This window comes from Callithrix jacchus, chromosome 20 (genome assembly GCF_049354715.1).
Source record: "Callithrix jacchus isolate 240 chromosome 20, calJac240_pri, whole genome shotgun sequence".
Taxonomy (NCBI): Eukaryota; Metazoa; Chordata; class Mammalia; order Primates; family Cebidae; genus Callithrix; species Callithrix jacchus.
In genome coordinates this window covers 25,614,740-26,175,435 of record NC_133521.1, presented here as the reverse complement: position 1 = coordinate 26,175,435, position 560,696 = coordinate 25,614,740, and the positions used below count along the sequence as shown (strand labels likewise).

At 45.8% G+C, this 560,696-nt stretch overlaps 8 protein-coding genes, 3 long non-coding RNA genes, 6 other non-coding genes and 5 pseudogenes across 111 annotated transcripts; 13 read left to right on the top strand and 9 right to left on the bottom strand.

Annotated features, from left to right (window-relative positions):
• Positions 1–3,063: 3,063 nt before the first annotated feature.
• Positions 3,064–3,170, top strand: LOC118149820 (small nucleolar RNA U109). Its single transcript, XR_004737532.1, has one exon. It is a non-coding gene; the product is annotated as a small nucleolar RNA U109 (small nucleolar RNA).
• A 49,942-nt stretch (positions 3,171–53,112) lies between these two features.
• Positions 53,113–81,304, bottom strand: ZFP90 (ZFP90 zinc finger protein). Of its 8 annotated transcripts, none has more exons than XM_078357567.1 (6): positions 81,105–81,304; positions 80,763–80,830; positions 73,623–73,722; positions 62,579–62,705; positions 62,135–62,230; positions 53,113–57,236 (listed from the first exon to the last, which is right to left on the bottom strand). In XM_078357567.1, exons 4-6 carry the CDS (start codon positions 62,610–62,612, stop codon positions 55,582–55,584), a joined length of 1,785 nt encoding a protein of 594 aa, XP_078213693.1. In that variant the 5' UTR covers positions 62,613–62,705; positions 73,623–73,722; positions 80,763–80,830; positions 81,105–81,304; the 3' UTR covers positions 53,113–55,581. The 8 variants fall into 8 exon arrangements, with proteins under 8 accessions (XP_078213693.1, XP_078213692.1, XP_078213694.1 ...); XM_078357566.1 differs by having other exon boundaries at positions 81,115–81,304; XM_078357568.1 differs by having other exon boundaries at positions 81,146–81,304.
• A 63-nt stretch (positions 81,305–81,367) lies between these two features.
• Positions 81,368–110,884, top strand: LOC103789475 (uncharacterized). Its single transcript, XR_004737436.3, has 3 exons — positions 81,368–81,709; positions 97,220–97,392; positions 108,147–110,884. It is a non-coding gene; the product is annotated as an uncharacterized LOC103789475 (long non-coding RNA).
• On the bottom strand, positions 84,212–84,357 carry LOC118149829 (U4 spliceosomal RNA). Its single transcript, XR_004737539.1, has one exon. It is a non-coding gene; the product is annotated as a U4 spliceosomal RNA (small nuclear RNA).
• LOC118149859 (U6 spliceosomal RNA) lies at positions 89,002–89,103 on the bottom strand. Its single transcript, XR_004737568.1, has one exon. It is a non-coding gene; the product is annotated as a U6 spliceosomal RNA (small nuclear RNA).
• Positions 110,587–122,164, bottom strand: LOC103789473 (uncharacterized). Its single transcript, XR_004737438.3, has 3 exons — positions 121,909–122,164; positions 115,301–115,605; positions 110,587–114,347 (listed from the first exon to the last, which is right to left on the bottom strand). It is a non-coding gene; the product is annotated as an uncharacterized LOC103789473 (long non-coding RNA).
• A 22,320-nt stretch (positions 122,165–144,484) lies between these two features.
• Positions 144,485–144,880, top strand: LOC108589256 (large ribosomal subunit protein eL33 pseudogene; annotated as a pseudogene).
• Positions 144,881–161,784: 16,904 nt separating this feature from the next.
• On the top strand, positions 161,785–166,116 carry LOC128930287 (interferon-induced transmembrane protein 3 pseudogene; annotated as a pseudogene).
• A 5,156-nt stretch (positions 166,117–171,272) lies between these two features.
• SMPD3 (sphingomyelin phosphodiesterase 3) lies at positions 171,273–263,274 on the top strand. Of its 2 annotated transcripts, XM_002761096.6 has the most exons (9): positions 171,273–171,425; positions 234,612–234,673; positions 249,958–251,486; positions 256,598–256,673; positions 256,782–256,937; positions 257,832–257,921; positions 258,142–258,205; positions 259,941–260,097; positions 260,372–263,274. In XM_002761096.6, the coding sequence occupies exons 3-9, from the start codon at positions 250,164–250,166 to the stop codon at positions 260,471–260,473; spliced, it is 1,968 nt and encodes a 655-aa protein (XP_002761142.1). In that variant the 5' UTR covers positions 171,273–171,425; positions 234,612–234,673; positions 249,958–250,163; the 3' UTR covers positions 260,474–263,274. The 2 variants fall into 2 exon arrangements, with proteins under 2 accessions (XP_002761142.1, XP_035138195.1); XM_035282304.3 differs by lacking the exon at positions 234,612–234,673.
• Positions 248,701–313,634, bottom strand: PRMT7 (protein arginine methyltransferase 7). 27 transcript variants are annotated; one of them, XR_013530103.1, is made up of 20 exons: positions 313,501–313,634; positions 308,239–308,410; positions 305,929–306,052; positions 302,933–302,969; positions 299,548–299,697; positions 296,765–296,873; positions 285,842–285,954; positions 283,883–284,124; positions 283,477–283,657; positions 277,031–277,158; positions 276,562–276,694; positions 275,584–275,667; positions 274,981–275,028; positions 273,923–274,012; positions 269,514–269,675; positions 268,101–268,175; positions 265,476–265,636; positions 264,683–264,779; positions 263,457–264,427; positions 262,931–263,225 (listed from the first exon to the last, which is right to left on the bottom strand). XR_013530103.1 is itself a non-coding variant. In XM_078357512.1 (19 exons), exons 3-19 carry the CDS (start codon positions 305,890–305,892, stop codon positions 264,242–264,244), a joined length of 2,085 nt encoding a protein of 694 aa, XP_078213638.1. In that variant the 5' UTR covers positions 305,893–306,052; positions 308,239–308,410; positions 312,840–313,634; the 3' UTR covers positions 260,800–264,241. The 27 variants fall into 27 exon arrangements, 18 of the variants coding, with proteins under 18 accessions (XP_078213638.1, XP_078213635.1, XP_078213639.1 ...); XR_013530104.1 differs by having other exon boundaries at positions 308,239–308,383; XR_013530097.1 differs by lacking the exons at positions 262,931–263,225; positions 305,929–306,052 and adding an exon at positions 248,701–252,766 and having other exon boundaries at positions 275,551–275,667.
• Positions 287,919–288,329, top strand: LOC108589343 (small nuclear ribonucleoprotein G pseudogene; annotated as a pseudogene).
• LOC108589342 (large ribosomal subunit protein uL24 pseudogene) lies at positions 290,714–291,216 on the top strand (annotated as a pseudogene).
• On the top strand, positions 296,393–296,529 carry LOC128930328 (U4 spliceosomal RNA). The gene has a single exon (XR_008478257.1). It is a non-coding gene; the product is annotated as a U4 spliceosomal RNA (small nuclear RNA).
• On the top strand, positions 310,928–311,013 carry LOC118149815 (small nucleolar RNA U13; annotated as a pseudogene).
• A 22-nt stretch (positions 313,635–313,656) lies between the features above and the next one.
• On the top strand, positions 313,657–325,195 carry SLC7A6OS (solute carrier family 7 member 6 opposite strand). Its single transcript, XM_035282325.3, has 5 exons — positions 313,657–313,868; positions 313,986–314,264; positions 319,242–319,445; positions 320,949–321,069; positions 322,002–325,195. The coding sequence occupies exons 1-5, from the start codon at positions 313,677–313,679 to the stop codon at positions 322,130–322,132; spliced, it is 927 nt and encodes a 308-aa protein (XP_035138216.2). The 5' UTR covers positions 313,657–313,676; the 3' UTR covers positions 322,133–325,195.
• Positions 325,196–325,926: 731 nt separating this feature from the next.
• On the bottom strand, positions 325,927–362,156 carry SLC7A6 (solute carrier family 7 member 6). Of its 39 annotated transcripts, XM_078357534.1 has the most exons (15): positions 362,086–362,156; positions 360,467–360,564; positions 359,751–359,879; positions 355,873–355,920; positions 354,659–354,681; positions 347,747–348,305; positions 338,642–338,698; positions 335,140–335,265; positions 332,827–332,971; positions 332,038–332,161; positions 331,704–331,807; positions 328,551–328,647; positions 326,855–327,004; positions 326,558–326,741; positions 325,927–326,135 (listed from the first exon to the last, which is right to left on the bottom strand). In XM_078357534.1, exons 3-15 carry the CDS (start codon positions 359,770–359,772, stop codon positions 326,041–326,043), a joined length of 1,734 nt encoding a protein of 577 aa, XP_078213660.1. In that variant the 5' UTR covers positions 359,773–359,879; positions 360,467–360,564; positions 362,086–362,156; the 3' UTR covers positions 325,927–326,040. The 39 variants fall into 39 exon arrangements, with proteins under 39 accessions (XP_078213660.1, XP_078213659.1, XP_078213664.1 ...); XM_078357533.1 differs by lacking the exon at positions 360,467–360,564 and having other exon boundaries at positions 361,769–362,156; XM_078357538.1 differs by lacking the exons at positions 354,659–354,681; positions 360,467–360,564 and adding an exon at positions 348,540–348,627 and having other exon boundaries at positions 359,791–359,879; positions 361,769–362,156.
• Positions 338,849–338,955, top strand: LOC118149857 (U6 spliceosomal RNA). The gene has a single exon (XR_004737566.1). It is a non-coding gene; the product is annotated as a U6 spliceosomal RNA (small nuclear RNA).
• An 8-nt stretch (positions 362,157–362,164) lies between the features above and the next one.
• Positions 362,165–371,330, top strand: LOC128930321 (uncharacterized). Of its 4 annotated transcripts, none has more exons than XR_013530105.1 (5): positions 362,165–362,270; positions 363,120–363,199; positions 364,494–364,535; positions 366,340–366,403; positions 371,162–371,330. It is a non-coding gene; the product is annotated as an uncharacterized LOC128930321 (long non-coding RNA). The 4 variants fall into 4 exon arrangements; XR_013530107.1 differs by lacking the exon at positions 371,162–371,330 and adding an exon at positions 370,961–371,098; XR_013530106.1 differs by lacking the exon at positions 371,162–371,330 and adding an exon at positions 367,899–368,036.
• On the bottom strand, positions 365,727–391,037 carry PLA2G15 (phospholipase A2 group XV). Of its 6 annotated transcripts, XM_078357564.1 has the most exons (13): positions 390,137–390,489; positions 389,886–389,983; positions 389,089–389,516; positions 388,279–388,555; positions 388,063–388,189; positions 387,616–387,729; positions 383,642–383,712; positions 383,188–383,329; positions 379,305–379,461; positions 373,129–373,247; positions 372,783–372,881; positions 372,174–372,398; positions 365,727–367,686 (listed from the first exon to the last, which is right to left on the bottom strand). In XM_078357564.1, the coding sequence occupies exons 8-13, from the start codon at positions 383,312–383,314 to the stop codon at positions 367,175–367,177; spliced, it is 1,239 nt and encodes a 412-aa protein (XP_078213690.1). In that variant the 5' UTR covers positions 383,315–383,329; positions 383,642–383,712; positions 387,616–387,729; positions 388,063–388,189; positions 388,279–388,555; positions 389,089–389,516; positions 389,886–389,983; positions 390,137–390,489; the 3' UTR covers positions 365,727–367,174. The 6 variants fall into 6 exon arrangements, with proteins under 6 accessions (XP_078213690.1, XP_078213688.1, XP_078213687.1 ...); XM_078357562.1 differs by lacking the exons at positions 387,616–387,729; positions 388,063–388,189; positions 389,886–389,983; positions 390,137–390,489 and adding an exon at positions 390,654–391,037 and having other exon boundaries at positions 383,688–383,712; XM_078357561.1 differs by lacking the exons at positions 387,616–387,729; positions 388,063–388,189; positions 389,089–389,516; positions 389,886–389,983; positions 390,137–390,489 and adding an exon at positions 390,654–391,037 and having other exon boundaries at positions 383,688–383,712.
• Positions 391,038–392,174: 1,137 nt separating this feature from the next.
• On the top strand, positions 392,175–399,451 carry ESRP2 (epithelial splicing regulatory protein 2). 6 transcript variants are annotated; one of them, XM_035282297.3, is made up of 15 exons: positions 392,175–392,450; positions 392,537–392,665; positions 394,181–394,294; positions 394,404–394,518; positions 394,867–394,965; positions 395,472–395,526; positions 395,600–395,707; positions 395,781–395,913; positions 395,995–396,037; positions 396,187–396,488; positions 396,591–396,803; positions 396,916–397,114; positions 397,444–397,630; positions 397,929–398,094; positions 398,168–399,451. In XM_035282297.3, exons 1-15 carry the CDS (start codon positions 392,259–392,261, stop codon positions 398,255–398,257), a joined length of 2,145 nt encoding a protein of 714 aa, XP_035138188.1. In that variant the 5' UTR covers positions 392,175–392,258; the 3' UTR covers positions 398,258–399,451. The 6 variants fall into 6 exon arrangements, with proteins under 6 accessions (XP_035138188.1, XP_008984353.1, XP_078213628.1 ...); XM_008986105.5 differs by having other exon boundaries at positions 395,597–395,707; XM_078357502.1 differs by lacking the exon at positions 395,600–395,707.
• NFATC3 (nuclear factor of activated T cells 3) lies at positions 399,375–559,463 on the bottom strand. 10 transcript variants are annotated; one of them, XM_078357500.1, is made up of 13 exons: positions 559,021–559,463; positions 506,760–507,894; positions 503,379–503,541; positions 476,079–476,278; positions 468,871–469,043; positions 462,033–462,173; positions 454,956–455,011; positions 452,981–453,107; positions 433,260–433,320; positions 431,126–432,133; positions 411,250–411,353; positions 402,710–402,778; positions 401,926–402,430 (listed from the first exon to the last, which is right to left on the bottom strand). In XM_078357500.1, the coding sequence occupies exons 1-10, from the start codon at positions 559,121–559,123 to the stop codon at positions 432,100–432,102; spliced, it is 2,193 nt and encodes a 730-aa protein (XP_078213626.1). In that variant the 5' UTR covers positions 559,124–559,463; the 3' UTR covers positions 401,926–402,430; positions 402,710–402,778; positions 411,250–411,353; positions 431,126–432,099. The 10 variants fall into 10 exon arrangements, with proteins under 10 accessions (XP_035138185.1, XP_002761221.2, XP_017822532.1 ...); XM_078357499.1 differs by lacking the exon at positions 402,710–402,778; XM_078357501.1 differs by lacking the exon at positions 411,250–411,353.
• LOC118149803 (small nucleolar RNA SNORA48) lies at positions 433,488–433,622 on the bottom strand. The gene has a single exon (XR_004737519.1). It is a non-coding gene; the product is annotated as a small nucleolar RNA SNORA48 (small nucleolar RNA).
• Positions 559,464–560,696: the final 1,233 nt, after the last annotated feature.

Here is a 560,696-nt window from a genome sequence, read left to right as displayed (position 1 = left end):
AGTAGGCAACTCTGCCTTCCCGGGGCTCCAAACCTCGGTCAGAAGGGGAACCCGTCCCGTTTACTCTGCTCCGAGAGCTGCCGTGCCGAGGTGCCGGCGGAACCGCTGCGCCGACCACGAGAGTCACACTGGCGACCCGTGTGTTTCCACCACTGGGGGATCTTCTGCTCCGTGAGCGACCAGACTTTGTCTGAAAGTGTGGCGTCCTCTAGTTCTCCGCGCCTTCCCTGAGAGCTGCAATCCCGGGATGTTAGCGATCGGCCATCTTGGATCGTTCCCCCGACTGCTCTTTTAAAACTCCCAAATCTGGCCAGGAGAGGTGGCTCATACCTGCAATCCCAGAAGTTTGGGAGGATCTCCTGAAGTCAGGAGTTCAAGAGGCTGAGGCAGAAGTACTGCTTGAACTTGGGAGGCAGAGGCTGCAGTGAGCTGAGCGCCATTGCACTCTAGCCTGGGCAACAGAGCAAGACTCTGTCTCCAAATAAAAATCAATTTAGTTTTAATTCAGTCAGCAGTGGTGGCACCCATCTGCAGTCCCAGCTACTCGGGAGGCTGAGGTAGGAGGATTGCTGGAGCCCAGGAATTCGAGGTTTCATCATTACATTCTAGCTCAATATTGCTGCATGCTGGGGGCTGAGCACAGGACCAGTTTTTTGTTTAAAAAAAAATGAAGTTGTCAGCTGGGCATGGAGGTTCATACCTGCAATCCTAGCACTTTGGGAGGCCAAAGCCGGTGGATCATGAGGTCAAGAGATCAAGGCCATCCTGACCAACATGGTGAAACCCCATCTCTACTAAAAATACAAAAATTAGCCGGATGTGGCAGCATGCATCTGTAATTCCAGCCACTTGGGAGGCTGAGACAGGAGAATCACTTGAACTCGGGAGGTGGAGATTGCAGTGAGCCGAGATTGTGCCACTGCACTCCAGCCTGGTGACAGAGTGAGACTCCATCTAAAAAAAAAAAAAAGGAAGTTGTTGTCGCAGGGAGCAGTGCCTCTCACAGCTGTAATCCCAGCACTTTCGGAGGCGGAGGTGGGCAGACCACCTTAGGTCAGGAGTTTGAGACCAGCCCAGCCACATGGTGAAACAGTCTCCACTAAAAACACAAAAATTAGCCCTATGTGATGGCAGGTATCTGTAATACCAGCTACTCGGGAGGCTGAGGCAGGAGAATTCCTTGAACCCATGGGGTAGAGTTTGCAGTGAGCCGAAATCACCCCACTGCACTCCAGCCTGGGTGACAGAGCAAAACTCCCTCTCAAAAAACTTAAATTAAAAATTAAAAAGTCTGAATAGGAAACATTTGCCATCTTTTGTCTCTAAGGTTGGCCACCTGTGAGACATTCATAAGAATCTTAGTCTCCACAACCCCTTTTCTTTTTGTATCTTTTTTTTTTTTTTTTTTTTTTTTTTTTTTTGAGACAATGTCTTTCTCTGTTGCCCAGGCTGGAAGTGCAGTGGTGCGATCTTGGCTCACTGCAACCTCTGCCTCCCAGGTTCAAGTGATTATCCTGCCTCAGCCTACTGAGTAGCTGAGACTACGGGTGCGAGCTACCATGCCCAGCTAGTTTTTTGTATTTTTGGTAGAGATGGGGTTTCACCATGTTGGGCGGGATGGTCTCGGTCTACTGACCTCATGATCCACCTGTCTCAGCCTTCCAAAGTGCTGGGATTACAGGTGTGAGCCACCGTGCCCAGCCCACAACTCCTTTTCTTAACCCAGACATTCCTTTCTGTTGATTCCAAGTCTTTAGAATAATAACAACTCTTTTAACCAATTGCCAATTGAAAAAATCTTTGAATCCACCTGTAAACCCCTGCCTCTCGTTGTCCTGCCTTTCTGGACCAAACCAATGTATATCTCACACGTGTTGATTGACAGCTTATGTCCCTCTAAAATGTATAAAACCAAGCTGTAACCCAACCACTTTGAGTACATGTTCTCAGGACTTCCTGAGACCTTGCCTCCAGCCATGGTCACTCATATTTGGCTCAGAACAGACCTCTACATATTTTATAGTTTGCCTCTTTTTGTTGACATGTCCCAGCCTAGAATATTCTCTTTCAAATCCTTTTCTAAATAAGGCAAGTTTTTCAAGTGTCACATAAATGCTACATTCATTGATGTAGTAGGAAATAGCCATTTAACATGCTATTGTAGAAAACTATTCATTTTTATGAAAAAGATGTACACAATGAATATAAGAAATGGATGGATGGCTGGATAGCGTGATGGCTAGCTGGACGGATAGGTGATAAAGCAAATACACAGAAATGTCAATAAGAGAATCTAGGTTGTGGCGTACAGGTGCTCATTATACAATTCTTTCATTCTTTTGTGTCTTTGAAAATTTTTATAATAAAATGGTGTGAGCCATGGCTCACTTTGGGAGGCCAAGGTAAGCAGATCACTTGAGGTCAGGAGTTCAAGATCATCCTGGCCAACATGGTAAAATCTCATCTCTACTAAAACTACCATTTTTTTTTAAAAGAAATATTAAGTCAGGTGTGGTGGCTCACGCTGGTAATCCCAGCACTTTGGGAGGCCAAGGTGAGTAGATCACCTGAGGTTAGGAGCTCAAGACCAGCCTGGCCAATATGGTGAAACCCCATCTCTATTAAAAAATACAAAAATTAGCTGGGCGTGGTAGTGCGCTCCTGTGATCCCAGCTACTCGGGAGGCCGAGGCAGAAGAATCGCTTGAACCCGGGAGGTGGAGGTTGCAGTGAGCCAAGATCACACCACTGCATCCAGCCTGGGCGACAGAGCGAGACTCATTCTCAAAAAATAAAAAAAATAATAATAGCTGTGCATGGTGGCTCATGCCTGGAATCCTAGCACTTTGGGAGACCCAAACAAGCGGATCACTTGAGGTCAGGAGTTCAAGGCCAGCCTGGCCAACATGGTGAAAACCCATCTCTACGAAAAACTAAAAAAAATTAGCTGGGTGTGGTGGCAGGTGCCTATAATCCCAGCTGCTAGGAGGCTGAGGCAAGAGAATTGTTGGAATCCAGGAAGTGGAGGTTGCAGTGAACTGAGATCGGGCCATTACACTCCTGCCTAGATGACAGAGGGAGACTCCATCTCAAAAGAAGAAAAAAAAGGGATCCTCAGGGCTGCCAACCTTATAGTAGAAGCTGAGGTGGAAGTATATTTCTCCTACACAAAAGACCAAGAAAACAAAAAAGGAAAAAAATTTAAAGAAACAAAAAACAATTTCAGTCTTATCTGAGTTCTAGTTTTCCAGGGTATGATCCAGAACCTATGGATCAAACCCAGAAAGAACAACCTTGAGGTCTCCCTTTGGATCCCAGGGTGAGAAGAGAAAAGAGCCCACACAGAAAAATCCAGCAGCAATTCTGCATTAGGCGCTAACAGTTCTCCTGATTCCCAGTACCCCCTGCCCCATCTCCACCCTCCACTAATCTTCATTTTGTAGGTCCCTGTAGCAGCCTTGGCTTTCACACCCTCATACACAATAGTTTAGGACACCAAAGCCCATTTGCCTGCTCTCTTTGATAAAACAGTGAAAGCAAGACAAAACATCACCAGCAAAAGTCTTTAAAAATTTAAAGACTCTGATAAAGTCCTCCATTCCGCATCTGCCAGGGAAGGAAGGAAATGGCCTCTGGCAAGTCCCTCTGTTACTGCCCCCATCCCCACCCCGCAACACCTTTTCTACAAACATCCCCTTCTCTACTGGTCCTTAGCTGCCTGCTGGAGGGCACCAGATCCACTTCCCTGAGGAGTTGGAGGAAGGGGAAGCCCCCACTACCGCACTGTATAGTCACGGGGGTGAAACTAATGAGTCGGTGTTCTTCAAGCATTTGGAGGATCAAAGCCTGAGATCTGAGGCGTTGGCAAGAATACAGCACTTGCAGGCGTGGGTGGGCACAAGCCAAGAGGCCCGGATCACACAGGGCCAGGTGCTGTGCACAGTCGGGTTGGGCCCGCCTGCTGACAGACAGGTGTGAGGGCTGGTCCAAGAAGGTCAGGTCCCTAAGCTGATACTGCAGAAAAGGAAGAATTCTGAAACATTGTAATTAAATTAATACAGGAATTTGGGAAGGGGAGGGGAAGTAAAGGACAAGGAAGAAGAAAACAACAATCACTCATTATCTCTCCAGATGAAATTAACCTACGCTAGAAGTTTAGTTTATTTGTTCCTTGTCTCTTTCCTCTGTATAACTTTAACATTTAAAAACAATTATTTTATTTATTTATTTATTTTTTGCCTATCAGTTTGAGCTAGTGAGGTTGCTCAGGTTAGCCTTGAACTGATGACCTCGCCTTCGCGAGCGCCATGACCTCCGGCGGGAGCCATTTTGGACCCCATATTAATTTTTTTAAAAATTTTTTGAGATACAGTCTCACTCCATCACCCAGGCTGGAGTGCAGTGGAGCTATCTCAGCTTATTGCAACCTCTGCCTTTCAGATTCAAGCGAGTCTCCTGCCTCAGCCTCCCAAGCAGCTGAAATTACAGGCACATGCCACCAAGCCCAGCTAATTTTTGTATTTTTAGTAGATGGGGTTTCACCATGTTGGCCAGGCTGGTCTTGAACTCCTGATCTCAAGTGATCCACCTGTCTCAGCCTCCCAAAGTGCTGGGATTACAAGTGTGAGCCATCACACCCGGCCTAAATTTTTTTTTTTTTAATTTTTATTTTTGAACTAGAGACTTGCTATGTCACCCAGGCTGGAGCACAATGGTACAATCATGACTCACTGTAGCCTCTACCTCCTGGGCTCAAACCATCTTTCCATCCCAGCCTCTGGAGTAGCTGTGACAATAGGAGTACACCACCACACTCAGCTAATTTCTTTTTTATAGAAATGGTATTTCACCATGTTGCCCAGGCTGGTCTCAAACTCCTAGCCTTAAGCGATCTGCCCACCTCAGCCTTCCAAAGTTCTGGGTTTACTGGCATGAGCCACCACATCCAGCCCAAGCTACTACTTTTTCCTGCAGATACTGACATGATAATATTTTTCTTCTTTAACCAGGTAAAGTGGTGCATTACATGAATAGGTTTTCTGCAGCTGAAATGCCCTTGCCAGATGCAGTGGCTCATGCCTGAAATCCCAGCACTTTGGGAGGCCGAGGCAGGTGGATCACCTGAGGTCAGGAGTTTGAGACCAGCCTGGCCAAGATGGTGAAACCCCATCTCTACTAAAAATACAAAAAATTAGCTAGGCATGGTGGTGGGTGCCTGTAATCCCAGCTACTCAGAAGGCTGAGGCAGGAGAATTGCCTGAACCCAGGAGGCAGAGAATGCGGTGAGCCGAGATCGCGCCATTGCACTCCAGCCTGGGTAACAGGAACGAAACTCCGTCTCAAAATAAATAAATAAATAAAAAGAAAAAGAAAAGAAAAGAAAATACTATTTAAAGCTGGGCAGGGTGGCTCACGCCTGTAATCCCAGCACTTTGGGAGGTTGAGGCAGGTGGATTACGAGGTCAGGAGTTCAAGACCAGCCTGACCAACTTGGTAAAACCCTGTCTCTACTAAAACTACAAAAATTAGCTGGGTGTAGTGGTGGGCGCCTGTAATTCCAGCTACTCGGGAGGCTGAGGCAAGAGAATGGCTTGAAACCAGGAGGCCAAGATTGCAATGAGCCGAGTTTGTGCCACAAAAAAGAAAAGAAAAGAAAAGAAAAATATTATTTAAAGTGAAAGAAGCCAGTCACAAAAAGTACAACTAATTTTTGTATTAGTCAACAATTGCTTATTATTTGCTTATTTGGATATTTCATGTAAATGAATACAATTAATTGTATTAATTGAAAATCGTGTTAATTTATGCGAAATGTCCAGAATAGGCAAATCTATAGAGACAGAAAGCAGATTGGTGTTTGGCTGGTGCTGGGGAGTTTGGGAAGAAATGAGCCATAACTACTAATGGGTTCAGGGCTTCTTTTTAGGGTGATGAAAATGTCCTAAAATTGATTATGGCGATGGTTGTGTAAGTCTGTGAATATACAAAACCCACTGAATTGTACACTTTAAATTGGGGAATTGTGTGGCTGATGAATTACATCTCAAATAAGGCTGTTATTTTTTGAAAGCTTAAAAAAGTAGCGCACACCACAATTTCCCTAAGGGAGTTATTACTGCAGAAACCCATTGTGAACATGTGTCACAGCTGACATTGAGACCAGTCGGACCACAAATGACTGCAGCCAATTGTACTTGTCAATGCTTGGTCACGCACTGGTCACAAGGAGCTGCCAGTTCTTAATAACACTGATCATGGGAGTTTACAGGCCGTTTCCTAGATGCCATGCTCAGGCTGACAAAGCCAATTTCCCAGAGCGTGTATAGCGATGGTTCATAGCAAAGGCTCTGCAATGAGACAAATTCCACTTGGAACCTGGCCTCTGTCTTGTGACCACTGGCAAGTTAGCCTCTCAGTCGTAGTTTTCTCATGCATAGAATAGAGCTAATGCCTACCATATAGGGAGATTAAGAGGATTAAATAAAATACTATTTTTTTTTAGATGGAGTTTCATTCTTGTTGCCCAGGCTGGAGTGCAATGGTGCCATCTCAGCTCACCACAACCTCTGCCTCTGGGGTTCAAGAGATTCTCCTGCCTCAGCATCCCAAGTAGCTGGGGTTACAGGCATGCACCACCATGCCTAGCTAATTTTGCATTTTTAGTAGAGGCGGAGTTTCTCCATGTTAGTCAGGCTGGACTTGAACTACTGACCTCAGGTGATCCACCTGCCTTGGCTTCCCAAAGTGCTGGGATTACAGGCATGAGCCACCTCTCTGGCCAATAAAATACTATTTGCAGAACAATGAGCACAGTGCTTAGAACTGGGGAAAGGATCAGTAAATGGTAACTGGCATCATTAATAGTAAGGCATATAAAAAACTGAGCATGGTGTCTGGCCCTTAGGGAGTGTTCGAAACACAAAATGATAAAGTTATACTTTTCACAAGAAAAATATCTATGAGACAGAATAAACTTTCCAGACAAGGGCAGAGAATTTGAATTCTGTTGCTAAAAAACACAAAGTAGGTAACTTTGGAAGCTGCTACCTGGCTTTCACCTGATTCCTATGGGGCAAATATCCACACAGCCTAAAGCACTAGGTTCTCTCCTGGAGCCTCTTGGCCACTCCCATCACATCACTAAAGAGCAAGTTTCCAGAAGCTTCTAGAACATTCCAGCTGAGCTATTGGAGTTTCTGACAAGGAGCCAAGACAGGAAATGACATTGTCCCTCCAAGGCAGAGACTGAGACAGGGAGCTAGAAGAGGAACCCACAGAAAATAAATGCTATTGATTATCCCAGGAATGCAAGGGCATTTCAGTAGCAGAAAATATTTTCATGTAATGCACCATATTCCCTGGTTAAAGGAGAAGAATACGATCATCTCAATACCTGCAGGAAAAATACATAGTTTTGGCTAGATAAGGTGGCTCATGCCAGTAATCCCAGAACATTGGGAAACCAAGGTGGGTGGATTGCTTGAGACCAGTCTGGGCAACATGGTGAAATCCTGCCTCTACAGAAAGTACGAAAATTAGCTGGGTGTGGTGGCACGTGCCTGTTGTCCTAGCCACTCAGGAGGCTGAAACTGCAGGATGGCGTGAGCTCAGGAGGTCGAGGTTGCACTGAGCCATAATAATGCCACTGCTCTAGCCTGGGCAACAGAGCGAGAAAAAAGTCTCCAATAAAAAAAAGAAAAAGGAGTGCAGAAAGGACATAAACTACCTCTTTAGAGTGTTTGCCTCTTGGAAGGCAATAAAAATTTTATTTTATTTCTGAATAGAAACCAAGAAGGAGAGCCAGATGCAGTGGTTCATGCCTGTAATCACAGCACTTTGGGAGGCTGAGGTGGGTGAATCACCTGAGGTCAGGAGTTCGAGACCAGCCTGACCAACATGGTGAAACTCTATCTCTACTGAAAATACAAAAATTAGCCAGGAGCAGTGGCACACACCTGTAATCCCAGCTACTCAGGAGGCTGAGGCAGAAGAATCGCTTGAACCTGGGAGGTGGAGGTTGCAGTGAGCTGAGATCTCGCCATTGCACTCCAGCCTGAGTGACAGAGCAAGACTTTGTCTCAAAAAAAAAAAAGAAAAAGAAATTAAGAAGGAGGTTGGGTGCTGCAGTGGCTCATACCTGTAATCCCTTCATATAACAATGATTTTACAATATTCTCTGTAGAGAGAGCAGAAAATAATTTAGTCTTTTTTCTAGAATGGTTGAACAAAAACTATTGATTAGTATTAGCAGTTTAGAAAGTTTCTTATTATTGATGAATAAACTTTTATTACTTTATATGTATTTCAAAAATTTTAAATTTTTTTGTTTTGTTTTTGTTTTTGTTTTTGAGACAAAGTCTTGCTGTGCTGGCCAGTCTGGAGTGAAATGGCTCAATCTTGGCTCACTGCAACCTCCACCTCCTGGATTTAAGTGATTCTCCTTTGTCAGCCTCCTGAGTAGCTGGGATTACAGGTGCATGCTACCATGCCTGGCTGATTTTTTTGTATTTTTAGTAGAGATGGGGTTTCACCACGTTGGTCCATCTGGTCTTGAACGGCTGACCTCATGATCCGCCCACCTAGGCCTCCCAGAGTAAATTTTTTTTATAGTAAAAAAATGAGGGGTCAAAACCATTCAGGACATAGGCATAGGCAAGGACTTCATGACCAAAACACCAAAAACATTGGCAACAAAAGCCAAAATAGACAAATGGGACCTAATTAAACTCCACAGCTTCTGCACAGCAAAAGAAACAATCAGAGTGAATCAGCAACCAACAGAATGGGAAAAAATTTTTGCAGTCTACCCATCTGACAAAGGGCTGATATGCAGAATATACAAAGAACTAAAACAGAGTTACAAGAAAAAAACAAGCCTATTCAAAAGTGGGTGAAGAATATGAACAGACACTTTACAAAAGAAGACATACATGAGGGCAACAAACATATGAAAAAATGCACATCATCATTGGTCATTAGAGAAATGCAAATCAAAACTACATTGAGACACCATCTCATGCCAGTTAGAATGGCGATCATTAAAAAATCTGGAGACAACAGATGCTGGGGAGGATGTGGAGAAATAGGAACACTTTTACACTGTTGGTGGGAGTGTAAATTAGTTCAACCGTTGTGGAAGACAGTGTGGCGATTCCTCAAGGACCTAAAAATAGAAATTCCATTTGACCCAGCAATCCCATCACTGGGCATATATCCAAAGGATTATAAATTGTTCTGCTATAAGGACACATGCACACAAATGTTCATTGCAGCACTCTTTACAATAGCAAAGACCTGGAACCAACCCAAATGCCCATCGATGATAAACTGGACAGGGAAACTGTGGCACATATACACCATGGAATACTATGCAGCCATCAAAAATGATGAGTTCGTGTCCTTTGTAGGGACATGGATGAACCTGGAAACCATCATTCTCAGCAAACTGACACAAGAACAGAAAATCAAACACCGCATGTTCTCACTCATAGGTGGGTGTTGAACAATGAGAACACATGGACACAGGGAGGGGAGTATCACACAATGGGGTCTGTCAGGGGGAAATAGGGGAGGGACAGCGGGGGGTGGGGAGTTGGGGAGAGATAGCATGGGGAGAAATGCCAGATATAGGTGATGGGGACGAAGGCAGCACATCACACTGCCATGTGTATACCTATGCAACAGTCTTGCATGTTCTTCACATGTACCCCAAAACCTAAAATGCAATAAAAAATTAATTTAAAAAATGAGGGATTAGGAGTGGTGGCTCACATCTATAATCCCAACACTTTGGGAGGCCAAGGTGGGAGGATTGCTTAAGCCCAGGAGTTCTAGAGCAGTGTAGGCCACATGGCAAGACCCTTTCTCTACAAAAAATACCAAAAAATTACCAGGTATGGTAGCATGCATGGCTGAATTCCTGTGTTTAAATCTCTTGCTGGTGGGGCATGGTGAGCCACTGTGCCTGCCCAGAAAGAGATTTAAACTCAGGAATTCTGATAAATTTTATTTCATAAGATTGTCACTTAAAAAAAAGAAATGGCTGCATATAATGATGCATGCTTTTGTTCCAGCTACTGAGGAGTCTGGGGCAGGAAGGTAGCCTGAGCCCAGAAGTTGGAAGCTAGCCTGGGCAACATAGTGAGACCTCTTTTAAAAAAAGAAAAAGGAAAAGAGGTCAGGCATGGTGGTTCACGCCCATAATCCCAGCACTTTGGGAGGCTGAGGCAGGTGGATCACCTGAGGTCAGGAGTTTGAGACCAGCCTGGCCAACATGGCAAAACCCCATCTCTACTAAAAATACAAAAATTAGCCAGATGTGGTGGTTCATGCCTGTAGTTCCAGCTACTCAGGAGGCTGACTTGAGAGAATCACTTGAACCCTAGGGGGCAGAGGTTTCAGTGAGGCGAGATGGCACCTCTGCACCCCAGCCTGGATGACAGAGCAAGACTGTCTCAAAAAAAAAAAAAAAGTTAAGGATCTTGAGATGGAGAGATTATCTAGGGTTATCAGGGTTTGCTCAATATAATCACAATAGTTCTTTCAGCCTGCCTAGTAGCTGGGACCACAGGCACATGCCACCATGCCCGGCTAATTTTTGTGTTTTTTGTAGAGACAGGGTTTCGCCGTATTGCCCAGGCACATCTCAAACTCCTGGGCTCAAGTGATCCTCCCACCTCAGCTTCACAAAGTGCTGGGATTACAGGCATGAGGCACCACGCCCAGCCCACAGAGGTTCTTATACGTGAAAGAGGGAGCATTAGAGTGTGAGCCACCATGCCCAGCCAGTGTGATCATTTTAAAGGTTAAGTAAAATCATATCACTCCTCCACTCAAAACACTCCAAGACTTCATGTTTCACTCCAAGTAAAAGTTTTTTGTTTTTTTTTTTTTTGAGGAGTTTCACTCTTGTTGCACAGGCTGGAGTGCAATGACACGATCTTGGCTCCCTGTAACCTCTGCCTCTCAGGTTCAAGCGATTCTCCTATCAGCCTCTCAAGTAGCTGGGATTACAGGCATGTGCCACCATGCCTGGCTAATTTTGTATTTTTAGCAGAGATGGGGTTTCACCATGTTGGCCCGGCTGGTCTTGAACTCCTGACCTCAGGTGATCCGCGGACCTCAGCTTCCCAAAGGGTTAGGATTACAGGCATGAGCCACCATGCCTGGCAGATCTAACTATGTTAATAGAGATTCTTAGCCGGGTGCGGTGGTTCACACCTGTAAGCCCAGCACTTTGGGAGGCTGCAGTGAGCCCAGATCAAGCTACTACACTCCATCCTGGGTGACAGAGTGAGATTCTGTCTTAAAAGGGAAAAATAAAAGAAAGAGATTCTTTACAGATGCAAAATTTCCCCTATAAAGAATAGCTTTGTAGAGCCATTTTAAAATATGGCAAAGAAACATGTTTTGGTGTAAAATATTTTGATTTTCTTCCTTGTCTCCTAATGTTATGACAGAGTCAGTTTGGAAAGTTAGTCACAGCATATAGGGTTAAAGAAAACCCACCTGATGAGAATTTACTATTTGTAGGGCACAACTCCCCAGACCCCTTAGAGAGGAATTTGGACAAGATAAAAAAAATCACTGTTTAGGCTTCAGGACAAATCCAGGTCAGTCTGTGGGCATATTAAGTTTGAGATGCTCTCAGATGTCTATGTGGAGATGTTGATTGGCAATCAGATATATAAATTCGGAATAAAGGAGGGAGGTCTAGGCTAGAGATATAAATTCAGGAATAATCTTACAGTAATTAAAGCCATGAGGCCGGGCACAGTGGCTCACACCTGTAATCCCAGCACTTTGGGGGGCCAAGGTTGGCAGATCACCTGTGGTCAGGAGTTCAAGACCAACTTGGCCAACTGGTCAAACCTCGTCTTTACTAAAAAAAAAAAAAAATTAGCTGGGCATGTTGGTAGGTGGCTGTAATCCCAGCTACTCAGGAAGCTGAGGCAGAGAATCACTTGAACGCAGGAGGCAGAGGTTGCAGTGAGCTGAGATTGAGGCACCACACTCCAGCCTGGGGACAGAGGGAGAATCCATCTCAAAAAAAAAAAAAAAGAAAGAAAGAAAAAGAAACTCCCCAAGCCCAGGAACCCATGCTCTGATAGTAGTGTAATATCAAAACTGGCCACCCTTACCCGTCATTGTATCTTCATCCATTATAATAAGACTTTGTAGCCTCTCCTCGCTAAATCATGGCATCTGTTTCCGCAGTCCTAGAATCCGAGCTGGCCTTGCTTTGGCCAACACAATGCATCAGAAATGATGGTGTTTACACCTGGGCCTTGTACATTGTTGTTCTTCTCTTGGGAGACTGCCTCTGCTATGAAAACAAGCCCAGGCTAGAGGGCAGGAGCTCTGTGGCCCAGTCACCCCTGTTGGCAGCCAAAAGCCACCACTGTACACCAGTTTGGGCCACAGGAGTGAAACACTGTCTCAAAAAAAAAAAAAAAAAAAAAAAATCCACAAAACTGCATGAGATAACTGAGGGAGGGAGTCTAGATAAAGCAAGTGTTTAAGGACTGAGCCCTGATGCATATCAACTATAAGAGGCTGAGCAGATGAGAAGAAACCAATACAGGAGACTGGGGAAGAGAAAGCAGTCAGGTAGTGGAAATGAAGAAGAGTGTCATCCTGAATTAGGGAAAGAAAGCTTTGTAAGGGCTGGGTGCAGTGGCTTATGCCACTGTAATCTCAGCACTTTGGGAGGCTGAGGCAGGTGGATCACAAGGTCAGGAGTTCGAGACCAGACTGGCCAACATGGTGAAACCTCTTCTCTACTAAAGCTACAACAATTAGCTGGGCATAGTGGTGCATACCTGTAATCCCAGCTACTCAGTAGGCTGAGGCAGAAGAAATCCCTTGAACCTGGAAGGCAGAGGTTACGGTGAGCTAAGATCGCACCATTGCACCCCAGATTGGGCAAGAGAGCAAGACTCCATCACAAAAAAGAAAAAAAAAAAAAAAAAAAGGATAGAAAGGAAGAAAGAAAAAAGAGAGAGAGAGAGAGAAAGAAATTAAGTAATTAAGTTAGTTTTGTAAGGAGCAGGAAGTGATCAACTGAGTCAAATTCTGTAGCTGATAGGTTAAGCAAGAACAGGCCTGACCAATGGCCACTGGATTTCCTAAAGTGGAAATGATTGGTGAGCTTTGAGACATTTTGGTGGACTGTTGGGGCAAAAGCTGATTTGTAATTGCGGTGAGAAGAAACAGGAGGAGAGGAATTAGAGGCACGAGCTCAGACATGCTTTTCAGGAGATTTTCTGGAAAGGGAGGGAGCAGAGTAATCAGGTAAGAACAGGAGGGAGATAATGAGGTCAAGCTAGGAACTTTTTTCCAATATTTTATTGTGACAGTTTTCAAACATACCAAAAAGTTGAAAGAATTTTACAGTGACCATCTGTATCTGGCCCACTATCTGAATAGATTCACTATCTGCATTCTGCAACCAACATTTTACTATACTTGCTTTATCACATATATGTCCATCTTTCCCTCCCTAAGACAGTTTTTTTTTTCTTTTTCTTTTTCTTTTTCTTTTTTTTTTTTTTTGAGACAGGTTCTTACTCTGCTGCTCAGGCTGGAGTGCAATGGTGTGATCACAGCTCACTGCAGTTTTGACCTCCTGGCCTCAAATGATCCTCCCACCTCAGCCTCCCAAGTAGCTGAGACCACACCTTTAAAAAGTGTTTTATTCCTTTGAGACAGGGTCTTAGTCACCAAGGCTGGAGTGCAGTGGTATGATCATAGTTCACTGCAGCCCAACTAATTAAAAAAAAAATTTTTTTTTTGGCCAAGCACCATGGCTCATGCCTGTAACCCCAGCACCTTGGGAGGCTGAGGTAGGTGGATCACCTGAGATTGGGAGTTCAAGACCCGCCTGACCAACATTGTGAAACCCATCTCTTCTAAAAATACAAAAAAATTAGCCGGAAATGGTGGCACGTACCTGTAATCCCAGCTACCCAGGAGGCTGAGGCAGGAGAATCTCTTGAACCTGGGAGGCAGAGGTTGCAGTGAGCCGAGATCTCACCATTGCACTCTAGCCTGGGCAACAAGAGTGAGACTCTGTCTCCAAAAAAAAATTTTTTTTTTAAAGATGGGTGTCTCACTGTATTGCCTGGGCTGGTCTTAAACTCCTCGACTCAAGTGATCCTCCTGCCTTGGCTTCCCAAAGTGCTAGGATTACAGGCATGAGGCTGTGTCCAGCAGGTATTAGGTTTTGTTTGCTTGTTTTGTGCGACGGAGTCTTGCTCTGTCGCCAGGCTGCAGTGCAGTGGTACAATCTCAGCTCACTGCAACCTCTGCCTCCTAAGTTCAAGCAATTCTCTTGCCTCAGCCACCTGAGTAGCTGGGACTACAGGCCCCTACCACCACGTCCAGCTAATTTTTGTATTTTTAGTAGAGACGGGGTTTCACCATGTTGGCCAGGTTGGTCTTGATCTCCTGACCTCGTGAACCACCCGCCTCAGCCTCCCAAAGTGCTGGAATTACATGTATGAGACACTGAGTCCAGCTTTTTTTTTTTTTTAACATTGACAAATTACAGGCTGATTAAAGTTTGATGGTAAAAATGCAATGGGTGGAGGAGACTGAGGACACAGGAGAAAGGGGGAAGGATTATTGAAGCAATGGGCTGAGTGGAAAAAAGAGGCTAGGATCTATTGCTAAGTGATGGATTCATCTTTAAAAAGGGGCACAGGGGACCCAGCTCAGTGGCTCACATCTGTATTCCTAGCACTTTGGAAGACTGAGGCGGGAGGATCACTTGAACCTGGGAGGTCAAGGTTGCAGGAAGCCATGACTGTGCCACTGCACTCCAGCCTGGGTGACAGAGTGAGACCTTGTCAGAAAATGACAAAAATAAAATAAAACAAAGCACATACAGAGCTGTGGAAGGCATCTGGGCATGGGGGCTCACGCCTATAATCCCAGCATTTTGGGAGGCCGAGGCGGCCAGATCAGCTGAAGCCAGGAGTTCGAGACCAGCCTGGGCAACATGGTGATATCCCCGTCTCTACTAAAACTACAAAAATTAGCCGGGCGTGGTGGCACAAGCCTGTAATCCCTGCTACCTGGGAGGCTAAGGCAGGTGAATCACTTGAACCCAGGAGGCGGAGGTTGCAGTGAGCTGAGCCTGCGCCATTGCACTCCAGCCTAGGAACAGGGCAAGACTCCGTCTCAAAAAACAAAAACAAAAAAAAAACCAGAGCTGTGGAAGGAAGGAAGGTGGGGCACACACATGTTCACAAATGCAGGGAGGTGGGTGCATGTGGGCGTGGGAGTTTGTGGAAGTTCTCTTGTGATGAAATCATTGGCCGAGGGTGAGCACACAGGAGGATGGGTTGTGCATGAGAAGAGAGAGATGGCATGAAATAATTTCTAGGAGAGTGGGAGAGTGAATGGCCTGAGAAGGTGGTAAGATTGCCAAGCAACGCTAGGGGTCCACTTGAAGTTAATGGTCAGGCATTTAAAACAAGTCCCTGTGGTTGTGAGTTTTCCCCAGCCTGTTCAGCTGCCCGGGTACAGCTGCACAGCAGAAGAGTTGGAATAAATGGTGTTTTCCTGGGTGAGTACAGAAAAGGGGCAAGGAAATTGAGGATGTATATAAAGGAGTGACTGTAATGATGGACCATGGAATGTCAGACGTGAAGACAGAAGTGAGGCACTGTCAAGTGTAAGAGATGATGGGAAGGTGGTAGAATCAATGAATTGTGGGTCCAAAAGGAGTCAAAGAACTGCTGGAGTTGGAATACTAGAAAAGTGGGCTGGAGGTGGAGGTGGTGATTATCGAGCAGGATGCTTGAGATCAGGATTTTGGGGTTACAACTACCAGAATGACAAGGTTAAGGCTGTGATCATGTGGGTGGCTGAGGTGAGCTAGAACACAAGTTTACTGGGGGAGAAGAGCTTAGGAAACTTTTTTTTTTTTTTTGGTGACAGAATCTTGCTCTGTCACCCAGGCTGGCGTGCAGTGGCACGATCATAGCTCACTGCAGCCTCGACCTTCCAGCCTCAAGTGATCCTTTCACCTCAGCCTCCAAAGTAGCCCAGCCAATATTTTTTTGATTTTTATATATAGTTTTGCTCACAAGAATATACAGGTAACACAATTTTTAAACTGCTTTGTTGAGGCCGGGTGCAGCTGCTCACGCCTGTAATCCCAGCACTTTGGGAGGCCGAGGTGGGCAGATCACCTGAGGTCAGCAGTTTGAGACAGCCTGGCCAACATAGTGAAATCCCATCTCTACTAAAAATAGAAAAATTGGCTGGGTATGGTGGTGCATGCCTGTAATCCCAGCTACTCAGGAGGATGAGGCAGGAGAATCGATTGAACCCAGGAGGTGGAGGTTGCAGTGAGCCAAGATTGTGCCACTGCACTCCAGCCTGGGTGACAGAGCGAGACACTGTCTGTAAATAAATAAATAAATAAATAACTGCTTTGTTGAGCTATACTTCACATACCGTACAATCTATTCATTAAAATTGTAAATTGGGCAGGGCATGGTGGTTCTTGTTTGTAATCCCAGCACTTTGGGAGGCCAAGGCAGGAGGATTGTTTGGGTTCAGGAGCTCCAGACCAGCCTAGACAACAGAGAACCCATCTCTAACAAAAAAAAAAAAAAAAAAAAAAAGGAAAAAATCACCTGGGTGTGGCGGGGTGCTCCTGTACTGCAGGCCCAGCTACCTGGGAGGCTGAGGTGGGAGGATTGCTTGAGTCTGGGAGATCGAAGCTGCAGTGAGCTATCATTACACCACTACACTCCAGCTTGGATGACAGAGTGAGATACTATCTCCAAAAATAAAAAAAGAAATCATTTTAAAAAGTGTAAAATTCAATGGCTTTAGTATATTCGCAGAGCTGCACATTCATTAACACAATCGATTAACATTTTCATGATCCCACAAAGAAACCCCACAACCCTTCGCCATCAGTCCCTGTCTCCCCATCCTTCTCAGCCCTAGGTAACCACTATTGTTTTCTGTCTGTATGGATCTTCTATTCTGGACCTTTCATGTTAATGGAATCCTATAGTATCTGGTCCTTTGTGACTGGCACTTCTCACTAGCATAATGTTCTTTTTTTTTTTTTAGACAGAGCCTTGCTCTGTCACCCAGTTGGAGTGCAGTGGCGTGATCTTGGTTCACTTCAGCCTCTGCCTCCTGGGTTCAAGGGATTCCCCTGCCTCAGCCTCATGAGTAGCTGGGATTACAGGCGTGAGCCACAGTGCCGGGCCAGGGGTATTTATTTTTTTTAACATTGATAAATTAAGGATGACTGAAGGCTGATGAGAAAATCTAATGGGTGGAGGAGATTAATGATGCAGGAGAAAGGGGCAGGGATGAATGAAGCAATGAGCTGAGTAGAAAAGAGAGGCCAAGATGGGCACTCTCTCACTGACCAGTGCCAGGGGATTTGCTGGGACCTCTTCTTATCATGTCACAGAGGCTTCAGGAGAAAGAATTTCTGTCACAAGAGATCAGCTTGAGCCACAACCCTGCCTAAGTCCCTTAGCTGATTCTCCTAGGGGAGACAACAAGAGAGAGAGGGAAAGGAAAGAAAAGGACTCTCTGAGATTCTCTAAATTGTGGGGAAATGAGGGTTATTTTATTTTAATAAAATTTTATAGGCCGGGCGTGGTGGCTCACACCTGTAATCCCAGCACTTTGGGAGGCCGAGACAGGTGGATCATGAGGACAAGAGATTGAGACCATCCTGGTCAACATGGTGAAACCCCATCTCTACTAAATATACAAAAAATTAGCTGGGCATGGTGGCGCATGCCTGTAATCCCAGCTACTCAGGAGGCTGAGGCAGGAGAATTGCCTGGACCCAGGAAGCAGAGGTTGCGGTGAGCCGAGATCGCACCATTGCACTCCAGCCTGGGTAACAAGAGCGAAACTCCGTCTCAAAAAACAAAACAAAACAAAAAAAATTATTGGCCAGGTGTGGTGGCTCACACCTGTAATCCTAGCACTTACAGAGGCTGAGGCAGACAGATGGCTTGAACCCAGGAGTTCAAGATCAGCCTGGGCAACACAGCAAAACCCTGTCTCAATAAAAAATACAAAAATTAGCTAGTATGGTGGCACATGCATGTGGTCCCAGCCACTTGGGAGGCTGAGGTGGGAAAATTGCTTGAGCCTGGGAGGTTGAGGCTGCAGGGAACCGTGATGGCACCATTGAACTCCAGCTCTAAAAAAAAAGATAAATTATTATGATTTTTTTCCCCCAAGACAGAGTCTTACTCTATTGCCCATGCTACAGTGCAGTGGCATGATCTCGGCTCACTGCAACCTCCACCTCCTGGGTTCAAGCAATTCCCCTGCCTCAACCTCCTGAGTAGCTGGGATTACAGGTGGCTGCCACCACGCCCAGCTAATTTTTTATATTTTTAGTAGAGATGGGGTTTCACCATGTTGGCCAGGCTGATCTCGAACTCCTGATCTCATGATTTGCCTGCCTCAGCCTCCCAAAGTGCTGGGATTGACAAAAGTAAGCCTCTTCAGTCCTTGAGCCATTCCATTCCTTGCCCTGAGGCAACCAATGTCACCAGTTCCTTCTGTGTCCATCCAGAGATATTCCAAAAGAGAGATTCCAAAGATGATATCTTCTTTCCATTTTTTTTTTTTTTTGAGATAGAGTTGCTTAGGCTGTTGGTTCATTGCAGCCTCTGCCTCCCGGGTTCAAGCAATTCTCCTGCCTCAGCCTCCCGAATAGCTGGGATTACAGGCACCTGCCACCATGCCCAGCTAATTTTTTGTATTTTTAATAGAGATGGGGTTTTGCCATGTGGGCCAGGCTGATCTCGAACTCCTGACCTCAGGTAATCCACCCACCTCGGCTTCCCAAAGTGCTGGGATTACAGGTGTGAGCCACTACGCCTGGCCTTTCTTTTTATTTTTGATACACTGTTCTGGACCTTACTTTTTTCACTTTATATAACTTAGAGGTTGTTATCTATGAGTATATATGAAGCTCTTTGATTATTTTTCTTCTTTTTCTAGAAAAACAAAAAACTACTGCATAGTGTTCCACTGAAATGAGTCTCCCTAATTTATTTAACTGATCTTCTACTAATTAACATTTGGCTTGTTTCTGATCTTTTACTACTATAAACAATGCTTCAGTGAATATCCTTGTGCATAAATTATTTCACTCACGTAAGAATGTATCTTTTAGCCAGGCGCGGTGGCTCAAGCCTGTAATCCCAGACTTTGGGAGGCCGAGACAGGTGGATCATGAGGTCAAGAGATTGAGACCATCCTGGTCAACGTAGTGAAACCCCGTCTCTACTAAAAATACAAAAAATTAGCTGGGCATGGTGGCGCGTGCCTGTAATCCCAGCTACTCAGGAGGCTGGGGCAGGAGAATTGCCTGAACCCAGGAGGCGGAGGTTGCGGTGAGCTGATATCGTGCCATTGCACTCCAACCTGGGTAACAAGAGCGAAACTCCGTCTCAAAAAAAAAAGAGTGTATCTTTTAGATACATTCCTAGGAGTAGAAGTACTGGCTAAGAGGCTTATTTTATTTGCATTTTCTTTGCATTTGTTTGTTTGCTTTTTGAGACAGGTCCTCACTCTGTCACCCAGGTTGGTGTGCAGTGGCAGGGCTATGACTCACTGCAGCCTTGATCTCCTGGGCTCAAGCAATCCTCCTGCCTCAACCATCTAGGTAGCCAGGACTACAGGCATGTACTGCCTATCCAGCTAATTTTTTTGACATTTTGTAGGATAGGGTCCCACTATGTTACCCAGGTTGGTCTTGAACTCATGGGCTCAAGAGATCCTCCCTCCTCAGCCTGTCAAAGTGCTGGGATTACAGCATGAGCCACCATGCCTGACTTCATATTTGCATTTTCAACTTTTATAGATTTGTTTAAATTATGCTCTATATCATTGTGCAAGAACCAGAAACCACTCTAGGTATTTCAAGCAGAAAGAGATTTTTTTTTTTTTTTGTGAGACGGAGTCTTGCTCTGTCTCCAGGCTGGTGTGCAGTGGCACTATCTTGGCTCACTGCAACCTCTGCCTCCCAGTTCAAGCAATTTCCCTGCCTCAGTCTCCCAAGTAGATAGGACTAGAGGTGAATACCACTATGCTCGGCTAATTTTTTGTATTTTAGTAGATACGGAATTTCACCATGTTGGCCAGGATGGTCTTGATCTCTAGACCTTGTGATCTGCCCACCTCGGCCTCCCAAAGAGCTGGGATTACAGGCATGAGCCACCACGCCCAGCTGCAGAAAGAGATTTAATAGAGGAAATTAGGTGCTCACAAAATTATTGAAATGACTGTAGCCTGGGCCTCCAAGAGGTCCCCAGGTCAATATGCAGCTAACTTTCTGGGGAAGCCACTCCTCTGAGATCACTACTGGAACTGCATTCAGCAGTTAGGACCAAAATGTCACTATTGACACCAAGGACGCCAGATAATGGACTCTGAATATGCTGCAGAAAAATCTCAGGTCTCCACAACCTTACTTGACAGAAGAGACAGCCAAAAGTACAGGAAAAATGGCCTTTGTCTTTCCATCACCTACCCATGTCTCATTAATTCTTCTAACTAGTAGGACCTAATTTCTATCCAACCTCTAGCTGCAAGGGAGTCTAGAACGTGTAGGTTTAGCTTTCCAATGTTTCCACCTAAAAGAGGGTAGAATGAGTCAGATTGAGAGAGCCAGCCCACAGTACTCTCTACACCCTCCATAAAAGGGGTACCAAATTACACTCCCACCAACACAGGATCCTGTCAACTCTTTGACTTGCTAATCCAGCACATGGAAAACAGTACCTTATTGTTTTAATTAACATTTCTCTCTCTCTCTCTCTTTCTCTCTCTCTCTCTTTTTTTTTTTTTTTGAGACAGAGTCTTGCTCTGTCACCTAGGCTGAAGAGCAATAGTGTGGTTTCGGCTCACTGCAACCTCTGCCTCCTGAGTTCAAATGATTCTCCTGCCTCAGCCTCAAGAGTAGCTGAGACTACAGGTGCATGCTAACACACTTGGCTAGTTTATTTTTATTTTTGTTTTTAGTAGAGACAGGGTTTCACTATGTTGGCCAGGCTGGTCTCGAACTCCTGACCTTGTGATCTGCCTGCCTCGGCCTCCCAAAGTGCGTGCTGGGATTACAGGCGTAAGCCACTGTGCCCAGCCAACATTTCTCTTATTATGAGAGGTTATCTTACAAACCGTCAAAATGTATATCTCTGTGAATAGGGTCCAATGTGAGTGCTGCCCCCTGGAGTTGTGCAGGATGGTGACCCTGTAATATGAATAAATGCCATTTAAATTTCTTCTTTATGTATTAATTCTGTATGTTTTTTGCCTACAGAGGGTCTTTTTTTCCCCCACAATGATATATTTAACATAGATGGGGCCTGTATAATGGCACAGTTTTCCAAACCTACAGTTTAGCAAGTGATCCAACAATTTTTTTTTCCTTTGGGTCATTTCTCCCCAGGGTATAGTCCCAGTAAGGGGTAGTGAGGGACAGCTCATACTTGAAATGTCACAAGTATGTCAAATTCTGGAGTTCTAGACCTTTGAAATTAAGCTGCTCTCAAAGTGTCTCTCCAATGCCAGTTTACACAAAATTCTAGTTTGCCTCCTGTCTGAATATTTAATCATGAATCATGCTGGACGGAGGAGTGAGGACACAGCGTGCCTAGTGAGCTGGGCGGCCACTCCTGCTTGCTGGGCTTACGTTCCTGTGGTTTATAATGTCTTCTCCGGTGAATAATAACCTCGGGTACATGCCAGGCCTTTTGGTCTTTGTTGATGACCTATAGTGACTGGAAGCCTGAGATTTCAAATTCAAGAACAGGCCTTTTAAGCCTGGTCAATCAATCAGGCCGTGTAGTCAGAGCCACAGATAGTACAATCTGCTGATGTAGAAAGAAACCCAAGTACTCAAAGGAACATACCATTCGCCAGGAAGTATGAGGTTGATTTTTTTTCCCCCCCAGTTTTTCAGTTGCTAGCAGGCTTCAGGTGCTCAGTGGCAAGGTCAGCCAACAAGAAGAGCACTTACGGACATTCCTGTAAACCCCAATATGATGCACCAAATTTTGCCATTAGGTATTCACTCCTTTGGCTTAAACATTCCCCTATCAACCCAGCACTCCCTCCTGACCTGCTGATTATTTTCCACTTGGTTAGGCTTGAAGTGTTCTGGTCATTTTTGATCCTCTCCTCTTCCCCTGCTCCTGTCCCAATCCAATTATTCATGATGCCCCCTGGGTTATTTCTTCCAGGTGCCTGGGGAAGGCATGCTAGAGTCGTAAAGTACTGGCTATGACCCTGAGCAAGTGCTTCCGACTCTCTCTGAGCCTCGGCTTCTTTACCTGTAAAGGAGAGCTAACAATATCCTACCTCACAGGGTTTTTGTGAGGATTAAAAATGATACATATTTTGTGTGTGTGTGTCTGTTTATTTTGTTTTGTTTTTGAGACCAAGTTTTGCTCTTGTTGCTCAGGCTGAAGCACAATGGCACAATCTCAGCTCACCGCAACCTTCACCTCCTGGGTTCAAGCGATTCTCCTGCCTCAGCCTCCTGAGTAGCTGGCCTTACAGGCATGCGCCACCACGCCCAGCTAATTTTGTATTTTTAGTAGATATGGGGTTTATCCATGTTGGCCAGGCTGGTCTTGAACTCTTAAACTCAGATGATCCATCTGCCTCAGCCTCCCAAAGTGCTGGGATTATAGGCCTGAACCACCGTGCCTGGCCAAATAATACATGGTTTCATAAAAACAAAACAACATGTACACATATACCCCAACACTTCCCCAGAAACCTCTTCAGCTGACCAGTGTCAAGCCTTGTGACTTAGAAGACCACATATATTATGTTTTAAAACACACACACAATACTAATAATACATGCTTTTATAAAAGAGTGAAGTCACAGCCTCATGTATAAAAAAAGAAAGGTATTTGAGAAAAGAAAAAAAACCTAATAACAACAACAACAAAATAAGTATGTGGCCCAAGTTGGTACTTGCCTTTCTAGTCCATTCGTCCTCTCTCTCTCTCTCTCTCTCTCTCTCTCTCTCTCTCTCTTTTTTTCTGGAGTCTCGCTTTATCACCAGGCTGGAGTGCAGTGGCGCAATCTCGGCTCACTGCAACCTCTGGCTCACTGTCCTCCCAGGTTCAAGCGATTCTCCTGCCTCAACTCAAGTTGCTGGGATTATAGGTGCGCACCACCACACCCAGCTAATTTTTGTATTTTTTGGAGAGACAGGTTTTCACCATGTTGGCCTGGCTGGTCTCAAACTCCGGACCTCAAGTGATCAGCCTGCCTGGGCCTCCCAAAGTGCTGGGATTACAGGCATGAGCCACCTCGCCTGGCCAGAATCCAGCTATTTCTGACCACCTTGGCCCAAGACACCGCCATCTCTTACTTGAATTATTGCAGCAGTCTCTGCTCCACTTTCCTCTGCACCTGCTGCCTTAGGGCCTATCCTTCTCACAGATGCCAGAACAATCTCTTAAAAATGGAAAACCAGATCTTGTCACTCCCCAGCATACAATCTTGCAGTGGCTTTCCATTTCTCCTAGAAATAATCCATTCCGTCTATTTTTTTTTTTTTTGAGATGGAGTCTTGCTCTGTCACCCAGGCTGGAGTGCAGTGGTGCAATCTTGGCTCACTGCAGCCTCTGCCCCCTGGGTTCCAGTGATTCTCCTGCCTCAGCCTCCTGGGTAGCTGGGATAATTTTTTTGTGTGTTTTTAGTAGAGACAGAGTTTCACTATGTTGGCCAGGCTGGTCTTGAACCCCTGACCTCAGGTGATCCACCCCCTTAGCCTCCCAAAATGCTGGGATTACAGGCATGAACCACTGTGCCTGGCCCATATTCTCTATTTTGCTCCTCAATTGGTCTCAATTATTTCACTCTCAGGGCCTGTGTGCTTGCTGTTCTCTCTGCCTGGTCCCTTCTTACTCTGCAGCTCAGGAGTTTGCAAACTAGCTTGTGCACCAAATCTTATCTGCTGTATGTTTTCATACTGCCCATGACCTACAAGTGGTTTTTATGTTTTTTGTTTGTTTTGTATTGCTTGAGATAGGGTCTTGCTCTGTTGCCCAGGCTGGAGTACAATGGAGTGATCATGGCTCACTATAACCTTGAACTTCTGGGTTCGGGGGATTCTCCTGCCTCAGCCTCCTGAGTAGGGACTACAGGCACATGCCTCCACACCTTTTTTTCTTTAGGTGGGGTCTTGCTATGTTGGCCCAGGCACATCTCAAACTCCTGGCCTCATGCAATCCTCCAACTTTGGCTTCCCAGAGTTTTGGAATTACAGTTGTGAGCCACCATGGCCAGCCAGTTTTTACATTTTTAAGTAATTAGAAAAATAAAAATAGACCAATATTTCAGATACATGAAAATCATATGAAATTGAAATTTTAGTACTGTATCCATAAACAAAGTTTTATTGGAACACAGCCTCACTCATTCATTCATGTATGGTCGATAGCTGCTTTCTAAATGTAACAGCAAAAGTAAGCTCCAAGAGACAAAGATTGTATGGCCCACAAAGCCGAAGATATTTACTAACTGGCCCATTAGAGAAAACATTTGTTCTGCTCTGGTTCTCTTGGGCAGCTCTTCACTCTTCCGGTATCAATTGTAAAAAATCTCCTTCCCATTCAATCTCATCCCCCACTCCATTACTCTTGATCTCAACTTTGTGTATTTTCTTCCCAGCGATCATCACAATCTGTACTTACATCTTTAATTGTTTTCCTGTTTTATTTTATTTTGAGACAGGGTCTTGCTCTTTTACCCAGGCTGGAGTGCAGTGGTGTGGTCACAGCTCATGGCAGCCTCAACCTCCTGGGCTCAAGTGATCCTCCCACCTCAGCCTCCTGAGTAGATGGGACCACAGGTGTGCACCACCACACATGGCTAATTTTTGTATGTTTTTATAATGGGTTTTGCCATTTTGCTCAGGCTGGTCTCAAACTCCTGGCTCAAGTGATCCACCCACCTCAGCCTCCTGAGTAGCTGGGACTACAGGTGCACATCACGGTGCCCAGCTTTAATTTTTTGTAGAGATAGGCTATCACTGTGCTGCCTAGGCTGGTCTCAAACTCCTGGCTTTAAATGATCCTCTTGCCATGGACTCCCAAATCACTGGCATTACAAGTATGGGCCACTGCACCCAATTTCCTGTTTGCTATTTTTATCTCCCACAAGACTGAACACTCCATAATATATCACTGTGCCTCCAGTGTCTGGCAGAGTGCCCAGGCATGGCAGGCCCCTAATACATACTTAACAAATATTTATTTATGTAATAAATATTTAACAGATGTTAAATAAACATAAGATGATATTTGCAAGAGTTGTAGATTGAATTATTATTGTTATAATTCTGCCCCTTTAAAGAACTCATATTCTCAGCCAGGCGCAGTGGCTTGCACTTGTAATCCCAGCACTTTGGGAGGCTGAGGCAGGGGGATTGCTTGGGCCCAGGAGTTCAAGACCAGCCTGGCAACATAGCAAGACTATCTCTTAAAAAAGAACCCATATTCCCAAAGTGCCACCCTTCCGTCTGACTGGCTGTTCAGTTGAGAGGCACCTCCATCGTTTGGTTTCTCTCTCTCTCATTTTTTTTTTTTTTTGAGACAGAGTCTTGCTCTGTTGCCCAGGCTGGAATGGCTCAATCTTGGCTCACTGCAACCACCGCCTCCTGTGTTCAAGTGCTTCTACTACCTCAATCTCCCAAGTAGCTGGGATTACAGGTGCCTGCCACCACGCCTGGTTAATTTTTTGTATTTTCAGTACACTCAGAGTTCCATCATATTGCTCAGGCTGGTCTTGAACTAGTGCCATCATGTAATTCACCTGCCTCAGCTTCCCAAAGTGCTGGGATTACAGGTGTGAGCCCCCACACCCAGCCTCACCATTCAGTTTCTGAATGCCTGTATTTTGCTCTCAGTAGGTTCACAAGGCATCTTTCTGGACTCTGCTTCCCACATCTCACTTTCTTAAGCAGCTGCTGTTTACTAACTAGCTGTGAGATCCTAAGCAAATTATCACTCTACCTCAGTGTCCTCATCTGTAGGATGGGGACAATAGAAGTCCCTACCTCGGCCAGGTTGGTGGCTCACACCTATAATCCTAGCACTTTGGGAGGCCGAGGTGGGCAGATCACCTGAGGTCAGGAGTTCAAGACCACCCTGGCCAACACGGCAAAACCTCATCTCTACTAAAAATACAAAAAATTAGCAGGGTGTGGTAGTGGCCATCTATAACCCAGCTACTTGGAAGGCTGGGGCAGAAGAATAGCTTAAACCCGAAGCAGAGTTTGCAGTGAGCCAAGATTGTGCCACTGCTCTCCAGCCTGGGCGACAGACCAAGACTCCATTAAAAAAAAAAAAAAATGAAGTCCCTACTTCATAAGTTTGTGAGAATTAAGTAAAAATGCTTAATGTAGGCCGGGCGCGGTGGCTCACGCCTGTAATCCCAGCACTTTGGGAGGCCAAGGCGTGATATTAAGGTCAAAAGATGGAGACCATCCTGGTCAACATGGTGAAACCCCGTCTCTACTAAAAATACAAAAAATTAGCTGGGCATGGTGGCGCATGCCTGTAGTCCCAGCTACTCAGGAGGCTGAGGCAGGAGAATTGCCTGAACCCAGGAGGCGGAGGTTGCGGTGAGCCGAAATCGCACCATTGCACTCCAGCCTGTGTAACAAGGGCGAAACTCCGTCTCAAAAAAAAAAAAATGCTTAGTGCATGGTAAGCATTAAGTCAATGTCTGCTAAGTTGGTTCTTTCCTTCCCACTAGAGATCTTCCCAACAGCCTTTTACCTAGTCTCTTTAAGGGACTGGATTTGTTAGCTGTTCCTATATAATAAACTGCCCCCAAAACCCAGTGGCTTAAAATGATTACTCAAGAGTCCATGGGTCAGCTGGGCTGTTCTACGGATTTCAGCAGGCTTGGCCCACCTCCATGGAGCTCACACATGAATCAACAGGGAGCTGCCAGGTCCCAGGTCGGCTGGTTGCTGGCAGGTCTAGGACGGCCTCACTCACATGTCTGGCTGTTGGCTGCCTGTTATCTGAGCAACAGGGGTGACTGGGCCACAATGCTCCAGTAATCTACTCTGGGCTTGTTTTCACAGCAGAGGGAGTTTCTTAAGAGAAGAGCAGAAGTGTGCAAAGCCCAAGAGTGGACACCATCATTATGTTGGCCAAAGCAAGGCCAGCCCAGATTCTAGGGTTGGAGAAACAGATGCCACCATTTAGATAGGAGAGGCTGCAAAGTCTTATTATGAAAGATGAAGATACAGTGAGGGGTCAGAATGGCCAGTTTTGATATTAAACTACTACCAGAGCATAGGTGCCTGGGCTTGGGGAGTTTAGAATAGACTCATCAGTTGAGGAAGCAGAAGTATCATCTCCCAGCTTTGAGGCCAGATCAAACTGGATTTAAATCCCAGCTCCACCAACTATCTGTGAAGTGTCTGGGTGAGTTACTCTATCTCTTGAGCTTCAGTTTCCACTCAGGTTGTTGTGATCAGAGGAGGTAAAGTGTGGAAGCGGCTGAGCACACTGCCTGGCTCACACAGAGCGAATATACAGCAAATAGAGATCATAGCATTTTACATACAAGGTACATCCTGGGCTCTGCTGATTCCCGTCTCTGCTTCCCCAGGTGGAGAAGAAGGAAAACAGGCCAGGCATGAGTGTGATTTCAGATGGGGAACCATGAATTGGCAATTACCAAGTAAGAGCTTAATTATAGTTCTTTGGGGGGGAAAAAAAGCCAGGAATGCAATCTGGTGGGCAGAGGGGACGGGTCTGGGGTGAAGGAGGAGAGGGGGAAGAGGTGAAGGAAAAAGGGGTGGAGAGAGGGAAGAGACAGGGAGGTCCAAGAGGGAAAAATTGAGCCACTGGAAAGGAGTCTCCCCACTCCCCTAAAATAATGCCAATGACATTTTTATTTGATGTTTTGTTGTTGCTCTGATTTCAGACGTGCTGTGTGCTCACTTTATGGTGCTCGGAAAATGCATAGACTGTTTCACTCAAAATCCCACCAAGCAGATATGATCATGGCTAATATTTACATGCCCCTAGGATGTGCCAAATCTCTTACACTGTCACAAATCTTTTACACTTTAATGTCTCCTGTGAAGACCCCATGAGTAGACATTGCTATCCTCATTGCACTGGGGAGGTGAGGAAATGGGGGACAGATGTAAGTAACTTGTCCAGTGTGATACATTTAGTAAATAGCATGACAGCATTTTAATCCAAGCTAGCTAGTCCCAGACCTTGCATATCACCAAGGAGTATATGTCCCTCCATACACTTTTTTTCTTTCAGGAAGTGGTACCACTATATTTTATTACTTTTTTTTTCTTTTTGAGACAGAGTCTCGCTCTGTCATCCAGGCTGGAGTGCAATGGCGCACTCTCAGCTCACCGCAATCTCCGCCTCCCAGGTTCAAGCAATTCTCCTGCCTTAGCCTCCCAGGTAGCTGGGATTACAGACGCACCACCACGCCGGACTAATTTTTGTATTTTCAAGTAGAGACAAGGTTTCACCTGTTGGTCAGGCTGGTCTAACCCTGACCTCATGATCTACCCACCTCAGCCTCCCAAGCTGCTGGGATTACAGGTGTGAGCCACTTCACCCAGATTATTTTATTACTTTCTAAAAGGTTATTTGGAAAATTTGTACTGCCTTTTTCCAATTTTAGTTTTTAGTACTAATTCTAGAAGAGTGAAAATTTGTTTTATTACTTATTTATTTTTTGAGATGGAGTTTCGCTCTTGTTGTGCAGGCTGGAGTACAATGGCATGGTCTCGGTTCACTGCAACCTCTGCCTCCCGAGTTCAAGCGATTCTCCTGCCTCAGCTGCTCAAATAGGTGGGATTACAGGTGCCCACCACCATGCCCAGCTAATTTCTGTATTTTTAGTAGAGATGGGATTTCACCATCTTGGCCAGGCTGGTCTTGAACTCCTGACCTCAATGATCCACCTGCCTCAGCCTCCCAGAGTGCTGGGATTACAGGTGTGAGCCACCACACCCGGCAAAGATTGAAAATTTCTATATCTTTCTCTTTTTTGATAATTTGTAATTGTGATATTATTTTAAATGGAAACCAAAATCACAAGAATAGTGCAAGAAACTCCAGAAACTCTACCTGCATTAACCAGTTGTTCACCATTTGCTTTTTAATTTTCTCTCTATATGTGATATGGTTAGGCTTTGTGTCCTCACCCAAATCTCATCTTGAATTGTAATCCCTGTAATGCTCATAATCCCCAGGTGTCAAGGGAGTGACCAGGTGGAGGTAATTGAATCATGGAGGCGGTTTCCCCCGTGCTGTTCTCATGATAGTGAGTGAATTCTCAAGAGATGCGATGGTTTTATAAGGGGCTTTTCCCGTTCACTTGGCACTTCTCCTTCCTGCCACCTTGTGAAGAAAGTGCTTTGCTTCCCCTTCACCATCAACTATAACTAAATTTCCTGAGGCCTCCCCAGCCATGCTGGTCTGTGAGTTAATTAGATCTCTTCCCTTTATAAATTACCCAGTCTCGGGCAGTTCTTTATAGCAGTATGAAAACAGACTAAGACAATATATAAATATTTACATATGGATCTATCTGTGTATCTAAGTATGTATATGTATTTTTCTGAACCATTTGAGATACACTGGAGACATCATGCCCTAAATATTCCCGTGTGTAGTCCTAAAAACAAAGACATTTTCATGCATAACCACAGTGTAATTATCAAACTCGGGACAGTTAACATTTCAACAATACTATTATCTATCTATAGCCTGTATTTAATCAATTACTAGTGTATATATGTTTTCCCAGTTCAGAATCTAATCCAGGATTCTGCATTGCATTTAATTGTCATAGCTCTTCTTTAAACTGAAATAGCTTGTCAGCCTTCCTTGGCCTTTCTTGACCTTGACATTGATATGGGCTCGTTTTTTTGTGAAATGTCCCTCAATTTAGGTTCCTTCCATTCTTTTTTCCTATGCACATGTATGCATACATATTTTGCAAAATTAGGATCAGGCCAGGTGTGGTGACTCATGCCTGTAATCCCAGCACTTTGGTAAGCCACGACAGGAGGACCTCAGGAGTTCAAGACCAGCCTGGACACCATAGCAACACCCCGTCTTTACTAAAAACAAAGCAAAATAGGGTAAAAAAAAATTTATTGTAAAAACCTAGGATAATCAAAATATATAAAGGATAAAAAAGGTACCCACCAACTTAACAACTATTACATATATTCCTCCCCTTCTGTTTTCATGTACATTTTACTCTTTAATACTTTTATATTATTTTATTGTTGAGGGAAGAAATAAGAATATATACATACATATACATATATTTTTGAGACAGCGTTTCACTTTTGTTGCCCAGGCTGGAGTGCAATGGCGCAATCTCAGCTCACCACAACCTCTGTTTCCCGGGTTCAAGCGATTCTCCTGCCTCAGCTTCCCTAGTAGCTGGGATTACAGGCACCCGGCACCATGCCCAGCTAACTTTTTGTACTTTTAGTAGAGACGGGGTTTCACAATGTTGGCCAGACTGGTCTCAAATTCCTGATCTCAGGTTATCTACCTCCCTCAGCGTCCCAAAGTGCTGGGATTGCAGGCGTGAGCCACTGCACCCAGCCATAAATATGTTTTCTCTCCAGTCAGTTTACTGAATGTTCATCTTTCTCCATTGCTTTGTGATGTTTCCCATATACCCTACTGAGGTCACATGTAATAGGGCATGTGTACGTATTTCTATTTTTTTGCCAGTAATTTGTGTATTTAGACCCACATTTACTATACTTTCAATTAAAACATTAAAAGACCTGTATCAGACCCACATTTACTACACTTTTAATTAAAACATAAAAGCTAATTTAAAAAATTTCATCATCCCCCCCAAAAAGCTTTGTGTCCATTTATAGTCACTTTCCATTCCCTTCTCCGCCCAAGAGAAACAGAATATAGAACTAATCTATATTTTGTCTCTATGGATTTGCCTATTCTGGACATTTCCTATAAGTAAGAATCATATAATATGTGGCCTTTTGTGTTTGGCTTCTCTTTTTTCTTTTCTTTTTTTTTTTTTTTTTGAGATGAGGTCTTGCTATGTTGCCCAGGTTGGTCTCAAACTCCTGGGTTCAAGCAGTCCTCCCACCTCAGCCTCCTAAAGTGCTGAGATTACAGGCATAAGCCACCATACCCAACTGGCTTCTTTTTCTTAATGTTTCTAAGGTTCATCCATGTTGTAGCATGGATCAGTGTTTCATTCCCTTTTATGGCCACATAATATTCCATTGTATAGATCTACATGTTTTATTAATATTTGTCCATTCATTAGTTAAGGGGCATATGGGTTGTTTCTGCTTTTTGGTTATTATGAATAATGCTGCTATGAACGTTTGTGTACAAGTTTCTGTGCGGACACCTGTTTCTTTTCTCTTGGGTAGATACCTAGGAGTGGCATGGCTGAGCTGTATAGTAACTGTATCTTTAACCATGTGGAGAACTGCCAGATTGATTTCCAAACCATCTACACCATTTCATATTTCCATAAGCTGTGTTTGACAGTTCTCTTCAGAACACCTTTTTGTTTTCTTTTTTTTTTGAAACAGATTCTCACTGTGTACCTAGGCTGGAGTGCAGTGGTGTGATCACAGCTCACTGCAGCCTCAGTCTCCTGGGTTCAAGTGATCCTCCCGCCTTAGCCTCCCCAGTAGCTGGGACCACACAGATGGGAGCCACCACACCCAGCTAATTTTTTTTTTTTTTTTTTTTTGTAAAGATGAGGTTTCACTATGTAACTAGTCTTGAACTCCTGGGCTGAAGGGATACTCCCACCTTGGCCTCCCAAAGTGTTAGGATTATAGGCAAGAGCCACCACACTCAGCTTAGGACACTTTTATAAACATAAACTCACAACAATAATCTTCATAATAACCCCAGAGATAGGCATCATTGCCGTAATCTTTCAGACAAGGACAATGAGGGCAGAGAGGAGACACCAGCTATAAGGGTCAGGGCTTCAAGCCTGAGACTACCTTGGTTCCTGCAGGAAGCCTGACTTTTGGACCAAAACAATAGGCTTTCAGGCTTTGAGAGGTGATGGGACAATGGGCAGAGAGGAGGATGTAGAGATGGAAGCTCCCAGCGCATCAAAGCCACTTCTGTTTTTGTTTTATTGGGCAACAATGGAGCCAGGTTCTGACTAATTAATGATGATCAAAGTGCTCTGACAAGAAGGAGAGGTCTGCAAATGCCAGTCATGAATTATTCATGACCAGATCTTCTTAAATGGGGGAGAGGAGGCTGCCTAGGAGTGGAAGCTAAGCTCTCACTTCCCCTCAAGTTCACCTGAGCCTTAGCAGCCCCCACAGGACTGTTTCTCAGTGCCGAATATGGGGCCAGATGTGAGCTCTCATTTCTTCATTTCTTGTATGTTTGTTTTTTGAATTTTTTTGAGATAGGGTCTTGTTCTGACACCCAGGCTGGAGTGCAGTGGCATAGTCTCAGCTCACTGCAACCTCTGCCTCTCAGGCTCAAACTATCCTCCTAACTCAGCCTCCCCAATGTGAGGTGTGAACTGGGACTACAGGTGCACACTACCACACCTGCTAATTTTGTTTTATTTTTGTAGAGATGGGGTTTTGCTATGTTCCCCAGGCTGGTCTTCAACTCCTGGGCTCAAGCAATCTACCCACTTTGGCCTCCCAAAGTGCTGGGATTACAGGCATAAGTCACCATGCCCGGCCAGCTCTCATTTCTACCAGACTGGGACCTGCAGAGAAGGGCTGGTGACCTGGGTCCTGTTACCACCCGACCTGGAGACAGTGCATGCCCAAGCTGCCCCTAGAAAGTGGCAAACAAAAATTAATAATACCAAAACATAGTTCAGGGTTGGTAAGCCTTTCTTTTCTCCCCTTCCTTCCTTCCTTCCTTCCTTCCTTCCTTCCTTCCTTCCTTCCTTCCTTCCTTCCTTCCTTCCTTCCTTCCTCTCTCTCTCTCTCTCTTTCTTTCTTTCTTTCCTTGACAGAGTCTGGCTCTGTCACCAGGCTGGAGTGGTGCAGTGGCGCAATCTTGGCTCACTGCAACCTCTGCCTCCCGGGTTCAAGCGATTCTCCTGCCTCAGCCTCCCGAGTAGCTGGGATTACAGGCACTCAGCACCATGCCCAGCTAATTTTTGCATTTTTAGTAGAGACGGGTTTTCACCATGTTGGCCATGAACTCCTGACCTCAGGTGATCTACCTGCCTTGGCCTCCTAAAGTGTGGAATTACAGGCATGAGCCACCGCGCCCAGCCTGTTAAGCCTTTTCTATCAAAAGCCAGATAGTACATATTTTGGGCTTTGCAGGACATATGTCTGTCACACGACCCAACTCTGCCATTGTAGTGCAAAAGCTTCCATAGATATCCACCAACAAATGAATGCACCCATTCAATGAGGCTTGGTGTACACTGATATTTGAATTCTATGTAATTTTCATGTGTCACAAAATATTATTCTCCTTTTTTCCCCCCAACCATTTAAAAATGTAAAAACCACTTTTAGCTCCTAGAATGTGAAAAACCGTTGTAGCCTCCAAATGTTAAACACAATTACTATTCAACCCAGAAATTTCACTCCTAAACATATACCCAAAAGAAATGGCCAGGTGCAGTGCTCATGCCTATAATCCCAGCACTCCGGGAGGCTGAGTGGGGTGGATCACCTGATGTCAGGAGTTTAAGACCAGATATAAAGATTTTTTTTTTTTGAGACAGAGTTTCCTTCTTGTTGCCCAGGCAGGAGTGCAATGGTGCAATCTTGGCTCACCGCAACCACTGCCTCCCAGGTTCAAGCAATTCTCCTGCCTCAGCCTCCCGAGTGGCTGGGATTGCAGGCATGTGCCACTATGCCCGGCTAATTTTGTATTTTTAAAAGAGTAGGAGTTTTTCTATGTTGGTCAGGCTGGTCTTGAACTCCCAACCTCAGGTGATCCACCTACTTTGGCCTCCCAAAGTGCTAGGATTACAGGCAGGAGCCATCATGCCTGGCCTAAGATATTTTCTTTTTCTGTATTTTTCTGCAATTAATTTTAAGAGATTTTTCTACCCCAGCCACCTTTACAGTAGTGGCTTTGGATATATGAAAGTTGCGGGAAGCTATGGAGGGGGAAAATAATCAGGAATGGGACAGGATTTTGCTCACTTCAAGTCCTACTCCAGCCCAAAACCCTCTCCTTTCATTCTCAAAAATATCCAGGAAATCAAGGTCAAATTGCCAGTTGTGTGGTGTTGGATGATTCCTCACCCTCCCTGAGCCCTTTCTCATATACGTCATGTGGACTGAATTTCTGGAAAAGGCTCCCAGTCCTTTTCATCCTTTCCTTCCCATCACTGCTAAGCAAGACACAGGGAGTGACTACTTTGCTCAGCAGTGCTGGGAAGGAAGGAAGGAAGGAAGAGAAAAGGAAGGTGGGGAGCATGGGGCAAGGAGGAGAAAACTGACATCAGAATGGCTGGTGGATGTGGCAGAGGCAGCAGGGAGGGACAGGTAGGAGTGGTCCCCTCCTGTCATCTTCTCTGCCCTGGAGCTTTGAGGGTGTGATTACCCAGTCTCTGGATGTCATTCTTGGAAGGTCTGTGCTGGGCTAAGCACTGGACATGAAGTCCAAAGACTTGGATTCTGCTCACACCTCACATTGGTCACCTGTGACTTCGGGCAAATTAGTTCCTGCTTTGAGCCTTGTCTTGCTCAGCTGTGTAAGAGGTTAATGTCCAGCCGGTTGTAACAACTCTAGGAAAGGTGCTTTGTAAAAGGCTAAGCAACTACAGTGCTGTCAGTGATGAACAAACTATGGCACGCCTTCCCTTGTTTCTTTAAATGTCTTTATGGAGATGTAATTCACATACCACACAATTCGCCCATTTTAAATGTGTGCTTCAGCAGGTTTTGGTCCATTCACAGAGTTGCACAACTATGATCACAATCAATTTTAGAACATGTTCGTCATCCCAAGAAGAAACCTGTACTCTTGCCAGGAGCAGTGGTTCCCGTCTGCAGTCTCAGCAATGAGGGAGGATTGCTTAAGTCTGGGAGTTGAAGACCAGTGTAGGCAACATTAAAAACAAGAACCTCCCCACCCCCACCGACAAAAAAAAAAACAACTTTAGTTGGGTATGGTGGAACAAGCCTGTAGTCCCAGCTACTCATGAGGCTGAGGCAGGAGGATCGCTTGCTTGAGCCCAGGAGTTTGAGGCTGCAGTAAGCCATGATTCTACCCCTGTACTCTAACCTGGGTGACAGAGCAAGACAACTCAAGAAACCAAAACAAACAAACAAACTAAAACTAAAAACAAAACCACACTCTTTTATTTTATTTTGTAGAGATGGAGTCTCACTTTGTTGCCTAGAGTGGTCTTGAACTCCTGGCTTCAAGGGATCCTCTCTGCTTCAGCCTCCCAAAATGCTGGAGTTTCAGGCCTGAGCCACTGTGCCCGGCCAAAACTCTACTCAGGAGCTATCACCCTCCAGTCTTCTCAGGCCCCTGACCCCCAGGCAAGCACTCATCTACTTTCTATCTCTATAGATGTGCTTATTTTGGACATTTCATAGAAACGAAATCATATAATGTGTTGTCTTTTGACTGACTTCTTTCATTTAGGATAATGCTTGCAAGTCTTGTCCATTTTGCAGCATACATAAACATTTAATTCCTTTTTAGATTGAATAATATTCCAATGTATGGGTATGCCACATTTTATGTATCCTTTCATCAGTTGATAGACATTTGTGCTTTTTTCCCCTTATTTTGGGACTATTATGAATAGTACTGCTATGAACTTTAATGTACAAGTTTTTATGTAGACACATGTTTTCATTTCATTTCTTTTTTTTTTTTTTTTTTTGAGACAGTCTTACTCTGTCACCCAAACTGGAGTGCAGTGGTGCGATCTCGGCTCACTGCAACCTCCACCTCCCAGGTTCAAGTGATTCTCCTGCCTCAGCCTCCCAAGTAGCTGAAATTACAGGTGCGTGCCACCATGGACAGCTAATTTTTGTATGTTTAGTAGAGACAGGGTTTCACCAAATTGGCTAGGCTCGTCTTGAACTCAAGTGATTCGCCAGCCTCAGCCTCCTAAAGTGTTGGGATTACAAGCGTGAGCCACTGTGCGGGGCAATTAAGTTTTTTGTTGTTGCTATTGTTTTTTGAGATGGAGTCTCATTCTGTTGCTCAGGCTGGAGTGCAGTGGCACAATCTCGGCTCACTGCAACCTCTGCCTCCCAGGTTCAAGCGATTCTCCTGCCTCAGCTCCCAAGTAGCTGGGATTACAGGTGCCTGCCACCACGTCCAGCTAATTTTTGTATTTTTAGTAGAGATGGGGGTTCACCATGTCAGCCAGGCTGGTCTCCATCTCTTGACCTCGTGATCCCCCTGCCTCGACCTCCCAAAGGGCTGGAATTACAGGTGTGAGCCACCACGGCCAGTCAAGGTTTATTTTTAACTGACAAATAATAATTGTGTCTATCTATGGGGCATAATATGATGTTTCAGTATGTATATACATTATTGAATGATCAAATCAGGCTAATTAACATATTTATCACCTCATATACTGTTTCTTTGTGATGAGAACATTTAAGATCTGTTTTTTTAGCTTTTATGAAATATATTTATTATTAACTATCACTATGCTGTATAATAGATCACTAGAATCTGGTTGGGGAAAAATCAAGAGGATATCTTGTGACCATGAACATTACATGAAATTTAAATTTTAGCCTCAAGTATCTACTGTCTATCTAGCCCTTTATAGTAAAACTCTGATGACTTCTGAACTAAACAAACACAGAGAAACTAGGATAGATCTATAAGCCAAATGAAAAAAGCAAATGTAACAGTTATCTGTTCCTGCATAACAAACGATCCCAAAACGTAATGGCTTAAAAATAGACATTTATTATCTCACATAGTTTCTGTGGATCAGAAATTTGCAAGTGGCTTGACTGAGTGGTTTTGGCTTGGGGTATCTGACAAGGTTGTGGTTAAGATGTTGCTGGGGCTGCAGTCATCTGGAGGCTTTACTGGGGCTGGAGAATCACTTTCAAGATGGTTCACTTATATGGCTGGCAAATTGGTGCCAGCTATTTGCAGAAGGCCTAGTTCCTCTTAGACCTCTGCATAGGGCTACTTGAGTGTTCTCACAACATGATAATTGGAGGCTGGGCACCTGAACTCACTGTTGTTTTAATTTACAGTTCCCCCTGCCCTGGGCATGGTGGTTCACATCTGTAATCCCAGCACTTTGGGAATCCAAGCTGGGTGGATCACTTGAGGTCAGGAGTTCAAGACCAGCCTGGCCTTGATGAAACCCCACTTCTACTAAAAATACAAAATACAAAAATAATTAGCCAGGTATACTGGCACATGCCTGTAATCCCAGTTACTCGGGTGGCTGAGGCAGGAGAATTGCTTGAACCCAGGAGGCAGAGGATACAGGGAGTTGAGATCATTCCACTTAATTCCAAGCTGGGTGACAGAGCAAGACTCCATTTCAAAAAAAAAAAAAAAAGCATGACAGTTGGCTTCTCCTAGAATGGATGATCCAAGAGAGAGCAAGGAGGTGGTTACAATGTCTTTCATCACTTACCCTTGGAAATCACACACTGCTTTCCCTGCAGTATCCTATTGTTTGAACAGGGTCAGCTCTCTTCAATGTGGGAAGGTATCAGCCTGCTTGGGCTTACACGACAAAATGTCATAGACTGGGTGGCTTAAACAGCAGAAATTTATTTCTTGTAGTTCTGGGGGCTGAGAAGTTCAAGATCAAGGTGCTAGCAAGGTTGGTTTCATTCTGAGGTCTCTTCTCTGGTTGGCTTGTATGTAGCTGTCATCTTGCTGAGTGCTCACATGACCTTTCCTGGTGCACACACGTGGAGAGAGTGAACAGTGACTCTCTTCCTATTATAAAGGCACTAGACCTGGCTAGGCGAGGTGGCTCACATCTGTAATCACGGCACTTTGTAAGGTGAGGTGGGAGAATCACTTGAGCCCAGGAATTTGAGCCCAGCCTGGGCAACATAGTGAGACTCTGTTTCTATTAAAATAAAAATAAAAAAAAAGAAGAAGAAGAAGACAAAGAAAAGCACTAATTTCATCATGGGAGATCCACCTCATGATCTCTTCTAAACCTAATTTCCTTCCAAAGTCCCCTTGTCTAAATACTATCGTATTTGAGGGTTAGGACTTAAAAATATGAATTTTGCAGGGACCCAAGCATTCAGTCTATAACAGAGGCAACTATTCAAAGATGGGAATATCAGGAGATCCGCTGGGGGGCCATCTTGAAGGCCAGTTACCAGAGTAAGAAACAGAATCTGATCTATAGCTAGAATTTTTATAATTCTTTTCATTAAAAAATTAAAATCATACATAAAACAATACTATATATTTGATAAAGTTATATACAAACTCAAAGATAGTTACCAAACAGAGTGGGGGAGGAGGGTGACTGAAGGAGGGGCTAAGAACAAAAATAAATGAAAGAGTGAATTAATGAAACCAGAGAGGATCCTTGTATGAACCAATATAAGAGTGGACTACAAACTAAGTAATTCAGTCCTCTCCACTGAAGTCTCCCTCCTCCTCACCAACCAACACATACGCATATACACACAGAGAAAGAGAGAGACAGAGCGAGATGGAGAAAACAGCTTCCTTGTCCAAGATCCCAAGAATCCAGGCTCCTGAGTCAAGTTCAGCTCTCTGCCTAAAATGTCCCCATTAAATTCATGGTTGACCTGCAGTGTCTTCAGAAAGCTACTGTTCCTGGCAAAGTAAAGAAGGTTTTGATTGTGGGAAGGGGCAGGAAAACCAGCCCAACCAGCTTGGGAAGAACATGTTCAGTTATGATCGGGCGTGGTGGGTCACGCCTATAATCCAAACATTTTGGGAGGCCAAGGAGGGTGGATCACCTGAGGTCAGGAGTTCAAGACTATCCTGGCCAACATGGTGAAACCCCATCTCTACTAAAAATACAAAAATTAGCCAGGCATGGTGGTGGGCACCTGTAATCTCAGCTACTCAGGAGGCTGAGGCAGGAGAATTGCTTGAATCTGGGAGGCAAAGGCTACAGTGAGCTGAGATCTCGCCACTGCACTCCAGCCTGGGTGACAAAGTGAGACTCCATCTCAAGAAAAAAAAAAAAGAAAAAGAAAATGTTCCATTATTACCCAAAATGACAATACTGGTGGATTGCTCACCCCTCCTGCCAGCATTCTGTCCTTTCTGGAGACAAAGGGCTCTCAGATGGCAGAGCCCTGTGAATGCCCCCAGGTCTAGCCTGTCAGTGGGAGAATCAAAATACTCTTTAAACATGTTAATATATGCTATGACTCTAGGCTTCATCACTTATTTCACTTAACTCTTTTAATCCTCATCAACTCTGCCAGGTAGGAACTAAACTGTTATATCAAGAGGCCCAGAGAAGCGAGTTGAATGGCATGTTTTTAACTGTTACATATCCCTGTGAAGTCATTCATTCATTCGGCAAATTCTTATTGAGCACCTACTATATGCTAGTACTGAGGATATAGCAGTGAACAAAGCAGGCAAAGCCCTTGTCTTAATGAGGGGTGGAAACCATGAGATAAGACATTACACAGCCCAGGCTTGGTGCCTCATGCCTGTAGACCCAGCTACTTGGGAGGCTGAGGTGGGAGGATCACTTGAGCCTGGGAAGTGGAGGCTGCAGTGAACCATGATTGCATCACTACACTCCTGACTGGGTGACAGAGACCCAATCTCAAAACAAACAAACAAACAAACAAAAAATACAAAGACATTAGACAGTAAACAAACAGTAAATAAGATACCCGAAAATGGAGTGAACAAATAGAAAGTTGTTGTGTTATAAGGGATTGTCAGGGAAGGCTTGCATTTGAACTGAGACCTCAAAGTGGGGAAGGGGCCAGCCCAGTGAAAAGCAATTCTGTAAGTGAATACAGCAGTGAATACAATAGAGAAGATCCCTATGCTGACAGAGTTTACATACTACCAGAGGGAGACAGACAGCAAATATAGTTAAGTCAATTATATGACATGTCAGAAGGTGATAATTGCAATGGGGAAAAAGTAGAGCAGGGTAAGGAGGTATATTAGTCTGTTTTCACGATGCTGATAAACATATACCTGAATCTGGGTAATTTATAAAGAAAAAGAGGTTTCATTTGGACTCACAGTTCCACATGGCTGGGGAGGTCTCATACTCATGGCGGAAGATGAAAGGCACATCTTACATGGTGGCACGCAAGAGGGAGAATGAAAGCCAAGCAAAAAGGGAAACCTCTTATAAAACCATCAGATTGCATGAGAATTATTTACTACCACAAGAACAGTATGGGGGAAACTGCCCCATGATTCAATTATCTTCCACTGGGTCCCTCCCGCAACACATAACAATTCAAGATGAGATTTGGGTGGGGACACAGTCAAACGATATTGGGGCTAGGCTAGTTAATGAAGGTCTTGCCGAAAAGCTGATATTTAAGAAAAGACTTGAAGGTTGGGGAGGAAACCATGCTCTTCACGGGGAAGCACATGCCAGGTGTCAGGAATAGCAAGTCCTATGTTCCTGTGCCAGGAACGTGCCCAGGTTTTTTGAAAGGCAGCAGGGAGGCCTGGGTCACCCTGGGTTTGTTGGGCTATTTGTCCCACATCTTGGATATAGCTGGCTGCTTCTTGTGATGTCAGATTTAGTTATTTTTGGGGGGGGGGTTGGAGAGAAGGAAGGACTGTGACAGATAATCCAGTGATCAAACTTAGTGTCACAAAATAGTACAAACCTACACAATGGGCCTTCTGATATGATATAGTGGGAAATAGATAACAAGACCTATGCAATATTGTTACCAAAAGCGACTTGCCTGAATACAACCATGACTAATAAACAGGACAAATTCAGATTATGGGACCTTCTACAAGATAACTGCCTGGACTCTAAAAATGTCATGAAAGAAAAAATGATGTGAACATTTATCAGATCCTGGATTACAAATAAAACCACAGCTATGCAGGATATGAATGAGACAACTGGGGACATGTGGGTATGTATAAGTGAGATAATAGCATTATATCAACATTGAGGTTCTTAGGTGTGATAATGGCATTGCGGCTGCCTACTGAGATACAGGCTTAAGTATCCAGGGGTGAAGTGTCAGGATGTCTGCAAGTAACTCTCAAATGGTTCAATAAAAATAAAAATGAAATGCGTGTGCAAAATGTGTTGACAATTTGTGAATCCAAATGGAAGAAATAAGGATGTTTGTTGATTGTGGGATTTTAAAGCATTTCTGTGGGTATAAAAATTTCAAAATAATTAGTTGTGTGGAAAAACGAACGCTTTGCTCGTGGAGATGCTGGCTGCTCCTGCATCCCCCACCGATGCCTTGGATGTGTGAATTTGCGGGTCTTGTTATTTTATTTATTTAGAAATGGAGTTTTGCTCTTTCGCCCAGGCTGAAGTGAAGTGACGATTCTCCTGCTTCAACCTCCTGAGTAGCTGGGATTATAGCCACCTGCTACCACCCCTAGCTAATTTTTGTATTTTTGGTAAAGACGGTGTTTTGCCACGTTAGCCAGGCTGGTCTCGAACTCCTGACCTCAGGTGATCCACCCGCTTCGGCCTCCCCAAGTGTTAGGGTTACAGGCGTGAGCCACCGCGCCCGACCAGGTCTCTTTATTTCTGACCCTGGCCCCGATCCCTGCTGTCGCCGGGTGCTCCAAATCTATTCCTCTCCCGTGCAGAACCTGTGGATGGACGCCACGGAGAGCAGGCATCTCATCAGAGAAGGAGAAATCCCAGCACCGTTTAAAGGAGGGAAGGGAGAAAAGAAGGAAGACAAGGAGAGGAAGCCGGACGAGCTCACCTCTTGCAGGCTCCGCGCGGCTGGGCAGCTCCGAGCTCCGTAGTCCTGGGCGCCCTTCGCGGTGCGTCACCGCCCCCCGGTGGCCACCAGGCAAGCAAGCGGTACCTTGCAGGGAGGTGGGAGGGATCCTGCAACCCTTGCTCCTGGAGGCTCCCGGGAGAGCTCCGAGCAGGCCAGCGCCCCCACAATCGCCTGGAGTTACCACATTGTAAAAAGCAACTACTATGAGCTGAGCAGATGCAGGTGCTCTACAGCTATGAACTCGCTTAATCCTCACATCAGCTTTAACAAGTGAGATTATGGTAGCCCCAATTTTACAGACAAACTCAGGCTCAGAAAGGCAATGCAGATTGCTCAGGCTGATCTGCAACTCCTGGCCTCTAGTGATACTCCTCCCTTGACCTCCCAAAGTGGTGGGATCCCAAGTGTGAGCCACCTCACCCGGCCTGGGGCCTGTGTTTTAACCAGCAAAGACTGCACAGCTAGAGTTGCACCTTCTTTTTTTTTTTGAGATGGAGTCTCACTTTGCCCAGGCTGGAGTGCAGTGGTGCTTGCTGCAACCTCTGCCCCTGGGTTCAAGCAATTCTCCTGCCTCAGCATCCCGAATAGCAGGGATTACAGGAGCACACCACTACACCTGGCTAATTTTGTATTTTTAGTAGAGACAGGATTTCACCATTTTGGCCAGGCTGGTCTCAAACTCCTGACCTCAGGTGATCTGCCTGCCTTGGCCTCCCAAAGTGCTGGGATTACAGGCGTGAGCCACCGAACTGGGCCTAGAGTTGCACCTTCTGACTCCACATACAATGCATGGCCCAGCACAGTGCACGTGTTTCTGTGATGATAATAACAAAATAATAGCAGGACACCTATAGTGCTGACCATGGGCCACACATAGTGCAACATATTAACCCATTTAATCTACAACAGCCCTACAGGGTAGGTTCTATTAATATGGCCATTTTACAGTTGAGAAAACTTAAGTACAGAGAGGTTAAGAAATTTGCTGGACATGCTGGCTCACATCTATAGTTCTAGCTATTCAGGGGGCCGAGGCAGGAGGATGGCTTGAGCCCAGGAGTATGAGACCTGAGCAATATAGTGAGACCCCCCCCCCACCCATCTCTATAAAAAATAAAAAATTAGCTAGGAGTGGTGGCAGTGCCTGTAGTCCCAGCTACTTGGGAGGCTGAGCCTGGAGAATCACTTTAACCTGGGGAGGTCAAGGCTGCAGTGAGCTGTGATTATGCCACTGCACGCCAGCCTGGGTGACAAGAGTGAGATCCTGTCTCTAAAAAAAATAAATTTGTCCCAGGTCACTCAGAGAGCAAGGAGTATTGACTGGAAAAGTACTGAGCAACATTGGGATTGTCTGTTTTTTCTGTTTATAAATGTTTATTGAGCACCTACTAAGTGCAAGACCCTGAACTAAGACCTCAGTGTGCAGGGAGAGAGAAAGACGACAACGAATACTATTGAATTGAAAGATGAAAACTACAACTAGCAAACCTAATGTAATTACAAATGTGTTACTGAAAATAAGATCCTTAATGTGGAGAATGGAATGGTTTAAGATCATTTAGAAATAAAAGTAAATGTGAACAGCTGACTACTTCTCCGGGCAAGAAGTGACAGCTGAAGTGAATAAACACCCTTCACTGTAATCCACCGGCAGAAGTAACACACCGGTAAGTCCTAATTTAACGCTTGGCTGAATATTTATTTTGATGACAAAAGAGGAAGCTGCCATTCTCCTGAGAAATTAAGGGGTAGCTTTTAAAAACTGTATTGAAAGTTCTACTCGTAATAAACAGAATCTGGTGATTCAATCTGACTTTCAGAGAATGCCAGTTAGCTACCACTTGCAATCACCTCCTCCCACTCCAAGCCTCTGGCCTCATGCAGAGCACTTTGTTGTAGCGCCAGGTACTCAGTCCCCTCCCGGGTCGGAGGAAGGCCATTCGCCTAGCTCTTGTTAGGCCACCCCCTCTCTCCTGTACCTCTCAGGCTCACTGCTGCACCATGTTTCTTTGAAGGCCCCAGACTTGGGCTTGCCAACCATCATCAGAGACTCACTCTGTCCTTACCTGGGTGGGCGAAACTCCAGGGAAAAGCAGCCTCCCTGGGGGGGGGTTCCGTCTACAGCCTTAATGTGACTGTGCTCAGCACCATCGGGGCACTGCCTCTGCCTCCCTGCAAACTTTTATTTGTATTTTTTTTTTTTTAGCTTACATACCTTACATAGTCATACAAGACACATGCAGAAAAATATGTAGAAAAATGAAATGCACAAGGCTTCATCATTTTCATCTTATCCTTGTTAATATTTTGATCTACATCCTCCATAAAATACTGTCTGGACATATTTGAGGAAAAGATATGGCTGGAAAAACTGGCTAAGACTTTGAGTAAACCGGAGGGCGTGTTAGATCCAAAACAACACAACAGCAAAACACAGCATCCCGCAAAAGTAGTTGTGCGTTTTGTTTTTATTGAGACAGAGTCTCACTCTGTCGCCCAGGCTAAAGAGCAGTGGTGTGATCACAGTGCCATGCAGCCTCAAACTTTAGGGCTATCCTCCCACCTCAGTCTCCTGGGCAGCTGGGACTACAGCCAGATGCCACCATGCTCACCTAATTTTTGTATTTTTTTTAGAGAGACAGAGTTTTGCCATGTTTCCCAGGCTGGTCTCGAACACCTGGCCTCAATCCTACCTCAGACTCCCATAGTGCTGGGATTATAGGCATGAGCCAGTGTGCCCACCCAGTAGTTGTATTCTTTTATTATGTGTATCAGTGGTTCTCAAAATGTGGTCCCTGGGCCAGCAGTATCAGCATCATGTGGGAACTTTTCAGAATTGCACATGTTCTGTAGCCAGCCCAGACATGCTGGATCAGAAAACAGGCTAGTGCCTGTGTTTTTTATTGTATTAATTTTTTGCTGAGACCGGGGTCTTGCTTTGTTGTCCAGGCTGGTCTTGAACTCTTGGCTTCCAGAGATTCTCATGCCTTGGCCTCCCAAAGTGCTGGGATCTCAGGCATGTGCCATCACATCCAGCTTGGTGTCTGTGTTTTAACCAGCTCTCCAACTGATTCTGATAAATGCTCAATTTTGAGAAATACCATATTGCACAACAACCAAACCTCTTGGGAATTCGGTGATGTTTAAATAATGAATTTAGGGGTGGGCGCAGTGGCTCACACCTGTAATCCCAGCACTTTGGGAGGCTGAGGCAGGCAGATCACGAGGTCAAGAGATTGAGACCATCCTGGCCAACATGGTGAAACCCTGTCTCTACTAAAAATACAAAAATTAGCTGGGTGTGGTGGTGCACACCTGTAATCCCAGCTACTCAGGAGATGGAGGTAGGATAATTGCTTGAACCTGGGAGTTGGAGGTTGCAGTGAGCCAAGACCCTTCAATTGTCAATGTAACCTCATCCTTCTTGGATGCAGGACAAGAACTTGAGAACTGCTGAACATGGGTATGAACAGTAACTCAGGCAGGCTGAGGCATGCCTGTTCCAGTTGCAGGCTGAGTACAGATCCCAGCGCACAAGCCAGGCACGGCATGGTAGGCTGAGTGGGTGAGGCATCTCCTGCAGCAGGACTAGGGCTGAGTGAGGCCCAGGCAGGAACACTGCTGGCCACAGAGGTCCCTAACAGGCAAAGTGACTGAGAAAAATCCTGTGTCAGTAGTCCTAGCTTGTCTAGCCATAGCTTGATTTTCTCCAGTGCATCATTTCCCTGAAGGCGTCTTCATCTGGGGTGTTAGTTCAACTATGGGGTAATGATTAAGTCCACCAATGTCACAGGTGGGTTTCACAGTGTCTCTTTTTTCTCTTTTTTTTTTGAGACAGGGTCTCACTCTGTGGCCCACACCGGCATATGCAGTGGCACAATCTCTGCTCACTGCAACCTCTGCTTCCTTGGCTCAAGTAATTCTCTAACCTTAGCCTGCCAAGTAGCTGGGACCACAGGTGCGAGACACCATGCCAGCTAATTTTTGTATTTTTTGTAGAGACAGGGTTTCACCAGGTTGCCCAAGCTGGTCTTGAACTGCTGAGCTCAAAGGAATCTGCCCAACCCAGTCTCCCAAAATGCTGGGTTTGTAGGTGTGAGGCACCACAACTCGCCCACATGTGTGTCTTTCATCAGCAAAATGCCTCCAGGCAAAAGCAGATTTGAGTGCTGGGATCAGGAATTGTTTCTTGCTTCTCCTAAAGTTTGATCCCCAATTCTTCACTCTCCTTAGCTCTTTGTGCTCTTAGGAATACTTTCTTTTTTTTTTTTTCCTTCAATATTTTAGCCAGCTTAAGGTATTTTTTGTGGGAAATTCACTCCTAATTACTTTGACCACTGTTATTGAGAGTATAACTCCCCACTCAAGATTTCATTATTTTCTCTCTAGCCTACCTGCACAAGACCTGTGGTCCAGAGGATGGGAGAGGGGTTAAAAGGAGACAGGAAGATGAGATGGCATCTCTGTTCTTCATGATCTTGTTTCAGGGGGAGGAGAAACTTAAGGAAAAGCCATATTTTTTCAGAAAAGGGAGGCACATTGACCTGGAGTTTCCCTAATTAGACAATTTCATATGGTTCAACTTATCCCCACTTTGTCCAGTAGGTCACATAGGAGATAGCAGTCTCCTGACACCTGGCAAAGGTCAGAATGCAGGAGGAGCCTGGTCCAGGATGTACCAGCCATGGATCACAGGTGGCTGGTGGCAGCCACAGGAAGAGGATAACTTGGTCCTGCATGCAAGAAACCTGGTGAGAGGCATGCAGAAAAGCTTGCGCCCACGCTGTGCCACTCAGAAGGAAGCAAAACCTCAGCACTGCACATGGCTGAGCAGACCAAAAAGACATTCAGTCCAGAAGTGGCAGTCAGCTGCTGCTAAGGCTTTTGGGGAATGTAGTCCCCAGCTGTGCCACATGTCCCTGCACTTGGGAGGTGCTGTATGGCATGTGTGTGCAATGCATCTAGTGGAACCACATGTCCCAACCACAGCTCATAAAATGTCTGGGGATGCCAATGGGCTTCCTTTGGACACCTCTTTAAAAGGCACACCCAGGTCTTCCTATTAATTCTAAACTGGTGGTATAAACCTTTCTAACCTGTGTGATGTTACCCTTAAAATGCCTTCCTACTCCTCAACACTGTCAAATCCTGTATTAGGATCCCTTAATCTGAGCAAATACATTCAGTTATTGAAACTTAGTCTGACCATATATAGTTTTGTTTTGCTTTTATATACAGATCTCGCTGTGGGCAATGGTGCAATCATGGCTCACTGTAGCCTGAACCTCCTGACCTCGAGCCTCCTGCCTCAGCCTCCCGAAGTTCTGAGATTATAAGTGTGCCACTCACTTGGTGATGAAGTCTGTGGCCTGCCCTGACAGCACCTCTGGGTCCTGCTTCATCCCAGCTCTCTGCGTTGATTCACAGCAGGGCAGCCTAGTTTCCCTTTGGCCTCATGCAATCCTTGCCTCTATCCAGTCTCAAGGCGAGTTTGGCAGAGCAGCCACTGAGACACAGCCTTGTGGCTCCTGCCCACTGGTCCTCCTTCCCAGGAGCTCCAGGTACAGGGTGAACATACATTCGGGTTTTAGAGCACAGTCCAAGCTTCCTGTCTGGTTAGCTCCCCCTTCACTCTCAGAGTCCCTGTTTGGACAATCAATGATAAGGACACCCTATCCAGGAACAACTGAAATCCTGGGTTGTGATCTCTGATGTCAAGGAAAACAGATGGGAGTGGTCCTATCCTTTCCTGCTCAAGAATAACACAAATGCAGACCTTTAGAGGTCTTTCGTTCTGCTGCTAGGGGCTACTCCAGCACCCTTCTTCGATCCTTCACCACCTTCCACCCCCACACTTCAGGAAATACATTTTAAGGAACAAACATCAAGTTCTCCCAAGAACTCCAGGTGACAGCTCTGAAGCGGGCCTGTGGTTTTGCTGGAGATAGAGATGCCAAGCTCCCATACTTTCAGATTCCCCAGTATCTCATTCTTGGTGCCTGAGTCCCCCATCCCCGTAGAGGCAGGGTAGGGGCTTTCAGCCCAGGAGCATGAGGCCCCTCTCCTCTGGATCAGAACCTCCTTACATGTTTCTATATCTATAGGGGCCAAGGATCAAGTGGCTGTGTGAATCTTACATCTAGCGAGTCCTGTAGGATCATGTGTCCAGTCTTTGTGGCACCCATTAGAAAGCAGAGGAATACGGCATTTTGTTTTCACCTTAGGAGCTTTATCAGCAACTCCAAGCCAACAGAAAAGTCCCTGTCAAGATTCTGTGAGAACTCTAACTTTGGAATTGCAAATTGCCAGTTCTTTAATGCAGAGTAAAACAAAAGCTCCATTAATTACTACATTAATACTTCCCTGTTCACAGCATAATAAAATACCATTATAATTCGGGTCCAGATTTCTTGGTGCCTTTATCCATTAAAATGTTTGTCACACTTTTAGTGTGTCTGCTACCATTCTAAATGGCAAAAAAAAAAAAAGTTTGTCAGCCGGTCATGGTGGCATGCACCTGTAGTCCCGGCTACTTGGGGGACTAAGGACAGAGGATCATTTGAGCCCAGGAGTTTGAGGCTTCAGTGAGCTATGATCACACCACTGCATCAGCAACCCCCATGTCAAAAAAAAGGTTGTTAAAAAAGTATGTTTTTCCAAAATTACTAGGGTTTTACTAAAAGTTATTAGCAATAATTAGTAATATCCTTCCACCAACTCCTGCAAATAGTCACTTATGCTTCTCATCTGCAAGAGGCCCTTTGCTCCCCTTTGCTCCCTTCTTTTTAATTGGTGTCTTAAAAGGCATTTCTGGGGAGTGGCAATGCTTTGCTTGATTCTGATAGTGCCAAGACCTTCTTTTTTTTTTAATTTTTATTTTATTTTTTATTTCTAAAAATTATTTATTTTTGTTGAGATGAGTCTCACTATGTTGTTCAGGCTGGTCTCGACTCCTGGCCTCAAGTGATCCTCCCACCTTGGCCTCCCAAAGTGCTGGGATTACAGGCATGAGCTACCATGCTGGGTCCCTCCCTTCTTTCTTGGGCTTGGATCAGCTTCTCACCCTAGGGAGCATCAATGCTCATTATTCCTTTCCCTAAATCCTTCAGATGTGCTGGTTTACAAGTCATCCAGGCTTATACCCTGAAGGAAACCAAGCAGGTGGTTGTGGGGAAGGAAGGATCAAATAAGAAAAAGCCAACTTTAACTATAAATGAGTTTAAACATTCAGAGAGGCACATACAACAAATATGTATGCACCACTGTGGGGACAAGAGTTTTAAATTTTATTATTATTATCTGCCTTTCAAAGGAGTTAAATAATTTTCACTTAAATGTTAATCCACCATGTGACTTCTGAGTAACCCTTATTCTGGGAATGCCTTTAAATGTCTAGCTGATGTATTACTGTTTATGTGGAAACACCTATTTTCTTTCCCTCAAAACAACCCTTGATACTGTTGCAGAAATCATAGGCTGTGACAGCTGGAGCATTCCCTCAGCACATTCCTTCCACAGCATATACTTTCCCCCAAGATACAAGCCCTGGTTCTGACGGGGTGTGGTGCGAAGATCTACCTTTTGGCTACCCATGACCACACTTCTGTCTCCAAGTTCCTCCTAAAAAATTACACAAACAAACTGGATTTGTCTGCCTCATTCTTTGGTTTCTCCGCTCCTTCAGCATTTGAGGATTGCTTTGCATACATAGCCCTTCCACAGAACTGAGCCCTGGGGAATTCCTATCTCTAGAGCAAGGAAAGATCACTTGGGAGAAGTAGCTGTCAATAAAGGATAAGAAAATCAAGTATAACCTGTAAGCCTCGTGAAAAAAATGGGTGTGAGGAAGTGATCAACTAATATTATCAAATAATGTTGAAATGACCAGTAAAAGTGAGGTAGGATACCAGCAGAACTTATTTCCCAGTCTCAACAGGATAAAGTGAAGAAACCAGTGGGAACCAGCAGACAGTGCTGAAAGCAACCTCTAGCTTCTCTCATTGTTCATTAGCATAAGACATTCCCACCTGCACCATGACATTAACAAATACCATGGTAATGACTAAGAAGTTACCACCCCTTTCTATGACAATGACCAAAAAATTACCACCCCTTTTCTAGAGATTTCTGCATAACCCTCCCAACTATTAGCATGTAATTAAAAATAGGTATAACTGTAGCTAGCTAACTGTCCACAAATGCTCACTTGGGGTGCACTGCTTAGGAGTTGGATGTGCTTCAGAAGAAGCAATTCCAGTTCAATAAAACTTGCTAATACCACTGGCTTGCCCTTGGATTCTTTCCCAGGAGAAGCCAAGCACCTGTATGGACTCATCTGCTCTGCATCAATAGGACTGAAAAGGACCACTGGATTTAGCCACATGGAATCCATCAGGGACCTTGACGAGAGCAGACGCAAAGATCTGACTGGAGAGGGTGCAAGAGTGAATGGAAGAAGATGAATTAGAGACAATAAATATTCCACACCTCTACTGAGGAATCTTGCTATTAACTGATACAAAAAATGGAGTGGTAGGTAGGTAGAGGGGAATATAGAACATATATATATTTGAGGTGAGAAAAATACATGTTATTATGCTAATGGGAAAGATCCAGTAGATTAAAAAAAAAATGCAGGAAAGAGACAACTGTAGGAATGATGCCGTAGTTTAAGGATGGGATCTAATATACTAGAGGATTTGGTCTTAGATAAGAGAACAAAGTGTCAACCATAGTGACAGAGAGAATGCAAGAATAACATGAGCAGAGAAGAGGGATTATCTTCCAATTCCTTTTTTAAAATAATAACTATTTTTTTTGAGACCAGGTTATGAGATTGGCTTTTTTTTTTTTTTGCAAGAAACAGAGTTTTGCCATGTTGCCCAGGCTGGTCTTGAACTCCTAGGCTCAAGCAATTTGCCTGCCTCGGCCTCCCAAAGTCTTGAGATTACAGGTGTGAGCCACTGCACCTGGCCTCTTCTAATTCCTTTTCATTGTTCTTAGTTAACTAGGAAATAAGGTTACCAGCTGAGTGAGGAATGGGTGAAGTGCTGTGGAGGTTAAAGAGAGAAGTCATAAAATAGCAACCTAAAACAGTGGGACAATGACTGGACTAGGAAAACAAATGCTGGAGGTTAGCATACAAGAGATTAAAGTGGGACTAACTGTCATAGTTCGGTTTTTCTTCAGCCACATTGAGCTGCATGGATATTGGAGTGGAATAGACAGCGCTAGGCTTTTCTTGTTTATTGTTTTGCCAGATGCTCCGATTCCTTCATTTAAAAACTATATGTTAAATTATAAGAATATGCCATGATTGTCCAGGCATGGTGGTTCACACCTGTAATTCCAGCAGTTTGGGAGGCCAAAGTGTTGGACCACTTGAGGCCAGGAGTTCGACACCAGCCTGGCCAACATGGCGAAACCCCATCTCTACTAAAAATATAAAAATTAGTTGGATATGGTCCAGTACATCCAACTGTGGTCTCAGCTACTCAGGAGGCTGAAGCATGAGAATTGCTTGAACTTGGGAGGTAGAGGCTGCAGTGGGCCAAGATTGTACCACTGCACTCCAGCCTGGGTGACAGGGTGAGACCCTGTCTCAAAAAGAATATGTCACGACTTACTGTTAACATATTCACTCCCCAATATTTCTGTTGTGTTCATATTTTTACTCTTTAAAACACTGCCTCAATAAACATCTTTGTATGTGTCCCTTTTGCTCACATGGGAGAATTTCTAGTCTAGGATATATATCTCCAAGTGGAACTGATGAGACATGAGATACGCTTAGCTTTGGTTTTACTGGATATTGCCAAATTAATCCTCAAAATGATTATACCAAATTACCCCCTTACCAGCAGTGTATAAAAGTTCTAATACCCCTCTGCCAGATTTCTCAACTTTTGCCAGCCTACTTGGTGTAAAACAGTATTACATTGTTTTATTTTGCAATATTCTGTCTTCCAAATTGAGCATCTTTTTATTTACTGGCCAATCTTCTTTGTCTATCAGTCAATCTCCACTCAATTGCTCACTTAAAACACTGTATTAAGTACCTACCATATGCTTGGCATTAATTAGCAGGGTAATAAAAAGAGCTATCAAAACAGACATGGACTCCTGCCTTCCTGAATCTCATCATCTAGTGTAGGAAAAAACCAAATAATCACAAATGCAAATTGTGGTAACATGGAGGACATTGACAGTAATCTATGAAAAATTTTGAAAGGGAAACCAATGTAATTGAAATAGGAGAGTCAGCAAAACCTTTCCTGAAGCACCATTTGCATTTTAGCAGATGAGTAGGAATCAACCACCTTAGCATTTTTAAAAGGTGCTCAATCTTGAACTCAGAATACTGCAAAATGAAAAGCCTATTGCAGCTATAAAAAACCAAGCATCACCACCATCAATACACCTAAAAGTGCAGAAGTCTTTTCATATCTTACAGGGAGGTGTGCTAGATGCTCTGGCAGATACAAGTATATCATACATATTTTGGGTTTCTTTAATGCAAGCAAAGAAACATAAAAAAACTAGCTTGAGCAAAAGGATAAATTGTTGAACTGATGGGGAGCTCCCTAAATTCCAAAGAGAGCTTCAGAAATTAGGCCAGGTCCAAGGACATCAGGGAACAGAAACAAGAACACCATCATATCAACCTTGTCTTCTCCTGCTTCCTATCTCTGATAAGAAATTGGGTTCCAGGAAGCTCTAGGCCTTTATCTTTTTGGCCTAGCAACACAAAAGAGCAAAGCAGAGCTCCTTCCAGCTCTACTTTGAAAAAATTCTGGCAAAGGACTCTTATTAGCTGAACTAGGTCTCATGCCTGCCCCTAGAACTATCAGTGAGCTCCAGGGACATCCTGACGGGTTCCTACAGTCAGTACAGTCAGATTGTTGCAAGAGGTAAAGGGGGAAAATGCTGGGCAGACAAAGACAAGAGCTACCACAACACCGCTAACCAGAAGTTATAAGGATTGAAAGAAATGACAGATGTGAAACACTTGGCAAAATGTCTTTAAATTAGTAAGCATTCAGTAAATGGTAGCTATTAACTCACCTGGCTGTGATGGGCTTAGCAGTTAATTCCTCCTTCTTGGTGCATCACTCTTTAATCTTAGCCAAGTTCTGAAAATTGAAAAAGACAAACTGACTCCCATTAAACTCAGAAGGCTATTTATTGAAAGAATACAATGATGTTACAAGGATGCATTTCACGTAGCCCTAAAAGGCTGGGCATCCATAAGTGCATGGTGTATGGCTGTTGGGACTAAGAAAACCTTCTGTCCTCTGAAATCTAGGTGGCAAAAAAAAAAAAAAAGAAAACCTTATCAATGAGCCACACATACATGCTAAGCTCCCTCCCTGTCAATGATGATGTGCTGCAGTTCAGAGGGTGGTGGTTGGATCTAGGCCAGGCTCCAAACTCAAACCAGTGGTCTCCTTTGGATCTTCTGGAACTAAGTTTTTTTAAACTTCCATTAACAGTGGGGGCAGCACTCAGTTGGTTACAATTCATGCCATTCCTGAAAGCAGTTCACTATGGGGACCCCCAAACAACCAGTAGCAAAATGAGTTCCTGACAGGCATCCTAGCCAATCGGTAGGGAGGGTCTGAGTAGAATTACCCATTGTCAAGCTACATATCAGACAATACAAGCATGGCCTTGGCAGGGCGTGTGACCTAATCATGGAGTACCAAAAACAAGGATTTTTGGATGGTCAACATCTCAGAAGGGCAGATCTGCTATGAATATTCCATTTTGCATCACAGAGGACAGACTAACAGAGCTATATATACTACATTTCAGCCCCCGTGCACATTTTTTTTTCCCTGCAAAGAATGATGAATGCTTTGGTGCTGCCTCATGCCATCCAGGACGAGAGAAAGGCAAGCAAAGAAGCCAGTAGGAGAGGTTCACCATTAATACCACTAATATCATCTTGCCCCACAATTCATATTTAGGGCTGGGAAAATTTACCTATCTTTGTGAGGCAGCTCTTATATAAAAGGGATCAGCATCCAGTTGTGCCCAAATTTGTCTGCATGGTCAATGTCAAAAGACCAGTGAAGGTTCTCGAAATTCCTTTAGGATAGTCCATGGGAGGCATTACAGGATGGAGTGGGCCACTGAAGCTTAGCTGATGGAAAGGTATTATAGAACTAAATTTTAGTTGACTTGTGTATGTCAGGGTCTTGCTCTGTTGCTCAGGCTGGAGTGCAGTATTGGGACCTCAGCTCACTGCAGTCTCCACTCCTGGGTTCCAGAGATCCTCCAACCTCAGCCTCCTGAGTAGCTGGGACTACAGCTGCATGCCACCATGCCCCACTAATTTTGGATTCTTTTTAAAGAGGTGGGGTTTCACCATGTTGTCCAGGCTGGTCTTGGACTCCTGGGCTCAGTCTATGTGCCTTAGTCACCCAAAATGCTGGGATTACAGCTGTGAGCCACCATACCTAGCCAAGTTAATTTTTTTAATGGTGAAATATTTTCTTTGCACACAAAATGAGCCAGTACATGGTGTTACTCTAAACTGAGTAAAAGACAAAATTTATGGCAATGGGCAATTAGACTTATACTTTTCCACAATAAAATTAACAGGGGAAAATTCTCCTCTTAGTTTTGTGTTGTTTTCCCATTGATCTGATATTGCAGGCTTAAGCTAGTGCTTTTTCATGGGCGTGCCATAAAAAGCACAATAAGAGGACTTAATAGTTCTGTGAAACTGGCATATATTAGCTGAAGGTATAATAAGTGTAACTGGGAAAAGGAAAAAGTCACTAATAATTCAACCATCTACAGTTTCTGTTAAATTGTGGTTTGTAAGCCTCCAAGAAGTTGCTTTAAACGGTTTGTGATAAACTTGCATACATTTTGCTGCCACGTAGGCTTTTAGGAATTCCCAAAGTGTCCAACCCATAGGTGCTCGTTAAATGTTTGGGTATCTGATAGATCTTAAAATTTATTTTAAAGCCCTCTGAGTTCTAAAATACCTCTTCTCTGACAAGACCATGGGGCCCCAAATCCAGGAAACCTGCACTTTTAATCCAGCTTTACCCCTATAGGCTGTATCATACTGTAGAAACCACTTAATATCTTTGGCTTTCAATCTCTTCATCTGTACAATGAAGTGGTTGGGCTAGTTGATCTAATTCTTTGAATGGTGACTTCCTGGAGATGGAACTGGGTTCCACGGTGAAGTTAATGTAAGAGCTGCAGTTGGGTGCAGTTGTCAAGCAATTTTAAAAATGATTTTTGGTCATTACTGCAGGAATTAATTTTTTTTAAAGCTGTTAACATTGGGGGTTATAAGTCAAGATGTTGAAACTTGATGATCTCCTGCATACATATATTCAAAAGCTTTATAAAGTCCAATATATAGGCATTTAATTTCCAACCAGCTACATGATATATGTAGATGTTTTCATACCAGTCTGTAATCAGATCTGAGAATGTGGCTTTTATTAAAAAAAAATCTGTCTACTGGCAGTTTTCACCACACACAACATACAAATACACATATAATTAGTTACATTCCCAAGCTCTCTCTCTTTAAGAATCCTCTGATCCTGAATCAAAACAGCACATTAGCTAAAGCATTCTGGAAATTCCTTAACTTCAAGGTTCCTAGAGTTTATTTCGAGTGTGAATTCTCTGGTGTTTAGTAAGAGCTGAACTTCGACTGAAGTTTTTCCCACATTCCTTACAAGAATAGGGTTTTTCTCCAGTATGAATTCTCTGATGATCATGCAGGTTGGTTTTCTTTCGGAAAGCTCTCCCACATTCGTTACATTCATAGGGCTTCTCTCCAGTATGAGTTCTCTCATGCTGAATGAGGGATGAACTTTGACTAAAGGCTTTCCCACAGTCAATACATTCATAGGGTTTCTCTCCAGTGTGGGTTCTCTCATGTTGAGTAAGCGATGAGCGTCGACTAAAGGCTTCTCCACACTCATTACATTCATAGGGTTTCTCTCCAGTATGAATTCTGTGATGCTCTATGAAACTTGTACTCCTTTTGAAAGCTTTTCCACATACATTACATTGATAGGGTTTCTCTCCAGGATGAGAAATAGCTTGCTGATTAAAAGCCTGGTCACAATCATAGGGATTCTCTCCAGTATGGATCCTCTGATGGTCAGTAAAGTCTGTAATGTGACTAAAGTCTTCCCCACAGTCATCACAATGGTAGGATTTCACTTCAGTAAGAGTGCTTTCATCTTGAGTGAGAGATGAGTTGTGCTTGAAATCTATGCTGTAGTTATTGCTTTGGTAAGGTTTGCCTCTCTTATGAATCCTCATATGTTTATAAAGGGATGGGCTCTGACCAAAAGCCCTCCCACATATGCTACATTCAAAAGGTTTCTCTCCAGTATGAGTCCTCTCATGTTGGACAAGGGAAGAACATCGACTAAAGGCTTTCCCACATTCCTTACACTGGAAGGGCTTCTCTCCACTATGTGTGACCTCATGTTGAGTGAGGGATGTGCCATGCCTAAAGGACCTCCCACACAGATTACATCGATAGGGTTTCTCTCCAGTGTGAATTCTCTGGTGTTGAACAAGGGAGGAGCTGCGCTGGAAGGCTTTCCCACAGAGACTACACTGATAGGGTTTCTCTCCGGTATGGGCATTCTCATGCTGACCGAGAGATGAGCTATGCCTGAAGGCCTTTCCACACACATTGCATTCAAATGGCTTCTCCCCAGTGTGAATTCTCTGATGCTCAGTAAGCTGTGTCTTCCAGAGAAATGTTTTCCCACAGTCAGTACATTCGTGGTGTTTCTTTCCAGGATAAATTCCCTGATCTGTTCCATTAGGGAAAGCTCCCTCTCCTTTATGAGTTTTCTCATGTTTAGTAAGTGACGATCTATGAATAAAGGCTTTTCTACATTTATCACACTTATAGGGTTTCTTTTTTGCAGGAATATTATTCTGATTAAGTAAGTCTGCATTTTGTCCCAAATTGCTTCCAAGGGTCTCACATTCACTAGGCCTTATTCTTGCAGGAATGTTAAGTTGTGTAACCAAATCAGTGTTCAATCTAGAGTTTTCACCAAATTTATTTTGCTCAAAACTTTCTTGTGGTGTGATTATTTTCTTCTGGGTGGATGCCTCTGATCCCAGATGTCTCTTCCAGTTTTCTTGTTGCCTGTTTAACTGGCTGCTAACATCCCAGGAGTCTTCTAATGTAGCACATGAGAGATCATCTGTGCAGTGGGATACTTTGGATGCATCCTGCTGCAGATGCGATGATTTGAATTCAGGCCTGGTCTTCCAGTCTGAAAGAAATCCAAAGTGCAAAAGTCCTCTATTCCTTTCTGTTGAAACAAACTGCTACAGTAGGAATGAAGAAAGAAATATAAGTTACACATAACTCTGTTTTGAAATCAGTCCTGTATCCTGGGAAGAAGACCCAAAATGGAGAAAGGTAAGAGTGAATAAATTACACTGAAGACTGCAGATCCAGAGTATGTGGGTGGTAAGATCCAGAGAATGAGGAAAGCCCATCTAGGAGGGCTGGTTAGAAAATAAAAAAGTAAGTGAGCAGGACTGTGTTAGGCACAGATACAAATGGAACAGGATCATAGTTCATCTTAGGATCCTGTAACTCTCCATGCCTCCTATCCTTTTATAAACCACCACAAAATCTGTCTTCCTAATGCATCCATTTCATAATTTCTTTACTGTCAACTCTGAGGTTCTGGGTTTCATTTCTCTGCATTTGCTGCAGAGAAAATCTGTACCCAGTGATATAACTGAAAAGATTATTTGAAATACTACATTTTCTCAGTTTGTAAAGTATAACCCTTGGAGATCAAGGAGGTCCTTGATCAGGAGGGAAATCATCTTTGCCTTTACAATTGGTACTATCGTTTCCATCTATTTGAGCTCTGGTTTTATACTAATTACCTCCCTTGACCAAAAAGAATTTATTTCAAGCTGCCTAATAAATTGATCTCTAAGTCCATGCTTTTACTTCAGAACACTGATACAAGTGAATTGATTAATTTTTAGGGTTTAAGAATGGTAACTTTTAAATACTAAGGGCAGAGAGCTTTTTAGAGTGATAGAAATGTTCCATATCAATAGGAATTTGGGTTAGACAGGTGAATGCATCTGTCAAAAGGAACTGGATGGTACATATAAGAATTGCATATTAGGCCGGGCGTGGTGGTTCACGTCTGTAATCCAAGCACTTTGGAGGCCAAGACGGGTGGATCACCTGAGGTCGGGAGTTCAAGACCAGCCTGACCAACATGGTGAAACCCCGTCTTTTTCAGGAAAAAAAAAAAAAAAAAGTTGTACATTTCACTGTATGTAACATTTTCTTTTAAAAACTAAAATAAATATTAAATTCTAGTTAATGACATAACATACATGCTAAAAGTGTAGGGGTGAAATGTAATTATGCCTGCAACTTACTTGGAAATGCATCAAAAAAGTAAGATGGATTGATAGATAGCTAGATGAAGAAATACATGATAAAGTAATTAAAACAACATGTTAAAAAAGCAAATAATATGTTAACAACAACAATCATGTGATAATCTTGGTGGTAGGTATGTGGTATTGACTGTAAATTTTTTTTCAACTTTCCTATTTGAACATTTTCATAATAAAATGTTGAGAGGGAAATCACAACAATAACACCCTAAACTTCCAAATTCCTTATCCTACAAGGAGAACTGACTCAACTCCTGAGGGCCAAAAATGCCTTGTGTTTTTTTAAGAATCCTTCTAAGTGGGACTTGTAAAAATGCTTGTTAAAATGAATAAATGAGAAAAGTTCTCTTCCCAGCCAGCTCCTAAATAGGAGCTTGAATAGAAACAAGACAACATTTTGGCAACTAAAAAAAGGGTAAAACCATCAGATGGTATATTATTAAATCTGAGTTTTTATAGTGTAGATGATATAAATGATATTTGTTGTCAGGGAAGGAAGAAAAAAATATATTAGTATATATCAGGTCTTATGGGTGAGACAGACCTTGAACTCAAATAACAAATGGCTTTGGATAGGCAGAATATATTGCCTAATGAGGGAAAAGATATGCTACTTACAGAGAATACTAAGAGAAGTTCAACCTAAGGGGATCTGTTTTAGCAGGAATAGAAAGATAATACTGGATGATAGGGAACTTTTTTTTTTTTGAGACAGAGTTTCACTCTTGTCACCCAGGCTGGAGTGCAATGGTGCAATCTTGGCTCACTGCAACCTCCACCTCTCAGGTTCAAGTGATTCTCCTGCCTTAACCTCCTGAATAGCTGGAACTACAGGCATGTGTCACCATACTCGCCTCATTTTGTATTTTTAGTAGAGACGGGGTTTCTCCATGTTGGTCAGGCTGCTCGTGAACTCCTGACCTTAGGTGATCCGCCCACCTTGGCCTCCCAAAGTGCTAGGATTACAGGCATGAGCCACCGTGCCAGGCTGATAGGGAACTTCTAAGTCAAGGAAGTTTCTATTGCCTATAGTAAAGTACAGAGAGTAATAGCAAGGTTTTGTCAGAAGTTTTAAAAAAACAAAGTATTAGGCCAGGCATGGTGGCTCATGTCTGTAATTTCAGCACTTTGGGAGGCCAAGGTGGGTGAATTGACTGAGCTTAGGAGTTCATAATCAGCCTGGGCAATGTGGTGAAACCCCACCTCTACTAAACTACAAAAAATTAGCTGGGTGTGGTGGTGTGCACCTATAGTCCTAGCTACTTGGGAAGCTGGGGTAGGAGAATTGCTTGAACCTGGGAGGTAGAGGTTGCAGTGAGCCGAGATCACACCACTACACTCCAGCCTGGGCAATAGAGTGAGACTTCATCTCAAAAAAAAAAAAAATAAAATAAAATAAAGAGATAAGATAAAGAATTAAAACCCAGTGGCTGGGCGTGGAGTCTCAGGCGTATAATCCCAGCACTTTGAGAGGCTAAGGCGGGTGGATCATATTAGGTCAGGAGTTTGAGATCAGCTTGGCCAACAGGAGTTTTAGTAGAAACCCCATCTCTACTAAAAATACAAAAACTAGCCAGGCGTGTTGGTACATGCCTGCAGTCCCAGCTGCTCGGGGGGCTCAGGCATGAGAACTGCTTGAACCCAGGAGGTGGGGGTTACAGTGAGCCAAGATCATGCCACTGCATTGCAACCTGGCAGACAGAGTGAGAATCTGTCTCAAAAAAAAAAAGATAAGTAAACTCTGGTGTGGTTCAGCAACTGACAGAGTGAGAGTCTGTCTCAAATAAATAAACAAGCAAATAAATAAATAAATAAAATCCAGTGTGGTCCAGCAACTGATGAATAATTAAACAAAATGTGGTATATCCATACAACAGAATATTACTCAATGGTAAAAAAGAATGATGTACTGATACATGCTACAACATGATTAACCTTGAAAACATGATGCTAAGTGAAAGAAGCCAGTGCCATATTATATGATTCCACTTATGCAAACTATGCAGGATATTAAAAAATCCATAGAAATAGAAATTAGATAAATGGTTACCAGGTACTGAGAGGAGTAGGGAATGGGGAGTAACTGTTAATGGGTATGAAGTTTCTTGCTGGGGTGAGGAAAATATTCTGAAAGTAGATAGCGTTACAACTATCTAATACTACTCTCTGAATATATGAAAAAACCACTGACCTACACACTTTAAAGGCGTGAATCTCATGGTATGTGAATTATATCACAATAAATCTATAATTTAAAAAATCCACTTGATTTATAAAAGGAAAAAAACAGAGTGAGCTATTCCAGTTGGGAATTATAGCAATCTAAATCTGGGACCTCAGCAGGGGCTCACACCTATAATCCCAACACTTTGGGAAGCAGAGGTAGGAGGATCAATTGAGCCCAGGAGGTCAAGGCTGCAGTGAGCTGTGATTGAGACACCGCACTCCACCCCAGGTGACAGGGCTAGATCCTGTCTCAAAATAAAAAATAAGGCTGGTGTGGTGGCTCATGCTTGTAATCTCAGCACTTTGGGAGGCCAAGGTAGGTGGATTGCTTGAGCTCAGGTGTTTGAGACCAGCCTGGGCAACAAAGGGAAAACTGGTCTCCACAAAAAATTAGCTGTGTGTAGTGGCACATGCTTTCAGCCCTGGTTACTTGGGAGGCTCAAGTGGGAGGATTGCTTGAGCCTGGGAGGCAGAGGGTACAGTGAGCCAAGATCACGCCGTTGTACTCCAGCCTGGGTGACAGAGTGAGATCCTGTCTCAATAACATAAATAAATGAATAAATAATTAAAAAATGGGGGCCCTGGTTTACAGTGCCACTAGTAGAAGTTAAAAGGCAAGAAAATCTAAGCTACATCTCATAGGAAGAAAATAACCTGGGTTGAAATAAAAGACTAAACTAATTGTGGTGTCCGGCCTGAGCAATTAAGAATCCACTGGATTCTAACAGGCAAGGATAGAAATGGGAAATAGGCAAGGTAGCAAAATATACTGGTGGGGGGATGAAAGGTGATGAATTTAGATTCTAGGTATACATATGAACTATGTGACTTCTGAGAAGGAAACAAAGTAATCATCACACAAATAAGGAAGACTTTTGAGTCTACTGCATAGAATAAAGAGCTGCAACTAGCAGGAGGCAGGCACCCTGGTAAGGAGGTAACAGAGACAGGAGGCTAGGCAGGTTCCTTAAGGCAGTCACTTATGGGAAAAAGCAATAAAAGCTAAAGACCTAAAGCTAAGAAGCACTTAACAGGCAAGGAAATGGGAGAGAAGGATACTACAGGAACCGTGGAGGGAGGTAATGAGTCAATTCAGCATGAACGTGAGAAGGAAGGAAGATGGTGGTGAGGCATGGAGTCTGAAGGCAGGTTATGAAGGGAGGGAGAATTAAGGAAGCTGCAGGTGTTTCCTACAAGTCTGGGGCTTCTGACAGTGAAAGCAGCATGACTAAACAAGGAAGAGATAGGAGAGTTCAATTCCGAATGAGTAACAGAAGGGATCTCTAATTAACAAAGGGAATCAGAGGCCACCAGCGGAAAAATAAACCAGCAAGAGCTGGAACACTTTTTTGAAGATGAGAGACCTACAAGGTATCAGCCAGGTGATGGCTTCAGCCTCCTGTGCAGATCTAGGAGATCCCAAGCCAGCTGCAGGAGGGTACCTCCCCCTCCCTACGTTGTGCCATTATCTGCATTCATTCCTAACACCTGACTCTCACTCATTTACCTGGACAAAAAGGTCTTTGGATTTCTCCCTCTGATATCCATGGCTCTTCTCCTTGCTCCAATTTGAAGATCACCTCTGGCTTGGAAACTTGATATCCTGCTCATGGGTAAATACACAAGATTTGGTTGTTTGTGCAAGCGGACAAAGAACCCTCCTAAGGACAAGTCAGTACTAGTCCTTGATCCTCAGGGACTCTGAAGGAAAAAAAAGGTGCAACTTAAGGAGTCATGCAATCAAATTGCCTATTTCCAGTTTTGTAAAATAAAGGCCTCTTACCTAAAGAGCAGGCTCAAAACCCCATAAAGCTGGGTCCCCATGAGATTAACAAGCTCTGATCCCTGAGCACCCTGCTCACAGTTACCTACACTCTGGGCACCACCACTACAGCAACCAAGGAAGGAAAGACCTAGCAGCAGGAAAGACACTCAGAGAAGTGGTCCTTACCAAGAGAAACCAGGTGGCTATAGTTCTCCAGCATGACATCCCTGTATAAGCTCCTCTGAGCAGGGTCGACATGGTACCATTCTTCCTGGGTGAAGTCCACAGACACATCTTTGAAAGTCACTGATTCCTGTAAGATCACATTCCTGCTCAACTGGGGATCAACCCCACAAATGTTCCATGGCAATGCTGGGAACATACTGTGAGATCTATCAGAAATGGCGATCACACATTTGTTAGATTGAGGAGGCAATGTTGGGTTATATAAACTCATTGTTTATATAATTGTGTAAAGAATCTAGTATGTCAGGCAGGAAAGCTATGGGCAATTTGTCCTGCAAACCTGTATCCCTCCCTAGCTATCTTCTTGGTTTCCTTCAAAGCCAAGCCTTTTTATACAACATCAATTCCTTGTTGCCCATTCCCTTTCTTTTTTACAAAATCCAAATACAGTAGGCAGTATAAAGTGGTAACTCTCCTTCACCCCATAACCAATCCCACTTTACTTTCCAGAAATAACCACTCTTAATAGTTTGGTGTAATCACAAAGTTCCTTGTCCATGTTTTTTAACACCTCACCCACCCACTCAATCATACTCACACCTCAACACAGAATCCTGTTTTATGAAATACCATATGTATTATTTTACAACTTGCTTTTTGCATTTAGCTATGTATCCTGGAGATCTTTACACAGTGGAATAATTTCTTCTTATTGAACTGCTTCATAGTACTCTATAGTACAGCTGTATCACAGGTACCCACTGCTTAAAACCAAGAGCACCTCACTGTATTAAGAATAAAGTGCGGCAGGGCATGGTGGTTCACTCCTGTGATCCCAACACTTTGAGAGGTCAAGGCTGGCAGATCACTTGAGCCCATTCACTTCCTTTGTTACAGGAGCCCAGGAGTTTGAGAACAGCCTGGACAACACAGTAAAACCCCATCTCTACAAAAGATCAAAAAATTAGTCTGGCATGGTGGTGTGTGCCTACAGTCCCAGCTACTCAGGAGGCTAAGCTGGATCACTTTGAGCCCAGGTGGCAGAGGTTGCCGTGAGCTATGATCATGCCATTGTACTCCAGCCTGGATGACGGAGTGAGACTCTGTCTCAAAAAAAGAAAGTAAAATGCAATTCCCTCATGGCTCACTAGACTGTCACATGCTGATCTTGATATTCCTTGACTACATCAAACTTGTTCCCACCCCAACCCTAGCCTCCTGCATCTCTACATGGTTGACAACTAGTTACCAGTTATTCTGGCATCATCTCAAGCATGGCCTCCTTGGAAAGGCTGTCTTAGCACCTCCACTATCCATCACATTATGTGTTTAATTTTCCTGCTAGTCCAGTTATCTCACTGCCTAATTCTTTTAACCTGAACTCAAGAATGTAACAGATTCCAATAGAAAGGACACTTGTGCTTCTAGCAATAATTGGAAATGAGCTTATTACCTTATTGTTTGTCTCCCTGCTGTAAGCTCCATGGGACAGAGATTTTGTCTTGATCACAGTTACATGCCTGGTAACTAGAACAATGCCCAACACATAGTGGGCGCTGGAAAAATACTTGCTGAATAAATCAATGAACTAATCCATGTTAACAGGTACTGAGATTCTTTCCAGTATTCTGCTAATACAAACATTACTGTAATAAATATTCTTTGGGTGAACATGCTAGCATTTCTCCTGACTTGCTAGCTAGAATTAGAAAGGCTAGGTCAAAGGTCTTTCACGGCTTCTTACCCTACTCCAATCCCTTCTTCCACCATCCCATGGACACACGGCTGGCTGAGGTGCCCCATGCCTCCCAATTGTCAGTTCTGATGCTTGTGGGCTGATTGTCTAGCATCACTTGGCCTCGTTAAATAATGAGTCACCTGTGACCATGGCCTCCTTAAGCTATGTCCTTTTGTGGAGTGCAGTAGCACAATCATGGCTCACTGCAGTCTCGATTGCCTGAGTTCAAGTAATCCTCCTACCTTAGCCTCCAGAGTAGCTGGGACCATGGGCATTTACCACCACATCCGGCTAATTCCTGGTTAGACTCTGTCTCAAGAGTATATAATAAAGGATGGTAAAGACAATTAGTGCAAAAAGACATTGAAAGCAGAGCTAAGTTAGCTGGAGCAGGGAGGGAAGATTTCACAGAGGCTTCAGCTTTATTCTGTACTCTTCTCCTATTTGCTTAGCTAGCTGAACTGGATTCACTCAAATTCCTCAAGGGTACCGTTCTCTCCTCCCATTTCCCATAGCTAATTCCATTTCATACTTCAGGTGCTGGTTAGCAGATCTCCAGTGGTTTTCTGATCTCCCACTGGACAGTCAGCTTCCCTACCATGTGCTTTAAACCACTCTGCACACCTACATTATTCAAACAAACCTACTCTATTTAAAACCTATCTATTTAATGCATGTCTTCCGAGTTAGATGATACACATTATGAGGGCAGGTATAATACTTACATTATGAGGACAGGGATAATACTTTTGTTTGTTTTTTAAAATTCTCCAGTACCATTGCCCAACAAGTGCCTGACTCACACTAGACATCTGTTTCCTGAATGAGGTGAGCCTTAAGGAGATGGATGAAATTTGATTATTAGAGAAAGCAAGTGTGGCCCCTCAACTGAGTGAGGTGCATGACCGTATCCTCACACCATACTGGCACCTCTGCCCCATATTCCTGCTCAATACTTGGCTGTGTCCCTGCAGGAACAGGGAAGGGTTGAAACAGGGGCCATTTTTCTGACCACGGTTAGAGATCTGACCGACTAGGTATTTACAAGATGTCTGGCTTTATTACATATACTGTGGCCAACTAAAAATGCAAAAGAAAAACACTGCAGTCCTTGAATATGGTTCAGTTTATTTTAAAAGCGTTATTTATTAGAGCACAATACGAGACAATACACAGTAAGGTGAGGTGCTGCAGGCGCTCAAAGCAGGAAAGAGCGGGACAGGGAGGGAACACTTCAAGATAGGCTCTGTACCAGGTCCTAAGAGGTAAGTGCCATTTGCATGGAAGAAGAAAATGTGGGAATCCAATCCAGGGATTCGGTAGCTTGCGAAGGGAGGCTGGTCTTGGGAGAGATACAGCTAGGAAAGACAAAGGGGTTGGACCAGCCATTTTGAGGTAAGTGGTGAGAAGTAAAATCTTCTTTCCATTGCCTACTCTGCCCTCTAGACACATTGTCTCTTTGGTTTAGTAATAGTCATTACCCAGCTAGGACTCCTTTGCTTAACTGGTTCCTCACATTTAACATAGGGCCTCCTGGTTTCTTTTGTTTTGTTTAATAGAAATGGAGTCTCGCTATGTTGCCCAGGCTGGTCTCAAACTCCTGGGCTCAAGTGATCTTCCTACCTCGGCTTCCTAAAGAGCTGAGATTATAAGTGTGAGCCTCTGAGCCTGGATGGCCTCCTGGCTTCATTCTGCTTTCCCAAAGAGTCTGCACTCATGGTGAAGAATGTGCTGACCAGCAAGCACACCTCTGCTCCAAGTCACTCATCATTTCTTGCTTTGACAAGGCAACCACTGGCCTCTGTTCTTTAACTCTTGATTCCAACACCTTTTTTTTCCCCCTGGGCACTATCAGAGTCATTTCAAAACACAAATTTGCTCATGTTCACAAATGCTTCACTGCTGCCGGGTGTAGTGGCTCATGCCTGTGATCCCAGCACTTTGGGAGACTGAGGCAGGCAGATGGATCACCTGAGGTCAGGAGTTGGAGACCAGCGTGGCCAACATGGCAAAATCCCATCTCTACTAAAAACATAAAAATTAGCCAGGTGTGGTGACAGGTGCCTGTAATCCCAGCTACTCAGGAAGCTGAGGCAGGAGAATCACTTGAACCTGGGAGGTATAGGTTGCAGTGAGCCGAGATCGCACAACTGCACTCCAGCCTAGGCAACAAAGCGACTCAGTCTCAAAACACGCACACACCCTTCACTGCCTCCCAGTTTCCCTATTCCTGTCACCCTCACCCTAGGTGGTGTCATCATCTCTTACCTAGACTATTGCTACAACCTCCTAGTTCATTTCTCCTCTCACTCTTGCCCTACCACCCAAGTACATTTTCCATATTACAACCAGAGAGATCTTGTTAAAACCTGCCAGACTGCTGGGTGCGGTGGCTCACACCTGTTATCCCAGCACTTTGGGAGGCTGAGGTGGGAGGCAGGAGTTCCTCATTGAAGGCCAGGAGTTCCAGACCAGCCTGGGCAACATAATGAGACCCCCATCTCTTAAGACACAACAATTTTTTAAAAGTAGCTGGGCATGGTGGCTTCCATCTGTGGTCCCAGCTACTTGGAGGACTGAGACAGGAGGATTGCTTGAGCCTGGGAGTTCGAGGCTACAGTGAGCCATGATGATGCCACTGCTTTCTAGCCTGGGTGACAGGGCAAGACCCTGTACTAAAGAAAAATTAAAAAAAATTTAAAAAGAACCTGCCAGATCAAGTGACCTCTGTTTCAAGGCCTCCAATGGTACCCTGATTCATTCCAAGTTAAGCCAAAGTACTTTATAGCTGCCTATAGGCCCCTCACAATCTGGGTGCCAGCTAGTTCCCCGACTTCAGATCAAGCCTCCTCCCCTGCCTGCAGTTCTCCCCTGCACCCACCCCGCCCCCCTTCTAATTCCTGGAAGACACTAAACCTATTTCCTCCTCAGCGCCTGTGTTCTACCTGTTCCCTCGACTTGACAGCCTCTTCCTGCATGTACGCCTGTGGTTCCCCACTCACTGGCTTCAGCTCTTTTGTTCAAATGTCACCTCATCAGAGCAACCTTCCCTCACCATCCTACATAAAATAGCACCCCATTCAACATTCTCACTGTCTTTTTTTTTCCATAGCCTTTGCCACCTGACATATTATATGTCTATTTACAGTTTGTATCCCACAGCAGAATGTAAACCTCAAGAGAGCAGCAATACTATTTATTTTCTTTACGGTTGAATCTCCACTGCCTAGAACAGACCTGGCATGTAGTAGGTACTCCACAAATATTTAACACATTTTTCTTTTGAGACAAGGTCTTGCTCTGCTGCCGGGGCTTTGAGTGCGGTAGCACAATCATAGCTCACTAAAGCCTTGACCTGCGAGGCCCAAGCAATCTTCCTGTTTCAACCTCCTAAGCAGCTGGGTGTGCACTACCATACCTGGCTAATTTTTTAAATTTTTGTAGAGACAGCGTTTCTCCATGTTGCCTTGACAGGGAAACCACTGGCCTCTGTTCTTTAACTCTTGATTCCAACACCTTTTTTTCTCTGGGCACTATCAGAGTCACTTCAAAACACAAATTTGGTCATGTTCACAAATGCTCACACCTGTAATCCCAGAACTATGGGAGACTGAGGCAGGCAGATGGATCACCTGAGGTCAGGAGTTGGAGACCAGTGTGGCCAACGTGGCAAAATCCCATCTCTACTAAAAATATAAAAAGTAGCCAGGTGTGGTGACAGATGCCTGTAATCCCAGCTACTCGGGAGGCTGAGGCAGGAGAATCACTTGAACCCAGGAGGTGTAGGTTGCAGTGAGCCGAGATCACACCACTGTTGCGCTCCAGCCTAGGCGACAGAGCAAGTCTCTATTTCAAAACACGCACACACACCCTTCACTGCTGGTCTTGAACATACAGGCTCAAGCAATTAACCTGCCTCGGCCTCTCAGAGTGCTGGGATGACAGGTGTTAGCCACTGTGCCTCACTCTTAAATATTTAATAAATATTTGTCTTGATTAAAACTTAGATTCCTCAGTGTGAGCTTGTGAGCCCTTCATGGCCTAGTACCCTGGCTACCTCCACAGCCCTACTCTGGCTTCTCCTCCCCTCAGACACTAACATTTGCCCATGCAAAAGAGTGCTCCTGTAACCAGAATGCTCTTTCACCTCGGCGAGCATTGCTTCAAGAGCTCAGCCTTTCTTCCTCAGCCTGGCGAAGACCTACTCTTCACTCTTCTCCAAGATTTGGTCAAGTTCTCTGCTCTGGGGCCCTATTCATACCCCAGGTCTGGGCTGGGTCCCCTTCCCATCCCAGCAGCTCTCCTCCCTGGGCCTCTCTCTAGCACAGCTCATAAGACACTACTGTTACCTACTGATCACTCCTACCAAACTGTGCTCCTAGAGGGTCATGACCTTGGCTCAGGCACCTTCAAATCTCCAGAGGCCAGAACCAGTTTGGTACATAAAAGACAATCAGGTCAGGCACGGTGGCTTACACCTGTAATCCCAGCACTTTGGGAGGCTGAGGTGGGCAGATCACCTGAGGTCAGGAGTTCAAGACTAGCGTGGCCTATATGGCAAAACCTTGTCTCTACTAAAAATACAAAAATTAGCTGGGTGTGGTGGTGGGCACCTGTAATTGCAGTTACTTGGGAGGCTGAGGCAGGAGAATCATTTGAACCTGGGAGGTGGAGGTTGCAGTGAGCCAAGATCACACCAGTGTACTCCAACCTGGGTAACAAGAGCAAAACTCCGTCTCAAAAAAAAAGACAATCAAAAGTTTGCTAGAGTAAACAGGTAAAATGTACTCTGAGATGCTTGGTGGAAGTTAGTCGCTCTGAGTCAGATCAACCTCAGGGCATTCTCATGCTGTAGTCATACCTTAAACCCTAATAAATGATTCAGTAACACCTTGCAGACAGCTCATCCTTCTTCCAAATATAACAGGACTTCATCATCAACCCCTTTTAAAAACTAAGTTATTAAGAAGTATCACATATTCCCTTTCCTCATGCTGACAAACAAGGATCTTGGCCAAATGGTGGAGCCCAAAGCAAGGAACTAGGAACAGCATACACTAAGCTGAGAAGACTCAATTCCATGGGCTCCTAAAAAGCTCGACAATGCATAGTATCTCTGAGTACATCTCACAACTCCTGGAGATCCAATTACCTCATCAATAACATGACTTCCCTGAACTAGAAAAATACAGAGTTTATGAGCAGATGGGGTAAAAGTGCCTTCTGGGCACTTCCAGAAGGGACATGTGCAAATACAGAGTTTGCCCAACTAGAAAACATCACATTTACTGAATTACCGGGTCTTTATTGCCGGCAGCCACAGAGGACCCACATCTCTCTAACCCATGGCCCCGAAAGGAGGGTGTCAAGAACTTCTATGCCCAAAAACCACCTCCTGATTGGGGGTGGGGGCGAGGGGCTTTGGACATTCCGTAAACCACCTCCTGGGCAGGGGTGGGGGCGAGGGGCTTTGGACATTCCAATTGTTACTTAAGTGGTTCACAGAAGTCAAGGGAAGCGTTAGTTTACACATTGTCTGGGTAGGGTGGAAGTTACAGACCTTAGTTGCTTATTACAAGTCTTACAATGGCACAGGGGCCAAAATGGCGTTGGTTTGGGCTGCTTGCCTGTCACATTAGGGTTACAGAGCGGTTTCAATGGAAAGCCGAAGTACGGTCGAGGTATGCAGTTTTTACCACGTCACGTTCCCCCTCGTTTTATTTACAGGAATTAAATCATTGATTTCTCAAAAAAAAAAAAAAAAAAAAAAAAAAGTACTCCCTGTGGAGTCTCCAGTCAGTGCCCTCTAATACCAGACCAATCATAGTTTAATAAGATGAGAGTTGACAGCGTTAACTAACAAGGGAGTAGAGAGAGAAGAAGTATCACTGTCAACCTTTGCACACACTGAGATTCCTAACTGCATCACTATCTTCAGTATTCCAGACTGGAAACCTGGACCTTGTCCTTGACTCTTTATTTTTCCTTTATGCCTTGCAGTCACCAAAAGCCTCAGAAATGTCTCCTGAATTCAGTCCCTTGCCTTCATCCTTCAAATCCAGCTAAAGTCCTCCCTGACCAATGACAGCATTAATCCAGGTAACGGCAACCTAGATCTACACAGTCTAATATGGCAACCACTGGCCACATGTGGCTATTCATTGTGTTTTTAAATTAAGGATTTAAATGTTCACTCAATTACCAACTGGTTTTAAATACTGGAAGAAAAAGAAAAAGAGCAAACGAACTTACAAGTCACACTTGCAGTGTAGCTAGTCCAAAGGGGCATGTGTGATTAGGTAAAATATATAACAAGCCAGGCGCAGTGGCTCATACCTGTAATCCCAGCACTTTGGGAGGCCAAGGTGGGTGAATCACCTGAGGTCAGGAGTTCGAGACCAGCCTAGCCAACATGGAGAAACACAGTCTCTACAAAAATACAAAAATTAGATGGGCGTGGTGGTGCATGCCTGTAATCCCAGATACTTGGGAGGCTGAGGCAGGAGAATGGCTCAATCCAGGAGTGAGCCGAGGTCATGCCACTGTACTCCAGCCTGGTGACAGAATGAGACTCTGTCTCAAAAAAATAAAAATAAAATACACACTAGATTTCAAAGACTCAGTACCAAGAAAATAATGTAAAATACCTCATTAGTAATTTTAAAATATCAATTACATATAGAGATGATAATATTCTGGATATTTATCTGGATATATTGTTTTAACCATGTATTACTAAAATTAATTTCACCTGTTTCTTTTTACATTGTAGCTACTAAAAATTTAAAATTACATGGGATGGGTATTTATTTGGGACACCACTATTCTACGTTGTTCTAGGTCTCCACCTCAGGCCATCTTCTTTCTCTCAAACACTGCCTCCTGTCATACACCCCAAGCTTCTGCTATATGGACTCTGTCCTGGTAACAACATTCTCTTTCATGTCTCTTTGCCTTTATACATCCTATTGTGACCATAATGTACTTTCTTCTCTCAGTTCTACAGGAAAACTTCCTGGTCATCCTTGTAGAAACAGTTCACTGTTCCATTCCCTCCTGAAGCTTTCCCGCATCCTCTGTGCTCCCCATCCCCCACAGCATTCCCCACAGCATTTGGTCCCCATCTCCATGTCGGAACTGTAGCCATCAAGTTGCATTTTTGTCCCTCAAGAATTTCTTAAACTCCTTTTCATTTCAGTATGTTAGATAAAGTGAACTCCAAGTTTCTCTTCAAATAATCACTATGTCAGTATGTTCAGCTCTTTTATTATTTAATTCTCTATTTTAAAGTTTAACTTCCTAGTTCTCTGCACTCCCTTGCCTCTAGTTTCAGTAAACAACTTTCCCGCCAGTTCTAATCAGTAATTCACATCTGTTCCCCTGGTTACTTGCTTTGACCTGAGTCGCTCCTGGTCATCTGCTTTGATCTGAGTTACCCCGGTCACCTGCTCTGACCTATCCTGTAAACGTCCTTCCCACCAAACGACCCACCCCGTCACTCTGCCTAGTACCTCTGTTCTCTTTAAAATAGCCAATCGGAATTAGCTTAGACTGTGTGGCCCAACCCTAGCCAACAGGGGAATGACACAGCAGTAGGGGCTGCCTACATCAGGAATAAGAACCCCTTCTCCTCTCTTGTCCAGGTGTGCACTTGCCATTGCTCCATCTGTGAGACGCACCCTTCTATAGAAGTAAATTGCCTTGCTGAGGAGGTTTATATTTGAGTGCTACTTCTTTTTTGGCACTGAAAATTTACATATAACAAGTACCTCCAACACTGCAAGTGGAAGAGTGTTCAGAATGACCTGGGCAGCTTTTCTAAACTGCCCATGCCTGGAGGGTCCTGCCCAGTATCTTTTAAAAGCTCCTCAGGTGGTTCATTATCAAAGAGCAACAGCTGAGATTTCTTGAACACTCCCTGCTAGGCAAGCACTGAGCTCAGTTATTTAGGTGTACTCTCACCACATTTCCCCGCTGAAGCCTTGTCACCACCCCACAGGAAGCATGCACCACTTCCTGACTGGTTCTGAAGTGTGACCCTGGTTAAGAACCACTGCCTGGGCTGGGCGGGGTGACTCATGCCTGTAATCCCAGCACTTTGGGAGGCTGAGGCAGGTGGATCAAGAGGTCAGGAGTTCAAGACCAACCTGGCCAAGATGGTGAAACCCCTGTCTGTGCTAAAATACAAAAAAATTAGCCAGGTGTGGTGGTGTGCGCCTGTTGTCCCAGCTACTCAGGAGGCTGAGGCAGAAGAATCACCTGAGCCCAGGAGGCAGAGGTTGCAGTGAGCTGAGATTGTGCCACTGCACTCCACCCTGGGCAGCAGTGTGACTCTGTCTCAAAAAAGAAAAAAAAAAAAAAAAAGAGAACCACTGCCTGGCACAGGGCAAGCATCCCAAACACATCTGTTGAGTGAATGGATACAGAGTTTGGGTAATTCTCACCGAAGGAAAATGAGGAGTTGTTTCAGAGATTGAAAACTAAATGTGAGGCTGGGCGTGGTGGCTCATGCTTGTAATCCAAGCACTTTGGAGGCCAAGGCAGGCAGATCACCTGAAGTCGGGAGTTCAAGACCAGCCTGACCACCACGGGGTGAAACCCCGTCTTTAAAAAAAAAAAGAAAGAAAAAGAAATGTGGGTTAGTGAATTAAATTCTTGGATTATAAAAAGCAGAGGCAAACAAAAAAATTATGGCATTAACAGCCAAATCTAAAGCTGGTTCTTTTTATGCACCAGCCAAACAGAAAAACCTCTGATAAATCTGGTAAGAAGAAATTTTTAAAAGATGAACTTAGACATAGGAGGATAAATGAAACAGTGAAATACACAATAGTGTGTTAAAAAATGCAAAAACTCCTAACAAAGTGGAAAACTTTTAAATTCTAAACTACCGACGTGGACACAAAAAAGCAAAAACCTCCATAATTGAGAAGGAAATAGAGAAAATTGTTGCCAAACCATCTTATCTACAAAAATCCTGGATCTAAATGTTTTACAGGTAAATTCTTTCAAAAGACAGAAAAAGGTGAAAAGCAATCTGAATGTTTCTACAAATTAAGGATAAGCATGACACCAAAACCTGTCCAAGAGAGCCCTTTCTCTCTGATGGCTATTTCACTTAATAACACAGATATAAAAAAGTGATCAACTAGGCTGGATGTGGTGGCTCACACCTGTAATCCCAGAACTTTGGGAGGCCAAGGCGGGTGGATCACTTAATGCCAGGAGTTGGAGACCAGACTGACCAATGTGGTGAAACCCCATCTCTACTAAATATCAAAACTAGCCAGACATGGTGGTACACACCTATAATCCCGGCTACTTGGGAGGCTGAGGAAGGAGAATCGCTTGAACCCAGGAGGCAGAGAGGTTGCAGTGAGCCGAGATCACACCATTGCACTCCAGCCTGGGCAACAAGAGCAAAACTCCATCTCAGAAACAAACGAACAAAAGAGATCAACTGTATTTTGAAAAACTTATATACTGTAACCAAATGGGATTTTATCCCAGCATTATGTATAATAGTAAAAATTTCAGAAACAACCTAAATGTTCTATGAGAAATGGCTAAATAAATTTTGGTACATTCATACAAAGCAATATAATACAGTCATTAAAACAGATTTAAACAACAACATAAAAAGAATCCTCATAAAACTGATAGGAAGTTTAAAATATGTTATAATTTAAAATGTTTAAGGAGAAAAACATGCATGAGAAAAGGAAATTCCTCAAAACAAATACAGAGGTCCTAAGGAAGAGAGATCATAAATGCCTTTTTTCTATTAAAAAGCTTAGATTATTAAGCAATTATTACCTAGAATATAGAGAGCACTCCTAAAAATCAACCAAAAAAAAATCCAAAAATGGGCAAGGAACTTGAATAAACATTTTTCCAAAGAAGATATACAAAGATGTTCAAAATCATTAATCATTAGAGCAATGCAAATCAAAACTACAATGAGATATCACCTCACACATACTAGGATGGCTACTATCAAGACAAAACAGAAAATAAGTGTTGGGGATGTGGAGAAACTGGAACCTTTTGTGCACTGTCGTTAGGAGTGTAAAAAGGTACAGCTGCTCTGGCAAACAGTATGGTGGTTCCTGAAAAAAATTAAACACAGAAGCCGGGCCCAGTGGCTCATGCCTTTGGAAGGCCGAGGTGGGCAGATCACCTGAGGTCGGGAATTCAAGACCAGCCTGACAAACATGGAGAAACCCTGTCTCTACTAAAAATACAAAAAAAATTAGCTGGGCCTGGTGGCACATGCCTGTAATCCCAGCTACTTGGGAGGCTGAGGCAGGAGAATCACTTAAACCCAGGAGGTGGAGGTTGTGGTGAGCCAAGATCATGCCATTGCTCCAGACTGGGCAACAAGAACAAAATTCCATCTCAAGGAAAAAAAAAATTAAACACAGAATTATCATATGACACAGCAATTTCACTTCTGGGTATATAACCAAAAGAATTGAAAGCACAGTCTCAAAGAGATATTTGTACCCCCACATTTAATAGTTCAATGCCTCATGCATGTTCAGTGCCATAGCAGCATTATTCACAATAGCTAAACATGAAAACAACCCAAGTGTCTGACAACAGATAAATGGATAAGCAAAATGGAATTGTATTTAGCCTTAGGAAGGCTTTTATTTTAAAGCATTGTATTCAGCCTTTAAAAGAAAGGAAATTCTGATATATGCTATGACTTAGATGAATCTTGAGGTCATTATAATAAGTGAAATAAGTCAGCCACAAAAAGATACATACTGTATGATTCTGGCTGGATGTGGTGGCTCACACCTGTAATCCCAGCACTTTGGGAGGCCAAGGTGGGTGGATCGTCAGGTCAGGAGATCAAGACCATCTTAGCCAACATGGCAAAACTCCGTCTCTTCTAAAACTACAAAAATTGGCTAGGTGTGGGAATTGCCTGGGCATGGTGTCATGTGCCTAGGGTCCCAGCTGCTCAGGAGGCTGAGGCAGAGGAATCACTTGAACCAGGGAGGCAGAGGTTACAACGAGCTGAGGTTGCGCCACTCACTGCATTCCAGCCTGGCGGCAGAGTGAGCCTCCATCTCAAAAAAAAAAAAAAAAAATACAGTGACACACCATCTCTACTAAAAATACAAAAAATTAGCCAGGCATGGTGCTGTGTGCCTGTAATCCCAGCTACTAGAGAGGCTGAGGCAGGAGAATCATGTGAACCCAGGAGGTGGAGGTTGCAGTGAGCCAAGATTGTGCCATTGCACTCCAGTCCAGGTGACAGTAAGACTCCATCTCAAAAAAAAAATAAATAAAGTAGAAATTCTAAAAATAAATTAAAGTAATACAACACAGAAAAGTATGAAAAATCATCTTATTTTTGAAACAGTTCTTAGGGGAACAGGTTTTGACATCCTAAAGACAAATTTTCTTAAAACTGTTCAGTGTAAATCATGTTGTTTCATGCAATCATTTTATCAGAAAATAAAATGGGGTCATTATGACTGGAAAATATAATTTGTGCTACATTAGGAGCAGAAAGCATAAAATTGATGCTCGGGCTTAAGTGGTTATGAATGTTCATGTTACCTCATGTTTGGTCTGGGCAAGGGGTTGAAGGGAGGAGTCAAATTGCCATACACTACAGGAGCTCAAAGGCTGGTACAGAGAAGGCTGGGTAAACGCACCACTCCATTCCACGTAAGAACAGTACTATAATAGGTGTGCACAGGTGCTACAGGCACGCACAGGACAGGTACCTAACCTTACCCAGGGGAAGGTGCAATCTGAGCTGAGGTTCTTTTTTTTGACCACCTCTTGTCAGCTCAGGCCGAAGCTGAGAAGGGGAACCTCTGGACAGAAGGAGCTCAGATATCCTTGACCACAAACATCCTGACCTGATTTAGCAAGTATGGCCTGGCTTCCCCTGGTGGCCCAGGAATATCTTGCCTGAGTTTGGGTGACCTAAGCCTGGTTTTGCTGGGTCTGTTCACCCTGATGATCTAACCACAGAGGTTTTGGGATCCGGAGTCAACAGAGACCAGGCCCTGACCCCTCCTCCCCATTTCCTTTCTATCAAGGAAATATCTTCTCTAACATGAAGAGTTCTGGTCTCCATATGTAGCATCTTTCTTATAAAATGTCCCTCATTTCTCTTTTCTTTCTGTTTTATTTATTTATTTATTTATTTATTTACTTATTGAAATGGGATCTCTCTTTGCTGCCCAGGCTGGAGTGCAGTGGTGCAATCATAGCTCACCGTAGCCTCAAACTTCTAAGCTTAAGTGATCCTCCTACCTCAGTCTCCCAAGTAGCTGGGACTATAGGTGTGTGTGCCACCACACCCGGCTTAAAACTTCCCTCATTTCTTACTGTTCTGGTGGCTTCAACTTTAAGAATGGCAAATGCCTTTTTCGTTTCCTAACTAAAAATGTAGTTAGGAAGAAACGTGTCATGAAGAAAAGGCAAGCCGGTGCGGTGGTTCACGCCTGTACCAGCACTTTGGGAGGCCAAGGCAGGTAGATCACTTGAGGTCAGAACTTTGAGACCAGTGAAACCCCATCTCTAGTAAAAATACAAAAAATTAGCTAGGTGTGGTGGCACATACCTGTATTCCCAGCTACTCGGGAGGCTGAGGCAGGAGAATAGCTTGAACCAGGGAGTCGGAGGTTGCGGTGAGCTGAGATCGCACTACTGCACTCCAGCCTGGCGACAGAACAAGACTCCATCTCTCTTGTTTTTGTTTGTTTGTTCGTTTTAGAACAAAATAGATGGCATTCAATTTTTTTTTTTTTTTTTTTTTTTTTTTAAGAGACGGGGTTTTACCATGTTGGCAGGCTGGTCTCGAACTCCTAACCTCAGGTGATCTGCATGCCTTGGCCTCCCAAAGTGCTGGGATTACAGGCGTGAGCCACCCCACCTGGCCGACTCCATCTCAAAAAAAATAAAAGGCAAATGAAAATGTGTAATGTTTACATAGGTACAGCTACTAATGATCCTATAGATACATAGCTATATCTATGTAAACATTCTAAATGGGTATCCTGGCTCCTCCATCTCTGCTTCTAGTCCTATCCTGCTTCAGGTGGAGCCAGTTCAGGTATCTGTTAACTATACTCAGGGGAAAGGTCCCAGTCATCGAGACACCTCTCCAAAGGAACTATATTATCAAATGTAATATCAACCTTTTTCTCCTAGGATTCATCATTCATGGCAATCTTTAAATCTAAGAAGTCGTATTAGTTCCCTGCCCAAAATCATCAGCTCAAGCTACACTGGCCTCTTTGCTGCTCCTTGAATACACCAGACACACATCCTGCTGCTAAGACTGCCCTCTGCCCAGAGCATTCTTCTCTTAGACATCAACTGCCTCATCTCCTTCAAGTCCACGGAGATGTCACCATCTCAATAAGGATAATGCTTGCCCTGACCACATCATTTTAAATTGCACCCCTACTACAAGGCCCCCACCTCCCCACTCAATCCCCCTTATGTTTCTCTACCTTTTTTCCCTCTTGAGATACAACTGCTTCCTAGGATACCACACAATTTACTTATTTACTAAATTCTTCTGTCTGCTCTCTGTAGAACGTAAGTTCCTTGAGAGCAGAGTCCTTTCTCATTTTGTTCACTAAAGTATCCCAACTGCCTAGAAAAGTGCCTGACACATCATAGGGCTCAATGACTATCAAGTGAATGAGTAGATGAATGAATGATGAATGGATGAATGAGTTATAAGGCCAAAAAGAAAAAAAGTCCAAACTTCCATTCTCCTCTACCCACTGCCAGCAGCCCACAGCCGCTGTTTTGTTACACAAAACAATGCTCTAATGAACATGCACCCATCTTATTGCCTCCCAACTCCCCTGACCCACCAAGTCAATCAGCTCTACCCTCTCCCCTTTTGTTTTGTTTTTTTTTGAGATGGAATCTCACTCTGTTGCCCAGGCTGGACTGCTGTGACCAGATCTCAGTTCACTGCAACCTCTGACTCCCAGATTCAAGTGATTCTCCTGCCTCAGCCTCCCTAGTAGGGATTACAGGCATCTGTCATCATGGTCGGCTAATTTTTGCATTTTTAGTAGAGACAGGTTTTTACCACGTTGGCCAGGGTGGTCTCGAACTCCTGACCTCAAGTGATCCGCCTGGCTCGGCCTCCCAAATTGCTGGGATTAGTCCCCTTTTGTTTTCACCTGCTTAGTTTCTGCTCCTATTCAAAGGTGACAACTCCACTAACTCCTTCCCACTGACTCCTTCCCACTAGCTCCTCTCTTAACTCCCAGCAGCCTCTGGACCTCCTCACAACGCTTGGCACCAGCTCTCGTGCTCTACTTGTGCAGGAGACTGTCTGTTCCCACTAAATTAACTTTCCAGTTAAGCAGTCACAGGATTCATTATTCATCTTTGTATTCCTCTGAGGGCGATGCTTAGAGAAGGGGAATCACTGCTAAAGGGAATTTCTGCTTGAAAAGCCGCATTTAGGACCAGTGTTTGTTCTGTCCTTCATCTCTGGTTATCATCTGCACCCTGAGTTAAATAACCCACATGGACATCAGGCCATTCCATGAGAAAGCAACTGAGCCAGAGCGCTCAGGGAACATACTTCGAAAAGTAAAGTTTAGAGTGGTCCTTAAAATTCACTGCTCAGACATGAATCCACTTTTGCCACTAAAAAGGTATCCTCCCACTATGGAAAAGACCAGAATCCCTGATGAGGTGTTAAGTCATCTAATTCTCACAGCCTATGGAAGACACTTAAAGGAGATAATAATCATGATATGCTCTGGCTCGCCTCAAATCAAAGAACTGTCTTGTTTTAGTAATGCAAGGTGTCTTACTCCTTAAGGCTCATCCCTATAAAATAGAAACATATAATAAGAAATTTATATATAAACACAGCCCAGTGTGGTGGTAGCTCATGCCTGTCATCCCAAAACTTGGGACGCTGAAGCGAGCAGATCATTTTAGCTCAGGAGTTCAAGAACAGCCTGGTGAAACCCCATCTTTACAAAAAATACAAAAATTAGGCCAGGCGTGGTGGCTGACAACTGTAATCCCAGCACTTTGGGAAGCCGAGGTGGGCAGATCACTTGAGGTCAGGAGTTGGAGAGCAGCCTGGCCAACATGGTAAAACTCTGACTGTACTAAAATACAAAAAAATTAGCCGGGTGTGGTGGGTTATAATCCCAGTTACTAGGGAGGTTGAGGTAGGAAAATCACTTGAACCCAGGACGTGGAGGTTGCAGTGAGCCGAGATCATGCCACCGCACTTCAGCCTGGACAACAGAATGCTGGACATGGTGGTGTGTACCTGTAGCCCCAGCTATTCAGGAGGCTAAGGCAGGAGATTGCTTGAGCCCAGGTGGCAGAGGTTGCAGTGTGCCAAGATCATACCACTGTACTCCAGCCTGGGTGACAAAGAGAGACCTTATCTTAAAAACAAAAAACCATGATGTATAGTATGCTTAATTTACTGTAAACTGCTTTTAAAGGACATTACTAAGTTGGTAGTTTTTTTTTTGTTTTTATTTTTTGAGACAGTCTCAAATTCCTGGGCTTACACAATCCTATTGCCTCAGCTTCCCAAAGTGCTGGAATTACAGGTGTGAGCCACTGTACCTAGCAATCTGGCATTTTCATTTGGATTGATCTTGATGTCTCACACACCTAGCAACTAAAATCGGTCATTTTTCCTTAATCCTAAATAGTGTAGATTCAAATATTCAGATACCATCTGGATCTTGATGTATTTTCACCAATATGTAAATCAACCTTAGAGTTCTGATGCTTCTAGAAAATGGCCCCTTCTGCCACAAGAATAAATGAGTTCCCGAATCAGCCTCATATTAATTAAGGTGAAGGCTGGACTTCTGGGCGGGGTGGGGGGGTGCTCTATTACATTTTTGTTAAAGCAGAAAAGGACACAAAAAGCTCTGGGAGAATCAGCCTTGGTTTTGTTTTTGGCTTTTATTTTGTTTTGTTTTTGCCTCCTTGCTCAAGAAAGCCCATCACCAGCTTCTTCCTAGACATGCTGTGACCAGGTTTCTACGGCCCGTTACGGACTCTCTAAGGGCCCTGAGTCAGAAACTGGGGCCCCTCTCTCCTCACTCGCCGATAGTCACTTCCTCCTCTACAGTGTTCCATCCTGTCACCTCACTCTCTCCATTCCATATTGCTGAGTTCAAAAAACTGGTGTAGCACACCGGATTCTCAAAACAGATACTTCCTACCGCATCCACCTCAACTCCTCTCACAAGATCGCACCATACTGGCCCCCTGGACCCCACAGCGCAGCCTCCCCTTTTGGAATCCCGTTCCCCGAAGACTGGGGTTTTGCAAGGCTAGGAGGCTCCGAGGGGGCGATCCAGCCAAGCAAGAGAGCCGCCAGGCGGAGAACAATGACTGCTCCAAACACCCCCGGGGATGGGATGCCCAGGCAGTTAGGAACGCATTGCTCACCTGGGGCGCGGCCGTCGGAGGCCTCGGGGCCATTCCTGCCTCGCCAGGGCCCGGCTCCGGGGCAGGAGCTGGGAAGAGAGGACAGGGCCCACTCACGCGGCTGCAACACCAACCCCACCCCACCCCGCCCCGCCTCCGCCCCTAAGCCACATCTCTAGCGGAGACGCAGGCGAGGACCGCAGACTCCGCCGGGGCCTGCGGCTCCCCATCCCCGAAACGAAAGGAACGGCGGCCTCCCGGACACCCCCCCCCCGGCCACTCCCAGTCCCCTTCGCAGGGTGGTGGGCGAGGCCCGGCTGACACCCGCCAAACCCAGGAGGGGTGCCGCCCCGACCCGCGCACTCGGAATCACCGCCTCTTTGGGGGGCTCCGGATTTCACCACCTCCGGCCCACCCAGAGCCTCGGGCCAGCTCCTCCCGCCCCTGCCGCAGGCTCGGTTATCTCCAAATCTGATCTGCGGAGGGGGGTTGCCCGAAGGGGCCTCCAGCGCACCGGGGCCGGACAATGGCCGCAGCGGCAGGGCAAAGCCGAAAGTGCGCCTGCGCACGCGATGCCTCGCTCCCGCAATCCCGGGGCCGCCTCGGTCGCGCGAACTACACTTCCCAGAGGCCCCCGCGCGCGCGCCCCCGCAGAGGCGGCTTTCGAAGGCGCGTTAGGGACCCTTGCGAAGGCCGAGCTAGGCGGCCGGTGAGGCTGGAGTGTGCGTGTGTCCATGTATTCCACCAACAGTCACTGTGCGCCTCCTGTGTGCAATGGGCTTGTTGCTAGCCCAGGAAGTGGGAAAGACCCTGCTTTCGGGGAGCGAGCGTACAACCCTTTGGACGAGGCTGACTATAAAAACGCAAACATATCCACAAGATAATGGTCCTGACTTCGGCTGTAGGAGTGACACAGCAAGGGAGTGAGGCGGCATCAGAGGGCGGGGCACTTGCATCTTCATCAAAAGGTAATTTCTATTTCTCATTTCAGAGAAAAGAGAAACTTCGAATAAATCCGTGGCCTCCTGAACAGTGTGCAAAGGCAAACTGTGCTACTGCCGCGTTATTTCATTATTTGGTAGCCCTTCGTGCAGGATTTTGTGTTTGGGACAAGCCAACAGTGATGGAAATTTTCAACACAAAGATAGGTCAACTTTTAGATACAGCTATTAGGTTTATGTAATTATGTCTTATATATGACAGATATTCAGTCTACATTTCCTAGATTTCGGTTTGATTTCTTAACATGAGAGCATTGCATACCAACATGGTAGAAAATGACTGCAACAAAATGTTCCTGATGTCACACTGCTTTATCAAAGGTATGAACATTCAAAAATAAATGCTTTATGCCGGATGCGGTGGCTCATGCCTGTAATCCCAGCACTTTGGGAGGCTGAGGAGAGAGGAGCCCAGGAGTTAAAGACCAGCTTGGGCAACATGGCAAAACCCTGTCTCTACAAAAAATACAAACATTAACTGGTTGCAGTAGCGGGCACCTGCGGTCGCAGCTACTTGGGGGACTGAGGTGGGAGGATCGTTTGAACCCGGAGCAGAGGTTGAGGTGGGATGTGATTGCACTGCAGCACTCCAGCCTGGGTGACAAAGCAAGACTCTGTCTGAAAAAAATAAATATAAAAATTAATGAATGCTTTCTATCACTGCTCTGTAGTCTGGGAGGCCTCTCTGAGGCAAGTGACTTAGTAGTTGCGACTTAAGAAGGCAACTGTGGGCTTGACATGGTGGCTCATGCCTGTAATCCTAGCACTTTGGGAGGCTGAGGCAGGTGGATCACCTGAGGTCAGGAGTTCGAGACCAGGCTGGCCAACATGGAGAAACCCCATCTCTACTAAAAATACAAAAATTAGCCGGGTGTGGTAGCCTGCTCCTGTAGTCACAGCTACTTGGGAGGCTGTAGCAGGAAAATCGCTTGAATGTGGTAGGCAGAGGTTGCAGTGAGCTCAGATCACACCACTGCTTTCCAGCCTGGGAGACAGATGGAGACTCTGTCTCAAAAAAAAAAAAAAAGCAACCACAGGTTCATAAGGGGGAAAGAATTACAGGCTGAAGGAACTGGAGGTGAAAAAACTCTCAGATGGGAACAAGCTTGGTGTGCTTAAAAACAGATGCCTAATGTATCTTAGCAGAGTGAGGGATAAGAGAGTGAGCAGAGCAGTGGTAGGGAAGGTAGACTGGGGTTTGATGGAGCAAGGCTTTGGAGGTCGTGATGAGGGGTATAGATTTTACTCTGAGTGTGATGAGAGCCATTGGCTTAGTAACAGCAGTAGAGTCACTTACTACTATGAGAGAATAAGAGGAATTTTTTCTGTTGTCTCAGGACTCAGAGTGAGTTGAGGATTAAGTTCTGCATTCTAAGGAAAGATGAAAACATTTGGGGCGAGAAATTCTCAGATCTTATCAAAGAAGGCTACGTGCTGAATTCTGAATTTGCCCTGTTATTATTAATCATTGCCTCAATCCCACACCTCTTTCCCAGGCTATATAAGAGTATGATCAGAAAGAAAAGGAAAAATCCCTACCTAGGCACGGTGGGTCACACTTGTAATTCCAACACTTTGGGAGGCTGAGGAGGGAGGATCACTTGAGCCCAGGAGTTCCAGACCATCCTGGGCAACATAGCGAGAACTTGTTTCTACAAAAAAAAAAAAAAAAAGCCCAGGCATGGTGGCATGCCGGTAGTCCCTAGCTACTGGAGAGGCTGAGGTGGGAGGATCAGCTTGAGCTAGGGGAGGTTGAGGATGCAGTGAGCTGACATCGTGCCACTGCCCTCCAGCCTGGGTGACAGAGTAAGACCCTCTCTCAAAAGAAAGAAAATAATTCCTCGGAAGAGCAAGCCTTCCAACTAGTGCGGAAGGCAGTGTTCACTCCTACCTGCAAGATGAATGTGAGAAAGGGAAGAACTCAAACATTGAGCCTACCCAGGAGAGGGGGAGGTTTTAAAAACTGACCTATTACCTCTCAGAGAAAGGGAAAGAGAACAATGCTGTTCGTAAGGAAAGCAACCTGAATTTCCGCTGTTTGTGTAGAAAGTGGATGTACTAGAAAATAATTGGGCTTTAGCCCCTGGGGGAGAGGTGTGCAGTTCACAACAGTAAGAGGCTGTGGAATTAACTGGGTGTGAGAGGAGCTCACACCCAGTTGGAGATGGAAGAAAGCTGAAGCAGAGCTGGGTCTTCCAAGTCTAGTATCTATTGGTTTCCCCTAAGGAATTCACCAGATGCACTTTTGCTTCTGGGAGTGTGGCTCAGCAACTTTAATGCTGGATAAAATATTTTAAAAATGTTTTAAAATGTATTGATGAGCTAGAAAACTGGTAAGGAATACAGAAAGGCCAAAAACAAAACAAAATGAATAACTTAGTAGTAGGCAGAACACAGAACACTAGCTTTCATCTGGGAATCATTTGCCAAATGAGGCAAACTTGAGCTTTTTCTTTTTCTTTTTTTCATTCTCTGTAGAGACCGTCAAAAATTAAATTGCCAATGCCGAGTATATTTCAAGTCATTATGGCAGCATATTGAGAAAAGTTTTCAATTAGCAATAATTGCGCCTCAGATAAACCTCACTGGTTACGATACTGCCACTGCATGAAGCTAAGAGCCTTGTTTTTCATAGTCCTGTAGGCATGAGAGCCAGGTGACAAAACCCTGACCCTATCCAAAGTAGAGTATCTAATAGGAGACACTCCCCATGCTGCAATAAAAATTGGAACTCCATGGATGAATACTCCCATGGTAGAGACTGCAAGGTAAATTACCTTTTTCAATCTTTAACAATGAGTAGGGGGGCTAGTTGGGGTGGATGTCTTCCTTGAGAATTTGTAACCACAAGCTGGTTCCTATGTGGAATTACAGCCTGTATTCACAGTCCCTGAGTGGTCCAAAAACCTGCAAGCTGAGAATGTAGTTTAAATTGGTTCTTGGCTAACAGTGCTTCCAGGCATCTGGAAGAATCAAACATAAATCCAGTCTGGGAGAACTCACCTTCAGTTCAGACTTCAAAGGACTTCTCCACATATAATCCCAAGAAATAGGAGCTCATAGTCATGAATCACAAACATAAAGCACATATAGAAAACATGGAACCATGAATGACAGGAAAAAAATAGTATAATAATATTTATAACAACCTCAAATATACAGAGTTGTCTGACACAAAATTTATAATACTATGTCTAATATGTTTCAAAAATCTATTTCAATAAACTAAATTTATATGTCCATATGAATAAACCAAACTTTATTCATATGGACATATTAATAAAGAAGAAGACTCTAAAATCTTAAGAATCAAATAGAATGTTAATAATGAAAATCTTTAAGTTAAAAATGTAATGCACAAGGTTAACAATAGATTAGATGCAGCCAAAGAGAAAATCAGTGAATAAAAGGTCAATCTCGGAAATTATCTATAAATAGACAGAGATGAAAAAAAGTTAAAAAAAAAAAAAAAAGCAGAGAGCTATAACATATCTAATCTGGATTCCAGAAGAAGAAAAGAAGAGAATTGAGGCAATATTTGAAAAGATAAAGGCTAAAAATTTCCAGAACTGACAAAAGATATAAATTTAAAGATTCTGGAATCCTGACACTCCAAGCCAGATAAATAAAAATAAATTTACACTGAGACACATCCTAGTGAAACTGTAGAACACCCAAGAAGATCTTTAAAAACCTAGAGAGGGCTAGGCACAGTGGGTCACGCCTGTAATCCCAGCACTTTGGGGGACTGAGGCGGACGGCTCAGACCATCCTGGCTAACATGGTGAAAACCTGTCTCTGCTAAAAATACAAAAAATTGTCCAGTTGTGGTGGCACACTTCTGTAGTCCCAGCTACTCAGGAGGCTGAGACAGGAGAATCGCTTGAACCCAAGAGGCAGAGGTTGCAGTGACCTGAGATCGCACCACTGCACTCCAGCCTGTGTGACAGAGCAAGACTGTCTCAAAAAGAAAAAAAAAACCTAGAGAGAAAAAACAGATTACCTTTGAAGGAATGAAAATTAGAAGATGGCTAGCCACGCATGGTGGCTCCCAGCTTCTCAGGAGACTGAGGCAGAGGATGGCTTGAACCTGGGAGGTGGAGGTTACAGCAAGCCAAGATTGCACCATTGCACTCCAGCCTGGGCAACAGAGCAAGACTCTGTCTCAAAATAACACCAACAATGACAACAACAACAACAAAAGCAAAATTAGAAGATAGCAACAATGGAAGACAGTTGGAATTGTATCTTCATGAATGAGGATTAAATAGAGGCATTTTTGGAAAAACAAAAAACAGAATGTCATCAACAGAGACTCATTAAAGTTGAGTGTCTTTCAAATGGAAGGAAAATGATTCCATATGGAAAGTCATATATAGACAAAGAAAGAGTGAACAAAGAAAATGGTAAATGTGTAAATCTAAATTAAAATTAACTGTATAAAACGATTATGTCTTGTGGGTTTAAAAAAAGATAAAACTAAAATCGAAGTCAGCAGAAAAAAATCAAGGTGCTGCTGATGAGAGATTAAAGCTTCTAAGGTTATTATATTGTTTTGGACGATAAAGAGGGACTTCAGTAGGCTGACTATATGTCACAAAGGTCCCTATGGCCTCTTGGTCTCTTACTTTTTCTGAATGTCAGCATTTGTTTCTCTTCCTCCTTTATGAAGAACTCATAGCCAGTCAACTGAACATTTTTCCTACCAGGGCTCTTGATTCCCTTATCCCCACGTTGTGCTGAAACTGCCCTACAAAATCCAATATCGAGTCAGCTGAAAATTGCTGGGAGAATTAGCCTATTGACAGGTTTTTTTGGGTTGTTGTTTTTCAGATGGAGTCTCGCTCTGTCGCCCAGGCTGGAGTGCAATGGCGTGATTGCTGCTCCCTGTATCCTGGGCCTCCCGGGTTCTGCCTCTCAGGTTCAAGCAATTCTTCTGTGGAGTAGCTGGGATTACAGGCGCCTGCCACCATGCCCAGCTAATTTTTGTATTTTTAATAGAGATGGGGTTTCACCATCTTGGTCAGGCTGGTCTCAAGCTCCTGACCTCAGGTGATCCACCCGCCTCTGCCTCCCAAAGTGCTGAGATTACAGGCATGAGCCACCGCGCCTAGCACCTGTTGACAGTTTTTTAACCCACTTTCCAACCCACTTCTCCACTTCACCTCCAGTCTTAGAGACATATGTTTCTTTGCTGATTTGGAGAAAAGTTCTCTCTCTGGGGATCCTTGGTCCCCAATCCCTTCTAATCTATCACCTGTATTTTTTTTATATACATTTCTTCTCACACTTTGTTCTTTCTTTTGGCTTTTGGCTTTTTTCATCAGATTTATAACCATGCTTAAATCTCTCCCTTCTGAAAGAGAGAAAGGAAGAGAGACAGAGACTGAGAGAGAGATCATTTCTTGTCCCCAGGTATCTCTCAGCTGCCGTTCTTCTTTACCCCTACCCATCTCATCTGAATTTCTAGAAAAAGTATACCATCTTGTATGGTGTAAGTCTAGAAAAAGTATACCAGCATGCCTTGTTTGACTGTAGTTTGGCTTCTACCTTTACCTTACACTGATGCTGATTTTGTCAACTTGATCAGTGATGCTAGTTGATTACTTGAATGGATATCAGGCAGATTTTATCTTACGCTATCTGGCACTTATCTCCCTGAAACTCTTTCCTCTATTGTCTACTAATACTGCCTTTCTGGAGCTCCTAGATTTTCTCTACATCCCATGTTTCTCCCCACTCCACCCATTTCCTTTCTTTTTCTTTTTTTTTTTTTGAGATGGAGTTTTGCTCTGGTCACCCAGTCTGAAGTGCAATGGTGCAATCCTGGCTCACTGGAACCTCCGCCTCCCAGGTTCAAGCAATTCTCCTACGTCAGTCCCCTGAGTAGCTGGGATTACAGGCGCCTGCCACCATGCCCAGCTTTTTTTTTAATTTTTAGTAGGGACAGGTTTTCACCATGTTACTCAGGCTGGTCTCGAACTCCTGACCTCAGGCAGTCCACCCTCCTCGGCCTCCCAAAGTGCTGGGATTACAGGCATGAGCCACTGTGGCCTGCCATTCCTTTACTTTCTTAATAAACTGCTTTTGCGTTGCACTGTGGACCTCGCCTTAAATTCGTTCTTGCGAGAGAGCCAAGAACCCTCTCTTGGGGTCTGGATAGGGACTGCTTTCCTATAACAGTAGTGCTACCGAGGTTCATCCATGTTAAAGCACGTATCAGTAATGCATTCCTTTGTACTGCTGAATAACAGTTGATTAAATGGCTATGTCACATTCTGTCTGTCTAGTCATTCATCAGTTGGTGGGCATTTGGGTTGTTTACACTTTTGGCTTTATTTTATTCACAATAGCAATACTGCTATGAATTTTTTTTTGTGAATATTTCTGTATACATTTTTATGTGGACGTATTTTTCATTTCTCTTGGGTATATACTGAGAAGTGGAATCACTGGATATTTGGTAACTCTATGTTTTACATTTTTAAAAACTGCAAATCTGTTTTTCAAAGTGGCTGGACCATTTCACATTCCCACCAGCAATGTATGAGGATTCCAATTTCTTTGCCATTGGTTGCACATCCTTGCCAGCATTTGTTACTGTCTTTTTTATTATAGCCATTCTAGTTGTGTGTGATTAACTTTATGTAGATGTCACCGCAAAAAAAGTGTAAATTAAAAAATATTTTGGCTGGGCTCAGTGGCTCACACCTGTAATCCTGGCACTTTGGGAGGTCAAGGCAGGCAGATTGAGTCCAGGAGTTCAAGACCATCCTGGGCAACACGGCGAAACCCTATCTCTACTAAAAATACAAAAAAAATTAGCTGGCTGTGGTGATGCACACCTAGTGTCCCAGCTATTCGGGAGGATCACCAGGGCCCAGGAGGCAGAGGATGCATTGAGCCAAGATCGTGCCCTTGCACTCCAGCTAGACAACAGAGACCCTGTCTCAAAAAAAGAAAAATAATCTTTTTAAGCCACACAAATATTTTTCACAATGAAAGGCAATGAACAACAGTAGCGGAAAAACACAAAACACACAGAGCACAGGAGGTGTTCAATAAAGGCTAATTGATTCCTAGAGTTTTCCCTAGAAGTATATCCACATTTTAGAGAATGACTCAGATTGGCTCTGAACAATTTGGAAGGTAACATCATTTCAGACCCATTTTCTCAACTTCTTCTTTTTCTTTTCTTCTTCCTCCTTCTCTTCCTTGTCTTTCCTCCTTCTTCTTCTTCTCCTCCTCCTCCTCCCTCTTTAAACATGAAAAGCTTCACAAATTTGCATGTCATCATTGCACAGGGACCTTGCTCCTCTTCTTTGTTCCAATTATAATATAGGTGCTGCAAAAGTGAGCACCCAACCTCTTGTATGCCCTTCTTAGGTGCTCCCTCCCAAACCTGCTCCACCTCCTGTTTATTTTGATGAATGACATCTTTATTCACATGGGTATAATAATTCTGTCTTTATCCAGCAGAGCACAACCAGCATTGCATTCAGGGCCTCACCACTGGGCCTTTCAACCCATACATTTTCTAACTCCTGACCTCAAGTGATGTGCCCACCTCAGCCCCCCAAAGTGCTGGGATTACAGGAGTGAGCCACCGTCCCTGGCCCTTCAGCCCATTCATCCTCAAACCGGGGCTATGCTTTGCCTAATTGTATCCTGTGGTGGGCAGAATCCAATCTGTCCATGGATTTGGGGTGGAGGTCACTATTTCCTCAAAGATGCTAATGTCCAGATTTCCAGAAACATCGAACATGTTTCTTTACAGGGCAAAAGAGATGCTGAAGATGTGATTAGGGACCTTGAGATGGGAAGATTATCCAGGATCAGTCTAATCACAAATATCTTTTAATATGGAGAAATTTTTTGCTGTGGTCAGAGGGAGATGTGACTATGGAAGAATGTCCAAAGAGGTGCAATGTTGCTGACTTTGGAGATGGGGGAAGAGGGCTGCAAGCAAGGAATGTAGGTGACTTCTAGGCTGGAAAATCAAAGAAAGATTATCCCTTAGAGCCTCCAGAAAGTAACACAGCCCTGCTGGTAACTTGATGTGAGCCCAACACTGTATACTTTTGAGTCTACCTAAAAGTACTTCTGAGTTTCTGCTTGAGTTATGGCCACTGTGAACTAAAAACATGACAGAGGGTCAATGAAAAACTGAGTGTAAATAAGGACTAGTCCGTGTATTTAAAGACATAAGTTGACAACAGTAAATAAATAAACTGTGATATATTCAAACACCAAATATAATAAAAGGAAGGAAGAAAATTGGCTACATTCTAAACATGATGAGTCTCAAAAATAATACTGTGTAAGAAGACATTGAGAAATACTAATAGAATCGTTTCATTTCTATAAAGTTAAGAAACAGGCCAGGCACGGTGGCTCATGCCTGTAATCCCAGCACTTCAGTAGGCTGAGGCAGGTGGATCACTAGAAGTCAGGAGTTCAAGACCAGCCTGGCCAACATGGTGAAAGCCTGTCTCTACTAAAAATACAAAAAAATTAGCTGGGCATGGTGGCACATGCCTGTAATCCCAGCTACTCAGGAGGCTGAAGCAAGATAATCACTTGAATCTGGGAGGTGGAAGTTGCAGTGAGCTGAGATTGTGCCACTGCACTCCAGCCTGGGAGACAGAGTGAGACTCCATCTCAAAAAATAAAGTTAAGACACAGACAGCCTTTATGTATAAAGTTATGTGATATATATTCTTTGAAAAAACTCTATCAAGAAAAACAAGGAAACATTTATTATACAATTAAAAATAGGCTTCCTCTGAGGAGAGGGAGAAGAGTGTGAACAAGAAGGGGTCCATCCAACCTGGGCATGGTGGCACGAATCTGTAGTCCCAGCTACTTGGGAGGCTGAGACAGGTCTCTTGAGCCCAGGAGTTTGAGACCAGCCTGAGCAACATAGTGAGACCCTGTCTCTCTTAAGAAAGAAGAATGAGGAAGGAGGAAGAAGGATGGATGAGGGGAAGGAAGAGGAAAAAAATGAGAGGAAGGAGGGAGTGGAAGGAGGAGGAGAGGAAGGAAGGAAGGGAAGCAAGGAAGGAAGGATTGATGGATTCCAGGGTCTGAATCCTGGAGCACTCCACTGTTTAGAGGAAGGAAAGAGGGAGGAGGAGGAAGAGGAAGAAGAAGAATAAAGAGATGGAGAAGAAAGTGGGGAGAAGGTAGAAGGAGAAGAAGGGAGAGAAAGAGAAGAAAGAAGGAGGAGAAGGGAGAAAAGGAAGAGAAGGGGGTGGAAGAAGGAAGAAAAAGAAGAAGCCTGTGATGGTTGAGTGTCAGCTTGACTGGATTGAAGGATGCAAAGTATTGCTCCTGGGTGTGTCTGAGGCTGTTGCCAAAGGAGATTAACACTTGAGTCAGTGGACTGGGAGAAGCAGACCCACCCTCAGTCAGGGTGGGCACCATCTAATCAGCTGCCAGTGCGGCTCGGATAAAAGCAGGCAGAGGAATGCGGAAGGTCTAGACTGGCTGAGTCTTCTGGCCTCCATCTTTCTCTCGTGCTGGATGCTTCCTGGCGTTGAACATCAGACTCCAAGTTCTTCCGCTTTTGGACTCTTGGACCCACACCAGTGGTTTGCCAGGGCGTCTCAGGCCACCCCAACCAGGACCACCCCTGAGCCCTCAACCCTGCGTACCAAGGGTCAGGGGTGCACCAGAAGTGGGGTCTGACTAGTGCAAGTCTGCTGACTGCTGCTGTGGAGGGGGCCCCGCCCAGGCTTTACGACCTGAGCACTAGGGAAGGAACCGAGCCCCTGAGGAATAGGGACTGGTTGGCAGTGAGTGCCAGAGCAGCGAGGCGCACCCCTCGACTGCCATACCGGGTTCGAGGCTCCGTCCCCTCCTCTCCGCTCCAGGTCCGCGCTCAGAGCTGGGGGCGCGGGACTCCGGGAGCAAAGCGGCAGACGAGTAGCATGGGAAGTGCAGCCCTGCCTCGCCCAGCACCTGCCGCAGTGGGTCAGGGGCAGCTGGACTCCGTTCCGGCCGTTGACGTCGGGTTGCAAGGCACAGAACTTCCCTGGTGCTGAGAGCCCGCAGCCATTTTCTCCCGCGGGTCCCTACCTCTGCATTCGCAGCGGAGACGCGGGCGGGGAGGAGAGGGCGGGGAGGGGAGGGGAGGGGAGGAGAGGGGAGGGTGGGCAGGCGGGAGGGCGTACCTCCCAGCCAATCAGAAGCCACGTAGTTTGGCGCGCTGTCTCCATGACAACGGCCTTGTGTTCCGCTAGCTACTCAGAGTTAAGAGGCGGAGAAGACCAACTCGCACATCCACTGGAAACCAGCAACACAGAGGCGGGACCAGAGAGACTGGCGGAGGTCTCCAGGTCCCCGAGTGGTGCCCCAAAGCCTCTTCAAACCCCGCGCCCCGATGGGCAAGAGGGCGCTCCTGTGCTTGGAGGGCGGAGGATGAGGCACTCAGCAGGACCTACTCGCATCCCAACCTGAGAGACCAAGGACCTGTCGTTAACGTTCAGTTGCCTTCCTTATTGCCTGCTCTATCTTACACATCCACGAGGACCCCATTCTCCATGATGTGCTTATTTCGCGTTGCATGTTTGTATCAAAACATCTCATTGTCCCCGTAAATATATACACCTACTATGTACCTACAAAAATTAAAAACAAACAAAAAACATCCACGAAGGACCGGGCTTGGTGGCTCACGCCTGTAATCCCCACAGTTTGAGAGGCCGAGGCAGGGGGATGGCTTGATCCCAAGAATTCGAGATCAATCTGGACAACATAATGAGACCCCACCTCGTCTCTACAAAAAACAAAAACAGAAACGAAAATTAGCCAGGCATGGTGGCGCACGCATGTATTCCCAGCTACTTGTGCGGCTGAGGCAGGAGGATCTCTTGAGCCCAGGAGATAGAGGCTGCAGTGAGCTATGGTCGCGCCAGGGCACTCCAGCCTGGGTGACAGAGTGAGACCGTGTCTCTGAAAAACAAACAACAACAACAACAACAAAAAAAAACAAAAGAAAACAAAACTTTAACATCCACGTGCACTGGACTTCCAGTTCCTCACTCTGCCCGGTGTGGGTCCAGCTTTCTGGCTGGGGCCTCCCCCATAGCAAGAGTATCCAAGTTCCGGTAACTTAAAACATTCATTAAAATGCCCCACCCATTGGTTTCCACGAAAACCGTGAGAAGAGTTGGGATCCAGCGAAAGTAGCCAGATCCGCTACTGTTAAGCTGGAGGACTTGTAATTCCTGGAGCAATAGGGAACCCGGGTCCCATGACGGGAAAACAAGGGTGAACCGCTAAGTGGGGTCTGGGTAGCTTCTGACCTCCTCTGCGGGGTCTGAGGCCGAGATGCGCGTCCACCTGCTTTGGATCCCGGGAAAGCGTCTCCCAGCACCCGGGTACCCTTCCTCTACTGACACCAGGTGTCTGCTTTGCCTCGACCTTCCTCCGGGTCCATCTCAAAACTGCTGAGTTCGAGCGCCACCTGCCGTCCTCTGCGACGCACTACTGCTGTAAAGTCAACAGCGTAGCAGCACTACCTGCAGGGGCGGGGCGAAGCACTTCGCATACATTATCTCAACTGAATTTAACAATCTGTGAGGTAGATATTCTCATCCCCGTTTGACACCTGGGGAAACAGGTTCAGAGAATTTAAGGAACTTGCCAAGCCCACTCTGACACCAAGTGTCAGATGCAGGATTCAAGAAGCCACCGACTCCGGAGCTGTATATACCCTCCCATGTCACAGCTGAGCCCACCGTGATTCTGTCTTCCAGGGCCCTCCAGGAGCCCTTCTGCCCTGCCTCTGACCTTTTGGGCTCACCACGGTTCTTCTCCAGGGCTTTCAGGCCCCTCTGCCGACCGCCCCCGGGTTGAGAGACAGGCTGGCGCTGATCTGATGGCCAACACCATGTGTGCAGGCCACCACACCAGAACCTGAACTGCATCAGCAAATTGTTTACTTATACGCAGTAGATTTAGGAACTAATATTCTATGAATCAACATGTACGTTTACCTATTTTATATGTTGTCATGGGGATCTCTCCCCTGCCCCACCCACCCAGCCAGCATCCCTTCCTTCATCTCTCAGTAATAGCACTCTCTTCCTTTGGGGGCAGTAATAGCACTTCTCTTCTCCCACCTCTATGAAGTTCTGGTGATGTCTGGTCAATCACAGACTTCATGTGACCCAGCAGGCCAATTAGATGCTTCCCTCTGGATGTTTTAGGTAGATGCTCTGTAGAAGGAAGCCTTTCCCCCTAGATTATAGCAGAGCGGTGAGGACTGGAAACCAACACACAGACAGGAGTCCAGGGTGCAGGCTGAGAGAGAGGGAGGGGAGGAAGAGATGAGGGATGGGAAAAGGGATGGGAGGACGGACGGGAAAGGAAGAGGCAGAGAGAGAGAAAGAAATTCTCTTTGTGCCAGTCCCAAGTTAGCTAGCCCTTCGTGCAGTTCTAGCCCAGCTCGTTTCAGTTTAATTATATGCACCAATAATTTCTTCCTGTTTTGTCCTACGCCAGTTTAAAATTGGTTCTCTGGCCTGGCGTGATGGCTCACACCTGTAATCCCAGCACTTTGGGAGGCCAAGGTGGGTGGATCACCTGATGTCAGGAGTTCCAGACCAGCCTGGCCAACATAGTGAAATCCCATCTCTACTAAAAATACAAAAAATTAGCTGAGTGTCATGGTGTGCACCTGTAATTCCAGCTACTCAGGAGGTTGAGGCAGGGGAATAGCTTCGGGAGGCGGAGGCTGTAGTCAGCCAAGATCATGCCACTGCACTCCAGCCTGGGCAACAGAGTGAGACTCTGTCTCAAATAAATAAAGTCAATAAATAAGTAAAATGGATTCTCTAACTCCAGCAACCAAAGAGTCCTGGATAATATTACATGACACTAACCACCCCCGAACTCAAAATATTCGAAACAGAATAAAGCTGGTAGTTTTCGTTAAACTTTTAATTTTCAGTTAATGATAGATGCACAAGAAGTTGGAAAAGTAGAACGAAGAGGTTCCAGATACCCATCACCCCGTTTCCCTCGATGGTGGCACCTTACATAACTCTAGTACATTCTCAAAATCAGGAAATTGATATTAGCACAATATATTTATCTGGAGACCTTACTTAGATTTTTACCTGCTTTGCATATATTTTTTATGTCTTTGTGTGTAATTCTATGGCATCGTATCATATGTGTACATTCATAGAACCATCATAAATTTAAGATACAAAACTCCTATTACCACAAAGAAACTCCCTTTGGGCTACTCTCTTATGGTGATGCCCTCTCTAGTTCCTTCTCTAATCCATGACAATCACTGATCTAGTCTCCATCTCTATACTTTTAAAATCTCTATTACTTTTAAATGTTATATAAATGAAATAATGCAGCATATGAGCATTTGAGATTGTATTTACTGTTTTTTTTGTTTTTTTTTTTTTTGAGATGGAGTCTCACTATATCATCAGGCTGGAGTGTGCATTCTTGGCAAACTGCAACCTCCGCCTCCTGGGTTCAAGCAATTCTTCTGCCTCAGCCTCCCGAGTAGCTGGGATTACAGGCATGCACCATCATGCCCAGCTAATTTTTGTATTTTTAGTAGAGACAAGATTTCACCATGTTGGCCAGGATGGTCTCAATCTCTTGATCTCGTGATCCATCCGCCTTGGCCTCCCAAAGTGCTGGGATTATAGGCGTGAACCACCAAGCCCAGCCCAGATTGTATTTACTTTTTACTCAGAATAATGCCCTTTAAGTCCACCCAAGTCATCATATGTATTAATAATTGATTCCATTTTATTGCTGAAGACTGTGCTATTGTATGGAATACAATTTCCTTGTATGGAAAACTGTAACACAGTTTGTCGTTAGTTCAGTCTAATTAAAGTTTCTTATTCAGATATATGTTGGGGAGGGCAGATAACACCAACAACAAAAAAATGGGCACTCAGCTCCCCGGACCCACTCAGTGAGCTGTGAGCATTTAGGGCCTCGTCACAGACACCCTGTGGTGATGTCTGATAGATCTGATCTTGGTCAAGTTATTGACACCTCCACAAGCCCCAGAAAATGACTTTCAGTTCAACAACAGTTCACTGAGCACCTAGTAGGCCAGGCTGTCTGAGTTCCTCTGGTGTTCTCCTGCAACCCTGGGCCAATCTGAAGGGCTCTACAAACCCTTTTTTATTTTTCATGTATTTTCATTTATATAGAAATGGGGTCTCATTATGTAGCCAGGCTGGTCTTGAACTCCTGGGCTCAAGCGATCCTCCTGCCTCCGCCTCCCAAAGTGCTGGAATTACAGATATGAGCCACTGTGCCCAACCTTCCACACACTCTTGATTCATCTCAACTGGGGTGACTCAGGCCAGAGGCAAGTGGTGTCACCTCAAGGTGATGTAGTTCTTGCAGTTAACAAGGGCCAGCAATCAGGAGACCTCACACTGGGCTCCAGTTCAGCCACCTGGCTCTCCCAGAGAAGCCCTCCTCAGGCCAGTCACTTGTCCTTTTGTCAGTTGATGGATGGGCCCCAGGAGTACCCTAGCATCCTGTCTTTGCCCTCACCCTGTGGCCTGGTCTCTTTTATCCCAGGCTTTCCTCGTGGGCTTGAATTCATGAAGAATGTCCACCCATGCAAGGTTTTCCCCAGATACCTCTGTGCTCCTGAGACAAGTTTATTCAATGACCCAGGGATGTGGTTTGTTGTGGGGAGGGGTCTGATTCCACGCAGCCATTCAAGATTTGGATGGCATCTGAGGGTCTTTGCAGCCAAGCAGAGGACTCTGCTTGGACACAAGAAAGTGGACAAGGCTGGGCATGGTGGCTCATGCCTGTAATCTTAGCATTTGGGGAGGCCAAGGTGGGTGGATCACCTGAGATCAGGAGTTTGAAACCAGCCTGGCCAACATGGTGAAACCCATCTCTACTAAAATTACAAAAATTAGCCAGGCCTGTGGTGGCTGTTCGAGATCGTGCCACTGTACTCCAGCCTGGGCAACAAAGCAAGCTCTGTCTCAAACAAGAAAAAAGAAAAGAGAAAGTGGACAAAATGAGCCAAGAATAGAGAAGGAGGGCAGAGAAAGAATGAGGGACTAGAAATTAAGATTGGGCCAGGTGAGGTGGCTCATGCCTGTAATTCCAGCACCTTGGGAGGCCGAGGCGGGCGGATCACTTGAGGACAAAAGTTTGAGACAGCCCCCGGCCAACATGGTGAAACCCCGTCTCTACTAAAAATACAAAAATTAGCCAGGCCTCGTGGCATGCACCTGTAGTCCCAGCTACTTGAGAGGCTGAGGCACAAGAATCGCTTGAATCTGGGAGGCAGAGGTTGCAGTGAGCCAAGATTGCACCACTGCACTCCAGCCTGGAGACAGAGCAAGACTCCTTCTCAATAAATATATAAATAGTAATAAAATGAACACATTGCTTGACTGGGCTTTGCTCATTTGCATTGCTTTATTCCATTGTGTTCCACTTTCTCTTCAGCCCTGTTTCCAGGTCTGTTGTTGTGTGATCTCCAACCGCCTTTCCCTCTCTGGGTTGCTATTTCATCTGTACAGTGCAGGAGCTGTTTTGGCTGATACGAAACACCGTTTTAATTTTTTTCTACCACAACTGCTAAGCCCGGTTCAACCAGTGAAGGTGTGACCTCCGCAAAGGTGAGAAAACACGAGGGTGAAAGTCAGCTGGGTCCTTCATCTCTGCCTGGATCTTGGCCTGGGCTCACGGCCTGCATGGGGCTGACGGTCACCTCACCCTCCCACACTCCTACCCCCACCCCCACCCCCTCCAACACTCCCATACCGCCTTCCCCGCCCCGCCCCAGGATTCTGGGACGCCACTGCGTTCTCTGTACCTCCCCGCCACAGTCGGGACAACACAGCAGCAGCTCCGCGGTCACCATGGAGACCCATCTGGTGTAGCCTCTGTAGCCCCCCAGCGGACACTTATGGAACCTGCAGTTCTTTTCTTTCCCTCGGGCGGTGTATTTCGCGAGCAGCTCTGTCCAGAGACCCCGGCTCTCTTACCCGGTCCCTGTATTGCTTCTCACTATCCTGAACCTGGCCACCCGCCCCACCACTCCAGCCATTTCAGTTTCTCCGCCTGGGGCCAGGCTTCTCCGGCTTTGTCACTCAGGCACAACAGCTCTAACTGCCCATCCCTTCCAGCCAGGGTTCCTGGGGACTTCAGAAGGGCTGTCACCCAGGGCACTTCCAAAGTCCCTCTCTAGAGTGTAAAAGTTTGGCTGGGCATGGTGGCTCACGTCTATAATCCCAGCACTTTGGGAGGCTGAGGTGAGTGAATCATCTGAGGCTGATGGATGGGCCCCAGGAGTACCCTAGCATCCTGTCAGGAGACCAGCCTGGCCAACATGGTGAAACCCTATCTCTACTAAAAATGCAAAAATTAGCTGGATATGGTGGTGGGTGCCTGTAATCTAATCCCAGCTACTCGGAAGGCTGAGGCAGGAGAATCGCTTGAACCCGGGAGGCAGAGGTTCATGCCACTGCACTTCAGCCTGGGTGACAGAGAGACTCTGTCTAAAAAAAAAAAAAAAAAAAAAAAAATTCGGAATTTAAATGGATTAAATGCCCCAATCAAAGACACAGACACGCAAACTGAATAAAAAGTCAAAACACATCGGCACTCTGTATCCAGATCCATCTCATAAGCAAGGACACATAAAGACTCAAAACAAAAGGTTGGAGGAAGACTCACCAATCAAATGGAGAGAAAGCAAACAAACAAAAACAGGAGTTGTAACTTTCACCCCTGACAAAATAGACTACAATAGTAACAAAGACTAAAAGAAACAAAGAAGGACATTACATAATGAGAAAAGGATCAATGCAACAATAGGAGTCAATGATCATAAATATATATGCACCCAATATAGGGGCACCCAGATACATAAGACAAGTTTTCAATGACTTATAAAGAGACTTGGACTCCCACACTAATAGCGGGAGACTTTGACACCACATTGTTAATATTCGACGGATCAACGAGATAGAAAATTAACAGGGACATTTATGATTTGAACTCAGACCTGGAACAAGTAAACTCAGTGAATATTTATAGAATTCTTCACCCCAGGTCCACAGAACATACATTTTTTTTAGTATCACATTACACCTACTTTGAAAGTGACCACATAAATGGAAGCAAATCACTCTTCAGCACTTGCACAGCATTTCACAGATTTAAACGAAATATTGGTTGGCTGTTTGTTTGTTATTTTCTTTCCTTATTCCTTCCTGTCTCTGCTGTTAAGCACAATTATCAGCATAAAAGAGGTTTTTAATACTTATTTTTAGATTGTATTCCAGCCTGGGCAATAGAGCAAGACTCCTGTTCTCTCTCCCCCTTTTCTCTTTCTCTTTCTTTCTTTCTATAAAAAAAAAAAAAAGAAGAAGAAGAAGAGAGAGTGCAAATTTGTTTTTTCTTTTATTTATTTATTTATTTTCTGAGACAGAGTTTGGCTCTGCCACCCAGGCTGAAGTACAGTGGCACAATCTCAGCTCACTGAAACCTCCGCCTCCCAGGTTCAAGTGATTTTTTTGCCTCAGCCTCTGGAGTAGCTGGGCTGCAGGGGTGCACCACCAGGCCTGGATAATTTTTGTAGTTTTAGTAGAGATGGAATTTAATCATGTTGGCCAGGCTAATCTCGAACTCCTGACCTCAGGTGATCCCGTGCCTTGGGATTACAGGTGTGAGCCACTGCTCCTGGCCATGAGTGCAAAAATCTTATGTGATGCAGAATAAAATATCCTTCCCTCGGCCAACCCGCCCCACCCACCCCACACTTAGCAACCCTTGATTCAGAGTCTAGCTTTGGGAGCCACTTTTCCCTACCGACCTTGTGCATCTGTGCAATGGAATCCCATAGGCAGCGCAGCCTGGCTGGAATCCAGGGAGCCACTAGTGTGTGGGGTGGGGCAGCATCAGCAGAACTGGGCATGCAGCCTCAGTTGAGAGACAGGCAAGCATACAGACAAGCCAACCCAAAAGGGGACTGGAGATGGGCAGTCACAAGGTTGGTGGTGCAGTGTGCTGGGAGCACCACATGGGAGAAGGAGGATGGGACCAATTGCAGCCTGAGCTGGGCAGAAAGGCTTCCTGGAGGAAGTGGTGCTAGAGTCTTGAAGGATGAGAAGGCACTGGGCTGGGCTGGGCTGGGGTAGAGATCTCAGTGATGGCATGAGGGGTGGGGGAGGACTTCTTTTCAGAGTCTGCCTTCCTGAGTGTCACTCCTCTTCAGGACCCCTCTTTGCCTTTTTGCTCTTCTCACCCTGTCCCCATTCCCCAGCCAATCTTCCCCAGCCCAACAAATGTAACCAGCATCCCCTTGTCACACATGATCCTTTTCTCCTTGTCACATGCAGTTCCTGGATGTGCTCTGGACTTACCTGCCTTCCTGGTGAGCTTATTCATCCTTCAAGACCCAGCTAGAAGACCAAGCATGGTTGCTCACGCCTATAATCCCAGCACTTTGGGAAGCTGAGGTGGGTGGATCATTTGAGGTCAGGAGTTTGAGACCAGCCTGGGCAACATGGTGAAACCCTGTCTCTACCAAAAATACAAAAATTAGCTGGGAGTGGTGGCAGGCGCCTATAATTTCAGTTACTTGGGAATCAGAGGCAACAGAATCACTTGAACTTGAACTCAGGAGACTGAGGTTGCAGCGATCGAGATTGCACCACAGCACTCCTGCCTGGACGACATAGCGAGACTCCATCTCAAAAAGAAAAAGGCCCGGATAGATGTTCACCCTTTCTGTCACCTTCCCCAAACCACCCTTTCAATCCTGTATTTATTCTACAAACTTACTGAATACTGAGTATACTGGGCCCAAGGATGTGGCCTAACATTGCAACTTTTTTTTTTTTGAGACAGGGCCTTACTCTGTTGCTCAGGCTGTGGTGCAGTGGTGAAATCTCTGCAGCCTTGAATTCCTGGGCTCAAGCAGTCCTCCTGCCTCAGCCTTCAAGTAGCTAGGACTACAGGTCTGTCCCACCACGCCTGGTTAATTTTTGTATTTTTTGTAGAGATGGGATCTTGCTTATTGCTCAGGTTGGTCTTGAACTGGCCTCATGGTATCCTCTCACATTGGTCTCCCAAAGTATTGGGATTACAGGTGTAGGCCACTGCACCCAGCCCCTACATTGCAACTTTCTGTTCACTTGTCAGTCTTCCCAACTGGCCAGGATTTCCTGTGAGCTGGCAGAAGCTGAGTTACATATTTTATTAATCCTGAGCCTTTAACATTCACACCCTGAATGAATGAGTTAATGAATGAATGAATATAAGTACAGCTTCTCCTTCCAAAAATCAAACAAGAAACACCTCAGTTCACAGGGCTGGCACTATCTGATTTCCAGTTCTGTCCCTTGTCACTGTCTCAAAGGTATTTGGTCATATGTTATTAAATTAAAGTGAATTAAAATTTGCTTGAAATAACTACAGCCTTCCCTGATCTCCTGGGCCTGCAATGACCAGATTACATCTCCTCCAGGCACAGAAGTTTGACATTTCATTGCAAAGTCATTTTCTTCTCATTTCCTTATGTTGCTAAAATATTCTATTTCTCTTCACTTCCCTTTTGTGTCCCCATTACTCACGTTTAGTTAAATTTATCTGCTGCCATTTAATCATCTGAGATAAGCTTGCTGGTGTGGCTGTTCCTAGGGCACTGGCCTCGCCTTCCCAGACCATCTGTCTCCTCCTAGGCCACTAGGAGAACGGATCCAGACCCCTCCCCCAGGGGTCAGGGTGTCTGGGCTACCTTCAGATCCCAGGTTTCTCCCTAAGGCAACTGACTTCAGGGACCTTCCTGCCCCAACCCACCCACTGCCTTCCTCTCCAACCTTCTCCTACTCTGTTTCCTGGGTATGGTTTTCATTTTGCCTCCTGATCTGACACTTCTGTAGCCCCTTTGGTCACATTTAGCAAGTGGCCTCATAATTCCTCTCTCAGTGGGATTGATGAGTAAATCTTTAAAGGGACAAAATATCTAGCAGGGTAGCCAGTGTAGGAATTGTTCGGTGCCTGCTTGGGACACTGCCACACCTGCCGCATTCCCAGGGCTGGCTGGGGTACCCTTCTCCCCTCTGCTCACCCCCCATTCTCACAATGTAGCCAGGGGATCATTAGTCTCCCTGGAGATAGTTGGAGGAGATCAGAAAGGCACATTCTGGCCGGCTGTGATGGCTCACACCTGCAATCTCAGCACTTTGGGAGGCCGAGGCAGGTGGATCACCTGAGGTCAGGAGTTTGAGACCACCATGGCCAACATGGTGAAACTCCATCTCTACTAAAAATACAAAAAATTAGCCAGGCATAATGGTGGATGCCTGATCCCAGATACTCAGGAGGCTGAGGCAGGAGAATCGCTTGAATCTGGGTGGAGGAGGTTACAGTGAGCCGAGATGGTGTCATTGCTCTCCAGCCTGGGTAACAAGACTGAGACTTTGTCTCAGAAAAAAAGAAAAAGAGAGAGAAAGAAAGGAAGGAAGGTACATTTTGGCATGGAGTGGAATCCGAGCTTTTTGAGTTTTTTTTGAATCCCAGTCTCACTTCTCATAACTGTGTCAGAGGGCAGGGAGAGTCAAGGCCCAGTGGCCACAGAACCTCTGCCTGGGTCCTAGGAGGCAAGATCAGAAGCCGGGTTAGCTGCATTTACTGGGCATCTGCAGTGTGCTGGGTTCTGCAGGCATATTGGGAGAGCTGGTGCTGTCAATCTCTCCTCCCCAGGGTGGTAGTGAGAGATACTCATCCCTCATCTCAATCTTAGAGCCAAGAGCTTCTGTGGAACCACTTGGAAAGCTCAATCCATGTCTTTAGAGCTTCATGGACACAGTGAACTGGAGTGACTCATGCCAGAGGAATCTCAGTGGCGGGAGATGGGGGCCAGATGACTTGGCAGTGCAACAAGGAGGGGAGCGCGCATTGGGATCTGCCCGCATGCCAGGAGGTCACGAGGGCAGAGGATGAGAGGTGAAATTTTCTAGTGGATGAGAGGTGGCCGCTGTCATAGGAGAGCAACATGGAGTTGTCTCAGAGACTGATCAAGAAAGCCTCCTGGCCAGGCATCGTGGCTCACGCCTTTCATATCAGAACTTTGAGGGGCTGAGGAGGCAGATCACTTGAGGTCAGGAGCTTGAAACCAGCCTGGCCAACATGGTGAAACCCTGTCTCTACTAAAAATACAAAATTTAGCTAGGCATGGTGGTGGGCACCTGTAACCCCAGCTACCAGGGAGGCTGAGGCAGGAGAATCACTTGAACCCAGAGGCAGAGGTTGCAGTGAGCTGAGGCTGTGCCATGGCTCCAGCCTGGGCAATAGAGCAAGAGTCTGTCTCAAAAAACAAAAGCGTCCTGAGAGGAGCAAAAAGATGCCAGCAGAAAGAAGCCAAAAGTTATTCCTGGGCCAAGGGGTGAAGAAGGGGTTGTCAGGGGCTTAGCCTAAATTTCATTGAGGGACAAAGGGAAAAGTAACTCCATGGGAAAAGGGAGACAAATAGAAATTGTTTTAAAGTTACATTTTATGAGTCGTATTTTAGGACTACACATATATTATCTCTTTTAACTTCTTTTTTTTTTTCTAGTTAGGATCATTTAATTTCTTTATTTAAATAAATGTGCTTTATTCTCTTGTTTGTTTGTTTTTGAGACACGGCCTCACTCTGTTGCCCAGGCTGAGTGAAGTGGCATGATCACAGATCACTGCAACCTCAACCTCCTAGGCTCAAGGGATCTTCCCACCTCCGCCTCTTGAGAAGCTGGGACTACCAGGGGGCACCACCATGCCCAGCTAATTTTTTTTTTTTTAAGAGATGGGGGTCTCCCTCTGTCACCCAGGCTGGAGTGCAGTGGTGCAATCATAGTTCACTGTAGCCTCAAACTCCTGGCTCAGCTGATCCTCCTGCCTCAGCCTCTTGAGTAGATGGGTGTGCAACACCACACCTGGCTAATTTCTTAAAAAGTTTTTTTTGTAGAGATGGGATCTCGCTATGTTACCTGGTCTGGTCTTGAACAACTGGTCTCATGTGATCCTCCAACCTCCGCCTCCCAAAGTGTAGGGATTACAAGTGTGAGCCACTGTAACTGGCCTGAAATGTACTTTATTCTTGTGTCAATTCAAAACACATGCATCTTTCTGGAACAAGATCACATCTCCAGTCTACCTTCATCTATATTTTCTATGATCTCCAACTGCGTCTAGGTCGAACAATCTATTATCTTTATTATTTTCTGGTTTACCCTCTCAAACTCTTATTTCATTTAATTTTCACAACAACCCTGAGAGAAAAGGGCTCTTGTTCTCCATGTTCTATGCCGAGGTTCAGCAATTAAGAAATGAGTCCAAGGATGGGTCCAAGGAGTAAGTGACAGAGTCAAGGTTGATTAGAAAAGTCAGGCCTGGGGTTTGGGTTTGGGCACAGGCAGTGGTGGTGCCAATAGAGGGTGTCAAGTGGCTTTAGCAGCAGGCTTCAGCAGTTGCTATGGACTGAATGTTTATGTCCCTCCATATTATGTATGAAAAGAGTTCCTCTTAAAGGGTTAATTTGCTCAGCGTCTTGGCTCTTTGCTCCCAGCTTTCAAGGCCAGACTTCCTTACTCTCTGTATCCCCTGCCCTGGTAAACAAACTTCCTGCCAGTCCTTATCTATGGAGATCACATTCCACATCTGTCACTCACTCTATAGATTACCCTTTCCATCGCAACAAAACTGCACTCTCTGTGGGTACAACAGAATTCCTGAAATTTCAATTTAGCCAACCAGGTTCAGCTTAGATTGCTCAGTCCAACTCCAGCCAATGGATACATGACATAGTAGCAGGGGCAAGCTGCGTTAGAAATAAAAACTCCTTCCCTCCTTTGTTCAAGGTGCTATTGCCATTGCTCCATTGAGAGCAGCACCCTTTCTGCAGAAAGTAAATTTGCCTTGCTGAGAGATCCTTTGTCTCAGTGCTGATTCTTCTTTGTTGCACCAAGCATTTGTTCCCAACTCCACAATTCACCAGTGTGATTGTATTAGGAGGTGGGCATCTTTGGGAGGTGATTAGGTCATAGGGGTGAAGCTCTCATGCTGGGGATTAGTGCTGTTATAAAAAAGGTCACAGAGAGCTAGCTTGCCCCTTCACCACATGAGGACACAATGAGAAGGTGCCATCTATGAACTGGAAAGCAGACCCTCACCAGACACTGACTGCTGATACCATGATTGTGGACTTCCTAGCCTTCAGAACTGTAAGAAATCAATTTTTGTTGCATTTAAGCTTCCCAGTTTATGGTATTTTGTTATAGCAATCCAAATGGACTAAGACAGCAGTCCCCCTCAGATTATCTCAGTCACATCTCCATTCTTAAGTATAGGCAGTTGCTTAGATGCCCTCTGGGAGATTCTGGATGGGGTCTTTTGATAGATGCTTCTAGAACAGTGGCACTATGGCAACCAGGACTTCGACAAGGATGCATTAATCTCTCTCTCTCTCTCTCCTTCTCTCTCTCTCTCTCTCTCTGTGGGTTGTTACTTGTTTTAGAGGGAGTCTCGCTCTGTTGCCCAAAGGCTAGAGTACAATGGTACAATCTTGGCTCACTGCAGCCTCCATATCCCAGGTTCAAGAGATTCTCCTGCCTCAGCCTCCTGAGTAGCTGGGACTACAGTCATGTGCCACCATGCCAGGCTAATTTTTACATTTTTAGTAGAGACAGGGTTTCATCATGTTGGCCAGGCTGGTCTCAAACTCCTGACCTCAGGTAATCCACCCACCTTGGCCTCCCAAAGTACTGGGATTATAGGGGTGAGCCACCAGGTCTGGCCTACTCTCTCTCTTTTTGAGAAGATTTCTCACTATGTTGCCCAGGTTGCTCTCAAACTCTTAGGCTCAATTTATTCTCTTACCTCGGCCTCCTGGGTTATCTGGGACTACAGGCATGCACCACTCCCAGCTACTCTGTCTCTTGAAGACCCCATGAACACTGGGCCAAGTGTCATCACCAAAATTGATAAACCCAGAGCCTTGTTTGAATGAGCTCAAGTTGTGCGGGGACTAAGAACCAAGAGTCTATCTGTAGGGAAGAGGGTGTCCAGGGCCAGGAGACAAGTGAGCAGCTCGAGGCCCAGTGCCAGAGGGATGCTACCTGCAACTGGACGGTTCCCAGGAGCTCTGGCAAGGCTCTTACCTCTGGTTCCCTCCCAGAGATTTCCCAGGGTCTCTGCAGGGACACCCTTCCCTTTGCAAACTTGGCTGTGGATGGTTCTGGTTTCACATCAACACATCCCTGACCAAGACAGAAATTCTAAAAACCTAGATTTCATGAAAAATTTAAAATTTCTTGTATGAACTGGATCCTTCCTATTTTAATGCCACTTATTATGGGTACTGTACCTTCAAGCATGCAACAGGCCCCCAAGAAGCCCATAGGCCCTGGCTTGTGTCCCCAGCCTCCTTCCTGACATTTCATTCCCTTAGAATAGATAGATGAAAATGGGCAGGCCAGCCTAGTAGCACCTATCTAGTGTAGTCACATGGCTGTTATTTGCAGTAGGGATGCACTGAAGTCCCATGGGATTTTCTGAGCCCAGCCACATGTGCCTGGAGGTCAGAAGAGATGTCTGCCAGTGGCTTAGTAGCAGCTGATATTGGACTATTTGACATTAAACTATTTCTTTTTTTCTTTCTTCTTCTTCTTCTTTTTTTTTTTTTGAGACAGAGTCTTGCTTTGTCACCCAGACTGGAGTGCAGTGGTGTAATCTCGGCTCACTGCAACCTCTGCCTCCCAGGTTCAGTGCCCCAGCCTCCCAAGTAGCAGGGATTATGGGCACAAGCCACCATGTCTGGCTAATTTTTGTATTTTTAGTAGAGACGGGGTTTCGCCATGTTGGCTAGGCTAGTCTCGAACTCCTGACCTCAAGTGATCTGCCCGCCTCAGCCTCCCAAAGTGCTGTGATTACAGGCATGAGCCACTGTGCCCGGCTGACATTGGACTATTTCTGAAGGAAGAGTCTTGCATTTTGCCCTTTAACAAGACTTCATAGGTGATTTAATGTGACTCCAATAGAGGCCACATCTAGGGTGCCCAATGGGTGTTATTTTTTGAAGCTCCTCTTTCATTTTTTCCAGTGAATGAGTTTCAGCAGGTATTGAGAAGTCCGAGGAGGCAGTGGGTGAGCTGCCATGAGACAGTGAATGTCTGGTGTCTAATTTGATTTGACTTGTTTTTGTGGCCATGAGAACTTGGAGCCAGGAATAAAAAGCACAAGCAGCAGAGATGACAGCTCCCTGCCACATGTCCTGCCTCGCTCCACCCCAAGGGTTCACTCTATAGCCACAGAGAGATGAGAAAGGAGTGTGTCAAATAATTCATGTCAGGCACACATGGTGTGAGAGATTGTTTTTAATTTTTTTATTTGAGATGGAGTCTCACTCTATTGCCCAGACTCTATTGATCATGCAGTGGTGTGATCTTGGCTCACTGTAACCTCTGCCACCTGGGTTTAAGTGATTCTCCTGCCTTAGCCTTCCAAGTAGCTGGAATTACAGGCACCTGCCACCGCGCCCAGCTAATTTTTGTGTTTTTAGTAGAGATTGGGTTTCACCATCTTGGCCAGGCTGGTCTTGAACTCCTGACCTTGTAATCCACTGCCTCAGCCTCCTAAAGGGCTGGGATTACAGGCGTGAGCCACCGCACCTGGCCTTGTTTTTTTTTCTTTGTGAGACAGAGTCTTACTCTGTCACACAGGCTGAAGTGCAGTGGTGCGATCTTGGCAAGCTCCACCTCGAATGTTCAAGCAATTCTCCAGCCTCAGCCTCCCTCATACCTGAGATTATAGGCTCATACCACCACGCCCGGCTAATTTTTGTGCTTTTAGTAGAGACAGTGTTCCACCACATTGGTCAGGCTTATCTCGAACTCTTGACCTCAGGCGATCCACCCGCCTTAGCCTCTCAAAGTGCTGGGATTACAGGCGCGAGCCACTGCGTCCAGCTTGTTTTTGATTATTTTTGAAAAGCCTCAAAAAACCTCTTCCCCAAACTAGCCACCATCAGGCAAGAGGGTGATTTATTAAGCATGAGCTGGACTGGTTTAACTCTCCTGGTTGGCTAAAATTGCCCAGAAAAATAAAGTAATTTGTGGTTGTCAGATTCCAAATTAAATGATTCAAATACTACTGCAGCTGATTAAAAGGCTTTATTCAATTTCCTCCTGACCACATGCTCTCCTGTGAGACCAGGAGATACTGTTTCTAGAAGAAATGCACTATTTGGAGCCCATTGATCTAATCTAATGGATGGTGTTTATTAAGTATGCTCTCCCTACTTTTTTTCTAAATGAAAGGTGAGACTAAAGAAGGAGGAAGAGATGATTTCCTGTTTGTTTAACTATGAATGATTCTCTCTTTCCAGGTTTCTGGGTAGCCAGCCTCCTACTGTGAACAAGGGTGGGTACCTAAAATATTTTTAAGTACCCTTAAAAGACCTCTAAGCAACCATAACAAAGGTCAACAAATGAAAGGCAAGTATGAATAAACAGGAACAAGAGTCTGAAGATTGCAGTGGACTGTCTACTGGTGCAGTGCATCACCCACAGTACCCACTGGGACAGTCTTGAGCCGGCCACCTTAGTGCCTTCCCTTCTCGGCCTTGCTGATAGACCCTGAGGGAACCAGGACCCAAGGCAGCCAATCTAGAGATGTATCATGTGCCTTGGCAGAAAAATAGATGGGCTGGCTTAGGAACATGAAAGAGGAACTCCCGCAATTAGGAGACAAGCAGCTGGTGCAGGAATTGAAAGAAGAGAGCTCAGAGAGTGACCACGTGATTCTGGGAGCGTGCTTGAGTAACCAGCCGGCCTCCAGAGTGAGCCTCACTCTCTACTGCCTCTAGTCCAGGCTCTGGGCCAGTTTGTTGCACTCATCTTGAAAACAAGCTCAGCCCTTCTTTTTTTAAAAAAATGTTTTTGAGACAGGGTCTTGCTCTGTCACTCAGGCTGGAGTGCAGTGGTGCTAACACAGCTCACTGCAGCCTCAACTTCCTGGGTTCAAGCGATCCTCCCACCTCAGCTTCCCAAGTAGCTGGGACCACAGGCACATACCAACATGTACAGCTGATTTTTATTTGCTTATTTGAAATTTTATTTTATGTTTTTTCTGAGATAGGATCACACTCTGTCACCCAGGCTGGAGTGTAGTGGCGCCATCTCTGCTCACTGCAACCTCTGCCTGACAGAATCAAGCAATTATCGTGCCTCCTGGGTGAGTAACTGGGACTTCAGCTGCTCATGACCGAGCCTGGCTAATGTCTGTATTTGTAGTAGAGATGAAGTTTTGCCAAATTGGCCAAGCTAATCTCAACTCTTGGTCTCAAGTAATCCTCCCACCTCGGCCTCCCAAAGTGCTGGGATTACAGGTGTGAGCCACCACTCCCAGCCTGTAGCCCTTCTTAAGGTGGCCTAAGCAGGACTCAAAAGAGCCCAGCTGAACCCGGGAGAACCCGGGAATCAACAGAAGATTTTCAGCAGGAACTACAGAGCAGTTCACCACCATATGAAACACAAGTGGCTTTTAGCAAGTGAGTTGTATAATCCACAAGGGAAATGACGAGGCCAGACCAGTGGGGCAGAAAATGGCCCTTTGGCCAAAGCAAGGAGAAGGGTGGCAGGCACTGGGGGAGGATGGGGCTCACCTCCCTGGGGTGACCTCCCGCTAACCTCACCTCTACGCTTCTGTCTCTGGAGGAACGGATGCTACAGCCTGGCCCTCCTACCCCAGGCCAACAGACAAGGGGGCTCACAGAAGGGAAGCTTGCTTCAAACTCCAAGTACCTCCAAGGTCTGGTAAGACAGCACGACCCTGGACCTTGGAAGGGAGCACAGATGGAAACACACCCAGGCTCAGGCTTGGCCCATCAATAGGTGCAGAATCCTCCATCTTGGGTTCCCTCCGTTTATTGAATGAATTGTTTCCATTTACACTTTGGTTTTTAGCCAGAGTACGTTTTTCATTATGTTAAGAATTGGTCTCATGTAGTGAGTAAGGTCATAGAACTTGGTGTCAGGCTGTTGGTTGGGCTTCTGGCCCTGCTACTTACTGTGTGGCCTTGACCTAATCACTTAGCCTCTCTGTGCCTCAGTTCACTCAGCTGTAGAATAGGAATAATCTGCCCCTCTCTAGTAGCATTGTTTATGAGATTAAAGGAACTGTCTGTCCTGAGCCAGGGCTTGCAACAGATCCTGTCTATGTCAATATGAGCTTGACGTTTTATTAAACACTTTCGTTTCTTTTTCTTTTTACTTTTCCTTTTTTTTTTGAGACAGTTTTGCTCTTGTCACCCAGGCCAGAGTGCAATGGCGACATCTCAGCTCACTGCAACCTCTGCCTCTTGGGTTCAAGCGATTTTCCTGCCTCAGCCTCCCGAGTAGCTGGGATTACAGGCGCCCGCCACCATGCCCAGCTAATTTTTGTATTTTTAGTACAGACGGGCTTTCACCATGATTCCAGGCTGGTCTCAAACTCCTGACCTCAGGTGATCCGCCCACCTCGGCCTCCCAAAGTGCTGGGATTACAGGAGTGAGCCACCGCCCCTGGCCCTGGTGTTTCATTTCAAATGCTTCTGTCCCTCCCCTTTGACGGTTTTTTTGGGAGGTGTGTTTTTCAGTTGACCAGCTGGAGTTCTTAGTAACACCAGCGCCCTCCTCGGTCTGCGCTGCGCGGCCGAGGCCCGTACAACCTCCAGGGGGCGCCCGGGGCCCGCGCTCCCTCGACGCGGCGGCCCGTGGCGTCCGGGCGGGAGAACTTCGAATCTGAGTGGTCCACCTGGATTCATCTTCTTGGTTCCCGAGCCTCCTCCCTCTCCCCTACCAAAGGACAGTGAACTGGAGCGGCGCTCGGCACCGGCGGCTGGACACGTGGCGCAGCCTTCGTGACAGGTCTTTTTTCGTCCCACGTTTGTATGGGACCTTGGGCTTCCAAACCGACGTTGGGTGATTTATCAGCAGATACTTTCACCGCCCACCGCAAACCTGCAGTGCCAAGTGGGCCGCTTTCCGGAGGGTCTCGGAGGACACCGCCTGCCAGCTGCCAGCATCTGGGGGGAGAGGGATGGGTGTTTGGGGTGGGAAATGAAGTTCTGGTTTTGAACGTTGACTCGTCTACACTGGTGTCTCACTGTGACCTAGGAACTGGAGATGGAGGCTAGGGCTGGGAGTTGGGGAGCCAGAGACTGTAGGGCAGGGGTTCCCACGAGGATCGGTTGGTGGGGTCACCAGGCAGCAGATCCCCACCAGGCAGAGCCCTTAGACAACAGCATCATGGGTGACAGATGGATGGAGACCATGGGGTTCAGGAGCCTGACAGGGAGGCAAAGGGATGGCCACAGAGTCCAGCCAGAAATGGACAAAAAAATCCTTGGGGCTGCAGACCAGAGGCCTCTTGTAGTGGCCAAAGGTGAGGGAGACACAGGGTGCTAGGTGTGCAGAGGTATCATCCTAAAGGCCAAGACTGTACAGGGCTGGACATGGCAACTTGGATGTGGCAGGGAATGGAGAGCGACCAAGGAAGCTGGTGACATGGACAGTGACATTGGTCATTCTTACCCATCACAGTTACCCAAGATGAAGGCAAGTCCTTGAGTTGGGAAAGGGTCTGGGTGTGTGCCTGTAATCCCAGTGCTTTGGGGGGCTAAGGTGGGAGGATTACTGGAGGCCAGGAGTTCAAGGCTGCAGTAAGCCATGATCATGCCACTGGGCCCCAGCCTGAGTCACAGAGTGAGACTCTGTCTCTTAAAACAAAAAAGCAGTGGGGAGGGGTGGCGGGGAAGACTGGGCACAGTGGCTCACGCCTGTAATCCCAACACTTTGGGAGGCCGAAGCTGGCAGATGGCTGGAGCCCAGGAGTCCAAGACTAGCCTGGGCAATGCAGTGAGACTCCATCTCTACAAAAAATGAGCCGGGTGTGAAGCAACATGGTGCACACCTGTGGTCCCATCTACTTGGGAAGCTGAGGTAGGAGGATGGTTCAAGCCTGGGAAGCAGAGGTTGCAGTGAGCCAAGATTGTGCCACTGCACTCCAGTCTGGGAAAAAGGTGGGGAGAGAAAAGGTGAGCTAAGCCCCAGAGCAAGGGCTGGGAAGAGAGAACAGCAAACAGGAGTCTCAAAAACTGGGGCAGCAGGGAGGGGGTGAGAGGGGGCTGGGATTGTTCAAAGGCACCCATTGAGGAATGGTTTCCAGGGATATTGAGGGGTCTGGAGAAGGGACAGCAACTCCCAGGGGATGTGGGGAAGCTGTGGCCAGCAGGGGACACCTGCAAAGCAGGAGATGAAAAGAGAGGCTGTGTCTGTAACAGATGGTCCCTGCTTTCCAGGGTATGGAGGACAGCACATGGGGAGTGGGTGAGAAGATAGACTTCAGTGGGTGGGAGGACAAGATGGGGTGACCAAGAGTGTGAGGGTGGGAGTCTGGACAGGACCCTGGGCTCCCCACATGGGACTCTGGACAGAACCAGGGCAGCAGAGCCTCCACTCACAGACCAGACACCAGCTTCTGCTTGGAAAGACCCATCTCCTATTAAGAACCCCATGGCACAGTGGCTCATGCCTTAATCCCAGAACTTTGGGAGGCAGAGGCAGGTGGATCACCTGAGGTCAGGAGTTCGAGACCAGCCTGGCTAACATGGCAAAATCCTCCGTCTCTACTAAAAATACAAAAATTAGCCAGGCGTGGTTACGGGCACCTGTAATCCCAACTATGCAAGAGGCTGAGGCAGAAGAATCGCTTGAACTCAGGAGGTGGAGGTTACAGTGAGCCAAGATCGCACTTTCGTACTCCAGCCTGTTCGACAAGAGCAAAAATCCATCTCAAAAAAAAAAAACCTCCTGCACTGTGACAGGTCCCTAGGGAGTGAGTCATGGGCTGTTACTGCACCCCAAGGGGCCCCACATGTGAAAATGCCTCCTGAAGCACTGAGTGTTTGTAAAGGCCTACTGCTGGGCATGTCGCCCGGTTAGAGGAAACATTTTATCACATCGGAGGCACAAGTAGGTTGTTTCGTGGTAATTGCTTTCCTAAACCATAAAGAAAATGCATCACAATGAACCCAGCACAATTAACTAAAGTGGTCACATTCCTCCTCTTTGATTTAAAACTATTTAGAAATATTAGCAACTGACTTTGCTTCCAGGTTGTTGGTGCTTTTTTTTTTTTTTTTTTCTCAACTGCAGCTTTATCTTTTGAATCCCATAACATATCCTGAGTACACCAGGAGGGAGGAATGAAAAGATGTTTGTGTTTCCAGCTCTGCAGCCAACTGCTACACAAACAATACCCTCAATATGTAACCTGGGAGTTTAATATTCTCAAATATTTATAATTATGCAGAAATAGCCCTAAGAAATGTTCATCTTCCTCACAGCTGGATAATTATCTGCATTCAATGTTCACAACCTCGGAGCTGCTTCTCAGAGTTTGGGGTGCCTCTCTGCTACTTGGGCATGCAGAGTACATGGGTTCTGTGCACAGATTCCTAAGGGGGCATAGAGGTGGCATGGGGAGATACTGGCGTGCTCTCTCTCTCAACAGAGTCCTGCTCTGTGATGCAGGCTGGAGTACAGCGGCATGATCATTGCTCACTGTAGCCTTGAACTCCTGGGCTTAAGCGATCCCCCCACCTCAACCTCCGGAGTAGCTGGGACCACAGACGCATGCCACCACACCTGGCTATTTTCTTCTAAAATTTCCATAGGTTTTTGGGGAACAAATGGTGTTGGTTATGGGATGAGTTCTTTAGTGGTGATTTCTGAGATTTTGATGAACCCATCACCCAAGCAGTCTACACTGTACCCAATGTGTAGTCTTTTATCCCTCACCCCCCTCCTACTCATTTTTTTCTGACTAATTAAAAAAAATTTTTTTGTGTGTGTGGAGACTGGATCTCACTTTGTTGCCTAGGCTAGTATTGAACTCCTGGCCTCAAGTGATCCTCCCACTTCTGTCTCCTTAAGTGCTAGGATTACAGAGTGAAGAAAGGCTCAATCATTCCCCGCAAATCCTGTAGTGGACCCGTGGATAAAGTCCCACATTGAGTACCTGCAGAAGTGTCTCATGGAGTCCCAGGTGCTCCCTACAAAAGGATGCTGTGGTTAAAGCAGCCCTGCCTCTGTCTGCCTTTGCAGAGACACCATACATGCCTCTATTCATACATTTTCTCCTTGCCTGTCATCTCTCCCGCTGTTCCCTCTGTTCCACGCATATTTCCAGAAGAATATCAAGAAAACTATTTTTCCTGCATAATTACCCACCTCCTCTCCGCCCACCTCCACACATCTTTTCTGCTTTGACGTGGTAGCTGCTCTGATTTCTTTAAGTGGACTGCATTCTGCATTTACCAGGCAGGTGGAATTCTATGAAGGGAGCCTCCAGCTGCACTGGGAGCGAGGGCTCTGGACATGATCGTCCCTCTCTGCTCCAGACCTGCTGCACCTCTGCCTGCGTTTAGATCCCCCTTCCCACAGCCCCTGGGCACAAGGATATTGGTTCCTGAATGGAGGTCACCAATCAACTGCGTGGTCCTCCTTCTTCCAAGCCCGAGTTGCCTCAGTCCTGACCCTGTGATCTGAAAGGAAATTCCTCTTTAGTGAGATCAGCTAGCATCGTCTCAGTTGCAGCTTACAGAACACTAGACCCAAAATAGCACAAGCTAAAGGAAATGGGGTATCCCATGGAACCAAAGAGTCTTGACGCCCCAGCTGAGGTTCAGGCAGGGCACTGTTGGTGCTGCTCCGGAATTCTTTCCACCTGCCTGCCTTGGGCTATGGGCTTTATCCCCAGGCCTGCCGTGCCCAACACAGCAAAGGGGTCAAAGGTGCTCCAAACCCTGGTTCACCCTCTGACTGCCCAGAAGAGCCAGGAGTTCCTTCTCCAGGTGGATTCTACAAATGATCAAGAAAGCATCTTCCCTTGCTGGGTCTGATGGCTCACGCCTGTAATCCCAGCACTTTGAGAGGCTGAGGCTGGTGCATCGCTTAAGGTCAGGAGTTTGAGACCAGCCTGGCTAACATAGCAAAATCCCTTCTCTATTAAACATACACAAATTAGCTGGACGTGGTGGCGGGCTCCTATAATCCCAGATACTTGGGAGTCTGAGGCAGGAGAATGGCTTGAACCTGGGAGGCGGAAATTGCAGTGAGCCGAGATCGTGCCACTGCACTGCATCCTGGGCAACAGAGTGAGACTCTGTCTCTAAATAAATAAATAAATAAATAAGAAAGCATCTTCCCAGGTGCCCATCAAAAGTCCTGTGAGTCTGATTGGTCTCAATTGGATCTGCCGCCCGTCCCTTAGTCAACCACAGTGGCCAGGTGGCTGGGACATGCTGATGAGTGTCAGTCTATCAAGGCCTATCTCTGCTGCTGGGAGAGGGGGGAGAAGTCCCTGAGCTGCATGGGGGAAGGACAGACACCCAAATCAAATGTGGAAGACTGGACCAATGGAAGTGGGAATGGACAGCAGAAGATCCCGGAAGTGAATGTTCACGTCCCTGGGTAACTTACAATCGAGTCCCCTCACCTTCTCTCTCTGAGAAGCAAAGATCAACTTATCTCTCTGTGCACCTCAATAGGCAGCTTTCCAAGCAGGGTCCTTGCCTGTCTCATGGACTTGCTGTGTCCCCAGCACCAAGGACACTGACTGGCCAGTGAGTGCTCCACCAGGATGAGCAGAAGGAAGGAACCAAAGGGAGGGAGAAACAGGCATGCTTGCCCGCAGGTGGCTTTGGGGCTCTGGATAGATTGAGACAGCCCTAGGATCCATGGAGCTGGCTGGATGAGGGGTCCAGGATCCAGAGTGGCACGTATCTTCTTCCACAGGCCTCACTGTAAGGTGAACAAGAAGAAAGTCGTTACCAACAGAACTGTGGATGCCTGTCACTTAAGTGTTTCACTGCACAGGGCTGCAGGAATCATTCAGTAAGATTCTACAAGCATTCATGGGACATCTATTCATGCCAGGCCTGGGCACAGGTATTGCACAAGTGAACAAGGCACAGCTAGTCCCTGCCCGGCAGGGTCACACCTGGCAAAGTCAGATCCCCACAAAACCAGGACTAAAACAATGGGAACCCTGTCATCAGAGGTGGGAAGAGCCACCCCACTGCCCCATTGGCACCTCTGCCAGCCTTTCTCTCAGCAGCCAGAATGAGCCCCCAGGTGCCCTCACATAGCAGTGAGGTGTGCCAGACACTTTTCTTTTATACACATATGATTTATGACAAATCAATCCTAACTTGCATAAGGAGACACTAAGGTTTAGAGGGACTTTTTCCCAAATTTAAGACTCAGAAATGCCCAGATAATCTCTCCTTGATTGCTACCAAGTCTTTTTTCTTTTCTATTCTTTTTTTTTTTTTTTTTTTTTTAATGGAGTCTCGCTCTATTGCCCAGGTTGGAATGCAGTGGCACAGACTCGGCTCACTGCAACCTCTGCCTCACAGACTCAAGCAATTCCCTGCCTCAGCCTCCTGAGTAGCTGGGATTATAGGCACCCACCAGCACACCTGGCTAATTTTTGTATTTTTATTAGAGACAGGGTTTCACCATGTTGGTCAAGCTGGTCTTGAACTCCCAACCTCAGGTGATCCACCCACCTCAGCCTCCCAAATTACTGGGATTGCAGGCGTGACCCACTGCGCCCGGCCAGTTGCCACTAAGTCTTATATCAGTCATAGTGTTCCCTTTCTTTGGTATGTCTATGATAATATGTAAATTATGAGCCCCCATGTCTAGGATAATATGTAAATTATGGGCTTCCCATTACAACAGGGCTTAGAGGGGAGAGCCTCTCCTGAATTTTCCTTTTGAGGAAGTTGGTGCCTAAGAGATAATGTTCTTCTCCCTTGAGGACTCTTCTTGGTAAGTGGAGTAAATTTTTTCTTCACTAAAAAAAAATCTATTTCTCCACATTTTTGAAAATTGGTTGAATGTTCTGCTTTAACCTCTGTGCCCAATTCCAGAGGCAGCAGTCCCCACTAGGGCCAGGCTGTGTTTAGCACTCCACGCAGGTGAACCCCCCAGCAGTGTCTGGGACATTCCGGGGGCCTTACCTGAGTGTCAGACTCTGCCATTTTTCCAGCCACCACGCTGCCTCCACTGCCTGCAACTCTGAGGTGGCTGCTCGGATCAGCATGCTCAGCCTCTCCAGCCACCACCCTGAGGCCCCTTTCTGGCTTCCAGAAGGTATTCTCTCTGCCTGGGGCTGACAGATCAGTCCTGACAGGGCTTGTTGGCAGATGCCAGGGCTTTTCAAAGTCAAAGCCCCAGAAATGGCTTGCCTTTAGCCACTGTTATGATCGCCCCTAGTTGCTGCCACCAACCCCTTTCAGCCAACAGCAGCCCGCTCTATTATCTAGGTCCCTGCTCCTTCTGCCTCTGTGTGGGCAGCTGGGTCCCCACACTAGAACCACCCAGGCAACTCCTCATAGGGTAGCCCAATTGTCTTGATTTGCCTGGGTCTGAGGGGTTTCCTGGGATGCAAGATTTTCAGTGCTAAAACTTTCAATGGGGTAATCGATCACACATCTCAGAATCCAGAGGTCTCAAACATCTGCAGAGAGAAAAGAAGTCTCTCCCTCTACCAGTATCCTCCTTCTGTCCCCAAGAGCAATCACTTCTAAGACAGTTATCTAAAGAGATTATTTGTTTCTGGGGCAACTGCCCCTCAATCATCAAATAATCTGAGAGGACTCCATGTTCCGGCATCTGGGGAACTCTGCTCTGGGCATCACCCCTCATTAGCGCTAATGTGAAACATCCCTGTTAATAGAGCCTACTGTTGGCGACTCAAGAGGCTGGTGAAGTGCCTGGGAAAGACAGGGCGAGGCAGAGCTATTACTGAGCATCTCTTATCTCCAGTGCTGTTCTAGAGGCTGCAGGTGAGAAGAGGCTGCTAACCTGTGACTCGTGTCCTCAGGACTTACTTAAAAACCCCAGTTCTTGGGAGGGAGTCCCAGTTATTTCCTACTGGGAAACCCAGCTTGACTTGAAATCTGAATGTTGGGGTAGGTCTTACAAAGGGAGTTAAAACCTAAATTCCAGGCCGGGCATGGTGGTTCACACCTGTAATCCTAGCACTTTGGGAGGCTGAGGTGGATGAATCACGAGGTCAGAAGTTCAAGACCAGCCTGCCCAAGAAGGTGAAACCTCATCTCTACTAAAAATACAAAAATTAGCCAGGCATGGTGGCAGGCACCTATAATTCCAGCTACTTGGGAGGCTGAGGCAGAAAATTGCTTAAACCCAGGAGGCAGAGGTTGCGGTGACCCAAAATTGCACCACTGCACTCCAGCCTGGGCGGCAGAGCAAGACTCTGCCTCAAAACAAAACAAAACCTAAATTCCACCCGCCCCATTGAGAAGAAGCAACCTTTGTCTCCCTTCTAGGGAAAGGCTTTCCTGTCAAAAATGAGCTGTTAAGTGTGGAGAGTGGGGTGGAGACACCAGGACAGCCTGGAGAGGCCTGATCTAGGACAGAGGTGATGGAGTTGGCAAAGCGGGGGTGAACTGGTGCAAAATTAAGGAAGTGAAACTGGCAGCCCATGCTATAAACTAGTCTCAGGGCCACTTGATGCCCCAATGAGTCACTGAGGCCTGTGGGAAGAGCTGAGCACCTACTGCACACCAGACTCCATGCTGGGTCTCCCCACTTGTTCTCCCGAATAACCCTCAAATGACCCTTGAGGTAGGAATTATCATCCCCACCCAGTCAGTGAGGAGAGGCCTCAGAGAAGCCCAGTTACTTGTTGGAGGTCCCTGGGCAGTGATGCTGCCAGGACTGGAATTCAACTGTGCTCGGAGCAGGGGCACAGTCCTAAGTCTGCAGACGGGTGCCAAGAGCTGGGGCAGCATGTCGTGTGGAGGGCACCGTGTGTGGCTCCGTGGGTGTCCAGGTGCCCCCTCACCAGGGACATTCGGAGAAATGGCCGAAGTGCCAGAGGGTCGCTGGGGGTCCCAACCAACACAGCAGGGCACCAGACACAGTGCACACCCACAAGGACCCTGAGGGCAAGGTCACGGGGAAGGTTGAGAACTTGGCTGGAGCTCCTTCCTGAGCAGAGGAAAGTGGGCAGAGATGTCAGTAGAAGGCAAGGGGGGCTTGAATCCTACATGTGCCCCCCACCTAACCAGGCGGAGCCCCAGCAGCTGGCAGCCTGCACTGTCTTACTGCTAGTCTCCAGTGCTGGGACTCCCTTCCCTGTCCTTTGCAGTGGGGTTGCATGTGACTGACTATCCTTCATCTACTCACTGAGGCACACAGAGGGGCCAGCTAGGGCTGGGCTACAAGGGGCTGGGAGGTGCCAGGCATGGTTCTGGGGTTCATACTTATAATCCCAGGACTTTGGGAGGCTGATGCATGTGAATCGCTTGAGCCCAGGAGTTTGAGGCCAGCTTGGGCAATGTGGCAAACATGGAGTTAAAATGTTTCACATGTAACTCACCCCTCTCAATGATCCTTGGCCCAAGTGACCATTATTATCCCCATTTTACAGATGAACAGATGGAGAAACAGAGGTTAAGCATCCTGCCCAAGGTTATACCATACCTGGACACTGACCAAACTGGGGCTTGAACCCAGGTGTCGGGCTCCAGTATAACCACAGTGCACCTGAACCCACCCATTCCTCCCACCTACCCTCCTCAGCCTTTCCCTCTCTGCACCCCCTCCCCACCTTGCCCATCTCCAAAGATGCTTCCATCCCCATGGCCTGAGGACCTGAGTATTGACCAGGGCTGAGTGACCTTGACCTAGCCATGGCTTCTGGGCATGATCTTGGCTACCTGCCTACCCCTAGTGTCTGCTCCGCCCTGCCCATCGGCTTGAGGGGAGTCAAGCCAGATCTCTGGAGTGAAGAATGGGCACCCTGCAGGCAGGCTGGCCTACAGGAAGTCAGATGAGAGCCAAGAGCTAGGCCCACGAGTCCCACCCACCACAGCCTTGCCATGTGCACAGACCACAGACCACAAAGACCTTTGTTCCTCCCAGTTTAAAATGTCAGGCCACCCTCCTAAAATGTGCAAGAAGATCTAGGCATGCATCTTGGTGACCCACGGTGACCACATCGACCCACGTCAGCTCTTCCCTCTCCTGCTACTGGCTTCAGGGTGGCCTCTATGGAAGACTGCAGGGTACCCCATTTCAGACACCATTGCCTTTCTCATCTTGGTCTTGTCATTCTGGGCTCTCCTGCCTCCAGACCAGTGGTCACTGCTGAACAGAAATGGAGGGAGGAGCAGCTGTTCCTTGGGCCCCAAGAGGCATGAGGATGGGGTCTTTGGTGCAAAGGACAGGCCAGACTTGGCCTCAGCCTCTCCCACTCCTGCTGCTCAGCTATCCATTGTCATCACCATGCGACTCTGCATCTCAGCCCACCAGGAGGCTGAGCCAGCCCATTCTTCTCATTTTATTTTATTCTTTATTCATTTTGAGATGAGTCTTGCTCTATCATCAGGGCTGGTGTGCAGCAGTGTGACCAAAGCTCACTGCAGCCTCCAACTCCTGGGTTCAAGTGATCTTCCCACCTCAGCCTCCTGAGTAGCTGGGACTATAGGCGTGCACCACTACCCCTGACTAATTTTTTGTTATTGTTTTTTGTTTTTGGTAGAGATGGAGTTTTGCCATGTTGCTCAGGCTGGCCACGAACTCCTGTTCTCAAGAGATCCACACACCTCGGTCTCCCAACGTCCTGGGGTTACAGGCATGAGTCACCCCATCCAGCCCCATTATTCTCACCTTAAAGGCAATGCGGCTGAGGTTTGGAGAGGTATGAACCGCTTGAGGGCACCCAGAGAGCCAATGGCAAAGCCAGGATTCAAGCTTCAGTCTATTCCTATAGCAATGAGTGTACTGCCCCATGATAGCCTTATAATATGCCCAGGAAAAGCTGTTTCTGGTTCTGATTCCCTGAGACACCCCAGACATGCCATTGAGGCAGAGAACACAGAAAGCCCGCTCTTCCCCTCGGTAGTTTTTCTTAACCACAGCACCCATGATTTTCCCTTTCATTTGTTTTCCCACCGATCAACATGATGAGAACATAGAGAAAACATAATAAGAGACCTCCCAAATGACAGATGTACCATAATGGCAGAGGAGTTGAACTATAGATAGAAGAAGGCTGGCCTTCTCCAAGCTGTCCCTGGGATGTTCTGCTCAGGCAGGACCTGCGCCCTCTCATTAAGCAGCCTCACAGCCCTCCCTTGGGCCCTGGGAGGCAGTTGGGTGGGGCATGGGTGAGGCTGTTAGCAGGGCTGGGTGGGGGGCACTTGCCAGGCACATCCCATAAAGTTTTGGGGAGAGTTTCAGCATCCTTCCATTGTGGACAACATTTCCTCTGCAGGGGCAAGGGGCTGGGGGCAGGACTGGGGTCAGGTTGTGGACAGGGGTCACCTGGGCTTGGGCAGGATTCCTGGCTGCCCTCTTAGGACAGATTCTTAGATATGGAAGATGGGTGTTCTGGGAGATCCAGAGGCAGGCGGTTCAGCACTATTGTCAGCTGACCTTCCTTGGCTACTTACTGCAAGCCAGCCTGATGCTAAGCATTTTCCATAAGTAGTCCCATTTAATCATCTCAATAACAATGTGCGGTAGTGTTAGGATTGTCCTTGTATACAGATGGCACATAGAGAGGTTAAGCAACTTGCACAGGGTCACGCAGCAGGTAAGAGGCGGAGACAGATTGAACCTAGGGACCTGTCTCTTGTGCCTGTTGGTGTAACCACAACATTACACTGCTTCCTCCAGAGGGCTGGGGAAGAGACCTATGGAGGGATGGCTCCGGCAGGGAGCCAGCAGGCTATGGGCTCAGCCCCATCTGGTTTGGCAGGCCCTGGATAAGGGAAGAGAGAAATAATGGCTGGCTATGTTTGAGGAAGACAGGAAGCCAGTAGGGGGAGAGGGAAGGAGGGACAGCTGACGTGGAGGATGATGTTCACGATCCTCGGAGCCTCCTGGCAGAAGTGACGAGTTACATCCATTAAGATGCAGCATACCTAGGGGAAATGGGGACAGCTGGGACTAGTCCCCAGAAACAGGATCCGACATGGGGGAAGCTGCACTGTGTCTCGGCAGCAGTGCACACCACAACTGGTACCCATCAAAGGGGGTTTATTAGAAAAGCCAACATACCAGAAACTGGCCGGGAGTCACAGGTCCCCAGGGTCAGCAGGGGTTGGGGACTGTGGGTCCCCTATGTTGAGAATACCCTGAGCCACACATCCCTTGGGCTGCAGATCCTCAAGTTCATGGGCCTCCAGGGTTCCTAAATTAAAGGATCCCCAGGGTTATTGGCCCCAGAGTAGAGGGCACCTGGGGCCACAGATGCTGGCTCCTGGCCCATGTCTCCTTCTAGTTTCTACTCCCGTGGCCAGAGAACCACTCCAGTGGTTACAAATGGGTTTGTGGTCAGTATCCAAGGGCAGCGAGGCTCTGTTAGAGGGAGGGTTCCACATGGAATCTAGACACTCTTGCCATCAACCGGGGCCCCTGTGTTGGTGTGGGAGGCTTTTGGCTTACAGAATGATGTGGTCTTGTCAGAGGCGTTTGAACCAGAGCAACTCCATCTTGAGTAGGGGCTGGGTAAAATGAGGCTGGGGCCTACCGGGCTAAATTCCCAGAAGGTTAGATATTCTAAGTCATAGAGTGAGATAGGAGGTCAGCACAAGATACAGGTCATAAGGGCCTTGCTGATAAAACAGATTGCAGTAAAGAAGTTGGCCAAAAGCAAGATGGCCATGAGAGTGGCCTCCGGTTGTCCTCACTGCTACATTCCCAACAGCGCCGTAACAGTTTACAAATGCCACAGCAACATCAGGAAGTTACCCTGTGTGGTCTAAAAAGGGAAGGCATGAATAATCCACCCCTTGTTTAGCATATCATCAAAAAATAACCATAAAAATGGGCAACCAGCAGCCCTCAGGGCTGCTTTGTCTATGGAGTAGCCATTCTTTTATTACTTGACTTTATTTATTTATTTATTTTTTGGATGGAGTTCAGGGGTGTGATCTTGGCTCACTGTAACCTCTGCCTCCTGGGTTCAAGTAATTCTCGTGCCTCAGCCTCCTGAGGAGCTGGGATTACAGGCATGTACCCCCACGCCTGGCTAATTATTGTATTTTTAGTAGAGATGAGGTCAAGATAATCTCCATCTCCTAACCTCAGGTGTTCCACCCGACTCGGCTTCTCAAGGTGCTGGGATTACAGGCGTGAGCCACCACACCAGACCATTATTTGCTTTCTTAAAAACTTGCTTTCACTTTATAGACTTGCCTTGAATTCTTTCTTGTGCGAGATCCAAGAACCATCTCTTGGGGTCTGGATTGGGATTCCTTCCCGGTAACAGTCTGAGGTTCCATCTCTGCTTGCGGTGTCAGAACAAAGGAGAGGGTCTGTGCCCTGTGGCCTGGGTAGAACAGGATCCTTCTGTAGGAGGTGTTGGAGGGGGATGGTTCTTGACCAAGTGGAAAGTAGGCAGCAGGCAGGAAAGACCAGAGCTAAGGCAAGATGGAATGGCTCCCGCACCAGGCTGCCTTGGGCTACGGTGCAGTGCCAATCCTCCCTGAAGGGCTCCAGAGAGCCTGGTCATGCTTAGTCCAAAGAGGCACATCTAACACAGGAAGGACCAGCCATCTGGGAAGCTGACAGGCACCCTCACTGGGAGTCCTTTAGGCCTGAAGGGACAATCACCAAGGCTCCTGCAGGGGGTCTGCCTTGCTGCCTCTCCAAATCCCCAAAGTGGAGGTCTTCTGCTCGCTGTTCACTGAGAGTCTGGACACGCCAGCCACTCAGGATGGCTGCCCTGGAGCTCCCAACCCTAGGAGTGGCCTGGAAAGCAAGACAAGTGACAGTCTGGCCTGGACTCCCTGGGACCAGCCCCACTAGGCAGCTAAGTGAGTGATAAGAAGACTGGTTTCTTTCTGCTGCGTAATTCGCCGGTGCTAATAAGGCCAGCGTTGTACACATTTACAAAACCTTTGATTTCACAATTACCAAGGGCCTTGCCAAGTATTAATTAAGCCTCAAAACCCCTGGAGCCTGCAGCAGATTCTCATTAACCTCATTCAGCAGAGGCTACGACTCTGTTTTCCTGCCAGAGCCCCGTGGATGTAGCGATGGCTCCAGCCCTGGGAGCCCAGCTGGCAGAGTTCCCACTCCATGTTATGGGATGATGGACATCAGGGAGGCTTTGGGGCTCTTAATAACTCTGTGACTCTCACAGCGGAGCCCAGTTCGGACCAGACAGATCACAGGCTTCTATTGTGAGTAGCCGACAAAGAAAGGATCTCCCCACCCTCTGGCTTTATTGAGATCTAAGTTACATACCGCACACTGCACCTATTGAACGCATTCCACCCAGTGGCTTTTAGCGTATTCACAGAGCTGTGCATCCATCACCACAATCAATATTAGAACATTTCATTAACCCAGAAAGAAACCCTACACCCCTTGGCCATTTTCCTGGCATCCTCCCCAGTCCCACGCAGCCACGAATCTACTTTCTGTCTCTAGAGATTTGCCTACTTTGGTTTGTTTTTATTTATTTTTATTGCGGTAAAATATCTATAAATACAACTTTTCACTTTAACCATTTGCAAGTGTCCACTTCGGAGGTATTCAGTACATTGACCTTATTGTTCAACCATCACGACCATCATCTCCAGAGCTTTTTCACCTCCCCCAGCTGAAACTCTGTGGCATTAAACATTAACTCCCCACTCCCCCTGCCCCTGGCAACCATCATGCTACTTTCTTTCTCTATGAATTTGACTACTCTAGGATCTCATATTAGTGGAATCATATGGTATTTGTTCTTTTGTGTCTGGCTTATTTCACTTGGCATAATTTTTTTTTTCTTTGAGATGGAGTTTTGCTCTTGTTGCCCAGGTTGGAGTGCAATGGCATGATCTCAGCTCACTGCAACCTCCGCCTCCTAGGTTCAAGCGATCCTCCTGCCTCAGCCTCCTGAGTAGCTAGGATTCCAGGGGCCTGCCACCATGCTCAGCTAATTTTTGTATTTTTAGTAGAGACAGGGTTTCATCATGTTAGCCAGGCTGGTCTTAAACTCCTGACCTTAGGTGATCCACCTGCCTCAGCCTCCCAAAGTACTGGGATTATAGGCATGAGCCACTGCGCCCAGGCTTTTTTTGTTTTTTGTTTCTTTGAGACAGAGTTTTGCTCTTGTTGCCCAAGCTGGAGTGGAATGGCATGATCTCGGCTCACTGCAAACTCTGCCTCCTGGGTTCAAGCAATTCTCCTGCCTCGGCTTCCCAAGTAGCTGGGATTACACACTTGGCATAATGTTCTTAAGGTTCATTGGTCTGTTTTTAAGATATGAAATATTTCAAGCAAAATTATAGAAAACAATATACAGCACGCCTCCATAATTCAACTCAGACATCTCAGACTTGACAAGTGCTAACATTCTGCCATAATATTTGCTTTTCAGTGTTTTGTTTTTGATTGTTTGTTTTGCTAAGGTCCTCCCCAGAGCTAACAAAGTTCTAAAGTTAAAATGTATCTTTCTTTTTTTAATAAATTTTTCTTAGCTACCCTATTAACTGAGAAGTTAGTATGTATGAGATAATTGAATCATGGGGGCGGGTTTTTCCCATTCTCTTCTCCTGACAGTGAAAAGTCTCACAAGATCTGATGGTTTTATAAAGGGCAGTTCCCCTGCACACACTCTCTTGCCTGCTGCCATGTAAAACATTCCTTTGCTCCTCCTTCACCTTCCACCATGATTGTGAGGTCTCCCCAGCCATGTGGAACTGTGAGTCCATTAAACCTCTTTTTCTTTATAAATTACTCAGTCCCAAGTATTTCTTCACAGCAGTATGTCTTTATTAACAGCATGAGAACAGACTAATACACAAGGCCATTCCTGTCTCACCTGGGCAGACACAGACACCTCCTGAGCAGAGGAATTGCTGAACACTAAGTGGGGCCAGGACTTTGACTCCTCCACCACCACCCAGCTCTGTGATCAGAGCTGTGAGGGGAACATCTGTTATAGGGACAGCACCTAGTGCTTTTCATTTCAATTTCCGCAATGACTAATGGTGCTGTGTTTTATCACCAGTGGCAAGTAGTCCAGATACAGATGCCCATACCCTAGGATGCTGGGATTTCCCAGGCCACCATGAGGCCTCTGTGAGGGCAGGCTGCAGGCCAAGGGTTGTGCCAGGACCCCCACTATGCTCAGCATGAGTGGTGCCCAACACCCCTTCATGCTCAGTCCCTTACCTGTGACAGGCCAGCTGCTGGGTGGCACCTGGTTCAGGCAGTACCAGGTGCTGAGAATTCCTCCGGCCATCTGTAGTGGCCGCTCTCAGAGCACAAATGCCCTTGTGGTACCAGGAGTAAGTGATCTGGTGGAGCTGCCCGGGCTAAAGTCCTGTGTGCTGCCTCCCATGAGTCCACTCCAAACCTGTCAGGAGATAAGTGCTACCCCGTTGAATGGTTGGGGCCTCACAAAGTGGGGTATTGCCTGTTTCTGCACCCAAAGTGGGCTCCCCAGTGACTCCCTATCAGGTTCTGTCACCCTGTCCCACCTCCCAGCTCCTGTTGGCAAGAACCCCAAGGGAGGATGCAGGCAGTTGGGCCTCACCCTTCACCCCACCATCCAGAGAGGCCCACACCCAGGTTTCTTGCCCTTCCCCATTGTCCTGTGTCTGACATTGACCACAGCCCCAAGCAGTTTGACACTGGAAGTGCTTGGTGGTCATCAAGAAGGCCAAGGACAGTGACTCATTTGACCTGCTCCTTTCCCTGACACTCTGGAACCCCAAGACATCTTCCCTCCCCTGTGGGCCAGTGGAGGCTTAGGGGCTGAGGGCCCATCTGTCTGGGCACCTTCCATGGCTCTGTAGGGGCATGCAGCCAGGGGCACTGCCACTCCTCTTCACAGGGCCCAGGTGGCACCTGGAGGGCACAAAGGAAGGCCCAGAGGATCTTTGAGGGAGTGACTGAGCCTTATGGCAGAGCCACACCACCCCCGGGCTGTGCACCCCATGTCTGTAGCTACCAGGTGGTGCCAGGAGGCCTAGGGGAGTGTCTGCTGCACAAGTAAACACAAAGATCACAGCCTCCCTCCTCAGGGCACACCCCGCCTGGTTCCTCTGCATTCTTTTGCCCCTGAGGCAGGTGGCAGCCATCCCAGGGGGCCTCCCAGCAGGGCTGCAGGAGGCATGAGAGGCACCCTGCTGGCTCCACCTGAGTTGCTGACAGGACTCTGTGCTCCCGGTGCAGGGATCCCCAGGCTGACCATCTGGCCTGTAGCCAAACCCTTCCTCACTGAGCCTCCACCCCAGGTTCCTCAGGCTGGCCCCACATTGAGTGCCTGGCTCCAGTCTTCACTGTCAAGGCCCCAGGGGAGTTCCCTGGACTGAGAATAGCAGATACAGCTGCAGCTCTCCACCCTGTGCCAGGCACGGCCCAGCTCCTCACAAACCTTATCTCTGGCACTGGGGCAGAGCCAAGGCCCCTGCCTCCAGTTTGGCCTTGAACTCCCCACCTTCGTTATCTGAGCGTGGACCCTGCACCTGCACAGTCCCCCCCAGCCCTGTGGCTGCTACTGCTGCAGTAGCCTGGCTAACATGAAGGCCTTGTTCACCCACCAGGCCTGACCAGCCGGGCTGCCTTCTCTCAGGACTTTGATGGACAAGGAGAGGAGGGCCCCACTGATATGCCACAGGACAAGGAACAGGACAAGACTCGTGAGTGGCTCACAGGCCAGGGGCCAATGGCCAAATAATCACATTCCTCACAACCAAATGCAATTCTCCCAGCTGGCCTATTGTAGATCTCGGGTCAAGATTTATGTGCTATAAAACTTGGTAACAACTGACCGACAAGTTGCAGCCTGCACCGGAGAAGCAAGAGGGAGCGGCTTCCATCTGTCTTCCCAAAGCCAACTCAGAGGGTCTGTGCTGTGTCTCAACCCTGGCAGGCCCAGATCGAAGGCGAGAGAAAACAGATTTGCAGCCCCTTGTGATCGGGGTCCAGAATCAGCCCAGCAAGGTGGAGTGAGTCTCGTGGACCCCCAGCAAGTGGCGCAGTGGCTTCGGACCCAGACCGCCAGGCTTCCTTGCACATCCCCGGTGCTGCCCGATTCACACCACAGAGACCCACAGCCCCTACCCCACTGCTCCTCCGGCCTCTTCTCCTCTGCCCCCTGGCCTCACATAGTGTTTTGAAGGTGAACTCTGCTTATAGTGAATGCCATTTTGAGGTCATCTGTGAATGGAGTCTTCCATGGATCAGTGTAAATGACAGAAACGTGCCTGGCCAGTGCTGTACTCACCATGCGTGACCAGAAAAAGGTTACAGGATGCAAAGGCTCAGTGATCACAGCTGAGACCCAACTCCTCCTTGGCAGGGATCAAGTTCAGACTTTTAACCTCCTCACCAGGCTTGGGCTTCCTCTCCCCTCCCCTCCCGCTCCTGAGGATGGGGTTCTCCAAGAAAACCTGAGTCCTTTCCTTCCTAGAAGTTCAAAGTTGTGGCCCCAGGGAGTCCACAGCCTGAGGAATTCAGGGCAAGAAGGGATCACGTGCCCTTGTTTCATGGGTGACTAACAGCCTTCGGGAGCCTGTTCAAGCTGAGAGCCGTCAGACATGAGTCAGTGGTTTCCTGCTGGACCGGGGAAGACACCTGCAGTACCCACCCGAACCTGGCTGGAGGATGGCTGCTCCATACTGGCGGGGGATGGGTGGGTGGGGAGATGCATGCCTTGGCCCTGCTGCCACCTCACAGTGCTCATTCCAGGCTTCTTCTCTGAGCTCAAACACCCATCCCCCATCCCTCCCACCACCCCTCCATCTATTTACACACACAGTGTGTAGTGGGAACAAGTGAAACCTTGAGAGAAAAGGGCTGGCGGCAAGAAGGATGTGCTGACTCTCCTCCACCCTCACCCCACGTGTCCCCCCCATCCTCCTGACACACTGCCCCAGCAGACCTTCCTTCGCCTCCTCCTTATAAGCTCCTTCCCCACAGCCGTCCATGCTCTAAACCACTTTCCATATTGCTTGCCAGAGATCTTTCTAAAACACAAACCTTGGTGGGTGCAGGTGGTGGCTCACACCTGTAATCCCAGCACTTTGGGAGGCTGAGACAGGAGGATTGCTTGAGGCCAGGAGTTCAAGACCAGTCTGGGCAATAAAAGATCCTGTCTCTTTAAAGAAAAGAAAAAAGAAAAACCCTGGACAGTATTTAACAGGTGTCCCTCTTGTTAAATACTGTCTAACTCTCTTGGCAGGGACTAGGAGGCTTCACAACTGGCTCCAACCTGCCTGAGTCATCTCTGGCTCCTAGGAGGCATGATAAATGTTGATGAAATTAATGGATGCATGAATGCATAGCACACCCCAAACTCTGGAGGGACTCACACTGGGGAATGGGCCTAGATCAGCATCCTTCCACCCAGGAGGGTCCTCAGGGCTCTAGGGCCCTCAGTTCTGCAGCTCAATCCTGGGGAGTCTGGCTGGGGGACCACCTCCCTGGAATATGACAGCTCATGGGGGCCCTGACACCATCTCAGATACTTAGTTATGGAAAAGTGAGTTCCTATGAAAGTTGGGCTGTAATATGGGACTGTGGCCTCTTCAGGTGCAGAGGAATTTTTTTTCCAATGCTGAGCTAGAGGGCCCCTTTGGTCCTGCTGAATATTTCCAACCCCTGGGGCAGTCCTGGTGCCAAAAAGCTTCCTTAGAGAATGCAGATTTCTGACACTGTCTTCAGGAAGTATTTCTAGGACACACCCCTCCCTCTGTCCTGGACCCAGGGAATGCAGGCCTCAGGGCTTGGTTGTAGTCACCAGCCAGGTAAACCCAATGGGAGACTCAGTTCTGAAGCTTCCCCTGTAGTTTGTAGCCAGCCAAGAAAGGCTATATAGAAGCCTCATACATACTGATGGAATGACAGTTTTGGAAGACACTTTAGCAGTTTCATTCATTTTTTTTTTTTTCAAACGGAGTTTTGCTCTTGCTGTCCAGGCTGGAGTGCAATAGTGTGGTCTCAGCTCACTGCAACCTCTGCCTCCTGGGTTCAAGTGATTCTCCTGCCTCAGCCTCCTGAGTAGCTGGGATTACAGGTGTGAGCCACCATGCCCGGATAATTATTGTAGTTTTAGTAGAGACTGGGTTTCCTCATGTTGGGCAGGCTGGTCTTGAACTCCTGACCTCAGGTTATCCGCCCTCCTCAGCCTCCCAAAGTGCTGGGATTACAAGCATGAGCCACCGTGCCCAGCCAGCAGTTTCTTTGAAAGGTAAATATTTATATTCTGCTGTATTGGCCTAAAGAACAACAACAACAAAACATAAAACACATATCTATCACATGACCTAGCCATTCCACTCCTAGGTATTAACTGATTGATTGATTGATTGATTGACAGAGACAGGGTCTTGCTCTGTCACCTAGGCTGCAGTGCAATGGTGCAATCATAACTTACTCCAGCCTCGAACTCCTGGGTTCAAGCAATCCTCCTGCCTCAGCCTTCTGAGTCACTAGGACTAAAAGTGCATGCCACCATGAACAGCTAATTTTTAAATATCTAGAGAAGTAGTCTTACTGTGTTGCCAGGCTGATCCTCCTGTGATCCTCCCACCTCTGCCTCCCAAAATACTGGGGTTACAGGCATGAGCCACTGTTCCCAGCCTTCACGTCTAGGTATTCATCCAAGGGAAATACAAGCGTATATTCACAAAGACCCTTGCATATGAACACATTCATAGCAACTTTATTTGTAATAACCACAAACTGGAATCAACCCAAATATCTATCAGCAAGTGAAGAGTTAACAAACTGTGGCATAATCTATACAATGGAATATGACTTAGCAATGAGAAGAAATTAACTATTAATATATACAACAAGGATGAATCTCAAAATAATTATACTGAATGAAAGCACAAAAAAAATAGTACATAGTAGATAATTTCATTTCTTTAAAATTCAGAAAATGCTAACTCATCTACAGTAACACAGAGCAGCAGATGGGTGGTTGCCTGGAGATGGTGGAGATGGGAGGGAGAGATCACAAAAGGGACAGGAGGAAACTTCTAGACTTGATGGATGTGTTCATTATCTTGACGGTGGTAGTGGTTTCACAGGTGTATGCATACATATGTTAAAATTCATCATATTGTACATTTTAAGTATGTGTGGTTTACATATTTCAATTAGACCTTAACAACACTGTTTTTGTTTTGTTTTTAGAGACAGGATCTTGTTCTGTTGCCCAGGCTACAGTGCAGTGGTGTGATCATAGCTCACTGCAGCCTCAAACTCCTGAGCTCAAGCGATCCTCTCACATCAGCCTCTTGAGTAGCTGGGACAATAGGCGTGTGCCACTATGCCTACTTTTGTTACTTGTTGTAGAGAAGGGGGTCTTGCTTTGTTTTTTTATTTTTATTTTTTATTTTTTAGGAAGGGAGGAAGGCAGTAAGGGAGGAAAGGAGGGAGGAAGGGAGGGAGGGAAGGAGGGAGGGAGGGAGGGAGGGAGGGAGGGAGGGAGGGAGGGAAGGAGGGAGGGAGGGAGGGAGAGAAGGGAAGGAAGGAAATCAAGCAATGAGAGAGACATTGCCAACCTGGATCTAGAGGTCTACAAGTTGATTTCTTTTTTTTCTTTTTTTGAGAGAAGGAAAGAAAAAAAAGGAGTGAAGGAGAGGAAGAAAGAAGAAGAAAAAGAGGGAGAGAGAATGGAAATGTTGCTTTATTCTAAAAAAAAAATGGGTATTAATAATGGCCAATCAATGTTTCATTTAAACCTATGAGGAGGTGTGATGTGGTATTGACAAGAATGTATATTTTGTGTATTTAAAGTGGAGAGCTCTATAAATATTTATTAAGTTTACTTGTTCCGGATCTGAGTTTGAGTCCTTTATATCCTTATTAATTTTCTGTCTCATTGAGTCTAAGTCTCTAGGTATCTGGGTGTTAGGATCGTTAGCTCTTTTTGTTGCATTGATCCTTTTACTACTATATCTTTGTTGCTTTAAAATCTATTTTATCCGCTACGAGATTTGCAACTCCTGCTTTTTATTTATTTATTATTTATTTTTGCTCTCCATTTCGTTGGTAAATCTTTCTCCATCCCTTTGTTTTGAGTCTTTGTGTATCCTTGCATGTGAAACAGGTCTGGATGTAACATGCCATTGGGTTTTGGCTATATCTTTTGATTGGGGGATTTAGTCAATTTAAATTTAGGATTACTGCCATTTGATGTTAAGTGGCTGTTTTATCCATTCATTGATGTAAATTCTTCTTTATGTTGATGCTCTTTACGTTTTGGTATATTTTTAGAAAGGCTAATACTGGTTGTTTCTTTCTATGTGTAATGCTTCTTTCAGAAGCTCTTGTAAAGCAGGCCTGGTGGTAACAAAATCTCTGAGTACTTGCTTGTTCATAAAAGATTTTATTTTTCCTTCAGTTGTGAAGCTTAGTTTGGCTGGATATGAAATTCTGGGCTGAAAGTTCTGTTCTTTAAGGATGTTGAATATTGGCCCCCACTCTCTTCTGGCTTGTAGAGTTTCTGCTGAGAGATCTGCTGTAAGTCTGATTGGCTTGCCTTTGTGGGTAACCTGACCTTTCTCTCTGGCTGCCCTTAGTATTTTCTCCTTCGTTTCAACCCTGGTGAATCTAACGATTATGTGCTTTGGGGTTGCTCTTCTTGAGGAATATCTTTGTGGTGTTCTCTGTATTACCTGGGGTTGAATATTGTCCTGCTTTGCTAGTTTAGGAAAATTTTCCTGAATAATATCCTGAAGAATATTTTCCAGCTTGGATTCATTCTCTCCGTCGCATTTGATAGGTACACCTATCAAACGTAAATTTGGTCTTTTCACATAGTCCCACATTTCTTGGAGACTTTGCTCATTCCTTTTTATCCTTTTTTCTCTAATCTTGTCTTCTCGTTTTATTTCATTAAGTTGGACTTCGACCTCTGATATCCTTTCTTCTGCTTGAACAATTCGAGTGTTTAAACCTGTGCATACTTCTCAGAGTTCCTGCATTGTATTCTTCAGTTCCATTAGTTCACTTATATTCCTCTCTAAGTTGTCTATTCTCATTAGGATTTTATCAAACCTTTTTTCAAAGTTCTTAGTTTCTTTACATTGGGCTACAACATGTTCTTTTAACTCACAAAAGTTTCTTATTATCCATCTTCTGAAGCCTGATTCTGTTAATGGGATGCGCTCATTCTCCATCAAGTCTTGTTCCCTTGTTGATGAGGAACTGTGATCCTCTTTAGAGGGAGAGGCATTCTGATTTTGAGTATTCTCAGCCTTTTTATGCTGGGTTCTTCCCATCATTGTAAATTTATCCACCTGTCGTCTTTGTAATTACCAACTTTCAAATTAGGTCTCTGAGTGGACGTCCAAGCTGTTAATTCCCAGGGCCGAAATATGAGCAACCCACTGCGCCGGCCAAAACAGCAGTGTTAAGACTGATGGTGCTTTTCTGTCCAAGAATCTCCAGTCTGGCTTCCTTCTTGAGTCCGTAATAGATGACTCTGCCTTCCTGGAGCTCCAAACCTCGGTCAGAAGGGGAACCAGTCCCGTTTACTCTGCACCGAGAGCTGCCGTGCCGAGGTGCTGGCAAAACCGCTGCGCCAGCCACAAGAGTCACGCTGGTGACCCGTGGAGCTCCTCCACTGGGAATCTTCTGCTCCGTGAGCGACCAAAATTTGTCTGAAAGTGTGGCATCCTCTCGTTCTCTGAGCTTTCACTGGGAGCTGCAATCCCGAGATGTTAGCGATCAGCCATCTTGGATCGTTCCTCCGGGTCTTGCTTTGTTGCCCAGACTGGTCTGGAACTCCTGGCCTGATCCTCCTACCTCAGCCTTCCAAAGTGCTGATATTACAGACATGAGACCCTGTTCAGGGGTCCTGAGCAGGTCTCTGGCCTGATGACTGTTTAAGAGAACTCCTTCCCTACCCAGCCCCATGGCCTTGGCCTTTCTGTTCAGCTCCATCCTTAGATGAGCTGGTCTTTCTTGTGGGGGCTGGGTGGTTCAGGTGGGTGAGAACTCCTGCTCTGCCCAGATCAATCAGGGAACAGGGCAGAGGACAAGTATAAGAAGCCCTGGGGGAATTAGTCTTTGGGGATCAAATCTAGGAGAATAATGCCCCAAAATGATACCCCCCAAGCTGCTATGTTGATAGCTAGAGACACATGTGTACCAAGGGCCAAAAGTCTCTGCACATAGCAGCGTATTTGTGGGAAGGAGCAGCCAAGAGCCAGAGGCACTGAGCTGGTGGAATAGGCCTGGGCCTGAGGTAGAAGTGCTATCCAATGGTGGTCACATGATTTCCTCATGCCACAGGCAGCCAATCATTTATGTAACACTTCTTTCAAAACCCAAGTGACACCCACAGGGCCTGCTTACCTTGTTCATCCTTGAACAGAGCCAGCCATGTGAGCTGGTTGTTCTCAGATCTCTTCCTAGCTGGGTTAGTAACTGGTTTCCCATTAAAGGGCTCCTCAAAGTTCACCTCCCCTAGAAGGTACCCCTTGGCACCTTTTTGGGGGCATGGGCCCCCTAATGTCACATTGCCTTAAAATTTCTCAAGGTGGCACCCCAAAGTGAAGTCCTAGAAACTCACTTTGAAGCCAATAGACTTTAGCTTAGGAAAGTTGCGAAGGCTCTCGGCATCTTCCTTTGCAAGGGATCTAAAATAAAGTCAGGTTTCTTTTTGCATTTCACAGTGTGTTTAAGGTAGCTACTACATGTGGAGCCCTGTACTAGATGCCTTGGGGAAGGCAGATGAATACCCTACCAGAGGGAGACTCGCTCAGATGCTCACTGACTGCCATAGCCTGCAGAGCCAAGCCCGACAAGGGTCTCGGGAGATGGAGAGTGGGTGCAAGAAGTGGAGGTCTCAGGCCTTCTCTTAAAGACCTCACAGATCCGTAGAGGCACGAAGAGGCAAACACAATGCAGAATGCTCTATGAACTGCTGGAAGAATGTTCCAGAACAGGTGTACAGGAAGAAGGTGGGAATAGCACCTGTTTTATCTCGTTCTCATTTATAGCTGACTCTTCAGCAGAGTTCAATGAGCTGGTCTGTCTGTTGGGAGTGCCAAGGGTCAGGGCAGGCTTTATGGGAAGGGGTCATTTGAACAGTCTCCTGAGTCATAAACAAAGCTTCCCCTGGCTAATAAAGAGACAAAGAAACAACATGAGTGAATCTCAGAAAACATCTTATGGTGTAAGACAAGAAGTGCCTTAAAAGAAATACCAACTTTGCTATGTGAATTCAAAGAATTCCAGAGAAATTCCCAGATTTAAAAAAGATGCAGTGATGTTTGCCTCTTGATACCTGAATGTGCGCCTCTGAGTCTGGCACTGGCCGAATTCTCCTCCCTCTGTCTCTGTAGGGAGGAGGCAGCTCTTGCTAAAAGCCTTTAGAAATGTTTTCCTCCGAAGACACACCGATTTCCCCCTGGGTAATTAGGATGTAGTTGAAGCTTCCCAGAATGGTTGCGGTCTCTGAAGTCTAACTGCAGCAGCGCAGGGATCGGGATTCCTTAACTGATATATCTGATCCACATTTGAATCTCATTTTCCATTTTGCAAGGGCAGGTGCCTTTTTTCGCCATCTGGATGAGCTTGTTCAAAAATCCGTCTATGCATGTCTACAGGTAAAATGGCCAAAGTGCTTCATTTGATTGGAAAATGCTTCATTTTATAATATAGTCTATAATGATTTAGGATCAGAGGACTTTTCATTCTTCCAGACCTGGGCTGCTCGGTGGCCAATACAGTGGTTTTCAACCTGTTCCTCACCCCAACCTGATTCTGAAATCTAGAAGGGTTTCTCTGGGCTGGGACCTTCCAATACACACTGTTAGGGTGGATATGCCCAGCCTGCCTGGCCAGACATCACCTTGCAGGGATCTGGTGTAAGGACCATGGGGACAGAAATGACTGCGGTAAGCTCAGGGAAGAACAGGAGGCTCCCTAACCAATACCAAATGGGGCTGAGGAGACAGGAGGCTGCCATGCCAGCTGATCCTGAGTGTTGGGAACCCTCGCTGGGGAGAGAATGACATCCACATTCTCTCATTAAAACCCTCTAGTGGGTCAGGCGCAGTGGCTCACGCCTGTAATCCCAACACTTTGGGAGGCCAAGGCAGGCGGATCACTTGAGGTTAGGAGCTTGAGACCAGCCTGGCCAATATAGTGAAACCCTATCTTTACTAAAATACAAAAATTAGCTGGACCTGGTGGGGCACCCCTGTAATCCCAGCTACTAAGGAGGCTGAGGCAGGAGAAGAATCCCTTGAACTGAGGAGGCAGAGGTTGCAATGAGCCAAGATCACGCCACTGCACTCTAGCCTGAGTGACAGAGCAAGACTCCATCTTAAAAACAAACAAACAAAACCCCTCTGGTGTCAGGGAGGGCTGTGGTGACCCTGGTCAGGTAGTGGGTGGCCAGGTGGGGGACTGTAATGGAGGGGACATAGAGGTTAGAACTGACTCAGGGAAAAGCCTGCACTGCCCCAGGAGACTCTTATCCTAGCTCCCCACAGTTCAGAGGAGCACCCTGGCTTTCTGGTCTAGGAAGCTAGTCCCTCTGGGATAGACACATACCACTGGCTTCTAGAACCAAGTGGGAGGGTTTTCCCTAGAGACCTGGCTCACAAGCCAGGTTACTCCAAACCACTTGCAGTTAAGCCACCGTCACAAGCCAAATGGCGGCACTTCCAGGGATGCTGCAGGGCGGAGGCCATGTGTCCAGGCTTCCCCAGGGGCCCTTCATGCTCCCCAGCACTGGCACTGTGGGCATGTGCCTCCCCTGCCATTGGCATCAGGCCTAGCTTGGTTAGGCTACAGGTCTCCCATCTCCAGGAGCAAACTTTTAGCTGGTACCCCGGGGGTTGAAAAAGGATGAAGAACTCTGGGCATTGGCACTCAAACCCCAGCTGTTGCCATAACTTAGACCTTAGGCCTCAGACCGGATGACCGTCTGCTTTATCCCAAGGACCCAGCCCCACCAGGCAGTAAGAGGGAGGAGAACTCGTGTTAACTGAGTGCCCTAAGTGCTGAGCACTGTGCTAGCCCCTTTCCCTTCGTTTTCTCATTTAATCCTCCCGACCATGCCATGAGGTAGGTAGGGCTGAGGTCCAGAGAGGAGGGGAAGTGACCTATTCAAGGTCACACAGGAAGATCTGCCAAGTTCTGTTTTACAGGATATAATTGTTGACAACAACCAAAAATGCTAAAACATGAAAACACCTTGTTAAAATCAGTGAAGAACTGGCAAGGCAGAAAGGAGTAAGGTCAGAATCTAAGGAGAGGTAAGAACCTAGCCAAGTAACAAGCACTGAAGTCATTTTGACACTGCGGGTGTTTGCTGATATATGTGAGAAACTCAGGTTTTCTTTTTTCTTTTTTTTAAAACATATGGAGTCTTTCTCTGTCGCCCAGCCTGGAGGGCAGTGGTGTGGTCCTGGTTCACTGCAACCTCTGCCTCCCAGGTCCAAGTGATTCTCCTGCCTCAACCTCATGAGTAGCTGGGATTACAGGCACATGCGACCATGCCTGGCTAATTTTTGTATTTTTTAGTAGACAGAAGGTTTCACCATGTTGCCCAGGCTGGTCTCCAACTCTTAGTCTCAAGTGATCCGCCCACCTAGGCCTCCCAAAGTGTTCGGATTACAGGCATGAGCCACCACACCCAGCCAAGAACCTCAGTTTTAATGATCTTGTGGGCCAGTGTGACGAATGTCAAAACTCAAGGCCTGTCCCCACTGGGGAATCTATCAGGAGGCTCTCCTAGATTAAGCTGGCACTCTCACAGGTCTCCCTGCTTTGGGAATGCAAGAGAAAAGGGGAGGAGATGTCCCTGAGATGTTGTAAGCACAACTCACTATCACTTAGATTGGCAGCTCAAGTTCATATCATTTGTGTGGTTCATAAAACCTCTACTCATGAACCACTGGGTGTGGTGGTTCATGCCTATAATCCTGGCACTATGGGAGGCTGAGGCAGGCAGATCATCTGAGGCCAGGAGTTCAAGACCAGCCTGGCCAACATGGTGAAATCCCATCTCTACTAAAAATATAAAAATTAGTCAGGCATCGTGGCACATGTCTGTAATCCCAGCCACACTCAGGAGGCTAAGGTAGAAGAATTGCTTGAATCCAGGAGGTGGAGGCTGCAGTAAGCTGAAGTTGTGCCACTGCACTCCAGCCTGGGTGACAGAGTGAGAGACTCTGTCTCAAAAATTAAAATAAAATAGGCCAGGCATGGTGGGTCAGTCCTGTAATTCCAGCACTTTGGGAGGTCAAGGAGGGTGGATCACAAGGTCAGGAGTTCAAGACCAACCTAGCCAAGATGGTGAAACACCATCTCTACTAAAAATACAAAAAAATTAGCTGAGCATGGTGGCGGGTGCTTGTAATCTCAGCTACTCAGGAGGCTGAGACAGAGAATTGCTTGAACCTGGGAGGCAGAGGTTGCAGTGAGTCAAGATCGTGCCAGTGCACTCCCACCTAGGTGACAGAGTGAGACTCTTTCTCAAAAAATAAAACAAATAAAAAATAAAGTACCCCTGTACTGCTAATACCCCTGGCAACTGGCAGAAGGACCCATCAATCCTCCCTGGAGAGAGGCATAGTCATCCTAGGCCTCAACAAGTATCCACGAACAAGGTTTTTCAAATATACTCAGTGGTATATAAGCCCCAAATAAGCTAGCGCACAAGAAAACAATGAGAACCAGCAGAAACAACAGACAGCAGACATAGATCTACAACAACTTCAGATCATGGAATTATCCAGCATAGATTAGAAAACGTGCTTACCATGTGTAACAAAATAAAAGACAAGCTTGAAAATAGCTGTAGGGAGTAGAAAACTATAAAGAGTGACCTAACAGATTTAAGAAGGAAGCAAATTTTCAGCAGACTTGAAAAAGGCGTATATTTTTCAAAAGTGAAAAAAATATCATAACTGAAATTTTTAAATGCAGTGGAAAAGACAGTTTGTGAGCTAGCAGATGGCTTAGAAAAAAGCAATGGAGGCCAGCACAGTGGCTCATGACTGTAATCCCAACACTTTGGGAGGCCGAGGTGGGCAGATCACTTGAGGTCAGGAGTTTGAGACCAGCCTGGCCCACATGGTGAAACCCTGCCTCTACTAAGAATACAAAAATAGCCAGGTGTGGTGGCAGGCACTGTAATCCCAGCTCCTTGGAAGGCTTAGGCAGGAGAATGACTTGAACTTGAACCTGGGAGGTGGAGGTTGCAGTGAACTGAGATTGCACCACTGCACTCCAGCCTGGACAACAGAGTGAGACTCTGTCTCAAAAAAAAAAAAAAAAATTAGCTAGGTGTGGTGGTGCAGGCTTGTAATTCCTGCTACTGGGGAGGCTGAGGAACGAGAATCACTTGAACCTGGGAGGCAGAGGTTGCAGTGAGCCGAGATCGCACCACTGTATTTCAGCCTGGGCAATAGAGTATGACTCTGTCTTGGAAAAAAGAAAACAAAAGAAAAGAAAAAAGCAATGGAAAATAGTACAGAGAGACCAGGAGACAAAATATATGGAAGAAAAGTTAAGGCACATGAAAGAGAGCTGCCTATGATTAGCAAGAGTTATAGGAGGAAAGGAGAGGGAGAATGGAGAGAGGCAATATGTGAAGAAATATTGGCTGAGAATTTTTCCAGAATTGATAAGGCATAGCATCCACAGATGTTAAGAATCCCAAAGAATTCTAAGCAAATTTTTAAAAAAAAAGAAAAGAAGAAAATACATATTTAAAAGCATATTGTAAATTGCAGAATACACACACATCACTCTCATATGAGAGAGAGAGAACCAGAGGGAAAATATCACTGTACCTTAGACTAACAGCTGATTTGTCAACCTCCACAAAGAAAGGTGGCGGGGGAGGAATGACCTGACAACCTAGAATTCTTTATCCAGCGAAAATACCTTCCAGTGAAAGCACCAAACACACACATTATCAGAAAACCAAAAACTGAGAATCTATAATCAGGGAACTCTTATTAAATGATATTCTAAAGGAGGTACATCAGGCAGAAGGAAAATGATCTCAGATAGAAAATCTAGGATGTAAGAAGGTATGAGGAGCTAAGATGGTAAATACATGGGTAGAGCTAGGCAAACATGGACTGTATAATATAATAATTATTCTAAGGTTTTCCGAGGTTACAACAAAACAAGAGAGAATCAAAGTACACAGAGTCAAGAGGGAAGTAAACAGTTAAAATGCTTTGAAGTCTTTATCACTAAAGAGGAAGGTAAAGTATTTGACTAACTTTAGACCTTGATAAGTATGCATGTGGTAAGGGCAGCTACTAAAAAGAAAAAGAAACACCATGTATAACTTTTCAATTTTTAGAGAAGAAAAAAGACAATAATAAAACAAATTAGCGCAAAAAAAAATAAATAAATAAACAAGAAGCTGGGCACAGTGGCTCCCACCTGTAATCCCAGCACTTTGGGAGGCCGAAGTGGGTGGATCACCTGAGGTCGGGAGTTCAAGACCAGCCTGACCAACATGGAGAAGCCCCATCTCTACTAAAAATACAACATTAGCCAAGCGTGGTGGCACATGCCTGTAATCCCAGCTATTCAGGAGGCTGAGTCAGGAGAATCACCTGAACCCAGGAGGCAGAGGTCGCTGTGGGCTGACTGCACTCTAGCCTGGGCAACAAGAGCGAAACTCTGTCTCAAAAAAATAAAAATAAAAAAAGGAAAAGAAACAAGAAAAAGAGAAAAAAAAAATGGCACAAAATAGGATAGTGGATTCAGGATCACATACTGTGTGTATGATAGAGCTGGGCATTGTTCTCTGTTCCAGGGAGCTTTGGAAAGTTGTCCCCTACCCCTAGAGTCCCCCAACTATCTCCTGACACAGCCCCCCGAGCACTACTTGTTTACTGTACCTGTTTGAGCACCATCCAGCCTTCACACCCATCCCTTCCTCTGTCCCCCACTCAATGCTGGGATCCCTGAGGCCAGAGACTCAGCTATGACAGGGGCTTATCCTGGAGGATGAGCTAATGGCTATGTGTGGCCCTCTTAGATGTATCCACTTCTGTCACAGTCACATGGGCTTTGCCCAACCCTGTCTTGAAGTTTGATACCTGTTAGTGCTGTTGACCCACATCATCTTTCCTCCTTACCCCAGTTCTGCTGGTGCCTGGGTTCAGAACTTTTAAGCTCTCACCTGGGCCTTTGCAACAGCTTCACACCTGTCTTCCTGAGCCACTTTTCTGATCCACCCTTTGAAGCTGCTGAGGCATTGCTGCTCTTTGGCTCAGAAATGATCCATCCTACGAGAAGGCCCACAGAGCCTGAACAGACAACATTAACAATAATCATCCATTGGGCACTTACTGTAAGCAGGCACCTGCTGTGCATATCACAAGCAATATCTTCACTTATTCCTTATAGCTAACCTTTGAGTTGGTTTTACTGATGAAGAAACAGGCTTTGGGAGAGGAACCAACTTGCCCAAGGTTGCCCATCTGTGAAGCAGCAAAGCTAGGTCTACTTGGCTGACTCAGCGAGGTCGTGCCCATAAAGCATTAAGCTGGCTTTCAAGGATGTTGATAAATGGGTCCCAAGCCAATATCTTAGCCTCGTCATCCCTGTATTCACCTATATTAGGCAACATGGGCCATTTTTTCTCCCCTGAGCATGCCGGGGTGATCCCCGCTCCCTACCTTTGCTCACACACATTACTCCTCCTGAAATTTCCTTCTCTAATCTCTACCCTTCTGGAAGTCTTGTCCTAAATTTCTCTTCCCTAGGGAAGATGTCCTTCCTTTAGAGCCTTGTATCACACTCAAGTGTGTTCATGTGTCACCTTCTCTAGTGGGCAGCAAGTTAACTGGGGGTTGAGACCAAGCCTGGTTCATTCATCAGCTCCCTAGAAGTACCCTATACCACAGATGGCATGCATGTTTTCTGAATTACTTAAATCCAGTTCACACAGACAGGTAGAAGCTTCACACAAACAGATCCTTTCCAGAGCAGCACAGTTTGGAGGATGTGGCATGTTTTCCTGGAGCTTTGCATGTGGAGGATTTGTGCATGTGCTGTGTAATCATCCCAGCCACATACTCTCCCTCCATGTGGCACAATGGAGGTGTTCCTGTGGGCAGAGGTGCTCCAGTGTGAGGTGTAAGCTCTGAGCTCAGGACCTCTTTTCAGTGGACGCTCTTATTTCTCTCACCTTCAGAAATGAACGCCAGCTTTATTAACCCCAAGCCTCCATCCCTGACAGGGGCATGCATCTCTGTGCCACCACTGCCTGTTTCCTTCCCAGAACTTATAGGAAAAGTGTAAACTGCAGCTTGCAAACCTCCCACCTTCTCCTGCCAAAACTTGGACCTGGGCAGATCACACTGAAACAATCCATACTGGCCAGGCGCAGTAGCTCCCACCTGTAATCTCAACACTTTGGGAGGCCGAGGTGGGTGGATTGCCTGAGTTGAGACCAGCCTTGGCAACATGGCAAAATCCCATCTGTACTAAAAATACAAAAAAATTAGCCAGGCGTGGTGGTGCACACCTGTATTCCCAGCTACTTGGGAGTCTGAGGCATGAGAATAGCTTGAATCCAGGAGGCAGATGTTGCAGTGAGCCGAGATCACATTGCCGCACTACAGCCTGGGTGACAGAGCAAGGCTCTGTCTCAAAAACAACAATGAACAACAATCTATATAGATTTGGGCTGTGTGAAGGATGCCAGTTGTGGAGGAGATACGATGCAATGAGTAAGAGCTAGACCTGTCTGTGCCCAAGAGGAGTTTACAATTTAAATGGGAAGATAAGACACATGGGAAAGCTATGCAGAGGGAAATGTGATGAGACCTAATTACCAGTTTCAGGCCACAGGTGAAGAGATTTTTCAGGACTGAGCCTTGGAGACAGGCTTAGCACATGGAAGTGTGGCCAAGCCTGAGGGGTGCCAGGGCAGGAAACAGGCCTGCCCAGCTCACAGAAACTTGGATCCAAGCTGGGTCTTGGTCTGCTGAGAGGAAAGGCATTTGTGCATGCAGAGCTGAGGGCTAGGAGAAGGATATACCCCTGGTGGAGGGTGTGGGTGTCCACCCTGGCTGGGTGGACAAAGGCCTAAATGAAAGCGCTGGGAAAAAGTCGGAAATTGGCCAGGTTGAGAAACTTGGGTCCTGAGGGAGACAGTAGGGCATTTTGGGGGGCCTGGAGCAGGCAGAACTGAAGGAAGGTACATCCAGGCAGCCTTTACTTCCTCTCTACCACAGCCTTGGTGCTGTGAACTGACACCCAAACCCTCCAGGAGCACTTCCTTTCTAGACCCAACAAAGGGCACAAGAAAAAAATAAAGCCTGGATCCATTTGAAAAGGGGCCAACCAGCCCCTCCCAAACCCAGTTCTTTGACTTGCACCCAAGACCTTAAATACACCCTTTGAAACTCCTCATCCATTGAAGTTCCTTTCCTTTGAAACCATGAAAGAATGTGGGGCTGCATTTTGTCTCGGTGGTAGGAAAATTCCACATGCAACTTGCAGCATTTACAGGGTGGAAACTTCTGGCTTGGGAGCAGAAGGTCTGAGCCTGGGGCTTTTCAGAACAGTGATAGCCAGGAGCCTGGCAGTGCAGCCCAGAGGTTGAGGCATATTCTGGAGTCAGGTCCTCTGTGATGAGCCAGTTGAGTGACCTTAAGCAGGCCACTGGGTCTTGTGAAACCTCAGTTTTCTTACTCCTAAAGTGAAGATTTTCATTCTGGAAGGCTGCATACCTTCTGTGCTAAGGGTTTCTGCATGTACCAACAAGGATATCAGGCCGGTTGACATCTGGTTGGTTTTCTCTCCCAATGGGAAGTTCCATATCTTTTGGCTGTCACTGCTGCAGATAGATATATGGGATGGCAAATTGTCACTGGAAATAGATAGCCATCAAGAGTAAAATGGCCTCAAAGGGATGCCATCTTGTCTTTGCCTCTGTGACCGATACCAAATGAGGCCCCATGACATACAGAGCAGGGTGAGAGGGGTCTCTGTCCCCACCAAGTACTTGAGTATATAGCAGGAGGTCAGAGACTGAAGAGTGTATTAGAGGAGACATAAGAGACTGGAATAGGTGGTAGCTTCATGAAGAGGTGGATACAGAGGTATGGTGGGGAGAGGGCAGAATACTGACTCAGAGCACCAGGAATCTTAGAAGAAAATGGCTGAACCTAGATCCTCACCTCACACCATAGACAACAATGAACTCAAAATGGATCATGGACCTGAATGTAAGAACTAAAACTATAAAATGACCAGAAGCAAACATAGGAGAAATTCTTTGTGATCTTGGATTTGGCAAAGATTTCCTAAATAGTAGACAAAAAGCACAAGCTATAAAGATAAATATCAATACCTTAATCTAAAAATCTTCATCAGGATTTAAAACTTTTGTGGGCTGGGTACAGTGGTTCATGCCTGTAATGCCAGCACTTTGGAAGGCCAAGGTGGGTGGATCATTTAGGATCAGAAGTTCAAGACCAGCCTGGCCAACATGGTGAAACTCCATCTCTAATAAAAATACAAAAATTAGCTGGGCGTGGTGGTGCACACCTGTAGTCCCAGCTACTCAGGAAGCTGAGGCACGAGAATCACAGGAACCCTGGAGCCAAGAGCATGCTACTGCACTCCAGCCTGGGCAAAAGAGTGAGGCCCATCTCAAAAAAAAATAAAAATGGTTTCCTGCCATCTTGGATCCTGTGGAGGCCTGCTGGGAACAGGACTTCTAAAAGGAAATACGTCCGGAAGACTGTGGGCCAAGGCCATTTTTGCTGGCTATAAGCAGGGTTTCTGGAAGCAAAGGGAGCACACAGCTCTTCTTAAAGTTGAAGGTGTTCATGCCCATGATGAAGGAGAACTTTATTTGGGCAAGAGATGCACTTATGTATACAAAGCAAAGAACAACACAGTGACCCCTGTCGGCAAACAAAACCAAACCAGAGTAATCTGGGGAGAGGTAACTCAGGCCCACAGAAACAGTGGCATGGTTGGTGCAGAGTTCTGAAGGAATCTTCCTGCTAAGGCTATTGGACACAGAATCCAAGTGATGCTCTACTCCTCAAGGATTTAAACTAATGAAAAGCCAATAAACAGACATGAATTTGTGCTCTTGTAAAAAATGAATAAAATAAAAATTAAAAAGATTTAAAACTTTTGTGCTTCAAATGCACTGCTACAAAAATGAAGAAGTATGGGTCAGGTGCTGTGGCTCACACCTGTAGTGTCAGCACTATGGGAGGCCAAGGTCGGTTGATCACTTGAGGTCAGGAGTTCAAGGCCAACCTGGTCAATATGGTGAAACCCCATCTCTACCAAAAATACAAAAATTAGCGAGGTGTGGTGGTGGGCACCTGTAATCCCACCTACTCGGGGGGCTGAGGCATGAGAATGGCTTGAACCCAGGAGGCAGAGGTTGCAGTGAGCTGAGATGGCACCACTGCACTGGGCACCTAGGCAACAGAGTGAGACTGTCTCAAAAAAACAAAAATAAACGCAAAAAAAAGGGGGCAAATAACTTGAAGAGACACTTCACCAAACAAGATGTTTGGATGGCAAGTAAGCATATGAAAAGATGCTCAACATCATTAGTCATTAGAAAAATGCAAATTGAAATGACAATGAGATACTACTACACACCCACTAGAATGGCTAAAATTAAAAAGACTGATAATACCTAGTGTTGACAAGGACATGGAGCAGCTGCAACTCTCATAAACAGCTGGCAGGGATAGAAAATGGTTCAACCACTTTGGAAAACAGTTGGCAGTTTCTTTAAACATTGAACATATGCCAGTCATTCAACTTCTAGGTACTCAGCCAAGAGAAATAAAAGCACATATTCACACAAACACTTGTACATGAACGTTCATAGCAGTTTATTTGTAATAGCCCCCAAACTAGAAACAACTCGAAGTCCATTGACGAATGGGTAAACAAACCGTAGTACAGTCATATAATGGAATACTACTTAGCAATAGAAAGGTACAAACTGTTTATACAATGACATAGATGAGCCTTAAAACAATGGCACTGAGTGAAAGAAGACAGACCCAAAAAAAGTGCATGTACCGTATGATTCTACATGCATACGATTTTAGAAAATGTGAACTAATATATAGTGACTGACAGAGAGTCAGTGGTTGGCTAGGAGTAGGACAGGAGAGCAGCAAGGGGAGATTTCCATGGGCACAAGGAAAGGAGTGATGGAGATGGTCATTGTCTTGATTGTGGTGTTCATTTCATAGGGGCAGACATATGTCAAAACCCATCAAATTGTGCAGTTTACCGTACATCAATTGTGCTCAATAAAGCCATGCAAAAGAAGAAAGAGGGGAGGGAGGCAGCAGCTCCTGGCCCCACAGGGACAACCAGTCACTCCTCAGCTCTCCCAAATATACGTATGGGGTCTGTCTACAGAATCTATGAATTCACTCTCCTCTGTCATCCAGGGGTTCTTTACCAACTCAGCTACACCTCCCCAACTTGTCCCAGGTTCTTTAAGAGCAGGGACTGTGCCTTCTGTATCAAGTCTCTCCTGTTGAGAAAGCAGATGATGGCAATGATGAGGCACCTTCCGTGGGTAGCAGGAGAGGGGCTGTTCTATCACCAGGATCAGGGCTGATCACGCCTTGATCTTGGAGGAGTCCACCCAACTGTGGGGCAATAACACCACTGTCATTCCTGCCTTGTTTGTGGAATGCATGGCGACTCACTCCCTGAAGACTCCCAACATTGCTGAGGAACAGGATAAGGCAGAGGTGAGATGCTGAGCCACACTTGGCTCTGAAGGAACTGAGCCTCCAGGGCTCACCCTTCAGGTTGGGACTGTTGGACAAGACGATCCTTATGTAATCTACAGAGAACCATTTAATTCTGGAACGAGGAAGCCAATGCCGTGTGCAAGGTGCTCCTCTCACACTGCTGAACCTAGATTCCAATCTTTACCACACTGACCTGATTGAAGTCTCTGTGGCCTGTGGTCACCATCAATCTGGTTGAGGCCCCCAGAGGCTGACGACCTTACTAAGCCAAATCCGGAGCTCTCTGCCTTCTAGAAGCCAGGCCAGAATCCTGCATGACCACCAAGTCTTGGCTTTCTGAGGCCAAACACTTGACTCAACATGATGGAGCTCATTTCTGTTGCATTCAAGCACCATGAGGGCCTTCAGTAGTGATGGTTCCTATATATTTGATAAACCAAAGTATAGACTAGGCTGTGCATGCAATCCTTCTTTGATGCTGGTCCTACCAACCTCTATGATCTGCCCTCACTCCTGTGGATTTTCCTTAATAGCATTAGCCTTGATTCAAAAATCCAACCACATGGGCTGGGTCGAAGGTAGTGTGTTATCTCGGTTAATTGCTCACGGTCAGTTACAGGCTGAACTCCTTGTTCTACTCTTTCCCCCTTCTTGCCACTACACTTAACTAGTCTTAAAAAAAATCCGGCCTGGCACGGTGGCTCACGCCTGTAATCCCAGCACTTTGGGAGGCTGAGGCGGTGGATCACGAGGTCAAGAGATCGAGACCATCCTGGTCAACATGGTGAAATCCCATCTCTACTAAAAATACAACAAATTAGCTGGGCACGGTGGCGCGTGCCTGTAATCCCAGCTACTTAGAAGGCTGAGGCAGGAGAATTGCCTGAATCCAGGAGGCGGAAGTTGCAGTGAGCAGAGATCGCGCCATAGCACTCCAGCCTGGGTAACAAGAGTGAAACTCTGTCTCAAAAAAAAAAAAAAAAAATCCAACCACAAAATGGACATATGTGTTGGGTTATGTAACACTTATATGACAAAGGAATAAGTCACTTGATGAATATGTGTCCTGGGTGTTCCTTTAAATAACACACTCATCAAGCCAGGCACCGTGGCTCACACCTGCAATCCCAGAACTTTGGGAGGCCGAGAAAGGTGTATCACCTGAGGTCACGAGTTCAAGACCAGCCTGGCCAATATGGTGAAACTTCATCTCTACTAAAAATACAAAAATTAGTTGGTTGTGGTAGCAGCACCTGTAATACCAGCTACTCAGGAGGCTGAGGCAGGAGAATCACTTGAACCTGGGAGGCAGAGTTTGCAGAGAGCCAAGATTGGACCACTGCACTCCAGCCTGGGTGACAGAGCAAGATTCCATCTCAAAAAATAATAAATAAATAAACCACACACTCTGTCATGGGCATTAACAAAATAATCTGGTTTGTGGAAACTGCATGCAGGGGAATTTCCAAGTGTGCCTGGGACGTGAGGTGATGCTTCTATCGAGAGCCATCCTCTCTTCTGGGCCCTGCTAGGGCTCCATTTCCTCAGGAAGTTCCCCTGACTTTGAAAGGGGCCAAGCTGCAGAGGGGGATGATGAGTGTGTGTGGCAGTCTGCACTTCCTCTCTAGGCCATTATTGGTGCCCTGCTGACCTCCATTGACTCCACAGATCTTGCCCTGCTCTCTAGCCGGGCACAGTGGCTCTGTAGCCTTTGAGATCACCAGCCATGCTCCCAGGCACTCCTAACCAAGCTCAGCCCCTCAAATGGTGGGAAAGGCCTGGTGTTTAGATCTCGCATCCACTAGACACCAGGTGACACCACTTGGCCAAGTAACCTGGAAAATCCTGCTGAATTTTAATTGAAATCATGTGCCCAGAATGGCCACCCCAGTAAGCAAGACAAAATGAAGTGGTCTTTCCCCAGCACATGTTTCCCCAGTACCAATGCACTTGCATCTTAACAGAAGAGCTCTCATGACCACTGCACGTGGGAACACAGGATGTGAATGAGCAGGGCACTAAGGCCAACTGCAGAGTCAGATGGAGGAAGACGTAGGCTTCTGAGACCTAAGACCTATCTTTGGAGCCCTGAGGTAAGCTGTGCATTTCCATACTGGTGTGTGCATCTAAGTGGCACCGGGTGGAGGGGATCAAGGCTCTGACCCTGAGACCACCCACCTCCTTAATGAGAGCTCAGGCCCCTATCCAAATAGTCATGGGCTGCCCCTATGTGCTGACACTATGGACTCAGTGGTAAACAAGCCCCTAACCTCAAGTTCTCACAGCGTCATCTCTGTGGCATCAGCCCTGAGATATCATGAAGCAAGAACAAGCCTGGCCAGATTGGGTGCCAAAAGTAGCCCAGGTAGAACTGTGAAACTCCATCTCTTAGTGAAGGAAGAGAACTCAGGAGAGGACAGGGCAGGTCCAGACATTCCTAACTGAAGCTGCTGAGACCTTGGCCAAAACCAAACAGGGACATGCGTGTGAATTCTGGCCAGGATCAGAAAGCAGCCAAGGCTGGTCAAGCTTCAAGAGGGCCTGAACAAAGTCAGAGGCCACATCAGAGCTTCTTCTAAAACGGCAGCTCCATAGCAGCCTGGGGCCAGAGGTGCAGCAGCCTGGGCTGGGAGCAAAGGCTGGCCTTGCAGGGAAAGAACAAGAAGTGCATGAATGAGTGGAGAGGTTCAGAAGGTGGCCTGAGAGGTGGCAGAGGAGGAGGCACCCCAGTGGGCATGGAGGTGACAGCAATGGATGGGGCCATGCTGTACATCACAGCCCAGGACAGACTCTAGTCAGGACTGTGGCTCCACAGCTACCTTCCCACAAGTCCCCATCTGAGATGCCTGGAAGCCAGAGCCCCTCAGCTGCTCCAGCTGGCCTCTGGTTTCTGCTTTTCACTCACCACCTCCCTCCAAGCCACCATTTGCAGACTTCAGCCTTCTTGGCTGTGTCATCTGTGTCCAGGCTGTGGACCCCACATTGGGGTTGGGCTTCCTTGGTTTGGTTCTAGGGTAGCCCCATGTCCAGCTGTCTTTCCCATCTTCTGGCTATTGGGGTCCTACCTGACCCAGCTCTGGCCCCACCCCACATCCACCTGCCAGATTTGGTATGAGTTTTGCTGGTAATGCCTGACAAGACTTTCCATGATCCCACTTTTAAAATTATTATTATTGAGACAAAGTCTCACTTTGTCACCCAGGCTGAAGTACAGTGGCGTGATCTCGGCTTACTGGAACCCCTGCCTCCCCAGTTCAAGTGATTCTCCTGCCACAGTCTCCCAAGTAGCTGAGATTACAGGCACACACCACCATGCCCAGCTAATTTTTATATTTTTAGTAGAGACAGGGTTTTGCTATGTTGAGCAGACTGGTCTCAAACTCCTGAGCTCAAGTGATCCACCCACCTCAGCCTCCCAAAGTGCTGGGAGTACAGGCGTAAGCTACTGCGCCTGGCCCTATGATTATTATTTGAGACAGGGCCTCACTCTGTGTGATCATAGCTTGTTATAGCCTCGATCTCCTGGGCTCAAGCAATCCTCCAACCTCAGCTTCCCTAAGTGCTGGGATTACAGGTAAGAACCACTGCTCTTGTCCCTTGACCCCACTTGATGTGGGATAGTCCAGACAGGAACAAGAAGTATGTGGCTCTAGAGAAGAGGGCAAAGTGCAGGGAATCAGAAGGTTGATACTTTGGTAAAAACCAGAGACCACTCAGGAGCTGGGTTGGGAGGGGCCCAGGTCTACTGGGTAGGCACAAGCTGGAAGCAGATTTGGCTCCAGATTCAAGAGACAGAGTTCTGAAGGCAATCAAGACTGGGGCTGGGGACCTCCTGGAGACCCCAGGAGCTGAATGAGAGGTGTTGAGATTGGCTAAGCTGAGCTTGGGGCTAGGAATCTGAGAGACTGCAGGGAACTAGGCAAGTGGCTGGGGACAATTGTTAAATTTGGCATATTCCTCAGGTGGGCTCACTGTCTTCCTGTCCCTCGGCATCTCAGAAATGCTGCTGATCCCTGAAGGGTCAAGGCCAAGCAAACCAGAGAGATGGGAGAAGCCAGCAGGGTGAAGAGCCACAGTGACGGTGGGAGCTTGCCTTGCAGCCCTGGCTGGACAGGATCATCCTCAGGGCATGTCGGCCCTAGGATCTTCAAAAGGTCTCTTACCTCCTACAGACCACAAAGACACAGTAAGTCTTGTTCTGAGGAATTTTAGGTGAACTACTTCCACCTATTCATCCCAAATCTGGACCAAAGTTAGGGTGAAATATAAGACACATACTCAAGACCCCAAGATCTCAAATATCAATGAGTCAATTTAGTTTGGGAAACATGTAATCAATTCCTAAGGAGAATGTGACTCCAAACCTCCTAACAAATGAGAATGATGCCAAGATACCAACACTCAGCAGTCCTACGAGTGGGGTCTACGACCATTTGCAGCTGCATGGCCCATGCTGACTGGAGCAAAGGCCACCAGAAGGCCAGTGCTGGAGCCAGACTCTGCCACAGTCTGCTGTGGGGTCCTGGGCAGATCACTCTGCCCCTGGCCTTGGGTTCCTGATCAGCAGGACACTCACAGCTCTTGTCAGGCTGCATAGGGGAGCCCTACCCGCTAAACACGGTCACTCCCCTAGGGCTGAGCTCTGGGGAGAGGCTCTCAGGGCCATGCATCTTCTTTCACCAGAGAAACTGAACTTCCCCTAAAGCTCTGTGACTGGGGGAGCCTCAGCCATCACAGAGCACTCAGGGACTGCCTCTGAAAGCAGCCAATTCTCTCCACATGACCCTGAGTGACCAAAGACAGCCAAAAGGAGAAGAGAGAAAAAAGAACCAGACTAGAGGCATACATGCCCCCAGAAAACATGCAGCTTCCTGCCCCAGACCGCAGGGCTCAGCAGCACCCGATTCCCTGCTGTTCTTGAGAGGGACAGAATGGTGTAAGCTGGACGGGCCCTGCAGCTTCTCCACTTTGTCGCTTTGGCCAAGTGATTATCCTGCCCTGCACCTCAGCTTCCCCACTTACCAAGTAGCACGGTTGTGAAGACCAAATGTATTAAACAAAGGTCACATAACACACACCTCATGAGCGTAACTTCCCTCCCACTTCCCTTCTGACCACACCATCACCCCACCTCCAGGCAGAGCCAGCAACCGCCCCTGTTGCTCCCAAGTTTATCAGAACACAAATTAGGAGTCTGCCTCCCCAGGCTGTCAGATGAAATGGTTAAGGACTGACTGTAAAAATGAGTAGCTGCATTTCCAATAACAAAAACGTGGGTGTTCCTTGTTGCTTCCTTTACAATCTATTATTTTTTCTGGCAAACGCTACTACTAACTGCACAAAATGCAGCATTTTGGAAAGTTTCAGTGGCCAGGAATAGCAAAAAAAAAAAAAAAAAAAAAACCACCATGTCAGCCCCAATTACTTTAAAAGAAGAAAAGAAAAAGAAAACAAAACTGAAACCAAATTTATTTTTAGTAATGCTGTTCTTTGGGCAAATATTGATTTTAAAACAGCAAGAATATTTACACACACACACACAACAGGATTTCTCTTACAAAATCTTTAGCTGCTGAATCTCAGGAAATCCTGGAGTCATTTTCAAATTTTCCATTCTGACACAAAGCCAATTTCAGTTCACTTTAAGAAGAGAGTACCTTCTACTCATATGAAACAATATGAAATTGATTTTTCTATTCTCAAAATATTTGTTGAGAAAATAGTCTTATAGTCTTCAAAAGAAATCTGTTTGGAAATATTTCGAAAGTAGTTTTACGCTATTTCTTAATAGGACATTATTATTTTGATTGGAGGATTGTTTCTTTAGTCAAAAATCACCTTTACTTTTACTGGTGATTATCATGCTCACTTCATATTTCACTACATTAGACAAGGAGCCACACACTGGATCAGCCAAACAGAGCTTTACCTAGCTTAGTCTCTAGTGGGATTTTTGAACTTTTCCATCAAATCGTTTTAAACATTATTTTGGTACTCGAAACCTTAGAGACATGACTGTAACTGTCACAAACAGAAATATTATTATGTTACAGAAACATGGAGAAGAATTAGGTTAAGGGGCTGAGGCCACTGAGGAGAAAGGGACAAGCACAGACTCCAAATAGACACAAACAATAATTTGGGGATCTTTTTGCAGAAAGATGCCACCTGTGCCAGTGAAACTCAATACATGAAACACATGCACCAGCGTCTCCAGCAAATCCAGGCTATGACAGGTGAGGGGGTCTTGGGCACTGGGTCTGAGGAGTGAATCAGGCAGCTGCACGGGGCCCCGAGCTTGAAGCTAGTGCTCTGCAGTCACCATCTCAAAATCCTTAATAATTCTATCTTTGAGTTTGTGTTTTCTAAGTGACAGCTGATGGGACAACACCTAGCAAGCTGGGAGCAAAGAAAAGGAAGAAGGTATCTGAATTGAGCAGGGGCACTTGTGCCTTTTCCTTTGGTTAGAACGCTGGGGACTATGTTGTGTGCCTGTAGAACGTGCAGCCTTTAGTGAGCAACTTGGCATTAACTAGTAAAATTCAAGGTGCATGCAGAGCCTGGAGAAATCCCTGCATGTGTGCATGAGGAGACCAGCATGAGAGTGTTACAGCAGCAGTACGGGAAACATCTCAAAATTAAACAATCTTAATGTTCATCAAGGGAATGGGGATGGGAGTATATCCATGCAGCAGGAAACCATAGACCTGTGAAGACAAATCAAGCAGAGCTACCTGTGTCAAGATGGAGGACTCTAGAATGCAATATGGAGCAGCCCTGCAGGCACACAACCTTTACAGGCCACAGCTCTATGTCCTCCAAGTTGGCCGAGTCTTGGAGCAGGGAAGGGCTTGGCCTCCTATACGGTAATGTGGGAATCAACTACAAGACCGACCTACATCCGATCCACCAAGGGTCCAACGCCTGAGTTTCCACCATTAGAAATTTGCTACCCTGGGTCAAGGCTATGCACTCTGTAGGCAATCAGAGAGACCAGTGGTTTCATTCTGCAGAGCTCTGCTGAGCAGCTACGGGTCACACTTGAACCTCCTCCCACTAAAAAGCTCCTGGAAGGAAGCTGATGGGCAGGAAGGCTGAGCAGCAGGATCAGGCCTAAATTGGAAGCACAATAATATTTAAGGATGGGTCCGATGACAAGAGGTCAGAGGAGGCAGTTGGAAAGCATCAGGAAACAAAAATGCCAATGAAATTACAAGAATTTTAAGAAGGAGTTGCAGAAACTGGTCAAATATCAGGAGGTAGGTAAATTCAGGTAAGATCAAAAATATGTCATTTAATAATCTGACAAAAAGTCACTAGTAACCTTAGTGGGGACAGTTTGAGTAGACTGATGGGGGTAGAACCCATACTTGGTGGGAAGTAAAAGAAGCTGAGGAAAAAGAGGCACAAAATTCAGGCTCCTTTCAAGAAGGGCAGGGTGGGAGCTCTGAGGGCAGACAGGGTGGAGGTTTTCTAGAGTGAAAAAGAATTATGCTTGTGGGGTGAAGGAAAGGAACCACACAAGGGAAGAATCAGAGAAAGAGGAGTAATTTACTGAACTGGATCCTGGAGGAGGCAAGAGAAGGTGGGAGAGGGAGCTTGGTCTTGGAAATACCATGTGGATCCTGTTAGAAGCAAAGAAAAGAGCAGTGAGCCTGGTGTGCTTCACTCTCCCAGGGAGGGAGACGTTATGCTCACTGGAGACAGAGATAGGGGCAGGGTGGACAATGTGAGGAGAGTTGGCCACTGCCATCGTGGGGGAATGGACTTAGAGTCTAAGCAGGTGTAAATAAAAGGACCAGCAAAGAGCTGGCTGAGTTGGAAACCACATCTCTTTACTGGTGCTAATTTTCTTTTGTCCCAGTAGAACTCGACAGCCCTGAAGCCCTCCAGAGAAGCTGGAAGGCTCAATTATTCCTGACTGGGGTAGGCAGGGAAGGTACAGCTGGTCATGGGGCTTATGGCCACTGAGAGCTCTGGTTAGACAATAGCAGCTCTGGGGACACTTGGGGTTGACAAACAAAATAGACTTTGCCAGTTTTCTTTTCTAACAGAGACCATAATCTGTTATAACTTTAAAAAGTTAAATCGAAAAATAGAAAAAATGTTAAATAGAAAAGCAATTAGAATGGCTGGAGTTGAAGTTTTCAACACTAAAGTAGCAGCCTGCACCCCACCTTGCTCTGAGTCACTGGCCAGGGTCAAGTGCCTTCTATGGGCACATGGCCTTGCCAACCCTCAGCTCTTGGCCTCGGGTCTGCCCTACAAACCCAGAGGTCATAGGGGGATGAGATTCTTATCTTTACTTCCACCCCAGTCCTTGTAGGCGACTGCTTCTGCAGGTGCTTAAGAAGAAAAGTTTACAAGTTCCTCAAATGTGGCATTTGGGTTAACCTGTTGACCTACTGAAAAATTGACTGGATGGAAAACCATTATGTCCAGCCACTGTTTTTTTTTTTTTTTTTGAGACAGAGTCTGGCTCTATCACCCAGGCTGGAGTGCAATTATGCGACCTTGGCTCACTGCAGCCTCTGCCTCCTGGGTTCAAGCAACTCTCCTGCTGTCTCAGCCTCCAGAGTGGCTGGGATTATAGGCGCCCACCACTACACCTGGCTAATTTTGCATTTTTAGTAGAGATGGGGTTTCACCACGTTGGCCAGGCTGGTCTAGAACACCTGACCTCAGGTGATCCACCCACCGCAGCCTCCCGAAGTGCTGGGATTACAGGCGTGAACCACTGTGCCTGGGCTTGCCAGTGCTTTCTGAATAGGGAACATGCTGCTGGACACTGCATCAGTTTTCTAAGCCTGGTAAATACCTTTAAGAAATTTTTTCAGTTTTTCAGAATTTTATTTATAGGTCTGTCTTTAGTTTTATAACTTTTAAGTCACTTTTAGCCAATTATTTCTGCTTGGCACTGTTTATACTTGTAAAAATAATTATTTAAATATCCAATGATAGAATCTGTTCATAGTTCCCTTTATTTTTTTCTTATTAGAAAAGCAGAATTTTGACCAGGTACAGTGCCTCATTCCTACAATCCCGAAGGCAGGAGGATCACTTGAAGCCAGGAGTTTGAGACAAGCCTGGGCAACAGAGTGAAATCACATCTCTACAGAATATTTTAAAATTAGCCAGGCATGGTGGTATGTACCTGTAGTCCCAGCTACTCAGGAGGCTGAGGTGAGAGAATCGCTTGAGTCCAGGAAGCTGTAGTGAGCCATGCTCATGCCACTGCACTCCAGCCTGGGTGACTGACAGTGAGACCCTGTCTCTAAAAAAAAAAAGAAAAGAAATGTATATTCATAACAGAAAAATTAAAAAGCAGAGAAGCGGCCAAGTGTGGTGGATCACACCTGTAATCCCAGTACTTTGAGAGGCTGAGATGGGCAGATCACTTGAGGTCAGGAGCTCAAGATCAGCCTGGCTAACATGGCAAAACCCCATCTCTACCAAAAGAAATACAAAAATTAGCTGGGTTTGGTGGTGTGCATCTGTAATCCCAGCTACTAGGGAGGCTGAGGCAGGAGAGTCACTTGAACCCGGGAGGTGGAGATTGCAGTGAGCCGAGATCATGCCACTGCACTCCAGCCTGGGTGACAGAGCAAGACTCCATCTCAAAAGAAAAAGAAAAAAAAGCAGAGAAGCAAAAGGAGAAATGAAGGATGTGTTTATTATCTCTTAGAGATGGCCACTGTTAATTAATACTGAGAAATACATCTTCTAGTTCCTTCTCTAAGACTGTATATAAAGAGTCCACATCATATTTTCTTTTTGCAACCATTTATAATTGCTTTAAGGAATCCAGCTCTGACAGGGCTCAAGTTCTCCCTACCCACCCATCTGCTTTGTGCCCTAAGAAAGGGGTGTTGGAAGCAAGAGTTGAGGGTGCTGTGAGGATAGCATAATGAGGAGACAGACACATGGGCTCCCTTTGGAAGGTGAAGTGGCCGCATCTGCTTCAGGGACCGCAGCTCTGTCACTGAATAACCATTCTAACAACCACTCCTGGACATCTGTGAATAATCTGGAACCTTATAATTTGTGCTTTTGGAGAGTTTGACAAAGACATGATGGCTCCCTCAACCAGGGTCACTCAACTTATGGCTGAGCAGAGCTAGTGAAACTTGTACTTGGCCATAAACACACTAGGAGCAAAGTTTGAAAGATTAAACAAGTGAAAATATCAACAACCATTCTAAATGGTTGTTACCCTGTAATAACATGGTAAGGGCATCCCTTTCCTCATGGAGCAGGCCAAGGTACAGCCAGCAGTAACGGTGTGGGTGTCCAGCTGCCCCTGAAGATTCTGGGACAAGAACTAGACAAAGGTCAGTGAAGAAATCTAAACCAGCAGCTTTTCAGCCCACAGGGCTGCACCATGAGTGGGCAGCAGTGAGGCAGGACAGAACCAAGGTGGGTATAGTTGTGGCACTGCAGATTGGGGTCAAATCAGCAGACATGTCTCAAGACCAGTGTACCTTAGGGTCCCACAGCTCAGAAAACACTGTTTGGAGACAAAAAAAAAAAGTCACATACCCCTTATACAATGAGAAGTAAGGGTCTACTTGGACTTGGGAGGGACATTACACTTTATGCCTATATGCCTAGCTGCAAGGCCTGCTAGGGGAGAAGGGTTAGAAAGTCCTCCAGAAGCAAACTGGAAAGTTCTCGAGAAACAAAGTGGAGTGTGGGCCAGAAAAGGGCCAAGACAGAGGCCGTGGGAAAGCCAGGCCAGCGGGGGCATGCAAACTGCAGACAGGACCACAGATTTGGTCTCACAAGGTCCTGGGAACTGGACAGCTTGAGAATTTGAGGATAGGGATCTTACGAAGTTTGAATGAGCTGTGGGTCCTCCAGGAGAATCTGGTCCACAAATGGAGAAGAAAGATGAGACTTGCAGAATGAGGATGATGCAGCCCCCACCTCTATCCATTCCTTACTCTACAGACGACGAAACTCACTGCCCAAGGGATCCAGGGGAAAGGGGGCCCAGGGAGCTCAAGGAAGAGGCATGGGTGGCAGTAGAAAGGAGAGAGGCTTCAGACTATGATGGGGTAGTCACTTTAATGGTACAGTAGGGAGTAATGAAGTCACCTTCTAAAGCTCTGGTTCTCAGGGTGGGAGCTGAGCTCATTGGCCCTGATTTGCTAGGCCAACTTGGTGGAGGTCTGCATGTGCCTAGGAGCTTAAGATGCACACCTGGGGTGGAGCTGGGATGACTTCATCATCCAGGCAGTACTGAAGGCCAAGGCTCAAAGAGGACAGGCTGATTTCCTGACTTAAGAGAACAATCAGGGCAGTCTCAGCCCCCATTCCAGCTTCACTTGAGGTTCCAGTCTACTGGCTTAGGCTCCAGGCTCTATGCAGGAAAATTCCTGCCGGAGATGGGGACAGGGCTCTGTCTTAGTCCCATTTTCTATTGCTATAACTGAATACCTGAAACTGGGTAACTTATAAAGAAAAGAATGTATTTCTTACAGTTTTGGAGGCTGGTAAGTCCAAGAACAGGAAGCCACATCTGGTCACCTTCTGGTGAGGGCCTTGTGATGTGTCACAACATGGCAGAAGGCATCACAGGGCAAGAGGGGTGCACTGAGAGCCAAACTGGCTTTTATAACATTAATCAATTAATCTGTTAACCCATTAATCCAGAGTCCTCATAACCCAGTCATGTCTTAAAGCCTCCACCTCTTAATATTGTTACACTGAAGATTAAGTTGCAATAGAGAGTTTTGGATCCGACAACCTACTCTTGCTCACCAGAGTTCATTCCTCTTCCTCTGCCTGCTTGACCCACTTGGGGAATGAGGGATGCTCCAGACCCTCCAAGATACTGCCTTCCTGTGCCCACAGTTGAGTCCTATGATCCTTGCCCTTTCAGCCTTCAATAAAGAAGACAGACATGAGGAGTTTCTTTCATGCTCCTAGGACACAGAAGTGGGCCATATTCCCCATGCAGTCTCTAAGAAAATTGTGAGTAAACTGGTCTCAGGAGGTGGTTACATGGTATATATGGAGAGCAGAGCCTCAGACAAGAAAGGATTCTTATCTTGGTTCTATCCTATTCCAGACCTTAAGAAAGTCTCCTAATTTCTATAATTCTCCTATTTCTTGTTTATACCTTGCTTTGCAGAGTATAAAGATTAAACTGAGGCTATGTAGGTAAAACACCTGGCATGTTACCTGGTATATAGGTGGTGCCCACTAAATATTAATTTATTTATCTCCCAGGCTAGTGGGCTCACTATGCCTTTTTAGACCTGCTAGGGCCTGAGCAAGAACATCCCAGAAATGGGGGTGAACAACATTTATTCAACCAACATACTCACAAAGTCTCTGTGCACTGAGCACACTGGATATCAACTTCACTTAAAAGATTTTTCTTGAAAATAATTATTTTGATAGTAAGATGAATATTCTGGGCTGGATGTAGTGTCTCACACCTGTAATCCAAGCACTTTGGGAGGCCAAGGCAGGCGGATCACTGAGGTCAGGAGTTCAAGACCAGCCAAGTCAACATGGTGAAAACCCGTCTCTACTAAAAATACAAAAATTAGCCAGGCATGGTGGCACACACCTATAATCCCAGCTACTTGGGAGGCTGAGGCAGGAGAACCACTTGAACCCAGGAGGTGGAGTTTGCTTAAACCTGGGAAGCCGAGGCTGCAGTAAGCTGAGATTGTACCACTGCACTCCAGCCTGGGAGATAGAACGAGATTCTGTCTCAAAAAAAAAAAAAAAAAGTAAAGACTATGTTCCTCTTGCCTAGCTGTTTCCTAATAATTTTTCATTTTGAATTCAAATTCAAAATTCAAAGCAGAAAGTCACAGAATGTCTTTCGGTAGAACAGGAGGCTAGAAATGCAATAACTCATGCATATTGCTCTTTATCAGGCTGAATCAAATTCAGATTTATACTTAGGGTTACATGATCAGATGAAATTGCTTTAGAGGCAGAGCTATTTATTCAATGTACTTTACATATTGTTAAGGCTATCTTCTTATGAATCAAAATCACACAAAAATTAGAAAAACAGCTAGTAAGATAAAGGGAAACAAAATTCAAAGCCAAGAACTTGGGAGAGCACATTATGCCCCCCAAACAACTTAATAACCCAAGGAAGTAGCACCAGATGTGGGACTGTACTGTTAACTCATTCAACAAGTAGTTCAATGTTTACTATGCCCTAGGCACTGGGAACTCAGCAGTAAACAAAATTAGCAAAACTTTCTACTGTCAGGAAGCTTGCATTCTAGTCCGAGGAGGAAACAGAATATTCCCATTCAGTAATATAATTCTTAGCATAGTAGTAGTAGTGCTGTTTCTGCTGTTTTGTTTTCTTGCCATTTTCCTTGGGGAAAGGGAACTTTCTACCAATCCCCTTCAAAAGTTTGTGGTCAGGTTGATGATTTCTTGCCATGCCCTTGCCTGGATAACAGAACCTTGGGAGTCAAACAAAGAATTGGAGCGCTACCTGTAGTGATTCTTCCAAGGACTTAGCTGTACAAAATGGTTCAGAAGTTCCTAAAGGAAGAAGTTGAAGTACCCCCAGGAACAAATGGGGTAGAGAACCAAGCCAGAGAATGGGAGACCAGGAGCTGCCATGATGGGCTACTAGGACAAGCAGAAACAGGAGTGGGACTGACAGGGAGAAGCAAATTTTAGTTCCATGTGAGGAAAAGCATTTCAAAAACTAGAGCCTCCCCACAGTGGAATGGGCTGATGGAAGAGCAGTTTTCAGTCTCTGAGGGTAGATAAACAGACATTTAATGGCTATATGACCTTGGACTAGTCCTGTAACCCTGTGGGCATCAGTTTCCTTGTAAAATGGGGAATTCTGTGTGTATGTGTGTGTGTGTGTTTTTTTTTTTGAGACGGAGTTTTGCTCTTGTTGCCAGGCTGGAGTGCAATGACGTGATCTCGGCTCACCACAACCTCTGTCTCCCGGGTTCAAGCAATTCTCCTGCCTCAGTCTCCCAAGTAGCTGAGATTATAGGCATGTGCCACCATGCCCTGCTAATTTTGTATTTTTAGTAGAGAGGGGGTTTCTCCATGTTGATCAGGCTGGTCTTGAACTCGAAACTTTAAGTGATCTGCCTGCCTCGGCCTCCCAAAGTGCTAGAATTACAGGCATGAGCCATCCTGCCCAACCGGGAATTCTTATATAATGGTACCTAGTTCACAGTGTTGTGGCTAAGATTAAATAATAGAAAGTACATAAAATGTTGGAGCACTGCCTGACACAAAGTAACTTAGGCACTGAAAGGCTATTGATCAGATGATGCTTAAGAATGCATACTCTCTGTTGTTTTTGTAATGGGTTTTATTTTAATTGGTATCAAAACAATATTATAGACATATTTGCCAAGAAAATTAAAATCTGTAGTTGTGCTCTTAACATAACAAAAACCAATCAGTCACAGAGACCAAACAGAACCTACAGTTCCCTATGAGGATCCCTCTGAACGATGCTACCATATTTCTGAAATGACTGTGGTCCAACCCCAATACATGACCCCTTGCTGCTTTGGACACATGTGATCTCAGGCCTCCCTGCAGGTGTGCCAGGGTACTGGGCAAAGGCAGGTATCTGGCCATACCAGTGTGCGGTGTACACTGGGATCAGGGAATGCCTTAAGGCAAGAATATCCACCAGCCCAAACACACACTCCCCAGCAGTTTGTTTCCTTTTTAACCTGAAAGCAAGACTCTGGATTTTCCCCTAATTTATTTCAACCTGCTTGTAATAAGGTTACTTATTGCAAGTAACTCTCCTGACCAGGTAACAGTGCCGGCCTCAGCCCACAGCACTGATGGACCCAGGTGTCAGCCTGAGGGAAGCAAAGAATTGAATCCCAACTCACCCAGGATGGCTTCTGGGTTCCAGGGGCGGAAGGCATATCCAAGCAGGTGTTCTTTTCCACCCTCTGTGAGAACGCCCTACAGGCAGCTGCAAATCCCCAGATGACCTGCTTATATCCTAGCCCTACTTCCCAGCCCTGACTGTTGGTAATGGTCCAAGGGTCAGACAGGCAGGCACCCAATCTGCTTGTGTGTGCAGCAAACCCTCTGGCCTCTGCCATCCCCACATCAAGCTCATGTGGCTCTGCTCACACCTGCTTTAGGATCAATGACCAGCCTTTAACTGTCAAGCCAATGTCCAGTCCCAAAGTTCTTTCTAGTCCACCCTCCCTCAACCAGCTCTCCGGGCATGCTAGACCTGTCTGAACTCTCAGCAGGTATGGAACTCAAGCCTATCCCTCCCAGTGCCCTCACCCTTACTACTTAAGAATGAAAATCTCAAACAATATCTTCTCTCATGTAGTGCTTAGCACTTTTCAATGCACTCTTCATATCCTGTACATATTGGTTAGGATTTTTAGTTGCAAGCAAAAATACCTTTGGCTGTGGTGCATAGCAAAGGAATTTATTTAAAAGATAGTGAGTAGAAAAAAAAGGAAAAAAGATAGCGAGTAGCTCATAAAGTCTCCAGTAGGCTACATGAACCAGGCTTGGAATCACACAGTCAGGAACAATGCCCAAAGTTCCAACTCAGCACTGATCTAAGAAGACATTATTGTGACCACCAAGGCTGGAATATTGTTCCCCTGACCCACACCATAGACAAGCCCATGCTGGATGTTACCCATAAAACTGTTGTCACTGGTAACTGAGATCATACCCATCGAATCACTAAAAGGGTTGCTAAGCAGGCCCTGCCCCTTTGCTGTCTTGTGCTTCCAACTCAAAATTGATGAAGGGAGCCAATAGCAGGTATGGTTTGTCAGGCCAGAGAAGCCTGAGCCTCAGGCCAGTGCCCATGCCCTAGGTGCAAAGGAATATGGCTCTACCTCATGACACATGGAATTCCTCAAGCACAGAAAGGAGGCTCAGATGTCAGGCAACCAAAATGAGTGACACATGTCTAAACTTGCATCTCACAGTCAATCATCACACCTACATGTGAAGCTGTCAGGATGACTCTTATTTCCTTTTCAGATAGGAGGAGGGGGGCCAGGGCAGCGTCTCTACAAGCCGGTTGAAATAAATTAGGGAAAAAACCAAAGTCTTGCTTTCAGGTTAAAAAAAAAACAACAAAACTGCAGGCATGTAGGATAAGAGGAACTACATTTGGCTGCAAGTCACATCAAGATCTCAGAATCTCAGCTTACCATAAGCTTCACATGAACCCAGCTGGAGAGGCTGCTGACTCGGCCACTGTGAAGTCTTATGGCTGGAACAGGGTCCTGGCCTCTGGGCCTGCTAGACTTCACCTGAGGTTCAACATTCTAGGCTGGCCACATATTTGCTGAGATAGGCAGTCATGGTGGAGGAGGTTCCGTAACACTTGATGCGTGGCCCTTGCTGCTCCTGAGGGCAGAACCAGGTCACATGAAAGCCACAGGGGATAGGCCAGGCTGAGGCAGGTGGGTCACCTGAGGTCAGGAGTTCGAGACAGACTGGCCAATATGGTGAAACCTCATCTCTACAAAAAATATAACAATTAGCCAGGTGTGGTGGTACACATCTGTAATCTCAGCTACTTGGGAGGCTGAGGCAGGAAAATCACTTGAACCCAGGAGGCAGAGGTTGCAGTGAGCAGAGATCGCGCCATTGCACTCTAGCCTGGGCGACAGAGTGAGATTCTGTCTCAAAAAAAAAAAAAAAAGAAGAAGAAGAAAAGAAAACCACAGGGGAAAGTGCCAGCTCAACACCTGAAGTGCAGGGCAAAGACTGGACAAGCTGTCCCATGAGGTGTCAAGGTCATTACCAGGGGTGTGTAAGCAGAGGCCGGAAAGCCATCTGTCCAAAATTTTAGTTGAACTAGATAATGAATGTAGGCCCTTCCAACTCTAAGATATTATGATAAGCTTCCGCTATGTGCTAAACATTGGGCACAATCTACAAGGAAGGACACTGGCCTTCCAAGAGCCTCCCAGCTACCTACTGAACTGATGACCAAAAAAAAAAAAGAAAGAAAGAAAAGAAAAAGGTGCATCCTTACTAGACATTAATTACACATCAAAATAAAAGGAAGGATCATTTTATACTCTACATTAGGAAAAACTGAATGTAATGCCCAATGTTGGTAAGGCTGCAATAAAGCTGAAACATTCATTCATACTGGTGTTTAGGTAAAATGGGTACTACCCTTTTTAAAAGCAATGTGGGGTGTGGTGGCTCACGCCTGTGATCCACTTGAGATCAGGAGTTTGAGAGCCGTCTTGCCAACATAGTGAAACTCGTCTCTACTGAAAATACAAAAGTTAGCTGGGCGTGGTGGCAGGTGCCTATAACACGAGCTCCTCGGGAGGCTGAGGCACAAGAATCACTTGAACCCAGGAGGTAGAGGTTGCAGTGAGCCAAGATAGTACCACTGTACTCCAGCCTGGGCAACAAAGGGAGACTGTCTCAAAAAAAAAAAAAAGTATTGGGGAGGATGTGCTGTTATTCTTATTCAAAGTGTTTTGCTGAGTACTTTTTATGTACCAGATACTATTCTACATGCTGTGAGTATTGCAGTGAACAAAGAAAAAATCTCTACCCTGATGGAGAGCTTATTATACTGGGTCACTGAAGAGTTGGGAGTGCATAGAGACAGACAATAAAAAAAATAAGAGAATGTATATATCAGATGGTGACAAGTGCTACTGACCAAAAAAAAAAAAAAAAAAAAATCAGGCAAGGGTGATAGAGAGTGTCAAGAGACAAAAGGGTGCCATTTTATAGGATGGTCATGAGCATATTTGGGGAAAGAGCTTCCAAGCGAAGAAAACAGCAAGTAAAAAGGCACTGAGGCCAGAGAGTTTGGCGCAATCAAAGAAGATCAAGGTACTGGAGCAGAAAGAGTCTAGAGGAGGAGTCAGTGAGGCTACAAGAGTCAAAGTCCATGCCCTGTAGGCCACCATAAGGACTTTAGGGTTTGCTCTCAATGACACAGAAAAGCTGCTAAGAGCAGAAGTGTGACATGATCTGATTTGGGTTTTAGAAGAGTCACCCCTCTTGTAAGAATATTTTATGAAAGTTTAGGATAAAAAGGAAGAATTTTAAACATTGATCAAATTATCATAACATTTGTGAATTGATTCCCAGAACATATTCTGAGCTGCCCCCAACCCCACTTCAAGGGGCTGGAATAGCAGGCCTGTTTCAAGATTACAAAGACATATCAACCATACGAAAATATTTTAAAATAACATTTTTTCAATGATAGGGATCGCTCAAAGCAATTAACTGATTTTGTCCTTTTTTCTTTAGACATTATGGAGATTGTTTTTCTTAATTAACATTTAGATGCCCGTTTCATATTCTATACCAAGTCCTGTAATTGCAAACTGAGCTCCTGCTTGGGAAATCCTAAAGTTGGCTGCTTATTTGACTTGTCTTAAATATCCCACGCACAGCACTTCAGCAACATCACTCACAATCCAGCATTATTGACAGGAGACCCTCGTGGGAAGTCTAAATCTGCTGGCAAGATTATTTGAAAAACTAATAAAATCCTTGTAATCCCTTTCAAGGATGCAGAGAGGAAAATGGCTGCATTTCAAATTCATGGCATTTCAAAGGCATGAATTAAGCTCTAAGCTCTCTACATTTGGAAAAAAATAAATCAACACAAGTTCTCTAATTTATGTTCTAAACTGAGAAAACAAATCGTTGCTAAGAAATAAAATTTGCAAAAAATATTCAAATTTGTTGCTGAAACATATTTTCCAGTTGATATGCACATACTTCAATCTACCAACTATAACAAAATATAAATTACAGGAATCACTACTGTTGAACTTGGTTGATACAACTTTACCATGAAATCTGGAGACACTTTTTGGTTTGGCTAATTTTATTCTGACATTCTGCCTTTTAGGTATGTACAAAACTGATCATGTGTAGTTGATGTTGACATAAGACTTCTGTGAAAATGTATGAGAGGCCAGGCACGGTGACTCACACCTATAATCCCAGCACTTTGGGAGGCCGAGGCAGGTGGATCACCTGAGGTCAGGAGTTCAAGACCAGCCTGGCCAGCGTGGTGATTCCCTGTCTCTACTAAAAATACAAAAATTAGAGAAACCAAAACTAGTGGGGAAAGGGAGGGCCCACTGAAAACCATCCCAGCAACCCGACCACAGCTGGTTTTCCCTGGACACAATGAACCACAGTCCAAACCTACTTCACTCCTGCCAACACTGACTGTCCCCCCAACTATGAGATGCTGAAGGAGGAGCATGAAGTAGATGTGCAGTGGGCACCCCCCCATAACCTGGCTCCCCCAACATCTACCATGATCCACATCTGCAGTGAGACCTCCATGCCCGACCATGTCGTCTGGTCCCAATTCAATGCCCTCTTCATGAACTTCTGCTGCCTGGGCTTCATAGCATTCACCTACTCCATCAAATCTAGGGACAGGAAGATGGTTGGTGACCTGACCGGGGCCCAGGCCTATGCCTCTACCGACAAGTGCCTGAACATCTGGGCCCTGATTTTGGGCATCTTCATGACCATTCTGCTTATCATCATCCCAGTATTGACCTTGTAAGTCTATCAATAAGTCTATCAATAGATCAAGAGGAATCATCCCGGCCAGGAGCTCTGCCCATGACCTGTTTCCTACATACTCCACCTTCCATTCCTTGCCCTGCCCCCAAGCTGAGTCCTGTATCCTCATACACTTTTCTACAGTGGCTTTCAATAACATGCATGTATTCCTGGTTAAAAAATTAAAAACCATACACACACACACAAATTAGCCAGGTGTGCTGGTGCACCCCTGTAATCCCAGCTACTCAGGTGGCTGAGGTGGGCGAATTGCTGGAACCTGAGAGGCAGAGGCTGCAGTGAGCCAAGATTGTACCACTGCACTCCAGCCTGGGTGACAGAGTGAGACCCCATCTCAAAAAAAGAAAAAGCAAAGAAAATGTATGAGAAAGCTCATTGCCTTGCTTCCTCCTCACCCTACCTATCTTAGGCAAGAGAGCTTTTCCTTAGCACCCCAATATCTTGGTTTATGTGACTCTCATGTCAGAGGGCTCTGTATGCCATCCCTCCTCCTTGCCATCATTCTCAGCCCAGAATACCAAGCTCTTCAGGACCCAGCCCTGGTCAATCACTCTAACCCCTCAGTGTCTGAGATTCAGCATTCTAGTTAATCTTCTCTTTACTTACTGAGAAGACCCATGGAACTTCACTGAGATCTTTTCTTTCCCATGAAGAAGGGAGAAGCCTAGCACAGTGCTCCCCTGAAATCTTTCACAACTCTAGCTTCTAAGCATTTGCAATTCCATTCATTCCTTTAGGGTTCTGTGCCCTAAAACCACCCCTTAAAAATGACAAAACAAATATATTGAGCATTTTCTCATATGAGTCAGGCCTTTTATTTCATTGGACCCTCACAATTCTGTGGAAAACATCATTTTAATTTCACTAATGAGAAAACTGAGACCTAGAACAATTAAATATTAAATAATCTAAGCAAAGTCATACCATTAGTAAGGGAGAGAAGGGGATTCAAACTCAGATTACCCAAGAAATTACCTCCTGCCTGTTTATTCATAGTCAAACCAATTTCTGGTAATCCAAAAAGAATAATGTGAAAACAGACTAATATTTGGTAAGTGCTTAATATTTATAAAGTATTTTACATAAAGTACCTCATTTATCCCTTATGGTATTTTCAAATAAACAGACTACAAATCCAAGAAGGTAGTTTAGGCAAAGTCACACAGCTAGTAAGTAGCTTTGAATTTCCCTACCTCCACCATTTAAAAAAAATTCTTTTTTTATGAGACAGGGTCTTGCTCTATCACTTAGGCTACTAGAATGCAGTGGTGTGATTGATCATAGTTCACTGTAGCCTTGAACTCCCGGGATCAAGCAATCCTCCCACCCCAACCTCCCGAGTAGCTGGGACTACAGGCATGCACCACTGCACAATGTTAATTTTTGTAAATTTTTGGTAGAGGCAGAGTCTCACTATGTAGCCCAGGCTGGTCTCAAGCAGTCCTCCTGCCTTGGCCTGTCCAGTTGCTGAGATCACAGGTGTTAACCACCACACCCCACCTCCACCCTTATTAGCTGCTACCTAACACCAATAAACAGCATTTTACAACTGAAGAAACAGGTTCAGTCCAGGGTCACACATCTAATCAGAGGCAAAGTCAGGATTAGGATCCAGGTTTTCTAACTCTACTTGGCTGGGCAAACGTTGTTATAGTCTCTGAGTGCTAACAGAATTGTGGAACCCTAACTTTTTCCAATTTATAATAATTTGCTAAAACTGAAATTGGATTCCAGTGGTAGATGGATGGTGGTACACTACTTCTGAAGGGGTAAACTAACCTCCGAAGGGTTTCAGCTCTGACTCCAGGTGGACTTCTTTGGTATCCCTCTGCGATACTCAGCTGATAGTCTGCTGATGCCCACCTGGGGCATCGTCCTCCCTTGATCCACTTTTCCATCAGCCTCTGCTCTCAGTGCATCCACTGAATGAGGCACTCTGCTTTAGCACACATCTGACTTCCCCCTGCCTCCTTACAGTTTTCTCTTCAGTAATAAGGCCCCATCTGTTCATCCAGCTCCAACTGCCTTCCCTGATGGTTTAGCCAGGATCAAATCCCCTCTGCCATGACTCTTAAAGTCCTGTTGGTTCTTCCCTAAATGCCATCTGTTTTACTCACTCCCCCACCCTAGCCTTCCCTTCCTGGATGTTACCAACTCAAGGATGACAGAGTTGCTTTCTCTCAGGCTCTGTCTCTTTGGTTTGAATTAGGTTCATAGCAAACATCCCCTTGGTTACTTCCTTCTTGGCCACGAGTTAATTATTCCCATATATTAAGGCATTCTCCCTAGAATGTATTGGCTGACATAAACAAAAAACATCTGGAGAAGGTGATAAATGAAATGTGTAGATGAACTAGACCATCTAGCCAACACCAGAATATTTAGTAGAGAAATATTCAGGAAAGATGCTACCTACAAGGCACCTCATCACCAATGAGGCCCAAGATGCTGAGCAGAGGGTTGAAAGAAGAGCAGGAGGCCAGGCATGGTGGATCATGCCTGTAATCCCACACTTTCGGAGGCTGAGGCAGGCCTGGAAGGCATAAGTTGCAATGAGCTGTGATCGTACCATTGCACCTATGGCCTGGGCAACAAGAATGAAACTCCATCTCAAAAAAAAAAGAAGAAAGACAACAGAAAAGACAAAGAAAAAAGACAGAAACACAAGGAAAGAAGGAAGAAAGGGGGGAAAAAACGGTGGGAGGGAGGAAGGCAGGGAATACCGAGACCAGCTCTGCCATAGAGACCCCCAACCCAGGCAGCACTGAAGGAATTAAGGAGCAAACACCCAGATAGGACAGCAAAGTGGGAACAACCTTTCCAGCTGAGAGCCTCAGAGGCTGACAACATTCCAGACTGAGGGCCTCGGGCAAATTCTGACCCACGTATTTATTCTCTCTGAGCAGGTGAATATTATTAACAAACAGGTGTTCTGTGTTTTCTCATAGAACCAAGATAAACTAGATAGGCAGCTGGTGCCTGCCTACCACTGATCAAGGACCAACTAGCAAGTATTCCCCACGAGGAAGCCATGGGGGCAGGGTCACATATCCCGTGGTTAAAGAATTGTTTCAATCTGTGTATGATACATATATACTGTTTTGCTACTTTAGAATGCCCCAAGTAGTTTTCCGCTTGGGGAGGGGGGTGGCTAGGTTTTCCTTGCCATCATTCTTCTTGGCAAACAATATATTTTATCATACACTTGGCATTGTCCAATAAGAAAGAAAAAAAAGAGAAAAGAAAGAAAACAAAGAGGAAGGAAGGAATAAAGAGCAGGAATCTTAGGACATCTGTACTTCATAACTGACAGAGCAAATCTTTTTCAGAAAAGGAGTGGGAGGTAGGGCATTTAGGCACAGAAAGGAGTTGGGCCAACAACTAGAAATAGAGGAACATGAAGAATTGATGACATTTCAGGGAGAACTGACAGGAATAATAGGCATGAGTCCATCAATCTCTAGCATCATAGGATTAAAGAGTACTCAAAGCCTTCAAGTAAAATCCCAACCCTCTGTACAAATAAACATTTCTTCAAGGGGGTGGCATCCCTGTAATTGAACACTTCCAGCAATGAGAAATGCCCAAGTTTAGGAAATCAGAATTTTGGAGGTGTATGTGAATGAGGCTCCTTTATTTTTTTCAATTTTATCCTTTTTCTTTCTCTTTAAGACAGGGTCTCCCTCTGTTACCCAGGCTGGAGTGCAGTGGTACAATCTCCGCTCACTGCAACTTCAAGCGATTCTCCCGCCTCAGTCTCCTGAATAGCTGGGATTACCAGCACACACCACCACGCCTAGCTAATTTTTTGTATTTTTAGTAGAGACAGCTTTCACCATGTTAGCCAGGCTGGTCTCGAACTCCTGGCCTTAGGTGATCCGCCCTCTTCGGCCTTCCAAAGTGCTGAGATTACAGGCGGGAGCTGCCGTGCCTGGCCCAATTCATTTTCAGTTCAACAAATATCTATATTTATATCTCGATAGCTAGTGAGTGTCTACTATGTGCCAGATGCTATAGACACTGGATTGTAAGTATGAATAATACAGACATAGCTCCGCCTTTGTAGATCTTATAAAGAAGACAAGTACATGAACATGCAAGTAGAATAGGGGAAGTAGAGGGTGCTGCTCAAACACAGGGTGGGGCACTCAACAGAGAGCCCAGCATCTAGGAAGTCTTCCCAAACAGGCGGTGTCTAGGCTAGGGCTTTCTGAGGAGTTAGCTGAGGGCAGGGTGGAGGGGCCCAAGTAAGTAGCTTCCAAAGAAGTTAAGAGTGTTGCAAAAAGGTGGAGTCCGGATCTTGAAGGGCCTTTACAGCCATGCTGGGGAGAGTGGGCTTAGTTCCGGGGACATGTGAAGCGCCCTCCTGCTGCGCTGGGGGAGACGCCGCTGTATCCAGGGATGGTGTGAAGGAGGCCAGGACTCGCGATGGGAAGACGGAGATAGGAAGGCCCTGGTGGCCCAAGAGATAACCAAAAGTGAAGCGCTCCTCTATGACAAGGTCGAGACAAAAATAAAGGAATACAGTTCTGAATGCGGTGGGAGAGTCTCCTGCATCCTCCCTCACCTTTGCTGGGCAGGAACCAAAGCGGCTTGCCCATCACCGACGGGTGTGGTCGGGGGCACAGCTCTTTGCCCTTCTTCCAAAATAGTACAACTGAGGCCCAGGGTCCCGAGGCAGAAATCGACGTTTTCTCCTCGAAATTGCCTCCCAAGAGGTTGCCCGGGGTCTCACACGATCCTTCGAGGGTCCTGCAGCCTGCCCTACTTCTCCGCCAGCCATCCCCGGCGGGTAGTCTTTGCTATGGAAACCGTCCTCCCGCCCTGCTCCGCGCCTCTGTGTCTTCAGTGCACCCTGGGAAATGCAGTCCCGCTCTGTTTGCCTGCCCGCGGCGTGAGCCCACTCCGCGTCCTTAAAGAACTACAAGTCCCAGAAGCCTGTGCGAAACTCCGGCAGTCTCTTGGGGATGTGGTCTTGAAGGAGAGACCCAGGAACCAGAGGGAGGGGCCGGAGGGAGATGGAACGACACCCCAATGGACAGCCTCCTGGGCGGGGCCCGGGTCACCATTGGCTTCGGCGGCACGAGGGAGGTGGGGTCAGAGGAATGAAGCGCGGAGCTGTTCGCCGCACCAGGTGCTGAGTCTGAGGGAGGCTCCGGACGCGAGAGTCGCGAGAGCCGCGGCAGCTGCAGCCGCTTCAGATCCGAGGCCGGTAGCCCGGGCTGCGAGGAGCCGGGAGGAGCAGGGTGCGCTGCCGGACGCTGACCGCCCTCCCGCCCGCCTTCAGAGGTTGGTGCTGCTGCATTCGCTTTTGTTTTCTTGGGGAGGGGGCGAACCAAGGTGTGAGGGGCTCGGGGAGTTGACGGGATGTGTTCTCGCTACTCAGGACCGTGGGTCCGGGACAACCGCCGACTGACTCGGGGCCTCCCTTGGCCCGGCGCTGGAGGTCGGAGCAGCTTGGGTTAGTTTTTGTTTTATCATGGAGAAGGCTCTTGAGTATGAGGGGCGAGGGCTGGGGGACACCCCCACCCCATCTCTCCTGGGAGAGCGAGGAGGCTTGGACCCTCCCTCCCTCTGTGCCTGGCGACCGGGCTGCTCGGATTACTGAGGACGGGAGGGGGTGTTAAGGGATGAGGGGACTGGAGGCAGGGGGACCCCTCCCCGCAACACTTCGGCTGCTCGAGGTTACAAAGGAGTCTGATGGTGATGGATGAGACCGCTGACCGCTCCCCCAGCCCAGACCCTCCCAGGGTTATTAAGGAAGGGCTGCTTGGAATGGAGGGAAGACCCTTCCCCGGCCCCCTTCCTCCACAATCGCCCTCCTCCCCAGGACCCCTCCTGTCCAGGCCCTAGGGTTTTGTAAAGAGGAGGATCTAGGTTGTGGATGAGACAGAGGACTCTTACCCCTCCCACTTGGACCCTCCTAGGTTATTGGTCGGGGGTGGAATTGGGATGTGGCAGGGAAAGGCCGGGAGACCCGCTCCCTATCTGCTCAGAGTCGCGAGTGTAGGAAAGCACTGACACGCGGAATCCCCCGCGCTTGGGCCCGCGCCTAGGGTTGGGGTGGCCTGGGTGTGGGAGGTGGTGTGGGTAGATGCACGAGGGGCCGAGAGACCCCTCCCACCTTTCGCCACCCGGGCCTTATCTCCCAGGTCCTCCCTACCTGGATCCAGGCCTGGGGCTCTAAGTCGAGACAGTCCTCCCTAGCCCACCACGCCCCGGGGACCGAGGCTCGGTGCTGCAGCTGGGGGCCAACCCTAGACGGGCACGTGCAGGGCGGGACGGGGCGGGTCTCTCCTCCAGCACTCTAGATTTCCAGGCAGGCGCTACCCTCAACCTCGCACTCGCGAATCTTTAGGGGCTGCTTCGCTCCGATGCAGCGCGCGCCCCAAACCGAGCCTTGGGGACCTGCATCCAGGACGCGCGGTGGCTGTTCGCAGGCACTGGGCTTTCGCGCTCCGCCCAGGCATCCTCGAGAGGACAAAGCGGCGGTTGCCGCACTGGCAGGCCTGCGCCGCGGGCTGGGCGGGGGGCGCGGCTGCGGATGGGGGGGCTTCGGGCGCGGCGCCCGCAGCTTCCACGGAAACGTGCCAGGAGCTGGGCGGGAGACAAAGCGCACCGTCTCCTAGCGGGATGGAAAATCCCGAGGGAGGAGGCGGCTTAGCCGGGGCAGGGCACTATGCCTCCACATCTTTCTGTTTTCCCATACCCCCTACCCCAAGGCCAGCCAGGTACCCAGGATTCTGTACACACGATGGTGACCAGGACCCCTTCGGGGGTGGGTGGGGGGGCCTTCAGGACCTGTGACCACGAGGACAGGGACAGGTGGGGGCTCCACCTTAAGTGAAGGGCCTGGGGTTCAGGGGGCGTGAGTAGACCAGGGTCTGGAGGGACATCCTGAGTAGACCCTCTCATGCCGAATCAGCCACGTTAGGTAAAATTTGGTTCTGGGGCGGGATGTCTTTAAGTGTTTGCATGGATGATGGTGTGGGTCAGAGTGTGGGCGTGAATGTGTGTGACTGGGTGAATGTACCATGTGTGCTTCAGTGTTCATGTGTGTGGCATGGCCAGAGCTTGTGTTTCTGGCTGTGTGTGTGTGTGTGTGTGTGTGTGTGTAGGGGAACCACTTAATTACTGCTGGACTTGGACGTTGTGGGGGTGGGGAGCAGGGTAGTCACATCTTCAACTCTCAAGCCACAGTAATGACCTAGGGTTCAAGTGGCTTCCCTCAGAGTTTAAAGCAGCTTCAGGCTGCTTTGTGCCTAGGCTGCCTGGCCTGCCTAAGTCCCAGTAAATGGGGAATTCACAAGTATGAGGAGCCTTCTTCAGCCCTTCTGAGGTCTCAGGTCTGACCCTAACATACTCACCAGTGCCCTGCCCTTCCCATTTCTAAGAAGCTTTATCCTACTGTAATGGGCTGCCCCAAGGACCAGAATTCCACCCCCACACCACCAACATGTGCTTCCAAGTGAGGTTTGGCAGGGAACTCATCAACGGAGTCACTTATGATATGGGTGCAAGGCTGTGTACAAGGCAACTTTTGTCACTTTGGCCTCCATGTCTGGAAGGGCATGGCGCTGATGTTGCTGGTCAGTCACAGGTGGCGTCTCAGAAATACCAGGTACACTCAGAGGACACAAGGGTAACACAGACATATGCTACAAGGTGATACCCCTAGAGGAAGAGCATGGCCCTCCCAGGCCTGCCCTCCCCAACAAGTGACTCCGATTTCACAGCACTTGTATAGCAAAGGTACTGTGTACTGTGCAGCTTTGAGATAATCTTCACAGAGAGCTACTTCCTTTAGGATGAGAGGCCAGATGATGGCCAGTGGTACAGCAGGAAGAGTAGCTACCACACAGTGTAGCCACCATCTATCTAGCCCAGCCTGCCTGGTCCAGTTCTCACAAGTATCCACTGCCAGTCTCCACAGCGACCTCTGCTGGGAAGAAGTTATACTAGACACAATCTGACAACTAACATTCCCCCATGGTGTGGAGGCTTAGAGTGGGTGTGAGCATTTTTAGGTAAAATCACAAACCTTTCTATTGGGGAGCTCCCTCCTACCTTTAGAGTCTTGAGTTGATGTCCTTGTCTGAAGTTCTTTCAAGCTAGTTCAAGCCATGGAATTGCTTCTGTCTTCACCTCTATGGAAATGTTTAAAGAGGGCTTGAAAGCCTTTGTTCAAGTTTCTGACCAGTTGAAGATGGGCTTCAAACCCATTTATGAGGACAATGCATGAAAAACCTTGATAAGTGTTTTCATGCATTGTCCTCATAAATGGGTTTGAAGCCCATCTTCAACTGGTCAGAACCTCATAAAAGTCAGACAAGTTTAGGCATATCCTGTCTCTTCCTCTACCTCTACTACTCTCTTCTCCTTCTTTCCTGTTCCACATTTATCCTCTTCTCTCCCTCATTATTAGTCAATAACATTTTTCAAAGACAAGCCCTCTTTTCCTCAAAAACAGTGTAGCCCAGAAAATGACGACATCTGGAGGCTATTACTAAATGCAAAAAGCTGCAAATACAGCTCTTCCAGGCCTAATGACAGAAGTGGGGGAGAGAGATGAGACATGTTCAGCCCTAAATGCCTATCTGGTGACATGTGTCTCTTCTCCTGGAGTTACTCTGAAGGAATTTCATGCAGTCACAAAATCTTTAGAGCTCCCCAAAGGAAAGAAGGTATTTTAATACCTGGTATTGTTCTTACTTTGGCATCCATGTGATTTGCATTGAACTACATGACTCAGTATCATAAAGTAAAAATAGGACTTAATCTCTTCCTTGCCTGTTTGAAAGGTGACTGCATATGGTGTGTTGTGCTCTGCATCGGAGAGTGAAAAGCTAAATTACCTCATAAATTGAACCACCTGCTTATCCTGATCAGAATGGTGCTTAACATCACCTGCAGGCAATATCATTATTTTACGTTTCTTTTAATTCAACCTGAATCGTCATCTTGTAAAACGTTTTCTCATGCTCATACATTATTACTTTCACTTGAAGTTAATCAAGAATGTTTAATTCTTGTACTGAAGCCAAACAAATTAAATATCAGCAGATTCAGGAAGATGTGGGTGGTGGTTCTGTTCTTTTTGGGCTCAAAACAATTCTTTGAGTTCATAGGAAAGAAGGAAAAGGCCCTAAGATTTGGTTCATAGGAAAGAAAGAAAAGGCCCTAAGATTTGGTATGTAAGTGGCAAAATGAGACTGCAGCCCCTGGACTTCCTAAATCGTTGCACTAATGCAGCCTTTCTCCAACAATTTCCCAACACTCTCCTGCTCCCTGAGACAGCCGGCTGGATCGCCGGGAAGTGGAGCTGTCCAAGGTTCTGGAGCGCTGGCCTCACCCACCTCCCTCTGCTGGGAAGGGAGGACTTCAGGGTGCAGACCAGAAGCAAGAGCTGAGGGCCAAGGCCTCTGTGAGGATTTCCCCAAAGCTGATTACAGATGGAATAGGAGGAAACAGAACTGTGGAGGGTATTACTGCATTACTTTTTACTCATCAGCAATCTCTGTTTAAAGAATTATGAGCTAATAAGAGGAAACATTTTCTGACTCAGGCTCTTCATGTTAGAATGTATTTAATTCTCACAGTCCTATGAGGTAGGTGGTGGCATAATTCCCACTTTTAAGGTGAGGAAACAAAGCTTTGAGAAGAAAAGGGCTTTCCCAACATTACACAGAAAGGAAAGAATTTAGGTCCCATCCTGGATCTCTTAAATTCTGGAAGTTCCTCCTTACCACTGTTTTTTCTCTATTGCTATTATAGAAATAAAATTGAACTATTGGATTGTCCTATGTAAGGTTATAACCAAATGCCAGAGGAATGGGACTGGGGACTGACTAGGATTTAGACCCAAATCAGTCTTTTCAATTTCAGCAAGGATAGTGCCACCTACTTTACATCTTATCCAGGTTTGTTAACTGAACTTGATTACCAAAGAATGGGGAAAGGGCAGTATAATGACCAGTAGCCCAGAGGTTTCTTGGTAGAGTGGAAAACTTTCACAGGAAGCCAAGCGTAGATGGCAACAAAGTGCTGTTGTTGTTTTTCCTTTTTAAGAAAGGAAGGGGAAAAAACACCATGAGGAAGCTGTTATTATTTGACAAAGAAAACACATAGAGCCAAAGAAATAGAGCTTATCTTTATTTCCTAGCATCCTGTTCCAAAGCTGAAGATAGTCAGATATTGTTAAGAGATTCCTTCCACCTATTCCCACTCTCAGATTTTCACAGCAAAGCCTCTAACACCTAAATAAAAATTTCACTGTGTGGGCCTCAGCCAATCTCAGGGAAGCATCACATTCCTGTCCTTATGCCATCCCAACATAAGCTCTACCTCCATATGTGGCTGCAAGACTCCTGAAGGTGGGCATGTTTGAGGTTTGGTGGATTTCAGACCACAAGTCTGGTCCTCCTAAAGTGGAAGTTCCAACTGCTCCAATCTTGCACCACACACAGGGGCCAGTTTCTGAGAACTCCCCATTCAGTTTGGGTGTCTAAAAAGGGTAGAAAGGAATTAACTTGTGCTTTTTTCCCTCTCCCTCGGCCTCAGTCTGTACAACACTCAGATAGGGGGTTGGCCTTTTAAGAAAAATGCCTCTTATCATGCTGAGTCTCCATTCTATTTTGAATGATTCCTTCCCCTTCCAAGCCAGGGCTTCAGAACTCTGATGAAAGGAGCAAAGGCTGCTATTGCTTTTCCTGAGGGCACTTGGAAGCCAAGGACCTGGCACCCCATCTGGGTCTGCTCTGACTCATATGACTGCAGACAGATTTGATTGTTTTCTTATTTAGAGTCATTAATTAACTCTCCTCAGCATCAGAACAGCATGTAATAAGGAGACCATTTGTGGGGGTCTCTAGGCAGCCACGCCTAGGGCTGAGTATCATCTTCGCACACAGTATCAGGAAATGGCTTCTAATCCTGGCTATAACCCCTCAGAAAGCTTAGCATGTCAAGATTCTAGGCCAATGTGAGAAAGTGAAATTAATTGCCAAGACTGCTACGATAATTCTGGCAAAAACTGGAAGGCCCAGGAGGCCCTCAAAGGGGGACTAGATTTCTATTCATTCAACACGCATTTCTTGTGCCTACAATGTGTCGGGCACAGAGTTGGGCACAGGGAACACAACCACAATGTGGGATAAGTCCTTTCTTAAATCTTGAATGAAACAAGGAAACAGATGCAGAAACCCTGAAAGAATGTGTGCTGTAAGCAGAAAGAGCTTTAGAAATGGAAAGGACCTTAATAATCATAAACCATCATGTCTTTTCTTTTGAGATGGAGTTTCGCTCTTGTCACCCAGGCTGGAGTGCAATGGCGTGATCTTGGCTCACCGCAACCTCCACCTCCTGGGTTCAGGCAATTCTCCTGCCTCAGCCTCCTGAGTAGCTGGGATTACAGGCACGCGCCACCATGCCCAGCTAATTTTTTGTATTTTTAGTAGAGACGGGGTTTCACCTTGTTGACCAGGATGGTCTCGATCTGTTGACCTCGTGATCCACCCGCCTCGGCCTCCCAAAGTGCTGGGATTACAGGCTTGAGCCACCATGCCCGGCCCATCATGTCTTTTTTAACATGAGGAAAGAGAGTAAGGGAAGTTGAGGGTTGCTCTGGCCACATCCCTGGTTAGTGGTTCTAAGATGGGGCTTAGAAGCCAGATTTTATAATGCCTAAAGCATGTTCTTTCCACTCTCCTAAACTGTTGCTCTGTTCATTTAATTATCCAAAGGGCACATTTTCATTAACATAGGCTTCTTTGATTTAATACCAATGCAAAACCCAAATTTAAAGTTGAAATAGCCCAGACACGCTTGTTCATGCCTACAATCCCAACACTTTGGGAGGCTGAGGCAGGAGGCTTGCTTGAGGTCAGGAGTTCAAGACCAGCCTGGGCAACATAGTGAGACCCCCATCTCTATAAAAAAATTTTTTTTTTAATTAGCTAGGCATGGTGATGAATGCTTGTAGTCCCAACTACTTGGGAGGCTGAGATGGGAGTATTGCTCAAACATAAGAGTTCGAGGCTGTAATGAGCTATGATTGCACCACTGCGCCCTAGCCTGGGCAACAAAGCAAGACTCTAAATAATTTTTTTTGATTAAAAAAAATTTTTAAATACAGTTGAAATAGAAACAAAATAATAGAAAAAATAAGAAAAGTAGAACATCCATCTATATATCTGTTGTCCAATATCGGGCCATAAGCACTTGAAATGTGTCTAGTGTCAATTAAGATGTGCTGTAAGTATAAAACATAAAAACATACACCAGCCTTCAGAAAACTTATATAAAAAAGAATGTAGAATGTTGCATTAATAATGGTAATATTGACTACAGGTTAAAATAATATTTTAGATATAGTGAGTTAAGTAAAATATATTTAAGTTAATTTCACTTGTAAAATTGCAATTTTAATTTTGTAATGTGGCCACTAGAACATTTTTAATTATATATATGGTTTGCATTTGTAACTGACATTACAATTCTACTGGCCAGTGTTCTAGACTGCTTCCATTTAGGAGGACATTTTTTTTATACACTGAGGCATTTAGCAAAGTAGGTCTGTGGTCAGTTAGCCTGGGATTTGAATCCTGACTCTGCTATTTGGGCTGCGTAACCTTTGGCAAGTTGTGCCTCTGTTTCCTCACCTGCAAAATGAGGGTGATAATAAAGCCTGCCTCCTAGGTTTTGAGCTAAATCACTTAAAACAGTGACTAACAGGTCCAGAGCGAATGTTCACTTTTTTTTTTTTTTTTTGAGATGGAATTTGGCTCTTCTTGCTCAGACTAGAGTGCAATGGTGGGATCTCTGCTCACCACAACGTCTGCCTCCTGGGTTCAAGCGATTCTCCTGTCTCAGCCTCCTGAGTAGCTGGGATTACAGGCATGTGCCACCACGCCTGCTAATTTTTTGTATTTTTAGTAGAGACAGGGTTTCTCCATGTTGGTCAAGCTGGTCTCAAACTCCCGACCTTAGGTAATCCACCCATCTTGGCCTCCCAAAATGCTGGGCTTACAGGCATGAGCCACTGCACCCAGCTGAGTGTTCACTTAATATTAACTACTGTTATTACTAACAGAAGAAGCTTATAAAGTGTTACAAGACAAGGGCAACAGGAAGGAGAGCAAGCAGATGATTTTCAGATAAATCAAGCAAAAGATTTGTTACTAGTTAAAACATGATTGAAAACACTTGCTAAGTATGTGGCCTCTATTTTCTGGCAGATAATGATATTGAGGAAAGATTTCAAGCCATTTACATAAGCATACAATGAAAAAACAAATTAGCTAACTGCATTATGCACAGGTCCTGACTTCAGCTAATGAGTTGAGGAAGAGGATGATTGTACCAGATGACTCAAGAGCCCTAAGTCGCTTGGACTCCCAGATTCCTCAGGAGAGCGACAACCCTGTGCTCTGGGAGAAAAATTCTGGACAGAAATCAGACATACCCAAGGTCAAAGCTACTCTGCCACTCACTGGCCTTGGTCAAGACACTGAGTCTCAGTTTCCTCTTCAGTAAAATGGAGATAGTACCAACTATATTGCATGTTGTAGTGAGGATTAAATTAGATAATACAAATAAAACATCAGGAGCATAGTGGGCACTCAACAGATGATAGCTGTGACTAAATGGGATTTCAGGTATTCTTGAATAGAGAACTTTATCTTTAACAGAGAATTTGCAGTTCAGGCCAAGAGCAGTGGCTCACACCTATAATCCCAGCACTTTGAGAGGTCGAGGTGGGTGGATTTCTTGAGTCCAGGAGTTGGAGACCAGCCTGGGAAACATAGCAAAACCCCATCTCTACTAAAATACAAAAAATTTGCCGGGTGTGGCGGTGTGCTCCTGTAGTCCCCGCTACTCAGGAGGCTGAGGTGGGAGGATCACCTGAGCTTGGGAGGTAGAGGCTGCAGTGAGCCAACATCACACCACTGCATTCTAGCCTGGGCTACAACAGTGAGCTATTGCATTATGCACAGGTCCTGACTTCAGCTAATGAGTTGAGGAAGAGGATGATTGTACCAGATGACTCAAGAGTCCTAAGTCTCTTGGACTCCCAGATTCAATTTTTTAAAAAGAGAGAATTTGCTGTTCAGAATCTTCAGAGCCGTTTATACAACTCTACTGCTTCATGCCATCCTCATTCAGTCCCTGAGGGGATTGAAAGGACAGTTTCACCTGATTAAGTGTGTCTACACCAAAAATGTAGCATCTCAGTAACTTTGGGCACAGTCTACATAATCTTTCATGTCCTTTTCTGTTGAATTAACACACATGAGGCTCTTTCCTGGGATAATGAGGCAAGTAGCAAAATGGGCATTGTTCTCCATCATGTTCTACATTCTGTACTCGGTGTTTAGAGTAGTTTACATGTAACTTTGCTTTAAAACAGAGGGAAACATAAATCTAGAAACCAGAGCCCAGAGTCATTTCTCCTGCCTCCTAGAGCAGGCCATGGGTCCATTCACTGCATAGCTCTGAGGGAACACATATTATTGCTGTTCTCAACTATCACCTCTTCTTCCAAAAGTTTGCCTTCTGGAAGAAGATGACCAAAGAAATATATATTAAGCTCAGTGAAGACTTATGTTAATAGAGCATGTTGAACTGTAAAGAAAATACTCAGATTAGTCCCACAGGAGAAGTGGGGATCCCTTCAAATGTTTGAGCAGGAGAGCAACACAGATTTCCTGACTCAAATTGTGATGAGTGAATTGAGGTGGAGGAAGGCTCACTTCTGGATCTGTTGAGAGGTCCCTGACTTCTAAGTACTAAGAACCAGTGCTGTTATTTGAAGACAGTCTGGTCATAATATGCACGTTTTCCCACTCATTCATTCTTTTGTTCATTCAACAAATACCAAATGATGTATAGCTAGGGTGGGGTGTTTTGAGAACCCTTCCCCAGGAGAAGACCAGGGTCTGGCTGGGGAGAGGAGAGAGCCCCATATGCAGAGTGAACCAAGGAACAGGGACGAGAGTAGTCACAGGAGGCCTGATTAAGGTGGGTTGGCTATGGCAGTGGAAAAGCTGTGGAGGCCAACAAAACTTGAACCTGAATCACATTTTTACCACCAAATTTGTGGCCTTGCTCAAGTGCTTTAACCTTTCCAAACTTTCACCTTTCTCCTCTGGGGCAATAAAACTAACTTTTCCTGGGCTGTCATGGAAATTACATGGCAACACATAAGAAAATGCTTACTAAGCCTCATTCAAATGCTTAGCTTTGTCTGTGTAAAAGAATACCATTATTGGCCGGGCGTAGTGGCTCAAGCCTGTAATCCCAGCACTTTGGGAGGCCGAGGTGGGTGAATCACAAGGTCAAGAGATCGAGACCATCCTGGTCAATATGGTGAAACCCCATCTCTACTAAAAGTACAAAAAATTAGCTGGGCATGGTGGCGCATGCCTGTAATCCCAGCTACTCGGGAGGCTGAGGCAGGAGAATTGCCTGAACCCAGGAGGCGGAGGTTGCGGTGAGCCGAGATCGCGCCATTGCATTCCAGCCTGGGTAACAGCAGCGAAACTCCGTCTCAAAAAAAAAAAAAAAAAGAATACCATTATTATTCCTACTTTATAGCTGAGGAAAGCAATGCTCAGGGACTTTAAGTAACTTGCTCAAGGTCACACAGACAGTAAGAGGACAAGGACCCCAACCCACGCAATCTGACTGCAGAGCCTGTTCTTCACCGCTGAGATCACTGCTTCTCTGGTTCAAGATCATCAAGAACCCAATAACTATTATTTTGAAGAGGGAGAGGTGATTTATGGGTCAGCTTGTGGAGAAGTCTTATGCTTGGTCTTCAAGCACGGGTACAATATGGAGGATCTCTGAGGGCTGAGTGGGATGGGGAAGGAAGACAAGGGAAAGTTATGATCAAATAAACAGGGGTAGGAATGCCAATGGTATGTTCTGGGAGCACCAAAAAGGGGAAGAGTTTTTACAAAATAGATTGTTTGGAAAGAAGGGTTGAGAAAGCCTTGAATGTTAGACTAACATGGTTGAAGAACCAAAAAAGTTCACAGGAAAGGAAAGGGGTGTGAAATCGGAAGCCCTCAGTTTGAGGCATCTCACTGAATCTGGGCAATTGGTTGCAGTGTTAAGCGTGCTCACCAAGTGTCTCAAAGCCAGAGCTTCTGGAGGGTATTGCCAAGTAGCACCACAATCCAGCATTTCTACCAGTACTCTTTGGTTTTCAAAGAATTTACATAGCCTTTTCTCTCATTTGGTCTTCAGAGAAGCCATGGGCAGGAGAAGGGTAGTAGGTCTGCCACAAGGATTGCTGCCCGTGTCAAGTGGCATGCAGTAAAGACTGCCAGGAAGCACAGATGCCAAGAACAGCTGCAGTGCCCAAACCCAAGCACAAAGTTTAAGAGAGGCTTTCTCTCTGAGAGAGGAGGCAGAATATTTGCTCCCTGTGCTCTGCCAGGCAGGCAATAGTATCCTTTGGTTCATAATTCCCAGTGATACCCCTGAGCAGCTGCCTCCTAAGGTGGCTACTAAGAAGGCCTGAGTTGGGGTTATTGCAAATCCCACAGCCCTTTTTGGTTGTACTACCCATCAGTCACTTGCTCCCACATGGGTGGGAAATCTCCTTTTGTGAAACAAGACAGGTTGTTTCACAAAAGGAGATTTTTCTGGACCTACCATCTTGAATTCATTCTGCTTATTTCTCTGTAGGCTGCAGGGCTGAAAACCAAACCCCATCCTCCTTAGGCTGGTTAGAAGAAAAGTCTGTCTTTTCTAATGGCTGCAGTCGCACTCTGCGCCAGATTTCTCTCCATGGCTACGCTTCTAATGACAATGGAAAACAAAGGCAGGAAGGGAGAGGGGCACAGATGCAGCACTTCTTCCAAGAGGCACCTGCAGTTCTGTGGAGGATACAAGGCAGTGGGGAGGTAACTTTCACAGCTATGAGAGAGTCTCTTCATGAGTAAAAGGAGTTTTGATGTGCAAGATGATAAAGGATGAAAGGGATCACTGTTTTCTTTGAAAAGTCATGCTAGATTTTCAGATGCTCTCCACAGTTGTGGGAGAAAAGTACAAGGGTGAGCAAGGCCACAAAGATTTTGAAAAGTTGTCCAGGGATAAGACCTTAGTGATTATAAATATATAACTAATGAGAAATGACAAACACTTGGAAACAAAATGTTAAGGGCTAATCTGGCCATTGACCCCAGTAACTGTGTGTGTCAACACATGCTGAATTCAACAGGGTTGAATGGTGACTTTTGGAAAATAAAATCAAGTTGGGAAATAAAAACGAGAATAATAAAGGCATGGATGTTTGGAACAGCTGTGCATCAGAAAGTAGGGCTGTTCGGCTACATCAGAGCAACTTTGTCATCCAGGCCCAAGTGTCCACACCTTGTCACACACCTGGTTCCTACTCTGTGTTGAACCCTGTGCCAGACATTGCAGAGATGGAAGTGAATAAGACACAGTCCCTGTTCTCAGGGAGTTAGTCAGTTCTAAAACAGAACAAGAGAGGTAGTGTAGAAAATGTGCAAATGAACATGGCCACTTCATGACGTTCCCTTCTCAGTGCTTCCTTACACCTCTGGAATAATGTAGCCCAATAGGTGAGGCAAATTGGGATCTTATAAATACTGCCAACCTTATCTCACATCAGGTCTAAGCAGACCTGGTCTGTGGAACCTGGGGTAGCAAAGGAGGCAAAGGCTGGTGTATTTCAGAAGCTTGTATACAGTTTATGAAGATGATTTGCCCTTGCATTCTTTATTTGAAAGACAGGCTCTTGAGACCCTTTGCCTGCAATTAGAGCATGTTGCCATAAGGGGCACCATGAAGCAGTGTGGTCGAAGCAGCCTTGTGTCCCACCGGCATGATATGCAGAGCACAGTACAGTTTTTCCATTGTTAAACTTCAGAAGAATATAATTTTAAATTAATTGATTATAAAGGGATTGCACATTTAATAAGATCAAGCCATAGTAACCTATATATAGTGAGTGGAGGGTTGTGAATTTATCAACATTCATTTAATAAAACCCATGTGTGCCTACTACTATGTACAAAGGAAAGCACAAAGAACCTGCTTGGTACTCAAGTCCTACAAGGAAGGCAGAGATAGATAATTACAGTGCAGTGAGATAAGATAAGTGGTATTATGGAAAGGGGAGCAGAGAACACCGGGAGCACAGAGGAGTGAATAATTCTACCAGAGGAACCCATACCAGACACACATGCACATTCTTGTGTGTTGGGTCCAGACAGTAGCACCTGAGTCAGAGGATTTATATCAACACACATAGAAGGGGAAAAGCCAATGTGTTGGAACACTTTTAGAGGCTATAAGGAATTCAGATTGCTCTATTGCATGAACTTGGACATAGCAACTATGTCTCTGGACTTCAGTTTCCTAATCTAGTGCTCTGACAGTTTGGCAGTGGATATCTTGACCATGTGGGTGGAGCAGCATTGAAGTTAGAGTAATGACTTTGATCTCCGGTGACCAAGCCTGGCATTGTCGTTGCCCTGAGACCTCCTTGGCTCTTGTTTGTTGGGACTCTGGTGATGCTACCACTTGATTCTGGCTGAAATGTTCCAAGGGATCACAGAGGATTAGCTAAGATTCTGGTCCCAGAGGAACTTGTTGTTTGTGGGGTGCAGAGTTTGTGTAGAGCAGAAAAGGTCTAGATCTCCTGAGGTGCCATTGGCTTCCCCACCCTCCCAGTAGCCAGGCACTAACCACTGCACACACTGCCTGCGCCCTTCTCGGCAGTGGTCTTCTGACCTGTGGCCTGTCCCTGAGCCCACTGTTGGGAAAGCCTTGTCCTAGTCAGGCAGAGGATAGCTGACAGCAGGCCAATCTCACTGCTGCCCCTCAGGCTCCCCTGAAGATGAGGCCCTTCTTAGCCCATGTCTCCCTCTGGAGAACTTGAGCCCTGGCAAGATGTCCCTCCCACCCCAGCTAGCCCCACCCTGCCTTTCCCAGGCCCCAGCCCTCCCTGTATGTGGGCATGGCACTGCCCTCAGTAGAACTGGCACCTCCGTGTTAGGGGATCCAGGGGAGCAACGTACTTGAATAAATGAAAAAAAAATACCAGTGTTTAATTTTAAACAAACTGTTTAAAGCTGCTAATTGCTCTATAGAGAGTTTTAATATGCAATATATTAGAGCAATACCTGGTTAAGAGAGTAGGCGAATGGAGGCACTGAAAAAGCCTTCACTGAAATTCCATTTGCAAGTCTTTAAAAGGATTTTTTAAAACAATTTGTATCCCCAGTAAATTTCACAGCTGAGGCCAATAGGCCCCGACCCACCTGTCTAGGCCAGGGCCAGCTCAGGTCCCCTTCCCCCAACCTGTCCTCTGGTCCCTCAGCCCTAGGATCCTCTTGCTGCAGAGAACTCATCCCTGCCAGCAGGGACCCGATCTGCTTGGGCTGCCTTTCTCAAACAAGGGCCAGTGGAGCCTGAGAAGGGCTTTTACACACAGGTGGAAGTGATGACACTTTCTGCCATGCCTCCCACCCACCATCGCCAACCCTGTGGCCTGGAAAATTCCTTCATCTTACAGGAAGCACTGGGGCACCTCTCAGGAGTGGCATGCCACTATTCTTCTCCAGGCATGCAGGACTCCCTTCCTAGAGCTAGCAAACAAAGAGAAATCAACATAGGATAGGGCCTTTAAAACCACTCTAGAGAGGATGTCGCCTCCACCGAAGGAGATGAGAAGGGCAGGCTGAGAGAAGCAGAGCTGCTTAGAAACTGAACAGAGTCAAATTCAAACATTCCTTGGAGGCAATAGAACATGGATCAGTGGAGTGAGAAACAAGATGTCTCCCTTCTAAATCACTGCAAAAGAAAAGAAATCATCGGCTATGGCTCAAAAGTCAGAAAAGAAAGGAAATGCAGAAAACACAAAACGAGATGACAGGGGGCCACCTGGAATGGTTATGACGATAAATGTAAGCATTTAACATTCCCTTGTTAGAAGACAAAGGTTCTAGATTAAATTAACACAGAAGACTCACCTAAAATTAAATGGCTCCAGGGTAGGCAAAGCTATCCCAGGTAAATGCAAACAAAAGAAAAAGCGTGAGTGGCTATATCAGACAAAGCACAATTTAAGGCAATAAGCAGTGTCAAGCAGGATAAAAAGGGTAATTTTATATTCCTAGGAGCAATTGTGAAAGCATAACTGTTCTGAACATTTGTACACTCAGTACTTTAGCATCGAAATACATGAGGCAAAATGTGTTGCCGTTAGAAATATAAGAAGCTGGCCAAATGACAGTTGTGAGCATAAATTTACATTCTTAGTACCTGACATCAAATAACCAAAACATATATAACAACAGAAAGGAATAATATAATGAAAATTTCATTAAAAGGTGGGTACTGAACTTTGTACTAGTCTGAATGATGTTTGCCATGTTTTAAAAGCCATAAATTGATGCCTGCAATACGCGTTAAATTTAGTACACATTTATGTACACAATATAATTATAATAGCAGCTTTCAAAATTCTAAACCACTGAAAAGCCAGTGGGGGGAAAAAAAAAACCAGACCAAAATGTTAACATTTGGTATGTTTAGAAAGGTTGAAATTTAGGCATTTTTAATTTTTCTTTTTTTCTCTTTTTCTTCCTGTGTTCTTTAATGATCAAATATGACCTTAAAAAATGAACTGAAAAAAAAAAAAGAGTAAGACTCATTTTCACAGCACAGGGCTTAAGATTTCCAAGATTTGAGACCTATTCATGGGGTTTGGGTAAAATTTAACAAGGAAGGGCAGCAGACAGGAATCCCAGGAGGCCCCACACCTTTGCTTCTCCAGGTCCTCCTAGGTCATTGTCTACTTGAAATCTTCTGTTTGCCTCAGGGCACTGCATTCTCCTAACTTCGCTCCCACTCCTCCTGTCTTGCCTTTTCCATCCTTCCATCCTCCACTGGCAGCTCAGACGTGGTTGCCCCAAGACATAACTCAGTCTCCTTGCATGCCACATCTGCTGTGCCCTGGTGACATCACCCACTCTTGTACAGAGACGCAGCTCCCCTTTATGTGCTAAGGACTCCTGAATTCATTTCTAGCCCCAAACTCAACGCAGACCATCAAGGGTGTACAACAGCCTGCTGAATGGAAATCACCCCAGACATGTGAGGGAGGAATGGTAGATACAGGTAAATGTGCCTGCAGTCAGCCCCTCTGAGCACATGAGGGTGGGGCAGAGGGATTGAGTGTGAGTAAGGGATGCCACAAAGGCTGATGATGAGAGCATTTAAACATCCAAAGTCAGATGTAGTGGAAGGTTCTTAGGAAAGACTCAGAATAAATAATTATCTTGGGTATGGCCCACTCTATGCCATCCAAAAATAAAACCAATGGCTCTCTCTGACTTACATGATTATGAATTATGCTTGTTGTAGTAATCAAGAAAAATAACAGCCGGGCACGGTGGCTCATGCCTGTAATCCAGCACTTTAGGAAGCCAAGGCAGGAGAGTCATTTGAGCCCAGGAGTTCAAGACCAACCTGGGCAATGTAGTGAGACCCCCATCTCTACCAGAATCAAAAACATTAGCTGGGCATGGTGGCACACACCTGTAGTCCCAGCTACTCTGGAGGCTGAGGTGAGAGGATAATTTGAGCCTGGGAGGTTGAGGCTGTAGTGAACCCTGATTGTACCACTGCACTCCAGGCTGGGTAACCCTGTCTCAAAAAAAAAGAGAAAAAAGAAAAAGCCGAATTTTTAAAACCAGACCCAGGGTGCCCTGGCACTTGGAATGCTCACTCTGGACCCTCAAATTTTCTTCTGCCCACCTCATACATCTAGCCAACAAAAAGACTCTGCACCCACTGAGATTTGCTGGTCAGTGGTTTCTGGTCTGGTCTCCTTACTTCTCAGGGCAGAGCAGAAAGTCTAAGTTTCCTGAAGTTTTTAATTTACCAGTAAAACAAGGATGAGATGAGATTTTTAGCCCACTGATGTGGTATGTTAATTTAAAGGCTTTTATAACTACAAGGTATTGTCTCTTTTGAAAAGGACAAAAATAAGTACTTTTTATAAACACATTCTTATCAATTTCAGCTCTAAGTACATACTATCATTGGAAAGTAAATTACTTTAAGAGAGCTTTCTAAAATTATTACATATAATTTCTCTTATATAAGAATCCTAGGTCTGAATTGCTATCCAGTTACCATTTTATTTTAAAAGGCAAACATGCATGAGACCACTCTGGAAAGATGGTTTCATGAAAAACTAGCAGCTATCTGGTTTTGGAGAAGAAGTAAGAAGTGAATCCTCTAACAAGTCATGTAACTTTTGTAATTTGCAATCTCCTCTTTTTAATGGTGAAGAAAATAATACCTACCATAAAGGATTATTGTAAAGAAAATCCTGTTTCTGTTTCTGTTTCTTTTCTTTTTTCTTTTTCTTTTTTTTTTGAGACAGAGTCTTGCTGTGCCACCCAGCTCAGTGCAACCTCCGCCTTCCGGGTTCAAGTGATTCCTGTGCCTCAGCCTCCAGAGTAGTTGGGATTACAGGCCTGTACCACCATACCCAGCTAATTTTTCGTTTGTTTTATTGGTTTTTCTTTTTGAGACAGAGTCTTGCTCTTTTGCCCAGGCTGGAGTGCAGTGGTATGATCTCAGCTCACTGTGACCTCTGCCTCCTGGGTTCAAGTCATTCTCCTGCCCCAGCCTTCCAAGTAGCTGGGATTACAGGTGCCTACTACTATACCTGGCTGATTTTTGTATTTTTAGTGGAGACAAGGTTTCACCTTGTTGACCAGACTGGTCTCAAACTCCTGACCTGAATGATCCGCCTGTCTCCACCTCCCAAAGTGTTGGATTTACAGGTGTGAGCTACCACACCTGGCCAAAATCCTGTTTCTTAAATAAAGTGTCTAGAACAGTCTTGCAGTACGAGTTCAGTAAACAGAGCAGTTATTATTATTCTCATGTCAAACATAGGTTTTCAGCTCCCCATTCCTGTCCCAGGCACATTATAAACGAGAGTCATGTGGGAAAAACTCCCAGGTCTGATTCAATTGCCAGCAGGACAGCCTTAACTCCACATCTCTTCTCCTCTCACTCAAGAAACACCTGAAGGCACTGATTCTGACTGCAACTGAAGCTAATACAGGAAAAGTCCCTAGGCTCTTCACTTTTATTTTTAAGTAAATTAGTCCCAAACCTTATTGTCTTATCATTAGTAACAAATTAAAGGACATGCACTAATGTCTACAAGACGAGTTCCAATTAGCTGAGAGCCTGTTTTCTCAGAACCAGGCATGTCATAACTTCCCTGGGACTTGGCAGCCCCCTTTATTATGTGAGACTCGGTGGTCTGGCTCTTTGCCTCAGTTATAATTGCAAGTAACTTGGTATCGAGGGCCACATTTTCTTACTCCCTTAAACCCTGTCCTATCACTGGTATGCTGCCTTGCCTTTAGCTAACAGTTCCTAAACGTTTCATGAAGAAATATATCTGAATTTGCCCCCACTTCCTGCACTGGGACTGGCAAATATGCATTAGGGGCCAAAATCAGGTCAGATGACCTGGCTTCCAGCAACAATGTGCACAGAAGGCAAATGATTAAATAGTGCATGTCTATCTGCTTGATACGACATTCTGCAGCCACTGGAAATGATGCTCTCGAAGACTCAAAGGCCACATGGAGATGGATCTAACATTAATTGAATAAATAGACCATAAAGAGAGTGTCCCGGTTCAGCCATCACATGCATGAACCCAAACAAGAGGAAGGCCAAACAGGATTTGTTGCTATGAGAGTGGCGTGATTCTGCATGATGTGTTTCTAAATTCTCTTCAATGATTTTTGGCTTTTATAATAAACAGTGGGGTGATAGGGCAGGGGGAGGGGGAAGTCCCCAAGACTGGAAATTAGCCCAGGGATTCTTCATAGGCACATAGCCAAACTCAGTGTGCTGAACTCAGAAAGAAGGGTAAGGAGCCAGCCCCGGGGAAAGGATGGGTAAGCCAGAGTCCATTCAGGAATGAAATGTGGACTTGACCCAAAATAGCTGTCATACTCAGCTTTGGAGTCTAAATTAATCCTCCTCTTAGTTTATTGACATCTATGAAATTGATTCTCACCACAGAATCACAATCCAAGGCCCCAGCATTGCAGTCAATAAAGCATGACGGGGTGGGGGTGAGGTAGAAAGCATCTGCACCAAATATTCTCAGAGAGGCACCGTGGTGGGCTTTGCCTAGGCCTGCATGTTATCCTATTCATTACTGGAGAGAAAGAGAAACTTCGGTGAAGGGATGGGGTGTAGAGAGAAGAGGGGAGTACATTAGTGGCTGGTGGAGGGAACACAGCTTTTGCTGCTTTCAGGTCAAAGCTGACCTTGGGTACCACCTCCTCTACACTGATGCTGGAAACCTGGCCCCACTTTAATTGAATGTGCTCCTTACCCCACTCCAACCCCACCCTGCAGATTTTGGGGGTAACAGTTGCCACAACAGAAGGGCCTGGACAGCTTGCTCCAGAGGGGACTCCTCATCCAAAAATTTGAAAGGGGGGAGTGAGTTTTTTCCTTTGTCTGCATACTGTCTTGAGTCTGGACTTCAAAGGCAGGAAGTAAATAGCAGAACTGGTCTCAGGGTAAAAAGGGCTTCCCAAGAAATCATGCTGGAAACTGAAACATCTAACCCCTTCCTTTCCTTGTTGCTGACCAAGACTTCACTACCTTCTCCTAAGAAAGGACACACTGCTTGGTCCCAAGAACAGGTCTCTTTGTCTCCTCAAGTTCTTCATTTGGAAAAGCACAGAGAAGGGCACAGTTCAAAGGGCTCATACTCATTGCCAACAAGAGTAACTAGGACAGGCCAGTGTCAGCCCTGGGCTAAACAGCCCCACCCCTCCCCAGCTGGGCTACAACTGATCACGCTACCCTGCAGGAGGAAGGGCCTGTGATGCCCATTGCATGCGCCCCAAGCTCCTTTTTTCTGCCCTCAAGCTCTTGCTGAGAGCAGAAACGATCAACCTCCCGGAATCAATACAGGAGCCTTGAAACCCTGTGCCCTCAAATCTACCCAGATCCTTCTCGGGAAATCCAGCCCAGCACCAAGGTTTCCATGGTAGTCAGAGTGCCCTGGTCACTGGGCACAGAGGCTAACAGATTTTCAGAACAACGCTTCTGAGGCACAGAGCACTAACCAGCCCTCATGCAGCACTGACTGGTGCCTGGCTCTGTCAGTCCCTGTTACACTGAGCTTTGCAGAATCTGGCAGACAGCTAGACTGGACTGGAGCCCACTGTATCCAGCAAGAAAGCAGGAGGACTTGGCTTTGCCCACAATGGAGGCCAGACCACTAGCAATCCAGCCTGGGGGCTTCCATGCACCCCACCCCTAGCCATGTCTGCCCTGTCAATGGCACCCAAGGTATAGCCAGCAGAGAGGGGTCATTTCCCACAGGGCAGCCAGGTGTAGTTATATCACTGAGACTGACTTTCCCCTGGCTGGGCTAGGCTGACCTGCTCTGACCAGTCACCATTGTCTGCTGGGATTTTTTATGTGACCATAGTTCCTAGACAGCAGAATCTGACTGGGCCTGGTCTCTGGGCTCTCTGCACACACTGTTCTGCGTGATCATCTGTGTCCAGGTCTGCCTCCCTTTTCTAGGGCAGGGACCAGGTGTGACCTCTTCTAGCCCCTGGTTCAGGTTCCGGCATCAATGGAGGGTTCTGTGATGTGGAGACCTTAGGGACTGCCTCTTGCAAACATCACAAGCTCATTTCTCTTTCTTTCATCATCAGACATGGAAAAGAAGGGGTTAGATGTTCCAGTTCTCAGTATGACTTCCTGGGAAGCCCTTTTCTCTCTGTGACCAGTTCTGCTGTTTATTTACCTCGTACCCTTGAAGACTCAAGACAGTTTAAGGACAAAGGGCTAAACCCACCCTCTCCTTTGAAAATCCAGGATAAGGAGTCCCTTCTGGAGCAAGCTGCCCAGGCCCTTTTGCTGCTCTTCTTGCTCCCCGCAAATCTCAGAATGGGTGGGAGTGGGGTGAAGGATGCATTCAATTTGTAAACCAGGGTGGAGTGGCTGTTTGAGGCAGCCTGTGTGGCTCTTCTGTTCAAAGCATTGCCTCTGGCACACCAGTCAAGGATTTGTCGTAGTCTCTCTGATCATACACAGGTTATTGCCCTCAGCTTTCTTTTTATCATGGCCAAATCTTCCTGGGAGATGCTCACAGAAGCAAAAGGGACTTTGAGCTGGAAAATCTTGGGCCGTTAGCCACTGTAAGTTAAGTCAAGTGAGTTCGTCTCCACCATGATGTTTATTTCCCAGCTCCAAGGATGAGGCCTAGACTGCTCAGATACTCCAAAGCAAACACAGAAATGGGGTGTGGATGAAGGTGGACATAGCTCATGGGAAGTCTAGGATACCGACAGAGGCACAGGAAGATGCTTCCCTATGGTAGATTCATCAAGTGGCATGGGACCCTCGCCTCTGAAGTCCTTGTCTTTCCTTTGCATTTCTGGGCATTGAGCACAAGGAACAAAGGACTGGATCCTCAAGTGAACCTGTCTTGTACCTGCCCCCGCTTGCCAAGCTCCTCCCATCCCCTCTGTCCTGCCCACTCCCTCCCTCCTTCCTTCTCTGATTCAGTGTCTCAGCTCCCACATTTGGAGGTGAGTGCTCACAGTGCATCAGCACCCCCCAGTCATTTTGAACTCCCCATCCCACTCCTGTGACCCAAATGTTAGATGTTACACAGCTCTCAACCCAGAATCTCCTTGTTGACTTCGGCCCATAGCACTAGGGTTGTGCTGTCTGGTTTGGGAGCCACTAGCAACATGTAACTATTTAAATACAAACAAATAAGATTAAATTAAACATTCAGCTTCTTAATCACCCAAGCCACATTTCAAGTGCCTGATAGCCATGTATGGCTACAGGCTACCATATTGGACAGTGCCAACACAAAACATTTCCATCTTTGCAGAAAGTTCTACTGGAAATTTGCTATCAGGGCCTCTAGATGTCTTAGGGTCCCAATTCTTTCACTAAATGTATTCACTATTCCTCCCAGTTCTTACCTACCATCTGCCAAGTTTGATGATACAGAAAAGTGGGAAAACCATCTTTGAAATTAGATAGTTCTTAGTTTACGGCCAGGCGCGGTGGCTCACACCTTAATCCCAGCACTTTGGGAGGCGGAGGCAGGTGGATAATTTGAGATCAGGAGTTTGAGATAAGCCTGGCCAACATGGTGAAACCCTGTCTTTACTGAAAATACAAAAACTTAGCTGGGCATGGTGGAAGACTCCTGTAATCCCAGCTACTCAGGAGGCTGAGGCAGGAGAATCGATTGAACCCAGGAGGCAGAGGTTGCAGTGAGCTGAGATCTCACCACTGTACTCCAGCTTGGGTGACAGAGCAAGACTCTGTCTCAAAATAATAATAATAATAATAATAGACCTGAATTTAAATCTCTGATTTGAAACAGGCTGCTGAGTGGACCTAGAAAGCCTTCGTCTCGTCATCTGTAAAATGGGAATAACCATATTGACCTAGGTGGATTGATGGAAGGATTGAGTGAGTAAATTTAAACTATCTGGCAGAAAGAAGCAGTCCACAAATATAGTTATTATTGTTCTGGTTGAGAAGATGTTGAACAGCCCAGTGTAAGGCTGAGTCCATATGAAATATTTATATGTGTACACATAGGGTTGGAAAATGAGTGCAGTGACAGAAACAGCAATGACCAATGTACAACTATCCCTTGGCCTCTTGGGGATATTTCTATTTTGGGTGCTGTTTCCACACTGTATTGATTTGAAATCAATTGTTAAGAACTTTTTGTTGTTTCACAGTTTTCGGAAGCATGTCTCTCCCTTAGATACTCAGTATCTCCCCCTGGCAGCTTTCATCAATGAGTCACTTGTATGGAGGCCACGAAGGAGTCCGCTCCAGGCTGCTGTGGGGAGACCCACAGAAACTTCCTGACATTGTCATGAACTGGTTGTCAGTGTGACCAGGGTCAGCTAGCTCACCACTCTTTGTTTCCTCTTCTTCCAGCATCCAGTCCCCATAATGACATAATAAATGGGGTTGTCAAAGATCAAATGAGGCTATTTAATCAACATTCATTTCCTTGTGGGTATACCTCTGTCTGACATCCGTGGGGCTTGGTTCTGCATTAAACTTTAGATTCTCAGTTCAAGTGTTGACTAGATACCTGATCGTGTAAATGAACTATTTAGAACTATGGTATGCATCTTGCAAAAGTGGAACAGGATTATTAATACTGTGGTAGATAAGATGGTCTAAAATAGAGCCTCTATTTTATTTTCACCTTTGTTCTGTCTTAAGTCTGAAGTTTATTTTCCTTGAGGAAAATCTAGCCCATCATCAGCACTAGGGATCCCTGTTCTTTTTTAAGCAAATCAACTCACTCAGCGCCCCCTTAGCATCCTCCACATGGAAGCCTCTGTGCTGGGGGTACATTGTCACCTCAGATACACACATGTGATTGATTTCTCTGCAGCATAGTGCAAAGGAGGAGGGCTGGCAAACCCAGATGTCGTTACTTCTGGGTGGCACATCTCTCCCTCTCTTTCAACGGGGATTGTTTATGCTCTAAATCCCCACCACCCAGCACCAGCCTGGGCTGGGCTGAGGACAAATATCTTGCTCAGTATCGCACCAGCCTCCCAGCCTGTAGATTCACCCCTTGTCATTTTCTCACGGTGCTAACAACAATCTGAAGAGCTTAGGGTTAGCATTGATGTTTCTCATGGGGCTGCCACCTTCCTGCCTCTGTCCTCATAATCTCCTTGGTTTCTGCCCATCCTTCTTCCCATCTGGGATCTGCTGTGCTGGGCCAGCAGAGCCACTCTGGCTCCTTAGGGGCCTCCCCTTGTCCTCATGGCATCCAATGGAGTTTGTCTCCCATGGCTGTCACTCTGCAGAAACCAAAGGCCCTCTCCAAGAGATGAGGAAACTGGGCCTTTTCTCTCCCTCCCACTGATTATTCATGTAGAAGTTTAGAACCATCCAGTTGGAATATATCCTTTTGACATGGAGGATTCTTACCCCACCTTCACCCACCCCAAGCAGTCTATTTCTTTTGAATAGGGAAGATTCTCCCTCACCAGTTTTAGCCTTGACTTTAATGCACCTCCAGAGACAGCCATACAGTTCCCTTTTTATTTCCCATATGCAGAAAATTGACAACCAAAGGTCTGAAGCCAGAGGTTCTAATTCTGACCCTTGTAAGCCCTACTATCTGATAAATGGGAGTGGGTGCCATGACTATCATCCCGCAGGCACCATCCCATCGGCTGAGGCCCAGGCCTCTCTTCCACATCTTCCTGTGAGGAGGTTTCTGCATCTTTTAGTAGGGACTGCTTTCTTAAGAACATTCTTCTGGTTTATAATATGGCCAGGTGCAGTAGCTCATATCTGTAATCCCAGCATTTTGGGAAGCCAAGGCAGTCAGATCACTTGAGACCAGGAGTTCGAGACCAGCCTGAGCAACATGGTGAAACCCTGTCTCTACCAGACATGGTGACATGCACCTGCAATCCCAGCTACTTGGGAGGCTGAGGTGGGAGGATCACTTGAACCCAGGAGGCAGAGGTTGCAGTGAGCCAAAATCATGCCACTGCACTCCAGCCTGCGTCACAGAGTGAGACCCCAACTAAAAAAAAAAACAAACTTTGGGAGGCCGAGGCGGGTGGATCACGAGGTCAAGAGATCGAGACCATCCTGGTCAACATGGTGAAACCCCGTCTCTACTAAAAATTACAAAAAATTAGCTGGGCATGGTGGCGCGTGCCTGTAATCCCAGCTACTCAGGAGGCTGAGGCAGGAGAATTGCCTGAACCCAGGGGGCGGAGGTTGCGGTGAGCCGAGATTGCGCCATTGCACTCCAGCCTGGGTAACAAGAGCGAAACTCCGTCTCAAAAAAACAAAAAAAAAAACAACCTTCTTCTGGTTTATAATAGAGTCATCAAGGCAATAGCCTTGCAGGAGAATACCATGGCATCTATTGAGCATGCTGATGCCTGGCACAGAGTTGAAACATTCTATATGGATTCCCCCATTTCATCCCCTCAGCTGTGGTATGATGCAGCTACTATGATTACCTCCATTTTACAGATGCAAGAATTGGAGTTGAGAAGTAAAGTTACTTTTCCCAGGTCACTGTGGAGTCAGACCCAACATGGCTTGAGGGCCTGGCTGTCTGACCATGATCCACAGGCCCTTGCACACAGGACCAAAGCTCTGCAGACAGTGCCCAGGAGTCACGAGGGTCTCTGCTGATGCTCATTACCCCTGCAGCCCCTGCAGCCCCATTGTGGAGGGGCAGGTGAAGCAGGCAGAAGGGCAGACTTAATGCTGGGGCTGGGAGTTCAGGATTCAGAGACTCAGAATGGCATCTTTAGGATAATCACATCCTGCCATGTATACACAGGGGTAAGGACATGGCAGTACTCCTAGCCAAAGAGAGGATCTGAGAGAAACTGTTATCCCACAGCCAATGACCAGGGAAGGCTTTGCCAGGGGGCCTAGGACCCTCTGGCACCCTAGGACTACCTAGACCCCTGGCTAAGTCTGCCCTGGCCATTGGTTAACTCCTTGTGTTTTAGGCAGGGAGGGCTTAGACAGGGCAGGTGACCTCCCCAGGCCAACCCCTTGGTCACCTTGGGCCACGCTCACCCTCAGTGTGGGCTGCTCTCCTCCACTCAGGCCTCCAGACCTTCCATCTCCCCAGCACTGCTCTGCTGGGTGACATCACCCCCTCAGCCACTCCTGGGCTCCAGAGCCACCCACATCAACCTCCATAACTTGCTTCACCTGAGCCAGTTTGTTCCTTCATGCTCAGAGTGCTCCATGGGGTCTGGAATAGTGCCAAGCTTAGGAAGTACCTGCTGGTAGGGAAAAATGAGATGGTCCTAGGCTCCTTGGCTAAGCCTGAAGCAGAGGTCTGGGGTACAGGAACAAGACCACTAGGAAGAAAACGACCCAACCCGGTTTGTTGGTGTCTTAGTTCATTTTCTGTTGCTGTAACAGAACACCTGAGACTGGGTAATTTATAAAAAACAGAAATGTATTCCTTACAGTTCTGGAGGCTGGGAATTGCGAAGTCAAGGGGTTGCATCTGTTGAGGATCTTCTTGCTGTGTCATAATATGGTGGAAGGCATCACATGGAGAGAGATGGAGAGTATGCCAGCTCAGATCTCTCTTCATCTTATAAAGCTCCCAGACCCATCATGGGGCCCCACCCTGACTGCCTTCACTAATCCTAATTACCACCCAAAGGCCTCACCTCTAAATGCCATCAATATATGAATTTGGAGATTAGGTTTCTAACACGAAATTTGGGGGACACATTCAAGCCATAGCGGGTAGTAACCTCTTGAGGAGTCTCAGGAAGCATCTTCAGCTACTGAGAGCAAGGTCACAAGAAGGAAACGATCTTTGGGATCCCTTTTGTGCCATAAAGGAGGTGACAAGAAGGCCAGAAAACCTGGGTCAAAATCCTGACTCTGATGCTAACTTGAACCAATTACTTCACCTCTTCGGGTCTTAGTTTCCTCAACTGTAAAATAGGGTAATACCAGTGCCTTAGGTTGTTAATGAGCTAATAACTTTGAAAATGACTGAATCCTCACTGAGGACTGTGAAGGTTTACCATTACTACTAAAATCCTAGGTAAATCAGGCTGGGGCTGTACCTATGTACGATGGCTAAGGAAACTGGCACTTTTTAAGAAGACTCCAACATTTTAGCTGAAAGGGACCTCAGAGATCCTCACATTAACCTGCTCAATTTAACGAAGGAACCAGTGCAGCCCAACCCAGAATCTCCCAGCAGCCTACATGCCACCTCTTTCTCTGTGGCAGGTACACCCACAGGAGGCAGAGACTCGCCCACTGTTCCCTGGAGGTTAAAATAAGACTGCCTGAGAAGCAATTTGCAGTCATCTCAGATCTGTGGCTAAGGAGAAAATTCCCTCCCCTTTTCTCCAAACCCTCAGCATTATCAGACTAAGCAACCCCTCAGTGGAAGGTAGAATTCTTCATCACCAGATCTCACCTGACCGGAGGCCTTCAAGCATCTGGGCCTGTACTGTTTCTTATTTCAACAACTGAAAATGCTCTTTTCCTCCTCTGAACCCTTTTTTGTACTGTTTCCTGCACATTCTTCCACCTCCTTGCTCAGGGGCCTTAACCATCTATCTTGTCCAAGCACCTGACCCAGTTCACAGTTCAAATGAGAACCAGGCCCAATATCCTTGGCTTTCCCAGTTCTGGGCAAGGGAAAAGGTTAATTCAGATTGTGTGAGGGCCTCTGCAGGATCACAATATTCCCTCACCTACAATAAATTCCACCTCCTACTGAGGATTTCTGCTGTAGTTTGGTGATGCTGAGGAATATGTTACCTTAAAGTTTTGAAGGTCAGAAGCCCAAAATCAATTTCACTGAGCTAAAAGCAAAGTGTCAGCAGGCTGGCATTCCTTTGGGAAGCTCTAGGGGAGAATCTGTTTCCTTCTAACTTCTAGAGCCTGCCTATATTCCTTGGCCCCTGGCTCCTTCCTCCATCTTCAAACCTTCAGCCTCTGCTTCCTTGTCATCCTCTTCTTCCACCTGCAGCATTCTTGCTTCCCTCTGATAAGGATCCTTGTCATTACAATTTGGCCCCTCTGGATAATCCAGGCTTCTCTCAGCATCTCAAGATGCTTGACTTAATCACACCTACAAAGTTCCTTTTGCCACATAGAGTAGCATATTCACCAGTTCCGGTGATTAGGGTATGGACGTCTTTCAGGGGCTACTATCAAGCCTACCATAGGCAGGCCACTGGAGCCCTAAGCCTTGGTTTCATCAAGCAAGTAGGGAAGAAAACAAATGCCCACCCCTAGACACTTTAGTGGGTCTAACTCAGTGGTGCCCTGGAATGTCAATGGCTAGGAATAGAGACTGAGCTATGAGTATCAGGCCTCATTCCCTAGCCAAGCCAGAGAGATATGTCTGGGAGGTGGTAGGGTAAGGGAGTGGAGTTTGGACTTAATTGTTTTACTGGCCATGGCTTCTTCCAGTGTACTGGGGAAGTGGTTTGTGCTAACATTACCAGTTTGGTCATAAGTCTGTCCCCCTGGCTAATTGCCATATTGGCTTTGGCCCCATTATCTCTGGCCTCCCCCTATACCCTACCCCACATGCCTATCTTCCTGCACTGTCATTCCAGAGCACACATATGACCACATCTCTCCCTTTTGTGGCTCCCCCTCTTCCTTGGGTGGAGGTCCTAGCTTTTTACCTTCAGTTATGCAGTCTCTGCCATTCCCCACAAGCACCAGACAGCCACAGCAAGCAGGTGGCAGATGTGTGAGGGCAGAGCTGGGAATGGGGGTGAAGCAGATGAGGGAGGATGGGGACACTGTGCAGATGGTGTTGCGGGGATCGGGGCCTGACTCCAGAGAGCCCTGTGTACAAAGGCGGAAGGTGTCGACGTGCTAGTGGGCTCTGGCTGTGAACCCAGGTGAGCCAGTGAATGAGCATCAGGTAGAGCCCAGCACATCAGAGCTGTTGGCCTGTTCCTGACTCAAATGGGAGTGGCTTCTGAGTGCTGCTTGTTGTTCTGAACTCTGGAAGGACAAGAGGGAAGTCTTTTTTCTGTAAACGACTTTGGCCAAACTCCAGGGATGGGGAATGCCCACTAGGATCTGGCTGAGCTGAAGGCCATAGCTTGCTGAGGCAGTGATTTGGTCTCACTCTGAATCAGCTGAAGACATGTGAAGTGGGTTCAGGGTCCCCAACCTACCTGAGTCACCACCATGAAGCTTAATTAATGCTTGCAAAGTGCTCTGAGGCCTTGACTGAGAGGCCTTATGTGAACACAGAATATCCTTATTAATCACTGTGATAGCACCAAGTGAGGTGGCCTATGGGGCAGCTGCCTCCACACATAGGACAATAGATGCAGCCAAGCAGTTAAATTGCAATTTTGAAGAGTAGTCCTGATCAGCTGGCTCAAAAGCAGCTTAGCTGGAGGAGGCAGGCCTGTCTAGGAGCCACTTAACTCACGGGCCCTTATCTCCCATGCATTAAGTTGAGGCAATAAAACACCCCTCACTGCTGAGCAGGGGTAATGGGAGGACTGTCAGGTAATGGTGAAGCATCTCTTTTAATCCTGGGTAACCAGGCTGTTAGCCTTGCCAGAGGGAGCCAATTGGAAGCTCATGCAGGCTCCATACCAGGCTGAGTGTCTTTGGACAACTTCTCTGAACCTCAATTTCCTAATCTGCAAAGTGGGATAATAATCATCATATCTTTTTCCTTATGGGATTATGAGGTTCAAATGAAGTGGATCTAAAAGGTGCCTATAGTAATGATATCAGTAATAAAAATCGCCAGGTGTGGTGGCTCACCCCCTGTAATCCCAGCACTTTGGGAGGCTGAGGCGGGTGGATCACCTGAGATCTGGAGTTCGAGACCAGCCTGGTCAACTTGGCAAAACCCCGTCTCTACTAAAAATACAAAAATTAGCCGGGTGCAATGACACACACCTGTAATCCCAGCTACTCAGGAGGCTGAGGCAGGAGAATCGCTTGAACCTGGAAGATGGAGGTTGCAGTGAGACAACATTGAGCCAGTGCACTCCAGCTAGGCAGCAGAGAGAGATTCTGTCTCAGAAATAAATAAATAAAAATTAAAAAAAAAGAACAGACATCATAATAATGGCATCAGTAATAAGAAAAGTAATATTAGTAGCAATAGGCTGGGTGCAGTGGTGTATGCCTGTGGTCTCAGCTACTTGGGAGACTGAGGTGAAAGTATTGCTTGAGCCTAGGAGGTTGAGGCTGCAGTGAGCCAAGATCACATCACTGCACTCTAGGCCGTGTGACAAGCAAGACTCTGTCTCTTAAAAAAAAAAAAATAGCAATAGCTTTTAAGGATATTACATGTTCCAATATTCAGCTACTGTGATCCCCATTTTACTGATGAGGGAGCCTAGGAACGAAGTGACCCCCAAGTTTCTGCAATTAGCGAGAGGTGGAGCTGGAACTCAGTGTAGCTTTAAAGTCTGTTCTCTCCCCCATTCTCTGATACTGCTTTGTAATTAGTGTCATTATACTCATTTTAGGAATAAGGTTTCATTATGGCTGTCATCATCATCATCATCATCATATTACATGGGGTTAATGGAAGCTGGGCCCTGGGGCATCTGTGCTACGTCAGAGGTGGGGAGGGTTCCCTCCATCTTCCATAGAAAGGGAAGAAAGTTATTGTTGTCAAGATGGAGGTGAAGTACACGGATTGTCTCACTCACCAAAACTCTGGAGATGCAAGGAAATGCGTAGGTAACAGGATTTGAGGAAAAACGGTCAACAGATGCTGGATGCTAAAAGAAACTAAAAATGCATCCCCATCCTGCCCTGTCCCTCTGGCTAGGCACTGGGGGGAGCATTGTCCCCACATGTGATAGATAATGGGCTGCCTGTGGGTGATAGGGCAGCAGATTCCGGTCACCCAGCCATCACCTGCTTCTCTTGCACTGGCTGATCTCCTAAAGGAAGGTTCCAGAGACCTGACCCAAAATCCTCAGTCTTGTTAATGTGCTCAATCCATGTTCCAGAACTTAAGCCAGTCGCTGCAGTCAGACCCTGGCTCAAATGCCGTCAACCTTAACTTCTTCCTTTCTCATTGGTGGCCATGCTGCTCTGGCATAGCTTCCTTCAAGACCTACCTTCCCTCCTAAACCAGCCTTAGAGAGTATGGTCCAGCATCCATCACCTCTCTAGGACTAGACAGCTCAGCCAGATACCGGTTCTGGCCCCTAGCCACTACTTCTTTGTTTCTCTCACCCCTCTGGAGGCCCATTTTTACAAATAGATCATACTGGGGCCTGCCCTGTACCCAGCTTTGCCCTCATACCATATCCTCTCCATCCTGCCCTTGTGCCCCCTCCTCAGCATCCTACACTCACACCATCCCTCTCTCCCCTGTAGGAGGATACACCTAGCAGACCCATTCTAGATCCAGCATACGGAAGGTTCCCTGCTCTGGCCTTCTCATGCCCCAAAAGGACAAGGAAGTCCAGACCCATCTTTAGACAAGCTCAAGACTATGGTTCAGGCCCACCTGACATTTACAAGGAGACAGTCAGGGCAGGCTTACTTTAGAAATGAACAAAAGATTTTCCCAAGCTACCTCCCCTTTGAAATGGGCTTCTCCGTTCTCATATGGGATGCAAACTGGTTTGCAAGGTAACATGTGGTATGGTATATGGGTTGCTAGTGTAGACTACAAAATGCATTGAATCCTCTGCTGCCTGCAGGGGGATGTGATGCCAACATGGATGTCATTCTTTGCCTTCCCCATTTGCCTTTTGGGGAACATGTCCCTATCAGGAAAGTGAGTCTCTCACCCTGGGAAAGCTCTCTACTTTAAAAAATTTAGTGCAATTCTTTTTATATCAGATGGTTATATTTAAAGTATTCAAAGGCCTAGATTTGCATCGTCTTAGTTAAATTACTCATCACCCATCTCTCATCTACAACCTTTTTTCTCATTTTGTGAAGGCTTCATTTACATAAAGAGTCTTAGTTTTTCTCCAGCCAAGTAGGTGCTCATTTCTCTTGTGGGTATTTGAGTCATATATCTACCTGCCTGGATGAACTCGGTGGGCATCTGGACAGGGCCTTCTGCTGCTACACACTGTCTGCTGTGAGCTGCAAGTGCCTGGGTGTAGGCATCTTTCTCCCATGAGAAAGTGAAACCCAACAAGCCAGCAATGCATCTTGGCAGACAGCTGGCGCACAACAGGAAGGGAGTGGGGGCAGATCCGGCCACATGATAGCACGCAATTTTATAAAAAGTTGTTATGAATGTGTACCATTTATTGAACACTTGATATGTCCCAGGCATGTGCTTGTTGTATTTATCTTCAAAATAATTATGTGATGCAGGCATCAGGCCCACTCCTTGGCTGAACAAACTAGGGCTTAGAGAAGTTGTGACTTGGCAAATGTCCCAGAGCTGGTAACCGGCAGACAGGTCTGACACCACACCCCCATGGCTATATGTATGTGTTTACTCATTTATACCCTATTTCATTCCACACAGGGTTTGAGGCAGCTCAGAGGGAGCTGTGTGATATAACAAAACAACACAAAGAACAATAGCAAGGCAGGCACATTAAGGGAACTCAGAAGGTACCAGCATCTTTGTCTAGCAGCACATAGGTCTTGGACTAGGCTCCAAGCTTCCTAGCAGCCAAAGCAAAGAAAGCCCAGACTTTCCCAAATGTTGATGTTTGTACCATAAACACAATCCAAACATAGACCAAAGGCCTAAGGAAGCACAATGTTTCCTAAGTCCAACTTCAAAAATAAGAAATGTCTCTCAAGTGGCTCTTTAGGGAGGCTTGAATGCAATAAAAGAGTAGCAGTAGAACAATTGAGGGGGTTTTGTCAGCAGCCCCAGCACAGCAGGGCCAGAGTGGCTCTGGAGTGGGGTAAGAGGCTATCAATAAAGCCCATCTTCGCTGGCCTGTGACAGCTATCATAGCCTGGGTTCCCTGAGTGTGTGCAGATTTGTTGAGGAGTTCAGGGAAGTGAAGAAGGCAGGATCAGGCAGATGGAGAAACAGACCCAGACTCTGGGTGCAACTGAGGCCTCAGCAGTTTTATAGGGAATCAAGAGCTGAGATAGCCACTCAGAGTTGTCCCAGTTGGGGGCCAAGTGGCCTGGCCTTGGTACCCCCTCCCCATCTGTCAGTTATTTGGAGAGGGCTTAATTTGGAGTGAGGCAATTTCCCTTGGCTAAGGGCAATGCCCAGGGAGGGACACAGCTGTGAGATGTTCCCAGTGCCCATGGGTTGGGTGCACCAGCCCTGAAGACAGGGTCTAAGTGGAAACCACAGCAGCCACCCCAAGGAGCCCTTGGGTATAGCTTTTGTGACTGAGTGACCTGCCAATTAGGAAGCCGCTTTCCAGCCACAGAGCTCTCCCGGGGACTGAGGCATCTTCCAGTGACACAGGCCTCTCACCTGGACTTGATAGGCCTCAGGACCAGCCAACTTGCCCCCTGGAATATAGCATGGCCTGTGCTCTGACACACCTGTGTTCTGACCCACCAGACAAACGGGGCTTAAAGCCCCTATGGCTGCATGGGTGACAATAACTTCAGCCTGGAAACTACTGAACACTCCCCTAAGGCACACCTACCTACATTCACACAACTTCAGAAACAAAAGCACCACAAAGCACCTGGCTTTAGCAGTGTTGTTACTTCCTGGTGAACCTGCCAAGGTAAACTGTTTGCTAAGCATACAAGGACGAGGCAGAATAAGGGGACAAGTTTGCTGTTGCTATTAAGAGGAAAATTGTCAGGGTTAGAAGGCAACAACAGCCTTAGATTGTGTAAGGTTTGCCAGTAACATCCTGAACAGGAGGGTCAGAAGGGATTAGGGACAAACCCAGTTGAGCCATGGCGATGATTTGTGGAGGCAAGAGTGGGACAGGGAGTATAGGCTTGGGACAAGTCAGGGTCCGAGGCCCCGGAGAGAGGGAGATGAGAAGGGGCTGACAGGGAACAACACGGAGACCAGGGAAGGGGTGAGGCCTAAAGCAGGGGAAAGGGTCGGGCTCTGAGCCATGACCCATATCAGTTTTCATTCAGTTTTCATGTCACATTTCATTCATCCCTGACCTGGGCCCAGCAGGAAGCACTGGCACACACCTGATTACAAGCACAGTGGCAGCAACAACCTGTTACTGTCCTTTATAGAGGCCTAGTCTCACAGTCTTACAGAAGGCAGAATCCAGAATCCATAGTTCCATCCAAATTCCATTTGGTTCTGCCCAGCTCTCCTAGCAGCGCAGATGTTGTCGGTTTGAATCTGATGTGATGAACTCTTTAAATAGCTACCCTAATGGATAATCAATCATTTCAGAGTTTTAATACTAAATCAGGCTGTTGGACATATTTGGGGGCAAAGCTGTTTGTAACTGAGCCAAAAACTGCCCTTTCTCTTTTACTTTGTGAGGCAGAGTATGTCACATTAAATACCTAAGGGTCTAGAGCAAGTCTCTTGTGACCTAAAAAAAAAAAAAAAGCTAAGAGGTAGACTCTTCAAGAGTCTGCAAATTACATATGAAATTTGTAGATCTTTTAAAATTAGATTCTTCATCTGAAGAGTATAATGAATAGTAAAATAGAACCTCATGTTAACATTTAAAATAAGCATCTGCTATATATATATATATTTTTTTTTAAGTCAATATTAAAATAATACAAACACAGTAGTCATGGTTACACTTTCAGATTGCCTAAATTAAAAAGGTACTGGAAGAAAGAAATTTTAAGCCGTAGGTTAACATTTCCTTAGACAGATATCCTGAAAATGCCTGGGAAGCCTGCTTTGAACCTTCTGTCCAGGAAAATAAACCATCTGCAAAGCTGCAGAGTTGGCTCAAACCACAGCTAGACCCTCAGCATTGCTGACTGGGCAGAATTCCTCAAAGCATGACCCAATGGTGAGCCCGGCCTCTCAGGCTTCCCCCTACTGCCTGACCCCTGAGGATTCTTGCCTCAGGGACCCACTCTGCGCTCTCTAGCCACCCCTCTGCCCACAACTTGGGCAGAGTTGAGGGCAATTCAATGTCAAACTCAAATGTCAGTGACTCCAGGAGATTCTTCCTGGCCATCTTTGGGTCTCAATCTGAACTCTTCCCCATGGGATTTTATCCACTCTCTGGTCATTAATTACCAGCTACCTATGGGGTGGCCTTGCCTACTTTTCAGTCTCTGGTTTGAGTTTCTCCCTATTGGCACAGTTTATAGCCCATGTTCTAATGGATCCACCTGGCTGCCCCCAGCCACCTTAGTTGTCACCTACCCATCTCCGACTCATCATAGATGCCCAAACCCACACCACCCATTCCATCTCAGATGAGGCATCAGCATCCACTCAATGCATAGGACAAAGGCCTGAAAGACCCCCTGCTAGGCCCACTCCCTCTCACTGTCACTATAACATCAATCATTTGTCCATCAGTCTTCTGAATTCATCATCGCTTGCCTTCTGTCACCATGTCCCTGGGTGACCAAGGCCTCCTCCTACCTGGCCCTACTGCCTTTGAGCCTTCCCTTCCTGGTGGCTGATGTGGCCTTTGTAGAACACAAATCAGAGCATGTCACTCAATCTGATGTCTGCAGGATCCGGCTGCTGCCAGCCTTCCTCATCTCATGCCATGCCCTAATGGCCAGAGCCAAGAGCCAGAACTTTCCCCTACAAGTCTTTGTGCATGCCATTCCTCTGTTCCTGCTTGGACACAAACCAGGACATGAAGACTGGCTCCCATCTGTGGGTCTTAGAGGCCTCCCAGGCCCAGAGTCTACCACCAGGAAATCCAACTGCCCGACCTAGCATTAGGACTGACTCCATCTCGCAGACCTCCTCCTCTATCCACCAGTGGGTGGGTTAATGTGGAAGAGACCAGGCTGAACCTACCCTACAGGTGGGACTGTACATCACTGAGCTTGGGTCAAGCCTTTATAGATAAAGCCTTATAAAGTTCATTCTTTATAGATAAAGAAGGGTCATAGACATTTCTTATAATCCCAAAGACACTTACAAAGATTTCCTCCAAACTCTGAATTAATAAAGAGGAAAGTGAGGCTTTTACTGTCCAGGTTGTTTTCAAAATATTCTATTGTCCTCCCTTCTCTTGCTCAGCTTCACAAATTCCAAGTGCCCTTTCAAAATGTCGTCGAAATGGCCATCTTGAAGTTATTTATCTTCCAGCTGGAAGGACTTCACAGGTCACCCAAGCCCATACTCAGCCTAGCCCTGTTAGGCAATGGGAACAGACTTGGGTGGCTGAGATGGAGATAGGGACAAGAGCAAAGAATCTGTCTCTACCATAGTCTGGCAACATCGTCCTCTGTCTCTACCATATTGGCAGTGTCTTCCTCAGACTGTGTAGCCAGCAGGCCAATCCTCATCTGTCCACACCTCAGGTAGAAAGCCACAGCTAGGATGGTGAGAAGGTTCTGAGTGTCCACCCAACTAGACCTTGATAGGAAGTGCCCCAGGCACTTCAGGAGAGCACCAGAACAGCTTCAGACCATGCCAGGTTTTATACTTGGTGTGTAGCAGCTGGTCAGGGATTCTGACCCAGGACTTCTGCTCTGTATAGCTCATGCTCTCTACCCACTAAAAATCACTGACTTTGTGTCCTTGAACCTACAAACAGGAATTTAACACACAGAAGGGAGAATGGAGAAGGGATTATTATGAGCTGTTTCCAGAGGAGGATTAAACCATTTTTTTGATCTATTTCAATGCACTGCCACGTTTTCATGACTAGCCTGGAGTTCTGAGTCCACATATCTTTTTATAGTTTGACCTTTACACAGGGAAAAAAACCTCAATGATTTTTCACTATTTTGAATAAACTGAATGATTTTCTATGTTTTCTGCATGATTAAGGAATAAAAAAACAGAGTCTCTCATCATCAAAGGCCTTCAGGGATAATTTTTTCTGGAGGACAGGGTTCACAAAACTACCTTCCAGATGAGCCAATCCCTTCCTTGTGATGGAGACCTCCTGTTGGATAGACCAGCTATTGGACAATCTTCCAGCTTCCAGGGCTTCACGGCTCATGTTCTTCCCATGCAGAGAGAGAAGTTTAATTCTGGAGCAGAGGCAGAAGCTGGGCTGGTCCTCTACCTCTCAGAGTGGCCGAAGCTATGGAGGCCAGGGCAGGAACATTGGGCCCCCCAGTGAGCTGATGGGAGAGTGACAGCCATCACCACTACCCTGGAAAGTATCACCCAAACTCAGGCCCTGTGTATCCAGCAAAGCCTCATTCACCTGGTGTCAAAGAGCAGGCATTCTACATCGGCCCCAGGCCAAGGACTTGAGGCAAGCCAAGGGTGAAAAGAAAAAAGTATTAGTGGCATGAGCTGGGATACATCACATCGGCTCTCTAAGTCTGTTTTCTTTCCTATAAAATGGAATAGATAATAGTTACTTGTAGGATTGTTAGGAGATTAATATGTTTAAGACAGTGTGTATGTAGCAGGTACTCAAACGTCCTTCCATCCCCTCTTCAAATGCCTAACTTTTAAAAGCACAGCATCTTCCTAACATCCAGCATATGCTGCCCTGCCTTTTTAAGCAGTGAAGATGGAGTATTATTTTACAATGTCTTGATAATTCAGGGAGCCTCATTATGAAAATATGGGAATCATAGAATCCCTATCTTGAGTGGGAATTGGGAGCCTGTCCAGGCTGATTCCTCACTGTGATGATCTCACACGTTCAAGATTTGCAGAGCCTTGTAGTTTTTCTTTTGGGCTTGATTTTTTTTGGAATTGAAACCAGGTACCAATGTCTATCAGAACTGTGTTAAATAAAGCAGATAGGCCCTGAGTGAGGGCCTCTGCCTGCAGGTGAGTGTGCAGGGACTGGGGATGCTGCGGCTGCCATTTTGACTCCTCAGAGCTGCTTTCTGCTTACTCCTGGCTTCACCAGCTGTGTTTTGGGAGGTAGGTCTGGCTGGAAATCTGTTGGATTTCCTGATCTGGACCCTTTATATGTCTGATGTTAGGTAGTTTGGTCACTTGCGGATCTTGGGGGCTTTCATCCTGGCTGTGGGTTTCTTCCCTGCCCACTCCGAAGGGTTGTATCTGGCCACCAAGAATGGCAGTGCAGGTTAACACAGGGCTTGGGCCGCCATGGGGGCACCTTGACAGGCAGTGAGATTTTCTTCTGAGTCCCTATCAACCCCTCGTTCCTCCTCATCTTCATGCCCTCCCCTCCTTAGGCCTTTCCTAGGAAGTTGCCCCAGGCCTTCCCCAGCCTCCTTTGGCCTGCTGGGCACAAGTCTGCTGAGCAACTGCCTCTGCCTCCCTGGCCTCGTGCACTGCACTTTCTCAGAGCACTTCCTGCCTCCTCTTTCCTTCCCCAAGCCACCATGTCTCAAAAGCTCCCCGACCCCAGCCTCTCCCCTCTGCCCCAAGGGGTAGCCAGGTGCATGTCTGTCATTTTCATTACTACTCTCAATTCTGAGCTTCCTCCTAGTCCTCAGCACTTTTTGATGCTGTCCCACTGCCCCAAGATCCCCAAGGTGTCACAGCCATTTCCTCTGGCTGCTACCAGGGCAAGGCAGAGAAAGCATTAGGAGCTCCACTTTACAGAATAAAACATCAAGATTAATGCATGGGGCTTGCTTGAGTGACTCAGCTTCTTCTACAAGGATGCTGTACATGGCTGCTGTTCCTCCACAGCTGGGTGTGGGCCTCATCTTTGATCATTAGCCATTATCATTTCTACCTGCCCAGTCTCAAGTCCTGTGGCAGCCCTGCTGGCCATCAGCTCATGCTCAGTCTCTCCTCCCTCTATTACCCTCCCATCCTTCACTCCCCAGCCTCCACCCATGCCTGCAATGGGAAGGTGGTAGAGGCCCTAAGCAGGAATCAAGATGGGTAGGTGCTCATTTGGGCCCCAGGTTTCCAACCTGGGTTTCCAAACCTGAACTATAGTGGTGACCTTGATAGGGGATGACGGTTGTCCTCAGACACCAGGGAGTTGCCCTTAGACACCAGCTCTGGGCTCCTATCTGACCAGGTGGTGTGGCCCCCACACCTGGAGCTCCCCACTCCAATCCTGCAGCAGCACCCAAGTGCCAAGTTCCCAAGTGCCCCTCTGATCACTGGACTGAGGTGGTCCTGGCAGGAGAACAGGCCTAGGCCTGAGGTTGGGGGAGGGCACTGTGCTGACTCTCCCCAAAGATCTCTCCTGACCCAGGCCTGTTTTCCCTGGGGACTGCCCTCCCATGTGCCCACAGGTACATTCTGATCCTAGAGGAGTGCAGCCACATGGCCTCTTCCTGCTGGCTCCTTAAACTCTGGCCTTCCTTCCCATCAAGGTGTGATCATGCCCACACTCCAACACTGGCAGCTGATGATACCCGCCCATTCCCTGCTTAGGCAGACCTTACTGGCATCTGCTGTGAAGTCAGCAATTCCTGACCTCACAGTGAAGATGCTATGGCCCATCAGTAGGAGTCTTCACTCTGCCTGAATTCACAGATGCAAGGTGCCTCAATACTGCAGGCATTTCAATTACTCTTTATGTCACCTGAATTACTTGGAACCAGAACTTTGGGCCCTTCGGTTGGCCCATGGTGTAAGTTCTCTGTGTCTGGGAAACTTTTGAATTAAAAACAAACCAACCAAAAAAACTCAGGATACTGGAGTATTTCCATCTGTGATGGTAGAGAAACAGATAAAATGACTCTCAGTCAACGCCTCTGCAAGAAAGCGAGGATTTATAGTCAGAAAGCCTCTGCACTTACTGTTCTTTATGAGCCTCAGGTGTCCAAAGTTGGGCTGATTTAAACCCAGTAGTATCTACTGTTTTTTTTAAACCCCTTGGGTTGCCAGATTTAGCATTTAGAAATAGAGGGTGCTCCTAGGCCTACTGACCAAATAGCCTGAGGCTGGGGGTGACAGTGCTGACGCCTGGGGGAATGGGAGAGATTCATGTGTGTTTGTGCCTGGACCTCAGCGTGGCATCCAAGATGACAACACCAACAGTGTTCATGTTGGTGGGGCCACCCCTGGTCTGTGGATGACATGGCCCATTGCCTCTGCCCACACCTCCCTCCCCCAGGAGCATCTAGTGTCTGAGCCCTGTGCTTCCTGACACCTTCGGAGTAGCCACAATTTGTGACATTGGCCCCAGCACCCAGGGGCTGGGTGTGCCGGGTGGCTGCAGGTCCTCTGAGTATGGTCTTCAGTCCTTTTGTGGTGGAGCTGGGGGCAAGGAACTGCCCCACCAGGGCCTGCACTTGATTCTTACAGTCCTCAGGGGACAGGCAGATCTTGTCTCTGCCTCATTAGGGTCAGAGAGGCCACGGGGCTTGCCCACAGGGTGACTAACTTCAGCCTTCTCTTCCATGAGGTGTGAAACCTCTGTCAGATAGGTGATCATCTGAGGGAGGGAGCTGGTGGGTCTTCCCACCCTGAGAACAGGATAATAATCATCAAGACCATGCACTGAGTGCGTCTGAGTTGGGCACTGGGACAGGATTTTGCGTGCAATTTACCCTCATGACACCTTCACCTCGTGTTACTTAGGTACTGTTAAAATTCCCACTTCAGAGATGAAACAACAGAAGCCCAGGGAGGAAATCTGACTTGCCCTAATCCCCCCACCGCAACTCCAGCAGGCATTAGAGCTGCTGCCCACAACATAGACCGAGCCTATGTCAGGCCCGTAAGACTCGCAGTGCCCTGCCGTGACCACAGATGTGTCCTGCTTACAGATATGCCTCTCCCCTGGGGGCTTCATGTCCAAGTGTGGCCCTCTCCCCTCACTGGACCCCCTCTCAGGGTCCTAGACCTCTCAGAAAGGCACTCTCTGCTAGGGCCAAAGTGAGCCCTCTGGGCAAGGTGTCAAGCAAGATGGTGAAACACAAAAGAGCTTTAGAGCAGCAAAGGAATGAGCACTAAGTGAGTACAAAGGGTGACTGAAAACCAGCTGGGAAAATGCAGTGCCTGCTGGAATTCCACCCTTAAAGCCTACTAGGAGGACAGATAGAGACAGGTCAGCATTGTCAGCGACAGTCCCTCCCCCACTGCCCAGTCACCTGCAATGCAGGGCCTTTGTGAGACCTAGGTGACCTAGGCAGAGCCTCTTGGTGTGCACTCCATATCGGGAAGGGGGCATGCATGACAGCTCCTTCTTCTAAAGCAAAGCTCACTTTGGGATTGTGCCCACTCATCCAACACTTCATAACTGCCCAGTGCCACTGGGCAGGCTCATTGAGGTGTTCTTCATGGTGAAAATCTGGCAGGTTTGATTGTTTGATCAAGAGCTCCAAAAAGTGCCTACTAAATTGCAAATACATTTGCCATTTTATGGACACTTTTTTCTTTTCTTCTTTTTTTTTTTTTGAGATGGAGTTTCTGCTCTTGAGCCGATGATCTTTGAGCCGATGATCTCGGCTCACTGCAACCTCTACCTCCTGGGTTCAAGCAATTCTCCTGCCTTAGCCTCCCAAGCAGCTGGGATTACAGATGCCCACCACCACACCCAGCTAATTTTTTGTATTTTTAGTAGAGACAGGGTTTCACAATGTTGGCCAGGCTAGTCTCGAACTCCTAACCTCAGGTGATCCACCTGCCTCAGCCTCCCAAAGTGCTGGGATTACAGGTGTGAGCCACCGCACCCAGCCCACCTTTCCTGGTTTTAGTTCGTGAGCTATTATTATCCAACACTAGCAGTAGTGGTGTCAGCTACCAGTACCAGGCAGAAACTTGAGGGATGCTGGGAGTGTGCCTTTGCCCTACTGGAGTTCTCAACCCAGGAGAGACAGAACCATGGTTGAGTTATATATGTGTAAAATGTACCAGGCACTGTCTGGGCAGACCAGAGAAATGGAATCAGCCTCTACCTAAGGACAGGTGAGGCACTGCCAGACACCTAGGTCTAGGTCCATAGCCTTGACCTTGGGAAATGATTGATTCAGCAATACACTGAATGGGAGCCATCCCAGAATTACCTAGATCTTAGTGGGCATGTCTGTCAGCATTGCGCAGGCTTTGCTTCTCACCAAAAAAAATTTCCAAATCAATTTTTTCTTTCCTATATATTCTTAAAATATCTCCCCCATTTTCCCAGCAGTTGCCCCTGCCTCTCTTACTTGTATAAATTCACAAATAATTAAATACCCATGTGGGCAGAATATTCCTCAGAGCTCAAAGGTAACAGTGGCCCCATTAATTCCAGAGGCAGCTTTATGTGTGGCTGCCACAAATGTACAAGCTTTTTCATTGTCTTTCCATGAAATGATGTTGAGTAAATAATTCTCCCTTTGCAGATTAAAGTTTTGCTTATGCTATTATCTTTTATTTAATAATGTCTTAAATATCCATGAATTGGCATACTTTGTTCATTTTAGTAGCTGGGGCTATGTAATTAATTATGTTTCCATTTTTGTGGGGGGTTCTAGGAAGCTCAAAGATAAATTTAGAGCTTGGTCACAGAAGTAAGATTAGCCATTGGTGGTTAAAAATTTTATATTCTTTTCTGTCTGGATTTTTTTAATTTTTTATTTATTTATTTATTTTTTATTTATTTATTTTTTGCCAATCAGTTTGAGCTTATAAGGTTAGCCTTGAACTGATGACCTCGCCTTCGCGAGCGCCATGACCTCCGGCGGGAGCCACTTTGGACCCTATTTTTAATTTGTTTTTTGAGGCAGAGTTTCACTCTTGTTGCCCAGGCTGGAGTGCAAAGGTGCGATCGTGTCTCACTGCAACCTCCGCCTCCCAGGTTTAAGTGATTCTCCTGCCTCAGCCTCCCGAGTAGCTGGGATTACAGGCATGTACCACCATGGCCAGCTAATTTTGTATTTTTAGTAGAGACAGGGTTTCTCCATGTTGGGCAGGCTGGTTTCGAACTCCTGACCTCAGGTGATCCACCCACCTCAGCCTCCCAAAGTGCTGGGATTACAGGCATGAGCCACCGTGCCAGGCCTCTGCCTGGATTCTAATTTCCTATTTCTAGCTTAATAAACTCTTAAATCTTTTGTAACATGCTTCACCAATTCTTTTTTGGTTAAAGGGAAATAAATGAAGTTGATTTTAAAAAGAAAGTACTTTTTTAAATACTTTTTTTTTCCTCTTCCAGTAGAAACTTTTATTTTCATTGCTTTTATGAGTAGGCAAACACATCTTACAATATCGATACTAGAACTTCACATTCAGCAAGTTAGAGTTCACACACCAGCCCCAAACAATAAGGCATAAGAAGCATTTAAGATCACAGATTAAAAATACAACAATAAGGCCGGGCGCAGTGGCTCACGCCTATAATCCCAGCACTTTGGGAGGCCGAGGCAGGTGGATCACGAGGTCAAGAGATCAAGACCATCCTGGTCAACGAGGTAACAAGGTGAAACCCCATCTCTACTAAAAATACAAAAAATTGGCTGGGTATGGTGGCACGCACCTGTAGTCCCAGCTACTCGGGAGGCAGAGGCAGGAGAATTGCCTGAACCCAGGAGGCGGAGGTTGCAGTGAGCCGAGATCGTGCCATTGCGCTCCAGCCTAGGTAACAAGAGCGAAACTCCATTTCAAAAAAAAATACAACAATATGCTATGCATTCTAAGAGATGATAATAAAGATTTTAGAATAAAAATTAAAGACAATTTTTAAAAATACAACAGTAGGCCCCTGTAGTAGTTCATGCCTGTAATCCCAGCACTTTGGGAGGCTGAGGCAGGAGGATCCTTTGAGGCCTGGAGTTTGAGACCAACTTGGCCAACATAGCGAAGACCCTGTCCCTTAAAAAAACATCAAAAATACCACAATAGACTCAAGAGATGCCATTTTTAATACCTACAAATCAGGAATTTTAAATTACGTAAAATAAAAAAATACTCTTAAAATAGCCTTTCATAGGAGGTTTCTGATCATTTAAATTATTATTTTCCAGATAGCTTAAATTATGCCTAAGAGCAGGGTTGTCTGTCCTTCCATGATGCTGTCTCAGACATGAATGTTATAAATTGATGGAGACAGTTCTCCTCGCCTACGTTTGGTTTTCCCTAAATGCCCTTAGCAACCTATGTATAAATCAATGCATCTTGCCAAGCTACACTTATGGTTAAGCAGTAATTATAGTGTGCCTGGACAGAGACCTCAAATGTCCACCTCAAGCAAGATGAATCTCCCTTCAGTACTCTCCTGATCAAGCTTTTGCCCTATTTCTGGCTCCCATACCCCAATCTTACTGGGCAGAAATCTAAAGACCACATTAATGAGCAAACAGCCCAGAATAGCCATCCGATTTTACAAGATTCCTCAGCAAGCATTAAATTCCCAGTCTCTACTGCCCTACCCCCTATGCCCTGATGTGCTGCTGAGAGTGGATTTTTCATTCCTGCCAGCTGATTGTGTTCAGCAAATGTTTGTAAATGTCTGTGGCTGTGTCTCCTCCACGCTACGGTGAGCTTCCGCCCCCTGAAACTGTGTTTTCTGAGTCTTTTGTGTCTTCTAATGGTGCCTGGAACATTTTGCACATGATAAAGAACTCAAATAAAATGAACAATAAGCGTCCCCAACCAGCTAGAGCTTTTTATGAGGCTCTCAGTGAAAACTCTGAACCACATCGGTGTCTGATAAAGGCAAACATCTGGAGATACCAGTGGCAGATGCCCAATTATGCTGAGTCTGATGAATGGGCATGGAGCTATTTGCGGCTCAGCGGCATCCTCAGCTGGACCCGCTGCTACCGAGGGCAACAGGCTTCCCCTTTCCAGGCACCATCCTGGCCTTCAGAGGGCTGGGAACCACTGCCCCAGTACCCAACCCAACCCAACCACTGCCACGGGTCTGCTGCCCCATCTCCAAGGAATAGGAGGGCCAGGTTAAATTACTTTTCTCATTCACATTTTATTTCACAGAAATACCGTATTTTCTACAAGAAAGTGTTAATTATACCACAGATACCATCAAATGGTGCTAAGTGATAACTAAATGTTCAGAAGGTTGAGATGTATATTATTTCAACTAGCTTCATGATTTATTATCTAATTTAGATAAATGGCAAATAGTGATATCATAATAGCCCCCTTTTATTCTGGTTTACGCCTCATTGTCTCTGGGTGTAGAATAAAATGAATCATCAAGCAGGCCCCACGGGAAAGACTGGCAGACTGGTTAAGAGCATAGGTTCTAGTATCAGACCCTTGGGGTTCAACTCCCTGCCCTGCTGTTGACCAAGGGCAAAAGCAGGGAGTGCTAAGGGTGTCTCAGAGCAGAGAAGGTTGATGATCAAGTGAGATATAAACCCCTTGACACTGTTCACATCAAGAATTTGCTCCACCTGTGTTAGCTGGTACTAAGTCTGAGGTTGAGGGCAGACGACAACTCTGAACTTACACTCCAGGGGTCAGGCCCAGCTGAGAGATGCGTGTACCCACATCAGGCTCTGAATGGTACCCAGTGAGGAGGGGGCTTCACTGTGAAGGGACAGTGACTATGGCATGCCATCCTGTGGCCAGGAAGGCATTTCTTCAGGGCCCATGCTGTGTTAACTTATATTTCTGAAAGAAGAAAAGGACTTTCAGGCTGAGATTTTTACACCAAGAAGTCACCATTTTCACCCGAGTATAGTTAGGTTCATGATGGGGGCAGAACACAAGGCCTCCCAAACATATTATTATCTCTCTGTCTTTTCTTTTTTCTTTTCTTTCTTTTTTTTTTTTGAGACAGTGTCTTGGTCTGTCAACCAGGCTGGAGTGCAGTGGCACTATCATAGCTTACTACAGCCTCACCCTCTAGGGCTCAAGCAATCTTCCTACCTCAGCCTCCCAAGTAGCTGGGACCACAGGTGTGTGCCATCACATGGGCTAATTTTTGTATTTTTTTTGTAGAGATGGGGTTTTGCATGTTGCCCAGGCTGGTCTCAAACTCCTGAGCTCAAGAGATCTGACTGCTTCAGCCTCCCAAAGTGCTGGGATTACAGACGTGAGCCACCATGCCCAGCCTGTGCATCTCTCTTAATGAAACCTGCCAGGGAAACTGGCAAAGTCACAGGAACCATGTGGTCCAGGCAACAGGATGAAGATACAGGGCAGCCATGAGTCCTGAGGCTGTGAATCGAAGCCCTCATCAAAACACTTGCCTTGGGGGAAGAAACTTAGCTAGTAGAATAGGTGTCTACCAGCAGTCCCAAAAGCTAAAGGTCCTAGAGGGCAGATTCAACAAATGATAAGGCCCCAAAGTTAAAAACGAAACAGCAGAAGAGGAAAAGTCCATTTTCCTAGAGTTACCAAATGGCCAGATAAGAGCCAGGTCTTACCTCTGCTTGGCCCACAGCGCCTGGCAAGTCTGCACACATGTGCCTGGGGTTACAGAGAGGAAGCTCAGAGCTGCCGCATTTCTGGTGCTGCCAAGGACAAGTCTCCCACACAGTGTTCCAAGTCACTGGAGAAGATCTGTCAAGTACCAGGGTGTTTCCATTTCCAACTTGGATGGAAAGCCTTCTTTTCTATGCTGTATGCCTGGAAATAGTGTTTCAGGCTGTCCTGATGTCCCCGGCTTCTATACAAATATGACAGCTTCTGGGGGTTAACACCTCAATGGCAGGTGGGCCAGGAACATAGGTGACACACATCTCCTACCTGGGAAACTCCCGACAAGTCCCTTCAGACCTGCTTCTAAAGATTGCTTGCCAGCCCGTCCTCATGTCCCACCCCCTGCACACCCACCCTCACAATTGTTAAGCTGAGGCCTATGGAGATTCCAGGAGAAAATGGAGAAAACAGCTGAGTGTGGTGGCTCATGCCTGGGAGGCCAAGGAAGGTGAATCCCTTGAGCCCAGGAGTTCAAGACCAGCCTGGGCAACATGTGAAACCCTGTTCCTACAAAAGATACAAAAGTTAGCTGGGCGTGGTGGTGCGCACTGAGTAGTCCCAGCTACTTGGGAGGCTGAGGTGGGAGGATCACTTGAGCCTGAGAGGCAGAGGCTGCAGTGAGCCAAGATGGCAACGCTGTACAGAATGAGACCTTGAAAAAGAGAGAGAGGGAGGGAAAAGAAAAGGAAACAAAGAAACAATGGCAGGGTTGTCATCCTGCCCACCATCCCAGCTGTATTGCTGCCTCCCTGGGACCCGGCGTTCCTGCGAAAGAAAGTGCATGGGCTTTCTGACAGCCAGCCCCTCTGACTCATATGTGTTTGGTCACCCCTCTAGACACAGGCACTCAGTAAATGCTGTCACACAACAGTGGTGAGCTGCTCCCCTTCATTATGGAATATTGTCAGGGTAATCTTCAAAGCATGAGGCCCAGTCCTGGTTTTGAAATGAGCTGGAGTAAAATTATTGTGCAAACAATCAAACTTCAGCAAATCCATTCTAATTCGCTTTGTTTAAAACTTTTGTTTTCCATAAAAGATTAGGCTAGGAAAGAATTTAATCACGTCATATCCACTTCTAAAATGGTTACAGATGCCAAGATCAAGAGTAATGATTAGAAGAAAAGAATAAAAATCCCTGGATGTTGAGAACTCAGTAGCCTTCTTCCAGGACGAGAAAAACTGTCTTCGTTGTTTTCAGGTGTGAATAAAGGCCGAGATAGAGGTGAGGCCAGGCCACTTCTCTTTATGCAGAAGTCAGTTCCAATCTGCAGTAAATTTATATTGGCATCTGCTCTGAGCCTGGCACTCTTCTGGGTGTCACAAATCCAACAGTGAACACAATAGACAGAAACCCTGTCCTCAGGGAGCTTGTGTTTCAGTGGAAGAAGAAAGAAAATCAGAAATGCATAATGAGTTAAGTGGTGATGCTTTGGAAACAAAAAGGAAGCAGGGAAGGGGACAGAGGGTGTCAGGAGGCATTATTTGTACAGGATGGTTAGGGAAAGCTATCCCAAGTGGGTGATGTTTGAAACAGGGACATGAACAAAGTGGAGGAGGGAGACACATGACATCTAAAAGCAGAGCCTTACTGTAGGAACAAAGGCCCTGGAGCCAGAGGGAGCATGACGCTCTATGCTGTACCCTGGCACAGTGTCTACAAATCCACTCTACATACTCCAGAGGCAACACTAGCGGATCCTCATTATAGAAACAAAGCCTCCCCTCCAGCAAGTCGGCAGAGCACATCTCAGACCCAACAAGCCCTTCTCAGCATCTTCCTATAAGTCTCCTAACTCAGCATACACTGGTCTTCCAGGGAATGACATTCCAATTGGACGTTGCATTCCTAAGAATTCCTAACGATTGAATGCATTCCAGCATCCAATTAGGAAAGGCACTGACCTGCTGTTACCTTGAACACTCAGGCACAGCACCCACCATGCTATGTAACCAATCACTACCAAAGAGACCATTGGAAGGAGTCACCATGCCTTCCACCACCAGCATAAACATGTCCGCTGACCTCATGTGGGCCCTGCTCTGTGGGACTCCTAAAGCTTGTGCAAGATGAAAAGCCACACTGAGTCATGACTCTGGCCTATTGCTTATCCTCAGATTATGAGAAATGTGCACACAGAATCAATCCCTGCCTCCTGGCCCTCAGCACCCAGATGCAGCACCCTTCCTGGGGCTGTATGTCACATACCATGTCCATTTTATAGAGGAGAGAAATGGAGGCCTGCAGAGGTGGGGTGCTGTGTCACTCAGGGTTCAATCAGGGAGGCAGCATCACTACAAGTATAATGGAATCAGAAATGTATTGTAAGAATTAGAACTTATTAATTGTAGGAAGAGCCAGGGAAATAACGGTCTAAAAGGGAGGGAGATGTGACTCAGAGGAAGGTCACTAGCCAGCCATTGCGTAAGTGAAGGAGAGTCAGAGCTTGCAGGGAGGTCTGCTAAGGAAGGCTGGATTCTGTAGAACCTTGCTGCCTTTTTGTGGCTACCGCATCTTGGAGTTTGCCGAGAATTGTCTGGTGTGGGCCTGGGGTCGCTGTTGGTCATCTGGGCTGGCAGTTGGGAAGGAGAGCTGAACATAAAACCATGACAAGTGAGGATAAACCGGAAGTTGCCATCCTCTTAGCCATTTGGCGTATTTGCCTTGCCGGGATTCTAAAGATCTGCGAGGAAGGCATTTATATGGTCCTAGGTGCTTTAAGAAGGCTTCCAGAAAACCTGGTATGGCAGCCTGCCTTGTACCTATGAAATTCTCCTGTCCTGGCCAGCACACTGCCCTGAAACTTCCCCTTGCAAAGAAGCTGAAGTTTCTGGCATCCAGCTACTAGTGTGGGGATCTCAGACAATTACCTTTTAGGTGAGGTCAGGATTCAGAGAGATTCTTGGACAGATGCCCTTTCCCACCTCCACCCTGACTCTAAAGCATGTTCCAAAGACAGGGCCCTGTAACATCCCACTTACCCCACAGCCCCTGCTCCCTCCTATACCCCTATCACCCCCAATTCCACTTCCAGCCCCAACTGCCCAAACTCAAGTTTTGCATTTTCTACTTCCTACTGGGCATTACCACTGAGCTGGGCAAAAAAAAAACTAAGGAATTGGCTCAGAAAGCCCCCACCGCCAGCACCGTCAGGTCCAAATGTGTCAGCTACATGTTGAAGTGCTCCCTGCTACAGGATATAGCATGCCCCTCCCCTTAGCCACTGTGTTTCCCTCAGGTGGACTAGGACAGCAAAAGGGTGAGACCCAGGGATGCTGTGGAAAGTGTCCAGGCTTTGGAGCATCACAGAACGGAGCTAAAGTCCCAGTTCTGCCACTCACTGATGCTAGCCTGGGTGGTTCATTCAAGACTCTGTACTTCTGTTTCACTGTGTGAGCTCTGAGACCCAGCACCTCACTGGTGGCACTGTGAGTAGCACTGGCAGTGCTCTGAAGGCGAGGGGTGGTGGCCAGGAGAAAAAAGTTCAATCCAGTGCAAAAGTAACAGATCCAATCACAAGCATCCAATAATCTGATCATTATTTGGTCTTTGTGATCCTGCAAACCACCATTTAGAAGAGAAATCCTCGCTCACTCAGAGCTGGCCGGAAGTTGCCATGTGCCTGAACTCAGTCACACTCCTCAGACACAGAGGGGCTGCTGTGGCTAGCTGCACACTGGCTGATTGCCCAGGTTTGGTTTTGAACAGACCAGTGTTCCAGGTGTTAGGCACCTTTGTCGGGGCTTGAGAGGCACAACCATGGCAGATCAGGGCTGCAGGGACACATGGCCAGTCTGAAAGATGCCCCCATCTGTGTGTGGAACATACAAGTCTGTGTAGCTATAGCGTATGGTACTAAAAAAGTTCATCTCTTCCACTTAATTTTCAGAAAACTGTCAGAAAGTGCACGTTGAGAATTCTTGTCTGAGTCTAATCTAACAACCACTACTGTAGTCTAACCCATCAGCCAGCTTCTGTCCCTTGATAAATGTGACTTAGAACCACCATATTGAATTAGGAGCTGATTATATCTGATTTGCCCTGTAACAGGGTTAGGTCCATTTCCTGGATGTAGCAGAAGGGCCTGATGGTCACCAAGCTAATCCATAATTATCGTTTAAAATTACAGCCCAAATGGGTCATGCTGGCAAGGTCAGGGGGACACCCTAGCAGAGCTGGGTTGGACTCAAGAAGCATCACAGCTTCCAGCACTTCCGCAAAGCCCCTGACCCTTACCTAGGACCATATCACCCCTAACACGTATTTGAGGGTGGTACCTTCTAGAGGCCACTTGCCAGAGGCAGAAAGTGGGACGAGGAGGCTCTGTGGCAGGGTAGATTGAGAAGAACACGGGTTTTAGAGTCAGACAGACCTGGGTTCAAATCACAGCTCCTCCACCATGATCTTGGTAGCATGATTTACCCCTCTCGGCCTCAGTTTCCGTATCTGTAAAACGGTGACTACAATAGTAGCTGCCCTGCTATGGAGTAGAATGGGGAGGTGTGAGGCTATAAAGACAAGCTGGGCCCAGGCCAACTTGGCCTTAGCCCTGAGACAAGGCAGGGCTTTGGGTTTATTGCGGATGTCCGTGATGTACTGTGTTTATAACAAGGGGCTTCTCTCTGGACATGGTCACTATGGAAGCAATGTCCTCACCTGGCCACTGCTGCAGTCTTCCAAATGATGAGGACAAGGCAACATGGCAGTCCAGGCAAGCAGTATCTGATTGGGTTCCAAGTAATCCAGGAAGAACGGCCAGTGGGCTGTCTGACCACCGTTCTTCCTTCCTCCCCACCCACCCGCCCCTACATTGTATCAGCTGCCTCTAGGGAGCCTAGGCCTCAAGGCTTCTTCTTTGTGGGTGTCCACAAGATGGAATGGATGGCACTTGGCTCTTGAAGGGGACCCTACAGGCCTCAAAGGGGTCCCTACTTCCCTCCATTCCAGGCAGCAGACGTACTGGGGGGCATGGGGACAGCAGAGTTGTTCTCTTTACATCCAAGACCTGTGGGACCAGGGGCTGACATTTATTAATGAAGCACAGTGGTGAGGGGACATGCTATGGGGTGCTAGACCATGGGTAGTGGGGGTAGGATGGTGGCTTCTCCTTCACCTTGAACCCAGAGTAGGAGCCAGGTAATAGGAAAAGCCAGAAGTCCCCAAGTGGGGAAAATGAGGCCTCACTGCACAGCCTAGCTAGTCCTGATTTTGAATCCTGAAGTAACCTCCCCCAACCCAACCCAGAGGGACATTTTCTGGCTTCAGCATTTGAATGAGAGTCTGAAAACCCAGAGGTGTAGGCAGAGACTAGGAGGGCCTGAGGAGGACGGGAAGATTTGCTCTCTTTGTTCAGAGCCAACAACTACAGGCTGAGTGTTTTAAAATGTTTGAATCAACAGAGGGACTGTTTATCACTATTTAAAAAAAGAAATGTAATTAGAGGTTAGCGAACCCCCAGAGCTCCTGGCCATGATGTCAAAGGCTTCCTTGACCTGGAGCAGGGAATAGAAATGAAAAGCGACCACAGACACACTCCACTTCGGTGTGCTCTGCCACAAATCCCGCCTGACGGGTGCTCCCACCACAGCCCATAAAAGATTCTGTGGCTAATGGAATGGCATTTCACATAGGTCCACATTTTTCTCATTCCTAGATGGCTTTTCTTTCTAAACTTGGGAACATGAAGATTCTATTTTAAGAACATAAATTACTGTCCAATTTTAATGTAACTAATGCAAACCAAAAACCAACTTTGAACTGAGGAAAGGAAATAAAAGCAATTTATGGGATAATTTCGTGTTCACATCCCTCAAGATTACTTGAGAACACTTGTCTGATGCATTTATTTCTGGTCAAGAGAAGTGGATAGCCAGCTTTTTGGTGGCTTCTGGAGAACAGGGTGAAGGTTGGCCACATCAGCCTGGAAGACTCCGGCTCGGCCATCTCAGGCCAGGATCCTCCTCGGGGCCCAAAGAGGTAGTGTCAGGAAGGTAAAAATAGCATGGGGGATTTGGCACCAGCTTTCTGACACATGGTTTTCTCATCCCAGGGACTGCCACGTAGGGCCCTTCTTTTCCAGCTATTCTAAGTGAAAAAGAAAAAAGTAAGATTATTTGAGAACTAAATAAAAACAGTGCTTTATTTTAACCACCTTTTCTGTGATCATCTTCCTTTCCCAAGTGCTCTTTTTGGCTCTTCTATCCTCGCCAAGCCAAAAATGGATGAGCCCCAAGCTTCTGTCCTTGACCCCCTTTTTTCCTCTGCCTGCTCTCCCTGAGAACAACATCCACAGCTGCAGCTCCAGCAGGGGTCCAGGTGGCCACAGCCCCAGCACATTCCAGAGGCCCACCCACCTCTTGGGCTCCCTCCCTCCCTGACCAGATTCTGTATCTCCCTCTGGAAGGCTGCCTCTGGGGATATTCCTCCCTGTGGTTGTCATCCCCTGGCCTTGCCTGCCTGTTTGACATGTGACCCAGGTCCCAGACCTCTAGAGGCCACCTCAAGTGGTGCCAGGAACAATGGGGCTCCCTGTAGGAGGCCCTAAGATGAAGCACTGCCACCAGGGGAGTGGGGAAGGCTTCCTGGAGAAAGAGACCCGCATAGAAGGCAAGAAGATTAGGAGCAAACTAGGTGAGGCGCTGAATTCCAGGCTAGGAAAAGCTCTCCTGGAGAAAGAATGGGACCAAGGAGGAAAGAGGAGAGCTCAGAGGATAAGCTTGGCAAGAAGTGCAACAGGAGAGGAGGCAGACATGCGTGGGGCATGGATTTTGTCCTGGGGACCATGAAAGAGTTAGCTGGGAGGGTGCCCAAGTATGTATCTAGAAAGATCATTCTGGCTTCTGTCTGGAGAACAAATGGAGAGGGCACAGGGCCGAAGGACACCAGGGAGAGACAATGGGCTTGACTAGGGTGTTCCCCATTGCCCCTCAGCCCCACAGCAGAACTCTACCTGGTTCCTGCTGGGTTTATACCTCCCAATCCCCACTGGCTCTCTGACCATTTGGACAACCAGGACAACAGTTGATAGATGAATTCATACTCAAGTGTTAAGAACAAATCATGGCAGCATCCACCTTAAATCCCTCTGGGACAGAGCAGGGGTGCAGGTAAGAGGGGAGGGTGGTGGCTAGCAAGACTTCCCAACCCCTGGGAGTTTCCTCCCTTACCTGTGGGTGCTTCCTGTGTATTAGGGAGCCCTACCAGTCGGAATGCTAACCAGAATGGGGCCGTAGATAAGTCTCGCTCACAGGATCTGTGCCACTCTCTAGCTGTGTGACTGAGCAAGTCACGTATGCCCCTCTGAGCCTCAGTTCTCATCTCTGAGTGCGGGATCAATAATACCTACGTTCCCCAGGCTGCTTAGCGGATGAAACAAGACGTTGTGCGCTGAATGCTCTGAAATGCTCTGAACACAGTGCCTGGCACACAGTGGGTGCCCCAAAACATTTTTTATATAATCATGTTGATGAGGATGATGATTCCAGTAAGCTATAGGCACTCATAACACACACATGAGTTCACACACTTTTCAATGTAAAGTCTCCATGTTGCATTTTCATTTTGTTTTTGTTTTGTTTTATGACAAAGTAGCCTCACTGAGATTGAAGCACTAATTCAAACCATGGGGAGCAGTTTCTCACAGCTCCTGCTGTGCCCTCTGGTGTGTACAAAGGGAATCGAACCTTCTGGTGATGGATATGCCCCCCTGGCTAGAAATCACTTTATTGATTAGACCGAGGTTCCGGGAATGCCTCTATCAGGGACTGGGCCCTGTGCTTGGAGCTCAGGGGGCTCTAGGCTGCCAGTACAAAGCCCAGGGCTGTGAGACTGAGGGGAGGGGGTTCAAAGTTTTAGAGCTGAGCCTTAGAGGATGGGTGTCAGGTAGACCATCTGGGGTGTTTTAGACACCAGGGACAGCGTGTACAAAGGCATGGAGGCATGAAAGAGCATGGTATGTTCTAGGAACAATGGAAGAAGGTTGGGGCCATCAGATCAAATCAGTGGGAGAGAGGGAGGGGCAGAAATGAGGCTGGGGAGGGCAGGGTCTGGTCACTAGGGGCCCTCAAGCCAGGCCAGGTAGAAAGATCGATCCTAGGGGTAGAGGGAGATCTGGAGATGCTGGACAAGGGCGGAGTGAGCTCAGAGCTGCTGGTGGGAGGATCACAGGCTTCAGCCCAATTAGGAGGGAAGGAGCTCAATGCAGTCAAGACAGGAGGAGGCCTTGGTGGAAGTGACAGCCAGGGAAAGAGGGGGAACAGGGACTAGAAACAGACTCAGGAACTGGGAGTAATTGGCCTTGACTCTGGACAGGACACTTGCAGCTGAAGGAGGGGTGGAGGACAGAGTGGACGACTAGGGGCTGTGCCCATTGAGTCTGGAAGGGCAGGGCTGGGCTGCCCAGGCCAAGCACACTGAGCTGAGGCACCCATGAGACAGGACTCTGCTCCCTGCCCTCACGCAACCACTTTCAGTCTGTTTTTCTCTCTTTAACTGCCACAATAGGAAACCAAGGTCTTTTTCATTGTTTAATATATTTCCTCATTTTTAATTTAAAAAAAAAGAGGAAGTGGAATGTTTTCTATATCCTTCTCAAACAGAAAAGCAACATTACCTATATATACATGGTCTCTCATGTGTAAGAATGTCTACATGTTACTTTTCCCTTGATGTATTTTTTTTTAAAAGCAGTTTAGGCACTGGGATGAAATTTAGAGTTGTCCCCTTGGTGCTCAGCTAGCTGCCCCTCAGGGTCAGCCCCTAAGTGGGTCCAGACTAGGGCAGCCACAGGCCTGAGCTCACCTGCCCCAACTCAGGTTTCTTGTCGCTCAAGGGCTTGAGGTAAACTGGGACATGACAGCTATGGGACTCACTGTGGGACTGAGATCTTCCCTTGAAGCCAGAGGGTACATTCTAAACCCTGGAGATGATGACATTTTGATAAAGTTTAAAAAAAAAAAAAAAAAAAACGACTTCACTTTGCAAGACAAACAGCTAATAAAATAGAATCTTTTTTGGTAACCACCCATACACCAATCAATCTGTCACTCGAAAAGCTGGTTCCCGAGAAGTGTGAAATGAGGCCACTCTGGAGTTCTGTGGGAACAGAGAGGCCCTGAGAAGCCTTCCTCTCGACCAGATTACAGTTGCCACCCAACACAGGGAAAATCTCTGATTCTGAGCACAGGAAATACATAGCTAATGAGTTGTTCAATCAATACAGACTTTTGGAAGGTGAGCCATGAGGTTGGGGGTCACTGTTACACTGTTCTCTTTTGTTCCTATAATTCTGCCTCTTTTGTTTTTTTTTTTTTTTCCAATTCCAGCCCCCTTGAGAAAGATATAAGCATTTCCCACAGCGAGGCAGGGCTAGACAAGGGAGTGATGCCACGGGGCCTCTTTTACACTACAGCTATTCAAATAAGAATTTAAAACAAAGGGTCATTCAACACCACCAAAAAAAATCAATAGGACAAGCCTCAGTCATAAAACACATCTGTGTGCCCACCTGAGGCTACCATTGGAATGAGATTTCACCTCACATTCTCTCTGTCTCTAGTTCTGTCTGATTGCCTTGTTTTCTTCTGTTTTCCCATAGCTCTAATTCCCTATTTGAACAAAAGTCTCATATTGTCCATAGGATACAGTTTAAGTTATCATAAGTTTTTTGGGGAACAAGATAAAATAAATGAATTAGTTCATCAGAACCTGCCTAAAGCAGCTGTGACTAGAGAATTCTGAGTCCTGCAGTACTAAGGTTAGAAGGAAAGCAGACAACTGCAAGTGCTGAATGATGAGCAGCAGTGTCTGCACGCAGTAGGCGCCCAATAAATGTCAATTAATTTGTTTTTTAAATGATGGAATCTGAAGGAACAGATAAGATGAACTGGATAATAACTACTCTGAAAGTAATAAATGGCAGTAAAATGCTAACAGAAACAGATCAGAAAAAAAAATAGCCATAATTCCATGGTGAAAATTATAAAACAATTGGAAAACAACTGGAAGTAGTAATTGGCATAACAGAAACAAATAGAACACAGAAATCAGTGAAGTTGAAGATAAGGTAAGACATGAAGCCAAAAGTATAGACAAAACAGAGGAGCAAATCAATGATTTGGAAAATGGAAAATGGTATGACAGCCCTAAAGGAGGCCCAGAAGAGAGAGAGGAATGGAGGAACACATAAAGGAGACATCAGAAAAGAAATAATATAAGAAAAGCTTCCAGAAATGAAAAAACGGCTCCGCCTAGAACTGAAGAAAACACACACTGTGCCTTTCAAGTGCAACTCTGAGAAAAAGAAATAAGCATTTGCTAGTTTAAATTTTGAATTATAAATTATCCAACAAGCTGAAATGAAGGGAGATATATTCTTCTGAAATTGGGTAAGAATGACAAGAGAACTGACATCACAAACATTGAAGACAAAATGAGCCTTTAAAAAAAATGTGCAATTCTAACTGCACAAGTGGATTCTAATCACATCACTTATACTCCTAAACAAGACTTGTTCTCTACATGTAGGGGAAAACAAAGTCAAGTAAAAATTAGGGGAAAGTTGTGCACAATTATACTTTTTTAAAGCAAAGGAGAATATCTGACTTTTACAAAAATATAAAAGACAAAAGCTATCTTACATAACAAGAAATTAGAATTAGAATGGACCAATTGAAGAAAGAAAGATTAGTGATCTGACAAAATGTAGTCACTCTCAAGAGTCCACCTACACTCTAATAATTCTCAAACAGGCTCCAATCCAGACCTCAACTCTGAGTTCTGGGTCTGAATATCCCACTTCTATCTGGACACATCTATGCAAATGTCACGAAACACCATGAACCCTGCCTTCACCCATTCACCCACCTGCTAGTAAAGTGAGCAACTTACTAGCCATACAGTTACCTGAACCAGGAGACCGCTGAATAAATTCCTGTTTCCTGTTCCATGTTTCCTTTTTCTTTCTTTATTTCTTTTTTGAGAGAGTCTCACTCTGTCACTCAGGCTGGAGTGCAGTGGCACCATCTTGGCTCACTACAACCTCAACCTCCCAGGTTCAAGCAATTCCCCTGCCTGAGCCTCCCAAATATCTGGGACTACAGGTTTGCACCACCACACCCGGCTAATTTTTGTAGTTTTACTAGAGATGGGGTTTTACCATGTTGGCCATGCTGGTCTTGAACTCCTGACCTCAAGTGCTGGAATTACAGGCATGAGCCACCACGCCCAGCTTCTTGGTCCATTTTTATGCTACCCAACTACCCCTTGGTCCCCATCCATTTGTAAAAGTCTGCTTGGGATGCCGTAACAAAATACCGCAGACTAGATGGCTTAAACAACCAAAATTTAGCTTCTCACAGGTTAGAGGCTAGAAGTCTGAGACCAAGGTTCTGGCTGATTCAGTTTCTGGTAAGGGCTCTCTTCCTGGCTTGTAGACAGCTGCCTTCTCCCTAAGTCCACATATGGCTTTGCCCTTGGTGCCTGTGAGCACTTTGGCATCTCTTCTTTTTTTTTTTTGAGACAGCCTCTCATTCTGTCTCGAAATCTCAGCTCACTGCAACCTCTGCCTCCCAGGTAACTGGGACTACAGGTGCATGCCACCATACCTGGCTAATCTTTGTCTTTTAAGTAGAGTTGGGGTTTTACCATGTTGGCCAGGCTGGTCTCTAACTCTTGGCCTCAAGTGATCCTCCTGCCTTGGCCTCCCAAAGTGCTGGGATTACAAGCATGAGCCACCAAGCATCTCTTCTTATAAGAACACTAATCTTATCAGATCAGGACCCGCCCTTATTAATGACCACATTTAAACTTAATTACAAATGCTCCTCAACTTATCACGGGGTTACATCCCTATACAGCAATTGTATGTTGAAAATACAGTTCCTTGAAAAGCATTTTATATACCTAAACTAGTGAGCATTGTAGCCTAGCCTAGCCTAGCCTACATTAAACATGGTCAAAACCCTCACATTAGCCTACAGTTGGGCAAAATCATCTAACAAAGCCTATTTTATAATAATAACATTTTATAATAAAAAACTAAAATAATGAAAAGGTCAAAATTCAAAGTACAGTTTCTATGGAATGTCTATTACTTTTGCATCATTGAAAAGCTAAAAAAATCTTGGCCAGCCACAGTGGCTTATGCATGTAATCCCAGCACTTTGGGAGGCCAAGGCCAGCAGATCACCTGAGGTCAGAAGTTCAAGACCAGCCTGGCCCACATGGTGAAACCCCATCTCTACTAAAAAAAAAAAAAATTAGCTGGGTGTAGTGGTGGGTGCCTGTAATCCCAGCTACGTGTGAGACCAGGGCACGAGAATCATTTGAACCCAGGAGGTGGAGGTTGCTGTGAGCCGAGATGGCTCCACTGCTCTCCAGCCTGGGTAACAGAGTGAGGAGGCAAAAAAAAGAAAAAAGTTGAAAATTCTTAAGTTGTACCATCATAAGTCAGAGACCATCTATACTTCCTTAGAGCCTCCATCTACAAATGCAGGCACACAGTGGGTTTAGGGCTTCAACATATAAATTTGTTGGGGTCATAAACATTCAGTCCATGACACCATTCTACCCTCTCAGACGTCCCCCAGATACGTGATCCCTCTCTTTTCCCACTGCCTTGGTTCTGCCATCTCCCTGCTTTGGCTACTGCCCTGGCCTTCCTGCTTGTCTCCCCTCCTGCCCACCCATGCTTCCTATGGAATTATCTTTCCAAATGGATAACTGATTACTGAATGCCTACACAGAGTTTTCACCAATATCATCTCATCTAATTCTCCCAACAAGCTTGCAAACTAGTAGAAACCCAAGGCTCAGAGAGGCTAAATGAAGGCCCAGTGTTGCCCAGGGCCAGATTTGAACTTAGATTGGACTCTGAAGTACACACTGTTTCTAAGTGTGTCTCCCACCTTTGTAATCCAAACTTCCGAAAGGGTGTCAGGTCCACAATATATACAACAATTAATAATTGGCATATGAATGGGCTTCACATGTAATCATAACTTCATCAGTCTTTATAGTCAAGTTGATTTCCCTTCTGAGTCCAACTAACAGAGATCCAGGCCCTCTGTTTTGCTGCTGCTTTGGGAGAAATGAGGAGTTAACATTTTATTAATCAAAACAAAAATGTGTACTTTTCCTGTTTAAGACAATGCCCTCATGTGACTTCAATTATTTACTAGCAGATGTATTTGCACTTTAAAAGGCAGAACTTTTTCAAGCATAAAATGACAAAGGAACTACTCTGTTTTAATTCTCCATTAGCTGATGTCCTCATCTTTGTTCACTGAGGTGGGGGCACTGTCCCACTCACTGGAAGATCAATTTGAACCAACCAGGTAAAACATTCACCTCCCTATAGTGTTACTCGGAGACCTAGCAGGTTTGAGGGGCAGCTCCTCTCACCAGCCATCCCTAGCAGCTACTCTGGGATACTTCTGTACCTCTCCCCCAGAGTCTCACCCAAATGCAGACAGGCTGCCTGACCATACCTGTCTAACCATGCTACCCTCCCTTGCCTTAGTATTGGTGTCAGAGGTGTTTGAACAAGAGCAACTCCATCTTGAAAAGATGCTGGCTAAAATGAGGCTGAGATGTGCTGGCCTGCATTCCCAGAAGGTTAGGCATTCTTAATCTTTGTTTGTTTGTTTATTTTGACATAGGGTCTCACTTTGTCACCCAGGCTGGAGTGCAGTGGTGCCATCACAGCTCACTGCAGCCTCAACCTCCTGGGCTCGAGCAATCTTCCCACTTCAGCCTCCCAAGCAGCTGGGACTACAAGCATGCGTCACCACACTCAGCTTGTGTGTGTATAGTTTTTAGAGACAGGGTTTCACCATGTTGCCCAGGCTGGTCTCAAACTCCTGAGCTCAAGAGATCTGCCTGCTTCAGCCTCCCAAAGTGCTGGCATTACAGGTGTCAGCCATCACATCCAGCCTAGGTTAGGCATTCTTAGTCACAGGATGAGATAGGAGGTCAGCACAAGATACAGGTCACAAAGACTCCACCGATAAAACAGGATGCAGTAAAGAAGCTAGTCAAAACCTGCCAAAAGCAAGAGGGTGACCAAAACGACCTCTGGTTGTCCTCACTGTTCATTATATGCTAATTATAATGTATTAGCACACCAAAAGATACTCCCACCAGCACCACAAAGGTTTACAAATGCCAGGGCAATGTTCCAGCAGTCATTCTTGGTTGTATATGGTCTAAAAAGAAGAGGAATCCTCAGTTTCAGGGATTGCCCACCCCTTTCCTGGAAAACTCATAAATAATCCACCCCTCATTTAGGACATGATCAAGAAATAACCATAAAACTAACCACCAGCACCCTCAGGGCTGCTCTGTGTATGAAGTAGCCATTCTTTTGTTTCTTCTCTAATGAACTTGCTTTCATTTCACTCTGTGGATTCGCCCTGAATTCTTTCCTTTTCTGGATCAGGACCCCTTTCCTGTAACACTGAGGGCTTAAAGGTAACTCTTTCACTAGGGTACAGTCAAGATTTTTCCCCAAGGTGAACAGCTGCTCTTCACCTTCACTCACCCTAAACTTCAACTGTAGAATGAGGCCGAGAGGTCCCAGGTCTGCATGTAGTCCGACACTGACAGATGGAAGGCTGTGGTAGGCTCAAGCCTCATCGAAGGTACCTTGCCCCAGTATCCCCATGTGGGTAAATAAATCAACCTCCTAGGTGCCAGGCCCTGTACAAACATTATTTCTGGACCTGTGAAGTCAGTGTTATCCTCATTTTAAGAAGGCAGAAACCAAGCCTTAGAGAGAGGCCCTGGGGAACAGGTCTGTCCATCTCCACAGCTGGTTCTGCTACACAGGAGAGGAGGAGGTATCCAGGAACCTGACCGAGCTCAGTGCATCCAGGGACGTAGTCTCCCTTGGAGCTGCACGTCCATCAGGGGTCACCCCAGGTGCTGGTCTGCGGTCTTGGGGCCTGTGGGCTTGAGGCCTCCTGGTAGACAGGCAGGCAGCAGGCAGGCGGGTGCGTGCTTGGGACCACTGTTGGCTCTGAGGACACTGCCTTGCTGTGCTGGGTAAATGGCCCACTTTCCACACCCGCCCCCCCAGGCCCTCCCTGCTCTGCTCCCACTGCCTATTTAAGCCAGAGGCCTGACTCGGCCCAGGCATGAGCCAGCTGCCGGAGCCAGGAGAGCAGCACTGCAGGCCCCGCTCAGCCGGGGATGAAAGGTTCTTCTGTTTCACCCTTTCCTACCGGTGCGTTTTGAATGATGATGCTGAGCAGGGTTGGAGCAGGAGCGGATTCTGCTCACCTGGGAGTATATTGAGATGGGTAGCTGGCAGAGGGAGGCTCTGATTGAATTTTTCCCATTTCTAATCCCTGACTTGATGTGATCTTATTTTCAAAGAGGGAAAAAGTCTGTGGTTTGTGAAAGGATAGGGGAAGAACATATTTCAAAACAAGGCCTGGCTCAGAATATCAATGAGCTGACATGTTTCTCTTTTCTTTTGAGAAAAGACAAGGGCCTATAATTTCAAGGTTGTAGAGATTCCATCTCCCTTCAGGAACCCTTCCCTAAATAGCCAGTTATTGTCATATAATTCTATTGTGAAAAAAAAAAACATGCAGAGATTTTTCAGAAGTCAGTGGGGCATGGGAGTGGGGGTGGAGGGTGGGTAGGGGGGCATGCAGCTGTGCAGCTGGTGGGGGACAGTTTGGCAAATGCTAGAGGCCAAAGATCCTTCTTGACAAACTTCTCACTGAGGGATGAGAGGTGAGCTCCTCCCCACTTACAGAGAGGGCAGTGAGGGCTGGGAGTCACACAGGCCCAAATGGCTCAGGAGTGCCCTGCCTCCTTTATGTCCAATGCCAGATGCTTGAGAGCCTGTGGTCTGGGTCAGGTCAGCCCAACAAGAGGGTGAAGGACAGAGATGCATGCAGGTTGTCAGCCAACTGTGGGTGAAGAGGCAGGAGTCCCAAGGACAGAGGACAGGCCAGGACAGCAGGTCACCCTCTGCTTCCCGGCAGGCTGGACTCCCCAGGCTGGGGAGGGGTGCTTGCCAGGTACTTAGCTCAGAGGGCAAAAGCCAGGGTATCCATGTGGACATAAGGGTTCCTGGGGAACCCAGGTCACCACATGCAGAGCGTGGACCTGCGGGGCTCTGGCTTCCTTCTTCCCACTCTGATCTGGCAACCTCCAGTGCCGGTGCTCATTTGGTACTGGCCATGGCCATCCAAGATCTTCTAGTGGCCCCTAGTGTTACAGAGGAGGGAGCCTCTGAGGTTCAGAGGCTAAATGACTTGCCCAAGATCAATGGCCTAGACCAGAATAGGGTCTCACTGGAGCCCAAACCTTTTCTGTGCAAATTCGTAGTGAGAAGAGAGCCAGTTGTTTGCCGTGGAGGAGACACTTCTGCCAGCACAGCTGCCACATCTTTAGTTAGGGGACAGAGAATGGACTGGGCCTCGGCTTTCATATTCTTCTGAAACACTTAGTTTGGGTGATCTGCATAGTAAGTGTACATAAGGGATGGGCTATGAAGAGTGATGGGTCTTCCTATTCTGGATGAAGCGGGGTAAGAGGGTTTTGGGCTGGGCCACGGGACTGGCTTAAGGTGGAACGAACAAGGACAACTGTGGCCGTGCTGGGCGTTGGGCAGGGAATGCTGAACTTGAAAGCAGAGCCTGGGCCTGAGACAGGGGGCAGGCCCTGGAGCCAAGGATTTGGCAGGTTGGTAGGAGGAGGCCTGGGCTGAAGCCAGAGGCGGGACTAGGGGGCAAGGGCGGGGACTACAAACTGGGACGGGGCCCAAGTGTGAAGGGCAGCGTCCCCAGAGCATAGTGCCAGGATCCCTCACCTCTGTCAGCAAGGGGTGCCAGGAGCCAGTAACATCGTGTCCAAAGGCCTAGGGTCACATGAGTTCCCTCCCAGCTGTTCCCTCTGAAGACCCCATTGGGTTCACGAGGTGTGCTGCTGAGCCTCCCTTCCACTGGCCTGCCTACCCTCCCGCTTATCTGCCACCAGATCCCTCTGGTTCCTCTCAATGTTGCTCTTCGTCCCCTCACCCACCCCATCCCGGTGGCCACTGTCCCTCTTTCCTGGCCTGAGTTCAGCTCTCTCCTACCCTCAGGTATCTTAGAGAAGCAAGATAGCACAAAGCTCCTAAAGGTCTGATTATTCTGGTTCTCCCATCAGATTAAACCTGGGCCCTGCGGCTGGAGCTTTTGAATTCACCTTTTTCCCACCCTCCACCTTCACCCCGCACCCCCTGAGCCCGGCCTGGGTCCCCGTGTCCACATGGAGGGATCAACCATCCCATCCTTGGAGTCCTCCCCTCTTGGCAACCCTCCTCCCTGAAAATCCTCACACAAACCTCGGGCCCCGCCCACTGCGGCTGCACTTCGTCCACTGGAACTGCCTGGCACACACCCTCACCCTGGCAACGTGGAGGGTGTGGCAGTGCCTCTGGCTGAAGTTGGGGCCTCTTGGTCTTTGTACCTGGCTCACCTGTTCTGGGCTGCTTGGTGGCTGTTGGGTGAGTTCCCGAGATTGTTCCAGGCACCTCTGAACTGCCCATCTCCTTTCAGGTCTGGTGACAGCTCTTCAGAGATAAGGACAGCAAAGTCCCAGTGGAGTGGCTCCTCCTCAGGTAAAACCAAGACTTCGGGAACCAGAGGGGTGGGGTGGGAGTGGGTGAGGGGGTGCTCCAAGCCTTTCCTCATGGGCTACTTGTCAGTGTTTTTATAGAGATACTCTGTGAGATTAAGAAAAGGCTCTCCTGCTTGTTAAAATGTTTGAAAACCACAGCTCTGGGGTTAGCAATCTGGGGCCGGCCATCTGGGTCCCATCCTGACTTCAAATGGAGTGCAATACACCCAATCTATGGAGAAAATACTAACTCCTTCAATATACGGGAAAACGATTTGAAGCAGCACTTCATAAAAGTAAAGGAATACAAATTAAGTACCCTGAAAAAATGTAACCAGATACCGCTTCCACTAAACTATCAAAAACATTTTTTTTTTTGACACCTGTCTTACTGTCTCTGGGACTGGAGTGCAGTGGTGCAATCTCAGCTCACTGCAACCTCTACCTCCTGGGCTCGAGCGTTCTTCTCACCTCAACCTCCTGAGTAGCTGGGACTACAAGTACACGCCGACACACCTGGCTAATTTTTGTATTTTTTTGCAGAGAATGGGTTTTGCCATGTTGCCTTAGCTGGTCTCCAACTCCTGGGTTCAAGTGATTTGCCCGCCTTGGCCTCCCAAAGTGCTAAAAACACATTTTTTTAATGTTAAAACCCAGAGTTGGTAAGGATGCTGTGAAACACGTATTCTCAAACAATCAGTAAATTGACAGAACCTTGGTAGAAAGTGGTTCGGCAGTCTATCAGAACTTTGAAAGTTTACTGAGTAATTCTACTCTTGAATCCATCCCAAAGAAGTAATTCCGACTACTGGGCCAGTCTCAGGAATAAAAGCAGAAACTAGTGACTCCTGGCAGTCAGAAACCTCAGACTAGGAGCCAGAACAAGACCAGTGTAAGAACCCACTCCTTCCCAAATCTTGATAACATAAGTGTTCTCAGGGTTGTCAGTGTGGTCACCAGGATGGGGGCAGGGAGATTTGGGGATCCAAGGTGGTGGTTACTGGATGGAAGAATGAAAGGGGAAATAGATGAGACCAGCAGCTCACAGGGAGGGAGGAAGGAGACCATTAGAATTTTTACCAAGGGCTCAGTGGGGGTAGGTGACAAATGTTACCTGCAGGGGACTGAAAAAAGAGGCAAAGGTCTTGTTTTGTGGGAATCAAGGGGGAAGGACAAGAGGGACACTGTAGGGAATGTTACTCTTCCCCAAGAACTTGTCCTGGAAGTAAGGGTGGTTCTGGATGGTATTCATTTACGTATTTCTGGATATGTTTGCATATCACTTATATTCAGCCTTGGCAAGAAAAGTAGAGAGAAAAAGGAAATTGGAGTCAGGTGACTTGGCTGCACACCTCTCAGGGACTGCCATTTACCTCTCTGAGTCTCTGTTTCCTTATCTGTAAGTGGGACCAGCCGTATCTATTTGGGGTAGTTGTGCAGTACAGATGCACTCCCAGTGTGAAAAGCACATTCTGTGAGGTGTGTGTCTTCTCTGATATCCCCAAGAGGCGCTCCGTTACTCCTGCCTTTCTACACTTGATCTTAGCCAAAAGGCCGAAAAGCGATACTCCTGCCTTTCTGATGCTCATTTCCAGTCTCCCTCTTGTCTTTGCCATGGACTGGCTCATAGCTTTGTCCCCACTTCAGCAGGGAAAGAGAAAGGAAGGGAGGGAGGGAATGAGTTTGAGGTCCCAAGCAGGTGGCCTCAGATGAGCCCATTCTGGCTGCAGCTCCAGGTCAGCAGGGGGCAGGGCTGCCACTTGTCCTCAGTTGGCAGGGGTTCCTATTATCTACCTACTCTACACACAGCTAGGGTCAGGTAATGGAATAAAATTCTGAGTGCTTACAGGGGGAGTGGGGGACACAGGCTTTGGTCTCCTAGTCTGGCCTCAGAGTTAGAAAATAGAACGCTCATTCCCTGGGACTGGAAGTTGGGGTGGGTGGGGGAGCACCTTACCCCCTAACCCCAGGGTTCCACATGGGCAGGGTCCCTGGTCCTGCAGAGACAACCCACAGATCCACACACACAAGGCTTTGAAGGATGAATTTGCTGACATAGCTTGAGCCTCCTGTCTCTCAGTTCTGTTTCCAGCTTGATAGATCTGAAGATGTCAGATCTATCAGGGGCTGGTTACCTACCTTTCTAGTATGCAGACTGCAAGCTTGTGCAATACATGCACAGAAACACTCAGCTGTCAAGAGAGAAAGGGCCTGTTTGCCCTGAGCCTAAGGTCCTCTAGTTATCCCTGGAGCCAAAAAATTAGCTGGCTGAATTTTGAAGGAGGGATCTTCTCTGTGAATCTTGAACCCTGAGCTCCTCTGTTGAGGCCACATTCCTTCACACAGATGAGGGTCATCAGGGAACAGCCCAAACAGAAGTGTGGAGGTCTGGAAGGGCAGAGTGGGGGACTGCTCGGGTCAGGGCCCTTGGAGCTCCAGGAACAAGAGGAGACAGAGCATCAGGACACTGGGGACAGCCTGCCCTTCCCTGCCCAGGTGCCTGGGCAGCCTCCTGGAGTCAGCAGGCACTACTGAAGGGCCACAGGAAGCAGTTTGGTCTGATGGGTAGTTTAGGAAGATCCCACCAGCTGCCAGGTGGGCTGGGGGAGAGAGACCAGGTGGAATCTGTGGCAGTGTCTAGGTTGGAGAGAGCAAGCCCTGAACTGGGATATGGCTGTGGGAATGGATCCAGGGGGCTGGGGGCAGAATTGTGGAATGGGAAGAATAGACCGGGTATGGAGGAGGTCCAAGGCCCAGAACTACTCAGGAGATAGAGCTGCATGTGGGGAAAGGGGAGGAAGAGGAATAATGAACTTCTAGAGGAAGATGTAGAGTTCTCAATCAAATACATGTGGTCAGAGATCAGGAGATACCTGGGCTCTGGAAACAGGTGACCTACAAGGAATCAGCCAAGAAGGGAGCGGAGAGGCAAGGGAAAGTCCAGCTCCTAAGGAGTGGGCAGGGGAGGACCTCCAAGGACTCCTCCAAGGGCTCTGAGAAGGAGCAGTCCCATGGAGCAGAGAGCTAGAGGACAGTGCCAGGACCAAGGGGCAGAAAGTGGAGAACAGATGAGAGACGATCTGCTTCCACCTCCAGTTGGGCCTATTCCCTAAGGCCAATCTGGTTGAAAATGCATGGACTGTTTTCTCAGAGGTGCTGACCTTTGCTCTGGACATTTTCTTTCCAAAACTTTAGCAAGAAAGTCAAATGAGACACCCTGTCTTCCTTTTTTCTCGTGGTGCACTGGGGGAGGGCAGGCAGCCTTAGGTGGGTCACCACCCAGACTCCCGACCAGCCAGAGGGCCACTCATCCCTCCTGAAGTGCAGGACACAGATGCAGCACGCGTGCTCTGAGCAGAAGGGATGACGTGAGCCAGCTTGTTCTGTGCAGTGGAGGTGCAATGCTATCCGGACAGGCTAAGCATTTAAGTTAAACAAACTCCATCGGGTGTGGTGGCTCAAGCCTACAATCCCAGCAGTTTGGGAGGCGGAGGTGGGTGGATCACCTGAGGTCAGGAGTTTGAGACCAGCCTGGCCAACACGATGAAACCCCATCTCTATTAAAAATACAAAAAATTAGCTGACTGTGGCAGCGCATGCCTGTAATCCCAGTTACTTGGCAGGCTGAGGCAGGAGAATTGCTTGAGCCCAGGAGGCAGAGGTTGCAGTGAGCAGAGATCGCACCACTGCACTCCAGCCTGGGTGACAGAGCGCAACTCCGTCTCAAAAAACAAAACAAAAACAAAAACCTAACTTGGGGCAAATTAAGTGAATGCAGGGGATCCTCCCCTCAGGCCAAGTTCCCTAGCTGCCCCACCTAGAGGACCCCTTCTTGTCTGTAATCAGTGACCTAGTAGTCATTATGATCCTCAAAGGCATGTGGCCTCCCTGTGGCCACTCTCAGTTCCCTTTTTGCCCCACCACCACACCTGCTTCTCCCTTGCTCACAGCTTGCTCCACCCAATGCCCACCTTCCCGTCTCCACACCCTCTCTAGGGGACACCCCACCCTCAACTATAAACGTCTAGGAGGCAAAGTCTCTGCTGCCAGAAACCCTAGGCCCTTGCTTTGAATACCCTGAGCAGCCACTGTGCTGCATCTGACTCACCCAGGGGCCCAGCCTCCCTGATTACCAGCTGCTGCCCATCCCTACCCCGCCAGCCCTGGGTGCGCTGCTAACCAGCCAGACCTACAGTGTCTCACCACGCCAGGCCTCTGGGCTCTGAGTTTATCTGCGCCCACCTCAAAGCACCCCAAGTGCTGCCACCTGCCCCTTCCCTGCAGGGCTCACTTGGCCCCCGGGACCAACCCAAATACCCCTGGCAGAGGTTTCTGGTGGATTTACTTCTCCACGCCTATGGATTTACTGTGCTACCTGTGTCACCAAAGCAACCGCTTCTCTGAGGAGAAAGAGTTTCCACTACAAATTAAAAGATTAAGACTCAGCTCCCCTGATGCTTCATGCTGCTAGAGGAACTTAGGTAGGAATGGACTTTTTTAGGGCATATTAAGGGGGTGAGGAGGAGTGAGCCTTCCGCCTGGCCTGGATTCAAGACAAAGGAACATCATTATTGCCTCATTATCTTTGAGAGCAGGAAGAATTGGATTGGATCAGAAGATAGATCTGACTGTATTCTTGGGAAACTGTGGGCTGTCCATTAATGAGGCTTGTTTGTAGCATCAAGTAAGTGGACTGATTACACAGCCAATCAGAAGCTGTCCTCTGTTGGTCAGGATGGGATAGGTCATAGGTTGGTTATAATCAAAGGTTTTCTTCTTGCCACACTACATGTGGGTTAGCTGGGGCCCTGGACCGTGTCTCTTCACCCTGGACTGAGGCTGAAGGAGCAGCCACCATCTCCAACACTGCAGGTCAATGTGGCAGAGGGAGAGAACTCTAGAAGGTCCCACATCTACTGTTTAAGTACTTAAGTGCAGCAATGCCCGACACCACTTTCACTCACAGCTCATTGGTCAGCACTTCTCACATGATCCCACCCAACCACAGGGGACCAGGAAGTGCAGTCCTACCTCTTTGCAGGAAAGTAGCTTCCAGGCACTCCAGGGGCCAGAGGAAGTGAGGCAAGATTCCTGTCCTGGGCTTGGAAGCCCAGGTGAACTAAAGGGAAAACAGCTCTGGTCTCCCCTTTCAGATGTGCAGAATTTAACAGCTAAGAGCAGGTATAAACAGGGTTACCACTAGCAGAGGCATAGGGCTGAGTTGGAACCCAGAGCCCCAGTTCTCTTGGAGATAAGGAAGGCCAGCTTGATTGCAGCACCTAGAGGGATGCCTCCCCACCCATATTCCATGTGGACAAATGACTAATTTACACTCTTTTTTTTTTTTTTTTTTTTTTAAAAAGAGTCTTGCTCGGTCGCCCAGGCTGGAGAGCAGTGGCTTGATCTTGGCTCACTGCAACCTCCGCCTCCCAGGTTCAAGAGATTCTTCTGCCTCAGCCTCCTGAGTAGCTGGGACTACAGGCAAGCACCATTATGCCCAGCTAATTTTTGTATTTTTAGTAGAGTCGGGGTTTCACCATATTGGCCAGGCTGGTTTCGAACTCCTGACCTAATGATCTGCCCGCCTCTGCCTCCCAAGATGCTGGGATTACAGGAGTGAACCACCACACCCATGCCTAATTCACACTCTTAAGCAAATAAAACTCTAAGTCCCATCACCCTAGGCAATGGAATCCAGCAGACCCATATATTCCTCCCAGGTATATAATCTGGAGGCACTGGACAGGCCTGGCCTCACAGGCAGGTCAGAGGCTTCAACAGGCAAGCAGCCCTTGGTTGGGCCTGAGCTGGGTTCATCTCTCAATGGGGAGGGCATTCTGGCTGGTTCTCTTGGAGCCAAGGACTTTCATGGTGCCGTGTGCAGAGGGAGGGCCTTTCATGGTACCGTGTGTAGAGCAGTGTGTGGCCTGGGGTCAGAGGTCACTGAAAGGGCCTAGGATGGGGCCTCAACCCTCAGCAGTGAGTGATGACTTGCCTCAGCCCAGAAAGCCCAGGCCTGAGTGAGATGCTGACACCTGATTTTATTTACTCATTCTCACTCACTTGCTTTTTAAGCTCTGCATAAATTCTCCTCTAGGACTCAGTTTGTTAAATGTTCTTTGCATAGAAAACTTTAGGCTTAATATGAAATGATTCCCTTCCAAAGAATGTTAGCCCGTCTGTTCTGTTTCAGGGAGGTTTGTCGTCTTAATCTGTGTTCTCTGTGCCTTGAAATGCCCCCACATCGTGCAGTCAGCCGCTCCGTTCCAGGAGGAAATGCAGCCGACACAGGGTCTGCCTAGATCCTGGCATTTGTGTGGACTTGTGTTTCAAATTCTACTCCCACAGAAAGTATGCTGTCATCCCCGCTTAAGTAAAGGATGTTCCGAGGCTTGTTCAGCTCATGAACCATTAACATCAGCCTTTGTGTCAGGGAAGCAGGGACTTGGCTGGGACAGAAGCCTCAACAGCAGAACCTGGGAGAAGCAAGGCCCCCGGTCTCCTTCCTGTGAAGGGCAGAAGTGGCACTGCAGGCAGAGGGCCTCCTGGGGGTGGAAGTGGCGCTGGCCAGCCAGGAGCAGGTGATGTGAACTGTGGTGACTGGTAAGGCCCAGCCCAGGCACAGGCCTCAGCATCCAGGCAGGCCCAGAGCACTTGAGGTTGGAGGCCCTGCCTGGCTACATGCTCAGCGTGGCCTGGGGCCTTCTGACTCGGGACTGTTCCAGTTCTGCCCTGGAGCTGCCCTAGGTGGAGGAGGTTCCTCATCTTCATCCTGAAGGGAGCCTTTGCCCCTAGCCTCCTCTTGGTCTTAGGCTCAGCCTCCATGAGGGCATAGGACTGGCGGGAGCCCTGCAGGCTTCTTCCCTTCTTTGTAGACTCTGGCAGATAGGTCTAGTCACAGGCGGGTTTGCAAATGTAATGCAGGAAACATAGGAATGGGAAGAGGAGCCACCTGGTGTGGCTCAGACGTGGGTCTAGGTGCCAGCCTCCATCCAGCCATCTCCTTGCTGGCACCCTTTGTAGTCACCAGTAGATGACTTTGGAGGGGCAGGTGGTAGAGAGTAGATGGCCAGGTCTTCAAACTCAGCTGCCCCCTAGGATGGGGCTCATGCCCTCAGGGCAACTGCCCATGTCACCGTGGCACAAGGGCCTGGACCCAGGGGGGCTGCTCTTTGAGTCATCATGTTGGCTTTTGCACCTCTAGGGCATGTACCACCAACCTGGCTTGAGATTTGCTTTTCAATCATACCCAAGTTGGCTTCATCTAGGCTTTCTGATTTCGCCAGGGAAATGCCCAGGCTGGCTGGTTGAAGGAGTGCCCCAGAGCTGCTCACAGCCTGGTCCTATTCTCAGAAATCACATGGTGCAGTAACACCTCCTGTGGAAAGTTTCTTCTTGAAAATTGGCCCCTTTGCCTGCACCTGGCTTCTGCAGAGGCCTCTGATTCGGGCTTGCACAAGCAGCCCACAACACACTGATCATGCCCTGTGAGGAGACGGAGGCCCTGATGTCCCTGCACTGTCCTTGCCACTCACCTGGGAGAGCAGAGAACCTTCTTTGTAAGGTAAACCAGCCTCACGGGGAGGAGACTTGGAAGGCTCTGACTGTATCTTTGGGCCTTTGCTGCAAGGGAATTAACAGTGATAGCAAAACGATAAAACTAATCATCCTAGAGATGAGGCAGGCACCACACTCGGTGCTACACGTGCACCATCTGCAACTACCCGGAGAGGCTGTTATTACCCAGGCCTAACGTGAGGAAACTAAAGCACAGTCAGCTGAGCAGCCTGTCCAATATCCAGCAGGACAACCTGGCCCTGCACATCCAACATCAGAGTTTGCGCTCCCATCGTCTGCTCTGCTGCAGTCTCCCGAGGGATGCTGTTAAGGCACAGGCTAGAGGCACCAGGTCCTGCAGGGCCTCCCAGGACTCAGAGGAGCCTCCACTTTGTCCAGTGGGATGCCAAGTGGGAGCCACAGGAGGTTTGCACAGGAGAGGCACTGATAGAATCGCATTTTAGAAAGATCACATAGCTGGTATATCTGAGACAGGATCCCTTTAGTGGCAAATGCCAGAAACCAACTCAAAGGGAAAACAACAGGAAAAGGGGAACTGCTGAATCATTAATTGGAAAGTCTGAGGGTTGCACTGGCTTCGGGTACAGGGAGATCAGAGCTCAAAGATGTCCCTACGAGTTGGTCTTTTTCCTTCCAGCCCTAAGGTCTGTTTTCCTCTGAATTGGATTCATTCTCAAAGAAGGTTCCAGAAGCTTCAGGTTCCTGGTCTTCCATCTCTAGACAAAATGCAGGCCTCCTTCCTAGAGGGCTCAATAAGAGTTCCAGAGAGACCTTAGGGTAGTCTAGCTGGGTTGTGTGACCTTCCAGGTCAGGGGGGCTGGTGCTGAGTGCCTGGCTGACTCACTGCCCTTCCCAAGGAGTGAAGCAGGGTGGGCCTCGGGCTTGTGGTGGTGTCGAGACTTGGAGCTCCATCCAGGATGTGCAAACATACTTGTGCCTGATTAGAATGATAGATGGTAGGTGTGCAGGTCAGGGAGGATGACAGTGAGGAGGAGCCAGGTGCTTTGGATCTAGGCAGCTAAATGGTGTTACCTGGCACACCTGTGTCTGTGGTAGTCGCTGCCACAGTGCACACATTCTTGCTGGACCCCAGACCCCAATTCTGCCTTGGATGTGGCTTTCAGGAATTAGCGTGGCTATGTCTGACCTACATCACTCAGAAAGGCATCCGCTTCTGTCTTTCTGTCCTCCCAGCCATGAGCTGACTTAAGTTTCAGCAGCTCAGAGCTCATGTTGCCATGCCAACTCCTCGGCAGCAGGCATCCACGCAGAAATGGCCCGGCCTGAGCCCAGTGCTGCAGGCGGATGCAGGCACCTCGGGTAATTGGATTGGAGTGATCCACGTGGCTTTTCCTGCGGAAACTGGGGGCTTGGCCCAGCTCCTGTTTAGCCATGAGCTTGTGGACACAACAGGGATTCAGAGGAGGCCTCTCTGCTCTGGGACTCCCAGCCCTGCTGCCAGGAAGAGTGGTTGCAGCAGGCACACGGGCCAAAGGAAAGGGCAGTGGAGGACAGACAGGCCTTATCCTAGCACCAAGTCGGGGCAATTCCCAAACCTCCAGAAGCACCCCTAGGCTGAGAGATCCCTAGAAAATGGTGTAGGCTTCCTCATAGTGGCCAGGGCTTGTCTTACCAGCAGAACTGGCCTGGCTGTTCACTTTCCCACCACCAGAGAAATTCAAATACAAAGCCAGGATCCACCTAGGATCCTCTGTGCCACTGTGCGGCAGGGCCTGTGTGCCATTATGCCTGCAGGTCTGTCACTAGGGAGATGGGGAGTGGGATAGCTGTCTTGGTGCTGGTGGTATTTGACATCCAGTAGCAGAGGTCCTGGTCACCATGGCTTGTTCAGACGGGACCAGCCTGGTCAGGCCTTATACCTGGAGTCGCCCTCCCCTGGTGATGGCAGATCAGCTGCCTCCTGAACCCTCAGGCCAGCATCTAGGGAGAGGGGCTCTGGCTCCGCACAGGCCTCTGAGCAGCCATAGTCTCCCGCGGTCTGTGCTGTGATGCCTCAGGCCACATGTCAGCCACACGGGTCTCAGGGCTGCAGGCTGACTGCAGATCGTCAGTCACTCACAGGAGCAGCTGCAGTGTGGCGCTGCCTGCTGTCAGTGCCACACCTGCCAGGAGTGGCTGGGGCTGTGGCCTCCTGGGTCTTGCCCAGGACTTGTTCACTTCTTCCCTTTTATCTGGACTTAGGGTTGTCTGGGACCCCAAACTCTCAGGGCAAGTTCCCCTCCCACTCGGGTCAACCTGCGGACCACAGAGCTCTCTGCTCCTTGCAGCCCAGTAGCCCAGTCCCCTTGTCACAGTCAGGCCCAGTCCAGTCCCTGCTGCAGGGAACAGCAACAAGCTAGTGAAGGCCAGCAGCTCCAGCCTAAGCAGTGTGGCTGATGTCTCTGAGGCTCCTGAAGATGCTCTGGGTCAGCCAGGGTCCTGGGAGTTCTGTGTTTGGGTTCCAGTGACCCCCAGAACCATTGCCAGGACCACAGGCTGGGGAGGGCAAACAGGGCATGCAGGGGCCACCCTCAGGGGAGGAGTGAGTTGGGAGGTCCCCCCAGGAGGGGCACAGCAGGTAAGGAAGGAAGCAGGACCTGGCCAGGTCACCCGCCATGTCCCTTTCTGTTCTCATGATCATCCTGGGAGGTAGGACGTCTTGAACAGTGCAGGGTTGCACTCAGGTCACCCTGAGACCCAAGCCTAAGCTGAGCAGTGGGCCAGTGGCAGGTCTAAAGTCTCCAATTCTAGGTTGGGGCTGACTCCCAGGAGCCCTGCCTTGGGGTACCATGTGGCCTCCACTGACCCCAGGGCTCAAGAGTGACCCTGGGGCCTGCCAGTACCCATAACCACCTGGAGGCATCAGGATTCCAACTAAGCTCTGGAGAGCGTGGTGTTCTGGGCAACCTCGGAAGCCATACACCAGGATTTGCAAAGGCAACAAACCCATGGATGAGTGTGGACTTCAAAATAAGTAGCCCTGGGAGAACAATGCAGTCTGAGGGTTGAGCTGCAAAAACTCAGCCTACAAGGCCTTTGTGGGTCCTGCCAGTTCCCTCAGAGGGGCCCACGGTGGACTCTGCTTAGCATATTTGCCAGTCTAGGGACATGGAAGCAGAGAGCTAGGGCATGGGGTCCCTCACCTGGAGATGGAGCCTGGGCTGGGCCCACTCAGTGCCCCACTAGGCCAAAGGAGCACAGGCAACAGAAAGGGGGCAGGCACCAGTGTGGCTGAACACCTCCACGTGGGAGGCCCAGGCCAGGGAGCATGTCCTTCCCTGGCCACCTCCCTGAGGACTCTGGGATTCTCTGAAAAGTGCCAGCCTCTAACGTTTAACTCTAGTTCTCCTCTTTCACGGGAAAGTAGAGATCAGACTAATTAATGTGTTGTTGCTTGTTTACCCTCCTTTCATTTCCCTGAGACAAAATAATTAAGCACAGAGCCTTAGAAGTCAGCTCTATGGGTGGCAATCCCTTTTGTGTCTCCTGCGCCAGAGGCCACATGCAGGAGCAGGGTAGGGGCGGCAGCTGGAAGGCTGTGGACAGGGGGACCTGGAGTCACTGGGAAGGGCCTGGGAGGGCAGTGGGGAGGGCTGGTGTGCTTGGGTCTGCCACTTCCTAGAGGAATACTGTGGGGCCACTCCTGCCCACTGGCTGCCAGTCACCTCAAATCCCACTGATGCCTGAAGACAGACCAAAGGCATTCCTCTGGCCAGCCCAGGAGAAGCACAAAGATCAGGCCTGGCCGCTCACTGCCATTGCAGGCACGGCTGTGGGGAGCTTGCCCAGAGGGTTTCTGGGGTCACAGCAGGAGTAAGGTGGGGGCCAGGGCAGCTGAGGAGAGAGTCTGTTTCCTCTACACCCTCTATAGCCCCATCCCAGCCAATAGCAGATCCCAACCCAGATGGGCCAGTGTCAGGGACAAGCCACACGGGAGAGCAGGTTTGCAGAATTCCTTTAGGAACCCTTTGAAGTGAGTCTGCGCCTGCCTCTGACCCATAAGGCCATGCTGTGCAATACCAGCCAGTTCTGCTAGGAGGACAGGATAGACCTTCTCCTCCCAAATCCTTCTCCAAAAGCATCCTCACGCCAGGGCTTGGCCTGCGCAGCCGCACACTGCCCATAGACCAAGCCTGACTCCTCGAACGGAGACTGAGCTCCAGTGCTAGACAGCCCTGCTCACCCACCTCCCAACCTCTGTCAGCTTGAGGCAGCAAGGGCCACTCATTCTTCAGTCGGTCACGTCTTCATTTGTTTTTTCCCTTCCCAAATATGGGGCCATACCCTGAAGTCAGCCACAGACAGACACAGGTCCTCATAGTGCCCACAGCTGTTGGGAGGCCCCAGCATTAAGCAGTTCAGCATAGAGAAGGTGAGAGAGCTCAGCCCTGAGGATGAGAAGCTGATAGGAGACAAGGGGGAAAGAGTGCCAGGTAGAGAGCCTGGCAGGCACAAAGGCCCCACAGTTGGGTGGCAGGGACACATCTGAGGTGCCAGAGGTCCTTCCTGCTGGTGGAGTCCAGGGTGTGGGTGAATAAGGGAAGAGCTGGTGGGACGAGAAGCACAAAGGGCCCGTAGACAGAGATTGGGAGACTGGACTTTGTCCCCCAAGACAATGAGACCACCAAGCGGGGAGAGAGAATCAGCTGTGTCTAGGAGGACCCTCTGCACACTGGCAGTGGGTGTGGGGCTGTGGCTGAGGCTCAGGGCAGCAGGACAGCGTCAGGGTAAGGTGGGAGCTCAGGTGAGGATGGTGCTGGCCAGGCTAGGCTGGTCACCTCAGGCCACAGAGATGAGGGAGACTTGGGAACTGGCCTGCTCCATGACACTGGGGGTGCAGGTGGCCCCAAGAATCTGGCCTGGACTCCTACCCTGAGACCTTAGTGCCAATTGCAGGGACTACTGGTGCCTAGAGAGCCTTGGGAGATCTCGTCCCACCCCTATTGTCCCCACCGGGACAGGACCTGCAAGCTCTCCCTCCGGCTGCAGCTGGACCAGAGACAGGTCCCTGTGGATGGCTCCGTGTCGCTTCCTGTGGATGTCAGTCCAGCCAGTGTGAAGGCAGCTGACTCCACACAATAAGTGCTGCAGGTTTGCTGAGGGGAACCCTCTAGCCTGGGAGGGAGAGTGAGTGGGCTGTCACTCCCTCTGCAGGTTTGATTCATCTCGCAGCAATTGCTGGGATTTAAAGAAAGAATGAGGGAGTACATCCTGGAGTCTCCCAAGCCAGATGGCAGGTGGGGGTGGACCTGGACACCCACCAGCCCCGCTGAGCACTGAGCCACGAGCACTGGCCGCAGAGTGAGATGCACATGTCCCAGATTTCACTGAGGCCCAGTGCAGAGCTGGTTTCCCAAGGCTCCAGGTCACCTGGTTGTGGTCTGTGTAGACACGTGCTGCTCTGAACTATACCCTTCCAGTGTTGGCTTCAAAGGCATTTCACCTGAGGAGACTGACAGCCTAGTGAAGCTGCTCATCAAAACCAGACCCATCTTCAGCTCAAGTTCACCTTTAGACACTAAGTCCCAGAGATGGTGGCTGCAGGCTTGCCCTGGGGCTGCTGACATGCCCCACAGAAAGAAACCCCCTCTGCACACCTCGGGTTGGCGGGAAAACAGCTGCCTTCTCTCTGCCTGGAGGCATCCAGGTGAACCTCCCCTCATCCCCAGCTCCTGTACCCCTGCCAGTGCAAGCCTGGGCCTCTCGGCTCCCCCTGTACAGCCCCTTCTTTCCAGAAGCTAGCAGTCTGCTGGGCAGGTGGCCACATCCCCTAGCATTTGTGTTATAGAACTGCGGAGACCGGGCCACTCTGGAGAGGGGTGGGAGCCACTGGTGGAGACACCTAAGCCACAGGGGCAAGGGGTCCAACGGTCTCCAAAGGAGGGAATTTCTAAGTTGAGTCTTAGAAAGGGTGAGCAAGGCAAGGGGCAGAGGGATGGGGAATGGCAGGCAGGGACGGGACATGAGTGAAAGGCAGACATCCAGGGCAGGGGGCTGTAGAGACCCACAGGCCTGATGGAGGGGCCAGCCTCCCCACTAATGGCCGAGGCATCTCCAGTGGGTGTGAGGCAGCTGTGACATAGTGGACTACAAAAAGTGTGATCCTGTAGCCCTTATGGAGGCTGACAAAGTCAGGGAAGGGTGATGCAGTCCTGGACCACCACAGGGGGCCCAGTAGAGGTGGCAAGGACTGATGAGGACTGAGGGAGGGCAGAGTTGGGTGACACCTAGGTCCTTGGCTTGGGTGACCAGGGATTCAGGAGGAGAGGGTGTGGGACCAGGATGGATGGCACCGTGGGCTCAGATTCCCCCAAAGAGCCAGGGCAGAAGCTGGACTAAGTCAGCAAGAGAGTGAGTGGCCCAGCTGCTCTGGTCATGAAAAATCTGGGTTATACTTCTACAGGTTCCCCACCAGAGTGATATCAAACATGGATCCCTGGAGGCTGGGCAAACACTCCAGACACTTGTCTTTATTGATTTTACATTCAGCACAATAGATGCACCTGGCACCCTCGCCCAGGCGGGGCTCTGCGTCTGCCCCGAGACCCACTGTGGCTCCCACAGGGGACCCAGGATGGACCTACTTAAGTGGCTGTAGGTCTCAGCTGGGCTGCATGTCTAAGGACATGAAGGCCAGTGGTTAAAGCTTGGCCCAGACCCACACAGCCCCAGAGAGCTTCTCCAAAAGTCACAGGGACTGTCAGGGGAACTCTGATGGTTCTGGAAGTTGGTAAGGCTATGCCTGGATCCTCATTGCCAGGGGTTTCTACTGCAGTCAGTGGAGTGGAAGCACAGGCTTGGTGTGATGCCACAGGCTGGGGCCACAGCTAGAGCCCAGTTATGCATGGAGGGGGCTGCCCTCCCCTGTGGGCCTGTCGGCCACACTGTCCTCTACTCCAGGAGTCTCTGGCCCCTTTGCTCTGCTGTTTGTTCCTGCTCTGTCCTTACCTGGCAGGCATTCCATGATAAGTGGCCATGTTTGTGGCTCCTCTGCCCCAGGGTCACCTGCCCTCCCATTCTAAAAACTCTCCTGGTTCCTGACAGGCTTCCAGTGGCCCCTGGCCAGGGTGGACCCAGGTGTCCTCAAGGATGTCCTGCCTGCTCCCTTTGTACCCGCAAATCTGTACTCTCTGAAAACCAAGGCCGTTTTTCAAGCAATTGGGTTACAAAGTCAAGAACGTTAGTTAGGGGCCAGGCACAGTGGCTCGTGCCTGTAATCCCAGCACTTTGGGAGGCCGAGGCGGGTAGATCACGAGGTCAAGAGATGAAGACCATCCTGGCCAACATGGTGAAACCCCGTCTCTATTAAAAATACAAAAATTAGCTGGGCATGATGGTAGGTGCCTGTAGTCCCAGCTACTCAGGAGGCTGAGGCAGAAGAATCACCTGAACCCAGGATGTGGAAGTTGCAGTGAGCTGAGGTTGTGCCACTGCACTCCAGCCTGGCGACAGAGCAAGACTCTGTCTCAAAAAAAAAAAAGTGAGGGGCAGTCATGTCACCAAGCTCTTTGCTCCAAGAGAACAGAACGCGAGGAGGAAACGGTGTGCTAGGGCTGTCTCCTGGATGCCTGCTAAGCCTGCCAGCTCCAGCTTGGTTCCCAGAACGGTCCTGCTCACACCCAGGGAAGCAGGAATGGGAATGGCCCCATGTCTGACCTGTTCCCCTGAAGATCACTAAAAAAGCCCCCCTACTTTCTGTCTCTGCAGGGTCTCCAGTAGGCCTTGGCATGGCCCACCAAGGTGAACCATGACTGGCTGGCTCACACTTGCCATTGACCAGCTGGAGCTGCATCTTGCCAGGAGGTGACCCATTCTCCAGCTGCACCCAACTCACCCACCCTCACTCAGGAAAGTGCCCGCGGCTGTCACGGACACCATGTAGTAGGGCCGGCTGCGGCGCCCAGTGAGCTGCGATGGTTTTGTACACGACCCCCTTTCCTAACAGCTGTCTGTCCGCCCTGCACTGTGTGTCCTGGGCCCTCATCTTCCCATGCTACTGGCTGGTGGATCGGCTCGCGGCCTCCTTCATACCCACCACCTACGAGAAGCGCCAGCGGGCGGACGACCCGTGCTGCCTGCAGCTGCTCTGCACTGCCCTATTCACGCCCATCTACCTGGCCCTCCTGGTGGCCTCGCTGCCCTTTGCATTTCTTGGGTTCCTCTTCTGGTCCCCCCTACAGTCTGCCCGCCGGCCCTACATCTATTCACGACTGGAAGACAAGGGCCTGGCCAGTGGGGCAGCCCTGCTCAGTGAATGGAAGGGCACAGGGCCTGGCAAAAGCTTCTGCTTCGCCACCGCCAATGTCTGCCTCCTGCCCGACTCACTTGCCAGGGTCAACAACCTTTTTAATACCCAAGCACGGGCCAAAGAGATCGGGCAGAGGATCCGCAATGGGGCTGCCCGGCCCCAGATCAAAATCTACATCGATTCCCCCACCAACACCTCCATCAGCGCCGCTAGCTTCAGCAGCCTGGTGTCACCGCAGGGCGGTGATGGGGTGGCCCGGGCCGTCTCCGGGAGCATTAAGAGAACAGCCTCTGTGGAGTATAAGGGCGACGGCGGGCGGCACCCCAGTGAGGAGGCTGCCAATGGCCCAGCCTCTGGGGACCCTGCCGACGGCAGCAGCCCGGAGGACTCCTGCATCGTGCGCATCAGTGGAGAGGAGGGCGGCCGGCCGCCAGAAGCTGAAGACCCTGCCCCCGGGGGCCAGGCCAGGAATGGGGCTGGCAGGGGCCCAAGGGGCCAGACGCCCAACCACAATCAGCGGGACGGAGATTCGGGGAGCCTTGGCAGCCCCTCAGCCTCCAGGGAGTCCTTGGTGAAGGGGCGAGCCGGGCCAGACGCTGGTGCCGGCGGGGAGCCAGGTGCCAACAGCAAGCTCCTGTACAGGGCCTCCATGGTGAAGAAGGCAGCTGCACGCAGGAGGCGGCACCCCGACGAGGCCTTCGACCATGAGGTCTCTGCCTTCTTCCCCGCCAACTTGGACTTCCTGTGCCTGCAGGAGGTGTTTGACAAGCGGGCGGCCACCAAATTGAAAGACCAGCTGCACGGCTACTTCGAGTACATCCTGTATGACGTCGGGGTCTACGGCTGCCAGGGCTGCTGCAGCTTCAAGTGTCTCAACAGCGGCCTCCTCTTTGCCAGCCGCTACCCCATCATGGACGTGGCCTATCACTGTTACCCCAACAAGTGTAACGACGATGCCCTGGCCTCTAAGGGAGCTCTGTTTCTCAAGGTAGGAGGCCTCGGCCCAGCCCGAGGGCTATGTGCCAGCCTGTCCTGGAGCCACGAGGGGAGATGGGCTGCAGCCGGGGAGTCCTCATTGTTGTAGGGGCTGGAGGGAGAGGCAGACGCTGTCCTTCCTGGAACTGAACAGGAGGGCCCCAGCTCAGGGACAGGGTCAACACAAATGCAGGGAAGAGTGCCGAGGCTCTGGGTTCAGAAAGACCCATCTGGGTCATCTGGGGCTCGTTCCTCAGATTTCTGAGTTGCCATTTCCCCAACTGTAAAGTGGGGAGAGGGTGGGAGTGGAACAGAGCAGTAAGGGCTGAGAAGGGTTCCGAGCTGGCGCAAGAGTGGCGATGGTGGCTTTGGCAATGGCAGCTGTGACAGTGGTGGCAGTGATAAAGAAGAGCAGGACGCAGAGACCCTCTCAGTTCATGAGGCAGAAAGACTAGCGCAGACCAAGCACCTCAGGCAAGCAGACGGGACCTTCAGATCTCCAGGCCGTGACACTGCCTGGCTCACTGAGGCCACCAGCTTCCCTGGCCTGGATCCCCCTCCCTCCTGGCTGTCATGCAGCTGCCCTGCCAGGCTGTCTGCCCACCAGCCATGGTTTCGCTTCCATAGTCACTAATTAAAGTGAATCATAATTATTTCTGCTAATTTGGATGCGATTGGAGGAGTTTTTAGGCCATGGTAATTTGGTCATTATACATTATCTTCTACTGAGCCTGAGATGCTCAGAGTGGCGACTTTTGTTCTCTATCCAAAAGCCGCTCATGGTGCTTCCAGAGTTTTCTGAAGCATCATTTGGCCAGTGGACACAGCATAGGGCTTTCTGCCCTGAGTCAGCAGCTGCTTTGGGTGTGGGTTCTGTCCCTTTAAGGTGAGACATGAAAAAGTGGTGGCTCTGCAGGAAGGGCTGCAGCTCAGAGGCCTGCCCAGGGTGGGTTTCCTCACTTCCCAGTTCCCCTCCAGAAGCAACCACACTCTGCCTGCCCAGGGAAACACTGGCGCGCAACTCAGCGCCTGCCAGGAGTGGAGGTGCTGGTCTCCATGTAGCCTGTGGGAGCCAGGGCAGGCAGCAAGGGCCCTGGCCCCCACTTCTGGTTCCTCGATGGCTCTTGTGTGGCTCTGCCAGGCCCAGAGTTGGGGTCCTCTACTCTTCATTCCCAGCAAGGGACGCTGAAATTGAAGTAACTACTGACAGATCCAACCTTCCCATTTTGGCATATGGTTCGTTGGTGTTCTGTTCCCTGGATATATTTTTGTCTTGGCAGCTGGAGTGACTTTCTGGGGAGGAAGGGGATGTGTTGTCAGGCCCAGGGTGGGAGGGTGTGCCCCTCACTCCCACCCTATCACAGGTGGCTCAGAGGCCGGGGCCTCCCCCACGCCTGCCCCAGTCCTTCTGCACAGATCCACACATCCCCTCCCACCTCCTTCCTCCATGGGGCACCCTTACCACTGTTACCACCGAGGTCAACAGTGTCTCCCTGGGGCAGCCACTCCTCTCAGGCTCTGTCCTCATAGTTCTTTTTTTCTTCCTCTACCTCCTGGGTCCCACACTGCAATCTGATCTTTGACATTCCAAACATTTTTTGTATCGACCGGTATAAAAAATCAAGATATTTCACAAAAAAACCAGTTTGCAGCTTCTGTTGGCAGCCTCAGGCCTGCCACATCCCGCACTCCATGCGGCCACGCTGAGCTGGAGCTGGGGGGTGGCTGTCCCGCAATGGGGTTTCCCAGTGACTACCATGACACCTGCCCAGGAGTGAGACGCCACAGCCTCCAGTTCTATCCTTACTGAGGCCCCCTTGCTTTGTCCTGGACCAGACCGCTCCCCCAAACCCCCAGCCCTTCATCTGGCTGCCTCCAGGACACATGTCCGTTCACTCCCAAACCAGACCCAGCCTCTGCCGTAGGCTGCTCCTCTTCCAAGTTCTGTCATCCTGAAGCCAGAGGGACCACCTTGGCTGCTCTGTCCTGTGCCTGACCCATCCATCCCAGGCCCCTAGCTCACTTTCCAGATGGCCCTGGGTGCATGCCACATATCCAGCTCCCTTGGCCCACGCCTCCTCCTGTCAGCCCACTGTGGTTTTGGTTGTCCTCCTCCTCCCTCCCCTTCCTCCTCCCTCCTCCTCATCATTGTCTAACTCTTCTTATGCCCTCCACTGCCTCAGGAAAAGTCTGACCTTCTCCTTGCCCCCCCACCCCCACCCCCAGCTCTGGCTCTTCCCCAGCCACATCCCAGACAAGAGGCCCCCCACCCCGGCACCCAAGGCCCCTGCTTGTCTTGGTCCCACACTGGGTATGGCCAAACCACCTCATGGAGCTCCCTCAGCAGTGGCCCGCGCAATCCGGTCTTCCCTTTGTGGGCCCCTCTGCCCTCATGCCCAGGGTCTTGTCAGTCCCTTAGACAGCGCACCAGGGCAATGGAGCTTTAACATGCCTGGCACACGCAGGCCCCAGCATGGAGAAGTGAAGGACAGGGCCAGCCGAGAGGGCTGGGACGCTGGAGGGACTCGCTGCAGAAGCCAGCGGTCCCCTCCTTCCTGGAAGGCCCTCCTGGTTTACCATGTGAGACTTCAGAACCTTCAGGGAAATGTGACTCTGTGAAGGAAGGGACTGGAATCCCTTTTTCCTCACCTACAATTGAACCTCATTCTGGACCCCTCTTCTGTTGACAGCTTTGCCTGCCAGGAGTGGCGGTGCTGGTCTCAAAGGCACAACCTCTCGTGTGATTGATTGTTTTTGCAACACAAACTCAAGGCTCTAGCCAGGTATCAATAAGGCCCAGCAAATAATCAAGTGGATCTTGGTGAGATCACACAGTGTTGACCAGGGAGAAGCAGGGTGGGGGGCGCAGAGGGCCTCGCCACTCCTCTCTCTGACGGGTTCTCCTCATGCAGGGCCAAGTCTGAGGCCTCCCTGCACATGCCCAGACCTGCCCCGGGCACAGCATAGGGCAGGTGACACCAAGTGCTGAGAGGCTGACACCTTAAGACCAACAAATAGGTGGCCAGGGAGACAGCTGGCAAACACCAGCCCCTGGGAAGGCAGCACAGAACAACACGACAAATAGATCCGAATGGAAGCTGCCCTGACCATGTGGGCCTGTGACCCCAGCCCATGACTCAACTTTTGGCCTCAGTGTGTTCAGAGGTAAAAGTAGCATCACTAGTGTGTGCCTGAGCTGTTATAAGGACCCAGCAAAGAAACGTCCATGCACCTCCAGCAGAGCACGCCTGGCCTGAGATGATCTTCATGGAGGAGGAGCAGTTGTTGCCTGAGGACGGGGGCGTCAGCGCCATCATGTGGCCTTTTTTTTTTTTGAGACAGAATCTCACTCTGTTGCCCAGGCTGGAGTGGTGCAATGGCACAATCTCGGCTCACTGCAGTCTCTACCTCCATTCTCCGGCCTCAGCCTCCCAAGTAGCTGGGATTACAGGCATGCACACCGGGCTAATTTTTGTATTCTTAGTGGAGATGGGTTTTCGCTATGTTGGCCAGGCTGGTTTCGAACACCTGACCTCAGGTGATCCACCCACGTCAGCCTCCCAAAGTGCTGGGATTACAGGCGTGAGCCACCACACCCAGCCTCATGTGGCCTTTTGAGCATGGTGGCTTCATAAATATTTTGTTTTGGTAAAAGGACCATCAGTGCTGCATGATCTCACAGAGCCATTCCACACGCAAGAAGTGAATGGTGTACCCGTGGGTTTAGAAACAACCCCAAATCTGGACAAAACAGCTAGACGGTCTCTCCCCCAGTGCTGGGGAAGGAAGGCTGTGCATCGGGGCTGGGAAGGGGATGAAGAGCTGCAAAAAGCCAGGGCAGCTGCTGAAGACCTCCAGATGGAGGAGATAATACCAGCCCGACTGACTAAAAGAGCAAAAGGATGGACGGAGCAGGCGGATGCTGTTGGAGCAGACGGGCTGTGACGTCCAGGCTGCTGTGAGCTCCACAGATGCAGGACACCACCCTGTGGCCCTTGGCCCTCAGCCAACTGGGACAAGCAGACTGTCCTGCCCAGCTACCTCCCTACAGCACTCCGAGTCTGGGGTCTCTTAATTGCAGGAAACCCAGTCTGGAATGGATTTGTACGGCTTGGGGAGGGCACAGGACCACAGGAGGAAGGGAATCCTAGGAGCAGGGGATGAGGAGCCAGTGAGGGGCCTCTGGGGACAGGACTCTTCTGCTGTGGCCTCCAGCAGCTGTGCAGGGCATCTCCATGGCCATCCCTCAGCTCTCCCAGGCTAGGCACCAATAAGGGCTCCGTCTTGCCCCCACCTGGAGTGGGGCAGTTACGACTTGCCTGTGGGGTACAGTGGAGATGCTTGTTTGTATTAAGCCAAACTTTGAGGGCCTGCCAGGGTTACCTGCCACCTGGTGGGTGGAAGGCTGCATCTTGGGTAAAGGAGGTGAGCAGGAGGTCTGGGCAGAGGGGAAGCTTGAAGAGGCTGCTGCCACAGTGGGCTCAGGATTGAGCAGGGGTATGCATGGGGCCAGCCCAGGACATGGGTCAGGGAACTCTCATCTAAGATGGGACAACAGGGGACCATGGCCTATAAAGCAGATGACTCACCATGCAGCCAGAAGGCGACAAGGCTGAGAGGGCGGGAGGGGCAGGGTCTGGGCCTCTTACTGTGTGGGGTGGGCTCTGAGGTCAAGCCATGGCCCAGGGGCATCCCCGAGATTTCAGAGGGAGAGAGCACCAGGGTGTGACCAGCTCTAGGGTATGACTGAGGGAGGGAAGAAAGAGCCACAGACAGGAGTGGACAAGGAACTGGGACCTGTGGCCATGCTGGTCACTGGGAGACTGCAGGGCCTGGGTCTAGGGGAGCCCTGCTGTGGTTTGGCACTTCCCCCACGCCTTGCAAGGATGGCCGCCAGCTCTCCCCACGCCACAGGCTCATCATTTCTTTCAGCATCCACCTCCAGCCTAGATCCATAAGCTCCTAGAAGCAGGACACATCCTGTCCTTACCCAAGCCCCAGAATCTAGCCAGGAGCCTGGCTTGTGAGGGTCTGAACTTGTGGGTGGGCAATGCCTGCCCGTGTCCCGTGCTCTCAGGGCCACAGTGACTGGCAGGTGGCGGCAATGACCCCCTCCTCCCCCAGGTGCAGGTGGGAAGCACACCTCAGGACCAAAGAATCGTCGGGTACATCGCCTGCACACACCTTCACGCCCCGCAAGGTAGGGTTGCCACTGCCCATGGTCTTCTAGGGGTGGGATCAGTGCCTGGGGCCTGGCTGGGGTCTGGAGCGAGCTTCATCACCCAGTCTCTGTGCTTCTGCCCTGCAGAGGACAGTGCCATCCGGTGTGGGCAGCTGGACCTGCTTCAGGACTGGCTGGCTGATTTCCGAAAATCTACCTCCTCGTCCAGCGCAGCCAACCCCGAGGAGCTGGTGGCATTTGATGTCGTCTGCGGAGATTTCAACTTTGACAACTGCTCCTCTGGTGAGGCTGGGCTCCTCCCCAATGGAGTCTCCCACTCTGGGGAGGCTGTGGGCTCAGTCACAGCGAGACAGACTTTGTTAGGCAGCCCAAAGAACTCCTGCTCCTGGAGAGCGTGTGGGTGGAGCATTTAGCAAGACTGATTTCTCTGCCCCCTAGAAATCCTAGCACAGGAAGATCCCACGCTCTGCCTAGAAAGCTCAGTGGCCTCTTTGCTGGAGACAGATATGCCCTAAAAATGAACCTCTGACAAGGAAGGCTTAGGGCCTCTGAAGCAGGCGAAAGGCGAGTAACACTCATCAACGGGGAGCTGCGCTCTCACTTCGAGGCGGCTGTGATTCTAATCGCTGTTCCATTTAAGTCTCTTAAGAACCCTGATAGGAAGCACTGCATGTCTCCATAGAGTGTGGAGGAGGAAGCTGATACTCAGAGAGGCTGGAGAACCAGCCCAAGGTCACACAGCCTGGCAGGAATTGCACAAGCATCTGAACCCTGGGAATCACGCCTTAAACCATTATGCTAAAAGACTATAATAAGCTCATCATCAGTGAAACTGCAAACACTTGCTGTAAATAACTGATCTCTGGAGCCAATGACCATACAAACCTTGTGGGAACCTTCTTTCCTCTGTCTGAGGACAGTGGTCACTGTCACTGTCTTCAGAGGGAAGGCTGAAGACCAGGGTGTGTGCCGGGGGTGGTGTTCCCAAGGACACAGAAAACCAGTGACAAATGAATCATGAGCCACCTAAACTGGGATAGAAATCCCACCCAGGGGGATTGACCTAAGGGATGGGGTCCTGGGCACGCGGGGAATAACTGATGGGAAGCAGGGGCACAGGCCCTGCAGGACAGCAAAGCCCGCTGATGCCTCAGCGTTTCCTCCCTCCCCATACAGACGACAAGCTGGAGCAGCAGCATTCCCTGTTCACCCACTACAGGGACCCCTGCCGCCTGGGGCCTGGGGAGGAGAAGCCATGGGCCATTGGTGAGCTGGAGCTGGGGCTGAGGCGGGTGGGGACTGGGCTCCCCAGAGGCTTCCCTCAAAGACCACCAGGACCTGCCCCCGTACCACACTGCTGGGGAAGGGCCCCACTCAGCTGCCCCCGACTAGCAGAAGCCCTTGCCCATCCATAGAGGCCACCCCCGTAGAGGCTGCCTGGGCCCTGCCTGCAGCGATCGAGTTGCCCCCTTGTTCTCCACCCCAGGTACTCTGCTGGACACAAACGGCCTGTATGACGAGGATGTGTGCACCCCCGACAACCTACAGAAGTAAGCACCGTGCTTCCAGGCCTGGGATGAGGCACTGAAGCCCTGACTCAGGTGGAGACAGGGACTGGGTGGGAGCCACACGGGAGAGCTCAGCTTGGGCTCAGGTGGGCTTTTGTTTGGCAGGAACCTGCCCCTCATCCTGCCTTTGAAAGCTGGGAGCTGGGCCAGGCAGGTGGACCTCATGTCCCCCACCCAGGGGAATTGGCCTTCCTAAATCTCTAAGGTGTGTTTCCTAAACTTCACTTGGCAGGAGCCAGCCCTGCCCCAGGCCCCTGCCTGCCCTGCCCCAGGACCCTGCCTGCCAGGTACAGGAAAGGGCCTGGAATTTCCCAGGGCCCTGCCAAGGGCCAACCCCTGTGGAAGAGCCACTGGGTATGGCACCTGCTGAAGGGAGCCTGGCAGCTTGCAGCGCCCATCAGGCAAATACAGACACCAGCGGCAGTAACACAGCCAACCATTTTCAAAGTAGAGACAGTTCCATCCCAGCCCAAATTCATTCTTGAGCCCAGTGAGTTACCCATAAAGAACGCATGTGAGAGGCCAACAGCAGAACCAATTTATAATTCACAGCCTGGGACTGCAGTCACGGCGATGGTTCCTTGCAGCTAATTTGAGCCAATTAGATTATAGACTAAATTTGAAACATCATCCTATGCCGAGAAAATTTTTTTATGAGAGGATGATTAAAAAATGACTACCAGTAACTCTCAGACCACTGATGCTGGAATTAATTATCAAAGGCAAGGACAGTGACGGATTCCACTTCTCAGCTGTAACCATGTTCTGAATGTCATTAAAGCTGATGAAAACCTTGTGGAAGCCCATGTTTGCAGGCCCTGCCTCTCCAGGTGCCCCCTTTCCACCCGTGCAGGCATTCACTGACCTGGCAGCCTGTTCAGGGTGTCTCTGTCCTGCTGCACTTCCCATCTCAGAGGCTGGCCCAAGCCGGTCCTCTTCGATGGGGGCTCCCAGGAGGGGGTCCTAAGACTCTGGCCCAGTGGTGCCGAGGCCCCAGGTGACAGGCTGGCAGTAAGGAGACAGGCACACTGCTTGTCTCAGGGCAATGATGCCAGAAAGGAATTTGATGTCACAGGCTCCTGCTCCTGCACCCAGCCCTCCCTGTGGATCCCCTAGCACCATCATGGGTTTCCTCTCAGAAGCAGGATGACAGCCTGTGCCCCGAAGAGTGTTGAGGCCCACAGTAACTGTTCTCATTTCAGAGGAGGAAACAAAGAGGGTTGGAGGCTCGGTGACATAAGTAGAGTCACACAGCCACACAGGGACAGCCCCACACAAGCGTCCTTGGAGGTACTCTCCTGGCTCCCTCAGCCCTGTCAACCCAGGAACAAGTCACAGGTGTGCTCGAGACTCATGGCATAGACCAAGCTTCCCAAAACAGGCCCACTATTGGCTCAGGACAGAAGCCCGTTCTAGGGAATGAGTGGGGTCAGTTCTGTCTGAGTTCAGAAAGGGAAAGTGAGTGCTGGCCAGGATGGGGTGGATGGAACACCCCAAATGGGCTCCAGAGCCCTGTTTCAGCCAGAAACGGCAGGCTGACTTGGCCTACCCCTAGCCGAGGCCCTTTTTGGACCCCTAGGAGAGACAGATCTTAAATGCAGAGCTTGGTCCGGCCCACCCGCTCCCACCCTGGGATGAGACCATAGCTCCATAAACAGCCCCTGCCAGGCCCAGGGGCAGGCATGGGGACTCACCTGCCTCCTGTGTGTGTGGACAGGGTCCTGGAGAGTGAGGAGGGCCGCAGGGAGTACCTGGCGTTTCCCACCAGCAAGAGCTCGGGCCAGAAGGGGCGGAAGGAGCTGCTGAAGGGCAATGGCCGGCGCATCGACTACATGCTGCATGCTGAGGAGGGGCTGTGCCCAGACTGGAAGGCCGTGAGTCAGGCGGGCCCAGGCTGGGCAAGGAGAGGGCGGGCCGGGCCCTGCAGCTCTCAGCAGTCAATCCCTGAGACCCCATGCCCCAGGCTGCTCTTACAATGACACCTGACACTCCCTCAGACCCTTAGGGTCCCAGATCCTCCAGGCCTCATCCCTCCGACTGCAGGAAGGTCCCAGCCTGGGGCCTCACTTTTAGGGATCCCCAGGCCGCTTCCTGCAGGATGCCCTTGGGATCTCACCAGGCTGTTCCTTCCCTCTCCACTCACCCCAGGAGGTGGAAGAATTCAGTTTTATCACCCAGCTGTCTGGCCTGACGGACCACCTGCCAGTAGCCATGCGACTGATGGTGTCTTCAGGGGAAGAGGAGGCATAGACCATCCAGAGCGGAAGGGCCTCTGCCAGCCCTTGGAGCTGCAGCCCATCCCTGGGCCATGTCCCCTCCACTGAGCGCCCAGAACTGGGGGGAGGCGGGCAGGGGCAGGGAGGGAGTCAGTCAGTGCCCGGGAACCTGGAAGCTGCGCTGTTCTGCGCCTCTGGGCCTCACTGCGGACAGAGGAGTCCGGCCGGCCCGGGGAGCCCCTGGCTGCCTAACAGTGCCATTCTTTCACGACATAATTTTCTACAAATCTACAGCACAACCAAGTTTGTAACCCGTGGGTTAGTACAAGGACCGGGTTCATGTATTCTCCGTATCTCTTCTTAAGCTTCGTCCAGGGTTCTTTATTTTTGTCTGCTGCCAATGTCGTCTCGCATGCCTGCACCCTCGCATGCACGCTGCCCGCATGCCACGTGCCATGCCATAGCCACAGACCCCTTGCTTGGGCCTCACCCAAGGCCAAACTCCAAACACAACCAGAACTAGCCAAAGAAGCACTTCCTGGGCAGGGCCGCTAGCTCTCCCACCTCCAGTGTGGGCTGGCTCAGCTCTCGCAGGGCCAGAAGGCTACATCTCTACCGGTCAGCCTAGGCTCCTCCCAGGGTCTCGCATTCAAGGGCGATTACATTTTAAAAAGAAAAACAGAAAAATGTTTATCACAAAACCAACCCTCACTTCACAGGGTCTGTAAGCCACTCACCGAACTTTGCTCTTCCCGAGAAAGGGTCCCTTCCCAGCCCAGGCACAACAGGGTCCGGCGGGCTCTGACACCCAGGACCACCACCAGGGGCCTCCCATCAGTTATGGAGCCATAAACTGAATCCAAGAAAGCACCCACTTTTTTACAGGAAGAAGGGACTCATGCATAAAGGGGGGTGGGGGGGTTCCTGATTTTGAAAATAATTGATTTGTAGCTTCTCTTCTATCAAAACCAACACATCCTCTTCTTTCTGCCAATCCTCTCCCCGCTCTGGACACCTCTCTGGTTCGGGACCAATCCCTCTCTGGGGACGTGCCCCACCCATGTGCCGGCTGAGCTCAGGAACCCCTGCCTGCCCCCGGGTGGGGCTGCAGCTCTGGCCTCCCAGGCCCATCCTCAACAGCTACCCCAGCCAACAACAAGGCCACAAGGGGAACCCAGCCTTTGAGGCAGGATGCCAGGATGCAGAGAGGAACCTGGCCCCTCACCACTGTGCGGGCTGGGGCAGCAAGGCCCACAGCTGCCGCTTTACTGGGGCAGGGCGTGGTACTGGCACCCAGGTTCGGCATGGCAGAGCTGGCCAACAGCCTGTGGTCCTTGATCTGCCTCCAGTTCCAAGAGGCCTACAGCCCCCAGCACTGCCTCTGCCCACCTGCCTTTAACAGACTCCAGGGCTGCTACTGCCATGCAGCGAAGGTTCAAAGTTTGAGACTCAACTTGAGGGACTGTTTTTGACAATCCCCGCTGACCTTCCCTCCTCGAGGTGCCCTGGCCCTGCACCTAGCCTGGCCCAGGGCCAGCTTTGCCTAGCGAGGCTGGAGGGAGCACCAGGACCTGCTGTCTGCTGTCAGCCCCTCCTGGTGCTGGTGCCCTGATGCTGTGCCTTGTCATCCACTAAGCTGCAAGAGGGACCAAGAGAGGACCACGCAGCCAGCCAGACGCCTGGCCCTGTGCTGGGGCAGACAACGCTGCGGAGCCCAGAGAGCCTGGCCCTAGGACATGTGTCCGTGGTGACACTGGTGTGTCTGAACCCACCTGGCCTGGGAAGCACCATCTGTGCCCCGCCCCAAGCCCCATCCCCTCCAGTACACAGCCAGGAAGGGGCTGCTGAGGGCGAACGTCCTGCGGGGCTCTGCCCAACCTGCTCCTCCAAGGGTCTGGCCTTCACGCTGTGGAGCCACCCCCACCCCACCGCCCACTCCCAGAAGCAGCTGGGACTCTGCTCATACAAGTGAATGGGCCGGCCCTGGACCCCTAAACCCCCTGAGCTGCATGCCGGCTGCCTGCACAGGGAGAGCTGCTGAGGCCCAGGCAGGGCCCCCACACCAGACCCCAGAATAGCTTTCCCACCCAGGCACCTCCCTTCCAGGGGGCAACAGGAGTGGGAGTCAGGGCTGCACGCTCCTCCCCTCCCACCTCACAGGCGGCCTTAGGCAAGTCATTCTCTGTCATCACAAGGTCGCCTCTGCCTAGCCAGGTCCTGGCGTCCAGAGCAGGGACGGGAGGCCCCCAGGCCCCCACACACCTCCCTCTGCGCCAAGGCCGGGACCACCAACCACACGTTTCATCGTGGCTGCTTGTGGGCTTGCGTACAGGCCAGGCCTGTCCATTGATTTTCAAAAGTGAAACTGCTGGATCTCAGATTCTGTGGCATCTAAGGCCTAGCAGGGGTGGGCATGCAGGTCACCCAAAGCCCACACCAAGGCTCTGACCTAGGCCCCAGTCAAGGAAGCCATGAGGCAGGGGGATCCGCTGAGGAAGGAAATGTTCATTTTCATTTGTCCAAAATCACCTTAAGTATATTAATGCTTTTTAACTACTGCTTTTTAACTTGCTGAGATTTAGAAATACTGTTATAAAAAGAAAAACTTTTTTAGTTTCTGTATTTTTTTCTGTATTGTATCTTCATGGGACATTAGGGGTTTTCTATGGTAAGCACACCTAAGGTTTTGGTAAAAACATTATCAAATATACATCCAGACAGTTCTTCCCGAGAAGACCCCTGATAAAACATTTTGAAGACAGAGGTGTTCTTTTTCCTTACTGGTGCTGAAAGGAAGGATGGATAATGAGGGGAAAATAAAACTGTGAGGCTCGAGGCTGGTGTTCTCCACTTATTTCATGACTAGCTGGGGCCAGGCCTCAAGGGCACACCTGGGGGCAGGGGATAGACTTCCTGCCTCCAACTGCGGGATGGGCACTACCCACGTCTGCTCTGAATGCAAGGACACTGGGACTCTGCTCAAACAGGCAGCTCACCTGGCCTGGAACAAGCCTCACCTCCTGAGCAGCGAGCCAGAGGGCCTCCCTGGTCCCCAGGTGAAGCAGGGCCAGATGGGGGCTGCTCCAAGCCATACCCCATCTGCAGGAAGGGCTTTCCAATCCGAGGGTGGTACCGGGGACAGGGCTGCCTCCCGGGTCCCCTTCCTGACAGCTGCTTTCCTGGGCCTGCGTCGGGAACTGCTCTGGGACAGCTACCTGGTGTCCAGTCTCAGGTCCTGGCAGGCCACCAGCTGGTACAGCAGTGAGGCCAGACACCTATGGATGTGGCTTGAAGTTACCTGGCAGGTGAAAGGGCCAGAACCCAGGCCTCTCAGCCTGGGTCTTCAAGCCCCAGAGACCCAACCACAACTCAGTGTCTCCACCCACTAGGAGGCCAGAAGTCTCCACACTCCTAGCAGAAGCCAGAAGAGCAGGGACAAGGAGATCCCCGAGTGGGACAGGCAGGACAGGCTCCCACATGGGCACTACTCACCAAGGGTGGCATGGACAACCTCACCCTGCAGCCCCACAAGCCTTCCCTGCTTCTACTTCCTCCCCAGTTAGGGAAAGATGTCTCTGCCTTCAAGCTTTCTCAGCACCTCAGAAGCACAAGCAGGGGGATCTCCCCAGCCCCACCAGGGCTCCAAATTCAGTCACCCGCTCATGCTCCCTGCCACAGCTGGAGCCAGAGGCCAGCAGTGCAAACATGCAACACGGCGAGGCCTCTCCTGTCCCTGAGGCCAAGCAGCTCCCGGAAGGAGAGGAGCATCTTCAGCCTTCCCCTCAGAAAGCCCTGAGCCACTTTATTGCCCAGGAGTGGTCAGTTGGGTGTCTTCGAGCCTGAATTCCATGGCAATGTCGCCGGTGTCAGGATGAAACTCCACCACATAGCTGACCGTCTGTGGGCCGCCCAGTGGCACTCTGGGATCTGGGGCAGGGCTGAAGAAGTAGACGGCCTGCTTGCAGTGGGGGTTCCAGCAGCAGGCCCCCTGTAGAAAGAAGAGCAGGAAGACAGTGAGGGCTCCCTGGCACCTGAGCCTCCTTCCTGGCCAGCCTCCAGCCCAGGCAGCTTGCAGAGAAGAGAAGCTGCGCAGAGGCCAAATGATTCAGGACCACTAAGGGGTCATCAACTAGCCCGAAGAACTTGTGACAGAAACACCCAGAGCACGGGGGCAGGAAGGCCTCCCCAGAGGGTGCCTCTCTCGGGGTCCACACCCACTCTGGGCCCAGCACACGGGCACTACCTCGGGGTCCACAGGCTCCAGGAGACCGGTGCTGAGCATGCACTCCGAGGTCAGGTGGTACTTCATCCACAGCACTGTCGCATGGCTATGCCCAGGCCTGCCAGAAAGGGGGGGCCAGCAGAAACCGTCACACAAGAGACGGGGCACGGCCACAGCTCCTGCGCTTTCCAGAAACCTGTGGTCTTCCCTACTTCCTTCCCACCATGCCGGGAGCTCCTAACACTGCACCCAACTAAACTCCCCTCAGAAAAACCCCAGCCAGAACAGCCACAGCCAAGCCCCGACCTGAGCCGCCCCAAGCCTTGTAGCCAGGCCACACATGCAGCAAGGCCAGCGTGGCTGTAGGGTCTAGGGGGCTTGAGGCACAGCCTGGTACTGAAGGCTGGAAGGCCCCTCTGATACCATGGACAGCACCCTGGAAGTTTGAGCACCGGAGCAGGGCAGGGCAATCTATGCCTGTACCCAAGCAGCACTCACTGACCCCAACCTGCTTCAGCTTCCAGGACAGTTAAGGAAAATGGTACATCGGTGACTACAGGAACCAAACCCCCATCTTCCTGAGCCATGATCCAACAAGGGAGCCTCAGCTGCAGGGGGGCGAGTCGAGCCCTCCCTGGCTCCCCCCACACTGGCACACACAGGACCGTGGGGACTACCACATGCGCAGGGGCGCTCTGAGAGAAAAGGGCAAGGTCATGCATGTCAGCATCTCCCAAGCCAGCTGCTCGCCAAGGGGAGAATTCCGAGGCCAAGCAGCAGCCCCTCCCTGCCCCCCAGTCTTCCCTGCACCCACCTCCGGAGCTCCACAGTGCCCTCGGCATGCAGGGGTTGCAGGGGCACCAGCTGCTGGAAGTCAAAGGCCAGGATCTGCCAGGGTTCGGAGAGGCTGCGGCATGGGTACTCCCACAGCGGGTGGGGCTCGGCCTCCCTGCTCTCCCTGAAGTCCAGGGCACGCTGTGAACGGACATGAGCCTGGAGGCTGCAGACACACACAGCCGGCCAGACAGAGACCCCCTCCCCGGCTTGGCTCCCACTGACTGCGGTCACAAGGGGTGTGTGTTCTCTCATAAAGATGCCGAGCACCCAGCAAACCAGCAGCTCCCCCTCTGCCACTGCTCTCTCAGCAGCTCCGTAGGCACCCCTCACTCTGAGCCTTGCTTTCCAGATTTTTAAGATGGGGTGGTGCCACCTGTCTCAAGCTGTTCTGAGGACCACGCGTGTACATCAGTGGTGAGAACACCCAGCACCTAGAAACTTGGTGACCACCACAGCTGTGTGGCCCTGAGAGGTGGGCCCTAGGCCACTGGGAGGGATAAACACGTGACAGAACAGCCCTGGTGCCGGCTGCTGGCAGCTTGGAAGCACCTGCATCCAGGAGGGACATAGAAAGCTGCCTGGAGGAAGGGAGCTGGTGGGTAAATGGGAGCTGGCAGAAGCAGGGCCAGAGGGGCCTCAAAGACAGAGCTAAGCCAGGAGAGCAGGCCAGGGCACCCAGGCCAGCCAGGCCACTCTGCTGGGGTGTGTGGGGAGCCATCTGGGGCATTCCCGAAGTGGGGATGTGGCCAGACTCAGATCTACAAGTTCACGTGGACTCCGTGTGGAGGACGGCCAGAGTGGGAGGGGCCCAGACCAGGACGGCAGCAGTAAGGGGCAGCCTGGGTCGGAGGCTTGCTGGGAGCATGAAAACCAACGGCAGGGAACAGGAGAATTCGCCAGGGAAGATGCGCCTGGGGTCCTGGGCCTGGCTGGTCGTGTGAAGTGGCACCAGGTCTAAGACAGGGCACTGGAAGGGCCAGGCTGAGGGTGGCAAAGGGCAGGTGAATTTGGAAATCATAAAAGCAAAAATACCTGGCACTCCCCGCCAGGACACCCACTGCTCTCAGCCATCTGTGTGAGCACATGAGAGATGGACACTGGCCCAGGACCAGAGTGAAAGAACCCTATCAGCAAGAGGGGACAGGGACAGCCAGGGCAAGGTCAAGAGCAGAGGCCCAAGGGAGGCATAGAGCACAGAGATCCAGAGCACGCGGGGCTCAGCACAAATGAGATTTCTAGAAGCGTGCAACAGTCAGAGGTCTGCTGTGAGTGGCAGGTAAGATGCAAACTGAAAACACCCACTAGGTTTAATTTACTTAAAAAAATGTTCGGGGCCGGGCATGGTAGCTCACCCCTGTAATCCCAGCACTCTGGGAGGCCGAGGCGGGTGGATCGCAAGGTCAGGAGTTCAAGACCAGCCTGGCCAAGATGGTGAAACCCCATCTCTACTAAAAATACAAAAATTAGCTGCACATGGTGGCATATACCTGTAATCCCAGCTACTCGGCAGGCTGAGGCAGAGAATTGCTTGAACCCGGGAGGTGGAGGCTGCAGTGAGCCGAGATCGTGCCATTTGTACTCCAGCCTGGGAGACAGAGGGAGACTCTGGCTCAAAAAAAAAAAAAAATGTTCACATAGGCAATCCATGTTCACTACAGGCAAATGTGAACAGAAAGGCGAGCAGAGGCAGAAAAGCCCCATCTCCCGATGCGCAGCTATTGCTGCAGGGCTGCTGTTGCTCCCCGCTCCTCCAGCGTCCGTGAGATTCCTCTTTCTTTTTTTGAGACAGCATCTCACTCTGTCACCCAGCCTGGAGGCAGTGGCCCAATTGCAGCTCACTGCAGCCTCCACCTCCCAGGCTAAAGCCATCCTCCCACCTCATCTTCCTGAGTAGCTAGGAATACAGGTGTGCACTACCACCATGCCTGGCTAATTTTTTGTATTTTTTGTCTTGCTATATTGCCCAGGCTGGTCTCAAACTTCCGGGCTCAAGCAACCTACCTGCCTCAGCCTCCCAGAGTGTTGGGATGACAAGCAGGAGCCACATGAATTTCCTTAATACACAGCACGGCCCATCCTCACCCTGTCCCTCTCAGGTGGTGGAACAGGACTCTCAGCTTCAGCCCTCATGAATCCAAGGACCACTGGCACTGTCAGGACAGTCCATGGTTCTGGGGAACGCAGGACCGGTTGCTACTGTTCAGGGCTCTGCCAATCCCTACCATGTAACCTGTGGTACACTCCTCACATACTCCTCCCTGGGAATGGAGCCCCCACCGTGAAAATGACTGCCTAAGAAGGTTCCCAGACTGCCTCTGGAAGGGCTGCCCCAAGAGAAAACAAGCTGGGGTCACTGGCAGGGGCAGTTCCAATGACAGGACGTGCAGGCCCAGTGGAGATTCTGACTCAGGGTGATAGCACAGAGCCAAGAACAGGCCTGGTACCAAGCAATGCTCATGGGGAACCACACAAAATGGCAGCACCTGACCTCACTGCCCCCACCAGAAGAGCCTGTACTGCTCAAGCCAGGTCGGCGCCACAGGAGCAAAGGACGGCACCACAGGAGCGGGTGGGTGGGACTACACAGTGTGGCCCTGCCTACCTTAATCATGTCGTCCATGATGTGCACGTCGAAGCCTTCGCAGTCACCACAGGGGCTCCGGATCCGCCACAGGTCCTGTGAGGAAGGAGCAGCCCTGTCAGGACACAGGAAAGTGTGGCAGCAAAAACGAGACACAGCTTGCTGTTTCCTGCACACCTGAGAGAGACCCCCAAGTATGAAGGGGCTTGGAGAGACCAAAGATCCAGGATGGTTTCTGTAACAGACTCAGTCGGGCAGGAACCTGCAAGCTCTGGCGTGACACTTGAGTCCTCTCTGATGAGACAGCCAGAGCTACCAGACTGGGGGCTACACACTCCTGCCCAGGCCATCCTGAACACCATCTCTCTGGGAAGGAATATGTAAGCCAGCTCTCCCCCCAGGATCATCACCATTTCACAACGATGCTGGGGAGAGAAAAAGGCCTTGCCAAGAGGAACCCAGAGGACACTCAGCCACGCAGGCTTCCCTCCCTTCCTCCTGGCATAACATGCATGAATCATAACATCCCTTCTTTGGCTGTGGAAATCTGGTACACAAGTTATACAGGAGCAATGTCCAGAAATTAAGTGATGGAGCCACTAAGCTACTGAGAGAGAAACCACTCTCATCAATGAGATTCACTCTCCATTCCAGGTTAAAGCTTTTCAAAATTCTTTTAATAAAAATGCCCTTCCCGGGCTGGGCGCGGTGGCTCATGCCTATAATCCCAAACCTTGGGAGGCTAAGACGGGTTGATTGCCTGAGCTCAGGAGTTCGATACCAGCCTGGCCAGCATGGTGAAACCCCGTCTCTACTAAAATAGAAAAAATTAGCCAGGCATGGCGGCATGCACCTGTAGTCCCAGCTACTCAGGAGGCTGAGGCAGGAGAACTGCTAGAACCCGAGAGATGGAGGATGGGGTAAGCTGAGCTTGCGCTACTTCACTCCAGCCCGGGCAACAGAGTGAGACACTGTCTCCACATTAAAAAAAAAGTCCTTCCAAAAATGACTTTGTGGTTCTTCTTTGATGAGAAAACTAAAAGGAAGCTTTTCCATTTTTTCTTGCATAAAGCAGCTGACTCCTCCATCTCAAAATGCTTTCAACTGAAGCCTTGGCTCTTAATGAGAGCAGAGCAGACCGCACCGCATGGCTTCCAAAATGCTTTATTTATAATGTTTAATTATTCTGATAAGCCACAATAGTAAAGTGACAATTCTCAGCCATTTCCATTTCATATGTCAAATTATTGCATTTTGAAAAAGGCAAGCATCTTCTATTCAACCCCACAGTGTGCTGACACAGAAGAGAAAAAACAAGCTCAAATCATCAAGGCCCAAGTTGCTCTACAGGCACCCAAGGTTCCTACAAGAAAACAAGGTTCCCCACCAGCTTCCTCTGCTTTTGTTTTCTGCAACACCCCCTGGGTGACCTACCCTGAACTCCACAACCACAGCGTGCAGCGAGGCCGCCTGGGGCATCACAACAGCGCCTGGCCCCAGGTGCTGGTCCACAGCGGTCCGAACATACCAGAAGTAGAGGTTGTGCCATGGCAGCAGGCTGGTGGTGAAGAACGGCTCACCCAAGAGGAGAGAGATCTGGTAAGCAGGGCGAGAAGCAGGGCCCAGGTATCAGGAGGGCTCAGCCCAGGAGTGTTCACAGGAACACAGAAGCAACAGGCCACTCAGTCACTCAAGTCACTCCCTCCCTTCTCTCCCTCCCTCCCTCAGCCACTCACTCCCTCACTCCTTCCCTCAGCCCCTCACTCAGTCACTCATTCAGTCACTCATTCAGTCACCCACTCATTCAGTCACTCACTCAGCCACTGATTCACCCACCCACTCACTCATTCACTCACTCACTCCCTCCTTCCCTCAGCCCCTCACTCACTCAGTCACTCATTCAGTCACCCACTCATTCAGTCACTCATTGACTCACTCACTCACTCACTCACTCACTCACTCACTCACTCAGTCACTCCCTCCCTCCCTCAGTCAATAAGCAGGGTACTTGCCCTGGAGGCTGTAAAGATTACAACCAGGTATGAGTCTGGTGCTCAGGAGGGCAGAGTGGAACAGGGAAGCAGACAAAGTGGAGCTGACCCCATGTGAAAGAAAGCAGCAAGGAGGTGGGGCATAGAGGGACCCCAGAAATAAAGTGCCAGAGGGGCTTCCAGAGTGGCATCCTGTCAACCCCCACTCAATGCTTTATCTCAGGACTTACTGGGGCTTGTCTCTGGCTCTGAGCACCACAAGAGCATGGACTGGTAGCCCAACATCCCAAGCAATGGGCCAGTGCCACGCACAGATGTTCCGTGAACATTTGTCAGAATGAACAAATGCATGATGAAGAGCCTGAATGGCCGAGGCGAGGAGCAGCAGGGGCAAGAGCAAGACTGGGAGACAGCAAGGCTCCCCAAGGCAAGGGTGTAGAGCTGGATAGGAGCAGCCAGGTCAGGGTAAGGGGCTGGACTCGTTCCGGAGGTTGTAGCAGGGGCTGGGGTGTCACTACAAGCTTTCATCAGGGGTTCAAAATCAGAAGGAATGTGATTTAGAAGATCCTGCTTAGGACTATGAAGAGTGGATAGGAACCTACAGGTGCTGGGAATGGCAGCAACCTAGCAGAGTGCAGAAACAGTCCTGGCAAGAAACAGAGACTGCAGGATGGGAGGAGAGGAGGGGGTGGCAAAGGCTGTGGAGGCAGTTGACCCCGGGCAGGCCCAAGCAGACGGGCACCAAAGGGGGGCCAGTCAGAGATGATGGAGATGCAGCAGGAAATGCTGGGAGATAGAAAAGGAGGGAGGAGTGCTTCCACTCCCAGCATCAGGAATAAGACAGAAGAGGAGGCCAGGAGTACCTTTGCTCCCAGGATCAGGAACAAGACAGACAAGAATGCCTGCTCCCACCACTCCTATTCAACGCGACCCCAGTCTACTGGTGCCCCACACAATGGCTTTCAAAATCATCTCCTGTGTCCTCATCTATGAGGGAGAAAGGGCAACTTGAGCATTTACAGCAGCATTACTCACAACAGCCCAAAAGTAGGAGCCACCCAAATGTCCATCATCTGATAAACAGATAAATAACATGGCCTGGCCACACAATGGAATCTTATTCAGTAAGAAAGAGAAATAAGGTATTGATTTAGGCTACGACATGGAAGAGCCTTGAAAACGTGAAGCCACATGAAAGAGGCTGGCCATGAAAAACCACACACTGTCTAATTTCATTTACACAAGATGCCCAGAATGGACAAGCCTGGAGACAGAAAGGAGAGCGGGTGTCCAGGGCAGGGGGACTGCGGACAAACGGGGAGTAACTGCTGACGGGTAATGAGAGGATTCTTAAACTGATGTGGTGACAGCTACAGAATCTTATGAATATACAAAAATCGCTGAGCAAATCATATGGTGAATTATATCTCAATAAAACTGTTATTTTTAAACTGGGCAAAAGGCTTAAATAGACATTTCACCAAGCAAGACATAAGCACACAAAAAGATGTTCACCAGCATCAGTCAATAGGCAAATACCAATTAAAACTGTGCTAAGACATCACCATACTCCCACTAAATGGTTATGGTAAAAAAAGCTGAAGCCAAGTGCTAGTGAGAATCCCAGAACCTAGACCCTCAGAAGTTACCGACAGAGACACAATATGCACAGCCTCTTCGAACAACAGTTCAGCAGTTTCTTAAAAAGTTGACCATAACTACATGACCCAGCAATCCACACCAAGACATCTGGTAATAGAACTGAGGACATATATCCTAAGACTGACGCACACATGTTCACAGCAACCTCATTCAAAACGGCCAAAAAACTGGACCCAATCCAAATGTCCCTAGGCCGGGTAATGGAATGCTGTGCAGCACTGAAGAGAATGAAATGGGTTAATCTCAAAGACGCTACGCTCAGTGAAAGGAGCCGGACTCCCAAGCTCACACACTGTATTACCTCACTTTTGAGAAACGCCAGGAGGAAGCACATGCTAGAGACAGAAACGAGACCAGTGGCTGTCAGGCTTGGGTGCGCTGACTATTAACAGTCTCCTGGGAATTTGGGAGGTAAATGTTCTCTTTTCATTTCTTTTCAATTTTTTTTTTTTTTTTAGAGACAAGCTCTCAATGTCAGCCATGCTGTAGTGCTCTGGCACAAGCACAGCTCACTGCAGCCTCTAACTCCTGGGCTCAGGCGATCCTCCCACCTCACCCACATCAGCCTCCTGGGACTACAAGCATGTGCTACCATACTCGGTTAATTGTTTTATTTTTTAGGCCGGGCTCGGTAGCTCACGCCTATAATCCCAGCACCTTGGGAGGCCGAGGCGGGTGGATCACGAGGTCAAGAGATCGAGATCATCCTGGTCAACAAGGTGAAACCCCGTCTCTACTAAAAATACAAAAATTAGCTGGGCATGGTGGCTCGCGTCTGCAGTCCCAGCTACTCGGGAGGCTGAGGCAGGAGAATTGCTTGAACCCAGGAGGCGGAGGTTGCAGTGAGCTGAGATCGCGCCATTGCACTACAGCCTGGGTAACAAGAGCGAAACTCCGTCTCTAAAAAAAAAAAAAAAGTTTTATTTTTATGGAGACAGGGTCTCCCTATGTTGCCAAGATTGGTCTTGAACTCCTGAGACCAAACGATCCGCCCACCTTGGCTTTCAAAAGTTCTGGGACTATAGGCATGTGCCACCATGCCTGGCCTGGAAATGTTCTAAAATTAGACTGGTGATGGTTAACTCCATACAGTTACTTTAAAAAAATCACTGAACTGCACATTTGAAATGCATTAATTTCATGGTATGTCAATTATATCTCAGTAAAGCTGTTATTTTTAAAAAGACTGGCAGGAAAGATAAACAATGACAGCTCCGCTTTGGGTGAGTCCAGTCTGAAGGGCCTGTGTCAAGGAAAGGTGATGGGCTGGTGGTAGCTGGACGTGAGATTTGAATCCAAAATAGCAAACAGTGAAAGCCGACTCTGAGGGTCACTGATTAACTCATGGGAAGGAACCTGATTACCAGAGAGGATGCAGTCAGGGGAAGGGAGAGACATGGGGAGAGGGACACAGAGCAGTGCAAGGAAAGAATCAAGACTGACAAGGAGCAGCCAGGAAAGGGAGGGGAAAGCAGCCTCCCCAGCACAGGCAGAAGTCCCGGGTCACAAAGACAAGCGGTTGGAACAGATGAAGCCTGCAGGGAGACCATGGGAGTAACAAGGTTGCTGGCAGAAGTAGTTTCAGGGCCTGGAAGCCTAACTGCAGCAGGAAGCTGTGGACGGGAAGTGAAGACAGGAGTGCGGTGAAGAGGAAAGGACACGCTCTGCTCCTAGGAACCCCAAGAGAGCTGCTCTGTCCTGACGTGAAGGAGCAGAGACGAGGCTGAGCTAAGAGCAGTGCAGCCGGGTGCAGTGGCTCATGCCTGTAATCCCAGCACTTTGGGAGGCGGAGGCTGACAGATCGCTTGAGCTCAGGAGTTCAAGACCAAAAAATACAAAAATAACTGGGCGTAATGGCACATGCCTATAGTCCCAACTACTCAGGAGAGGTGGGAAGATTGCTTGAGGCTGGAAGTTGGAGGCTGCAGTTAGCTGAGATCATGCCACTGCACTCTAGCATAGGCGACAATGTGAAACACTGTTTTAAAAAAAAAAGAACAGTGCAACCATCTGCTCAATGGGCAGCTCCATGAAAGCCTCACCACACTCTTGATGGCGGGAACTCCTAGGAGATAAGTTACATGGAAACCCACAGTGAGATCCCAGGGACAGGGTGTGGCCTGGGCTACTGCAGCATGTGCTGCCCACCCTAACACAGCCCAGCACGGCCAGGAAGCTGCCGCTACTCACCTTTCTACCCTGCAGGTCCTCATTTGTTAATAATTCCGGCCGTTTCTCTATGATGTTAATTTTATCTTCCAAGTGGTTAACCTTGAAGATCTCAGAAAGAAAACCATAAAATTACTGTATTCATGCTGAAGTGTTGTTTTTGTCAGAAAAAAAAATCTCTCAAAGTTGCACCCTCTGCTTTGAATTTTCTGGCCAAATTGTTCTGGAGCACCACTTTTAACTGCTTTGTGGAAATTCTCTCCTTGAGAGGCATCGTATAGACTATGGATGAGATCAGGAGCAGAATGGGACAGAAGCAAAAGAAATTTCTCCTGTGGGCACACACCAGGACTCAGTGCAGGCCTACAATTCTGGTGAAAGGGGTTCCCCTTTGGATAGGAAATCAAACCAGTTACTGGCCAGGGAGAGAAATCCCATCTCCCCCCAGGCTGTGAGCACTGACTCCCTGAGCACTGATGGCCTAGAAACACATTCTACATTCAGTTCTACCATGACAGAAATGTTTTCGTAGCTTTATGTGAAGTGAGGAGAAAAGTGTAAGCTTCTTCAGACACAAAAAAAACAAAGCAAGGCTGCTGGGTGCAGTGGCTCATGCCTGTAATCCCAGCACTTTGGGAGGCCAAGGTAAATGGATCAACTGAAGTCAGGAGTTTCAGAGCAGCCTGGCCAACATGGTGAAATCCCATCTCTACTAAAAATATAAAAATTAGCCAGGTGTGGTGGCACATTCCTATAATCCCGGCTACTCAGGAGGCTAAGACAGGAGAATCCTTGAACCTGGGAGGAGGAGGTCGCAGTGAGAGGAGATGGAGCCACTGCACTCCAGTCGGCAACAGAGAGACAGTGCAAACATTTGCCTCTATTTCAGTGACAGCCACCCCACCAGGCTTCCAGCTGCTCTCCAGGCAGCAGCCAAGACAACACAGAGGCAGGGGCTTTCACACCATCCTGCCACTACTCCTCCATTCCAGGGAGATGCCACTTCAAAGCCATCAACCCAGATTCAGAAGGTCAGCCCCACAGGTCCTCTTGCTATTTCAGCAACAATTCTCACTTACTTTTCTCATCAGCTTGTGAGAAGCTGCTGAGCTCTCAATTGTAAATACCTAAAGGGAACACCATGCTATTAGTTGTAAGATATTCACTTAACAAAGAAAAATTAAAAAGATTAAAATCTGATAAAACCATCCCAAGACAGAAGCAGCACCTGAACAACCCTCCCGGCACTCATCCCCCTGGGCTCATTCCCCCTCCTTCGCTCATCCCCCGCCTGCGCTCATGCTCATTCCCCGGCCTGCGCTCATTCCCCACCTGCACTCATCCCCCCACACCCCGTGCTCATCCTCCCCCCACTCATCCCCTGCCTTGCTCATCCCCCCCACCGCTCATTTGCCCCCTGCGCTCATCCCCCTTCTGTGCTCATTCCCCCCCTGCGCTCATCCCCCACCCTCATTGCTCATTCCCTCCCTGGGGCAGCCTGAGCCCTGGCTCCACTCCTGCACACGCAGGTAATAAAGCCCCCAGTCCCTGACCTGAGCATGCTATGCCCATAACAGTGGCCCTTACAAAAAGCCCTGATCACAGAATTGTGAACCCAGACCACACAATGCCCTAACTCATGAGCCCACCTCAGGAGGCTGACAAGGGTGCACGTTCAGTACCTGCTCCGCCCCGAGGTGATGGGCCAGCATGGACATCAGGCTGCCATCACTGACACACAGGCACACGCTGTCTGGCTTCAGCACCTGTGGGGAATGGGTAACTTCAGCACAGGGCTTCCCCCAGTTTGCCAGAAGATTCCTGCTAGCAAGCATGCTTCCCTTCTCATCCTACTTGGACCATCCCCCTGCGTCCCCGTGCAGTAACCACCCCCAGCCTCAAACACACCTGTCTTGCTCATGTCTCCCGACCTGTCCCCACTGTCAGAAAAGGCAGTCCTCAACCCAGCCCAGAGGCCCTGCAGAAGGCCTGTCCCACCCTCAGGGGGCCACCTCCCAGTCCCTGACAAGAGTCTTCTTCCCTGCCTGGAGACAGCACAGACAGCTGAGAGCCTACAAGGCTGTGTTCACAAGAGATGCCTTTCTGGGTGACAGACCCCTCTGAGAGAAACTCAGGATGGCTTGGATTCTCCCCCAGCCCCCTCAAAAATGCACACATGCACACTTATTTCTGCACAAGGGCCTCAAGAGACCCTCCCTCCAAGCCCCACCTGTAATCTCCAGGCTGAGTCCCCTGCTATAGGTAGCAGGGAACACGGGTTTTCAGGCAGGAGAGTGACATGACCAGATTTACATTTTAGAAAATTTTAGAAAGGCAGCAACACATAGAAGAGGGGAAGGGTGGGCGAATCCACTGTGACCACCCACAGCAGTGACTGTGTCTAACAGGGCAAATGCGTCCAGCAGGAGCCCAGCCAGAGGCTGTCCCTGGAGAGGAGAGAGTAAACCCTCAGGAAGTCCAGCCCCAGGCTCTCCAGCTTTCTGCTCCAGTGCCCACCCCAGAAGGCACTCGCTGAAGCCACTCATAGCCAAGAGGACACAGAAAATAAAATTAGAAAATCGTAAGCAGAGTGCTGGAGCTCCTGGGACAAACTCCTTTTTTCCTTTTCCCCACAAACAGCCAAGGGGCTGGACACTTACAGTCCTCAGGGCCTGGACATATCGATCAGTTCTGTCCTGATCATTGATCTCTCCAAACCGTGGCCGGTTCCAGAGCAGGTGAGCCTGGCAGTCGCACACGGGGCGCATCTCGAGGACCCTCTCGTTTTCAGGGCTAGGTCAGGAGATGAACAAACAGACGTGGGCAGTGAGCACCTTCACAGGCCTCTAGAGGGCATGAATCTGGACACTGGTCTCCAGTAGGCATCAGAGGTTAGAGCACCCACTAATTCCAGGCTTTTCATATGCATCTGCTCTAAACAGATTCCAACAACCTCTCCTGAGTACACACGAATGGACAGTGACACATCTGGTCACAAATCTTTGTTCTTATTTTATTCTGTCCAGACACAAATCAACCCACTGGCGTGTCCAAAGGGTCTGTAAATGGGGAATTTACATACATGCAGTCTCAGAGGCTCATCCTCCACCCCCATGAGGCTCAGCATACCTGGTTCTCTGCAGGCTGTACCATATGCAGTAGTCATCATGGTGGGCTACCAGGCAGAGCGCTGAGCCCTGCACCACAGGCTCCTCTTGTGGCAGGAAGTATACACACTGCATCCAGTGGTCCCGCCACTGAAACGGGGAACAGAGTCAGCTGTCAACAAGCTGCTGTATGAGCAATGCTTCAAATCCAGGAGCCAAATGCCAGAACTACCAGTTTTCAGGAAGTCCAAAATGTAGACTGCAGCTGGCTATTGTGGCCAAGGAGATAAAGAAACAAACTCTAAAATCAGAGGCCAGTGGCCCAAAAGGCTGTGGGAACCTTGCTGGCTTTAGGAAGACATAATGTGGCCAAGGGCAGCAATCTGCCACAGTGGCTCAGGGGAGCGGACAAGTGCAGGCTCCAGTCCCCACCCCATCAGAATAGCACCAGAGCTCTCTCTTCAACACATAGGGCTGTGCTGAGTGTTTCATTTGAAGGCAAAATACAATGGTTTAAACCTAGTGGTTTGGAGGGAACCTTTTCAGAATAGTCCCATGGCACGCATTCCAAAGGCTTTAACATACTTGGAATTTACAAAACAGTCAAATGCAATTCACTAAACCTAACTGGATCATAGATTGAGGTAACAAAAGCTATCAAGGACTTCTGGAGACAAGAAATTTTATTTTGAACCATGTCAGATGATAGTATGGAACCTCTGTTTTTCAGGTGTGATCACGTGTTTCGTTTATGTTGCAGACTGTTTTCATTCTTGGGAGGTAAGTGTTGAGGTATTTAAAAGTAAAGTGTCAGGCCAGGCACGGTGCTCACACCTGCAATCCAGCACACTGGGAGGCTGAGGCAGGCAGATCACCTGAGGTTGGGAGTTCAAGACCAGCCTGACCAACATGGAGAAACCCCGTCTCTACTAAAAATACAAAAAATTAGCCAGGCATGGTGGCACATGCCTGTAATCCCAGCTACTTGGGAGGTTGAGACAAGAGAATCGCTTGAACCTGGGAGGTAGAGGTTGCGGTGAGCCGAGATCACACCATTGCACTCCAGCCTAGGCAACAAGAGCAAAATTTCGTCTCAAAAAAAAAAAAAAAAAAAGAAAGTGTCAGATGGCTGCAAGTTACTTTAAATGATTTAGCAAAAAATCGCACACAAGCTAGTGTGTTTGTAGAGACAGACATGCAGGGACGCAGGGAGAAAGGCAGGAAGACAAAGACAACAGGTGTGACAAATGTCAACAACTGGTCAGTTTAAATAAAGGAACCATCAGTGTTCATTTTCACTTATTCTACGGATTGATAGTTTTTCAAAATAAAAAGTTGGGAAAATACAAAAAGGTTTTAACTTACTCTGTGAATTAAACTGAAGTATTTAAATAACTAAATGTTCTCAATTGTGAAACATGGTTGACAATGATCCAGAGTCAACTTTTAATAAGCTGTGCTAGTCCTTACTACAAACCCCACATACAGGATTCTATCCTAAGAAAACCCAAACAAAAAACCAAAGAAAAGAGTTATATTCACATAAAAATGCAAATCACAGAATTATTTATATCAGCAAAAACTGGAACCCACCCAACTGGCCAGCGCTCAGAACAGGATATAAACCCTCGTGCAGAATAGAGGCAGACATCTGAAACACTGCTGATGAAGGCTACGGGGACCCAAACAGAGATGAGCACTGAAGACACCCGTGCGTTTGGAAAAAGACCAAAGAAACGGAGTTATTTTGGGTGGGAGGGAGGACCATGAGTGATTTTTTTGTTTTATATAATGAGGTTTATTTCTCTCATGATTGTTAAGCTTATTTTTGAAAAAGGAAGAAATGTCCTAAAAAGTAGATGCCAGCTGGATGCAATGGCTCACGCCTATAATCCCAACCATTTGGGAGGCCAAGGCTGGTGAATCGCTTGAGGCCAGGATTACGAGACCAGCCTGGGTAACACAGCAGCGACCCCCATCTGAACAAAAAACAGAAAATTAGCCAAGCATGGTGGCACATGCCTGTAGTCCCAGCTACCCAGGAGGCTGAGGCAGGAGGGTCTCTGTACCCAGTTCACAGCTGCAGTGAGCTTAGAGGTGCCACCGCACTCCAGACTGAGCAACAGAGCAAGAACCTGATTCTAACAAACAAAAACAGGAGATGCCTGGCTCAACTCTGATGAGACGACTGCCTGCTCATTCTGTCACCTTCAGGAACTAAGAAAAACTTGGCCCTGTGGGACTCCAAGAGCACAGGTCAAGAATGTGCCCGCACACCTGGTCTTGAATTTAACAAAAGGCAAGAGAATGATACTCCCACACACTTAAGATGCCTACTTGAAGTAAAAACTAGAAAATAAAATCTGACCAGATATGTTCCAGAAAAAATAAACAGTAACAGGAATGATAAAACAGGTTCTTTTAAATCTGTTATTCATTCCCACACTGTGCAAATGTATCTGGAGTAGATCAGAGAAGCTGGAGAACCCTTTCCCGACCCCTCCTAGGCTCCCATGGCACTGCCCTATCATCATGTCCTTCACATGCTCCCACCACAGGACCTCCTGGGTCCTAATGATGAAGAGCTAGTGACAGAACCCACTGTGCCACGATGGGGCAGGCAAAGTATATTTAGAATCAAAGCAGTTTCACAAATTAATGAGGGAGATTCATTAGCAGATTTCAAATTTCTAATCCAAAAATCAGCACTGGTACAGAAAGGACACAGGACCCAGTCCACTGCTCCTGGACACAGGCCCTGCTCCAGTCCCTGGAGCCTGCTGAATCCCGGGTTGGTTATGGTTGTGGTTACCCAGTTTGTCTACTAAGAGGATTCAAGAAGAAAAATATACATAGTAATGCTCTGAAGATATGCAAATTAAAAGTACTTTATTTTTGAGATGGAGTTTCACTCTTGTTGCCTGGGCTGGAGTACAATGGCACTGTCTTGGCTCACTGCAATCTTCCCCTCCTGGGTACAAGTGATTCTCCTGCCTCAGACTCCCAAGTAGCTGGGATTACAGGCATCTGCCTGCATGCCTGGCTAATTTTTTGTATTTTTAGTAGAGACAAGGTTTCACTATGTTGGCTAGGCTGGTCTCGAACTCCTGACCTCCAGTGATCCACCTGCCTTGGCCTCCCAAAGTGCTGTGATTACAGGAGTGAGCCACCACACCACAAGTACTAACATTATAATGCTATTCTTATGCTAATTCTGCAACACAGTCTTAGGAAGAATGCAGCCCAGTGCCAATCTCAACTCTGTGGGTGAATTCAGAGTGACACACACGCAGCCTCCAGAGGGAAGATGGCACACCCTGGCTGGACACACACACCCTCCTGGGGCCAGGCACCTGGAAGGTGGAGGGGAGACTAAGAAGCTCAGGTGCTTCTTAGTTTCACATGCTGCTGTCGTTAACGCTGATTGAGAATCCCCCAGCGGTCACAACCCTTCAGATTAAACAGTTACTCTGGGAATGGGGTAGGGAAAGCTGCTAAGGCCTTCCAGGAAGTCAATGTTGTGGACACCTAGAAGCAGGTGAGCATCAACAAAGCCAGCAGTTAAGGACAGGCAGGCTGGAGGACTGAACAAAGGATGGTGCCTAATGTGCTCCTGGGTAGAGACAGGTTCTATTTCTTGGCTCTGAAACCAAAACTGCCTTTTCGAAAAACAGTGAGAGAATTATGACAGTGAAAGATATCTCATCTAATCAACCCCCATCTTACTTTAACGTTCAAACTGCCCTTGATCATTCCTGGGTCTGGGCCATGCTAACTTTGGGAGATATTTGGTTAATAATTTATTTTATTTTATTTTTTGAGACGGAGTCTCGCTCTGCCACCCAGATTTGAGTACAGTGGCATGATCTCGGCTCACTGCAACCGCCACCTCCTGGGTTCAAGCAATTCTCCTGCCTCAGCTTCCAAGTAGCTGGGATTACAGGCATGCATCACCACACCTGGCTAATTTTTGTATTTTTTAGTAGTAGCAGGGTTTCTCCATGTTGGCCAGACGGGTCTTGAACTCCTGATCTCAAATGATCCACCCACCCAGGCCTCCCAAAGTGCTGGGATTATAAGCGTGAGCCACCGTGCCCAGCCAGTTAATAGTTTAAGTGAAAACTGCCCTTCCCCAAAATTAAACTTAATGAAAGATCATCAGGTTAGGAGGATGAGAGGAGGCTAAATTCTGCTAAGGTGAAGCCATTATTCTGGAGGTCACAAGATCTGCAGCCTTCCCTGATTCTACCTGCAGATAACACCACTCTTACAGAACCTAAGACTGACCCTTTGAAATGTCTTTTTGGATTGTTACATTTCTACATTTCTGTCTGATGACTCTACCCAGAAGTGGACTCCTTGGCCTGCCAAACTATACTTGAAAAACCCTAACCTGGACCAGGCATGGTGGCTGACCTCTGTAATCCCAGCACTCTGGGAGGCCAAGGCATGAGTGTAACCTGAGGTCAGGAGTTCAAGATCAGCCTGACCAACATGGAGAAACCCCGTCTCTACTAAAACTATAAAAATTAACCGGGTGTGGTCGCACATGTCCGTAATCCCAGCTACTCAGGAGGCTGAGGCAGGAGAATCGCTTGAATCCGGGAGGTGGAAGTTGTGGTGAGCTGAGATCATCCCATTGCACTCCAGCCTGGGCAACAAGAGCTAAACTCCATCTCAAAAAAACAAAACAAACAAACAAAAACCCTAGCCTGTGAACTTTCAGAGACTGATCTGAGTAATAACTGTCTTTCTTGCAATGCCAGGGTCTCAGCGAATTGGTTTTGTCAGGACAGTGGGCAATTTACCCATGAGGCAATTACAAAACACCTTTCCCACTTTTTTTTCCTTTGAGTGTGAGAGTAAGGGAGAGTGGATGGGAGTGTAAATAACACAAGCATATGAGAGAAAATTCAAAAGATATATAAGAAAGTGTAGTGAGAAATGTTTCCTTTCCACCCCTAACCCCTAGCCCCCATTCCTGGATGCAGTCAGTTTTACCAATTTCTGGGAATTCTTCCAAAGACATGCTTACATGCATACCACACAAGACTATCCACTCACAAACACGTATATTCTTTTTTTTTTTTTTTTGAGATGGAGTCTCACTCTGTCACCAGGCTGGAGGGTAGTGGTGCAATAATGGCTCACTGCAACCTCTGACTCCTGGGTTCAAGTCATTCTCCTGCCTCAGCCTCCCGAGTAGCTGGGACTACCTACAGGCATGTGCCACCACACCCAGCTAATTTTGGTGTTTTTAGTAGAAGCGGGATTTCACCATGTTGGCCAGGATGGTCTCGATCTCTTGACCTCGTGATCCGCCCTCCTTGTCTTCCCAAGGTGCTGGGATTACAGGCGTGAGCCACCATGCCCAGCTATTCCTATTTTTACTAATACCAATGCTGGCACACTATACAACATTCTGCACCTTTATTTTTGTTTCAGGTAATAATCCACCCTGAAGCTTGTCCCATATCAGTGCAAACAGCTACCTCACCCACTGAAAGGATAACGGACTTGATCCCTACTAGTGGCCTTTAGGTTGGCCTTTTTCTACTAAATCAGGGCTGCACACATTCATTCTACAGACTCAAATCCAGCATCAGCCCCACATCTGGCAGCAGCATTGCTTTCTACCTGAGACGTTCTGACAACTCACTTTCCTGCTCTTTCCCTGAGCTTTACCAACAGTGTACTTGCAAACTGTTTAAACTTTATTCACTAATAGGTGAAAATGATTATCTCCTTGCAGTTTAAAGTTGCATTTGTCTCTCTTTTTTCTCTTTAGAGACAGGGTCTAACCCTATTGCCCAGGCTGAAGTGCAGTGGTGCAATCATGACTCACCTGCAGCCTCGACCTCCTGGGTTCAAGCAATGTTCCTGCCTCAGCCTCCTGAGAGGATGGGACTACAGGTGCTATGCACAAATAATACTGCATTTCTCTTCTTGTGAGGAAGAGTGGGCAACTATCCCCTGTCATCTGTATTTCCTTTTCTGTCTTTCATGTCCTCTGCCTACTTTCTATCGGGGCAGAGAAGGGAGATTTTGAGGCCACAGAAGGTGAGACTGTAATTCTCTATTCCAAGCTGATGGGAGCTCCCTGGGATAACTCAGGGGATGAGGGGTGATATCTAAGGGTGGCTGCATCATGATGAAAGGGAGAGGAAAGCTAACTTGCCAAAGCTTCTCTGTTGTTCACTGTGTCCACAGGTGCTGACCATGAGCTCACCCCGGGAGGGCTACCTTACTATAGCTAGTCTATGCTTGCTTTTTAAAAAGGACTCTTGCCTTCTGAGGCAGGTCAGCCACCATGCCTGGTCCAGGTTAGGGTTTCTTTGCCTTTGATTCTGACATAGCCCTCCTGTTTCTAAATTCTCCTAGGTCTAAAGTCCAACTGCTATTTTCCCATGAACAGCAGTGGACAAGTTTCCTGACTGACAGAGCACATGCTCAGCTCCTACCTCTTACCTGCATCTCCTCTGGGTCTGAGTGTGCCCAGAAGGGGGCCATGGTGCACTTGATCTTCCCCTCAGGGTCCATTTCAATGTCCCACCACGAGAGAACCACCTGAGCTCGGCCAGATGCCAGAGGTTCAAACTGCCTGCTATGGCAGGCTGCTGAGCTACTGACTTGCTTGCTGAAGTCCACACTGAGGAATAATATTCAAGAATGTAAGCAGAGCTTAACCTCACACACTCCATTTTTTAAGCATCTACAGTGACTTCACTGGCAATGACATTTGGCTGCAAAGGACTCTTGCCTTCTGAGGCAGGTGACAGCAGCTAGGTTTTCTTCCCACTCAAAAAGAACCTCCAAAGGCCCACCTTCCATCAAATGTCTCAAAGCACCATCACCTATGGGGGCGCCTTGTTACCTGAAAATGGGCAGCACATCACTGAGGACTGTGAATTCGGCTGGTGACACCTGGTTCAGCTGAATATCACAGACAGAGGGTGCTCCAGGGCACCTCTCCAGGTCCACGGGAGGGATGATGACCTGCTCTCCGAGGCTGGTCTGCACACGGATGGGAAACAGTTTGTTCCATGACCACATCCTCCTGGACTCCACCAGCTGTGCATAGATGGTGGCTCTGTGGGGAACAGCCTCACAGTTTTCCTAAGTTTATATTAAAAAACAAAACCAAACAAAACTCAGGTGCTTAGACCCACAGTAATTCCCAGTGATCAAAAGATGTTTATTTTTCAATATTAGGTTGGTTCAGTAATGCCCAACACCTTCTACTATTAGAAGAGTTAACTGTTTTCAGTCCTGTGCCCTTGGAAAAGGGAAAAAAAAAAAGGTATGAGATTTCAAAAAGAATACACACTGTGCCTAACGACTTATGTCAGCTAAGTTCCTGGCTACCTGGCACTCTTAAATGCTTCAAGTCCTGCTGCTGGGCGGTGATCCTGGCTCTGGGCTCAGTATCCCTTCAGTGCCGCTCTTGCCTGGCACCAGAACAGTCTCCTTGTGGCAAAGCCCCATGGACCATGGTGCCCCCTCAACTGCCCAGCCCTCTGGCACCACTGGGCACAGCTGCGGCTCTGGTTCCTTGTCCAGCTTTCATCCTACCTCATGCATTTGCTACATGCCCTCCATGCGCCAAGAGCATACTCACAGCTGTGACCTACAGGGCTTTCGGCACCACTGGCCTCCTGGGCCAAATGATTATTTGTGGTGGGGGTTGCTCTAGGCATGGTAAAAGGTTAGTAGCATCCCTGGCCTCCCCGCAAAGTGTCTCCCAACCTTGCTCTGGTAGAGAAAGACTGCTCTAACTGGACTTGCTCCCACCTCCTTGACCAGGCTGTGCTTCCTCTGCCCCGCCTCACAAGGGGGTTCCCTGGTCTGGACCACCTTTCTTCTCCCTCCACATTCTCCAGAGTGACCTCAACCATGCCTTCTTCATTGACTAAACCCAAGCACCTCTGGGCCTCTTGGGCCTCTCTACTTGGCTGATCTTCAGAGAGCTCAAACTCCATGTCTAAACAAGATGAATCGCCCTCACTGCTCCCCAACCTTCCCAGGGATGCCCCTCCTCCTGTGCTCCCAGTCCATAGGAAGCACTGCCATCCAATCTGGGTGCCCAAACCCTGGCATCATCCTCAATACCTCTAAACCTAAGGGACCACCAACTCCTGGGACTACCTATCAGGCCCATGTCTAAAGCCTTGGCTGAGGTCCATTGCACCTCAGTGTCTGGACAACTCCACAACCTTTTAACCCACCCACAACCTCCAGTCCTACATCCCAAAGGTCCTCCACATGCCTGCCTGCATAAATCTGCCATCAATCCTCTGCTTCAAACCCTGCTGTGATGCCACCCCACCTAAATGACAGCTACCCACTGGGCATAGTCCCCAGGCCCCCCTCCATCTAGTCCCTGCCCAGCTCCTAGCCTTAGTGGCTAAGCCCACGTCTCCTGCCTCCCCCACAGCACAAAATCCAAAGCACCCAAAAGCTCCAGAGCCACTGTACCAATTCAGTTTCATGTCTAGCACATGCTGCTCTCCTCTACCAGAAATATTCCATCTGTCAGGCCAACACCTGATCACTTTTCAAGACTGACAGCTCAAGCATCACCTTCTTGAGAATATTTGCTGAACTGAACTGAATTTGAAAACAGTTTCTTGCTTTTCAATTCTAACCTATTAAGACTTGGCATTTAAGGGACACGAAAGTCACAAGTGAGGAGAACTAGAACCCCCCAGGAACAGAGGGGTGTGCCAGGTACATGACATGAGGGCTTGGTCTGTGTGTTGTATGGTGCATGCGTGAGTGCTGTGTGAGCTGGCTGAGAGCACAGACATGCCCGAGGGAGCCCTCTGTGTACTACCTCCACGAGATGCCTGTGTGCGTGCTCATAGGAGGGCAGCGCTCCCTCCCCGATCAGCTCTGTGTCAAATAACTCTGTGACCAGGATGTTGGCACGGCATGGCATGTCACCCTCTGAAAAACAAGAAAACAGAGTTAGACGTAAGCAACAGACTAGGAAAAATATTTACAGCAAATATGGGAAAGGTAAGTTGTTAAGAGGCCATCACACTAAAAGCACATACACATGCTGAGGTATTCAGAAGTGTCAGGATGTCTGTGACTGACTTGACAATGAAAAAAAAAATCCATATGTAAATGTATGCCAAAACACTAACTGCTAAATCTAGGGTAAGGGAATAAGAGTGTTTACTGAACCACTCTTCCAACTTTTCCATATGTTTAATATTGGGAGGGAGACCTGGAAAAAATGATAAGAAAACTATAAATACCCAATGGATTGCTTGAGCTAGGGAGTTCAAGATCAGCCTGGGCAATGTGACAAAACCCCATTTCTACAAAAAATACAAAAATCAGCTAGGCGTGGTAGCTCATGCCTATAATCCCAGCACTTTAGGAGGTCAAGGTGGGAGGATCACTTGAGGCCAGGAGTTCAAGACCAGCCTGGCCATCATGGCAAAACCCCATCTGTACCAAAAATACAAAAATTAGATAGGTATGGTGGTACACACCTGTAATCCCAGCTACCCAGGAGGCTGAGGAATGAGAAACACTTGAACCTGGGAGGCAGAGGTGCGGTGAGCCAAGATTACACCACTATATTCCAGCCTGGGTGACAGAGCGAGACTCTCGTCTCCCAAAAAAAAAATTAGCCAGGCATAGAGATTTGAACTTGTAGTCCCTGCTACTCGGGGAACTGAGGTGGGAGGATCACTTGTGCCTGGAAGATCAAGGCTGCAGTGAGCCAAGATCGTGCCACTGCACTCCAGTGTGGGCAACAGAGTGAGACTCTGTCTCAAAACAAAAACAAAAAACTATACACACCCAAAAAGAAATCAGGTAAAAATATAAACACACAATTCAAAACAGAAATCAAACATGGAAATCTTTTCATCTGTATTAGCAATTAGAGAGATATAAATTAACAATTAAACTATTAACCAATAAAGTAGAAAAATTATTTGAAAACCAAAAACTGAATGCTGGTACTTCAAATACTTCTAGGTTACAGGGAGAGGGAGGGAAAGCCAAAGCAAGAGAGCAAGGTTCTCGGGTGATCTTCCAGCTACCATGAGCTCGGCTTGAGCAGCCAAAATTGAGATCCATGACTTAGAATCCCCGTATCACTATGGTAAATCCCCTTAATGAAGTTAGCTCCTTGTCACCAAATAATCTCTTAAATAACAGTTGTTTTAGGACAGTGGGATTTTAGAAGAAAGTAGGATTTGGGAGGCATCTTCTTTAACTGTTTTTTTAAGCCTCAGTAATGTAATGCTATGTCTACAATTATAATTTTTTAATGAGACAAGAGCCAAAATAGATTTTGGAAGGGGCTATTCATCATGGAGAATTAACTGTAAACACTTTTAATGCCTCATGAATTGAATCTGACAAAGCCCACTCATCTCCCCTGCACAGAGTACAAGTCTCAGATGATGCAAGAAAAAGAGAAGCATGAAAGCAGCTGATAGGGGTCAGGCACAGTGGCTAATGCCTGTAATCCCAGCACTTTGGGAGGCTGCGACAGGTGGATCACCTGAGGTCAGGAGTTCGAGACCAGCCTGGCCAACATGTTGAAACCCCATCTCTACTAAAAATACAAAAATTAGCCGGGCGTGGTGACAGGTGCCTGTACTCAGGAGGCAGAGGCAGGAGAATCACTTGCATCCAGGAGGTGGAGGTTGCAATAAGCCAAGATCTTGCCATTGCACTCCATTCTGGGTCACAGGACAAGACTCTGTCTCAAAAAAAAAAAAAAAAGAAAAAAAAAATGCATTTGACAAAAGGGTATAACAGAGACGGCATGAACCTCAAGGCCAGAGCCTGGCCTGGCTCTCACTTCCTATCCATGAGCCCTCAGTTCTGATCATCAGTTGCCTCATCAGTAAAACAGGTAAATAAGCTCTGTCTCACTTGGTGGTGGCTGGAATGATGGAAAAAAAAAAAAAAGCACACCTCCTATGAACCTCACCCGTGTTCCACAAGAGCATCACGTGGAGGAGCTTAAGAAGAAATTCCTGGTTCCAAGGCCTCTGTGTGCTCGCAGAGTAGCCATCATGAGCAAAGCTCACCCTCCCGAGTTGAAAAAATTTATGGACAAGAAGTTATCATTGAAATTAAATGGTGGCAGACATGTCCAAGGAATATTGCAGGGATTTGATCCCTTTATGAATCTTGTGATAGATGAATGTGTGGAGATGGCGACTAGCGGACAACAGAACAATATTGGAATGGTGGTAATATGAGGAAATAGTATCATCATGTTAGAAGCCTTGGAACAAGTATAAATAATGGCTGTTCAGCGGAGAAACCCATGTCCTCTCTCCATAGGACCTGTTTTACTATGATGTAAAAATGAGGTCATGTACATTTTCATATTAGACTTTTGTTAAATAAACTTTTGTGACAGTCAAAAAAAGAAAAAAGAAGAAACTCCTGTCTTCTGCCACAGAGACCACCCTCCCGAGTGGCCCTGCCCATCCAACCTCTTTGATGTCATGTCAAACTCCAACTGGAACACACTGTCTGAGACCCATCCCACCCACCCCACCCCACACCCCTGCTCTTCCATCCAGGGTTTCTGCCTCAATGCATGAGTCACACAGTCACATAGTCCAGGAACCTGGGCATCATTTACTATCTCCAGACAACAGGGCCGAGACTGCCTGTCCACTACTGTACCCCAGTGCCCCAACAAGGTGCCCCTTAACAGTCAACACACACTAGATAAATTCTTGATTTCTGTCATCCTACAAGCCACCGATCACCTACTCTACCAATTCTATCTCCTAAATAATGTTTAAACCAATTATATAACTTAAAATGATTTTCAGTCCAAATTGCTTCATTAAAATAAAAATCAAGAGACAGTGACTCATGCCTATAATTCCAGCACTTTGAGAGGCCAAGGTGGGCAGATCACTTGAGGCCAGGAGTTCCATACTAGCCTTGCCAACGTGGCAAAACCCCATCTCTACTAAAATAAAAACATTGGTCGGGTGCAGTGGCACACGCCTGTAGTCCCAGCTACTCAGGAGGCCAAGGCATGAGAATCACTTGAACCCAGGAGGGAGAGGTTGTAGTGAACCGAGACTGCCCACCACACTCCATCTTGAGTGATACAGGGAGACTCTGTCTCAAAAAATAATGAAAATAAAATAAACACAAATCAAGCTTTATGGTCCAGTGCATTTTAACAAGTACTTGAGGGCCTGGTATTTTGAGTGTGAGTGATAATGTATAAGGGCCTGGGTGGGACAGCCTGAAATCGGTATCCACCCCAGGTGCTTCCTAAGTCCTTGCCATGGACTTAGAACATGGATGATGAACACACACTGCTCCCTAGCTTGACTCTCCACAAGCCTCAACATGTAATCCAGCTCTGGGGAACAGGCAACCAACTTCAGATGCCACTTTTAAAAAGTGCTGAGAACGAAACCTTGGAAAGCACACAATTGGATCAGAAAGAAAGCAACACAGGGGAACCAAGATTAAGAGATGTCACTGAAGTCCAGGGAGAGAGTTTTGAGGAGGGAGGAATGGCAGAAGTACCAAAGCCACAGGGGTTAGAGAGGAAAGATCACCTAACTTGGCCATGAGGAAGCCACTTGTCAGGCTGCAGGATCGGAAACAAAGTCACATTTACAAGGGATCATGGATGAAGCAAGACCTGACAATCTAGTCACTTAACAAAAATTATTGAACTCCTTTACATAGCAGGCCCTGAGCAAATAACGGAATGGAACAGTTAATACAACCCACACAATGCATGACCTCAGGATGCCTCAGCTGGGTGGCTATACAGATATTAAAAAATAACTACATAATGATTTAATGATTGCAGTAATAAGGTCTCTGAAGCAAAAGTATTAAGCAATCAGCCATGGTCGGGCATGGTGGCTGATGCCTGTAATTCCAGCTTTTTGGGAGGCCGAGGCAGGTGGATCACCTGAGGTTGGGAGTTCAAGACCAGCCTGACCAACATGGAGAAACTCTGTCTCTACTAAAAATACAAAAAATTAGCCGGGTGTGGTAGCATGCCTGTAATCCCAGCTACTCTGGAGATTGAGGCAGGAGAAACGCTTGAACCCAGGAGGCAGAGGTTGCAGTGAGCTGAGACTGCACCATCGTACTCCAGCCTGGGCAACAAGAGTGAAATTCTGTCTCAAAAAACAGCAAAAAAAAAAGTAATTGGCCAGACATGGTGGTTCACGTCTATAAGGCCAGCACTTTGGGAGGCTGAGGCAGGTGGATCACTTGAGATCAGGAGTTCGAACCAGCCTGGCCAACATGAAATACAAAAATTAGCCAGGTGGTGGTGCATGCCTGTAACACCAGCTGAAGGATCACTTGAATCCAGGAGGTGCAGGTTGCAGTGAGCAACCTTCCACTGCACCCCAGCCCAGGTGACAGAGCCACTCCATCTCAAAAAAAAAATCATATGAGAGGCTTGGCCTAGCCTGAGGTGCATGTGAACAATGCTGCCTGGAGGCAGAGTCACAGCACTGCACAGCCAAGGCTGCCCCGCAGGTCAGTCTCCCTCCCATTGAAATGAATTGATTTTTAAGAATAAATTATCTCACCCTGTGCTGTGACTCCCATCTGTAATCCCATCACTTTCAGAGGCTGAGGCAGGAGGATCACTTGAGGCCAGGAGTTCAAGACCAGGCTGGGCAACAAAGCAAAACTTAGTTTCTAATAAAAAATTTTAGCTTTTTGCGGCCATCACCTAAGCGGGAGCTGCCGAAATGAAGTTCAATCCCTTTGTGACTGCCGACCGAAGCAAGAATCGCAAAAGGCATTTCAATGCACCTTCCCCCATTCGCAGGAAGATTATGTCCTCCCCTCTTTCCAAAGAGTTGAGACAGAAGTACAACGTGCGATCCATGCCCATCCGAAAGGATGATGAAGTTCAGGTTGTACGAGGACACTATAAAGGTCAGCAGATTGGCAAAGTAGTCCAGGTTTACAGGAAGAAATACGTAATCTACATTGAACGGGTGCAGCGGGAAAAGGCTAATGGCACAACTGTCCATGTAGGCATTCACCCCAGCAAGGTGGTTATCACTAGGCTAAAACTGGACAAAGACCGCAAAAAGATCCTTGAACGGAAAGCCAAATCTCGCCAAGTAGGAAAGGAGAAGGGCAAATACAAGGAAGAAACAATTGAGAAGATGCAGGAATAAAGTAATCTTATATACAAGCTTTGATTAAAAAAAAAAAAAAAAAAAATTTTAAAAAGCCGGGCATGGTGGCTCATGCCTGTAACCCCAGCACTTTGGGAGGCCAAGGCGGGAGCATAACAAGGTCAGGAGTTCAAGACCAGACTAGCCAACATGGTGAAACCCTGTCTCCACTAAAAAATACAAAAATTAGCTGAGCATGGTGGCTCGTGCCTGTAATCCCAGCTACTTGGGAGGCTGAGGTAGAACTGCTTGAACCGGGACCTGGGAGGTGGAGGTTGCAGTGAGCTGAGATCGTGCGCCAGTGCACTCCAGCCTGGGCTACAGAGGGAGACTCCATCTCAAAAAAAAAAAATTATCTGGGTGTGGTGGTGCCTGCCTGTGGTCCCAGCTACTCAGGAGGCTGAGGTAGGAGGACCAGTTGAGCCCAGGAAGTCGAGGCTGCAGTAAGCTGTGTTCGCAGCGCTGCACTCCAGCCTAGGTAATAGTGTTAGTCAAGTCCCTTCTTTTAGGGAAATTAGCATATGTACATGTTTTCGTGGACACTTTTTCACACTTTGTCTGGGGTACATGCCAGACTGGTGAATCATCCACTTGTGTCAAAAGACATCTTATATGTTTTGCTCTTATGGGTATTCCATCCTCCAGAAAACCTGGTAACGCCCCAGAATATATTAGTCAATCTTTAACAGAATTTTTTACTCAATACATGTAACAGGTATTCCACATAACTCTCAAGGTAAGGCCATTGTAGAGCAAATTAATGTTTCCCTCCAACAGCAGCTACAGAAGCAAAAAGGAGGGGATAAGAAATATCAAACCCCACAAATGCAGTTAAACCTGGCATTGCTGGCTTTGAATTTTTTGAGCTTGCCAAGGGGACGGCAATTAACAGCAGCTGAACAACATTTGATAAAGCAACCCAGGGACGAGAAGTTAGGGCAACTGATCTCGTGGCAGAATCCACTCACAAAAAATTGGGAAAGAGGTAATGTAATAACCTGGGGGAGAGGATTTGCTTGTATTTCTGCAGGTACAAATTAACAACCAGTATGGGCACCATCCAGACATTTAAAGCCATACTATGAGCCAGATACCAAAAAAGAGACAGAGGACGCCCCAGTCACAGAGATGGCGAGACTAACATCAAGGTGGAGTATTGTTCCCACAAGGAGAGTACGCCAAACATCACCACCAACTTGGGGTCAAATTAAAGAAGGTTTCACAGAGAGCAGAGGAAAACCTGAAGAAAGCAGGACAGCCTGTTAATGTAATTATGACGACAGTTATCACGATTAAAGTCAGTATTTCTGGAGTTGAGATAGAAGTAAAGAAAGTTTCACACATTGGACATATATTTTTTCCTTCCTTTACTCATCTCTGGCCTTAGTATTTTCTGTAATAATTTAGGAAATAAAGTAACAATGTTTCAACCATTAAAACCTGAATGCAGATAAAGTAAGGAATGGTCCCCTAAGTTAAAAACATTAATCTGGAGACACTGTGTTGTGATAAAGGCTGAGGTGCTGTGTAACAATTCCTATGAAGTTATTATTGATTATTGGTCCGCTAAGAGGATACTTAGCACTGACTGCACCTGTCAGTCCTCTTGTAGTAACACAGAATCCAGATGGCAGATAAAGAACTACAATTATTTAGAATGTATACATACTGAGATCAACAACTCTATTGCCTGGAGAGATGGGGGATTAATAGACCCACAACCAAAAATAGTATGGACAATGGTAAGAGCTGAATAAAAAGAACTCTGAATAAAGCCTGTGGCCCTAAAACCAACAAAAGTCTGGGAAGGAAAATATAATAATCAGGCCCTAATTCTTATTAATTAGAAGTTTATAAGAAAAGCTCTTTACATTCAGAGCTGTGTTAAACCCCTCCTATCTTGTGATGAGGAGAGTGTTACAAATTGACTTTATTAACTTTAAAGGTGTAATGAGACTGAACATGATTGGGAGAGAATAAAATATCACCTGGAAAGGCCATTAAGACAGCAATTAAGGAAGAGGGACCCAGAAGAACCTCAAAGCCCCTTTGCAGCAGGAAGCAGTTACAGAAGAATGACCTCTGCCCTCTTTCCCAAAAGATTTCTGGGTCCCAACTCCTTAAGGAAGACATGTAAGAGTAGACAGTTAGCCTCCGAGGTGCTTGAGGGAACTGCTGGTGGACTGGCAGCCATTTGGATGAAAGCACTTGGAGGATCTATGACTGCCGTTGTGATTGTCACTAATCTGTTTTGTTTCTCTTTGCATAGTTCGCAGATGTGGATCCACAATCCTCCAAGAAATGGTTCACCAAGATAGAGCTGTACTTGCTTACCTAACTTTGCTGAAACAAAGAAGGGGGAAGATGTCGAGAAACATTAAGTTTACCCTGCCCTCATGGCTCCCTTGTGGAGAACACCTTTTAGTTTGTAATTACTGGTAAGCTGGTAATAGCTACTTACTTGGAATATTTTTGAGTTATGAGGGAATACATAACACCTGTTTATTAATAATGGTCACCTGTTGAGAGAATAAATAAGTGGATCAGAATCTGCTTGTGGCCTTCAGCCTGGAAAGCTGTCAGCCCCTGAGACTCTCAGCTCGGTAGGCTGCCGGTCCCCCCGGATAGACCCACTTTGGTGTTCTATCTGGGTGTCTGCCTCTCACTGCCTTCAGCACTGCCCGGGTAGAGGTCTCTCGACTGAGCTGGTACTCAGTACAATAGAGCGAGACTGTCTCAAAAACATATAAATAATCTCCATTCTGGCCATAGTGGAGTAAATGGGATCAGACTTATCCTCCCGCTGTTATCAACTAGAAAACCGCGTAACATGTACGAAAAAAGTATTTTCAGATGTTGAGCAAGAGGCAACACAGTTTGCCCCCTAAGAAGGGAAATAAACCAAGTGACACTTACCCTGCTCTGGCTGTCAGCCAGGTCAGCTAGGAGACCCTTTCCAGACCACAGCACAGGGTAAGAGGTTATGCAGAACATGGCAGTGTTGCTGAGTTAAACAGACAGGAAACAAGTTCAGGGAAGGGGAAGCAGCTGGAACTTGCCAGGCAGAGAATCAGAGAGGAAGTTACAAAGAAGAAAGCTTTCAGACCCTCTAGGGTCTGTGTTAATACATTCACATACACAGAGCATAAGACTCTGTAATGCCGAGCAAAGGGTGATCATGAACTATAACAATCTCCAGAGCTCTTGGAGGCCTGGGAAACGTTCTGATCAGCCAGATGGGAGGATCACTGCTGAACACCTAGAGCTCTGAGCACAGACCCCAGAAAAGTCGCAGTAATTGTCTGGCTAAATAGCCTTATAGCAGTGGTTCTCAACAGGTGGCAATTTTATACACCCAAGCCCAAGGATGATGTGGCAGTCTGGAGACATTTTTGGTTGGCAAGAATGATGGCAGGGAAGGGAGTACTACTGACATCCACTGGGAGGAGGCCAAGGATACTGCTAAACATCCTACAATGCAAAGGACAGCATCCACAACAAAGAATTATCAAAATGTCACAGCACTACTGTTGAGAAGCCCTGACTTAAAGCTACTCTAACCCTGCCCCAAAGAAAGCTTAAACAAGCCCTGAAAGAATCAATCTTAACTGCAAGTAACCCAATTGCATGTCAACATTTAAAAAGCAAAAACCACAAAGTCTAGCACTCAACAATGGGAATTCCCAATAGCCACAGCATCTAAAGAAAAATTATTAGACATGTGAAGAAGGAAAACGTGACCCAGAACAAGGATAAAAATGAGTCAAGAGAACAAACCCAGAAAAGACAAAGATGGTGGGAACAGAAAATAAGGATGTTAAGAAAGCTAAAATAAATGCTTACAGGAAACTATGAACATAAGAAAAACATAAGTTATGAAAAAAATATATATAATATCAAAAATGAGGCCGGGCACAGCAGCTCACAGCTGTAATCCCAGGACTTTGGGAGGCTGAGGTGGGAAGATCACTTAAGCCCAGGAGTTTGAGACCTGCCTAGGCCTCAAACTGAAACCCCGTGTCTACAAAAATTTTTTTTAAGTTAGCCAGGCATGGTGGCATAAGCCTGTGGTGCCAGCTACACAGGTGGCTGAGGCAGGAGGACTGCTTGAGCCCAGGAGGTCAAGGCTGCAATGAGCCATGCTCACATCATGGCACTCCAGCCTGGGTGACAGGTTAAGACACTGTCTCAAAAAAAAAAAAAAAAAAAAGAGAGAGCGAGGAGAGAGAGAAACGGAAATTTTACTAGATAACACCATATTAGACACTGCAAAAGAAAAGATCAGTAAATCTAAAGACCTATCCAAGAAATCCCTGTCCATCGACGGGTGAAGGTAAAAACAAGTTACATTTCATCTACTCAGTTGAGTGCTGCTCAGTAACACCCAACCCCAAGACACAAACAGTGCAGAGGAGTCTTACCAGCATCACGCTGTATAAAAGAGAGCACACACGGAAGAGTCCACGCTGCTATGATTCCACTTCCTTGAAATCCTACAGAGGCAAATCTAATCTATAATGAAGAAAGTTATCAGTGGGTGCCTAGGACCAGGATATGGGGGGACTGACTAGAAAGAGTCATGAGGAATCTCTTTGGGCATGATAGAGATGTTCTATTATCTTGATTATGATGGTGGTGGTTATAAGTATGTTTACAGTTGTCAAAATCCCTCAAATTAAATGGATATTCATTTAATGTAAACCACACTTCAATAATGTTGATTATAAGTGAAATTATTTGTGCATTTTTTTTATGTTTTAAAAATAAAAAAGATAGGCCAGGCATGGTGGCTCATACCTGTAATCCCAGCACCTTCGGAGGCTGAGGCAGGCGGCTCACCTGAGGTCAAGTTCGTGACCAGCCTATCCAACATGGTGAAATACAAAATATTTTTGTCTCCACTAAAAACACAAAAAGTAGCCGGGTGTGGTGGCACGCACCTATAATCCCAGCTACTCAGAAGGCTGAGGCAGGAGAACCACTTGAACCTGGGAGGTGGAGGGAGCAGTGAGCCAAGATTGCACTAAGCAATGCAGCCTGGGTGACACAGCGAGACTGCCTCAAAAAAAAGAAAATATATACGTGTGTGTGTGTGTGTGTGTGTGTGTTTTCTGGAAACCTTAAGAGACAGTACTATACTGGAAAATCATTCATGTTGTATGCAGAGGCGGAATGTCAGAACTAAAGACTCTCTGCCTGATGAAACTCATTTTGCGCAGTGGCAGTACCATAGCCAATGAGGTTTACCTGAAGCATGATTATTGCTAATTGAAACTCAGAGTTGAGCCCCATAAGGATTCCAACTTGCTTTGGCTGAATTCCTTCACTTCAGAAGAAAAAGAAGAAGAAAAAAGAACTCCAACTTGCTGAAAGCAAAAGCAGGCTTTGCATCTCCGCCACTGGACCTGACTAGCTCTAGTTTACTCCTTACTGACTAGTTTCAACTAGCAAGAAAATAAACATCAAGGGTCCCCATTTCTCTGCTATGACCTGGATTTGTTCCAGGTAACTGGAATAACCCTTTACCTCTCTCACACAAGGGCAAGCAAAGTTTTCAATGCAGGATGCATACATCTCACCTGGACCTACAGTCACCTCTGTGGAATGCTTGTTGATAACCTTAATCTTATCACTAAAGCCATTTTCCTCCACAATCTTCACAGCAGCATCAGCCATAGGCTTGAAAACCTAGAAAACAGAGCCAAAACCCAAGGAAAAATGAGCAATAAATTAAACAGTAGTCTGACCTTTAAGGTGAACAAGCTATTCCTTGATTCTGGTCCTAACACGTATAACTTAAAAACTTTATTCTCCAAATGTGCATCATGAAAAAGGGCTGTGAAATTCAGTTGGGTTTAACTTATGGTTAGGGACTCCCATCCCGTGCCAGGCACAGCGGGGCAGCCGGGGATGCCGATGCAGCTGCACTACTTAGTAAGAGCAGTAGGTGTCAGTGCCACACAAGGGGACGCCAAAGAGCTAGGAAAGCAAGTTGCCTCACGAAACTGGGAGGCGTGCTGTGCCCTCCAGAGGAGAGCAAGACTGTTACGTGCCAGGTGTATGTGTGAGCCAGCAGGTCATCCTCTGGGATCAAAACTGTTCCAAATCCCCACTGTTGGCGGAACACAGCCTACATTTTCTTATGATACCGTAGTACCTTTTGTCCATGGGGGATACATCTTTTTTTTTTTGAGACAGAGTTTCGCTCTGTCACCCATGCTGGAGTGCAGTGGCACAATCTTGGCTCACTGCAACTTCCACCTCCTGGGTTCAAGCGACTTTCCTGCCTGAGCTTCCCGAGTAGCTGGAACTATAGGCGTGTGCCACCATGCCCAGTTAATTTTTTTGTATTTTTAGTAGAGACGGGGTTTCACCATGTTAGCCAGGATGGTCTCAATCTCCTGACCTCATGATCTACACACCTCAGCCTCCCAAAGTGCTGGAATTACAGGTGTGAGTCACCATGTCTGACCCATGGGGGATACATTTTAAGACTCCTGCCCGAGGAGGTGGCTCACACCAGTAATCCCAGCACTTTGGGAGGCCGAGACTGACAGATCACAAGGTCAAGAGTTTGAGACCATCAAGCCAACATGGTAAAACCCTGTCCCTACTAAAAATACTAAAATTATCTGGGCATGGTGGTGCCATCTGTAGTCTCAGCTGTTTGGGAGGCTGAGGCAGGAGAACTGCTTGAACCCAGGAGGCAGAGGTTGCAGTGAGCCAAGATTGCGCCACTGCACTCCAGCCTGGCGAGAGAACGAGACTCAAAAACACAAAACAAAACAAAAAAAACTCTTGGTGGATGCTTGAAACTCAGATAATACCTACCGACCCCTATATATACCATTTTCTTTGCTATACATATAATACTGTTCTGTGGTGGGCACCTCTATGCAAACCTACCCCAAGAGGCCACAGAAGCTCAGAGGTTGAGGAAAGAGAATGGCAAACCCAGCTTCTTAGAAAGACACATTTTATAGGGACTTACAAACGGAAGCTTTGTCTCGAGCAGTGGGACACTGGGCCCCCACACTGTTACGGCTCAGACGCAGAGCTTACATACCACAGGGAATTTAAGGGCAGGATTTATGGTAAGTATGTATTTATGATAACATCAAAGTTGTTCTGACCTCAGGGCAGGATTTACATCAAAGTGCATGAGAGCAGAAATTTTAGAGGCATTCGTGAAGCTGGGGTTGGCGAGAAGTCGGCATGGAAGATTAGCATTCACGGTGGAGCTGCTTTAGCTTCCAAGCTTACCTATGACCATGTTTAATTTATAAAGTAGGCCCAGTAAGAGATTAACAGTCATAATTAAAAATAGAACAGTGATGTAATAATACTCAGAATGGCACACAATTTACAACTTATAAATAATTTCTGGAATTTCCCATTTAATTTTTTTTTTTTTTTTGAGAAGGATCTCACTCTGTTGTCCAGGCTGGAATGCAGTGGTGTGACCTCAGCTCACTACAACCTTTGCCTCCTGGGTTCAAGCGATTCTCTTGCCTCAGCCTCCAGAGTAGCTGGGATTACAGGTGCGTGCCACCATGCCTAGCTAATTTTTTTGTATTTTTAGTAGACATGGGGTCTCACCAAGTTGGCCAGGCTGGTCTTGAACTGCTGACCTCGTGATCCACTGGTCTCGGCCTCCCAAAGTGCTAGGATTACAAGCATGAGCCGCGGCACCTTGCCTGTTTTGATTTTTTTTGAGATAAAGTCTTACTCTGTCACCCTGGCTGGAGTGTGGGGGTATGTATTTAAATACTTTCCCCTATAAAACTGAGTTCATATAGTGATTAGTAAGAAAAACAAAGTCCGAAAATAACTGGCTTAAACAAGGCAGAAGTAATTTTTTGCCTTCTCATATAAAGTCCAAATCATGGCTCACTGCAGCCTTGACCTTCCAGGCTCAAGAGATTGTCCCACCTCAGCATCAAGAACAGCTGGAACACAGGCACATGCCACCATGCCCAGCTAATATTTAGAAGTTTTTCTGTGAAGATGGGATCTCACTATGTTGCCCAGGCTGGTCTCAAACTCCTGGGCTCAAGCAATTCTCTTTCCTTGGCCTCCCAAAGTGTTGGGATTACAGGTGTCAGCACTGCGCCCAGCCTGTAAGTATTTTCTAAAGCTCCTAGTGATTCTGATGTGCAGCCCAGGCTGACAGAGTAGAAAACTAGCTCCTGGAGGAAGGAACTGTGTCTGACTCATCTCTATATGCTCAGAGCCTGGCTCTGTACTTGGCACACAGTGAGCACTCCATGAATGTTTGTGAAGGAACAGATGGGGAAAGTGCAAGAGCACAGGTGATTTCCCATGCAAGATGCAGGACACACAACTGAAGGGGGTGGCTTACCTCGATAGCATAGCAGAAGTCGGCGCCTGCTCTAACTGCCATCATTGACAAGAGTCCCGTGCCAGTGCCAATGTCAAGAACCAAGGCCTTCTGTCCTCTGTCCTTCACCCTGCTCACGGCAGCCCGGATACCTTGGTAGTACTTTACATTCTAAGAAGAAAGGAAGAAATGGCTGTCACTTACTACCAGTTATTCTAAGTAGAAAGGTGCTCTGTAAAGTTCTAGAGTCACAGCTGGCAGCAGCAGTGCAAGTCAGAACCCTATGGCCTTTCTGGACCCTGGCAGAACAGCACTGGCTATTAGGCAGGCCTTGTGAGTCAGCCTTGCCCATTATTAAGTGACTGTCCCTGCCCGTTATTAAGTGGCTGTCCCTGCTCTACACTCTACTCTACCCCTTGCCCATTATTAAGTGACTGTCCCTGCTCTACACTCACTCTTCTACACTCTAAGTGATGCCAGAGTCCTACAAACCATGTTCTCCTTTTTCCAGCTGTTAGGTACAGCCAAGAGGGGGACCAACAGGGCGACTGTAAGGTAGGAGGACAGAGAAGGCTTCCTCCTTTCTGCAGGCTGCTGCTTTCATCAGGGTACTCTCGGTAGGGGCAGTTGATTGCAGACTCCAGCTTCTCCCAGTGATCCTATAACCAGCTCCTTGGACAGCCCCACAGAGGTACAGCTGCACAGGACCTCTCCTCAATGCTTATGGCTTCTGGAAACCCTAATCTTCTCGTTTAGTTTCTCAGCCCTAGGCAAGGTAACTGCTCCCTGCAATCTCTACTGCTAGGTTAAAGCATTTTCCCATTTGCTTTCTAGCCCTCCCATAAAGCCCCTCTGCTGCAGTATGTAACGTGGCTTCGGTTTTCCTTTACCAACTCTAACCCAGAGAGCTTCCTTGTCTAAAAAGTATTTTCCCCTTCAGGAAATCTTTGCATCTTGAAGACTTTTAGTTCTGGTCTTTAGTAATGTAAACAGATACATCTTTTAACAGTCTGACTCAATAGGCACGATGACCCTTCTGTTGAAAATAGCTAAAAATAATGGAAAAAATACATGCAAATCTTTTAAACAGACTGATGACCTGCCAAATTAGTAAGAAATATTAAGAGGCTATTAAAATTTAAGATAATGTGTTAAGTAACAATAGACAACTAATAAAGAATTGGTATCACACAAGCAATATTCTCTTACCACAGTGCAAAACAAGTTAGAAATCTTAATAACAGAAATACAACCAAAGAAAAAAATGTTTTGATCATTGAGAAGTACACTTCTAAACTCACAGGCAAAAGACTAAACTAGATTGGAATTAGAAAATATCTACAACTGAATATTCTTTAAAATTACCTGGCCGGGTGCAGTGACTCACACCTGTAAACCCAGCACTTTGGGAGGCCAAGGCGGGTGGATCTCCCAAGGCCAGGAGTTTGAGACCAGCCTGGCTAACATGGTGAAACCCCTGTCTCTACTGAAAATACAAAGACTTAGCCGGGCATAGTGCTGCACACCTATAATCCCAGCTGCTCAGGAGGCTGAGATGGGAGAACAATTTTTTTAAGATAAAAAAAATGATAAGCAGTATCCTCAACTGTAAACCAGGGATGGCACAGCCTTCACTTTAAGGATGCCATTAAATTAGTTGTCATTTTTCAATGACTCAGTTTTGAAGATACTACAGTGAAACTGGAACCCTTTTTGAAGGCATGTGGCAGTATCTATCAAGAATCATACCATGTTCATAACCCTAGACTATACCAAAGATATACGCATGGTAAATAAGCACATGAAAAGATATTTGATGGCTGGGTGCTTTGGCTCACACCTGTAATCCCAGCATTTTGGGAGGTCGAGGCAGGTGGATCACTTGACCTCATAAGTTCAAGACCAGCCTGGGCAATACAGCGAAACCCCATCTCTACAAAAAATACAAAAACTAGCCAGGCGTGGTGGTGTGCATGTAATCGCAGCTGCTGGGAAGGCTGAGGTTGGAGGATTGCTTAAGGCCAGGAAGTCAAGGCCATAGTGGAGCTGAGATCACACTACTGCACTGGATGGTAGACCCTGTCTCAAAAATATAAAATTAAATTATAATTAAAAATAAAAATTAAAACTACAATGAAGGCCAGGCACGGTGGTACGTGCCTGTCTTCCCATCTACTTGGGAGGCTGAGGCAGGAGAACTGCTTGAACCTGGGAGGCGGAGGTTGCAGTGAGCCAAGATCTCGCCACTGCACTCCAGCCTGGGCGACAGAGCAAGACTCCATCTCAGAAAAAAAAAAATTTAGTTCACAGAAGCCCAGACAATGGTTGCTGCTGAGGGAGAGGAGAGGTATTGATTAGAGGATCTGATGCTTCAGTTAGACAGGATGAATAAGTTCTGGAGATCTACTGTACAGCATGGTGAGCTATAGTTAATAATGCACACTTAAAAATTAGTAAGTGAGGCCAGGAGTGGTGGCTCATGTCTGTAATCCAAGCACTTTGGTAGGCCAAGGTGGGCAGATCACCTGAGGTCAGAAGTTCAGGACCACCCTGACAAACATGGTGAAACCCCATCTCTACCAAAAACACAAAATTAGCTGGGCGTGGTGGCACATGCCTATAATCCTAGCTACTCGGGAGGCTGAGGCAGCAGAGTCCCTTGAACCTGGGAGGCAGAGGTTGTGGTGAGCCGAGATCGAGCCACTGCACTCCAGCCTGGGCAACAAGAGCAAAACTCCCTCTCAAAAACAAACAAAAAATTACTAAGTGAAGCTGAGCGATGTGGCTCATGCCTATAATCCCAGCACTTTGGGAGGCCGAGCTGGGTGGATCATGAGGTCAAGAGATCAAGACCATCCTGGCAACACAGTGAAACCTTGTCTCTGTAAAAAATACAAAAATTTATAGCTGAGTGTGGTGGCACACACCTGTAGTCCCAGCTACTCTGGAGGCTGAGGCAGAATTGCTTGAACCTGGGAGACAGAAGTTGCAGTGAGCCGAGACTGCACCACTGCACTCCAGCCTGGTAACAGAGTGAGACTCTGTCTCAAAAAAAAAATTACTGAGTATATCTTAAATATTCTCACCACGCACAATAAAGTATGAGGTGACAGATATGTTAATTAGCTTGATTTAATCATTTACACCATATACATATATTCATCACATTGTATATCATAAACACACACAATTTTTATTTGTCAATTCTATCCTGATAAAGCTGAGAGATTTTTAAAAAAACAGAGTCAGAAGTAGGACTCAGCCTCCCAACTGATTTCCTGACCACTACACCATACTGCCTCTCTGTATCATTTTAACATCATGACTCCCAGGGATTTTTAACCTTCTTGTAATCCAAGAATTCAAAACACCCCATATCAAGAGAATAGTTTCCTTTAACACTTACTCTGTCTTTGTCATGTAGCATATCTGCATAGGATGACCTAAAAAACAAAAAATGACAGGTAACCTTTACATGATACACATCAACACATGAAAGTATTCATACATACCTAAACAGAACAAACGCGTCATGTATTTTAAAGTATTTTTGGGTTTCCATGCCTCAGCCTCCCAGGTAGCTGGGATTATAGGCACTTGCCACTATGCCTGGCTAATTTTTGTATTTTCAGTAGAGATGGGGTTTCACCATGTTGTCCAGGCTGATCTCGAATTCCTGACCTCAAGTGATCAACCTGCCTCGGCCTCTCCAAGTGCTGGGATAACAGGCATGAGCCACTGTGCCTGGCCTCTTTTTTTTTTTTTTTTTTTTTAGAAACACGGTCTCGCTATGTCAACCAGGCTGGAGTGCAGTGGCTATGAACAGCCTCAATCACTGAGCACCGCAGTCTTGAACTCCTTAGCCCAAGAGAACCTCTTGCCTCAGCTCTGAAACAGCTAGAACTACAAGCATCCATCACTGCACCTGGCCATTTTATTTTAATAGTTTTAAGATGTTATTGTCTAGTGCTGTAGAAAAAAAGTCTCAGAGAAAAATGTTCTCAGACCTAAATATGCTCCAGTAGTCAACCCTGTCACGGTAATTCCACAGCCACTAGCATCCTGATCTTGTTATATATTTTCCTCCTCAGGAAAAACTCAGACTCAGTCTGCCTAATACTTGACCTAACCTTGCATACATCTGTGCCTGCAGATAACTACTGATGCTAACATTAAGGAGAACAGCTGAGGAAAGAGAAGCACTCTCACACACCCACTGTGTATGTGACAGGTATCCCACTGGGCATGTTCACTTATCATCATCAGGGAAAACTAGGAGTTCACCAATACTGTACTAAAGGGAGGAGAGTCACTTTTCCATATTTCCTACTACAGTAATTCACACATCTGAAAACCCTCAGGCAGGGTCTGGATGAGCACCCAGAACTAGGTAGGCCCTCCCATGCTTTCTGGGAATTGCAGGGGACAGCTAAGGAACTCACACTAAAACAGAGGCCCTCCAGGCCTGGGTCAACACCAGAATCACTAGAAAGCTTATTTGAAACACAGAGCCCCAGAACACGAACAGGCGCGCGCGTACATGAGTGTGTGTGTACACACACACACACACACACACACCCCCCACACAATCTCTCTCTCTCTCTCTGATCAAGAAGACTGGACTAATGTGCTCCAGGCAATTGCACCACGAGGTCCACCTCATTCTTTCAGTGTACCATTCCTCAAAGTGTGGAATGTGGACCGCCTGTGGCACAATTGCCTGGAGCATATTAGCAGCCTTCTGGGGTGGGGGGGGAAGAGTGTGTATGTGTGTAAGAACGAGGTTCTTGCTAGGCACGTTGGCTCACGCCTGTAATCCCAGCACTTTGGGAGGCAGAGGCAAGCAAATCACCTGAGGCCAGGAGTTCGATACCAGCCTGGCCAACAAGGCAAAATGTTGTCACTACCATACTACAAAAATTAGCTGGGCATGGTGGCACACACCTGTAATCCTGGCAAAAAAACAAAAAGAAAACCAAAAAAAGCACGAGATTCTTTTGTTCTCATGGCACATTAAGGCTTTTTTATCTGAAGCCAGCTAAAGATGCATAACTGAAATGTAGTCCTTTCTACCTCTGCCCAGTTTTTATTTTATTTATTTTTCTGAGATGGAGTCTCACTCTGTAGTACAGGCTGGAGTGCAGTGGAGCGATCTCGGCTCACTGCAACCTCTGCCTCCCAGTAGTTCAAGCAATTCTCCTGCCTCAGCCTCCCCAGTAGCTGGGATTACAGGCACATGCCACTACAACTGGCTGAATTTTGTATTTTTAGTAGAGACAGGGTTTCACCACATTGGTCAGGCTGGTCTTAAACTCCTGACCTCATGATCCACCCGCCTCAGTCTCTCAATGTGCTAGGATTACAGGTGTGAGCTACCGAGACTGGCCTGGACGTTATTTTCTGAGTGACTGAGATACTAAACAGGAGAGAAAAGATTGGATTATGTTTTGGAACACTCACCAAGAGCAGTGTGGGAGAGAGCTGGAAGAGAAGAGAGCTGGGGATATTGCAGTCTCAGAGCAGAGGCAGCAGAGGAGGAGAGGAGACAGCTCAGGAGAGCTTGAGTTTGGTAACTCACTAGATGTGATGGAGGGAGAGAGAAGATTCAAGAAGCAACAAGACTTCTGGTTAGAATGACAAAGTAGATGGGGAGGCAAGGGAGAACCCAGGAGGAATGTGTGGTATGGGGGAGAGGAACACGATGGTGATTAGGTGTTTCAGTTTGGACATCCACATAGAGCTGCCAATGACAGGTAGAATTTTGGGTCTGGAGACAGAATTTGCAGTTGTTAGAATTGAAACCAGGAGAGGTTGCAGTCTCTCAATGGGGTGTGGAATGCGAAAGGTAGAGGGCTGAAGAAGGAATCCTGGAATAGCTAAGGAGGCAAAAGGAGAAGGGTGGGAGAGATGGCCAGTGTGGAAAGGAAGAAGGGAGTGTCCAGCAGGGTCAGAGGCACTGGGAAGTCCTGGATGCTAATGACTGACATCAGCTGCAGGAGTGAGCAGGTAGTGGTTACTGAGTGATGTCAACAGGTGAAACCCCATCTCTACAAAAATTAGCCAGGCATGGTGGAAACTGTTTGTAATCCCAGCTACCCAGGAGGCTGAGGCAGGAAAATCACTTGAACCTGGGAGGCGGAGCCTGCACTGAACTGAGACAATGCCACTGTACTCCAGGCTGGGCAACAGAGCAAGACTCTGTCTCAACAACAAAACAAGAAAATAAAGTCCAAAATGTTTAGAAATATTTTAAGTGGCCATACGCTGTAGCTCATACCTGTAATCCCAGCACTTTGGGAGGCCCAGGCGGGCAGATGACAAGGTCAGGAGATCAAGACCATCCTGGCCAACATAGTGAAACCTCATCTCTAATAAAAATTAGCTGGGCGTGGTGGCGCGCACCTGTAATCCCAGCTACTCAGGAGGCTGAAGCAGCCTCCAAATCGCTTGACGCAGGGAGTCAGAGGTCGCAGTGAACCGAGAATGCACTAATGCACTCCAGCCTGATGACAGATCGAGACTCCATCTCAAAAAAAAAAAAAGAGAAATATTTTAAGCTCTTACTCTGTACCAGACACTATATTACCTTTAATCATTAATTGTATAATACTGTGAGATAATGTGTTATTATATTGAAGTACATATTATTTTATATTAAGGCTCAGAGAAGTAACTTGGCCAAGAGTAGAGAAATGGCAGAGCTTGGACTTAAACTCACGTTCCTCTTCCTGCATTTTGCTACCACCCTTTACAAAATGACCCTGCCTACGATTTCAGCAGCCTCTCTCTCTTACCATAACCCTACTTTTGTACCACACTCCAGCCATGCTAAACTGCTACCTGCTCCCCAAACTGCCCCATCTGTTTTTGGTGTTTTTTTCTGTTTTTTTTTTTTTTTTTTTTGTGAGACAGCGTCTTACTGTGTTGCCCAGGCTGGACGTAAACTCTTGGGAACAAGCAATCCTCCTGCCTTGGCCTCCCAAGTGGCTGGGACTACCGGTGTGGGCCACTGCACACAGCCACAAACTGGCTCATCTGAAATCTTACATGGAATCCCTGCTGCTCAGACTTAAACTTCTCGTCCTTTAGAATTGAGAAATTATTCAAACATCACCTCACCTCCCAAGTTTAGCTGGTTCTTGTTGCTTCCATGACCTTTTGTGCCCATTCACACCTTTATCTCACTACACCGTAAAAAAAAAATTTTTTTTTTTTGAGACAGTCTCACTCTGTTACCCGGGCTAGAGTGCAGTGGCACAATCTTGGGCTTATTGCAACCTCCACCTCTCAAGTTCAAGTGATTCCCCTGCCTCAGCCTCCCAAGTAGCTGGGATGACAGGCACGTGCCACTACGCACAGCTAATTTTTGTATTTTTATTAGAGACGAGGTTTCACCATGTTGGCCAGGATGGTCTTGATCTCCTGACCTTGTGATCTGCCCACTGTAAGCTCCCAAAGTATTAGCTGGGATTATAGGCATGAGCCACCTTGCCCAGCCTTTATAATGTAATTCTTTTTTTTTTTTTTGAGATGAAGTCTCACTCTGTCTCCCAGGCTGGAATACAGTGGCACAATCTCAGCTTACTACAGCCTCCGCCTCCCAGGTTCAAGGGATTCCCCTGCCTCAGCATCCCAAGTAGCTGGGGTTACAGAGCACCCGCCACTATGCCCAGCTAATTTTTGTATTTTTAGTAGAGATGGGGCTTCACATATTGGCCAAGCTGGTTTTGAACTCCTGACCTTGTGATCCACCCACCTCAGCCTCCCAAAGTGCTGGGATTACAGGCAAAAGCCAATGTGCCTGGCCTGTGCTGTAATTTTTTATGTGCCTGTCTTCCACAAAACTGCACGGTCCTTGAAGATGAGAACAGGATCTTCTTCATCTTGGTATCCACAGCCTTAGCACAGTGATAGCACGCCAAATGCACTTAACGATTGCTACATAACAACTCACATACTTTTAAATGTTTCTTCTAAGGGGCAAAAAAGTATTTTTGGCTGGGCACAGTGGCTCATGCCTATAATCCCAGCACTTTGGGAGGCCAAGGTGGACAGATCACCTACGTTCAGAAGTTTGAGACCAGCCTGGCCAACATGGTGAAACCCCATCTCTACTAAAAACACAAAAGATTTCCATGGATCATATCCTTAAAAAAAAAAAGAAAAAACACACACAAAAGATTAGCCAGGCATGGTGGCAGGCGCCTGTAATTCTAGCTACTCAGGAGGCTGAGACAGGAAAATTGCTTGAACCCGGGAGGTAGAGGTTGCAGTGAGCTGAGACTGCACATCACTCCAGCCTGGGCAACAGAGCAAGGCTCAGTCTCAATTTAAAAAAAAAAAAGGCATTTTCATTCTTTTCATTCAAAAGAACTTAACCATATGATAATGAACATGTCACCATTTCAGTGAGGCAAGTAAATGATTCAACTTCATCAACACTACTACAACTTGGGCTTCCTTTGCTCCACTAAACAGATGCTGAGGCTCTATTAAGGCTGCTACAAAATGTCTGAAGCTCCAAACAGGCATGACTTTGCCTAACTGCCACATATACCTACCTGGCTGAGCAGATTTGCTCAGGACCAACACCCAGCCCTCATCATAAACACTGGGTTAGAGCCCAGCCCATGCTCAGATTGGATCCCAAGGCATCTGCTTTGGGATCAAGTGCCCCACCCCAGTGCAGCCTGCTGTAAACCAACCCAGTACCTTGCAATCTCCTGGTGGTAATCGTAGTGTTCATCCTCCTCCACCCACTCCACGGACCCTGTGGTCGGATTCGCCCGACTACAAAAGATCTTCATGATGCCCATCAGCTCCCAGTTTTTGCACAGAAAAGCAGCCTCACCAGTTCCTGTGGACAAGTCTGATGGTCAGAAACCTATTAACATCAGAAGGAAACAGGAGGTATATAAATAAACAAATATTAAAAAAAAATCTATTAACAACATAATGCCCCGAAATGTGGAAGGGGAAGGAGAGACAAAAAGGGGGGAAAAATCAAGAAATTGACAGAAATTTCAAAGCCACTGACAGTATTTGTTAATCAATATTTAAATGTTTTCAGCAGGAGTCACTTAGTTTTATATTCAGCCTATAACATTAAAAAACTGCAACAGATTCGTACAGAGGTCTGGAAACTTCAGCAGGCCTCAGTGCTTCCAAAAGGGTCCAATGAACCTCACAGGTTCATCTAGGTACAGCCCTCAAGGCTAGGAAGAGGAGAAGAGATGGATGGTGGTAAAGAAGTGCCACCCATACTGCCTTAGCATACTGAACACTTAGCTTAAGGAAAAATATGAAGATAAAGCAAGTCAAACCAGGAAACTTTCATGTAAACAATAAATCGCAGTCACATGTAAACCTAAAAATGGATAATCCCTGGAATATAATGATGAGCAAAAACAGCAAATCACACCACATATGCAATATGATTCCATTTCTATAAAATTTATAGCTATGCAAAATGGAATAATACATTCTTCAGAGATCACACTAAAAAGCATAGTAGGGAATCAGGATAGTTCATGTCTAAGAGACAAGGGAAAGAGATGGGATCAAGGAGAGGTACACAGTAGACTTCAAAAGTATTGTTCTTTTTCTTAAATTGGGCGGTGGAAACACGTATGTTCATATTAGCATTCTTTTTACTTTTTTTTTTTTTAAAGAGATGGGGTCTGGTTATGTTGCCCAGGCTGGACTCAAACTCCTGGGCTCAAACATTCTTTCTGCCTCAGCCACCCCTGTAGCTGGGATTACAAGTGAGTGCTCCACACCCAGCTAATATGAGCATTTTTTATGCTTCATTTTTTTTTAGTGATTACTTCTTATCTATTCAAATTTTAAGAACAATTTTTAAAATCCTTTCTCCATCTAAAAAAAATTTTGCTTCAAATAAATAAAATGTCACCAGATTCACATCTTCTATGGCCTGTCTCCCCAAAAGATCTATTTCTGGGAAGCAGAGAAACACCACCCACCACTCAAAGTCTAAAGGCACTCCTCTGCAGGTGTGGGCTCTCCCAACACCCACCCCCTTACCATTCAGAAAACAATAGGTGTTCTACACTGCCCTTCCTTTCTTGTTAAACACTGGTGCATCCTCAGGAAACCTTAGAAAGAATGCCTACTCTAAACTTTCCTATGGCTTTTTATTGGCCAGAGTTTTTTTCTTTTGAAATTATCTAGAGTAAATGAACATGGAATTCTTACACAAATAGATGAGAAACAGGCTGGGTGTGGTGGCTCACACCTGCAATCCCAGAGCTTTGGGAGGCCAAGGCAGGCGCATCACCTGAAGTCAGGAGTTCCAAGACCAGCCTGGCCAATAAGGTGAAACCCCCGTCTCTACTAAAAATACAAAAATTGGCTAGGCATGGTGGCGCGCGTCTGAATTCCCAGCTACTCAGGAGGCTGAGGCAGGAGAATTGCTTGAACCTGGGAGGCAAAGGTTGCAGTGAGCCGAGATCACACCACCGCACTCTATCCTGAGCGATGGAGTAAGACTCTGTCCAAAAAACAAACAAAAAAAGCAAATAGATGAGAAACAATCTTCCCTGAACAAACACAGGCAGGTCACTGACCTGGTTCAAAGTAGACAATCTGTCCAGGTCAAACTCTCCTTCTAAAACCCCGGCATACCTATCTCCTAGTCTAATGGCTTTCAAACTTTCTGACAACCCCAGTAAGAAATATACTTTACAATCAGACTCAATACATACACCTGCATATACGCATATAACTAAAAGTTCCACAAAATCATACTGATTTCCTATGAACAAGGCCCTCTGATACGCTCTATTTCATTTTCACTGTTTTTAAGAGATGGAATCTCCCTGCTGTCCAGGCTGGAGCACAGTGGCTATTCACAGGCATGATCATCCCACTGAACTACAGCCTTGAACTCCTAGACTCAAGCAATCCTCCTACATCAGCATGCACCACGGTACCCAGCTTCACCTTTACTTGCTGGTCAGGACCCACCAATGGGTGGCAACCTGCAGCCTAACAGCACTGCTATAATCCACTCTATCTCATGTACTAACACTTATTTGGCAGATAGAATGTCTAGAACTATCAGAATCTGTAATGTGCATTAGAAAACTGTGTCCAACAAATGCTGGAGAAAGAAATGGCCATTTCTGGCTGAATGTTCAGGGAAGACTTAAAAGGTGGATTCGACTGAGGCAGGAGGAGAAGCGGGGTATGTGGAGGGAGAAGGCATTTCATCTGATTAGAAAGACTTGGATAATCATGCACATTGAATCAATCAGTTTGGCTGAAGGAAAACTGAATCAGGTGTCAAACATGTCAATAGGATCCATATGGTGGAGTCCTGAAATACTAATCCTGTGGTCCAGGTGGAATTACTTCTGAAGTCACTTAAAGGTTAAGAGTGATCCTTTTGTAGTTCAAAAGCGTGATGACAGGGTGTTCACGCACCTGTGTCAGATGTGCCTCCCACAAACTTTTACCTATCTGAAGTGGAAAAAAAGAAAAACCAGTAAAAAAAACTTTAGGCCAGGCACTATGGCTCACGCCTGTAATCCTAGCACTTTGGGAGGCCAAGGTGGGTGGATCACCTGAGGTCAGGAGTTCAAGACCAGCCTGGCCATCATAGTGAAACCCCATCTTTAAAAAAAAAAATTTAATCCATAGAATTCCTTTCTTGTCTGTGATGCTGCTGAGTCTAAAACCAGGACAACAGTGTCTTTTCAAAACCTGGAAACCGGTTAGGTGGTGGCTCAGGCCTGTAATCCCAGCACTTTGGGAGACCGAGGCGGGTGGATCACCTGAGGCCAGGAGTTCAAAGACCAGCCTGGCCAACATGGCGAAACCCCGTCTCTACTAAAAATACAAAAAATTAGCTGGGGCATGGTGGCACGAACCTGTAATCCCTGCTACTTGGGGAGGCTGAGGCAGGAGAATCGCTTCAACCTGGGAGGAGGAGGTTGCAGTGAGCCAAGATCATGCCACTGCACTCCAGCCTGGGCTATGGAGCAAGACTGTCTCAAAACAAACAAAACAAAAAGCAAACAAACCTGGAACTATGTCTTGTGTTAACAATTTTATGAAGGCATGAACCTCTTCTGGTGGGCACTACACACCTTATATGGCTAAATGCCTTCATCCATTATTATTTGTCCTCTCCCAGAAGGAGCCTACACTAGATTCAGGGGATATTCTCTGAACCCCTCCTCATTCTCCAAGAATTGCAAACTCACATGGTCATTTACAAGGAGGAAATAGAAACCATCATGCCAAGCCCTAATTGTATTACTAGTCAGACTGCAGAGCAGATAGTCCATTCAATCATTCAAAATGTATTTGCTAGGGGGTGGTGGCTCACACCTGCGATCCCAGCACTTTGGGAGGCCTAGGTGCAAGATCTCTTCAGTCTGACCGTTCCAGACCAGCCTGCACGACAGAGCGAGACCCCGTTCTCTACAAAAAATAAAAAAATTAGCTGGGCATGGTGGCGCATGCCTGTAATCCCAGCTACTCAAGAGGCTGAGGCAGGAGAATTGCTTGAACCCAGGAGGCGGAGGTTGCGGTGAGCCGAGATCGCGCCATTGCACTCCAGCCTGGGTAACAAGAGCAAAACTCCGTCTCAAAAAAAAAAAAAAAAAAAATTAATTAGGCCAAATGACCTGTGCCTGTAGTACCAGTTACTCCCAGCTACTCAGGAGGCTGAGGTAGGAGAATCACTAGAGCCTGGAAGGCAGAGGTTTCAGTGAGCCCAGATGGCGCCAGTAAACTCCAGCCTGGGTGACAGAGTGAGCCCGTCTTAAAAAAAAAAAAAAATATATATATATATATATATATATATATATACACACACACACACACACACACACACGCATATATTAAAATTAAGTAAGCATATATTAAAATTAATAATTAGCCGAGTGTAGTGGCGCGTGCTTGTAGTCTCAGCTACTCGGGAGGCCGAGGTGAGAGGATCGCTTGAGCCCAGGAGGTCAAGGCTGCAGTGAGCCTTGATCACACCACTGCACTCAGCCTAGGCAGCAAAGTGAGAGTGTGTCTCAAAAAAATAACTAAATTTATTAAATACCGTCTATGTTCCAGGCACTGTATTAGGGACTGGAGCCACCACCACAAACTAGAGAGCTTAGACTCTAATGACAGAGTAACACAAATTACAGACTACATGAATGCAAGAAATACACAGAGCGCTGTAGAGAGTGAACACCAAGGTTACAGAACTCTGAGGAAGGTAGCATTTGAGACTTACAAGACAGACCAGGATAAAAGCTGGGGAAGAGGTTTTACACGTCACGAATCCTTACCCCAACTTTCCCAAGAGAAACCCCTTAGGTAGAAAGAATAGGTGCATAAGCAAAATGTGCCAAAAGCCTGTGCGACCGAAGCACTTTTGCAGAAGCCCACTCCTCATCTCCTATCGCAACTTCTGCTCAATCAAGCTGGGCCTTCCTTGTCCACTTCCGAAAGGCGTTCGGATTTTGTTCTAAAAGCAGTGGGAGCCACTCAAGGGTTTTAAGCAGAACCATATCCACACTGGGTGTATGCTTTTACAGGACCACTCCAGCTGGCGTGTAGTGAATACACGCCTCTCCAGTTACTCAGAACACAGTGAGTGGGAAAGATATCAGCAGGTCGGTCAGAGAACCGTGGCCCAGTTAGGGGGTGCGATGCTTGGAGCTACTGCGGTCTCTAGCTGAGAAGCGGCGCCAGTCACAAGTACTGCGACCCAGCCCCGCAAGCGGCAAGCACCCGACTGGACTGCAGAGCCGGGGGTCAGCTTGGAACCTCGCTCCCCTGCAGGTCAGGGTGCTCCGACTCTCCCCACTCGGACTCTAGAAAAGTCCCTAGAGTCCAAGTACGCCCACGCCAGGCTCCTTTGCCGAAGCCCTGGTGCTGATGACATGATGCTGGCTGCACCCCGAACTCCAAAGCGACTCCATCTTCCCAGCACACCCAGCGCCTCACCCGCCGCGGAAACTCCTCAGCTCGCCTCCGCTGCTATCACCATTTTGCCAAGGCCAGCGCACGAAGCGAGACCTCGGCTACGCGCGAGAACTGTGCGGGGCACCGGTCCCAAGGCGGAACTGGAAGGCAATCCCATCGCACCCCGCGCGTTCCCACAGTGCTCCGCGGCAGTCACTATGGAGGCCGGCAGGACGGCTGTGCTCCGGGTAAAGCGGAAGCGCAGTGCGGAGCCTGCCGAGGCTCTTGTGCTCGCCTGTAAACGCCTCCGTAGCGACGCGGTCGAGTCGGCGGCCCAGAAGACGCCACAGGGTCTGGAGAGAGCAGCCGAGAATAATGTCTTCCAGTTGGTGGCCACTGTATGCTCCCAGGTATTCGGCGTGGTGCAGCTGGTGGGGCATCTTAGGGTGCAGCCGGGCCGAAACCGGATCCCTGACTCGATCACGAACCCCTGCTTATACCGACCTCCCTTCTCTGTTACCCCCTAGGAGGAGCCAGTCCAGCCGCTCCTGCGGGCAGCTTTGCGCCCGTCACTGGACAGCCAGCAACGTGTCCGCCGCAATCTCCGCGCCTCGGCTCGGGAGATCCGGCAGGAAGGCCGCTACCAGGTGGTCTCCAGCCGCCGATCCTCGAGGACCACCTCGAGCGGCCAGGAGTCCGAGTACACGTCGGGGAACCCAGAAGTCTCCGGGGACTCGGGCTTTCAGCTGTTAGACCTTGTCCACGAGGAGGGAGAACCTGAAGCCGCCGCTGCGGCCTCCTGCAAAGTGAGTACGCCCCTGAAGGTGGCCGCTGGGATTCTCAGGACCGTAATGCCAGGAGACTGGGCCCAATAGCAGCACACAGCTTCATCTTAAGGGGATGGATGATCCATCCGGCGTGACGGCTTCATTTTACACATTGGGCTATTCATCCAACGTGTGTACTACGTTCCTACTATGTTCCAGGTATTTTTTTTTTTTTTAGATTCTGTGGATACAGCAGTGAGGACCTAACATGCAGGTGGAGAGAAACAGTAAACGAGTCAATTCAGTGTCAGATGGTGATAAGGGATGTAAGGAGGCGGGGAGACAAAGCAGGAAGAGTGGTATCACTTCAGTGAGAGTGTCACTGAGAAAATAACATTTGAGTGAAGACTTGCAGATGAATGGCAGGGCTTTGCAGATTCCGAGAGGACTCATAGGCAGAGAACCTGAAAGTAAAGAGGTCCTGAAGCCGAGTTTCCCTGCTGCTTGCAAGGTGCCCCCGGAGCCCAGTGAGCTAGAGGAGAGCAGTAAGGAATTTGAGGGAGGAGGCCTGCTAGACTGTCTAAGTATCTGTAAGGACGTTGCCTTTCACCCTGACTGAGACGGGAATTACTGGAGCAAAGTAGAGACAGAGCAAGTAGGAAAACTGATCAAAGAGAGGTTAAAGGACTCGTCCTGGTTAGCGTATCAAGTTTGAGGTAGATTTAGGTCTACATTGCAAGTCTTCTCACATTTAATCCAGTGCTTTTCTTTACTACATTACATTTGCTAAATTCATTTGCACTCACTTTTTAAAAAAGTTTTACTGCATGCACCAAAACCATAAAAATAGAAAATTCGCCTGAGGCTGGGCATCGTAGCTGATGTCTGTGATCCCAGCATGTTGGGAGGCCCAGATGGGAGGATCACCTGAGCCTGGGGAGGTCAGCGCTACATTGAGCCGTGACTGTGCGCAGTGGCATTTCAGCCTAGGCGATAGAGTGAGACCCTATCTCCAAAAAAAAAAAAAGATGAAAGAAAGAGAGGACAGAAAGAAAGAAAATAAATTGTGTAATCCCAGTGGGAGGCTGAGGCAGGAGGGTTACTTGAGACCAGCCTGGGCAACAAAGCAAGACCTTGTCACTACAAAAAGGAAAAGGAAATTAGCTGGGCATGGCGGCATCTGCTTGCAGTCCTAGCTACTGGGGAGGTTGGGGCAGGAGGATCACTTGAGCTCAGGAATTAGAGATTGCAGTGAGCTGTGATCAAGTCACTGTCCTCTGGCTTGGGCAACAGAGCACAAACCTGTCTCTAAAAAAATAAAGAATTCTCAACATAAGGTGTCCCCCCTCCCCCTGCTTTTTTTTTTTCAGTGGAAGTCTCACCATGTGGCCCAGGCTAGAGTGCAGTGGCATGATCTCAGCTCACTGCAACCTCTGCTTCCAGGGTTCAAGAGATTGTCCTGCCTTAGCCTCTCAAGTAGTTAGGATTATAGGCATGAGCCACCACACCCAACTAATTATTGCATTTTTAGTAGAGACGGGGTTTCACCATGTCAGCTAGGCTGGTTATGAACTCCTGGCCTCAAGTGATCTGCCCACCTCAACCTCCCAAAGTGCTGGGATTACAGGCATGAGCCAGTGTTCCCTCTCTTGGTAAACATTTTTATAGAACTCATCTCAATTAAAACTTAAAAAAATTCAATTATAATTCAAAATGAATCCACAAGCAACAAGCAAATGGTGCTAGTGTGTTGTTTTTGTTTTGTGGGTTTTGTTTTTTGTTTTTTTCTGAGATGGAGTCTCACCCTTTCTGCCCAGGCTGGAGTGCAGTGGCATGATCTCGGCTCACTGCAATATCCGCCTCCTGAGTTCCAGCGGTTCTCATGCCTCAGCTAGGATTACGGGCATACATCACTACACCCACCTAATTTGGTATTTTTAGTAGAGATGGGGTTTCACCATGTTGGCCAGGCTGGTATTGAACTCCTGACCTCAGGAGATCCACCTGCCTCAGCCTCCCAAAGTGCTGGGATTACAGGTGTGAGTCATCGTACACAGCCAGTGCTAGTGTAATTGGATAGCAGCAATTTGTGTATGATGTCCATAGTCACATTTTTCACCAGAACATTCCAGACTAATTCATGACTTATAAAATGTATAAAGTATATCAGTGGAATTGAATCAAGTAAATAGTTCATCAGGCTGGGCACAGTGGTTTACACCTGTAATCCCAGCACTTTGGGAGGCCAAGGCAGGTGGATCACTTGAGGTCAGAAGTTTGAGACCAGCCTGACCAACTTGGTGAAACCCCGTCTCTACTAAAAATACAAAAGTTAGATGGGCGTGGTGGTTGGCACCTGTAATCCCAGCTACTCAGGAGGCTGAGGCAGGAGAATTGCTTGAACCCGGGAGGCAGAAGTTGTAGTGAGCCAAAATCATACCACTGCACTCCAGCCTAGGCGACAAGAGCAAAACTCCATCTCAAAAAAAAAAATTAAATAGCTAATTTAATTTTATAAGGAAAACTAGAAAATAAACTGATGACAGATACAAACAGAAATTTTTCCAGTAAAGCAGTACCAACTCTAAACATACCAAAAATGTTTGCACAGAGTACTTATAGGGAAAAAATACGAATTTAAGTTTAAAGCATGCTTGAGGTTTTATGCATACTAGACTAGCAAGAAAAAAGTAGTTGGTAGCACTGTTGACAAGGCAATGACTAAAAGCATACAAAATAGGAATAAAATTGATGGCAAGCATTTTGGAAAACAGCATGGCTTTACGGGAGTGGGGGCCATATTTTAAATACATAAATTTATTATTCTTTGGACCTAAAGCCATGAATAATCTAAAGAAATTTTAAAATTAAAAATGTCTAAGGAAATTTTAAAATGATAGCATTTATGCCATGTTACAATGAATTCCTCCTTAAACTGACATAATTTACATTTTAAGCAAAATAAATGTAATAAATTCCTATTAATAAATAATTTATAATTATTATAAATAATAATAAATTCCTATTAAATAAATTTTTTTTTTAAAGACGGAGTCTTGCTTTGTCACCCAGGCTGGAGTGCAGCAGCATGATCTCGGCTCACTGCAACCTCCATCTCCTGGGTTTAAGCGATTTCCCCCCTCAGTCTCCAGAGTAGCTGGGACTACAGGCATGTGCCACCATGCCTGGCTAATTCTTTGTGTTTAAGTAGAGACAAGGTTCCACCATGGCCAGGATGTTCTCGATCTCCTGACCTCATGATCTGCCCACCTCAGCCTCCCAAAGTGCTGGGATTATAGGCGTGAGCTGGCACCCAGGCCTTACTAAATAAACTTAATAGGAAATTAAAAATGAAAGGACTTCAATTCCTTTTAACTCGTAGGCCCACCTCCAAGATTTATTCTAGGGAAATAATTCAGCAGAAGCAAACAGCTAAGCTAAGCTATGATATTAACAAAAGCTACTGTTGATTAAGTAATTACATCAAATAGTGTGCTAAGTATTTTTTATATTTTCTTTTAATTTAACTCATTTAATTCTCACAAAAACCTTATGAGTTACATTCATCCCCAGTATCAAAGCAGGAAATGGCACATTCATTGCAGCACTATACATGGCAATTAAAAATTATATCCAAGAGATTGACATAACTTCTGGACCCTTAGAATTGATGACTGGCTGTAGGGGAAAATGTATATGTTTAACAAGACAAAATGCTATGTGTAGTATGATTGAAAATGTGGGGCTGGGCGTGGTGGCTCACACTTGTAATCCCAGCACTTTGGGAGGTCAAGGTGGGTGGATCACCAAGTCAGAAGACCCCTGGATAACACAGCCTGTCAGCACTGGTGCACATCTTACCTGGGCCATTTCTACTTTGGGGCATTGCATTTCAAACTATTCTTTGCAGTAGTAGGACTATAGGTAAGCCCATTCCCAGTCTGCAGTTAAAAGAAGGATGTCAGTATATGGCAAGCCAAATGATGGGCAGTGGTAGAGGTTACCAGGAAATTCCTGTTGGCTTCTACAGGAGGCGGCACAAAATACAGACCCATTTCAGGTTCATTCATAGGGGTGCTACTGTGAGCCTGCTGATCCCCAAAGAGAGAACATTGTAGAGTACCAAAGGAACTCAAAGGACCTATAGAAGCAGGTCTGACTTAGAGTTTGGGGTCAGGACAAGCCAGATCTTCTGTCTTTTCCCTCTTCTAGGTAGGCCCATCTTCCCCAATTTTTTTTTTCTTTGTTTTGAGACAGGTCTCTCTCTTTCACCCAGGATGGAGTACAGTGGCATGATCACGGGTCACTTTAGCCTCAACCTCCCGAGTACCTGGGACTACAGGCATACACCACCACACTCAGCTAATTTTTGTGTTTCTTTGTAGAGGCGGAGGTTTTGCCATGTTGCCCAGGCTGGTCTTGAGTTTCTGGGCTCAAGCAATCCACTGTGGCTTCCCAAAGCGTTGGGATTATAGGCATGAGAGCCAAGCACAAAAGAGTGGGAGGCGATCTTGTAGGTTTCTATCTCAAAATAAGAACTATACCGTAATTTCACAGAGATTCTTGATTCTCTAGTAATTAATTAAGAGACTAGGAGCTCATAAAGATAAGAATTTTGACCACAACATTATAGAACTGTAGCTGGGCTCAGTGGCTCACACCTGTAATCCAGCACTTTGGGAGGCCCAGGCAGGTGGATTACTTGAAGTCAGGAGATCAAGACCATCCTGGCTAAGAAGATGAAACCCCGTCTCTACTAAAAATACAAAAAATTAGCCAGGTGTGGTGGCACACACCTGTAGTCCCAGCTAATCAGGAGGCTGAAGCAGGAGAATCGCTTGAACCTGAGAGGTAGAGATTGCAATGAGCCAGGATCGCACCCCTGCACTCTAGCCCTGGGCGACAGACCGAGACCCTAAGAACTGTAGGGAGTCTTCCTTCACCCAACTTTTAGGTTCCTCCTCATGGAACATGATGTTTTGGGTCATGCATGTGTAATCTGTGATTTCTTTACAGATACCTGACTCAGATGTGATACTCTGCAATTCTGTAGAGTTGATCCGTGAGCGATTGACTGTGTCTGAGGATGGACCAGGAATCAGGCACCAGGAAGAACAAAAACATGACTACGTATATGACATTTACTACTTGGAGACGGCCACTCCAGGCTGGATTGAGAACATCCTCTCCGTGCAGCCCTATAGCCAAGAGTGGGAGCTGGTAAGGGGGCCCATGAGGAGAGGGCACGAGGCATCCTCAACTCTGATTTCTCTAATCAGAATGCTTTTATTCCCTGGGCTCCACTCCTGATCATCATTGTCCTTAGTTCTTTTCCTCCTTAAAAGGAAAAATTTATTCTAAATGCCTTCTAGGAACCTGACTTTACAGCATGGGAAATTTGGGGAAAGATCATTCTTAGATTGATAATTTTTACATTAATGAATCATTTACAAGTTTGCAACATCTTTATTGTTTATAGCTATCCACTCTTGGGGGGAATTACGTGTATGAGGCTTATGATAAGATCAAGACAAGATAAAACCAGAAATTATTGATGTGAATGACAGCAAACCTATTTTTTAATTCATATCTCAGAAGTAGAGAAAACCTTGGGTGAAGAAAGCTAACGTCCTGACACTGTTATTTTATTTTCTGAGACAAGGTCTTGCTCTGTCGCCCAAGCTGGAGTGCAGTGGTGCTGAGCTCACTACAGCCTCTTTCTCCCAGGCTCAAGCTATCTTCCCATCTCAGCTTCCCAAGTAGCCAGCCAAGAGTACAGGCATGCACCACGATGCCCTAATTTTTGTTGTTTTGTAGAGAGAGGGTCTCATTATGTTGTTCACGCTCTACACCCAAGTGATCCTCCACCTTGGCCTCCCAAAATGCTAGGATTACAGGCATGATCCACTGTGATCCACCACACCTAGCTGACACCATTATCTTTTTTTTTTCTTTTTTTTTTTTTGAGACAGAGTCTTGCTCTGCCACCTAGGCTAGAGTGCAGTGGCACAATCTTGGCTCACTGCAACCCCCACCTCCTGGGTTCAGCATCAGCCTTCCAAGTAGCTGGGATTACAGGTGCCCACCAGCATGCCTGGCTAATTTTTGTATTTTTAGTAGAGACAGGGTTTTACCATGTTGGCCAGGCTGGTCTCAAACTTCTGACCTCAAGTGATCTGCCCACCTTGGCCTCCCAAAGTGCTGGGATTATGGGTGTGAGCCACCACACCTGGCCTATCTTAAATTCTAAAATGATTAACAAGAAAAGTTAAGGTGGCACCTAATTATCATGTTAAGACTGAAATTGAGAAGCACTGTATCCTGCACCTGTATTAGGACACAGATTTGCAGTCAGGTACCCACCTTGGACCATTGCATGGCCCTTCCTCCTGCCTTTCTGTACCTCTTATGCTTGGGTTTTGGTTTTGACCTTGGAATTTGAAAGAGTCGCTTAGAGCCATCACTCCTCTTTTCCCTGTGTTCCCTTCTCATGGAATTCAGCCTGTCCTGCCGTTCTGGAGCTGGACTCTGAGTGAAAGGGGGCTGTTATCTCCCTCATAGCCTCATGTGTAGCAGAGTCAAACTAACTCTTGCTTTGCCTCAGCAGTTTTTTCACCTGGCACTTTTACATGACATCTCTCCAAGCTGGTATGCTTACAGCTTCCCCCAGAGCATAACCTTAGAGGTTCTGACTTGGACTCATGTTTGTGTCGAGATGTGTAGGTGAATGATGATCAAGAACCAGAGGACATTTATGAAGATGAAGATGACGAGAACAGTGAGAATAACTGGCGCAATGAGTACCCAGAGGAGGAGAGCAGTGATGGAGATGAGGATTCCAGAGGTGAGTGTCAGCTTTGGACAGGCAGGAACTGGTAAGATCTGAGACTGAGGTGCAGGCATGGTTGACAGGTGCATCTTAACTGCCTTTCCTTCTCTACCATTGAGCTCCAACAGCTCAACCGCAACGCATGCTATAGGAGGCCCAAAAACCAGTGTTTCCCATGGGCCTCCTGGGGGTGTAATAATCCTAATAATCCATCAGGCCTGGGTTCAAATCTGTATTTGTCATTACTTTGCTGTGGGTCTTGGGCCGTTACTTCACCTCACTGAGCCTCATTCTCTCTCGAGATGAGATGGTACTGCATGAATTTTAGTGGTTGAGATTATGTACAATATGTAGCTCATTGTCTCCTTCCCTACTCCAGTCAAGAAACCAATTAAGACAGAGGTTTGCCAGTAGGAGTAAGCCCAGCATTTTCACAAATCAGTTATCTAACTTCTCAAAAAACTGCTGCATGTACAACTGTTGTAAGAAAGACATAGTACCTGGGGGAAGAAGAAAGATGCCCTGACAACACAGCTCCTGTGATACCTGTGTCAGAAGAGAGAAAAGGGCTAACAAAAATAATATATTAGTGTCTGATAACAGAAATTAATCAAACAATTGAATATTCTATTGGGGAGGTTGGTCAATAATAGGTTAAGAGGGGAAAGTACAAAAATATTTACAATACGACTACAAATCTTACAACAACAACAAAATCCTATACTGAGGGGAGAAGCGATGAAATACTCTAGTATGAAGGGACTTGGTTTAGATGATAAGAAAGTAAGTGCTTTAAAAAAAAAATTCTATAGTCTTTATTTTCTTTATTGAGCAAGTATTTTGTATTACAATCGGGAACAAGAACAGACCTTTCTGAGAAGAGAAGGGGCTCCTTCGGTAGCCAAGGAAAATCACATTTAGATTCCATTCCTGGGATCTCATTCCAGGCTCTGCTGACTACAACAGCCTGAGTGAGGAGGAAAGAGGCAGCAGCAGACAGCAGATGTGGCACAAGTACCCTCTGGATGTGCAGAAGGAGTTCGGCTATGACAACCTCCATGACCTGGATTCAGACTGATGGTCTTGTGATGTCCATGAGGTTCTGCCACAAGCCTGTGAGGGCTCTGAGTCCAGGGTAAACTGCCCTGCTGACATCCTCTTAGGTTTCCTAGCTTAACATGTGGAAGAAAAGCATATCAAGCATGTTGGGCCGCACCATCCCAACACAGTGAAAACTTTTGTTAAGGGAGTGAGTCTTTTCCTACTTACAGTAGGGCCCCTTTGCCTCAATCAAAAGTAACCCTACAGTTTGAAAGAAAAAAAAATGTTATAAAAAGGACGTTTCTTTAGCTTCTTGGCCCAGGCATTTTCCTGGAATTCAGGTCAGGTTCTCCTGTGCTGAAACCACAAGGGAAAGAGAGTTTCCCATTTCATTAGCAGTAAGGTTCTGCCTTGCCATACCACCAGGCCGCCTGCCTGCCTCTAAGAAAACCCTGTTCCTTTGGATAGATAGCATCTAAGAGGGGTACCAGTGGGTCCCTTGTAGCAATACAGACTGGATAGTAATGGCCATTAGGGCAGAAAATAGTCTGTCTGAGCTGTGGAAGATTTTATATACCAACTATCTCTGCTTCCAAACTCTGATAATGGTTGTGAAATTACTGACTTTCTTTGGCAATGGTGCCAAGAAACAGTATATGTACTAATGTGATACATGTGTTTAGTAAAAGCTAGCTTTGAAAATGGAAGAAAGTAATTATTTTAAAACCTTTTAAATCTGAATATCTAAAACAGGGAGAGGGGGTAGTGAGATAGAAGTTTCAGCATTGATTATAGATACTAAGGACTTAAGAGAGGAAAAACAAAGAACTTTTCTAACTCAGCTTTCCACTGAGTAATGTTTACTCTTCACAGCACTCACCAGGAACACAAACTACTATCAACAGGGTCAATTTTGTTACAACTGTATCTCTTCTAAGCAAACTCTGTCCCTATGCCTTTCCAAACCACAGCTGCGTTCACTGAGTGCCTTGGTGTTTATTCTAGCTAGAACTATCTGTAGTGACAATACGCACTGTGTAGTAGCAGACACAGGTGGCTGCTGAGCACTTGAAATGTGATTAGCGCAACTGAGAAACTGGGCTTTTAATATTATTTCATTTTAATGTAATTAGCTACATGTGGCTAGTAGCTGTTGTAGCGGGACAGCACAGGTCTAAGGAAACAACGTTAGGGGTCAGTTAGGGGTGTGCCCTCCTAGCCTGTGACAGTGTCTCTGACTCACTATCATGGGGGAAGGTGAGTTACACAGGGAGATACCTTTTTGCCACCTCTTTTAAGATTTCCTAAGTATCTCCTCCCTCCTACCTGCTATCATTCTTTGACTTAATGTCCATTTCCTAAGCCTTTACCTACACTAGTTCTTACCTACATAGAGTTGTTAAACCTGCCAAAGTGATTAAATTCTGTGTACTCAGGCCCTATATATTGCAACTCATTAAAACAAACATCCTAGGTATGCACAAAGGAGTAATTCAACATTATAACAGGCAGCAACTTGTATGTCTCATATTAGACATCTTGCTTCTGTCTGTAGGCATAGAAACAAAGGATTGAAAACCATTCTTACATTCACAGCAACCAGGTGAAAAAAGAAAACGCTGTGGCATGATAATGTGCTCACTGCCGTTTATGTACTCATTAAGTTTTACCAACATTAAAGGGCCGGCAACTTAATAAACTGTACTCACTGCAAAAGGGATAAGCACACCAGGAGAAGGATTTAAGGAGACAGACAACAAAGAGCTGGCAGAAATTAATTCCACCATGAAGTTTGAGTGCTGTAGGGAGTCTCTGGCTTCACTCCCAAAAAGGGGATCCTGAGAGAAGTCTGTATACAGCACAGGGGGAGAATGCTGTCACCATCCAAAAATGAAAGGAGGATGACACGGCTCACTAAGCAAGTACTAGGGCACCTGGCGTGTAAGGTCCTTGCTTTTCCTAGAAGCCTGTGGGGGGCAGCAAATTCCTGGGATTAGCTGGTTATCTGGTGGAGAATGCTAAAGCCAGGGTCAGGGATCTTTTAAGGCAGGCACACTTTACTTAAAGGATTAGCTCCAAAGGAGTCCCGGGATGGGTGCCAGCTTGGCTCAGACAGAAGTCATGTTCTTAGAGTTTAGGCAAGTCAGCCTTTGCACAAGACACCCTGTCGCCAGGCAGGAATTTGCCATACAAATCCTGAACCCATGACAGTAAGAATGTCACCCCATGCTTCACATATGCAATATGCTCTGAACCCAAGGCAACTGTGACCATGCTTCCTTCAATCTTTATTGAGCAAATATATGTCCAAGGTTATTCCCTTATCTGACTGGGTGGAGAAGAATGGTCAGAAAGGGAGACTGCCTCACTTTGACCAATTCTAAAACCTAAGGATAAGAAGCCCATGAGGTGTGTCAAGCTAGCAGGTTCTTCTGGGCCCCGGATGACAGCGTCTGGCAGCATCACCAAACAGTTGTACAATCCACTGCAGCTGTACTGCTCATAGAGTAAGATCCATTAGGCCAGAGCAGGCCTGACTTGGGTGGAGAGCCCAGCCTGAGCACCAGAATTAGTTGCCTGCACTTGTGCAGCCTGCTGAGGAGCCAGACTGAGGTTGAAGCAGCTTTCCTCCCAGTCTTCACTGATCTCCACAGGGAGAAAATAGAAGTCCCCACAAGTACCAAGCTCTTCCTGAGACTGCAGCCCACCACACCTTGGGGAAAGGGAGGCTGGCAGGAGAGGAGTGCACTGTCCTGGTGACCCACACCAAGGCGGCTCCAAGTGTAAACAAAGCCTGGTGCCAGGGACAGAAGAGGAGGACGCAGCCTGATGTGAGGTTTTCAGAAAAATGACCTAGCACCAGGGTGGGCTTGCTTGGGTCTGCACAGCAGTCCCTCGCACTGCCCTTACAGAGGGGAACAGGTTATTTGATGACTTGAGCCCATGAGATGTTCTCCAAGTCATTGACAGCTGAAAGAATTCACCTAAATTCTGTTAAGTTTCAGCCCTCTTAAAGTTTGTAACAGAAACCCAGAGATTTACTATCAGCTAGAACAAAGACACAAGGTCTTAAGTAAAATAAAGGATTATCCTTCAAAAACAGCAGTATTAACAGACTTCTGACTCATGAATTTGTTCATCTGTCCTTGCTGGACCTGAGCCAGGTGCTTGTAATGTGACCTACTTATATACTAAAGTATAACTGGTACATGAGTAAAAAAATCTTTAAAGTTCATTGTTGCAGGTAAGACTCAATAGAAGATAGTGCTAACCGGTATAAAATTGTGGTCAGAGTCTGATCCAACACCACAAAGAGGTGGTGCTTTCTGAGAGCAGAGGGACTCAGTTTTGGGTGCTTTGAATTTTAAATATAATCAGCCTATTGCATCCTATAGATGAAAAGACACTCATGCTTCATTAGAACTGGTGTTCTGGACTAAATATCAATAAATAATGGAATATAACTCTCTCCCCAGGGAAGAATTTTGAGCCAGAGGAAGAAATGGTAGCATTTCAGGCCTTTAAAGTCAGGTCAGAGGAAAACTTCCTGTAAAGCAGCCCCTCTATAGGGACTCCTACTTCAAATCTCAAATACCAAATTCAGAAGCCACCAGTCCTATCAACCTAGCATTCCCTCTTCCCCACTGCATCTTACCAAGTAAATATCTGTAAGAGCTGCATCTACCCATCTGGAGTAAAACTAAATGACCATTCCCCTGTTCCCCAATCTTCCCCCACCCTCTGAAGTCCCCACCTTGAAGTTGGACCAGATCCTGAGTCTCCTCCTATAGCTTACCAATAAGAGCGAGCACTGGCCCTGAGCCCAGTTATATGATGTGGGTCAAAAGGCTCCTTTAATTCAGGAGAGTTGAGCCCACAGAGTCTTGTATTCAGGATTTTGGTGGCTGTGGCCATAGGTGGCCCTCAGAGAGCTACCTCTGACCTCTAGTCAGTTTTCCTCTCAGCCTTTTCCTCTTCAGCTACATCAAGCTCAGTCAGGACACAAAAGCAAAGCTGCTGGGTGCTTCTGGTGATAGCAGCTAAATGAAAATAGAGAAGCACAGGATTTAGTAAACATCTAGCTACAGCCCCAACCTGAACATAAGGCTGACTAGTAACATCTAATGCTCCCTCCCACCTGCCCCTTAGGTAGCCTGTACCAGGTTTTGCCCCTCTCTCCCAACAAGCCTCATCATCCTCTGTCCCATGCCCAATCAGAGTCTGATGCATGGCCCATCTTTCCAGGTGACTTGTGTTGTCAGGAGGTAATGTTTTAGCCCCAAAATAGGACACTGAAATTAGAACTGAAGTGATTGTGTCAAAATCAAAAGGGAAGTCATGGACAGCTGAGTCTCATGGCCTCCAGCAAATTCTGATATGGGAAAGCTGTTAGCCACCCCCCATCTTTGCATGCCCATGTACACACAGCCGCCAGTTAGTAAAGTGGCAAAGAGAGGCTCACCCAGGACATTCCGAATAAACAGTGGCCTCCGGGACTCTGGCAGGTAAACACCCAGGAAGTAGAAAGGGACTCCTGAAAGGGCAATCCCAATGCCGATGAGGGAATTAATGGTGTCACTGAAGAGGGGCACTATCACCAGAAATACGGAGCATATGCAGAACACGATGGGGAAAAACAGGCTCAGCTGAAATAGAGGAGGTGAGATACTAAGTAACATGAGAAGAGGAAACAAGTCATAGGCAAGAAGGCACCTTAGGGAGATGGCCCACCCCTCCTAGTCTGCCCAGAGCTGCTGACCTTGAGAGGCCGGGGCCGCTCAGGCTCCTTCCAGCGAAGGTACAGCTGTCCAACAACAGACAGGCCCACGAAGAACCAGTAGCTGAAGCTGAAGTAGTTGATGAGCTGGAAAACATCCTCCACGATGAGGTAGATGAGTGTCATGGTACACTGCAGAGGAAAGGGGTCAGGAGGCAGGGAGCATCATCACCACTTGTGCCCCCAGGAGACTTCCCCACCGAGCAGTCAGTGCTAAATCTGATGCCACTTCACCAGATTACCTTTGGCTCTTTTTATTGACCCCTTGGCATCAGATAAGTCCATTCCTTGATGGACCTTGAGGTACATTAACCCTCAAGGTAGCATCTTTCCTCTTCTGTTGCAGCCCTTCCTCCACATAATGCCTCCCCCTTGTTGCAAGCACTGTAGAAAAGCAGGCGTTGAGGCCCTCTTCAGTGCACCAACCTTAACATGGATCATACTGTGTCCTAGAGAGGGCTCAGACCTGGGTCCCAACTCCTGGCATACAAGTGGGGCAAACACCTTCAGAACCATCTCACTGTCCTGGGGCCTGAGAAATACTAACTAGCAAAATGGATCCATATCCTTCTGGCCTAAATAATGTCGATAAATAAGGCTGTACTCTTTCCCCAAGGGAGAATTTTGAGACAGAGGAAGAAATTACAGCGTTTGAGGCCTCTAAAGTCAGGTGTTGAACCTGAAAACTAGCAAAATAGATCCATTCAGATATATGACAGAATTAGCCTCTGGAACAAAAGAATCCTAGAAGACAAGGATCAGGGCCTAGAGTCCTGGGACAAGGTCAAATGTGTTTAAATTTCAATAATCTCTTCATTAAAATTATCAACAAAGGATTTAAAACAAGAAGAGCCCCTTCTGTGGAGATAAGGGAGGACCCTATATTAAGAAGAGAAGCCTGGGCATGGTGGCTAGTGCCTATAATCTCAGAACTTTGGGAGACCAAAGTAGCAGCTCACTGGAGCCCAGGAGCTCAAGACCAAGCCTGGGCAACATAGTGAGACCTCATCTGTACAAAAAATAAATTAGCCAGCTTTGGTAGTACATGCCTGTAGTTAGATAACCTCTTAAATTTATAATTCAATGCTGGCCCTATCAAAATATTAAGAGGATTTTTCTGTTATTTTGATGAAATGATAGAAAAGTGCATCAAAACAAACAAATGTGAGAATTGCTGGGAAAATTCCAAGGGTGGGAGGACTAACGAAGTACCTTTGGTCCCTCTTTAGTTATCAGATAGTCAGTATAAAGCTAAACTAAGGAGGCTTGGTGCTGATGGGGAGGATTAGCTGAGATTATACATTTAAGGAGCATACAATTATAATTGGCACATATTGAGCACCCTAAAAAATTAGCTATTATTACTTTTCTATGATAAAAGTTTGAAAACTATGGAAAAATTGATTACTCAATAAATGATATTGGGTATACCTGGCTGCCATTTGAGAAAAAGTTAATCCCCATCTCCCTCAATACTATGCTATAATATAAATTCCAGATAAATCCAAAATTTACACTTAAAACCATAAAAGAACTAAATGACAACAAAAAATGAACTGTTCTTCAAATCTTAAGAGTAAGGCCTTTCTTAGAATCCCTCTTACATAACAACTTAGCACAAATCAGAAGGAGCAATGCACAGATCTGCCTGAGCCCCGTGGTCCCCAGCAAAGCTTACATTGAACAATAAAGCAGGGATAGGTGTAAAACGTTCAATGTGGATCATGGACAGAAGGTCCGGGAGGTGGCCCTCACGGGAGCCCACGAAGAACAACCTAGAAGGAAGAGAAATGTGTCAGCAGATCCTTTTACTCAGCTATACGGCCACACTCCTCATGTGGACAAACTTGGCTTAGCGCCCCCAAGGAAAGCAGGATGCAGCCTCCCAGGAACATCCCAGATCCTTAGTGTATCACCAGTCCAACCTCCCTGCTACCCACTTTCCCAGACTTTCCCTTCCTCTTCATCCCCAGGCACCTCACCACTACCCACATGCCCCACCCACCATTATCCACTGACTACCCAAACCGTCAGCTATGGAACCCACCATCACCCAGACATCTTCTCTCAACCACAGATGCCTCACCAACATCCAACAGATGCCCCATCCTGCTGTGACCCACTAACAGATTCACCCAATCCATGCCACGGATTCATAGCTAACATAATGGCTTTTAAAGGACAGCTAGATTTCCATTCATGCCCTCCATATATCTTCCCTGAACTGGTGTATGATAGGCCAGGGCAAGACTGAGGGTCAAAGAGACAACCCAGGCTTCCTTTCTACACCTAAAGAGCTTTACCAACTGGGAAAAAGACTGGCACAGAAATGACCTCCCACCCAGTGTGGTCAGCATCATCTTGGGAGTGCATGGCACTCACTTGCTAGGCTTGAGAGCAGGTTGGGGGACCAAAATGCTTTGTAAGAGAAGAGATGCAAAGAAGAGTTGCCAGAAGCAAGTCAGTAGATGGAGAAAAATAAGCATGCACAGAGGCAAACTGTGTGGAGGCATGAAAGAGCATGGCCTCATTGGAGGTTGATGTAAAATGCCTAGAGCACCAGGACAAGCTGTATGAGAAGAGGGTGCTGGGAAGAACCTGCATACAAGGCCATGCTGTGGAGTCTGAACAAACACTGAGAGCTAGCTGTGGCTTTAAGGTAAGGGCTTGACAGGATCTGACATCAGATTCTGGAGACCAAAGGCTAGACAAGAAGTCTATCACAACTAGGCTGAGCAGAGGGAAGATGACACGACTTTTTTCTTTTTGAGACAGAGTCTTGCTCTGTCACCCAGGCTGGAGTGCAGTGGCACAATCTCAGCTCACTGCAACCTCCGCCTCCTGGGTTCAAACAATTCTCTTGTCTCAGCCTCCCAAGTGGCTGGGACTACAAGCATATGACACCACACCTAGCTAAATTTTTTTGTATTTTTAATAGAAACGGGGTTTCATCATACTGGCCAGGCTGGTTTCGAACTCCTGTCCTCAGGTGATCCTCCTGCCTTGGCCTCCCAAGATGCTGGAATTACAGGCATGAGCCACCGTGCCCAGCGACACTATGTTCTTTTATAAGGTCTTGACTTCTCTAATTCTTTGGTTGCCCCAGGAGGCACAATACCTGCACTGGCGTGTGAAAACCAGTAAAAAGAATGAATGGGACAAAACTATTTCTTTTATTTTTCATTCTTCTATGTGTTCCTGTGGCAAATATTTATTGGATGACTATTATACCCCTAGCCCTGGGGACAATACCAGTTATAGGGTGAGTAGAAGAGAAATCAGGAAAGAAACTTTCTTAGGTATCTTATGTCACAGAAGCCATAGGAATCGTTTCAGACTTGGAAAGTGATCAGCATCACTTGCTTCAAAGGTCCAATAGGATGAAGACTAAAGACAGGCTAAGAAAGAGATAGTCTTAACAAGAATATTTTTCAGAGAATAGAAGCCAAACTGTAACAGATGGGAAAATGAATGAAAGGTGAAGTGCAGACTGCTGTCTCACAGGTGCATCCAGGGCCAGGCATGGTGGTGCATGCCTTTAATCCCAGCTACTCAGGAGGCTAAGGTGGGAGATCATTTGAGGCCAGGAGTTTGAGACCAGCCTAGGCAACATAGTGAGACCCAATCTCTAAAAAGAATTAATTTAAAAATAAAAAGAAGAGCCGGGTGCGTGGCTCATGCCTGTAATCCCAGCACTTTGGGAGGCCGAGGCGGGTGGATCATGAGGTCAAGAGATCGAGACCATCCTGGTCAACATGGTGAAACCCCGTCTCTACTAAAAATACAAAAAAATTAGCTGGGCATGGTGACGTGTGCCTGCAATCCCAGCTACTCAGGAGGCTGAGGCAGGAGAATTGCCTGAACCCAGGAGGCGGAGGTTGCGGTGAGCCGAGATTGCGCCATTGCACTCCAGCCTGGGTAACAAGAGCGAAACTCCATCTCAAAAAATAAATAAATAAATAAATAAAAAGAAGTGCATCTAGTAAGTGGGAAGAGGGTAGATGGGAAAAGCTATTTTGTGACTCTCCTGAGTGGAGAGGAGAGAAGCTCATGGAGAGCTGGCTCCAAGAAAGCACCTGCCAAAGAGAAGGGCCAACTGATGGAGCAAACTGCTAAAGAAGAGAAATGCTAGAACCCTGAGCCCAGGTAGCAGATACTCCCAGTAGAGGCACACCTGCTTCTTCCTCTGCAACAATAGGAAGGATCAGCGTGCTTAATGATAAGTCTGCACAGAAAGGAGATCAGGCAACCTGACGGCCTTGGCATTTTCTGTGAAGTGAGGGGGAAAGTCTTTCTGTACATAGTACCAATACTTGATACACAGCAAGTGCTGTTACTATTTACTGAAGGAATGAATCCTGGAGCTACAGCATAACCCACAAGGAGCCTAGAATCTAGTCCCTGCTGGAATCACCCCTCCAAGCTATTGCCTTTCTCCCCTATACCTCTTATCAATCTGTTCTCATCTCAGATGGAAACATGAGCTACCAATATGTAAACATGAGCTGCCAGCACATAAACATGAGCTATCAGCATACAATTTGCCCTTTTCTCAGACAGAAACATGAGCTACCAGCATATAAATGTGCTACTTGAACAAAGGCAAGTATATGCAAACACACACAAACACACACACCTGTATGTGTACGAGAAGGAGGGCAAAAAGGAGCTCTTATGCCTCAGCGTGCATGCACGCACACACACACACACACACACACACACACACCCCTATACGCCCATGAGAAGAAGGAGGGAAAAAAGGAGCTCTTATGCCTAAGCCCCAGAGAATGAAATATTGTGATCTATTATCAGTGACACAGAGGCACGGTACCTTGATGAAGCAAAGATCGATGCATTGAGGCCCCCAAAACAGGATAGGGCAACAGCAATGGGGATGATCCAGCTGAACATGCCAAATGTCTGGTCAGCAAATGTCTGTGGGCAGGGCACAGAAGAAGCACTTAAACAGGACAGGGTTTCATAATCCTCCTGCATCTGTGACCTTGGAACAAATGCAATCTCTGCTAAGCAGCCCACCCACCCTCTGGCTTAGACTCGTGACCTGATCCTGTAGAGCTGAGGAGGTCGCAGGAAGAGAGACTGAACTGTGCAGGGTGACTGCATATCATGAGATGATGAACAAATGGGGATCCAAAGAGACTCACCACAGCCACGGCATCACTGCTAAGGACATCTGAAATGTTCAGCACTGTGTAATAGGCCACATTGGTCAGGATGTAGATGAGCGTCACAATTGGCATAGATATCCCAATGGCCAAGGGCAAATTTCTGTCAGGACAAGTGAGAAAGGACTATCTAGAACCAACCTCTCCTTGGGCACAAAATTTATCAAGTTTCCACTGGGACTGTCCTAACATTTAACAATTCACTGGCCTCCAAGTCTTTGAGGCAGGCTCACCTTCCCCTTCACCCTGAGCTCTTTTTACTGAGAAAGACAGAGAACTTTCTCTGTGAAGATAGCTCATGATCAATATTTGATCTCTGCCACAGTAGGGCCAATGGGTCCCACTGCATTTCATAATCCTCCTGCATCTATGATCTCAGAGGGACAGTGTACTCTGGGGACCAGAGGCCAAGTTGGGGATCCAGCTGGCCAGAGTAAGTTTTGGTTCTGTGGGCTATAACATCAGCAGCAGAGTGCAAGGTCCTAATCCCTTAGCCCCAGCTGGGCCTGCTCCTCCCCACTGAAGGGCCTCTCCTCTAGGAAGGACCCTGTGTATCCTCCAGTGTGAACATGAGGACAGGGAACCGAGGGGCTTTCCCACCTTCACTCACTCCCATTCTAGCCCTCAGCCCCTACTAACTGGAGAAGGTGGACTAGGGAGAAGGGGGAAGAGAGATGGAGGGAGAAGGAGAAGGATGAGGGCAGGCACACCCACTATCAGCAAGAGTTCCAGCTGAGCTGGGGAGTGAGAGTGTGATCCGGCCTTTACCTTTCTGGGTTTTTGATTTCTTCTGTTACAAAATTAAGGGTGTCCCAACCTGAGTAAGAGAAGAGGGCAGAGTAGAGGGCAAGAGAGAGGTTTCCCATGTCCCAGGAGGAACCCTCAAAGGCATCCTGAAAGTGCTCAGAGTGTCCTATGGGGGCAAAGGCAGGTACGGGGTTCAGGCAGAAGGAACAGGTCAAAGGAGAAAGGAGGAGGAGGTGGGAGGTGTAAGAGAAAGGTACAAAAGGAAAATAGGAAAGAAGAAGGGAAGATGAAAAAAAGGAGGGATGAGGAGGAACAAGAAAAGAAGAAAAGAAGGCAGGGGAAAGAAAAAAAAACATAATTTAACACCAAAAGATCAACAACCACTAGCTCCCTGCACTTTACCACCCCACCCACTTCCTCAGAAAAGTTCACATTGCTTTAAAAAACTAGACAATAAAAAACCAAAGACATTCCTTGCCGCCCTCTGATATGACAATACTTCTTCCAAAACCTTAAAGAATTTCCATTTCCTGCAAGTGATCTCACAGCAAGCCCCAGCTCTTCTACCTATTTTTATAAAGAACAGCGTTTCACATGAAGGAGTCGTTTTTCATTGAAAATTAGACCTTCCTATGAAGTACCTCTCTTGGGCCAGACTACTGCACAATTTGGTCAAATGGGTTTATCGACCTTGTGGGATGGACTCCCTGCTGCTCTACTTCCAGTGGCTGTGGTTGCATGGGGGAGATTACATGCTATAGAGGAACTTTATCTTTCACTAGGCCTGGGCCACCCCCACCCTTTGGGGAGCCAGCCCAGGCCCAGATACCTGTCATTCTCCTCAGAGACTGCACACCTAAAAGGCCAGGGGACAGCACCCAGCTACCCAGGACAGAGACCTTGTGGACACACTGGGGTCTTTAACAAGACCCAGACTTCTAAGGAACCCCATTGTCACACACTGAAGAAAGCCTAGACCCAGCTCTCATGTGGTAAAAAGAGCTGGCTATGCAGCAAGAGAAGGGAAAATAGAGACCCCCTGACCTCAGGGGTTTCCATCCTCATATGCAGCAGTGATTCCCTAAGGAACAGATCTCCAGGGGAGGATTACTCAAAACCCAATTTGACCCGAAGATTCTCCCGAGCCTCTGGGAACATCCACGTGGTTAGCTCTACTAACTTGATATAAGTACACACAGGGGCTAAACCAGCAGTCTGAGAATCAACTAGGGCAATTCTATTTTTCTTTTCTTTTCTTTTCTTTATTTATTTTTTTTGAGATGGAGTTTCACTCTTAATGCCCAGGCTGGAGTGTAGTGACACCATCTCCACTCACTGCAACCTCCACCACCAGAGTTCAAGTGATTCTCCTGCCTCAGTCTCCCAAGTAGCTGGGATTACAGGCGCCCACCACCACGCCCAGCTAATTTTTGTATTTTTAGTAGAGACGAGGCTGGTCTTGAACTCCTGACCTCGTGATCTACCTGCCTCAGCCTCCCAAAGTGCTGGGATTACAGGCGTGAGCCACCGTGCTTGGCCAAGGGCAATTCTTAAAAGCCCAGATTTTTCGACTCCAAACCAACTAGAATATGATCCAACAGATTTGAGATTAGGGTCTCAATTCCCCAGGTGATTGTACACGGCCACATTTAGGGACTGATGAAATGACTGAGGTAGCTTTGGCTAAAGACACCTCAAGACATCTCTAGGGCTCATGACATATTGGTAGGCCTATTACCCTTACTGCCAGTCCTCTCTGATCCAGGAACAAAAAGCTTTCTAAAGCCAACATGCAGGAAAGACACTGCCAATTTCACAATATTTTAATATTTTTCTGAAAGCTGACTTTGGAGTGGGGGGAATGTTGAATACAAGTCCAGATGGAAAGTAAAGGCTGCAAACTAACCACCCATTTCCATACCCTACCTCCTGCTCCACACTCCCTGCTAGCTGTCTCAAGGAGGGCCCAGTCTTCCTACTTGCAGCTTGGCAGTCACAGACCACAAATAAGAGCCACTCTATCCCCACAGATTACTTTTATGACCAATCATGACCCAAGCTGCAGGAGCTCCTAGGCCCTTGGCTGGCTTCCTGCAATGCTCCCAGCCTCCACAAAAGGAAAGCAGCCTTGAGGGAGAGGCTGACTCATGTCCACTTGGCCAAACCAGCCTGGCCCAAGAAGCCCAGAAAGAAATCTACTCCCGTCTCTTGCACTCACTGACACATGCTAGCATGTACATAGAATCAGCTAAGCAATGAAGCTAACAGAGTACCCATGTCCTCCTCAGGGAATCCAGAGGAACTTTTGGTGGTACCCCTGTTCCCACCACTTACCCTGGCACAGTTTAACAAGGCCCATGACAATGATGGCAATGAGCGCTAGGACCTTGGCGTAAGTGAACGCATCCTGCACACGTGTGCCCCACTTGACATAGGCACAGTTCACAAATGTCAGCAGACCTAGAAGGAAAACCACAAAGTCACTGGCAGGCTTGAGTTGAGGGGCCCCACCTCTTTACAGAAAGCACCACTTTCTGCACTTTCTGTCTAAGGCAAAGGGGCCAATGGACCAGTCAGAACAAGGTAAACTGGCAAGCAAGGGGACAACCTGCACCTGCCCCAGCTGACAGCACACATGCACGTCCCATCACTGCTAACGTTCAAAAATACAAAGGCATGCATGAACACATATTTATACATCCTGATGGCCGGCACCATTTCTGGAAATCCCCTCCAGGCCTAGAGATAGGTAACTTCACCCACTCTTTCCCACCCAGGCTCCCAACGTTCCAAACCACAAGAGACACAAAACCTCTCCACGGCCAAAAGAAACTCATCAGTGAGGTAAATTTGAATGCAGATGGCAGGTTACATAAAAAATTAGAGAGAGAGTGTTTTGCATGTAAGTGTAAAAAAGAGGCCAGGTGCAGTGGCTCAGACCTGTAATCCCAGCACTTTGGGAAACTGAGGCAGATGGACCACTCGAGCCCAGGAGCTCGAGACCCAAGCCTGGGCAACACGGAGAAATCCTGCCACTAGAAAAAGTACAAAAATTAGCTGGGCATGGTGGTGCACACCTGTAGTCTCAGCTACTCAGAAGGCTGAGGTGGGAGGGTCTCTTGAGCCTAGGAGGTTGAGGCTGCAGTGAGCCGTGCACTCCAGCCTGGATGACAGAGTAAGACCCTGTCTCAAAAAAAAAATAATAAGAATGCCTGTAATCCAAGCACTTTGGATGCCAAGGCAGGCAGATCACCTGAGGGCAGGAGTTCAAGACCTGCCTGACCAACATGGTGAAACCCCATCTTTAGACTAAAAAATTTAAAAAAAAATTTTATATAAAGAAATAAAAATATATAATAAAAAAATAAGAAAGAAAGAAAAAAGAAAAAGTCTGTTCTATGCCTGACAACTTCACATACACATCTCCATCAATTCTCACGACCACAAAATACACATATTCCTATTCTCATTTTATAGATGAGGAAACCAAGGCTGAGAGAAGCTAACTACCATTTCTAAGTTCATATTCCCAAGTCCACTGATTGCTGCCACCCTCATTCCTACCCATACGTCCCAATTCTCAATGAGTCCATGGAGAAGTTCACCCACTTGAGCATTTCCTAGGCTCATGTGGCCTTAAATTCTAGCCCCTGACACACCTCAGTGACATCTGGGCCCTGTGCTGAGAGCCCCAGCACCTTGCTCCTGCTAAACAATGACTGCTCTCATCCATGGGGAGGACATAAGAACAATATCCAGTAGGAAGGAACACGGTGACAAATGTAAGTACTGCCTCTAGCATCCAAAAATAGAACTTTTATGTGCACCTCAAATCTTATCACAGAATCTTTCGGTCCCATCCTCTAAGCCAACTCCACTTACTCCTACCCATTTTGCACTCTCTCCTTCAGCCAGACTCTCCCTTTTATTCATACCAGACATACACATAAAAGAAATGTACTCCCCTCCTCTTCCTGCCATAGCCAACAACAACTCCCATTTTCAAGGTCTAGTTCAGCCCCTGCTTCCTCTTCCTCTGTAAAACCTTCTCTAGCTCTTTCTCTTTCTGAACCACATGGCATTCCTGCTTCTTACCACAGCTTAGTGTCTATGCTATTGTCATGGAGACACTGGTCTCAAGTCTCTCCCCTCAGATGACTGGGTCATGCTTCTCCCAAGATCACAAATTCTCAGAAAGCAACAGCAATATATCATTTTCTTTTCTTTTCTTTCCTTCCTTCCTTCGTTTTCTTTTTTTTCCTTTTCTTTGAGATAGGGTCTTCCTCTGTCACCCAGGCTGGAGTACAGTGGCACAATCATGCTCGATCTCCAGGGCTCAAGTGATCCTCCTACCTTGGCCTCCTATTAGCTGGGACCACAGGTGCACACCACCACACCCAGCTAATTTTTTAAAAATTATTTTGTAGAGACAGGGGTCTCCCTATATTGCCCAGGCTGGTCTGGAACTCCTGGGCTCAAGCGATCCTCCTGACTCAGCCTCCCAAAGTACTAGGATTATGGGCATGAGCCACTGCACCTAGCTATATTGTAAGCTCATCACCAAGCAAAGAGGGACACTAATAAACCCTGGTTGGAACCAAGGTGGTAAGATTTTCACTCTAACTTCCAATTCCCTGGGGCAAGGCAAGTTGTCAGAAAGTTGGATATTCTTCCACTCAAATGGAGTGCCTACAGCCAGATTGTGAAAATGAACACAGCGGGCAGGTGGCAGGCTCAATGGCTTGAAAGAGCTTTCACTGAATACACTGGCAAATAACACAGATGCTTACTAGTCAATCATGATGTTGGAGTAGGGAGACAGTGGTCAAATGGGAGGGAAGAAGAAGCCCAAAGGAATGCATGCTGCTGACACGTCTTCCCGGAAACCTACCCTGATGATCAAAGCTACCTGTATGGGGTTAAGCCTCGATCAGCTAACATAAAGGTTACCTAGTTAACATAAAGATTACCTAGTTAACAGTAATCCATAGACCCCTCTACAGTACAGTAGCCATGTTTTAAGGTACCTCCCTAACTCCTTCCTGGGAATTGTTTCCCCTTCCCTATCATGGTTGATGGAGCCAGACTGACCCAAGTTGATCCTGTTATATTGCCTCTCCCAGAAACAAAGAGTTGGAATACCAAGAAACTGAATCTAACAGTAATGGAAAGAAGGGTCAGGGGCTACAGCAAGTCAAAGTCACAAACAAGCCCTTAGTAACAAAGGGACAGAAACTATAAGTAAGCAGAGGAAGGAAGTGGGACCACAAAAAGAAGCAGAAGTGAGAGGGCATGCAGGTTGAACAGAAAGACTGACAGGGTGGGGGCCGCGGTGCACACCTGGAGTCCCAACTGCATGGGAGGCTGAGGTGGAAGAACTGCTGAGCCCAGAGTCCGGGCCTACAGTGCACTTTAATAGCATCTCTGAATAGTCACTGCACTCCAGTCAGGGCTACAGAGTGAGAACTTGCCTCTAAAAAAAACAACAACAAAAAAAGGAAGACAAGAAAATAGAAGACAGAATCAGGGGGGTGAGAGAGAGACAAGGAGGCAGAGACAGAGAGAAGGGGACAAAAAGAGACACAAAAAGATGGAAATACACATAGAAAAAGAGATCGTCTGACAATATCCTGGCAGTGCTAACTGTGCTTCTTGTTTGCAGCTCTAAGAAGGGGAAGAGAAGCTGATAGACTCCTCAGACCCACTAACAGGCACTGGGTCTCACTTCTGCTCCTTCTCCTTCCCTCTATCCTGCCATACATGTCCTATATGTTTGGTCCTCTCTGCACACAGGTAAATATTACACACAGTGGAAATGCAACGACTATGTGCTAACCTTGAATGAAGGTAGCTGCTTGTGGAAGTCCCTGCAGAGTCCATTCCAACAGACCAGCTGGAAGGATGCAAAAGCCCCTGGTCAGAGTGGTTCCTCACCAGAAAAAGCCTAAAGCCTAAAGGGAGGGAGACTTTTTCCACTGTGTGCCCTTATGACTGGTTTACTGTGAACATAACACATCTTTCTAGATAAAAATAAAAATAGTTTGTGCTTACTTCAGCAGCACATCTGCTAAAATTGGAACCATACAGAGAAGATTAGCATGGCCCCTGAAAAAATTTTTAAAGAATTTTTTTAAATAAAAATAGTTCATTAGCAACAATGTAGCACCAGAAGGCAGAGCCAGGGCAGGGTGAAGCTAGGAGGTGCCTAAGGCACAAAATTTAAGGAGGCAGTCACTCTCAGGGGACTACAGGAAGGAACCTGAGAGTGAATACGCTCTGCAATGCTGGCCCCAGGCACCTCGCTTGCCTCACCCTACTCTCAGCCCTGCCAGAGAACAGAGAGCCCCTAGAACAGTCTATCAAGCAGAAGCCAATTCCCTTGACTGTTCTCCTGATTCCAATTAAGAAACAAAATTTCACCATCTGATCCTACCTCCTCTATTGCTTCCCAGAATTTGCAGCCCCTCTAGCTTACCATCAGAGTTCAAACAAAGTCAAACTGGGCCTTTAAGCCAGATGCTAAGATTCAACTACCACAATTAAAATGTCCTAGCCTTCCCTCTTCTCCTGGTCTCATTTCCTTGCTGGATAAGCCTGCACCAATGAGCCTGGGACCCACGTGAGGGTCTTCAAGGCTCTCTGGGAGCTTATTGCTGAGAAAGGAGTACTCAAATCGCAGATCCAGACTGAAAGCCAAAGCAGAAACAAATACCCAAAGTTGTAGGGATCTGTCCTGCAGACCTTGACTCAATAATGGATGAATAAATTCACTCAAACACAGAATACAGTGAAAGAGCAGGCTGGGGTGTCTGGGCCATTCACCTAAAGGAGTTATCAACAGCTGACCCTGACTTCTTGGCCTTCTTGGCCTTTATTCAGCACACATTAAATGACAAGAGCTTTGAGTTAACACCACTAGAGGGTAAAGATTAAAGGCCAGGTTGTGAGGCCTAAAGCAAACACCATTTGCCAATCACCCCAGTAGGAAGCAGTTAAGCACCTACAGTAGAAAAAGGTTAGTCTTAGGACCATATGAGTAAACAAGTTAGTTAGATAAACAAACTAATGTGAGGACATTTTTTAGTTTCTACTCCAATTTATTTAACTAAGGGGACAAGACAAGTACTATAATAAAAACTCTCAGGCCTTCTAAAAGGGTTTGTGTATATTCTCTATAACTAAAATTTCTCCTACCAGCCTGACCAAATCCCCACACAGTCTCTGTGGCAGAGACAGCTAGTTATCTTCCTCAATCTGTTCTTCCCTTTTTCCTTCATAACAGAAATTTTAGCTGAACTCATGGCTGTCCAAAATAAAGCTGACATTTCCCAGCCTCTCCTGCAGGTAGGTATGGACATGTACGTTTTCCCCTGGGATATATGCAAATATTTCATATAAGACCTCAGGAGGCCAGACACAGTGGCTCATGCCTATAATCCCAGCACTTTTGGAGGCCAAGGTGGGCAGATCACAAGGTCAAGAGATTAAGACCATCCTGGCCAACATGGTAAAATCCCATCTCTACTAAAAATTAAAAAATTAGTTGGGCATGCTGGCGCATGCCTGTAGTCCCAGCTACTCAGGAGGCTGAGGCAGGAGAATCATTTGAACCTGGGAGGCGAGCCGAGATCACGCCACTGCACTCCAGCCTGGGCAACAGAGTGAGACTCTGTCTCAAAAAAAAAAAACAAAAAAAAAAAACAACCTCAGGAAGTATGTTTAAATGGGGAGGGTGTGTCTTTATCCTTCCTGTCAGCTACAATGTAGACATGACAGCTAGAGCTTCAGTAGCCATCCTGGACCACCAGCTAGAAGTCATATGCTGAGGATGGCAGAGCAGGAAGACAGAAGGAATGAACCTGGTTCCCTGAAGGATTAAAGTCATCCAACCCACATGCCTTCTTTTTAACATGTGAGAGAAACAAACATCAACATGTTTGAGCCATGCTGCTAAAGGTTTTCTGTTGTCTGAAACCCAAGTTAATACTGAATAACATATGCACCCTCTGACAGAACTGTGACTTTCATACTCTCATTCTGATGAGGCCTGGCAACCTGAAGTTCTACTCCCACTTACAGTAACAGTAGTCACAACTCTCTTTTTCCACAGGCAACAGAGAGTGGAGGGAAACCTTCCAATTCCTCCCACAGACAGGCTGAGTGTTACAAAGGGATATTCAAGGACAAAGTAGTGCAACCCTAAAGAAAAAGAACAACAAAAACATAGAAGAAAGGCTGGGCACAGTGGCTCACTCCTGTAATCCCAGCAATTTGGGAGGCTAACGCAGACAGATCAGGTCAGGAGCTTGAGACCAGCCTGGCCAATATGGTAAAACCCCGTCACTACTAAAAATACAAAAAAATTAGCCAGGTGTGGTGGCGTGTGCCTGTAGTTCCAGTTACCCAGGAGTCTGAGGCAGAAGAATTGCTTGAACACCAGGAGGCAGAGGTTGCAGTGAACTGAGATCACACCACTGCACTCCAGCCTGGGAGACAGAGTGAGATTCTGTCTCAAAAAAAAAAAAAAAAAAAAAGTGGAAGAAAAAAAGGCAGGTAGAGGGGACAACTACAAGACATTCAGGAGTGAAATGCTAACACTCAAGGGGAGGTAAACCCTTCCAAATGGAGATCCCAGAATCAGTACCTACCATTTCTTTTTTTAAAGTATCCTTTTTGTGTGTGTTTTTTTTGTTTTCTAAGCGACAAGTTCATGTTGCCCAGGCTGGTCATTAACTCCTGGGCTCAAGTGATCCTCCTGTCTCGGCCTCCCAAACTGCTGAGATTACAGGCAAGAACCACTTAGCCTAGCCAGTGTCTTTGTTTTCAATTATACAAATACATTTAGTCCCATTATGAAAGCATTCAAACTGGCCGGGCGCAGTGGTTTACACCTAAAATCCCAGCATTTTGGAAGGCCAAGGAGGGTGGATCATCTGAGGTCAGGAGTTTGAGACTAGCCTGGCCAACACAGTGAAACTCCGTCTCTACTAATAAAAAAAAAATTAGCTGGGCATGGTGGCCAACGCCTGTAATCTCAACTACTTGGGAGGCTAAGGCAAGAGAATCGCTTGAACCCAGGGAAGCGGAGGTTGCAGTGAGCTGAGGTCACGCCATTGTATTCCAGCCTGGGCAACAAGAGCAAAACTCCATTTCAAAAAAAGAAAAGAAAAGAAAACATTCAAATTATATATAGGGTTGGTGTCTTTAAGCAACTATGATCAAGACCCAGTCTTCCTTATACCTGTATCACTCTCAGAACATGAAAGCTGTCTGTCCATAGCAACTATCCAAAATAAGAATATCCTTTCTACTGAGAACTCTCACCAGGCCTGTCTCCAAGACAGCAAGAAACCTCAAACAATGAATACTGGGGAATCATACAATGTTTCTTCTTCCCTCCAGAGTCCCTCCTTCTCCTCCTCCTGCTCATTGTCAGCCTTGCCAAACAAAGGCAAGGGAATCCAGTCTCAGCTGTGAGCAGGCACTGGGCTTTGACGCTGCTGTGTCAATAATGAACTCCTTCCACAGTGAAATCTTCAAAGCAAATACTTTGCAATGATGTGTGTGAGCCTACACAAGAGGCAGGATCCCGAGGTCAAAGCCCGCAAAGATAAATGAGCTGACAACACCCAAGCCAAAACCATCACCCTTCTGCAGTCAAATCAAGGTACCCAAGGGCACCAGGGTGACTGTGAATCCTGCTGGTCATATAGGCAAAGAGAAGACCCTATGTACCTACCTCAAGAACCAACATTTCTCCCCATTAGTCCCACAAGTGAGTATGAGCCCCTAAACAGTCAGTCAGCAGCCTGAGGCCCTGCCTCACCATGTAAGATTCCCAAACCCCAGAACACATATGAACAGAGTACACCCTTAGGACAGTTTCTCAACCTCCGCACTATTGACATTTTAGGCAAGATAAGTCTTTATTGTGAGGAGCTGTTCTGTGCATGATGGTATGTTCACCAGCACCCCTGACCTCTACCCATTAAAAACAAAAAACATCCCTTCCCAGGAGTTGTGACAACCAAAAATGTCTCCAGATACTGCTAAATATTTCCTGGAAGACAAACACCCCTCTGGCTGAGAACCACTTTTCTAGAAAAATTTGTAGGTAAAATAGCCTGAAATCTCCAAAAAGCTGCTTGGATCTCCATGCCACTATACCCTGAGAATGGGATGGGGTACAGCCAGAAAGCCAAGATCTGAAAGAGCAGTGTCTTCAGGGGCCAGGAAAGTAATATGAGTGAGCAAAGGCAAGATAAGTCTGGGTATAAAACAAGAAGTGGAGGACTGTAGTGGATTAGGGAGTCTATACTCCATTTAAAAGGAGCCACAGCCCACCACAGTGGCTCACACCTGTAATCCCAACACATGGGGAGGCTGAGGCAGGAGGATCACTTGAGCCAGGAGTTTGAGACCAGCCTGGGCAACATAGGGAGACTCTTTTTAAATAAAAAAATAGATGTGAAAAGAAGCTACGACTACTCAAACCCAGCTCATTGTATCAGGCAAGAATTTGAGTCCAACGATACCAGAACATTAGATTTTTCAAGAGAAAAGCCAAGTCCTGATTTTCAAATGTTGGCCTCTAAATCAAAATTATTTATACCACCACAAACCAAACCAACCTATCTGTGGGCCAAGTCTGGCTCACAGGCTACTAGCTTCCAGACTCTGCCCTCGAGTTGGTTATATAGAGACTCCTCGGCCCTCCCTTCTAGGATGGAACTTTAATTGCCTAGAATGGCTATAACTTGTTTAGGCAGTCTCCCAACCAACAAGCTGGACCCTCTCAGGCCTCAATTTCAAGACTAACTTAATTCTCCAATCCTACCAAAGTCTTACCCTAGATTCAGTGCAGACCTTTGATTTTTCCCCCATTTGGTTTCTTGCAATTTATGTCTCCTGAAACCACATTTCTCCCACTGCCACCTCTACTCAAAGAGACTCTCTCAGCATATCCTAGCTCTGCTGAAAGCCTGCAACCCAGTTCTTAGAACTGCAACCCAAGTTCTAAGAAGGGAAGTAAGCTGAACCCTAAAGCCTACCCTAGTCGGAAGAGAATATGGTTTCATGATTTGGCCATAACTATAACAAGCAAGTTCTTGCCCTCAGGTCTGGATTCTGGAAAAGCCAGTGTTTCTGGGATAGAAAGCCTTCAAGAATTCAGATCCCCAGGAATCTGGGTCAAAGTACATGTTGAATGAAAGAGGCTGGCCAAGCATGATGGTTCACACCCATAATCCCAGCACTTTTGGAGGCTGAGGTGGGCAGATCACTTGGGCTCAGGAGTTCGAGACCAGTGTGGTCAACATGGTGAAACCTCGCCTCTACTGAAAACACAAAAATTAGCCAGGCATGGTAGCTCGCACCTTTAATCCCAGCTACTTGGGAGGCTGAGGCAGAAGAATCACTTGAACCCAGGAGGCGGAGATTGCAGTGAGCCAAGATCATGCCACTGCACTCCAGTCTGGGCGACAGAGCGAGAGTCCATCCCCCCACCAAAAAAGAAAATGAAATCCAGTCTACCATGGAGGCCCACAATCCTAACCACTATATTATACTGTCTGGAAATTACTTATATATCTTCAAACCATGTTTTCTAACAGTATTTGATGAAAGATTAAATATTAAATTTTTTTTCGAGACAAGGTCTCATTCTGTCACCCAGGCTGTAGTGCAGTGGCATAATCATAACTCACTGCAACCTTGAATTTCTGGCTTCAAGGGATCCTACCTCCTCAGCCTCCTGAGTAGCTGGAATCACAGATGCACACCACTGCCACTGTCACCAGGCCTGGCTAATTATTTTTTTTTCTTAGAGGTGGGGTCTTGCTTTGTTGCCCAGGCTAGTCTCAAACTCCTGTGCTGAAGGGATCCTCCCTCAGCTACCATGGACAGCCAATATTAATATTTTTTAATTTTAAAAAGTGGTATACAGCCCACAAAATAAGATGACCTCAAAAGGTATTTATTAAAAATAATAGATATAGGGCCGGGCATGGTGGCTCAAGCCTGTAATCCCAGCACTTTGGGAGGCCGAGGCGGGTGGATCACGAGGTCAACAGATCAAGACCATCCTGGTCAACATGGTGAAACCCCGTCTCTACCAAAAATACAAAAAATTAGCTGGGCATGGTGGTTCATGCCTGTAATCCCAGCTACTCAGGAGGCTGAGGCAGGAGAGTTGCCTAAACCCAGGAGGTGGAGGTTGCAGTGAGCCAAGATCGCACCATCGCACTCCAGCCTGGGTTTAGGCAACTCTAAACCCACCCAACTCTTTTTAGAGCGAAACTCCGTCTCAAAAAAAAAAAAAAATAATAATAATAATAATAATAGATATGTACACAAAAAATACTAGAAAGTATTTCACCCAAATAGTAACAATAGTACTGTACAAGGTAAACTCATGGGTGATTTTAAATTTTCTTTCTTCTTTCTGTATTTTTAAAATTATCTGTAAAATCCATGTGTTACCCTTCAATTAAAAACACTAGGCTGGGCGTGGTGGCTTACACCTGTAAACTCAGCACTTTGGGAGGCTGAGGTGGGTGGATCACCTGAGGTATGGAGTTCAAGACCAGCCTGACCAAAATTGTGAAACCCCATCTCTACTAAAAATACAAAAACATAGCTGGGCGTGGTGGCGGGTGCCTATAATCCCAGATACTGGGGAGGCTGAGGCAGGAGAATCCCCTGAACCCAGAAGGCTGACGTTGCAGTGAGCCAAGGTTGCGCCATTGAGCTCCAGCCTGGGCAACAAGAGCAAAACTCTTGCCTCAAAAAAAATAAATAAAATAAATAAATAAATAAATAATAAAAAATTTAAAAAAAAATTAGGCCAGGTGTAGTGGCTCATGCCTGTAATCCCAGCACTTTGGGAGGCAGAGGCAGGCAGATCATCTGAGGTCGGGAGTTCACGACTAGCCTGGCTAACATGGTGAAACCTCAGTTCTACTAAAAATACAAAAACAGCAAGGCATGGTGGCGTGTGCCTGTAATTCCAGCTACTCGGGAGGCTGAGGCAGGAGAATTGCTCCATCTCGCGGGTGGAGGTTGTATGGTGCCAAGTCTACAAAAGAAAGAAAGACACTATCAAACTATTAAAAGTACTCTTCTCTTGGTGGTAGATTTTGGATGACTTAAGAGTAATTTAGGCCGGGCGCGGTGGCTCATGCCTGTAATCCCAGCACTTTGGGAGGCCGAGGTGGGTGGATCACGAGGTCAAGAGATCGAGACCATCCTGGTCAACATGGTGGAAGCCCGTCTCTACTAAAAATACAAAAAATTAGCTGGGCACGGTGGCGTGTGCCTGTAATCACAGCTACTCAGGAGGCTGAGGCGGGAGAATTGCGTGGACCCAGGAGGCGGAGGTTGCGGTGAGCCAAGATCACACCATTGCACTCCAGCCTGGGTAACAAGAGCGAAACTCCGTCTCAAAAAAAAAAAGAGTAATTTAATTTTCTCAATATACATGCTTTGTGGGTTGTTTTGTTTTGTTTTGTTTGGAGGCAGGGTCTTACTCTGTTACCCAGGCTGGAGTCCAGTGGCATGAACACAGCTCATGGCAGCCTCAATCTCCCAGGCTCAAGAGATCCTCCCATCTTAGCCTCCTGAGTAGCTGGGACCACAGGCACACACCAACATGCCTGACTAACTTGTTTTGTAGAGACAGGGTCTCACCATGTTGCCCAGATCGGTCTTGAATTCCTGATCTCAAGCAATCATCCCACCTCAGCCTCCCAAAGTGCTGGTATTACAGGCATGAGCTACCATGTGTGGCCTAATAGACATATTTTATAATGAGAAAATTATTACCTTTTTTAGAAAGCTCAGTCAGACCAGTCTGCCTAGCCAAAGCCTATCAGACATATAGCTAAGTACCCTCCTTCCCTTATCCCAAGGGTATCTGTTTCCCCCTTACTATCCAAAGGAACATGGGGGGGTTTTCCCTTTAATTTGTCATTAACAAATTCCATAAAGTCAAGAGGCATGGGCATTCTACAGTCCGTTATTGCTAACTCCAAGTACTCTGAGGCTATTTTTAACGCTGGATAAACTACATATACTGCCAAAGCTTTTGCAAGCAGAGATGTGGAAAGAACAGAATATTATTAAGTGCCTCTGGCAATACAGTGCTAAGAAACATAGAATTCTGAATTCTGGGCCTTTCTCTTTTAAAGCATTAGTTCTGCAAGGCTCGGTAAATTCACAACAATCTTTTCTTCTTACTTCCCAGTAAGAAGAAAAGGAAAATAAAGAGGGATTGACTGGGATCTCTCAGGTTCTATCTGCAGAAACTCAAATGTGGCTGCAGGCAGAGCTTGTTTACACAGTCAGCGTAAAGAAGGCTGATACACTAGGAGGAAAAGTGTCACTCCTGCTGCTCAGAACAAGCCACAAAGAGCAGCAGTGGCAGACAGAAAAGGGTCCTGTGGACATGAGGTTTAACACCATAGGACCCCCACGGTCTAGAGAAGCCTATTTTCTCACTGATGCTTTTAACTAGTTCAAGATAAAAATCTGGGAAATAAAATAACTCTTTTTTTTTCCTTTAGGAACAGAATAAAGGCTTCAACACTGATTGGGGTTTTTTCTGGGCTAACTTACATCTAGCGATGTTGACTTCAATCAAAACAGCTGTCAAGACAAATAAAAGACATGCCCCAACCTGTCACACAGACCAAAAAACAGAACAAGGGCAGCCAAGAGAGGAGGAACATGAGGCACCAAAAGTCAAGAACAGATTCAAACTTCTCCTATCCTCATCCTTGATGCTTACTATCTCTCAGGACCAAATGACTGGTAAAATTACTTCCTCAAAAGGTAAGAAGGCTCCCTCCCCTCCAAAATGCAAAATATGCTATTGAAATATAAAGTATCATTATTAGTAGTACCCCCCACCCCCAGCATCCTCCCAATCTCAGCCCCTACTTACATATGCAAGCAGCAGCGAGGAGACGGCAGGCCAGGTATGGGGGATCACAGGTGGGGAAGGACGGCTGGACGATGTAGTTGGCGAAGGTGATGGCGATGATGGCCTGAGCGGTGGGCTCAACAACTAGCAGTGAAACCCACAGGCGGATGAAGGCAATGAAGCCCCCAAAGGCCTCTAGAATATAAGCGTAGCTGGCTCCCGACTTGGTGATGGTGGTCCCCAGCTCTGCATAACAAAGGGCACCCACAACAGAGAAGAGCCCACCAATGGTCCACACAATCAGTGACATCCCATAGGAGGCACTGTATACCAGCACACCCTTGGGTGAGACAAAGATCCCTGAGCCGATCATGTTGCCCACCACCAGGCTAACCCCATTCAGCAGGGAGATCTCCTTCTTCAGCTGCATAGTTTCCGAGGACCTTTGAGGTGGCAAGCTGACATCTTCTTCCACCTGGGATTGGCTGGTGTTAGGGACAAGATGGTAGGTGGGTGTGGGCCTCCCAGGCTCCCTGGCTTCCATGACAAATGGCTCCTGCACACCTGTATTTACTGTAGCCTGGCAAAGAATACAAGTATGTCAGTCTAGGGCAGGAGCTGGTTTAGACCAGATTTCCCTGCCCACTTCCTGTTTAGGGACAGCATGCCATGCACACAGCCCTAACTACAATAGGATTTCTCAGTTCCCACTACAAGACACAGGGAAATAGAGCTGTGTAGACCTTCACTGCTCTCACGAAAGACACCATGAGAGCTCACACATGATGTGATGATGACTTCCAATGACAAATACCTGTCTTGCAGCACAGAGTAGGCTGGTATTAAATTTGTCCATCCCTGGATTCTCCCTGAGTTGTAGACTTCTGCTCTGTTCTCACCAGCTTAAAACCCACAAACCAGGACAGGGAGGGGGTAAAAATAAAAATAAAGATAAATAAATAGATAATAATAATAATTGGCTGGGTGCGGTGGCTCACACCTATAATCCCAGCACTTTAGGAGGCTGAGGCAGGTGGATCATGAGGTCAAGAGATTGAGACCATCCTGGTCAACAAGGTGAAACCCCGTCTCTACTAAAAATACAAAAATTAGCTGGGCATGGTGGTGCGCGCCTGTAGTCCCAGCTACTCGGGAGGCTGAGGCAGGAGAATTGCTTGAACCCAGAAGGCGGAGGTTGCGGTGAGCTGAGATCGTGCCATCGCACTCCAGTCTGGGTAACAACAGCGAAATTCCGTCTTAAAAAAATAATAATAATAATAATAATAATTAAAAACCCACAAACCTTCCCTGCAAAGAAGACCAGAGTCCCTGCACCTGGCACACAGTCCTCACCAGCCTGAAAGGCCTCTACTGTCCATACCCAGGTAATCCTGCCCACTCACCTCTACCCAAATATAAGCTGGAACTTCTGCAATGTCCAGCAAGACATGAAGATGTCTGCAGCTATTCTCAGGCCAGTAAAGAATATGAGCAGGTGGTGGGAAGGGGGAGGAAGATGCTAAGACAAGGGCATATCACCACTGCAGTGACTAGACCGGGGGAGGTCCCTCATGAAAATACACACCTGGCTGGGCATGGTGGCTTACACCTGTAATCCCAGCACTTTGGGAGGCTGAGGCGGGCAGATCACGAGGTCAGGAAATGGAGACTATACTGACAAACATGGTGAAACCCCATCTCTACTAAAAACACAAAAATTAGTTGGGCATGGTGGTGGGCACCTGTAATCCAAGCTACTCAAGACGCTGAAGCAGGAGAATCACTTGAACCCAGGAGGCGAAGGCTGCAGTGAGCCAAGATCATGCCACTGCACTCCAGCCTGGCAACAGAGACTCTGTCTCAAAAAAAAGTACAGGCCTGTATATTGTTGTGTCTGCAATGCCTACCTTACTCTCCCACATTGCTGCTTGCTCATTCAACATCTTTCTTTTCCCAAAGTACCCAGAAGAGAGGGGTTACATGATAAAACAAGGTGGAGAAAGGACATCCGGGGCATCCTAACCCAGGGCTAATTTGCCACTGGCATATTTGCTTTCTTCCCCAGCATGCCCTTCATGTTGGATTCCACATTAACATACCTACGAAGGACCCAGAATCTATCAAAGGAAAATAAGCACCTTCCTGACCCTGCACCCAGCATGACCTTCTCCTCCCTCAACTCCTGTGACAGTCATGCTTCAGATCCCTTGATCCCATCTCATCTTCAGAAGAAATCTGGTGGGCCATCTGATTCCCACCCAGGAGACAGTCCTTTAAGGTCACAGAGATAACTTCCAATTATCAGCAAGCACATCATCATTCCAGAGGCCTCTTATTTATTCAACAAATGTGTGTGTGCCTGAACCTGGCCTCATGTAGCTCAGAGAAAGGAAACACAGCCAGTCAAGAGTGAGTAGTTAGGGAGAATGCTGATCTCCACAGGCCCCACCCAAAACTCCTGTCTTCCCTGTCCCAAACCCCTTCAAGTCTAGACCTGAGCCCAAGTAAAAAAGCTTCTCCCAGACAGTAGTCAAGCCTTCCCCCAGTCCCAGGAGTGGAGGCAGCCTACCTCTGCTTCGATGAGGCTGAGCTTTAAGGCAGCACCAGTTTTGCTCTCACTCTGGCACCAAGCCATGCAGGTTTCCCTGCAGAGGCATGTGGAAACGTATTTGTTTTCATGTGCCTGTCAGGTGAGCCCAGGCATCCACTAGTACAAAACCAGTACAGCTGGGGAGCCAAACGTCTCACATCAGAGTCAGATGCAAAGACACCTAGGATGGCTTTTCTACCCAACTTAACACGGAGACAAGCAGAGAAATCTGACCCCAGTGACCAATCCAGCTTCCCCCATTCCATCACACTCTAGCTCGGAGGAGGGGTTGCGGTTACCAGGTACTCCTTTCGTATTCATAAAACCTGGCACTGGTGTCGCTGATATGGCTTTATTAGGTTTGTCTGACACACTGGTGAAACTACCCAGTGGCCTTATTTGGAGAGGTGGGGCAGTCACAGCCCCCCAAGACCTCATGCCTAGGATTTCAGTCACAGCAACTGAATGAAAGACAAGGTTCCTGCTGGAAGGTTAAGGACTCCTTCAGCAAGAGAGAGTAGCAGAATCATAAACAACTGAAGGCAGATAAGTCTTCTTTCTCGCTCACTCTCTCTCTCTCTTTTTTTTATTCAAGAGACAGGCTCTCACTTTGTCACCCAGGTTGGAGTCCAATGGTGCAATCATAGCTCACTGCAGCCTCCAACTCCTAGGCTTAAACAGCCCTCCTACCTCAGCCTCCTGAGTAGCTAGGACTATGGGTGCTCACCACCATACTCAACTATTTTTTTTAAATCTGCTTTTAGAGACAGTGTTTCACTATGTTGCCCAGGCTGGTTTTCAACTCTTAACCTCAACTGATCCTCCTGCCAGATGCAGTGGCTCATGCCTGTAATCCCAGCACTTTGGGATGCCAAGGAGGGCAGATCATGAAGTCAAGAGGTCGAGACTATCCTGACCAACATGGTGAAACCGCATCTCTACTAAAAATACAAAAAAAATAGCTGGGCATGGTGGCACGCGCCTGTAATCCCAGCTACTCAGGAGTCTGAGGCACAAGAATCGTTTGAACACAGGAGGTGGAGGTTGCAGTGAGCTGAGATCACGCCACTGCACTCCAGCCTGGTGACAGAGCGAGACTCCATTTCCAAAAAAAAAAGGGCAAGCGTGACGGCTTACGCCGGTAATCCCAACACTTTGGGAGGCTGAGGCGGGCGGGTCACCTGAGGTCAGGAGTTCAAGACCAGCTCGGCCAACATGGTGAAACCCCATCTCTACTAAAAATACAAAAATTAGCTGGGCATGGTGGCGTGTGCCTGTAATCCCAGCTACTTGGGATTCTGAGGCAGGAGAATCGCTTGAAACCAGGAGGCGGAAGTTGCAGTGAGCTGAGATTGTGCCACTGTACTCCAGCCTGGGTGACAGAGCAAGACTCTGTTTAAAAAACAAAAAATGCAATTGTTATCAAGAGCCTGTCCTTGGCTAGAGTAATTAAAGTTCCTACCTCTTTGCCAAACACCCATGAGCAAAACTGTGATGTAACCCTAGCAGCTCCCAAAGGCACATGACTAAGCCTCAGGCTGGCTTGGACACACCTACAACCCTAGGGCCATCCTTTACCTCCTCTCCACATCTAAACTTCACCTTGGCTGGGCACAGTGGTGCACACCTGTAATCCCAGCACTTTAGGAGGCCAAGGCATGTGGATCACTTGAGCCCAGGAGACCAGCCTGGGCAATGGTGAAACCCTGTCTATACCAACAAACTATAAAAGTTAGCTGGGCATGGTGGCACACACTTGTAGTCTTAGTTACTCGGGAGGCTGAAGTGGAAGGATCACCTGAGCTCACGAGGGTTAAGGCTGCAGTGAGCCATGATCACACCACTGCACTCCAGCCTGGGTGACAGAAGGAGACCCTGTCTCAAAAAACAAACAACAAAAAATACAAACAAAATAAGGCCAGGCATGATGGCTCACACCTATAATCCCAGTACTTTGGGAGACCAAGGCAGGAAGATCGCTTGAAGCCAGGAAGGAGTTCAAGAGTAGTCTGGGCAACATAGGGACACTCTGTCTCTACAAAAAATGAAATAAGAAAAAATTAAGCCAGGCACAGTAGTCCATACCTGTAAACCAGCACTTTGAGAGGCCGAGGCAAGAGGATTGCTTGAGCCCAAGAGTTCAAGACCAGCCTGGACAACACAGAAAGACCCCATCTCTACAAAAAATATAAAAATTAGCCAGGTGTGGTGGCACATGCCAGCTACTTGGGAGGCCAAGGTGGGAGCATCTCTTGAGCCAAGGAGGTCAGGGCTGTGGTGAGCAATTATCATGCCACTGCATTCCAGCCTGGGCAACAGAGAAAGACCCTGTCTCCCCACACAAAAAAAAGCCAGTATGAAATGGTAAGTCCGTCTGGGCATGGTGGCTCACGCCTGTAATCCTAGCACTTTGGGCGGCCAAGGTGGGAGGATCACCTGAGGTCAGGAGTTCAAGACCAGCCTGGCCAACATGAAACCCCATCTCTACTAAAAATAAAAATTAGCTGGGTGTGGTGGCACGTGCCTGTAATCCCAGCTACTTGGGAGGCTGAGGCAGGAGAATCACTTGAACCTGAGAGAAAGAGGTTGCAGTGAGTCAAGATCATACCATTGCATTCCAGCCTGGGAGACAGAGCAAGACTCCATCTCAAAAAAAAAAAAAGTAGCTAAGTCCTCAACTTCTAGCTTCCACCCAAGGATGGATAGCATCATTCCCACTCCAGTGGCAAACAACAATTTTTCTTTGAGCCATCAGAAAGCTGAGGTTACAGGGTAACAAACTAGACTGAAACTGATGGAAAGACAGCCACCTCCAAGGAGAAAAAGATATAAGGTCTGGCTCACCTGTGGTAGTGGGAGAGATGAGACCACCATTTAGGTGAATCAGAAGAATTCAGGTAAATTTTTAACAAATTACCAAATGTCATGTGTGGGTTAGTAAGAGCCACAGACACTCAGGTTTTTTCTACAGACCTCAATGGGTACACAAAAGAAATACTGGGCAGGTAACCTGAGAAAACTGCACTTGGTAGTGCTGGTTTATGGGAGGAAAAACACCAAGGCCAACCTATACCCTTCTCCTCTAGAGAATAAAAGCCATAAACCCCTGGGAAAAGACAGCAAACTCTGTCACTCCTAAGGCAGCTGGGGCAGGATAAAAGGAAAAAACAAACCTCTATGCCTGGAGGAAGAGTAGGAAATTCTGGACAAGACCACTAAAGGGGTGTTACTTCTGGGAAAAGACCCAGAAAGATCCACTCCCAAGACCCAAGGAAACAGACAGGGCCTCCCTAAGACAGTGAATCAGGACAACAGAGAAACCTCTGCTCCCTACCACCAGGTTAGCAAGCACCCAGGGACAAACAACAGCAGTCCCCCATTGAGACTGTGACTGAGGCATAGGTGCACAGACAAATCCTAAATCTGAGTGAGAGTGGCTGGATGCAGTGGCTCACACCTGTACTCTCAGCTACTCTGGGGGCTAAGGCTGGAGGAACACTTGAGGATCACTTGAGGCCAAGAATTTGAGACAGCCTGGGCAACATAGAAAGACCGTATCTCTAAAGAAAAAAATTAAAAAGTAGCCAGACATGATGGCACACGCTTGTAGCCCCAGCTATTTATTCAGAAGGCTGAGGGGGAAGATTTAGCTCAGGAGTTGGAGGCTGCAGTGAACCATGATGGCACCACCGGCACTCCAGCTTGGGTGATAGAGCGAGATGACCCAGTGAGATCCTTTTCCTTTGTTTTTTTGTTTTTTTTTTAATCACCCAGGCTGGAGTGCAGTGTGTGATCTCGGCTCACTGTAACCTCTGCCTCCAGGGTTTGAGTGATTCTCCTGCCTCAGCCTCCTGAGTAACTGAGACTACAGGCATGCACTACCACGTCTGGGTAATTCTTTTATATTTTTAGTAGACATGGGGTTTCACCATGACTGGTCTCCAACTCCTGGCCTCAGGTGATCCACCCACCTCGGCCTTCCAAAGTGCTGAGATTACAGAAGTGAGCCACCTCATCTGGCCCCAAGTGAGACCTTTTCTCTAAAAAAAAAAATTAATAGATGGGGGGAGGGGGAAAAGAGAAAAATAAATAAATAAATAAACAAACAAACAAAGCTGACGGTATGGATGCAGGATAACCACTGAGAAAAAGCCTCCCTCCAGCAAACCAACTGTAATCTGGCAAGAAAACAAGAGGAATTTGAAGCCACTGGTGCACCTAACATAACCACAGCAACAATAAAACCCAAACACAACTGTCTCCTGACTGGGAGTTCAAACTCCCATGCAAACTGTCTAGCAACAGAAGAGCTGTAACTTCTTCCCAAAATAAATACTACATACCTCAGTTTCTACTGCTCCACATACTGTATCGGCAGTCAGTAACAAGATACAAACAACATTTAGAAAGCAAGAAAAACAACACACTATCAAGAGACAAAGTAATCAACAGGGCCACACTTAGAGATGACCCAGATAATGGAAACATCAAACAAGGAATTTTTTTTTTTAAGAGATGGGGTTTCACCATGTTAGGCAGGATGGTCTTGATCTCCTGATCCCATGATCCGCCCGCCTCGGCCTCCCAAAGTGCTGGGATTACAGGCATATGCCACCGTGCAGGGCCAAATCATTGTGTTTCATTAAAGGCTCTAATGAAAACGTTGAACAGCATGTGGAAACAAATGTGGAATTCAGCAGTGAGATAAAAACCAAAAGACTCAAAATGGAAAAAGTGAAAAAATAGAACAAAACATTGAACAGCTGTGGGCAATAACACATAGACTAGGTAACTATTTCTTAAATACATTTTTGCTCTCTTTTAATATATTTTTAGAATATAACTGACTACCCAAAGGAAAAATAGTAGCAATGTATTATGGGATTATAAAATATTTAAAAGTAAAAATGTCAAGCCGGACACAGTGGCTCACACCTATGATCCCAGCACTTTCAGAGGCTGAGGCAGGGGGAATCACTTGAGCCCAGGAGTTTGAGACCAGCCTGGGCAACATGCCAAGAGCCTGTCTCTACAAAAAATACAAAAATTTGGCATGGAGAAGAGCACCTGTAATCCCAGCTACTTAGTTGGCTAAGGCAGGATGATCCCTTGAACCCAAGAGGCAGGGGTTGCAGTGAGCTGAGACTGCACCACTGCACTCCAGCCTGGGCACTTGAGTGAGACTAGGTCACGAAAAATACAAGTAAAACATCTGGACAGTCGCAGTGGGAGGCCAGGATGGGAGAGAGGAACACTTGAGGCCAGGAGTTCAAGACCAGCGTGGGCAACTTTTCTGTCTCTACAAAATGAAGAAAAGGATGGATGGATGGATGGATGGACGGATGGATGGATGGATGGATGGGAGCGTGGGAGGGTGGGAAGAAAGAGAACTGCCTATATTAACATCAGATATTTTCTGTCACAGTACTTATTCTTCAGGTAACAATTGATAAAGGAGAATAAATAATGGCAAAAAGCTGCTAAGACTTGGTTTTGAAAGAATTTGCATTTAATTAATGACAACAGTAGCTACATACATTCCGAAAACAGTTCATACCTGTGTGAGACACGTCTATGCTGTCCTCAGAGTAGATATGCAGACCCTCTGCAACAATGGAATGAAAATCGCTGATTCAAGAAGCCAATAATTAAGACATTACCTCCAGCTAAGCATTATGAGAGGGTCATCAAAATTCTACCAGATCACCCTTTTGAATTGGCTATCCTTTTCCCTAAATTTTTATCCAATTGATAAGAGAAACTGGTATTTACAATTAGTTACAGGTGCAATGAAAAAACAAGACAGAGTGAAATTGCCATGTGAGGATCACACACAATATCAATCTCTCTCAGCCTAGGTAACATGCCAAAACTCAGTCTCTACAGAAAAATCCAAAACATCAGTCTGGGTGCAGTGGCTCAAGCCTGTAATCCCAGCACTTTGGAAGGCCGATGTAAAACGATGGCTTGAGGCCAGGAGTTTAAGACCAACCTGGGCAACATGACAAAAACAAAAATTTTTTTTTAATTTAAAAAACTTCCAGCCAGGCACAGTGGTTCATGCCTGTAATCCCAGCACTTTGGGAGGCCGAGGAAGGCGGATCACCTGAGGTCAGGAATTCAAGACCAGCCTGACCAACATGGTGAAACCCTGTCTCTACTAAAAATATAAAAATTAGCCAGGCATGGCAGCAGGCACCTGTAATCCCAGCTACTTGGAAGGCTGAGGCAAGAGAATCACTTGAACCCCAGAGGTAGAGGTTGCAGTGAGCCAAGGTCACACCATTGCACTCCAGCCTGGGAGACAAGACAAGATTTTTGTCTCAAAAAAAAAAAAATTCCTGCAGTCTCCAGCACCAGATAATAAAGGAATTGAACAGACCACTAAAATTTCCCCATGAAAATTTAACCAGGAAACTGCCACAAGAAATTTTGGAATAAATGAATTTATCACAATTCCATTACATCAGAAAACAATGAGATGAATGGAGGAAAAAGTTCAATTACAAAGGAAGTTTTACAAACTAGATTTAAAATCAAAAATTCTGTAATGACGAGAGGAAAAAATGCTATTGAGACTGTTTAGAAAAACTCAAAACCGTTTTTACTGTGTACTCTCGAATGCTAACAATCAACACAGAAGAGTTCTGTGACCAAATTCAGGAGTGGGGGGGTTCCCCACTAACAAGCAATCAGTTCTCCCAGGGGATACCAACTGAGTATCCTCCAGTTCAATTCTAACACTGTCCACCTGGAGACAGCATCAGATCCCACAAGACCACCCCTCCCCCACAGGACACCGGGCGCAAATCCAGGCCTCCTGGGTTCAAGCAATTCTCCTGTCTCAATCTCCTGAGTAGCTGGAATTACAGTATTCTACGTATTTTAGGAGTTATATGCTAGGAATCGGGGCTGAAAACCAAACTGTTTCAAGTTGGGGCTCCCAATACCCCTCTTTGAGTCCAATTAATTTGCTAGAGCAGCTCACAGAACTCAGGGAAACACTTACCTACCTTAACTGATGTATTAGAAAAGCTATTAAAAGGATACAGCTGAAGAGGTGTGCAGAGCCAGGCATGGAGTAAGGATCACAGGCATTCCTTGTCCTCCAAGGGAGAAGTACCCTCCAGTAACCTCCACGTGTCCAGTTATCCGAAAGCTCCCTAAACCCCAGCCTCTTGGGTTTTTATGGAGGCTTCATTACATAGGCACGAGTGATTAAGCCACTGGCCATTGGTGATCAGCTTAACCTCACCCTCCCCCTTCTCCCCTCCCCGGAGGTTGGGGGTGGGGCTCAAAGTCTCAACCCTCTAATCCTGACTTGGTCTTTCCAGTGACCAGCCCCCATCCTGAAGCTCTCTGGGGGCTGCCAGCCACCAGTCAATTTAGCAGCATACAAAAAGACATTACTTTGGTCTAAGTAGTTTAGGAGTTATATGCTAGGAAATGGAGCTGAAGATCAAAACATATTTTGCTATATCACAGAGAAGTACATCAAAATATTTTTATTTCCCCCTCTGGTTTAATCAAAATCTTTTTGTTTTAGCTTTTATTACTTCTTTTTGAATCAAAATCTTAACTATGGTGAAAACACAGGAGACTTTTTCTTATTTACACCTCTCTGAGTTATATATTGTCCACAATTATACGAATTAGTATGTTCTATTGTTTTGTTTTGTTTTCCAAAAAATAAGGCCAGATACGGTGGCTCACACCTATAATCCCAAAACTTTGGGAGGCTGAGGCAGGTGGATCATGAGGTCAGGAGTTTAAGACCAGCCTGGCCAAGATGGTAAAACTCTGTCTCTACTAAAAATACAAAAAAATTAGCCAGGTATGGTGGTGGGCGCCTGTAATCCCACCTACTCGGGAGGCTGAGGCAGAGGTTGCAGTGAGCCTAGACTGCCACTGCACTCCAGCCTGGGTGACAGAGCAACACTCCATCTCAAAAATAAAAGAGACGGGGAGAAGGTCTCACTATGTTGACCAAGCTGGTCTCAAGCAATCCTCCCATCTCGGCTTCTCAAAGTGCTAGGATTACAGGTATGACCCACCATGCCAGGCCTGCATTCGTTTTTTTAAATGCTTAAACTTAAAAAAAAAAAAATACATTTATTGTACTTTTTTCTTAATCAAATAATGAAATCAAATAATTAAAATTATGTGACCCATTATTCTTAGGAAACCAGGAGACTCGAGATATTTCAGCTCCCAATCACAGTAGGTAAGACAGCCTCACTTCATGGCTTCAGTTTTCTCTGTTTTTAACAACCTCATTGTTAAGTATCCTTAATTAAAATCCACCACAGGCTGGGCGCTGTGGCTCCTGCCTATAATCCCAGCACTTTGGGAGGCCTAGGCAGATGGATCACCTGAGGTCAGGAATTCGAGATGGCCTGACTGACATAGAGAAACCCCATCTCTACTAAAAATACAAAATTAGCCAGGCGTGGTGGTACATGCCTGTAATCCCAGCTACTTGGGAGGCTGAGGCAGGAGAATCACTCGAACCATGGGAGGCAGAGGTTGCAGTGAGCTGAGATTGCACCATTGCACTACAGCCTGGGCAACAAGAGTGAAACCACATCTCAAAAAACAAACAAAAAAAAATCACAATTATTCTTTTGAAAAAGATGTAATAAGGCCGGGCGCGGTGGCTCACGCCTGTAATCCCAGCACTTTGGGAGGCTGAGGTGGGCAGATCACGAGGTCAAGAGATTGAGACCATCCTGGCCAACATGGTAAAACCCCGTCTCTACTAAAAATACAAAAATTAGCTGGGCATGGTGGCACGCACCTGTGGTCTCAGCTACTTGGGAGGCTGAGTCGGAAGAATCACTTGAACCCAGGAGGCAGAGGTTGCAATGAGACGAGATTGCGCCACTACACTCTAGCCTGGCAACAGAGCAAGACTCCATTTCAAAAAAACAAAAAAACAAAAAAAAAAAGAAAAGGTATAATATAAATAAATAATTTATTTTTATAATAAATTAGTATTATTTAACATGTAATACTAAAAAGAGTTCTTAATTATGTGTAAGCCATTCTCTTTACTGTGTTCACACCTATAAAAATAAATAAAAACTTTTTTGGGGGGGGGATGGAGTCTTCTTCCTGTTGCCCCAGCAGGAGTGCAATGGCTCAATCTCGGCTCACTGCAACCTCCCCCTCTCGGGTTCAAGCGATCCTTCTGCTTCAGCCTCCTGAGTAGCTGGGATTACAGGTAAGCACCACCATGCCTGGCCAATTTTTGTATTTTTAGTAGAGACAAGGTTCCTCCATGTTGGTCAGATTTGTCTTGAACCCTCGACCTCAGGTGATCCGCCCACCTCAGCCTTCCAAAGTGCTGGAGTTACAGGGTCACTGTGCCAGGCCTAAAAACTCTTTGTAAATCACACAAAAGAAAATGAACAGAAGACAGCCAACAATATTCACCTGTCAAGAAATACACGCACATCACACTTTCACAAGCTACCTCCTCATAAATGGGTCCAGTAATGAGAAGGAAATGAAGTCCCCTGAAGCAAGGCCTAATTCCACTTGTCTGCCTTGGCCACGTAATCTCTGCAACAAAGAGTGGAAGGGAACTGATTAAAAAATGAACCCTTCTAACCTGAGAAAGCTGATTTTAAATATATACATATATGTGTGTATGTGCACACACACATATATATAATTTTTAAAAATGAACCAACAAAGCAGCAGAATGATATTTCCTTGCAAAATCTAAATTTTACATGCCTGGCAGGGGCAGTCCTAATTACTGAGGTCCCATGACACCCACAGGGTGGGTATGACTGAAGCAGCCAGCCCAAACCTGTCAGAGAACTGGCCTTGTCACATTAAATCATGCATGTCTAGGCAGCTCTGGGGCCCCAGGTCCCGTGGGCACCGTTTGCATAACTCTTTTAGGAAAGAATCTACATCCTAGAGACTACAGCAGGCAGCACAAAGGTCAGGACATTTCTTCTACTAAAAAATTCCAGGGAGGCCGGGCGTGGTGGCTCACACCTGTAATCTAATCCCAGCACTTTAAGAAGCCGAGGCTGGTGGATCCCTTGAGGTCAGGAGTTCGAGACCAGCCTGGCCAACATGGTGAAACCCCATATCTACCAAAAATACAAAAATTAGCCAGGCATGGTGGCAGGTACCTGTAATCCCAGCCACTGGGGAGACTGAGGCAGGAGAATCCCTTGAACCTGGGATTCGGAGGTTGCGGTGAGCTGAGATTCCACCATTGCACTCCAGTCTGGGGACAAGAGTAAGACTTCGTTTCAAAAAAAAGAAAAAGAAAGAAATTCCAGGGAGATGGAGATCATAAAACTGGTATAAGCGGCCGGGCGCGGTGGCTCCCACCTATAATCCCAGCACTGGCAGGAGAAGTGCTTGAACCCAGGAGGCAGAGGTTGCGGTGCGCCGAGATTGCGGGAGCCGAGATTGCGCCATTGCACTTCAGTCTGGGTAAGGAGCAAAACTCCGTCTCAGAAACAAAAACTGGTATAAGCAATAAAAATACATCCACGGCCAGGCAGGAAAGGAGGACAAGGGGAGGAAGAGAGTAGAAAATCAGGCTGGTGGTTTTCCACATACTTGCCAGGAAAAGAAACCCCACTGTAACGACTTGAATGACGTTCTGAAAGTTGGGAAGCAAAAGTCACCGGTGCAGCACACGTGGGACCTGAGTAATGCAGGCAGCCTGGGCAGGTCCCCAAAGGGCCTCATCGCCACCAAAAAGAGGTGGAACTGATGTCAGGAAGCAGTCACAGCCTTTCAAGTCTGCTGCTCCCGGATCTGAAATCTGGGAGCAGCTCTGAGAGATAAGCTCCGAATCGCTGGGCACTCAAGTGTCGCGCTGCAAGCTGAGCTGGCCCTGGCTTTTTCCCCCATCAAGGGCAGACACTGAATTCTTTTTAACTGTGTCACAAAGCTCAGGGCACACAAGAGGTACTCAAAAACGTATTCGCCGACACCCTGACTTCCTATTTATATTGACCATTACACAACATGTTTGCTTAGAGCCCAGTGAAGGATTTTCAGAATGTTTCACGTCTGTCTCCCCACATTCAGAACAAGAGATAGTCACACAAGATGACAGGCTATAGGGACGCTCAAAAGAGCCATAATCACCGGGGGCACGAGGGTTCCCCAGCGCCAGCAGCCCAACGCTCCAGGCCCCAGCACGCCACAAATCCTTGCGGCATTCTCTAAAGTCAATGGGCTGATTTTAAAATGATAATCGTCATTCTTGCGACAGCTCCAAGAAGCCGGGCTTCTGAGGTCCTGAACCCGCGTCTTTCTGTGCCCCGCCGCGGCCGCCACACAGCACAGGTTCTCCGTCCTGAAGTCACAGTCCCCCTCAGGGCCACCGTCGCACGGTCTCACCCTCGCGGCGTGGCCCGCGCACTCAGCGTCCCGGTCACCCTCGCACCTGGGGTTCCCCTTTCTACACATACCCCCGTCTTCCTCACACTCGCCGCGTCGCCGGCACACTCCGGGGCTCGCTCCCTCACGGTCACCATCAGCCTCCGGGGGCTCGTACTCACACAGCGTTTCACCCACACCCGGTCCTCACGCTGGTCCCTCTCCCCTCGCGGTGCCACCCCTCACCAGCGGCGCCTCTCGTGCGGCCCCAGCTGGCCAGCCCTGCGCAGTTTCCGGGCCGCATCCCGCTCCGGGTGGCGGCGGCGAAGACCCAGAGGGTTCGGCTCCCGCAGAACGCGGCCCGGCCCGGCCCTGCTCCCCGCGAGCCCGCCCACGGCCCGGCCGTTACCTCTCGGTGGCCGGACGCCGCCAGGATGCTCGGTCGCGCCGCCGCCGCCACGGCCGCCCAGGCCCCGCCCTGCCACGTCATCCGGCTCCGGATCGCGACAGCGCGCGCCGCGTCGGGATAAAGTTCCGCTAGGGGCCCGCTGGCGGCGGCGTTTCTGGGCCCCTGTGGCCGCTACGGCCTGGCAGGTACGGGGTCTGCAGGCCCGGCCCGTATACGTGGACGCCCCACAGCCCCCAGCGGCCTCGCCGGGTCCTGGCCACCCTCGCCGCCCTGGAGTCACACGGGACTCCAAGGCCGTCCACACCCGGACATTCCCGCGGGGAGCTCACATCGGCCCCTGCACTCGGTTCCTATCTTGCCCTTGGCCTGGGCCCGGCGCCCAGGGGGTCCCCTGCAGCTCACACAGAGATCCAAACGGCCTCCGCCTGGCCATCGCCCTCCCACCTCTCCACCCTCCCATCCCCAGCCTAGGAACCCCCACACACAGACACTGCAGGCTCCTTCCGCCAACCCCAGGCCTCCCTGGAGCTCTGTCCTCATCTTTCCTGTCCCTGCTGCCACCTCTCTTGGAGGAGCTGCACCTCCTGCCCCCTTCCCCTCCTTCTGTTTGCTCCTTCATCTTCCTCTTCCTCTGGTGGCTCTGGGGCTCTGTCTAGAGCCTCCTGACCTCATGAGCCCCTGAGCCCTCTACCGAAATTTCCTATCCACACCTCAAGCACTGACTTTCCCCAGGGCCCTGGAGTCTTTTCCTCCAGCTTTATGACCACAAATGCACATCCTCTGGTTCCAGACCACACCCAAGACCCTGCTCCCTGCTACCCAGTGACCCAGTCAGAAACAGGCAGCGTCCCAGACCCTTCCTCCCTCTCCCCTTAGGGCCTATGCCCTGTCTTCTCCCCAGCCACAATGACTTCCCAATCCCAATCCTGCTCCCCTTAACCCATCTCTGCAGAGTAGGGGATGCTCCTAAAATACAGACTGTGGTAACTTTGTATCTCCCCTGCCTAAAAACCCTTCCATTCTCCTCCCTGCAGGCCTGGGATGACAATGCTTGAGGAGCCCTCGCTGGTGCTGCCCTCCTGCCTGCCCTCTGCTTGGAACACCTCCACTAAGTGTCAGTGGATGGACGTATATACTTGGATCAATCAAGTTGCACTCTTTGCCTCCCACCTGCCTGGCTGGGCAGAGGGATGGCTCTGGACGCTTGTGTCGGCAGCTGGCCCACTTGTCCTTGCAACAGCTGCATATAAGATCTGTGCAGGCTCCTGTGCCTCTGGCTTTGCAGTCTCACACCTAGTTACAGTAGCCCAGCAGCTGAAAGCCCCGTGTACCCCACACCCTAAATCAGATGTTCTCCAACACAGTCAGTGTTCCTCAGGACCACCCTGCAGAGTACATTTATTTGTAACCATTCTTTTTTGTTTATTTGTTTTTGAGATGGACTCTCGCTCCATGGCCAGGCTGGAGTGCAGTGATGCAATCTCAGCTCACTGCAACCTCTGCCTCCCAGGTTCAAGTGATTCTCCTGCCTCAGCCTCCCATTAGCTGGGATTACACATGCCTGCCACCATGCTCAGCTAATTTTTGTATTTTTAGTAGAGATGGGGTTTCACCATATTGGCCAGGCTGGTCTCGAACTCCTTGGTGATCCACCTGCCTCAGCCTCCCAAAGTGCTGGGATTATGAGCATGAGCCACCGCACCCAGCAACCATTCTTTTCTTTTGCTTTTAGAGATAGGATCCCACTATTGCTCAGACTGGAGTGCAATGGCTATTCACAGGTGTGATCATAGCTCAATGCAGCCTCAAACTCCTGGTCTCAAGCAATCCTCCTGCCTCCGCTCAGCTTCCCACCTGGGACTACAGGTTTATGAGAGTCTTGCTCTGTCTTGCCTGGGGTGGAGTGCAGTGGCACCATCTTGGCTCACTGCAGCCTCCACCTCCAGGGTTCCAGTGATTTTCCTGTCTCAGCCCCCTGAATAGCTAGGACTACAGGCATGTGCTGCCACACCTGGATAATTTTGTATTTTTAGTAGAGATGGGGTTTCACCATGTTGGCCAGGCTGGTCTTGAACTCCTGACCCCAGGTGATCCACCCACCTGGTCCTCCCAAAGTGCTGGGATTACAGGCATGAACCACAGCGCCCAGCCTATTTCACCTTTAGAGGTAAAGTCCTACCCAGGCTGGTCTCAAACTTCTGGGCTCAAGCAATTCTCCCACCTTAACCTCCTGAGTAGGTGGAACTGTAAGTGTGAGCCAGTGCACCCAGATGTCTCGCTTCTTTTGATGAGGAAACCGAGGGTCAGGAGGCTCCCCAGACAACTTGCCTGGGGCTAGCAGAGCTGAGATTTGAACCCTGGTGTGCTGGTACTAAAGCCTCCTCTGACTCCGTGCCCTCTCTCTGCAGCTATGAAACTGAGGGTGACAGTGAAGCTAAAATGGGTCAGAGGTGAGTGTGGTGCCATGAGTAGGTGGGTGTCAGGGCCAAGCAGGGAATCAGGTTGGGCAGGGCCTGGGGTGAAGCTCCCTTTCATGTTGTCATACTTTTACTGAGGCCAGAGCTGCAGCTGGACCAGCGTATTTTTTACCCCAGATATTTTTACCCCACTCTGGGTCACCCTGTCCTTCCAGGTTTGGCTACAGGTGGTGGTGAGAGGGTTCAGAGCGCCCTCTTGTGGTCTCTGGTGTATCAAAGCCTGGCACACCTGGTTGCTCAGTGAAGACAGAACCCGTTACTGGCTAGGCTCTGGACTACAAAATTCAGACAGAGACCCTATCCCTATCCATTTCCTTGTCTCTGTCTGTCTTGGTCTCTGTCCATACTAGTCTCAGCCTAGTAGTCTCTTTTCCTCCCTTGAGCTCTCTCATCTGTACCTCCCAGAGGTACAGATAGCAGGCTGATGAGCTGAAGACGCAAAGAAGGCATCCTAAAAAGAATGCTAGGTTCAAAGGATGCTGAGACTTGTAAGTTGAGGGAGGACAGAGGCTGGGAAGAGGGTCTTGCCAGGGTGACCTGCAGGACTGTCCTTGCCCCCAGCTCCTGGGTGGCATGCGGGGTCTGCTGACTAGGCAGGAGCAGGGGAAGGACAGGACCCATTGCCACAGGAATGTTTCAGATTCTGGTTCTTTTTTTTTTTTTTGCGACGGAGTTTTACTGTTGTTACCCAGACTGGAGTGCAATGGCACGAGCTTGGCTCACTGCAACCTCCACCTTCTGGATTCAAGCAATTCTCCTGCCTCAGCCTCCCGAGTAGCTGGGACTACAGGCGCGCGCCACCATGCCCAGCTAATTTTTGTATTTTTAGTAGAGACGGGGTTTCCCCTCGTTGACCAGGTTGGTCTCGATCTCTTGACCTCGTGATCCACCCGCCTCGGCCTCCAAAAGTGCGGGGCTTATAGATGTGAGCCACCGCACCCGGCCCAGATTCTGGTTCTTAGTCCCAGGAGGGGAACTTGATTCCAGGAGAGAGGGCAGGAGGATGAAGTCCACAGAAGGGCACAGGAACCATGCTTTGGCGCTGAGAGAACCCATCAAGGCTCCTGTAAAGCCCCAGCCCCTAATTTCGTGCCTCTCTAGCCACCTCGTATCTCCATCACCTCCCTCCCCTTATGCTTAGAGCAGAGGATAGGCCAAGGCACCTTACAGCATCCAGAGTACTTTTATTGCCCAAATCCAGATACAGCCTGTTCAGAGCCCCAGGCAGGGCCCACCACTCAGGAACAAAGGGAGAGACAGATGCCAGGCATGTATGCAACAGAGAAAATCCAGCTCCACAGAAACCTTGTGGGAGAGCAGCTCAGACCAGCCTGAAGGTGGCTTTGTGAACCCCACCTAGAGGTTGGACCCTTCTCTTGGCCTGTAGCCAGTCGCCCACTTAGAGCCTACCGCCATGAAGACAGGCCCTGACTCTCCATGGCTACTGCCACAGGGAAACCCATGCAGCACCCTGGGGCAGACAGAAAGCTCCTAGGGAGGCCCAGGGGACCCCTGGATCTCTCAGAGTCCCATTCAAGTTTCTAGGCTAGTCCTGGCAGACTAAATACCAGTCAGCTGCCTGGTGGGAATAGGTGCTAGACAGGGTGACAGGAGTCCCACCATTTCTCAGCCCTGTGCCAACCCACTTGGGTACTAGTGAGTCCCTAGGGCAGGGTGGCAGTGTGAGTCCCTAGGGCAGGGCGGGGTTAGCAAGAGGTACAGCTTAGGGAAGCTTCGAGCAGCCTTGACTGCTTCCTTGGATTCCCTTTCTCCACAGGTGCCTAGAAGGCCATGGCTCCCACCCCTGCTGTCATCCTTGGAACAACAGTCCTAGGATGAAGGTGGGTAGCTTCAGTCCTAGGGCCAACAGCACATCTGAGGGAATCAGGGCTTCTGGGACACAGGCTGCAGGACTGGGGGCACATCTGCTGCCTAATCCAGAGCTTGACTGTTGCTGGCAGTAAGGGAGGTAGGAGTGAAGTAAAATGTCCCAGGGTCTGGGAACCATGAAGATCACAACAAACTGCCCCTGCCTGCAGGGGCTACTGGGCTTGCCCCAGGAAGCCACAGTCAGGCTGGCTACCAGCTAAGCCACAGGGAAGCCAGCAGCTCTGCTATCCATGGCCAATGGCAGGCCTACCTGTGGCCAGTGTGTGGGAAGGGTCACCCGATGGGCCAGAAGCCCATCCCCGGGACCTTTGGGTACAGGACCACAGCACAGTAACATCCCTCATAGGAAGGCTGTGGGACCAGGGCCCAGTGGGCAAGTATAAAAAGCCCATAGGGGTAGGGGGAACACATGGCCCCAGTTGGGGATTGGGACCAGGGCCCAGCCAGTCCACCCTGCGGAGCCAGTCCTGAGGTCACAGCAATTCTACCATCAGCAGCATTCTTTCCATCCAATGTCCCTTGAGTCCAGACTCTGATTTCTTCCTTCACTGCCACAGACAAAGGATAACAAACGACACTTCCCCACAGCAGACGCTTCACAGCTCAAGACTCAGGGCCTTGAATGGTCAGTCACAAACTTTGTGAAACTCATGGGCCATGAAAGCCCCAGAGGCCAAGGGTAGGTCCATGGCCAAGCCATCCAGCCCTGCCTGGCACAGGAGTCAGGGCCCAAGGAGCACACGTTTCAGATAGGCCAGAGTGGTGGCGTTGGCCAGCATCTCAATGTGCTCGCTGCCTGGCAGCTCCTGCAGCAACACCTGGTGCTCCTGATGGCTCTGCCAGGCCTGGCACTGCAGGGCACTCTGCAAGTTCACAGTACCATCGCCGTCACCAAAGCAGATTTTAGGGTCACGGTCAGGGAAGCTCTCATAGAAGAAGGAGTCTGGTGTGGGGACACCAGTGCCATAGAGGCAGTGCAGCTGCACACCAGGTGGCATTGAGGCTTCCACCAGCCCCTCTGTGTCCTGCCGCATGAACCAGCCATCTTCAAAGCCGATGTCCTGGAAAAACTTGCGGTAGTCCCGCAGCGTGTAGTTGATGGTGGGTGTCTGCACGAACACCTTTTCAGGTGACCAGGTGTAGTTGTAGGGCAGTAACCAGCTGGTGGAGACAGCAGACCGCTGCTGCTCCCGGATCTTCAGGGGCCCGATGACTGGGATTCGGTTGTTGTCTCCTACAGGGAGAAGGCTCCAGTCAGCCTGTGCTTAGGAACGCCAGCTGGTTGGGCAGCATATTCACCACCAGGCCCCTGCCAGACCCCAGCCAGGGGCCCAGTCCACAGCCCCGCATCTCTACCCTGTTATCATCATTGTAGTAACTGTAACTCTCATCCCTGCCTTGGCGTTTTTTCTTCTTTTTGTGACAGAGTCTCACTCTGTTCCCCAGACATCATCAAGGCTCACTGAAGCGTCTACCTGCCAGGCTCAAGCAATCCTCCTGCCTCAGCCTTCTGAGTAGCTGGGACTACAGGTGTGTGCCACCATGCCTCATGCCTGGCAAATTTTCTTTTTTTTTATTTTGAGGCAGGGTCAAAATAAAAAAAAAAAAGAAAAAGAAAAAAAATTGCTTATAGCTATTACTGGGACAAAAAATAAATAAAAAAAGAAAAAGAGGCAGGGTCTCGCTCTGTCACCCAGGCTGGAGTGCAGTGGTGCAATCTTGGCTCACTACAACCTACACCTCCTGGGTTCAAGCACACCTCCTACCTCAACCTGCTGAATATACAGGAACTATAGGCACATGCCACCATGCTAAATGTTTCTGCTTTTTGTGCAGATGGGGGTCTTGTGCTGTTGCCTGGGTTGCTTGCCTTGGCTTTCATTGTTTCCCTTTCTTTTTGGTACATCTGGGCAGCACACATCCAGATGTGTTTTGTTTTTTTTTTTTGCTTTTCTCATCAGGGAGTGAGGCAGCACATACTCACAGGGTGATTTACGATGCTTTCTTGTCTGTAAACTGTACCCTCCTCCAAGTGCTGATAAGGCCTGTGGGCACTGACCTAGTCTAAAGTGAGTCAGCAGGCTGGCAGCCCAGAGGTGATGACATGTTCTGCCTTTTCTTTCCTGACAATAAACTGTACCAGTTTTTCTTTTCGTAATCTCAGACCAGTGTTCAGCCAGCCATGGTCTCATCCCTCCCACTTGCCTGTGCACTGACCTGGGCAGCCAGGCGTGCTAGAGACAGGGGAGGAGGGGAGGATGCAGTTGGAGTCCCTGTACACAGGAATGTGAACAACACAAACAACCGCCAGCCAGGGAGGCTCGGGAAATAAGCTGTAACTTGGGAACAGGGGCCTTTGGTCTGTTCAGGACCATGGTCGCCCATCACCCCACCCTGTATCTGAACGTGGGGAGGCCCCTGGGACTGACTGTAGGGCTTCAGCTCTGCCTGCTGTGGCTTGGCTGTAGGACCCCTGAGGCAAGGAAAGCCCCAAGGGGTGCATGGACTTCTACCTCCCCACACCACACCCCCGGTCCTGGACTGCCAAGGCCAGATAGAACAGCTTCCCAGCCTCTGAAGCAAAGCTCTAAGGGAACTCACAGAGAAACTCTGAAAGGGGCTGGGGCCCAAATGCCACTGTGGCTACCTGTCTAAACTCAGGGTATGCCCACATCTGTCCCTCCAAGCCCAGGCTAGACAGAATGGGTGGCTATAATGAGTCCTCACTAAATCTGAGTGTCTTCCAGCCAATTCAGAGTCACTGGACCTGACCCAATCACAATGCCAGTTGACCAAGCAGGTCATGCAGTGCCAGGGACTTGTGCTCACAAGATGCTTGGCATAGCTCTAGCTCATAGCTCCCAAAGTGAGGGTCCATAAGCCTCCCCCTATCAAAGGGAGTAAAGCTCCCTCCTAGAGCAGGAAGCTCTACTCTATAGCTACAGCTGGTGAGCCGCAACAGTCATGAAAAGATAAGGCAGAAGCTAGAAAGGGGGTGGCTTTCCCAACTGCCAGGCAAGCAAGCCCAGCCAGTTCTGCACCTCTTTCCTCCCTGTGTTGCCCACAGAGGCTCCTTGCTACCCACAGTTGGAGGTGCAACTCATAAATAAAAAACAAGTCTAGGGGCCAGGTGCCGTGGCTCACACCTGTAATCCCAGCACTTCCAACGCCAAGATGGGTGATCATTTGTGGTCAGGAGTTCAAGACCAGCCTGACCAGCATGGTGAAACCACATCTCTATTAAAAATACAAAAAAATCCGGCCGTGTGCAGTGGCTCACACTTGTAATCCCACCACTTTGGGAGGCTGAGGCAGGCAAATTACTTGAGGTCAGGAGTTCGAGACCAGCCTGGTCAACATGGTGAAACCTGGTCTCTACTAAAAATATAAAAATTAGCTGGGTATGGTGATACGTGCCTGTGGTCCCAGCTACCTGGGAGGCTGAGGCAGGAGAATCACTTGAACCTGGGAAGTGGAGGTTGCAGTAATCCGAGATCACTTCACTGTACTCTAGCCTGGGTGGCAGAGTGAGACCCTGTCTCAAACAAAACAAAACAAAAAACTGGTCTAGCCTTCCTCCTCTGGGGTGAAGGTAGGGATGAAGAAGTAAGGATGGGGGTAAGAAGGAGGGATAGCCAGGTGCGGTAGCTCACACCTGTAATCCCAGCACTTTGGGAAACCAAGGTGAGTGGATCACCTGAGGTAAGGAGTTAAAGAAGAGCCTGGCCAACATGGCGAAACCCCATCTGTACTAAAAATACAAAAATTAGCTGGATGTGGTGGCAGGCACCTGCGATCCCAGCTACTCAGGAGGCTGAGGCAGGAGAATCACTTGAACTCCAGAGGCGGAGGTTGCAGTGAGCCGAGATGATGCTACTGCACTCCAGCCTGAGCGACAAAGCAAGACCTTGTCTCAAAAAAAAAAGAAAAGAAAAAAGAGGGAGGGACAAGGTTTAACCCAAAGTTATTTGGCCAACCATGCCTGAGCACTATATGTATATATGTTTGTATTGTGTGTGTGTGTGTGTGTGTATGTGCAAACGAGTACCTGTGTGACCAACATTTATGCCACTCTGTATACATGGCTGTATACAGAGAACCTAAACAGATGGCCGGGCATGATGGCTCACATCTGTAATCTCAGCACTTCAGGAGTCTGAGGCAGGTAGATCATGAGGTCAGGAGAGCAAGACCAGCTTAGCCAAGACGGTGAAACCCCATCTCTACTAAAAATATAAAAATTAGCTGGGCACAGTGGTGCACACTTGTAATCCCAGCTACTTGGGAGGCTGAGGCAGGAGAATCGTCTGAACCCAGGAGGCAGAGGTTGCAGTGAGCCAAGATCTCACCACTGCACTCTAGCCTGGGCAACAGAGCAAGACTCAAAGAAAGAAAGGTGGGGGGGAGTGGGGGAGAGAGAGAAAGCCATACACAGATTACAAGGGCTATCAACTAAATGGGTGAAATTAGGAGTAGTGTTAGATTCTCTCTCTCTCTTTCATACCTAGTCCCCCAGAAGATTCTCTTCTCCTTGAGTTCAGGAATTCGAGATCAGCCTGGGAAACATGGTAAAACCTCTTCACTATACAAAATACAAAACTTAGCCAGATGTGGTGTGTGCCTGTGGTCCCAGCTATTCAGAAGGCTGAGGCCAGAGGATCATGTGAACCCAGCAGGTGAGGCTGCAATCAGCCAAGATTGTACTTCAGCCTAGGTGGAGAGTGAGAACCTCCATTAAAAGAAAAGAAGAAGAAGAAGAAGAAGAAAAGGAAGAAGGAAGAAGGAAGAAGGAGAAGAAGAAAAGAAGAAGAAGAAGAAGAAGAAGAAGAAAAGAAGAAGAGGAAGAAGAAGAGGAAGAAGAAGAAAAAGAAGAAGGAGGCCACTCTGAAGAAAAAGAGTGCTGACCCAAGAGAAGAGACATTGTGGAGACCAAAGCAACTCCATCTTGGCTACTAATCCATCATGTTGGCTTCTGATTAACCCCAGATCCAGGAAGGCCACTAAGATTTCCACTTTATCTTCTGTTCCTTGTGTAAGGGCACGTACTTACTTTACCATAAATGAAAACAGCCTCTGTGTTATCATCCTTCAATGTCCAACACATCCCACCAGAGTCAACCTTTCCCTACAGAATATAAGCCCTAGGTCTGGGGGCTAATGGTGTGGGGATCTACCATCTTATCTTGCCACCACCTGAGACACAATGTGGCTTCTATTCATATGTCCTATTAAATGTTTTTCTCTGAGAAACTAGGTTTGTAAGCCTCTTTCTTGAACTTTTTTTTTTTTTTTGAGACAGAGTCTCACTCTGTCACCCAGGCTGGAGTGCAGTGGTGTAATCTTGGCTCACTGCACACTCCGCCTCCTGGGTTCAGGAGATTCTTCTGCCTCAGCCTCCCAAGAAGCTGGGACTACAGGCGTATGCCACCATGCCCAGCTAGTTTTTTTGTATTTTTAGTAGAGACGGGTTTCACGGTGTTAGCCAGGATGGTCTTGATATCCTGACTTCATCATCCGCCTGCCTCAGCCTCCCAAAGTGCTAGGATTACAGGCGTGAGACACCATGGCCGGCCTTTCTTCCTCCAACCTTTAGGGGTAGATTTGCATAGACCTCACACACCGTGGGACAGACATGAGGCATGCTGGCCCAGGAGGATAACTTGGAAGAAAGGGCAGAATTCCTGGCACTAGCCCCCCACAATGGGCCAGGTAGGGTCTTACCTGAAGCCAGGACGCGCAGGGTCTTGGCCACACCCCCCCAGGGTGCACCCAGTGCCACGAAGGCCCGAATATACTTGTCCTTCCAGGCCTGCGGCTGCCGCTGCAGAAAGTAGAGCGTGTACATGTTGCCCATACTGTGGGCAACCAGCACCACGGGGCCCCCATACAGCTGGTACATCTCCTCGATCATCTCGCGGAGGGCCAGGAAGTAGGGCCCGTTTTCATCTGCAGGCCAGAGCCAGGCAGGGGTCAGGTGGATATGGTCCTGGAGCCCAAACCACTGACCTTTTCTCAGGCCAGACCCAAGACTAGAAGGGAAGGGAGGGTGCTCACATTCAAACAGAGTGATCTGGGTCCCCCTGCCTTCCATGAAGAGAGGAAGCCTTATATATCTCCCTAGGGCTCAGAGGTCCAGAGGTCCTGGGGTGGAAAATGGAGGACAGGACAAGACTGACCAAGGGTGTTGGCTATGACCATTGGACTGGATGCCAGAGGCCCAGGGACAGGGAACAGCCAAGGACAAGGGGAGAGCCCAAGGCCTGTGGTGGCCAAGATCACCTCGCCCCTACCTTCTGAGACTTCAGGGAGAGAATGAGAGTGCCTGCTTACTTGGGGCTCGGCGCCAGTCATAGGGGGCTCCTCGGACATCCTCACCCCGTGTGTAGCCCCAGCCCACAAGGCTCTCCACCATGGTGTGGAAATAGGAACCTGCAGACAGAAATATAGAGGATAAAAAAGATACAGCTAGTGCCAGCCACCTCACTACGCCCAGCACAGAGACTGTGACAGCTAGTGAGTCCCTGGAGGAATAATATAGGGCTCTGTGCCCACACTGATCAGAGACAGCTCACAGGCTGTCCCTACAAACAGCAGAGTTTCTCCAGCTCCAGCTCCAGTTCCATTCCAGCAGAATCCCCACCCCAGCTCCCGGAGGCCTTGAGTAAGGCCCACATACCCACACTGCTTTTGCTGGGGTCCAGGAACTCCAGTGAGAAGGTCTTCCCAAAGCCAGGGACACGTACATCCACACCATCAGGAAACTGGGTGGCCCTGGATGTTTTGTTGTAAACCAGCCTGTCAAGAGAGGATATTGAGCCAGTGACCCAGAGGTGACACTGAGTTGGTGTGTCCCGACACTGCATTGTGTCCTAAGTCATACTTCCTTCCCACACCCGGGTTTGGTCAGATGGATAGGAGAGACCAGAAAGTAACAAAGCAGGTTTATAAAGCACAGATCACCTGTAATCCCAGCACTTTGGGAGGCCAAGGCAGGCGGATCACCTGAGGTCAGGAGTTTGAGACAGGCCTGGCCAACGTAGTGAAACCCCGTCTCTACTAAAAATACAAAAATTGCCTGAGCACGGTGGCTCATGCCTATAATCCCAGCACTTTGGGAGGCTGAGGCAGGCAGATCACCTGAGGTCAGCAGTTTGAGACAAGCCTCATCCAACATGACGAAACCCCATCTCAACTAAAAATACAAAATTAGCCAGGTGCCAGGGCTGGGTGCTGTGGCTCATGCCTATAATTCCAGCACTTTGGGAAGCTGAGGCGGGTGGATAACGAGGTCAGGAGTTCAAGACCAGCCTGGCCAAGATGGTAAAACCCTATCTCTACTAAAAATATTTTTAAAAAATAGCTGGGCGTGGTAGCAGGTGCTTGTAATCCCAGCTACCCAGGAGGCTGAGGCAGAGAACTGCTTAAACCCAGGAGGTGGAGGTTGCAGTGAGCCGAGATTGCGCCACTGCACTTGAGCCTGGGTGACAGAGTGAGACTCTATCTTAAAAAAAAATTAGCTGGGTGTGGTGGTGCATGCCTGTAATCCCAGCTGCATGGGAGACTGAGGCAGGAGAATCACTTGAATCTGGGAGGCAGAGGTTGCAGTGAGCTGAGATCAAGCCATTGCATTCCACTTTGGCAACAAGACCAAAACTCTGTCTCAAAAAATAAAAAAGCACAGAGTAATTACGTCCAAATCAGGACCCCACCAAGCCATAGTTACTCTCAAGACTGACCCCAGGACCCCTGTCAAAGCAACACTCCCTTATACCCTGTGACCCTACCCTAGAATAAGAGTCTTGGACCTGGTTGGGAGAAGGAAGTGCCAGACCTGGTTCTGCTGTGAACTTCACACTGGACCCCAAGAGGCAGTCTACCCTCTTTCAGGTTCCCATCGCTCCATCTCCTTGAATCCAGCTCCTGCCACCCAGCATATTCCAAGCAAAGGAAATCGTTAGTGCAGCACACAACAGAACCAGAAAGGGGCTGGGCACAGTGGCTGACACCTGTAGTTACAACACTGCAAGGCCAAGGTGGGAAGGATGCTTGAGGCTAGGAGTTCAAGGACAGCCTGGGCAATACAGTGAAGCTTTGTTGCTACTAAACATCAAAAATTTTCTGGGCATGGTGGTGCAGGCCTGTGGTCCCAGCTACTTAGAAGGCTGAGGCAGGAGGATGACTTGTACCTGGGAGGTTGAGGCCACAATGAGCTGTGATCATGCTAGCCTGGGCAGCAAAGCAAGACTCCATCTCAAAAAAAAGAAAAAAAAAAAAAAAAAGGCACGGTGGCTCATGCCTATAATCTCAGCACTTTGGGAGGCTGAGGCAGGCAGATTATCTGAGATCAGGAGTGGTCCCTGGAGGAATGCTACAGGGCTGATTAGTACAGACAGATGAAACCCTGTCTCTACTAAAAACACAAAAATTAGCCAGGCGTGGTAGTGGGCACCTGTAATCCCAGCTACTTGGGAGGCTGAGGCAGGAGAATTGCTTGAGCCTGGGAGGCGGAGGTTGCAGTGAGCCAAGATCATGCCACTGCGCTCCAGCCTGGGCAACAAAAGCGAAACTCTGTCTCAAAAAAAAAAAACACGACAGGCAGCATGCCCCAGGGCTGCTGTATGGGTGGATGGGCAGGTAGGAGAGGGGTCAAGGCCCAGGGAAATGGTGGGAGCTGGTGGGGAGAGACAGGAGGAAGGCCTTGTGTGGCCCCAGGTAGGCAGAGTTGGGTCCCACTTCCTCTGGGCATTGGACACAGCCGCCAGCCAACCTCCAAATGCATCCTCCATGGAGGAAGGGAATGAACCATGTTCCTATGAGCTGCCTAGTACCCCAGGGCTGTATCACCTGCCAGACTGCAACAAGGCCCAGGGTTTACCCAGCAAATTCCTAAGTGCCATGACATAGGACATGGACCCCAGCTACTTAGTTGAGATCCCTAACAGCCCTTTCTTAGTTTCTTTCTTATTTTTTATTTTGAGACAGGTTCTTACTCTGTTGCTCAGGCTGCAATGCAGTGGGGGAATCACTGCTCACTGTAGACATAACTTCCTGGGTGCAAGTGATCCTCTTACCTCAGCCTCCTGAATAGCTAGGCGGGCACCACCATGCCTGGCTAATTAATTTATTTGTTTGTTTATTTTGTAGGGACAGGGTCACACTATATTGTTTCATACTGGTCTCAAACTCCTGGGCTCAAGTGATCCTCCTTCCTCAGCCTCCCAAAGTGCTGGGATTACAGGTGTGAGCCACAGCACCCAGCCTATTAGTTTTCTAGAACTGTGTAATACAGTACCACAGACCCAGTAGCTTGTAACACCACACGTTATCTCATAGTTTCTGTAGCTGCAGTGCCAAACAGAACCAGACAAGACAGACCCCACCTCAGGGCTCAGTACATGGCTGCTGTACCATCTCCTGTGGGAAGAGAGTCGTCAGGGCCTGAAGAAATGATGGGAACAGAGCGAGGGCCAGGGAGATACCTCATACTGAAGAAAAGCCTTTGTGCCAGGCTAGGAACTTGCTCTGGCCTCCCTCATACCTAGAGGCAAATGTGCGCCCCAAAACACAGGAACCTGGAGCTTCCAGTGGTCCCAAGTCCCACTTGTCCCCTTAGATATCAGCCACAGGAAGCTGACAGGATCCCCACAAATGACCCAGATAACAGCTCCTGAGAGCCCATTCTCTCCAGGGCAATTTGTAGATTATCTCAACAGCCACACAACAAAAGCAGAAAACTGTTCTGGAAAGTCAAAGCTGTTCTGCATTGGGGGAAAATCTAAAGGGGTCAGAGAAGCAGTGAAGGCAGACAGGCCCCCCTTGCTATCAGCTGGCAGCTCCAACTCGCAGCACCTGAGGCCATGTCTCCAGTACAAAAATAGAAATGCACATCAACAGCCCAGAAATAACCCTGATCATAGAACACACAGAGGAGGAAGGAGTCAGCAAAATGGGCATCAAAACAGCTGGCAGGCCAGGGCGGCTGGAGGAGCAGCTAGCTAGTCTCTGGGAAAAACTTTTTTTTTTTTTTTTTTTTGAGATGAAGTTTCACTCCTGTTACCCAGGCTGGAGTGCAGTGGCACGATCTTGGCTCACCGCAACCTCTGCCTTCTGGGTTCAAGCAATTCTCCTGCCTCAGCCTCCCGAGTAGCTGGGACTACAGGTGTGCACCACCACCATGCCCAGCTAATTTTTGTATTTTTGTAGAGACGGGGTTTCACCTTGTTGACCAGGATGGTCTCGATCTCTTGACCTCGTGATCCACCCGCCTCGGCCTCCCAAAGTGCTGGGATTATAGGCGTGAGCCACCGCACCTGGCCTTGAGATACAGTCTTGCTCTGTTGCCCAGGCTAAAGTGCAGTGGCTCAATCTCTGCTCACTGCAACCTCTGCCTCCCAAGTTCAGGTAATTCTCCTGTCTCAGCCTCCCAAGTAGTTGGGATTACAGGTGTGTGCCACCATGCCTGGCTTTTTTTTTGTTTTTTGTTGTTTTTTTTTTTGAGACTAAGTCTCCCACGGTCACCAGGGCTGAAGTGCAATGGCTCAATCTTGGCTCACTGCAACCTCTATCTCCTGGGTTCAAGGATTATCTTGCTTCAGGCTCCCGAGTAGCTGGGATTACAGGCACCCTCCACCATGCCTGGCTAATTTTTTGTATTTTTAGTAGAGATGGGGTTTTGCTATGTTGGCCAGGCTGGTTTCAAACTCCTAATCTCATGATCCACCTGCCTCAGCCTCCCAAAGTGCTGGGATTACAGGCGTGAGCCACTGTGCCCAGCCTTAATTTTTGTATTTTTAGTAGAGACGGAGTTTCACCGTGTTGGCCAGGCTGGTCTTGAACTCCTGACCTCAAGTGATCTGCCCATCTTGGCCTCCCAAAGTCCTGGGATTACAGGCATGAGCCCTCACACCCATCTGGGAAAAACTTTTAATTTGGGAGACTCCATTCAACTTAGACATTTATCGGGCACCAACTATGTTTCTGGTCCTACTGCTATAGAGATAAAACAGAGATACATTCCCTCCCTACTCAGAGCTCAACCTGAGAGGGAACCTCAGCGCAGAGCCACACATTCTGGGTTTGAATTCTGATTCTAATATTTATTAACTGAGTGAGCACAGGGAATTTTGTAACCTTGTTGAGCTTCCAGATTTCCCAGCTGTAAAGGAGGTTTAAAAACCACCTGTTGGCAAATAACACTGGTGGGGGGGAAAAAAAGGAAATAAAACAGCACCTATTTCATAATGGGGTTGCTGTAAGATAGGTGAAAGAAAGCATATAAAATGTACAGTGCCTGTGCAATTTGGGGAAACATCCCCAGAGAGAAATTTGGACAGGTGATGAGGTTTAGAAGAAACAAGCATGGGGCTTGGTAGAAGGAGAGGTGAACCTCTCTGGAGAGTCAAAAGGGAGATGTCAGCTGGGCACAGTGGCTCATGCCCGTAATCCCAGCACTTTGGGAGGCCAAGGCGGTGTATCACCTGAGGTCGGGAGTTCAAGACCAGCCTGACCAACATAGAGAAACCCTGTCTCTACTAAAAACAAAAAAAAATCCAAAATTAGCTGGGTGTGGTGGTGCATGTGCCTGTAATCCCAGCTACTCAGGAGGCTGAGGCAGGAGAGTCACTTGACCCAGGGAGGTGGAGGTTGTGGTGAGCCGAGATTATACCATTGCACTCCAGCCTGGGCAACAAGAGCAAAACTCAATCTCAAAAAAAAAAAAAAAAGGAAGATGTCACAGAAGGACCAGGTTTTTGATTTGTTGTTGTTGTTGTTTTGACACAGGGTCTTGCTCTGCCGCCCAGGCTGGAGTACAGTGGTGCAATCTCTGCTTACTGCAACCTCTGCCTCCCTGGCTCAACCGATTCTCCTGCCTTAGCCTCCCTGGCTCAACGGATTCTCCTGCCTTAGCCTCCCAAGTAGCTGGGACTATAGGCGCATGCCACCATGCCTGTCTAATTTTTTTTTTTTTTTTTTGGTAGAGAGGGTGTTTCACCATGTTGCCCAGGCTCATCTTGAACTCCTGAGCCCAGGCGATCTGCCTGCCTCAACTTCCTGAAGTGCTGGGATTATAGCACTTCAGGAAGTGCTATAAATGTGCTCCCATTCACCCTTTAAAACACGACCCTAAGCCACTGTGCCTGGCTTAGGGTCGTGTTTTAAAGGGTGAATGGGAGCACATTTATCGGGCAAAGGGTGTAGAAGTAGATTCCAGGCCAAAAGAACAGCAGGTGCAAAACCATGGCATGTCCCAAGAAGAACAAGCAGCTGGAGAGGCAGGGGAGGCCGAGCCACAGGAAAGGAAAGGGGTGGGGGCCATGCCGAGGCTCTGAATAGAGACTGGGGCACAGAAATTGTGTGTAGGCAGGCATGGTGGCTCATGCCTATAATTCCAGCACTTTGGGAGGCTGAGGTGGGCAGACTACTTGAGCTCAGGAGTTCAAGACCAGCATGGCTAACATGGTGAAACACCATCTTCACTAAAAATACAAAAATTAGCCAGGCATGGTGGTGGGTACCTATAGTCCCAGCTACTCGAGAGGCTTGAACTTGGAAGGCAGAGGTTGCAGTAAGCTGAGATGTCTGAGTGACAGTGAGACTCCATCTCAAAAAAAAAAAAAAAAAAATTGTGTGCAAACATGAGAGGCCAGGGCTGAAGAGTAGAGAACAAGGGCAGCAGGAAGGGAAAGTTAGTTCTGCTTGGAGTGCAGAGGTGGTACTGACCAGACTAGACCAGATCAGACCGAGGAAGGAGAGAGGTCAATGACCTCTTGAGATGAGGACAGAAGAAACAGGCTCTGGAGGCCTCTCAGGCACCGTTGGTGAGCAGCACCCCCTGTGTGCCCCAGCCCCCACCTGATATTGTCAATCCAGCAGTCAATGATGACAGGCAGCAGCAGTTCCAGGTTCAGCCAGATTGTGAAGTAGCTTTCGGTCTTCTTGGAACAGAGGTAGTGCACCACTGTTGGCTTGTCCAACTTGGCTTCCAGTTGGTTGCCCAAATCACCAGGGACTGCAGGGGAGCACAGGACATGAGTGAGCCCTCAGTCTAGCAGGTTTGAGACTCCCAAGAACTTCGATCTCTGCAGCAGGACCCCTGAAGAGCCACAAATACTATGGCAGACCTCTGCAGTTCCACAACTCAAATTAAAGCACAGTGCTGGGGGCAGGAAATTCAGAGAACAGGGACCTTGACTCAAAAACCAGGGAGCCATCTTTGTGTAGAAAAGCTGCTACTGCAGTGTGGTGCAGAGATGCCCGTGGGGGCTAGGGAGAGGCCTGACATGTTTGAGGAAAGGCCCTAACATTTGTCTCCAACTCCAGATAGAGTAAGTCTTTTTATCTCCAGATAAAGTAAGTAGGTAGGTTCACTGGAACATCCTCCTGGGCCATTCAGATTATTGGAAGGGGGTTCAGGGTGAAGTCACTCCCCATGCTAGGCCTCAGTTTCCATATCTGTTAAATGAGATCTTAGTCTGAATCACCCCCAACAAGCACAGACACACCTCTACACAGTTTCTATGGTTAACGGACCCAGATGGAAGCTCTGCCTGGGAGGAGCAGCTTGCAGACCCCTTTACATTCCAGAACCTCCAAAGTTTGGCCAAGGCCCTGTCATTAGATATATACCCTCGAGGCCAGGTGTGGTGGCTCATGCCTGTAATCCCAGCACTTTGGGAGGCCGAGGCGGGTGTATCACTTGAGGTCAGTAGTTCAAGACCAGCCTGGCCAACATGGTAAAACCCCATCTCTACTAAAAATACAAAAAGTTACCTGGGCATAGAGGCACACGCCCATAATCCCAGCTACTACTCGGGAGGCCTGAGACAGAAGAATTGCTTGAACCCTGGAGGTGGAGGTTGCAGTGAGCCAAGATTGTGCCATCCATTGCACTCTAGCCTGGATGACAGGATAAAACCCGGGCTCAAAGAAAAAAAAAAGATATATACCCTGGAGGCTTGAACCCAAAAGTCTTCCACCCATAGCTATCCCAGGCTACAAAGAAGACAGGGCCCCATTCTCCCTGAGAGAGGGAGAAGGAAACAGAACAGACCCCTGGATCACTTAGCCAAAATTCAATAGGAGAAAGTATCCAGGACAGGCTTGTAGGAGGGAAATGAACAAAAACACAGCTGAGAGAAGCTTACATCAGCACCTGCCGACCTACCAAGGGCCCAAGTCTTACTCAAGGCCAGAGTCCAGTAAGGTTCCGGAGAGCAGATCATCTGGAGGGCCCTGGCATGGCTGGGAGCCCGTGTTGGAGACAGCCACCCTGAACCAGAGCCATTCTCGCCACAGTCCAGGCCCTAGGGTGACTCCTCTCCATCTCAGCCAGCCTGATCAGTCCACTCAGAACTCTGGGGCCCTGGTGACACCCAAGTCCCTCCCCACTGCTTCGAAGCCCTTCACAGTCTTATTACTCCCAGTGACCTTTCGGGCCTGACCTGCCCCTACATGCCATGATCTCGCCACTTCCCAAACACAGCCCCATTTGGGATCCGTGATCATCGAGTAAAAAACCAGTGCTTGGCTCTCCTGGACATTCACTGGGCACTGACTATAAATATACAGTCCTGCATAGTGTGTGCCCTCCCTGAGCACCGTCCCAGTGTCTTCAGGGTGCCATGGGAGGCAGGGGTGGCATCTGCCTTCACTTCCCTTCATGGTGTGGGTACAGAGGCAGGGAGTCCCCATCACAACAGCCTCTGGATGATATGCCTGAGGACTGGGCAAGGAGTGGGCAGAGACCCTGGTCACTGTCTCTACCAAAGGGGAAGTGGCTGAAAGAGGAAGTCATCAGATATGCTTTACTCAGATGCTCCTTGCCCTGGTCAGGCTGTGTGGCCTCTAAAAATAGCAGTGGCCACTTCCTGAGACCCTCTGTGCCTGAAACTAGGACAAGAGCCATCCGTATGCCTTTCACTTCCAGTAACACTGGGAGGGGACGGCCTTATTATTTCCACTTAACAGATGAGGAGACTGAGGCTGTAAGAGGTGGAAATGGCCTTGCCTATGCTCCCTTCCCCTTGCCTAGGGTCTTCTGTATCACATCTCTGGTCTCTATTTCCTACACCATTTCAGGACCCGCCCCTAGAGGATTCCGATCCTCTGATGGCCAAGGTCAGATCCCTGCTCTGTGCCCAGGAGCTGCTTGTCCACTGCCCACCGTGAGGTCTCCCAGGGCTAAGGCCAGCAGTCTCATTCCCTGAGAAGCTGGGCAGGTTAGGGCTCCTGCTGCTCTGTGATTCTGGGTGGGGACTGAGGCTCTTCTGCTGTGACCTAGGATAAACAGACTGACGTATTGATGAGTGTGGTTAGCAATAATCCAGGCAAAATGGCTGTGTGCCAGTCACAGACCACGTGCTTCCCAATGCCACACCCCTCAGACTTAGAACTCTGCAGGCCCACCTTAGGACTCCCTGAGGGCCTCAAGATAAAGTCCAGATCACCCAACCAGTCACAAGGCCTGTGCAGTCCACTCCTCCCCTGATTCGATCACAGGAGGCCTAGGATGCTCATCTCTCTTCCCCTGCCCAGTACTCTCTCCTGGCTTTAGCTCCACCTGTATACTCCAGGAACCCTTACTTGACACCCACCCATCAGTGCTGGGTTTGTGGATTCTCTGTGCTTGCCAAACACAGACTTCCTCTCTGGGGATCATTGTTATTTCCATCCTGCAAGCTTGGGGAAGGTGGGACCAAGTCTGCCCAAATCCCATGGTGAACCTGGGCCAGGTATCCCCCTGGAGCATTTCCGGACCAGGAACTCCTGATGGGGGCCTTTCTGGCACCACCCTGCAAACTCTAACCTTCTGTGATTTGCATCGTCCTCATTTAAAGTACTCTCAGCAGAAAGAGCATGGAGATCACACTGCACTAGACTCCCTGTGTAACTCATGCCTCGGATGACTCTGCCTTCAGGAATCCTGGCTGGCCACGGACACGCCAGCTCTGGATGAGAGTGACAGCCTGAATAAGGCACTCAAGGCCCCCTAGAGAGAGGTCTCATCCCTGCCCATCCCCACAAAGAAATACTGTGGCCAATATAGAATTGCCAGGGTTGTGATCAAGGAGTGGGGTGGGCAGGGGAGGTCACCGAGACCCAAAATAGTCTAGCCTAGTCCAAGCATGTGTGGCAGGGTAAGAGTACGAGCAGGTTGCCTGACACAGGCTCATGGCCATTGTCCCAACCCTTTCCCTTCAGTTTCCCTCAGGCAGTGGCACATATCTGATAAGTTATGGAAGTTGATGGCCCCTAGGAGAACAATCCTTTCCCTAAGAAGGTTCCTTTCAGTAATGCTTTCAAGAATATGTGGCTGGAGGGGTCGAGGGTGACAGCCTCCTAGCCAGGCCCAGGTCATGCAGAGGTCAACTCGGGGCCACTCTACACACTCCCACCACCCCTCAGGAGTGGGGCCCAACCATCTGTCTTTCCAGCTAAAAAAACTGGATAAGGGGAGGCAAGGCTTGGGAATGATGTGGACAGGTGGAAATATGAATAACCAGATGGTAAGTCTCCCACTCACTCCCATTTTCTACCAGGGCAGGAGGTGGGGGGGGGGGGGCTGACCACACCCACGCCCAGCAAGGCGGAAGGTGGGCCGGCAGATCTAGATCACCTGTGACAAGACAGACATCAAATACGCTACCCCATCCTGTGACTGGAACAGATGCAGACCATGAAGGCAGCCCCGCCCGCAGCCCGTCCAGCCCGACCCACCACCAGACCCGTGCCTCACCCAGCACCACCGAGGGGTGTCGTCCGGCCGGGAGCGCGGGGTCTGCGAGCAGCATTAGCAGCAGCAAGAGGAACAGGAGGCCATCCGGGAGCAGCCGCACACGGTAGGGGCGGAGGTGGGGGCCCATGGTGTGCGACGGTCGCTGCAGGTCCAAGGTGCAGGTTCAGCGGTCTGGGCTCTCGCTAGGGCGGGGGTGGCGGCGACGCGCTTAACCCCGCCGCCCGCATCCCCCTCATCCCCCGGGCCAATCAGGGCCCGCCTCCCGCAAACGGTCGGCCAATAGGGACTCGCCGGCATATACGTCCCTCCCAGTCGGAGCTCGCCGCCCCGCCCTTGCTCAACCCCCTGTGCCCTGGACCATGCTGCGCGCCGAGCGCATCGATGGATTGAGGTACTGCCAGGCTCCGGGCTCTCAGCCGCCCACCCGGGCACCCAGGTCGCCGCTGCTGTGTACCTCACCCAGCCCTGGGTACCCGAAATCCACGCTGCGTAGCCCTCACCTGGCGCTTCCCTGACCTGGAGAATCTGAAACGGACAAGACCGAGAGAGGATAAAGGGTGCAGCGCTAGCCGCTGTTGAGCGACCCGGGTCAAAGCAAGAAGAAGGGAAGTGAGACCCGGACAGTTCTTGGGCCTCATGTGACCAGGAGCTGACCAGGGCCTTTGTGCAACCCCTACACCAATTCTTAGCACACCCTGCTCCGAGGGCACCTGGGTTCGGCCAGTCGGCCCTTGTAACTGTCTGCCCGGGGTACAGATGCGGGGGAACCAGGAGAGACCAGGTCAGCACGTTCAGTTCCCAAGAAGGAGGTTAAACTGTTCGTTTTAAGGGCGGAGTGCAGCGTCACCCCGCCAGTCGCGGGCGGGCGCAGGGGTGGGAGTGGGTTTGTGCCTCGACCTTGCGCCATGGGCCATCTGCAAGTTCCCCTGTAGAGCAGAAGAGTCATCAGGAGTTCGTGCTCCTCTCCGCTCAAGCAAATCTGAGGAACCAGAGAGGACATGGACTCCCTGCACCAGGAAGCAGGGGCGAACAGAATGGGCAAAGACCTGACAGCCGGTTATCTGCTGGCACCATAGGTCACTGTGGGATAGAGGGACCAGAGTGCTTGGGAAATAGAGGTCTTGATCCTCCACACACAACCCCTTCGAAGGGGCATCTGCACCCTGGTCATCCCACCTGCCCAAGACCTTTGTCCTCCTGCCCCTTCCTTCATTCTTCTTGGTAAGCAGCCAAGAAGAATGAAGGAAGGGGCAGGAGGCTATGAAGCCACTATATTGCCCTGCCCTCCTCGAGTTCTTATAGTGAAATATGTTGGTGACTGGGCTACCTACCACCACTCCCTTTTTCTTTTTCTTTCTTTCTTTTTTTTTTTTTTTTTTGAGACAGAGTCTCTCTGTCACCCAAGCATGAAGTGCAGTGGCTCCATCACGGCTCATTGCAGACTTGACCTTTCGGGCTCAAGCAATCCTTCCAACCCGAGCCTCCTGAGTAGCTGGGACTACAGGTGTACACCCACACGCTCAGCTAGGTTTTTAAATTTTTTGTAGTGTTGGCGTCTCACTATGTTGCCCAGGCCAGTCTTGAACTACTGGCCTTAAGTGATTCACCTGCCCAGCCTCCCAAAGTGCTGAGATTACAGGTGTGTACCACCATGCACAGCCCCACCCTCTCTTAAGGTCCAGCCATCTGCCCCTAAGGCCCTGGCTCAGGACTCCCACTCCCAAATCCCCTACTTCCCCCACCTTCACCCGTGTCCCAACAGAAGGTTGCTGAAGCCCCATCTGGTGAAAACCCAGTGAGGGAGACCATAGAGACGCTTCTGCAGGCCTAGGGAAGGGCAGGAATCCAGTCAAAGGTTAAGTGGGGGAAGGGAGGGATCAAGAGGACCAGGGCCACCCTGGAGTCTGGCCACAGTCTAAACATCTTGCCAGCCCCGCAGCATCAGGTGACTATGGGCCCCTGGAAGGGTAGCCCTGTCCTCAAGAGGGGTTGCCTGGTGCTTCACTCCCACAGGCCTTACACTTGTTAGGAACCAGAGCCATTAGGGGCAGGATGGCAAGGCCCAGTCAGCAATGTCCAATGCTGGCACTGTGGAGAACGGTCAGAAGGTGAGGGTCCTCCCTTTTCGTTGTGACTCTGCCATCCACCCAATCCCCAGTCTGCAGACCTGGCATCATCCTGAGCTCTGGATGCCTCCACGCTTCTCAGAACCACAACTCAGGTGGTCATAAGGGCTTGCCGGCTCTACCCTCCCCAAACTACACTACCCTATTCCCACAACAGCCTCGTCACTGATGTCCCAATGCACACCCACGTTCCTGTGGGTTGTTCTCCACATGACAGGCTAACACCATTTTTTTTTTTTTTGAGATGGAGTCTTGCTCTGTCGTCCAGGCGGGAGGTGCAGTGGCACGATCTCGGCTCACTGCAACCTCTGCCTCCCAGGTTCAGGCGATTCTTCTGCCTCAGCCACCCGAGTAGCTGGGATTACAGGTGTCTGCCACCACGCCCAGCTAATTTTTGTATGGGCCCAGTGACTCACGCCTGTAATCCCAGCACTTTGGGAGGCTGAGGCAGATGGATTCATGAGGTTAGGAGTTAGAGACCAACCTGGCCAACATGATGGAACCCCACCTCTACTAAAAATACAACAAATTAGCAAGGCATGGTGTCACACACCTGTAATACCAGCTACTCTGGATGCTGAGGCAGGAGAATCGCTTGAACCCAGGAGGCAGAGGTTGTGGTGAGCAGAGATTATGCCACAGCACTCCTGCCTGGGCGACAGAGCAAGACTCTGTCAAAAAACAAAACAAAACAAACTGTCTTTTGTGGGGGAAATTTTGTAACTGTAAAGAATCTCTATTAACATAGCTAGATCTTTTTCTTCCAGGTCCTCCCAATCCTGAAGAGATTAAGAGTCTAGCACCTTTTAAAGGTCTGAATAGGAAATATTTGTCATTTATTATATCTAAGGGCAGCTTAGAGACATGCCTGTAATCCCAGCACTTTGGGAGGCCAAGGAGGGTGGATCACCTGATGTCAGGAGTTGAAGACCAGCCAGTCCAACATGGCAAAACCCATCTCTACAAAAACAGAAAAATTAGCTGGGCATGGTGGCAGGCACCTGTAGTCTCAGCTACTCAGGAGGCTGAAGCAAGAGAATCACTTGAACCTGGGAGGCAGAGGTTGCACTGAGCAAGATTGCGTCACTGCACTCCAACCTGGGAAACAGAGCAAGACTCCACCTAAAAAAAAATAGTATCCAGATATTTTACAGAGTTTGACTCTTTTCATTGACAGAATAAATCCAGAGACTGAAGAGCCACACCAGTTGTGGTATCTTCCTTGGGACAGCATATAGCCTAATAGCCTTCACCTCTCCTGCCACCAGGCCCTTTGCACTCCCTCTTGCTGACCTAAGCTCCAAGCTCCCCTACCTGGACCAGGTAATCCAGGACTTGAGGCAACCAAACTAAGACCAGGGCTTTCCGAGCTGATTTGGTGGTCAAAGCTGAGTCCATTCAGAGACAGGTGGAATCTCCCTAAAGCTCATGGCTCAGCAGGCCCCCCGTTCCTCTGCCACCACTCTCCCTGCAGTCACAGGAGGCCTAACACTGATCCAGCCACAACAGAACTCTGCAGGCAAAGGGCCCAGAACAGAGATCATGCCACTGCACTCCAGCCTGGGCAATAGAGCAAAACTCTGTCTCAATAAAATAAAATAGGCCGGGTGCAGTGGCTCACACCTGTAATCTCAGCACTTTGGGAGGCTGAGGCCAGCCGATTGCCTGAGCTCAGGAGTTCAAGATTAGCCTGGCCAACATGACAAAACCCCGTCTACCGAGTACCAACTTGGCTGTAGAGACCCCCACCCAGGCGTCACTGAAGGAAATGAGAGGCAGACACCCAGATAGAAGAGCAAAGTGGGTCTATCCCGGGGTCCAGCAGCCTTCCAAGCTGAAAGCCTCAGGGGCTGACAGCTTTCCAGGCTGAAGGCCCCAAGTAGACACTGACCCAGTTATTTAGTCTCTCTGAACAGGTGATTATTATTAATTAACAGGTGTTCTGTGTTTTCTCATAACAAAATATGCCAAGTAAGCAGCTGGTGCTTGCTTACCACTGATCACAAATAAACTAAAAAGTATTCTCCACAAGGGAGCCACAGGGGCAGGGTCAGATATCTTAAAGAATGGATTTAACAGGTGTAGGATATTTATATATTGTCCTGCCACTTTGGAATGCCCCAAGTCATTTTCTACTGGGCGGGGGGAGCGGTGGATAGGTTTTCCTTGCCCCATCGTTCTTCCTAGCAAACAATATATGCTATCATACACTCAGCATTCATCAATATTCATAAACTTAACATTTCTCAACACCCATCTCTACTAAAAATACAAAAAATTAGCAGGGGGTGGTGGTGCACACCTGTAATCTCAGTTACTCTGGAGGCTAGAGGCACAAGAATCGCTTGAACCCGGGAGGTGGAGGTTCCAGTCACCCAAGATCGTGCCATTGCACTCCAGCCTGGGCGACGAGATTCTGTCTCAAAATAAAAATAAAAATAAAATAGGCCAGGTGCCATGGTTCATGGCTGTAATCCTAGTACTTTGGGAGGCTGAGGAGGGAGGATCATCTGAGGTCAGGAGTTGGAGACCAGCCTGACCATGTAATTTTGTATACTAAAAATACAAAATTAGTCAGGTGTGGTGGAGTATGCCTGTAATCTCAGCTACTCGGAAGGGTGAGGCAGGAGAATCGCTTGAATCTGGGAGGTGGAGGTTGCCATGAGCCGAGATGGTGCCATTGCACTCCAGCCTGGGCAACAAGAGCGAAACTCTGTCTCAAAATAATAATGATAATAATAATAAATACATAAATTAGCCTTGCGTGGTGGCGGGTGCCTGTAATCCCAGCTACTCAGGAGGCCGAGGTGGGAGAATGGCTTGAACCCAGAAGGCGGTGGTTGCAGAGAACCAAGATCGCGCCACTGCACTCCAGTCTGGGCGAGAAGAGCAAAATTTTGTCTCAATCAATCAATCGATCGATCGCCAGAGGGTACTGGCCTGACAGGGGCATAGAAGGCACCACCTTTTCACCACTGTCCTGGTGCTTTGCTCGCCCTTGGGCGCCAGCCCCGCCCCCTCTGGGTCTGGCAACGGAGTCAGCGCGCCCTCTGGCGGATGCTCGGCAGCGACACTGCACAGGCCTGGGATCCCAACCAGTGAGGTGGAGCCCAAGGCTCTGGCTAGAGGGGTAGCCCGCGAGATAAGGAGGGAAGTTGAGAGCGGGGACGGGTCTGGACAGTCGAGGGTGGATCTCCGCGGTGCTCCGCAGCGTCGAATCCTCTTCCACCGCGAGATCTTTCCTGGCCGGGAAGGGAAGGAGGGAGGGCGTTTTTGCACCACTCCTAGACGCCCTGGAGGTTCCAAGAGAACTGCCACACTCCCCGTCCCCCGCAAGAGCCCCGACCCTGTACTGCCCGGGCTTCCTGTCCCCGCGGCAACAGGCTGCCTTTAAGGGTCCAGCCCAGACAGGCTTGAGAGCCAAGGTGAGGGTGGAATTTCGCGAGTATGGGACCCACCGGATCCAGTCCTATCTTCCAAATACCTGGCACGCGTTTTTGAGAAAGGAGCCTGGCCTCTGGCAGCCTGGGTCTTCGGGGACTTGCCTACCTCTCTGCCGTACCAATCTCCTGTTCATTAATTCATGAACCCCAGGGGAGCGAGGAGTGTGGTGGGGGACATTTTTCAGAGAACAGAAATCTCAAACTACAGAGGGGACCGCTGTTGCGGAAGGCAGAAAATCTGGAGGAAGGACTGGGATTAACTAGAGAAGGGGCAGGACTGGAGGGAAGGAAAGGGCACTACTGCAAAGGCCTGTGGCTCGAGGGAGGCTTACCATTGCTGAAATATCCTATGGCAGAAGCAGCTAGCCTTAGACAACAGTTCATTCATTCAGTGACATTCGAGGATCGGATGATGGGGCGGGAAGACAATACACGATTAATTAATCGTGTTGTAGGTTGGTTAAGTTGGGAGGGTTGGGGGTCAGAAATAAGCAATGAGGGACGGTTGGGGGACAGGAGTGCGGATTGTTTAGTAATAATGGGGTGATCTGGGAGGACCCATCTGAAGATGAGTAAGGGATCTCAGCGAAACGGGCTTCCCATCCTTCCCCCCGCCCCCGCGCCAAACGAAATTGGTTGTTAAAGAAGAATCCAAGGGTTGGAGCTGGCCCCGTGTCTCCCGCCTGTAATTCTAGCCCTTCAAGAGGCTGAGGTGGGCGTAGTTCAAGACCAGCCTGGTCAACACGATGAAACCACGTCTCTGCAAAAAATACAAAAATTAGCTGGGTGTGGTGGCGGCGCGCGCCTGTGGTCCCAGCTACTTGGAAGGCTGAGGTGGGAGGATCCCTTGAGCCCCGGGGATGTCGAGGTTGCAGTGAGCAGAGATTGCGCCGTTGCACTCCAGCCTGAGTGACAGAGTGAGACCCCGTCTCAAAAATAATAAATAAGTGAATGAATGAATCCGCCGGGCGCGTTGACTCACACTTGTAATCCTAGCAATTTGGGAGGCTGAGGCGGGTGGATCACCTGAGGTCAGGAATTCGAGACCAGCCTGACCAACATGGTGAAACTCCGTCTCTACTAAAAAAAAAAAAAAAAAAAAAAATTAGCCATGGGTGGTGGTACACACCTGTAATACCAGCTACTTGGGAGGATGAGGCAGGAGAATTGCTTGAATCTGGGAAGCGAAGGTTGCAGTGAGCCGAGATTGCTCCATTGTACTCTAGCCTGGGCAAGAAGAGCAAAACTCCGTCTCAAATAAATAAAAAATTTTAAAAATAAAAATTAAAAATAATCCAAGAGACAGGAATCGTCTTGTTATGGGGGCGGCCGGATGGGCGCCCGGGGGTTTAGGGGAGCCGCACTGTTACCAGCACGTGCCTCAGGTTCACCACCCAGCGGCGACCTGGGCACGCATAAGCGCGTCTTCCGTGGGAATGCGCTCAGGACGGCCAGAGATGCCACAATGGTGCCGTCACCTCGCGAGGGAGGCTACAGGGAAGAGCAGGCGTCGAGACCCACGCTGAAGAGGTAAAAGGGCCTAGAAGTTGCACAGATGAGGTCGCCAGGAGGGACAAGAAGGAGACCGAGTACCGCCCGGACCCTGTACTGTAGGAGTGGAACACAGACAGGAGACAAGGAAGAAGCAATGGGCTTCTAGTGAGCTTTAGGAATACGGCGGTTACGGCCGCGGGTTTAGGAGAGTTGGTTGGAAGGGCGCGGCATGAGGAAGCACCGCCTCCGCCAGGCGCAGGCGCGCTCCCGGACGGGAAGGGGAGGGGCCTTACTTGCGGCCGCGCCCCGCCCCACGAACAAATATTTGACATTCCAGGCTTATCGGGAGGCGGGGCCCGAGGAGCAACATTCTCCCTCCCGCCCCGGCGCCTGATTCTCTTACCGCTTCCGGGGGAGGAGCACGTGAGCAGTGCCGGGTTGAGCGGTCCGAAGATGGGCAGCTGCTCACCGACGCCCGCCTCCACCTCTAGGGAAAGTAAAGTGCTAATTGCTCGAACTCGCCGGGCGAAGGATGCACTTTCCATTCTCTCCCTGTCGCCGTGTCCGGGCGCATGTTCTTTCCGTCCTGGGTGCCTGTTTCTTCAGCTGCCAAGTGGAGCTACGCTGAGCTCTCTCGCCCCAAGCCTTGCCCCTTTCCCGGGTATAAGCTTTAAGGATGCGCCCGGGTGCCCCGGTCTCTCCATTGTCCACGGACTGGATGCAGCGCCGCGTTTGTCCGAAAGCGCGTGGTGCGGCTCCGGTCTGTCTCGAGTTAGGCTAGGCAATCGCGTGACTCAGTTCCCGCCAGGCTGAAGCCCCTCCTTCCTGCTGGATTATTCAGTTTCTCAGTCTCCTACCTGGGAGAGTTTGGGAACTTAAGAGACAGCCGAGAAGCGCGCCATAAAGGAGCCTCACCAAGCTCCACTGGGCGGAGGAGGCACTGGGAGCCCCTAACGCGGGACTGTTTGAATTGGATTATAGGTGCGAGATGGAGAAAGAAGGATCTGCCGCCCGCACGCGCACACACACGCTTAACGATAGCCCGCCACTGGCCAGCGCGCTCGCAATCCCCAGGCAGCTGATGCGTCGTCGAGAAAGAGACGAAACCAGGCGGGCGCCCCCACGTGGGGTAGGAGTGAGGCTCCAGGCCCGTTCCATCCCTCTCAGCCTCGTCTAGGGTGCAGGTCACTGGGATTAGGGGGGTTCCCTTTCTCCAGCATTGGGACCTGCGCACTTCCAGCCCACAACTACCGCTCTCTGGCACTTCTCGGTGCCAGGCTACCGCTCAGCCCTAGCATCTGCGTGGGCAAGCCCTTCCCTGTGATCCCTGGTGACTACCCCACATCTCTAACAACCCTGATGATCCCGCAGCGTTCTCCTTTCCCAGCTGACTTCTGGCGATTCCCCGACAGGATGATACCCGGCAACTCTCACTGCCCCCTTGACCCTTTGACTTCCATCAACCCCAGACCTGCCGCGGTGAACCCCACAGCCCCTAGACTGACTCCTGGTGAACTTCCATAGGTCCTGTGTGACCTCTTACTGGAGAAGGCCTTCTAGTCTTGCACGCTCCTTTGCGGAGGCCTGACGACCCCTGGGGAAAAGTTGGGGGAGAGCGGAAGAATGGATTCGCTTCAAGAATCAGGCAAGACCTGTCCTAAAGTAGAAATGCGGATCCTGAGCGTCCGCCCAGGCCGGGAGTGTGAATTCTCGCGTCCTGGGCAGGGTTCTGGCGGCCCTCCCCCAAGGTTCCCGGCGCCGCCCTGGTCACGTGGACGGCGGGGCCGGCAGGTAACTCGCCTGGAGAGGGCGTGGGCCGGTAGCCGCCCCGCCCCACGGGGTGCCACGGGCGGGTATCGGCAGCGCCCACTGAGCCAGCCCGGCCACAGGTGCCGCCCCCGACACACTATGTCCCGCCCAAGCTGATCCGCGTCTGCCGTCGGTCGGTGCGTGCGTGCGCCTCGTCGGTCCGCGTGTGTATGGCCGAAAGCCCCTTTTCTCTGCGGCCATGACTCCTCCGCCGCCCCCGCCCCCAGGCCCTGACCCCGCGGCCGACTCCGCTGTGGATCCCTGCCCCGGACTTGGGTCACTGGTCGTCCTGTTTGGGGCTACGGCTGGTGCGCTGGGGCGGGACCTGGGCTCCGACGAGACCGACTTAATCCTCCTAGTCTGGCAAGTGGTTGAGCCGCGGAGCCGCCAGGTAGGGTGGAAAGGAGGCGGTGAGGGTCACCAGGGAGCTTCCGGAGTCGAGGAGCGCGGCTGATCGGTTTCCCCCGCCGCTCACAGGTGGGGACGCTGCACAAATCTCTGGTTCGCGCCGAGGCGGCCGCACTGAGTCCGCAGTGCCGCGAGGCGAGCGGCCTGAGCGCCGACAGCCTGGCGCGGGCAGAGCCGCTGGACAAGGTGCTGCAGCAGGTGAGCGCCGGGGTGGGCGGCTGCACAGTCTGGCCGTGAGGACATTTCTGGGCAGGAGAGACGGCCGGAGGCTTAGGCCTGGCGTGCCGCAACCAACCGGCCTGGGCGTCAGGAGAGAGGCTTGTTTGAAACTCTAAGCGACTCTCGCATGTTCGTGTCCCTTTCATCCGCGCGTGCCGGCCATTCCCCTGGACTCCTTACTTTTCAACTATTGTAGGGACTTACTCCTACCGATCGGGACACAGGCTTTGGGATCCATCCCGAGCGAGGAGCGAGGGTGAGACGCCTCTGGGAGACCTGCTGGGTCGGGTCTCCCAGCAGCCAGAAACGAAAGGGATCGAGGGATCCAAAGTTGGCTGTAGATGACCGGCCCTTGTGGCCTGCGTCTTCGGCCCGCCTGGGAGCCGCTGTAGCGGAGGCGTAGGGCGGTGTCGGCCCTAGAGGTAGACGCCGCCGCCGCCAGGTGTAAACTGCTCGTCTAGGCCTGTCCTGGCCGGCTGGCCAGGCGTGGGCGCTGTCCCGGACTGGCCTGGGGGACCATCTGCCTGCTGAGTGCAAAGGCCTGGGGTGCCTCCTGCCCTGTCTGAAGTGGGAAGTGGTTTCCATTACTGTTTTCTTTTCCTTATCTTCGCTATGGCGCTCATTCTGTGTCTGACTTGATTGTAATTAGTGTAAGTCCTTTAATAGGCACACATTCTTTCATCTTCCAACAACAATGGTGGTTCCTGATGAGGAGGCACAATGATGATTGCCAATCTGTTCCAGAAGGGCTCCTGGCCTTTCACTTGAGTTTGCTGGAGGATAGCTGGGTTGCCTGCTCTGCCAGTCTCGGGTTGTAAAGTGTCACAGAATTGGCAGGGAGAGTTGGTGGGTCTGTAATTAGTGCTTATACTTCTCCAGCGGGGATGGAGGATTGGGGAGGGCTACACAGCTTCAGGAGTGCCACCCCCTCTATGTGCAAACAGCTCTGCGCCAGCTGGTCGATAGGGTATGGGTCAAAGCTCATGCTGCCCCTGATGTCCAAGTGTAGAGCTCTGTCCCTGGAGTTTCTCTGCCCCTGGGTTGGTCAGACCTGGAGGCGGGGCTGCCATTGACCATGAGCCTTCTGGGCCTCAGGCAGGCCTGGGCCTCCCCCACCTGTCTTAGGTTGGTGCCTGGCCAGAGACAGGTTTAACCTGCTTTGCCCCGCCCCTTCCCACCTGCTTGTCCCACTCCAGGTGTTTGCTCTGGCCCCACTCCAAACTCCTGGAGTGTGTGTGTTGGGGGCTTGGGTTATGTGTGATTGCCCTCAGTTGGCCTGAAGGAGGTGACAGTGGACTGGAACAGGATTAGGGGGTGGGGGGAAGGGACACAGGGCTAGGCTCAACAGGCGTGGCCTCTTCTTCCCAGGCAGGATAGGGCTGAACATCTGGCTGAACCAGCTTTGCAGCCTGCCTCCTTCCTCCTCCCACCTTCACTTCCTGCCTGCCCAGCTGTGAGTCTGTGTGTTTCTCTCTCCCCACTCCCTATCCCCAGTTCTCACAGCTGGTGAACGGGGATGTGGCTCTGCTGGGCGGGGGCCCCTACGTGCTCTGCACTGATGGGCAGCAGCTATTGCGACAGGTCCTGCACCCAGAGGCCTCCAGGAAGGTATGCCCTTGAGGGAAAACTGGGCTGGGGCGGGGGCAGTAAGGTTTCCAGGACTCCTGTTGTCCTGAGGGTGGGCAGGGCACTCATCCCCATTCCTATGTGCCCCCAGAACCTGGTGCTCCCCGACACCTTCTTCTCCTTCTACAACCTCCGAAGAGAGTTCCATATGCAGCACCCAAGCACCTGCCCTGCCAGGGACCTCACTGTGGCCACCATGGCGAAGGGTATCTGTGACCCAGCAGGGTTAGGGTGGAGGAGCCACTGTGGGTAAATGTGTCTGAGAATGCCAGTGCTGGTGGGTAACCCACCATATGGACACATATAAGTCTGCATTATGTGCTAAGTCCCTGAGTGTATCTATGTCTTTGTGTCTGTGCTAGAGTGATTTTGGAATGTGGGTATGTGTCTTATCTATGTCTGAGCTGGGGACCTGTAAGTGTACACATGAACTGGGCCAAATGTGTATGCTGGTCTCTAGCATGTGTCTATGAAGGGGATTTGGGCCCTGGGGTGAACAGGATTAGTGCTTACGGCTAAGTAAGATATCTTCGCTGTCACTTTTCTGCCCATAGATTTAGGACTGGAGACAGATGCCACAGAGGATGACTTTGGGGTCTGGGAAGTGAAGACAATGGTAGCTGTTATCCTCCATCTACTCAAAGAGCCCAGCAGTAAGGTTTCCCTCACTGCCTGTCACCTGTTCTCAGGGATGGTGAATGCCTGCCTATTACTCCTCCCCACTTGTAACCTTCTGTAAGAGACCACAGGGGGAAGCCTCTGTCTTTTTTCTTTTTTTTTTTGAGATGGAGTCCCTCTCTTTAGCCCAGCCTGGAGTACAGTGGTGCAATCTCAGCTCACTGCAACCTCCACTTCCCCAGTTCAAGTGATTCTCCTGCCTCATCCCCCAGAGTAGCTGGGATTACAAGCACCCACCACCACGCCCAGCTAATTTTTGTATTTTTAGTAGAGGCAGGGTTTCACCATATTGGCCAGGCTGGTCTTGAACTCCTGACCTCAAATGATCCACCCACCTTGGTCTCCCAAAGTGCTGGGATTATAGGCCACTGCGCCTGGCCTGTCATTCATCTCCCTCAACTGTCCTCTTTTTGCAGAGCTTGGTGGGGAGAATCCCCCACTCCACCACACCCTGCTGACCCCCACACCCATCTTTTCTCAGGTCAATTGTTTTCGAAGCCTGAGGTGATAAAGCGGAAATATGAAACAGGGCCTTGGTGAGTGTGGGAGCAGGGGTTGGGTGTGACAACAGCTGGACAGCTCTGACACTGTGTCCTGCCCCTACAGCAGCAAGGCTGATGTGGTGGACAGTGAGACTGTGGTACGGGCTCGTGGGTTGCCCTGGCAGTCATCAGACCAGGACGTGGCTCGCTTCTTCAAAGGGCTCAATGTGGCCAGGTGGGTGTGGCGGGGTGGGTGGGCCCAAATGGACAGGCCTACCCAGGAGGCACTAACAGCACTGGCTCCACAGGGGTGGTGTAGCGCTCTGCCTCAATGCCCAGGGCCGCAGAAATGGCGAGGCCCTCATCCGCTTTGTGGACAGCGAGCAGCGGGACTTAGCGCTGCAGAGACACAAGCACCACATGGGCGTCCGCTATATTGAGGTAGGGCTTTGGGCTGGGAGCGGAGCAGGGCCAATCTAAGCCAGGCCTGAGACCAATGGGCTGCTCTCTATGTACCCACAGGTGTATAAAGCGACAGGGGAGGAGTTCGTAAAGATCGCAGGGGGTGAGTGTACCCCAAACAGGGCCTGGCTCCCTGGTTCTTGATCCATATCCCACTTCCTACAACCCCTTGCCTGCCTGCTCCCCTGCATGGGTGAGTGTCTGGAGGAGCATGGGTGAAGTCAGCGGGTGACTCCCATGTCCCCCACACAGGCACATCACTAGAGGTGGCTCGTTTCTTGTCACGGGAAGACCAAGTGATCCTGCGGCTGCGGGGACTGCCCTTCTCGGCTGGGCCAACAGATGTGCTAGGCTTCCTGGGGCCAGAGTGCCCAGTGACTGGGGGTGCCGAAGGGCTGCTCTTTGTGCGCCACCCTGACGGCCGGCCGACTGGTGATGCCTTTGCTCTCTTTGCTTGTGAGGAGCTGGCACAGGCTGCACTGCGCAGGCACAAGGGCATGCTGGGTAAGCGATACATCGAACTCTTCCGGAGCACTGCAGCGGAGGTGCAGCAGGTGAGCACCCAGGGCTCCCCACCCAGATGTACTGTTACTCTAGGGCGGGTCTCTGTGCCCCTGCCCTACTTGGCATGACCAGCCTGTTGCTTTCTTTACTAGGTCCTGAACCGCTATGCATCTGGCCCACTCCTTCCCACACTGACTGCCCCACTGCTGCCCATCCCCTTCGCACTGGCAGCTGGGACCGGGAGGGATTGTGTTCGCCTCCGAGGCCTGCCCTACACAGCCACTATTGAAGACATCCTGAGTTTTCTCGGGGAGGCAGCAGCTGACATCCAGCCCCACGGTGTGCACATGGTGCTCAACCAGCAGGTAAGGCCACTGCTTATTGAGCAGTGGGGGAAACATAAATAGGAAGGAATGTGTGTGTTAGGGGTAAGGCACTCTTACACACGACAAACTGCTCACAAGATGGTATGCACAGGGCCGGCCATCGGGTGATGCCTTCATCCAGATGACATCAGCAGAGCGAGCCCTAGCTGCTGCTCAGCGTTGCCATAAGAAGGTGATGAAGGAGCGCTACGTGGAGGTGGTCCCCTGTTCCACAGAGGAGATGAGCCGTGTGCTGATGGGGGGCACCTTGGGCCGCAGTGGCATGTCCCCTCCGCCCTGCAAGCTGCCCTGTGAGTGCCCCAGGGGCTGGGGAAGGAGGCCTATGGGATCCAGGCTGTTGTAGGCCCCTACCTTCTTTAGCGGGGAATCCTTTCTAGCTGCCCCAGATATTTTGGGGCTGATAAGTCTACAGCAGGCTTGCTTTCTTTTTTAAAATGGAAGTTCTGGTACCTTCAATGTATGACTCCTGGGAGAATGAAGCATCCATCTGAGCCTCTGAGTAAAGATCCTAATGTTCTACCTCCCCCTGTCCCTCTCATGAGGAATAGAGAGGCAGAGAGAGCCAGCCCCAGGGTACTGCTGGGCTCCATACACGTGCACTTTCTACTTCTGTCTCTAGGCCTCTCACCACCTACCTACGCCACCTTCCAAGCCACCCCAACCCTCATTCCCACGGAGACAGCAGCTCTATACCCATCTTCAGCACTGCTCCCGGCTGCCAGGGTGCCTGCTGCCCCCACCCCTGTTGCCTACTACCCAGGTCCAGCCACTCAACTCTACCTGAACTACACAGCCTACTACCCAAGGTACCCTACAGCTAAGAGAACACCACAGTCCCGTTCCCTGTCCCAATCTGGGGAAAGGTCACAATCCCCTTTCTGGGCCAGATAACTTGAGATCACGAAAATAAGGTAGGAGGTGGCTGGTGCCATCTATAAAATAGATCTCTTTGATCTGTTTTATAGATGCCATCAGCCAGGTCCTGGGGCTTCAGGGAGAAGGAACTGAACTAAGCACAAGGCAGAAGCAAGGGAGGAGGGAAACAGGTCTCAGTCTAGTCCACAGATGGTATGCATGACTAAACCTTGACTCTCTCACCCTTAGCCCTCCAGTCTCCCCCACCACTGTGGGCTACCTCACCACACCCACTGCTGCCCTGGCCTCTGCTCCCACCTCAGTGTTATCCCAGCCAGGAGCCTTGGTCCGCATGCCGGGTATGCCATACACAGCTGGTATGAAGGATCTGCTCAGCGTCTTCCAGGCCTACCAGGTGAGACTGTGTGGCTGCAGGGCCTGGCGGGTCTAGCTGAGCTCTCTGCCCTAAATCGGTGTCCCTTCTGTAGCTAGCCCCTGATGAGTACACCAGTCTGATGCCTCTTGGGGACCCACCTCGCACTGTGTTGCAAACCTCCAAGGAATGGGTGTGTTTGTAGAAGAGGAAGCCAGGAGGTAAGAGCCAGCTGATATCCTCAGCAAACATGTCTCTCCTGCGTCCAGAAACCAGCGCCCTCAACCCGGTAGCTTCTTTCTGGCTTGTCAAAGCTCTCAGAAGGTACCTAGAGGAGCCCAAAGCCCCAGCTCGGTCCTCCACTTTTTCTTCTGCCTGTTTACCCTAAAGACAATGGCTGGACCATGCATGCAGGGCTGGGGGTGGAATGGGGTAACCAGCTCCTGATGGCCTGAGCCAGGCGTTCTGACTGGCACCTGGAGAGCCCTTTGGTCTGTCCTGGCTGTGGCCCATGATGACAGATATCGTGGGGCTGACAGGTCCACGGCAGGCTTGCTTTGTTTTTTAAAATAGAAGCTCTGGTACCTTCAAGTATGACTCTTGGGAGAATGAAGGGTCCATCTGAACCTCTGAGTAAAGATCCCAATGTTCTACCTCCCCCTGTCCCTCTCATGGGGGATGGGGAGGCAGAGAGAGCCAGCCCCTACCCTCAGGGTATCTGGACCTCAGAGACCATGTTGTGCCAGGGGTGGTCCCACCTAAAGATGCTAGCTCCTCTCTGGGTGAGCCTAAGGAGTAACAGATGGCAAAACCACAAACTATTTTGATGGACTGTACTGCAGTATCCCCAGAAGACATTAGGGGGCAGGAGGCCCCCACACAAAAACTCAGGCTTGATTTTTTAAAGGGGACTTTCTGCCAACTTTTCTTGTATGCTTTGGGAAAGCCAGTTGCCCTGAACCCAGCAGACACCATGGAATGTCCTTTGCATGCATTAAGTGGTACAGAACTAAAGCCTCAGAAGCAATTTGGAACTCTGTCTTCTCTTCCATAAAATGAAAAGTTACTGATCAAATGGACTTTTTAAAAGCCACAGGACCCTTCGCATTGCCCCCAGAGTGAGGGGCTCCACACCAGCCCCAGGCGGAGGAACACTCAGACAGATTTAAGAAGACTGTTGGCCTGTTACCATTTATTATTTCAGCACTAAAACTGAGGAGCCTGAACTGCTGGCTCTTCTTCCCTTTGCATTTGTGTAAGGAGCACTGTACTCCCATAAAAGGTTTTAAAATACAAAATGTACAAGAACACACAATTCCAAGTGCTGTAAACATAACTGAGAACCAGTTCCTTTACTAAACATCCATTTTATAAAATACAAGGTTTCAAATTGAACCCATCTGAGCCTTAAAGATCCATCCATTCTAAATACCAAAAACAGAGCTTCACGGCCAGTTCCAAAAGAGGTCTGTTGATAACAGCTGGCCCTGGGTGGGGGTAGTTTACACCTGGGCAGCAGCACCACACATGAACCCAAAGACATGCTCCTTTTAAAGCTGTTTTTAGCCATGTTTCTCTGTGCATCTCCAGTAAGCAGAAGGCTACTCATTTCATTCCTCAACCTGAGAGCTAGCACAGATTAGAGTAGGAAAGGGTGCGTGCTAGCACGTGCCCAGTTGCTCAGTGCTGCTATTAGAAATTGATTTGCATAGTCTAATGGATGTGTGCTTTAAAACCACTATGTTGCACAAAAATTTAAGTCTTTATCTACAAAGCCAAAAAATACTCTTACACCAAAGCTTTTACAAAGCTGATATAAAACTGCTTACATAGTATACAAAGCTCTATTTTAAAATTTAACGTTTATTTTAAATAGGAAAGCATTTCTAGTGCTACAGGCATCAAGGTATTTAGAAGGCATCAAAATTTGGTGCATAGCAACTCTGGATCATAGAGGCTTTTAATTCTTGAGGGCAGCAAAGCTTCCCCAAAGGGTATTGCAAGGGAAGCTCTTGCAATTACCCCATGTGAGGCAGCTACACCAGGGGGCAAAAGGGTAGAGGCAAGTCTGGCCATTTCTGTGGAACATCACCCAAGGGGCCAACTTCCTGCCCCTCCAAAGGAAGCTGTGGGCTTCCAACCACAGACCCAGAAGTAAATCTCACTATTGACATTCTGTGACATGACTCACTTTTCAAGAAAATTTGAAAATACCCAGCTCCAAGAGGGGCCACAGTGATCTGCTGAAGAATAGACCTTTTTCTCTAACTAGTTTTAGGGGAGAATCTAAAATATATTGTGTTTTTTTAAAAGACCATACTTCCTCATCCTGAGTCAACAGCTCCTACCCTACTGACAACAGGTGGTAGGCAATAGGCCAGCTCCCTTTCCCAGGCCTGAATTGGCCTCAGTAGAGAATCCTGGCATTAAGGGCCTGCAGTCTCCTGGAGTAACAGCATCAGGCCTTCAACCAGCATACTGTCTCACATATAGGCACTCAAAAAATCTGCTTCCTGGGCCAGGTGCGGTAGCTCACACCTGTAATCCCAGCACTTTGGGAGACCAAGGCGGGTGGATCACCTGAGGTCAGGAGTTCGAGACCAGCCTGGCAAATATGGTGAAAACCTGTCTCTACTAAAAATACAAAATTAGCCAGGCATGGTGGCATGCCCCTGTAGGCCCAGCTACTTGAAAGCCTGAGGCAGAAGAATTGCTTGAGCCTGGGAGCAGAGGTTGCAGTGAACTGAGATTGTGCCACTACACTCCAGCCTGGGTAACACAGTGAGACTGTTTCAAAAAAAAAAAAAAAATCTGCTTCCTGAATCAATGGAAGTATATAATTTCATTTGAAAACATACTGCAAACTTCAGAGCTCTGTAATGGGCCTAGGAACTGGTAAAAGATCCCATTGGGGAGAGGGGTAAAGGCAGGTTTTTTTTTTTTTTTTTTTTTTTTTTTTTTTGAGTACCCAACTTGGGCACCTCCTTTGGTAGATAGCAGGCTGGAGTTTCTGCTGGGCCCTGCCTTGGACATGAGTCTCACCAGCAGCAGCACCAGGGTGTCTTTGGTGTGGAGGGTCAGGTTATCACTTTTGGATGTGCTCAGAGCCTTCTGGGGAAAAGGCTGGTTTTAAGATCATACAGACAGGACAGGGTAGGCCAGAATCATTTCAGGCTATAAACAGAATGGCAGATAAGCCTTCCATACCAGTGTGACTCTTAAAACCTTCCCATCTGGAGTCTTGCATTTTCTCTGCCCATGCTGATGTACAGCTCATTTGTGCTTTAGCTCTGCACACAATCTGACCTCTACAGAAGAGTTAGAAATGCAAAGCTGCCTAAACCACTGGGAGACTGGCTTCAAAGGTCACAAACAGCCAAAGGCTCCTGTTTGGAAAAGGTTCTAGGACCAGAGGACACAAATAGGAAGAGCACTCCACAGCCTATTAGTTTTTATGATGGCAAGAAATGAAAGTGACCAAGCTAAAACCCCACCGTTTAGAGTCACCTTACATGTAGCCATCTTACCAAGGGTCCTGAGGGAAAAAGCAGTATGAACATGGAGCCAGTATGGAAAGACTGCAATAAGATTACCTAGAAAGTTACCAAAAGGCTATGCTCTGGAATGTCTTTTTATATTCCAACACTTCAATGATGGAATGGTCTCTTCTCATTTTATCTAACAACAGTTTAGTTTATAAAGAGGTATGAGCTATATTTGGCTTTGTTTCCTATAAATCTATGAAAGTCTTTAGGACACATGCTGACTTTGTGAGGCATAGGTGTAGGCTTGGGATAATGTGGTTTTTTTTTTTTCTTCCTTTTTTTTTTTGCTTCTGGATGGTCTTATCAAAAGTTCCCATTTTAAAAATTATCATAAAAACTAAAGGGCCCTTCAAATGACCATAAAGTGGTACAAATCACCAATCCTAGCTAAGTAACCAGGTCACCTGCAAAAGCAGCACCTCAGAAATAAAGAGCCTGCTGCATTCACACTCAAAGCACCCATCATATAAAAGTATCCTAGTTAAATATAAAAAGCAAAGCTCATTTCCCCAAAGCTCAAACAGCCTATGCTGCTCCTGTTCTTTTACAAAATCTAACCAAGGCGTGAGGTGGAAGAACACTGCTTTCCCCACAAATGGTGAGTCCCACTCCTGGTGCCAGACCTGAAGGCTGCAGAGTTGGAAACCCAAGGTCCAAGGAGAGAAACATGCTGAGAAGTTGGTGGTGGACACAAGGCTGCAGTGAGCACTGTTAGAGCCCGTCGGATCTTCCTAAATCCAGGGACTCAGAACTCCGGAGGGGAGCCTGCCTGCTCACTCCTGCTCCTTGGGAAACAGAAATCTGGGACATATCTCTCCCAATTATCTCGTTCACTGAAAAACAAGAAAAGGAAGAGTGATTAGTGACCTATGAGCGACTAGCCATATGATGCCCAATGCTGAGCTCTGCCTCGGATATTTCCCTTCCCCTGGCTTTCTGTAAAGATGAAAGCAGTGTCTGAAGCCCGCTCCCGAGCTGAGTGGCATTAGAGATGGAAACATCACTCCACAAGCTGCTCCGCACCTCTTTTTCTCTCCCTCTCATTCAGTTCATTGTGGGTTAGGAAGGGGGCTTACACTTCACTCTAAAGGTACTTTTAAATAAGTACTCACCTTACTCTAACTTTAATTGTATCTCTGTGGGAAAGTTTTTATTTTCTGCAATGCCACCTCCTATGTAAACTGAATGAAAATAAATGCTTTGGTTAGAATAAACCACTGTGATGTGGGGGCAACTACTCTTTATTATGTGGGGGCATTTCTACTGTTTGTGATCTTTTCTGATTTCAGGCTCTTGCTTTTCTGTTAATTTCTCTGATGTGCCAACCACCTCAGGGAGGCACAGTACTCTGTGAGGTCCAGAGCAAAGAATTTCCATCTTACAGAACTAACATAAAAGGAAACATCCCAAGTTCCCCAAATGAGAACCTTTAGTTCTCACATCATTTCATTCCTTGCCTTATCAACTAAAGGGTCTACACTAATTCCTCTCCTAGGCATATATACAAGAGAAGTGAAAACATATGTCCACATTAAAAACTTTCAAATGTTCACAGCAGCATTATTTATAATAGCCAAAAAGTGGAAAGAACCCAAATGTCTACCAAGTGATGAATGGATAAATGGTAAGTTGTCTTTATCCATAAAATGGAATATTCAGCCTTGAAATGTAACGAAATTCTGATATGTGCTAAAACATGGATGAGCTGTGAAAACAATCTGCTAAGTGAAAGAGGCCAGACACAAAAGGTGATGTATGATTCCATTTATATGAAATGTCCAGAACAGGCCAATTCACAGAGATAGAAAATAGATTACAGGTTATAGAGAGGGAGAAACAAGGAGTGATTACTAATGGATATGGAGTTTATTTTCAGAATAATGAAAATGGAGTTCTAAAATTAAATACTAATAGCCGTGCACAGTGGCTCACACCTGTCATCCTAGCACTTTGGGAGGCCGAGGTGGGCAGATCACTTGAGGTCAGGAGTTCAAAACCAGCTTGACCAACATGAAGAAACCCTGTCTCTACTAAAAATACAAAATTAGCCGGGTGTGATGGCGCATGCCTGTAATCCCAGCTACTTGGGAGGCTGAGGCAGAAGAATCGCCTGAACCCGGGAGGCAGAGGTTGCAGTGAGTCAAGATCATGCCACTGCACTCCAGCCTGGGCAACAAGAGCAAAACAACATCTCAAAAAGGAAAAAGAAAAATTAGATATTAGTGATAGTTGCAAAATTCTGACTATACTAAAAACAACTGAGTTGTATACTTTTAAGGATAAATTTTATGGTATGTGAATTACATCTTGTTATAGCTGTTATAAGCAAAAATAGACCAAACCAGTTTTTTATACTTAGGATTTGATGTGATCGTAGAGCAAAGGAACACAAACATTTAAAAAATCTTCCAAGTATTAACATCTAATCTTTTTCTAGTTTACATGGTTAAGAAAAACAAGTTTTCAAATTCATATGGCTATAAAGAGAAGGGTATTAATATTTACTAATTTAGTTGCTTGAACCCAGGAGGTAGAAGTTGCAGTAAGCCAAGATCACACCACTGCACTCTGAATGTGGGCAACAGAGGGAGGTTCCGTCTCAAAAAAAACCATATATATTTATATGAGTACTGATCATAGTATTGAATGTAGAATAGTAAAGAAGTAGGGACTAGAAGCCAAATACACACACACACACACATATTACTAATTTCACAAATATTTACTGAGCATTTATACTTTAGGCTTTACAAGTGAAATTAAATCTTATTTCAATTAATCTTCACAATACTTTAAATATTATTTTACTTTACAGATGAATTAACTGAGGCTCTGACAGGTCACATAATTGGTCTGAAGGTTACATGCTTAGTAAATAGTGGAATCAGCCTCAAAATACTAGTCACGTTCTTAGAAGCCAAAATGTAGAGATGCAAGGAAATGACTGAGATAAAGAAAATGCAAAGATGCTGGGCAAAATGTGGTGATACTAGTGGGAGGGAGAAAAGAAGTAGTGATTTACCACCACCAAGGTTTTGAGACTAGGAAAGAAAACGATGCAGTCGCAACAGGAAAGAAGCTCAGAAGGTGGTAGATTCAGTCTGGAATTAGAAATTAGAAACCCCAAATGGAAAAATCAGTGGACATGGTGGGGCTACAATGAATATTCAGAACAAGAAGATATTTAGGCATATTCATACTCACTAGAGACCTGGAAGCATGGGGGAAGTTTTATACAGAAGTTACTCCACTGAAGAGTAGAGGCTGAAAATAGTAAGTGGGAGTAGCACTGTGCTCTGATGAGAAGACAGGACCTGGGAAGGCAAATATGTGAGTAGAAGAGTGGCCTAAAAATTAGGTTTGGTCGGAATTCAGGGTCTGCCACTAACTTCATATTGTGTCATTGGACAAAGTATTTCATATATCTAAAATTCCCTTTATTTATACTATGACAATGTTGGATTAGTATGATGTCTTTTAGCTGTACTAGTCTATGGTTTTATGTCAGCAATTTTCAAGTGGTAGTACTCAAAGGTATACAAAGAAATAAAGCATGAAGATTTGGCTTGGCAGTGGTCAGTACTGAACACAGAATAATAAGTAGGGACTAGAAGCCAAAGGACTCTACAAAACAGTGAAGATTGATTAATCAATGCCAGCAAGCTAATAATCACTAAGTGATAAGCAACTTTTTTTTTTTTAATTAATCAATGAGAGCTTGTTACGTTGCTCAGGTTGGCCTTGAACTCAGCCTTGCCTCCTCAAGCGCCAGGACAACTGGCCGGAGCCACTGCGGCTCCCGACAAGCAACTTTTTAAGGTACAGCTTAATAAAGTACTTTGTCAGATGGTTGTTTTTTTTTTTTTTTTTTTTTGAGATGAAGTCTTGCTCTGTCACCCAGGCTAAAGTGCAGTGGTGCAATCTCGGCTCACTGCAACCTCCACCTCCCAGGTTCAAGTGATTCTCCTGCTTCAGCCTCCCGAGTAGCTGGGATTACAGGCCCCTGCCACCGTGCCCAGCTAATTTTTGTATTTTTAGTAGAGATAAGGTTTCATCATCTTGGCTAGGCTGGTCTCAAACTCCTGACCTTATGATCCACCCACCTCAGCCTCCCAAAGTGCTGGGATTACAGGTGTCAGCCACCATGCCCGGCCTTTTATTTATTTCTTTTTGAGACAGGGTCTCACTCTGTTGCCCATACTGGAGTTCAGAGGTACAATCGCAGTTCAAACTCAAACTCCTGGGCTCAAGCCATCCCAAGTATTCGGTTGGTGCAAAAGTAATTGTGGTTTTGGTATTACTTCTAATGTAAAGAACTGTGATTACTTCTGCGCCAACCTGACAGCTGGGACTACAGGCACATACCACCACACCTGGCTGATTTTTAATTTTTTTTGGTAGCGATAGGGTCTTGCTGTCTTGCCAAAGCTGATCTCTAACTCCTGGCCTCAAAGCAATCCTCCCACAGTGGATTGAACATTCCTATTCAAGAAATGTTCAAATTGGCAGTCCACTGGAATACTATTTATACACACAAGAATGAGGTGCTTGAGTACCAACAGGCCTCTTATTCAGAGCTATTTCTCATGCTTAAGAATTTAAAGTTAGAACTGACAGGTATATAGTATGGAACTTTACAACCAGGTAGACAGGGGTAGGGTAGCCCAAGGCGCTGCCTCTTTGAAGGAAGTAGACACACATTGTCACATATACAAAAGCCCAACAGGCCTTTCTAATTTGCAATTTTGTAAAGGATTTTTGAGTATTAGACCATTTACACGTTATTTCCTCTTGAAGCTACAATGAACATTCACCCATTCACTAAAGTTTGGTCACGTTCATCTTTTCTTTCTTTTCCTGAACCTGAAGATTAAAGGTATTCCTTCTCTGGGTAAATAATTTTATGAAGGTATTATTTTATTATTATTATTTTAGGAGAGAGCATCTTAGTCTGCCATCCTGGCTGACGTGCAGTGGTGTGATCACAGCTCACTATAGCCTTGAACTCCTGGGCTCAAGTGATCTTCCCGCTTCATTGCCCTGCCCCAAGTAGCTAGGACTACAGGCATGTGCCACCATGCCCAGCTAATTTATTTTTTGGGAGGATAGAGACAGGGTTTTATAATGTTGCCCAAGTTGGTCTCAAACTTCTGGCCTCAACTGATCCTCCCACCTCGGCCTCCTAAAGTGCTGGCTTTATAGGCATGAGTCACCGTGCCCAGCCGAGATGTTGTTTTTATAAAATAAAAGCAAAATCTTATTTTTAAAAAATGAAATTTACCTGTGTGCAATTGTTACAAAAGCACCATCTAAACTAAATATGGGAAATACTGAATTCATCTTTTTTTTTTTTTTTTTTTTTTGAGAGGGTCTCGTTCTATTGCCCAGGCTGGAGTGCAGTGCACAATCTCAGCTCACTGCAACATGTAACCTGAGTAGCACCACACCTGGCTAATTTTTTCTTAAAGTTTTTGTATAGACAGGGTTTTGCTGTGTTGCTCAGGCTGGTCTCAAACTCCTGAACTCAAGTGATCTGTCTACCTTGGCCTTCCAAATTACTGGGATTACAGGCATGAGCCACTATGCCTGGCCGGAATTCACCTATATATGGCATGAGTAGAGGAATTAATTTGGATTTATCAAAATCTGATTAATTTGGCCAGGTGTGGTGGCTCACACCTGTAATCCCAACACTTTGGGAGGTTGAAGCAGGAAGATCACTTGAGCCCAGGAATTCCAGGTTGCAGTGAGCTATGATCACGCACCACTGCATTCTAGCCTAGGCAACAGTACAAGACCCTGTCTCCAAATAAAACCCAAATAAGAGAAAAATCAAGACACATTAATTTGCCTTTTCAAGCTAAAGACAGAAATAAGACCCTGAAAATTTAGAAGGTATCTATGGTAGCCTTCTAATTATCTTAATTCATTCTTCTGCAGTAATTGAGGTTTAGTTACTCTGACACCCAGCTACAGAGTATATTTCCTGGCTTCCCCATTGTAGCTAGGTATGGCCCATGTGATTCATTCTCTCCAATGAAATGTGAGCAAAAGTGATGTATGTGTCTTCCTCATCACTTGCTTGGCTTCTTTCTTCCTCCCCTTTTCCCATCCCTTCCTCGGGCTAAGACTCAGTCATGACTAAGTGGTTTCTAGCTTTGACAAAACCTAAGGAGAAAAACGAAGAACAAAATGAAAGGAATCTTGATCTCTGAGTTATCATGAGATGTGAGAGAAATTTCCTATGTGGAAATTTCTTTGGGATCTCCATTATACTAACTTAGCTAATACTATTAACAAAAATAAAACTTACCACTGTAATTGTAACACAGAATATTTAAGTATTGTAAGCAAAAAAACCAGCTTGAGCTCTTTTATTCCAGATTTTTATTTTTAATTTTTAATTTTTTTTAGACAGAGTCTTGCTCTGTTGCCTGGGCTGGAGTGCAGTGACATGATCTTGGCTCACTGCAACCTACCTAACATGTTCAAGAGATCCTCCTGCCTCAACCTCCTGAGTAGCTGGAACTACAGGTGTGAGCCACCATGCTCAGTTAAGTTTTGTATTTTTTGTCAAAATGAGGTTTCACCATGTTGCCCAGGCTGGTCTCGAACTCCTGGGTTCAAGCAATCTGCCTGCCTCAGCCACCCAAATTGCTGGGATTACAGGCATGAGCTACTGCATCTCAGCCTAATTATTATTTTTTCTTCTTTTTACCTCATACAGTGGGGTAGACTGATAAATTTTTAACTAAGTTATCCTAAATTTCACCCCGAACTCTAGACCGCTTCCTACCATTGGACAGACAGAAAATACATGCATAATGATTTGAAGATATCCTTCACTTTTTTAAAAAAATATAAATAATTTCACCAGCAATAGATCAGAGATTCCCTTTTAACATTAGCTCTAGTACTAGTAAAGAAAACTTATTATACCTTTTTTCCCTACCCAATGGATTCAGGGGGAAAATCAGTCCTTTTAAAAAAGACTCCTGCTTTTTTAAGAAACCTCTTCTTGGCTTGCAGTGGCTCATGCCTGTAATCCTAGCACTTTGGGAGGCGAGGCGGGTAAATCACTTGTGGTCACGAGTTCAAAACTAGCCTGGCCAACATGGTAAAACCCCATCTCTACTAAAAACACAAATTAGCGGGGCAGGGTGGCGGGCGCCTGTAATCCCAACTACTTGGGAGGCTGAGGCACAAGAACTGCTTGAACCTGGGGGGCAGAGTTTGCAGTAGGCCAAGATCATGTCAATGTACTCCGGCCTGGATGTCTGAGCGAGACTCCGTCTCAAAAAAAAAAAGGAAACCTCTTCTATGTGTGATGAATCAGTGTCATAACAATCTTTCCTCTAATGCTTTTAACTGAAAACATTCTACAAAGACAAACATTAAATCTCCAGCTAAGTAAACAGTGCACAGTAACTTGAAAGTATATTCAAGTATCAGCATGTACTCTTTTCTATCACCAAAAGCTGAAATGTGAAAAAGCAAACACTTCTCTCAATTTGGCTTAAAATGGGGGACTCAGAAGCATTTCAAAATTATCAGAAGAATCCCTTATCCTTATTTTGTTTTCTCATTTTGTACATTTTCTTCTGAAAAATCTTGTCCACTGCTGACTCCCAAATCTACTACCTGTAAGCGCCAAACCTGAGCTCCAGAGCCAAAAATCCACAGGATCCATTCCACCACCTGTGCTCTGGATCCTCTTCAAAAGCTTGCTCAATCAATTTTTTCACTTCTTTGTCTCTACCAACTCATTTCCCCAAATCCTTCTCATTAGCATTTAACATGTGTAAATCTCTCTATCTCAAAAAAGCAAGGAAGCAAGCAAGCAAGCAAATAAAAACACTGGACCCCACATTCCCCTCTATATCTCTTTCTTTCTTTCATGGCTTAACATCATAAAGAAATTGTCTACATTGCTGTTTCTATGTTCTCAGCTCTTATTCACTCAGTCATCCATTGATCCCTTCTCTCCACAAAAATACTTCCTTCTTACCAAGATTATTAGTGACCAACTTGCTGCTTCACACATGGGAAGCACTCTGGGCTAAATACTGGAATAAGTAAGCTGTAGTCTTGTTTTGGCTGTAATGTGACTTGGGTAATTTAACTCAGTGGTTTTAAGGAATAAGTTCAGCTTTAAACCTTTCTGCAATTTTCTCACCGTTAATATGAGGAAATTATTTTAAATCCTCTGGTTATAACTCTCCTGAGAATTTTATATACATTCAATGAAGGAATTAAGTTATCACTCCTCTCATGGCTGGACAAGAATGATGTGAGACCAGGGTAAGCCCAGCTTCTGGGAGAAGCCAGGGTTTTGATATCTTGTCTGATAGGTCATCAGAAGGCTGCAGATTCCTAAATATAAATGTTTAAGTAGAGAACATAATTTCCAAGGCCCCTTCCAAATGCAAATTAAATTTTAAAATAAAATTCAAATGGTATTTAGGAAATTATAATCTGTAATATTTATAATTTCTGTCACATATATATATATTTTGAGACAGAGTCTTGCTCTGTCAGCCAGGCTAGAGTGCAGTGTACAATCTCAGCTCACCGCAACCTCTGCTTCCTGGATTCAAGCAATTCTCTGGCCTCAGCCTTCTAAGTAGCTGGGATTACAGGTGCGCACCACTGTGTCCAGCTAATTTTGTATTTTTAGTAGAGATGGGGTTTCACCATTTTGGCCAGGCTGGTCTCAAACTCCTGACCTGTTATCACATATTTTCTTAAGTGGCTTTGAGAGTATTTGAAGAAAGGAGCCAACATGACAGCAAGGAAAAGCTTCATTCCTCATTGGCTGCTAAGTTTAAAAGCCTAAGCTTAGACACAGACACTGGCTCTAGTACTACAGCTTTCTTCTTTTTTTTTTTTTTTTTGAGACGGAGTCTCGCTCTGTCGCCCAGGCTGGAGTGCAGTGGAGCAATCTTGGCTCACTGAAATCTCTGCCTCCAGGGTTCAAGTGATTCTCCTGCCTCAGGCTCCTGAGTAGCTGGGACTACAGGTGTGTGCCACCACACCCAGCTAATTGTATTTTTAGCAGAGACAGGGTTTCACCATATTGATCAGGCTGGTCTTAAACTCCTGACCTCATGATCCACTCACCTACAGCTTCCCAAAGTGCTGGGATTATAGGCGTGAGCCACTGTGCCCAGCCTATAGCTTTCTTCTAAGTAGAGCCCCACAGGAACTACCAGAAGTGCAAACATGGGCCTACAGGCCAGGCTAGGGATAAATATTCTGGGTTGCCTCTGAAAAACAGACAAAATTTCCTGATTTCATTCACATCAAAACTTAAGAGTACTTGGCCAAGAATGAGCAGGCTTACATAACTGATCAGCACCCAAACCATAGAATTCATAGATATGGAACCTCTTTCTGCTTTGGTCTAATAAATCTAAGTAAACACTTGCCTTTCATTCAAGAATAAAATCATAAGCACAAGTTTAAGAGCCTGAATGTGGTTAAATTTAAAAAGCAGAGTCTTTTAGTCAAAGTGTAGTTCCAAAGATAATGAGTGGCCTACCAGAAAGTGCCCGTGCATACCCCCTCCTCTATAGCACATGCAAATCCAGCCACTGCATGCAAATACCAGACTTGGGCACAAAAACAATGACACATTTCAATCAACACTCACCCTCTAGATTCTCCAGAAAGGAGCTGGACACGAGAGCACACTGTGGTTAAGCCATTTCTCTGCTGAACCTGATGGCTGGTGTTCCAAGTCAGATATAAACTGGTCTGTGTCAAAGAAGACAACATCACTACTGAATGGAACAAACCAGAGGGTGAACTTAATCTACTACAGTGCCCAGCCTGGTTTTTTTTTTTCTATAATCAAAAGGAATTTAATTGTCTTTTACTTGTCAATCGCTGCATAAAATGGCTCTCCACATCTTATTAGATAATATAAATATTGAAATTCAGATTGCTTAGGTACTAGACAATTTTTTTTTTTTTTTTGAGACGGAGTTTCGCTGTTGTTACCCAGACTGGAGTGCAATGGCACCATCTCGGCTCACCGCAACCTCTGCCTCCTGGGTTCAAGCAATTCTCGTGCCTCAGCCTCCTGAGTAGCTGGGACTACAGGCGCACACCACCATGCCCAGCTAATTTTTGCATTTTTAGTAGAGACGGGGTTTCACCTCGTTGATCAGGATGGTCTCGATCTCTTGACCTCGTGATCCACCCGCCTTGGCCTCCCAAAGTGCTGGGATTATAGGCGTGAGCCATCGCACCCGGCCACTAGACGATTTTGTAAAAACTCAAAGGGCAGGTATTTCCAGCTCTCTGTAATTCCCTCCCACATAGTGGGAGCTCTCTTTCCCCTCCTGGATTTCCCCTCTGGGGTCCCCTTCCACACTCTCTCATGGAAGCCTGTCTTCCCCTCCTAAATTCCATTTCTCTCTCAATTTCCTTCCACTCAGTGTGGAAGCTGCTTTTCTCTCCTAGATTCCATCTTTCTGGATTCTCTCACTCAGCGTGAGAGTTAGCTGTTTCTCTCTCTCTCTGGGAAAAAAAAAAAAACTCGAAGGGCAATAACTTTAAGAATTACAATTATAGTTTTCCGCAGTTTTAAGAGATAAATTCAGCTTTAAATAAACTAGTTTTTATTACATTAGATCTATTAGTAGTTCCCAAATACTTGGCTAAGGCTACATCAGAATTATCTGGGTAACTGATAAAAATATAAATTCCTGAATGCTCTATAAAAATATTTAGGCTTTCTAAAAATATACCAAAAAGTAAAGAGCATCAATATAAATAAGAATTTACATCAACGAATGGATAAAACAGCCAGTTAACATCAAATGGCAGTAATCCTAAATTTAAATCTACTAAATCCCCCAATCAAAAGATACAGCCAAAACCCAACGGCATGTTACATCCAGACTCATTTCACTTGCAAGGATACACAAAGACTCAAAACAAAGGGATGGAGAAAGATTTACCAACCAAATGGAGAGCAAAAATAAATGAATAAATAAAAAGCAGGAGTTTCAATTCTCGTATCTGATAAAATAGATCTTAAAGCAACAAAGATATAGTGGTAAAAGGATCAATGCAACAAGAAGAGCTAATGATCCTAACACCCAGATACATAAGACTTATAAAGAGACTTAGACTCAACAAGACAGAAAATTAATAAGGATATCAAGGACTCGAACTCAGATCCAGAACAAGTAAACTTAATAAATATTTATAGAGCTCTCCACTTTAAATATACAAGACACACATTCTTGTCAATACCACATCACACCTACTCATAGGTTTAAATGAAACATTGATTGGCCATTATTAATACCCTTTTTTTTTTAGAATAAAGCAACATTTCCATTCTCTCTCCCTCTTTTTCTTCCTCTTTCTTCCTCTCCTTCACTCCTTTTCTTTCCTTCTCTCAAAAAAAGAAAAAAAAATCAACTTGTAGACCTCTAGATACAGGTCGGCAATGTCTCTCTCATTGCTTGATTTCCTTCCTTCCCTTCTCTCCTTCCCTCCCTCCCTTCCTCTCTCCCTTCCTCCTTTCCTCCCTTCCTGCCTTCCTCCCTTCAAAATAAATAAATAAATAAATAGATTGATTAATTAAAACCACAAAATCAAACTCTCTAAGAGTAGCATCCCAGAAAACTACACATACAGCTAAATTTGGGAGTCATGGAGGAGTATTTTTTTTTCTGAGACAGAGTCTCACTCTGTCACCCAGGCTGGAAAGGTGGAACCATCTCCGCTCACTGCAACCTCCCATGTTCAAGTGATTCTCCTGCATCAGTCTCTCTAGTAACTGGGACTATAGGCGTCTACCACAGCACCTGGCTAGTTTTTGTATTTTTAGTAGAAACAAGGTTTCACCATGTTGGCCCAGGGTGGTCTTTAACTCCTGGCCTCAGGTGATATGCCCACCTCAGACTCCCAAAGTGCTAGGATTACAGGGGTGTACCACCACACCCGGCTCGAGTTTTTTTTTTTTTTAATTTTTAATATTTTTCTGCTGATTGCATAATAAAGGAGGAGTGTTTTTTAAACTAAATTCAGCAAGTTGAAACCAGTATTTTAAAAAAGAGAAAGAAACAGAAAATAGCAGGCTGCATTCCCTTTAATAAAGCTTAAGAACTAGTTTGTGAGACTTCAACATTAGTTGTATATGTATTTATTTTTTGTGTATGGAGTCACAATATAAACCTTATTTTTTATTCTAGGAAGCTATCAAAAACATTTGAAAGTCACCATTGGTGACAAGAGTCACCAATAGTCAATTTTGCGGTACTGGCTAAAGCATTCAGATGTCCCAAGAGTCTAAAACACAGTAATGGAATAGGCAAACTCTCACCTTTTTGCCTATAAGGAATTATTTTTGGCCTTTGTTATACAACTTCAAGCAAAAGGGCCTAACCTTCTTAGAAGGGAAAAATCTGTGTGTAGTCTCTGTGTACACAAACTAATATTCTCCTTGTAAGCAGATAAAAGAAGAAAAAGGGGCCAATCTGTACAAAATGCGCCCACACTAAAGGGGTCAAAACAAAACCAAATCCAGAAATCATTTGCTTAAGCAAAATTTTTCTGCCTTAAGCTTATTAATTTGAGATCACTCACCTAGTTTTCAGAGGTGAATTAAATATTACAGTGCGTACAAAGTATTTTAAAGACTGAAAATATAATATCAAAAAAAGATAAAAAGAAAATATAATGTCAAAATATTCTTTTTGAGGTTTCCCAATCTCCACAATTGAATTCTCCAAAACAGACTTGAAGGTACAGAATATGTGATTCCAGGTAGAGCAGCATAAAAATAGTAAGAAAGCAGCCTGGAACAAAGCAAGAGGCCAATAACCACTATGAGAGCTTTTGTGAGTTGAAAGACAGACTCAGTGGTACTTTCAGATTGTGCTTTACAGAAAATTGCAGTGCTCCAGAAATCTTTCTAGTTCCTTGAAGCACTTTTGTTAGCTCCAAAATATACCTCATCCACCTCTCCTGATCACAAAAACTCTGACCAAACATTTACAGAAGAAGAGTTTCAGCCGGGCATGGTAGCTCATGCCTGTAATCCCAGCACTTTGGGAGGCTAAGATGGGTGGATCACGAGGTCAGGAGAAATCGAGACCATCTTGGCTAAGATGGTGAAACTCCATCTCTACTAAAAACACAAAAGTTAGGTGGGCGTGATGGCACACGCCTGTAATCCCAGCTACTCATGAGGCTGAGGCAGGACAATCACTTGAACCCAGGAGGCAGAGGTTGCAGTGAGCCAAGATCTGGCCACTGCACTCCAGCCTGGCAACAGAGCGACACAATGTTTCAAAAATAAAAGAGTTTCTTACAAAAGATTAAAGAGGAAACGCTTCCTAACTCATTATAAGGCCAGAATTTACTCTGACACCAAAGCCAGAAAAAGATACTGTAAGAAAACAAAAGGCCAGGTGCGGTGGCTCACATCTGTAATCCCAGCAATTTGGGAGGCCAAGGTGGGAGGATCACAGGGTTAAGAGTTCCAGACCAGCCTGGCCAAGATGGTGAAACCCTATCTCTACTGAAAATACAAAAAAAAATTAGCCAGGCATGGTGGCTTGTGCCTGAAGCCCCAGAGATTTGGGAGGCTGAGTCAGAAAAATTGCTTGAACCAGGGAGGCAGAACTTGCAGTGAGCCAAGATCGCACTACTGCACTCCAGCCTGCGAGACAGAGCAAGGCTCCATCTCAAAAAAAAGAAAACTACAGAATATTCTTTATGAATATATATGTACAAATCAACAAAACACTAACTGAATTCAGCAGCATATTAAAAGGATCATACATTAAGACCAAGTGAGTTTTATTGCCAGAATGCAAGGATGATTCAACAAATGAAAGTCAATTAATATATACCAAACTAATTAAACAAAAGAAAATTTAAAAAACATATTCCTGACCAGCTTGGGCAACATGGTAAGACCCTGCCTCTACAAAAAATTTTAAAAATGTAAAAACCACATAATCATCTTGATAGATGCAGAAAAGCATTTATCAAAATTCTTTTTTTTTTTTTTGAGACAAGGTCTCACTCTGTCACCAAGGCTGGCATGCAGTGGCACACTGCAGCCAGCTTGGCTCACTGCAGCCTCCACCTCCCAGGATCAAGCAATCCTTCCACCTCAGCTTCCCAAGTATCTGGAACCACAGCATCTGGCTAATTTTTTCTATTTTTAGTAGAAATGGGATTTCATCATGTTACCCAGGCTGGTCTTGAACTCTTGTGCTCAAATGATCTGTCCACCTAAACCTCCTAAAGTGCTGGGACTACAGGAATGAGCCATTGTGCCCAGAGTGAGTGAGTGAGTGAGAGAGAGAGAGAGAGAGAGAGAGAGAGAGAGAGAGAGAGAGAGAGAGAGAGAGAGTGTGTGTGTGTGTGTGTGTGTGTGTACTGGGGGAGGGGGTGAGCCAGACTTTAATTTGTTCATTTCTTGCATTTGAAGTACTCTTCAACTACAACCAACCACTTTATGGGGTTTCCCTCTTTGTCAATTTTATAGAGACCTAACTGTTACCCCTAATTTCTTGTTGTCATCAACCTTAATTAGGTTAATTTGGTGTTCAGCAGAAAAGACCTCTAGGCTTGACATAGGCTCATCACAGTTGGATGCAAACACACAAAGATGGGCTGGAGCTTTGGCAGCTTTGCGAATTCCACATGCTAGGCCATAATGGGTGAGGGCAGTCTTCAGCACCTGTCTTAAAGTAGTATTAACGTCCACTATACCTCCAGCAGCAATGCCTTCCTTGGCCATGGTGGTGGTTTACGGGTGAAGCCACATCTTGAATGCACCCAAGCCTCCACCTCCACTCAACTAGACAGTGGCAGGGAAAGAACTCTCTTTTTCTTTGAGACAGAGTCTCACTCTGTTGCCCAGGCTGAAGTGCAGTAGCACCCCAATCACAGCTCACTGCAGCCTCCACCTTCTGGGTTCTAGCACCTCCTATGCCCGCCTCAGCCTCCCAAAGTGTGATAATACAGGCATGAGCCAGTGCACCCAACGAATTTAACAAAATTCAATGCTCTTTCAAGATGACAACATTCTCTTAGAAGGAATTTCCTCAATATGAAAAAGGGCACATAAGAAAAACCCTTAGCTCATATCATTACCAAAAAAAACCAAAGGCTTTTTCCCTAAGATCAGGAACAAAGCAAAGATGCCCACATTTTGACCACTTCTACCAGCCTACTACTAGAAGTTCTAGCCCAAGCAATTAGGTTAGAAAAAAAACCAAAAAACAAAGGCCATCCAAACTAAAAAGGAAGACATAAAATTATCTCCATTCAGGAATGGCATGATCCTATAAATATGAAACCCTAAAGAATCCACACAAACAAAAAAGCACTAAAAAAGAATACAGAATCAACACACAATACTCATTTTTACTACTATATACTTGGAATGAATGGTCCAAAAAACCCTTAAGAAAACAATTCTTTTTTTGCGGGTTTTTTCTGGTTCATTTGTTTTTGAGACCGAGTCTCAGGCTGGAGTGCAGTGGCGTGATCTCATTCATAACAACCTCCGCCTCCCAGGTTCAAGCGATTCTCCTACCTCAGCCCCCTCGAATAGCTGGGATTACAAGAATATGCCACCACACCCAGCTAATTTTTGAATTTTCAGTAAAGACAAGGTTTCCCCATGGTGGTTAGGCTTGCCCATGTTGGCCAGGCTGGTCTTGAACTCCTGACCTCAGGTGATCTGCCTGCTTCAGCCTCCCAAAGTGCTGGGATTATATAAGTGTGAGCCACCACACCTGACATTAAGAAAACGGTTTTGTCCAGCACACTGGGCACTCCAGCCTGGGCAACAGAGCAAGACCATGCCTCCAAAAAAAGAAAAGAAAACAATTATATTCAAAGTAGCATCAAAAAGAATAAAATACTTAGGAATTAACCAAAAAGGCTTAAGATTTCTACATTTAAAACTAAGCCAGTGTGGTGGCTCATGCCTGTAATGTCAGCAATTTGGGAGGCCAAGGCAGGTGGATCATCTGAGGTCAGGAGCTCAAGACCAGCCTGGTCAACATGACGAAATCCCAGCTCTAATAAAAATACAAAGAATTAGCCAGGTGTGGTGATGTGCACTTGTAATCCTAGCTACTTGGGACGCTGAGGCAGGAGAATCACTTGAACTCAGGAGGTGGAGGCTGCAGTGACCTGAGATAAATGCCACTGCACTCCAGCTTGGGTGACAGAACAAGACTCTGTTTCAAAAAATATATATGAATAAAGGATTTGGACAGACAAGAAAATAGGGCTGGGAGTAATGGCTCATGGAATTCTTGCTCTACTGCCAGGGTGGAGTGCAGTGGCACAATCACAGCTCACTGCAACCTCTGCCTCCCAGGTTCAAGCAATTCTCCTGCCTCAGCCTCCTGAGTAGCTGAGGTTACAAACTCCCGCCACCATGCCCAGCTAATTTTTGTGTTTCTTTTTTTTAGAGATGGAGTTTCGCTCTTGTTACCCAGGCTGGAGTGCAATGGCGTGATCTCGGCTCACTGCAACCTCCGCCTCCTGGGTTCAGGCAATTCTCCTGCCTCAGCCTCCTGAGTAGCTGGGATTACAGGCACACGCCACCATGTGCCCAGCTAATTTTTTGTATTTTTAGTAGAGACGGGGTTTCACCATGTTGACCAGGATGGTCTCGATCTCTTGACCTCGTGATCCACCCGCCTCGGCCTCCCAAAGTGCTGGGATTACAGGCTTGAGCCACCGCGCCCAGCAATTTTTGTATTTCTTATAGAGACGGGGTTTCACCATGTTGGTCAGGCTGGTCTCAAACTCCTGAGCTCAAGCGATCTACCTGCCTTGGCCTCCCAAAGTGCTGAGATTACAGGCATGAGCCATAGTGCCTAGCCATATATAAATCTTAATGTAGGTTGATTAAAATAAAATTTTTGTTCAAATGGTAGAAACAACACATTCATAAAAAAGGATACAACTTATTTATGTCCATGGAGATACACAGATACATTTGATAGAAAAAATAAAAGATCTTCTCAAATGCTTGCTGCTTTCTTCCTTAGGCCTAAAATTCAATTTTTCTTATTGTATGTCCCAGGATGCCTATGTCTAAGGTCTTGACTCCCTATCATGGTCCATCCTGCATAAGCCATGATTTAAAGCCTACATGGGCATTATTTACAAGAACTTTCAGCCTCTGGACTCATTCATCCTAAATATGTTTGAGTCTATATAGCACATGTATGCTTCCCAAAAGAGGATTTGTGAGTTACCTAGTGTCCCAGTTAAAAGACAAAGTTCAGTGTTATCTACCTCCTGCCACCCTAGTGCCCATAAGGGATTTTACCATATAGATGACACACTTTACCATTGGCTATGCATGGTGTTCTTTTGTTTTATTTATTATTATTATTACTATTATTCTGAGACAGAGTCTCACTCTGTCACCCAGGCTAGAGTGTAGTGGCGTGATCTTGCTCACTGCAACCTCCACCTCCCAGGTTCAAGCAATGCTTCTGCCTCAGCCTCCCGAATAGTTGGGTCTACAGGCGTGTGCCACCACACTCAGCTAATTTTTGTATTTTTAGTAGAGGTGGGGTTTCATCATATTGGCCAGTCTGGTTCCGAACTCCTGACTTCATGATCTAGGATTACAGACATGAACCATTGCGCCCAGCCTTGTTGGATTTATTTTAATAAAACAAACACCAGTGAAACCACTAACCAACAGGTGCAAGAGAACACTGACAATATTAACCTCTGCTGCTCCTCCATATGTTTCTGTTTCCCACATCCAAGTAACCACCTGAATGTTGTGTTTATCATTCCCTTGATTTTAAAAAGCACCTGGTTTTTGAAAGCAGGCACTTCTGCTTGTCATTTACATACAGACTGAAGCAGCTGAGGTCATGACTAGAGTCCTTGTTTACTGCTGAATTACCAAATGCCCTACATTCAGGATCAGCATGTTATTGCAGAAAGCCTGCAAGTGGCAGTGTCAGTTTTCACCACAGCAGCAGGTCAGGCTATATTTAACATGCATCCTCTTCTCTGCTGAAAAGCTGCAGCTGTGGCTCTGTTAGTCTGTGAACAAGGAGGACAAGTGGGAACTTAGGGATTTTAATGGAAAGTTGTAACAGCATTCAGTGAGCTCAATCATAAATTAAATGTGCCTGTATTTAAAGGTCAAAGACAGTCTAGTTTCACAATACTATAATTTTCTTTTTGAGATGGAGTCTTGCTCTGTTGCCCACGCTGGAGTGCAGTGGTGCCATCTCAGCTCACTGCAACCTCTACCTCCTGTGTTCAAGCAAATCTCCTGTCTCAACCTCCCAAGTAGCTAAAACTACAGACATGCATCATCACACCCTGCTAATTCTTTTGGTTATTTGGTATATATGGGGTTTCACCATGTTGGACAGGCTGGACTTGAACTCCTGACCTCAGGTGATCCTCCCACCTCAGCCTCCCAAAATGCTGGGATTACAGGCATGAGCCACTGTGTCTGGCCACTATAATCTTTTTTTTTTTTAAACACACACACATCAGTATCAACTACCACACTGAATCAAATCTTTCTTTTTTTTGAGACAGAGTCTTGCTCTGTAGCCCAGGTTGGAGTGTAACAGCATGATCTTGGCCCACTTCAACCTCTGCCTCCCAGGTTCAAGTGATTCTCCTACCTCAGCCTCCTGAGTAGCTGGGATTACAGGTGCCCGCCACCACGCCCAGCTAATTTTTGTATTTTTAGTAGAGACAGGGTGTCACCAGGTTGGCCAGGCTGGTCTCAAACTCCTGACCTCAGGTGATCCACCAGCCTCAGCCTCCCAAAGTGCTGGGATTACAGGAGTGAGCCACCGCACCCAGCCTAAATTAAATCTTAATTAAAATATTTAAAACAGCTTGACAAATGGGTACAGTGGCTTATGCCTGGCCAACATGACTAAACCTCGTCTCTACTAAAAATACAAAAATTAGCTGGACATGGTAGTGAGTGCCTGTAATCCCAGCTACTCAGGAGGGATTGGGAGGCTGAGGCATGAGAATTGCTTGAACCCAGGAGGCAGAGGTTGCAATGAGCTGGTATCATGCCATCGTACTCCAGCCTAGGTGACAAGGGAAACTCCATCTCAAAAAAAAAAAGTAAATAAATAAATATACAGCTTGACAGTTCCCATATTTGTTATAAAATCAACTGTTTTAACATTTATTGTCTGGTCCAAAAACTGGGGCATAAACACCATAATGAACATAAATGTTTACAGAAAATTACATTTCCAGGCGGAGCAATGATATATGGAGGTAGTGAAGAACACATAAAGGCATGAAGCAAAAAAGAAAAAAGGCATGAACACAAAAAGGCACAAGCAATGATATATGGAGGTAGTGAAGAACACATAAAGGCACATCATGAACTATGCCTTAATTGGTTGAGTAAGTATATATTATAGCCTTCTAGGGGGCTACTTGAAAGAAAACACCACTTGGTGAAACATCAGTACTGTGCTGCTGTTGTAAACCCCCAGGAATGCCTGCCTTGCCTCAGGAAGCCTGAGACTGAGAAATGCTTCTGGGATTCTTCTGAGCTTGAAAAGTTGTTATGAGGCACCAAAATTACCTCAATGAAACTGAACAAAGATAATTATAAAGTTTAGTCTTTGATTCCCCCCATATATATATGCAAAAACCTATGTAGAGAAAGGATGAAACTTTACATAATTATGACTCACTAAATCAACAGTACCTCAGAGCTAAGAAAATCCCCTGACCTCAGGCCATACTGATAAAGTCTTTTGAACAGGGAAAGTGATAGTTGTCTTAACCTATACCAAACTGGCTAGAGTGTATTCCCTTCTGAATACTGCACTATGAAAGGGAACTTAAAACATCAGGGTTCAAGCAGAGGGAAATCTGCATGTTGGTGAGGGAAGGATGAAGTTTCTGGAGAGTTTTAAGCCTGGGAAAGAGATCAAGGTTTCATACATAGGAAGGGCTATTATAGAAGAAAAGATTAATTATTTAATACCTCATTATCTAATACTTCTGAATTATTCCAAAAGTATTAGAGCCCACATAAAACAAGAAAAGTATTCCCAACTCGAGGCATTAAAAAAACCAAAAAACAAAAAACAAGAAGATTAGCTGGAACTCAAAAGGCCCTGAGATGTTCCAAAGAAGCTAGAGAGGAGACAAAGAGGAATATAATTATCATTAAGAATACCAAAATGTACAATGGCATGCATGTTGCCAGGAAAGGAAAGGAGAAAGAAAAGGAAAAAGAAAGAAAGAAAGAATACTGAAATGTGGTCAGGTGAGGTGGCTCATGCCTGTAATCCCAGCACTTTGGGAGGCTGATGCCGGTGGATCACCTGAGGTCAAGAGTTTGAGACCAGCCTGACTAACACGGTGAAACCCCACCTCTACTATAAACACACGTGGTGGCAGACACCTGTAATCCCAGCTACTGGGGAGGCTGAGGCAGGAGAATCGCCTGAACCCAAAAGGCAGAGGTTGCAGTGAGCTGAGGTCGTGCCATTGCACTCCATCCTGGGCATCAAAAGTGAGACTTCATCTCAAAAAAAAAAAAAAAGAATGCCAAAGTGTGAACTCCAGTGAGAAAGAGAATTGAGAGCCTTTAAAATGTCATCTAATACTGAGAATCCATTTTTTTTTGTTTTTGAAACAGGGTTTTACTCTGTTGTTCAGGCTGGAATGTAGTGGCACAATCTCAGCTCACTGTAAACTCTACCTCTTGGGTTCAAGCATTCCTCCCACTTCAGCCTCCCGAATAGCTGGGACTACAGGCACACACCACCACCCTTGGCTAATTTTTTTTTTTTTTTTAAGACAGAATTTTGCTTTTGTTGTCCAGGATGGAGTGCAATGGTGTGATCTTGGCTCACTGCAACCTCCACCTCCCAGGTTCAAGCAATTATTCTGCCTCGGCCCCCTGAGTAGCTGGGATTATAGGCATGCACCACATCTGGCTAATTTTGTATTTTTAGTAGAGACAGGGTTTCTCCATGTTGGTCGGGCTGGTCTCGAACTCTCCACCTCAAGTGACCCATCCACCTTGGCCTCCCAAAGTGCTGGGATTACAGGCGTGAGCCACTGCGCCTGGCCTGCTCGGCTAATTTTTTTAATTTTTAGTAGAGACAAGGTATCCTTATATTCCACAGGCTGGTCTAGAACTCCTGGGCTTAAATGGTCCTCCCACCCTGGCCTCACAAAGTGCAGGGATTACAAGGCATGAGCCACTGCACCCTGCCAGAATCTATAATCTTAATAACATCCTGGTCCCTCTCACAGTCAAGACTATGGAGAAAATGGCATTTTCTTTCATGTATTCTTTGACACCCACTCTAAAACCTCAAAACACTGACTAGAAACTTGATTGCAGATATTGGAAAAACTTCAAAAGTCAGGAAACAGGTTACTTAGTCTTTATTCTGCCATTAATTCAAGTGTGTTAACCTGGATGAGTACCTTAGGCTCTGTGTAAAATTCAGGCTGGGCGCGGTGGCTCATGCCTGTAATCCCAGCACTTTGGGAGGCCAAGGCAGGCAGATCATGAGGTCAAGAGATTAAGGCCCCTGGCCAACATGGTGAAACCCTGTCTCTACTAAAATTACAAAAATTAGCTGGGCATGGTGGCACACTTCTGCAGTCCCAGCTACTCAGGAGACTGAATAAGAATACTTGAAGCCGGGAAGGCAAAGGTTGCAGTGAGCCAAGATCACACTATTGCACTCCAGCCTGGCAACAGAGCGGGACTCCGTTTCAAAAAAAGTCAGATGCTTTAACCATAAAACGAGAGCTATATGAGGATACTTTCTACCTCTATAACTATTTTAATTTTTGAGACAGGGTCACATTCTGTCACCTGGGCTGGACTGCAGAGGCATGACCACTGCTCACTGAAGCCTTGAACTCCTGGGCTCAAGCAATCTTCCTACTTTAGCTTCCCAAGTAGCTGGGACTACAGGCACATGCCACCATGCCCAGCTAACTTTTGTAATTTTTCCAGACAGGGTTCTGCCATGTTGTCTGGGCTGGGCTCAAACTCTTGGGCTCCAGTGATCTGCCTGCCTAGGCCTCCCAAAGTGGTGGGACTAAAGGGTGAGCCACCATGCTCAGTCCACAACTCTTGAATTTCTGAGCTGATTTACACTAATACCTTCTCTAGTAAATGTCACTGAATTTTAATAAAAAAACAATGTTAATGTCCACATTTCTAAAAGTAACAGTCAACTAACTAACACATGAATGATTCCTAAGGAATTCCATATTAAGGCCAGGCACAGTGACTCATGCCTGTAACCCCAGCACTTTGGGAGGCCTAGGCGAGGTCAGGAGATCAAGACCATCCTAGCTAACACAGTGAAACACCGTCTCTACTAAAAATACAAAAAATTAGAGCCGGGTGTGGTGGTGCACACCTGTAGTCCCAGCTACTTGGGAGGCTAAGGCTGGAGAATTGCTTGAACCTGGGAGGTGGAGGTTGCAGTGCGCAGAGATCGCGCCACGGCACTCTAGCCTGGGCAACAGAGCAAGACTACCTCTCAAAAAAAAAAAAAAGAAATTCTATATTAAAGAAAGCGTGTTTTAATCTTTGACTTGGTTAAAAGAGGACATATAAATTTTAATATAAAACAGAATTAACAAAAGTTATTAGGATAAGTATCTTTAAGTAGTATAGCAAAAAAAAATTATAAATTACTGTGTCCTCTGGTTGTAGAGTGGAAATTACTTTGGACTTAATAGTTAACATAATACAAAAAAGTTAAAAAAAATTTTGACCTTGGGCTAACTACAAAGTTCACTTTAATCATTTTCAATCCTTTCTGGTATGTTCTATGACTCACTTCAAAAAAATATTTAGAGACAGGGTCTTGCTACGTTGTCCAGACTAGCCTCAAACTGGGCTCAAGTGATATTCCTGCCTTAGGATTCCTCAGTAGTGGGATTACAGGCACATATTACCACGCCTTGCTCTATGACTTCTAGGGTTAACTATTAGCAGGGTATGATGAAACATGCCTGTGGTACCAGTTATTCAGGAGGCTGAAGCAGGAGGACTGTTTCAGCCCACGAGGTTGAAAATGCAGTGAGGCATGTTCATGGCACTGCACTCCAGCCTGGGTAACAAAGTGAGACACCATCTTTAAGAATAATAAAATGAAGTAAAATAAAATAAAGCTAACCAGAAAGGGGACATATGGCCAGGTATGATGGCTCCCAGCACTTCTGAGACCTAGGTGGGAGAATTACTTGAGGCTATGACTTCTAGACCAGCCTGGGCAGTATAGCAAGACTTCATCTCTACAAAAAAATAAATTTAAAAAAGAAAAGAGATATTCCAGTGCTGTGGAGTTCAAGGTCTATGAGATATACGGGTTTTAAAATTTTTATTTTATGAATTTACATTAAAGTTTTTTTCCTTTTTATTTTTTTTGAGACTAAGTCTCTTGCTCTGTCACCCAGACTAGAGTGCAGTGGTACAATCTCGGCTAACTGCAACCTCCACCTCCTGGGTTCAAGCAACTCTCCCTGCCTCAGCCTCCAGAGGAGCTGGGATTACAAGAGCCCACCACTATGCCTGATTAATTTGAATTTACATTAAAAGTTTGCAGAACTTTAGGATTTTCTAAGCATCTAGAAATTTTACCTTCTAAGGCAAATCCACATATCATAATAAATTAGTCAACTGAAAAATATCAAAAATTCATTTTAGGCTGGGCTTGGTGGCTCATGCCTATAATCCCAGCACTTTGGGAGGCTGAGACAGGCAGATCCCCTGAGGTCAGAGACCAGCCTGGCCAACATGACAAAACTCCGTCCCTACTAAAAAATACAAAAATTGGCTGGGTGTGGTGGCTCATACCTGTAATCCCGGCATTTTGGGAGGCTTCCCCCCAAATCACCTAAGGTCAGGAGTTTGAGACCAGCCTGGCCAACATGGTGAAACCCTGTATCTACAAAAATAGAAAAATTAGCTGGGCGTGGTGGCAGGCACCTGTAATTCCAGCTACTCGGGAGACTGAGGCAGGAGAATTGCTTGAACCTGGAGGCGGAGGTTGCAGTGAGTTGAGATTGCCCCATCTCACTCTAGCCTAGGAAACAAGAGCAAGACTCCATCTCAAAAAAAACAAAAAACAAAACTAGCTGGGCGTGGTAGTGCATGCCTGTAGTCCCAGCTACTTGGAGGGCTGAGGTCTTGAACCCAGGAGGTGGAGGTTACAGTGAGCCAAGATTGCGCTACTGCATTCCAGTCTAGGCGATAGAGACTCTGTTTCAAAAAAAAAAAAAAAATCATTCTGGAGCTCAAATTAAGCATCAAGCATCAAAAACTCAATTTGCAAAAATTACGCAGCCAATAATCTAAGGTGTTCAGAAGTGCATTTAAACAATAATTGGTCAGTGTGGTGGTACAGGCCTTTAGTCCCAGCTATTCAGGAGGCTGAAGTGGGAAGAGTGATCCCTTTAGCCCAGGAAATCAAGACTGCAGTGAGCCAAGATTACACCATTGCACTTCAGTCTGGGTGACAGGGTAAGACCCCCAACACAAAAAAATAAAAAGAAGTGCATTTCAGTTTTTTTCCCTTCTCTTTCTTTTCATTTTTTTTTTTTTTTCTTTGTCTTTCTAATTTTAGAGACAGGGTCTCCTTATATTGGCAAGACTGGACTCAAACTCCCTGGCCCAAGTGATCCTCCCATCTCGCATTCCCAAGTGGCCAGCATTACAGGTGCACATCATTGTGTCCTGCTCTTCACCCTCTGTAATTACTGCTTGGCAGCACAGAGCTTCTATTTGGTCCCCTGAAGGGTGGCAATGAGCGAATCTGATAGCTAGTTCCTGTCCTACAATCTGGGAACCTTTCTTTTTTCTTTCGAGACGGAGTGTTGTTGAGTGCAATGGCACGGATCCCAGCTCACTGCAACCTCTGCCTCCTGGGTTCAAGCAATTCTCCTGCCTCAGCCTCCCGAGTAGCTGGGACTACACAGGTGCCCACCACCATCCTGGCTAATTTTTTGTTGTTGTTGTATTTTTAGTAGAGACAGGGTATCACCATGTTGACCAGGTTGGTCTTGAACTTCTGACCTCAGGTGATTCACCCACCTTGGCCTCACAAAGTGCTGGGATTACAGGTGTGAGCCACCACACCCAGCCCTTTTCTTGCTTGTATGCCCTACATAATAAATGAAGAAAAAATAAAATTACTTTTATAGCTGCCCTTACAGACCTCACCTTTCTAGATCTTCTGTTTTTGCAACAAATCTTCATATAATCAAACAATGAAGTAAATGATCACAAAATTTTTCTAGAAATTCTCATTTGTTGTCTATCCTACCCTCCACCCCTAAATCTCTCAACCTGTGGTAAACTAGAAGAAGCAGGTTCTAGCTTTGGGCTCTTTTTAGAAGGAAAAAATATCTTCATTGGTAAAGAAAATGAGCTGAAATGCCCTTAATGATCCACTCAATAAATCTCCTATCTTCAGTTATATCACAAATGAGTGACACAAGGTCTCACTGTTTCTGGGTGAAAAGCAATGTGAAGAGTTAGTTTAAAACTGCTAAAAGAAGAAACAAGCAACATTTTAAAAGCCAATATTTGCAGAAGCCTTTATTTCAAATCTGTTTTGCCTAAAAGTAGCAGCCTGCTCTCCACCTCTTGGCTTCATGATCAAGTAGGGAGTGACACTTATGCCAGCTGTGCACAGAGTAAGGCAAAATGCTTTAATACCAGAATCCTCAAGTACTCCCAACACAGTGTGACAGGTCAGATACAGTTGTGAACATGGGTCAATGCAGTGAGATTCTGCACATGCCTTTCTGGAGAATATTCTCCAGGAATTAGAAAAGCCTTGAGGGATTACGTTTGGTACAGAGCTCTATTCTAACCACCAAGGCCTGCTGTTTCTGGGAGGCAGCTATAGTGCCACAAGAAAAAGACTGGACTGATCCAGTCTCAGCTCTGCTGCTTACTACTTGTGTGATCTTTCAAAAGTCCAACTCCATAAATGTCACTATCTACCTCAGAGTTTGAGGAAAGGTAAGGATTACATAATATACAGAAAAATGCTATGCAAATTTTTGGTATTGCTCTAGTTTACACATATACCTTCTGCTTACACACAAATGACTGGCATGTCCCCTCATGGCTTTAAAACCATCCTGTACCATACTATACCAATCACCCCCACCCCCCACCCGTGCCATACCTCACCCCACCACAGACCTATCCTTCCCTAACAAATATATCCTTCTCTATTTCTGCTATATTATCTGATGTGCCCCTGATCTTCATTTACTGAAAACATACTCAGGTAACCCTTGAACTGCAAAGCTTTGAGCTGCCTGGGTCCACTTATATACAGATTTTGCAGCCCTTCACATACATAGATTTCACATTTTTAGATCCATGTTTCAATCAAACATGGATCTAAAAAACAATATTCTTGAATGTGAAATCTGTATATGTGGAGGGCTAATTTTTTTAGAGACAGGGTCTCACTTTGCTACCCAGGCTGGAGTACAATAGTATGTGAACTCCTGGGCTCAAGAGATCCTCCCACTTTAGTCTTCCTAGCAGCTAGGACTACAGGCACATAACACAACACCCAGCTAATTTTTGTGGGGATTTTTGGTAGAGATAAGGTCTTGTTATATTGCCAGGCTAGTCTCAAACTCCAAGCCTCAAGTAATCCGTCTACCTTGGCCTCCAAGAGCGCTAAGACCACAGCTGCTTTTCTTACATGTGAGTTTCACAGGGTGACCGTGGAACTTGAGCATGCATGATTTGATTGTACACAGGCAGTCCTAGGAAATGACTATGTCCATGGGGACTGGTTTTAGGACTCCCCCAAACCAAAATCCATGAATGTGCAAATCCCTTATATAAAATGGTGTAGTATTTGCAAATAATCTACCCACATCCTCCCTTTAAATCCTATCTAGATTATTTATAATACCAAGTACAATGTAAATGCTATGGCAACAGTTGTAATATTATACTGTTTAGGGAATTAAAAAAAAAAGTCGGTATGTATATGTTCAGTACAGATGCAACCATCCATTTTCTTCCCCCCAAATATTTTCAATCCATAGATGGTTGAATCCAAGGTGTGGAACTCATGCATACAGACAGCCAACTGTATTCATCCTCCAAAACTTGGCTCAAATGTCACCTACTCACAGAAGCTGCGCTGAATCCTTCTGTGAAATTTGTTACATATCTCTGCTGATCTTTTTTGTTATTTGAGGTAGGATCTCACTCTGTCACCCAAGCTGGAGTGCAGTGGCATGATCACAGCTCACTGTAGCGTCAACCTCTCCAGCTCAGGTGATCCTCCCACCTCAGCCTCCAGAAGAGCTAGGACTACAGGCCCACACCACTACATCTGGCTAATTTTTGGTATTTTGTTTTGTAGACATGAGGTTCTGCCATGTCGCCCAAGCTGGTCTTCAACTTCTGGGCTCAAGTGATCCACCCACCTCAGCTTTCCAAAGTGCTGGAATTACAGGCATGCATGACATGCACTACAGCTCCTGGTCTGTTTCTTTTTTTTTTTTGAGATGGATCTTTGCTCTTGTCACCCATGGTGAAGTACAATGGTGCCATCCTGGCTCACTGCAACCCCTACCTCCTGGGTTCAAATGATTCTCCTGCCTCAGCCTCCCGAATAGCTGGGATTACAGGTATATACTACCACACCTGGCTAATTTTTGTATTTTTAGTAGAGAGTGGGTTTCACCATGTTGGCCAGGCTGGTCTCAAACTCCTGACCTCAGGTGATCTGCATGCCTCAGCCTCACAGTGTTGGGATTACAGGCATGAGCCACTGTGCCCAGTCTCTTGTCTGTTAATCTCTTAATGTGTTTCTTTTATACCTTGGTTATACCTTGGTTATAGAGACCTAGACCCACTACACTGTGTAAGTAACCAGTTATATACTAGTCTGACTGGAAAGTCCCAGAAGATGGGATGCTAAATCTCATTTACCTTCCTTGCCCCTTGTGCTTGGGAGTTGGAATATCAGCTTTGCAACTAAGTAGTAAATTCAATCTCTAGAGATCTGTAAAAGGAGATGGTTAATCTACAATTATTTTCCTAGAGTGAATTAATACAGAATCAGAGAGAAAGCTAAAATTCTATATCCATGTTTCAGAATCTTTACAATTTTTTTTTTTTTTTTTTTGAGAGACAGTTTCACTCTTGTCATCCAAACTGGAGTCCAAAGGCGTGATCTTGGCTCACTACAACCTCCACCTCCTAGATTCATGTGATTTTCCTGCCTCTGCCTCCCTAGTAACTGGGATTACAGGCGCCCACCACCACAACCAGCTAATTTTTTTATCTTTAGTAGAGTGGGTTTCACCATGTTGGCCAGGCTGGTATTGAATTCCTGATCTCAGGTAATCCAACTGCTCTGGCCTCCCAAAGTGTTGGAATTACGGGTGTGAGCCACTGTGCCTGGCCCTACAATTTTTATATTGGCCAACAGCTCTAGGTAGCTTTCACTGAATTCCTATTTAGACTGAATTTCACTATCATATACATGATAAAGCCAAGAATAAATTCTAAAACTGTTACCTTAAAATCCTATCTTGGACAATTTTTAATTATTGACTAAATATTCATGACTCTCTAATTTACTGATTTCACAAAAGCAGAAATTTCCATACCAACTTGCTATGTTTATATATATAGCTTCTTTTTATCCTGTGCCAACAACTACAGCAGTAGCAGTAGTAAACTAGTTGCATCTTGTACCAATACCACTGACTGACTCAGCAAGCTGTCAGGGTACAGGTTCTTAACTTGTGTAAATCTCCTCAAGGACAAGAACTCTATCACCTTTTTTTTTTTTTTTTTTGAGATGGAGTCTCGTTCTGTCACCCAGGCTGTAGTGCAGTGGCACAATCCCGGCTCACTGCAACCTCCGCCTCCCAGGTTCAAGCAATTCTCCTGCTTTAGCCTCCTGAGTAGCTGGGATTACAGGCATGTGCCACCATGCCTAATTTTTTTTTTTTAATTTTTAGTGGAGATGGGGTTTCACCATGTTGGCCAAGCTGGTCTCAAACTCCTGACCTCAAGTGATCCATCTGCCTTGGCCTCCCAAAGTGCTGGGATTTGAGGTGTGGGACACCATGCCCGGCCAAGAACTATGTCTTCTTAATACATCCTTCATATTCCCTGCATCTAGCTCCATCTTGCAAAAGGACAGCATTCAGCAATGTTTATGGAATTAATGGCCTTGAATTCCATTGTCTAGACACTGTGATCTCACTATATATTCTGGAAGAAAAAAAATGCCCTATTCAGCAACAGATATTAGTGGTAAAACGAATGCTAAGGCATGGATTTTCATAGCTATCCTCAAAGTTATATATTAACATATATTTCTAATAACAACTTATTTAAAAGCCCAAAAACATATGCCAATAAGCAATCCATAATAACTTTTTTATGACACTTGGGAGAATAAAGTTCCTGAATCTTCACTACTTCAAGAACATACCACAGATGAACTTACCATCATCTAAAGTGATGTCCTGCAGACCAATGGTTGCAAAGTTAGGCTCCTGATCTTCTGGTTCAGGTTTAATGCTCACAGTTGCCCCGTCAGGTGGAAATGAAGCTGGATCACACAAACTGTGACATATTAAAGATGAAGGTGCAGAAAGACCCCCCTGGCCTGTATTTTGTGCTTGAGTTGAGCGCTGTCCAGAATGCATTCTGGTGGCTGGAGACGGTGATGAGGCAGTTCCTGAGCTAGGAGACTGGTAAGACATGGACTGAAGCTGAGGAGATGGTGGCCCAGAAAGTGGTGAACTAGCCAAGGGATGAGAAGCTGCTGGGGAAGCTGTTGCAGCAGACCCTGAATGTGAAGGACCATATGTAACAGGTTGCAACTGAGAAGAAGGCTGACCTGTGATATGGTCAGCCACTGGAGAAGAAACAGATCTTTGTCCTGTATTTGAACAATGATATCCCATTGATTGCAGATGAGGCAGGGTATGCACAGAATGAGGTATATGTGCTAAGAGATGTCCTGTTGAGTCTGAATTTGAAGAATGAAATGGTATGGATGACAGTGGTTGACAGCCAAGATTCACTAAACTAGGAAGAGCTGCATCCTGCTGAAACAAAACTGAATCAAATTCTTGACTAGAGGCAGCATTAATAGGAAGACAAGTTGTTCCATTGTACACAATGTTAGTTTGCATAGGCTGATAGGAAGATCCCACAGGAGGTGTTGGTGTGACTTGAAAAGGCTGGTGTACAACTGAAGAAGGAATCGTATGCTGTTCTTTACTAGCACTCTCATCTCTACACTGCAACTGTGGCAGATGGGATGAGGTCACCATGGATGCATATGTTTGTGGGATGGAACAAACCAAACTTCTCTGTGTTGCCAGTACACTGTCGTGTGGGCACTCTGAATCAGAAGAAGGCCTCTGGGTCTGAGCAGGATGAGGCAGAGGCAAAGATGGAACTGAAGACAAATCAATCTCTTCTCTGTGCTCTTGCTTCATCAAAACTGAAAAGAAAATGATTAAAGCCAATATTAATATATAATACATAAAATAATTATGACAAGCCTTCATGCTAGGTTACACAACTACAGCATAAGCTGAGGGGCAAACTCAAATGCCTTTAAGGACAGCAGTTCATGTAAAATATCGTATGTGTATGTCTGTGTGTCTGTGTAGACATATATATATGTATAGATATACATGTTCTGCTTGTGTATAACATGAATATCTCTGGGAAGATGCACAAGAAACTATGCTAGAATTGCTGTTGGGAGGGAAAACTTGGTGACTAAGGGACAGAATTTGGAGGTTTACTTTTTAGTATATACTTTTTTATGGCTTTTGAATGTTTTTCACTGTGTATTTATTACCTATTCAAAAGTAAGTAACTAAAACAAAAAACAAAGCCCTATGGCCTAATAAAGTATTGAATTTGGGATCCCTGATCTCAAACCTACCAGTCACCTGGTTTTACATGTTGCATCATGTACCAGAAATCATGACTCTGACATACATAGAACTTCTGCTTTACAACAGTTCTCACATGCATCTCATTTGATCCTCTGCCATCATGTGGGGATCAAAAAAAGTACTAAAATCCACAAAATAACAAATTCTGCAAAGTTGAGAGATACAAAATCAACATACAAAAATAATAAGTTATACAACTTATTCTATAAACTAGTAATAAACAATCAAAAAGAAAATTCAGGAAATAATTTCTTTTGTTTTTTGGAGACAGGGTCTCACTCTGTCACCCAGGCTGCAGTGCAGTGGTGCAATCTTGGCTCACTGCAGCAAGTAATCTTCCCACCTCAGTCTCCTAAGTAGCTGGGATACAGGTGTGAGCCACCATACTCACATTCATTTTTCGTAGAGACAAAGTCTTACTGTGTTGCCTAGGCTGGTCTCAAACTCTCATGCTCAAGCAATCCTCCCATCTCAGCCTCCCAAAGTGCTGAGATTACAGGCATAAACCGCTGTGCATAGCTAACAATTTCATTTATAATAATGTCAAAAAAGAATAAAATACTAAGAAATGAATTTAACCATGGACAGCAAGACTCATAACTGAAAACTACAAAACACTGCTGGAAGAAATTAAAGCCCTAAATAAATGGAAAGACTTGCCTTCCAGGTTCGTGGATTGAAGACTTAATATTGCTAAGATGACAATACTCTCCAAAGTGATCTTTAAAAAAAAAAAAAAAGATGTCCTTGAGTCATACAAAGTGATCCTCAGATTCAATGTAACCCCTATCAAGTCTCAGTGACAGTTTTTGCAGAAATAGAAAAAAATCACTCTAAAATACACATGGAATCTTAAGAGATCCCAAATAGCCAACACAATCTTTTTTCCCATGTTTCCAAGGCATAAACCAGGAATAGACATGACCAAAAGCCAAGCTGAAATAAATAAGGCATTGATTTTTTCCCTGGCTTTTATGAGATGGGCAGCACCAACCAGACATCACTCTACCCAAATCAAGGACAACGAACATCATTATTACTTATTATTATGAAAGGAAGAACAGAGCTGGAAAAAATCAGGACTTCCTGATTTAAAAACTTACTACAAAGCTACAATAATTAAAAGTGTGTGCCAAGCATGGTGGCTTGTAATCCCAGCACTTTAGGAGGCCGAGGCAGGTGGTTCACAAGATCAGACGTCCGAGACCATCCTGGCCAACATGGTGAAACCCTGTCTCTACTAAAAACACAAAAAAATTAGCTGGGTGTGGTGGCACCTGTAACCCCAGCTACTCAGGAGGCTGAGGCAGGAGAATTGCTTGAACCCAGGAGGTGGAGGTTGCAGTGAGCCAAGATCACACCACTGCACTCCAGCCTGGGTGACAGAGTAAGACTCCGTCTCAAAAAACAAAACAAAACAAAAAACAGTATGATACTAACATAAGGATAGGCATGATCAATGGTATAGAGTCCAGAAATAAATCCTCACATATCTGGTCAACTAATCTTCAAAAACAAGAGTGCAAAAACCATTCAATAGGAAAATAACAGTCTTTTCAACAAATGATTCTGAGAAAACTAGATATCAACATGTAAAAGAATGAATTTGGGGCCGGGCACAGTAGCTCACGCCTGTAATCCCAGCACTTTAGGAGGTTTAGGCAGGCAGATCAGTTGAAGTCAGGAACTTGAGACCAGCCTGGCCAACAAGATGAAACCCTGTCTCTTTTGTTCTTTTATTTTTCCAAATTCCTGTTGATTTGAAAAAACATTGTCTCTACTAAAAATATAAAATTAGCCAGGCGTGGTGGCACACACCTGTAATCCCAGCTACTTGGGAGGCTGAGCAGGAGAATCGCTTGAACCCAGGAGGTAGAGGATGCAGTGAGCCGAGATCATGCCACTGCACTCCAGCCTGGGCAAAAAGAGCCAGACTTTGTCTCAGAAAAAAGAAAAAAAAAAGAATGAAGTTGAAAATCTACCTTAAATAATGTACAAAAATTAATTCAAAATGAATCAAAGACCTACATTTAAAAGCTGAAACTTACACTATCAAGAGAATAAAATGACAACTCAGAATGAAAAAAATTTGCAAATAATATACGTGAAAAGGGTTTAATATCCAGAATACACAAAGAATTCCTATTACAAGACTAGAGATTTGAATGTAACCCTGGGGTTGACCTATATGAAACGTGTGTGTGCACATACATGCGTGTGCACGCCTGTCTGACAGCAATTTTCTCTAAGATTGCTAATTACAAAGAATTAAACCTAGAGACCAAGCGTGGTGGCTCATGCCTGTAATCCCAGCACTTTGGGAGGCCAAGGCAAACAGATCACTTGAGGTCAGGAGTTTGAGACCAGCCTGGGCAACATGGTGAAAACCCGTCTCTACCAAAAATACAAAAATTAGCTGGGCGTGGTGGCATGCACCTGTAATCCCAGCTACCTGGGAGGCTGAGGTGGGAGGATCACTTGAGCTCAGAAGGCAGAGGCTGCAGTGAGCTGTGATTATGCCATTGTACTCCAGCCTGGGCAACAAAGCAAGACTCTGTCTCCAAAAAGTAAATTAAGTAAATAAACCTAGAAATGCCATCTGGTGACAGTCTATCTGAAAGTAAAGCCAACAAAAGAAAAGCAGTAGTTTAAGAGAAAGCCTAAGATAACACTGTTTGAGCTAAACCACGTCAGAGGCCAGCCTTCTCTTTTATTGTTTAAGCTAGTCTGATATGGATTTCTGTCATTTGCAACTGAAAGACCCTAATGTACTTCAAGACAATCTTTTTGTTTGTTTGTTCTGAGATGGAGTCTTGCTCTGTTGCCCAGCTGGAGTGCAGTGGTGCGATTTTGGCTCACTGCAACCTCTGCCACTCGGGTTCAAGCAATTCCCCTGCCTCATCCTCCCGAGTGGCTGGGACTACAGGCATGTGCCACCACACCTGGCTAATTTTTTTGTATTTTTTAGTAGAGACGGGGTTTCACCATGTTGGCCAGAATGGTTTTGATCTCCTGAACTCATGATCCACCCACCTCAGCCTCCCAAAGTGATAGGATTACAGGCGTGAGCCACCGAGCCCTGCCAAGACAATCTTTATGAGGTAATTTTTACTGTTTTATAGATGAGTATACTGAATAGAAAATTAAAGATTACTAAGATTTCACAACAGTAAAATGGCATCAAAAGGTCTTGAAGTAGAGGTGGGAAGATTGCTTGAGGCCAGGAGTTTGATATAAGCCTGGGCAATATAGCAAGATCCAACAGGGCATGGTGGCTCACACCTGTAATCTCAGTACTTTGGGAGCTTGAGGTGGGAAGACTGCTTGAGTCCAGGGTTTGAATCCTGAGCAACATGGCAAAACCCCATCTCTACAAAAAACACAAAAAGTAGCTGGGTGTGGTGCCACACACCTGTAGTCTCAGCCACTAGGGAGGCTTAAGGCTGACGGGGAAAAGGGGAGGACTGCTTGAGCCCAGGATTTTGAGACTAGCCTGGGCAATATCGTGAGTCTGTTTCATTTAAAAAACAAAAACAAAAACAAAAAAACCTTGGCCAGGCACAGTGGCTCATGCCTATAATCCCAGCATTTTGGGAGGCCCAGGTAGGTGGATCACTTGATGTCAGGAGTTTGAGATCAGACTCACCAACATGGTGAAACCCCGTCTCTATTAAAAATACAAAAATCAGCTGGGTGTGGTGGTGGATATCTGTAATCCCAGCTACCTGAGAGGCTGAGGCAGGAGAATCGCTTGAACCCAGGAGATGGAGGTTGCAGTGAGCCTAGATTGCGCCACTGCACTTCAGCATGGGTGGCAGATCAAGACTTTGTCTCAAAAATATAAAACAAAAATCCTGAACCCAGGCCTTTTAATCACTGAAGTATATTGTATTGCAAAGGAAGATTCCACTTGACAATTCCATCATGCTAGCAGAGGCTACAAATATCAACCATTATCCTTTATCACAAAAAAAGTAGTAAATCCATAATTTAGGATGAATCTACCTAAAAAAAAGTACTGCAAAGTAGGAATCAATTCATCTTGCTTTTTTTTTTTTTTTGAGATGGAATTTTGCTCTTGTTACCCAGCCCAGGCTGGCGTGCAATGGCGCCATCTCGGCTCACTGCAACCTCCACCTCCTGGGTTCAGACAATTCTCCTGCCTCAGCCTCGTGAGTAGCTGGGATTACAGGCAGCACCACCATGCCCTGCTAATTTTTTGTATTTTTAGTAGAGACGGGGTTTCACCATATTGACCAGGATGGTCTCGATCTCTTGACCTCGTGGATCCACCCACCTCAGCCTCCCAAAGTGCTAGGATTATGCTTGTTTTACTTAATGTGCATTTCAAAAGAGAAAGCCATCAGTTAATTTATTAGGTGTCAATACAATTCATTTCATTGTTCCCTTGGGCAAAGAGTTCTAGTATACTTTCCTAAAAAATTATCTACTTAGCCTCCTATTGAAGTGCCATAACTCATTTTAAAAATTTTTCTGAGCTCACACGTCATTGTTCTTTCAGGTTTTAATATTAATTACTGTAATTAAAATCTTCACAATCTTTACAAAATATAAGTACTTCATTTTATGTCAAAAGAAGACATCAATGAGACCTAAAGCAAAGTTAAATCTCATCTATTTACCAAACTCACAAACTACAAGTCTCTTCAAATAAACATGTTCTCAATCTTAAGATATCAACGTTCTGAAAGGTTAAGTATCTTACTGAAGGTCACATAGTTAATTGAAGGGTTCAGTGCCTGATTTCTAGTCTTTTATTCAGGCTAAAAATTAAGATAGTCCTGACAGTGTATCTTACTGTAAAAGAAGTAATTAAATACTTTTTTTTTTTTTTTTTGTGGGGGGAGGAAGGCAGGAAGGGAGGGAAGAAGGACGGTAGGGAGGAAGGAAGGGATGAAGGAAGGAAGGGAGGAAACAGGGAGGGAGGGAGGGAGGGAGGGAGGGAGGGAGGGAGGGAGGGAAGGAAGAAAATCAAGCAATGAGAGAGACATTGCCGACCTGGATCTAGAGGTTTACAAGTTGATTTCTTTTTTTTTTGAGAGAAGAAAAGGAAAAAAAAAATAAGTAAAGGAGAGGAAGAAAGAGGAAGAGAAAGAGGGAGAGTAAATGGAAATACTGCTTTATTTTGAAAAAAATTGGATATTAATAATGGCCAATCAATGTTTCATTTAAACTTATGGGTAGGTGTGATGTGGTATTGACAAGAATGTATATTTTGTGTGTTTGAAGTGGAGAGCTCTATAAATATTTATTAAGTTTACCTGTTCCGGACTTTCTTTTTTTTTAAGAGATGGAGTCTCGCTCTGCTGCCCGGGCTGGAGTACAGTGGTGCAATCTCGGCTCACTGCGACCTCTGCCTTCCAGATTCAAGCAATTCTCTTGCCTCAGTGACCTAAGTAGCTGGGACTACAGGTGCACGCCACCACACCCACCTTAATTTTTGTATTTTTTTTTTAGTAGAGACAGGATTTCACTGTGTTGCCCAGGCTGGTCCTGAATTCCTGAGCTCAGGCAATCCCCCTTGCCTCGGCCTCCCAAAGTGCTGGGATTACAGGTGTGAGCCACTGCGCCTGGCCATAAACAGTTATTTAAGGTGCATTTGAATTCTACATTTTACTCTAAGCTCTACTGAACAAAATGGGCTCCTGATTTACCTGTTTTAGCCTCTAAACCTGGCAACTGGTGAATGCTTTCCAAACAAAGAGACAACAACCCCAAGGATAGAGAGAAAGGTCATCACCCATCTTCCTGTTACTTCTGTAGCAATGTTCTTATGTTCCTGACCCAGGCCTCTATCCAGTTTCTGATTCTTGCTCAGGTATTACAAGTATAGTTCACTGTGTCTATTAGTTCCTGACCTCTCTAATGTCTTCACGTACTTACTTTATTTCAGAACCAGAACTGTTTCCTTGGACCACTAGATTCTTTTTTTCTCTTCTAATTCAGCTTGAACTCTGCTCTCAGAGAAGCCACAGTGAATCCTATATTCACATTTCTACAAAAGGAGGGAGACTATCCAAGAAAGCCTACTGTCCCTTGATCAAACCTGATGAAGGAAAAAGGACCCTTGGTTATGTAACTAGTTGGTTACCATGCACTACAAAGGAGACAGAGGGACTGAAAACTACAGAATAACATTTCTCTTTTTTGTATGATCCAATACTTACTTCTATGTACCTGACTCACATCTGGATAGCTAAATTCAAAGTTCTGCTCTGCTAAACTGAGAGTTACTTCCACTCTGCCAAATCAAATATTGCCCTTTTGCCCATAAGGGTTTCAGATTCCAACATGACCAAATCATGGACACCCTCACTGCTAGTCCATCCAAGGTAATTTACTCTTGTTTGGATAGAAACAAAGAGATCTTACAATATTTAGAATGACCTGAGTTTTAGAAACACATGAACTTGGCCAGGCAACGTGGCTCACACCTGTAAACCCAGAGTTTTGGGAGGCCAAGGTAGGGAGATCACTTGAGCCCAAGGGTTCAAAACAAGCCTGGGCTACATAGCAAAACACCCCCCATCTCTACAGAAAAAAAAAAAATCAGCCAGATGTGGTGATGCACATCTGTAATCCTAGCTACTAGGGACGCAGAGGCAGATGCAGAGGGATCTCTTGAGCCCAGGAGTTTGAGGTAACAGCTCTGACTACACCACTGCACTCCAGCCTGGGCTGAGGAGGAGAGGAGGGGAGTGGAGCAGAGTAGAGGGGAGTGAAGGGGAGGGCAGAGAGGAGAGGAGAGAAAAGATAAAAGATAAAAAAGAGAAAAGAAAAGAAACACATGAACTCTATCTTTTGTCTTATATATGCACATTCTCAAATTTAGAATGTTGGCACATGAAGGGATGCAGAAAAAAAAAATCAACTGGTCTAGTGGTTTTCAAACCATGGACAGTGTGACACTCCCCTCCCCTTCAAGGAATAGCAGGTGTGAAGAGTAGGATCCAGAGGACAAAAGCTCGGGATTTCCTCTTCCAGTGCTGATATGGTTTGGTTCTGTGTCCCCACCCAAATTCCATGTCAAATTGTAATCCCTACGTGTTAGGAAAGTGGCCTGGTGGGAGGTGGCTAAATCATGGTGGTGGAATTCCCCCTTGCTATTTTTGTAATAGAGTTCTCATGAGATATGGTTGTTTCAAAGTGCTTCCTTCCCCCTTCGCACTCTTTCTCCCACTGCCATGTGAAGAAGGTACTTGCTTCCCCTTTGCCCTTCAAGCATGATTGTAAGTTTCCTGAGGCCTCCCAGCCATGTTTCCTGTGCAGCCTGCAAAACTGTAAGTCCTCTTTTCTTCATAAATTACCCAGTCTTGAATAGTTCTTTATAGCAGTGTGAGAGCAGACTAATACAAGTGCAAACAGAAAAGCTTGACCATCTTTCATTATTTTTTATATATTGGCTTTTGTATAACGTTTTTTTTGTTTGTTTGTTTGAGATGGAGACTCACTTTGTTGTCCTGGCTGGAGGGCAGTGGTGTAATCTCGGCTCACTACATCCTCTGCCTCCCAGGTTTAAGCAATTCTACTGCCTCATCCCCCCGGAGTAGCTGGGACTACAGGTGTATGCCACCATGCCCAGCTAATTTTTTAAATTTTTAGTAGAGACGGGGTTTCACCATGTTAGCCAGGATGGTCTCAATCTCCTGACTTCATGATCTGCCTGCCTTCCCCTCCCAAAGTACTGGGATTACAGGTGTAAGCCACCATGCCTGGCCTTGTATAAGGTTTTATATGGAGAATGAAACAATCTAAAAACCATCAATTTAGTCTTAAACTTTGAGTGGGTATTATCTGTGGTAAAGCTGAGACCTGATCTCCTGACTAAAGCAGTCTCTATCCCCAAGGCAGAACCATTACAATCCAAGTCAATTGTCCAGTCAACTAGTTTGAAGACAGAATGTACTTTCCCACAGGCACAATGTTATACATGAGAGTTTGACTCTAATGCTGTCCCTAAAAGCCCCATTATTACAAAACTACAGCTCAGATGGTACCTCAAAGTGCAAATAATTGTTGGCCTCAGATGGAACCTCAAAGTGCAAACAACTGTTGGCTTCAATCACTTTAGGGATGCTCGGGTGGAGTGGCAATTCCCACATCAGAATCTCTGAGGTCCGGGGCATGGCAAAAGTTCAGGTAACACCTCTAGGAAAGGGTTCTGTGCTCTACTACATCTGCAGTTCAGGAAATTTCTAAGTCATATACATGTGTGAGAAACAGTCTTCATTTTATAAAGAAAATAAATGCTAGACAAATACTACTAAATATAATATCTACTAAAAAACCATAGCTGGGTATAGTGGCTCATGCCTATAATCACAGAACTTTGGGAGGCCAAGTTAGAAGGATCACTTGAGGCCAGGAATTCAAGACCAGCCTGGCCAACACAGAGAGAACCTGTCTCTGTTTAAAAAATAAAAAATAAGGCTGGGTGTGGTGGCTCACGCCTGTAATCCCAGCAATTTGGGAGGCCAAGATGGGCTAATCACCTGAGATCAGGAGTTCAAGAACGGCCTGACCAACATGGTGAAGCCCTGTCTCTACTGAAAATACAAAATTATAATTCTTTGGGTATATACCCAGTAATTGGATTGCTGGGTAAAAAAAAATTAGCCAGGTGTGGCAGTGCATGCCTATAATTCCAGCTACTTGGGAGGCTAAGGCAGGAGACTTGCTTGAATGCAGGAGGCGGAGGTTGGAGTGAACCAAGACAGCGCCATTGTAATCCAGCCTGGGCAACAAGAGCAAAATTCCATAATAAATAAATAAGCAAGCAAATAAATAAATAAATATATAAACCCACTCTAAAAGAATCAGCCATTCACAATTAATGATCATTCCCTCCAATGTATATTGATATTGGTTGAATCCCTATTGCAAGGGGATTGCCAAAAAGGTAATAAATTCAGAAATACTTAAATAAAAAACAAGCAAAATATTGATGGCGGTGGTTGCCCATTTGGAGTGGCTGCTGCAATGACACTGGCTGCAGTGGGTAAGGTGTGGCCAGGGCTGCGTGCTCCACCAAGCTGGTGGGAGCTGGAAACAGGTGGAAGCCCCGCCACCTTCTGAGTTGGCGGGGGGGGGGGGGGGGGGCCTGCACTTCCTGGATGCAGTTGTGGCCACCCAGCTGCAGCTGCTGATGAGGGCATCCCTGTATCTTGGGGAAGGCAGAAGCCCCACCCTCCTGGACACCCAAATCATGGCTGCTGACCTGGGCATCTCTGCACTCTCAGGGACCCAGGAAGCCCCCCTCGACCCACAGACTTAGAGGTGCCTGTTCCTGGTGCCTGGCCTCTCCCCGCTTCTGGTGCCCATTTCAAACTTGGAGAGAAGTTGAGGCCAAACCCAGATGATGTCACAACCCAGCCGGGTGTGTGCATGCTTGTGGCAGTGCTGACATGCCAGCCCCCTGCCACTTTGGCCCCCTCCAGACTCTGGGCACCAATAAGCACGGGAGGGAGGTTGAGGCAGGGCTGAGAGCAGCTGCACAGGTTTGCAGGTGCCTGCTGACATGAACAACCTGGGCGCCACAAACAGTGACAGGAGGCAGGTAGGTTCCTAGGCGGAAAGCGGTGGGTCACTGGTGAAGCCACACCGTCAAGCTGGAGAAGGCCTGAAGTCTGGAGGCTGGGCTGCCATTCCCGTGGACCAGAGTGGGAACTTATGGTGCCTTTTCTGGGCCCACCAATGGCCACTCATGGACCAGTCAGCATACACTTCCTCTCTTCTGAAGACCATATAAAACCTGGACTCAGCCATACTCAAAAAAAGAGACAATGGGACGACCAACTGTGGAGAGGAGCTACCCACCCCCAGGTCTCCTCTCTGATGAGAGATGAGAAGATGACAGGACAACATGCCTGCAGAGAGGAGCTACCCATCCTAGTGTCCTCTCTGCTTAGCACTGAACACTTGGGACACCCTGGTTGCAGAGAGGAGCTGCCCACTGTGGGTCTTCTCTGAGCTGTTCTATCACTCAAAAAAGCCCCTCTTCAATCCTGTTCACCCTCCACTTGTCCATGTGCCTTATTCTTCCTGGGCACAGGACAAGAACTCAGTGGGGCTGAAAGAGCTGTAATACAAACAGGGATGAAACAGGCTCCTTGCTCACCATGTTGCTGGGGACAAGGAGAGAAGAGTTGTGGCTTTTGGGAGCCTAACCTAGGAGCTCCTAAGCCAGGGCTGTCACACCGTCTTTGGTGCTCTGAGATTCCTGGCATCTCCAAGTTTCTGGGAGTCACCATGTTCCCCAGTGCCAGCCGTGGAAGCTGCTTGTGGCATCCCTGGTCTAGCCACAGCCTCACAGGGAGCCAGCACCCATGCTGGCACCTAGAAACTGCCACACCTTGCTATAGCCAGTGTGCCTGGCTATAGAGTGGCCAGACCGCCATGCTTGCTCACTCACACACCCCTTCCCGCTCAGCTCACCCCTGGCAGGCATAGGATTCAGGCTGGGAGCGCAAGGCAAGTGCAGCTTGCCAGGCCGAGTGGGCCCAGTGGGCTGTGGGCAAAGGTGCCACTAGCCACAGGAGTTTCCAGCCGGCAAAGAGTCACCTCAAGGATCCCGTAACAATATGATTATCTAAAAATTGTATAAGTAAAATTTTAAAAGGAATTATTTGCCATAAACAAACAAAAGGTTAAAACCTCTAATATAAAGAATTCATACAAATTAAGAAGCTAAACAAAATAATACTAACATAACAGATACCAAGTAATACAAAAGAATGCTAAGAAGTTATTACAATTCTGTAAAATTCTGTTGAAGAAAAATTAAAATGTTCAGTTACAAAATGATGTATGGCTTAGTCCCATCCATTTCCATTTTTTAAAAATTTTGTGGCCAGGCGCTGTGGCTCATGCCTGTAATCCCTGCACTTTGGGAGGATCACCTGAGATTGGGAGTTCAAGACTAACCTGACTAACATGGAGAAACCCTATCTCTACTAAATATTAAAAAAAATTAGCCAGGCGTGGTGGCATTGCCTGTCATTCCAGCTACTTGGGAGGCTGAGGCAGGAGAATTGCTTGAACCCATGAGGCAGAGGTTGCAGTGAGCTGAGACGATGCCATTGCACTCCAGCCTGTGCAACAAGAATGAAGCTCCAGCTCAAAAAAGAAAGCTGTTTATATGTGGATCAAAGGAATCTGGAAGAACAGAAAGATTGCCTCAGAACAGAAGAGAATTTGAATGTTTTAATACAGTCCTTCCATCTGTCTTTTTAAAAAAACTTACAGTAATGTACTGGCTTTTGTAAACATTTTATTCAAAATTTTATTTTAGAAAAAAATGAAAAAAGCTAAATGCTACATAGAAAGATAGTAACCAACCAGAACAAGTACTAGCCAAACATTACTGTATGCCTATTCTTCCTTATATTAGTGTATGCCACATGATTTGTAATCTATCAACCCTAAGACCAGTGATGAGTTATAGCGCAATCCAATGTTCTCTTTCCATTCCAGAGCTCTAAAGGTTTCCTTCCCAAATGTAGTATCTTCTAGGATTCTGCCTTTTTATTGTCCTCCCAATTCATGGGCTGAAAAGGCAACAAACTCTCCTGGTTTGCCTTTCAATTACTACCATTATAAGGTAGTAATCAAAATCCCTAATCTGCTTGACTGATTTTGCTTTTCTTATGGCAGTCTGGGAAGCTCTCTCCTTTCTCATTCAAGTTAGTCTACAGTCCCTCATCTCAAACAGTATTTGCTAACCTCTTGGGACAAGATGTGTGCTATACCCCACTCTGGAAGAGATCCATACTCTACCACCAGCCCTGAAGAATTTGAGTGCTGCTTAAGAAAGGTAAACAGTGGGTCAACTTGTTACAAAGTGGTATGAAAAACAAAAGGAGCCGGGCGTGGTGGCTCACTTTGGGAGGCCCATGGGTACATCAAGGGTCAGGAGTTCAAGGCCAGCCTGGCCAACATGGTGAAACCCCGTAAAAATACAAAAATTAGCTGGGCGTGGTGGCATGTACCTATAATCCCAGCTACCCGGGAGGCTGAGGCAGGAGAACTGCTTGAACCAAGACCCTGGAGGAGGAGGTTGCAATGAGCCAAGGTCACGCCATTACACTCTAGCCTGGGCTACAGAGCGAGACTCCGTCTCAAAAAAAAAAAAGAAAAGAAAAGAAAAACAAAAGGAAGGAAAAAGAAATTAAATCCCTTGGCCAAGCACGATGGCTCACAACTGTAATCCCAACACTTTGGGAGGCCAAGGTAAGTGAATCACCTGAGGTCAGGAGTTGGAGACCAGCCTGGCCAACATGGTGAAACCCCATCTCTACTGAAAATATAAAAATTAGCCAGGTGCAGCCGGGCGCCGTGGCTCACGCCTATAATCGCAGCACTTTGGGAGGCCGAGGCAGGTGGATCACGAGGTCAAGAGATTGAGACCATCCTGGTCAACATGGTGAAACCCCATCTCTACTAAAAATACAAAAAATTATCTGGGCATGGTGGTGCGTGCCTGTAATCCAAGCTACTCAGGAGGCTGAGGCAGGAGAATTGCCTGAACCCAGGAGGGGCAGAAGTTGCGGTGAGCCGAGATCGTGCCATTGCACTCCAGCCTGGGTAACAAGAGTGAAACTCCGTCTCAAAAAAAAAAAAAAATTAGCCAGGTGCAATGGGGGGTGCCTGTAATCCCAGCTCTCAGGAGGATAAGGCAGGAGAAGCACTTGAACCTGGGAGGTGGAGGTTGCAGTGAGCCAAGATCACACCGCTGCACTTAAGCCTGCGTGACACAGTATAAATCCATCTAAAAAATTAAAAGGGAATATCACCACAGATTCCACAGAAATACAAACCATCATCAGAGATTATTACAAACAGCTCTATGCACATAAACTAGTAAACCTGGAAGAAATGGATAAATTCCTGTACTCTTGTATCCTCCCAAGCCTAAACCAGGAAGAAGTCAAAACCCTGAATAGACCAATAACAAGGTCTGAAATTGAGGCAGCAACTAAGAGCCTACCACCCAAAAAAAGCCCAGGTCCAGATGCGTTCACAGCCGAATTGTACCAGACATACAAAGAGGAGCTGGTACCATTCCTTCCGAAACTATTCCAAATAATCCAAAAAGAGGGAATCCTTCCCACATCATTTTAGGAGACAAACATCATCCTGATACCAAAACCCAGCAGAAACTCAGCAAGAAAAGAAAACTTCAGGCCAATATCCCTGATGAACATAGATGCAAAAATCTTCAATAAAATACTGGCAAACCGACTGCAACAGCACATCAAAAAGCTTATCCACCATGATCAAGTAAGCTTCATCCCAGGGATGCAAGGTTGGTTCAACATATACAAGTCTATAAACGTTAATTCACCACATGAACAGAACCAAAGACAAAAACCACATGATTATCTCAATTGAGGCAAAGAAGATGTTGACAAAATTCAACAGCCCTTTATGCTAAAAACCCTCAATAAACTAGGTACTGATGGAACGTATCTCAAAATAATAAAACCTATTTACAACAAACCAACAGCCAATATCATAAAGAATGGGCAAAAACTGGAAGCATTCCCTTTGAAATCTGGCACTAGACAAGGATGCCCTCTCTCACCACTCCTATTCAATATAGTATTGGAAGTTCTAGCTAGAGCAATCAGGCAAGAAAAAGAAATAAAGGGTATTCAACTAGGAAAGGAGGAAGTCAAATTGTCTCTATTTGTAGACAACATGATTGTATATCTAGAAGACCCCATTGTCTCAACCCAAAATCTCCTGAAACTGATAAGCAACTTCTACAAAGTCTCAGGATACAAAATCAATGTGCAAAAATCACAAGCATTCCTATACACCAATAACTGACTTAAAGAGAGCCAAATCAAGAACGAACTGCCATTCACAATTGCTACAAAGAGAATAAAATACCTAGGAATACAACTAACAAAGAACGTAAAGGACCTTTTATTTATTTATTTATTTTTTTGCCAATCAGTTTGAGCTCATGAGGTTGCTCAGATTAGCCTTGAACTGATGACCTCGCCTTCACGAGCACCATGACCTCTGGCGGGAGCCACTTTGGACCCCGTAAAGGACCTTTTCAAGGAGAACTACAAACCACTGCTCAATGAAATGAGAAGACACAAACAGATGGAGAAACATTCCATGTTCATGGTTAGGAAGAATCAATATCGTGAAAATGACCATACTACCCAAAGTAATTTACAGATTCAACACTATCCCCATTAAGCTACCAATGATCTTCTTCACAGAACTGGAAAAAAACCACCTTAAACTTCATATGGAACCAAAAGAGAGCCAGCATAGCCAAGTCAATTCAAAGCAAAAAGAACAAAGTGGGAGGCATCACACTACTGGACTTCAAACTATACTACAAGGCTACAGTAATCAAAACAGCATGGTACTGGTACCAAAACAGAGATATAGAACCAATGGAACAGAACAGAGGCCTCGGAGGCAACACAACACATCTACAACCATCTGATCTTTGACAAACCTGACAAAAACAAGCAATGGGGAAAGGATTCCCTGTTTAATAAATGGTGTTGGAAAACTGGCTAGCCATGTGCAGAAAGCAGAAACTGGACCCCTTCCTGACACCTTACCCTAAAATTAACTCCAGATGGATTAAAGACTTAAACATAAAACCTAACACAATAAAAACCTTAGAAGAAAATCTAGGCAAAACCATTCAGGACATAGGCATAGGCAAGGACTTCATGATCAAAACATCAAAAGCATTGGCAACAAAAGCTAAAATAGACAAATGGGACCTAATCAAACTCCACAGCTTCTGAACGGCAAAAGAAACAGTCGTTAGAGTGAATCAGCAACCAACAGAATGGGAAAAAATTTTTGCAATCTACCCATCTGACAAAGGGCTGATATCCAGAATCTACAAAGAACTAAAACAGATTTACAAGAAAAAAAAAACAAGCCCATTCAAAAGTGGGCAAAGGATATGAACAGACACTCTACAAAAGAAGACATACAGGAGGCCAACAAACATATGAAAAAATGCTCACCATCACTGGTCATTAGAGAAATGAAAATCAAAACTACGCTGAGATACCATCTCACGCCAATTAGAATGGTGATCATTAAAAAATCTGGAGACAACAGATGCTGGAGAAGATGTGGAGAATAGGAACACTTTTACACTCTTGGTGGGAGTGTAAATTAGTTCAACTATTGTGGAAAACAGTGTGGCGATTCCTCAAGGACCTAGAAATAGAAATTCCATTTGACCCAGCAATCCCATTACTGGGTATATATTCAAGGAGTATAAATCGTTCTACTGTAAGGACACATGCACACAAATGTTCATGGCAGCACAGTTTACACTAGCAAAGACCTGGAACCAACTCAAATGCCCATCGATGACAGACTGGACAGGGAAAATGTGGCACATATACACCATGGAATATTATGCAGCCATCAAAAACGATGAGTTCCTGTCCTTTGCAGGGACATGAATGAACCTGGAAACCATCATTCTCAGCAAACTGACACAAGAACAGAAAATCAAACACCACATGTTCTCACTCATAGGTGAGTGTTGAACAATGAGAACACATGGACACAGGGAGGGGAGCATCACACACCAGGGTCTATCGGGGGGAAATAGGGGAGGGAGAGTGGGGGGTGGGGAGTTGGGGAGAGATAGCATGGGGGGAAATGCCAGATATAGGTGAAAGGGAGGAAGGCAGCAAATCACACTGCCACATGTGTACCTATGCAACAATCTTGCATGTTCTTCACACGTACCCCAAAACCTAAAATGCAATAATAAAAAAAAAAGAGAAAATGGGGAGAAATGCCAGATATAGGTGATCGGGAGGAAGGCAGCAAATCACACTGCCATATGTGTACCTATGTAACAATCTTGCATGTTCTTCACATGTACCCCAAAACCTAAAATGCAATTAAAAAAAAAGAAAAAAAATTAAACCCCTAATTATAGGATTAATTATAATATAATAGTATCTGTAAATTGATGATCAACATCAATGGTGCCCTTCAATCAGGTCTAGAATCCTACTACGTTTTTGTAGAGAACTTTCCCTTTCTTTAACAAAACTGATTTCAAACATTCTCCATAATTGTCCAACTGTGAAATCACCCAAATTTCCCACTGCTCACAAAGGGCATGTCATTTTTTGCAGGTTAAAAACTAAAGCTATCATATGGAAGCTCCTTAAAGTCTCAATTGCTAAATCTACAAACTTTTTTCATCTACATCCATCTTAATCCATCTTCTTCATCTTCCCTTCCGTTCCTTCTCCCATCTAAGGCCCATTTTAAATCCTATCCCCTCTCATCTTTCCCAAAAGCCTGATTATTCTTTATCATCACTGATGTTACCTGTATATTCAAAACATTCTTGGTGTTTCAATCACCTTCTTAGGGTTATCTCATGTAAATCTTGCTCCCTACAGTCACTAATTTGAGAAAAGATTAAATTAGTTCTTGATACTTCATAAAGAGAAACATGGGGAAAATGATTTGTGAAATACAAGTCTGATCATGTTACCACTCTGTTAAAGCTCCCCCTTTTTTTTTTTTTTTGAGCCAGAGTTTCACTCTTGTTGCCCAGGCTAGGGTGCAATGGCATGATTTCAGCTCGTCGCAACCTCTACCTTTTGGGTTCAAGCGATTCTCCTGCCTTAGCCTCCTGAGTGGCTGTAATTACAAGAATGCACCACCACGTCTGGCTAATTTTGTATTTTTAGTAGAGATGGAGTTTCTCCATGTTGGTCAGGCTGGTCTCGAACTCCTGACCTCAGGTGATCAGCCCACCTTGGTCTCCCATAGTGCTGAGATTACAGGCGTGAACCACCACACCCGGCCTAAAGCTCACTTCTTACAGCTGTTTGAATACTCTATGATCCCACCAACAAGGCCTTTGCACATGCTGTCTTTGATTTGCAATGTTCTTCCTCACTTTATCTAACACAGTAATTAATAGTATAGACTCCCCAGCCAGAGGCCTAGGTTCAAATTCCTTTTCTAACACTTACTACCCATGTGAGTGACTTCAGTTGATTCATTTGTAAAATGAGAACAACAGTGTTTACCTTATAGGGTTATGGGAAGATAAATGAGTTGTTATGTGTAAAATGCTTAGAAGAGCACCTGGCACATACTAAATGCTCTAAATGTTTGCTAAGTAAATAAATAAACCTCTGTGTACTCTATCATAACAAAAGCCCAGATTCTAGAGCCAGATTGCTTGTGCATAAAGTTTGGCTCTAAGATTTATGCTGGACACTATGAGACCTTAAAATGTTACTTAACTGCTCATTTTTCTTATTTGAAAATAGAATAACAAACCTACATCATAGGTCAATTTTGAGGATTATGAGTTAATATAGGAAAGGCTAAGAACATCACTAAGAATACAGTAAATGCTAATAAATAACTATTACTTTCCAGTTATCAACTCAAGTATCACTTCTTCATGAAAGCCTTTTCTAAACCTGTTAGCCTATGCAGTGGTCTGCTATTTGTATCCACAGCACTGTGTCCCTTTGCTTCAGCCTTTACCTCAGTTTCTAATACAAACTTGTAAGTAATTTATTTATTTAGTGTCTTTTTTCCTTCTTTGAGACACAGTCTTGCTCTGTCACCCAGGCTGGAGAGCAGTGGCACCATCTCAGCTCACTGCAACCTCTGCCTCCGAGGTTCCAGTGATACTCCTGCCTCAGCCTCCCTAGTAGCTGGTACTACTGGTGCCCACCACCATACTCAGCTAAATTTTGTATTTTTGTAGAGACAGGGTTTCATCATGTTGGCCAAGCTGGTCTTTTTTGTTTTTTTCAGATTGAGTCTCACTCTGTTGCCCAGGCTGATGTGCAGTGGCACGATCTTGGCTCACTGCAACCTTTACCTCCTGGGTTCAAGCGATTCTCCTACCTCAGCCTCCTGAACAGCTGAGACTACAGGTGTGTGCCACCATGTCTGGCTCATTTTTGTAATTTCAGTAGAGGCAGAGTTTCACCATGTGGGCCAGACTGGTCTTGAACTCCTAACCTCAAATGATCCACCCACTTCAGCCTCCCAAAGTGCTGTGATTACAGGTGTGAGCCACTGTGCCTGGCCAGCCAGGCTAGTCTTGAACATCTGACCTCAAGTGATCTGCCCACCTCAGCCTCACTAAGTGCTGGGATTACAGGCGTGAGCGACTGCACCTGTCCTTTTTTTTTTTTTTTGAGACATTGTCTCATTCTGTCACACAGGCTGGAGTGCAATGGTGTGATCCTGGCTCACTGCAACCTCTGCTTCGTGGGTTCAGGTGATTCTCCTGCCTCAGCCTCCTGAGCAGCTGGGATTACAGATGGGTGCCATCATGCCCAGCTAATTTTTGTATTTTTGTAGAGATGGGTTTTCACCATATTGGCAAAGCTGATCTCAAACTCCCAACCTCAAGTAATCTGCCCACCTTGACCTGCCAAAATGCTGGGATTACAGGTGTGAGCCATTGTGCCCAGTGTGCATACACACACACACACACACACACACACACACACACACACACCCCATGAGAGAGAGTGTCTTTTTTTTTTTTTTTGACAGGGTCATATTCTGGTGCCCTGGCTGGAGTGCAGTGGCATGATCCTGGCTCACTGCAGCCTCAACTTCCCAGGCTCAAGCAATCTTACCACCCCAACCTCCCAAGTAGCTGGGATACAGGCTCGCGCCACCACACCAGGCTAATTTCTAAAAATAATTGGGGCCAGGCATGATTTTAAGCTATTATAACATAAGTGGCCTTTGGAGACTGTAAGTAAAAATAAAGCCAGGCTTTAAAGGGTACAAGGCTGAAGTGGTGGCTCATGACTGTAATCCCAGCACACTGTGAGGCTAAGGTGTGCAGACCACTTGAGGTCAGTTCAAGACCAGCGTGGCCAACACAGCAATACCCCATCTCTACTAAAAATACAAAAAATAGTTTGTTCGTTTCTTTTTGAGATGGAGTCTCACTCTGTCAACCAGGTAGGAGTATAATGGTACATTCTTGACTCACTGCAACCTCTGCTTCCTGGGTTCAAGCAATCCTCCTGCCTCAGCCTCCTGAGTACCTGGAATTACAGGCATACGGCACCATATTTGGCTAATTTTTGTATTTTTAGAGATAGGGTTTCACCATGTTGGTCAGGCTGGTCTCAAACTCCTGATCTCGTGATCCACCTGCCTCAGCCTCCCAAAGTGTTGGGATTACGGACATGAGCCACCATGCCCAGGCTATTCTTTTCATTTTCTATAAATCATTTCAAAGCTTTTGCAAGAGTAAATTTCAAAGAGCAAGGTACACTACAATTTTTTTTGAGATAGAGTCTTACTCCGTCACCAGGCGCCAGGCTGGAGTACAGTGGTGCAACCTTGGCTCACCGCAACCTCCGCCTCCTGGGTTCAAGCAATTCTCCTGCCTCAGCCTCCCGAGTAGCGTGCGCCACCACGCCCAGCTAATTTTTGTATTTTTAGTAGAGACGGGGTTTCACCATGTTGGCCAGGATGGTCTTGATCTCTTGACCTCGTGATCCGCCCATCTCGGCCTCCCAAAGTGCTGGGATTACAGGCATAAGCCATCGCACCTGGTAGGTACACTATAATTTTTTATTATTACATACCCTGGTGATTAGCACAGTGCCTGAACAGAGAAGGCCTCTATACATATTTGTTATCTAGGCATGTCACATCAGCATGAAACACCACATAATATTTATGTGTCACAATCAAGAACTGGAAAGTTATAGCACTGGAATGGCTGCAAAAAGAGGCATGGAAGCCTCCTGTGTTAGGATGTATCTACAAAATCAGGAACTCTGGCATCAAGTTTATACCCCCTATAGCCCACAGTATGGTGCAGTTGCTATGTGCCAAATGAAAATCTAACAAAATCAAGTTGAATGATCAAGAATAAAATAGAAAAATATTAAAAATTTAAAAAAGAAAATCTAACAAGGGTTTTCTTCATGTGATTGGGAATGGGTAAGATGAAAATACTATGAACTGGGCACACTGCCTTTTTATGGTGCTAAGAGTACAAAGAGAGTTCATGACTCAGGAGCACACACATACTCACAAACACTTGCCCCTCTGTAATGCTGGGAACTTTTGATAAAAATTCTTCTGAAAAAAAAAAGACTTTAAACCTACTGCCCATCTTCTAATTTTCCCATAATAAATCATTACAAAATAACAACTGAGAGCATATCTAATATGTAAAGTCAACATAAACTTTAGATTGGGCATCTATTGGTGTTTTCACTGTTTATATGCACTCTACCTTAAACATTCTAACATAGGATTCATTGAATAGCTTTTTCATCATGAAAAGAAGCTCTACAGTAAATCATTACGACTCCTCATACCTGGTGTGTAAGTAAAACGTTGAGACTGGCTTTTTTTCCTCTTGCCATTGCAAAGATAAAAGTGCACCTGCACTGCAGCTGTAACTGCTGGGTTATGATATGGAGGAACTTCAAGGACAATGTGAGCCTAAGGATGGAAAGCAAGATTATGTTACACTCAGAACTAAAAATGAAATGCACCTGCTAAACACATCACAACTCATGAGTCTTAACTACAAAGCTCTCCCATAATAGATAATTATGCACATCAGCTAGTCGCATAAGTCATCTGGAGATTTACTATAGGAACGCTTCAGTCTTGAAAGACATAAGTCCTTTAATTAATAAAAGAGAAATTACTTTTTACTCACCCAATTGGGTTTCTGGCTGTAGCAGAAGTAAAAAATCTTACATACTATATAGAGAGATATTTTGCTCTACCAAATATTACATGTTACCATTTATCTTAAGAGTAAATTCATTCTGGTTTTTAATTAGGTTTAATAATGCCCAAGCTGCATTATAGTTTAGAGCTCTTATCTTATATTTTACATTCAAAATGTTCTAAACTAGAGCCAGGTGCCGTAGCTCACACCTGTAATCCCAGCACTTTGGGAGGCTGAGGTGGGTGGATCACGAGGTCAGGAGATCGAGGCCATCCTGGCCAACATGGTGAAACCCTGTCTCTATATTAAAAAAAAAAAAAAAAATTAGGCTGGGCGTGGTGGCTCACACCTATAATCCCAGCACTTTAGGAGGCTGAGGTGGGCGGATCACAAGGTCAAGAGATCGAGACCATCCTGACCAACATGGTGAAACTCTGACTCTACTAAAAATACAAAATTTAGCTGGGCATGGTGGTTCACGCCTGTAGTCCCTGTTATTTGGGAGGCTGAGGCAGGAGAACTGCTTGAACCCGGGAGGCAGAGGTTGCAGTGAGCCAAGATTGTGCCACTGCACTCCAGTCTGGCACCTGGCGATAGAACGAGACTGTTTAAAAAAAAAATTAATTAAACAAAACAACCAAAAATGTTTTAAACCGGTATTAAACAAAGTTTGTGTCTATCTCAAAAATAATTTTACAAAACCAAGGTGAAAATGTTAGCCCCAAACCAAATACAATTCTCAACCTAATTGCTCCAGATCTTTGGAAAGCATTGTGGAAAGTGGTATTTCCAATCCCAGAAAATACTCTGTCTCTATTCCAAACAAGTCCAAAGCTTTCAATGTAGAATCCTAGAAGTCTTAACTAAGTAGCTGAGGAGTAAAAAATAGTGTGTTAAGTACACAATTCTCTAAGGACTTGTCTTGCTACTATCTTTTGTCCGGTACATATGTTCTTTCTCTTTTTTATTTCTCTGTGAAGGCCTATACATATGTTCTTTATTGAATCTGTTTTTATTCCTGAGTTCAGAGAAATTAATGATAATTTTAATAAGAACCTTCTGATGATCTTCTTTCTAGTTTCTCCTTCCCTATACACAATAAGGAGAAAAAAGACACTAACTGGTTATCTTTTCTAAACTTTAATTTAATTTACTTTAATACTACGTAAGTATCTTACTTCCAAACCTTTAGAAATTTTATGTTTTTATACAAGGTCTCACTCTGTCACCCAGGCTGGAGTGTAGTGGTATGATCATGGCTCATTGCAACCTTGACCTCCCAGGCTTAGGTGATCCTCCCACCTCAGCTTTCCAAGTAGCTGGGACTACAGGCACACATCACTAAGCATGGCTAATTTTTTTGTAGAGATAGAGTTTTACCATATTTCTCAGGCTTGTCTTGAACTCCTGGGCTCAAATGATCCTCCCGCCTCAGTCTCTCAAAGTGCTCCCAAAGTGTTGGGATTATGGGCATGAGCCCCTGTGCCCAGGCTAATTTTACTTTTTTATTAATCAATATACAAAAGACTCATCCATACCATAAAGCAATATTATTCAATTTTCTATTCAGTGTCTTAAATATTTCTTAAAAATTAAGGTAAATTTCTTACCCCTTGACATTTTTCCCTGATTATTTTCCCTTCTACCTCCCACTGAGGTCGTCCATCTATTGAAAGAAAGAGTTTACAGTTAAAAGCAATTTATATCAGAAAGCATACAGACAAAATCTAACGCATGTAGTATCACAAATTTATTAGCAAAGGGGATCTTTTTTTCACTGACTTCCATTATGAAAATAAAATGTGAAATGTGTACAAACAAGGAAAAAATAAGGAGAAAGATCCTGGGCTGCCCAGGTTAGCAGATCCAACAGAGTTCATTCTAACCATCTACCCAAGTGATGTTTAAAAGCCCTCTGAGAGCACCCCCATCAAGTGGTGGCCAACTTTTGCTTGTGTATCTAAAATGATAGGAAACTCACTTCCTCACCACGTAACTCACTCCATCTTGGATAACTGCTGCTAGAAAGCTCCTCATGCTAAATCAAATGTCTCTTTACGTATCCAACAACTGGTCTAACTACTATTCCTTGCAGTCACAAAATAAAATCTTGATTGCTTGTCTGTGAGATCATATTTCAGATGTTGAAAAGCAGTTATGTCTGCTTGTGTCTCCTCTCCCACTGGCTAGCATCCCCAGTTCTGCACCTATCCCTTTCACAGTATTTTAGACTTCATGGTCTCTGTTTAAACATGCTCCCTCAAATTCACCAGGCCCAGGACTTAACAGCCTATGTGAGAAATGACTGAGGCTGTCACCACCATACATGAAATTGCTGTGTCTGTTAATGAAAGCTTTCTTGGGGTACAGGGGGGAGCTTTCTTGGGAGCACCATATGCTGACCCTCACACTAAGTATGTGACCAACTGTCTATACATTTCCTACTGCCAAGTTCCCACACTGTGCACTTACGCAGCTGAGTGTTTTTTATTCTGCCAACCTTTTGAAACATTACTTACTCCCAGCAGGGAGATTTCATTTTGTTGGATTACTTCACTTGTCAAAATATTTTTTAGATATTGATGGTCATAAAAAATGTTTCCTAAGCTTTCCAGATTTTTGTCACCTGAAGATTTGGCCAACACATTTTCTGTCTCTTTATCCCAAGTGAACTACTCACTTGGAGACAGTCTTGTCTGCTACTAAAACTCTCTGACCGATATACAATTATTCCAAAGCATTCTTTCTGTATCACAGGCATTCACCCAGTGACTAAGCCGCATCACTTCTTCATCTGGTCTGTGAAGTTATCAAGAGAGATTTCATCAAACACTTTCCAGGTTGTAACCATCATTTTCCAGTCCAGCAACTAGACAATGGCTACTTCTGGTGCACAAGAGATACTACAGATAAGTGCTACACCTACTTAGAATTATAGCTCAGTTTAGCAATCATGTGCTGGATCCTTATGTGCCAGACACTTTGTGTTAATCAGATAACTGAGACCAGGTACCCTGTTTTCAGCCTGTGGATGAAAGGCAAATGCAAACAGTTCATTATAATAAAATGTGGTAGGTACAATAATTAATAAAGGTGCACTCTGGATAAACCAAGAACAAAGGAGCAGGGTCTTTAACCTAATTTTGGGGAAGGTAGTGAGACAAGGAAGGCTTCCTGGAAGAGCTCTTGAACTGAGACTTAACATGAGATAGAACTCATAATGTGGGGAAAGGGTAATTATAGGCAGAAAAGACAGCATGAGCAAAGACAAGATGATAAGTACCCCTAAGATAAAGAGATGTATAAGCAGCTATGCTATTGTATAAAGTACGAGCCAGGGAACAATAAGAAAGAGGGTTGTAAAGACTGGCAGCAGATTATGGCCTGAATGCCATAATAAGGAGCCTAGAAAATGAAGTGGATCACTGAAGGTGTTTTTAAAATGGGAGTTATATGTTTACGACTGGAATCTCCTCTAAAGCCAGTAACTACCACCATTTAACATGATTCGATTTCAATCAAAAGCTCTTAAATGTGAAGCTCCGGGTCAAATAAACGAATTCAATAATACCTATTAATTATACTCAGGCACAGATGAATTTTTACAGTGGAAAGGAAGGGACAGTTCTGAGACACTATCTCTTCCTCATGCTCCTTATTCACCTGAAACATGACACCCACAGAAAGACATTCCTTGATGACTTGATATAAACAGTTCACAACTCAGTTTCTATTACTTCATAGCAGTTTTGTCTGGAATAATCTGGTTCATTTATTTGTTTATAGGTGCTTCTCTACCAGAATGTAAGCTCAATCAGAGCAGGCAACCTTGTATTCAACATTATATCCCTAATGCCTAGACTAGCGTCTTATCACATAGCACTGCTGCATAAATAATTGATGAATTATTAAATTATGAAACAGAACTGATGTTTTTTGAAGACAGACAGGGTATGGGTCAGGGTTGAAGGTATATGAATTTTAAAGGAGAAGAAGACAGACACCCATATAGTTTCTAGCTCAAAGAGAAGATGCTGATATTATTATTATTATTTTGAGATGGAGTTTCGCTCCTGTTTCCCAGGCTAGAGTACAGTGGTGCGATCTCGGCTCACTGCAACCTCTGCCTCCTGGGTTCAAGCAATCTCCTGCCTCAGCCTCCCGAGTAGCTGGGATTACAGGCACCTGCCACCACACCCAGCTAAGTTTTTGTATTTTTAGTAGAGACAGGGTTTTACCATGTTGGCCAGGCTGGTCTTGAACTCCTGACCTCAGATGATCCACCTGCCTAAACCTCCCAAAGTACTGGGATTAAAGGTGTGAGCCACTGCACCCAACCCTGATGTATTATTAATCAAGTTAAGAAATTCAGACAGATAAACTACTTTGTCAAGTCAGATTTGTTTTCATATTTTAAGTATCAGTGAGACATTTATAAACCAATATCCAGTGGGTACTTTAACATTCAGGTTAAAGTTTAAGAGAAACATGTTGCTGCAGAGAGGTATTTGGGAGCTAATGAAAATTCTCAAAAAGGAGGACGATAATGAGAAGAAAAATGAATATAAAACCTTAGAAAACATCTACATTTAAGAGCCAGAAAAACTCGCATAAAAAGACGAACAGTAATAAAGATGTGTGAGAACCAGGCAAGAAAAATTACACAAAGCGAAGGGGGAAAAGTGTTAAGAAGGAGAATAAGTAGCTAGCTGTAAAATTTTTAGGCGGTTATGACTTCAATGAAGTGAAAGACAAAAGATTAAAGAGAAACTAAAGCAAATTACACTACTTTTTTTTGAGAGGGTGGATGCTAAACGGTAGAGAAATGAAACAAAAGCTAAAGAAGATGACAGAGTTAAGAGAAAGGGAATGTTTAGGATGAGAAGACATAAACATAATTAAACTCCAAGAAGGAGAATCCAGTAGAAAAAGAGAAATTATAAAAGAGAGGTGATGGAGGCACTGAATACAGCCTTTAAGACTTAGGTTTTAAAAAGATAAAATAGTGAAAACAGATTAAAATTTTAATTAAGAAAAAACATAGTCAGGTGTGATGCCTCACGCCTGTAACCCCAACACTTTGGGAGGCCGAGGCAGGCAAACTGCCTGAGCTCAGGAGTTTGAGCCCAGCCTGGGCAACATGGTGAAACCCCATGTCTACTAAAATACAAAAAAATTAGCCTGGCATGGTGGTGTGTGCCTATAGTCCCAGCTACTTGGGAGGCTGAGGCAGGAGAATTGCAAGAACCCGGGAGGCAGAGGCTGCAGTGAACCAAGACTGCACCACTGCACTCCAACCTGCGTGACAGAGCAAGACTTCACCTCAAAAAGAAAAAGAAAAAACATAATAAACCAAAGAAAATGAAAAGTTAAATATAGAAATCAGTGAAACAGAAAGGCACACTGAAAGGTTTGATAAAGCCAAGAACTATGGAAAGACTGGTTAAAAATCCAGAAATGGTATAAATAAATAGCAGGAATAAAAAAAGTGGGGGGATATAACTCCAGATGCAAAAAGAGAATACTGTGAGCTCATTAATGCCCATAAATTTGAAAATGTAGGGGAAAGGAATAAAGTCCTAGAAAAATATATATGACCAAGCCAGGCGCAGTGGCTCATGCCTATAATCCAAGCTCTTTTGGATGCCGACATGGGTGGATCACTGGAGATCAGGAGTTTGAGACCAGCCTGGACAATATGGTGAAACCCTGTCTCTACTAAAAAAAAAAAAAAAAATTAGCTGGGCATGGTGGCAGGCACAGGTAATCCCAGCTACTTGGAAGACTGAGGCAGGGGAATGGTTTGAACTCAGGAGGCAGAGGTTGCAGTGAGCTAAGATTGCACCATTGCACTCCAGCCTGGGCAACAAAAGCAAAACTCTGTCTCAAAAAAAAAAAAAAAAAAAAGACAAATATATATGATCAAACTCAAGAAGAAACATATTGACTAGTCCTACAACCACAAATAGAAATATATCACAAGTAAGTTAATGGCTCCCCACAAAAACAGTCCCCATTCCAGAAGGTTCTGGAGGTAAGCTCTGTCACATGCACAAGGGAACATGAAAGTACCCAACACAGACACTGTTAAAGAATGAAAAAAGATGAGGCAGTTTCCCCAAATCACTCTGATATCCAGAATATATAAAGAATTCCAAGTCACTAAAAAAATTAAAAATGATCCAATGGAGAAAATAGGCAAAGACACAAATAGTTACTGCACAGCAAATGAAATATGAATGGTCCATAACAACCTCAATAGCTAACAGGGAAATTCAAATCTAAAGTTCAAGATACCATTTCACTCCTACTGGATTAACAAAATTTAAGAATTTTAATATTCTTGCCTATGCCTACCAGATATAGCAATGCCAAAAACTGGACAACATCCAAATATCCAGTAAGAGAAAGGATAATAAATTGTAGTACATTCATACAATGAAAAATTTTATAGTAGTGAAAGTAAAAGGTCTTCAGTTACATAGAGCAGTCTTAAAACACTAAGACCTCTGAAAAGATAATTTTTCAAGGAATACAGGCAATATCATACAAAGTCCAAAAACAGGGACAAAAAAGATATTGAATATTTAGGTTGTTTCCATTTTTTGGCAATTATAAATCGTTTTATATGATTAAAAAGCAAAGGTTAATTCGAGTGAGGGTTCCATTTGGGAAGGGGGACCCAGAGGCCTTCAAAGGTAAATGTATTTCTTAAACTTGGTAGTAGGTGTAAGTATTTGTTATATTATATTATTCTCATAAAAACAGTGTTTTGGTGGGTGCTGGTGGCTCACATCTGTAATCCCAGAACTTTGGGAGGCCGAGGTGGGGAGATCACAAGATCAGGAATTCCAGACCAGCCTGGTCAACGTGATGAAATCCTGACTCTACTAAAAACACAAAAATTAGTGGGGCGTGGTGATGGGAGCCTGAGGCACAGAATTACTTGAACCCGGAGGCAGAGGTTGCAGTGAGCTGAGATCTAGCCACTGCACTCAGCCTGGCGACAGAGCGAGAGACTGTCTCAAAAAAAAAAAAAAAGTTTTTTATGGCCAGCATGTAGATCCTAGCACTTTGGGAGGCTGAGGTGGGCAGATCCCTTGAGGTCAGGAGTTCAACACCAGCCTAGCCAACATGGCAAAACCCCATCTCTACCAAAAATACAAAAATTAGCCAGGTGTGGTAGCTTGTGCCTGTAATACCAACTACTTGGGAGGCTGAGGCAGGAGAATCGCTTTAACCTGGGAGGCAGATGTTGCAGTGAGCCAAGATTGTGCCACTGCACTCCAGCCAAGGCAACAGAACAAGACTCTCCAAAAAATATATATATATTTCCTAAGTTTTAAATGTTTTTAAAACTGAGAGGAAATAATTGATGGAAAAGTGTTTTAAATATGCACAAGGGATGAAATCAAACACCCTCATAAACATTGAATTCTTCTACTTTAAAAATAATTTTGGTATAATTCACATACTATAAAATCCATCCTTTTAAAGTATAAAACTCAGAGGTTTTGGGGATATTCACAGAGTAGTACAACCATCACCACAATCTAATTCCAGAACATTTCCATCATTCCAAAAGGAAACCCAGCTCCCATCAACAGTCACTCACCATTGACACCTTCCTCCAACCAACCACTAATCTACATTTTGTCTCTGGATTGCTTATACTGGACATTTTATGTAAATGGAATCATACGCTATGTGTTCTTTTGTGCTGGCTTCTTTCACTTGGCCTATTTTCAGCGTTTATCCATGTGTAGCATGTAGGAGTACTTCATTTTTTTTTTTTTTTTTTTTTGTGGAGACGGAGTTTCACTCTTGTTGCCCAGGCTGGAATACAATGACACCATCTCGGCTCACCGCAACCTCTGCTTCCTAGGTTCAAGTGATTCTCCCATTTCAGCCTCCTGAGTAGCTGGGATTACAAGCATCCGCCACCAGGCCAGGCTAATTTTGTATTTTTTACTAGAGACGGGGTTTCTCCATGTTGGTCAGGCTGGTCTCGAACTCCAGACCTCAGGTGATCCACCCGCCTCAGCCTCACAAAGTGCTGGGATTACAGGCGTTGAGCCACTGCACCCGGCCTTCATTAATTTTTATGACCAAATAATATTCCAGTGTATGGATATATCACATTTTGTTTATCCATTCATCATTTGGTGAGCATTTTTAGGTTGTTTCCATTTTTTGGCAATTGTAAATAAAGTTGCTGTAAATATCTATCTCTTAAGTTTATGCGTGGACATGTATTTCCAACTCTTTCAAGTATATACCTAGGAGTAGAGTTGCTGGGGGATCTCTACTTTTAGACATCTTAAATTATTATCATATTATTATTATTATTTAGAAACAAGATCTCACTCTATTCCCCAGGCTGAGGAGTGAAGTGGCACAAACAGAGCTCACTGTAACCCAGAATTTCTGGGCTCAAGTGATCCTCCTGCCTTAGCCTCCTGAGTAGCTGGAACTACAGGCATGTGCCACCATGCCCAGTTCCTTAAAGATAATTTAACATTTATATGAAAATTTAATAAGTGTTTGGTTTAAAATAAAATCTGGTGCAAAATGATACCTGTAGCTTTATTAAAACTACTTTGTAATTTTTGTTACTGAAAAATCTAAATAATTTATTCTACCCTTTGCCCCTTAGTTTGAAGTCAATCAACTCATATGTTATTTACCTTGTCCTTTTTCCAGAAAAATGATTTTGGATTCTGGAAGAAAATTAGATCCAGTCACAATCATTTCATGACCTCCATTTACAGAACAACTGTTGATACTGTACTTTTCAATATGAGGAAGTTCTTGAGCAGATCGCTGGGCTGTTTTGAATTTTTTTTAAGAGTTGAGAAAAAAAAAAGTTAAAAATCTTTCATACATAAATAAACTCAAGCTATAAAAAGAAAAGAGAAGCAAATTTTGGGATTAATTCATTTAGGCTTTTAAAATTCAAGACAACGGTAACAAAACTCACTAAAAGAACTAAGTTGTTTATAAAACAAAATAGATATTAGATTTATGTGATTTCTAAGTATATTTATTTATTTGAGACAGGGTCTCACACTGTTGCCCAAACTGGAGCACAGTGGCACGATCATCGCTCCCTGCAGCCTCCAATTCCTGGCTGAAGTGATGCTCCCACCTCAGCCTCCCAAGTAGCTGGGACTACAGGTGCATGCCACCATGCCCAGCTAATTTTTTTTTTAAAATAGCAACATAGTCTCACTTCATTGCCAAGCCTGGTCTCAAACTCCTAGCCTCAACCAATCCTCCTGCCTTGACCTCCCAAAATGCTGGGATTAGAGGCATGAGCCACCACACGCAGCCAATCATTTTCTTAGATTACAACTATAAAGAAACTAATGAAAATTAGTATCTTCAACTTCATGCTGACTACAACACATTTACCTCATCTGTTTTTCTCTTTTGCTTAAATGCTTAATATATTTCTTCCATGCAACTATCTGTTAAAATCTGTAAATCTAATATAATTACAAAAAGCATGTAACTCCAAAGATATATAATTATATTGTGTGCAAAGGAGAGAAGACAAGTTCTAAAAGTGCTACTCCTTAGACAAACACCAAGTGAGCCTTTCTTTTTAAATTCATTTGTATAATTTATTTACTTATTTTTGAGATGGAGTCTCGCTCTGTCAACCAGGCTGGAGTGCAATGGTATCATCTTGGCTCAGTGCAACCTCCACCTCCTGGATTCAAGCGATTTCCCTGCCTCAGCCTCCTGAGTAGCTGGGATTACAGGCACCTGCCACCACGCCTGGCTAATGTTTTGTATTTTTAGTAGAGACAGGGTTTCACTATGTTGACCAGGCTGGTCTCGAACTCCTGACCTCGTGATCCGCCTGCCTCCCAAAGTGCTGGGATTACAGGTGTGAGCCACCATGCTTGGCTTGTATTTTTATTTTTTAGAGACAGAGTCTTGCTCTGTTGCCCAGGTTATTGCCCAGTGGCATGAGCATAACTCACTGCAGCATCAAACTCCTGGGTTCAACAATCCTCCCACCTCAGCCTCCCAAGTAGCTGGGACAACAGGCCATGTGCCACTACGCCCAGCCAATTTTTAAAATTTTATTTTTGTAGAGACAGTGTCTCTCACTTTGTTGCCCAGGCTGTTCTCGAACTCCTGGGTTCAACTGATCTTCCCGCCTTGGCCTCCTAAAGTGCTGGGATTACAGATGTGAGCCACTGTGACCTGGTATTTACATTATCAACTTTTATAATCAGTGTTTATGGTGCCACCTTTCTCTGATACTGACTGGTTCCAAGTTGCTACATTTTCTGGAAATCCTATTTCTGGCTTTTCTTTCTTTTAATTGCTTGAGTTTCAAACTATAAATTATATTTCTTTTTATGATGTAGGTTCTCTAATGGCTGTTTTTGTTTGTTTTCAGAAAGGGTCATGCACTGTCACCCAGGCTGGAGTACACTGGCGTGATCACAGCTCTGTAGTCTCAATCTTCTGAGCTCAAGTCATTCTCAGATCTCACCCTCCCCAAGAGCTGGGACTATAGAAATGCATCACCATAACCAACTTAAGAATTGTTTTTTTTTTTTTTTTTTTTTTGTAGAGACAGGGTCTTATTATGTTGCCCCTTATTATGTAGGCTGGTCTCGAACTCCTGGTCTAAAGCAGTCCTCCTGGACATAAGCAATACTCCTGGCTAAACCTCCCAAAGAGCTGAGATTACAGGTGTGAGTCATGCCTGGCCTCTAATAAATTTTTCTTGCCAAATACCTAGATACCTAGGTTTCTCTGAATTAAAACAAATTTTAAAAGTGTTGGTCGTTATCTCTTCAACACTTTTATTTGGAAAACAGGTCCACTTTTATTCCAAGTGTGTAGGTGAGAAACCTGGTGGGCTTGAGAATCAGCTGTGTTTTGTTTGGCTAGCAGAGCATTTTAAAGAAATGTAAAATTCATTGCTGTTAGGAAAGCATGCATTCCCAGTTCACAACAGCTATCAATTATTTAATACATAATCACAAAAGTTCACAAATTGGGACCCTGGCCTCATTCAAAGAGAGTATTATCATCAATCCTTTCATAGAAGATGCATATGTGGGCTGGACGTGGTGGCTCATACCTGTAATCCCAGCACTTTGTGGAGGCAGAGGCGGGCGGATCATGAGGTCAGTTCTAGACCAGCCTGATCAACATGGTGAAACCCCATCTCTACTAAAAATATAAAAATTATCTGGGCGTGGTGGCGTATGCCTGTAATCCCAGCTACTCAGGAGGCTGAGGCAGGAGAATAGTTTGAACCTGGGAGGAGGAAGATGCAGTGAGCTGAGATCGCACGACTGCACTCTAGTCAGGGTGAGACTCTGTCTCAAAATAAAAAAACACACAAAAGACGATGCACATACAGCCAGACGCAGTGGCTCACACGTGTAATCTGAGCACTTTGGGAGGCAGAGGCAGGTGGATCACCTAAGATCAGGAGTTCAAGACCAGCCTAACCAACATGGTAAAACCCCATCTTTACTAAAAATACAAAAATTAGTTGGATGTGGTGGTGCATGTCTGTAATCCCAGCTAGTTGGGAGGCTGAGACAGGAGAATCGCTTGAACCCAGGAGGCGGAGGTTGCAGTAAACCGAGATCACACCAACAAACTCCAGCCTAGTCAATAGAATGAGACTGTCTCCAAAAAAAAAAAAAAAGATAGGTATGTGATTTACGATCAACTATTACTTGGGATGTACCAAGCACCAACCTAAATCTCAGAAAATACACACGTCTCTACTGTTCTAAATGGGTCACAAAGAAGGGGCCTGAAAACAAACACTGATTACAGGTACTTTCTAAGTAACAGCAAAAGTATGTTCAGGCTGGGCGCAGTGGCTCACACCTGTAATCTCAATACTTTGGGAGGCCAAGGCTGGTGATCACCTGAGGTCAGGAGTTCAAGACCAGCCTGGCCAACATGGTGAAACCCCATCTCTACTGAAAAATACAAAAATTAGCTGGGTGTGGTGGGTGCCTGTAATCCCAGCTACTCAACAGGCTGAGGCAGGGAGACTTGTTCAAACCCAGGAGGCAGAGGTTTCAGTAGGCCAAGATCGTGCCACTGCACTCCAGCCTGGTGTCAGAGTGAGACTCCATCTCAAAAAAAAAAAAAAAACAGCGTGTTTAACAGATGGCATAAACATGCCAAAAAAGTACTCCTATGGTAAAAATAATATTTTTGAAGAATATTTTCTAACAGAAGAAAATGCCTGTGATAGCATAAGTGAAAACTGCAAAACAAGATATAAAACTATATCAAATAAGCCCAATTTAAAAACGCTGTGTATGTGGATGTTTACAAAAAAACATACAAGGCTCACACCTGTAATCCTACCACTTCAGGAGTCTGAGGTGGGAAGATTACTCGAGGTCAGGAGTCCAAGACCAGCGTGACCAACATGATGAAACCTCATCTCTACCAAAAATACAAAAATCAGCTGGGCATTGTGGTGGGCACCTGTAATTCCAGCTACCTGGGAGGCTGAGGCACAAGAATTGCTTAAACCTGGGAGGCAGAGGTTCCAGTAAGCTGAGAATGTGCCACTGCACTCCAGCCTGGATCACACAGTGAGACTCCGTCCCTCCCCCACACAAAAAAAAGCAAGAAAAGGTGAATAGTAACTACCTACGAATAGTAATATTACAAAATAATTTAATATTATACTACTCTTAGTACCATTTTGCATTTTCTACATCCTCAATAATCACACATTAATTAATTTGTTTATTAATTTTTGAGACAAAGTCTCACTCTGATGCCCAGGCAGGAGTGCAATGGATCACCTGAGGTCAGGTGGATCAGGTGATCCTTATTCAGGTGATCTACCTGTGTAGGCCTCCCAAAGGGCTGGGATTACAGGCTTGAGCCACGACACCTGGCCAATTTTATTTTCTAAAAAAGAAAAAAATTAAGAATCATTTTAGCATAACCATCTCAAAAACTCAAACTACTCTATGACCTTATTTACATTACTTTGCCAGTTGGGCATGGTGGCTCATGCCTGTAATCCCAGAATTTTGGGAGGCCAAGGTGGGCAGATCACTTGAGTCCAGGAATTCAAGATCAACCTGGGCAACATGGGGGAAAATGCAAAAATTAGCCAGTTGCGGTTGCTTGTGCCTGTAGTCCCAGCTACTTGGAAGGCTGAGGTGGGAGGATTGCTTAAGCCTGGGAGGTGGACGTTGCAGTGAACTGAAATCATGCCACTGCACTCCAGCCTGGGAGACAGAGTGAGACCCTATCTCAAATGAATGAATAACTTTGCTTTAAAAATAGAGTTATCAGTTGGGCACGCTGGCTCACCCCTGTAATACCAACACTTTGGGAGGCCGAGGAGGGCAGATCACCTGAGGTTGGGAGTTAGAGACCAGGTTGACTAACATGGAGAAACCCCATCTCTACTAAAGATACAAAAAGCTAGCCAGGCATGGTGGCACATGCCTGTAATCCCAGCTACTCAGGAGGCTGAGGCAGGAGAATCGCTTGAACCTGGAAGGTAGAGGTTGTGGTGAGCCAACATCATGCCATTGCACTCCAACCTGGGCAACCAGCAAAACTCTGTCTAAAAAGAAAAAAAATAGAGTTATCTATGCTTATATGAGCATAGAACCCTCTGGCAGGATAATTAAGAAGCTGGCAATGATAGCCGTTTCTAAGGAAAAGAACTGATTGACTTGGAAATTTACCTTCTACTCTATATTCTTTTTGAATTTTGTAGCATATATCTATTTTGCCCATCAAAAAATTAATACAGGGTGAATGTGGTAGCTCATGCCTATAATCTCAGCCCTTTGGGAGGCCAAGATGGGAGGATCATTTATGTCCAGGAGTTTGAGACCAGCTTGAGAAACACGGTGAGACCCTATCTCTACAAAGAATAGTTTTTTTAATTTTAAAAATTAATACAAAAGCTTGTTCTACAGTTAACTCACCACAGATTTACTCAGTGACTCCCAGTCAACTGTCAAATGATAAAGTATCACTCCAATTCAGCAAACAGCAAAAGAAAGCATGAAAGGTTTCATAAGCAGATGTGGCCCCAAATTAAGAATACAGGGCCAAGTGCGGTGGCTCAGGCCTGTAATCTCAGCACTTTGGAAGGCCAAGATAGGCAGATCACGAGGTCAGGAGTTCGAGACCAGCCTGGCCAACACGGTGAAACCCCTTCTCTACTAAAAATACAAAAATTAGCTGGGTATGGTAGTATGCATCTATAATCCCAGCTAATCAGAAGGATGAGGCAGGAGAATCGTTTGACCCCAGGAGGTGGAGGTTGCTGTGAGCCGAGATAGTGCCATTGCACTCCAGCCTGGGTGACAGAGTGAGGCTCCATCTCAACAACAACAACAACAACAACAACAACAACAACAAAACAATATAAGCTGGGTGCGATGGCTCACACTTGTAATCCCAATCCCAGAATTTTGGGAGGCTGAGGTGGGCAGATCACTTCAAGTCAGAAGTTTGAGACCAGGGTGGCCAACACGGTGAAACCCAGTCTCTACTAAAAATACAAAAATTAGCCAGGTGTGGTGGCATACCCCTGTAGTCCCAGCTACTTGGGAGGCTGAGGCAGAGAATCGCCTGAACCGCGGAGGTGGTGGTTGCAGTGAGCCAAGATTGCATCATCTCACTCCAGCCTAGGCAACAGAGTTGAGACTCCATCTCGAAAAAAAACCCAACCCAGTCACCCCCAAAAAAGAATACATATGGTTAACAAAAATAAAATAATGTAATATAATCTAAAGAATACTAAGGAAACCTTTGTTCTAGGCAGCACAGCTCTATCACCAAAAAGCAAATAACCTTGAATGAGCACTAGAGATACTCATGCCTCAGTTTCCTCCTATGCAAATAAAACATGGAATCAGAATATTCTAAATTATATCCTAAAGATCTAAGTACTAGTCTCAATATTTCAAGTCATACTAGCTAACCCGCCCAGGATCCACAGTTCCCCAAAACTGAGTAGACGTCAGGTTCCAGGATCTCTTGTATCTTGCCTTTGTATATGTTAGGAAAAAACATTCACTGTCTCAATCAGATGTTTTGAATAATCTTAACAAAAGCTCTGTTAAATCTTATTTAGCTAAACTGTCAGCTTGCAGAGATAAGCACCGTCTAGCATGAAGATTGACATTTTAATGAAACAAAGACTACCAAGTGATACTTAAATCATAGCTTCATGATTTGGTCCTCAGATGGCATCAACTCCCCATTCTCATTTACATATAAGAAAACTCTGGTCAGGATAGTGTGTCTATAGTTCACAGAGCTACCTACTAAAACTATCATGAGAAACCATTTTCTAATTCCAGGATCGGTACTCTTCTACCCAAACGTGTTAGCTCATTTCCATATCAGAAAATCAAACCAGCCACCCAGACCATATACCCCAGTTTGCACTTCAGATGCATATATTACATTATAAGCAAAAACAGAAAATAAATTATAAACAAGATCTTAAAACATCATCAAAATCTCACTTACAGCACTCAACAGGTATAGAAGCTATCTGCAGAGAAAGAACTTTTCCACTGGGCTGTGGGATGTGTACACGAAACACAAGTCGTACTCTAGTATTCTTTCTGCCAATATCAGTTTCTCCTTTTCGAAGTTCTATATCTGAATTGCGGAGTTTCAAAATACCTGCACAGTCAATACTAAAGAGAAAAATATAAAAATTTGTTTATTGATAATCATGGTTCTAAACAACTCAACTACATAGAAATTGTTCATTTCTCAGAAAAAGACTACCCAAAATAAGGTCAAAAAAGAAAGATATGATGGCTATTCTTTGCTAAACTGAAGTTTAGGTATTAAAAATATTTTTATATGATAAATGTGCAAAATTAAGTACAGTAGATTGTCTGCAAAGTTAACAATTCCTCTTCATTCCTGTACTCGCATGCCTCTCCTCCTGCCATTAAGAGGTAAAGTATCTATGCCTACTCTCTGCTCTCCTTGAGAGCTAGCCTATGACTTGCTTTGACAAATGAAGTGTGGCCAAATGACAGTATGCAAGTTATGAGCCTAGTACTGAAGAAGGCAGGTAACTTCCACTTTTGCTGTCTTGGAGTCCTGAGTAAGGAGTCCAACTAGCATGGTGGAGAGAAAGGCCGAGACAATCCCTAACCACTCCAGCCACCCTAGACATTTTGGATGTTCAACCCCAGCTGAGCTCCCACTAAATCCAGGTACTTGAGTGACCCCCAGCTGGCACCATGTGACTAGACCAGCTGAGCTCAGTCAACCCAAAGAATCATGCAAAATAATAAAGAGTTATTACTATAAGCCATTAAATTTTCGGAGTGTCAGAACTAGACAACTGAATTAAAAAAAGACTAATTCTATACATGTAACTAGGTCAGAACAACAAATAACTCATCAATAGCTTATTTAAACTTTTATAGTGATGTATTTATTAATAAAAACAATTCATCAGGCTAAAATTCTTGAATTTCTAAGGAATGCAGATAGAAGGTTAAGGTTCTGCATTTAAGGTATAATGTTTCATCATCTGCTAACTTTATTACTAAGTATGACACACTACTATGGCAGGAAACAACAGAAGTTACAAAATATCTTTGTTACATATTGGAAGAATAAAGCAAACGGATAACTTCCTCATAGATACTCTACCTCATAAAGCAAATGGATAACTAATTATGATCAAATACACTAGTTAACCTTGTTAACAAGGCATTCCTTGTTATAGGTCCTTTTACTGGATCTACCAACTGTTCCAACCCTCATACTTATTGCACAGAGGCTGCAGAAGTCACTTTGAAGGACAATATATTACAGAACTAGAATATCAAGACAGGAACTGGCAGGGCAAGGTGGCTCACGCCTGTAATCCCAGCACTTTGGGAGGCCGAGACAGGCAGATCACCTGAGGTTAGGAGTTCAAGATAAGCCTGGGCAACATAGTAAAACCCCATCTATACTAAAATAGAAAAATTAGCTGGGCATAGTGGCAGGTGCCTGTAGTCCCAGCTACTCAGGGGGCTAAGGCAGGAATTGCTTGTGCCCAGGAAGCAGAGGCTGCAGTGAGCCGAGATTGTGCCACTGTACTCCAGCCTGGGCTACAGAGTGAGACTGCCTCCACAAAAAAAAAAAAAAAAAAAAAAAAGACAAGAACCAGTAAAGTAGAAGAAAGAATCCCAAAAGGAATTAAGCCACTCAAAATTTTTCATCTTCAGAAAGACACAGGAAAAGAAATTTTTAAAAAATGGAATGATTTTGAAAATTAAAAAAGCATTTGCCATTTAGAGATAACAAATGATATAACTGATATTGAACAGCTGCACTTTAGCTCAAAGCAGTATTGATCAAGCTGTATCAAATTAGTGATTATCATGCTAACATGTCAACATGCATCTTCAGGGGAAACGGCAGAGATGATCTGTGTTATTAATAATGGGCAAAGGCATTCTAGCAGCAAACTAAGTTTCTAACAGAAGTGAAATAACAGCACTAGAAAGTATATCTGAAAACTCTTTTTTTTTTCTGAGACAGAGTCTTGCTCTGTCACCAGGCTGGAGTGCAGTGGCGCAATCTCGGCTCACTGCAACCTCCGCTTCCTGGGTTCAAGCAGTTCTTCTGCCTCAGCCTCCTGAGTAGCTGAGACCACAGGCACGTGCCACCACGCCTGGCTAATTTTTGTATTTTTTTTTTTTTTAGTAGAGACAGGGTTTTACCATGTTGGCCAGGATGGTCTCGATCTCTTGACCTCGTGGTCTGCCCACCGTGGCCTCCCAAAGTGCTGGGATTACAGGCGTGAGCCACCATGCCCGGCTTTTTTTTCTAAGACACAGTCTTGCTCTGAGACAGAGTCCCACAGGCTTGGGTACAGTGGTGTGATTTCAGCTCACTGCAACCTCTGCCTCCCAGGTTCAAGCAATTCTCCTGCCTCAGCCTCCTGAGTAGCTAGGATTACAGGTGTGCACCACCACATCTGGCTAATTTTTGTATTTTTAGTAGAGACGGGGTTTCACCATGTTGGCTCGGCTTGTCTCGAACTCCTGACCTCATGATCTGCCCACCTTGGCCTCCCAAAGTGCTGGGATTACAGGCGTGAGCCACCGTGCCCGGACTGAAAACTCTTAAATGCAAACAAAACAAAAAAGAAAAAAACTCTTATGTAGCAATGAAAATAAGTATTAAATTACCTTTAAAACTACATTTTAAATCAAGATGTAGCACTGCTACATCCATATTAATCCAGTGTTAAAAAACAGGAGCAAATAGCTAAGGTAATAAGTACTGGCATCCTATATTTAAAGCATCTTGTAGGGTAGCTCTGTGGCTTATGGATTAGTATAATTGTCTCAAAAAAAAAAAAAAAAAAAAAGGAGAGTCTTACATATCCAAAAGAGATTAGGCTTGACATAACCAAGCCTGTGGTTTAGCAGGCAAAACCAGGAGAATATCAACCAATCTTTCCACACCTTATTGCCTTAAGAGAACAATAAAAACACTTAATACATACTTAAGGCTCACTTATGCATAAATTATTTTGAACCATGGTCTTATCTATCATCTGGAAATTTTATACCTACCATTATCTGAAACTATATTATATTCAACCATTGTACCGAATAATACAGTTGCATTCAACAAGCTACTAGGATACTAGTTAATTCTAGCAATTAGCTGCTGAGTAAATAGGCTTGTTCATCATTAGCTATCTGGTTATCTAAAGTACGTGAAAAAGGTTTCTTAGGTTTAATAACATCCTAGTTGCCCCTTACCTAATCCTTTCTCCAATATATATAACCCTTGGGTCCTACAGAACTCCTGTTCCACCATCTACCAGTACAAAGCAGACAGAATGGCCAAGAAGTTTCAGGTATATGTGTGGCAGCATTGCAGGGGGTGGACTAGCTGTATGTTACTAATCATAGTGGTATTTCTGCAGCTTTGCCCTTTCTGGTCTAATCCACACAGACAGTATATGCCAGATCAGGTTGCGGAGGGGACATAAATTATTACTATTACCTTTGTTCCATGTGCTAGTAAATGGGAGATGATGGAGGAGACAGGTAAATTCAGATCCTACCACTCCAATTCTTTCATATTATTTGGGATGTGAGCCTTTCCCAATTTCTCAAGAATTTTTCATAGAAATTAATGTACTCTTTTCTCTTTATTTACTGGTTTATATATTATTTTCAGAAACAATGAGGCATTTTACAATTAAATATAAATAAAGCCAAGAAAAAAGAAATAAATTTTAAAACACCATCGGAAGTAAACTCCAAGTCTAGGGTTATACAAATTACTATAATTACTGTAAATGAGCTTGACTATGAAGTTCTTGGAAGCCAAGACAAAAAGTAAATGTGATAAAGTTGTTATAGGCCGCTTGTTGTCTGCTAAAGCAAAATCTACCATGCCATCAGGAAACATCAACTTTTTTCCTTTTAGTTGAAAGGACTGTGGTTGTGTGTACATATACACATGCATGCAATAATGATCAACATAAGAGAAAGTGTCTTTAATAGCAGTTTTTCAGATTGTGAAGTATGGTTATGGTTATTTCTCATACTGTCCCTCAAGCCAAGTTAAGAAACAGAATAAACTTGTTATTTTTCTATTTAACTTGACTTAAATATCGTGCTTTGAAGATCCAGAGGAATGATTGCAAACATGAACTGCAAACTATTATCTAGGGGTCAATTTCCTGAGTTTTTAGAAAAAGATGGTTCAAAGATGATTTTAAAATTTCCCTCTACAGCTAGCTAGTCCCATATCACATGCTTCTGATGCTATATAAAAAAGTAAGATACCAGAACAAAAGGAAAGAAGCCTACTTACATTCTCATTCAGAGGTTGGCCATCTTACCTTATTTGAAAATGTGTCCAACAGGATGCCTGGTGTCAATATTTTTCTCAAAAAAAGAGTTTTGCTTGAGTATCAAGTACAGGCTGAGATTCCAAAGTTCTTTCTTCATTATAGAACACAAATTTTTAAGTCCAGGTGCAGAGGCTCATGTCTGTAATCCCAGCAGTTTAGGAGGCCAAGGCAGGTGGCGTGCTTGAGGCCGGGAGCTTGGTACATGGCAAAACTCTGCCTCTACTAAAAATATAAAAAGTAGCCAGGAGTGGTGGTGCACATTGTGTAATCTCAGCTACTTGGGTGTCTGAGGGACGAGAATCACTTGAGCCTGGGAGGCAGAGGTTGTAGTGAACTGAGATCGTGCCACTGCACTCCAGCCTGGGCAACAGAGTGAGACTGTCTCAAAAAAAAAAAAAAATTTAGAAGTAGAGATTATCAGCTAGCTGTCTGCCTTTGCCATGAAAAAACTCTGTCGTAGCCCCTATGCAATGATTTCCTGGATTGGATTCTTGAGTACCGGCCATTTGAATCAAAGCAGGCAAAAATAAGATTTTATTTAAATTTGTATTAACTTTTCTTTTCTGGTAGTAAGTAACAGAATAAGGTTTTGTTTTGTTTTGTTGTTGTTGTTGTTGTTTTGAGACTAAGTCTCACTCTGTTGCCCAGCCTGGAGTGCAGTGGCGCAATCTCGGGTCACCGCATGCTCTGCCTCCTGAATTCAAGTGATTCTCAAGCCTCAGCCTCTGGAGTAGCTGGGACTATATCTGGACCACTATTCCCAGCTAATTTTTCTCTTGTTTAGTAGAGTCAGGATTTCACAATGTTGGCCAGGCTGGTCTCGAACTCCTGACTTCAAGTGATCCCTCCAGAATAAGTTATTTATTGAGGCAATTCTTATTTTATCTAATAGAGGCATATCACCTTCTATGTCTTCAGGGGGTATATTTGGCTTATCTAAAAAGTTTATTTAAATATCAATTTAAATGAAGAGAGTTCAAGACTGAAATCTGTTTTTTTTTTCTGAGTTGGAGTTTCACTCTTGTTGCTTAGGCTGGAGTGCAATGGCACGATCTAGGCTCACTGCAGCCACTGCCTCCTGGGTTCAAGCAATTCTCCTGCCTCAGCCTCCAGAGAAGCTGGGATTACCAGGTGCCCGCCACCATGCCTCACTAATTTTTTGTATTTTTAGCAGAGATGGAGTTTCACCATCTTGGCCAGGCCGGTCTCAAACTCCTGCCCTCAAGTAGTCCGCCCCCTTTGGCCTCCCAAAGTGCTGGGGTTACAGGTGTGAGCCACTATGCCCAGCTGAAATCTGATTTTTTTATAGAACTGTTCTTGCAACAGCCTTGGATGAATGTTATTCCTGCCTTAAGAAAGGTCTGTAGTGTAGTTTGAAACAACTGCTATAATAAAACTCAATCTAAGTTTCCCATGCCTAGTTGTGCCTACCACTTATTAATAGGTACCTATTCGATATCCCTTCTTTTCTTCTTCCTTAGTAATACGCCCCTACATTGTTTGTGTTTTTGTTTGTTGTTTTTAAAGACAGGATCTCACTCTATTGCCCATGTTGGAGTGCAGTGGCACTCTCAACTAACTGCAACCTCCGCCTCCCAGGCTTAAGTGATCCTCCCATCTTGGTCTCCCAAGTATCTAGAACTACCAACAGGCACCACCACACCAGGCTAATTTTTGCATTTTTTGTAAAGACAGGGTCTTGTCATTTGGCCAGGCTGGTTCTCGAACTCCTGAGCTCACAGGTGATCTGCCTGCCTTGGCCTCCCAAAGTGCTGGGATTACAGGCATGAGCCACCATGCTCAGCCTCCCTACATTGTTTGAAGTGACAACGTGTTCTTGTAAACATAACCATGTGCTTCTTAATATGAGCATGATCAATGAGATGTAGAGTTGTTAAGTAGATTTTAGGGAAAGGCTCTTAAAAGAGGATTCGACACTAATAGAATTTCCCTTTTTTTTGAGACAGAGTTTTTGTTCTGTGGCCAGGTGCCAGGCTGGAGTGGGGTGGCATGATCTCAACTCACTGCAACCTCCGCCTCCCAGGTTCGAGCAATTCTCCTGCCTCAGCCTCCTGAGTAGCTGGGACTACAGGCACGCACCACCATTCCCAGCTAATTTCCTGTATTTTTAGTAGAGATGGGGTTTCACCATATATCTGGAAATATGAATGTCATAGCTAGAGCTCCAGCAGCCACTTTAGGTCATAAGGTAATCTTTAGGATGGAAACCACATGCTAAAGATGGCAGAGAAGAAAAAACTTGCTTGGGGTCTTAATAACTTATGCGCTACTGTGCTAGCCCTACAACATCTGTATATTTATTTTATGTGATAAAACACTAAACCTCTAACTGCATATCAGGTTTCTATTACAGACAATTACATAATCCTAACTAATCCTTCTGTATCAAACTCTACTGCATTCTCATTCAGAAGTTTGCCACCTCATCTTATTTGGAAATGGGATGCGTGGAGGTAAAGTCAAAAGTTTTCCTTAAGGAAATGAAACAATCATAACTGTATCATAATTGTTTATTTATTGTCTACTCTATTAGACTGTGAGCCATTTGATGAAAGTCCAGATACAGTATTTACATCCCTATCACCTAGGATAATGGCTTGGCTGGTAGTATATGGTATAATAACATTTACCAAATTGAATTTTCCTTCTGGAAATATGCTACCACTCTTAGCAAATGTACTAAATGCACACATAACTTACATAATGTCATTTAGAACAATATTTTAAATTTATATTCAAAAACAGATTTACTTTTTTTCTGAACATAGTTATAGAGAAAAAAAAAACTGCCCATTTTAGGTATATTTCGAAATACCTGGCTGACATATTATTTTCAGGAAGAAGCGGAATTTCCAGAACTTTTGTACTGGCAATTATTATCTCTTGGCTTGCAGTAGCAACTGTCTTCCCAGTGATTCGATGCACCTGGTAAAATGCATGAGGTCGTAAATATCGATCATCTGCTGTCCCAATAAACATTTGTAGATTTATCGGCTTTTCGTTATAGCCCAGGAGCTAATCAGGAAGAAGAAACACAGAAAAAGCACAATTCATTATCCATACATTTTACAATAAGCCAACAATGGTAAATCTATTATATCTCTATTATATACTATTGATACACAAAATGTTATTTCAAAAAATACAATCAAAAGTAACCAGTGAGCAGCCCTACAAATTTCCAAATTAGTTTAAGAGATGAAACACTGGAATATGTTACATAAAGGGATATTTTTTTTAAAAGATAAATATCCAGATCGACCAAAATTGTACAAAGCTTTCTGACGCTGCTGTAGAAAACACACCAAAAATACTGATTCTGTACTCTGGGCAACAATACCCATTCAGAACAGACCATTAACCATTCAGATTTGGACCATATGGGAAGGTCCTAAAAAACTATTAAATCAGAGACACTTTGTTTTAGTAGAAAGAGTCTGAAAACCCCTATTCCATATATTATAAACTTAAAATTTCAACTGACTTAACAGGCCTGGGCTACTTGACTTTACTTAGTATTCCTTCACTACTGCTAAGGTTAACTATATTAGACTGACATGGGAGAACTGCTGGAAGCAAAAATAGTGATCACAAGAAAGTAGGGAATTAAAAGAAATAGAACCTGAAGATGTATACAAATAACACTTAAGGAGACATGGATGGCTGCGTAGCACTGACCTGACCCTTCTTGCAAATAACAACTATAAACTGGAACAAATATAAAGAATGACCTGCCGGGCACGGTGGCTCACACCTGTAAGCCCAGTACTTTGGGAGGCCAAGGTGGATGGATCACGAGGTCAGAAAATGGGGACCATCCTGGTTAACATGATGAAACCTTGTCTCTACTAAAAATATAAAAAATTAGCTGGTTAGCCGGGTATGGTGGCACGCACCTGTAGTCCCAGCTACTCAGGAGGCTGAGGCAGGAGAATTGCTTGAACTTGAGAGACGGAGGTTGCAGTGAACCCAGAATGCGCCACTGCACTCCAGCCTGGGTGACAGAGCGAGACTCCATCTCCAAAAAAAAAAAAAAAGAATGGCCTGATGGAGAGCAACCAAAAACAAGCAGATACTGGAGGCAAGTTGAAACATACATTTTAACATATGTGTTATTACAAAGGGCATGTTTCCTGTTTTTATGGCTTTTAAACTGAGAAAAAGCCACAGTGCATGCCTTACAGACCAGCTAAAACTCCCATTAAAAAAAACCTACAACCCAAATTCAGGGCTTCAAAGAACCAAGCACATTTAGCACCAAGGGTCACTTAAAACAAAACAAAACAAAAAAGAACCAAGGACAAAATCTGGGACAACCACAGCCTCTGGAAAGTGATAAGGAAGCCCCAGAAAGGGGACAGAGGCAGGGAGCTCCAAACTATACATATAAACTCTGCCCAAACCTTTCTTTGGTTGACCTCTAACCATGCTCAAACAGGACAGACCCCAAGGCTAAAAAAACTGAAAGAGATTTTGAGCTGCCACCAACCACAGGGAGACAAGTTTCCCAGGCTGACTCCAACCAAGTTAAATGCCTACTTAAACAATTTCAACAATCTTCAGGAGAAGGGAGGGAGAGAGTGACTGAGAAAGGAAGAGGGGGTGGGGGGGAGAGAGAGAGAGAGAGAAAGAGAGGGAGAGAGAGAGAGAGTGTGTGTGTGTGTGTGTGTGTGTGTGTGCGCGCGCGCGCGCGCGCACGCACCTTTTGTTTTCGATGCCTTTGTTTCTTTTTTATTGCCTAATTGCTCTGGCTAGGATTTCTAGCATAAGGCTGAATCGCAGTTGTGAAGGCAGGCATCCTTGTCTTGTTCCTGACATTAGAGGGAAAGCTTTCAGTCTTACACCATTAAGTATGATGTCAGCTGTGGATTTTTCAGGAATGCCCTTGATCATGCTAAGTTCCCCTCTATTCCTAGTTTGCTGTTTCCTTTTGCCTTTTTTAAATCATGAAAAGCTGCTGAATTTGAGGCTGTTGAATTTTGTCAAATGTTTCTTCTCCATCAACTGAGATGATCACGTCATTTTTCTCTTCATTCTAGTAATGTGGTATATTACATACATTAATTTTCATATGTTGAACCACTCTTGCCTTCCTGGGATAAATCCCACTTGATCATGGTGTATAATCCTTTTAGTGTGCTGCTGAACATTTTGTTGAAGACTGTTGCGTGTACATTCATGAAGGATACTGGTTTGCAGTTTTTGTCTCTTGTATCTTTGTCCCCATCATTATCCATTTGACTTAAAAAAAAACTGTCACTGCCCCACTGAAATTCCTCCATCGCTTCACTTATACGGAGACCACTTTTTCCTCACAGTAATGTAGGATCTTTATGATAGTAATTCTAAAGTCTCTTCCCAATACCTAATCTAAGCCTTCTCTCAGTCTGCTACCATTGACTGTTTTCTCTCTTTAATGAGGGTTACAATTTCTCATGTGTGTGTTTGTATGTGTGTATGGATGTTTATTGTTTTAATGGATATTGAATATAAAAAAAGTATACAGTCTCAGGCAGAAAATATTTACCTCCAGAAAGGGTCATGCTATTTCTTTTGTAAGGTCACAGTTCTTAAACTGTCTAGACTTTATCTGAAGCTACAGTCTGATTCATTATAGCAGTGGCTTCAAAGGCCTGGCAGGTGGAATGTCTTTCTCTTCTGCCTGGTGAGGAATCTGAGTAATGGCCAGATTCCAGAGATCTACCTATGCTTTAAAACCAAGTCCCCAGCCCTTCAAACTGTTGGAAGATCTTCCTCTGATTTACCACCTGGCTGCTAATTTTTAATCTGTGAGGAGTTCTCTATGCTCTTCAGTCTTGCTATTCATTTTTGAGCCTCAGGGTTATCTCTTCAGCTATGTTACTAAATCTTAGGTCTTTTAAGACCTGGCTGGGGCCGGGCGCATTGGCTCACGCCTGTAATCCCAGCACTTTGGGAGGCCAAGGCGGGTGGATCATAAGGTCAAGAGATCGAGACCATCCTGGTCAACATGATGAAACCCTGTCTCTACTAAAAATACAAAAAATTAGCTGGGTATGGTGGCGCGTGCCTGTAACCCCAGCTACTCAGGAGGCTGAGGCAGGAGAAGTGCCTGAACCCAGAAGGCGGAGGTTGTGGTGAGCCGAGATCGCGCCATTGCACTCCAGCCTGGGTAACAAGAGCGAAACTCCGTCTCAAAACAAAAAAAGACCTGGCTGGAGAGAGATTTCTTTCAGCTCTCCTGATAATTAATACTCCAGTCTTTGTAACTGAGAACCTAGAATGCCTAAGAGTTTCTGCCTTCAGTAGGTAAAGCTATGAAATGAGGGGGTCTCAGTTCTCCTGCCATGCCTCCTCTTCCTTGGGATGGTAGATTCCTTGCATTTGGTAGAGTCTTACAGGTGAGTTTTATTCCCCTCTACTTGCTCAGCCTTGGCTTTACAGTGGAATTTGTAACCAGGCAACTTCATAATTTATTGGTTATCTCCTGTACCCAGAAGAAGACATTAAGACTTTTGCCTATTATTAGATAATACAATTTTACTCAGGGTAGTTTTCGGTCCTGTAACAATTATAAAAAAGCAATTAAAGCCTGGATTATTGCAATAGCCTTATAAATGCTCTCTGTCTTCATTCTTGTTGCCCCATAGCCCATTCTCTATCCAAGAGCCAGAACAAACTTGTAACATGAATTGGATAACTTTTACTCCCCTGCTCAGAACTCCCTAATGACGTACCTCCACATTTAGAACTAATTCAAATTCCCTATGATAGTTTACAGTGTACAGTGATTAGGGCTCTGGCTAAATTGTTGGCCTTACCTTGCCTGCTCTCTCCCTTCCACAGTCTGCTATAGCCTTGCTGGCCTTATTGCATGAACCACTCAAGTTCATTTCTAATGTCAGGGTTTTCACACTTAATATTTTATCCCTCTGAAACATCATTCCCTATGATCTTCATGTTACTTCACTTGATTCAGATATGTAAAGGTCAATTCCCTCTGAGAAGACTACAATATTTAAAATATCGTATCTGTCTCCTTATTCTGTGCTTGCCTACATCGTATAGTAAGTATAAATTCCTGGCCAGGTGCAGTGGCTCATGCCTGTAATCCCAGCACTTTGGGAGGCTGAGGCAGGTGGATCACCTGAGGTCGGCAGTTCAAGACCTGACTGACCAACATGGAGAAACCCTGTCTCTACTAATAATACAAATTAGCCAGGCGTGGTGGTGCATGCCTATAATCCCTGCTACTTGAGAGGCAGGATAATCATTTGAACCCAAGAGGCAGAGTTTGCTGTGAAACAAGATTGTGTCACTGCACTCCAGCCTGGGTGACAGAGCTAGACTCTCTCCAAAAAAAAAAAAATTAATTAAAACAAAAAATTCCTGCCCTTTCAGGAGCTTCAGGCAAGCATATAATAAAAATCAATTAAGCCTCCATGAAAGAGAAAGGATAAAATCACAGAAACAAGGAAGAGGGCTGAAGCACTAAAATCACGTATGCTCAAAGTTTCAACTAGGATGAAGGCAGGATCATAAATAGAAAGTGGAAATGGAAAGGGCTGAATGCAATAAATCTTTACTGGAAGGCCCTAAAGAGATTTTTGTAACTATTACACATAGAATAATGAATCAAATAAGTCAGAAGTTCTGAGCTTCAGTACCCAGGAGAATGGTAGTATCACTAGCAAATAAAGTATAGGGCTGGATATCATGGCTCACACCAGTAATCTCAACACTTTGGGAGGCTGCGGCAGGAGGACTGCTTCCGGGCCGGAGTTCAAGACCAGTAACACAATGAGACCCCATCTCTACATACACACACACACAAACACAAAGCTGAGCATGGTGGTAGGTTCCTGTAGTCCTAGCCATTGGGAACTCAAGGAGTTCACTGTAACCCTGAACTCCTTGAATCCCAGAAGTTCAAGTTTACAGTGAGCTATGATTATGCCACTAAACTCCAACCTGGGTGACAGAGTGTGAGACCTTGTCTCTTAAAAAAAAATAAAGTGAGGAATTCACTGATTTTGGAAAAAGATTAATGTTGTCAATGCTGGTCACACTGTAATCAAGGAACAGTGATATATCTATGCCGAAATCTGAAGCTATATAAGATGTATATGCTTTTAGCACAGCCATAATGTTATGGCACAATAAACTCAATGCTTTGCTACCTAATTTTTTTTCTTTTTTTGAGATGGAATCTCACTCTGTCACTCAGAATGGAATGCAATGGCACGATCCCAGGTCACTGCAAACCCCACCTCCTAGGTTCAAGCGATTCTCCTGACTCAGCTTCCCAAGTAGCTAGGACTACAGGTGTACGCCACCATGCCAAGCTAATTTCTGTATTTTTATTAGAGATGGGTTTTCACCATGTTGGCCATGCTGGTCTCAAACTCCTGGCCTCAGGTAATCCATCTGCCTCAGTCTCCCAAAGTGCTGGGATTACAGGCATGAGCCACTGTGCCCGGCCTGCTATCTAATTTGATAACAATATAACACACAGTCCACTGTGCCTCAAAAGAATGACATTTAATAATCTGCTTTTTCTTGTTTTGACATGATGAGTATGTACTGATTATTATTTTTCTAATGTCCCAATACAGTAATACTTGTGGCACTTTGAGTTTTAACTGCATCACTGTGATTTATACTGCTTTGAGCAGCAGCGTGAAATGATGAGAACATAGATGAGAACTATGTTCTCTGCCTTACTCAACTGTCACTGTAACATAAAAGTGGCCAAAGTCAATACAAAAATAAAAAACAGTCATTATGGATGCTCAGCTTGGAATTCCACATAATTTTCATGTCACAAAATAGTATTCTTTTATTTTTTTTTCTCCAACCATGTAAAAACCACTCCTAGTTCACAAGCTGCACAAAAATAGGTAGAGCCAGACATGAAGGGATGCACCTGTAGTCCCAGCTACCTGAAAGACTGACGCAGAAGGATCATTCCTGCCTGTAAGGCCAGTTCAAGGGTGTAGTGAGCTGTGATTTCACCACTACACTCCAGTCTTGGTGACAGAGCAAGGCTGTTTCTCCTTAAAAACAAAACACCAGGTGTAGGGCCTGTTTTGGCTTATAAAAGCCATAGTTTGATAATTCCTGGTCTAGAATAGTATTTCTTTCTTTTTCATCCGAACAAATGCTTAACATCCAACAGAATGGTACTTTTAGTAGAGACAGTATTTCACCATCTTGGCCAGGCGGGTCTTGAACTCCTGACCTCAAGTGATACAGCTGCCTTGGCCTCCCAAAGTGTTGAGATTACAGGTATGAGCCACTATGCCAGGCCTTTTTTTTGAGACAGAGTCTCACTCACTCTATTATTCAGGCTAGAGTACAGCGGTATGATCTAGGCTCACTGCAACCTCCACCTCCCAGGTTCAAGTAAGTGATTCTCTTGCCTCAGCCTCCTGAGTAGCTAGGATTACAGGCATGCACCACCACACACAGCTAATTTTTGTATTTTCAGTAGAGACAGGATTTCACCATGTTAGCCAGGCTGGTCCTGAACTCCTGACCTCAAGTGATCCGCACCCCTTGGCCTCCCAAAGTGCTGGGATTACAGGCATGAGCTACCATGCCCAGCCTAGAATGGTATTTCTTAACTTGGGCACTATCATCCTCTGTAGGGGAAGGTGGTGGTGGGGCAGAGGCATTTTTGGAATTTTGTGAAGACACACTTAGTTGCCAACATGGTGTACACTATGGGTACTTAAGAACAAAGGTCCAGAGACTCAAATTCCTCTCAATACATGGGATAACTATAGTTCTTCAAAGTGAAGAAATAGTCTATATCTCACAACTTGAGACTATCCCATCATTCATGTAAAAGAAGGATGTTTATGAACTTAGAACTCCTTAGCATAAATAACTCCCAAAAATGCAGTTTTAATATACATGAAATTTTCATGAGTACAACTTACCATGTAGAGTTCCTCATTTCAGAAAATCATGTCATTGTCAGTAATGCCACTCAAGGAATTTAGGGTGATGATCAACATATCTGCCTTTGTACCTGGCAATGCTCACACTGATACTGCAGGTGTAAGTGTCCAACTACTTCACTGTGTCTTCTATAGTCATTATTGAGTCTTTTCGCTCTGAAACTTTTTTTTTTTAGATAAGAGTCCCACTATTTTGCTCCTGGCCTCAAACATCCTCCTGCCTCAGCCACCCAAATAGCTGTGATTACAGGTGTGAGCCACAATACCCAGCCATACTTTTAAACTATTACTTTAGTCTATTCTCACACTGCTATAAGAAATTGCTCAAGACTGGGTAATTTATAAAGAAAAGGGCTTTAATTGACTCACAGTTCCACATGGCTCGGGAGGCGTCAGGAAACTTACAGTCATGGCGGAAGATGAAGGAGAACCAAGTCACCTTGTTTACAAGGTGGCAGGAGGGAGAATGAATGCAGGAAGAACTACCAAACACTTATAAAGCCATCAGATCTCATGAGAACTCCCTCACTATCAAGAGAACAGCATAGGGAAACAAACTGCCCCCATGATTCAATTAGCCCCACCTGGTCTTTCCCTTGACACGTGGGAATCATGGGGATTACAATTCAAGATGAGATTTCTGGGTGGATACATAGCCAAACCAGATCAACTATAATTTAGTTTATATTTATTTCCTCTTAATAGTATTGCATTATAATCGATATACTTAAAATTATACATGTAGTCAATTATATCACTTTTTTTTTTTAATTCAGGGTCTCACTATGTCATCTAAGCTGGAGTACAATGGCATAATCATAGATCACCACAACCCTGAGCTTCTGGGCTCAAAGGATCCTTCCACTTCAGTCTCCAGAATAGCTAGGACTTCAGGAGTGTGCCTCCAAACCTCGCTAATTTTTTTTTTTTTTTTTTTTTTTTTGTAGATACAACAAAGTCTTGCTAAGTTGTCCTGGCTGGTCTTAAACTCCTGGCTTCAAGCAATCCTCCTGCCTTGACCTCCCAAAATGTGGCTAATACAAGCACAAGCCACTGCACCCGGCCTAATTCTATTATCTTTAAATTTCCACTTCAAGTTAATAAAGTAGCATTACAAAATGGATGTGGGACTCTTTTTTGAGGGTGAGGCTGGGTCTCATAGAGAACCACTAGTCTGGAAGACTTGTAACCAAAGAGGCACAAAGACCTCAGGATATAACCACCAAAGGTTTCTAACAATGTTCTGCAACAGGCAAGACTCTTTATTATAATTCACACTGCATAAACAATTTCAGATTCAAGAAAGATGACAAATCATAATTACAATTACCCTTCTCAAAGGACAGAAGTAGAGCATATAGAGCAGGAAACAATAGCTAATAAATAAATGAAAAAATGCTCAATTTTACTAAATATCAAATAAATTTTAAAAACTACTTTCAACCTATCAAAAAGCAAAGAATAGAGAAGTGGTGATAGCCTATACAGACAACTTTTCCCTTCTTGTGGTTATTTACATGATTTGCTCATTTTTTGGTTTCTATTTTAGTGTTATCAATTTTATAAGCCCTTTATATATATTAAGCATATTAACCCTTTGTCTGCATTACAAGTTATAAATATGGTTTTGTTTTCCATTTGTCACCAATTCTGGATCAATTTCTGCTCCTCAAAAGGGTATTATTTTTAACCCTTTTAGCTGTTTCTTCTGGAACTTACTTCCATATTTCTAAAGAACATGTTTATACTGCTATTTCCTAATTTTTTCAAGGTTAGATATATTATCTTTTGAACTTTCAATGTTTGCATTATAATTGTATGCATGTTACCTGCAACTCAGCCATGTAAGTATATTTTAATTATATTTCCTTTTTCATATAACTTATTTGGTTATAGTTAACAATTATCTTTTATATTGGAATTAAGTCTGACTGCATGTAAAAAAAAATCCAAAATAACAGTAACTTAAGCATGTTAAAAGCAAAGTTTATGTCTCAAAATCTACAGGTCTTTTCTGCTGGACCAGTGAGTTTACTTAAAACACATCCCGCAGTCTTCTGTCTAGAGAGCATAATAAACCTATTTCAAGTATTGTGGGAACTAAGAAAATGATCAGAGGTCTCACTATTCAGTATGAAGACTTCCATTATGCCTTCCTTTCCACCCCTACCCCATTTTAAGAACGTATCATTAAGACTTGCCTTTAGCTTTTCCAGAATCTAGAACCTCCAACTTGATTCTCTCAGGGTAAGAAAGGCATTATCAATAGGCTGTATCAAACAAGAAAGAAACATCTGGGAAATTTAATTCCTTTTTATTTAACTTATTTTTTGAGATGTAGTCTTGCCCTGTTGCTCAGGCTGGATTGCAGTGGCACTATAACCTCCACCTTCCAGGTTCAAGTAATTCTCCTACCTCAGCCTCCCAAGTAACTGGAACTACAGGCATGAGTTTTTGTATGTTTACTAGAGACAGGGTTTCACCATTTCGGCCAGGCTGGTCCCAAACTCCTGTCCTCAAGTGATTCACCCACTTCAGTCACCTAAGGTGCTAGGTTATAGGCATAAACCACCGTACACAGCCTTAACTCCTTCTTTTACAGGCTTTTTATCCAATCTTCTTGTTTTCAGTCTCACCTCACATCCCACTTTCAGAGATACCTAGTACCTCAAATTTCTGAGCCTTTCCAGAGTTCTTAGATGCAAAATGACTTGTGCTACCTATTAGTTCTTTCTCCACTGCCAACAGGCTTAAGCTACAGCTGTCTTATGTTTAGTGAAAGTCAGTATGTGTTCAGCTTATTATGTTTAACTAGAAGTTTTCATTTTCTGTAAATATTAGTCAAGAAATCAGTATTTTCATGTGATTTTTTTTTACATATTTTAGTGTAAAGTTAATAAATTTTAAAGCTTTAAATGGAAACTATTCCATAAAAATATAAAATGCCAATATGATCACAATAACAAAAATAAAGCCTATTAATAAATCAATAACTAAAAATAAAGTGGAAAAATGTGGGCATATATTTTATGTGTATCTGTGCAAAAACAAATTTTAGCCATTATTCTTTTGTTGTATGTGGCGGCAGATGGGATAAGTAATAATACCACATGAGATTGATCCAGATTTATACACAGAAGTGAAAATATGAAGGTAGAGAGTGGCTATAGTTCATTGTATCTTAGAACTCCTGTGAACTATATATGTTTTTATTTCAGTTCACAGATAAAGAATTTGAAGCTAACTTTGATTAGGGAACTTCCTCGAATTCATAGCTATTAAGTGATTCATCATTCCTTTCTGGTATACCTGTTGCTCTTTCATGTTTAATCATAAATTTAACAAATTATTCTACATGACCAACTGTTCACCTAGTAGAGAAATAAACAGCAACAACTTTACCACTTGCCTGTGAGTACTGTGAAGAAGACAGTATCCATCTTGTTATCTCCAGAGTCTAGCAGAGCGCCTAGCACATTACGCGCATTCAATCATTGTTGAATGAATAAATTTTAGAATAATAAAGTACAATTTGGCCGAGCAAAATAACTCATAACTCATGTCATCAATACATTATTTTTAAAAGAATTATAGGCAATTTGTTGTTTTTTTTTTTTTTTTTTCAGAGACAGGGTCTTGCTATGTTGCCCAGGCTGGAGTGCAGTGGCTATTCAGCACAGGAGTGCTCTGTTTCCAACCTGGGCTGGTTCACCCCTCCCCAGACAACCTGGTCATCCTCCACTCCTGGTAGGTCACCATACTGATGCTGAACTTAGTGTGGACACCGATTGGCATAGCACACTACAGCCCAGAATGCCTGGGCTCAAGCAATCCTCCCACCTCAGGCTCCCGAGCAGCTGGGACTACAGGCACGAGCCACCAAGCCCAGCAGCAATTTGCTTTTATATAGAGAAAGAAAAAACAAAAACTAACAAAAAAATTATAGGCATTAAAGTAGCTGGTCAAAATAAAGTAGTTAAATCTAAAACAGAGAGTATAAATTAAAAATTTTGCTATTACCTATTAAGTTATTCAAATATCATATAACATACTGGCAAATACTCTATACCAAAGAATCCTAGTCATATTAGATGGCTGACAGGTATATCAGCTTGGCAAAGTCATAAGCCACTTGCTTTTTATACTTTGATAAAATAAAGTGATGTTGGAAGAAGGTAATCATGCATATAAGATTTCAAAGGGAATATATTTCATAACACATATTTTGGCCAACATTTGCTCCAGATGTATATGTAATACCATAGCATTAGAAAAATAGGGCTATGCCTTTCTGAGAGATTTTTTAAAAGATCAAATGAACTAATTAGACTATTGTCCCATCTGATTTCCAGAGAAGCATTTATGTTGTAGGCAATAAGTAAATTACTTCTACTGTTAACACTAGTCTCTATAAACTTTCACTAGTATCAATATAATTCTCTTCAGTCCACCCTCTGCTTCACAGAAGAAAGTAAGCCAAGTTGTTTGTTATGTTTCTGTATCGTTTCCACAGCAAAGGTCTGTGCCTGCTTAATTTAACCAAAGCTGGAGGGTTAAAGCCTGAAGGTCACTACAGGACAGACAACAGCAACTTCAATAAGAGCAGTTCTATTAGCAGCTAACTAGTTGGGGGGATGGGATCTAAATATACTAGACCCATGACAACACACTGTAGAAATACTAAAAATACAAAATAAATTTCTATAATATAAATTGCTTAAAACAAAAAGTATGATTAAAAATGAAAAAATAATACAAACTTCATTTTTCAAATTTCAGTAACTTTTGGGGTAAGAGTCAAAATATGTATGCCTTAATAAAACTTATCACTGTATAATATATAAGCTTTTTTTTTAAAAAAAAAAACTCTTTTATTCTTTTTTTTTCTTTTGGGAAACAAGGACTTGCTATGTTGCCCAGGCTGGCCTTGAACTCCTGGGCTAAAGTAGTGATCCTCCTGCCTCAGTTTCCCAAGTAACTGGGATTACAGAATCACACCACTACACCTGGCTAAAACTTTTATTCTTAAATAATTAGACTCATAGGAAGTTGCAAAAATAGTATGTATATATATTATAGGTTGAATATCCCTAATCTGAAAATCCAAAATGCTCCACAATTGGAAACTTTCTGAGCACTAATATGACACTCAAAGTAAATGCTCACTGGAACATTCTGGAATTCAAATTTTTGAATCAGGGATGCTTGACCAGTATGTATTCTGGAAATATTCCAAAATCTGAAAAAATCCAAAATCCAAGACACTTCTGACTTCTGGTCCCAAGTATACAAGGGATACTATAGTCCCATGTATCCTGCACCTACAGTACATATACCCACAATACTGAACTATTGCTAGTACAGTATTAAAACCAGGACATTGACATTGGTATAATACTGCTAACTAGACTACAGATCTTATTTAGTTACCATTGTTCTACATGCATTCACATTTGTATGTGTGTATAGTTTTATGCAATTTTATCCCATATATAGATTCAAGTTAACTACTACCACAGTCAAGATATGAAGAAATTATCTTGGGCCATCCCTTCATATTTGCACCCCTGAATCTGATCCTGTTTCCTGGCACCGATCTATTCTCCATCTCTACAGTTCTGTCATTTTGAAAAGTATTATATAAATGGAATCATATAGTATATTGGCTTTTTTCCACTCAGCATAATTCCATGGATAACTGTCCAAGTTGTTGCATGTATCAATAGTTTATTCTCTTTGATTGCTGAGTGGTAGTACATTGTATGGATACACCAGAGTTTATTCATGTATTTAGTTTGTTTCTAATCTTGGGCTACTAAAAATAAAGTGTGGCAGGGCATGAAAACTCACACCTCTAATCTCAGCACTTTGGGGGGCTGAAGTAGATGAATTGCTTGAGCTCAGGAGTTCAAAACCAGCCTGCCTGGGCAAGTTGGTGAAATCCCATCTCTACAAAAACCCATAAAAATAGTTGCGCATGGTGGCGCACACCTGTAGTCCCAGCTACTGGGAAGACTGAGATGGGAGGATCGCTTGGGCCCGGAGCTCTGAGGTTGCAGTGAGATGAGATGGTATCACTGCACTCCAGCCTGGGTGACCTGCGATCTGCAGATCCAGACCCTGTCACCCTCCCCACCCAAAAAAAAGACAGAAAAAGAAAAGTTGTTAGGCCAGGCATTGTGGTTCAAGCTTGTGATCCCAGGGCTTAGGGAAGCCAAGATCACTTGAGGTTAGGAGTTGCAGACCACCCTGGGCAACATAGTGAGACTGCTGTCTCTACAAAACAATTTTTAAAAATGAAGTTGAGGCTAGGTGCAGTGGCTCAAGCCTGTAATCCCAGTACTTTGGGAGGCCAAGGTGGGTGGGTCACTTGAGCTTAGGCATTCAAGATCAGCCTGAGCAACATGGTGAAACACTACACACACACACACACACACACACACACACACACACACACACACACACAAAATGATGATACATAGTTGTTATGAATATATTAGTATACTTGCTATTGTGTAAACACAAATTGTTATTTTTCTGTTATAAATGCCTAAGAATGAGATTGGTGAGCATATGGGAAGTTTAGTTTTTTAAGAGCCTAACAAACTATATTCCAGAGTGGCTGTATCATTTTAACTCCCACTAGCAGTTTATGAAGCATCCAGTTTCTGTACATCCTTGACAGCATTTAGTATTCTATTTTAAAACAAAAAAAGAAAAAAACACAAAACAGAAAAAAGTATTCTATTTTTTATTTTAGCTGCATTGTGGTTTTAATTTACATTTCCCTAATGGCTGGTGAGAGGGGACATCTTTTCACATGCCTATTTGCTTTCTTATCACCTCTTTGGTGAAATGTTTGTTCATGTCCTTGGCATATTTTCTAACTGAAGTGTGTTTATTGTTGAGTTTTGAGAGTTCTTTATACATTCTAGATACAAGATCTTTGACAGATATGTGGTTTGTTTTCTCCCTGTCTGTAGCTTGTCTTTTCATCCATTTAATAGCATCTTTCACAGAGCTAAAGTTTTTAATTTTGATGAAATCCAATTTATCAATTTTTTTTCTTTTAGGTATGGTGCTTTTGGTATTATATCTAGAGATCTGTGTTTAGCCTGAGGTCTTAAAGTTTTCTCCTGTTTCCTTCTAAAAGTTTTATAGTTTTATACTTTACTTTTATGTTATTTCATTTTTTTGACACGGAGTCTCACTCTGTTGCCCAGGTTGGAGCGCAGTTGCACAATCTAGGCTCAATGCAACCTCTACCTCCCAGGTTCAAGCACTTCTCCTACCTCAGCCTCCCGATTAGTAGGGATTACAGGCACCTGCCACCACGCTCAGCTAATTTTTTTTTTTTTGGTAGACAGAATTTCACCATGTTAGCCAGGCTGGTTTCTAACTCCTCCTGGTTTCAAGTGATCCACCCAACTCAGCCTCCCAGTGTTGGGATTACAGGCATGAGCCACTGCGCCCATCCGACTCCTAGATTTGACAAATGAATTCAGTAGCCTCAGGTTACAAAAGCAATGTACACAAATTGGTAGCACTGCTAAATACCACCACCAAACACCAAACTAACAATCAAATCAAGAACTCAATCCCTTTTACAATAGCTACAACAAAAATAATAAAATACCCAGGAGTATACTTATACAAGGAGGGGAAAGATCTCTACAAGAACAGCTACAAAACACTGCTGAAAAAAATCACAGGTGACACAAACAAATGAAAACACATCCCATGCTCACAGACTGGAAGACTCAATATTGGGAAAATGACCGCACTACCCAAGGCAATCTACAGATTCACCACAATTCCTATCAAAAATACTAGCATTATCTTTCACAGAATTAGAAAAAAAAATCCTAAACTTTGTATGGAACCAAAAAATGGGTCTGCATAGCCAAAGCAATCCTAAGCAAAAAGAACAAATCCGGAAGCATCACATTATCTGACTTCAAATTACACTGCAATGCTATAGTAACCAAAAGAGCATAGTGCTGGTATAAAAGCAGATATAGATTAACAGAACAGAATAGAGAACCTAGGAATAAAGCCAACTATTTAAAACCAACTGATCTTTGACAAAGCATACAAAAACATAAATTGAAGAAAGGATTCCCTATTCAAACGGTTTCTGGGAAAACAGGACAGCCACACATAGAAGAATGAAACTGGATTTCTATCTCTCACCATATATAAAAATCAACTTAAGATGGATTAAACACTTAAATCTAAGACCTGAAACCATAAAAATTCTAGAGGAAAACCTAGGAAAAACTTCTGGGCATTAGCCTAGGCAAATAATTAATGATTAAGACCCCAAAAACAAATGCAATAAAACCAAAAATAAATAAATGGGGCCTAATTAAACTAAAAGCCTTCTGCACTGCAAAAGAAATAATCATTGCAGTAAACAAACAGCCCATAGAATGGGAGAAAATATTTGCAAACTATATATTCAACAAAGGACTAATATCCAGAATCTACAAGGAACTCAAACAATCAGCAAGAAAAAAACAACCCCATCAAAAAGTAGGCAAGGCCAGGTGCGGTGGCTCACACCTGTAATCCCAGTACTTTGGGAGGCCGAGGTGGACAGATCATGAGGTCAGGAGATCAAAATCATCCTGGCCAACATGGTGAAACCCCATCTCTACTAAAAATACAAAAAAAAAAAAAAATTAGCTGGGTGTGGTGGCAAACACCTGTAGTCCTAGCTACTCAGGAGGCTGAGGTAGGAGAATTGCTTGAACCCAGGAGGCAGAGATTGCAGTGAGCCAAGATTGCACCACTGCACTACAGCCTGGGTGACAGTATGAGACTCAGTCTCAAAAAAAAAAAAGTAGGCAAATGACTTGAACAGACACTTCTCAAAAGAATAAATACAAATAAGCCACAAACATATGAAAACATGCTCAGCATCACTAATCATCAGGGAAATGCAAATTAAAAACATAATGAGATACCACCTTCCTTCTGCCAGAATGGCCATTATTAAAAAGTCAAGAAAACAACAGATGTTGGCATTGATATGGTGAAAAGGGCACACGTGTACACTGATGGTAAGAATGTAAATTAATACAACCATTATAGAAAACAGTATAGAGATTTCTCAAAGAACTAAAAGTAGATCTACCATTCAATCTGGCAATCCCACTACTGGGTATTCACCCAAAGGAAAAGAAGTCAATATATCAAAAAGACTCCTGCACACATACATTTATCACAGCAAAATTCACAACTGCAAAGACATGGAACCAACCCTAAACGCCCATCAACCACTGAGTAGATGAAGAAAATGTGGTATATCTACAACATGGACTACTACTCAGCCATAAAAAGAATGAAATAATGTCTTCTGCAGCAACTTGGATGGTGCTGAAGGCCGTTATTCAAAGTCAAGTAACTCAGGAATGGAAAACCAAATAGCACTGGAGATTCAATATGCTTTCACTTTTAAGTGGGAGCTAAGCTATGGGTAAACAAAGGCATATAGAGTGGTATAATGGAAATTATAGACTCAGAAGAGGGGAGAATAACGGGGGGTGAGGGACAGAAAACTACATATTGGGTACAACATACACTACTTAGATGAGAAGTGCACTGAAATCTCAGATTTCACCACTATACAATTCATCCGTGTAACAAAAAAACACTTGTACCCCAAAAGCTACTGAAATAAAATGTATAAATAATTCATTAATATATTCTAGTCTCTCTGTCTTACGGACTTCTAAACCAGCACTGCCCAAGAGAACTTTCTGCAGTGACGAAAATACTTTTTTTTAACATTTCAATAAGCTTTTGGGTAAAATATATCTGAATTTAAAAAAAAAACACATGATCCATTTTGTATTAATTTTTATAAGATAGAAGGTTTAGGTCAAGGGTTATTTTCTTGCCTATGGATATCCAGTTGCTCTGGCATCCTCTGTTCAAAAGAAAATGAAAACAGTATGCACGTGGCTACTAAGCCTTGGAATGTTGTCAATGCAATTGAACTAAACTTTTAATTTCAGTTAATTTAAATTGACATAGTTACGTGTGGCTAGGGGCTTCTGGATTCCACTTTTGGACAGTGCAGCTCTAAACCCTTCCCTCTACTTAATACTTTTCCCTCCTTAGTATCTACCTTTTCCCTAGAATGTCTGCTTATTAATTAGCTAGAAACTATCTTCAAATAAGAAGTCCCTTTTCTGGCCAGGCGCAGTGGCTCATGCCAGTAATCCCAGCACCTTGGAAGGCCAAGGCAGGCAGATCACCTGAGGCCAGGAGCTCCGAGACCAGATGGGCCAACAGGGTAAAACCTCGTCTCTACTAAAAATACAAAAAAACTAGTCAGGCATGGTGGCATGCACCTTGAAGTCCCAACTAATGAGGAGGCTAAGAATTGCTTGAACCTGGGAGGCAGAGGTTGCAGTGAGCCAAGATTGCATCACTGTACTCCAGCCTGAGTGACAGAGTGAAATTCTGTCTAAAAATAATAATAATAATAATAATTAAAAAATAAAAGTCCCTTTCTTGAGGAAATAAAAAATAAGTGCCTGATTCAACTCCATCAAATTTTAGGTCTCTATTTGCTCTCATAAAGATCTGAATTTCTTCCACCAATCCTTTATCATACTTCATTGGTACTATCTTACTTGCAAGTCTCAATGGACAATAAAATTCATGGGAGTAGGCAACATGTCTGATTTCCCTCAGTGGATTCCCAGCTACACTAGCAAACTGCTTTGAAGGTATTAAGTATTTGGTGACCATATTAATCAATAAGATAACTTATTTTGAAGAAAAGAAAAAGTTAACTTGTCAGTTGGCTATAAGGTAGGTGGTATTTTCCAATAGCACCACAGCTTGGATTCCTTCATAATTTCAGAAAATATCTATTTCAGAAATTTCTTAGCTCTCTTGAAATTGTCCTTTGCAGAATAACAGGAATATCATTATAACATGTTTAAGTACCCTTCTGAGTTCCATTTTCACATATCACTAGCTCATTAATTCACAACTCCTTAAAATATCAATAAAAACCTAGCTGAATTCTAGGATGCCAATGTAGGTATCTTACTCTGCCACATATTCTTCATCAGGGTTGAAGTGTTGGTCAAACTGCTCAAAGAAACCTAAGTAATAATACTAGCTAACTTTTACTGAGCATTTACAATGTGCAAGGTACCACCCCATGTTCCTTACAATGTTTCATTTACTCCTCACAACAGCTCTTAGGTAGATGATATTATGTTATCCTCATTTTATAGAGAAAAAAATCCCACGGTAAAGTTCTCTTCATAATTAACCTCTATTGCATCACATACTAATTTCCTAAATAGCACTTATTATATTCTAATGTTTTATTGTTTTATTTACTCATTTTCTCTATCACTATCAAGTGAGTAAGGCCCTTAAGAGTAGGGGTTTTGTCTGTCTTGTTCATCTCTGCATCCCTAGCACCTATAATATTGTCTATAATGTAGTGAGCAATCAAAAATGAGCAATCAAAAAATACATACTGAATGAGTAAATGGATAGATAGATGAATACATTAAGCAATGAACAATTAAATAAAAGGTCTAGAAAGAAAGGTTAACTTACTTGGCCAAGAATACAGTGAAACCCAGGATTCAACCTAAACAGTCTGGGTCTAGAGCCCATATTAGTGACTTAGCCATGATTTATTCCTTTGTGGAGCATGTGGCAGAGAAGGCAAGCTAACCATCAAAAATTTAAGTATAGTGTTCTACATTATACTAGAGAATACAGAGTTTTCCTGAGGAAAAGCTGCCTCCCACCCACTCCCGGGACTACTTTTCCCGGTACTTCTACATTTAAGTAGGGCCATGTGACTACTTCTGGCCAAAAAACTGTAAGTGGTCATTACTGATAGTAATTTCCAGGTTAGTATTAAGTATATTGAGTGCTTTCCTTATACTTTCTTCTTTCCCAGAGACAGAAGAAGCTGTGCATCAAAGACAGCATCAAAAGATGAACATATCTTGGATTCCTGAATAACAATTTGAAAGAAAATGCAAAATAAACTTTTTTTGGGGGGCGGGGTCTTAAGCCACAAAGTTTGGGGATTAAATGAGTTATAGTAGTTAGGCTACCATATTAATCCAAGGAAGGAGAGCTTGAATTATAATAATAGTAAACGAGCATTAACAGTTTTATCGGGGCCAGGCACGGTGGCTTACACTTATAATCCCAGCAATTTGGGAATCTAAGGGGGGGTGCATCACTTGAGGTCAGGAGTTCGAGACTAGCCTGGCCAACACAATGAAACCCTATCTCTACTAAAAATATAAAAATTAGCTGGATGTGTTGGCAAGTACCTATAATCCCAGCTACTTGGGAGGCTGTGGCAGGAGAATCACTTAAACCCAGGAGGCAGGGGTTGCAGTGAACTAAGATTGCACTACTGCACGTTAGCCTGGGCAACAGAGCAAGGCTCCGTCTCAAAGGAAAAAAAAAAAAAGATTTTCAACAAGGGCTATAAAGATAGTAGAAAGAGTATTTGACTTTAAGTCAAAGACCAGGCTTTCTAAGAGTTTATCTGGAGAATTAAATGAGATAAGATGAAAGTGCTTTAGAAAATGAAACATACTAAGAAATTATGAGATAACTACAGTGTAAGAAGAAATATGGTACAGTGGAAAGAGAAACAGCAGAGTCAAAAGACCTGGGCTTAAGATTTCTCTGCCGATTATAATATACATAACCTCAGGTGACCTGTAAAATGTAGAGTCATGAGCTACATACAGTGACAGACCATATGCAATAGTGGTCCCAAATATCTTACCAATAAGTGCAGAATAGTACAAAAAAAAAAGAGAAAAGAAAAATAAATAAATAGTGGTCTCATAGGTAACAACGGAGCTGAAAAATTCCTATTGCCTGGTGACATCTTGATGTTCCTGACCCTGTTAAGGCCTAGGTTAATGTGTGTGTTTGTGTCAGCATTTTAGACAAAAAAGTTTTAAAAAGTAAAAAAAATTAAAAAATTTTGAACATAGAAAAAAGTTTATGGAATAAGGATATAAAGAAATAAAATACCCTTGTAGAGCCGTATAATATGTCTGTATTTTAAGCTAAGCATTATTACAAAAGACAATAGACTTTTTAAAAATTAACAACTTATAAAGCAATTCTCCTGCCTCATCTCCCCAAGTAGCTGAGATTATAGGCATGTGCCATCATGCCCAGCTAATTTTTTTATTTTTAGTAGAGACAGGTTTTACCATGTTGGCCAGGCTGGTCTCGAACTCCTGGACTCAAGTGATCCACCTGCCTCAGCCTTCCACTGCGCCCCACCACAATAAATTTTTGTTAACTGTATTCATCCTACAGTGCTACACAAGACTTATTCTTCCTCTCTAGCTATAATTTTGTATCCACTGACCAACTTTTCTTCATCCTTACCTCCAGCAACCCTTTCTCAGCCTCTGATAACCAAAATTCTGTTTCTGTGAGTTCAAATTTTTTAGCCCCTTCATATACGTGAGAACATGCATTATTTATCTTTCTGTGCCTGACTTATTTAATATAATGTCCTCCAGGTTCATCCATGTTGCCACAAATGACAGGATTTCATTCTTTTTTATACCTGAATGGTATTGAGCGTGTATATATGTCACATTTTCTTTATTCATTCATCAGTTGATGGACATTTAGATTGATTCCATATCTTGGCTACTGTGATCTCTTCATTTCTCTTTTTTTTTTTTGAGACAGTCTTGTTCTGTCACCCAGGCTGGAGTGCAGTGGCGTGATCTCGGCTCACTGCAACCTCCATCTCCTGGGTTCAAGCAATTCTCTTCCTTAGCCTCCCAAGAAGCTGGGATTACAGGTGCTTGCCACCATGTCCAGCTAATTTTTGCATTTTTAGTAGAGATGGGGTTTCATCATCTTGGCCAGGCTGCTCTTGAACTCCTGACCTTGTGATCCACCCGCCTCGGCCTCCCAAAGTGCTGGCATTACAGGCATAAGCCACCGTGCCCAGTCAATCTCTTCAATATACTGATTTCCTTCCCTGTGGATGAATTCCCAACAGCAGAATTGCTGGATCATATGGCAGTTCTATTTTCAAATTTTTGAGCAATCTTTAGACTGTTTTCCATCATGGCTATACTAATTTACATTCCCACTAGCAGTGTAAAGGATCTTTTATTCTTTTATTCTTGAGGGTTTTTCCTTGACTTATTACTCTTCCTGAAGGATGAAAGTATGTGTGGGTTAGCAGCTCTGCTATATACTACAATAGAATCTCTTCTACTTCACATTCCTCACCCTATCCCACCCTCCATCCTCTACCACTCTTTGAAGTTAATGTGTTCTTCTTTGCTTGTTTGGGTGTTACCAGATTTTTGGCTGTTTCCTCACATCCTACACACATACATTTTGTTTATTTTGTTATTGACTGGGGGAAGATTGTGATACTATTTCATTTTACTGTCTATCTAAAAGTTATTTCTCTAACATCAAGGAAAAAATAAGTAGTCCATATTACAGCAGGTCATTTAAAAGAGAAAATGGAACTGATGTCTGATTCTAGATACTCCATAATATTTGCAGAGTTGTGCAATGCACTATACAGTATATGCCCACTTCTGAGACCATATTTTTTCCCAGTAACAGAGGTGGTAGATTTCTCCACTATTCTGAGGATTTTTAATTATCAGAAAGAGAGAGAAAAAGGCATCAGTTATTTCAGACTGGTCTGAGCCTCACACGTAACATGGTATGTTTAGGCTGGGCGGGGTGGCTCTCACATGTAATCCCAGCACCCAGGGAGACTAAGACAAGAGGACTGCTTGACCCCAGGAGTTCAAGACCAAATTGGGCAACACACCAGGTAAGACCCTGTTTTTTCTTAAAAAAAAAAAAAAAGGGGGCCTTGATTGTGCTCGGTATGTGCTAGCTTGTTTCTTTTAAAAATTTGTTTTGGCTTTTAAAAGTTTAATGCTGGGATTACAGGGTGGCTCACGCCTGTAATCCCAGCATTTTGGAAGGCCGAGGTGGGTGGATCACTTGAGGTCAGGAGAGTTTGAGACCGGCCTAGAAAACATGGTAAAACCCTGTCTCTACTAAAATACAAAAAATTAGCTAAGTGTGGTGGTGTGTGCCTGCAGTCCTAGCTACTCAGGAGGCTGAGGCAGGAGAATGACTTGAACCCAGGAGGCAGAGGTTACAGTGAGCCAAGATCAGACCACTGCACTCCAGCCAGGGTAACAGATGAGACTGTCTCAAAAAACAAAAAAACAAATGAAAAGGTTTTGTTGTTGTGTAAGAATGTATCAATAAATACCAAAGACAATCTACAGATTCAATGCAATCTCTATCAAAATACCAATGACATTGTTCACAGAAATAGAAAAAAAAAAATACTAAAATTTGAATTGAACCACCAAAGAAAGACTCCTAAGAGCCAAAGCTTAACTGAATAACAACAACAAAAAAAACAAAATGGAGGCATTATACTACTTGACTTCAAAATATATTACAAAATGACAGTAACCAGAACAACACAGTATTGATATAAAAACAGACACACAGATCCATGGGACAGAATAGAGAGCACAGAAATAAATTCATGTAGTTACAGCTAACTCTTTTTCAACAAAGGTGCTAATAAGAACATACATTGGGGAAAGGATACCCTTTTTGATAAATATGCTGGGAACACTGGATATCCACATCCAGAAGAATGAAATTAGACACCCATCTCTCATCATATAAAAAAAAAAATCAACTCAAAATGGATTAAAGACTTAAATTTAAGATCTAAAACTATAAAACTACTAGAACGTAAGGGAAAAGCTCCATAACATTAATCTAAGCAAAGATTTTATGAGTAATGCTACAAAATCACAGCCAACAAAAATAAAGAAATAGAATTCTATCAACTAAAAAGCTACTATACAGCAAAGGAAATAATCAACAGAATGAGGAGACAACCTGTAGAATGGGAGAAAATATTTGCAAACTATTCGTCCAACAAAGGTCTAATAGTAAGAATGTACAAGGTACTCAAACAACTCAACAGCCAAAGAACCCCAAATAATAGAATTTAAAAGTGGACAAAGGATCTGAAAAGACATTTCTCAAAAGAAGATATATAGATGGCAAACAGGTATATGAAAAAATGCTTAACATCACTAATCATCAGGGAAATACAAATCAAAACCACAATGAGATCATTTCACTCCAGTTAGAATGGCTATTTATCAAATGCGAAAAAAGAAAAATTCTGGTGGGAATGAGGAGAAAATGTAATACTGGTACACTGGTATGGGAATGCAAATGAGTACAGCCATTACAGAAAACAGTATGAAGCTTACTCAAAAAACTAAAAATAGAACTACCATATGATCCAGCAACGGGTATATATACAAAAGAAATGAAATCAGATTAAAAAGATATTTATACTCCTACATTTCTTGCAGCATTATTCATAACAGTCAAGATATGGAACCAAATTAAGTGTTCGTCAATAAGTGAATGGATTTCTAAAATGTGATATATATATACAATGTAATACTATTCCACCACAAGAAGAGAGAAATCAGCCAGGCCTGGCAGCTCACACTTTGGGAGGCCAAGCCAGGAGGATTACTTGAAGCCAGGAGTTTCAAGACCAGCTTGGACAACAAATCAAGACTCTTGTCTCCATAAGAAAATTTAAAAATTAGCCAGATGCAGTGGCATACACCTGCAGTCTCAGCTACTTGGGAGGCTAAGGCAGGAGGATAGCCTGAGCCCAGGAGTTTGAGGCTGCAGTTAGGTATGATCATGCCACTAAACACCAGCCTAAGTAACAGAGCAAGACCCTATCTCTTAAAAAAAGAAGACAGGGAGGGCCAGGGTAGAAGGATCATTTGAGGCCAAGGGTTCAAGAACAGCATGGGCAACACAGCAAAACCTAAGGTAAGCCAAGATTTGAATAACAATTAGAGTCACTTAAGTAAATGACAAAATAAATTGAAAAGGAAATATATACATTTTTCTGGCATGAAGCAAGAATCTCAGAAAGGGAGCATCAAAAGTACTGGCAAAGACTGATAAAGAATATCAACATCCAGACATATTCTGGTTAAGTCAGTCATTTCAAGTATAATGAAATAATTCTTGAAGCAGTAAGTTAGAAAACAAAAAGTCATTTAACAAAAAGAAAATAAAAACTGCTGGTACCAGAAGTTTTAGTCTTCCCGTAAGCAGAGACTCAGCTGTTTTCTCTTTGTTTTTGAAAAGTGCCTTGCTCTGTCACCCAGTCTGGAGTGCAGTGGTGTGATCACAGCTCACTGCAACCTCAAATTCCTGGGCTCAAATGATCCTTCTACCTCAGTCTCTGAAAGAGGTGGGACTACAGGCATATGCTACCGCACTTGGATATTTTTCAATTTTTTTGTAGAAACGGGGTCACTCTCTGCTGCCCAGACTGGAATGCAGTGGCACAGTCATAGCTCACAGCAGCCTCAAACTCCCAGCTCCAGCAATCCTACTGCCTCAGCCTCTAGAGTAGCTGGGACTCCAAGTGTGTGCCACAATGCCCAGCTAATTTTATTTGTTGGCCAGTGTGGTCTCAAACTCCTGGCCTCAAGTGATCCTCTCACCTCAGCATCCCAGCTAGCCAAGTCATTTGGATTACAGACATGAGCCACAGCACCAGTTCTGCTTTTGTTTTCTAAAGAGACAAGCTGCCCAGGCTGGAGTACAGTGGCTGTTTACAGGCACAATCATCATACACTACAGCCCTGAACTCCTCAAGCGATCCTTAAGCATCAGCCTCCCCAGTAGCTGGGACTATAAGCCCACACCATTGTTCCTGGCTCAGTTGTTGTTGTTGCTGTTGTTTTAATCTTTTAAAATTCTTGGCCGGGCGTGGTGGCTCACGCCTATAATCCCAGCACTTTGGGAGGCCGAGGCAGATGGATCATGAGGTCAAGAGATCGAGACCGTCCTGGTCAACGAGGTGAAACCCGTCTCTACTAAAAATACAAAAATTAGCTGGGCATGGTGGTGCACGCCTGGAGTCCCAGCTATTCGGGAGGCTAAGGCAGGAGAATTGCTTGAACCCAGAAGGCGGAGGTTGCAGTGAGCCGAGATCGTGCCATTGCACTCCAGTCTGAGTAACAACAGCGAAACTCCATCTCCAAAAAAAAAAAAATTCTTTCTTTAAATTCTGTTTTTTAACGTTGTTTCTTCTTTTGACCACAGAACATGCATCATTTTTTTTATTAAAGGAAAACTGTTGAAACAAATCATGTACCCTCCCAAAAGACCTGTTCATTTATACACTTGTAAATAATCTGTTTATTGCTGTGAAAACTAAAAAGATATAGAAAACTAAGCAACAAATCTGCTTCCTTTATCAAAATGAAATAAACTCATTTAACAACAAAATATGACTCCTATGAACAAAATGGCAACATTCTAATGTTTTGTTTTCCTGGCATTTCTTAATACAAATAAATAAAAAAACCATCTAAAATGCAAATCTTTATTTGTAAAGAACTATAAAATATGCTCAGATAATAATCATAAAGCATAGCTCATAAAAGAGATGATAATTCATAAATTTGATTTGTTAAAAATCACTTCTGTGTAATTAGTTTTTCCACTACAGTATTCAATAAATACCATTAAGACAAGAGGAAAAAATGTCTATACAGTTCTAAGAGATTGTTATCTACAGTCATTTCTATATTTGAGTATACAAAGGCAACAAACACATTTTCAAACATGAAAGAACCCATGGAACACAGAATCCAAAGCCATCCTCACATAAAAACAAAAAAATTTAATAATGAAATAAATAAAAAAGTAGTAGTGAGCATTAACTCTAACTAGAAATAGAATTAAGGCTAAATAATTGGGGGAGAAGTCAGGGAGGATGTAAATTTGAAAGGAAAAATAGTATAAGCAAGAAAATTCAGGAGGTAGAGGAGAAAAGGGGGAAGAAGTTTAAGAGAGACAATTACCTTACTTTTCAGAGTAGAAGTCAATCCATGCCATTTAAATCTGAAACAATGACTTCAATCTCTCAATAATGTATTTAATCTCTTTTCTTTTTGGAATTTTTTTTTTTGAGACAAGGGCTCGGTCTGTTGCCCAGGCTGGAATGCAGGGGCATGATCATGGCTCACTACAGACAGCCTCAACCTCCCAGGCTCAAATGATAGTCCCACCTGAGCCTCCTGAATAGCTGGGACTACAGGCACACACCACCATGCTCAATTAATTTTTGTATATTTTTAAGAGATTGGGTCTCACTATGTTGTCCAGGCTGGCCTCAAGCAATCCACAAGCCTCACAAATTGCGGGGACTACCAGCATAATCTCTTTCCTTAAAAAATTAGTTCCTTGGCTGGGCGCAGTGGCTCATGCCTGTAATTCCAGCACTTTGGGAGGCCAAGTCAGGCAGATCACCTGAGGCTGGGAAGAGACCAGCCTGACCAACATGAAGAAATCTAATCTCTAAAAATACAAAAAATTAGTCAGGCATGGTAGCACATGCCTGTAATCCCAGCTACTCAGGAGGCTGAGGCAGGAGAATCACTTGAACCTGGAAGGCAGAGGTTGTGGTGAGCCGAGATCCACGACACTGCACTCCAGCCTGGGCAAACAAGAGTAAAACTCTGTCTAAAAAAAAAATTCTTGAAGATAAAGGAGAAGAAAAGAAAAAAAAATTCTTTCCTTAAAAAAATCCATTCATTTTTCTAGCTATCAATCTAGTCTTCTGCTAAATATACACACGGAGAATTACCTCGACTGTTAATCAAATGTTAAAACTGCCTATTTCTGAGAGGGTTAGATTTTGGGTAATTAGTTGCTTTATTCTTTCATTTTCTGTATGAAATTTTAAATAAGCATATATTTTATTCATAAACATAATACGGCCATCTTTTTATAAGTCAGAAAAACAGCTATTTGGCCACTGTAATCTTTCCTGAGTCTCCCCCAAAGGAAAGTCAGCAGTCCCGGAAAGAATATCTTTTAGCCTAGCAAATATAACTTAGTACAGAAGTGCAGTCATATGAAACAGCCCCCAAAACAACAGAGGCTCTCTAGTTTTGAGCTTTTGTTCTTTGTGCTCTCTAGTACCTAACTGAATAGACTTGTCTTATCATCACTCGGTGTATGGTATCTGCAACACAAGCCCCAAAGTCTCATACCTTCACGACAGGATGTCCCCCAGTGGATGCTTTTACTGCCCCTCGACTACCTTCTGTTTCATAATGGGCTCGATGATGAGTTTTAGGCTGTACTTCTATTTTCAGTTCACATTGTCCAAAATGAGCTGGTAAAGGCCAGTCTAGTGGAGGTAATGAAGATGTGCTACAAACAAAACACACAAAGATGCATGTCACCATGCTATTATTGCCAAGCAATGATTCAAATGGCTTCTTTACCAGCATCAACATTTCTTTCTGTGATCTTTGAAACAATGTACTACAAAATAAAACTTCATTTAGTAAGTTATAATTCTGGTTATGGTGAATTCTTAATAAATAACGATTTCATCTTTAGGATAAAATCTATTTTATTTCCCAAAGGTGGTATGTGCTTAAAGATAAGTAAACTTTAGAAAATAAAAATAAACGCCAGGCACGGTGGCTCACATTTGTAATCCCAGCACTTTGGGAGGCCAAGACGGACAAATTACCTGAGGTCAGGAGTTTGAGACCAACCTGGCCAGCATGGTGAAACCCGTCTCTACTATAAATACAAAAATTAGCTGGTGTGGTGGCACACGCCTGTAAATCTCAGCTACTTGGGAGGCTGAGGCAGGAGAACTGTTTGAGCCTGCAAGATGAAAGTTGCAATGAGCCAAGATTGTGCCACTGCACTCCAGCCTGGCCAACAGAGCAAGACCCTGTCTAAAAAAAAAGGAAAAAAAATATTTTAAATTTATCTTATCTTCATTCTGATTTCCCTTTTTTAAAAAAAAAGACAAATTCTAATAATTTGTAAAACTATAAATGTTTCTCAACTATGTGTATGTAATTAACAAAAATAATCAAAAAATAATTCAATTTTTTTTTAAACTAAGAGGCACATTTCTGTTTATCTGTATCAGTATCTCTCCACATATCCAAATCTCTCTCTCTCTCTCTCTCTCTGTCAGGATGTCTCTCTCCCTCCCTGGTACACATCTGTGGATGTCAACCTATTGAACTTATCACTTCACACACTTCCTCCCTACCTCCTTCCCCTACTTCCTCCCTATTGCGCCTTTCCCTGTCTCTCTGAAAAATTGCTTCTGTTCAGCAATATACTGCAAAATTTGAAGCAAAAATTTAATTTCAGTATATGTTTGGTTGGAAAAATAGCCTGTCACTCCAGCATCTCTAAATGTTACTTTTCTTAACTTTATCAATAAAACAATTTAAACTGCTTAAAGGCCCAAAAGTTCATTTTGATATATTAACATTAAAAATATGGATTATAAAAGAAAAACTTTATATGTCTACAGGCCAAATAAAATTTCTAAATTATTTCATTGTTTCCTTCCATGTCTTCAGCCTAGCTTTAAGTCCAACTCTTGTGAAATTCAAAGATATTAATTTTTATTAGTTTGCAAAATCCAACTTCAACTCTCAGTTACTTCTGTATTTGTTTTACAGGCTTAAGCAAAACACTAGAAAAATTAACATAAATTTCAGAAGCAAAGCGATGGGTTCAAAGGTGTCTTCATTACCATAATTCTATTTTCTAAAGATCAGGATTGAGAAATAAAGATTCACACTAATGAAAAAGCATTGGCCAGGTGTGGTGGCTCACTCCTGTAATCCCAGCACTTTGGGAAGCCAAGGTGGGCAGATCACCTGAGGTCAGGATCTTATACAAAAATTAGCTGGGCATGGTGGTGGGCACCTCTAATCCCTGCTACTCTGGAGACTGAGGCAGGACAACCTCTTGAACCGGGAAGGTGGAGCTTGCAGTGAGCTGAGATTGTGCCATTACACTCCAGCCTGGGCAACAGAGTGAAACTCTGTCCAGAAAAGGGGAGAGGGGAGGGGGGAAGAGGGGAGAGGTGAAGGAGGGGCGGGGCAGGGGTGGGGTGGGGTGGGGGAGGGAGAGGGGAGGGAAGGGGTAGGGGAGGGGAGAGGAGAAAGAAAGAGAAAGAGAGGGAGAGAGGGAGGAAGGGAGGAAGGGAAGAAGGGAGGGAGGGAGGAAGGAAGGAAGGAGGGAAGGGAGGGAGGGAGGGACAAATGGACCGAAGGCCGGACAGACCCCTGGCTAGGCACAGTGGCTCCTGCCTGTAATCCTGGCACTTTGCAAGCTCAGAAGGAGGATCGTTTGAGGCCCAGAGTTTAAGATCAGCCTGAGCAATAAAGCAAGACCCTATCTCTACCAAAAAAAAAAAAAAATTTTTTTTTTTTTTTAAATAATTGAGTGTGGTGGTGCACGTCTATAGTCCCAGATACTCAGGAGCCTGAGGTATAAAGATTGCTTGAGTCTGGGAGGTTGAGCCTACAGTGAGCTATGATTGTACCACTGTACTCCAGCCTGGGCAACAGAGCAAGACACTGTCTTAAAAAACAAAACAAAAATCCTAACAGGCACAATTCTATGTGGGAATTCAATACATAAAATTTGTCTTTTCTAATCAATTATAGACTAGATTGATTCTGTAAATGTAATTAATAGGTTATTTTTTTCTTTCTTTTTTTTTTTTTTTGGTGGGGGGTGGTGCAGACAGGGTCTTGCTTTCACCCAGGCTGGTGTGCAGTGGCACGATCTTGGCTCACTGCAGCCTCCATCTCCTATCTCAAGTGATGCTCCTGCCGCAGCCTCCCTAGTACCTGGGACTATAGGTGTGTGCCACTACCCCTGGTTAATTTTTATATTTTTTGTAGAGACAGGGTTTTGCCATGTCACCCAGGCTGGTCTCAAACTCCTGGGTTCGAGTGATTCACCTGGCAGGGCCTCCCAAAGTGCTGGGATTACAGGCATGAGACACCACGCCTGGCTCCCAAATAGTTTTCTTAGTCATTAAATTCACATTATAATCCAACTTTTGCAATAAAGTTTTTTCTTTTTTGGTAGAGACAGGATGAAGTACAATGGCATGATCATGGTTCACTGCATCCTTGAAGTGCTGTGCTCAAGCAATCCTCCACCTCAGTCTCCCAAGCAGCTAGGACTACAGGCACACACCAATATGCCTGGTCAATTTTTTTTTTGTAGGGACAGTCTTGCTATGTTGCCCAGGGTGGATTCAAACTCCTGGGCTCAAGCAATCCTCCTGCCTCAGCCTCCCAAGTGCTGGGACTACGAAGGATAAGCCTCCAAACCCAGCCAGGATTTTTAAATGTAATTTATTATCACCAACAATTCATTAGCTATACACTTTTAAAATTGTATTTAACCTATCTAAAAATACTTTTAAGATGCAAATAAAAATTAACATTAAGTTATCTGGTAGAAATTTTGAATAGGAAGAGGAGAAATGGTCAAACCATTACATATTTATAATGTCATATATACTGATATGCCACCAATGACCCATAAACATGAAAAATGACCAATAGTCATTTCTATCAACTCACCGAAATATAGGGGTGTGGCCAGGCTTTGGTTTGTTCCAGGTAAAGGGTGAAGGAACTGAAAGAAACTGATCACCAGATGAATCTTTCTTTAAAGGATACTGAGATCCAAGGCCATCATCTACTGAAGTCTCCCGGGATGGTGATAAACTCCCTTGGTCATCTGAACAGAGCTCTAATTTTCCTGGTAGTATGGCAGCTTGATCTTCAGAAGTCTTCCTTGTTTTCAGAGGGATGTCAGTCTCTACACAGTACTGAAATGGAAAAACTGCAGGGCCAAGGCCTGACCCACCATGGACAGAAGCATTGAGCCAGGTATCTTCCGTCACACTTCCCCTGGGGGAGTGACCAGGAGAAGGAACAGGTGAGTGATGGGGTGAAAGGGACCCACCATAACAAACTTCAGCACTGGAGTGCCTCCGTTTCCCACAGGGGGAAGTGGGCCTCGATGAGGGTCCTGAGGCTGGCCTGGGGCTCAGCCAATTCTCATCAGTGATACTGGATCTAGGAGAGTGGCAAGGAGATTGCCTAGGTGATAATGAGTGTCCAAGTCCATACTGTTGATGCCAAGTTTCTTCTCCAGGGCAGCCCCCTGGAGAGCCACCAGGAGAAGTCAGAGGGGATCCAAGGGTGAACCGGGCTGCAGCTTCATTCAATTCTGAGTCAACATCATCATAAATATGTGAAAGTGATTCACAAGAAGATGCATCAGAGAACCAGCTCCTAGAAGAGATGCTGCTGGCAGGACTAGGACTAAGAGAAGACTCCCGGTAGGATGGCTCAAGAGGAAGATAGAGATGATCTCTAGAAGGCCTTTCCAAAAATTCCCTTTCTGGGTCATTTATCTGTAGGTCATCTTCATGTGTATCTATTTCTTGATGACAGTTAGGGGAGATAGATGTAATTTGAATACTTGGGCACTCAAAGGGTTTTGGGCCACTTAATGGGATATATTTAGATTCAGGAATCTCGCAAGTTCCTTCATAGTTTTTGTGACTTTGGAGCTGAAACGATGGTGACAAAACAGAAGAGTGAGATGGTAATCCATGATGTGGTAAGCAAAGTGGTGTGTTTGGAGTAGATGGAGGTGGATCTACATTAAAGATGTAAATGGATGCACAATCATCTGGCTCAAGATCTATGAGGAAGAAGGCCAAAAAAAAAAAAAAACCAACATAACAAGAAATTAGACAACTCAGATGTATAAATTACTAAATAAGAAAGTTAGCAACAATCTTGAGAGAAAAGTGGGATATAAAATGTACGTCATTAACTCCACAAAATAGGTGGCATGTGCGGTTTTTTTCCGATGCATCTGATTATTTCTGCAGATATGTATAATTATTACATATACCACTGTATATGTAATTTTCCCTTTTTAGTTCCACATTTTCTAAAAAGATAATCAGGAAACATTATACTCTAAAAAACTTTTCTTTCTAAGATAGGGTCTCACTCTGTCACCTATCTGTGAAATGATGTGATCACAGCTCACTGCAGCCTCAACCTCCCAGACTCAAGTGATCCTCTCTTTGGCCTCCAGAGTAGCTGGAACACAGGTGCATGCCACACTCCTGGTTACTTTTCATTGTCATTTTTGGTAGAGACAGGGCCTTGCTTTGTTGCCCAGGCTGGGCTCAAGTTATCCTCCCACTTTAGCCTCCCAAAGTGCTGGGATTATAGGTGTGAGAGCCTCCGTGCCTAACCCAATAAATGTGTTTATTAAAAACAAAAACAAAAATAACATCCATAATTCTAAAGAATATTCATAGAATAACAAAATGATATAATCATATAAACTGAGTTTCATTTGGGATTTGCAGGTTAAAACGGAGTAAAGGAAAAATCAGTCCTTGAAAGGCTATTTTAGTTATATCTATACATACTAGGTTTACTAGCAAAAAGGATTCTAGAAACAGGAGACCTAGAATCTAGTATACCTCTGCCATTAATTATGAGCTCTTTATCACATCACTCACCCTCTCCAGGCCTCATTTTCCTTGCAGTAGAATTTGAGATTTCTCTTTTCTTTATGGAATTTTTTATGATTAACAGTGAAAACTCCTTTCTTGACATTCATACCATCAAGAACTATCTTAATTGATAGCAGACTAGGTTACAAAACCCACATGAAACCACTAGATGCTTTACATCACTAGAAAATAACACGAGGGCTTTTAATTTATGATTAATCATTAAAATAATCCTCATAAGGGCAGAACTTTTACAATTCTCCCTTTGCAGAAATATTTAACACTAAACAAACCTTGCTGGAATATTTAACACTAAACAAACCTTGCCAGATTATCTACTGAGAATGCTTGCAGCAGTAACAGTATTTTGCAACTTCAATTTTAGGAAGGAAAAAAAATAAGCAAACGAACAAACAAAAATTAGATTAAATTTTTTAAAAAAGAAAACAATTTTAGCAAGGAGTGATTATTCATTTCTAAAAAGGCACAAGTACAAAGCCTTCATACAAGGGGCTGTCTGAACACCTTCACTTTTTCTAAAAGAGACTGGAAGATCAAAGATAAAACCCTTCATAGATAAAACAGACAGAAGTACTCAAGAAGAGCATATTTGTTTTATTATATTAGTACCCCTGGAAAATAGAAGACCATATTTGTTTCATTACATTAGTACCCCTGGAAAATAACATACACCTCTTTATGCTCCTGATGTTGCTGTCATAGGCAGCAAACTTTAATTAAAGTATATCTCTAAGTCCTAGGTTTTGGAACTTTTTTTTTTTTTTGAGACAGAGTCTCACACTGTTGCCCAGGCCATAGTGCAGTGGTGTGATCTCGGCTCACCACAATCTCCACCTCCTGGGTTCAAGCAATTCTCTTGCCTCAGCCTCCCAAGTAGCTGGGACTACAGGCTTATGCTACCATACCCAACTAATTTTTTTTTTTTTTTTTTTTTTGAGATGGAGTTTCATTCTTGTTACCCAGGCTGGAGTGTAATGGCGCAATCTCGGCTCACCGCAACCTCCGCCTCCTAGGTTCAGGCAATTCTCCTGCCTCAGCCTCCTGAGTAGCTGGGATAACAGGCACGTGCCACCATGTTCTTATCAGTTTAATTTTTTTGTATCTTTAGTAGAGACCGGGTTTCACCATGTTGGCCAGGTTGGTCTTGATCTCCTGACCTTGTGATCTGCCTGCCTTGGCCTCCCAAAGTGCTGGGATTACAGGTGTGAGCCATGGTGCCCAGATGATTTTGGAACTTTTAAGATACTCTACAGTAAGTAAACATTTTCACTAAAGAGTTTTTATACATGTATCAAAACAACAAAACAAAACCCCCTAGATTTAAACCTTGGCTCTACCATTTCATAGGTGTATGAATTTGGACAAGTTATTTAACCTGACTGAACTTCAGTTCCTGGTCATAAAACTGGCAGGAATTGAGTAAGGTATCATCCAAAACACATGAGACCATTTTAAGACAAGCAATTTAACACAATGACTAACATTTAGCAAAAATGCAAAACATGTAAATTCTCTTTTGTTCTTCCTTTTAAAATTTAAGATGGACATATTATCTTATACTTTAAACTCTGAAATATTTCCTAATAAATTGAAACATCTGTTTAAGTATACAACTTACGCTCTCACACCTCCACTTACTGAATCAGGAGAAGTAGGAAGTGAGAGCTCCAAAGAAGAAAATCTATATGTGACGGAGACAAAAAGCTGGAAAAAAAAAAAACACTTAAGTCCAGCGCTCTGGATTCCAATACCACAGATGTGACAGCATCCTAGCTCAGAGCAAAGGCAGGATATCCCGGCAGAAGGGCCCTCTGAAGGGGGTTTTGTTACTCTGAAGAAAGTGATGCAAACAAACAGCTTTTATGTAACAACAACAACAAACCATTAAAGTCAACAAAACAACAAAAAAATAAATAAAGAATTTATGGGGGGAAGGAGAGTAACTGCTAGTGGGTATTGAGTTTCTCTGGGGGTTAATGATTGATTTTAGAACATATTCAATGTTCTAAAATTGACTAGTGATGGCTGCACAATCCTGTAAATATACTAACAAATCACTGAACTGTACATCTTAAATAAGTGAAGTATATGTTATATGAATATCTTAATAAAGCTGTCATAAAAACATATAGTAAATAGAAAAGCTAATGAGAGAGAAAACCTCATTGACAATAACAAGAAAGATTAAATAACGGTACTAAGAAACATATAAAACCAATAGCAGGAAAATGTTAAAACGCTACTGAGAGACACAAAAGTCAACTTGAACACAAAGATATTGGTTATTCTTTTTTCTAAACTGAAGTTCCTAAATTCCAAATATTTGTTGTTATTAAGACCTTAACATACTACCCAGAAAAAGCCCAGGTCCAGATGGGTTCACAGCCCAATTCTACCAGACATACAAAGAGGAGCTGGTACCATTCCTTCTGAAACTATTTCAAATAATCCAAAAAGAGGAAATCCTTCCCAAATTTTTAGGAGACCAACATCATCCTGATACCAAAACCCAGCAGAAACTCAGCAAGAAAAGAAAACTTCAGGCCAATGTCCATGATGAAAATAGATGCAAAAATCTTCAATAAAATACTGGCAAACCGATTGCAACAGCATATCAAAAAGCTTATCCACCAAAATCAAGTAGGATTCATCCTGGGGATGCAAAGCTGGTTCAACATACGCAAGTCTATAAACGTAATTCACCACATAAACAGCACCAAAAACAAAAACCACATGATTATCTCAATTGATGCAAAGAAGGCCTTTGACAAAATTCAACAGCCTTTATGCTAAAAACCCTCAATAAACTAGGTATTGACGGAATGTATCTCAAAATAATAAAACCTATTTACGACAAACCAACAGCCAATATCATAAAGAATGGGCAAAAACTGGAAGCATTCCCTTTGAAATCTGGCACTAGACAAGGATGCCCTCTCTCACCACTCCTATTCAATATAGTATTGGAAGTTCTAGCCAGAGCAATCAGGCAAGAAAAAGAAATAAAGGGCATTCAACTAGGAAAGGAGGAAGTCAAATTGTCTCTATTTGCAGACAACATGATTGTATATCTAGAAGACCCCATCGTCTCAGCCCAAAATCTCCTGAAACTGATAAGCAACTTCTACAAAGTCTCAGGATACAAAATCAATGTGCAAAATTCACAAGCATTCCTATACACCAATAACAGATTTAAAAAGAGCCAAATCAAGAACGAACTGCCATTCACAATTGCGACAAAGAGAATAAAAAACCTAGGAATACAACTAACAAGGAACATAAAGGACCTTTTCAAGAACTACAAACCACTGCTCAACAAAATAAGAGAGGACACAGATAGGGAGACATTTCCCTGCTCATGGTTAGGAAGAATCAATACCATGAAAATGGCCATACTGTCCAAAGTAATTTACAGATTCAATGCTATACCCATCAAGCTACCAATGACCTTCTTCACAGAACTGGAAAAAACCACCTTAAACTTCATATGGAACCAAAAGAGAGCCCGCATAGCCAACTCAATTCTAAGCAAAAAGAACAAAGTGGGAGGCATCACACTACTGGACTTCAAACTATACTACAAGGCTACAGTAATCAAAACAGCATGGTAATGGTACCAAAACAGAGATATAGACCAATGGAACAGAATAGAGGCCTTGGAGGCAACACAACATACCTACAACCATCCGATCTTTGACAAACCTGACAAAAACAAGCAATGGGGAAAGGATTCCCTGTTTAAAAATGGTGTTGGGGAAACTGGCTAGCCGTGTGCAGAAAGCAGAAACTGGACCCCTTCCTGACACCTTACACTAAAATTAACTCCAGATGGATTAAACATAAGACCTAACACCATAAAAACCCTAGAAGAAAATCTAGGCAAAACCATTCAGGACATAGGCATAGGCAAGGACTTCATGACCAAAACACCAAAAGCATTGGCAACAAAAGCCAAAATAGACAAAGGGGACCTAATCAAACTCCACAGCTTCTGAACGGCAAAAGAAATAGTCGTTAGAGTGAATCAGCAACCAACAGAATGGGAAAAAATTTTTGCAATCTACCCATCTGACAAAGGGTTGATATCCAGAATCTATAAAGAACTAAACAGATTTACAAGAAAAAAACAAACAAGCCCATTCAAAAGTGGGCAAAGGATATGAACAGACACTTTACAAAAGAAGACATACATGAGGCCAACAAACATATGAAAAAATGCTCACCATCACTGGTCATTAGAGAAATGGAAATCAAAACTACACTGAGATACCATCTCACGCCAGTTAGAATGGCGATCATTAAAAAATCTGGAGACAACAGATGCTGGAGAGGATGTGGAGAAAAAGGAACACTTTTACACTCTTGGTGGGAGTGTAAATTAGTCCAACCATTGTGGAAGACGGTGTGGCGATTCCTCAAGGCCTTAGAAATAGAAATCCCATTTGACCCAGCAATCCCATTACTGGGTATATATCCAAAGGACTATAAATCGTTCTACTACAAGGACACATGCACACGAATGTTCACTGCAGCACTGTTTACAATAGCAAAGACCTGGAATCAACCCAAATGCCCATCGATGATAGACTGGATTGGGAAAATGTGACACATATACACCATGGAATATTATGCAGCAATCAGAAATGATGAGTTCATGTAGTTTATAGGGACATGGATGAATCTGGAGAACATCATTCTCAGCAAACTGACACAAGAACAGAAAATGAAACACCGCATATTCTCACTCATAGGCGGGTGATGAAAAATGAGAGCACATGGACACAGAGAGAGGAGTACTAAACACTGGGGTCTATAGGGGGAAAAGGGGAGGGCCAGTGGGAGGGGGAGGTGGGGAGGGATTGCCAGGGGAGAAATACCAAATGTGGGTGAAGGGGAGAAAGCAAACAAAACACACTGCCCTGTGTGTACCTATGCAACTGTATTGCATGCTCTGCACATGTACCCCAAAACCTAAAATGCAATTAAAAAAAAAAAAATCTGGAGACAACAGATGCTGGAGAAGATGTGGAGAAATAGGAACACTTTTACACTCTTGGTGGGAGTGTAAATTAGTTCAACTACTGTGCAAGACACTGTGGCGATTCCTCAAGGACCTAGAAATAGAAATTCCATTTGACCCAGCAATCCCATTACTGGGTATATATCCAAAGGATTATAAATCGTTCTACTATAAGGACACATGCACACGAATGTTCAATGCAGCACAGTCTACAATAGCAAAGATCTGGAACCAACCCAAATGCCCATCGATTGATAGACTGGACAGGGAAAATGTAGCACATATACACCATGAAATATTATGCAGCCATCAAAAACGATGAGTTCGTGTCCTTTGTAGGGACATGGATGAACCTGGAAACCATCATTCTCAGCAAACTGACACAAGAACAGAAAATCAAACACCACATGTTCTCACTCATAGGTGGGTGTTGAACAATGAGAACACATGGACACAGGAAGAGGAGCATCACACATTGGGGTCTATTGAGGGGAAGTAGGGAAGGGACAATGGGGTGGGGAGTTGGGGAGAGAGAGCATGGGGAGGAATGGCAGATACAGGTGATGGGGAGGAAGGCAGCAAATCACAGTGCCATGTGTGTACCTATGCAACAATCTTGCATGTTCTTCACATGTACCCCTAAACCTAAAATGCAATTTTAAAAAACCTTAACATTATAAAGGTGGCAGTTCTCCCTAAATTGATTTATGAATTCAATATAACCCCAGCAAAAATACCAACAAGCTATTTTCTGAAGTTAGACAAATATTAAAGTTCATATGGAGAATAAAAAACATGCAAGAATAGCCATGAACATAGGGAACACTAGCCCTACCAAGCATGAATACATATTCTGAAGCCTCCAGATAGAAGTGTTACTAGCATAGATAATCTGACCAGTGGAATAACAGAAAGTTCAGAAACAGACCAAGTACAGAGAACTGATAAACGTAGCATCTCTAATAAAAGGATAGTTGCTTTTAGTATATTCAGAAAGTTGTACAACCATCACCATTATCTAATTCCATATTTTCATCACCCTAAAAGAAATTGCATACCCATTAGCAGTCACTCTCTACTCTCCCTTCAGCTCCTAGCAAACACTAATCTATGTGAAACAGTGAAACCATACAATTTCATTATGCATATCCTTTTCCAAATGATTATTTGTACAAATGATTATTCCACTTAAAACTTCTAGGCAACAACTCCTGTACCATCACTCATTGTGGCATAACTGAAAATATACATTGTTCTTTGTTCCAGTCATTGGCACAGTTTCTAAAACCTTTGGAATATCCTAAATGATAGCATCTTTTGTTATTCATAAAAGTCTCCTTCAACTGTACCTGAGTTTATGCTAAAGAAGTGACTATTCTGGCCCCTAGATAGCCACCAATGGCCAATGATTTAATTGATTTTGCTTATGTAATTAAACCTCCATTAAAACTCCTTGAACAGTGGGGTTTTGAAGAGATTCTAGGTTGGTGAATACATGAAGTGCTAGGATGTGGTATACTCAGAGAGGGCATGGAACCATGCACACACCCCTTCCCAAACCTTGCCCTATGCATCTCTTCCATTTGGCTGTTCCTGAGTTGCATCCTTTATAAACAACCAGTAAAAGTAATTGCCTTCCTGAGTTCTGTTAAGTTGTTCTAGTAAACTACTGAACAAGAGAAGGAAGTCAATGGGACCTGCAAGTCTGTAGTCAGCCAATATTGGAAGCAGGGGCAGTCTTATGGGACTGAGCCTTTAACATGTGGGCTCTGACTCCAGGAGTAACATCAGAAATTTAACTTAATTGTTGGATACCTAGTGGGTAAGTGCAGACCGACTTACACAATACTACTACTCCCTGTGCCTCATCTCCTACCTACGGCATTACCAGTGACAAAGTATTTCCTTTAAACCCAAGGTAAGTCAGATTTTGAAAATAAATTTACAAATTTTCAATGTTTTTGTTTAGAGGTTTTAAAATTTTAGTTCTTGTATTTAGGACTATGATTTATTTAGAATTAACTTTTGTATATGTAATGAGATAAGGGTTCAGGGTTTCCTTTTATTTTTATTTTTACATATGGATATTCAAATTGTTATAGTGCCAATTGTTGCAAAGACTGTACTTTTCAGATTAAATTATCTCTTGGCATTTTTGCCAAAAATAATGCCTTTTAAATAAGAGATATAAATATTACATAAAACTCTTAGGAGAAAACTGCATGACAGTGGATGTGACAATGATTTCTTGGATATAACACCAAAAGCACAAGCAAAAAAACTATAAATAGACAAATTGACCTATATCAAATGTAAAACCTCTGTGCATCACAGAACACTACTGACGCTGTAAAAAGATAACCTATGAATGGCAGAAAATCATGTATCTCATTAGGGGTTAAAACTCAGAATCTATAAAGAATTCTTACAACTCAACAACAAAAAAGAAAACAACCCAATTTAAAAACTGGGCTGGACACAGGGGGAACAATACACACCGGGGCCTGTTTCGGGTTGAGGGGCGAGGGGAGGGAGCGGATCACGACAAATAGCTAATGCATGCGGGGTTTAAAACCTAGATGACAGGTTGATAGGTACAGCAAACCACCATGGCACACATACGCCTATGTAACAAACCTGCACGTTCTGTACTTAAAAGTAAAAATAAATAAAATAAATAAAAGTTCCCAGAACTTAAAAGTAAAAATAAATTAAATAAACTGGGCAAAGGTAGTCAGGCATGGTGACTTAAGTCTGTAGTCCCAACTGCTTGGGAGGCTGAGGCAGAAGAATTGTTTAAGCCTGGGAGTTTGAGGCTGCAGTGCATTATTTTTGCTCCACTCTACACCAGCCTGGGCAGGACCCTGAATCTAATAAAGAAAGAAAGAAATAATAAAATTTTTTTTTTTGAGACGAGTTTCGCTCTTGTTACCCAGGCTGGAGTGCAATGGCGCGATCTTGGCTCACCGCAACCTCCACCTCCTGGGTTCAGGCAATTCTCCTGCCTCAGCCTCCCGAGTAGCTAGGATTGCAGGCAAGCGCCACCATGCCCAGCTAATTTTTTGTATTTTTAGTAAAGACGGGGTTTCACCATGTTGACCAGGATGGTCTCAATCTCTTGACCTCGCGATCCACCCGTCTCGGCCTCCCAAAGTGCTGGGATTACAGGCTTGAGCCACCGCGCCCGGCCAGAAATAAAAAATTTAAAAAGGGCAAAGGGTTTGAACAGACATTCCTCCAAAAAAGATATACAAATGGACAAAAACTATATGAAAAAATACTCATTATCAATTACTAGGGAAATGCAAATTAAAACCACAACGAGATACTGCCTCACACCCATTAGGATGGTTACTGTTAAAAACAAAAACAAAAAATAAGGGTTGGTGAGGATGTGGAGAAATGAAGAAATCGGAATCCTTGTACACTGCTGGTGAGACTGTAAAATGGTGCCACTGCTATGGAAAACAGTACGGCAGATCCTTGAAAAACTAAAAAGACACTTACCATATGATCTAGCAATTCTACTTCTAGGTATATACCCAAAAGAACTGAAAGCAGAGTTTCAACACTTGTATCTCTATCAATCTGGATTATTGTTGTTCCCCATCCCAGAAACATTACGTGTAATAACAGAGAAGACAGACGACTGGATTGATCCTGAGCTGATATTTGCTAGGTCAAAGAGTATATGGAGCCAGGCAGGGTGGCCTGCACCTATAATCCCAGCTACTTGGGAGGCTGAGGTGAATTTCCTAAGGCCAGGAGTTCAAGACCAACCTGGGAAGCACAATGAGACCCCATTTCTAAAATTTTTTTGTGAAATTAGTTGGGCATGGTAGTACATACCAGTTGTCCCTGCTGCTTGGGAGCCTAAGGCAGGAGGCTCCCTTTGGGCCCAGGAGTTCAAGGCTGCAGTGACCTATAATCACGCTTCTGCAATCCAGCCTGGAGGACAGAACAATACCTTCTCAAAAAAAAAAAACAAAAACAAACATTCCTAGAGTAGGGTTACTAGATCACAGGACACATACATATTTATCACTCCTACTATGTAAGGTCATTTGTTCCAAAAGACTTGATCCAATGTGTAACACTGGAGGGACATGAGTATCAGTTTCACTGCAGTCTCTTCAAGCAAGATATTATTTTTAAATTTACTATCATTGAAGACCAGGCGTGGTGGCTCACCTTGTAATCCCAGCACTTTGGGAGGACAAGGAAGGCAGATCACTTTGAGTTCAGGAGCCGAAGACCAGCCTGGACTACAATGCGAAACTGTCTCTACAGAAACAACACAAAAATTAGCCAGGCACAGTGGTATACTCATGCAGTGCCAGTTACTCAGGAGGCTGAGGCAGAAGAACTGCTTAAGTGTTGAGCCAAGACTGGGCCACTGCACTCCAGCCTGGGCAACAGAAGTAAAACCCTGTCTCAAAAATAAATAAATAAAAATTTAGGCAGGGCATGGTGGCTCAAGCCTATAATCCCAACACTTTGGGAGGCCAAGGCGGGTGGATCACCTGAGATCAGGAGTTCAAGACCAGCCTGGCCAACATGGCGAAACCCCATCTCTACTAAAAGTATTTTAGGAGGCCAGAGTGGGTGGATTGCTTCAGCCCAGGAATTCAAGACCAGCCTAGGCAACCTGGTGAGACTCTTGTCGCTAAAAATATATATTTTTTTTATTAGCAGGGTATGGTGGTGCACACCTGTGGTCCCAGCTACTTGAGAGACTGAGGCAGGAGGATCACTTAAGCTTAGGAGGTTGAGGTGAGTCTTCCTTGTACCACTATACGCCAGACTGGGTAACACAGCAAGACCCCATTTCCCCCCCACCCAAAAAAAGTATAATTTAGGAGTAAAACAATTGTGTAAGAAATGAGACAGCCAGGTGTGGTGGCTCACACCTGTAATCCCAGCACTTTGGGAGGCCAAGGCAAGTAAATCACCTAAGATCAAGAGTTCGAGACCCACATGGCCAACATGGTGAAACCTCATCTCTACTAAAAAATACAAAAAGTAGCTGGGTATGGTGGTGGGTGCCTGTAATCTCAGCTACTCACGAGACTGAGGCACGAGTATCACGTGAACCCAGGAGGCAGAGGTTGCAGTGAGCTGAGATTCTGCCACTGCACTCCAGCCTGGGCAACAGAGCGAGACTCCATCTCAAAAAAAATAAAAAAGAGTTGGAATTGGCAGACTACATGTTGCCAGGCACAGTGGCTAATGCCTGTAATCCCAGCACTTTGGGAGGCCAAGGTGGGTGGACCATTTGAGATCAGGAGTTCAAGACCAGCCTGGCCGACAAGATCAAACTCTGTCTCTACTAAAATTTCAAAAATTAGCGTCCAGGTGTCATGGCGGGCACCTATGGTCCCGTTTCCTGCCTCAGCATCCTGAGTAGCTAAGTCTACAAGTGCCCGCCACCCTGCCCAGATAATTTTTTTTTTCTGGGACACATTCTCACTCTGTTGCCAGGCTGGAATGCAGTGGTGTGATCTTGGCTCATTGCAACCTCCACCTCCCAAGTTCAGACGATTTTCGAGCCTCAGCCTCCCAAGTAGCTGGGATTACAGGCACCTGACACCATGCCCAGCTAATTTTTGTATTTTTAGTAGAGACAGGGTTTTGCCATGTTGTCCAAGCTGGTCTCAAACTCCTAATCTCAAGCAATCTACCTGCCTTGGCCTCCCAAAGTGCTGGGATTACAGATGCGAGCCACTGTGCCCAGCCTGCTAATTTCTGTATTTTTAGTAGAGACAGATTTCACCATGTTGGCCAGACTGGTCTTGATCTCCTGATCTCAAGTGATCTACCTGCCTTAGCCTCCCAAAGTGCTTGGATTATAGGTGTGAGCCACCATGCCTGGACTTTTTTTTTTTTTTTTGAGACCAGGTCTCACTGTCACCCAGGCTGAAGTGCAGTGGTACACTCATAGCTCACTGCTGCCTCAAACTCCTGGGTCAAACAATCTTCCCACCCCAACCTTTCGAGTAGCTGAGACCACAGGTGCATGCCATCACTGCCAGTTAATTTTTTTTTTTTTAACAGAGACAGGGTCTCATCTTGTTGCCCAGGCTAATTTTGAACTCCTGGGCTCAAGCGATACACCTTCCCCAGCCTCCTGAAGTGCTGGGATTACAGTTCAACAGTGTCTTTCAAAAACGTTTCTTTATTCCACTTTGCCATTTTGGGGGTGCTAACTTTGTGCTGTTCATTTTTAAACCATATATACCTATTCTGTCTACACTGGAAACAACATGATTCAATTTATTCATTTAACAAAGTTTTGTTTTTGTTTTTTTTTTTTAATCAACTACTATAGAAGCAGGTATGCTCTGGATACTGAAAACACCATGGTAAACAAAACAAAGTCTTTGCTTCATGAAGCTTACATTCTACTAAAATATGTCAGGTAGTGATATTTGCTATAAAAGAAAATAAAACGGTAAAAAAATATAGAGGAGTTGAAGATGTTAATTTAATAGGAAAGTCTGAAAAGGCTTCTCTAATATTTGAGGAAATACAGCAGAAGAATATTCATGTAACTGAGCTATACAGAAATTCAGGGGTATAATGCAGGCAAAGAATAATGGTAAGTGGGAAGAGCTGAGGTGGAACACTGTTGAAGTGTACTGTATGAGAAAAAGCAAGAGAATGATGAGGGCTGGGGGTGGTCAGGGAAAGGCTAGTCAAGTAAGGCCTTTTGAGATGGGAAACCACTGGAGTGTTCTAAACAGACAAGTATCATCATTTGACATGTATGATCTGATATAAATTTAGGAGGCTACTGTAATCATCCAGGTGAGAAATGATGGAATACAAGACCTAATTGGGCTGTAAAAGTAGAAGTAGCATTAAGAAGTCAGATTTTGGATTCAGGTGGTGCTGACAGAACTTGATGACTGGATGTGAAAGAAGTCAAGGGTGGCTGGGCATGGTGGCTCATGCCTGTAATACCAGCACTTTGGGAAGCCAAAGCAGGTGGATCACCTGAGGTCAAGAGTTTGAGACCAGCCTGACTAACATAGTGAAACCTGCCTCAACTGAAAATACAAAATTAGCCAAGTGTGGTGGTGCATGCCTGTAATCCCAGCTACTCAGGAGGCCGAGGCAGGACAATCACTTGAGCCCAGGAGGCAGAGGCTGTAGTGAGCTGAGGTCGTGCCATTGCACTCCAGCCTGGACAAGAGCAAAACTGTCTCAAAAAAAAAAAAAGAGTCAAGGATGACACCAAGGTTTAAAGCCTGAACTATTATTAGAAACACAGTATTTCTGAAATTTTCTGAATTTCTGAAATTTCTGAAAGAACAGCAATTACTGAAATAAAGACTTGATAGAGATAAGAAATCAAAACTTCTACTTTGTATATATTAAACATGATACTGAATGTTTAAGCTCTTCCCACTTACATTATTCTCTGCCTGCATTATACGCCTGAATTTCTGTATAGCTCAGTTACAGTTATAGTTCTGTAAGCTTTCCAAGTGGAAACACCAAGTAGATATTTGTACATAAGAGCACAAGCAAGCCATGTAAATCTGGGAGTCATTAATGTACACATGACATTTAAAGCCATAAGGCCAAAAGATTGCTAAGAAATTAGTATAAGTAGAGAAGAAAGCAGGCAACTGAGGCACAGGGAACTCCAAAGTTTAGGATCACGGAGAAAAAGAGGAATGAGTTAAGAGGTTAGAAGAGATATCAGTGAAATGAAAGAAGAACCAAAAGAATGCAGCATCGCAGAAGCCAAGTGAAAAAGGTGCTCATTCATTCACCAGCTATTAATAATGTGATTAATATTTCATAGAAACTGTTCTAAATGGTTGGTACGTAAGTAGTAAATAAGATACATATGGTCCCTGCCCTCATTAAGCATAGTCTCAGTCTCAGGAGAGACTGACAAAAACACAAATTAAAAACGGTAAAGCCAGGTGTGGTGGCTCATGCCTGTAATCCCAGCACTTTGGGAGGCTGAGGCGGGTGGATCACAAGGTCAGGAGATTGAGACCATCCTGGCTAACACGGTGAAACCTTGTCTCTACAAAAAATAAAAAAATTACCCAGGCATGGTGGCATGCACATGTACTCCCAACTCCTCAGGAGGCTGAGGCAGGAGAATCTCTTGAGCCCAGGAGACGGAGGTTGCAGTGAGCCGAGATCACGACATTGCACTCCAACCTGGGATCAAGAGCCAAATGCCGTCTCAAAAAAAAAAAATAGTAATAATAAAAAATTAAAATGGTAAGTGCTACTAGGTGTAAAAAAGAGACTTGCAGAAGGAACTCATTTTACAGAAACGGCCTTTTTGAGAAGGCAGCATGTAAGCTAAACCTGAAAAATAAATAGGAACCAGTAAGCAAATAAAGGGAGTCAGTCGGGTAGGGGAGAGAAGGTGATGATTCCGACACAGGAGAACAGGCTTAAGCAAACAGTCTGAGTCAAATAACACGTTGGTTTCTTGGAGGAATTGTAACATCCAATGTGGCTAGAGTTAACAACTAAAAGGGTAGAGCTAGAAGAACAAGACCTAGAATAATCGTAGTAAGGAGTTTGGATTTTATTAAAAAATAATGGAAACCATGTAAGAGTTTTAAAAAGGGGAATGACATGATTTATATTATATTTGAGAACAACCTCAACTGATGTATCTTTAGTACCTACCAAGTAACTCCTTGACATTTATTAGGCCTATGATAAATCATTTGTTCAAGTTGTTGGGGACAGGTGTGGTAGCTCACACCTGCAATCCCAGCACTTTGGGAGGCCGAGGCAGGCAAATGGCTTGAGTTCAGGACTTCGAGACCAGCCTGGACAACATGGCAAAAACCTGTCTCTACAAAGAAAAAAAAAAAAAAATTAGCCAGGCATGGCAGCACATGCCTGTAGTCCCAGCTACATTAGAGGCTGAGGCAGAGGGTTGTTTGAGCCTGAGATTCGGAGGTTGCTGGAAGCCAAGATAGTGCCATTGCACTCAAGCCTCAGTGACATAGGAAGATGCAACTCAATAAATAAATAAATAAATAAATAAGTCGGGTGCAGTGGCTCACACCTGTAATCCCAGCACTTTGGGAGGCAGAGGCGTGTGGATAAGGAGGTCAGGAGATCAAGACCATCCTAGCCAACATGATGAAACGCTGTCTCTACTAAAAATACAAAAATTAGCTGGCTATGGTGGCATGTGCCTGTAATCACAGCTACTCGGGAGGCTGAGGCAGGAGAATCGTTTGAACCAGGGAGTCAGAGGTTGCAGTGAGCCAAGATGGCAGCACTGCACTCCAGCCTGGCAACAGAGCAAGACTCCATCATAAATAAATAAATAAGATAGATAGATAAAGTTGTTGGAATCGCTTCCCTTAGAGAATCTATGTTACTCCCTAAGTTGTATCAGCAAAATCCTCAATTAGGAATTTTTGAACCATGCTTCTTGGTAATGCTGCCAACCAGTTGAGTTACGATAATAGCTAAAAATTTTCTAAATTTAGCTCATGATGTCACTTCTTTTTTTTTTTTTTTTTTTTTGAGACACAGTATCACTCTGTCACCCAGGCTGGAGTGCAATGGTACAATCTCAGCTCACTGCAACCTCTGCCTCCTGGGTTCAAGCAATTCTCCTGCCTCAGCCTCCCAAGTAGCTGGGATTACAGGCACCCACGACCATGCCCGACTAATTTTTTTGTATTTTAAGTAGAGACGGAGTTTCACCATCTTGGCCAGGCTGGTCTGGAACTCCTGACCTCGTAATCTACCCACCTTGGCCTCCCAAAGTGCTGGGATTACAGGCGTGAGCCACCGCACCCTGCCAATGTCATCTATTTAAAAGGAGCTCAAGCAGAGAGAAGTAAAACAAGCCTCTGAACACTCAAAATATACAGCATAAAAGCTCTTGTGTTTAACACATAGAAATGTTCCTGTCCCCTTGTTCAGAACCTCTCTACTCTATTTTTTTTGGGGGGTGGTGGTGGGGAGATGGAGTCTTCCTTTGTCACCCAGACTAGAATGCAGTGGCGTGATCTTGGCTTACTACAACCTCCACCTCCCTGGTTCAAGCAAATTCTCCTGCCTCAGCCTTCCGAGTAGCTGGGATTACAGGCGCCCAGCTAATTTTTGCATTTTTTAGTAGAGGTGAAGTTTCACCATGTTGGCTAGGCTGGTCTTGAAACTCCTGATCTTGTGATCCACCCACCTTGGCCTCCCAAAGTGCTGGAATTACAGGCATGAGCCACCGCGCCCAGCCTCTACTCTATTTTAGATCCCATAATATTATATGCTCATCTAGTCCACAGATTAGAAGCAGGAAATCTAAAATGAGAGAAGATGGCTACAAAGAAAAGGAAAGAGACAGGAAAAACAAGCAAACAGTTCAAAAGCACCTTGAAGTCATCCAGAACAACTTGTTCTTTACCAATCTCATCTAATCGTATTGCTTATTTTCAAACTGCCTTTTTCCTTTACTTAACAATGTACTTAATTAAACAGCAAAAATTAATTAAATCCCAGCCCTTTCAGAAAAAACAAAAGAAATTCACCCACGGAAGACTTTACAATTTATTCAAACATAATTACTGTACTAGCCATTTCAGTGGATGACTAATGCTGAAATCCATACCCTTCTCCAAAATAAACTGTAGATGAAGCAAACATATTCTATGTCAGAATGATGTCTTAAAGTATTGCAGAGACCTGAACACAAAATTTGTAGAAATGCTGCTGTATCCTTTTCCCAAGTGTCCAAGCTCTGGAAATGATATAAGCTGCTACTACAATCTAGCTATGACAAACAGTCCTAGGTTCTACCACCTAATGGTAGGCCAAATTTGAAACCATTTAAAACCACTAGTTTGTAGGCTATAGAAAGATAGCCTATAAGACTGACTCAAAAAAAAAAAAAAAGAGAAAATAAAATGGCTCATTTGTTATCAAAGTAAAGAAAGTTAGACCGGTTGAGGTAGCTCACACCTGTAATCCCAGCACCAAAGAAGGCTGAGGAGGGTGGATGACGAGGTGAGGAGATCAAGACCATCCTAGCTAACACAGTGAAACCCCATCTCTACTAAAAACACACAAAATTAGCCGGGTGTGGGGCCACGCGCCTTTATAGTTCCAGCTACTCGGGAGGCTGAGGCAGGAGAACCACTTGAACCAGGAGGGCAAAGGTTGCTGTGAGCCCAGATCGTGCCACTGCACTCCAGCCTGGGCAACAGAGTGACACTCCGTCTAAAAAAGAAAAAGAGTCATTTATTGATGGTGAGTTAGTTAAATTGTGTTTGATTGGAGCAACCAAAAAAATATGTTCAGAGAAAAACTTATTCAAGACTATTAGCCTTTCAGCAAGAACAGCTGGGAGAAAAACTGAGGACACTGGTAGCAACATCAGTAGGTAATTATAAAATAAGACATATTATTTCCTTAAAAAGTGGTTTTTCCGGGCTGGGCAAGGTGGCTTATGCCTGTAATCCCAGCACTTTGTGAGGCTGAGGCAGGCGGATCACAAGGTCAAGAGATCGAAACCATCCTGACCAACATGGTGAAACCCCATCTCTACTAAAAAAAAAAAAAAAAAAATTACCCAGGCGTGGTGGCGAGCATCTCCAGTCCCAGCTACTTGTGAGGCTGAGACCGAAGAATTACTTGAACCTGGAGGCAGAGGTTGCAGTGAGCCAAGATTGTGCCACTGCACTCCAGCCTAGTATCAGAGCGAGACTCCATCTCAAAAGTTAAAAATAAAAAGTGGTTTTCCAGCTGGGCGCCAGTGGCTCACACCTGTAATCCCAGCACTTTGGGAGGCAGAGGTGGGTTGATCACAAGGTCAGGAGTTCAAGACCAGCCTGACCAACATGGTGAAGCATGTCTACTAAAAATACAAAAAGGAGCCAGGTGTGGTAGCGCACACCTGTAATCCCAGCTACTCAGGAGGCTGAGGCAGGAGAATCACTTGAACCTGGGAGGTGAAGGCTGCAGTGAGCCAAGATCACACCACTGCACTCCAGCCTGGGCAACAGAGCAAGACTCTGTCTCAAAAAAAAAAAAAAAAAAAAGTTTTTCTTGGCTCTTGATGTGCTGCCAGATGTTACCAATTCTGCTCAGTTATTTATCTGAAGAGTTAATGCAGAGTTTAAAGCGACTAAAGAATTAGCCTCCATGGATAGTGTGAAAGAAACAACTTCAAGAAAAACATTTTCTTTTCTTTTTGAGACGGAGTCTCCCTTTGTTGCCAGCCTGGAGTGCAGTAGTGTAATCTCTGCTCACTGCAACCTCTACCTCCTGGGTTCAGGCAATTCTCCTGCCTCAGCCTCCCAAGTAGCTGGGACTACAGGCATAAGCCATAGCGCGCAGCCAGGAAAAAACATTTTCAAGTTAAGAAAACACTAGTTTAGGTAAGAGGAGCCAAGATGGCCAATTAGAAGCGACTCCAGTCTTCAGCTCCCACAGAGAACAAAAACGGCCAGGAATCCCGCTCCATCAACTGAGGTATCCAAGTTCTCTCACTGGGACTAACTAGGTGATTGGTGTGACCCACACAGAGCAAAGAAAAGCAGGGCAATAACCCAACCCGGTAGCCACCAAGGTGAACTCCCACACCCAACCAAGGGAGGTGGTGAGTGACTGTGCTACTCTGCATGGGAAACCAGATTTTTTTCCACAGATCTGTGCATCCCATGGATCAGGAGATCCCCTCATGAGCCCACACCACCAGGGCCTTGGGTCCCAAGCACAGAGCTCTGCAACTTGCTAAGGTTTCAGCCAGCAGCAGCAGGCTACACACTGTCTAAGACTATTACGTTCCTGGGGGAAGGGGCAGTCGCCAGCACTGAGGCTCTAGTCTGCTACTTTACCCTGCTGGTGTTGGGGAGACTGGGCGGTTTGGACCTAGAGGAATTCCCCACAGTACAATACAGTGGCTGTGGCAGATCATGGCCAGATTGTTTCTTTAGGTGGTACCCAGATCCATCCCTCCTCACCAGGCAGAACCTCCCTGCAGGAACTGCAGTAACTCTAGCCAGGAGTTTACAGACAGAACTCTGATACCCCTGGGAAGGAGCCTCTGTGGGTAGGAGTGGCCATGGTCTCATGCTTCAGCTGACCTAGTCTCTCCTGCCTGCTGGAAGTCCAGATGAGGAAAATTCTCCTCAGCACAGCCAAACCTGCTCAGCCAAGAAGCAGCCAGACTACTTCTTTAGGCAGGTCCCTAATACCGTGCCTCCTGACTAGGTGAGACCTTCCAACAGCAGTTGCCAGACACCTCATACGGGAGCATTCCAGCCAGCATCAGTTTGGTGTCCCTCTGGGATGAAGCTCCCAGAGGAAGGAGTAGGCACCCATCTTTGCTGTTCTGCACAACTGGTGATATCTCCTGGTGTGGGAGAGGCCAGATGCATTAGGTCTGGAGTGGTTCCCTTAGTAAACGTAAACTGCAGCAGCCCTACCCTGTAGAAGAGGGGCCTTACTGTTAAAACAAAAACAAACAGAAAGCAACATCATCATCATCAACAAAAACGTTCCCACAAAAACCCCATCCAAAGGTCAGCAGCCTCAAAGAGTGAAGGCAGATAAATCCAAAAAGACAAGAAAGAATCAACTCAAGAATGCTGAAATCTCAAAAAGCCAGAGTGCCTCTTCTCTAAATGATCACAACACCTCTCCATCAAGGGCAGAGAACTGGGCTGAGGCTGAGATGAATGAATTGACAGAAGTAGGCTTCAAAAGGTAGGTAATAACAAACTTTGCTGAGCTAAAGGAGTATGCTCTAACTCAATGCAAAGAAGCTAAAAACCATGATAAAACGTTACAGGAGCCGTTAACCAGAATAGCGAGTCTAGAGAGGAACATAAACGACCTGATTCAGCTGAAAAACACAAGAGAGCTTCACAATGCAACCACAAGTATCAAAAGCTGAATAGACTGTGCAGAGGAAAGGATATCAGAGCTTGAAGACTATCTTGCTGAAATAAGACAGGCAAACAAGGTTACAGAAAAAAAGAATGAAAAGAAATGAACAAAACCTCTGAGAACTATGGGATTATGTAAAAAGACTGAACCTACAACTGACTGGGGTACCTGAAAGAGATGGGGAGAATGGAACCAAGTTGGAAAACATACTTCATGGTATCATCCATGAGAACTTCCCCAACCTAGCAAGAAAGGCCAATGTTGAAATTCAGGAAATCCAGAGAAAACCAGTGAGATATTCCATGAGAAGATCAATCCCAAAACAATAATCATCAGATTCTCCAAGGTTCAAATGAAGGGAAAAATGTTAAGGGTAGGAAGAGGGAGAGGACAGATCACTACAAAGAAAAGCCCATCAAACAAACAGTGGACCTCTCAGCAGAAACCCTACAAGTCAGAAGAGACTGGGGGTCAATATTCAACATTCTTAAAAAAGAATTTCTGGCCAGGTGCAGTGACTCACACCTGTAATCCCAGCACTTTGGAAGGCCAAGGCAGGTGGATCACAAGGTCAGAAGTTCAAGACTACCCTGGCCAAGATGGTGAAACCCTGTCTCTACAAAAATTAGCCAGGCATGGTGGCAGGCACCTGTAATCTCAAGCTACATAGGAGGCTGAGGCAGGAGAATTGCTTGAATCCAGGCAGCAGAGGTTGCAGTGAGCTGAGATCGTACTACTGCACTCCAGCCTGGGCGACAGAGTAAGACTCTGTCTCCAAAAAACAAGAAGCAAAATAAAAGAATTTCCGCCAGGCATGATAGCTCACGCCCGTAATCCCAGCACTCTGGGAGGCCAAGGCGGGCGGATCACCTGAGGTTGGGAGATCAAGATCAGCCTGACCAACATGGTGAAACCCTGTTTTAAAAAAAAAAAAAAAGAGGCCGGGTGCGGTGGCTCAAGCCTGTAATCCCAGCACTTTGGGAGGCCGAGGCGGGTGGATCATGAGGTCAAGAGATCGAGACCATCCTGGTCAATATGGTGAAACTCCGTCTCTACTAAAAATACAAAAAATTAGCTGGGCATGGTGGCGTGTGCCTGTAATCCCAGCTACTCGGGAGGCTGAGGCAGGAGAATTGCCTGAACCCAGGAGGCAGAGGTTGCGGTGAGCCGAGATCGCGCCATTGCACTCCAGCCTGGGTAACAAGAGCGAAACTCCGTTTCAAAAAAAAAAAAAAGGAAAGAAAAAAAAAAAGAATTTCCAACACAAATGTCGTATCTGGCCAAATTAAGCTTTATAAGCAAAAGAGAAATAAAGTCCTTTTTCCAAAAAGCAAATGCTAAGAGAATTCAGCACCACCAGGTCTGCTTTACAAGACCTCCTGAAGGAAGCACTAAATATTGAAAGGAAAAACCATTACCAGCCACTACAAAAACATACTCAAGTACATCGACCAATGACACTACAAAGCAATCACATTAACAAGTCTGCAAAATAACCAGCCAGCATCATGATGACAGAACCAAATTCACACATAACAATATTAACCTTAACCGTAAATGGGCTAAATACCCCAATTAAAAGACACAAAACAGCAAGCTAGCTAAAAAGACAAGACCCGTCAGTGTGCTGTATTTAAGAGACCCAGCTAACATGCAAAGACACACATAGGTTCAAAATAAAGAGATGGAAGAAAATTTGCAAAGCAAATGGAAAGCAGCAAAAAAGCAGGGGTTGCAATCCTAGTTTCTAACAAAACTGATTTTAAACCAACAAAGATTTTAAAAAAAGACAAAGAAGAGGTCAAGAGATCGAGACCATCCTGGTCAACATGGTGAAACCCTGTCTCTATTAAAAATACAAAAATTAGCTGGGCATGGTGGCGCAGCCCGTAGTCCCAGCTACTCAGGAGGCTGAGGTAGGAGAATTGCTTGAACTCAGGAGGCGGAGGCTGCGGTGAGCTGAGATTGCGCCATTGCACTCCAGCCTGGGTAACAAGAGCGAAACTTTGTCTCCAAAAAAAAAGAGGACAGCATTCAGGGTTCAATTCAACAAGAAAAGCTAACTATCCTAAATATTATGCACCCAATACAAGAGCACTCAGTTTCACAAAACAAGTTCTTAGAGATCTACAAAAAGACTTAGACTCCCACACAACAATAATGGGAGACTTTAGGCTGGGCACAGTGGCTCATGCCTGTAATCCCAGCACTTTGGGAGGCCGAGGAGGGTGGATCACGAGGTCAGGAGTTCGAAACCAGTCTGGCCACGATGGTAAAACTCTGTCTCTACTAAAAAATACAAAAATTGGCCAGGTGCAGTGGCAGGCACCTGTAATCCCAGCTACTCTGGAGGCTGAGGGCAGAAGAACTGCTTGATCCGGGAGGTGGAGGTTGCAGTGAGCCAAGATCGTGCCACTGCACTCTAGCCTGGGCAACAGAGCAAGACTCCATCTCCAGAACAAAACAAAACAATAGTGGAAGACTTTAACACCCCGCAAATTAGATCAACACAAAAAAATAACAAAGATATTCAGGACTTGAACTCAGCTCTAGATCAAGTAGACTGGATAGATATCTACAGAATTCTGCACCCAAAAATGGCAGAATATACATTCTTCTCAGTGCCACATGAACCAGAAAGAAGTTGAATACTTGAATAGACCAATAATGAGTTCTGAAATTGAGGCAGTAATAAAGAGCCAACCATCCAAAATAAGCCTAGGACCAGATATACAGCTGAATTCTACCAGAGATACAAAGAGAAGCTGGTACCATTTCTTCTGAAACAATTCCAAACTGAAAAGAAAGGACTCCTCCCTAATTCATTTTATGAGGCCAGCATAATCCCGATATCAAAACCTGAAGAGATGTAACAAAAAAAGAAAACTACAAACCAGTATCCTTGATGAACACAGATGCAAAAATCACCAATTAAATGCTGGTAAACCGAATACAGCAGCACATGAAAAAGCTTACCCACCACAATCAAGTCAGCTTCACTCCCAGAATGCAAGGCTGGTTCAACATATGCAAATCAATACACATCATTAATCACATAAACAGAACTAAAGACAAAAATCACATGATTATCTCAATAGAGGCAGAGAAGGCATTTGACAAAATTCAGTATCACTTCATGTTAAAAACTCTCAATAAACTAGTTATTGGAAGAACATACCTCAAAATGTTAGGAGCCATTTATGACAAACCCACATCCAATGTCATACTGGATAGGCAAAAGCTGGAAGTGTTCCGCTTGAAAATCGGCACAAGACAAGGATGCTCTCTCTCACCACTCCTATTCAACACAGTAATGGAAGTTCTAGCCAGGGCAACGAGGGAAGAGAAAGAAAGAAAGGGTATTCAAATAGGAAGAGAGGAAGTCAAATTGTCTTTCTTTGCAGAAGACATGATCCTCTATCTAGAAAACCCCACAGTCTCAGCCTAAAAGCTTCTTAAGCTAATAAGCAACTTCAGCAGTCTCAGGATACAAAATCAATGTGCAAAAGTCACAATCATTCCTTTATGCCAACAACAGACAAGCAGAGAGCCAAATCATGAACTCCCATTCACAACTGCTGCAAAGGGAATAAAATACCTAAGAACACAGCTAACAAGGGAAGTGAAGGACCTCTTCAAAGAGAACTACAAACCACTACTCAAGGAAATCAGAGAGGACACAAACCTGGAAAAACATTCCATGCTCATGGATAGGAAGAAGCAATATTGTGAAAACAGTCATACTGCCCAAAGCAATTTATAGATTCAATCCTATTCCCATTAAACTAGTCTTGATATTCTTCAAAGAATTAGAAAAAACTATTTTAAAATTCAGATAGAACCAAAAGAGAGCCTGTATAGCCAAGACAATCCCAAGCAAAAAGAACAAAGCTGGAGGCATCACTCTACCCAACTACAAACTGTACTACAAGACTACAGTAACCAAAACAGCATGGTACTGGTATAAAAAGACACATCGACCAGTGAAACAGAATAGGCAACTCAGAAATAATACCACACATCTACAACCATCTGATCTTTGACAAACCTGACAAAAACAAGCAATCAAGAAAGGATTCTCTTTTTAATAAGTAGTGCTGGGAGAACTGGCTAACCATATGCAGAAAACTGAAACTGGACCCCTTCCTTACTCCTTACACAAAAATTAACTCAAGCTGCATTAAATATTTAAATGTAAAATCCCAAACTATAAAAACACTAGAAGAAAATCTAGGCAATATCATTCAGGACATAGGCATGGGCAAAGATTTCTAGATGAAAATGGCAAGAGCAACTGCAACAAAAGCAAAAATTGACAAATGGGATCTAATTAGACTAAAGAGCTTCTGCAAAGCAAAAGAAACTCTCATCAAAGCTAACAAGCAGCTTATAGACCGGGAGACAATTTTTTGCTACTGATCCATCTGACTAAGGTCTAATATCCAAAGTCTACAAGAAACTTTAAATAAATTTACACACACAAAAAAAAACCACAACCCCATTAAAAAGTGGACAAAGGACATGAACAGACATTTCTCAAAAGAAGACATTTATGCAGCCCAAGAAACATAAAAAAAAAACAACATCACCGATCATCAGAGAAATGCAAATCAAAACCATAATGAGATGCCATCTCAAACCAGTCAGAATGGCAATTATTATTATTATATATATATTTTTTGAGATGGAGTCTCACTCGTTCACCCAGGCTAGGCTGCAGTGGCATGATCTCAGCTCACTGCAACCTCTGTTTCCTGGATTCAAGTGCTTCTCCTGCCTCAGCCTCCCACGTAGCTGGGACTACAGGCATGCACAACAACACCCAGCTAATCATTGTATTTTTAGTAAAGATGGGGTTTCATCATGTTGGGCAGGTTGGCCTTGAACTCTTGACCTCAAGTGATCCACCCACTTTAGCCTCCCAAAGTGCTGGGATTACAGGCGTTAAGCCCCCACACCCGGCCAAGAATGGCAGTTATTTAAAAGTCAAGAAAAAACAGATGTTGGTGAGGTTGAGACAGAAACACTTTTACACTGCTGGTAGGAATGTAAATTAGTTCAACCATTGTGGAAGATAGTGTGGCAATTCCCCAAAGACCTAGAACCAGAAATACCATTTGCTCGAGCAATCCCATTACTCAAAGGAATATAAATCATTCTATATAAAGGTACATGCATGCGTATGTTTACTGCAGCACTATTCACAATAGCAAAGACATAGAATCAACCCAAATGCCCATCAATGACAGACTGTATAAAGAAAATTTAGTATATACACACCATGGAATACTGTGCAGCCGTAAAAAAAATGATCATGTCCTTTGCAGGAACATGGATGGAACTGGAAGTCATTATCCTCAGCAAACTAATGCAGGAACAAAAAAATCAAATACCACATGTTCTCACTTACAAGTAGGAGCTGAACAAAGAGAACACATGGACACAGAGAGGGGAACACTACACACTGAGGCCTGTCTGAGGGTCGGGTAGTGATGGAGGGAGAGTATCAGGAAAAACAGCAAATGCATACTGGGCTCAATTAACAATTAGTTGATGGCTTGATAGGTGCATCAAACCACCATGGCACACATTTTCCTATGTGCTCCATATCCTGCACATGTACCTAAGAACTTTAAATTAAATTAAAAAAAAAAAAAAAAAAAAAAGGCCAGGCATGGTGGCTCATGTCTGTAATCTCACCACTTTGGGAGGCTGAGGCAGGAGGATCACCTGAGATCAGGAGTTTGAGACAAGCCTGGTCAACATGGTGAAACCCCATCTCTACTAAAAATACAAAAAAAATTAGCTGGGTGTGGTGGCAGGCACCTGTAATCTCAGCTAATCAGGAGGCTGAGGCAGAAGAATTGCTTGAACCCAGGAGGTGGAGGGTGTAGTGAGCGGAGAGCAACAAGAGTGAAACTCCATCTCAAAAAAAAAAAAAAACTACTTCAAAACAATTTAAGTGGCTTTTGTTAGAATGTATTACAACTGGTGTTGGCAAAAATATGTATGAGAATACTATGATAAAAAGAATACTATGAACAGGGTTGGGCGTGGTGGCTCATGCCTATAATCCCAACACTTTAGAAGGCTGAAGCAGGAGGATCACTTGAGGTCAGGAGTTCAAGATCAGCCAGGTCAACATGGTGAAACCCCATTTCTACTAAAATACACAAAAATTAGCCTGGCGTGGTAGTGCATTTCTGTAGTACCAGCTACTCAGGAGGCTGAGGCAGGAGAATCGCTTGACCCCAGGAGGCAGAGGTTGCAGTGAGCCGAGACAGCCCCACTGTACTCCAGCCTGGGCAACAGAGTGAGACCTCATCTCAAAAAAAAAAAAAGAAGAAGAAGAAGAAGAATACTATGAACAATCATACACCAACAAATTAAAAATCTAGAAGGAACGAGCAAACTCCTAGAAACAGAGATTACCAAAACTGACTCAGAAGAAAAAGAAAATCACAACAGACCTCTAACAAGTGAAGAGACTGAATCACATACAAAATTCTCCCAGTAACAGAAGGCTTCAGTTCTAACAGTTAGACTAGAACTAATAGCACTCCTTAAACTCTTCCAAAAAATAGAGGGAATGCTTCCTAACACATTCTATGAGGCCAGTATTTTCCTGATACCAAAGCAAGGCACTACAAATCAATATCCCATATGAATATAAACACAAAAAACCTCAACAAAATCCATACTAGCCAACCGAATCCAAGAGCACATTAAAAAGACCAAATGTGATTTATCCCAGGAATGCAAAGGTGGCTCAACACATGAAAATCAACTATATAATATAACACATTAATAGAGTGAAGAAAAAACCCCACACAATCAGGAGCTGGACAAAGTGGTTCATGCCTGTAATCCCAGCACTTTGAGAGGCCGAGGCAGGTGGATTACTTGAGGTCAGGAGTTTGAGACCAGCCTGGCCAATGGTGAAACCCTGTCTCTAGTAAAAATAAAGAAATTAGCCAGGCATGTTGGCAGGCATCTCTAATTCCAGCTACTCGGGAGGCTAAGGCAGGAGAATCACTTTACCCGGGTAGGCAAAGGTTGCAGTGAGCTAAGATCACACCACTGCACTCCAGCCTAGACGACAAAGTGAGACTCTGTCTCAAAAAAAAAAAAAAAAAAAAAAAAAAAAGTCAGGCAAGCTGGCTGACACCTGTAATCCCAGCACTTTGGGAGGCCAAGGCTGACAGATCACCTGAGGTCAAGAGTTTCGAGACCAACCTAACCAACATGGAGAAATCCCGTCTCTATTAAAAATACAAAAATTGGCTGGGCATGGTGGCGCATGCCTGCAATCCCAGCTACTTGGGAGGCTGAGGCAGGAGGATCACTTGAACCTGGGAAGCAGAGGTTGAGTGAGCCATTGCACTCCAGCCTGGGCAACAAGAGGGAGACTCTGTCTCAAAAAAACAAAACAAAAACCCACACAATTACCTCAACAGACAGAAAAAGCATTTGACAGAATTCAACATCTTTTTAAGACTGAAACAAACAAACAAAAACCTTAGCAAACTAGGAACAGAAGGAAACTTCCTTAACATGACCAAGGGCGTTTATGAAAAGCCCACAGCTAACATCACAGTGGTGTAAAACAAAGCCTTCTCCCTAAGATGAGGAACAAGAAAAGGATGCATACTTTTACCACTACTTTGCAACACTATACTGGGAGTCCTACTCAGGGCAATCAAGAAATTAAAAGACATCCAAATTGGAAAGGAAGAAGTAAAACTATTTCTACTTGCAGAAGACATGATTCTATATATAGGAAAACCCATAAGATCTACAAAAACTTTGGCTAGTAAATGAATTCATTAAAGGTGCAGGGTAAAACATGAACACATAAAATTCTGTTGTGTTTCTAATATGCAAGAAATAAACAATCTGAAAAGGAAATTAAGAAAATTCCATTTACAATAACCTCCAAAGGAATAAAATACTCAGAAATAAATTTAACCAAGGAAGTGAAAGACTTGTACACTAAACACTACATAACATTGCTGAAAGAAATTAAAGAAGACCTGAATAAGTGGTAAGACTTCCTGTGTTCATGGGCTGAAAAACAATCATGTTAACATGCAGTACTCTCCCAAGAAATATACAACCCAATCCCTACCAAAATTTCAACAGCCTTTTCTGTAGAAATGGAAAAGCCAATCCTCTAATTTATACAGAAATGCAAGGAGCCCAGAATATTCTCTGAACGGCCAAAATAACATTGAAAACAAAGGAGGATTCACACTCTAAAACCTACTACAAAGGAAGAGTAACCAAAACAGTGTAGTGCTAGCATAAGAAGAGATGTACTGATCAATGGAACAGAACTGAGAGTTCAGAGATAAACCCAAATATTTATGGCCAATTGATTTTTTACAAGGGTACTAAGACTTTAAATTAAAAAAGAATAGTTCCTTCAACAAATGGTACTGGGACAACTGGATTATCACATGCAAAAGAATGAAGCTGAACGCCTTCTTCATATCATATACAAAAACAAACTCAAAAAGGATCAACAACCTAAATATAAGAGCTAAAAGCATAAAACTCTCAGAAGAAACAGGAGTGCACTGTCATGACTTCAGATTTAGCAATAGATTCTTAATAATAAAAGCGCAAGCAACAAAAGAACTCAATCAATACAACTCGGTCAAAATTAAAAACTTTTGTACACCAAAGGGCACCATCAAGAAAGTGAGGCCAAGCCCAGTGGCTGATGCCTGTAATCCCAACCCTTTGGGAGGCTGAGGTGGGCAGATCACTTGAGCCCAGGAGTCTGAGACCAATCTGGGCAACATGGTGAAATCTCATCTCCACAAAATAATACAAAACTTAACTGGGCATGGTGGCATGCACCCGTAGTCCCAGCTACTTGGAAGGCTCAAGTGGGACACTAACTTGAGCCCAGGAGGTCAAGGTTGCCAGGAGCCGACATCACACCATAGCATTCCAGCCTGGGCAACAGAGTGAGATCTTCTTTCAAAAAGAAAAAGAGAAAGAAGACAGACAGAAAGAATGAAAGAAAGAAAGAGAAGGAGGAGGAAAAGGAGGAAGATGAAGAGGAGGAGGAAGAGGAGGGGAGGAAGAAGAGGAGGAGGAGGAAGAAGAATGGGAAAAAATATTTGTAAATCTTATATCTGATAAGGCTTTAGGCTGGGTGTGGTGGCTCAAGCCTGTAATCCCAGCACTTTGGGAGGCTGAGGCGGGTGGATCACGAGGTCAAGAGATCGAGACCATCCTGGTTAATGTGGTGAAACCCCGTCTCTACTAAAAATACAAAAAATTAGCTGGGCATGGTGGCGCGTGCCTGTAATCCCAGCTACTCAGGAGGTTGAGACATGAGAATGGCTTGAACCCAGAAGGCGGAGGTTGCGGTGAGCCAAGATTGTGCCATTGCACTCCAGTCTGGGTACCAACAGCGAAACTCCGTCTCAAAAAAAAAAAAAAAAAAAAAAAAGTAGCTGGCAGGGCACGGTGGCTCAAGCCTGTAATCCCAACACTTTGGGAGGCCAAGGTGGGAGGATCACGAGGTCAAGAGATCGAGACCATCCTGGCCAACATGGTGAAACCCCATCTCTACTAAAAATACAAAAATTAGCTGGGCGTGGTGGCGTGTGCCTGTAGTCCCAGCTACTCGGGAGGCTGAGGCAGGAGAATTGCTTGAACCCGGGAGGTGGAGGTTGCAGTGCGCTGAGATTGTGCCACTGCACTCCAGCCTGGCACCTGGTGACAAAGTGAGACTCTGTCTCAAAAAAAAAAAAAAAAAATGGTCCCTTGAAGTTACAACAGAACTGAAAAAAATTAGAACACAAAGGACAAAGAGAAGAACCTAAAAGACTCAGAAATCGGATAACAGGTTACACACGAAGAATCAAGAATCAGAATGGCATCAGACTTTTCAACAACCACAATGGAAGAAAATGGAGAACATGGAGAGCAATGCCTTCAAACTTATGAGAGAAAATGATATCTAACTTAGAATTCTACAACCAGCCATAATTAAGTGTGAGGGGAGAATGACAAATTTTAAATATATAAGGTCACAAAAATTTACTTACTATTACCATCAGTAAGTTACTGAAGGACCTACTCCATCAAAATGAGTTGTAAAGAAACAGATGACTCAACGCAATAACAGAAAGGCAAAGGGACTCAAGATGACGGAAAAGTGATGTCTCACAACGACCGATGTACAACACCCTAGGTATCCACTAATCCAGATTTGTTTAGAAGGCTCTGAGAGAAAGGAAAGTCTCCAAGAAAATAAAACTGACAGACAAATTGATGTGTCAAAAATGCTGAGATTCATGCACCTAAAAGATACTTTAGAATGAATTCTCATAAATACAAAGAATAACAACATTCATTCTTAAAATAATATTAAATTGTACAAGGAAGGAAAAAACAGTATAGTATACTATGTGGCTATGAATAGCACAATATGCAATCATAATAATATAAACAAATGGACATTAAATCTATTAAGATATAACCATATTGGGAATGAGAATGGTGACTGTATAGACTTAGGAGTTAAGGTCTGCTAAACGCCATTTTTCATAATGAGAAGTCAATAACAGCTACAGCAGTATAAGCACGTTATCTAAGAATGAAGGCAAATACCAAAAGAAACTGCTAAAAGAATTTGAAAGCAGCTACCTCTAGGCAGCAGAGAAAGGAAGGTAAGACAGAGTTGGAGTCACAGGACTACTCTTTTCAGAATAAGCTTTATTGATCTATTTGATTCTTTAAGCAAAGTACATGTATAACTTGTAATATGATAACTAAAAAATAGTACTTTTGTAAGAAAAATAAGTTAACAAGCTATCAATTTACTAAACCCAAAATTCTTCAGAAAATTAGAAAGGAAAATGAAAACATTACAAAAAAATTTGTTGAAAATGAGATCATCAGCATAATCTAATAATTCGATTATTAGCACAGCTAGGGTAGACAAAAAAAGCTAATAAGGAAAAAAAGAAACAAGAGCGGCTGCACCAGCAGCTCATGCCTGTAATCTCAGTACTTTGAAAGGCCAACGTAGGCGAATCACTTGAGCTTAGGAGTTGGACACCAGCCTGGACAACATAGCGAGACGCCAACTCTACCAAAAATACAAACAGATAGCCGGGCATGGTGGTGCACACCTGTGGTTCCAGAGGTAGGAGGATCACTTGATCCTAGAGAGCAGAGGTTACACTGAGCCCAGATACCTCCCACTGCACTCCCTGGGTGACAGAGTGAGACCCTGTTTCAAAAAAAAGGGAGAAAATGAACTAATTTATACCTTAAATTCAATAAGCAACAGAAATTCACTTCACTCAATAACATATTGAGCAGCCCTGTGGTAGAATAAATGTGGAATTTCAGACAGGTACTCAATCAGTGTATTGTACCAATGTCATTTTCCTGGTCTCAATATTGTACTATAGTTATGCAAGATGTTATCGTTGGGAGAAACTAAGTGAAGGGTACCCAGAACCTCTTTACATTTTGTTTACAACTTCCTGTGGATTTATTATCTCAAAATAAAAAGCTTTTCTGAATGGGTAAAAAGCTTAAATAGACACTTCACCCAAAAAGACAAGCAGATGTCAAATAAGTACATAAAAAGATGTTAAACAGCATTAGTTATTAGGGAAATATAACTAAAATAAGCTAAACCCCTACAGTTGGTATCTGCGCCCAGCCAGAAGTTTCTTTGTGTCCCTACACACCTGTTAGAATGGCTAACATTAAAAAGACGATCTAAATCAAATGTTGGTAAGGATGTCAAAATATGTATTTCCACTGCTAGTGGGAATTTAAAATAATATAACCACTTTTGGAAAACAGCTTGGCAGTTTCTAAAAAAGTTAAATGTACACCTACCAAATGACCCAACCATTACATTCCTAGGTATTCACCAAAGGGAAAGACGTGTCCATACAAAAACAATACATGAATATTCATTGCTGCTTTATCTGTAACAGCCAAAACAAGGAAACAATTCAAAAGTCCATCAATAGGTGAATGGATAAAACAAATTGTATTATATATACATAATGGAAACTACTTCCCAATAAAAATTAATGACCTACTGATACACTCAATAACATACACAGATCCGAAAATAACAATGACAAGAAAGCAAGAAAAGATCTAAAATCGACACCCTATCGTCAAAATTGAAAGAGCTAGAGGAGTAAGATCAAAAAAACTCAAAACCTGGCAGAAGACAAAAAATAACTAAGATCAGAGCAGAACTGATGGAGATAGAGACACAAAAAAACCCTTCAAAAAAATCAATAAATCCAGGAGCCGGTTTTTCTTTTTTCTTTCTTTTTTTTTTAAAAGATCAACAAAATAGACCACTAGCCAGATTAACAAAAAAGAAAAGAGAATAATCAAATAGATGCAATAAAAAACAATAAAGGGGATATCACCACAGATTCCACAGAAATACAAACCATCATCAGAGATTATTACAAACAGCTCTATGCACATAAACTAGTAAACCTGGAAGAAATGGATAAATTCCTGTACTCTTGCATCCTCCTAAGCCTAAACCGGGAAGAAGTCGAAACCCTGAATAGACCAATAACAAGGTCTGAAGTTGAGGCAGCAATTAAGAGCCTACCACCCAAAAAAAGCCCAGGTCCAGATGCGTTCACAGCCGAATTGTACCAGACATACAAAGAGGAGCTGGTACCATTCCTTCCGAAACTATTCCAAATAATCCAAAAAGAGGGAATCCTTCCCACATCATTTTAGGAGACAAACATCATCCTGATACCAAAACCCAGCAGAAACTCAGCAAGAAAAGAAAACTTCAGGCCAATATCCCTGATGAACATAGATGCAAAAATCTTCAATAAAATACTGGCAAACCGACTGCAACAGCACATCAAAAAGCTTATCCACCATGATCAAGTAAGCTTCATCCCAGGGATGCAAGGTTGGTTCAACATATACAAGTCTATAAACGTTAATTCACCACATGAACAGAACCAAAGACAAAAACCACATGATTATCTCAATTGAGGCAAAGAAGATGTTGACAAAATTCAACAGCCCTTTATGCTAAAAACTCTCAATAAACTAGGTACTGATGGAACGTATCTCAAAATAATAAAACCTATTTACAACAAACCAACAGCCAATATCATACTGAATGGGCAAAAACTGGAAGCATTCCCTTTGAAATCTGGCACTAGACAAGGATGCCCTCTCTCACCACTCCTATTTAATATAGTATTGGAAGTTCTAGCCAGAGCAATCAGGCAAGAAAAAGAAATAAAGGGTATTCAACTAGGAAAGGAGGAAGTCAAATTGTCTCTATTTGCAGACAACATGATTGTATATCTAGAAGACCCCATCGTCTCAGGCCAAAATCTCCTGAAACTGATAACTTCAGCAAAGTGTCAGGATACAAAATCAATGTGCAAAAATCACAAGCATTCCTATACACCAATAACAGACTTAAAGAGAGCCAAATCAAGAACGAACTGCCATTCACAATTGCTACAAAGAGAATAAAATACCTAGGAATACAACTAACAAAGAACATAAAGGAACTCTTCAAGGAGAACTACAAATCACTGCTCAACGAAATAAGAGAGGACACAAACAGATGGAGAAACATTCCATGTTCATGGTTAGGAAGAATCAATACCGTGAAAATGGCCATACTGCCGAAAGTAATTTACAGATTCAATGCTATCCCTATCAAGCTACCAATGACCTTCTTCACAGAACTGGAAAAAACCACCTTAAACTTCATATGGAACTAAAAGAGAGCCAGCATAGCCAAGTCATTTCTAAGCAAAAAGAACAAAGCTGGAGGCATCACACTACTGGACTTCAAACTATACTACAAGGCTACAGTAATCAAAACAGCATGGTAATGGTACCAAAACAGAGATATAGACCAATGGAACAGAACAGAGGCCTTGGAGGCAACACAACACATCTACAGACATCCAATCTTTGACAAACCTGACAAAAACAAGCAATGGGAAAAGGATTCCCTGTTTAATAAATGGTGTTGGGAAAACTGGCTAGCCATGTGCAGAAAGCAGAAACTGGACCCCTTCCTGACACCTTACACTAAAATTAACTCCAGATGGATTAAAGACTTAAACATAAGACCTAACACAATAAAAACCCTAGAAGAAAATCTAGGCAAAACGATTCAGGACACAGGCATAGGAAAGGACTTCATGACCAAAACACCAAAAGCATTGGCAACAAAAGCCAAAATAGACAAATGGGACCTAATCAAACTCCACAGCTTCTGCACAGCAAAATAAATAGTCATTAGAGTGAATTGGCAACCAACAGAATGGGAAAAATTTTTGCAATCTACCCATCTGACAAAGGGCTGATATCCAGAATCTACAAAGAACTAAAACAGATTTACAAGAAAAAAGAAGCCCATTCAAAAGTGGGCAAAGAATATGAATAGATACTTTATAAAAGAAGTCATACATCAGGCCAACAAACATATGAAAAAATGCTCACCATCACTGGTCATTAGAGAAATGGAAATCAAAACTACATTGACATACCATCTCACGCCAGTTAGAATGGCGATCATTAAAAAAGCTGGAGACAACAGATGCTGGAGAAGATGTGGAGAAATAGGAACACTGTTACACTCTTGGTGGGAGTGTAAATTAGTTCAACCATTGTGGAAGACACTGTGGCAATTCCTCAAGGACCTAGAAATAGAAATTCCATTTGACCCAGCAATCCAGTTACTGAGTATATATTCAAAGGAGTATAAATCGTTCTACTGTAAGGACACATGCACACGAATGTTCACTGCAGAACTCTTTACAATAGCAAAGACCTGGAACCAACTCAAATGCCCATCGATGATAGACTGTACAGGGAAAATGTGGCACATATACACCAAGGAATACTATGCAGCCATAAAAAAGATGAGTTCCTGTTCTTTGCAGGGACATGGATGAACTTGGAAACCATCATTTTCAGCAAACTGACACAAGAACAGAAAATCAAACACCGTATGTTCTCACTCATAGGTGGGTGTTGAACAATGAGAACCTATGGACACAGGGAGGGGAGCATTACACACCAGGGTCTGTCCAGGGGAAACAGGGGAGGGACAGTGGCGGGTGGGGAGATGGGGAGAAATGCCAGATACAGGTGATGGGGAGGAAGGCAGCAAATCACAGTGCCATGTGTGTACCTATACAACAATTTTGCATGTTCTTCACATGTACCCCAAAACCTAAAATGCAATTTAAAAAAAATGACAAGAAGCCAGATCAAAAATAAAAATAAAAAACAAGAGTATATACTTTACAATTCCAGTTACATAAATCTTCTAGTGAGTTCAGCGATACCTGGGAAAGGTATAAAGCTGTATGGGAGGGAGTGATTACCAAGGGGCACAAAAAAACTTCTGGGGGGGGTGCAGTAGCTCATGCCTGTAATCCCAACACTTTGGGAGGCTAAGGCAGATGGATCACCTGAGGTCAGGAGTTCTAGACCAGCCTGGCCAACCTGGTGAAACCCCATCTCTACTAAAAATACAAAAATTATCTGGGCATGGTGGCAGATGCCTATAATGTCAGCTACTAGGAAGCTGAGGCAGGATGATCATTTGAACCCAGGAGGTGGAGGCTACAGTGAGCTGAGATTGCAACATTGCACTCCAGCCTGGACAACAGAGCAAGAAAAAAAAAAAAGAAACTTCTTTTGAAGGTGGTGGATATGTTCACTATATTAAATCTGGTAAAAGTTTCATGGGTCTCTACATGTGCCAAAACTTAAACTGTACACTTTAAATGTGTTGTTTATTATATGTCAATTTTACCTCAATAAAGCTGTTTAAAACTAAATAGATAAAATCCTTTTGTACCTTGGCTTTCCCTACACCATTCTCTTTACTGTCTAACTTAACTCTCTGACCCTTGCCATCCTTGCAATACTGTTGTCTCCAGAGTTCTGTTCTCAGCCGCCTTTTCTCATTCTAATCTACACTCTCTTGCAGTGACTTCATCCATGCCCATGACTTCAACTACCATCTATATCTATAAACCAATAACTTTCAAATTTCTTTTGTGCAAGTTTCTCTTTTGAGCTCTATACTTGTATTTCCAGTTGCCTAACTACAGATGCTTCAAACTAGATATAGACAAAACTGAATGCCTTATTTTTACTATATACTGTCATAGCACTTTATACTTTCACTTTTACGATATTAGTTACATTAATAATTACTACACTATGCACTTCATGAGTAAGTATCATGTCTTGTTCACAGCTATTTCCACAGATCTTTCATAATAGCACATTTTATTAAACAATTGACCCAAACTAGAAAAACAGAAATAATCCTGCCTCCTTCCCTTTCCTTACTCAGCTGATACCAGGTCCTACTGATTTCTTTCCTATAAATCTATTTCAGTACTATTCCCACTTTGTCATCTCACTGCTCTGCCCTTATCATTTCTCAGATACATGTGTTCTGGCTTTCATTCCCGTTTTCCCCAATCTATTATCCACAGTATAGCAGAGTGATGGAGCTACAAATCTGACATTTCTGCCCAATTTGAAATCCTTCAATGGCTCCTCGCTGTCTTCAAACTAAAATCCAAACTCCTCAATACAGTATAATAGTCTCTCTCTCTCTCCAATCATATCTGGACATGACAGAACCCTGATCTTCCACCTTTCCAAATTAAAGGACCATGCTCTTTAACCTGTCTTTAGGTACGATAATCAACCGGCCTGAAATGTCATGCCCTCCCTTATCCATCTGGTGAACTCATCCCACTGGATTCAGCTCAATTGTACTCTTTTCTCTGACCTCTCTACCCAGAGTTAATCTCTGTGTCATTATATGCTCAGAGAGCCTTCTCTGTACCACTATTATATATTTTTTTTTAATTTTTTTTTTAAAGACGGGGTTTCACCATGTTGGTCAGGCTGGTCTTGAACTCCCAACCTCAGGTGATCTGCCCGCCTTGGCCTCCAAAGTGCTTGGATGACAGGTATGAGCCACTATGCCTGGCCCCTCTATTATATTAATATTGTTGTAGTCATTTATATGTCTACTCCAATAGACTGAATTACATTTAATTTGTATTACCAGTATTTGGCACATAATAATATTGACAATTAACAAAACTGAATTAAAAGATTAAATGGTTTAGTATATTTACCAACCTAATGGAAGGGGACTTTCTTTAGGTCCCTTCCAGTTCAATTACTCTAAATCTCATACAATGTTCCCCTCTGGTTACTACTTTCTCTTCTACATATTCTTCTATTTTATCCTTTAACAATAACTAGTTTCTTTCAGATTGGACTTAAAGAGAGTGAAACAGAACACTTTAAAAAGCATATTAAGGCTGGGACCTGTAGTCCCAGTACCTTGGGAGGCAGAGGCAGGAGGATCGCTCGAGCCCAGAAGTTTGAGACCAGCCTGGGAAACACAAAATGACTCCATCTCTACCAAAAATAATTTTTAAAAATTAGCTGGATATGGTAGCAAGCACCTGTGGCTCAAGCTACTTGGGAAGCTGAGTTGAGGCTGCAGTGAGCTGTGATTGAGCCCCTGAACTCCAGCCTGGGCAACAGAGTGAGACCCTGTTTCAAAACAAATTTTTTTAAAAATAAAATAAGCATTTAAAGAACACTTTACTGTCTCTATTCTGACAAATCAGGATTCACTTAACTCAATGACACAGTCTTTATACTTCTATATGTCTACATAATCATCAGATTCCACCTGAACCACACAACAAAAATGAATTTTGTGTCCCAGATCTCCCACCATCAGACACCAAGACCACTGTTATTAATCCAGGATCAACAGCCATGCTTCTTTCTCTTTCTTGGCACCTCTATCAACTCCCATACCAATCTCCAAGGACTCTGACAAAGCAAGAGAAAAAGCAAGTGCCAGAAAAAGTAACTGCATAGCAAAAGTAAGGTTTATATTTTAAAGTCCCTCAACTGGCTGGGAACAGTTGCTCATGACTATAATCCCAGCACTTTGGGAGGCCGAGGTAGGCAGATCACTTGAGGCCAGGAGTTTGAGACCAGCCTAGGCAATGTGGTAAAACCCAGTCTCCATTAAAAATACAAAAATTATGGCTGGGCACAGTGGCTCACACCTGTAATCCCAGCACTTTGGGAGGCTGAGGTAGACGAATCACCTGAGGTTGGGAGTTCAAGACCAGCCTAGCCAACATGGTGAAACTCCATCTCTACTAAAAATACAAAAATAGCCAGGCATGGTGGTGCACATTTGTAATCCCAGCTACTCGGGAGACTGAGGCAGGAGAATCACTTGAACCCAGGTGGCTGAAGTTGCAGTGAGTAGAAATGTTGCCACTGTGCTCCAGCCTGAGGAAAGAGCAAGACTGTCTCAAAAATAAAAATAATTGCGCATGTGGTACACGCCTGTAATCCCAGCTACTTGGGAGGCTGAGGCATGAGAATCACCTGAACCTAGGAGGCAGAGGTTGTATTCTAGCCTGGGCAATAGAGTGAGATTCTTTCCAAAAAAAAAAATTTTTTTTTAAAAAAAGGTCCCTCAATTGCTAGAATACTGTGGAGAGTACATGGAAATGATTCTTTTGGTTGACCCCCTCCCAGCATCCACTTTATTTTTCTTCCTCCCTAACAGATTTTCTAACTTGTATCCACTCCTCTCCCATGCAGCCATGTGTTCAGGGAAGCCAACCACATCCTCAGGCCAAGGCACAGGTCTGGTTGGCTGAGAATAATTCCACTCATCTTTACCAGTAACTAATTTAGGAAAGGGAATGTAACCCAATTTTGGTCAATGAAATGCAAGGTTAAGTTTGCTGAAGGCTTCTGGAAAAGTCCTTCGTCGCTCTTAAAAAGAAAAGAGCCGTGTAAAGCCAGCATCTGTATCTCTTTCCTGCCCCTCGGCAGATAACAATCCAAATGTAACTATTTACATATGTTTAAAATAGAAAAATAAGAGTATTTTACTAATTCTTTCAAATAATAATCAGATGATTAAAAAGTAAACAGAAGTTCTAAAACCATGATCAGTCAACACTTGCTAGGTAACATGTATGACAAAAGAGCTTTCTTTCTTGACTTTGCTCCAAAGGGGAGAATTCTGGTAAAACTCAAGAGACTGTATTAAAAACTCAAGGGTATGTATAAAAGGGAGAGGTATTACACAGAAAATCCAAACGAGTACTAATCTTGGGAGATAAGAATAAATGGCAGGTAGCAAATCGATCAAACTACCAAGGAAAAAAAATGTGTATCAGTCCTAGTGGCTATAGAAGGCAGAACAGTTTTCCTTGCATCCTAAATTAAACCAAATAAATAGTACTCATTTTTTTTGGGAACATGTGAAAGCAAAATGTTAACCTTGAAAAATAAAATACCCTAATAGAGAATTTTTTAAATTTTGAATTTTTCCTCATTTAGGTTTAGGGCAATTTTGATGACAAATCTAAATGCTTTAAACTTTAAAAGCAAAGCAGCATGCAAGATGACAAATCAGACCCTAATCAAGACAATGTGGGGTGGGGGGTGCTGCCAAAGACAAAGGCCAAATCCTCATTAAAATAAACTGCTTTGAAACCTAAAATGATATCACCTCTTGACCTCCACAAAGCAGCAAAGAGAAAAGGCCCAAAAGAGCTAAATTTGGGCCTAGCACAGTTAGTGGGGCAGTACCCTCTATGGGTCTAACTGTATCACTGCTACCTTTTAAATTTTTCTAGCACAGGCAGGAGTAAGCAGCATCCCTCAAGTATCTATTTTGAGCCCAAAGCAGAAAATCTAGTCACAGGAACACACGTAATTTGTAAGCCATGACTCAGATATGTTTGATTCCATGTGCCCAACATAAGCTTTGCTTTCACCATAGGAAAAAATGAATGCTCTGTACTTAAACTCCTTCTGAGAATAGCAAGGCAAGAAGCCGGCATAGCCCAAAACTTGAAGTCAGAAAACCAAGGTTCAAATCCCAGCGAATTCCACTTTCGAAATGGTCAAATCCATTTACATTTCTGTTTTCTCATGTATTAAATGGTAATAATACCTCTCTCTAGGTTATCATGAGATAATGCACATAAAAATACCTTGCACCTAATAGGTATTCAGTAACACTGGATTAAATATTTATCTAATGTATCACAAACAAGTTACAAAATGGACCAGGCACTGTAGCTCACACCTGTAATCCCAGTACTTTGGGAGGCTGAAGCGAGTGAATCACTTGAGGTCAGGAGATTGAGAACAGCCTGGCCAACATGGTGAAACCCTGTCTCCACTAAATATATAAAAATTAGCTGAGCTATTTTTACAGGCTGGCACATGCCTGTAATCCCAGCTACTTGGGAGGCTGAGGCAGGAGAATTGCTGGAACCCAGGAGGCAGAGGTTGCAGTGAGAGAAGATTGCGCCATTGCACTCCAGCCTGGGCAAAGAAAGTGAGACTCCATCTCAAAAAAAAAGTTACAAAATGATCAGAATTACAGGTCGTGCAAAAATAACAACTGTAGGATTTTCTTTGTTGCTGTTTTTAATTCACAAGAAGGAACTGTAGGATTTTCAAGCAAAAATTAAACAATTTACTGGGTCTGTTTTGATACTAACCAGTTAAATGACCTTGAGCAAATCAATTTGAGCCTCAATTTCCTCTCCTGTAAAATGGAAGGACTGAATTAGCTTGAAACTATTCTGTGCTTTTCAGCAATATCACACAATTAGCAACAGAAATGAATCTAGATCAGGACTTTGACTCTGGCCACAGGGCAGACAGAAAGGGAGAAATAAAAGTCATTTTCAGGAAGTGGCCAAAATTTACCAGCCAATTTACCCAATAAAAGGATAGCAATAAGCTAAATCAATTTTCAAAGTTTAATGTATTAAAGAACTACAGACATGGGAAATACGGTTTGAATAACAAGAACAACTCGATGCACTAATAGCTTATTTTTGTTTTTAAGAAATGTGGTCTCCTTATGTTGTCCAGGCTGGCCTAGAATCCCTAGTAGCAGGGACTCCAGGTGCAGGTCACAGTACCCAGCTTTGAAGTACTAACAGTTTTAATCAGAACCATGAAATCATCTGCTAGATCTCTGTTTTTCAAACTGAAGGTAGTAAGTAATCTATCAGCGAGCTGTAGCAAATTTTTTAATGTAATAAAAATGTCAGAGTAATGCCAAACAACAAAGCATCACTGTTTTACATGAAACATCTATCTCAGTTTGTGTATATAAACATGTATGTGTGTGGTGGATTGAAACAAAATGTATTTCTTGCTCTGGCTCATGGTTAAGAGGTCCCAGAGGCCAAGTGTGGTAGCTCACCCCTATTAATCCCATCACTTCAGGAGAGCAAGGCTGGAGGATCACTTAAATCCAGGAGTTCGAAACCAGCTTGGGCAACACAGTGAGACCTCATCTCTACAAAAATGTTTAAAAATTAGCCTGGTGTGGTGGCACACCTGGTGTGGTCCCAGCTACTCAAGAGGCTGAGGTGGGTGGATCAATTGAGCCCAGGAGGTTGAGGCTGCAGTAAGCTGTGATCATAACACTGCTCTCCATCCTGGGTGACAGAGAAAGACCCTGTCTCAAAAAAAAAAAAAAAGTCCTCAAAACTTTGTATAATGGAAGTTTTCAAATATACCCAAAGTAGAGAGCCCCCATATGCCTACCATCTTGCCTCAACAATTTCTGATCATCTTTTTTGAGTGTTATTTGAACAACCTTTACTAAAAGAAAGTGAAAATTGAAGTGAAAGAAGTATTGATAGAGGAGCTATCAAGTTTCCTTAAACCTTTTATGTGCAATAAAAAATAAGTAAAATTTAGATTAAACTTTCTATATTTCCCCCAAAGATACCTTTTACATAAAGGACAAGGTTAAAACTTTAGTATTCGACCAGATGCAGTGGCTCATGACTGTAATCCCAGCACTTTGGGAGGAAAAGGTGGGCGGATCACCTGAGGTAGGGAGTTCAGGACCAGCCTGACCAACATGGAGAAACCCATCTCTACCAAAAATACAAAATTAGGCAGGCATGGTGGCGCATGTCTGTAACCCCAGCTACGCCGGAAGCTGAGGCAGAAGAATCCGCTGAACCCAAGAGACAGAGGTTGCAGTGAGCAGAGATCATGCCATTGCACTCCAGCCTGGGCAGCAAGAGCAAAACTCTGTCTCAAAAAACAAAAATAATAACTAACTTTAGTATTCAATATAATCTCACAAATGACAAGATCTGAGATACAAATTTGAGACTTTGTTCTAAAATGTTCGCAAAAAGAACTTATATGTCTATTATTTTGGAGTTAATTTCTACCAATTATTAAAAATGTAGATTAAAAATTAAAATTGATTAAAAATGTAGTCTTAAAATCATGAACAAGTTATCTAGCTTCCTTTCATCATGAATAAACTGAAAAATTCAAGAGAAATGACAAGCATTTAACATGAGACTGATTGATAGACACAAGCAACATAATCAAACATTAAAATTTTTTAAACAATTTCAAGCTCTTACATTACTAGATAACTGGATTTTTCTAGTATAATAGAGTTACTTAGAAAATATTTTAAAAACACAAATTCTGTCAAGGTGGTGTGATATGTTGCCAGAATTGCCAGTGATGGGCAAGCCAAGGTCTCAAATCTGATCTGTAAGGATGGTCATTTTATTTAAAAAATTAAAAAAATAATAAATACATAAATAAAAAACAAAAACACATACTCAAAAGCGAAAGATCAGTTTACTCCCTATTTATGTACACCACTGACTCACCCCACCATCTCACTGTTAACACTACACAAGCAAAGGGAGAAATGAGTTTTGTAAATCAGACATATCACGATAATTTTTATTTTCTGTTAAGTTGTTAAGCTAGTTTTAACTACACACAATAAATTCTATTAACTTCACAATGCTATTTTTAAAAGGGAATATTTCTCCTAACTAGCACCTTAAAGAATCTGAAGGGCTTTCAAGTGCCATTTTTTAAACTTTTTATTATCGAAATTTAAGAACATATATAAAGAACAGAGGATATTATTGTGAACCCTCACCCATCAACTAGCTTAAACAATTTCTGAATTTCATTTTTTCCTAAATGCCATTTTTATTTAACAATCTTTACTGAAAGATTTTTTTAAAGCAATATTGAAAAATATTTACATTTAAGTGCAAACTCACAGTCCATTAAAGTATTCTAGTCAGTGATTACCTTGATGAGAAAAAAATGCTTTTCGAAACATTTTTACATTTAATACAAATCTACTTACTGAAAAAGTTTAAGAAAAACTAATCTGAATGTAATCAAATTTCAGTGCTCACATAATCCTATTTTCTAATTAAACAGTAAAGCTGATGAAAATTAATAAATACAAAATTTTAAGACATTGAAAAACATATTTTAAACTGTAAAACTCTCACCTGCTGCTGTAACATAAGACATTCTAAAACTGTACATTAGGGAAAATTAAGCTTCAAGTTACTTCTCTGGTATAGCTGGGATGTTCAGGCTTTCATAGAGTTGGAATTCCTTTTTACACATGCTTTTTTTTTTTTTTGTATTTGAGATGGAGTTTCACTCTTGTTGCCCAGGCTGGAGTGCAATGGCACGATCTTGGCTCACTGCAACCTCTGCCTCCCAGGTTCAAGCGATTCTCTTGCCTCAGCTTCCCAAGTAGCTGGAATTACAGTCATGCACCACCACGTGCAGCTAATTTTGTATTTTTAGTAGAGACAGGACTTCTCCATGTTAGTCATGCTGGTCTCGAACTGCTGATCTCAGATGATCCGCCTGCCTCGGCCTCCCAAAGTGCTGAGATCACAGGTATAAGACACTTTCTTTTTTTGAGACAGAGTTTTACTCTGTCCTCCAAGCTGGAGTGCAATAACACGACGTTGGCTCACTGCAAACTCTGACCTCCCGAGTTCAAGCAATTCTCCTGCCTCAGCCTCCCAAGTAGCTGGGATTACAGGCACCTACCACCACACCCAGCTAATTTTTTGTATATTTAGTAGAGACAGGGTTTTGCCATGTTGGCCAGGCTGGTCTCCAACTCCTGACCTCAGGTGATCCACCAGCCTCAGCCTCCCAAAAGTGCTGGGATTACAGGTGTAAGCCACTGCGCCCAGCCTGACACATTAATATTAACTAATATTAACTAGAACTGTCCCAAAGATTAAATTTCAGCTGTTGGTAAACTATCAATTAGGCTACAGTACTTAAATCTTACAGCTCCAGTTGCCAACATGTGAAAGTCATACAATATAATTAAATAAGCTTTACTAGAAATGCTGAAATATATGCAGACCCACATTACATTTGAGTTTAAATGATGGTTCTTAAAAATGCCTGCTCCTGCTTGTGACTCTCCTAAGCCTCCCTGAACAAACTCACTCCTCTTAAATTCCACTGTTACTTGAACCTCCTATGGCATGCCTGGGCAAATTTGATGACTTGGATTCTGTTTTAGAAGCCAGGCCTACTGCCAAGTCTGCTGTGTCTACTCCCCTGACCCACCAGGACAGCTTTAGACAAACACCTTCCTTATTTATGTTACTGCTGTAAGCAAACTACTGCTCACTATCAAATGAGGCTCAACCTCCTCAGGTTTCCTATCTTTTAAGAGTAATGTGACTGCCTTCACTATATTATGACTTATTCAACCCCACCTCTTATTTAAAACAAAACATTACCACACTGAATCATCTGCTACTCAACTAGCAATAATGAGAAGGAAATCAGTGATACAACTCATTATCGCCTCTTAAAAGTTCTCAATTTTATATATTCCTATTTATTACTTTCTCTGAAGAAAAACAAACACTACATTTTCTCACCAAAAAATGTCCTTATGATTCCACTTCATTTAAAAAATAAATATAGAGCAAACCTCAAAAGCAGAATTTGGACTATGCCTTCAATAAAAATAAATACAATTTTAGGCAAAGTTTACTGGCTGCCAAAAAAGGCAAATCATTATTATAAGTTGATTCTACAACTTACTCTAAATTATTATCTTGAACACTTAAGATATAGGCCTTACTTAACCCCCAAAACTTCTTGGCTATGTACATAATACCCAAGTTTTAACTTTTATAACACCTATGAAACTACTACAGTACTACTTCTACTATAGTTCAAAATATATGCCAAAATATTCTTTCTGTATTGGCAAATAGAAACACCTAGGAAAGTACAGGAATAGCTCTTACAAAGATGAATGTTTTTAACAAAAATATGATGTTGAAATTTTTTCCTCAATTTTTCACCATATTTGCTGAAACACATTTGTTCACTAATCTCGACGAGAAAATTCTGCCAGTACTCCTAGAAGCATCCTTCAACATCAGGAAATGTGTCAAAGAAACAGAGTATTATTCTTCCAAATGAAATGTTAAAATATTTATCATCAACTCAGTCGTTTAATACACATTCTCACTACATTCAAATCTACAGAAAATGCTGATCTAAGGTACGAAAATAAGGCTACTACTAAGCGGCATCTAAAACCTCCTTTACAGTACCTAATGGGCTGTACAAACACACAATTAAATTTGTACAAGAAACTAAGCAATTTCCCCCTTTTCATACTGATTTAAATATCCATTTACGTACTTAAATGCTTAGCAAATCAACCATCTTTCACATCATACTAAGAATTTCATTCAAGAAAGTGGAAAAATATAATTAAAAGTATACTAATTTCAGTATTTGATCAAATATAAGACGTAACATTTAAAAGACTGAAATTAAACAGATAAAATAAAAATGTCTTAAGACCAAATATTCTAACTCATATAAATTTAAATTGCTGACTCTCTCATCTGCCCTAATCTCTTTTTTCTTCTTTTTAAACTGCTACTGTTTGAAAATGCCCTACTGTCTCTCATTGTTTTAATTTAGTATATGGAGAAGGGTCTACGAAAGAGAAGGAAGTCAAAACCAGCCTATTCGCTTGTGCACTCGCGTGTGTGTTCAAAGAAATGTTAGGGGCGTATGTGTGTTTAAAGACATCTTAGTTACTGCCACCTAAATAAGGACTGTGCTAAGTGCTTTAAATACATTATCTCATTTATACAAGATAAAACAAAAATCTTGACTAAAAATGATCAATAAAAACTAAAAAGTGAGGCCGGGCGCGGTGGCTCAAGCCTGTAATCCCAGCACTTTGGGAGGCTGAGGTGGGTGGATCATGAGGTCAAGAGATCGAGACCATACTGGTCAACATGTAAAACCCTGTCTCTACTAAAAATACAAAAAATTAGCTGGGCTTCATGGTGCGTGCCTGTAATCCCAGCTACTCAGGAGGCTGAGGCAGAATAATTGCCTGAACCCAGGAGGCGGAGGTTGCGGTGAGCCGAGATCGTGCCATTGCACTCCAGCCTGGGTAACAAGAGCGAAACTCCGTCTCAAAAAAAAAAAGTGAGAAAATGAAATTACCTAAGAGACAGTAAATTGGATCAGCTCTCCAAGCAGTAAACAAAGTAAAAACATTGTAGATTAAATTCTAAGACAACTTCTAGGAAAAGTTCCTCAACTTGACATACGAAAAAGTTGTGTATTAAAGGAATATTTGAAAAAAAAATTACTCATAATTAAGTAAACTTCTTACAAAAATACATATTGTATCTAAGATATTTCTGCCCTTTGAAAAAACTGCAGTAGATGAGATACTATACACAGTATATATAGCACATTCCTCCCAGTCACTCTCATTCAGGACTAGAAAGTCAGTATTTAGTAATGAACCCTGAAAATGAACCTCTGAATTTGCAAAGTACAGATTATTTGTTATAACATCAAACTTAAAGATACACAATCACTATACTAAAATAGAGTACCAGAGGCTGCCCTTTATAGAGGCAAATAATGTTAATGGAATACATTAAACGTGTACCTATTTAAAATTCCCTATTTGGCCGGGCGCGGTGGCTCACGCTTATAATCCTAGCACTTTGGGAGGCCGAGGCGGGTGGATCACAAGGTCAAGAGATCAAGACCATCCTGGTCAACATGGTGAAACCCCGTCTCTACTAAAAATACAAAAATTAGCTGGGCATGGTGGTGCACGCCTGTAATCCCAGCTACTCAGGAGGCTGAGGCAGGAGAATTGCTTGAGCCCAGAAGGCAGAGGTTGCGGTGAGCCGAGATCGTGCCACAGCACTCCAGTCTGGGTAACAACAGCGAAACTCCGTCTCAAAAAAAAAAAAAAAAAAAAATTCCCTATTTACTACTAAGGTATATCATCTATTTGGAGCTAGATATTAACAAAATGGTTCATTTTTAACTGGAAAAATCAGACAGTACTGTCATCTTATATTTAAAAAAAAAAAACAAGGTAGACTGATCCAATGGTAGTGGGTTATTAGAATGTATTAACGTTAGTGTCACTAAAGTTAGTAGACAACCCCCTACCCCCGTCCCTGCACCTGCTAAATGTGACTGTTTAAAAAAAAAAAAAAAAATCTAAAGACTCTAGGATCTTAAATTTTCTTGTGAAAAAAAAAATCTCAAAATACTGCTGCAAACAATAGTCTTAAAAAGTCAGTTATCAGTCACAAATGTATACAACATTATCAAGTTTTATTAAGGGCATCTCACATCACCTAATTTGCACCTTAACAAGCTTGCTTAGGACATTCACTAAATTCAGCTCTTGGTTTGTCCTCACTCTCTATCCACTCACCTCACTATTTTTCAAAAATCTTCTCACTGTATGGAAATTTAATTGTGATACAAGTACTCCCAAACCTTTAGGGATGTAAAACCACTGCAGCCCCAAATTACCAAGATAGCCAAAGAATTGAAACAACTCTCATCAATTTCCTCTACCACAAAAAAGCAGTGAGCACTGACTCAAAACCTAGACGTTATTTATTCATTTATTTAACAAAATATTGGGGCTGTGTGCAGTGGCTCACACCTGTAATTCCAGCATTTTGGGAGACCAACGAAGGAGAGCCCAGGAGTTCCAGACTAGCTTGGGCAACATAGTGAGACCTCCATCTCTATTTAATAATACATATATTGGGCCAGGTGCAGTGGTCCACACCTGTAATCCCAGCACTTTGGGAGGCATCCATATCATTTGAGATCAGGAGTTCGAGACCAGCCTGGCCAACATGGTGAAACCCCATTTCTACTAAAAACACAAAAAAGTAGCCAGGCTTGGCAGCACACGCCTGTAATCCCTGCTACTCGGGAGGCAGAGGCAGAATGACTTGAACCCTGGAGATCGAGGCTGCAGCAAGCTGAAATAACGCCACTGCACTCCAGCCTGGGTGACAGGGCGAGACCCTGCCTTAAAAAAAAAAGGTATATAAGGTGCGGCAGCTCATGCCTGTAATCCCAGCACTTTGGGAGGCCGAGGTGGGTGGATCACGAGTTCAAGAGATCGAGACCATCCTGGTCAACATGGTGAAACCCCGTCTCTACTAAAAATACAGAAAATCAGCTGGGCATGGTGGTGCATGCCTATAATCCCAGCTACTCAGGAGGCTGCGGCAGGAGAATTGCCTGAACCCAGGAGGCGGAGGTTGTGGTGAGCCGAGATCCCGCCATTGCACTCCAGCCTGGGTAACAAGAGCGAAATTTCGTCTCAAAAAAAAAAAAAGTATATATATATATACGTGTGTGTGTATATGTGTGTATATATGTATATAGTGCCTACCGTGTAAAGGCACTATATTAGACACTGATAATATAACTGAAAAGGATTACAGACACTACCCATGCGCTCAAGGAACTTACATTCCAGTGAGGAAGAGAATCCAAAAATGAGTTCCACAAACACACTGATACAACCCAGCAATGATCTGAATTCTACCAATGATTCTATTCTTATTTTCCACTTTACTGCATATATTATCCTAAAATCATTTCAGTGATTCTACTTTGTTCCTTCAAACTACATAATCATAATAATGCTTAGTAAAATGAAAACTAATTTTGTGAACAATTAATTTGGAAAACTTAGCTGTGAATATATCACATCCCCCTCAATAGAATTTCAAAATTAATTGCTACCTGTTCATAACAGCACTATTCACAATAGCCAAAGGCAGAAAAAGCCCAAATGTCCATCAACTGGTAAACAAATTGTTTCTTTATACACACACACACACACACACACACACACACGACGGAATATTACTCAGCCACAGAAAGGAATGAGATCGTCAGGCACAAATGTTCACATATTATATTATCCTATTTATATAAAATATCCGGAATAGGTACCACAGAGACAGATTCCAGACTGGTGGCTGCTAGGGGTAGTGGGGAGGGAAGAGAAAATGGGGAGCAACTGTTTAATGGGTGCTGAGTTTTCCTTTGGATGAAAATGTTTTAGAACTAGACAGAAGCAGTAGCTGCACAACACCGAATGCACTAAACTGTTCACTTTAAGACGGTTTGTTTTTTCATATGTATTTTACCTTAATATTGGAAAAAAACTTGTAAAAAAATTGCCAGCTTGAATATTTTAAAGTGGACTTTTTGTCACAAATAAAACTGCTGATATTTGTCTTTGGAAATTTCAGTTATAAATCAAGTTATACAGATTTTAACTCCTTTTAGACCTATTTGAATATCAAAATGGCTTTTGTGTATAGTAAAGACCATTTAAAAAGCATTTTCATAGCTTTTAAATGTTATTCAATATTTTGGTTGTATATACAATTACTATACTCAATTTCTTTATTATTCATATGTTTGGTTAACACCCTTACCCATCACATATTTGGTATATAATGTGTTCTAATCAATTTGTGCCCGATAAATGTTTGCTGACATTCAACTATTATCTTTTTTACAATAAAAATATTCAAACAAGCTGTTTTTCTTTCAAGTCCCAATAATCTACGTATATTGAAGTGTACACTTCAATGCTACACTCTCCACAAATGCCACTTTTCCTTTTTCTTCATCTACTATAAAATGCATCACCATTCACAGACTTCCTAGCAGCACAGTTATTACTTGGACTATGTGTCTCCTCCAACTATTTCCCAAACTCTTCGAGGAGCCTCAGTCCTCTGCATCATCATAACACTACAAGATCAGTAACAGTGGTTCAATGTAATAGGCGCTCAAATTATGTTAATGAAGTTTAAAATAAACGCAGCCAACACATAACTATTATGAATTATGTATTACACTGAAAAAGACATCTAGCCTGTGAAGACTAAAAGGACCAATAAAACAAGTACCAACTAGAGGATCTTCATGCCTCACTTCCAGGTATGTTAAAAATGGATTTAAATTGCTGAGGAGGCAAGTGAGTCCCTGCGACGTGGAAGTGGTGGCGGGCTTGGCTGGAAGCAAACTAGCGGGGAACTCCGGGACTCAAGTATGTTTTACAATGCAACTCTCCAGAACAGTCTATTGAACATCAACATGAACATTAAGGAACTGACCTCACACCAGACAAGAAAAAATAGGGATTGCTCTTATCCGTTTCCTTTTTGAAGTTCGCATGCATATGTAATAGGGACACTGAACTTAATGAACTACAGTATTCCAAACCAGGTCACAAAAGAGCTCTAACTCCCCAGTCATCCTGTTTCTATTTCCTGATTGGTCTGACGTGCAAGCATTATGGTGCCCAGCTTTCCCAATTCAAGATTTCCTTTAAAATATTTTCCAAGAAGTTTTTCTTTAAACAAAAATCAACTTCTAGAATTTCTAGGAACATTATGAAAAAAGCAACCCACTATTTTAAAAAAATCTTTATTCAAGTAAGGAAATTAAGTTTCCAGAAAAATCCCGTTACAGTTACACTTCGAATTGTGGGCCATAAACTTGCACAAGTGGACGTTAACTCGAAAGCATTACTCTCCTAGCAAAGTAGACTTAAATACGTTCGTGATTTTTAGAGGGGTCCTATCGTTGAAAAATAAGCATCTTTCAAACGAAAATTTCAAGAAACAACCTAGAATAGATGAAAAACCCAGTGCGCTTACACTTTACAGGGACATTTTCCTTGCAACACACTGGCAAAGCAGGGACAACCAGACGCCACTTGGGCAGTAGCCCGGACCCTGGGCCTCCAAACCCCGAGCGTCCCGGAGTCAAGTTCCCCACTAGTTTGCTTCCAGCCAAGCCCGCCACCACTTCCAGGTCGCAGGGACCCACACGCCTCCTCAGAGATTTAAAGCCGTTTTCAACTCACCACACACAGGCGCGCGCGCGCACACACACACACACACACACACACGCACGCACACGCAAGCGCACACACTCGGGGTTATCGGTCTCCGGTCATCCAAGGGAACGCGGAGGGGGCGAGAGATCCTGCGAGCGAAAAGAGGGGTCGCTCTTCTTTCCCGTGTGGCCCGGCACCCACCTGCAGGCCGCGAGCCCGGGGGCGGCGGCGCCGACGCCCCGTCCTCGCCAAAGACGAGTTTGAAGTCGAGCTCGTCGTGGGCGCCACAGTTTGCAGTAGTCATCGGCGTGGCCCAGGGTGCTGCGGCTCCTCCTCAGGTGGCGGCGGCTTGCGGGGGCGGGGGCGGCGGCGGGGGCGGCGGGGGCGGCAGCGGCAGCAGCTCCTCAGCGCCGCTTCATGCCGGGCCGCGCGGGCCAGGAGGACTCCACAGCAAACTTTCCGGGCGGGTCCCTCGACGCCGAGCGTTCCGCTCTGAACTAGAGAGTCGGCCGCGCGCCGAGCAGCACCAGGAGCCGCAGCCGCCCGCCGCCAGTGCCTAAGCCGCCACTGTCGCCTTAGCCAACGTTCCCCGCCCCCCCACCACAGTCGCCGCCACCGCAGCCGCGGGCGCGCTCCCGCACCCTGCCGCGCGCCCTGCCCCGCCCCCTACGCGCTCCCATCCGGCCCGGCTGCCTATTGGCCACTAGCGCGGAGAACAGAGGCCGGGCCCCGCCCCCTCACTGGCCTATCGCGTATCTCGGTCTCCGGGAAAAGGAAGTCACGTGAACACGCAGGCCCAAAGAGCCCAGCTACCCCTCGGGAATTGTAGTTTGGCCTGTATTCCCACGGCGATTCCTTCTAAACTCTGGGGTATAAGGCCGATTGCTCTTCTTGGATAGGGGACCATCACCCGCCAATGGGAGACGACCCCCTTCCTCATTGGGCGGAGCTCATGACGAGGAAGGGGTGCCGAAGCACTGAGGTTCTGGGTTCGGTGATGTGGGATCGCGTCGTGTTACTCCTAATGGCTGGCTTTAGGGAAGGCATCAGTGCCCGGCTGGTTTACCTGGACGCCGCCCACATCGTCATCCCCCTCACCTCAACTTTAATGTCTGACTCTCCAGAGGGCGGGGAACAGACCGAGTCCAGCTAGGCTGAGGCGGAACAGAAGAAAATAGGTTGCTCTATGGGTCGGGAGTCTGAGCTCGCGGTCGCCGCAGGCCCACCCTCTGCGGGGCGGAGCCTGCGCCTAGGCCTTTGTTCCCACTAGCGAGCCCCCGCAGCTGATTCCTTGACAGCGTGCGAGTTTGAGGCCTCGGCGAAGCCCGATGGGCAGGGCCTGTCCCTTGCTGGAAGTTGAGTAGATTAAGCAGGAAAGCCCGTGGTGAGCTCGCGCCAATCACGGCTCTGTGATCTCTGCATCCTGGTGCATATCCATGAAAGAGGGAAGGATGGGCCGGGCGTGGTGGCTCACGCCTGTAATCCAAGCACTTTGGAGGCCAAGGCGGGCGGATCAACTGAGGTCGGGAGATCAAGACCAGCCTGACCAACATGGTGAAACCCCGTCTTGAAAAAGAAAAAGAAAAAAAAAGGAAAGAGGGAAGGATGGAGCAGCCCAAATTGGGTGGCTGGCAGTGAAGAGGAAGTGACACTACCTAAATAACCGTTTTCATGATTTGCCCCTCCCAGGCAAGCTTGCCTTCCCAAGATGGCCCAAGATGCCTCCTCCTGGGGTCTGTGGTGGAGGCCATCCTTGGGGACTGGGAGCCTGGCTTATTTACCTAAGGCTCCACTGAGGCACAAGGTGGACAGGGAGGTAAGAGAGGCAGGGTGACCGCCTCACCTAGCTCCATGCCCCAGGCACAAGGCCTACAGGG

What these genes read in the sequence shown, in the direction of transcription:
- ZFP90 (XM_008986123.5), bottom strand. Translation starts at nt 80,795, where the DNA reads ATGGCCCCGAGGCCTCCGACGGCCGCGCCCCAG. An exon ending in CTCCGACGGCCGCGCCCCAG is followed by an intron (nt 62,706 to 80,762) that starts GTGAGCAATGCG and finishes GTGATCTTACAG; the next exon opens with GAATCAGTGACTTTCAAAGA. An exon ending in CCAAAGACCTTTTTGTCCAG is followed by an intron (nt 57,237 to 62,134) that starts GTAAATGAGTGA and finishes GATTTCTTTCAG; the next exon opens with ACTGGAAGACCAGGCCTGAA.
- SMPD3 (XM_035282304.3), top strand. Translation starts at nt 250,164, where the DNA reads ATGGTTTTGTACACGACCCCCTTTCCTAACAGCTGTCTGTCCGCCCTG. An exon ending in ACCCCCGACAACCTACAGAA is followed by an intron (nt 258,206 to 259,940) that starts GTAAGCACCGTG and finishes GTGTGTGGACAG; the next exon opens with GGTCCTGGAGAGTGAGGAGG. An exon ending in TGTGCCCAGACTGGAAGGCC is followed by an intron (nt 260,098 to 260,371) that starts GTGAGTCAGGCG and finishes CACTCACCCCAG; the next exon opens with GAGGTGGAAGAATTCAGTTT.
- PRMT7 (XM_054248851.2), bottom strand. Translation starts at nt 308,342, where the DNA reads ATGGGCATCATGAAGATCTTTTGTAGTCGGGCGAATCCGACCACAGGG. An exon ending in TACAGCCTGCAGAGAACCAG is followed by an intron (nt 276,695 to 277,030) that starts GTATGCTGAGCC and finishes CTCCTGACCTAG; the next exon opens with CCCTGAAAACGAGAGGGTCC. An exon ending in ACCCTTGTCAGCCTCCTGAG is followed by an intron (nt 275,029 to 275,550) that starts GTGGGCTCATGA and finishes TGTTCCCTTTAG; the next exon opens with GTATTTACAATTGAGAGCTC.
- SLC7A6OS (XM_035282325.3), top strand. Translation starts at nt 313,677, where the DNA reads ATGGAGGCCGGCAGGACGGCTGTGCTCCGGGTAAAGCGGAAGCGCAGT. An exon ending in ATAGCCAAGAGTGGGAGCTG is followed by an intron (nt 319,446 to 320,948) that starts GTAAGGGGGCCC and finishes CGAGATGTGTAG; the next exon opens with GTGAATGATGATCAAGAACC. An exon ending in TGGAGATGAGGATTCCAGAG is followed by an intron (nt 321,070 to 322,001) that starts GTGAGTGTCAGC and finishes ATCTCATTCCAG; the next exon opens with GCTCTGCTGACTACAACAGC.
- SLC7A6 (XM_078357530.1), bottom strand. Translation starts at nt 361,980, where the DNA reads ATGCGGCCCGGAAACTGCGCAGGGCTGGCCAGCTGGGGCCGCACGAGA. An exon ending in GTGCGTGTATTTCTTGACAG is followed by an intron (nt 355,921 to 359,750) that starts GTGAATATTGTT and finishes CCATTGTTGCAG; the next exon opens with AGGGTCTGCATATCTACTCT. An exon ending in GTGGAGCAGTAGAAACTGAG is followed by an intron (nt 348,306 to 354,658) that starts GTATGTAGTATT and finishes ATTCTTTGCCAG; the next exon opens with GCTACAGTAAATACAGGTGT.
- PLA2G15 (XM_078357561.1), bottom strand. Translation starts at nt 390,795, where the DNA reads ATGGAAAGTGCATCCTTCGCCCGGCGAGTTCGAGCAATTAGCACTTTA. An exon ending in ACCAGGACAGTGGTGAAAAG is followed by an intron (nt 383,713 to 388,278) that starts GTGGTGCCTTCT and finishes TGTCCGTTTCAG; the next exon opens with ATTCTCCAGGTCAGGGAAGC. An exon ending in TGACTGGCGCCGAGCCCCAA is followed by an intron (nt 372,399 to 372,782) that starts GTAAGCAGGCAC and finishes TCTGGCCTGCAG; the next exon opens with ATGAAAACGGGCCCTACTTC.
- ESRP2 (XM_008986105.5), top strand. Translation starts at nt 392,259, where the DNA reads ATGACTCCTCCGCCGCCCCCGCCCCCAGGCCCTGACCCCGCGGCCGAC. An exon ending in ACCCAGAGGCCTCCAGGAAG is followed by an intron (nt 394,295 to 394,403) that starts GTATGCCCTTGA and finishes ATGTGCCCCCAG; the next exon opens with AACCTGGTGCTCCCCGACAC. An exon ending in AAATATGAAACAGGGCCTTG is followed by an intron (nt 395,527 to 395,596) that starts GTGAGTGTGGGA and finishes CTGCCCCTACAG; the next exon opens with CAGCAAGGCTGATGTGGTGG.
- NFATC3 (XM_002761175.7), bottom strand. Translation starts at nt 559,123, where the DNA reads ATGACTACTGCAAACTGTGGCGCCCACGACGAGCTCGACTTCAAACTC. An exon ending in CCCGGGCTCGCGGCCTGCAG is followed by an intron (nt 507,895 to 559,020) that starts GTGGGTGCCGGG and finishes TCTTCCTCATAG; the next exon opens with ATCTTGAGCCAGATGATTGT. An exon ending in GGCCACACCCCTATATTTCG is followed by an intron (nt 503,542 to 506,759) that starts GTGAGTTGATAG and finishes TTTTGTTTGTAG; the next exon opens with CACATCTTCATTACCTCCAC.